At 37.3% G+C, this 576,716-nt stretch overlaps 5 protein-coding genes across 11 annotated transcripts; 3 read left to right on the top strand and 2 right to left on the bottom strand.

Annotated features, from left to right (window-relative positions):
* Nucleotides 1-26,027: 26,027 nt before the first annotated feature.
* ASB4 (ankyrin repeat and SOCS box containing 4) lies at nucleotides 26,028-83,063 on the bottom strand (the record flags this gene model as incomplete). Its single annotated transcript, XM_084229312.1, has 5 exons — nucleotides 26,028-26,216; nucleotides 27,254-27,367; nucleotides 39,568-40,058; nucleotides 72,594-72,893; nucleotides 82,877-83,063. 5 exons carry the CDS (start codon nucleotides 83,061-83,063, stop codon nucleotides 26,028-26,030), a joined length of 1,281 nt encoding a protein of 426 aa, XP_084085438.1.
* A 49,048-nt stretch (nucleotides 83,064-132,111) lies between these two features.
* On the top strand, nucleotides 132,112-157,021 carry PON2 (paraoxonase 2; the record flags this gene model as incomplete). Of its 2 annotated transcripts, none has more annotated exons than XM_084230163.1 (9): nucleotides 132,112-132,185; nucleotides 139,698-139,768; nucleotides 145,177-145,232; nucleotides 149,877-150,042; nucleotides 150,613-150,703; nucleotides 152,306-152,506; nucleotides 155,303-155,384; nucleotides 156,110-156,238; nucleotides 156,863-157,021. In XM_084230163.1, 9 exons carry the CDS (start codon nucleotides 132,112-132,114, stop codon nucleotides 157,019-157,021), a joined length of 1,029 nt encoding a protein of 342 aa, XP_084086289.1. The 2 variants fall into 2 exon arrangements, with proteins under 2 accessions (XP_084086289.1, XP_084086288.1); XM_084230162.1 differs by having other exon boundaries at nucleotides 150,577-150,703.
* A 15,571-nt stretch (nucleotides 157,022-172,592) lies between these two features.
* PON3 (paraoxonase 3) lies at nucleotides 172,593-196,170 on the top strand (the record flags this gene model as incomplete). Its single annotated transcript, XM_084229181.1, has 9 exons — nucleotides 172,593-172,666; nucleotides 174,517-174,587; nucleotides 180,320-180,375; nucleotides 183,920-184,085; nucleotides 188,505-188,631; nucleotides 190,045-190,245; nucleotides 191,845-191,926; nucleotides 192,179-192,307; nucleotides 195,675-196,170. The coding sequence occupies 9 exons, from the start codon at nucleotides 172,593-172,595 to the stop codon at nucleotides 195,831-195,833; spliced, it is 1,065 nt and encodes a 354-aa protein (XP_084085307.1). The 3' UTR covers nucleotides 195,834-196,170.
* Nucleotides 196,171-209,244: 13,074 nt separating this feature from the next.
* PON1 (paraoxonase 1) lies at nucleotides 209,245-242,920 on the top strand (the record flags this gene model as incomplete). 2 transcript variants are annotated; one of them, XM_084229179.1, is made up of 9 exons in its annotated part: nucleotides 209,245-209,318; nucleotides 216,892-216,962; nucleotides 219,234-219,289; nucleotides 221,812-221,980; nucleotides 231,569-231,695; nucleotides 234,701-234,901; nucleotides 236,126-236,207; nucleotides 239,769-239,897; nucleotides 242,762-242,920. In XM_084229179.1, 9 exons carry the CDS (start codon nucleotides 209,245-209,247, stop codon nucleotides 242,918-242,920), a joined length of 1,068 nt encoding a protein of 355 aa, XP_084085305.1. The 2 variants fall into 2 exon arrangements, with proteins under 2 accessions (XP_084085305.1, XP_084085306.1); XM_084229180.1 differs by lacking the exon at nucleotides 234,701-234,901.
* Nucleotides 242,921-251,862: 8,942 nt separating this feature from the next.
* On the bottom strand, nucleotides 251,863-529,757 carry PPP1R9A (protein phosphatase 1 regulatory subunit 9A; the record flags this gene model as incomplete). 5 transcript variants are annotated; one of them, XM_084230157.1, is made up of 20 exons in its annotated part: nucleotides 251,863-252,072; nucleotides 253,369-253,551; nucleotides 254,675-254,698; nucleotides 255,507-255,626; nucleotides 257,438-257,636; nucleotides 265,859-265,936; nucleotides 266,036-266,123; nucleotides 276,554-276,797; nucleotides 277,350-277,507; nucleotides 293,873-294,044; nucleotides 294,154-294,250; nucleotides 296,080-296,309; nucleotides 298,801-298,854; nucleotides 308,712-308,867; nucleotides 326,116-326,181; nucleotides 330,756-330,891; nucleotides 349,916-350,020; nucleotides 361,848-361,968; nucleotides 370,705-370,837; nucleotides 528,378-529,757. In XM_084230157.1, the coding sequence occupies 20 exons, from the start codon at nucleotides 529,755-529,757 to the stop codon at nucleotides 251,863-251,865; spliced, it is 3,954 nt and encodes a 1,317-aa protein (XP_084086283.1). The 5 variants fall into 5 exon arrangements, with proteins under 5 accessions (XP_084086283.1, XP_084086284.1, XP_084086285.1 ...); XM_084230158.1 differs by lacking the exons at nucleotides 254,675-254,698; nucleotides 326,116-326,181; XM_084230159.1 differs by lacking the exons at nucleotides 253,369-253,551; nucleotides 254,675-254,698; nucleotides 326,116-326,181 and having other exon boundaries at nucleotides 276,554-276,851.
* Between the last annotated feature and the right edge of the window lie 46,959 nt (nucleotides 529,758-576,716).

Raw genomic sequence — 576,716 nt, 5'->3', positions numbered from 1 at the left:
AAATCATTTTCTGCAATTATGAGGCTAGTGACATCACCAATGAGATACAGACAGCTATGGAAAGGTAAAATAAGACCTAAACTACTCTGTCACGGGGGGCCAGAGGGAGGAGAGTGAATGGGGTAAAGCAGGGAAGCAGGGAAGACTTCACTAAGTGACATTAGCTTGAGGCATGGAGAAGAAACCAGCGTAAGGCAAAAACCAGATCGAGAGGTGGTAAGGTAAAGGGGGCAGAACATAGAGAGGCCACCCAGTGGGTTAATGATGAAGGCAGATAACTGAATAGCAGTTTCAGTGAAATGAAAGAAGGGTTGTATGGCTGAAATCTGGAGAAGACATGAAAATGGTAGGTAATGAAATGGAGACATAGTAGAAACAAAAATCACAGATCTCAAGCAAATAAAAAGCCAATTATTTCACCAGCAAGAGAGGTTCATTTAGAAACAAGGACACAGTTAGACGTGCAGTCTGAGATACATGCACACTTCCCCAGAACAGAATACGAAAATGTCTTTTATGCCACTGGGAAAAGCATTCTCTCATTGGCTGAGCTGTTGCTGGGCAAGAGGTAGCCAAAATCCCCTCCAGCCCGGGCACCAAAGTGGCATCCCTTCTGGCTGGAGTTTGTACCAACCCTGATTGCGTGTGCATGAGAACTTTCTTCTAACTGCTTAATCTCATTTCAATAGGGTTTCTGTGTATTAATATTATGTTTTACATCATGAAGGACACTACTAAGTCTCACAGTCTTCTTTTAGAATCTGTCTAGAAGAGCCATGAAAAGTTAATTAAAATATATATATATAAATTTTTAAAGATTTATTTAAAAATTGGATGTTCTTGGACCACTGAACAATTTTCTTAGTCTACAGTTAGTTGTTAATAAAAGTTAACAAAAGATAACATATGATCATTGAACTTTGCTCTTAATTCTCAAATAATCACAAAATTTTTCATATATAATAAACAAGATTTTTTTAGTATAACATTTTTTTTTTTTTTGGCTCCTAAATAAAGACAGGAACATCAACTTTTTAGGTAGGGCTGGTGACATGGTTTCTGGTTACTGCATTAAAAAGTCAATTGGAGCTACATTGTATAGAATGAATCAGGTAGAAAACTGAAAAATTGGCGGGGGGAAGGCTATGTATAAAGTCGTGGCAGTAATAATATAGAAGCACAGCCAGACTTGAGACATGTATGGGAGCTGGAAAAAACAGTTTGGTAATGGATTAGATAAGACAGAAAAAAGGGAGGAGCTTGAACTTTAGGGTTGTAAAAATGGATCCCTGTACCTTGGTTTGTGAACATAATCACATCTTCAATACTAGAGATATTGTTTACCCCTAATTTGTTTAAAAAGAAAGTTTATCATTCATCTGCTGTACCTATTCTATGAACTGCCATCTTTCTGCGAGCAGTATATTCCTACCAATGAGCACTTTGCAGTTTGGTGAATTTCTCCCACTTCATGAGAGTTTCTTTCATCTGGGCCACACCTAAGGGGACTAGGGCTGGTGTTCAGGGATTCTTGGGCAGACCAGTTGAGAGTTAGGTACACACTCATGGGGACAAAGATGGCAGCCAGAATAGTCAAATATTTTTAAAATTAAAAACATGAAGAAATAACACTATGCCCACATATTTCATGACTTAGATGAAATTGGCCAATTCTTATTTTTTTAAAGATTTATTTATTTATGCATACAAGAGCTGGGGTACAGGCCAGAGATGTGGGGGGTGGGACGATTCACCAGAGACAGAGCGGGGAACAGAACAGGCAGATTGACTGAAGTACACTGCTGAGGGGAGCAGTGGGCAAGAAAGGAGAGGTCTGCTGTGCCATGTGGGCTGCTCCCTGGTGGGCTGGTGATCAAACTCGTGCTGCAGAGGCTATAGATTTCTTCATAGTGCAGTGCCTAAACCCTTGCACCATCAGGGAGGCCCAAAATTGGCCAGTTCTTTAAAGATACAAATTACCAAAACTCAGAGGGAAAAATAACACAAATTGCTCTTTAAACAGTAAAAAATTGAATTGCTAATTAATAGCTTACTAAAAAAAAAAAAAGGATGTACCAAGTGCAAATGATTTTACTAGTGCACTTTACCAAATATTTAGATAAAAAAAAATAACACCAAACTGTCATAGAACCTTTTCCAGACAATAGAAGCAGAGGGAACACTTTCTAACTCACTTTCTGAGGGTGTTGTGGCCCATAATCAAAACCAGATAAAGACATTGTAAGAAAGGAAAACAGACTAATATCTAGAATGAACATAAATGCAAAAATCACCAACAAAATATTACCAAACTGAATCCAATAATGTATAAAAAGAATGATCATAGTGAAGTCAAGTGGGATTAACTCCAGGTATGCAAAGGTTTCACAACATTTAAAAATTAGTCAATGTATGGGCTTCCATGGTGGCACAAGAGGTTAAGCACTGTACTATGAAGCAATCTGCAACCTCTGCAGCACGAGTTCAATCCCCAGCCAGCCAAGGAGCAACCCACATGGGGAAGCAGACCTCTCCTCTCTCGTCCACTGGTCCCCTCAGCAGTGTATTTCAATCAGTATGCCTGTTCTGTTCCCCACTCTGTCTCTTGTGAATACTCTCACCCCACCCCCGCATCTCTGGCCTGTACCCCAGCTCTTGAATACATAAATAAATAAATCTTGAAAGAAAAATTTAGAATTTAAAAACAATAAATAAAATAAATAAAAATTAGTCAATGTAATCCACCACACGAATAAGCTAAAGAATGAAAATCATGTAATCATATCAATTGATTGAAGAACAAAGTTGAAGGACTCATAACTACTTGACTTCAAGACTCTAAAACCAATAAACTTTAGAGTAAACAACACAGTGTGGTATTGGCAAAAATATAAACACATACCAAAATGAATAAGAACAGAAATTCTCAGAACAGATCCAAACAAATATAAACAAATCAGTTAACTAATTTTTTAAAAATACTCAAAAACAATGTCATGGCTAGAAGATAGTCTTTTCAACAGTTAATGCTGAAACAGACATCCATATGCAAAAAAAAAATTGACTAAGCTAAAAATTTTGCACTTACACAAAAATTAATTCAAAGTAAATCATACTTTTACTCTTGCTTACTTGAATAAAAAATGAAAACATTGATGATTCATTTCATGATTAAATCAGGGGCATTTTCCTTTCTTATATATTTCTTATTTTTATATACTGGGTTGTTGAAAGTCATGATGCATTGTTTTCCTATGATTTTCAAAAAATATGTCATGACTTTCCTGACAAACCAACATTTACATATGATATTAAATTCCATCATTCACAAATTTAAAACATATGTATATATAAAACACAAAATTGTAAACATTCTAAAGCAAGAAAATTTAGGTGGTCTTGGGTCTTGGGTCTGGTGGTGAGTTTTTAAATATAACTAACAAAAGTATTACCCATGAAGAAAAAATTGGTAAGTAGGACATTATTAAAATTAAATTTTCTGTTGTGTACACTCTTAATAAAAATACAAGTCACAGACTAGGAAAATATTTCTGTAAAATAGCAAAATACATAAAAGGGACATGCATAAAAAAACAAGGAATTCAATAATAAACAAACACATTTAAAAATGGGCAAAAGACTAGAACAGACATTCACTTAAAAAAAGATATTCCAATGGAAAATTAGCATAATAATGCTCAACATTATTTTTCATTAGGGAAATGCAAGTTAAAACAATGGGATTCTCTACTCATTCATTGGGATGGTTGAATTCTAAAACAATCACCATATCCTTTATTAGCAGCGACATAGATCAACAGAAATTCTTGTGGCACAGCCACTTTGAAAGAAAATTTGGCAATTTCTTACAAAACAAAGCATTGTCTTACCAAATGGTCCAGCAATCAATCTATTCTCCTAGATATTAAACCAAGTAATTTTAAAACTGTCTACCCAAAGGCCTATTTGTGAACGTTTATAGCAGTTTTATAAATGATCACCCCAAACTGGAAGGAACTAAAATGTCCTTCAATAGGTGAATGGATAAACAAACTGTGGTACATGCATACAATGCAGTACTATTCAGCACTAAAAAGAAATGCGCTCCCAAGACACAAAAAGGCATGAATGGCTCACATGCATATTGCTGGCTGAAGAGTCCATTTGAAAAGTCAGCATACTACATGGGGGTGGTGGTGTTTCCTTTGGGGTACTTTTTTTCCCTTTGTTTTGTTTTTCTATAACCCAAACTCTGGAAACAGAATCCAAGACATGAGATAGTGATTCAATTAGGTTATAAAAATCAGGTTCTTTTTATTCTTCTTCTCTAACATTCTCAGCAAACTGACTTTTGTCCTCATTTTTATCACTTCACATTTTCAAGATGGCTCTCACATCACCAGCCATCCTGTCTGTATTCAGTTTGAAAGAAGGAATCAGAGAGACCAATAAGCTACCTGTTCCTTTTATTAGGGAGCAAAATCTTTCCCATCCAGCTCTAGCTTATTATCCTTTTTGGTCAGATCTCAGTCACATGGTTTCCTTTAATTATAAAGGAGGATGGGAAATTGAGTAAATGGTAAAGGGACATCAGATCATCATGACTGTCTTAGACTAAAGCTGATGTCATCATAACATTGAAACAAATCACAATTCTATAAGCAAAAAAGAATGGGAAAAGAAGGTTGCCAGAACAACCTTGCGGGGTATGTCAGAGGCTTCTGAGAAACCTTAAATGGTAATTCACTATTTTTTTTAAAGATTTATTTTTTATTTATACAATAGCTGGGGTACAGGCCAGAGGCGCAGGAGGGTGAGCGGATTCACCAGAGAAAGAGTGGGGAGGAAAACAGGCAGACGGACCAAAAGTACTGCTCAGGGGAGCAGCGGGCAAGATAGGAGAGGTCTGCCATGCCATGTGGGTTTCTCCCTGGCCGGCCAGCATTGAACCCGCACTGCAGAGGCTGTGGACAGCTTCACAGCATTGTGCTCAACCTGCTGTGCCACCGGGGAAGCCCAAATGGTAATTCACTATTGAAGGTTGAAAAAAATAAACAAACCAAAAAGATGATTAAAACAATTAGCTGCAAAAATAAATAAGGGAAAAAGTGAACTATTTATTAATTGGGGAAGCTCAAAAAATAACATTAAATAAAACAGAGCCCCTCATGATAACAAGAAACTCTAAATCAATAATCCACATAACAGCATTAATAATGACACATACAAAAATTTACTGGTCATTAATGGACATTTGCCATAATACAAGTAATTGCTAAGTAAAATCATTTTGACAAATGATCTTATGAAAAATTTATAGTATCCAGACTTTGAAGACTCGTGGTACAGCCACTTTGAAGACTCGAATGTGCTTATAAATCATGTAGGAATACTGTTAAAATGTAGATTCCAAAATTCAGTAGGTCTGGGTTGGGTTTGGGACTGAAATTCCAGCAATTTCCCAATTGCTGTTAATGCTTTTGGTTCATGAATCATACTTTGACTAGCAAACATCTAAAAAATAATTCATATGTTTTAAATTAATTCAACATGATAAATATGAAGTTACTATTGGTTGAGATTTTTACAAATAGTCATCCTTGAATTGAGTGAGAAATAAAAAACTAGAATATTTATAAACACCATTTTGGGCCTCCCTGGTGGCACAAGGGGTTAAGTCTCAGCACTACGAAGCAATCAGCAGCCATTGCAGCACGAGTTCAATCCCTGGCCGGGGAGCTAACCCACATGGCACAGCAGACCTCTCCTGTCTCACCCACTGCTCCCCTCAGCAGTATATTTCAGTTCATCTTCCTGTTCTGCTCCCCACTCTGTCTCTGATGAATCCTCTTACTCCCACACCCTCCATACCTCTGGCCTACACCCCAGTTCTTGTATGCATAAATAAATAAAAACCCACTATTTTGGATAATTCATTACTACAAACATCACTTTTGCTTCTTTCAAATGGCTTTGGTTGCATTCAATTCAGTCACAAGTGATTTTTTTTTTTCTTAGTGGCCCTGGGAAAAACAATTTCTATTATAACCTCATTTGCCTTTGAAGGATAGAGAATCTTTTAAGTGGATATTGAAACCCCCTTAGAAAATAATAGGTCTGACTTTTAGACAGAAGCCCTATAGATATAGACCAGTTTTTTAATGAATCTGGGTCTATTTATCTTTCATACACCTTCCAGATAAAATATTAGATTAGGGACCAGCTATTTCTTTAGTCATCTGTGCATAGTTACTTAAAAATGACCTTTTAATCACCTTCCAGGCAGGACCAGGGTTGGGAGAGGAGGTCACAATAAGAGTCACTAAGGGATTAAGGTCTACCAGAAGGACATCAGAGTTAAGCAGAACACACAGGCTGAGGCAATGACCTAACATTTACTCCTCCAGAGTGTGCAGGGGAGACAGGAAGCTTTCCTTCCATAACAGAACTCTCAAATCAAACACTGTGGCTTTTATTATTTGGGGGCCATAAAGTCCTTAATATGGTACAAGTTTTGTTGAGGTTGTCTTATTGTCTTATGATGACTGAGAAGTCAGATGCACTAGAGCCCTTTGAGATTCTGTGATCTTTTAAGGGCAGCATCTCTATGAACATGTGCTGAGAGCAACAATAAAATTTAATAACTGTGGGCATTGAATTAGCCTCTCAGAACCAGCACAAATCTCTCTCTTTGTCTCTGTCTGCTATGGACTGAATGTGTGTCTTCATATTCATGTTAAAGTCCTGCCCCCCAATATGACATTATTTGGAGAGAGGGTGTTTGGGAAGTAACCTCTCACTCACTTCTCTGGAGAGCCTTTTAAAAATATTATCTCGGGCTTCCCCGGTGGCTCAGCAGTTGAGCGTTGGGCTGCGAAGCTGCCCACAGCCTCTGCAGCGCAGGTTCAATCCCAGGCCACTGGCGAGGGTCCCACATGGCACACAGATCTCTCCTGCTGTGCCCGCTGCTCCCCTCAGCAGTGTATTTCATCAGTCTGCCTGTTCTGTTCCCCGCTCTGGCTCTGGTGAATTCTCTCATCCTCCCACAATTCTGAGTGTACCCAGTGCTTGTAAAAATAAATAAAATAAATAAATCTTTTAAAAAATAAATAAATAAAAATATTATCTCAATGGTTATTTCCTCAAAATAGGATCCCCTCTAGTTTAAACCCTTGGTAAAAGCAAGGGGAATGTGCTTGTTTGTTTGTTTTTTAAATAAAGTATTGAAAGGCCTACAAAGTAATGGTGAGACAAACAGCCTCTATGTTGAGCATCCAGGACAAATTTCAAAGCCACACTCACAATTAGGCTCTTTGGAAACTGAAGGTGCTGCCACGACAGGAAGTGCCATCATGGCCACTGACTACACAGCCATTTTTCTGACTAAGTTAAACTCTGGTATCAGCCATAATTAGCATTAGAAAACCAGCACAAATTCAAGCCCACTCAAATTAGCTTTATGAAATCCTACATTGGGATTTTCGTGGCATGCCAACCATATGATATACTAAACTCCATATTTGTCTAGGCCTGATTTTCTCTAGATGGATGTTTTCTCCATCCATTTTCATCCCTAAACCAAACTTGTCTCATAAGCCTCTTCTGATCAACTTGGTCTCCTCTCTCCTCCACCCCACAGAGCCATGTGCCCTGATAAGAGCTGTCCAGCAATGTTGACTGGTTCATGATATTCCAATAGTCATAAAACCCAGAAGATGTATCATTTAGCACTCTAGTTACCGCAGCCTCCCCTAAAAGTCCTGGGGAGAAAAGACCAGGCTTTAACATGGCCACTGTCACTTTTATCGTGGCAGTAACCACAGTAGTTCCAGTGACTAAATCTAATCCCAGCAGCTATCTGCAGGGAAGATGGGTCAAATCAGGGATAAGAAAGAAACAGAAAGAAGTCAATAAAAAGACTTTTGGGGGAGGGGAGAAGGGAAACCATGGGTCCTATTCTTGATTCTAGCAGGTAAACAATTTATGTCAAGTCATTGATGACTTAAGAGGAAATACCTTGGGTATATTCATATATTTAAGGATATCCCATAAACAGTTCCCTTAAAACAAAGTGAATTTACTCTGAAAATTGAATTTAGATGCAAGTAGTTTAATGGAGGAAAACTCTCTGAGCGGAGTGATTTTAATTAGTGACTGCAGTGTCAATTTTTAACATATTAGAACTCCAATATATTAGGTTATCGATTGTTAAATACCAAAGCACCAACATTTTCAGTAGTGTGATACCATTATTCAGTATAGGTTCCCCTCGCTATCCAAAGTAGACCTTCCTTAAAACCTTTCATCAGCTAAAATGGCCTAAAGCAAAGAAGCAATTACCACTGATTATATGGAATTTGTTTTCAGCATTCCTAGATCTACTAAATCATTCCAAATAACACATAAAACTTAAAATAACACTAACATAATAAAAGCAGGAACAATAATGAAACACATGCAGCTTTTACAAACTAGTTCACAGGGAAGGAACTTGGCAGTGGCACTCACTGCTCAGCGCATGCATTGCCTCTGTGAGGCCTGAATGCTATATGTGCTTCCACCTTTTGGTGGAAAAACATAAAAACAAGGGGCATAACAGACTTTTGAAAGAGGAGAATACCTGTATTTTAAACATCTGAAATCAGAAGTATTTATGTTCTGAGAAGTCAGAGAATTAAAATAATCACAAAAAGGGAGGCCTTAGGATCTCTCAAAGTATCTGGGCTGACAACTGAGAGAGATGGGGACATTAAATGAAATTTTTCCCAGATAAAATTCACTCTAGTTCTACTTCTTGCAAGAAGATTATCTTTTTTCCCCCCTTTTTTAGCCGTCCCTGAATATTTAAAGTAAAACCTCCTAAAAGAGAATTGTAAGAAACAAAGACTCAGTCTTACCCTCAAGATTTCTGTTCTTTGAACAGGGTCAGGTTTATACCAAGAACAATCAGTGTTTAGTGGAGAAAAAGCCTTATCTGTCTGATTGTTATGTTTTGTTTGTTTGAACAAAGGCTATTTCATCAAAGAAGCTAAGAACCAGGCATCTCGCAAGTTGACTGCTGGGTCTTAACCAAAACTGCAGTTCACTCTCAATGCAACACTGACATCTTGAATAAAAATAAAAATTTCTAAAATGGTGTCTTTACATAATCACGCGGAGATGAAATTATTTGTTATTATGAGAATCAGAGAAAGATATTTGAATTTACTTTATGTCATTAGTATTTCTAGTATAAAATATGAAAAAGTATTTCTAGTGCTGGAAAAAGCTGTTCCCAGACCAGGCTCATTATCAAAGATCACACAAAGATCATTGATACACATTTTTCTTAAGATCATACTTGTAGAAAAATCAAATAATTTATTTTGGTTATTAGGATTGCTTTTCTAATGTTCAGCTTATTTGTATACATATTTTAATGTTTTTTTTTCCCTATTGATCATTCCAATTAGAATGTCACTATATATTTAATATTTATATTTTAAAATTTAAATTTTTAAAATATTATGTAATATGTTTAGGAAACATATTACATCTTAAAATATACCAGCTATTCATTTTCAGTGATTTAATTTTTTTTCTGAATTCTGACCTTTGTCTTTAAATATAGTGAATATGAATAATAGCATGTTCACAGATTATGAAATAACTACAAAATATCAGTGTGTCCTGCTGGTGTGAATACAAACTGGTCCAACCACTGTGGAAAGCTGTGTGGAGGTTCCTTAAACGACTAGAAATGGAGCTACCTACCATATGACCCAGCAATTCCACTCCTAGGAATCTACCCAAAGTGATGCAGTAAAACAGGAAAGGTAACTCTTCTTGCCCCATCAGATAAACATGCCTATCTGCTGCATTTAAACATCAGGTGTTAACAAAGCAAGCTGGTGCCCAACCAAAATCTCCGTCTGCCTGCACCAAGATGACATGCTGACCCTTGCCCACCTCCCTTTTCTTTTACTCCTTTGTGTAAATAACACTGCCTTGTGCCACAGAGCAGGATGGTGGTCTTTCAGACATGAGTCTGCTGCACTTCTCAGTTTGTCAATAAATTAAACTACTTTCCTTCTCCTCAAACTCGATCCTTTTATTGGCTAAGGGAAGGGCACAAAAACATTGATTCAAAAGGATACCTGCACCCTCATGTTTATTGTGGCACTGTTTATAATAGGTAAGCTATGGAAACAACCCAATGACCAAAAATAGGTGACGGGATCAAGAAGATGTGGTATATATGCACTATAGAATAGTACTCAGCAATCAAAAAAGATAAACTCATGCCATTCACAGCAACATGGATGGAGCTAGAAGGGATTACGCTCAGTGAAATAAGCCAGAAGGGGGGAAGAGCACAAGGGACTATGGTGATGGTGCATGGGTGACTTGGTGGTGGGAATTTTATAGGGACTACACATGAGAGGAGAAAGCACACATTGCACAAAAATGAAGAATGATGTAAAATATATATAAAATACAAAAATATCTGTGTATCTTTCTGTCCCAATAGCGTAGTCATGATTTTCTGTGGATCTTCTTAATTATTCCACTTAAATGACCACCAATTCCATCTACAATAGTTGGGAGCAAATGAAGCTCCCTCCTCCAATGGCAACCTTCTGGCCAAGTCCTATCTCTCCTTTCTGGGTGTCTTCTGACTCTGAGACCTTGGAAAGGGTAAACAACTATTTCTTGAGCATCAATTCTGTGCCCAGTGCTGTGCCACATGCTTTTACATGATCTTAATCTTCAGAATTACTCTCGGTGATCTTTATCAAAACCAACATTTTACAGTTGAGGATAACCGGCTAACTGGAGTTGAATATCACATCAATAATCACATTGCTGAGAGTCATCTGCTCCTCTGCACATAGCTCCTCTCCTTTCTACTTCACCACACTGAGGTTCTTGCTCTCTTTGTATACTAAGCCTGCAGAAATTGCTTTGTTCACATACTTACACAAGGTATTTTGTTTTTAAGAATTTACAGTATGTTACCAATAGCTAAATAGTATCTAATTTTCAATTAAATTGGAGGTGAGAATAGATGACCTTTATGATATTTTCAACCACATGCCAATGGGGAGATTCTAAAAAATGACAAAGAAGGAAATGCATTAAACAGTGAAGAAATGTTGTAAAACAGCCCAGGAAAAATTCTGGGGAGTCCTTCATAAGGAAAATGGAAGCTTAAAGCCATAACATGCTCTGCTTTCTTCTAAAACAAAAACACAAATTGAACCTCTTATTTGTTCTTCAATATTGAAACAAATGTAGACATGTTTGGAATATTTATTTGCTTTAGGAGACTAAGAATTATATCTTCAATTTGTGGAGCACTGACTGTTTACTAAGCTCTTATATTTATCAGCAGTTTATTGAACACTGTGAACTCAGCAGGGTTCAAACTCCATAGGACTTTATTTTTCCCCAATCACTGCTTCAAAACATGCTCCATGAACACTCCCCTTTCCAAGGCTTTACGGCATCCCAGCAGACACCAGTTTTCTGACCTTTTCAAATTATAAAAATAAACTCCTGCACCATTCACTTCAGTTTTTCATCCAATTTAAATGTCTCCTTCCCTAGGTCAGGCCTGAAGCATGGATGTGGACAAAGGGGGTTGGGGTGGGGGACTTCTCTTGATTATTCCTGCTAATCCCCTAGATCTTCTGGGTCCTCATGTTGAAGACAGGGAGACAGAATTTGCGAAAGGAACAGAAATACTTTTACTTAACAGTTGCCATTGTGATCTCTTTCTTCTCCATGGCAGTCATCCAAATGCTGCACTTCTTGAGAGAAACCTGATGATTCTTTGGAAGAAACTCTTGGTTGTGTAGTCATCTGTAGAGGAGATCAGATCCTACAGATCTTTTCCAATCTTCCCCGGTTCCTTCCCTACATACTGTACCCTACAGTGACCCTTGCCGCAAGGGTCACTTCTCTTAGTGAGTCACATTTTAGGGTGGGATCCCATTTATTAGGCCACTTGAAGACTACAGAAGACTCAAGCATCTTTTTGTCTGCAAGATAATGGGAATGTGCCCTACTGAGCTACTGATCATTTTCTCTCTTCTGAGTTCTCTCCTCAAATCCCTTTCCCACTGTTCACATAGGCACAAAGCGTAGTTCAGGAAATTCATTGCTTAAGTAAAATTTCCAAGCTCAACTTTTTGCAGGCACTCCTCGCCCCAATATCCACACAAATCATTCTCTTGGAATACCCCGTTGGTTTATATTCAAAGGAACACCCCTCAAGAGTGGAAGGAAAAGGTAAAAAACTCCTTCTGCAGTCAGAGTTATAATTCAGATTAGATTAGTGAGCAGAGAGTAATAACAGAATGAATTTGCCCCTGAATAAATCCTAATCATCAATTTGTTGCCAAATTGCCAATTCTACCACACTAGCTAAAGTCTCACTCAGAATCCTATCACACATATATGTGAACTCCACACAATTCTGAATGATAGGTACTGTTTTTCCTTAGGAAAGGGAAATACAAAGAATAATTAATGCTATCCTATGAAGGCAGGGAATTTCCATCAACTTCTACCATGCTTGGCACATAATACGGCTCAATAAATATTTGTTGAATAAATAGGGCCTCCCGGTAGCACAGCGGGTTGAGCACAGCTCTGTGAAGCTGTCTGCAGCCTCTGCAGCATGGGTTCAATTCCCGGCCAGCCAGGGAGATTCCCACATGGTGGGGCAGACCTCTCCTGTCTCGCCCACTGCTCCTCTCAGCAGTGCTTTCAGTCTGTCTGCCTGTTCTGCTCCCCACTCTGTCTCTGGTGAATCCTCTTACCCTCCCGCGCCTCTGGCCTGTACTCCAGCTATTGTATAAATAAAAAATAAATCTTTAAAAAACTCAAATAAATATTTATTGAATAATATGAATAGACAAAGGACATGACTAGAAAATGGTAAAATGGTATTCAAACTCAGTTCCTTTTGACCATCAATATCTCCCTATAAAATGTCATCCTCACACTAACAGTGATTATAGCCACAGCACAGTGTCAAAACAGTTCCTTCAGTCTGACTCAAACATATCTTTCAGTGAAATATCTCATTTCTCTCTCCATATTGGAATCTAGCCCCGTGAAGTCTCCATCCACATACATGTGAAACCAATTAGCAGGTCCCAAGCCCAAAATGAGCGTATCTTGCCTGGACTTGGCTTTCCATATTTTGCAGTTACATATGGTTGGTAAAATCTCTCCATCGCAGAAACCTTAACATTCACACAGATTATTCTCCCCGAGCTTCTCTATTTTCTATTTTCAGTTGTTTAATAAGCAATAAAGATTTATGTGACATTTATCATCTCTTAATTACTGTAGACACTCGTCACTGCTGTAAAGATGGGTTAGTTGTTTGTAGGAACTTTAACCTCAAAAAATACTGAATGAATAGATGAATGGAGTGGATGCCTAGATTTTAGGTGGTTAATGCCACATGAATGCACTAATCACATGAATGATTAGTGTCAATTTTATAAACCGAAAAAAGCAGTTGAATCTTAGAAACTTAGAGAATAATTTAAACAGTTTTCAAGCAAGAAAACTGTTTTAAAACAGTTTTAAACAGTTTTCAACCCTATACAAATATCAGGAGTATGTGAAAAACTGACTTAAAATAGTTTTAAATTGATGCTTGACTCTTACAAAGACATATTTAAAATTTTGATTTTAGAGCTGGGTCACTATAGAGACACTGAGGATTAAGGAAGAGTCCGAGGAAGACAGTGGAGAGACACCTCTGAGAGAAGATTAAAGTTTTTTTCTCCATTTTGCTGGCCCTGGTTGAATTTCCTTGGTGGGGGCAGAAACAGGTGACTTGGGAGGGCAGAAACTCAGACACTGCCTGTACCTGTCTGAAATGACAAAGGTTGATAGTTATTCTTGGTGCTGCCTCAAAGGTCCATGGCCTGAGGCTATGAGACCCAATACAAATGAAAGCAAAAGGAACATATTTGGATAGCATGATTACTCTTGTCCAAAGATTAAAGTGGCATCCAGTAGTCATTTGAAAACTAATCAAGGGGTTACAAATCGCAGGGACTGTCTGCAGATTTGGTTGGGAGGGTACAGGTCCAAGGAGGGCAGTGGCAACCTAACACCACACAGTGTCCCTTTCTGAGGCTGGAGAGAGAGGCCTTGGCATTGATCTGACTCTCTCATAAGTTTCTGGCAACCTCCCAGAGAGAACAGTGTGTTCCCAGCTGAGTGTAAAAGGGCTTCAAAAACATGTTTGTGTTTGCAGCCCAATAGGCAGGGCCTGGCTGGCCGTGTCACCCACTGCCTCCCTGGAGTGTCAGGAGGAAGTCTTTGGCTCAGACTTGCTGTGCAAATCTCAAACTGGGCTGGTCCAGAGGTCCAGGCTGGGCCCATTGCTGGTGCTTCTCTGATGTCCATTAATTGGTAAAGAGATCAAAGTTTAGGGAAACTGAAAGTTTCTGCAAACCATGGTCCAAAAAAATAATCTGTTGCAAGAAGTAAATATAGACTGAGTTTCAACTAACCTATTCTAACAGTCACAAAGATCTCCTTTGGAAGCCTGCACCTGTCTTCTAGGGTCAGATCTTCCGGAAAAGCATGATTACTCATCCTGTGGGAGCTAAGGTAACACAGATTAACACCAGCGTTGGGTACAGCCAGTTTGAAAGGACTGACTCATTCCCTGTTTCTCACACTCCCTTTTCAGGAGACTGAATCTGAGCAGAGGGAAGGATTAGTCAGCCTGGCATGAGGCCCACTGTGGGTGCTGCTGGGGTTTCCACTAAATACCCAGAAAGGGGATTATCAGGACAATCATGAGCTCCTGGGCCTAATGGAAGGCAAACTAGGTCTATTGTTTTGGACTCTATAGCAAACTGCAACCAAAGTATTGTGGAGTATCTTAGAGACAGACAATTGGAGATGGTAAGATTTCATTATTACACACCTATTCTTGCAGTACATAAAAATGGGGTCCACCATAGACCTTCCTGAAATCAAAACTAGTAACACTGTCCACCTTTGAATATATCCAGCATTTTCTCTAGCCATTCCTATTTTTTTTTAAAGATTTATTTATTTATTCATACAAGCACTGTGTACAGTTCGAAGTGCGGGAGGGTAAGAGAATTCACCTGAGCCAGAGAGGGGAGCAGAACAGGCAGAGTGATGAAGTACACTGCCGAGGGGAGCTGCGGGTGTGGCAGGAGAGGTCTGCATGCCATGTGGGACCCTCGCCAGTGGCCTCCTCGAACAGGCACTGCAGAGGCTGCAGGAAGCTTCGCAGCCCAGCACTCAACCGCTGCGCCACCAGGGAGGCCCTCTAGCCATTCCTATTATAGCTACCCTAGTGTGGTCTATGTTTATAGTTTACAGAGTGTACAGTCTTACTACACTCTCCTGCCCCCAGCAGTTCTTTCCTAAGTCTCATAGCTTTACTGGATTTCTCTATCCTGCTACCCCAGAAGCTCCTAAAATTTGATGTGTTCAAAATTAATCTTGTTGTAACAAACGGTATAGTAAAGTGGTTTCAAAAACACATTGGCTTTAGTATGGGAGTGACTGGACTTGAATCCTGCCTATGCCTTTTATTTAACTCTGTGATCTCAGCAATTATATAACCTCCTTGTACTGTAATTTAAGTGTTTGTGAAGAAAGATAACAGTACTTTCCTCAGGATTACCATGAGAATTAAATGAGGTAAGACAGGCATTATATTTGCCATAAATGTTAACTGAAATAATAAATAAGTGATTTAATGGTAAGTCCAATAGTTAACTGATCAAGTCACTAATAACAAAAAGGAAAATATTAAATACAGAATTTGAGAAGCTCAGAACTGAGCTGCAGCTTTGACAGTAACTAGGTGATCTTAGTCAAGTCACTTTTCTGGTCCTCTTTTCCTCACATATAAATTAGGGATGCTACCAATTGTTGCCTCTAACTATGTGTCAGGAACTCTGCTGAGCACTTTAGAAACATCAAAAGTAACAAGACAAGGATGCATAATCATATCAGAGTAATCACCGATGGTAGTGATATAACATTCACTCAGTGGTATGTACTGAGTGATGACTAATTGCCAGGAGTTGGGATTCAACAGGGAACACATTGCAAAATATTTGAACTGTCGGTTCATCAAAGAAGATATATAAATAGCTGATAAACACATGAAAAGCTATTTAACATCATCAGTTTTTAATGTGAATTAAAACTACAAAGACATATCACTGCACACCCATTAAAATGGCTAAAATTACAAAGACTGACACCACTAAATGTGGACAGGAATGTGCAACAACGAGGCGCTCATATATCACTATGGAAGTGAAAAAAATGTACCTCACTTTGGAAAACTGTTTAATACTTTCTTATAAAGTTCAACAGATACCTATTGAATGACCTTTCCATTCTACAACTAGATATTTACCCAAGGGAAATGTAAACATGTCCACAAAAAGACTTGAGCAAGAATGCTTATAGCAAGTTTGTCTACTGCATTTGTCACGATTCTCTAAAGACACAGAACCAACAGACTGAGGGGGTGGGGGGGAGAGGGCGTGTGTGGGTGTGTGCCTGTGTGCCTGTGTGCATGTAGGGAGGGAGGGAGAGAGAGAGGGCAAGACATTCATTTTAAGGAAATGCTCATGTGATTTGGAGGCTAACAAGGCCTGAAATTTGCAGCTAGCAAGTTGGCGTCCCAGTAAAGGTTTAACATTGTGAGTCTGAAGGCAGGCAGTCTGCATGTAGAATCCCCTTCTTCCTTGGGGGATTTCAGTCTATTTCTCATAAGGTCTTCATTTCATTGAGTGAGGCCCACCCACATTACAGAGCATAATCTGCCTCTATAATATGGAATATTATGAGTTTGAGTAAAGTCAAAGTCTGCTGATTTAATGCTAATTGTTCCCTTAAAAATACATTTATAGCACCATCTAGAATGGTATTTGACTAAAATAATCAAACCAAATTGACAAGTAAAGTTTACCATCACATCTTCATGAACCCAAACCAGAAATAACCCACCATATCTATCAACTCAAAAATGATAAACATATTGTGGTTTGCTCATAAAATGGAAGACCACTAAACAAAAGAGGCACAAACTACTGAGAGTTGCAAAAACATGGATGACTCTTCAAAAATAATATATTATGTTAAAAGAAGAAAGTCATACACAAGAGTATATGCTGTATGATTCCAGTTTTAAGGAAGATCAAGAACAAGTGAAATTAACCACTGGAGACAGAAATAGTATTTTTGCTTTTGGGAGGTGAGAATTTACTAGAGAGAGAGAGAAAGGAGCATCTGGGGTAACAAATGGGTTCTTTATTTTGATTAGTGTTGAATATATGGGTACATATACTTCTAAAAATTCATCCAATTATGTATTTAAAGGTAGTGTATTTACTACATGTAAATTTTACCTTAAATCTTTTTTAAAAACACTGAAGAGATTACAGCTCCCTCCTTCCAAGTGGTGAAAGCCTAGAAAGGGACACACAGATAAGTGATATGATGCTTAATGTGGAGGTGGGGAGTGAGCACTGGTGTTTTGTAAAGTACCCTACATGGCCTAATATTCAGCCCACGTGAGAACCATTGCCTCATCAGTGCCCCACAAGAGTTGGGACTTGTCTACCATTATACCCCTCCAAATTCCCAACAACTGGTATAGGATCCAGCTCAACAAATACAGCTGAATGAATGTCAAAATTCCTCACACAGATGCTTAAAACCAGCCCAGTAGTGATCTCCTGCCTTGTAAATCTTCCAGCCTTTTATTTCCATAATACCTGACCACTAGCCGGTGAGACCTTGAGAGCAGAATGTGGGAATGATAAGATTTCCCCTGCCTATCCAACACTCCCCGGGACTTAGCAGTGGCAGGCTAGACTCTGTGTTGAAGATAAGTTGAAGACTGGGTTGGAGAAAAGAACATCCTGATTGTCCTATTTGTGAAAAGTAACATGCCACTCTCCTGCCATTCCACAAGTGCGCACATTTAAGCTCTGTGTGATATTCAATAAGGAAGGTAAGCTGTGCCTATAAAGCAGCACATGTTAAGTGAATCAGTCCTGTTCCAGAGCAGAAAAAAATGTATTTTTGACTACTGAAAGCCAACTCAAATATCAACTTAGAGACCTGTCTTGATTTGTTTAGATGTGCTTAGTTCTACAAAGGAAATGATTGCCTTTTGTGGGCTGCAATACATACTGATCGAAGATCCTCGAATAGATCATATATTCTACTCACATCTTTTTGCTGGATATGTGTGTATCCAGCCTTCCTGGCACGTGTAGTATCTACAAGTTGCACTGAAATCTAAAATTCAGCTGGGAAAATCAAACAAATATAGTCCCTTGTCACAAGGAAACTCTGAGTAAGTGACATAGAGAAATTTGAACTCTGGCATGTGTGGCACCCTCTGTCAGTCTGTGCGGCCAGCTGTTCTGCCAGATGATCTCAGGAAATAGTTCTTGTTTGCTTTTCCAAAAAGGAACACCTCTGAGACTGGTGGGTTGACTCACTCTATAGCAACGTGCAGGATGGCAGGAACCCATATCGGGAGAGCATGGTCCTTTCTAGCATCACCAGGGCAGACAGAAGCAGGCTGGCCTCATTTTGGAAATTTCTTTCCATGTTGCTCCTTTGGCAGTTTTTGCTTCTCTCTTGGGGCTGACCTTCTACCTGTGATCTATTGTTACTAAGAAAGCAAACTCTTCCATAATTGTGATTCTCAGATTGGAAACAAAACATCAAAGAATAAAACTGGGAAAAAGCAGCACAAAATTTCCCACGTCCTGGATGGTTTAAATGTCACCCTCATGTATTCAAAGCAAACTTATGCAGACAATACTGGACTTCTAAGCTGTTGATGGTCCTCAGGAATACACCAACATGACCTTGGCATTGTTCACATTGAGATCCTAGCCCAGCAAACAGGGCAAACAACACATAAAAGCATAAGACAAGAGACAGAAAATAAGGGGGGAGAAGATAAGAAAGGAGAAAAGGAAGAAAAAAAGGAAGAATGGGAAGAAGGGAAATTAAATGTCTGGAATTCCTAATGAAGTTGTCTATTTCAGTGCTACATAGAATCTTATGGCAATTTTTTCTTCTTCCAGATGATGTAATCACGGAATAGAATAGTGTTTCTAAGATCTCTTCCTGAATCAAGGATCTCTTTGCAATGAAGGGTAGAACAGATTTGTGTGAAACTTTTACCAGGAGATTTGAAAAGTTGTTATAGAGTGTTGAGGTTTAATGTTCTCCAGGGCTGCATTTAGAACTGAGAGCTATCCTTACTTCTATAGGTCTGATTCACGGTAGGGAGAATGTTTTCCTATGCTGCCTCCTTCAGGCTAAACTGACAACAGCAGAGAACCATTAATAATGTTGGTTTGGGACAGTTTGCCTCAAAGTTTGTATCAAAGAAAAACCACTATAGTTAAAATACAAAAGCCAAAAACACCCCAAGTAGCTTCTCTGGCCAGTGTACATGAATATTAGATGTTTTAGAATATTTTAGACATCTTAGACATCTTAGAAACACTCTTAGCACATTACACATAATCACCCCCACATAAGGGAAGTACGTACGATCTGAGCATTTATTGTAATTCAGCTACATCCTAGACAGCACTTCAGATGCTTTACTTGTGTCATTACACTTCTCAAAAGAACCTTGTAAATTCGTTAGTCGCAATTATTCAAATAAAGAAATTGATGCTTGGATTAAGAAATTGGCCCAAGATCACATAGATACTAATGCAAACAAGAAATGAAACACAATCAAGATAAAAATCTGAACTATTGGATTCCAAAATCCATTTCCCTCCTGTGTCACCCAGCACTGTTAATCCAAGGAGCAAACACTTCACAGTTTCTCTGTGTGTAATTTTATGTTAGAAGTTGCCAAAGGTTACTTAGAAACAATTTGCTGCTGCCTAAATTTTCCCTGATGGATCATCCTAAGAAGAAGCCTTTCACTGTCCATCTGACTTTAGCAGGAGTGTGAGTTCTGGGCCCCCTGGAGATTGTAATTATGTCAGTGCTTCTGTAAACAATTTATCACTTGAACACTGCTGTGGCGAGAATTATAAGCAATCTTAGAACTGTAAATTTTGCCTCTGTCTTTCATCTTCATATGCTCTGGAAGAAAGATTTCCTTTTTTATTTCATGCAATTAAAAAAATTTTAGCCTTTGATATAAAAAAATCAAAGTTATAATCCTTTTTTTTTTCTTTTTTGCTTGAGTAATCATTCCACATGACTGTTCTGCACAAGAAGGGGTTAACTAGTAGTGTCATGTGTAGGTATGTTTTTCAGATCTAAATCTTTATAACTGTAATTTTTTGGCATGGAAGAAGAGTCAAGCATCATGATAAAGGCAATACTCTATTAAGCATCATGAAAATGCTCTGAAAATTATATAATACCATATAAAAGTTACATAGTTGTATCATAATTATTACTATAAAAGTTATAAGCTTCGAAAAGTAATTATGATGATAGTACTTTTCCATCAGTTCACCATGGTGCTTCACCATAATTCAAAAAATTTCATAATTCGATTACACCTAGCACTGCCAACCTAATCCTCTACTGTCTACAATAAAAGCTCATCTTCTACTTCTACCTAATTGTCTAATGGGTGATGGTGAATACTCATATATTCCAGCTCTCACCCTTCCCTGCACCCATTCTACCATTCCACTCTTACCTAAATTATTACCCAAGACCCACCTTTCTTCAGGTCACAGCTCAGGTCCGCCTGCCTAACCACATGGTGTCATCAATCTTTCTTCAATGCCAAAGGCACTCACCATCTTCTGGACTACCACTTAGGCCTCACCAACATGTCACAGTTGTGTGTATTGATCTGTCAAGATCTCTAAAGGACATGGATGGCACACTTGTTACAGTGACTGAAAATAATTTCACCAAGAAGTATTTATAGAATCTAGGTAGCAAGGGATGCTGAAGCACACAGAACAAAGGCAGGAAGGCTTGACTACACCTAGGTCTGAAGGAACAAGTGGAGGAAGCAGTTACTATAACCCAGGGAGACTGAAAGTTTAAGAAAAGGACATCAAACATGTGCTACAGCCTTGGGAAAGGGATCCAGAAACCATCAAAATGAGGATTAACAGGGCCTCCCTGGTGGCGCAGGTGGTTGAGCGCAGCACTGTGAAGCTGTGCGCAACCTCTGCTTCGCGGGTTCGATCCTGGCTGGGGAGATACCCACATGGCGCAGCAGACCTCTCCTGTCTCGTCCGCTACTCCCCTTAGCAGTGTTTTCCAGTCAGTCTGCTTGTTCTGTTCCCCGCTCTGTCTCTGGTGAATCTTCTCACCCTCCCGCACCTCTGGCCTGTACCCTGTTTCTTGTATGCATGAATAAATAAATCACCACAAAAACCCCAAGTGGGTAGCCAGTCCTGGTCCCCAACTGATCCCATGTATCATTTCCAGCTATAGTTTCACTCTAAGAATACATACCTCACGACCAGAAACATCATCAATTATTCACAATTACAACAAGGACAACAATAACAAATGCTTATTGAATGGCATGCTCTGTTCTGTGTATTTAATATCTTTAAAAAATTAACCTTCTGGTGGGGTTAAGGACATGTGACCTCAAAATATGGTACTTTAGTATACTGAATCTTTAAGCTGAAGGAATTCGAATAAACAGCAGAAGTGCAAAGGTCACTCTGATCAACTCCCTACCATTCTCTCTCAAAGAAGTAAAAAAAAAATCCTTTTTTAGAGAAGAAAGGAGCATCCTTATCTCTTAAGACAAATGGATTCAGAAGAATCCTAAGAAACAGGTTGTAGGGTAAGGTAAAAGGTATCAGGCTTTTCTGCCCTCCCGCCATTAGGATAGATGAGGGAACCCCGTGGTCCTGAAAGCATGCCTGATGGCGGGCACCTGAAGTGGGTACACCTGGGCTGAGAGACTGGCCTTTTAAGGGCAGCATCACGGAGACGCCAGCAGCAGCAGAAGCCGAGAAGCAGCAGAACGAACAGAAGAAGCCAAGAGAGAAGCTGAGAAAGAGAAGCAGAAGCCGAGAGAAGGCCGGAGAGCCCAGAGTGAAGACCTTCTAGGGGCTGGGAGGCCTGTCAGCCTCCCGGCCCCCAAGCCTGCTGTGTACCTGGTAATCCCAATAAAAGTGCTGCAAAAACCACTGAAGACTCTGACTCCTCTTTTACCCGGTCTGCAGGGGATCAGAAAACCTGCTCACTGGCCATTCCTGCCCTTACACAGGTCTTGCTGTTTCCTCCACTTTACCACACTTACTGATACTCCTTCATACATCACATTTCTACACGACTGTCATCAAACCTGGCATAAAAAACCCAGATCGCAATGCTCTTCAGGTCTTCATTTCCTCGTGAAGACTCCCACGTCACATAAAACTTACATTAAATACATTTATATGCTTTTCTATTAATCTCTGTCAGTTTAATTTTCAGACGCCGTCAGGGACCTACAAGGGTTGGGGAAAACATTTTCCGCCCCTACACCTCAGAAAGAATACGGACGGTCCCCAATTTACCATGGCTCGACTTACAGTTCTCACGAAGGTTTGAAAGACAGACACACGTGCGGGGGATGCCAGGACAGGACGCTCCGTCTCCAGGCCCGAAGAGGCAGCGGGCTGCAGTTCGCCTTTAGCATTTTCGGTTTAGCGGTATTTTCAATTTAGCATGGGTTTATTTGGATGTAACCCCAATGTAAATAAAGGAAACTCTGTGTGTACAAGTCTTCTGAGGTAACTTCCATTATTATTCCCCTTCCACAGCAGAGGAAACTGAAGTCAGGGTAGGTGTGTCACTTTCCCTAACTGATGCGTCAAAGAAGGTGGGAAATCAAGGTACCAACCCAGACAAAGCAGAGCCAAAACTCAACACCTAACTGTATTTAATGCATGAAATGTATGTAATGCATCCATTTAGATTCCTAAAGTAAGAAAGGAGGAATTCCTTCCAGATACTAGCAATGGTAGCTGTGCTTCAAAGAAAATGCGTGAAAATCTGGGTTCTTCTTTGAAAGTTTGGAAAGTGCTCCAGTTTAAAACTTCCTGAGTTTTCCCCAATCCAAAATATAAGGCTCAGCTGTTTTCTCCAATGCTGCTAACGCACTGCAAATGGTTTGCTACTTTTCTTATTCCCATAGTCAGCTTTTGACTGCTGTGATTTTTATTAGAAACCACTGGGTACAGAATGGAAGGCCAAAATGGAGATGAAACACGAGGTGATTAAAAACAGAACACAAATGTGTGACCCTGATCAGGGGTGAAAACTACTTAGGTTGTCTTTCCCGTCATAGTGAAGATCCTTCCTCACATATAACTTTTTTTTTTTTTTTTTTTTTTTGGTCATTAAACGTCTATTTACAGAAAGTAAGGGAGGCACCAGGAAGATATAATTTCCTCTGTTACTGCTCAGGGTTGTGTGAATGGTGAGAATGAAGAGAAATGGAAAACCCAGGAGGACAGAGATGGTAATAGGCAGAAGAAAGTGACACGGTACAATTTCTTTATTATTAAAACACTCTTGTTGCTATAGAAATAGCCTGTGTTTTATTTGTGTTTACTCTTTCTTTCAAAAGGATTTACTTACAGGCGCATTTCCTCATTCTCTTTTTCTCCCTAAATGCTGAAGAAAGCAGTGAAGAGTGTTCTTCAGTCTAATTGCTGAAAAGTCAGTTAGGAAATAAACAACTCACAAAGATAGAGGGAAACAGAAGAGTTTTATTTATGTAAGTCCTCTAAATAAAAGTTCAAAGATAAGGAAAAATAAATCCACAAATAAACAATTCAAAACAAGTAGTCGTGTCTTATATGCTAGATTACACAAAAGGTTTAAGCACACACAGGCAAGCAGGCTGACACACAATATTTCACTGAGCAATCAACATTCTCTTTCTTTGCCATCAGCATCACTTTTACTCACCCCAAGTCAGAGCACCACAAATGTTTCTGCCAGAATATTCCAGAAGGTGGGGGCAGCATGCACCTCAACTCAGCATGCTAGGTAGGATACAAAAACTACCTCTTGCATTTCAACTACTGCAAGAAATGATTTTTGAAGGATCATGTTTTATATGAATAGTTCATACAAATTCAGCATTCTATTCCATAATGTAGATCTTGTTTTAGTACAAAATAGTTCTCCCAAATATGTGAGTAAAACTGATACTTCAGAAAGAGCATCATATCCACCTGTGATTTCTCCTACACAGCTCAGGAAGTATGCAAACACCAGTGGAGAAGCACCATCTAAATAGTAGATTAATGGAATATTTGATATCTCTATTTAAAATTCAGTCATCAAAAATTAAGTAAGAGGGGGAATCACACAAATAAAAGAAACCTGTTCACAATGGGCAGATTTATCGGTGCTTCATTACTTCACTTTAACCACTAACAAGTGATGCTAAGAGGCGAAGTGCTTATCTAAAAATGAGCAAGAACAAAAATGTACCAAAGTTGGCCTCATAATCCATAATGTCCAGAGGTTAGTCATCTACATTTCTCTTTCTGCAAACCACAAAGGCTGGTTAACACAGTTATCACTCCAAGGTTCTCCAACTTCCACCATTTTCAAAAGGTCTATTTGTTTTCTACAGCCATTCATCCTAGCACTGCTCCTTATTTCCTAGTGAAAATGCAGTGACATGGTATTCTGTTACATACAAAAGAACAAAGTAGGGCCTCCCTGGTGGCGCAGGGGTTAAACACAGCACTATCAAGCTCTGCCAGCCACTGCAGCACGAGGAGTTCGATCCCCAGCCGCCCAGGGAGCAATCCACATGGTGCAGGAGACCTCTCCTGCCTTGCCTGCTGCTCCCCTCAGCAGTGTATTTCAGTACATCTGCCTGTTCTGCTCCCTACTCTGTCTGTTGAATCCTTTCACCCCCCCACCCCTGCACCTCTGGCTTACACCCCAGTTCTTGTATGCATAACTAAAAAAAACCAAAGACTTCAACTGAAGTCTTTCCCTGCACACACTTCCTCCCACACATTTTTCTCAACTCCCTAGTCACATAAGTGGGAGCCACGGAGTGTGCAGTCTTCTCGCTGAGTCGGGAGAAGCACCAAACAGCAAATTGTGCTGAAATAAAACGGGTGTTTGGAGAAACTTAAAGTGAATACATTAACACTAACAGCTCTCTTCACACAATCCCTTCACTCTTTATCTTCATGCTTTAAAGAAAAAACACACTTCATGTCAGAAACACAACTTGGAAGGTAATCTCTAGGAAGGGGCCTGCAACTGTAGGCTTGCCCCTGGGATTTGACACTGCAGTTGTTTGCTCTAATGTCTGGATTCTCGGTTAAATGGTGAGATCCTGGAGGGCAGGAGTTCTTCCAATTTGTGAGTGCACCTCCAGGTTCTGGCTCAATGAGAGTGTGTTGAAGTGTCCATTTTGACTATGAGATGGATGAGTCTTTGCTTTTTACTCGACTCAAAGATCTCCATGGTTTCGAGTAAGCTCTTCACCAAAAAAAAAGTTGAAGAGTCTTGGTGGGGATCAGAGTTTGCAAAACTAGCCAAGGTCAATTTCTGCAAAGTGGTAATGGAAGTGAGACAGAAAAGATTAATAGGCCAATTATAAAAGCTTGCTATTTTGCCCACTGAAAGGTAATGTAAACGTATTACTGAGAAAGTGGAAGATGAGGTTGGTTTTTAAGAAAACCTGGGTCCCATGCAAATAAGCTCAGAGATGGAAAGTTTGACAAAAATCTCTCATGCACCTAATGAGAGCATTGTATAAATGTTAGTTATCATTATTTTATCAGTATCTTCAGGATACATCGTGTCTTTGAGAATTCCTTAACTTTACTTCTTGTTTATTTCCCCTCACCCTAGGATTAATGACATAGTGTTTGTAAAGTGTTTTGAAATCCCTGAAGTGTTATAATCAACCCAAGTACCATTTTATTTATGCAAACTGTGTCTACCAGGCGAGTCCATTTAAATATCTAGGACTGGGAACTTCTGTCTCATAAGGCTTAATAAATGATTCCCTCAGGCTCTAAAAGCAAGTACTTTTTCAATGACAATGGGAGGGAAAGCAAAGGAATTACTTTGTGACATCTGTTGTGCAATGTTCTTCGAATGGCACATCTCGATAAATGCATGAGGGTCCTTGGAGAGTTACCGCACACAGTGAAGAGGGAGTGGTAAAAATCCCAGTGTCTCTGCAAAGGAAGGCAAGACAGGATCAAGTCAGAAGAGCCCCACAATTCACGTCAATAGACAGCAACAACAGTGTATTTTGTCCCGCCTCTGTACCTAGGGTCTCTGATAGCCAAACAAAAATTTAAACATGAAATCAAGATGGGGAGGTGAGGGAATGGTCTGTAAAGTGAAGAAAGAGGAGATATAATACTTGGTGCTACAACCCAGAACCCAGCAAATGAAATAAACACACACATGTGAATTGCCTAGACCCGTGTAAACCAAATAATTTTCAATGAATATAAATATTATGCTGTCCTTTAATGTGCTTGGTGATATCCAGATGTTTAGATATTTAATCAATTAATGAGCTAAGGCAGGTCAGGGAACTCTTTAAAGATAAAATAGCTAATAAGTAGTAGAATAAGATGCCTCTGAAGCCATTGGCTTCCAAACACAGTGGACTTTGCATTTCCAGTGGAATTTGCACTCCGTGCCTGATACCTCTCCACATGCTGGAGACAGTCTATGACTGCTAAGACCAAGAACAGTGGTTTATTGTCAACTGGCAGGTTTGCAAAGGCAGCAAAGTCCACAAGTAGAGAGAAAGCTTGGTTTCACCAATGGCTTTTGATATGACTCGCCCCAGGGTTTATAATACTGTTTCCTGCCTAGTAAGGGCTTCAAGACATTTAAAAGTGTTTGAAATCATCACCATGAAATGTTTTAATCTTCTGGCAAAAACGCCCTCTGAGCAATCCCAAATATTATTAGTTGACTCATTTAAATTGATGGGAAGAAAGTAAAACAGCCCCCTTTATGTAACTGTCCAACTTGCCTTCAATGGAGAAATCCCCTAGACAATCCCAAGCACTATATATTGATAAGTCTATTTACTCTCCTACATGAAATTTGCATGTATGCATTTTGTCTCAATGCATTTCAGTAGGGCTTAAAAGCATTCTCCAAACCAATTTTTCAGATTAGAATTTCCTGCACTCCCATGGGAGACTGGAAGTACGTTTTTAGTGAAAACTATAGTTAACTGATTCTCTACCTCCAAGTCGTCATCAGGGATAGCTCTTCTCCACTTTATGTTCCATCTGATGTGTTCATAGGCATTGACGACAACTTCGATTGCTTTGGGATAAGAATGACAAGCTTCTATCACCTGCAGAGAAAGCACAGCGTTTCAGGTGTTCAATGCACATATATGATTCATTCATTCCACTCGCAAGGACATTAGCTTTATCAGGGCCCCAAATGCTTTCGACAAATCTCACACTTTTGAGTTTCCAAAGGCACTGCCAGACCCTTATGATGAATGGGAGGATTAATAAAATCAAACTAATTCTCTTCAACATCTAGGAGCAAGTGAAAAAAAGGTGCTAACAAAGAAGGTGGAAGCCAAGTGAATTGCATGCTCTGACCATGAATGAAGCAATTTTGAGAAAATATATGTCCAGCTACATGGGAAACTCTTCCAGCTCTACAGAAAAGTTTATTTTCAAAAAGTCAAACATTAATAACCTAAGACCTAGATCTACTGGTCACAATGAGATAAAGTAAGCTACAGAGCAACATGAAAGTCACCTGCACTCTTATGTTTATTGCAGCACTACTTATAATAGGCAAGACATGGAAACAACTGAAATGCCTCAAAACACATGACTGGATCAAGAAGTGAGATACACACACACACACACACACACACACACACACAATGGAATACTACTCAGCAATCAAAAAGATAAACTCATGCCTTTTGCAGCAACATGGATGGAGCTGGAAGGGATTATACTCAATGAAAAAAGTGAGAAGGAAAAAGAAAAATTTTGGATAGTTTCACTTATAGGAGGAATATAGGGAAACCGAACAAAAGGTCAGGAAAAAGACAAAACTTGCAAGCTGACCATAGATCTGAGGCATTCAGCAGGGGAGGGAGAGAGACAAAAGTCAAAACAGGAGGGAAGAGCATAAGGGACTCTGGTGACAGTTCATAGGGTGATATGGTGGTGGGAGATTTATGGAGATTACACCTGAGGGAAGGGGAGAAATCAAATATTGTACAAAAATGAACAACGATACCAGAAAATTTTAAAAAAGAAAGGCTTCTTCCCAGTAAAATGCCTGAAGAGGACTGATGCCACATTCCAAATCTCACTCACTGGTATCTTAACTTTCATCAACAAATAAAGGATGGGTTGAACTTTAGTTATTTCATTAGCACACTGTTCAACAGTTCAGTGACCAACCAAAAAAAAAAAAAACTGAGAAGTTGAATCAAGATTTAGTTTTGGACTTTACTAAAAAAGCAAATATCCAGACTGGATATTTATACTCTTTTAAAAAAATATTTATGTATACAAGAACTGGGGTACAGGCCAGAGATGTGGAGGGTGAGAGGATCCACCAGAGACAGAATAGGGAACAGAACAGGCAGACTGACTGAAATACACTGCTGAGGGGAACAGTGGGTGAGTCAGATGGGTGAGTCTGCTGCACAATGTGGGTCACCTCCCTGGTTGGGGATCAAACTCATGCTGCAGTGGCTGCGGATAGCTTCACAGATTGCATCTTAACACCTTGTGCCACCAGGATATTTAGATTCTTAACCAACCTTTAACTTTGACATTGCCATGAGTGCAGGACCTATCTGACCTATCAATCATGGGATATTTAAGCCTAACCTCAAAAGCAAAACACATGAGTCTGGTGAGAGGCTTCCCTTGAGAATTAGAAGCAAAAACCCATACCCAACAAGTGAGGCCAGTGGACGTACAGTTGGCTCTTATACTTATGTTAGATTATAAGGTTTAAAAAGTATGGACTTTGCCCCACTAAAAAGGTGCTTTGGAAAATCTTGCACACAATAAAGTTCTTGGTCTGCTTAAAAGAAAAAAGAAAAGTCACAGAAATTTCAAGAGGGAGAGCTGGGTGAGTTGAGGCTAACCAGGAAAGGTTCCTTGAAGGAGATGAGTTTCACGTTAGATCTTAGATGGCAAAGTGACGTGTGTTGTACGTATGCAGCTCACCTGCATGTGTGCACTTACACACCCATCTATGAGTGCTGCATCAGCAAAGGTAAAAGTTCTGCTGACATGATCAAAAAAGATAAACTTGTTCCATTTGGGCAACATAGATGGAACTAGAAGGGATTATGCTAAGCTAAATAAGTCAGAAGGCAAAAGAAAAATGTATCGATGGTTTGAATTATAGGGGGAATACAGGGAAACCAAAAAAGGGGCAGGAAAAAGACAAAACTTGCAAGTTGACCACAGATCTGAGGCACACAGCAGGGGAGGGGAAGGAAGAGGGGGTCAAAACAGGGGAGGGAAGAGCAAAAAGGACTATGGTCTCACTCATAGCAGGAATCTAGAAAACTTAAATAAGAGACCAGGAAAAAGAATAACTATAAGAAAGTAAAAATCAAAATCAACAAACAACTATGAACTAGAGACACTCTAAGGGGGTGGGGGGCGGGGAAAGGAGGGATTGGGGTCAAAATAAGGGGGTTGCAATTGTATGGGGAATATAAAAATAAAATTTAAATTTAAAAAAAAAAGGACTATGGTGACAGTTCACGAGTGATGTGGTGGTGGGAAAATTATGGGGACTACACCTGAGGGGAGAAATCAAATATAGTACAAAAATGAACAATGGTTTAAGACAATAAAAAAAAAATTTTAAGGGCCTCCCCTGGTGGCGCAGCGGTTGAACACTGGGTTGCAAAGCTGCCCGCAGCCTCTACAGCGCCGGTTCGATCCCCGGCCACCAGGCACGGGTCCCACATGGCACGCAGATCTCTCCTGCTGCCCGCTGCTCCCCTCAGCAGTGTACTTTGTCAGTTTGCCTGTTCTGCTCTCCGCTCTGGCTCTGGTGAATTCTCTCACCCTCCCGCGCTTCTGACTGTACCCAGTGCTTGTATAAATAAATAAATAAATCTTTAAAAAAAATTTAAAAATTATACTACAGAGAGGCCTCAAAGCTTTATTCATTCCCTTTCTCCTGACCACTCAAAATTGCTCCCTGAAATCCTTCTTTTCTACATGTAAGCTGAAACCTCAGGTAGGACTCACACCTGTTTACATTTAATTTTGAATAATAATTTGTCTAGATATTCTAGACATAATAAAAATGTCATTTCAGTCAGTACTTTAAAATACTCATTTTAATTGACTAATTCAAAGTCCAAATTTTATTCAAAAGAAACTTTTTTTTTCTCCTGTTGCTCAGTCACCTTCAAACTACAGTGGGACAGGAGGTATTGTGGATGTGACATCGTGAACATTTGGTCCTGGTCCCCTGTTTCAGCCATAAAACTCCTGAATCCCTTGGAATTTTCTTGAGTAATTGGAACATCTTTTGCTGTTCATAATGAGCTCCTTTCAACCATGTTTAGTTTATGCTAATGAGTGACACTTAGAGGGAGAACCTGAGTATCTTCAAGATTTGTGTCTTCTAGAAAGACTGAGCCTTGATTAGAGGGGGTTTGAACTTTGACATACCCTGCCCCTCCATCCGTGGGGAAGGGGACACGACATGGGGATTGAGTTCAATCACCAATGGTCAGTGACTTCATCAGCCAAGCCTATCTAACGAAGCCTCCATAAACTGCTTGAAACAATGGGGTTTGGGGAGCTTGTGAGTTGGTGAACATATCGAAGCACTGGTAGGTGCACGCCCTCCAAGAGGATGGCCGCTCTGAACCACCCTGCCCCACACCTGCCTCGATCTTTGCATCTCTTCCCAATTGTCTGTTCCTGAGTTGTTTCCTTTGTAATAAAATAGCACTAGTAAGTAAAGTGTTTTCAAGATCTGTGAGTTGTTTAGAAAAATTATCAAACCCAAGGAAAAGGTTGTGGGAATCCCTAAAATTGTAGTCAGTCACGCAAAAACTGTGGGCAGTTTGGGTACCCCATCTGAAGTGGGGTCTGTGGAACCAAGCCCTTAACTTGTGGAGTCTGACAGTAACTCTGGGTAGTCAATGTCAGAATTGAATTGTTGGACATGCAGTTGGTATCAAAGAATGAGAGGATAGGCTGGTGTGAGGGAAACATCACAGTGTGTTTCTGTGTCTCCAGCTGCCTTAGGATACTCTGGGATTGGGAAGGGAGAAGGAAGGAGAGGTCTGGGCCAACTCATACCAACCTAATTTCACATGGTGCCCTCTGTGCTAGTGCCTTCCTCTGTGGGTGTCACAGTGAGCACACCCCACCAGACAAGAACAATGCTTCTCTTCACATAGGTCTCATCCCCTCCACAACAGCTTTTGGGTCCACCAGAACACCTCCAACTTTTTTTTTCTGCACTTCCATTGCAGTCTGGAATGCGGCTGGCCCACCTCTGGACAACCATTGTGTGTGGTCTATTTTCATTCCAAAGCGAGCCCAGCTGGCTCTCCCTTTTGACACACACACTGGTCCCTGGAGAACTGATCCTGTCATCACTCAGGCACTCTGGACTTCTAGTCTCAACTTTTCTTTAATTTGCCAGCAGACAAGCATCTCCAGCCACTGACGTTCTCCTTTAAATTTTCTGATAAGTTTATATGCCAATTCCTTTTTTTCCTTAAAACTTCAAAGCACAGGGCCTCCCCGATGGCACAGCAGTTGAGCACTGGGTTGCAAAGCTGCCCGCAGCCTCTGCAGCGCCAGTTCGATCCCCGGCTGCTCCCCGGCCACAGGAGGAGGGTCCCGCATGGCTCGCAGACCTCTCCTGCCACCTGCTGCTCCCCTCAGCAGTGTGCTTCAGTCCTTCTGCCTGCTCTGCTCCCCGCTCGGGTTCTGGTGAATTCTCTCACTCTCCCGCGCTTCTGACTGCACCCAGTGCTTATATAAATAAATAAATAAATAAATCTTAAAAAAAAACAAAAAACTTCAAAGCACATATATCAAGTTTTCTTCTGATTTCTCATAAAGCCCTTCTTAGTGGACATGAGATGAGGAAGAAGTACCCTTACCATCAAAAGGGAAGGACGCCTTTGTACTTAAACTACTTTCTGCAAAGAAATATCCTTCCTATTTTTCTAGTTCATCTCAATCTCAACCAACTGTTATTGGGCAAAAGTTCCCAAAACTGATTGGCTCCACCTCCCTTACAAATTTTCATATATGGCCTAGCAGTGCAGTTTTCAATGTGGGATGATATGCATGTAATGTCTTGGGGTTTCCAGTAAAACTAAGACAGAAAGATGATCATTTTAATACCCAGTTGTGTGTTGTGTGAGAGAGAGACAGAGAGAGAGAGAGAGACAGAAAGAGAGAAAAAGAGAGAGGTATTATCTTAAAGAAGGGCCCATGTTAGGAAAAGCTCAAGTTCAGAGCAGATAAGACAGAACCAGCTGATAGTGTACCTGGAATGCCAGTCTCAGGAGCCTGGCATTGACTGAAGAAGCAATAGGAAGCTATTACATATTCCTTTTTAAAAAAAGATTTATTTTTATTTATTTATGCATACAAGAACTTGGGTATAGGCCAGAGGTGTGGGAGGGTGAGAGGATTCACCAGACAGAGCGGGTAACAGAACAGGCAGATCCACTGAATAAACTGCTGAGGGGAGCAGCAGGTGAGACAGGAGAGGTCTGCTGAGCCATCTGAGTTAGCTCCCTGGCTGGGGATCAAACTCAGGCCTTAGGGGTGATAGCATTTGAGATTTAACCCCTGGGCCACTAGAGGTGCCCTACCCTTTTTTTCTTAAAGAAAAAATTATTAGAAAACCGGGGTATAGGTCAAAGGTGTGGGGGGTTAGCGGGTGTTAAAATACACTGCTAAGAGGAGCAATGGGTGAGACAGGAGAGGTCTGTGGCACCATGTGGGTTAGCTCCCTGGCTGGGGATAAAACTCATATCACAGTGGCTGGCAATAGCTTGATAGTGCTGAGATTTTAACTCCTGTGCCACCAGGGAGGCCCACTATTACATATTCTTAACAAGAAAGGATCTTGTTCAATCAATTCATTCCATTAGAAGCCTCTATTGAAAACCATGTTTAGCACTATGACAGTAATTCTGAGAAGTTTATGACCTGTTTTTTGACTTCAAGGAGTTTACAACCTACTTGAGGAGAAAAGACATAGATATTTCAAAGTTAGAGAGCAATATAAGTCAGTAAATAATAAGAGACCAACTAAAAGATCATCAAGAGTCCCTAGAGCACCATGAGCAAAAGCAGGAAGGAGAAAATGGGATATCAAGGACAGAGAGCAGCATGGAAGCTGAACAGGCACACCAAATGGCTTCTCAGCTGGCACCACTGCTGGTCCAGGGAATGAAGGGTAACTGAAGCTATGAGAAAGAGTCAGTAGGGCATAATGACTAATGAGATAGGGCGAGAAAAGAACGCAACTTTGAAGCCTGAGATTTAAGGACAAATAGGGACGTCGCTGATGGAAATAGGGAAGTGGGAAGGGCATATTAATTTGGAGATGATCAGATAAAGAGCAGGAGGATACTTCATAGGTAGTGTCCTAACGTGAGTCAAAAATGTGCATGATAGGGCATCCCTGGTGGCGCAAGGGGTTAAACACCGCACTATGAAGCAATCCACAGCCTCTGCAGCATGAGTTCAATCCCCGGTCGGCCAGGGAGCTACCCACATGGCAAGGCAGACCTTTCCTGTCTTGCCCGCTGCTCCCCTCAGCAGTGTATTTCAGTCAGTCTGCCTGTTCTGTACCCAACTCTATCTCTGGTGAATCCCCTCTCACCCCACCCCCCATCTCTGGCCTGTACCCCTGCTCTTTTATGCATAAATAAATAAATCTTTAAAAAAAAGTGCATGATAAATGCTCCATTGATGGAAGTGGAGATGTGTGCACCCTCAAAGAATGTGCTGGCTGGAGCTAAGAGGCATAATAGTACTCCAAATGGGTGTAAATGGAAAAAGTCTGAAGCCTGAAAAATGATAATAAGCAGGAGAGAGTAAGAAGGAAAAAAATACATAGCTACCATTTTTGAGGACTTATTAGTGCCAGGGACTATGTTACATTTTTGCATATTTAGCTTGCTCAGTCTCTGGACAACCCTATGAAGTTGATCCAATAACCATCCCCACTTTACAGATTTAAAATAAAAGACCTTCCATACCAAGATCTCTCATGTGAAAATAAAAGAGTCAAGACTCAAATTCCTATGTTCACACACATCCCACATCTTGAAAACTTTTTTAATTAGTGGTTAGATTTTTTTATTCATTGAGCTATAACATATGCAGAATAAAACACACAGATTTTAACTGTGCAGTTTGATGAGTTCAGTCACGTAAACATCATGCTGGTTAAGACACAGAACATTCACATCATTCCAGAAAGTTCTGTCACGACCCTTTCTCATTAACCCCCTTTTCACTTCAGAGGCACCTCTCTTGTAATTTCTATCACCATAACTTTGTTTTGTCTTTTAAAAGAAGCCATTCCATGGTTCAACAGGAGCTGTTAGCAGATCTTAGGTTGTGCAGCCGGGTGCACAGAGATGACCTTCAGCATGCACTGGACGGCTGCACAGCCACTCATATCCATGAGATTGGTGCCTGCCTTCAGCATCTTATGGGTGAGCACTGTCTGTAAAGAAATGGTACCCATATTCCCAAGACAGGAAATATGGCCCCAGGTATTCCCTTCTTCCCTCTTCTAGCCAAAAGTGAGAACACAGAAAAACAAAGGGAGGAGAGATGTGGCAAGAGTTACTCTCCTCTTTCAACATTGTACCTACACCTCCCAACTAGATTGTTGGGTTTTGCAAATAATAATATGAATACAGATTGCCAGGTTTTATTTGAATTTCAGCTAAACAGACAAAATTTTTAGTGTAAATGTGTCCCCAATATTGCTTGGGACATGTTTCTACTAAAAATTACTTAAATTACTTTTCTGAAATTCAGATTTAACTTAGCAGTGTGTATTCTATTCAGCCACCACATTCCCAGGCCCTACTAAGAAACAAACTTAGTTGTAAATATAAGAACATAATTCAGAGCTTCCTTGCCCCTCCCTGGCCTGGTTCCACTGGCCTAGGAGTCCCACTTTATTTCTGTTTCTTTTCTCCCTAATAAAATTACTCTTTCCCTTAAAAGAAAAGAAAAGAAAAGAAAAAGAACATAATTCATTCATAGATTAGGAGTCTAACTTCACACATTTGGTGCTTGAATTTGTCCCTGGTACACTTTCATATCTCACAAGGGGGTAACTTTTACCTTTCACTAGGGTTAAGTAAATTCAAGTAGATCTTAAACTGCATTGTTAGCTGCACAAAGTCCAAAATGCCCACTGCCATTGGCAGTTGGGTTTATCTGACACTAAGTTTTCTGCCAAAGGATGGTTGTGGCAGGAAATGCCCTATTGAGCCTGGCAGCTTCCCCGTTCTTTTCATTGGTATAGTGAGCTTCTTCCAGAATGAAGATAGCTTGACATACCTTCTTCAGGCATCAGTAATTATTTGACCAGTCAGCAACAAAATAAGACCTTCAAGAAAATGTAAACTTGAAAGCATCCCTCTATGCTCACTTGACCATCAAATGAAGAAGTGATATGGGGCTAGTGAGGAAGGGAAGGGGACCGTACCTAGTATAGGAGCCTTCCCGTACACGTGGCATAGGCTGTACGTATGTATATGATCAATGATCTGTTTTCTTTAAAACACTCATTTTGAACTGAGATTCCTGCCCCAATGATGCCTGAATGAGTGCTGGACATTGACGCTATCAGATGTAGCAGCATCAAGATAACTGAGAACCTGATTAACAAGTTCTGGGGGCTGAACATGACAAATGCCAGAAACATCAAGTGTGATGGGCTGTTTGTGTATGATTAACTTTTTGTGTAGCTCATTATAGAAAGGCCAGCTCAAGATGAGATGGCAGAAGGGTCTCTTCAAGGTGCTACACCCGCCATTCTCTCAGATCAATGGCCAACGATCTGAAAAATATAAGCGCTCACATTCAATTTCTGTCTCTGTTTATTGATTTTTCGGTAGTGACAGGCAGCAGAATCCAGGCCCATTCCCATTAACAGAAGAACTGACATGGACCAGGGAGAGGCTGCTGCTTCCTCTCTGCTGGTGTGGGAAACAGAAGATGCTCAATAAAATTCACCCTCTGTGAATCTCTGGTGCCTCCACTCTCCCTTCACAGAACAATTGGACAAAAAAAGGTTTTTTCCTTACAGTTGTGGCAAGTGGAATGACTTTCAGACACTCCTCATCATCCTACACCTAAAAGCACAGATTTAAAAACAGTCCAGATAAATCTCCCTGTCACCCTTCAAATTCAACGCCACCTGTAAGTCCCTTCAGCAGAGAAACTCTAAAGCCTCCTCATTCCTTAATATTGATCTATTTGTGTACAGAAAACTATTTAATGACCAAAGAGCTTGCTTATACTGTGGGTTTCACATACAGCATTGTTCAAAGGCAGCAATCATCCTTACCTCCCCCAAACCCTCACATACTTTTCCCTCCCCTAGAAAAATGTCTTTCTTGCCCTACAAGAAAACCCAATCTTGGCTCCCTGGGGTGTCACTTCCTTCTGAATTATGCTGAGAGAAAAAAAATCAAATGTCCTTTTGTACCCTGGAAAGCAATTGCAAACCCTATAATTCTTTTTCCCCCTTATGTAATTTATACATTGGCTTTCAGTGAAATACACCCTCTACAAATTTGCTTTGTATTTGGAAGACAGCATCTTCAGCTCTGACCTTGTTCCTTGTAAATAAGGAAACTGAATTCCCCATCCACCAGAGAACGAATCACTTTATCTTCTGGATAAATGAATCAGTCATTTACTTGTCGGAAAGATGACTTTCTCTTTGGAAAGTCGGGCTGTAGAGTAGTTGTTCTAAATCATGATGAAGCATCTGCATAGTAAATTGAATAGTTTTTCTTCGGTTTTCCTTTGGAAGAGGGCCAGTTCTCTTACAGAGTTGTTGGGTAGTAACAAAAATGTTTATGCTGCCAGCCATCTACCAGTAACTAACTCTATCCTAAATCTCCTCAGTATATGGCCAAACTGGAGAAGTCAGAGGGGCAAAAGAGAAGCAAACAGGGAAATACTAACTGTGGACAAAGTGTTCCTTGGAACATCTAATCGTCTGCCTATTTTCTAGGCTTGTGAAGGAAACTAAGCAGAGCTAGTAGGAATATGCCTACAATGGACCAAGAGCACATTTCAGGAGGAGGTGGGACGAAAACAATTTGTTGAGTGCCACACTGGCTCAGTGATTTACATGCCTTCCTCACTCCTCAGACAATCCTGAAAAGTTGATATTTTTACCTTCATTTTCCAGAGAAGGAAAATTAGAGATTTAGGGGACTTGTTCAAAAATCATACAACCAGCAAATTGCCAAGGCAGAGCTCCTCCCCATGGTTACTAAGTCTCTACTCTTAACCCTCATCACTGTTACATCAAATCCAAGTGGCATCCCACTCGCATGACCAGTCGGCCCCTCAAGCACAGCAGAACTCCCAATCTCCCCTTCTAAATCCACCCCTCCAGCATTGCGCCTATCTCTGGAAATAGCATCTCGAATTTTTTCTCTTCCTTGGGTAAAAATCCGTGAAGTTATCCTCAACTCCCTCTTCCTCTAGCAGCCACAAATAATCCATCAGCAAAACTCACTGATTCCCCACTTTAGGATTTTCCGTGAATCTGACCACCTCTCACCATCTTCATCATTTCCACTGTGGGTGTCAGCCACCCTCATCTTTTGTCTAGATTATTATAATACTTTTGCTCCCCCAGTGTTATTCTCCAAAAGGTACTCCAAAAGATCCTTCTGAAATATAAGTCAGACTTGGGTTTCCCAACTCAAAATCCTTCCATGATGTCCTCCCTTACTCAGAGTAAAAGCCAAGGACATCACCAAGGTGTAAAAGCCACTGATAAGTGATTTGCAGACACCCTTGTATATGCTTCTCCTCCCCCTCTTTCATTCCACGCCAGCCACTCTGGGTTCCTTGCTCTTCCTCAAACATGCTTAGCCCTCTCCTACCTCAGGATCCTTGTAACAGCTTTTCCTTAAGCCTGAAACAGTCTCTTCCCTTCACCCCATGTATTCACACCATTTGCTCCTTTACATCTTTATTTTTCTCTAATCAACCTTTGCAGAATCACAGATTCCCAAACACCAACAAAAATGGCATTCTGTTATTTTCTTTACCTTGCTTAATTTTTCTCCATGACACCTAGGTATCAGAGCAGATACATTTGTTGTTTGTTTGTTTTTCCTGTCTCCCAATAGACAGTATCTTCCTTGAGGCTCTTGTTTGGTTCAATGCTCTATCTCCAGTTTCCAAAACAGTGCCTGACACATAGTAGGTGTTCAGTAATTATTTGTTAAATAAAAAATGAACTTGACCACTTTTTGCACCTTTAGGAAAACATCTTAATTTTCCTTAGTATTTCCTTTATTATCTTCTAAATGAGGATAATGCTAGTACTCACCCACCATTATGAAAACAAAAGGAAACAACCAATATGAATCTTACCATTCAACAGAAGACATCACTGCAACATTATTATTTATTATATTTTTGTTGTCATTGTAATCATCTAGAATTCTCTATAAAGTTTTATAAAATTCCATAGCATTCTGAATATTATATATAATTTTAAGAAGGAAATGACAATCTTCCATTAAAACACTGAAAACCAAGAGAAAATCCCTTACTAAGATCACAGAAATTACTGAACTCTTCACACCTACATCAGAAAGTTCTCTATGTTGTCCATCTGGAATTTACCCAGCCTGAGTATACGCCCCTTAAAGTCTTAAATTCTTTCCTTCCAAATGAGTTACCATCACAAACCTAATGCAAATCTGTCATCCATTTGGCAATACCACCTTTTATTCCCCTACTCTGCCATTTATCCTTCTACCAAGGTTTACCATTAACCACAGCACATTAAGCCGTCTCTCTGTGTTTATCTCTCCCACCAGATTCTAAATTTGAGAGTAGATGCCAAGTCTTATCAATATTATTGGCATGTTGTCCCTGCTAGCCCATTAGAGATTATCAAAATATAATGTTCAAAATAAAAGTTGGACAGTGTGATATGGCAAGAACACAAGCACCAAGTGCTCTAAGGTCGAATCCTGGCATCTGTGTGATGGTTCATAGGTGATATGGTGGCAGGAGAACTATGGGGCTTACAGCATTATAAGAAAAAAAAAATTAATTAATAAAAAAAAAAGTGGACTAGGAGAAGACAGGGATGTGTGTATAAATGGAAGGTCAGAGAGAGGACCAGAGCCAGTCCCCCCAAAAACTCAAGCCTCAAACAAGCTTGAGTTACCTGGGGCCTTCAGACCAAGCTCCATCTGCGTCTCCTGCACGCTGCCCACCACCTAGTGCTCACTTGCACCCCTGAGCCCAGCCTCACCTTATGGAACTGCGGAGGGTATATTCGAGCGGCTCCATGGTTCAGCAGCAGCTGGTAGCAGATCTCAGGCTGGGCAGCCGGGCGCACGGAGGTGACCTTCAGCACGTACTGGATGGCCGCACAGCCGTTGATATCCATGAGGTTGGCTTCGGCGCCCGCCTCCAGCATCATGTGCATGAGCACATGGTCGCAGTTCCAGGCGGCCTTGTGGAGCGGAGATTTAAAGTCGTCATCCCGGGCATTGACCTCAGCCTTGTAGTCGAGCAGTATGCGGCAAATGAGGTGGTGCTCCCTGCTGTACTCCTGCTCTTGAAAGCGGAGGGCCCAGTAGCTGGCGATGGCGAGTGGCGTCTCCATGTGGGCGTTCACACTGTCCACGATGGCTCCGTGCTCCACGTAGAAGGCCACCAGCTCCGAGAGGCCGAAGTGCGCAGCCGTGTGCAGGGGCGTCTCCTCATCCTGGTTGTTGGTCTTCAAGTTCACATTTGCCCCTAAAAGGAGAGATTCAGGAAGACAATGATTGAAACAAATCTAGGCCTTATTCCCAAAGTTCATTAAGCCGGGTTTTTCTCACTGATTCCTTTTTAACTTCCGATTGCAATGCTTTGTTTTACACCCCCAAGTTCTTTTACTGGGCCCCAAGGAAGTCACACCTTTGAAGCAACAGTGCCATCTCCTGGACGACTAGGGAGAGAGCAAAGCCTCGGCCGACACTGGAAGAGGGTTGATTTTAATTCTTACTCCAGGTAAGGTGAATTTGGAAATATAAAGTGACTCCTATAACCACATAGCTTTAATCAATAAAATACCAAATATCATTTTTTAAAAAGGTTATATCACAACATTTGAAGCTCATACAGTGTCTTTAAACGTCATTGATTTCTTTTTCTGAGCAGGTAAACCTAAAAGTTTGGTCCAGACAAAAGTTAGTGGTATGAAAATTGCCCAATCCTCTGACTGAAAGCTGATCTGTTTAGGTAATCTCCCTAAGTCTATGAGGCCTCCTTGAAACACGGCTGCAGAACATAACAAAAAAACACAATCACTTTGACCGCCAAATTGGCCTAAAATGGTTTCCACAGAGAGGAGCTGAAGTTGGTATAGTAGAAATACTCATTGAAGCAAAGACAACAATTTAGAAAGTGTAATATGTTTGATATTGCTGACAAAGATTTTTAGAAATACAAATTTTTATTGCTCAGAGAGGTCCTTAGAAATGATTTCGACTGACTCACTTATCTAACAAACCAGTAAACTGAAGTGATTCCCCACCCCCCCCCCCGCAACATTAATTTATAACAACATATAGGTTTCAGGAGAATAGTTTCTCACCCCAGCAACTGTATTTATCACACCATGTCCACCCACCACTGATCAGCCCCTTCCACCTGTCCTTTCCTTCCCCTGTGGTGATCACCATTCTGTTGTCAGAGTCTAAGGGTTTACTTTGTTCGTTTGTTTTGTTTCTTTATATTCCACAAATGAGTGAAGTCATAGAGTAATTGTCTTTCTCCTACCAACTTATTTCGCTTAGAAAATCCCCTCCAGTTCCATTCACGTTGATCAAATTGCAAGATTCCATCCATTTTTATGGCTGAGTAGTACTCCCTTGTGTATTTATACCGCATCTTCTTTATTCTTTGTCAGGTACTTGGGGGTTATTTCTATATATTGACTTGTGAACAGTACTCCAATGAACACAAGAGTGCATACATCTTTTTGAATTTGTGGTTTTCATATTCTTTAGATGAAAATGATCCAGAAATGGGATTTTTGGAACATGGCATTTCTATTTTTAACTTTTTGAGGAATCTTCATACTGTCTTCCACAGTGGCTGCACTAGTTTACATTCCCACCAACAGTGCACAGGGTTGTTGTTGTTGTTGTTGTTTTATCACACCCTCACCAACACTTGTCATTTCTTGGTTTTGATACCAACCTTCTAAGCTGAGATGAAATCTCACTGTAGTTTTATTTTGCATTTCCCTACTGATACATGATGTAGAACATCTTTTCAGGTATCTGTTGGTTATCAGCATCTCTTCATTGGTAAAATGCCTATTTAGATCCTCTGCATGTTTTTTGGTTGTTGAGTTATATGACATATTTTTATATATTGATATTAATCCCCTGTCTGAAACATGGTTTTGCAAATATATTCTTCCATTCACTAGTCTGCCTTTTCATTTTACCGATGGTTTCTTTTACTGTACAGATGCTTTTTAGTTTGATGTGTTCCCACTTGTTGATATTGTCCTTTGTTTCTCTTGCTGTTGGGACAAAGCCATAAAGACATCACTAAGGCAGTTATTAAAGAGCTTATTACCTTTTCTTCCATATATTTTATGGCTTCAAGTCTTATATTCAAGTCTTTATTCCAGATTGAGTTGATTTTAGTGAATTTAATTTTCTAATAGGGAATGTTAATTGCTAGAATGGTCAACTTGAGAAGCTAAAATTTTCCTTTTCTGCCTAATTTAATGGAGTGAACCAAGTGACCCCTATGGGGCCTGCTCTATAATCATTTCTCCTGGAAATTTTTTTTTAAGATTTATTTATTTATGCAGGCAAGAGCTGGCGTATAGGCCAGAGGTGTGGGGTGGTAAGAAGATTCACCAGAAACAGAGCAGGGAGCAGAACAGGCAGATCGACCAAGGTACACTGCTGAGGGGAGCTGTGGACAAGACAGGAGAAGTCTGCTGAGTCATGTGAGTTAGCTCCCTGGCTAGGGAGGCCTTAGGGGGTGATAGCACTTGAGACTTAACCCCTGGGCCACCAGGGAGGCCCTACCCTTTAAAAAAAAATGTTTTTTTGCTTAGAAAACTAGGGTGTAGCCCAGAGGTACCAGAGATGAGATACACTGCTGAGGGGAGTGGCAGACGAGACAGGAAAGGTCTGCTGTGCCATATAGGTTATCTCCCTGGCTGGGAATCGAACTGGCCCTGCAGTGGCTGCCAAGAGCTTCATAGTAGTGAGACTTAACCCCTTGTGCTACCAGGGAGGCCCTCTCCTGGAAATTTTTATAGGCACTTCAAGTATAAATCAGAACAGACTATTAATATTTTCATTATTGTTATTATTTCAGCAACTAATGCTTATTAGTCATTGTGTGCAACATTCTGAGCTAAATACTTTTCATATATTGCCTCTTTGACTCTTTCTAACAACAGTTTACAGTGGGTGTTTTTATCTTAACTTTATAGATGAAGAAATCTGAAGTTAGGCTAATAACTATGCCAAACAACAGGAAACAACTGAATAAGAAGTTTGAAGGCAGACAGACTGGCTTCAAAATCTCTTACCACTGTGCTATCCTAACTCATTATTAGATTTCTAGAAAATACATCTGTACTTAACCTTGTTTTTTTTGTATTTGAAAATGTGAAGAGTAATCATATTGCTCTGTTAATTTTAAAAATCTGCTCTTCAGGTATTGCTCCTCTCTGCCCTTTTTTATGGAGTCCTGTGATCAGATGGAGACCATTTGAGTAAGGCAAGGCAGGAATTTGATATAAAATCAACCCGATCCCCCATGGGGTTTCAGAGAGCACATTGCTCTGTAAACTCTGAGACTGTCTTGTGCTCCTAACTTGCAGAAAGCAGAATTACAACCAGAGAGTGTCTTTCACGGGGCCATCTGTGTTCATCTGTATTCCACCCCAGAAAGGTTCTGGGTCGGGTCTCCTTTGAGGTCAACTCTTCTTTGCTGTGGAGTGAAATGGAATAAATAAGAATGTCTTCCCAGGAGCCATGTGCAGGGTCACTTCAGACGCTGAAGAATTTCCAGTAAGGAAGGGAATCAAAGGGTCAGGATGAAAATTTTACAGGCCAGCTCGGAACAAACCACATCCTTTATTTTTTAATGTACTTGGACATTTACAGTTGATCCTTGACCTGTTGGTACAACTAGATATTCCACGTAGTTTCCTTTTCTCAACAGTGGAGCTTATTGCTATATTTGAATTGTATCTTTGAGTGTACCTGGTTGGTGATGCATTCGAGAAATTTGAGACCATAAACACACATCCTTGGGGACTTAAAAAAATCTTTTTTAATCTGAAAATATAATGGATAGTTTCTTAGAACAATAACAACCTCATGTACTATAAAACAACAGAAATGTGCTCTCTGACACGTCTGGAGATTGGAAGTCCAAGGAGAGAATCTGTCAAGGGAGAATCTGTCTCATGTCTTCTCACAGCTTCTCATGATGCTGCAATCCTTGGTGTTCCTTGGTTTATAGATGCATCACTCCATCCGCACACGGTTCCTTCTTGTATTTCTGTGTCTTCACATGGCTGTGTCCTTATAAGGACACCAGTCACAAGTCACACTGCAATTAGGGGCCCATCTGACTGCAGGATTGCCTCATCTTAGCTAATTACATCTGCAACACTATGTCCAAATACGGTCATATGCTGCAGTACTGGGAATTAGGAATTAATATGGGGACATAATTTAACATAATTTGGAGGGGTGGCATAATGTCACCCATAATATAAAACATGCAAATATATAATATGTAGAAACACATATGTACAGTTTAAAAAACTATTGTGAAGTCACCACCCATGCCATTGGTCATATTCAAGATCAAGAAATCAAATCCTCCTGGGAGCAGAGAAGCCCTCCACTTCCCTGCGTGCCCTTCCCTGTTACAGCAACTCCATCCCGCCAGAGGTATGTTCTTCTGATTATTGTGATAATGGTATCATTGTATTTCTTAGAGGGACTTCCATTTATTTTTGAACTTTACATTCACGGAATAATTAACAGGTATTCTTTTACAATTTGCTACTTTCACACTGCACTGTATTTGTGAAAATGTATGTTGGGATGTTAAGCTCTTGCTCACTCATTTATCATGTTTTGCCTCACAGCACAAGCAATGCAAAATTATTTCCTCCCACTGGTGTCAGAAATTTCCAGGTTCAGGGGATTCCAAACATTGCTCTACTGAGCATTTGTGTAACTTCTTGCTCCCCAGTGCACATGTGCAGGGGTGTCTCTTGGGGCCAATACCAATGAGAGAATTGCTGGGACCTGGAGGATGATCGCTTCAAGTTCATTAGCTGGCATCCATCAGGTGGTCATAAGAAACTACAACGTCATACCCCAAGCGTGAGTGTTCTTGTGCCACCACCTCACCAACTCTTGGTATATTCACTGTTTCATTTTAGCCAGCATGGTGGGTGAGAGCTCATTGTGATTAAACATTTGCTTCCCTAATTATCAATTAGGTTAGACATATTTAAATATTTTTATTGACCAACACTGCCTTTTGCTTACTATTATAAGCATTTATATGCTGTTTTATAATCATTTAAAATAACATTTAAAATCTACATAATGAGTGAAGACTCATTCTATGAATAGGAAAACATTTTCCACAAAGTTTTGATTTCATTACTAACACTACAATCAATACATTTGTAATTTTGTAATGTAAATTTCAAGATTATTTCCTTGGAAGAAATTCCCTCCATAATAGAACCAATAAGCTAAAACACCTGAATTATTTTTAAAGACCTTAATGAATATTGACAAAAATTATATTTATAGATCTCTCATTAATACTTAAGAGTGCTATTTTTCTCACCAGTATTTTATGATACATTTTTTAAAAATTCGTGCTGGCTTCATTTGGAAGTAAAAACGGTCTCTTTTTTTTTTAAATCTGAATTCATTTGATGAGGGTTTAAACGCTTTCTCTGCAATTATTCACTAATGGTATTTCTTTATTAGTCATCCAAATTGTGTTCTTTTTATATATTGAATCCTTTCTGCTTTGTTTGCATTTATATGAAGTCCTCATCAAATTAAGATGTAAATCTGTGCTCTCATAATTGCTAAAAATGTTTAACCAGTTCATTTTAATTTTTCTTACACACAATGGTTAATTTTAGTGAAATTCATCCCTCTTTTTTTGTATTAGAATGCCCCACTTCTCTCAGAGGTTATATAACCCTCTAGATTAATTATAAGCTAGTTTTTAATAGATTTTACAAATATTTAGCATTTCATTCATCTGGAAACTTATTTTAGTTTAGACATCAATTTAGGAAGGTTGACATTCATACACTGCAGTTTTTCCATACAGAAACATTGTCTATTTCTCTAAAAGGTTTTCTTTTCATTTTTATAAACACTACTCCCCCCAAATTTTTTTAAATAAATTTCTTTTTTTTTTTAAGATTTATTTATTTATACAAGAACCGTGGTACAGGCCAGTTGTGCGGGAGGGTGAGAGGATTCACCAGAGACAGAGCGGGGAACAGAACAGGCAGACTGACGAAATACACTGCTGAAGGGAGCAACAGGTAAGACAGAAGAGATCTGCTCGCCACGTGGGTATCTCCATGGCCAGCAGGGATCGAACCGGTACTGAGGAGGCTGCGGACAGCTTCACAGAACTGCGCTCAACCACCTGCGAAACCAGAGAGGTCCAGTCCTCCAAATTTTTCAGGAATTTTTATTTTAGGGGAGCGAGGTAAATAATTTCTGGGGAAAGTAACTTTTAAGTAACAAAGGCCCTCATGAACCTTTTTATTCATGCAAGATAGTCTCCAGAAGCAGTCTGGCATGGCAGCAAATAAGACACATAAAAAATTAACTTGTATTGCATGATAAAGAACAAAAAATTTTTATTTGTGGGCAAAGAACACAGATTTGTCTCTTCATAGGATGAAGAGAAAAGACAGGATGAGAATTTGAGCACAAGGAGTACGAGCCGGCTACCAGAAATGGTTGCTGGTCAGACCAAGCCCAAAGGAAGAGAGCTGTGAGGAAATTTCCTAAAGCCAAAAATTACTGAGGGACTTTAACCTCGTGCCAGTTAATATTACATTTTTTCTGTCCTGCCATACTTTGTGACAGTCTCCTTTCATTACCCTTCAACAACTTGGTCAATTTCATGAATTCTAGTTATAAAGCCTCACTCTTGGGTATTCTTTTCCAAATAAAATTAAACGGCCCCATCTGTTAGGTTGGCTGAACGCTGCCATTCATCCCCATCGTGGCGGCTCCCTCTGCTGGGCTTTGCTGCTCTCTACAGGCGATGAGATGACCTTTAGGGGCATCCTCTCCCAATAGCCACAGCCCCTTCCATTGTGTCATCTCACCAGTTGCGTGAAAGTAAGAACAGAGAGCAGGTCCCTGTTACTGAAAAAGCTGTCAATTTCCTAATTTTCCACTCAGGGAATCCACATCCTTCACTTTACATCCCTCAACAAGCTCCTATCCCTCAAAAGCCTCAGTAAGATTGGGATGATCAGGGATGTGATGAAGGCGAAGGTCAAACCAATGCTTCTCAGCCCTTTCAGACATGCCTCTCCCACTCCACAATAAAATCCATAGAAAATATAATATGCTACCTCCACACATAATCTTTTAAATATATATATATAAAGCCTCCCCGGTGGTACAGCAGGTTGAGCACAGTGCTGTGAGGCTGTCCGTCCGCAGCCTCTGCAGCGTGGGTTCCATTCCTGGCCAGCCAGGGAGAAACCCACAGGGGGTCACAGAACTCTCCTGTGTCGCTCTGCTCCCCTCAGCAGTGTATTTCGGTCAGTCTGCCTGCTCTGCTCCCCGATGTGTCGCTGGTGAATTCTCTCACCCTCCCCTGCCTCTGGCCTGTGCCCCAATTCTTGTATAAATAAAAATAAATCTTTAAAAAAAAAATATATATATATAAAGGCAAGTTAACATGTATAGATAAAAATGAAAGTAATTTCTAATACTCATAATTACAGAATTATGATTGCTTCAATACTATAAATAAATTAACAGTCATGCAGAGTGAAGTACAAAATGTTGATGTTTAGGAATGACTATCCTGGATGACATAATAAAATACTGATTTTTTTGAACTAATGACGCAGAATCCTAACAACTATATGTATGAAGTGACACAGGTGTTTCATATTGAAGTTCAAATATCGTGTCATTAACGAATGGTGCTCTAAAATGAGAAAAAAAAAGTCTTGGCAAGTTTCTGAATAAATGCAAATCCAGTCTTACCTTAATTTACCCCATAGTTGCATTCCTAGAAATGTCCCTATTTATTTCCAATTCAAAAGTATGTTATGTTTACATGCAAAATGGAATTAGGTTAGAAATCTATATGTTATTAACCTAAATACCTACTTTTATTCAGCACTAAGACTAAGAATTTTTTCACAAATTATGAAATAATTCAAACAGAAAATTTTACAACAGACATCGACATACCATCACCCATAGTTGACAGGTATTATCTTTTGCTATATTTGCTTTTAACTTTAAGTATTTGTTTTGGAGGAAGAATAATGCCACCATCTGTGCTGGAAGACTTGTCTAATTTTCTTCTGTACTTAGATATCTTGATATGTCTTCTTGTTTAGCTTCTCAGCTTCAATTTTATGTTAGACATACTATTAATAAATACAAGTGGCTGCGGTTTCTTTTCCCATGATAAAGGTAACCTCTTAATAAGTAGTTCAAATAACCTTTTTTCATTGAGCAACTGTCTTTCAACAATGCTGAGTAGTACCATGGCAGACACTATAAGTATTCAATGTCTATTTTCATAGAGACATCTTATTGAATTACCAAACTTATACCATATATTCCTCTTCAATTAATCTAACTTAGTTTGTCAAAATTATTTTTTATTAAATAACAAGGAATTTGTTAGAAAAAAAATCAAAGATGGGACTTGATTGACAATTTCCCAGACAGCTGCATTAACAAAGATATCTCTTTTAACTATGTTTTTAAATGTCTTGGGAGTTTACTAATTTACTTACTTATCTACTTATTATCAACTTTAAATAGCATTTTTAACCTTTGGATAGGAAAGGCAAATTTTGGTCTATTTATATACCCCACCTCACACACACACACACACACACACACACACACACACCTTTCAGTATTATTTTCATCAATTTTTAATTCTTCTTTTGAAATAGTAAAACTTTCTTACACTTAAAATCTCCAACCATAAATCGATTACAATATCCCATGCTACCCATTTTATGATATATTTTCCTCCTATACTTAGGCATTTTATTTGACAGCAACAATTCACATTGTTAAATTTGTTAAGATTCTCATATTTAGTCTTACAAACTCAGTGTAGTCTTCCAAGCTTTTTCTGTAGTTAATTGTAAACAGTTTTCAACTAATAGACAGTATTTAATTTATGATAACTCAGAAGCTGAGGTCATTTTGGCCTCTAACTAGAACTACATAGTATACGGAGTTGTACTGCAACACAGCCAGAAATCCCCAACCAGGGCAAGTAATCTCCAGTCCCAATCATGAAGGGCCCCTCACTTAAACAGCCTCCATATCTGGTGAAATGCTCAGCTGTCACCATCTTAAAGTTGTTAATAATATTCTTTCACAAGAGCCATTTGTAATGGATGTCAAAAATTATGCAGCCTGTCTTTTCCCCAGCCCACACTGTAAAAATGAAATTGAGTCCTTGCAACCAGTGCATTGTATGCTGTACCCCCCCTTGTACACATAGAAGAATGTTAATTGACTACTTGCTATCTAAGGAGAAAGGGAAGATTAATGTTACCCCTAAAATTCACCTGCTGCCTGAGAGTTTCCACCTGAGTTAGAGCATGTTGGGGTGCTGCCGTGGTGACATGTTCAAGGATGGCAGCATGGCAGCATGGCAACATGGCAGCAGCATGGCAGTAGCATGGCCGAATATGAGGCCAGGGTGTATCCTTGCAGTGTGCCACTTACTAAGTAGTTCAACCCACTGTTTCTCCCACATATCATTTCCTCCCTTTCCACCAAATTTACTAATTTAATCTAGGGCATTAATCTGTTTATTTCCAAACAATAAAAAGCAACTATCTAAAACAAGTTTGACGATGTGTTTGATTTTATAATTACTGAACTATAGTTATTTCATATTATTTCTGTGTGCTTATCTGGCTGCAAAGCTTTAAACATCTAATCAACCCAAAAAGTAGAAGAAAGAACTTTCCGCTCTTTTTTGTCTCCCTCCGCTTCCTTTACCTTGCACTAGCTCTGCAAGGGTTAAAAACCTTCATTAGTAAGTTAGGTAAGAAGGAGAAGGGCCAGGGAGGAGACCATGTATTCTCTTCTCAACTGAATGCTTCTGGTCTGCAGACAACTGAGCAAAGGAAGAGTCGGGGAACCTCACTTTTATATCATTTGAATCACTAGCCCTGGATGTCCAACTTTGGAATCGAGCTGACTTAATGAGACTTGAGTGACTGGAACTTTTTCTTACATACACATTAACAGAGAAGACAAGGACACATCTCAGTTCTTAGCCCATCTAGAAGAGAAACTAGTCTCTTAATAATATAGACAGACACTGGAAGACAAAATTAAAACAGCTTCATGAATATGTCCCCTGTGTTCTGCATGGTCCAGTTCACAGCCAGAAGTCTTCAGGCAGGGGGTATCTTTGGCATATTTTTTAAGAACTCAAATACCTGACAGTAAATTTCTATTGTCACAAATAAAGTAACAATAAAGAGTATAAAGTTCTTGGGTAATTTACTTTCCAAAATTTCATATGGAACCTAATTCCATTAGATTCTTGTTTAATATAGACAGTATAGAGAAATGCAAACCTGCCAAGCTTTTTGTTCCTTTAAAGCAATCTACTGTTTATTTATTCATTAGTTTTTACATATGCTTCTACTATTTTTTACTGCTAAAATTTGATATTTTATTAAATATATGTCTAGGTTTAGAATTTTTTGAATTTATTTTGCCAAGCACCAAACCTACCCAATTAATTCATCTTCAAACAGTTCTTTTTTGTTAATGATTTTTTCATCTGCTATATTCACAAACATTGGTCATATTCAAACAGTAAACATTTCCAGATGCACTGAAAAATAGGAAAGCTTTTTGTGCTTAAATATGCTCCATCTACCATTATCAAGTTACAGTCATTGATAGGAAATTTCCTCTCACACATTTTTTTGGAACTCAGTCCTCCAATGCAGGAGCAAAAATGTAACAAATTACGACCGGCTTCCTAACATTATCTTTAAAAAATTACACTCTTCTTTTTTGTATATTAATTTTTTTAAATGTTTCACATCATTGTTCATTTTTAAACAATATTTGCTTCCCCCCATCCCCTCAGGTGTCATCCCCATAGAGTTTCCTTCCCCAATGCACCCGTGCACCATCACCTCAGTCCCCTGTGCTCCTCTCTCCCTCCCTCAGATCCCAGGATGTCTCTGGTTTATAATTGTCCGTTTTTGCTTTGTTGTGTTTTGTACTGTTATTATGTTTTTACACTGATGTCCTATTTGGCTCCCCTATATTCCTGCTATAAGTGAAACCATCCTATGTTTTTCTTTTTCCTTCTGGCTTATTTCACTGAGCATAATTCCTTCTAGCTCCATCCACGTTGCTGCGAATGACATGAGTTTATCTTTTTTGATTGCTGAATAGAAAATTTACACTCTTCTTAAGAAAAGTAGTAAGGTTGAAAATATTTCCTCTCACTGGTGAGTAGCCTGAAATGTGTGTGAGAATGTAAGAAAATCTGGAAAAAATATCATCATGGGTTATAAAAGCAAGGACTTGAAAAGTAATTTGGTGCAATTTATTAACTTCAGGTAGAATCCTCACTAGCTCCTTGAATTGTCAGAGGCACCTTTCCCTTTATAAGCTTGAACTTCACCGTGCGTCAGCCCAAAACCATGTGAGGACTTTTCTTGGCTTATGTGCAGGTAAAAGACAACATGTGTGTTCAATGCTCCTTTGTGAAAATATTAAAAAATGCTATTTTTCGAGCACTTACTAGCAGTCTTACATCTATTGTCTCACCTGTTATTAACAGTAAGCATTCTTTAGAAATATCTATTATTCAAAGATTAGATTTCTTTTTCCATATTCAGGGCTTTTCATTTTCTGTGTGTTCTGGGATTGTTTCTCAAGTCTGTTTCTTTGTCAAGGATGCAATTTTGTGCAGTGTCAAGTTTGTTATTAACTGTCACCAGAGCATATTTTCAGTTGGCTGCTTTGTTCTAGTTTCAATTTTGCCCTTTCAATCTACAATATATCTATGGCAAATATATTTTCTTGTATCTTTCATACTCCTGTCTTAAATGAAATCTTAAATGAAATACCATTTCCTCTAAGTTTCCATTTCTGTGATATTCACGTTCTCCTGGGTCTAGAGTTGAGAACTACCCTCTTCTAGATCAACAATGGTACTTCTGAGCTATTACTCTTTCACCCGTGGATACAGCCCCTCACCTGTTAGGATTTATGCTATCCAATTACATTATTCTTTATCCCTTCTTATCTACAATATCACAGTCTCCCAGTCACTCATTTGTTTTCTTTCTTTTTTTTAATTTTTTTAATATTTATTCATTTACACAAGAACTGGGGTACAGGCCAGAAGCACGGGAGGGTGAGAGGATTCATCAGAGACAGAGCAAGGAGCAGAACAGGCAGATGGACCAAAAGCACTGCTGAGGGGAACAGTGGGCAAAACAGGAGACGTCTGCCGCGCCATGTGGGTATCTCCCTGGCCGGTGGGAATAGAACCCATGCTGCAGAGGCTGCACTCAACGCGCTGCACCACCAGGGCAGCCCCAACACTCATCTGTTTTCAATGAAGACATAGGTTGCTGGCTCAGTCTTTCTTTTATCTCTGTCCTGACATCACACTCTAATATCTTAGCAGATGATCTATCTAACACACTCACACTCACAATTCCTAAATCCCCCCGGGGCAGACTATATTACCATTATTAATGTCTTATTTGTCCTTCACCTCACTGTTGAAGGTTTAAGTACATCCACCCTGCTAAACTCAGTTTGAATTACTGGTTCCAGTATATTCTACATTGTTCACAGGAAGGACTTAATCAAGATACACTAAATTATGCTTTTGTAACAACTTCCAAATCTTAATGGTTTAATGGATTGAATGTGTTTCTCTCACTCTCACAGTGCATTGTAGTTCCAGGTGGCAATCCAGAACCATTATCTTCCATTTGATCTCCCAGGAATCCAAGCTATCCCCCTCTATGACTTCAACATCTCTACCTGAAGTTTTATCCACCATAGGAGAAAAATAATTTAAAAATCATACTTGGTGGGCCTCCCTAGTGGTGCAGGCGGTCTAGCTCTGCAGTGTGAAGCTGTTTGCAGCCTCTGCAGCACGGTTTCGATCCCAGCTGGCCAGTGAGAATCCCACATGGCATGGCAGACCTCTCCTGTCTTGCCCGCTGCTCCCCTCAGCAGTGTATTTCTTCAGTTTGCCTGTTCTGTTCCCCAATCTGTCTCCAGTGAATCCTTTCACCCTCCCACAGATCTGGCCTGTACCCTGTTCTTGTATAAATAAATAAATCTTTAAAAATAAATAAATCAATAAATAATCATACTTGGGCTTTCTGCTGCCTACACCTGGAAATGACTTATTTCTTCTGCTCTCATGTTATTGGACAGAAGAGTCACATGATCTGCTGAGTGGCAGGTACACAGAATTGCCATACTGTTCTCCAAAGTTGCTGTACTATTTACATTCCCATGTATATAAGAATTCCTATTTCTCACATCCTTACTAACATTTGCCATTATTTTTTTGATCATAGCCATACTAGTGAGTACAAAGTGGTATCCAACTGTGGTTTTGAATTGCATTTCCCTGATGGCTAATGACATTAGCATCTTTTCATGTGGTTGTTGATCACTTATATATCTTATTTGTAGAAATGTCTATTCATATACTTTGCCAATTTTTAAATTGGACTGTTTGTCTTTTTATTATTAAGTTATAATAGTTACATTTTATAGATACAAGTCCCTTGTCAGATATAGGATTGTTCATAATTTTGAGTCATAAAATTATTCTCCTTTTATGAAAACAGTAGTTTTAACTACTTGAGGAAGTTATGTATAGTAAAAACTTCAGGGAGCAAATGATAACAAGAGTGAAATAATACCATTTAGGGGGCGAGAAGGAGAATCATAGAAAAGTCACAAGGGAGTAAGTAGAGAGGGAGAAGGGAACATTGCAGGGAAACAACCAAAAAACAGAATTTCAAGGAGTGAGTCATCAGTACTGTTGGATGCACCAGAGAAATGTATTAAGATAAAGATTGTTTAGGTGGACTGCCCACTGATTGGATGGAGAAAATGTGGTTAGGTCCACACTGTAAAATACTATTTGGATATAAGGAAAGATGAAATGCTGTCATTTACAGCAAAATGGAGGAAGCTGGAGGGACTTACGTGTAGTCTTTTTCTCGTGGATAAAACTTCAGGTAACATGTAACCCAGAAACTCCACTCCTGGATATGTATATTTAGAAATGAAAATACACAAATTCTTACATATGAATGTTCATAAACAATATTATGTAATAGTCAAAAAGAAGACAATTCAAATGTGTATCAACTGATAATGAATGAACACACGTGTTACAGCAATACAATGGAATATTATTCAGCAAGAAAAAAGAATGAAGTACTTTGTTTCATTTTATCATTTCAAAAGACATAGAAAACATTATGCTAAATGAAAGAGGTCAGATACAGAAAATGTGTTTTTCGTATTAATCTATTTATATGGAAAGTCAGATAAGAGGAGTGCATAAAGACAGAATATATATTAGTGGTTGTCTAGGGTACAGGACATGGAGAATGAAGGTTAAAGGAAATGGATAGTGATAGCTAAGGCTACAGGTTACTTGTTCAGTGATGAAGTATTTTAAAATTGATTGTAGTTGTGATTGTATAATGCTATGAAAATACTAAAATGATTGGATTATATACTTTCAATGGGTGATTTGTATGTAAGTAAATTAAATTGTAATAAAGTACTATAAAATATATGACTAGTCTTGACTTGAACCACTGACTTTCAAACCTATATGTACAATTGCATTTTAAACAAATCCATTTGGAGGCTCAATAAGACTAAAATTTAGCATGTCCCAAACAAAATTCTTTTTCTTCTCACTTCTTTTGCTTATATACTCTGTATTTCACAAATAGGACACCAAACTGAACATCAGAAAGTCATATTCTATTCCTCTTTCTTCCTCATTTCCCTGCTCCCTCTCATTAATCACCAAGTCTTAACACTATCACTTCCTATTGTCTGTACATTTGCGTTCCTCTCATAAACTCTTAAACACTCAAATTCATCCTCCATCATCTAAGAGTAAAATATTTTAAATGTATATTTGACCATATTACTCTCTCTCTCTGGAAGTAATGTGACATTCCTAGTGCTTTCTATCTCATTCATTCATTCAACAAACATGTGTTGAGTCCCTACTATGTACCAGCTACTTTTCAAGGTCCTGGGAATACCATATTAAATAAGACAGGCAATGTCCTTAACTTCATGGAATTTACATGCTAGTGAAGAAGACAAAGAATGTTAACTCACACATCTCATACAGTTGCAGGTAATAAAGTATTATGAATATAGTCCTATGAAATGTTATGTTATGAAGTGCTTTGTGGAGATTCCTCAAAAAGTTAAAAATAGAACTACCATATGACCCAGTAATCCCATTTCTGGGTCTTCATTTGAAGAATATGAAAACATAATTCAAAAAGATGTATACACCTCTGTGTTCATTGGTGCACTATTCACAATAGTCAAGATATGGAAACAACCTAAATCCCTGACAAAGAATAAAGAAGATGTGATATATATACACAAGGAAATACTACTCAGCCATAAAAATGGATGGAATCTTGCAATTCATCAACCTGAATGGAGCTGGAGGGATTATGCTAAGTGAAATAAGTTGGAAAGATAAGGACAGTTACCATATGAATTCACTCATTTGAAGAATAAAAAAGAGAATAAACAAATAAAACCAGAAAACAAATTTTTAGACTTTGACAACAGAATTGTGGTACCAGAGGAGAGGGGGGTGTGGAACGGGTAGAGGAGGTAAATTGGTAGCGGTGGGTGGTGACCTGCCTTGTGGTGGTGGGTGTGGGTGACATGTACAGTTGCAGAGATGATAAATTGTACACCTAAAACCTACACAGTGTAGTATATCAATGTTACTTCAATTAGGTGAATGAGAGAGGTAGTGGTAGGAAAGACCAATAGCGAGGCAGGCAACGCTCAAATGAAGTGCTACTCAGAAGGTCATAGAAAATATTTTATTTAGACTATCTTCTAAATGTGAAGGGAAGCCATGGAAGGAAATAATTTGATTTATCTCTTTAAAGGCCACTCAGGTTGGTTGTGTGGAGGGTAGGTTGTAAAAAGGAAAACATGAACACAGTGAAATTATTGAAGCAGAGGAGGAAGAAATAGATGGTTTGTGTTAGTGTGGTCCAACTATAAGTGGTTGCAAACGGTCACACTGGAAATATATTTTGATAGTACCAATAGGTCTGTGGGATGAGCAGCGTGAGGAAATAGAAATGCTTTCCACGCTTGGCTTGAGCCACTGGAAGAAGAGAATTGTCATTTATTGGGATGGAGACCAGGAAGGCAGGGTCAGGAAACAGTTTCAGCCCAGCAGGTAAATTTGACATGCTTCTTCAGCATATAGTGGAGACAAGTTAGATGTGGGTGGAGAGATAAGTCAGAGGAAAGGGTTGAGCTGGGAGCTGCAAATGTGGGAGTGAACACCTTTTGTTGATATTTGAAGACATGGGCCTAGATAAGATCAGCGAGGTGAGTTGAGATGGGAAAAACGTGCTTCCAACTTAGCCCTGGGGTGCACCAAGATGGAAAAATGGAAAAGAGAAACAGACTGAAGAAAGGCCAGGAAAAATGGAGAGAAAGTGCTTGACTCTATAACTACTTCTCAAATCAAATTGCTTCCTCCTGGTCTGTTCTTATAACAAGTTTTCTTTTTTAACAGCTCCCTGTATTTTTTAAACATATTGAAAACAGGAAGCAAATATCACAAACTATTTCCTTCTGTCTCCTGAAGCGAATCTTTTTCATATCAAAGCTTATCTGCCAACTCCCTGGAATATTGCTTCTCATCCCTTGGGATGCAGACTTTTTCTAATAGAGCCTATGTTTATTTATTCTTATGTTTATTTTTAATTTACTCAAGCTTAAAGAAAAGATATCTTTCTGGACATGAACAATCCAGATGCAGGCACTGAGCTCAGTCGCCTTATTTTATTTTTTATCTTTTAAATTCCAGAAACAGTGATTAAAATTTAGCAAAGTCACCATAGATAAGACTGAATAACTCAGTCTTTGGAAAATGTACTATTATCATACTGTGTTGCACTAATCTTGTTGGGTTTATGAAGTCAGACCATATCTTATGATTAGGATGGTATTTTCACTGAAGGAAATGAATGTTGCTATTCTCATTCAGCTGAAAGAGAGGTTAATCCTGGGGAAGGTTGCTGGGGTTTTGTGAGGCCAGGAATTTAGAGAAAGTGAGTAATGACTTCTTCCTCTAGCTGGGGCAAAATTTCATTTGTTCTGAATTCAGAATAAGGGGAGGCCTGGATCAGCCCTAGGGTTGGAGGTTAATGGCCCCACTACTCTGGAAACAGAGCAGGAAGTAGAGAGTGTGGATGAGGTGTGAATGAGAGCACTACCCCGACCCCTCAAGAAAGAGCCATGGAGGGTATAGTAAATGTGGCACTGTATTAGAAACCAATTGCAAGGGAAGGGGTTAGTCAAATAGCAATGGGTCTTTCCCTTTCAGAGGCAACAACTCAGCAAAGCAATGGTGATGACAGTCTCTGCAGCCACAAGCATTCTAGGCCATGAGTGAGGAGTCCTTTGGTCCAGAGGAATGCCTGTGTTCTCTCTACATTCAGTGGTTTACAGAAAGGACAGTAGCTTGACCAGAGGTAAGTCATTGCTGGGGATTCATATCAGGAACCAGGATCTCGGGGAAAGACCTGCTGAGAATATGATATGCAGAGCTATAGAGTTGTTCTACCGAAGGGTACATGCATGTGATGTTGTCTATGTCCCAACTAGAGGTATAGCTACATAAAAGTATAGGACAGTCCCTGATCTCCGTGGAAAAGCAAAATATTGCCCTTACCTCCCTTTGCATTTATATCTTGATCTCAGCCCATAATATGTTTAGGATTCCTAGAGGCCATGTCCCCTTTGTACTTGGGATGAAATTAAGCAAAGGTCTTCAAAACAATGTGCCTGTTACTGGCAGAAAGACTATTTCAGAATTTTTCTCTACATAGTTGTCAGGGTAACATTCTTTCTCCTGGGTCAGCATATTTTTCATAAACTCCCAGAGGACTTTTTTTTTTTTTATACCATCTTCATACTTGAGAGATCTGCAAGACAGGTAGTGACTAATCATCTGAGGATACAGGATCCTAATTCCTGGCATGTTGCATGCTGTGAGTGGCATTCTCGATGGATATAGACTAAAAAAGAATTTAAGGGGAGGGAGAGTTTGTGTTCCTAAAGCCAGACAGGGAATGTGTAGGTCAACCTCTTTCCTTTACTCTTGGGGAGTCATGTCTCCTGTTTTGTTTAAGAAGATGTAGCAAGTGGTATATAATAAAAAAAAAATGCACATCCCAACTCATACCACACATGAAAAGAAAATCCATGAGCCTTTCTTTGAGTTTCCTAGGATCCTCTTGGAAGATTATCAGTATCTCTACTCAGTAAAGACAGCTGGTCTTCTAAGAGATTGAATCTTGCCCTCACTCTTGTAGGTAGTAAAGGGAGAAGTCAGCATTTGAATCCAGAAGGTCTTACTCCAGAACCAGTGCTCTTAAGAACTACACTTAAGGTCGCCTTTTCACCTCAAGCCATATTTGAGCCCCTCCAGTCCAATCCCATCACAGTGTGGCTCCCCTGTTATAGAATACAACCTAAACTTTCTCTTCATCTGGGGGTGCAAATGAGGTAGTTCTAGAGGGAGCTGTGCGAGTGGCAGGTTTACTACCTGACAAGTCCATTCTATATTGGAAGGAGATTCACTGAGCCAGGCAACCCGACAGGCCCGAGACTCAGTTACCTCACCGGCAGGATTCTAAGTAGCAAAGGAGAAGTAGCACCGCCTAGTGGAGAAGCGGGCGGTCAGCACTGCGCTCCCTGGGCATTCCAAGCCGGGTTTTACCGTTAAGCCAATTGTCCAAAGCTCCGTGTTTTCATCTGCAAATGGGATAACAGTATTTACCTCGTAGGATACTTGGAGGATTAAATGAGAGTATGCATCCAGTGCCGGGCATGAATACAAATGTCATATCCGGCTGTTATTATTAAGTCCGAGCCGACCTTCCTTCGGGGCTCTCGTTCAGATCTTTCCGCGTGTCCTCCCACGCACCCCCAGGTTAATTCAATTTTGCTCACAGGAAGCGTTTACTTCCTGCCTTCAGCCCAGGTTCTCTGGTTGGCGCTGCTCTCCCTTAATTGAAGAGTGTTTCTGAGGGCTGCCAACTTGCAAGGTCTCCAGTAAACAAAGGCCAAGGTTGCTGGGGGCGGGGCTACCCTAAGGCTTCAGCCCCCGGGGCTCACGGTGGGGGTTGGCTGATCCCTCCTCCTAGAGCCTGGGAGATGTTTTGTCGTACAAAACGGAGGGCTCCGTTCTTAATTCTATTCCCATTAATTAAAATCTCCCTCAGGAACCTGGCTTTTGCTTCTTGCTTAGCTTCCAGTCCTGGTGTTTTCTCTGCTTCCCCTATTGGTGAGTTTTCTTGGTTTGCTTACTGGAAAAATTGAGACGGGAGCCTCAGGCTTCTGTTTGATTTAACCATCTACCTCCAAATCTGGGCCCTCGAATCTCCTTCTAAAATTGTTTACATCATCTTGTACAAGCTATTACTTCAAAGAAAACATTTGCATTTCCGTTTATAAATATGGTATCTTTTGCTAAATGGTGTTTATGATGTTCAGGGGATAATAAGATCCAGGCTGGTATAAGTAAGAAGCAAATTGGAGAAATGCAGATTAAAAAATAAAATAAAATAGTGCAAGTCCGAGGCAATTTTATCTGACTTCATTTTCTGGTTTCGGATGCTTCTGGTTAAAAAGCAAAGAGAACACCCCCAGACTGAAAACTCAGAACGCAAGTCACAATTCTCCTTTTCCAGAATTTAAAGTAGAGAGAGCCAGCTGAAAAAGGAAACCTATCATCCAAACTAAGGGGGTGAGAGTGAGAGGAGGAAGGGGTGGTGGGGTTTGTAATGAACATTCCCCTCTGAAGCAGCACCAGGGAATCATCTGGGTAGGCGGTAAGCAACCCAAATTTAAGAAGATAGATGTGGCATAGTCTTGCCAATGAAACCCAAACATTTCGTATTTAGATTAAAAAATTGCTAACAGCTAAGTTTAGTGACAGGGATATTTAACTTGCATCTACTTGTTTCTATTATTTTAAACTTTGCTGTATCACAGTGGTAGAGGCAGAAATTAGAAATTGATCAAAGTGTTGCTTTTAATTAAAGAGTTTAATTTTAAGGAAAATGAATGAATGGATTTTTAATATATCTTTTTTAATCACTTCTCCACACCTCTGTTGGAGCAATTTCAGAAAACCCAAATAAAGGCTTTGTGCTTAAAAGGAAAATAGCCCTCTGTGAAAAGTGTTGCTTGCAATGGCAAACCTGCATGGTGGGAAGTGGCGCAGTGGCGACAACGGCCTTGGTGGCACTCCTGTGGGGAAAAACATTGACAATTCTTCACATTTTTTAATTAAACGCACTTCTAATATATCCAGCTGTCTTCTATTTCTTTTATCAAGAAAAATATCTCATGGTAGTGAATTCTTTTAAAAGTTAATGGATTTCTAAGACAGCATTTAAGGTTCGCTTTTAGATAGTCAGTGTTGCCTTAGTGCAAAGTTTTCTCCTAATTTTTGAATTAGACAAATGTTCCCGAAGGGAAAGTGGGGTAAGTAGAGCACAATTTTCAGTACGGCATGAGAGTACCCAAAGCTGATAAAATTGGACTTGCTTGCATCCCACTGAGTGTGTGACCTGGGACCTGATTTAACTCCTCTGAGTTTCTGATTCCTCATCTATAAAAGGAGGAGACTAATTTGCACCTCACCTCAGATGGTTGTTGCAAGGATTAAATGAGACATTTTATTTTAAAGTACCTGACATCCTACATCGTATGCTTAATATATGTTATTTTCCTTTCCATTTTCCCCTTCATATGCATATATACCGAAACATCAATTTCCTTTATATATATAAAGCCAATGCTGTTAACTTTATTAGGCTAGATTTTCCATTAAGCATTTATCCTTATTCATTAGCTAGGAGGACTGACGCACAAAGATATTAAATTATTTACTCAAGTTTAATGAATGAAATTGAAAACCTTTTTCCCCTGCTTAACATGAATGTGCCCTTTTCAGTATGCAGAGCTTTGTGCAGTTATTCAGAAGCTATCGCTAAGTGCTTAGTTTGGAACACAGGATTAATGAGCCCAGAGACGGGCGTTGGTCACCATGGCAACCGAGCTAGCTTTGCCCTGTTCCCAGCTCAAAGAACTGATGCGGGATGCTTAACTCTGGCCTGCAGTATAGAGTTGGGTGTTCTTTTTCATATATCTGACCCCCCATTGCTGCTTCCAATTACTCCCTAATTTCTTAAAAGAAATTAAAATTAAAAGAACACCCCCTGCTTCTTTGGGGCTCTGCTATTTCATCTATATCAACTACCCTCCCTAGTAAATACATTTATCTCTCCATCAGTTTCTGAAGACTTTGGCTTCTGACTCACATGTCTCTCCACACAAATTCTGGGTGACTTGAACAACCACACACACACTCAATGCCCTGTTTTTTTTGGTTTTTTTTTTTGTTTTTTTTTTTTTTGGTTTCTGGTTCCCCTTCTCTCCTGTTACTTTCTCCTCTCTAACTTGGTGACTCCCACCACAGTCATACCTATGCTGAGTTATTGCCTGAATTGATAAGTCTCCTGAAATCACTAATTCTGTTAGCAGGCAAATGGGTTCTGCCATCTGCCGCATCCAAACAAAACACGCTCTTAGTGCTTAAGACCTTCAATAGAAAAGTTTATTACAGTAGGTATGCAACAGAGAGAAGAGAAAGAATGTAATCAAAATATTGATAGTTTCCAATTCGCGACAAAGCTACCCATGCCCTCCTGGATAAATGCCCAATCAAACAGGGTGGGCCCAAAGCAGACTTACCGCAAACCTAAGGCACCTTCTGGTGGGGACCCATAAGAAATTAAAGGAAGGAAAAGAGCAAAATCAAAATACAAGTCATGATAAAAGCGGTTATTGTCAACTCCCCCCAAGGGTCTCTCACTCACATCTCTGACTCAAGTGTCTGCTTCCATGTCCACTAAGTTCAGGTACAAGTTCAAGGCCAAGAAGTAAGGCTTGTTCACCTATCTCTCTGCTTCATGTGAATCTTCCAAGTCTTTTTCTTCCTTTCTCTTCCTAAGTCTTTTTTAGCTCCCCCCTCCTCCTGCTGCTTAGCTCCACCCTTCCTTGGGTGTGGCAGGGAAACTGGAACCTCCCCTTTCTATGGCTATCACACTGTTAGAATTCCTGCATCTGATTTCTTAACCTCAGTTTCACTAGTGCCTCTCTCAATGACCTCTTTGTCCATTACATATTCCTTCTTTTCCTCCCCTCCTTATTCAGTTTATTTCCAAATTCCATCATTTCATAACTCTCTTGCCAAAATCTTAAACTACCTCCAACTTTTATAACACTTACTTGGTGCTATAAGCTAAGCTAGACCTGAGTGAACCCTAGGGACTGAGAGCTGTGTGGCCACAGTCACATGCAGGGGCAGTCCCACCTGCACAAGACTGCGCCTCCATAAAGTCAAACAAAAATGCAAAAGGATCTTCAGGACTGCTCAGTCATCCAATACTCCCCACCTGCTCCATGTTAATGGTTGCAAACATTTTTCACTCCCCAAGCCTTTACCTTTTCTCTCTCTACTCTTAAGATTCCTCACCTTATACTTTACGTAGAAAATACTTGCAGAAGGAAACTTCCTTAGAGCCTTACTACTAACATATAAACTCCCATCCTTTCCTCTCCTTTTTTTAATTTTAATTTTTATTTTTGGCTCCAGCTACAATAGAACTAGTGTTCTAGAGTCAGTCCTACTTGGTTCTAGCTGCCATTTCCTGAGCTTCTCAGAATCCTCATGTTGCTAAGCATCCCTCTCCTCTCCTCTGTCTTTCATTTCTGCCCCACTAGTGGATTTTTGCCATCAGTATTTCAATGCTGAGGTTTGTGACAGCTGAAAATAATTCTTAACCTGGTTTTCCTCTTCATCTACCCTCTTGACTTCTCTGCACAAATACTCTTTAAAGGACTTCTTCACCCTCATGGACAAACTCTTTATCAAGTTCACTCCCTTCGTTTCGATCCATCATATGCTCTAGATCTCTGAATCTTTTCATGTCACTAAATCCAGTGGAAACTTTTTAAATCAATTTACTGAATTTTTCAATAGCATTTGACTTCTGACTTCTCGGTCCTTCCTCAGATGCTCTCTTCATATGGCAAAGAAACAAAGAATAAAATAGACCATAAAATGAGTCATTTTGTCAGTATTGGTGACAGGATTGCTTTGGTTAAGCTACACTCTCCTCTCTACTTATGATAGTTGTTCCTACTTGAAAGTTAATAAATATTCAACAATCAGCAACTAATATGTACAATGCATGAGCCTATGCTAAGTAAAACACTGCTCTCACAAAACTTGTGCTTTAGTGAGGGAGGCAGATTCTAACCAAAGCATTAAACAAATAAAATATGTGTCACAAAGGAAAACTGCAACATGCAATGAGAATACAGAACAGCACAGGAACGCACCTTAGTTTAAGGGAATTTAGAAAGAATCTTTGTCATTGAAGTCTGCAGTAAAGTCTTAAGTAAAAGTTAGCATAGTCGAGAGGAGAGGGCATTCTAGACAGCAAGTCCTCTACATCTGTATTCCCAGTCTAGAACTGGGACTAGAATATGGGCCATCAGTCCTTGACTTTTCAGGAAAAAAAATCTGGTGTTCTCTTTGGAGAATCTCACCAGCCTAATAAAAAGTGATCTAATGTCTCTATATCAGAGATTCCTCAAATAAAAGCTTCAGCCAGGCCCTCTCTTACCCCACAATGAAGCTGAGAGTGAACTCATCCACCAAATCAGTTTTCAGTCACTCAATCTTAGATTGCAGCAGACAGCCAAGGAAAATGAAAGATCTAAGGAAAGACTAGTGTGGTAGGTATAGACAATAAAAAGCAGAGAAAAATAATCTGAAGTGAATTAAAGCATAAAGTAAAAAAAAAAATAAAGCATAAAGATTAAAAAATGCCAAACAGAAGAGACAATATGAAAACGAAGAGACAATATAAAAACCATTAGAAGAATAGTCCAGCACTATCTAATACTAGCAATTAGTATTAATTGCTATCTAAATACTAGATACTAGTGTACTAGTGTATCTAGTACTTTCTAAATACTAGCAATTCAAGGAAGAAAGCATATGGAAAACCAAATAAAAGAATTCATGCAGGAAACAATTAGGGGACATTTCTCGGAACTGACAGGAATATTTGGGGTTAAAAGGATTCAGTACAAGGAAGGGGTGGGGGAGGGATATGCATGAATGCTACCATCATGGAATTTCAGAACACTAAAGAAAAAAGAAAACTAAACTTCCTAGAGAGAAAAAAGTAGGTCACATGTAAAGGATAAAAAAATAACGTGGCTTCTGATCTTTCAGCAACAGCATTAGAAACTAGAAGACAATGGAACAGTGCTTTTATCATTTTAAAGGAAAATGATTATCAATCTAGAATTCTATGACAAATCAAGGTAGAATAAAAATATTTTGGGACATGTGTCATTTCTTGTACCCTTTCTCAGAAATCTACTAGCACCCATACTCACCCAAATGGGCAACAGACCAAGATATAGGAAGATCTGGATCCAGCAAAAGGAATCTTCAGGATAATGGGAAAGGAGATTCCCGGATGAAAGTGGTCCACGAAATGCACATCAAGCTAGGCCTGATGGAATGGTCTGAAGGCTTCAGAAGGGACTTTTTCAAAAAAGTGAAACTGATTTTAAAACAATACTGTTTGAATTTAAATATTTTTGGAGATGAATACTATTGGTAAAAAATTAGTTAAAACAGTGATGGTTCATAGCAAATGAAGCAAAAGAATAAAAAAGACCATTTACTCCCAGGAAAACAAAATGTTCAAAGAAGGAAAAGTCATCCTAATTGACTACGAACCTCTTAGTTATTGTGTAACTATATGGTGAGGATGGAGGACAAAAAAGGCACTTGGGGTGTGGAGTATAGATACCCATCTTCCATGATCATAAATAGCAATTGCTGGAAAACTGTTACATTGCTGGTTTTCAATTATATGCACAAGTAAATGGTATGTGTTCATCAACATGGAAAAAAATATCAAACATATCAGCTAAAAGAAATGAAAGTGGTTGCCCCTAAGAAAGGAGCAACCAAGATACTACATTTTTCTTAATAAACCTTGAATACAGTATCTTCTCAGTGTCCTTTAACAAATGTTTGTATTTTTTTCACCTCTTGTGAATACATTTTCTAGCTCCTTTCGACTTTTTGTGCCATTTTAAACATGTTCTTCCATTATGATTTCCCACCACTTGTTTCCGGTATATAGAAATGCAATTGATTTTTGCATATTGATCTCAAATGCAGTTCCTCTGGTGAACTCAATTATTAATTTTAATGACTAGGTCTTAGATTTTCTTGGTTTTTTTTTATGTAGACAAACATATTGTGTGAAATAATAGCAGCTTTGCCTCCTGCTTTCCAATTTTTATACACCTTACATATTATTCTTTTCTCTCGGTGCTGGCAAGGATCTCCAGGACAGAGCTGAAGAGAACAGCAAACTCAGGGGTGCTTCTAAAATTTCACCACTGAGTAGACCATCAACTTCATAAAGCACTGCTTGAGGAAGTGTCTCCCAAAGCGTGCTGGAATTTTATGTGGGATATTCTTTACCAGGCTGGGCTAGTTGCTGCCTGACTAGGTATGAGGGATGGGCTGCAAGTTAATTTCAAGTTTACTTCTTTTGTTTTTTAAGATTTATTTATTTATGCATACAAGAGCCGGGGTGCAGGACAGAGGTGGGAGTGGGTGAGGGGATTCACCAGAGACAGAATGAGGAGCAGAACAAGCAGATCTACTGAAATATACTGCTGAGGGGAGCATCAGGAGACACAGGGGAGGTCTGCTGTGCCATGTGGGTGGCTCCCAGGCTGGGGATGGAACTTGTGCTGCAGATAACTTCATAGTGCTGAGACTTAACCCCTTGTGCCACAAGGGAGGCCCTCAAGTTCACTTCTTCAGAGAAGAATGATTGGCAATCACACTTCTAGAAAAGCAGTGACCAGAAGAGGAGACTTAGGGTCATTCTCTGCATCTCCAAGAAGAGGGTGTCTGGATAGATGAAGGTCAAGAATTTAATTGCCCATTATTTCCTATTGTTACTATCTTCTGTGTATGGCAAGTATCTTATTACCTTATTTTATAAAATGATGGGTCCATTCTTATAATGATATAAACTTTCCCTTAAAATTAAATACAGTGAGTAATGTCAATTTGAAGAAAATATTAAATTCATATTGCATAGATGGTGCTAACAGTATAGCAAAGGTGGCAAAAATTCCCATTCCCATGGTTTTTTGTCAATGACTGGTCAGATTTGTGCTACTATATGGTGTAATATAAGAGAAGGGATGATGGAAGGTTCTGGTTTAAGAGATGTCTGTGAGGCAAGCACAGCCATTTCTTGATCAAAGTGAAAGCCAATGGTATCTTGCTTTTCTATGTTCTATGAATAGGGAATTTCCTAACACAGAGGTAACATGTCACCAAGTAACAGGGCACAGTGTTTTAAAAGACACGGTCTCCTTTATGTTGCCCTCATGCGACATTCTGCTCGGAAACATTTGGATTTTTATGGCTTTCCTGCAGTAACAAAATTTCCTCCACTGTCAGGATTTACTTCATGCAGAGCAAAGGAAGCAGCTTTCATTTTCTTCTTACGAAAGGGAATAGGTAAGAATCACAGGCTGCTTTTCAGCCAGCTAAACCTGACCTGACTCTCTCTATTCGTAGGGAAATGCAAGATTCAGAGAGAGGACATTTTCACTGAGGTAAATAAGCCTTCTCTCTACTGATGAACAGTATTATACTAATACCACAGGAAACAAAGGCCAGGGATGGGGGGCATTAAGTAGAAAGGCAAACAGAAAAATAGCAGACAAAATCCAGCATGGGGACAAAGCAGGCTCTGAAACATAGAAAAAAAAAAAATAAGGGAAAATCCTTTAAGAGAAAATTGCATGCAATTTTTTGGCCTCAATTAGCCTTTTCCACAAAGAGCACTTTTCCACAAAAAGCCCATTAAATAGCAAATGAAATTACATTGGTTTTTCAGTTGCCATGGCATTGGTTTTTCCTCTAATGGACTTCTCCGGTCCTGAGTTTAATGTTAGCCTGACTTATTTTCCTTGTCTGTGAGCGGTCTCAATTCCTTCTGTCCAGCTACAAACTGATAATGTGACTTCTCCTCAAAATGCCTACAACATAATCCAAGAGTGAGAAAATTCATCCCTCAGTGATGTCCTCAGTGACATGAGAGGGTAAAACTGACCAACGGCAGCATTTTCTTAGCCATGAACCTAACACCTCCCATCCACACACTCAGGGACTCTGGAGCCCTTCCCAGGTCAGCTAGAGACCATTTCTTGAATGGTTCTGTGTGCCAAGCACTGTCTGAGTCTGAGGATATAACAATGCAAAAGAAAGAATGCAAGATGCTTAGTCTTCTAGAGTTTCCAGACTACAAAACCTACCCACCTCCTACCTCTTCCCTTCTCTCTACTTCTCCATCCATAAAATGGGTGAAATTGTCCCCCCTCATATGATTCCCAATTTTGTTTTTGATGTGTTTGCTAGGTACCGCACTAAAAAAAATCTTTATCCTAGGAGTAAGAATTTAAAATAACACATTTGTGTTTTCGAAGTTGCTAGCTACAGTTAAACTTTAGCTATGATGCCAAGTTTGACCTAAATAATTTATACATTATTTTCCGATCTGCATAATCACACAGAATACACAGTCTCCCATAAACTTCTTTTTGAAAATCCAAAATGATCTAATTATTATTATCTTTGACATTTTTATTGATTATTAGGAAGGTGATCATTATGTCAACTTTATCATTTATATGATTTATGTTTCTGAAATACCTATTCCTGTCCTTGGTCCTTTGTTTTTCTCTCTTTTTTTTTTTTTTTTACTTAATTGTTAATCTCCTTGTTTCAATTTTTTAGACATCTTTATGTATTAAGGATGTAAACTCTGACACAGTCTTAAGTATTTTTATCAATTTTATGATTGCCTTTTAATTTTTTGCTACACAGATGTTGAGTATTTTTTTATTTCTCAACTGTTTTTTTCTTTTTTTAAGACTTATTTATTTATTTATTCATTTATTTGTTTATACATGCTCTGGGTACAGTCAGAAACGCAGGAGGGTGAGAGAATTCACCAGAGCCAGAGCAGAGAGCAGAGCAGGCAGAAGGACCGAAGTACACTGCTGAGGGGAGCAGTGGGCAGCAGGGGAGGTCTGCATGCCATGTGGGACCCTCCTCCCATGGCCGGGGAGCAGCCGGGGATCGAGCTGGTGCTGCAGAGGCTGCGGGCAGCTTTGCATCCCAGCGCTCAACCGCTGCGGCCACCGGGGAGGCCCTTCAACTGTTTTTTTTCTTTATAGCTTTGGCCTTTGTTGCCATGAAGCTTAAGAGTAAGACTATCTTGGGCCTCCCCTGGTGGCACAGTGGTTGAGAGCTGGGCTGCGAAGCTGCCCGCAGCCTCTGCAGCCTCTGCAGCCTCTGCAGCCTCTGCAGCCTCCGCAGCGCCAATTCAATCCCAGGCCACCATTGAGGGTCCCACATAGCACCACAGACCTCTCCTGCCGCCCGCTGCTCCCCTCAGCAGTGAAATTTGGTCCTTCTGCCTGCTCTGCTCCCCGCTCTGGCTCTGGTGAATTCTCTCACCCTCCCGTGCTTCTGACTGTACCCAGTGCTTGTATAAATAAATAAATAAATCTTTAATAAAGTAAAATAAAATCACCTTTTACTTTGACCCATCTGGTGAAAATGACCATGTGTTCCGTGATCTCTAGATTTCATCCTGTTTCAACTGCTCTAAGGTTTGAAACTTTCAGTTAGCCTTATACATTTCACCTGCTTTCTTTCTATAAATCTTTTCCTTCAACATACCCACATTTCCTCTTATTTTAAACAGTAGGTGATAATCTCCTGTGACCTCCCCCTTGTTTCTTTCAGCAATCATGCTCTTCCAATGTTCACATTTGCAGGCAAATTTCTTTGAATATTTGCTTATATGCCATCTATGGTTTCCAATCTGCCATTCACATCGTATGCCATTCTAGTCTGGCTTATATCATGTAGAATTGTTCTACATACATCATGTAGAACTGTTCTTGTCAGTGATAACTGTCACTTAATCTAATGAAGGTCTATTAAACCTCTCCAGTAACTAACAATACTATCCACCAGCTGGTCATTCCCCATTTCTTGAAACTTTTTCTTTTTTAGCCCCTATCCTGTGTCAAAAATGTTCCTGGGTTTCAATCAATTTCTCCAATTCTGCATATCAATCGATTTCATTCTCCTTCATTGGCTCCTCTCCATCTTGCTAACATCCAAACATAAACATTTAACAAAATTTGGTGCTAGGTTCTCTTTTCTCTTTCTCTAGGTGATTACTTTGATTTCCTGTCTGCAAATACAATCTATAGGCATAGGCCTATATATTCCTAAATTTATAGCTTTTGTTCACAGGATTTTTCTGAAAGCCATACTTTTATATTAAGTGCATCATTCACCTAGTCACTTTGATATCTCAAAGAGACTTGAAACTTCTCATATTTAAATCTGATCTAGGGGGGACTCCATGAGATTTTTGAGATAATATAAAGCTACAGCAATCAAGTTAGTGGAACATTAGAAAAAAAAAAAACAGATACATAGACCAATAGGCCCATACATAATTGGCAACAGATTTTTGACAAAGATACAAGGTCATTCAATGGTAGAGAATGGTCTTTTCAACAAATAATGTTGAAACAAATAATGATGAATCCATCAATTTTGCTTCTGAAACAGTGCAAGCCCATTTTCTATTCTGCAAACTTGCTATCCAGGTTTGCTTGTTTTACTTGTTTCAAATAATGTTGAAATAATTGGACAACCATATACAAAAAAGATGAACCTCATCCTATACCTCATGTTATATACAAAAATTAATTCAAGATGAATAAAAGACCTAAAAGTAAAACCTAAAATTATATTAAGTGCATCATTCACTTAGTCACTTTGATATCTCAAAGAGATTTGAAACTTCTCATATTTAAAACTGATCTAGGAGGAACTCTGAGACTGAAAACCTAAAATTATAAAACTTTTAGAAGCAAACATAGGAGAAAATCTTTTACACTTAGGTTTCTTAGCTAGAAGACACAAAAAAAAAATTACAAACCATAAGATGTAAAAACCAATAAATTGACAATAAAAATTAAATACTTTTGCTCTTTTTAAGACACTGTTGAGAAAATGAAAAACTAAAGAATGAATTAAAATACTTGCAATCCACATATGTGCTAAAGAGCTAGTGTCCACAATATATACAGAACTCTCATGAATCAGTCATAAGAAAACAATCCATTTTATAAAATGGAGGAAAAACTATCAACAGACATTTCACCAAAGCAAATATATATCTGGCAAATAGGTACTTCACTTGATCTTAGCCAAAAGGCTGAGTAGCGATGGCAAATAATTACTTGAACACATATTCAATGTTCTTGGTTTTTAGGGAAATTAAAATTAAAATCATAATGAGATACTATTATATACCTATTCGATGGCTAAAATGTTTTTTTTTTTTTTAAATCTGACATTATGAAGTTCTGCTAAGAATGGAGAACAACTGGAACTCTTATACACTGTTGTTGGGAATGCAGAATGGTAAACCATTTCAAAAAATAATTTGGCAGTTTCTAACAATTTACCATGTAACCCATCATTGTACTCCTGTACCCGAGAGAAATGAAAATATATCCATGCAAGAATCTGTATACAAATGTTTATACCAGCTTTTATTTCCCCAAATTACCAAAAAGTGAAAACAATCCAAATAGGCCTCAACTGGGGAGTGAATAAATTGTGCTACAAAGACCTCTACTTAGTAATAAAGATCTAATGACTGGTGAGTACAAGCACATGGATGAATGTCAAATGCATTATGCTAAGTGGCAGAAACCAGATTCAAAAGGCTACATGGTGTACAATTTCGTTTATATGACATCCTGAAAAAAGGCCAAATTACAGGGACAGAAAACAGATCCGCGGTTGGGAAAAGGGGGAAAGATGTGTAGAGTGAGAGGATCAGTTACAAAGGACCTCTGGGAATTTTTTGCATTAATTGAAGTGATGGCTTCACAAAAATAGTGAATTTTACTTGCGTAAGTTACACCTCTACAAACTTGACTTTAAAAAAAACTGATATAATGATTTGCCCCACATACATGCTTTTCCCTCATTTCCCCATTTAAAAAAAATGCATTACTATTCACCCCTTTTCTAAAGTCGGAAACCTGACAAAGAAACTTGAGACTACTTTCTCCTTGACTTCTACCCCTACTGAATCCCATCAATTTTGCTTCTGAAACACAGTGCAAGCCCATTTCTATTCTGCAAACTTGCTATCCAGGTTTGCTTAGTGCATATTTGCTCCTTGTCAACTACACTATCAAACAGCTTCCCTGCTTCTCTTCATGGCCTCCCCAAACCAATTTTTGCATGATTCTAGAATGATGATTTTAAGTGGAAATTAATCCATGTCATTGCCTTGCTTAAAACTTATCAGTGACTCCTTTTCCAAACACAATGCCTTGGGGTTATTTAAAACATCCAGTGTCCTCCTGTGGCACCTCTATCCTCTTCTCCCTCTTGCTCCACCCCACTCTCTTGATTTCTGGCCTCACTGGCCTTCCTTCATTGGTTGAACAGTACATAATTTTTTTGTTTTTTCTCTTCCAGTAACTTTGCTCACAATTCCCTGTACCTACAGTCCTCTTCCTCTTGGCACCATATTTTAATGACGAGCTCCTTTCTTCTTAGAGCTTTAGCTTACATATTGTACCTTTTTTTAAAAAAGATTTCATTTATTTATTTTTACTTAAAAGAACTGGGGTGTAGGCCAGAGATACAGGGGTGAGAGGATTCACCAAAGACAGAGTAGGGAGGAGAACAGGAAGACTGACTGAAATACGCTGCTGAGGGGAGCAGCGGGCAAGTCAGGAGAGGTATGCCATGCCATGTGGGTAGCTCCCTGGCCAAGGATTGAACTCAGGCTTTCTCATTGGTAGCTCTGAGCCTTTATCCCTAGGCTACCAGGGAGGCCCACACATGGTACCTTGAAAGAAGTCTTTATACATTTTATAATAGTTCACTTCTGACATTCTCTTTCATAGTACCTGGTTTTGCTCCAATTTGCAATACCATATGTATGAATTAATTTTATTAATGTTCATCCCCCTACTAGCACATACATAGGCTCATCGGGGACAGAAACCATTTTCTTTTTGCCTCACTTACTTAGAATATTACTAAATAATATTTGCTAAATAATTGTGCATATTAACTAGTCTCCTAAAATGAAAAATATTAACAATGTGATCATCATTTGAATGACCTGGACCATGCACAAGTATATATAATTATATGTATAGTTATAGTTAGGTATGGCTATATGTGGTTATATTTGTATAGTTACATATATATGTATTTATATATGAATATGTATTTTAGGGCCCCTTGAGCCAATAGAATTATATATACATATCTATGTATTTTTAGAAACCCCCCCCCCGGACTTAGATTTAATGCATAAAGATCTTACTAAGACCTGAGTAAATTAAGATCACCAAGTTTCACAACCACGGGTGTACAAGTTGATAACAATGTCAGCCACCCAGAAAGACTTACCTCTCCAAACTAACTGCTTGGCGCAGAGAATGGAGCTTGGAGTTGTACAGAAGTGTAAGGCTGTGTGTCCACTTAAGGAGTAGCTATTGAGCTTTGCGCCGTGGTCACAGAGGATCTTAACGCAATCCAAGTTGGCCATTTCACAAGCCACATGAAGAGGGGTTTTCCCATTGGGTCTACAGTTGATTGTAGCATTATGGTCCAACAGCACCAGCAGACATTCCACATGACCAAATAAGACTGAGAGGTGCAGGCCGGTTGCCCAAGAAGACTTTAATTTATAGCTAGGCAACCAATAACCTGAAAAAAAAAAAAAAAGGATACAAAATTTAACTTTCTCCCTGTTTTACAAGGATTTTTGCTATTTTACTTTGGTCACATTTATAGGGAAGGATTTACAAGCTATAAATTAGTAGCTGAGCCTCCCTGGTGGCACAGGGATTAAAGACAGTGCTATCAAGCAATCTCCCTAGAGCACCATTCAATTTCCATGCCCCCCCACCCTGCCCACACCTGCCAGAGAGCAACCCACATTGCATAGCAGACCTCTCCTGCCTCACCCACTGCTCCCCTCAGCAGTGTATTTTAGTAGATCTGCCTGTTCTGCTCCCCAGTCTCTCTGGTAAATCCTCTCACTGCCCTGCACCTTTGGTTTATACCCCAGTTCTTGAATGCAAAAATAAATAAATCTTTAAAAGAAAAACAACTAGTAGCTGATGTGTCTGCATTGCAAATATTTGGTCTAGTAGCACACATGGATGTACTTAAGTGGACTCTTGAGTTCGACTGTCTACTATCCTCTATTATCTGATTTACTTATTTTGCCTTCTTGACTATAACATTTGCATTTGAGACTATCATTTCTGTGATCACACAGTGATTTACATGAGACTCTTATGGGATTTCTTTTTAGCACCCAATCATTGTTTTGAATGACTCCAAAGCTGTTAGTTACAAGCTTATACATTTCATTCCATCACAGTTCTTTTTCCCTAGATTGTTGCTATTGTTGTCGCTGTAAGGTATGAATGTTTCAATGTTTCTTTAAAATTTGTCATGCCAATATTTTATATACCCGATGTTGTTTCATACAATACTTCATCTTTTGTAGGAATTTAAAGCGACTCACAAATTTTACACATACAAATTTTCTAAATGGTGTGGAATGTAAGGGCAAAGATAAAAAGGTGGGAAAATAAAATAGGTCAAGGGTGAGACAGCTATGCAAAATATAAATCATGTCCTGTATACTTGAACCACACTGAAAATTCGTCTTTGAACTTCCTAGCAGTCAAAATAAACAAGAAAACATGCTATGTTCCACAATTAACTATGCCTACAAGCTATACACAAATTAATTGATCAGGAAAAGCGTAGGTATTCTTAGAATTGAGATCTTAGATAATATTTCCATTAGGTATTATCACTCTCCCACCTCCATCTCTCTACTTTCTCCCTCTGACTTTTATACACTGTGCTAGTCCCTTTTATCCAAGTCTGCAATGGTTGGAGTATATGACAAGCTATAACAAAGATAACGTTATAAACCTTCATTCAGTGTCAATACCTAGAGCCATGGCATTAAGCTCACTATGAAATATTGATAGCACAGTGAAGATGTAGAGATAGCTCAACAGCTTAGAAGAGACTCTAGGGCTGAAACAACAAAATAAATTTTAACATGGATAAATCAAAAGTTTGCTTTTAGCTTATAAAAATTCTTCTCCACAAATACAAGGTAAGCAGAATATGGTTTAATGGTAATTTATTTGAGAAAAGACATAGGGATTTGAGTTGACAGCAATCTCAAAATGAGCCAAGAGTGTATTGGAGCTGCCAAAAAGGTAATAAAATCCTAAGCTACATTAATAAAAGTGTAGTGCCCAGATCAAGAAAAATAAAAGTTGTATTCTTTACTGATTAGATGAGGTCAGAATAAATCTAGAATATTGTGACTACTTTTGGGCACCAAAGATGAACATCAGGAGGGCACTCAGAGGATGAGGGCCTCATTAAAAATGGGTGTGATGATCAAATATAAATATCTCTCATTTAAGTGAAAAACTCCGTGTTTGGCACTCCTCTGCATTTATCCTACAAGTATAATCCTTCATGTATAAAATGCCCTCTAAGGGCCACTGTATTGCACACACACCATTTACACTGAACAATTTGTAAAGAATATGACATTTCCCTTGAGTGATGATCTTGGCAATCCCCCCGTGGACAAGAAGTTGCAATGTTCTCCACCATTGCTCTTAATGGTTGCAATCAGAAACACCTCCATCTTCATCAACAGGAGACTGTTTAAATAAATTATGGTACATCCACACAATAGAGTACTATACAGTCATTATAAAGAAGGACTCACTCCTATACACACTGATATAGACTGATTTTAAGATATATTACTGAGTAATAGAAGCAGGGAAATGAGCAGCTTGCATAATATGCACTCTGATGAAAATATATTCAAAACATCAGATAAGAATCTGGTTACAGTGGTGGCTTCCCCGAAGAACCGGGGGTGTGGGACTGGGCCCAAGTACATAGATTTACTTGTCTTTGAATTTCACCTTTGTAGCTTTTAAATTTAGTAAGTTATACATGTATTATTATTTATAAAAATAAATAAGATTAAAATAAACTATTGCTCCCTTGCTCAGAGTAGAAAAATAATTTAGTTTAAAAAGATCATTTATAACATCATGCACAAGGCTAATTAATTCTTTAGGACTCCAAACTTAAATTTGTTTTTCTGGAGCCCAACCTCCAATCTAGACACACACACCCACACACACACCCACACACACACATTTTTTCTCTCTCTCTCACGCACACACTTGCGTGTGTGCATACACACACACTTTATTTCATCCCATTCAGAACTGTGGGGCTGGGCCTCCCCTGGTGGTGCAGCGGTTGAGCACTGAGCTGCGAAGCTGCCCGCAGCCTCTGCAGCACCGGTTCAATCCCCAGCTGCCAGGAGAGGGTCCCATATAGCACACAGACCTCTCCTGCCGCCCGCTGCTCCCCTCAGCGGAGTATTTCGTCAGTCTGCCTGTTCTGTTCCCCACTCTGGCTCTGGTGAATTCTCTCACCCTCCCACGCTTCTGACTGTACCCAGTGCTTGCATAAATAAATAAATAAAATCTTAAAAAAAAAAAAAAGAAAATGTCAGAACTGTAGGGCTGTTTTGCTTTCTCTTCCTCCCACTCCCCACCCCCCGCAAGCCCCCTTATCCAAATCTGATCTTTAAAAGAAAAACAATCCAAAGTTAATTCCACTAAGGACTAATGGACAGATGATTGTTTAAAGTGTAACCCTTTTAGTATTATCTCAATTCTTGTAGGCATCTAAACTCAACTAAAAGAGTTACAAGTTCTCAGAAACTAATTTGAGATTCCCGTCACCAAGAAGCAAAGGTATTTGGCGATATGGACTTTGTGTTGGCAGAGATAAATAGAATCACAGGCAGTTTCGGCTGGGGAGTTTCAACCTTGTAACTTTAACGTATGTATATGTGTTCAGAATGACATACACAATATATGTGTATACAATCATTTATACATTCCTGTTTGACTATGTACATTGAATCTGCGCTTGTAGCAGAATTTTTAAGCTATATATGGCATGCAATCTGTTTTGGCTAATGAATCAATCAGATTAGCTCCAATACTTAATCAATCATTTTAATTCTCGAATTTTCCCAACAAGCAGTTCACAAAGATAGTCTTTTCTAACTGTCTTGAAGAGAAGCTGGTTCCAGATCTGAAAACAGGAGTGTGTTTTGCCTGTCGATTAGCAGCAGAGATTAGGCAGCTCTATGCAGCAACTGATTGGAAACTCATGCCCACTTCTGCAATGAGAAGAAAAATGATCTCGGAAAGGAAGCAGCAGAGAGCTGATTAAGAAAACATCATTTTGATGTAAAATCAAAGAAACACAGAATGTTAGCGCTGGAGGGAAGATTATCCAGTCCAAGCCTTTCATTTTCCAGATGAGAAAACTGCCACTTTTTCAGCCTGCTAGAGCCATAAGTCGCCTGCGTCAGTACAAGCTAATGGACTCAGGATATCTGCAATGCAGGGCCCCCATCTGTCTTTGTCTCTGTGGAAGCAGAATAGGTTTAGTGCCAAGCCTGCTTCACAAATCACGGGGAAGGAGAGAAGATCCCAAATTCATCTATAATATGTCACATCTTTGATATGGAAATGCAGTTGCTTGTTGGTTTTTTTCCTCCTAAATTCCCAATAGTGCCAGAGAATCTATCCTGCCTGTTTATTACACAAATCAGTCATCCTTAGCCTCTCAGTCAGTTTCATCTGTGTCTCCCATAATCATAATCATTAACCAGTAAATGGGGATCACAAACACCAGGTTCTGGAATTCAGTTGACCCTCTGAATGGATTATGTGTACAGCTCACCTCTTCTAGATGGGAATGTGCATAGGTGACTGGCAATAAGACATTGTAATCTGGTGCCCTTCGGGGGCTAAAGAGGAGGAATGAGAACAGGACAGATTGTCTGCTTTGGATCAGGGTTTGCTGAAGTGCATCTTGAAGCTGTTTTGCAGAACTTTGGTGGTGGTGTGAAGGGAGAGGGTTCTGGATAACTCAGCCCCAAACAGAGCAGGAAAGCCTGCTGTAGACAAAGCAGCAGCCTACCAAACAGAGGGCACCCATATATAATCACCACTTTAAAATGAGGCTGCATCCACAGGTTACTGTGTACCTGTGGAAATGATGGTGTCCTTTCCTAACAACTGCCCTCGCTCCGGACTAAACCTAAAATAAAGCCCGCTTTAAAAACTGCTGATGAGGGCTTCCCCGGTGGCGCAGCGGGTTGAACTGATTCCTGGCCCGCCAGGGAGAAATCCACATGGCGCAGCAGACCTCTCCTGCCTCGCCTGCTGCTCCCCTCAGCAGTGTCTTCCATCTGCTGCCTGTTCTGTTCCCCGTTCTGTCTCTGGTGAATTCTCTCACCCTCCCATGCCTCTGACTGTACCCCAGTTCTTGTATAAATAAGTAAAACTTAAAAAAAAAACCTGCTGATGAGGCTATGCCTATTAACATGCACTGCAACCACATGTCAAGAGATCAAAATTAGTCCTCCAAAATATAGCCACCGACAGTCACAGCATGACAGAAACACAGTTAAGTAAACAGGCAGTTTCATATTTTACTCTCCCTTCTTCCTGCAGCTGACTTGTCCCAGGACTCCAAGACCTAGAAAGTGATTTCTTCTTAGCATTTGCCTTTCAAAGGGCCCCCCTCTGCTCACTTCTGCAGATGGCTAGGCTGCCCTTTGAGTGTGTGCTCACACAGCACAAAGGACCAGGGTGGGGAAAACCTGGAAACAAAGCCTTTGGTGGATGAGTAAAGAAGCCATGCCTCCCCCTCATATAAACCACTCCCACTCTCACCCCAGTTTCAGGGTCTGTGTGCAGAGACAGGTCCTTGCAGAAGAGCTCTGCTTCAGGAAGGGTTTATGTGAGATAAAGTGAAGAGAGGAAAATACACAAGTTTTTTCTTCTATGCAAAAATCCCACAGAGAACTCCTAAATACAGACCAGGTGGATCTACGGGGTCTACAGTTACTTTTTACCTTCCCCAGGTCATGACATGGGACACATCAACTATTTATCGAATTTCTCCTTCATAACATGGTAGATTAGCAGCATAGAGGGGATTACGAGAGACTCGTTAAAGCCTTCACTTTATAAATGAGAATAAATATCCTGCAGTGATGAAGTAACACAAAGGACTTGAGTTTGTATAACTAGCACTGATGGAGGACAATTCAAATTCTGGTTCCCCCAAATCTTTAAATCACCACTGATGATCTACTGTAGACTATGTGCAATTCACCCCAGGTCAATATCACTTGAGGCAAATGGTCTAAAGGGATTTTAGAAGTTTTATCATTACAAAAATATGAAGATTAATCCTCTGTGTGCACATGTGTGTGTGTGTTTAAGTTAAATCTGAAACCAAGGACATATGCCTCAATCGCCCAACAAAAAGCTCCTTCAATCAGGAACTATGGTAAGGAGCAAAACATTTGGGCCATGCTTTGGAAGAGGGGATTGATTCTGCTGTAGTGTTTGGGGGATATGCACATCTCTGGTAAACCTTCAGCTAAGCCTGGGCTCGGCAACAGTTATCAGCTATAATGTTATCTGAGTCCAAAGAACCTCACACATGAGAAGCCTCTGTTATCACAGCCAAAGGTTACACACGCTGCTCGTGGCTGGATTAGCAGACATTTGCTCTGCCTGTGTCCACGTATTTACACAGTCCTGGAGGATTATGGACTGAAGCACAATTCTTGGCTATTTTTTAATAGCTAATGTTTTCAGGATAAAGCTCAGGGATCCCTCAGGAGAGAAAAAAAGTAAGCTTGAAATGTAAAATTTAGCAGAAAAAATGTTTGAACATCCAGGAAGGGGAAAGAGCCCTAGGAGGATCACAGGAAAGCAGGAGAGCAAATTTCTGTCAAAGAGGAAAATTAGGTGATAAAGAGATTATTCATTAAGAGAGTGGAAATAAGAGCTTTCAAGATATTTGGACGGCAGTCGCTACTTAGTAAAGTAGATCGAGTACCTGCCAGAAAGTTTTTCAGTGAAATCATTCATTGGTTATTTTAATTAAAAATATGACTACCAACCAAAGAACCTGCAGCTGTGGGCTATAAACGAAGTACTTAAAGTGCATTACACTGATTAATAAAAGGACTCTGATTAACCTTGCTGACTAGGGAATTTCATACCGAAGAGATAAGTATGATATTCTGCCCATATCATTAATGAGCCAAGGCTCATACATCTCAAAGAGAATCAAAATGTATACTTGGAAAAACCTTTGGAAACAGACTTAAGGATGTGCATATTTCCACTACGGAGATGACCAGTGAGAACCACTATGAATAGCTTTTGAGTTTCCTTAGAGACCCTGCTTTCATTCCAAATACTTCATACTTGGCTCATAATGAACTTTCTATCACTGACATCCTTCACTATTCAACTATTTATTGCATTTGGCGCTTACACTTTTCATCACGTCATTTCCTTTTTAAAGTGGTGATCTTGCAGATGCAGTCTCCCTTGCTGGTTTTGCTTTTAAGACCCGTAACCCTGCCCTTCTCTGGATCATATCTCAAATGCTAATCGGCATGTTTTTTATGTTTGATTTCCAAAGTATGAGACAGAGTTTTTTTTTTTTAATTATTAAAACATAATTTTACGTGAAGCTTTGGTTATGAAATTTCAAATGACTTGAAAAAATAAACTGAGATCACTATTTAACATTAAGAATCATTATTAGGTGCTGGGGGTAAGTAGGATCCATAGTTTGAACATGAGCTCTGGAAGTAGTTTCTAAATCAGTGTTCTCTGTCATACGATTAAGAGAAGCTACGTCAGGTGATGGACCCTTTGCCTCTGGGGGAAGCAAAAATGCATTCTCCGACACTGTGTTCTGCCTTCCTCGCAAAAATTCACATTTTTTTTATTTGTGTTGGAGGTTAACTTTTGATTATTCATGTGCTAATTAGATTGTGGATTTGGGGGAATAATGTTTAGATCCTAAGTTGATCTTCTCATCAAAAGAGTTCTGAGTTGCCTTTCCAAAACTGATAAGCTGACTTTCATACTGACTTTACACATTGATTTAGGGGAAAATTAGTTCACTTTTTGAAATACTAAGTGAAATAACACCACACATCCTAAAAGAAATAAAACTGGCTTGGGATTAATGGTAGCACTATTAAGTCTTCCACAGAACAATCCACTGTTGAATATAGCTATTAATTATGCAAGCAAATATCAAACAAGTGTGATGTTATTGATTTTACATGTTGTCTTGCTTGTTAAGCCAAAATAACAATAATCTGAAGATTTCCACACTTAAAAAAAAAGTCAGTCCATTCTCTTTCTACATCTGGATGCTGGTGATGCTGGTTACATAGGTTTGCTTATTTTTTGGCAATGAAGCAAAGTTCACACTTATGATTTATATACTTTTCTGTACAGAAATTTTCAAAAGTGCCTTAAAAAATCTAAAAAGCAGTGTGTAACAGTTCAATAGCATTCAATATCTAAGCAGTCTGCTATGATCGAAATAGTCTTAGAAAGTTTAATTCAGCCACGTATCTTTCAAGGCCACACAGAAATGGGTCTCATTCCTTAGAATTGTTCAGAAAGGAGCTAACACTACCTAACTGCACTAACTAACCCATGCACAGCCTGCTTAGGTTTGCAGTATTTCTTGGGAATTCCTCTGTGTTTTAGGAAATTGATAAAACCTCTTAGATCTACTTCACTTGGCTAGCAAGTAGGATTCTATTTATACTTCCATTCCCACTGAAATATCAAAAGGTTGGATAATTAGCATGGGAGATACCAAAAAAAATTGAAGAAACTTTGAAAACAGATGACACTTTAATCTGGGTTAAGATTTAAAAGATATATTCAAACTAAATGAGGAGTAAACGTAGTTTTTTCTATACACACTCATGTATGTGCACATACATGCTCACACATGCACGTGCACATACCCTCACACAGAATTTCTGTATGAACCCTAAAGATATGACCCTGTGGGCTATTATTTCTGTGAGTACATCCACCTGGCATGCATAAGAATGGAACTGTTCTCCCCAAAGGGTGCAATTTGCTGTCTTCCTAATTGAAAGCCACATCCTAAGTCCTAACACCATGAAAACAGCCATTAGCGTGAATGAAAATTCAGCTCTGTGAGGACCATACCCATCAGCTCAGATTGACAAGAGAGAATTTAAAATGCATTTTCTTCTCATTCAGGGGTGCTGACACTATTGAAAGCAAGAGAAACAACACCCTTCTTCCTAGGAGCCTACCCCTGAGATTTCCTTTCTTATAACCTCAGAAACTCTCTGTGATCTCTATAATTCACTATGCTCAAAAGTCTTCACAACTCAGGGCAAATAAATTACCTGCTAACTTAGATCTAAGTTATTTTACATTAGGTGCAGATATAACTTTGAAAAAGAAAAAAAAAAAACCTTTAAAACGTACTTAGCATTTAAATCAGTCTTTCACTGAACAAATTCTTAAGCTGAAAGTAATCTAATTATAGAGTGTACACTTTCTTTTTAACAGAGCCCATCAACCACTTTTTAAAAAACAGACCTCTTCTTTATCTTGCAGTCAAAATAGCAATGCCAATTTATTACAAAGCCCTTAAGTAAAAAATCACAAACACAGAAGCTGGCCTCAGTATTCAGTCCTTCCTTCAGCACTGACAACCAGAGGATAGTAAATTCGTGTAGAAATGTACACCATTAACACTAGTATCTGCAAATTGACGGTGTCGATGATTTATATATGAATGGAAAGTATTTTAAACATGAAAAAGGATTACTATTTCTCTCATAATGCTACACACAAGACCTTATCATCTATTATGTTTAAACAGAAGATATTGAACATGGTGTTTGTTTGCAGTTCGCTCACCAGATGGCCTCGCTACTCAAGTTCCCCCATTAACTAGCTGATTTTGGAAATCAGAATTAGCGCGCTTCCAATTTATTTCTGATTTATTAAGCATAGGTTCCAGAAAACCCTTTGATAAAAAAATTCCGCCATAGTTTTTATTACCCCTAGCTCTTTATAAGGCAAATATTCGGTGTTAAGCATATCTACAATTTGGATCTATTAATGTAGTTAAGGAAGAAAGTTAACTTTTTGGTTTCTCTGGGTTCAGCTTTTGAACTGACCTGGGCAGAAAACTCATTAAAATGATGAGGACCATAAGGTGCATCAGCACAACTTTGTCCATCCATCAACCCTCCAAAAGAGGCAAAATCCTTCACCCAGGTGAACATTAAGTTGATGTCTTTAAGTGGCTAAGTTATTAACAGAGAATTAGCAACCTGTCCCCAAGTCAGCCACACTGTCAGCATTAGAACAGATCTCAATAGTTTGTTTAATTTTAATCTAGAGATATTTTTCTTTATTCTATGTTGTTATAAGCAGAAGAAAAGTACTTAAATATGATTGTCTGAGAATTCAAATTCCAGGCACAGGGTAGAAAAAGAAAAGGACAGAAAAGAAATACACACACACACACACACACACACACATATAAAAGTTCATAATATGGTCTAGTTTAAAAGAAAGAAAATAAAATAAAAATAACTTTCAAATACATACTTAAAGAAACAGTAAGAACTACTATTTAGAATGTACATTTTTTAAAAACCCATTTTCTATCAATTTTACAATTACATCTATATTTTTTACCTTGTTTATAAGATGCCAAAACCATATTCTCATCTTCAACTTCAAAAACTGTGTCCACATCTATTTGCCTTTGGATTAAAATGGCCTTCAATTTTCCAAAGTCATTTGACTTTAGAGCTTCAAGGAAATTTTTCTTAACTAACTTGGCAGCTGCAGATTTGGTGATAGGGGCTGCGGTGCTTTCCATCCTTGCTCTCCCTCTGGAAGCTTTGTTGTGACTTATCAGGAGAGCGGCACCAAGCAAACAGGCACATGCTGGAGAGCCCACAAACTGTCGGCTAATTTTATCCCAAAGTTATGCTGATCCGTTCTATTTATATAGGGATCATTTCAAACTTCAAAATATCCTTCTTGGCTGTCACTGCATTTTCAGGTCATTTTAAACTGCTTCTATACTAACTGATTCATTGAATAATATATCGTGTCAATATGAAGGAAAATACCATTGCAATATATTTCAGAGAATGAAATGTCACTGTTATTATTTCTTATGTGATCAAAGTAATAATGTAAGATTTAAAAGCTCTTAATGCTTTCTTTTTCCCTCAGTAAAAACATCTGGTGTCCAACTGGCGATTCAGAGTCTTGCTCTGATTAACAAATAGCAAAAATGAAAATTTACTACAGTTGCTAATCCATACGCTCTGAAAACCTATAATTTTGTAACATGAGCCTGCAAAATTAAGCATGATCACACGTATTTGAAAACAAACTTTAAGTGGCCTAGATGTGAAAAATGTCAATGTCATGAAAGAAAAGGGTGTGGGGTGTTGGTGACAGAGGACTCTTTTAGGTAAAAAGAGACAAAAAAGCTAAATGCAGTTAATGGATGGTCTTTATTTAACCCTATTTTAAATGATCGTTTAGAAAAGACTATATGGGGGCAAACTTGGAAATATGAATTTGAATTAGAGATTATTTGATAATATGGAATCAGCATTCATTTTTTAAGGAGTAATAAAGGTATTGTGGTTACACAAAAGAATATTCGTATTCATAAGTGATACATATTAGGGGTACATTGTCAGGACACCTATAACTTCTTTTCAAATAATTCAGGGATAAAAATATAAACATGTACATGTGTACAGTATGTGTCTAGATGCATATGTGTGTGTAAAAAGAAATTGAGAAAGCAAAGGTGGAAAAAAATTGAAACTTGTTAAAGTTAATGAAGAATATATGGGTGTTCATTGTGTTATTCTTACGGTTATTCTGTAAGTTTGAAACTTCTCAAAGTAAAAAATTAGAGAGAAATAAATACTCAATTTTAAAATGTATAATCATTAACAATTAGAAAAGCAGTAGTAGCAAGTGTTAATTCAGAATACAAAGAAATGGGGCCTCCCTGGGGGCGCAAGGGGTTAAGCACAGCACTATTAAGCAATCTGCAGCCTCTGCGGCATGAGTTCCATCCCTGACCAGCCAGGGAGCAACCCTCATGGCACAGCAGACTTCTCCTGATGAATCCTCTCACCCCTCTGCACCTCTGGCCTGTACCCCCCAGCTCTTGTATGCATAAATAAATAAATCTTTAAAAAAATACAAAGAAATGGAAGTTCTAATTGGTGCAAATTTTCTATAATTAGCAACCTGTATTTTTAAAAACTTTAGATGATGACAATATTTGATTTTCAGAATTTATCTAAGGATGTAAACAAAGAAACAAACCATAACATGATTTTAAAACATATTTCACTGATGTGTAACATAAATACAAGAAAATAACAAGCCATAAATATAAATTTGCCAAATTTTCACAAAGTGAATGCAGCTGTACAACCAACACCCAGGTCGAGGTAAAGAAAACTTGAGCACACTGGAACCTCCTTGATGTTCCCTTCCAATCAATACACTCACTTGCCCCCATCACAACCATTATATTGGTATCTAATACTCTAGATTGATTTTGGTGTTTTTTATTTTAATTTTGTATTACTTAATGTTTAAAGTTTATTTTAATATTCTTAACTTTTAAATCTTCAAGAAGATAAAATATCAAGCTTAACATGTATTAAATATTTGTCCTGGAAAAGATGGGAAAATAAATAAAAGAGTACATTTGGATGATTACACTGTTAATAATAGTAAAAAAAAATTGGAAGCAACCTAAATGACCAAAGGTAGAAAATTTAAGAAACAAATTACAACATATCCATATAATAGAACACTCTTCAGTCATTATAACTAGATAGATCAACGTATTTTTTTAAACTCTGTAAGATAAGCAGTTTTTAAGATCATATGTGTTGTATGAATATCTTTTTAAGGTATCTGTACTTACTTGTGTTTATTAATATAAAATTCACATATAATTATAATCATTATAATATATAACATATATTAAATTATATACTTTATAAATGTATAAAGAGATGTATGATTTCCATACTTAGGAAGAAACTCTGCAAGCATCTATCCTCAAATATCTTCTAGTAGTGAGATTACAGCTGTTTTTTTCTTTATCTTTCTTATTTTCTGAATTCATTTATTACAAGCGTATTACATTTGTGATAAAAATGTATTTCTGTACTGAACATTTTAAAAAGATAACTTGCTAACTCGGAGTAACTACCTATAGATTCCATGAAGTAAGGAAATAAATCATTCTCATATTTTCAGCGTCTAGCATGAATGTATGAATGAATAAGAATTATTCACTGATTATTTATAATGTCCTTAACATTGTGCATGGGGGTTCATGAAACACTGTTCCTTTTATATCCACATATGTCACTCAAATATGGCATTAATTTATATCTTCTGTCCCTTTTTGACAAAACTAAAATTTAAAAAAGCATTCTTACTAGGGGAAACAGAAAGGTCCGGGGGTTTTCATCAGAGGATAATTAGTGCTATAAAAGGTCATCAAAATTGACTCCACTAAAAGTGAAGACCAAATTTCACAAAATGGGAGGAAATTTCTTTTTGACTTATCTTGAAAATTAAAACCAAGGAATTATGGGAAACATTTTTTCATCATTTAGGTTGACAGCAATTGTGTATAGTTCATAGAAGTAAAAAAATATTTACTGTTTTCTGAGGAAGATCATTTTGTGATCCAATTTTACAGTGACATGACGCAATAGCCTTTACTTATCAAATGACTTTTGTCAAATTAATATAAAAGGATCATGTTTACAAAAATATTCAAGAACTTCATTAGTTTTGCTAAGGCCCTCTCTTCATTCTTGGATATTCCAGTGATATTCTCACTCAATGACTGGAATTCCCATTGAAACACTTACCAAATCCTCATGTTTTTTCAGGCTTTTCTTATTCAATTATTAACAGAAATAACTCTGCCAAAACCTCATTAGTAAATAGTTTTGTATGTGACTTGGGCAGTTTTCCAACATTTTCATCAACCTCATGAAATCTTACCTCATTTGCAGAATTTGCAATTTCATATTGCAACAGACATCAGAGAATCAGAGTGAGATACAGACTCCATAGTCAAAGGTGTATTGACATATTTGAGTTTTCCACCTTGTGACCTTAGAGACCAAGATAATGAATAATCAGTTAATAGGCCCCATAATTCTTAATGGCAAAAGAGTTTTAAATCTAACCCTCAATTCTAAGTTCTACATTTTCTGCTTTCAGGAAAATACAAATGAATTAAGGACAAGGGTGGAAAATACTGATGAATATTGAGAAGAAAATATAATCTTGGTTCACAAAGCAATTCACTCCATTATTAGAAAATCAGTCAAAAGTTACTTTGTTCCATTGAGTTAAGACTTTTCTATCCATAATTTCTTCCCAATGGGTTTAATCATGAACATGCAATCATACATTTATTCTAGACTCATCCTTGATGAAGGTCTTTTTAACATTTGAAAAGAACATCCTAGCTCTCACCAATCATTTGTTCCTCAATTATTGTCAACTATTCCTTATTTTAGATGATTTATAGAATCCCTTTGCCCTGCTTGTTTTCTTCTGGATCATCTCTAATTTATTGATGAATGCCTCTCTTCAATTTTTGTGCCTAAAATGGAACATAATATTCCCAGGGGGAGGTAACAAGTACTGATTAGGATGGATGACTCTAGGGATACCCTACCCTTGTTGAAATTGTATTGGAAATGTCAGGAGGCTCTTTGCAAGTCTGATCCATGTTATTATTATTGCTGCTATTCCTTCAACAACAAATACCTGTCTAGGACCTTCCATGTGTCAGACATTTATTTTGAGTACTGGAGAGAGAAATCAGTGAACAGATAATAGAGTTCAGCTAATGGATTTAAGTGTTGATGGAAGTCCCTGTATCTTTCCCATCTTCTGTGTACTAGAACTTGTTACAAAGTTTCAAATTCACAGAATTCCATACAGAAATATCTCTTGCTTATATTAATAGATGTGATCTCCCTTATGGGTTTTTCCACTTAGTTAATGGCAAAGGGAAGGGCAACTTAATTTACTCCAATCTGGTATGTTTAGTCTGACCTATTTTTGGAGGGTGGAAGAAACTTTATTATCTGAATCCTTTGGGCATGGTTCCTTGAAACACGAAAGGAGACACGATTTAGAACAATCTCCATTTTTTAATGCCTAATTTTCACAACTATTGTCTTTATAAAAGTTAGCATTGAGATTTAAACACAATCACAGGTCAATTACTCCTAGGATGCTCTCACACTTTTTCCCTCAAGACTCAACCCTGAAGGCTGAAGGCTACAAAAGAACACAACTTAAGAATGAAGTAAAAAAGCATTGCTTTAATGTTTGCAAATAAAAATTTAACCTAAAGAGAGGACTTTTTCTTCTCCTGAAGAAGCTATTTCAGTCCTATTCCATAGCAGTAAAAAGAAATAAATCTAAACTTTGTGAATTAATTTGAGAAAACAGCACATTTCCATGAAGAAATGTTTAAAAATGAAAAAGCTATTTGCATTATTTTGTTAAAAATCAACTCAACCAACTTATCTGAGCAGCAGAGGATAAAACTAAGAGATTATTATTTGCACTTACAAAACAAATAGCAGTTTAATTAAATTGCCTATCAAAGTCATTCTAACATATAGGAAGTTGTGTGACCAATGTTAATAAAACAGATTTGAGACCTGTCTGTATTATCCAGAATACTGCTTCAAGTCACCATCTCTCAAAGCCTCAAGAGGCCAAATTACACAGTGGCCATGTTTCACACTGTCTATTCAGGCCTGTCAGAAAGTCCTGTCTTCTCAGTGCTTAAAAATGAAACTTTCCATCCCCTAAGATGAGTTTTTTATTAGTGTTTCATGACATGCCCAAGACAGTGTCCTCTGCTGTTGGAACAAAATGAAGAGCTTCCTGACAAGGTGATGATATTGTGGCAAGTGGCCTATAAGACCCTCTTGCACTCTCTGGGGGCCTCAAGGGGAAGCGGCAGGCACAGAGCCCTGGCTGCTTGTTTTCTTGATGTCTGTGCACAACACAATGTGCTAGATACTTGGAGAATCTCCTCTGGAGTTCAAGAGCTCTTTGGTCCATTATGGCATTTAAACATGAATCTAATGCTACTAAGCCACAGTCAACTATCAAGTGCACCCATAGAGAAGAAATCAGAAGTCAAGGTTTCTAATATATAACTTTCACTTTCCCAGGTATATGAATTAGAATTTCTTTGCCATCAGCTCTTTGTCAAACAGAAAAAGTTATGCTGTGTCTGGCATCCCTTTCCTCTTAGCTGATATATTTAAATCTTTCATGTAGCATCTTGTTGATTACATGTCATCTTGATTTGTTTGCTGTTGTTTGATATATATTAAATGCTAATGCTTTGTATGAGGATGCTTTTGGTTGTAACTACTGTTTTACACAACCACCAACCATTGGAATTTACTCAAATGGAAAAGAATATTGGGCCTCCCTGGTGGCACAAGGGGTTAAGCCCCGTACTATGAAGCAATTGCAGCCTCTGCAGCATTAGTTCCATCCCCGGCTGGCCAGGTAGCAACCCACATGGCGCAGCAGACCTCTCCTGATTCACATGCTGCTCGCCTCAGCAGTGTATTTCAATCAGTCTGCCTGTTCTGTTCCCCACTCTGTCTCTGATGAATCCTCTCACCCCCACATCTTTGGCCTGTACCCCAGCTCTTGTATGCATAAAAATAAATCTTTTAAAAAATGGAAAAGAATATTTAAGGTTCGCATAATGGTCAGTTCTAGTTGTGGTATGGGTTTCAGGAGAGTTATGATTCAGAGGTTTACAATGTCAACAAGGATCTTTCATGTTGGCAGTATTGGTATTAATATAATGTTATCATTATTTTCACTTTACAGACAAGGGAAACTAACAAACAAAGACTACATGAATTATACAAGGTCAAACAGCAAATAAATAACAGATCCAAGAGTCAAGTCTAGATTTTGATACTCCAAACCAAAGTGTTGTTGATCAATTGGTTTTTCAGACCATTGTGTTGGTACATTACAGACATTGTATTATGATTCATTTAGATTTTTCAAAGCAGAGTTAAATCTTACCAGTGGGACTGACAGATAACTATTTATTTTATTTCTTCCATTCTTCAACTCAAGCCAAATTCTTTCAAAGCTAAGACTAGAGTAGCATCTTATATATGCTGTGTGTTTGGCCTGAAACAAAGTATGATTGATGAAAGATTTTTATGTTCCATAGATAAGCAATAAAGTGCACATTTTATTTGTGGATAATTTATATAGAAGAGGACCAAACAAAAAATTTCCAAAATACATTAAGGTTGCAATTCTCTACTCCTCAGTCACTATATTGCCCTTAATGCTGGGTCCCAGCAATAGGATTATAATAGAGTTGTACAAACTAGTACAATTAGAATTATACTTTTATAACAATACAGATCAATTCTGTATGTTAAGCATACTCTTTAGTAAAAATAATTTTCAGGGCTGCAAGAATCAAAGAAGCAATGTATATAAATGTGCTTTATACATTGTAAAGCACTGCGGTAGCATTACAGGATTACTATTGCTGTTCATGTCAGAGGACTAACAGAACATCACAGATCTCCTGCTGTAGTGTTGATACCTAAAAGAGCACCAGACTGGGAAACCTAGACAGTTCCCAAATAACTGTTTGAAATAGTTATCACCAGTAAGTACTTCTCAATGACTCACTTTACTCTAAGTAAAATAAGGCCAACTGAGCTCTCTCTCCAGACTTTATTTACTATTCTCATTAAATACAGTATCTCTTGTATATGGGGAAATCTTGACAGTGTTTGGCAAGGGCAGAAGTCCTTGTCTTGATTTTCTGACAGCGCCCTCGCTGGCTGCCTGGCTCAGCTTCTGCCATCAACCAGCTGGGGGCGCTGGAAGAACTCTCAAAAGCTTTCTAGTTCTAAAATTCTGTCCATCTATATACTCTTGGCCGGAATTACGAACATAAAACGTATGTGTTTAGCTTAAAACCTGTTTTTTTTTTTTAATTTCACAAATAGCTGATATGATTGCTTTGTAAACGACAGGGTCCAAAGCCCATCGCACCTTTGCTAAGACACCTATATGTCACTGGGCACCACTCTCTTTGGAATACCGAAGGAATTCTCTAGCTACTACAGCACACTTCTTGGAACTGATATCAGCAAAGGAGCCAGCTGTCTTTCTTGTAAGAGTATTTAAACTGAATTTGTAGTGAATCACCCCGAGCATTTCTGGAGTTACATTGTTCCTTTTCATTTGCTCCCTTTATGAGTGGCAGATAACAGAATGGCTAGATTGACACAAGCAATAACCGAGCCGTGGTCCACCTGAATTTCAACAGACTATACATTTAATGTCATCATTCACTGTGAAAGACAAGGTTTCTAGAGATAAAACATCCCTGCCCACACAGGGGGGCATTAGTTCTATGCTCTAGGTCTCCTAGCAACTGGCCTGCATTTCCATGCCCTTCCAGCAAGTTTAAGTATCAACACCAGCTTGTATTTCCATCTCTCACTCTGTTAAACACTTCACAAAATCAACTCTAGGGAATAATTTACCATAATTTCATCTCATCAGAACATAAACCTCACAATTATATTCCAAGCCACATTTGCCTTCTCTTTTTCTTTTTGACTAAGGTGGAAGGTATAGTTAAGGAAGAAAACTCCCTTTTCTTTTCAGGTGTTAAAGTCATCTGACTGTTCTCAATTGTCTTTTCTAACATTCTTTTTTTTTTTTTAGATTTATTTATTTATGCATACAAGAGCTTTTCTAACATTCTTGACCATGCTTTCCAGTTCTCGGAAGTCAGTAAGCTGTTTACCGATTGTAAAAATTCATGAACTTTATTTTATATAATAAACTGTGAAAGCCCACGAAATGCATGGAAAAAAGCATTAGGGCTGGAGCGACAGCGATTACAATACATTTTCTCTGCAGAGAAAATTCTGCATGATGAGTCACCAAACAAAGCTTCAGTGAGGGCTGGGGGAGAGGGATAGAGAGGAAGGGAAAACCATAGGAAAACAATCTGCTTAAAGAAAAGCAACATTCTTGCTTTGTTTACTTGTCAAGTAGAATCACAGAATTATAAAGTGGCAAAGTTTTCACCCAAGTGTACCAAATGTACTCATTTAAGAGAGAAAGTGTAGAGACCCTATAGCTTAGGTGACTTGCTCAAGATGACAAAGTTAATTAGTGGCAAAGCCAAGACTCAACCTAAAGTCAAGCTCACTACTTTACTTTTTTACTTTTTGAACTACTTGATGCTTCTTTCACAGTTCCTCTTTTATATCTCCTTTCCCTAAACAGACTTACAAGGATGAAAAAAAGAGAGGCCGTGAAGCGAGAGAACATGTGAAAGATATTCTATTTTCTTGAGAGCAGAAAAAATTATGAAAATAGTACAAATTTAGAAGCAAGCAGCATCTATTGTTTTATATGCATGATCCTTTTGATGTGGTCACTCTACACTTGGGCGATTAGGAGACTGATAAGGTTCATCTTTTGGCAAATGTTTTAAGGATGTCAGTTTAGAAAGGAATCAGCAAATACCGCTTCAAACTACAAAGTGCATTTTAAAGTCTCAACTGTTTTTCTGGAGAGAGAACCAACATGAAAAGCGGCTGGTCGTTTTTTTTTTTTTACGAGCTGTCCTTAGCAGCCTGGGTCGGGTGATGGCAGTGTTCCTCGATGAATGAGCATAGAGTAACAGCTGCAGTAAACCTGGAAAAAAATCTGAGCCAATGCAGATAAAACGTGATCTAGGTTAAATCACACATACGGATTAAAAATTTTTGCTTTTTATCCACATAAACTGTATCTTTCCGGATCGTATTTCTCAACCCTGAATTTGTTCAGAATTTGCCATGGGGCTATAATGTGATGGAATGAGTTTGTTAAGACTGGTAAGTACAGAAATGCAAATTAAGCAGTGTTGGATTGGCAGGGGGTTGTTGGTTGATTTTTTGTTTTCATTACAATGGTATTAAGAAGAACGCTTAAAATAATAAACTAAGTATGTTTTCTACCGTGTGTCTGTAGAGTCTTTCCAGACCCTTATTGTCTTAAGAGTCTCTGTCTTTGGGTGTGGGAAAGCAAGACAAGCTTGCTTCTCATGCTTACAATTTTCCTCTTAGCTGAAAATATTCCCTATATGATCAGAGCGAGATTTCCTGAATCTCTTCTAAAAAGGCGTGAAGTCACAGATGGAGGTTAAAGCAGCAGCCACTGTCAGTCAAGGCCCCAGGCAAGACTGTGAAATCAAAGATTTGTTCCCAGTTCCCAGCCCTGGTCCTTTCGAGTGCCTCTATGCTGCCCCTTGACAGCTCCAGGGGGTAAAAGAGCTATGCTTGTCCTCTAGATCTTCCTTCCATTTCTTGATCATTCCTAGGTAGATTCTGTATTTGGAGCAAAGAGTGTGTGAACTTTCTACAAATCTTAAAAGAATGAATGTCACTCACCTGCGAGGGAATATTCTAGGACAAGCACGCAAGGTACACCTAACTCATACAGCTAATAGTTTTGACTACAAACTGTGTGATGACTCCCTGGGTCTGACTGGCAGCTGTACCGCAGCATACCACAATCCAGCAATGTTGGTGGAGACGTTATTGTGTGTCTGACACTGTTGTAGGTGTGACAGGTGCAGAAAACAGGGACACAGCTCCCAATCTCAAAAACTTGTAGTCTCATTAGAGAATGCTGACATTCCAACAATGCAGGATTGGATTATGCTGACAGAAATTCAAGATACAGAGGTGAGGGGCTAGGGTGCTTTAGAAGGGAGAGCTCACAGATTTTGACTTGAAGATCAAGAAAGATTTCACAGAGAAAATGGTGTTTGAAATACGATTTTGATAGAAATCAAGAAGCTGAGGTGACTAGATGTGTCTGAATCCACAGTGGTACCATCCAAGAAAGACCTCTGACCTCCATCTCCAGTTATCAAAGACCTTCCCTGTCTTCACATATGTCAATCATCCCTCATGGCAGAGAGTGAGGGCATGACAGAGAGAACAGTATCCAATTTTACTAAAATAGAAAGAATATGAATAGGAGTAAAAGATACCTTTGGAAACATGATCTGGGTGTATAAATGCATTAGGTCTTTCTTGAGTACAAATAGAACAGTTCATGTTAAATTCTACCTGTAATGGCATTCACTGAACCGTCACTAATCTGGGTTATAAATTTACTTTCAAATTCTATGACCAACTGAGCATAAGGCAGGACTATGTAAGTCACTACATTTAATTTAGGATCTACTCTAGGCCACTGGCATGCCTGGATTAGAATAGTGGTTCTCAAACTTTACGTACTTCAGAATCATCTGGAAGGCTTGTTAAATCACAGACTGCTGGTCTGAGACTGGGCAAGACTTGAGAATTTGTTAAATGCCAGTGCTGCTGGTCTGGACACCACAATTACAGAATAAGTACTTTATAGGCTTTTTGAATATTTTCCAGGTTCTAGAAAGGTCAAAGGAATATACTGAAAAAATACTTCCCGAGTCTCTCTTCTTTAACCAAGGTTTCTACATTTCAATGATCAGAAACAGCAGATAATTTTTTATCTCAACCATATGTGTTTGGGATAAAAACCATTTTGCTGTTGTAAATATGTTGTGCATGATGATATAAGTCTAATTTAAACTTAGAGTTTTTATTTTTTAAATCTCTACCATGGTTTGAAAGTATATACTATCAATCACAACCAGTAAAAAGATATCTACAATGCAAACAAAAATTATAAACAATAAAATAACAAAGACACAAGGAAAAAGTTTAAATGATAAGGAGCCACATGACTGATTATCCCATTTGGTAATTCTTTTCTCTTTTAAATATCAAAACATACAAGTTATATTTAAGTATATAGTCTATATACAACATATTTTTCATTTTGATCCCCCAAAAGAGGAAAATACAAATGGTCAAGAAAAAAACATATATATATGAACAGTCAGGATGATCATTAAATTGAATAAGCAAGAAAAACTCAAGGGCTGAAATCCAGGACATGTATGCTCTTGGGAGGTAATGTGAGGTCAGGAAATTGCCTCGACCTGATCATGTACACTTCGATCTTCAATCTGCACATCAGTTATGGGGGTTCCTCAACACTAGTGAATATCACACACGAAAAATCCAGCTTTCCAAAAAGGTCAGGGTTCATTGAATGTGAAAGCTGAAACGATTCTTGAAGATAATTTGTGATTTTATTTTTACAATTGAAGAAAGTGACTAATGATCAAGAAATGGGTCCAAAGCCACCTGCTTTCTTCTTTCTGCCCCCCTTCCTACCTAACCAGGACCACAGTGCAGCATTTACTGACACCAGCCCTTGAGTCCCTCACTGTGATTCCCATCTGTTGGCTCTGTCCCTCCAACAATGATTGCAAATGCCCAAAACAGGAGCTGCTTCTTCATCCCTTTCCTGAATTTCCTACGGATACATTAAGAGGCTCATTATCCCATGTATTAAAAAAAAATCTCCAAATTACAAAAGCATTCACAATAGGATCTGTGGGTTGCTAGAGCAAGCGAGTCCAATCGTACTCCCCTCCTTAACACGGACTTATTGTGAGGACAAACAGGACACAGACTCAGCAGCTGCACAGAGCCCGGTCCCACAGGGAACTCCTTACTCTCTGTTATTGTCCTGGACGAACCCGTAGCTTTAGGGGCCCCACAGCCGCTCTCCTGACTTAGCTGCCTCACCTCTCTGTGCCTTGGGTCCTTCACTTTTAACATGGAGATAATAGCAACATCTACCTCATTGGGCTGTTGTGAGGATTAGTGAAGTTCACGTGGGTCACACCCTTGCAAGGGTGTCTGGGGCATATAAACGTTCGATGTCAGCCACCATCATGAATTCAGCATAGCTGATACATCTTGAATGTGAAGGCTCCACGGCTCTGAACGATAGGGGCATGAAATCCCTTTTTGTCTTCTTTGAGAAGTTGACTTTTCTTCCTCTCAGAGTTACTGCTCACTAGCATCATTACTATCCTAGTGAAGAAAATCAGCTCACTACCCTTCACTTCGGAAAAGACTTAGGAAGCAACCAATTCCATGGAAACTCGCCACTAGTGAGCAATTGTTTATTCTAGTGCCAAACTGCTGGAGCGTTGAGACAGGAAATAGAGGACTTATCAGATTGGCTTCTTTGTGCTGAAGCAGTTTGATTTTCTCTGCAACTTTTGATAAATCTTGGCAATGATAGCAGACCTAAATTATGCAAACACTGTAGAATGGGAAATTCAAATTTCCAGGAGGACCTGCACTAAAATTTTATACAAAGACCTGTGTTACTCTAAGAGAGTGTTCCTCGGGACCAGCTGCAAACCTAACTGAGGTTAACAGTGTTTTATATTTCTGCAAAAAGGCTCCTTGTAGTTAACCCCGCTGTTGAATTTGGAGCCTGCCCTGAGTATTTTTGCTCAAGGCTATCCACGTGGACCTTGGCAGAACATCATTAAAGCCCCTATTAGTGAGAGCTGACTGCCTTCCCCTGTGAGGAAAAGTATCACATTGCAGTAAAATGCAAATCCATGAACAAGCAACTGCAGATTTATAGCACTGCAGTTTCAGAGGTATCATAGGGAAATAGAATCTTCTCTCTCCTGGTAGGGAAAAGCAACAATCTTCCCCAGGCTGTCCAGAATTCCACACAGGACTAATTAGACAATTTCTGAGGTGCCACACAAAATGAAAATTTGAGGCCCCTTATTAAAAAATGAAGACTTTAAAAATGGTGACAATAGAGCACTAATTTGAGTGCCGGTCATTCTGAGCACATGCCCTGGGCAGCTGCCCACGTCGCATGCCCAAGGAAGCCAGATCTGATTTCTGATGTCATTGAAAAATGGTGCTTTCCATTTTGATTTGGAAACATATTATGGTGTATGTGGAGAGAATATGAGCACAGACTTCAACCTTGTTTGCCCAATTCCTTCAGCCCTGGGAAAAACAATGGGATTAGGGGAGAATCAAAAGGACAAGTGATGTTGAGCCCCACACCTAGTTTTATTACTGGTATCAAGTCCCTGACCCACCACCACACCATACATCTAAGCATATCCCTTTGCTGTTTATCTGAGGACACTCATACTACTCTGGGGTCCTTGCTATTTCTGATTTGCATCTGATGAGGAATCAAATGACACAGTGCTTAAAGAGTACAGACCCAGTTTTGCTGCTAGTTGTACAACTTTGGGCAAGTTATTTAATCTTTCAGTGCCTCAGTTTCCTCACATTTAAAAACATGGATAATAATAGTACCTGCGGAAGAAAACAGGTTAGTCCACATAAAATTCCTAAAATCGTCCCTAGTATGCAGTAAATGCCCAAGAGGTATTAACCTGCTTCCTTTGCCCCACCTGCATCAACTCCTCTGTCATCAGCATCCCCTGTCCTCTGGACTCCTAATGTGTTCATGGCAAGGCACTCCTCTGTTGAGACAAAAGGGCATTGGCCACATCCTTAAGTTCATTCAAGGCCAATAACGCTGACATCTGTTTTTATTTCCAAATGAGAGTAGATACATACAGTTACAGAGATAGACTGACAGTTGTCTGTAATTGCTGGGTATAAACATTTTAAGTAGAGAAAAACTCTACTTTGCAGTTTCTTCATTTTTAAATATACTGGAGCTTGGAAAAATGGAGGAGGTCTACTCAGCAGTGTCAAAGGTTCTTGACACAGCCATTCCTGACCTCCCTGCTCTTTTCCATCAGTTAGAAAGGCGGGAACTGGAAACCACATTGTTTTGCAAATGAGGGAGACTGCAGGAAGAAGATGGGAAAATAACACACACCCTGGAGCAGGAGTCCTTAGAGTCCTAAGGACAGCCCTACTTTCTGTGGGCAAGTCACATCCAACTGAAAGGAACTTTCATTAATTTTTCCATAGGATAAAAATTTGAGTCCTCCCTAAGTTACTGGTGGTCAGGCAGGATATATAATTTAGAAAACAGAAATAAATAATAAATAAATAAATAAGCCAAAAGGAAATATGGCATAAAATAGGAGTTGAATTTTAGGCTCTAGGAGAAAACTAAAAGTTGAGCTTACTTTGTAAATAGGTGCCCCACTATGAGTTATTGTGTGAATTTCTTTCACTTGTTTGATGGCAAATGAAAGATGAAAATGTCTTTCCTAATGGGGGAAAAAAAAGGAAACTACCTTTAGTTTCAAAAGAGCAAATGGACACGGTAGGACTTTTGAGAAGTCCTATTATGTAACAGGGAGAATTATCTGCCTTCCTACTTAGATTCAGCCACCACAGCTGCAAGGCCTGTACAAACAGCAGACAGGAAATGAGAAAGTGGCTGACTGCAGCCCCTGCAAGCTTTTCTTAGCCTCTTGGAGATGCAGGGTTGCAGGGAGACAGGGGGTCTTGTGCAAATCTGTGTACTCTCTGCTTTATAGATAAAAAGAGAATTTTATTGGCTAAGGTTTACACAACCTTTGCAACACATTTGTTCATTTTTTAAAGTTCTAATAGAAAAATAGCATTTTATTTGTTTCGATCTGTGCATTTTAAGAGTCATTTAAAAATAAGCATAAAAGAACTCTTATTACTGCATAAAGATCAAAGGGATTTGATTTTCTCCATCGTTATATCTTCGGGTGTTTTTTATTCTGAAATGTTATTTTCTTCGACTTCTTTCCAAAATGGTGCCCACAGTAAAAAAGCAATCAGTATTTAAATGTTTGTGTTATTTTCTTTGTCATTCAAGAAATTGTGTGTGCTCAGACATTTAGTGGTCAGATTACACTTAGAAGAAAACTAGAACAAATACTCAGAAATTGTATACTTGTAATTTGGGGAAATGTGTTCAAAATTAAAAAAAAAAAACAAAAAACTTTTTTCCAAGAAGAGGCTCTGTACACAGAATTAGGATGGGGCTACTCCAATTCAGAATCTGTTGCCATGGTGACCGACCTGGGTGCCTCATGGGCTCTGACAGGGAGGCTAGTGTGGTAATTATATAAGCTGAAGTGCTGTTGAATAACCCTAGGAAGGCAGGACTGCCACAGTGCAATTTCTAGGAAACCACTATTTTAAAATTCATACATCATAATGCCTTCTTTTATGTGAAAATCCACCATTTGAGTATTTTTATTTATAAATTTGATGAGACCAATACAACAAAAAATAATATTCACCAAATTCTGAACCGAAATATACCAAAAGAATCTCATTATATACTCATGAATTTATTTCCAACAATTAGATACTTTTTTGAGACTGGGCAATGACCCAGCAATTAAATGACTTACTGTTTCTCATAATATGCCACTGTGCTTTGTCCTTTTCTTTAATATATAATAAATATAAAAATGTAAGTAGGTAATTTATTAGAATAATCAGTGTCATTTTAACTAATAAATAAATTAAATCAGTTAAGTGTGATGTGCAATTACTACATATTTCTTAATGAAAAATATATTTAAGAAGAGGAATTCACACAAATTTTCTCATTCTTTTTTCACGTTTTACATTTCATGTTGTCACATGTAGTCATAGGCCAAGTTTGTAGGGTCATTATTTGACACATAGAAAATTGCTTTCTGGTGATGATATAATATTATCATTCCTTTATTCAACAATGAATGTAATGAGAAAGCTAGATATTTGACCTTGGACGAGTCTTTTCACCTTTTCAGTTTCTGCAATTTCCTCATTTATATAATAAAATTTATATTAAGGTCCTTTCCAGCTCAAAAATGACATCCTTTTAAAACTCACAAGTAACAGAGTCCACATATCGGTTGTTTTACACTTCTGTTTGGAAGTAAGAAAAACACAATTCATTCAATACTTATCATATCTGGAATCATCGTGCTACACATTTTATTTATATTAACTGGTGGCAGTGTATGGTAAGTACTGCATTCCCATTTAACAAAGAAGCATATAATTTGTCTCTGTCCAACTCTAAATAATATGCACCTTGCATTACACCACATTGCCCACCCACTACTGACAAACCATCATCCATCTGATTGCATGGATTAGTTTTGCGATGATAGAAGATGCAAAGTGTGTATGACATGTCAAAAGCTCTAAGAGCGTTGATTTTTTTTAAATGTAATTGTTAATGAACTCTGGAATCAAATGACAAAAGACTAAATTGAACTGTCATGAACTTCAAAATTCAAATTCATCCAAAGACAATGGGATATAGAAAGTGGACACTACTTAACACAAGAACAATACTAAAAATGGGACTTGGACATTCACTACTGCTCATTAGTGCTCATTTATGTCTAGTCACACTCAAGTGATTAATCATATCTAGATCTATCAATTGAATTTTGTAAAAATTAAATGCAGGTAAAATTAATTATTGTAATGAGCACTTAAAATGACAGATATGACTTAGTGAAGGCTTTCTTCATTAACCTGAGTGTTTTTCTTTCTGTACTCTCTGCCTGTACTTGAAGATGAGGCTGATAATGATGCGACCACTCAGGTGTCCACATTTATTTGCAAAATCATTGTGTATCTTATGAGTTCCCTCCATTACATACATGGTTTTCTGTTCATATATACATTTTACTGAATAAATACTGGCCTTTTCCTGTTATATCCATTGAGGAACCCCCCAGCCCCAAATGCTTTATAACTCAGTGAACGCAATTCTGCCTCTCTGTCTCGGAGACCTTTTTGCCTCAAGTCCTAATGCTATACCCCATCTTGTTTTTTGTTGTGTGAAAGAGTGGTCTGATGACAGATTTCATTTCCCAGAATTTATTACCTATTGTGTCTACTGCAGTTCAGTCACAAAGACCCCATCTGCATTTAGGTTAAATGCAGGCCCCACCCTGACCCAATTTAATAAAAAAAATAATGGGGCCACTCGAAGCTCATAGATGTGTCAGCACTATGAATAAGGTCTATAATCAATGCAAATGTGATGTTTTCCTGCTTTTGGAACACATCTCTTTTGTTGGATCAAATCAGTCTCCCTCTTTGCTTTGAGAATCTAATGAAAAGTATGTGTTCTCTTCTTCCCTCAAAAACAAACAAACAAACAAACAAACAAATAAATAAAGTATGTGGTCAGATACTTTACTGAAATGTTAATTGGTGAGTTGTTTCTTGCTGTATATTTTTCCTCCCTTCTGTTTCAAGAATGTGGTCATGCCTCTTGTGATGTGAATGGTATCCCTGAGGTTAAGCAGTGCATAACCAACCAGCCAATCTACTCATGGGAGGCCTCCCAGAAAGTTCAGGAACTTTTGTAGTGTCCAAGGAGGGGGACTGGGAAAAAATAGAATAAATATATGTTCTTCATGAAGAGTAGTAAGGTTTGAGAGATTAATTTGCTTTCTCAAGGTCACACAGCTGTGTCGATAGAGACAGCATTTGAATCCAGAAATGAGAAAGGGAAGCTCCACTATTGCCAGGAATGTCAATGCTTTAGGATACTATACTCATATCGGACTTCTTTTATCTTCTTTACTTTCCTAGAGACACCATTACCACAATCCTGGATCCATTCATAATGTCCCTAATTTCCATACAGAGATTAGTCTCCATTCTCACTTTGACATGCTGCACAGCTTTACCTGCTAGACCCAGCATCCCTACCTCTTAAACATACCTTGACTGGCTATTTCAACCCTTCAGATGTCACATTCCTTATTAGTAAGATGTCTATGACATGAGAGTTTTGTGTGAATTAAATAAAAATCAAGGAACATTAATTACTTAGCATATGACCTGGTACATAGTAAGAGTTCAGTAAGTGTGACAGCTCATTATTATAATTAAACTTCTCTATTCTAATTGTGAATATTTGGCCTCGGTTGATACTTCATTAAAAGCAGCAAGGTTGTTGATCTTGGAGGACTTCTGCAATTCTTTCAGATTTATAAATTCTCCCTCTGCACTAGCATAGTATTTTAAGCATATTTCATTGTTATTTTCTGGATTCCAGAAACATTATATTTCCACATATCTGTTTTACCTAAGTAGATTGATATCACATTGATCCTTGACATCTCAATAACTAGCATAGGAGTGAGCTCTCAGGCCAGGGACTATAGGGTCACCATTCTTAATTAGTCATTGAAAATGGCATGTGCAAATGTGTGCACAAATACACATACCCCAATTGTGAAGTGTGGTGATCTGGATGTGTCCCAAATAAAATATGGCTAAAATTATAATAATTCTGTATGTGGGCATACTAGGTATGAAATCATATTTGAAATGGAATAGAAAAGAATGAGGTGCTATATTTTCAAATATTTTACCACCTAGTATTAATCTTTCATTAATTATTTTTAATTAATCAGTTTTATTGAGATGTAATTGATGTGTAAGTATTAATGTTTTCTAATTCTTCTAAGGTGTTGTTTGATTTTATACTGTAACAGAAAACATGGAAAATAATAGTATTCCTAAAGGCAACACACAGTCAACCATCAAGTGAAGGAGGCATTCTGTTAGATGTTTGTTATAGGATATATGTTAGAATTTAATATTGAGAAAAATAACTTGTCATTGGCAATAAACATGAAACTTCTTGTCTTCACCTCATTTGTATAAACTGAGATCATTATAAGTCAAGATTGGTAACATAAAATGTCCTCAAAGCTGGAAAATAGAACTCCTGTTATCAGGCATTTAAATGAGTTTGCAAAGAGTTGAAAAGAATCCTGATTTCATTCAATTTACTATTGATGTGCTCATGGAGAGAAAGGTTAACAAGTAAGAAAATAGTCAGACTTGAGGAAAGGTTTCAGAGAAAGAAAATTAAAGGCTTTAGAATTTTAAAATGTAAATCAAGCTTTTAGCTTTAGAACAGAATATAATGCAGACCAAACTAATTTCAAATCTATGATAATTTCATTAGATGCATTGAAACTTTCCTTGATCCAATATGTAAAAGAGTAGTTTGCTAATTATTATAAATTATGAGAGATATTGAAGACCTTGTTTTCAAGCAGTATTTGTATTTGTTGTTTTCAAGCACCATTTGCTTACATGCTGCTAATTATAATTTTATTTCATTTATTAATCTAGGTCTAACAGAATCTCTAGTAATGTTTTACTATTCATTGCTAATGTTATTATAGTTACTTAAAAATTACATAAGTACATTTATATTCAAATAATACAATTCAGAATTTTTAGGGTAATTTAACTTCATTTTGTATTCTAGGCTATGTGTTAGCTATTAATTTACCAAAAAAGACTTGACAAACAACCTCTAAATTCATAGTTTCAGCTGTACGGTGATGAACTGAACTGCTATGAAGAAGTAAATAAGTAAAACATTCTTACAAATATGTTAAAAATCTATCAATGATTTCTTTTCCACTAAGCTACAAAATTTTTATTGATCTGTTTTAAGCTCAGACTCACCTGATACAATAATTTATCTATTGCAATAGGATATCTTTCTACTTTAACTAAAATTCTAACATGTCCAAAGCTGTCCCAATTTATTTTTGTTTTTCAAACCACCCATGTGAATTTCAGAAGTAAGTAGTAAGTAATAACAATATTATAATGGGTAATTAGGTTGAAGACAACTGATCTCAATCAGAAGTTGCCTTTCAAAATGATATTACTTTTTATCTAACTCAATCATTGTATAGAGCTTACTAATCTCCTACTAGTCTTCCTCTTAAACCTCTGAGGAATCTTTCTATATCTCCCTGAAACCTTCTACTTTCTCATTTCTACAGGTTTCCCTTGGCTCACTTAAATTCTTTCTTTCTCCACTACTCATTTACCTTTTGTAAAATCTCAACAGTTACCATGGAATCAACCATAGCAACAATTCCCAATTCAATAGCTGTCTGATTTCTCATAAGCGGCTCAATCCAATTGCTCAGTTTATCTCTGTTGTATTTCTTCATATATATAAAATCAGAATAATCTCAACTTTAAATATGCAAATGCTTTATCAATTGATGCATAATTTTTTGCTAAAATTAATATTTTTCTGCATGTGAGCTTGTTAACTGATTGTTCATATGATAAAGTTTTTTTGCATAAAATAAACTCATGTACATAAATGTTCCTTATAACCTGGTTCTAGATGACAGACTGATCGATCTCACGTAAAACCCTCTCTTTTCCATAGTGAATAACTAAAAATCACAGAAAATATAGGTAGTTTAAAGAATCTATCACTACAGAGGAAATACAAATGGGTAGCTGTATAGGAATTCAATGCGGTATTTTAAAAATATGGAATGAAATACGAGGAAAAAGAACAGCTGAAACATAAATAGGAACAAGCTACTACAAAGGGTGCTGCTCTGGGAACTCCTAATGTCCAGACAAAAATGGAGTAAACACATTCCATTTTATTTCTCCCAATAAAAATAACAACAAAAAAAAATCTTGGACAAAAACAAATGTAATACATTTGCAGGAGACTTTGGAGTGAGGAGAAAACAAGGTGGAATGACTAGGGGCCTGGAATTTGAGGAACAACTTGGCAGTGAGTTGCCTCAGTTTTGTTTTTGTCTCACATATACCTCACCCTGCTAAAGAAGCCCACAACCTAGAAATACCAACAGTCACGGATGGGCAATAGCACCCAAAAAAGCCTGTTTTCCTTAGCTAGGGGATCATAAAAAGGATGGCCCAACTAGACAGAAACTCTTCATTTTTTTTAAATTTCTTCATATATATGTATTTTACATAATTGTTCATTTTTAAACAATGTTTGCTTTTTTTTTTTTTAAGACAGAAACTCTTTAACCACAGTTGCCTGATCATAGAATGGCTATCAGGAAAAAGTGTAACACCTTCCCCCACTACAGTGGATACTATAGTATCAGAGTCAGTGGGAGGAGCTCCATTTTTCACCCCCTCCTCTGCAGTAATGAGGATATTTCCCTCTTCACAGATACTGTGGATGTTATTCTGACAGTCACATATTCCCCAGCAATAGGCAGTACTACTCCCTATAGAGTCTGTTGAACAGTCATTGACTTTCGCTTTTTTCTTGAAAAAAACAGGGAGGTACCTCTCACCCAGAGAATCTGTCTGCAGAATACTGTAACCACCCCACTTTGGAAATGGAAAAGTGACCCTACCATTTGAGTCAGAGGCGAATACTTTGTCTTCCAATCTCTTCTAAGCAATAAAGGTGATACCCTTCTACCTACACAGGCACTGTTGAGAGTTTGTAGGATGTAGAGCTGTCATCTAGGTAACAAAAAAGCAGAACAGTTCAAAAGAGGATGACAGATATTTGATAATCTAAACTGACATTTGGTAACTGCCACACATACATAAAAAGAGTATCAATATAGGAACTCTGAGCCTAAATAGTGTGATAAAGTAGAAAATTTCATAGGGAACAGTTTTATAACACAACATTCTAAATATCCAGGTTAAATTAGAATATTGTCGATACCAAGAACAAGTAAAATTTAAACTTAAATAAGAAAAGACAAGCAATACATGAGAACACTAAGATGCACAGATGTTATAATTGTCTGAACAGAATTTCCAAGAAGTTGCCAAAAATGCTTTAACAGGCAATTATGAAGACTTTTGCAGCAAATTTCAAAGACAATATCAGTAAAGAAAGAGATGATGTAAAAAAAAAACAAAAAACCTAAATGGAAATTATGGAACTGAAAAATACAATAATTAAATAAAAGAGGATGGGTTCACCAGCAGAACACAGGTGACAGAAAAGAATCTGTGAACATTAAGATAGGTCAACAGAAATTATTCAGTAAAAAATAAGCAGAAAGTAAACAATTTAAAGTAAATTGGTGTTTAGGGAGCTAAGGAATAATAGCAAGTGCTCTAACATTAAAAAAAAAAAAAAGTAGGCCTGAAAAAAAAGAAGAAATAATGGCTAAATACATCATAATTTTTTTTAAAGATTTATTTATTTATTCATTTATACAAGCACTGGATACAGTCAGAAGAGCGGGAGGGTGAGAGAATTCACCAGAGCCAGAGCGGGCAACAGAACAGGCAGACTGACAAAGTACACTGCTGAGGGGAGCAGCGGACAGCAGCAGAGGTCTGTGCACCATGTGGGACCCTCGCCGGTGGCCGGGAATCGAACCAGTGCTGCAGAGGCTGCAGGCAGCTTCGCAGCCATTGCAATGCTCAACCACTGCGTCACCAGGGGAGGCCCTATCATAAATTTAATGAAAGCTATTAACCTATAGATTCAAGAAGCTGAACAATTCCCAACAAAATAAATTAAAAAAATATATACCTAGATACATCCTAATCAAAATATGAAAAACAAACAGCAATGATTCAAATGATAGCTGATTACTCACTAGAAATCATGGAGTCACAGTAAGTGAGCCAAAAAATTTTTAAGACTATAAGAAAAGAATTGTCAACTGTGAAGATATACTCCAGGAATAATAAGAATCAGTACATTTGAAAAAATTTTTTAAAGCTAGGCAATTTGCCATAAGCAGAATAAAAATATAGTTAAAGGAAATTTTATAGAAAGAAGCCATAATAGAAGGCAACTTAGAAGGAAATGAAGAAAGAACAACTTAAAGAGTAGAGAGATGGGTAAGTCTACTGATTTTTTTTTCCTCGTGACTAAAAACAATGTGTTTAATACTTAAAAGTAAAACTTATAATAATGTCTGTTATGAGTCTCAATATACATAGAAGTAATGTTTTAAGGTAACTGTTCTAAAGGAGGAGCACAGAGTGACCTAAAATAGTGGTGATATATCAACATTCCATTTGAAGTAAAACACTGATAATAGTAGGACACTATAAGCTATATATATTTATTGTAATTCCTAACAACCACTTAAAAATTGTGTGAAGAGATACACTCAAGAGATAATACTATTTAGAGATAAATTAAAATGGAATACTAAAAGATGCTTAACTAAGAAAAAGGGAAGGGGGAAACAGAAGAATAAAATACAAGAATAATAAAATACAAACCAAATAATGAAATGGCAGTTGTAAATCCCAAAACATCAATTACCTCAAATATAAATGGCCTAAACACATCATTTAAAAGACAAAGATTGGTAGAAAGGACTCTTTAAAGACGGTATGAGACTCACTAACTCTATGGTGTCTCCCAAACTCACATTAAATGTTATACGTAGCTTAAACTAAAAGGTTAGAAAAAGGTATAGCTTGCAAACACTAATCAGAACAAAGTTGGAATGGCTCTGTTAATAATAGATGAAGCAGGGTTTACAAAAAAGAAAACTACCAGGGACAAAACAAGACATTACGTAATGATAAAAGAGACATAGCAATCTTAAATGTGTTTGCATATAACAACATAGATACAAAGTATATGAAGTAAAAACTCCCAGAAAGGGAAGGAGCAATAGAGAAATACAAAATTCTAACTCAATATCTCTGTTAGAAATTCACAGATGCACTAAAATATGTCAGCAAAGTTTTTAAAAAATGAATATCATCAAACAATGAAATCTAATTGTATTCATTGGAACATGCCTCACAACAACAGAAAATACATTCTTTTAAAATGTGGCTGATGGGCCTCTGCTGGTGGCGCAGCAGTTGAGCGCTGGGATGCGAAGCTGCCCGCAGCCTCTGCAGCATGGCCTAAACACATGGGTTCGATCCCTGGCGGCTGGCGAGGGTCCCACATGGCAAAACAAACCTCTCCTGCCGCTCCCACTGCTCCCCTCAGTAGTGTGTTTCATCAGTCTGCCTGTTCTGTTTCCCGCTCTCACTCTGATGAATTCTCTCACCCTCCCTCACTTCTGACTGTACCCAGTGCTTGTATAAACAAACAAACAAACAAACAAACAAATAAATAAATAAAATGTGTCTGGGACATTTATAAGAAACTGTATCTTAGATCATAAAGTAAACCTTAGTAAATTTAAATAAATTTGAGATCATACAAATTATACTCTCTCATTATAAGGAAATCAAACTATAATCCAACAACAAAGATAACAGAAACATTTCCAAACCCTTGGTACTCAAACAACCTACTTCTAAATAATCCACATGTCAATGAAGTAGACTCAAGGGAATTATTTTTAAGGAATTGAATGAAAATGAAATATAACGTCAAAATCTATGGAAAACTGCAATGAGAAATCACTCCATACTTATCAGAATGACAAGAATAAAAATGATGACACCACATTCTGGTGAAGATGTAGAGAAACTAGATCTTTCATATATTATTGGTGGGAATGTAAAATGATAGAGCTACTTGGGAAACAGTTTGGCAGTCATGCAATACCACATGGCCTAGCAGTTGCACTCCTGGGCATTTATCTTAGAGACATGAAAACTAATGTTCAGACAAAAAACTATAGCTGAATATTCATAGAAACTTTACTTGTTACAACCAAACACAGGAATCAGTCCAGATGTCCTTCAAGGGGGAAATGGTTAACAAGCTGTGGGACATATACTGATGATGAAAAACTACTCAGAATTATTTTAAAATAAACTATTATCTGTGCAACAGCTTAGTTGAATTTTCAGGGAATTCTGCTAGATAAAATGAGGCAATGCCTCCTTGTAAGTTACAAAGGGAATGATTCCACTTATGTAACATTTTTGAAATGACATAACAGAAGAAGATTGATTAGTGGATGCCAGGGATTAGGGAAAGGAAGGATGGGAGGGGTGTTATGGATATAAAAGGGCAACTTGGGGGGACTTTTGAGGTGGTGGTATTGGAACTGCTCAGCATCCGGGCTGATAAAACGTTACAGTATTTAACACACACACACACACACTCACTACAAGTAAAACTGAGGAACTCTAAATAGATAGAGTTAGAGAAACTGGATCTTTCATACATTTCTGAAGGGAATGTAAAATGATACAGCTACCTGGGAAACAGTTTGGCAGTCATTCAACTATCACTGAATAAAATCAATGTATGTTGTCAAGGTTAATATTCTACTTGCAATATTTTACTATAACTTTTCAAAGTACTATAATTGAGGGAAATTGGATGAGGGGTACAGGGATCTCTTTGTATTATTTCTTACTATTATTGCTTGTGAAACTACAATTATTTCAATAAATGTTTTAATTAAAAATATCTGTGGTATGCAGCCAAAGCAGTGCTTAGAGGGAAATTTGTATAAATAAGTAAGATGCTTACCCTTTAGCCCAGTTGCCATTAAATTTTGCTCAGAAAGACCTATCTGTACAAAACCATGGAGTATTAGTGGCTTTTGAATTACATTATATATTTACAAACAAAATATAATACTGTATTTTAGAAGAAAACATGGAAGAAAATTTTAGTGATCTACAGTTAGGTGAAGATGGGACTTCGAAGGCATAATGCATAAAAGAAATAATCAAAGAACTGGAGTTCATCGAGATTAAAATGTTTGCTCTATAACATACCCTATTTAGAAGATGAAAAGACAAGCCAAAGACAATGAATAAGCACTTGCAAATCATATATCCAATAAAACACCAGTATCCAGAACAATAAGGAATATTTGAAGCATAACAACAAAACAAGCAATCCAATTAGAAATGGGTAAAAGATATAAGCAGACACTTCAAAGTAAATGCACGGATGGCGAATGAGGACATTAAAAAATGTTCCATACTGTTAGTGAGGCAGGCAGAATAATAACCTGAATGATGTCTACCTCCTAATCCCTATTATTCCATAAAGATATATTTTCTTACTTGACAAAAGGGACTTTGAAAATGTGATTAAGATTAGGGGCTTGGAGTTTACCCTGGGTGACCCAGATGAGGTTGCCCTGAGACTTTGAGGGGCAGTGGGTAGGACGAGGAAGAGAGGAAAGGTGTGTGGGGAGAAATAGGGAGGGTGTGGAATGGAGGAAATTGCATGGAGTGTGGTGGACTGTAGGCACTTTGGTGGTGAGAAAACTATGGTGACTGCACCAGAGGAATAAATCCTGTTTGGTGAAAAAAATAAACAAGGATAATTAAAAAATAAAATTAAAACAAGACACTCAAAAAATAAATGAATAAAATAAATAAAGGGTGAGGACCTGTCCTGGCTGCAGTCAGAGATATGTGGCAACAAAAGAGATGGAGAAATACAATATTGTTGGCTTCACGCTTGCAAGGAGGAGGTCAGGAGTCAAGGTGGTCTCTAGAACTACAAACGTCTAGGGAACAGAGTCTTCTCTCTATTCTACAGCAGGGATGAAGCCACACTTATACCATGGTTCTAGCCCAGTGAGGTCTAGGTTGGCCTCTATCTACAGAATTATAATATTGTAAATCCGTACAGTTTTAAGTTGCTAAAATTGTAGTAATTTGTAATGGTAGCAGTTGAAGACTAATACAATTAGGCATTACAGAATGCAAATTAAATCCATGATAAGGTACAACTACGCACCTATTAGAATAGCTAACATAAAATTACTGACAGTAGCAAAAAGTGGAGAGGATACAGAAAAACTGGATCTCTCACAAATCACTGATAGGGAGGTGAAATGGTACAACTACTCTGGGAAGCAGCTTGATAGTTTCTTAAACAATGAAACATGCAGTTACCATGTGACCTAGTAACTGTACTCCTAGGTACTGACCTTAGAAAAATGAAAACTAATGTTTATACAAAAACCTATGAAGTAATAATCATAGAAACTTTATTTGTAATAACCCCAAGTTAGAAACAATCAAAATGTCCTATGGGTATAAACAAACAAGCTGTGGTACATCCATACTACAGAAAAATTGTCAGCAATAAATAGGAAAAAAATACTGATACAACAACTTAGCTGGATTTCAAAGAACAATATTCCAAGTGAAAACAAGCTCAACTCTAAGGTAAGACTCCACTTGGATAACAATGACAAAGTGACAAAAGACAGTGATAGAGAACATGTAAGTAGCTGCCAGGGGTTAGGTTTGGGGAAAGTGTGCAGCTATTAAGGGGTAATGTGAGGGACTTTATGAGGAAATGGGACAGTTCTGCATCCTGGTTGTAGTGATTAATCACCTGAATCTATCTGATAAAAATTGTACAGAGCTCACCCCTCTCCAAATATTCTACAGAAGTATTATTTATAGTAGCCAAATAGTAGAAATAGCCAAAAAGTCCACCAACTGATAAAAGGATATTCATAAAGTTGTATGCTAATACAATGCACTATTTTTGGCAATAAGAAGGAACAAAGTAGTGATAAGTACTACAAGTGATGGAAACATTAAGCAGATGTATAGAGACAGAAGGCAAACTATCGATTGCCTAGGACTTTGGGGTAGGGAATCAAGAGTGCCCACAAATGGGGTCAAATTTTCTTTTCAGAGTCAATGAAAATGTTATAAAATTAGATTATGTTGATGCCTACACAACACTGTGACTACACTAAAACCCAGTAAATTTATATGCTTTATTTTTTTTTAAAGATTTTATTTATTTTTTGCATAGAAGAACTGAGGTATAGGCCAGAGGTGACGGAGGAGGACTCACCAAAAATAGAATGGGAACCAGAACAGGCAGATCTACCAAAACACACTGCCGAGAGGAGCAGTGGGTGAGACAGGAGAGGTCTGCTGTACCATGTGGGTCACCTGTCTGGCTGGAGATACAACTCAGATGGAACTCAAGCCAAAGCATTGATAGTGCTGAGAAGACTTAAGCCTTAGGCCATCAGGGAGGCCTGAATTGTATGCTTTAAATGGGTAAATGTTGTGTGGTGTATGGCATATGGTATAAGAGTTAAAGATTTTTTTCAGAAAGGAGACCATTAAAAACTGTGGAAACCTGACTAGGATTTACACTTGAGTTTGACAAAGTCTGTGTACATTGTATGAGTGAAATGGACATGGGAATCCTCCACACTATTTTGCAACCTCTTGTGAGTCATAAGGTCTTTCAAAATAAAATGATTTTTAAGGAAAGAATGTATTTCACTAATGAAGTAGGAGGGTGCCATGGGGTGATCAACAGCAAGTAGGTCATCCACTCCATGCTTCTTTCTGTGGAAAGCAACGAGTAAGAGTGGTGTCACTTTCAGGCAGCAGTACATATGGGGGCCTCCACTAGAACGGAAGGACTAAGATCTCAGAATAGAAGTCACAGTCAGGAGAAATGAGAGCACCCATCCCAGAGACTAGCTATAGACATAGCCCATTTCAGTATTCTATTCTGCTGCTCCCCCGAAGTGACAAGAGTCAGACTATCAGTCCATTCTAGCATCCTTCAGGGGTCTCCTTTGTAACGGACAGGAGTGAATTAGTGGACCTTTCCTGATATGACCTAACAGATCTTTACAAATATAAAACTACACACAGAGCCATCCATCAGTTGAGATTAATCAACATCAAGAGAGAGGGCCACTAAACATGGAAGAATGAAGACACAGGGCCTCTCTGGTGGCACAGGGGCTAAGATGCAACCTATGAAGCAGTCTGCCACTGCAGCACAAGTTCAATTCCCCGCCAGCCAGGGAGAAACCCACATGGTGAACAGAACTCTCCTGTCTTGCCTGCTGTTCCCCTCAGCAGTGTACTTCGGTCCATCTGCCTTTTCTGTTCCCCACTCTGTCTCTGGTGAATCCTCTCACTCCCTGCATCTCTGTCCTGTACCTCAATTCTTGTATAAAAATAAATACATCTTTAAAAAAAATGAAGACACAAAGAAATCATTAATAGACTAGGCAGCACTAGACTTTAGAAATACCATCATATCCTCATTTAACATCTATTTCTTGAGCCTTTCTAAAGTGTAACAGGCACTCTTAACTTCTGGAGATGCTATGGTAACTACAGCTGGCAAATCCATACCATCACACACATTCCAATATATTGATGACGAAATAAAATCTATTAAATGGGGGCAGGGAGAATGAGGGATGGAGGGAGAGAGGGGATGTATTAAGTGCTGCTTTATAAGGTAGTCAGGAATCCAGGAATCTCTCTGCTGAGAAAACCTTTGAGCCAGTGATCCGAATAATGTACTGAGTGAGCGTCATAACATACAGTGGGAGGATGGAATGGGGGCAGGAATAAGTTAATACGTATAGAGGGTTTGTAATGTTGACAACAGCAGGGGAATCCAAAATGTTTGTGGCAGAATAGCAAATAGGGGAAAGTTTAGAAATCCACAGGGAGACTGATCAGCTAGGACATTCTAGTCCATTATGGGGATTCGTGATTTTATTCTAAGCTTAATTGTTACAGAATGTTCCAAGAGATGCAAAAGAGTGTTTTAACCAAAAATTCTTTAAAAAGAATCAGCCAGTAATCATGTAAATTAAAGGCTTCATCTTTGAATGAATCATTCAATTCATGAGTAGAAAAGCAGATGGGACACCAAAAAGAGCAAATCAATGAGCAGGAGGAAAAACCCAAATATTTTTTCCCCCAGAATACAGGACACACATACAATAAAAAGATGTACGGGAGGAAAAGAAAGACATTTAAATTTATCTATCCAGAAGATCTAAATGTTATCTACTAGAAGGTTGGAAAAGATTATTAAAGAGAAACACTCACTAATACAGGTTCTTGGCTAAGTAGGTGTCTTCTGGTGATAAAGTAATGAGGGGTATATGAGATATTCAGTTGTTTCCTGGAAGTGCTTAAGAATATATTTTGCTGGGGTGGCTTACTCTACCAACTTTTCTAGGCAGTCCCAATCTAATCCAATTTAAATGATGAGTCATTGTGGTGATTAATTTTACGTGTCAATTTGGCTGGTCCACAGTGCAAGCCATTTGGTCAAACATTATTCTGAATACTTTTGTGAAGATATTTTTTGGGTGAAATTAACATTGAAATCAGTGGACTTTGAGTAAAGCAGGCTATCCCCCATAATGTGCCTTATTAAAGCAAAGACTGTCCTCCCCTGTGCAAGAAGGCTACTTAGTAAACTGCCTAGGAACTCAAACTGCAACTCTTTGCTAGGTCTCCACACTACAAATTTTGGCTTTACTGAGCCTCTACAAGTGCATGAACCAATTTCTTAAATCAATTTCTCTCTCTCTTTCTCTCTCTCTCACTCTGTGTGTGTGTGTGTGTGTGTGCATAGAAAGACACCATCCTATTGGCTCTGTTTCTTTTATTTCTCTGGAGAATCTGGAATAATCCAATAATCACAGGGGATTCAAATCCAGGAACACTAGCTATGTCTGGGGCCATTGAAATTAAGGGATCAGTGACTTTGCAAACTTTTCATACAAGTAAGGGTCACTACATATCATCATTGTCACAGTCATCTTCTGATACAGAAGGGCATTAAAGAAGACATTCCTCCCCAATTATTATAGGGCAGTAACTCCCCAAATCATATGTGATAACATAATATTTCTTTAGTGTCTGAGTATGCATCAAACCTGATGAAATTAAGTATATAAATTAATTGAAATTAAATTAATTGAAATTAAGTATATAAAGTTAAGGTAAACTAATCTGTTTTCAATAAGTCAGTGTTAAACATTTTGCACAGATTTATATTCTCTATACCTGTGATATTGAGAATGTGGTTCAAGAATGACAGCTTATTAGAACAACAATCTTGTGACTCCATGTTGGCGCCTTACCTCGTGGCATCAGGATACTCCCCCTTTCTGTGATTGGCTGTGCTTCTTTTGGCCCAGTGCGCATGACGACCTCCTGCGCACCAAATAAGGGCATGTGCCCTTCCGGGATTAGCCTCTTTTGGCCCAGTGCGCATGACGGCTTTGGCCTGCTTCTTCCGCTTCCGGTCCCCAGCTATAAAGTCCCGCCGATGAGACTCAACAACAACAAAGAAAATAATCCAGTCAAAAAATGGGCAGAAGAGCTAAAAAGAAACTTCTCTGAAGAGGAAATGCAAATGGCCAACAGGCATATGAAAAAATGTTCAACATCACTTGTCATCAGGGAAATGCAAATCAAAACTACCATGAGATACCATCTTACACCAGTGAGAATGGCACATATTAAAAAAAACTAGCAACAACAAATGTTGGCGAGGGTGTGGAGAAAAAGGAACTCTTCTGCACTGTTGGTGGGAGTGCAAACTGGTCCAACCACTGTGGAAAGCTGTGTGGAGATTTCTGGACCTACTAAACATAGAGCTTCCATATGATCCAGCAATTCCACTCCTAGCTTTTTACCCAAAGGACACCGAAACATCGATTCCAAAGAGCACCTGCACCCCTATGTTTATAGCAGCACTGTTTACAATAGCTAAGCTTTGGAAACAACCCAAATGCCCAAAAATAGATGACTGGATCAAGAAGATGTGGTACATATATACCATGGAATATTACTCAGCATTCAAAAAAGATAAACACATGCAATTTGCAGCAACATGGATGGCGCTGGAAGGGATCATGCTCAGCGAAATAAGCCAAAAAGAAAAAGAAAAATACCGGATGGTCTCACTTATAGCAGGAATCTAGAAAACTTAAATAAGGGACCAGGAAAATGAATAACTATAAGAAAGTGAAAATCAAAATCAACAAAAAACTATGAACCAGAGACACTTTTAGGGGGGCGGGGGCGGGAGGGGAGGGATTGAGGTCAGAATGGGGGGGCTGCAATTGTATGGGGAATATAACAATAAAATTTATAAAAAAAAATAGATATGTAGAAGTAAATCAGATAGAAGCATTATTGTTTGTAGGTAAAATGAACTGAATGATTGGTATATCATTGGATATTCAGGGGTAACTTAATTTTAATTTATTTGTTTGAAAAAAAAATAAAATAAAGTCCCGCCGAAACCGAAAGTAAACGAGACCTGAGATAGCTGAACGAAGAGTGCACGTGTCTCCCTCCGTGGTGTACCCCTGTTCTTCAGGTCGCTGCTCTCCCCTCGAGAACCTCGTTGACCAGTCCGCGGGCTCGGACAGGTGGCGCCCAACGTGGCGCTCGAGGTACGAGAGATTTACAGTAGACCCAGACGCGGTGCGCGGCGCGAGTTATTCAGGCCCCGACCAACCCGGCGGGACAGTCATTAGGTAAGTTTTGGCGTCTGAATTGTTTAAAAATGGGACAGGCACTTAGTGAGCACCAGCTTTATGTTTCCCAACTTAAAGAAGCTCTTAGGACACGCGGAGTTAGGGTTAAGTCTAAGGATCTCTTTTCATTTTTTGATTTCGTCCAAGAAACATGCCCGTGGTTCCCTAAAGAGGGAACCATTGATGAAAAACATTGGAAAAGGGTCAGCGACGCTTTAAACGATTTCTACCGCGTCTTTGGACTTGAAAAAGTCCCTGTGACGGCCTTTTCCTATTGGAACCTCATTAATGATCTTATGGTCAAGCGAGGAAATGATCCTGGCTTACAACACACTATTTCCCATACTGAAAATATTCTTAAAAGCGCTCCCTCCAGTTTTGCTGAGGCTTCTCCTCCCGAGGCTTGTTGCGAACACCTAATCTCCTTTCATAGTGATGATGAGACTAATCCCCAAAATAATGCACCCCCAGTGCCAGATGATGCCCCCCAACCTGCCTGCACCCCCGTAAAGGACCCCCTTCCAAATACACTTCCCCCATGCAAAAGCCTCTACCCTTCTCTGCCGCGACCCCACCGTGGGTCTCCTTCGGCTTCTGAGGTAGACTGGGACGAGTTGGCAGAACAAGAGGGTCGCTACTGGCCTCCCCCCGCCTCTATTGCCAAGGACCCCATAAAAAAGCCTGTTTTAATGCAAACACTTGAGACCTTGGGAAACCAAATTAATACTCTTGTTAACCATTTTGATAAATTGTGTGCGGCCTTCCCCGTGTCTGCTGACAGCCCTTCTGCTCCTCCCCCACAAGTTAATCCGCCGCCATTTTGTCCTTCTGTTCCCACCTTGCCGCCATTTTGCCCTCCTTCTTCCTCCCTTGTTGCCTTGCCGCCTTTTTCTTTGACTCCTCCCACTCAGCCGCCCTCTCCGTCCCTCCCTCCTCCTTCGCGCCCTGCTCCATTACATCTCTTTCCAGTGGTTGAAACCACCAACACCCAGGGCATTGTTCAACGTCATCATGAGCCTCATAATTTCCGCCATGTTAAAGAACTAAAAGAGGCGGTGTCCCTTTATGGAGCCACGGCGCCCTTCACCCTCACTGTTTTGGACACCTTAGCCCAATCCTCTCTCACTCCGTCGGATTGGTACTCCCTGGCAAAGGCCACCCTTTCTGGGGGCGATCACCTCCTTTGGAAGGCTGAGTTTATTGATAATTGTAAGGTTTTTGAAAGACCAAACCCCTCATTCCTCGGCCCAGCTTGTAGAGCTTGAGGCGGTGATCACTGTTCTTTCTTCCTTTGCCCATCAACCTCTTAATTTATATACAGATAGTGCTTACATCGCCCAGTCGGTCCCCCTACTTGAAACCGCCCCATTTATCAAAACATCCTCCATGGCTGCGACCCTTTTTCAGCAGTGCCAGGCGGCCATCTGGAACCGCACCGCTCCTTTCTTCCTTGGTCATCTTCGGGCCCATTCGGGTCTTCCGGGACCCTTGACACACGGAAACAACTTGGCTGATGCAGCCACTCAGACAATTCACGTTCTTTCTGTCACCCAGGCCCAACAAGCCCATGACCTCCATCATCTCGATGCCCGGTCCCTGCATGTGTTGTTCCGTCTCACCCGAGACCAAGCCAGGCACATTGTTCGCTCCTGCCCAACGTGTGCTACTTCCCTTCCTGTCCCTCACTTGGGTGTCAACCCTCGTGGTTTGGCCCCTCGAGACCTCTGGCAAATGGATGTCACCCATGTTTCTGAGTTTGGTAATCTCAAGTATGTCCATGTTTCCATTGATACCTTCAGTGGATTTTTAGTGGCTTCTCCCCATGCTGGGGAGGCCACCAAACATGTTATCTCCCATCTCCTTTATGCCTTCTCTGTTTTAGGCGTGCCTAAAGCCCTTAAGACTGATAATGGACCAGGCTACACTTCCAAGGCATTTTCTGAATTCTGTGCCACCCTTTCCATTACTCATACCACTGGTATACCATATAATTCCCAGGGACAGGGCATCGTTGAAAGAGCCCACCAGACACTCAAAACCGTTATTCACAAAATCCGCCAATCTTCCTGGTACCCCTCCCGGTTGGCGCCCCGCAATGTCCTGTGTCATGCCTTGTTTATTTTAAATTTCCTCCGCTTGGATGATGCTGGTAAAAGTGCAGCCAACCGCTTTTGGCACTCCTCCACCTCCACTCAGTTTGCGTTGGTCAAATGGAAGGACCCACTTACCGGCTCTTGGAATGGTCCAGACCCTGTTTTGATTTGGGCTTGTGGAGCGGTTTGTGTCTACCCCCACGATGCTGACTCTCCTCGCTGGCTCCCAGAGCGCTTGGTTCGCGCTGTACCTGCGCCACCCAGCGCCACTGCAAAACCTCCGGACGCCGCCGAGGCGCCCCGTCAACCCCTTCCGCCCAGGGTGGCTGAGTCCCTCTGAGGCGTCTCTTTTGTTTCCCTTTCAGGATGCCTGTGGCCACCTGGATTCTCCTGGTTCTTCAACAGTACCCTGTCGCCCGTGTCTTAGCCGGCCTCGCACCACCCACCTCTCTCGCATCCGCGTCTTCTTCCTTGGATTCGCCCTGCAACTGCAAGGCATTACCTCTGCCCTGGCCACGGGTGCCTCCGGTTTGGCCATCTCCATTTCCAGGAACTTGCAACCAACCCCTTATGGACTTGCCTTAATGGACTTTTGCCGTATTTGCTTCCCCTGTTGGGTCCCCCCGTTACCTCTTTTATTGTTACTTGCTATAGGTCCTTGTGTTTTAAACAAAATTGTTGGGTTTGTAAGGCAACAAATACAGCCCCTTCAGGCGAGACCTATCCAGGTGCACTATCACCGCCTGGAAATGCTGGAAAGCGGGGGCGCATATACGGGTCGCCGTCTGCGCCGGGCCAGTAGGTAGCACAGCCTACATGCTATGGGAGTCCCACCGTCCTGACCTTTGGCAGCCTTTTAACTTCAGTCATTATCCAGCTTCCTGGCTGGGCCCCCTTGAGGATGCTGGAATGGATAGCCAATGACGGGTAAGATGGAATGCGGGACAAGACCAACCTAAGACAGCCCGCGCTCCCTTTCCATCTAGGACCGTCGGGTGATGACGGGTAAGGCTCGTCCCTGCAATTCACAACCTAAGACAGGCACATTCCTCCTCACTAATAAAGAGAAAAGGGGGATCTGTTGGCGCCTTACCTCGTGGCATCAGGATACTCCCCCTTTCTGTGATTGGCTGTGCTTCTTTTGGCCCAGTGCGCATGACGACCTCCTGCGCACCAAATAAGGGCATGTGCCCTTCCGGGATTAGCCTCTTTTGGCCCAGTGCACATGACGGCTTTGGCCTGCTTCTTCCGCTTCCGGTCCCCAGCTATAAAGTCCCACCGAAACCGAAAGTAAACGAGACCTGCGATAGCTGAACGAAGAGTGCACGTGTCTCCCTCCGTGGTGTACCCCTGTTCTTCAGGTCGCTGCTCTCCCCTCGAGAACCTCATTGACCAGTCCGCGGGCTCGGACAACTCCAATTTAAAAATATTATATATATTATATAATCTATTTAAGCTTATAATTTTAATTTACTATCTGTGCTTCATAAACATTAAAGGAACATTAAAAGAACTTCAGAATCACCTATTTATGAATATAATTGTTCGACACATGAAGTATTTAACTATTTGGGAAAATTTTGTTAAACCAGACAATACAAAACTTTTAAAGAAATAGAATATATTTGTTTCAGGAATACAGTTTAAAATAAAAAAGTTCAAATAACTTATTTTATAAATTGGTCTTAATATTAATGAAAGATCTTGTACAAGTGATTGTCAAAATTGCTATAAGCAGACAATATTAAGCTCTATCCTAAACCCAAGAACTATTCTGACTTTATAAAAGATTCATTTTTAAAATCAAAGATAACCTCTGAAGAGTGTTTACTATAAAAAAAAAAAAACAAAGACATCCTCTCAAGGCACAAAAAATTAGTTGGCAATATTGTCTAGTAAAATGTACTCGCAATAATACCATATGTTTCTGTAGGTACATATATACATATAAATAATTGACTAAGAAAAAGATAGACACAAAACTGAGAATAGTATTTTACTTCAGAGAAAGGCCAGGGAGATTTTTTTAAACCAGTAACCTTTGAATAATTTGCAGTGCAAAAGCATTCATGTATTGCTTGTATGAGTAAAAATAAATGAAAGAAAATCCTTTGTTAAGTCATGTGTACCCATTTTGGTTTCAGTAATCAGGGTCAACATCCTTCTAATTCTGTGTTGTCTCAAAAGGAGGGTGTGAAAGATGGAGTTAACTTTGTTCTTTGTATTATTAACACAAAGCAACACTCCAAGCACTACCATTTCTAACCACCTTCCTCCTTGTGGGATTTCATATAATGGGTAAAATTAAAAAATATAAGCAAGGTTCAGAATGTAATTTTGGCACTAATGCAGACAGTCTAGTTGTATTTGTCATTATTACTAAGGCTAACGGTGAAACATTCCGTAATAGTTTAGGGAATGACAATGAAAGATATCAAAGAAAGCATGCTTGAAACGGGCTCTGGGATGGGGAGCTATTGATATACAAGACCGTATTTCCAAGGATAGCCTGGAGAAAACATTTGTTATTTTCAAAGAGCTAAAGGTGGAATTCCTCTTGAGAAGTTAACAATCTTGTTTGTTTGTTAGCAAAAGAGCAGCTGAGTTGGATGTCAAATAAGACTTTAAGACAAGATCTGAAGAGAAGGCAGAATAGAGAGAAGATTAAAATCCCTGGCATAATAATTACATCCTAGGACAGACTGAGAGGATCCTAATATCGAAATCTAGTGTTCTTGGATCAAAATCCTTTTAAGATTATCATCTATGACCCTCTCTTAAAGAACAAATAGGTAAAATAAGGTGGCATTACTGGAGTTTGTATGCAAAGATTTCTGTATACAAATGTCTCAATTATTTAATTAAAATAATTGCTATCTTTTAAAAATTTGCTCTTAGAAGTTGTTATTATATTGCAAAATTGTAGGATTTTGAAATTTATTTATTAGAACCTTTATTAAAAATTAAATCAGGGCATCCCCTGGTGGCGCAGGCAGTTGAGCGTGCGCTGTGAAGCTGCCTGCAGCCTCTGCAGTGCCAGTTCGATCCCAGCAGGCCGGTGAGGGTCCCCATGGCGCGGCAGACCTCTCCTGTCTCTCCCGCTGCTCCCCTCAGCAGTGGATTTCATCAGTCTGCCTGTTCTGTTCCCTGCTCTGTCTCTGGTGAATCCTCTCACCCTCCAGCGCATCTGGCCTGTACCCCAGTTCTTGTATAAATAAATAAATAAATCTTAAAAAAAAAGATCAGTTGTACATATTGTCTTCCCTGGCTAACACTTTAATAATAATGATTTAGTAATATCTGATAAAATTAGAAAGATCCTTACTAAAAACTTGGCAGATACAGGAGACAACCCACCCTGATCTGAAGATAAGAGGGGTGACCGTGAGCTGAAATATCTGACACAACCTTCCTTTGCTCCTACATTTAAGCCTGGGGAAGCAAGAATACCAGGATGCCCAGGTGAGAGACTCAACTCCTATGCAAAATTGAATTCTGTGGGGCCCCCTACCGTGGAGAGCAGTGGGAACACCAGCGAAGTGTCTAGGAATGGTGAAAATAAAGATAATTTCTGATCCCACATAGTCAGGGACCAATTTGAATTACTCACAAACACAGAGAATTTCATGCTTGCCTTTGGAAACTCAAAAAGGAGAACGAGGTGCTGGAGAAATGGATTGATGATTCTACAAAATGGTGGTGCGACTGGATTCAAGTAGGAACTTGGACCAGAGAGAAATGTTCACTGATGAAAATGACTGGGAGATTGAATAAGGATAAGTAGGCTAAGAATACTTACAAATATCTTTTATACTGTTTATTTGATCCCACCCACCAGTGCCATAAGCATTGTCTTAATAGTTCTTTATAAACTAAAGGAAAGGAAAGTGGGCAGCATACCACCAGGTGGTGAGAAGAGAAGAGACAGAAAAAATAAGCCTTAAGGCAGAGATGGAAAATTTAAAATAAGCAAGAATGAAGGGTGATGTAAGTCCTTATTTTTTTTTTTTTAAGATTTATTTATTGGTCCTCCCCGGTGGCACAGCAGGTTGAGTGCAGCGCTGTGAAGCTGTTCGTAGCCTCTGCTGTGCGGGTTCAATTCCCGGCCAGCCAGGGAGATACCCACATGATGCAGCAGACTTCTTCTGTCTTGCCCGCTGCTCCCCTCAGCAGTGTATTTCAGTCCATCTGCCTGTTCTGCTCCCTGCTCTGTCTCTGGTGAATCCTCTCACCCCCCCATACCTCTGGCCTGTACCCCAGTTCTTGTATGTTCTTTTTTTTTTAAAAAAAAGACTTATTTATTTTTATATAAGAGCTGTGGTACAGAGTGGGGAACAGAACAGGCAGATCTACTGAAAAATACTGCTGAGGGGAGCGGCAGGTGAGGTCTGCTGCACCCTGTAGGTTGCTCCCTGGCCGGGGATCGAACTCATGCTGCAGTGGTTGCCAATAGCTTGATAGCGCTGTCTTTAACACCCTGAGCCACCAGGAAAGCCACAAGTCCTGAATTTGAAGCTGAGGAATATTTGGAAAGGTGTAGACCATGTGAGATGCATTTGAGCTATTTAAAAACAAAAAAACAAAAAAACAACATGTATTAAAGAGAAAGATAACACCAAAGTTTGGAGGCCATCCAAGAGGCTATGATGTGGGTGTCACACAACTACTGACACCAGACATGGAAAAGTGAAGAACTCAAGGGAGGGTTCTATGTTCCAGGGGACCAGGAGATTCATTATTTACCTTTATCCATCCAGCTGTCCACTGTTCTATCTCTGACTTTATCTATCAGCTTGCCCACTACCAGTTTTTCTCCGTATCACTCTTTATTTCCTTTAAGCCATTAATGGCTTTTTTGATGTTTCATTAATTCTAGTAAACTTGGTTTCTAATGCTGTGTGTGGCCACACCAGCCTAAAATCAACTAAACACATAAGTTCCTTGTAAGCAGGGAAACTGGGTGGAGTGAAGAAAATGCTTTTTCTTGCTGGTTCCCTGTTTGGTGACAAAACGTTGCTTACTAAATATTATGAGTTTCTCTGTAGCTCCTGGGGTACCAGGGGGACAACCTTCAATTCCAGATCAGTTCCAGAGATGGTCTCGGACTTGGAGTAGATCAGCAGTCAGCAATCACAGACAATCACTAGGCTGCACTGTGATCACAGGCTGCTAACCCACAAGTCTACCAGCCCCATCATCTCTTCCTCTTGTGTGTTCCCCACTGTCCAATTTCCCTCCCCAGGTATTTTCCACTATTCTTCTTAGGCTTCCTGGAGACATACCTGTGATTTTTCAAGGCTATAGGCCTCTATACAGTACATGAGATTGCTAGAATTGGCTTCATTTTCCACTTTTAACAAGTAACTTCAATTTCTTCCATGTATAGGAGTCACAGACCTTTCAGACATTTTTTAAAAAATACTTATTAGTATCGAAGAATGTGAAAGAGGTTTTTGGAAATGAAATGTGAGGTTACAAAGATTAATGGGGACTTAGTTGGGTGTACTCCCTGCATATCCATAATTAATGTATTTTGTGTAAACAGTCATTATGTTTGAAGTCATAGAATATTAAATCAACACATAAGATAGCCACTATCTGTATTTGAAATAAGAAAAAAATATGTTCTTCATACTCCCATGTCAAAAATGAGCTCATCCCCCTCCGAAAGCACCCAGTCAAATTCAAGCTCCACAGTGTCTGTGAAATACAAAATAATGAAAAGAAAATGTACTGGCTTAAAAAGAAATAATGATAATAGTAATAAAACACTGCCTCCAGGAAAAATAAATGAAAGGCGGAAAATGAAATGTCTCCAGAAGTAATTCCTTAAGCCTCTCATGTTGATTCTCCTAAAATAAGATGTATCATATAAAATTTAAGTTCTTCCTGCTTGTCTGTGCTGCCCATACACAGTTCATCAGGAAAGGGTTTCAGGAAATGGTATCACTAACAAATGAGAAATTTCCTGGTTCTTAAACATTGTCCCTACAGAAATCATCCCTGACCTCTCTCATGGACCATCTCTGTTCCTTCTATGACCCTGGCAAAGGCTGCTTGCAGCTTTCACTCTTTGAAATGTTGGCCTGTCCTTCCTGGTTGCAGTCAAGTTCATGATTTCTCTGACAATGTCAAGGACCAGCCCTGGCGTCTGATAGTCATCTAATCTTTACCTCTGTCCTCAGATGTTTTCTTGAATGAGCTTTGAGTCTCTCATCTCAAAATGTAATCCACTGTGATACTCTTTCTTTGTTTCCTGTGGCAGATCTAGTTCTATCACTTTCACTCCTTTGTCAGCCTATATGAGTCAAAGCTGCTCACCAAAACAAAGAACAAAGCAAAATAAGTGGCAGGAAAGGGTAACTAAAAGAGGAACACTTGTCCTCTTGAAGAAATTACCAGAATAGATTTTCACTAGTTCTTACTAGATAAGAGTACATTGTTATCCTCAGAACTTAAAAACAAAAATATATACTTACAATATACTATGCTGTGTTTACATACATATGTGTGTATGTGCATGCATGTGTGTGTGTGTGCACGTGTGTGTTTGTATGCTGTTTCAATGAATAGCCACATTATAAAGACTCAGCACTATGGAAAGTGGAATTAAATGGAGTTATGTATGCTCTTAAATGCAATAGTTTTAAAAAAGAAATCACATGCCAAAACAGAATCAAAGAATGTTCTGAAGTGGAGTACCAGGAATAGACTAAAAGATAAGGGGTGGTTATTGGAAAACTAGATCTTAAAATTGAAGTTTTGGAAGTGTTAATATTACTGATGATGGAGATCTCTCAAAAGGGTAACTATAGAAGTAGCTGACAAAGGGTAGAGGCAAGGTCTCTGGAGGAAAGGAGGTCACAGAACTGAGTTAGGTCCAGAAAAGTTACATATATAGATGTTTGACAGAAGTATGAAAGGGAATCAGTGTGAGCCAGGAACCAGAACCTTCTAAGACAGATAGGAAAGTTCCCTGGAGTTGGAGGTCAGTGGATAACATAAAAAATCGAAGAGAATATTTAGAGAAGACACTGAGGATCTAGGGGCTTTATTAATGACTATGAGTTCTAGAGGATACAGCAAAGGGGAGATGGATAAACACTTAGATCATAAGAACAAAATGGTGTTTACCAGAGGGGAAAGGAGGTGGGCAAATTGGGTAAAGGGATCAATTGTATGGTGATGAATGAACAGCAGACTTCTGTTGTCAATCATAACATAACATATGCAGATGTCAAATTATAATTCTGTTTACCTAAAACCTACATAATATTTTAAATCAATCTTATTTCAATAAAAATTAAAGATAAAAAAGGGGGAATTGGGGCCTCCCTGGTGGCGCAGGCAGTTGAGCACCACACTGTGAAGCTATCCTCAGCCTCTGAACAGGGGTTTGATCCCAGCCAGCTGGCAAGAATCCTACATGGCGCAGCAGACCTCTCCTGTCTCGCCAGCTGCTCCCCTCAGCAGTGTATTTCAGTCAGTCTGCCTGTTCTGTTCCCCATTCTGTCTCTGGCAAATCCTCTCACCCTCCCGCACATCTGGCCTGTACCCTGGTCCTTGTATATATAAATAAATAAATCTTTTTTAAAAAGGGGGGGTATTGGAGGTTGGGAAGAATAGGGAGGTAGAAGGACCCAGCAGAGTGGACAAGAGAGTCTGGAGAATGACCACTGACTAGGGAGCCTAGACTTCTTACGTTAAATACATAACACAAGGATAAAGGCCTGGCAAGATTACACAGGTATTAGAGGTCAATCAGTGAGTGTTGAAGAGAGAGGTCTTACCAGAAGCATGCTCAAGGCTTTCTTAACACTCATGTCAGTGAAAGTGTTGTGCCAAAGGAGTACCCAGGGGCTCCCAACCCAAAATTGCATACTGTAAAGAAGTCTGGCTATCCATGCACACAAAGCCAAAGCAGACTCTTAGTATCAAAGACCTTTCATTGAACTAGCATGCATAGAGAGAGAAGAAGAAATGGTATTCCAAATAAAACACCCAAAATTACCATCCCCTTGTGGGCATATGCCAAACAAAACAGGGTTGGCCTGAAGCGGGGCTGCTGAGGCCCAAAATTTTGCCATAGGTCTAAGGTAACTTCTGTCAAGGAATCATAGGTCCCAGAAGGCTGGCACAAAGGAGATACCACATCAAGAAAATGGCAGCTATTGTGAGCCTTCCACATGCCTCTTATCCATGTGTCTCTTCCAAGTATCTCAACATGTTTCTCCTCCATGTGTCTCCTTCCATGTCTCCTTCCCAGTAATATGCCCATGCATGTCAGGCTGCAAAAGCAAGGGTCTCACCTTTCCCTCCTTTTTTAAGTTCACCTGGCTTCCATGTTACATGGCTTCACCTGACTGTTCAGCTCCACCTGTCCTTAAGTAGGGGTGGGAAACATGGTACCTCTTCTAACAGTAGTTTCGAGGCCAGGAGATGAGATGTCTTATGCCAAGCACAGAGAACTCTGGAGAATTCTTTACAATCCTTCCATAGAGTTCCCATCCTCTGTAGCAAATAGGCTGCATTTTCCATGGACCAGGAGTGACTACCTGGAGCTCTGTGCCTTGAAGAACATCAAGGCCACATCCAGATTAAGGACATCAGGGAAAGGGCCACCTACATGGACATATCTCCTTTCTCTCCTAAAGCTCAACTCAATTCCTTATTCTCTTACATACACAATAAAGATAAAAATTATTAGCCCTTGACACATAACATTGCCTATGTTTGTCCGGGGACATCTTTCTATAACTAGACCATCATCACCACCAAAACAGGAACATAAGCCTCCTTTATTTTTGAATCCCCAGTAACTACTTGGAGATGCAGAATATACTCATTAATGTTAAGTGAAGCAGTGAAAGAGACAGAGGGAAAATATAAAAGGCAATCAAGTTTGAAAGATTCTCATAAGAGTTGACAGATTGGGCCTCCCCGGTGACGCAGCGGTTGAGCGCAGCGCTGTGAAGCTATCAGCAGCCTCTGCAGCGCGGGTTCAATTCCCGGCGGGCCAGGGCAATTCCCACATGGTGCGGCAGATCTCTCCTGTATCACCCGCTGCTCCCCTCAGCAGTGTATTTTGGTCCGTCTGCCTGTTCTGTTCCCCGCTGTCTCTGGTGAATCCTCTCACCCTCCTACGCCTCTGACCTGTAATCCAGCTCTTGCATAAAAATAAATAAAATCTTTAAAAAAAAAAAAAAGAGTTGACAGATTATCTTTCTACAAGTTTTAGTATAAGCTCATTTAGCTCTGCTCTTACCAGGGATTATAAATGAATAAAAACAGCTTTATTTGAAAATTAACAAAAGATATATATATATTTATGTTAATATGTAATATATTTTTATATTGGATTCTGGCTCCACATTTTTCAAGTGTGTAACCTTGGGTAAGAGGCTTAATCTTTTGTGTCCTTTCATCAATTATACATTGGAGATTATAACAGTACCTTACTCTTATTTATGATGCATACTTGGTGTTCATCCACAGTTTTGAGCTCACAGCTCCCCAAGCCTTGGAATTTCCTAAATGTTGAGAGCAATAAGGTGCCTTTTTTTATGTAAATGAGGCAACTTTTGGAAGCACATATGGATGGGTGCTAGTTGCCAAGAGAACAAACTAGGTGATTAAACCACTAGAAATTCCAGGCCTAACCCAAAGCTTTGGAGAGGGAGAGGAGCTCTGTCGACTCAATTGTCAGTGCCTAAGTAATGAAGCCTCCATAAAAAATCCCAAAGGAGGATTTTACAAAGCTACCAGGTTTGGTGAACAAGTGGAAATTTGGGGATACTGGCATGTCTGGAGACAGCATGGACACTCTGAGCCCTTTCCTTGCATCTTACATTATCTATCTCTTTCCATCTGACAGTTCTCAGTTATATCCTTTGTGACAAATTGGTGATCTAGTAAGTGGGTTTCCTGAGTTTTGTGAGCTTCTTTGGCAAATTAATTGAAACTAAAGAGGGGATCCTGGGAGTCTCTGGCTTATGTAGCCTGTTGGTCAGAAGCCTGGGTTATACCCTAGGCTTGTGACTGGTGTGTGAAGTAGAGGGTAGTCTTGGGAGACTAAGTCCTTAATCTGTGAAATCTAATGAGGCTACCTCTAAGTAGATAGTGTGCGAATTGAGCTGAATTGAATTGAATTCTTAGATACCCTGCTGGTATCTGAGAATTGCTGGTTGGTATAGGAAATTGTTCACACACACTCATATACAAATTGGTCTGAAGACAGGGAATAATAATCTCATCATTCTTTTTTTTTTTTAAGATTTATTTATTTATACAAGAACCGGGGTACAGGCCAGATGCTCGGGAGAGTAAGAGGATTCACCAGAGACAGAGCAGGGAACAGAGCAGGCAGACTGATGAAATACACTGCTGAGGGGAGCAGCGGGCGCGACAGGAGAGGTCTGCTGCACCATGTGGGATTCTCGCTGGTCGGCCGGGAATTGAACCCGCGCTGCAGAGGCTATGGACAGCTTCACAGTGTGGTGCTAAACACCTGCACCACCAGGGAGGCCTTCATCATTTATTCACACATCATAGAGATTCACTGACACAACTGAAAAAACTCACTCAGTTAAAACTTGAGTTCTACAACTGGCCTACTCTTCCTCTAATAAACCTGCAGCAGTAATTTTTAAAAATAAATTGCATAGTTATGTTGTGATTAGTGCATTACATTGTGTTAAATATTTGTATGCATTTTTGACCTCTACATATAGCAAGTTCACATTGTTCAACATATTATTTGAAGAATATCTTTCAACTACAAACATTAAAAGTATATGCTACTATTTTTTCTCCTTCTGTTTTTTTTTTTTTTTTAAGTGGGAGACAACGTTTTATTTATTTATTTATTTATTTTAAAGATTATTTATTTATTTATTTATACAAGCACTGGATACAGTCAGAAGGGCGGGAGGGTGAAAGAATTCACCAGAGGCAGAGCAGAGAGTAGAAGAGGCAGACTGACGACATACACTGCTGAGGGGAGCAGCGGGCGGCAGGAGAGGTCTGCGAGACATGTGGGACCCTCACCCGGTAGCCGGGGATCGAACCAGCATTGCAGAAGCTGTGGGCAGCTTCACAACCCAGCGCTCAACTGCTGCGCCACTGGGGAGGCCCTTTTTCTGCTTCTGTTATGGCAATTTTTTTTTACCTTTTAATCTACTGGAATTCTCATAAAATGGCCTTATTAGGAATAGATCTCCGTTAGGTTCTTAGAAGCCCTACAATGAAGCCTCTATACAGCAAATCTTTCTTTCACTGATATAGCAATTTCTGTAACATCTCTTCAATGTATACTTGGTTTAAAAGAGCTGCTCTTTTTAAAAACAGGAGGGGATAGAAATAAAAGGCATATGGAGAGACCAATTCCCCATCACATATAAAATGACAATAATCATGAATCATGTATCTTCCTCCTCTGGAACATTACACATGATAATCACTGTACAGAACCTTTAAAAGTTAAAAGTATAGTCACAAAAAGTGTTTCACTTTCAGTGTACACTTACTTGGAAGTCTTTGTTTTTGGTCCATGGTGAAAAAAGAATGAAAATTTGAGAATGTGCATTTAAAACTTTAATAGAAATTTGACAGAGTAATTTTACATCTGTGAATCAAATAATAAAAGATTTGGACTTGTACTTTGTGTGTCTTATTTTTTACTTCATTTTTTAGTAATTCGTTTTCATTGTATTTCACAAAGGCAAAGAAAAATCTTTCCTTCATCACACTTAGCTTGAGAAGCATTGATAAAAGTTATTTTTATTTCTGAAATTTTGCTTAAGAACCATTATATTTCTAATTAGAAACTAATTATATGTCATTATTTGAGAAACACTCTTTCATACCAAGTGTAAAGAGTTGCCAGCACACAAACAAGTTTCAGAACGAGTTCATTTTGTATTAAGTAACTTGGCTATTTGGGAATCAGAAGCCATTTTCCCTATGAAATAAGATAAACCTGGGGTTATTTCTAGTGTGGTCTATACATCCCAGTTATCTCAAGAGATTGCAAAGCTATGTTATAAAGTTTATTAACCAGTATCAACTGGAACACTTAACCAGCACTCTCCATCCTCTTTATAATGGAGAAGCTAGACTTCTAATTTCCAAATCAGAAAATACTCTTCTTCCCCATCCATCTGAGAGAAGCGGTAATTCCTAGCCATCATACAGCAGTGGAGCAGGGGGAAGAAGGAGCATTACTTCTGCAGAAGTTGTTTCAACAGCAACACTCAGAAAGAGGAAGAGTTTGGAGCTATAGTATCCCTCATGCAGAATAATGGAGGAATTATGAGATCAAGTTTGAGGGCACTCACTGGTCATGTTAATAAAATTCAATGAGGTTTCTCCAAGAGTCTCTGAAACCAAAGTTAGGCAGGTTTTGCTGGACTTGAAAGTCCGATTTTTTTTTTTTTTTTTTTTTTTACCAAATGCCTCCATCCTAAACTCCAGGGCATTATTCCTCTTGTTGACTAGCACCATGACTGCAACTAGGCTACATCCTGAACTGAGATCTGTCAGGGGCTACTGCAGGGGATTTTGTTTTTCTTTTATTGTTACAGTTTGAAAAGGTTGTGGAGACAAATCTAGGCTTGATGAAAAGCACAAATTGGTATACGTGATGTCTACCATGGGCCAGGAAGAAGGGGAGTATACTTAAGAGCTTTTTTTTTTTTTTTTTTGGTCATCCTGAGGGATTCTAAAAGATATAGACTTTCAACCCTTTCATTTCAACTGAAAGCAGGATGAATTATTAGGAACATAATTTTTTTTAAGGTTGGGAATAATCAAAAGGAAATATACATAGAGAATAGCACACAATAGGTAATCCTATTTATAGAGTGGTTTTCTCATTCTGGAACACATGCAGATGTCAGGAGAGCCTGACTCCTAACCTCAAGCCCGCAAGTATTGTTTTATGAACTTGCCACTATTCAAAATCCTTGGAACCAACATCTCAGACATAAGACAGATGCACTGGCAAGAGTCCCAGACCCTGTTTTAGGTTCTTGTTGTAAATTCTGATTTCATATGTGTAGTTCTTCTGAGCGATTGACAACAAAAATGTCCATAAAGAAGAGATTCCCACCTTTACCTACCTACCAGGTCAAGGATAACTATGACAGAATTCTTAACCAAAGTGAATAGAAGATAGAATTCCAGGTGTTTAGAACCTTGGATACGAAAAAAACAAACAAACAAACAAACAAACAAAACCTATTCAGGGCCTCCCTGGTGGCGCAGTGGGTTGAGTGCAGTGCTATGGAGCTATCCCCAGCCTCTGCAGCACGGGTTCGATTCCCAGCCGGCTGGGGAGAAACCAATGGGGCAGACCTCTCCTGTCGCTCCTGCTGTTCCCCTCAGCAGTATATTTCGTCAGTCTGCCTGTTCTGTTCCCCGCTCTGTCTCTGATGCCTGTACCCCAGTTCTTGTATAAATAAATAAATCTTTAAAAAAAAAAAACTTGATTCAAATGGAATGTAGCATTTCCTTCATTATGAAAGTAGAAAACAAACCTCAGAAGCATTCGCAGTATTTGTGACTTTGTTACAATTAGAAAGAACAGTTTCTTTTGTTATTTCATTACAGTGTTGCAGATAACTTGAAATAACATTTAGGCTTATTACAATTTGAAAGAATGGTGCTAGATGTTTTTATGCAATGTGTTAATGCAGCATACATTACATTATTACTATAGCATAAAATTTTAAAAGACTATTTTGATAATTGTCTTTGAATGAACTTGGTCTCCTTTTCAGTCCTGTGCATCTTATAGTATACACTTATAAATACTATTCTGACCTGCTGATTTTACTGACAGAGAGGTCCAAGACACACAAAAAGTTAAGCCTCCTGGACTTCAAAGAACAACTAGTAGCTTTCTACTAGTGATACACACACAGAAGCAGAGGGGCTTCCCCCCCACCTCTGGTCTGGGGGTGCAGATGAGAAACAGCATCTGCTTTTATTTAGAATGTTTATAAAGCGGATGTTTGCTGAAAATCAGCAATTTTGACCATTTCTGTCTAGAACATTTAGGATGGCAATTAAACACTTGAAACTATTAGTTAATTTCAAGCATACTCACAACCGACTCAATCTTAATGAATAAATTTCCCTTTTATATTTCTTTTAAAATCCACCTTGTGATTTTAAAAATAAAACAACAGCAGCAGCGCAAACTACTCATACTCACACAAACTGAGTTTAAATTAAAAAGTAACCTAAACTGAGTTTAGATAAACTGACTTTAGATTAAAAAGTCCAAATCTTTGGTCTTTAGTGAAACATTGCCAGAAATAGAATTACTGTATGAAGCATTACTAGACTCTTTCCTCCTAGCTACATCCTGTTATAAAAACTAGTGGTTCCAACATGGAATTATTTACATGACCCAGTATCTCTTCCTGTAATAAAAAAGAATCTTTAAAACTTCACTCCAGAAGTTTCTTATCCAAGAGACAGTAAGGAATGTCTTTGAAGACTAGGGAAATGAAAGGTATGCAGACCCGCCTGCTTAAGGCTCTTTGTGGAGTTGTTTGGAAAAGGAGGGGAAGAGATTCAAAGTTTCAAGGCCTTAGCCTAAACTGGGGTGTGGGAACTGTTCCGGGCCTGGAGAAGGTGTCTCGGAAGCAGGTTTGTGATGACAAAGGCAGGCCTTGGGCCAAGGGCGGAGCCGCCGCGGCCCAGGGCACGAACCGGCCTAGGCCCCGGACGGGGCGGAGCGCGGCCCCTGAGAGTCCGATCCTGGCAGCGGGCGCCGCCCACAGCCCTTCCCGGCTAGGCCCGAGCGAGGCAGCTCTGGCTGGCGCATCATGGGACGGCTGGTGACACTGAGTTTGCTGGGGATTGCGCTGGCGCTCCTGGGCGAGAGGCTTCTGGCGCTCAGGTAGGTGGGGCCCTCTCGCACTGAGACATTGGCGCGCAACCTGGCCCGGCGCCCGGCTCCAGGGACGCCCATTTCTGCGCGCCTCCCTGGCGTGAGCCCTCGGGCTCCGGGGGCCGCAGGCTGCGGGAGCGCGCACAGGCCACGGAGGGATTCGTAAAGCGCCTGGACTGTGTGCCATCTGGTTGAGGACTTTTATCCCCATCCCCAGCTTCTAGCAAAACGCCAACACAGTTTGAGCTGAATCGCGAGACTTTGTAGAGAGCCTATGAGCCTTGGCAGTTTACAAAGCTCTTTGCTATCTAGGTTGAGGAACAAGCGCTTTGGCAACTTATCAAGGAAGACCCTAGTGGTTTAACTTGAATACAAAACTATTACTCATGCATTGAAACTTTAACTATAAGGATTTATTTCAGATCACTGGTGCTGTTTCTTTTTGTTGCCCAAACCAACCTGTGTCTTTTACAGAATTATTCTCCATCCCTCCCTCCGCTGCATGGTTTGAGAAACTACAGTTCTCTCATTTTTGCGCGGTAGATCAAAGATACTCAACCACTATTCTTACATCACTTCCTTTTTTACTCTGGAACCTGAAAGGCGGAATAGTAAATGGTACAGCCAAGTCCTCTCACATTTTAGTTATAATGAAAAAAAGGCAGTGGGCAGAATAGTTTCTAAATTATGAACTCAAATTTTATAAACCTCATGCAAAAGGATGCCAGAAATGTTGAGCAGCTACTATAGAAGGTGACTTTCCAAGGCTCCTGTCATAGAGTAAGGCATAGTGCTTACCCATAAGAAATTTACCCTACTACAAGGAGAGGAGAGGAATAAAACAAGCACATAAATTAGGATGTTCAGTACAATACAATCCAATCCCTTCAAGGCTTGAGGAGAAAGATTAATCCCCTAAATGTGGAGTTCGAGAAGGAGGGAAAGACATTTGACACAGGCCTTGAAGGATGGAGAAAACACATCTGGGATGAAAGTGATCATCTCAGATGGGGAGTGCAGTGTGATCAAAGGGGATATATATATATATATATATATATATATATATATATATATATGGTGGGGGAAGTTTGGAGATTAGCAGTAGCCAAATTTGAGGGGAGCAGAAAGTTAAGGGATGAAAATACTAAGGGTGGGGGAAGTTTTTGAGATGGTTAAATGTAAATTGAAAAATTAGGGCCTGCTTTGATAGGCGAAGGGGAATTATAGAGGTAGTGTGCGTTTTCAGAAACAGGAACCTAATGTTTAACCATATAAAGCAAAATCAATTGTTATGCTGTAAAGTGTAACCAGTTAAGCTCTGTAGAGGTGAACCTAGAAGAATGGGTTGAGGTAGAGCAGTATCTCTCAACCCTGGCTGCACATTAGGATTTCTTGGAGAACTGATGTGTGGGTTGCCCTCGCCAGAGAATCTAAATCTGCTGGTCTGGGTGGGGCTCAGACATGGGTATTTTTTTCTTTAAAAAAATTTCTCCTGATGATTTTAATATGCAATTAGGATTGAGAAGTACTAGAAGATAGAGTGAGTAGAACTGAGGTTGTCTGGAGAGAATAATATGGCCCACACTCTATGGGCCTCCCCGGTGGCGCAGGGGTTGAGCACTGGGTTGCGAAGCTGCCTGCAGCCTCTGCAGCACCCGTTTGATCCCCGGCTGCCGGGGGAGGGTCCCACATGGCGCGCAAACCTCTCCTGCCGCCTGCTGCTCCCCTCAGCAGTGTACTTTGGTCCTTCTGCCTGTTCTGCTCCCTGTTCTGGCTCTGGTGAATTCTCTCACCCTCCCGCGCTTCTGACTGTACCCAGTACTTGTATAAATAAATAAATCTTAAAAAAAATATATATATGGCCCACACTCTGGAACCCCAGGGATAAAGGGAAATGAAAGGTGATGCTACAGTTTCCTGCTTGATTGTCCTGCAGCTGTAGCCTTGGGTGCTGACAAAGGGACCAAAGGGACGTAAGGGAGAGAAACAGAGGGTTGTGGGGTTGTGGGAGGTTTAGAGGTGGGAGAGGATTGTTTATTGGCAGAAAATGGACATGTCAGATCTAATTCTCATATTATATAAATGCCCATCCAACTTGGCAGGGCATTCTTGAGTTAGATGATTTTTGTATGAGCTGTCCAGCTCTCAGTTTCAAAGGCAAGACCACTAAAATTCACAGGTTCATTAAGTTTCCCCTAATGTTCAAATCATCTGTGTTTCCACAAATTAAATTTTTCTCAATTGACAGACCATTTTTTTCTCTTATAATCTGAAGGTTTTAAATTTACGTCTTTCGAATTGTAAATGTCATAGTTTTAAATCTAGAAAAAAAGTAAATAAAACTTATTGACACAGAATACACCTGATAATACATTTATAATTTGATGCAACTTTTCTTTATAAAGATCTGATGATAATAAACTTTATTGAGCAAAGACTTTATAGGTGGTAACTATAGTTGAAGCCCATCTCAGCTGATGTGATAATGTTGAGAGGGTTGATAGATAGCTGTATTTTGCAAGTAAAATGCAGGACACCTAGTTAAATTTGAATTTTAGATAAACAAGGAATCAATTTTTAGTATAAGCATATTCCATGCAATATTGAAACATTATTCATTATCTAATTAAAATTCAAATTTAACTGGGATCCTGTATATTATCTGGCAACCCTGTGATCACAGAATGTCATTCGCCTGCTGTTTAGAGATTGGTGCAGTCAGGTGATAGTATGTCTCCTTTCAGACTCTTAGGCCCTATTTCAAAAGGCAGCAGGTTCCCACTCCCCCAAAAAGGAAAAAAAATCTTTAAAAAATCAAGGTTTTTTTCTTTTCTTTGCTTTCTCCCCCCCCCTTTTTTTTTTTTTATCTTATCTGGTATCTGCTATTTTATTATTCTATTTTTAGAGATAATACTTTGACACTCAAGTAATTTCTCCTTCAGGATGCACAACTTGAATTTTAGATAAACCATGAAGAACTTTTTACTATAAGTGTGTCCCAGATGCATAAATGGAATCAGAATTGTCTGTCTGTTTACTCTGATCTGTAATTGTCTTCTAGCATACACAACTTTTCCACCCTCCCTTCTTGAGAAATAAAGGAGACAGTCAACTATGCAAATATCTTCAGAGCAGTTGCTCCCTGTCTCAATGTACACACCTATGAATGAATCATGAAACTTGATTGTATCAGAGACCTATATGTGGGCAGGAACCCCAAAACAAGCATCTAAACTTTTTGCTTTGACCCAGCAACTTTATGACAGCTCCACCAAAAAGCTGTCCAGTAAGCTTCTAAAGGGGCAGCTCTTTTAAAAAAAACAAAACTACCAATCCACATTTTCATTTACTGTGTGACTCTGTGTACTGGCCACCAAGTCAAAGTGTCAGAAGTTCTTTATGTTAAGCCAAAATGTAACATTTACTGTAGTTTGAAGAGAAACAACATTTTGCATTTATGCATTCATTCAGTCTTCATATATATCTTCCTTTCTACATGATACATGAAACTAGGGTTAACTAGTTATTTCAGCAAATAATAAGTGCTCAACCTGTACTCAACCCAGATCTTCTGATTCCAAATACAGTTTAGTTTGCCTTAGTTCTTCTGCAATCCTGTACTTTCTCTACCTTTGGAGCAGATTTTCCCAGCTTTACATGCCGAAGCATAAATTCTTAGTTACTTTGCGTGCAAGCATTACAAGGGCCCAAAGGGTTAATTCCAAGGGGGTTTCATGGCCTGTATATATAGGATAAGGCCCTGTTTTGTCTACATTTAAGTCTGTATGTAAACGATAAAGCTCCATCTATGGTTCATAAAGGCAAAGGCATGAGATATGATGCAAAACAATGCCTGGTAGTGGAGGCAGTAACATGCTGAAGGCATGTTGGCACCATAGCCTGGTGAAACCTTTCTGCTGTCACAGATGATGTGAGATTGTAGCTATTGGCCCTGGTCTCATTTCACTCTAGATGGGTAATGCTGTTTCCTGAGCTAAAGAAATAGAGATTGATATCATGGTAATGACTGTTGGCTAAAGCTTCATGCTTTGTGGCCAGATAGCATGAATTAATTTCCTAACTTCACTATTTACCCTAGACCTTGACTTTCTATTTCACTTTTCTGTGCCTCAGTGTCTTAATTTATATGATGGGGATAATAAAATTACTTGCGCTATAGTGGATCTATGAGAAATGAGTGCATTTGTGTAAAGTGCCAAAACAATGCCAGGCACATAGTAAATACTCAGTGAAAGTTATCTCTGATGATGACATTCAAGCAGGGGTTCTTAGATTTTTTGCAGTAGATTCTTTGGCAGTCTGGTGAAGCCTTGAATGTCTGTCTCAGTATTCTGTTTTTAAAGATATAAAATAAAATACATAAAATTACCAAACAAATAGCAGTTAATACTAATTCGAATGATTAAATACTATTATCAAACTTTTACAAATCTGGGGCCTCCCCTGGTGGCGCAGGCAGTTGAGCGCTGCACTGTGAAGCTGTTCACAGCCTTTGCAGTGGTGGTTTGATCCCGGCCTGTAGGCAGGCAAGCGTCCCACATGGCACAGCAGACCTCCCCTGTGTCACCCGAGTGAGACAGTCAGTATCTCACCAACAGTGTATTTCGACAGTCTGCCTGTTCTGTTCCCCGCTCTGTCTCTGGTGAATCCTCTCACCCTCCCGCACCTCTGGCCTGTACCCCGGTTCTTGTATAAATAAATCAATCTTTAAAAAGAAAACTTTTAAAAATCTAATGTATGATAAAGTAACATTAAAGCCTTAAATAGATCTAGAAGTAGTTAAGCAACAGTAGGTATTTTCAAGTAGCACTGAGTGTAACTAGTATTTTGAGACATCCACAACAACTGCAGTGTGATCTAACAGTGTAATTGCTGTAACAGTCTCGAGTAGTAACAGGAAGTCTGTGCTAGTAGCATTTTCCGTGGTTTGTTGCTCACATTCATTATCAGTGGAAATGCTCAACTTCAATTGGAGGTTTTAATCCAAGTTCATGGATTCCTGAATTTTACCCATGGATTCCTTAAGGTCACCGAGCCCCAGGTTAAGAACCCTATAGCATATGTGATTACAGGCTAGTTGAAAGAAGGTGGTGTATTCTCTTTCCTGTGTCATACTTAATATACACTAGTAATTAAAAGGAAAATAACCATATTTTAATGGAAAAGTACAGGTAAGTGAGACAGACAAAAGGAACCTTGAACAAGGAAGGCAAATAGCTTTTCTTTTGAGTATCCATTTTAATTAACAGATAGTGGCTGCCTGGAACAGTATCTGAGGCTGGCTTTCTGTTAAAGGGAAAGTGCTATGTATGATTGTTCAGTGATGTCTGCATGATAGCAGAGTGACTCAGCCATGTCATCTCTGATCTAGAACATTCATAGACATGGCATAGACATTGTGTTTGTACCTTTTATCTTTTCTTTTGGTATGTATTTAAGCATGTTGATCTATTAGTCCAAAGATTTGCATAGCTTTCATATAGTCCCCAAACTTCGTTTTTTTTTTTTTTTTTTAAAGATTTATTTCTATTTATACAACAGCTGGGGTACAGGCCAGAGCCATGGGAGGGTGAGAGACAGAGCCTGGAGCAGAACAGGCAGATGGACGGAAAGCACTGCTGAGGGGAGCAGCAGGCGAGACAGGAGAGGTTTGCTGTGCCATGTGGGTAGCTCCCTGGCTGGCCAGGAATCTAACCGGCACTGCGGAGGCTGTGGACAGCTTCACGGCGCTGCGCTCAACCCCCTGCACTACCTGGGAGGCCCCAGTCCCCAAACTTCTTTAATCTATTCATAGTAAAGAATGCTTTTAGGGCCTCCCCGGTGGCGCAACAGTTGAGTGCTGGGTTGGGGTTGCGACGCTGCCCTCAGCCTCTGCAACGCTGGTTCGATCCCTGGCCACTGGTGAGGGTCCCACATGGCGCAGGAGACCTCTCCTGCCGCCCGCTGCTCCCCTCAGCAGTGTGTTTCCTTGTTCTGCTCCCCGCTCTGGCTCTGGTGAATCCTCTCACCCTTCTGCACTTCTGACTGTACCCAGTGCTTGTATAAATAAATAAATAAATCTTTAAAAAAAATAGCTGCAAGTTATATATGAAATTAATGGTAGCTTATGCAAATAGAGATTCGTTTTTCTCACATGATTAAAAACTGTGTACGTGAGTCATGCATTGAGTCAGTGATCACATCAAGGAACTAGGTTCTTAAATTTTTGTTCTTTGATCCTTCCCTATTGGCTTTATTTCCTCAAGTTTATTGTGTTAATGATACTGAATGGTCACTGTTGTTCTGAGCATGTATGGTCAAATTGCAAAGGAGAGGAGAGGAATGATACCAGTTAGCTCTCTTCCTATGTTGCTCCTTTTTTTAAAAAAAAGATTTATTTATTTGTGTATACAAGAAGTGGGGAACAGGCCAGAGGTGCAGGGGGAAGGGGTGGTGAGAGGACTCACCAGAGACAGAACGGGGAACAGAACAGGCAGACTGATCAAAGTACACTGCTGAGGGGAGCAGCAGGCAAGACAGGAGAGGTTTGCTGTGCCATGTGGGTAGCTCCCTGGCTGGGGATTGAACCCACACTGCAGAGGCTGCGGATAGCTTCACAGTGCTGTGCTTAACGCCTTGCACCACCAGGAAGATCCTATGTTGCCCTTTTTATCAGGAGCAAAAATATCCCAAATCTGGGTCTTAATTATCCCTTACACAAAGGAGGCTTGGAAAGCAAATATTTGACTTGCCCACCTCTGCAATGGAAAGTAGCAAGTAAGACAAGGAGTGAGGTTAGCTAATAGAAATGTGAAAGTCCAATAATGAGTAGGGAACTGATGGTTCTGCCTTTACACTAGAGTGGAAAGGAAAGGGGAAGATAGCTCGTTAGAGTTCAGCATTTTTTCATTATTCCTTCACTTTGATTATACCAAAACAACAGCAAGTAGCTTTGCTAAAAAGTAGTTGGTGCTCTCCAACCCTTTCACCCTAGTCAATTTTGTGATGGGGATGAGACGTTCTCCTGTTTTTTATTTCTTAATAACTGTTTACAGAGTGTCTCCTGTGCACCGGGCCCCAAACAATATCATTTTCTCTTCACCTCCTTTCAATAGCTGTTGGATCTTGTAGAGGCTATGAATGTTTTTCAGCATTTCAGGCCCATGGAAGGAAGACAGAGCTCCTGGCTCCACATCTGGAGCTTTTCCCCTAACACCAGAGCTGGGAGATATGTGACTTGGTGCCATGTTTTTATTTGTATAGGAATGCCAAGATGTTTTATTTGTTGAGTTATTGGCTTTCTTATATGATCCATGTCCAAGGATAGAACTTTGTGATATGCATTTTTGTTTTAACTTCATTTCTGGTGCTATTTTATGTTCCTGCTTTGATTTTTCTATCTTTTCTATTACATGCTTGAGATTTATGCTGTGCTTTATGTATTTCTGTAAGCCTATTTAAACCCTTTCTGCTACAAAGCAGGGAATACATAAACAGATAGATTTTTTTTTTAAAAAACAGAAATCGACTTAAAGCCTCCAGAGAAGTAGAATCCGTAGACCTTCCAAACTGCCACCTGATTAAAGGAATCGGTAAGTATGAGAAAATGCTTGTTGTACTCATTCCATTATTTGGCCACCACCGCTAAAAAGCTCATTAACAGTACTTTGGCATGCAATTACTGCTCTTCAGCAGATAAATCATATTAGGTCAATGAAAGCCTCTTTGGTCATTCTCTTTTTATCTCGTGCATCTCCTGTATTTCTTAATCTCTCTTACTCTCACTGCAATTTATTATTCATATAATCCTGTGTTTACTGTTTGATATTTTGCTTGCTTACTGGCTCTTATGAACTATTTTGGTAAAGTTTGTATTCTTTTTCATTATGACCATTGTAGTCTTTGTTCCTTGGGCCTAGTGGTCAGCTAATGAAGTTGTCAGAAGAAAGGTAAGTTATAAAATGGAAAATAAAAATCTCTCCACAAACTTTCCATTTCCCCTCCTCAAAGAAATAACCCAAAGAAAAAGTTTCTTTTTTATTCTTCCAGATATTGTCAGTGCAAATGCAAACAAATATAAGCATATACATACATACATACCACAAATGGGGTCTTAGTATATCCTGTGCCCTGTTTTATTCTATCACAGGGTGAATAGCTTTCACATCAACACATGTAGATTTACCTTAATCTTTTTAATATTTGCATGTACCATGATTGACTTAACCAGTTTCCTCTCAATTAACATCTGGGTGATTGCATTTTTTTTTGCCAGCTACAAACAAATGAGTGAGCCCCACTGTACATGTAACTCTTGTACTGATCTGTCCGATAAATCCGTAACAATGGGATTGTTGTTCCATTACCATGTGTGTTTAAAGTTTTGATCCTCATTTATAAATTGCCCTTGAGTTGGCAGAACTAATAGAACTCTTACCACATATTTAGAAACATATTCACTCCAAACAATGCTCTTGTAGCAAAAATAGGTGTGTCACTTCTTTGGCTCACACCCAAGAAGGCTTCACTTTCATGGAACTATTTTCAGAATAACCTTTTCTAGTTAAAGTTTCTTTCTGGATCTGTGACTCACCACTCTGTTTCCCCCACTGCTACTTCTGTACTTTTCCCCAGTTCTACCTCCTTAAACTCCTTGATTTCTTTTTCCTGAAGCTTCTCTACTTTGTTTCACTTTTCCAAACACGTAGGAAGATACCAACTGTCTCAAATACTAGATTGACCATATGTATGTCAGATCTTTCTAGAACTAAAGTGATCTGGAGTGCCAAGACTCTCAGGCCCCTGCATCCTGCCTTCTGACTATAATCACGAAGAGTCTCTTCAGCATGGGTCACTAAGCAAAAGCCAGATGGTATCTGTATGGGGTGCTGTTCAAGGTCGGAAGGTTGTGTCAGTGATCTCTAAGGTTACTTTAGCTGCTGGGTTAGTAATTGTCAAGTTGCTAACCATCCCTTGGCCTGTGCAGCCTACCTTTTGTGAATTCAAATCTCAGAATAGACAATAGGGCATAGCCAGACTTATTACAGGACAAACTGCCAAGTGTATTGCTGTTACAGCTCCCTAGGATGGGGGGCTTCTTAGAGAAAAACAAGCTCAACATTTGTATTCTGAACAGGCGTCTATCTGTGTTTGTGACCTTTATGTTGTGATGTGTGTGAGCTGCTGTCTGGCATTGGAAAGAATGAGGAACTATGTCACCTATGGCCCCTCTTGTGAAGTGTTTAATGCCTCTGAGGCACTTCAGAAGGCAACAGAGCGGAGACGATGAATGATTAGAAGCACATTTGGGATACATTTTTAGATCTAATTAGAATTGTGCTTCTTTTTTGCTTTTGCTCTGTGGCTAACACATACTATATGAACATTTGTTAAATGCTATGTGGTGAGGCATAATAATAACTTGTGGTTTTATGTTTTTAACAATAGTTGCTTGTCCTGTGCTCTTTGATTATAAGGACATACGTTCCCATATTGGTGAAAACAATTCCTTAGGAAAGGTGGCAAGGGTAGAGAAGTTCTCTTTTTACAGTTTCCAGTATGGAAACACTAGTAGACATGCACTTGAAGACAGCTAATTCCTCCAAGAGGTAAGACCACTTCTTTCCCTTCCAACCCCAGCCTCCCCTCCCCTTACATGAGCACATGCACATGCATACCTGAGCGCGTGCACACACACACACACACAGCAATACTACATTCCCTTTACAGTCACTGGAAATGAACTTTTCGTAACTCTTGCATGCTTTACAGATATCCTATCTCCTCTCTGTCTGTTTTAATAAATAATTATCTACCACATATCACAAGATATGTGCCTTTAATGGGGCAGAAAATAAGTTCCATGCTTTGTATCCCTTTCTGATTTATCTTATAGACAGAAACTAAGCTTTTACATACTCAAGATTTGGCATAATATCCACATCTACATAATAAAAATTGTAATGACAAGAGTAATTAATTCTATTTGAGGCTTAAAAGTTTAAAACCTGTTCTAAATGTCCTCGAAAATGCTGGCATTCAGAGTCCTGATGAACTGAAACAAACTTTTGAATGGATTGTCTCTCTTAAATTAAATAATGGTTTTATACACTTGGCAAGGCCTTTTACAAAAACTAGTGCTCGGGAGATTTTTAAAAAAGCATTAAGATTTGTAGCCCTTTTCATCAAGCATTTCACAGTCTACCTATGAAAAGGAAAACAGAAAAAGCACTCTCTTGAGACATATAGACATATATGTCTTCTTTCTTTTTATTATAAATAAGGTCCAAAGGCTCAGAGAGATTAAGTAACTTTGACAAGTTCTCTTTCCAGTAAAGTGTCTTCTTGCAGAGTGATTAACATACACAACTGATTAGTGAACAAAAACGTGGAAGTAGTAGGCTACGTTACGTACCCTATTGGCATGACAAGTGCTGATTTGCTGTTGTAAAGTTAGGGTCAGTACCTTAGAGAAGAGAAAAATTTGTTTTCTCTTATGTATTAGTCCAAAGATAAGCAAATATTCTAAGGTGATTAGATGACTACCCTCTCTTGATCATTCAGTGGATGAAGCACCACAACAATCTTCAACATCTTACTTTCATCTTGGGAAAGATAACTACAGCTCCAGGTGTTGCCTTTTCCCAGCAGAAAGGAGTAGAAAAGAAATTACATGGATATTATTTTTATTTTATCTAGTAGTAGCATTCATCTTGTATTCTCACATCCCATTGACCTGTATTTAGACAAATGGCCCCATCTGTCAGCAAGATAGGGTAGGAAATGTCTGTAGCTATGTTGCCATGTACCTATAGTTGAAAAGGAAGGAGAGAAGTATGGGCACCAGGGAGCAGCTGGCTGTCTCTGCCACAGATAATTGCTAAAGGAATAAGAAGGGATTAAAATCAGATGTGCTAAGCTAGAAGACTTTCCAGAGAAAGGGGGTTTTAAAATAGGTTTTAAAGAAGAGAATATGAATTGGTGAAGATCTTGGTGAGAGGGAATATGGAAGCCAAAACTGGAGGGGAGGGAACAAATATTGAATTGACGACTGTAATTGAATTTACAAAGTGAAGTGTCTTTAGAGGGGATGGTTAGAATAGAGAAAATACATTCAATGCTAGGTGTATTTTTCTATGTACTTTTAAATCAGAACAAAAAGATTTGAGTCCCAGCTTCTCCATTTGTAACCTTGAGCAACTAGCTTAACCTGTCCAAGTTTCTGTACTCTCAACTATAAAGTAAGAGATAATGTTTCTACTCAAGGTTATGACAATGATATGAAATAGTGTATGTAAAGAACTTGCAATGAGCCTGATACTTGGTACACACTAAATGGATGTGTGGTGGTATTACTATAACAGTGAAAAAATTACAGTGAAAAATTACAGTGAAAAAATTCCTCCAGTTCTGACTACTCTTGCAACATCCCACTAAAGAAGTTATATGAGATGTTAAAAGCCTGTGGTATTAATGGCTATTGAAGTGACAATGGAGGAGTGGCTCTGGAAAACATTCTAAAGAAAACTAGAGATAAGACAGTTTTTAATTGGAATTTGGCAATAGGATCAAACAGAAAGAAGTTACACTGTGCTTTAAATGAAAATATCTTTTAGAAAGAACACTGTTCTTTTCTTTCAAGAATCTTCCTGATTCTTGGGGGGTATAAAATCTTCCTGATCCTGCTCACTACTAGCTGAGAATACCATGGGACTAGAGCCTAGTGGTTCTTACCATTTGTGGGGGAGGGGGAGTATCACATGACTATTTTAGGGAATCTACTAGGTACCAAGAAGCCTTTGCATAGAAGAATTCTCATCTGTACATGCAGAAGACATTTTACATTGCATAGAATTTTGGAGGGTTTATAGACTTTTTGAAACCATTTGTTGCTCCTTAAGGATCTACAGTCCCCTGGTTAAGAAATCCCCCTCATGCCATGTTTAAAATTATAGACATATATATTGTTTCTGACACACAGTTGGGTTATCTTTATGAAGTGAATTCTTGGCATTTTTATCTTCTTTTGTTTTTTTCCACTATTTGAGAGCCAGCAACATGGCGACAACTGGCTAAATGCAAACTCATGAATCAAAACCAAAATGGCTAGATAGATGCTGTTTGTTTTTGACAACCTAGAAATAATCTTGGCGAAATCCTTTGGAGAGGCCTTCAAGGGGAAGATTGGATTTGTGGACTTAAAGAATGTGTCATGATTTGGCTTAATCTAAGCCATTTTTATTCCTCTCTTCTTGTGTTTCGGTCTATTATCTGTCTGCGGAATTTACACAGTAAGACCACTGGGAAGGTCTTATGTCTAATTATTTGCTGTGCTGTGTGGAGTGTACTGCAGACAATCAATAAACAATCAATAGTAATTGTAGCCTGCTCAGAGACAAGCGTTAGAAGCTTCAACTGGCTTAGATGCATGGTATTTTTCATTAATTTTCTTTTGCTAGTTTTTCCTGTAATTTAAAGTCTAAATTTAAAGATTAAATGGAAAGCTTTCTTTGCTTATGAAAACAAGCAGGCACTGTTTTTAAGGAGGGAATATGGAATCCCAGGTGTTTTATCTATTAATGAGAGAAATGTCTGTTTGCTTCAGATTGAAAGCACAGAAAGGGGACAAGGATATTTGCATGGTTAAATGACTGTGAGTCCTTCATTCTGAAAGTAATAATTCCCCTGATGTCAATTACTTTTGTACAGACATCTGGATGTTTATCATAACGGTGTACAGATGTCAACTTTTCCTGCATTATAGTTAGAAATGTGGTGATTACTTGACTTTGATAGGAGTAAACATAAAATATCTAACATTTAAAGTCAGAAGTGTACTGTAGGAAGAGGATTAGACTGACATTTATTAGAGAGAGTGGTTCCTTGGAAAAGAATTGGAACCATTCCTAAAAATACAGATACTGAGAACACAAAATCCTAGTTATGCTCTAAGAAATAACCCAACTTGAACATGATGTTTATCTATTTCTTGAACTTACAGAAGCTGGATCTGACGATATTGATATACTTCCCAATGGTTTGGCTTTCTTTAGTGTGGTAAGTATTTCCTTCCACTCTGATCTCAGTAGAAGATATACAAGAGTATTTGATGAGGCCTGAGAAGCCTTGTTTTTATATTTTTTCACTATCAAAAAAATGTTCTGGGAAAAAAAAGAGGCAGGTCAAACAGGATCTTGGAGAATTTCCTCAAGCTTATCTAAATGTAGAGATGAGAAGTCCTTGCTAATTGATTTTTTGTTCATCTCCCCACTGCATTGCACTAAAATAATGCTATCTTTGTCTTAAAGACTGGTTATTAAAAAGGAGGTTTTTGGGCATTATTGTGGATATGTGACATTACATTACACATTTTAAATACAGCAACCTCCTTTCTTTCTAATGCTTAATTTCCCAGACCAAGGCCAATGCTTTTTTCTTTTTTTTTCCCCTGACTTGATTATCTTCAGTAGAACATCATCAACTGAGTTTATTGATATTCTTCACTTTTGCCTTCTTATAAACTGAAAAATAATAACCTTTCTGGGCATATAATAGAAAGACCTTTAAAATGCTGGCCGCTCCCAAACTATCTTAGTGGCATATGAAGACTCTGACCACTCTACTTCTATGGCTTGGGTGGAGGTACGGTCCTTAGTAACTACTACACAGGATTAGTTTTTCTTGAGGAAGTGGCCAACTTTGAATTTATTCTGTTGCCTCTCAGCATCTGTTATTTTCAGGCTCTGAGACTTCAGAGGGATGTAAAAAACTTGAAGATGCTTTAGAAGAAAGTTGCAACACTAATAAAATAGTTGTTAAATTTGTAAGAAAAAGTGAGAGAACTTGGCCTAGATGAGAATGAGGGTTCAAACACTCCTCAGGTTCCTGATGATTTTTACATAAAAATTAAACTGAGCAATGGGTTGTTACCCCTGAGAGAAAAAAGAAGTACCATGGTCCTTAGCAGAAACACTGCATTTGTAGTAAATTTTAAGAATACAGTTTTAAAGAAAAGTTTTATTTAATTTCCTACACAGAATAAGTAAAATGATATTTCTAGTGGGACTCTGGATTTGTTTAGAAGAGCCAACTTGCAAGTAAGTCTTGTAGGCTTAGGAAAAAAACACTAGGACTATGAGTCAGTTATTCAGATCTAGCAATGTAAGAATCCTAAGTAAAGTAAAAGGCAGTTGCTTTTTTTCCCCCCCTAAAGGAGGTGTCCTCAGAGATTCATGTGATCCAGAACTCACCTATTTCAAGATGTTTCTTCCTATAGAATAAATCCGAATTAGGAGGAGTGACCTCTCCTACTGCATAAATCTACAGCCTTTGTAGTTGAGGGTCTTAGCACAATCACAGTGATCTGATAGCCACGTCAACAGGTTTTCTTCTGCTTTATTTTTATTATTCTTCCTTGATTATATGCCTTTTGTGGTTTTGATGCAAATTTAGAAACATTCCTAATCTACTGCCACTTTTAATTTACTTGGCATTGTCTCTACTGTTTTCCAGGCTTTATAAATGAGTAACTCATCCATGGAGGCAGTTCTTTGTTCTTTTCCCTAACATATTATCCCAGGTAAACCATCCTGTTCCACAGTTCTGAGTTTGAGGGTTACCTCCAAACTAACATCACACTTAATAAGGAACTGAAGGACAGAGAATTTTAAAAAAGACTTACCTAACAGTGAGAACATACTTTCACTACTGAACTGCACACGTAAAAATAGTGAAGATGATAAAATTTAGGTAGGTGTACTTTCAGATAAAAATGAAATAAGATTTAGAAGAAGAAGGATGAAAAACAGATTGAAATGACAGGGAGTATTGAAATAACTATAAATTGCAGCAGACTTCCCCTGTCTCGTATGTTGTTTCTTAGCAGTATATTTTAATAAATCTGCCTGTTCTGTCCTTCGGTGAGTATTTTCACCCCTGCACCTCCAGCCTTCACCCATTGTTCCCCAGGGCATTTGTTTTTATTTTTTATTTATTTATTTATTTATTTTTTTTTTTGTGGGACCCTTGCCGGCAGCCGGGGAATGAACCGGGAACCGGAACCGGCACTGCAGAGGTTGCAGGCAGCCTCGCAGCCCAGCGCTCAACCGCTGTGCCACCAGGGGAGGCTCCAGGGCATTTGTTTTTATACATTGTTTAATAATTGCCATGAAAAATGTTAAATAATAAAAATCCAACCCAGAAAAAAAAAAGTTATTAAATATTCTATCACTGGTAAAGCTTCATTTACATTGAAATCATGCTATTGTTTATGGGACATTGATAAACAAGAGAGATTATTGATGCTAAAGTGGCATGTAGCATGTAGAAACATCATAATTCCAGTTTATTCTACTTATTAGGCCTGCCAGTCTTGAAGTTATGCAATTTTAAATAGTTTTTTTTTTTTTAACTGGTGAGTCTTTCTACTATGTCCAGGAGTACATAAAGTGAAACTTTTTTTTTTTCCATATTAGTAAATTTGAATAAAATACAATTTTGAGAGATTTAAGAGAAAAGACTATATAATCAGAGTAAGGGCTGAAAAGGACTAATTAAAATTCAACACTCATTCTTGAGTCAAATCTCCAAGAAAAGTAGAAATAGAAGGAAACTTCCCAGAAACCTACAGCAAACATCATCTCAGTGGGGAAACATTAGCTGCCTACCCATTAATGTTTAGAGGAAGAAATTACCCAACAACACTGTAACTGTCAGTAATCTACTAGAGTTCTTAATATCCAAAAAAAAAAAAAAAAAACCAGGAAAGGGAAATATGAGGTATAAAGGAGAGAAAAAACTGCCATTATTTTTGAACAGTGTGACTACTTTTTTTTGTAAACAATGCAACAGATCCAACTAACAGACCATTAGACCTAATAAAAGTGCTCAGTGCAATGACTGGATTCAAAATGAACCTATAAAACTTCATGACTTTCCCGTGCATGAGGACAATGCAAATAGAAAATGTAAAAATAATATTAACAAAAGGCATAGGGTTCTATTCAGAACATCAGCTTAATTTTCAAAACTTATGCAGAAAAATAAGTGAACAGAAATATTTAAGACCATTTTGTAAAGGAAAGGCAATGAAGTGTGGGATATGGGGGCTTACCATATAGATTTCCATACATACAGATTGCATTAATACTATATTAATATAAGTAAATAAAGCCACAGTAATGTAAGTATAACAAGTATCATATTGGCACAAGAACAGGTATGCCTTCCCAAATAAGCCAATATGTAAACAGGCTTCAGGGCAGTGGGACAAGGACAAATGACATGCCAGGCACTAATCCAGGCTCAGGGATCTAACAGTGAGCAAGTGAGAGAAAGTCCTGTTTCAGTGGGGAGAGCATGAATATGTATAAATGGTAACTGCACTTTAATAAAGATTAAATTAAGGAGAGTGGCAACTGTGTGAGGCTGGAATCATACAGCTATTTATATGTGTGTAAAATGTATATATGTGAAATGACAGTAAGTGACATTTGGCATAGGTATAAAGAAAGCGAAGGAAGGAGCCTCTGGGAGAGAGTGTTCCTAAGCAGAGGGAACAATGTACATAGCTAAGCATGTACTTGGTTTGCTTGCAAAACATTAAGGAAGCCAGTATGGCCAAAACAATGAGAGTGGAGAAGAATTTTTTTCCAATATTAGTAAATTTGAATACAATACGATTTCGAGAGATTTAAAAGAGAAAAGACTAGATGATCAGAGTTAAGGGGATGAAGGCAGAGATGGGGAGTTGAGGTTAGGAGGGTAAAGGAGGTGAGAAGGATAGGTCAATAGAGAGCTTTTAGGCTGGAGTAAGAATTTCCATTTTTAATCTGAATTAGATGAGACTTTTTCTCAGAGGTGTGACATAATCTCACATAATTTGGATGCTAATGTGAGGTTAGACTTCTGCCCGGCTTTAAGGACAGGAATAGGAAAGCCACAGTCATAATGGAGGAAGTGTTGAAAAATGTTCACATCTTTATGAAGAGTTGTATTTTTCAAATAAAATCAGGGATTTGCTGGACCTCCCTGGTGGTGCAAGGGGTTAAGACGCAACCTGTGAAGTTGTCCCCAACCACTGAAGCATGAGTTCGAACCCCAGCCAGGAAGCAGCAGGGCCACATGGCACAGCAGGCTCCCCTCAGCAGTGTATTTCAGTACATCTGCCTGTTCTGTTTCCCCACTCTGTCTCTGATGAATCCTCTCACCCCAAACACCTCTGACCTGTACCCCAGTTCTTGTATGCATAAAATAAATCAATCTTTAAAAAAAAGTCAGGGATTTGCTGGTGGATTGGATATAGGGTATGAGAAAGAAGGTGTGTCTTGACTGGATTGCATTCACCGAGACACCTGGCTTTGTAGAAGCAAGTGCAAGTGCAGACTTGGGTGTGAACAGTCAGTATCTAGACTTCCACTTATCCCCACCCTCAACTCTGCTGCTAAATCCTAATCTACCAGCTTTCTGGTTATCCTTGGAACAGACTAAAGCCCTGGTCTTCTGCCTCAACTCAAAAAATCAGTTATTGTTAATCTTTTAGCTTCCCAGCTTCCAATGATTAATTTTTGTATTGATTCCTCTGTTTTTTCAGTGTTTGTAGATTTATGCTACCACCTCTATCATAATTTATTTATAGTTCCCACTTTAGTCCATAATAACAATTAAGCTCATGTATTTAACTTTTTCTTTGTTTTAAAAAAGGGTCTAAAATGTCCAGGACTTCACAGCTTTGCACCAGATAAGCCTGGAGGAATACTAATGATGGATCTAAAAGAAGAAAACCCAAGGGCACTTGAATTAAGAATCAGCCGTGGGTTTAATTTGGCTTCATTTAATCCACATGGCATCAGCACTTTCATAGACAGCGGTAAGAACTAAGAAGCAACCAATATTAAAAAACTTATAATGGTTTGCAAATGGCTGTGGAAAAGAGATTTGGATCATATTTATAGTAAGAAAAGTACAATTAACTCATGAATTATTTCTGTATTTGTCATGCAAATAAATTGAAAATTTGATTCTTCATCTAGCCGTGCATTATGGCACATTTGAAAATCTCTAGCAATTCACACCTGAAAGAATGTTTAGATTTCATAACCTTTTCATATATCTATGATAATTACATTGAAAAAGAGCCATATTTCAGAATTAAACTGTAAACAGATTATTCATGAATTCTGTATATGGAGTGGAAAAACACTCTTTCCTAAAGGTCAGGGGACCAGTGATCAGAAATAACAGCAGACAGTGATGGGAAAGACGAGAAGAAGAATGATCTGTTAGGTCGTCTAACAGGTTATACATTCAACCTTTCCTTGCCCGTGGTATTTAAATGTCAGTGTCTGCCCAGAGGTCCTATGGTTACATCTTGTAAATTAACTCTGTTCTTTCAATTTTTTAGATGACACAGTTTATCTCTTTGTTGTAAACCACCCAGAATTCAAGAATACAGTGGAAATTTTTAAATTTGATGAAGAAGAAAATTCTCTTTTGCATCTGAAAACAATCAAACATGAACTTCTTCCAAGGTACTTACCTATTTGTTGATTCTCTAATTCTCTCTGGCATATTTAAGTATTCCCCATGGTATTCCCCTTATCTCTTAGAAGAACAAAAATACACACACACACACACACACTCATTCACACGTAGAAGAGGAAACATTGTATATACCATTCCTGAGTTAAGCATGTGCTCCATTTGCTTGCAGAACATTAAGGAAGCCAATATGGTGAAAATAACATGAGTGGAGAAGAGAGTAATAGGAGGTGAAGGCAGAGAGAGAGAGAGAGAGAGAGAGAGAGAGGGAGAGAGAGAGAGAAAGAACTTGTAGAGCAGGGAAATAGTGTCACTCATTATAATAATCTGTTTTCTGTGGATATTCTCTTGAGAGATGGTAAAATATGCTGGCCTAAAGGGTAGATAGTCTTCAGGATCATCTTGGGAATAGAAGAGAGCCTCACTATTTTTTCCATTGTCACCCTGCATCTCAGATGACTCATCACCCAAATACTACCTGTCCTGACAAAGAAGAAAATCTAGATGGAGTTTGTATGCTTTGTGTGGGACTTAATACATAGAGCTTTCACAGGTTAGTGGTAGCGGTGGGCTAATATTAGGAGCTACAGAATTGGATAAATTCAGATTGCAAGTGGGGCACTACAACTTTAAGATCATATATAGTCAGTTGACAGGTGGTTGATAATGTGGCTAAAAGAGGATCATGTGTAACCTGCTCGGCTTGTATTAGCTTACTGTTTAAGTTGAATTTGATGAATACTTTTAATTTATACTTCCCTATCTAGGGATTAAGCATGCAACTTCCAACCATTCTTTTAAAAATGCACTTCATAATAGAAGCATAAATACTGTCCAGTCAGCCTCTGCATTATGGGGCTTTTAAAAAAGAGGGGGTCCATCTTCTCTATAGCCTGTTTCTCATTTAACACAGGAAAAAGTGGCTCTTTCAGAAATTTTTGCATAGGATAATTTAAATTTAATAACACCCTTGGCCTAACTGGTTTTAAAAATGTAATTGTTTTTAGCATATAAATCTCTCACCTGAAGCACTATACTACAGCAATTTCATCATCCATCTCTCCGCAAGTGTTTATTGAGTACCTGTTCATTCTTGACAGGTCGACTCTGTGAGTCAGGTAGAAATTGAACAGTCAACATTAGGATGACTAATAACAAGGAAAGGAATTCAGGAAAATCCAGCACTGAATAAATGGAAGCAAAGGAAATGTTACTGATGGCCCAACCAGCTAACCGGCCAATAATGCTCTTTCCAGCTTTACCCTATGGACAGCTTTGTCCTTACATATTGTTAAATCTTACATTCCTTGCTGTCAAAAAGCATACCCTGTTGGCTTCTTTTAAAATAATTCTGGCTTAATTGCTAAATGACCTGTCTTCAAATTACACAGTCCCATAAAAATTTGTACTCTGACAAATGGTATTATAAGTAGATTGCATATGACGATAGCCAAGTGATTTTAGCTGAGCATTTTCCTGGGAAACCTCCAAAAATATTTAAAGTGCATATAGTGTAAACCTTCAGGTTTCAATATCTAGTATGGAGACCAACTGGCTTTTATTTCCTCTCACCTGTTATTTTTCTTTTTCAGTGTGAATGATATCGTAGCTGTTGGACCGACACATTTCTATGCCACCAATGACCACTATTTCTCTGATCCTTTCTTAAAGTATTTGGAAACATACTTGAACTTACATTGGACAAATGTTGTTTACTACAGTCCAAATGAAGTTAAAGTGGTAGCAGAAGGATTTGATTCAGCAAATGGGATCAATATTTCACCTGATAAAAAGTATGACATCTTCTAGAAATATCTTCATTTCTCCTAAGTAGTGGTGCTGAGTCAAATTCCTCACTTTGCTTTTTTTTCCTGAATGTGCAAATAGCTTACTTGATTTTTTTTTATATTTGCAATATTACAAATATCAAAAAATATATCCACATATATATATGACTATATATATGTGGATATATACACAACACATACCTGACATGATATATATTGCATATTACATTTATCAACATACCATTCAATATGTAATATTTACTTATTATAATGTACTATATATCTGTTGATATATGTAAATATATTTACATATAATATCTAAATTTTGTTGTTTATCAGTTTAGAATCTAATTTTATAATTAGAATCTAATTTTATAAAATGGAATTGGATCTACCTCAGACAGGTGTTTCCCTTAAATACATCATTGTTTTATTGGCTGTATATTATTACATCATTCCAGTATCAGGATGACCCTGAACTAATCAATTCTCTGTTGACAAATATGTAGAGTATTTTTCTGTAGAAAAACCGTTTTGTATTTCTTACTGACCACTAAAACTTATCCAAGTATTTCTTTTAAAGAACAGAGGGAGCATTACAACATAATGGTTAAATCTTTAGTTCTGGGAGCTTCACAGACCTGGTTTCAGATGCCAGCCTGGCACTGGCCAGATGTGGTCCCTTCCTCTTTGCACATTCCTTAAGGTGTTTCCATGGAACAAACTCCTCAAAGCCAGCCTACTCAAAGAATGGTCCCTTTACATGTTAACTTTCATAGATATTACCAGATTGCTGTCCAAAACGTGTTTTTATATGTCCAACCATACCCATTACCTCCATACCTTAGCGCACTGATTCAACTTTGGCTTCTCGCATTCCCTCCACCCAGTGAGCAAGTTATGTTGATTCTACCTGCGCCTCCTTCCCCACTCTCATCCTCTTTCCATTGCTCCCTTCCTTGTTGAGGTTCTCATCCTCTCAAAATATTAGACATTCTTATTTATTTATTTGTTTGTTTGTTTGTTTGTTTGTTTATACAAGAACCGGGGTACAGGCTAAATGCGCTGGAGGGTGAAAGGATTCACTAGAGTCAGAGCAGGGAACAGAACAGGCAGATTGATGAAATACACTGCTGAGGGGAGCAGCAGGCGAGACAGGAGAGCTTTGCCCCACCATGTGGGACCCTCGCTGGCCGGCCGGGATCAAACTGGTGCTGCAGAGGCTGCGGACAGCTTCACAGCGTGGCGCTCAACCGCCTGCGCCACCAGGGGAGGCCCAAAATATTAGACTTTCTTACAACTCATTTTCAGTTCACATTCAGGTTTTGCACTGCTATTTTACTTTATTTCACTTTACGTTAAGGGTTGCTATAACAGGGAGTTCTGTTTTCATTTCTGACTCATGCTTAGAACTGCCAGGTGCAAAGCAAGTGCTCAATATTAGTTTAACTAAACTATTTGTTACTTTGCCACTTGGTAAATCTAAAACTTCAGTGGAAGTCAATTGCTCATCAAGGCAGACTAATGACTAGTCTAACCTCCTTTTTGTACTGTTGCCATGTTTTATTTATTTATTTATTTATTTTTAAGGACATTTATTTATTTATTTATTTATACAAGCACTGGGCACAGTCAGAATCGCGGGAGGGTAAGAGAATTCATCAGAATCAGAGCAGGGAGCAGAGCAGGCAGAAGGACCAAAGTACACTGCTGAAGGGAGCAGCGGCTGGCAGGGGAGGTCTGCGCGCCATGTGGGACCCTCCTCCTGTGGCCTGGGAGCAGCCGGGGATCGAACTGGTGCTGCAGAGGCTGCGGGCAGCTTCGCAACCCAGCGCTCAACCGCTGCGCCACCGGGGAGGCCCCTGTTGCCATGTTTTAGATATACATTTTATTGTTTTATATCTTTGCCTCTCTCATTCTTGTTCCTCTGCCTTTGCTCGTATGTTTCCTTCTCCCTGAAAAGTCTTTGTTCTTTCGTCCTCAACTCTAGCCTCTATTTCTCTATCCACTGCAGATACCCCTTTATTGCCCTTCTGTGTTCGCAGGAGTTAGATGTTTCTTCGGTTTCTAGACAGAAAATACTTCTTTTGGTAATAATCATGATGTCTTAGGTGTATACAAATCAAGTACACTATAAGCTTTTCAGAGATAGGCTGTGTCTTCTTCGTGTTTTTAAATGCCTAATACTGAGTTCATGGATTTACATATGGTGGTTGCTCAACAGGGCAGTTGCTATGGAATAGTCAATTCAATGTGTAAAATTACCCTGAGTAGTCCATTAATTTACCCCCTTTAGGCTGTAGACAGATTGTTCTGAATACTTATCTCTTAAAATTCTTGACATGTTAATATTTTATTGTTAATAAATTTTATTGAATATTTTAATATTCAATATTTTTGAATATTCTATATTTATACATGTATATGATGCCTAGAAATATCAAATTATATTATGAAATTTAAATGAAGACACAATTATATTGTGAAATTTTTATGAAGCCACACTTTTGTTTTATTATCTTTTTATTGGTAGATACCACAGACTTTATATTCAAATTTTTGTCCTATGTTATTTTTCCTTACTAACCTTTCAAAAGAATCACAATTCTGTGATTCTTGTAGCAACACTAAATTGATTTTTAAAGCTTACTTTTTAAATAAAAATTGACCTTTCTCAAGCTTTCCTTGTGGGCCCATCATTGATTAACTTCTTGGCAGGTTATTAAGACTTATTCTTCCATACTGTGTTAATGAAGCTTTGTATTGGCATGAATTTCTAACCAGTATGTCCTTTCTGCAAAGGTACATCTATGTTGCTGATATACTTGCTCATGAAATTCACGTTTTGGAAAAACACCCTAGTATGAATTTAACTCAACTGAAGGTAAAATATTTATTTGCATCTATGTAAAATAGATATTAATTTATTATAATTGAAACTATGTAATTCTACAGTATTACAACAATTACTTATTTAGAACAGAACGTGGTGGATGCCAGTGTTGCTGTTTGGGTTTTTAAATATTACCTCTCTATAACTGGCGAAGTCTCCTATTCCCTGCAGTCACGAGTCTATGATGACATGAGATAGTGGATGGGAGTGATATTTGCATCAGATTTAGAGCCCATTCCATGAAGTACTGATGGCACCCGATGAATTCCAATAAGAATTTTCACAATTGAAAAGACTATTAGATGAATTCTGAAATGAAGATTTATGCACGTTGTCAGCTCTTTCAATAATAAATGAAGGTAGAAATTGGGTTCCACACCATTATTATTTTCTTCCTGCTTGACAACACATATTTTAGATTGATTAAGAATTTCCTATTTTGCTTTGAATGAGTTCCTTGAGCTAACTGATCATTGTGCATCTTTTAAGGGAAAAGGAATCCATTTTTTGGAAAGAATGATTATCACCCTAACTTCCTTAATTTTAGGGAAGATTAAAAGTGGCTTTAAACCAGTTTATTAAATTGATTTTAAGCAAAACTGGTGTGAAAGGAGTGGAAGCAGGGAGATGTATGTATAGAGGCGGGAAAGGTTTGCTCTAAATTTTTTAATCAAGTTTCTCATGTCATTTAGTATTGACATTTTTTCATTTGGAAGGTACTCAAGTTGGATACACTGGTGGATAATTTATCTATTGATCTTTCCTCGGGGGACATCTTGGTAGGCTGTCATCCTAATGGCCAGAAGCTCTTCATTTATGACCCGAACAATCCTCCCTCATCAGAGGTTTTTATATTTTTAGTCTTTCAACCTTAATTATTCAAGTCCTTTTGAACTAAAAATATGGAGAACTGTCCTAGGGATGGTTTCCTTAGTCCTTTTAACCAATAACACAACAAACTTATGTAGCGGTTTTGTATAGCTCTAAGTCAATAATTGGCAGAATTTGACATTGTTCAATTACTTATAGAAAGGTAATCCTTTGATGTATTAAATTATGGTGCAAACTAGACAAAAGGCATTTTATAAAGACACGTGCCCTCCTTGTGTGGTATACTGGCAATTTTTTAAAATACCTGGCTTTTTGTCAGCTCACCACATGACATGACTTACTCATGCTAACGTAGTGTGCAAGTAGGCACATTTGTGTGGAACTATTTCTATTAATGTTCAATTACTATAATAATACTAAATCCTGTGTTGGCTTGCAGTAACTAGATGGTTTAAGAAAGTAGTTTCTTTGAAGATTGAAGAAAGCACATTAATTTAAACATTATAAAGATTGGTAACTGGTATTTTCAGCAGCATGTTCTCTTAATCATTGTGGCATTGTGGAAGACAGGGATTATTGGCCATTTAGTGACGTGATGTATGGTGGTTCCATATTAACCTTTTGTATCTTCTGAATAGGTTCTCCGCATCCAGAATATTCTATCTGAGAAGCCTACAGTGACTACAGTTTATGTCAACAACGGATCTGTTCTCCAGGGAAGCTCTGTGGCCTCAGTATTTAATAGGAAACTGCTCATAGGCACTTTATACCACAGAGCCCTGTACTGTGAACTCTGAATTATACTTTTGGTATGCAAATGTGGTGACTACTCTTAACAATTAATTTTCTATGAATTACTAATTCTGAGGGAGTTTAACCAACAAAGTTGACCTAGAAATATATGGCATGTATAGTTAATTTTATTTCAGTAAGGAAAGTCCCCTTCAATTCTTGTAGCACTTTTATCATAAAAGGAAAATTATTTTTATTAATGCTAAGCGAAAGGGAGAGACAAAAGCTGCTTTCCATAGAGTAAATACACTTGGCACAAATAAGTCTCCCCTCTGCCTACCACATGCCAGATGAGCTCCACTGAAACAGAGTAGGTTGTATTTCCTTAAAATGTGAGTGACCTCAGCTCCAACAGTGTGACCACTGTGAATGCTCAGAACTACTGACACATATAACATGTTTTGATATGTTATACTCAGATTCTTGTTTACTATGAAAGACTTGGAGTTATATTAAAGATTTAATTAGAATCCAAATTTTGTCTGTTTATTTCTCAAGGTATGTTTTCAGGGAAAATGGAAAAGTGACCACTTCCTTGTGGGATGTCTTTGGGTTCTGCAAGGCAGGGCAATGTTAATTTCTCTCATTGAAATCTGAATGTAAAAGGGCGCTTTCCTTGAAAAAAATAATAACCAACTAAATATGTCAGCTGGCAATGTGAGTTCTCTATTAGCATGGTGTATCCTGTCAGCTCGCTGTCTTAATGGGAGCCCACCTTGGATACAAAGAGATTATAAAAGGTTAGAGCTGGATGGTCTTGACATCTCCTTATTGAACACAACTGTGAACTGAAACCAGGAGAGATGGAGTCAGCTGTCCAGGGCCACATGTTTATGGAAGCAATGCTAGGATCAAGCCAGGGTGTTTGTCTCATAGGGACAAACCTTGCCACTCCCTACACCTTTATAAAATTTTCTAAGGCCCTGGAGAGAGACTTTCATGTGTTTTATTTCATTGTAACATATCAAAATACTTTAATTTACTTCTCATACTTCCCCCATGTTTATTATCAAAATATTTGTCAGTTATGCACAATGGGCCAGACAATGCACTAAAAATAGTACATTCATGATCTCATTTAATCCTAATTACAGCCTTGAGGGAGTAGGTATTGATATTATATCACTGTTAACATTTCACAGATGTTCACACAACTAATAAAGGGACTCTCACTCTGTGTCTGAGGCCAGAGACTGTACCCCTACCTAGTAAATGGAGCTACTACTGCCTTGGCATGAATCAGAATCTTGTTATTTAGTCTTTTATATTTGTCCTAATGTAGAGTTTCTTTTTGTTGGCTTGTTTTTAAGATATCAGTTTCAATTTTGTTTTTAGATAAATGTTTTAATGGCTTTTAAATGCAAGTTGCAGAAATATTTTTAAACATGGCCTCTGTTGATTTGGCCTATGTTTTTATTTACATTTGTAATAGACTGTTACTGATATATATTGGGTCTATTTCTTGCTAAAATAATTACTGTTATTTTGCTGGTTCCTTTATAAATGAGAAAAATGTTAAGTCCTAGACAAATAAAGCAATATTAAATATTGTTCACTGGGAACTAGAACTAGAAAGCATATATTTCAGATTTTAAATTACAACAGTGAATATGTCAAAAACTACATTCATAAAAAGTACCAGAATATAGTAGATATTAAAATAGACTTGTTTTCTGTTTATTAGAAATTTTATTTGGACAGAAATATAATTAATAAGCATGTATAATATTTATCTTAGAAAGAGTTATAAAATTAGCCCTGCTTGTTGGCCTCCCCAGACCATGAGGGATTTGATTTTAACTAATCCTATGTATACTATACATTTATTTATGGTGATCTTACCATGATCATATACTGAGTTTAGCAGTTTGGATGGTTATTTTAAAAGGTCAGGTATTCACAAAGACTGAAAATACAATTGGGATATGCCACATTAGGTGGATAAGGGCCTCATAGGATATGTGTATATCTGTGTGAATAGACAAAAGTAAACCAAAACAAACTCTAGAAATATGATTGTAAAGTTAAGGTACCAGAAAGGGATTGGGGTCGGGGGATGGATACCAAAGGGGAGAGTGAGGCCAGTGGACTTGGGTGGGGATTATGGGTTCTTGGTGGTGGATGTGATGGGGTAACATAAGTCAGAGGCAGTGTGAGCCTGTGCCTGTAGTGCTGTAAACCAACATTACATCAGTAAGAATAATTTTTTAAAAAGCTGTTTAAGACCATATTCAGTGGCAATAATCATCCTTTTTAAAAAATAAAACCTTAGCTCATTACAACAGTTAAATGTGAACATGACTACCTAATATAGGGAGCAAGGAAAATTAAATATAAGATATAATACAAAATTGTTTTCCTCATTTTTTGTATGGATTAAATATTAATGACAACTAATCTAAGGCTGATCCCTTTTCCGAGACTTGGAGTCACAGCTTACTTTGGCTGGTGAATGTCTATTTGGCAAGCATGAGGAAAGAATAGCACCTACCACTATATCACCCATGTCTACTTTTCTTTGGCTATTGTACTTTGCATTATTCAACAAAAGTATTTCTGGGTGTGAAAGGAGGAATGGCAGAATCTCAGTAACTCTCTCTTAGCTTTCTGCTCTTGATTTTCAATATTCTTATTCCACAAAGCAGAAGACAGAGAGAAAAAAAAAAAGAAGCCAATCTAATTTTTACAATTAAAGAATGACCTTCAGTTTAATTTTTTAAAAAATATATCAACTGCTTTTTTTGTAGCCAGCTCTGCATGAGACAACAGGATACAATAGTGAAGCAGACTCAATGCCTATATTCTAGTGGGAGGTTCAACAAATGAGAAAATGGATGGATGGATGGATGGATGGATGGATGGATGGATGGATGGATGGATGGGCAGAGAGATGGTGGGCAGACAGTGGAAGTAGAGTGATTAGAAAGAACTCAACAAAGAAAAGTGATCAGAGAATAATTTGAAGAAACCTATTTTTTCCTCCCCTACAACTTTTAAAAAGTTTTAACCTAGATAAAAGTTAAAGGAGCAGTTTAATGACTGCATGTATAACATTCACCTATGTTCTCCAATCACTACTTACCATTTTGCCACATTTCATTTATCTTTCCATGTAGAGATATTTTGTTTTTCTGAGTCATTTGAAAGCCAGTTGGAGATATCAAGAAACACTGCCTCTGCATACTTAAGCTTACATCTCCTAAATATAAGGGCATTCTAAACAATCACAATGTTATCAGAAAACCTAAAAGGATTAATGACGTACCATGTCATCTTATATCCAAATTGAAATCTTCTCAGTTGTCTCCAAACAACTTTAATTGTCTCCCTCCCCAGTTCAGAGGATACCATCACATTTGCTCATTATGTCTCTTAATTCCCTTTTAATCTGAAATAGTTGCTATGTAATTTATTGTTCAGTGCAGGGAACATGTCTTCTGGGGTGACCTACATTATGAATTTATTTGATTGTTTCTTCCTGGAGTCCTTAACTTAATTGAGTGCCAATTATATTTCCTGTAAAGTGGAGGTTACTAGAGGCTTGATTAGATTCAAGTCAAACAATTTTGACAATACTTAATAAGTGACATGTACTTCATTACTGCATTGAATCTGAATGTAAGAACCAGTTGTTCCATCAGTTGATGCTAAATTTGAATTACTGAGTTAAGATGGTGATCACCCAATCAACAGGATTAAGTTAATTTTTCAGGGCTAACCTTCATTTTCGTTTTCTTTTTTTAATTTTTTTAAAGATTATTTATGCATATAAGAGCTGAGGTGCAGGCCAGAGTTACAGGGGGTGAGAGGATTCACCAGAGACAGAGTGGGAAGCAGAACAGGCAGATCCACTGAAATACACTGCTGAGGGGAGCAATGGGTGAGACATGAAAGGTCTGCTATGCCATGCGGGTCACCTCCCTGGCTGGGGATCGAACTCATGAGGCAGTGGCTGTGGATAACCTCACAGTGCTGCGACCTAACCTCTTGCGCCACAAAGAGACCCAGTTCATATTCTTTTTATATGGCATATGAATGTTTCCTAAGACCTTCCATCTATATCATTTTAGTATCCATTAATGATTCTTAAATGAATTATTAGTGTATTGGAATGGCAAAACTTTTTTTTCTTCTGACATTTCTACTGTTAATTATGGCAAGCAGTACTTTGCTGAAAAAACCTCTGTCATGACCTTCTCTGCTCACCCTTATATTCTCTATTCTCACCCCCACAGAAATCATTGACTATTAGATTAGGAAAATGTTCCTTATTCTTTTCCACAGATTTCTACTTTAATTTATACATTTAAAATAATACTCATTTTGTAGAGATTTAGTTAAATGACCTAATAAAACTAAAAGCCTCTATCCACTTTCTTTACCAATGTCTTAAAATTCTACTTGGCTAAGTCCCCTCAGCACCCAACTTCTTAATGCTTAGACCAATGCATTCACAATACTCCTTTCCTCCACTCTGCCTCAGACATCTATTCCCATGGTCATAATTCTGTATCAGAAACATCCTTACCTTTGAAACCTTTATTTCAAGCCTCAGACAGCCCACAACCATCTCCTGCATTGCCAAGTCATTTGGTCAGTAGCGTCAGATTTTAAAAATTTCTCTAACTATTCTAGCTTCAAATCCATTGACAGTCCCTGTCCCAGAACTTTCTCACCTTCCAACAGTCCCATCTGCATAACCACTTTCCTTGTCCAATCCTCCCTCCATATTTAATCACTTCCTTGATTGTATACTCACAACTCCTTTGTACTTTTCTTTTATTGTTTTAAATGGCAAATCTCAAACCATTTCTTTTCATCATACCTGCACCTGAGCAGCCATATGTTGCTTTGGAAAATCACAAAACAGCTAAATGGCTTATATTTCTACTAATGTCAAAGTTCAGATTTGGTAGTCAAAATACTTGACAATTCTCAGTTTCTTTGCCTGATTCACTTTTCCACTAGAGTTAATAATTTTACAACTGCTCCTTCCCCTCAAACTTCCTATAGTCCCTATGTACCCACACTTTCATTAGAGGTCTTGCCTAATAATTCATTGAGAAGACAAGCAATCAGACAGGCTCTCTCTCATATTTCCCCACCAAATCATCACCTACTATAGATGCATCCATTGTCTAACCTTGCTGTTAGAAAAAGTGTCCTTTTGCTCTAAAAGTCTAATCCTTCTAATTGTTCCTAGGATTTCACTTTTTTTGTTACCCCTGCTCTCTTCTGAGTTATCAAACTCTTTCTATCCTGCTTGCTTTTCATCAGTACAAAGACAGGCTAATTGCATCTCCCATTTTAAAAACAACACTCCCTTGAGTCCACGTTTCTCAAACCATAGCACCATCTCTCTGAATCCCACTGTGGTGGTTTACAATATGGCCACAAAATTTTGGACTTACTCTAAAGGTGAGCCTAATACACTGCTCCTTTATTTCTGTCTATATATTTTATCGTTTCGGGTCTTACATCTAGTTCTTTAATCCATTTTGAGTTGGTTTTTGTGCATGGTGTGAGGTAGTGGTCAAGCTTCATTCTTTTGTATGTAGCGACCCAGTTTTCCCTGCACCATTTATAGGACAAACTTTCTTTGTTCCATTGCATACTCTTTGCTCCTTTGTCAAAGATTAGTTGACCATAAATCTGGGTTTTCTATGTGGTTTCATTGATCTGTGTGTCTGTTCTTGTTCCAATACCATGAAGTTTTGACACCTTGGTAACATCTTTAAAGACTCATCACCCCCCAAAAAAAAAAGAAAAAGAAAAAGAAACTCATCACCCAAAGCAGTGATAGCGAAGGCAAAGATAAACAGCTGGGACTACATCAAATTAAAGAGCTTCTGTACAGCAAAAGAGACAGTAACCAAAACAAACAGACACCCCACTGACTAGGAGAAAATTTCCACACACAACACTAATGATAAAGGACTGATCACAAACATCTACAAAGAGCTGAGGAGTCTCAACAAAAACAAAGTAAATAATCCAGTCAAAAAATGGGCAGAAGAGCTAAAAAGGAACTTCTCCAAAGAGGAAAAGCAAATGGCCAACAGGTGTATGAAAAAATGTTCAGCATCACTTGTAATCAGGGAAATGCAAATCAACACTACAATGAGATACCATCTCACACCAGTGAGAATGGCACATATTAAAAAAAATAGCAACAACAAATGTTGGCGACAGAAAAAGGAATTCTCCTACACTGCTGGTGGGAGTGCAAACTGGTCCAACCACTATGGAAAGCTGTGTGGAGATTCCTCAACCTGCTAAAAACAGAGCTTCCATATGATCCAGCAATTCCACTCCTAGGTATTTACCCAAAGGACACAGAAACATTAATTCAAAAAGGCACCTGCACCCCTATGTTTATAGCAGCACTATTTATAATAGCTAAGCTATGGAAACAACCCAAATGCCCAAAAATAGATAGCTGGATCAAGAAGATGTGGTGCATATACACAATGGAATATTACCCAGCAATCAAAAAAGATAAAGTCATGCAACTTGCAGCAACATGGATGGAGCTGGAAGGGATCATGCTCAGCCAAATAAGGCTAAAAGAAAAAGAAAAATACCGGATGGTCTCACTCATAGCAGGAATCTAGAAAACCTAAACAAGGGACCAGGAAAAAGACTAATTATAATAAAGTAAAAATCAAAATCAACAAGCAACTTAAGCCAGAGACACACTACGGGGCAGGGAGATGGGTAGGAGGGATAAGGGTCAAAATAAGGGGGGTGGGAATTGTATGGGGACTACAACCAAGATGAAAAAGCATACATTGTGCAAAAATGAAAAATGATGTAAAAAATATAAAACAAAATGTATATGTTAAAAAAATATACTGCTCCTTTAGAGTGGGCTAGGTGGGCTAGGTGGGCTAGGAAGAGACTGACCTCTATCAAATAGAATGAGACAGAAGTTATCGTGACTCGTTTCATAAGACTGTCATAAAAGGCACTGAAGTTTCCTCCGTGCTCTCTTACGTAGATCATTCACTCTGGGGAAAGATAACTACCATATCAAGCAGCTCTCTGGAGAGGTACATCTGGGGAGGAACTGAGGCCTCCTGCCAACAGCTTGGCACAACCCTGAGCCAGAACCACCTCACTAAGTTACTTCCAATTTTGCAACAATACTGAGATAATATATGTTTAAAGCTGCTCTGTTTGGGGATAGTTTAGCATATTATACTATGTAATAACACTTTCATTTTAAGTAAATTCCTATTAACCTTTCAATTCTTAACCAACTGGCTTGACTTATATTCGCTCCACACAGAAACTGCTCCAGTTAAGGTCATCAAAGATCTTCATGTTGCCAAATTCGATTACCTTTCTTTGCTCTCTCAATTTGCTTGACCTCTTACCAGCATTTGACATACTCTATTATTCTTTCCTTCTTGAAACACTTCTGACTTGGCTTTTACAATACTCTTCTCACCCCTCTACACTGGTTACTCTACTTTTCATTCCAACATCACCTGGCACCACTCTGTTTTCATTGTTTAATCCTTCACTCCTGTTGAAAGTCTCCACATACACCAACCTTTTTCCTTCACCTGGAAGCTCTTTTTCCCACTCTTTAAAATGCAGTTTCTATTCTTACTTTAGTGTCACCTCTTGTGAGAGGCTTACCCAATTCTTTTTTTTAAAAAAAATATTTATTTATTTATGCATACAAGAGCTGGAGTACAGGCCAGAGATTGAGGGGGCAGGGTGAGAGGATCCACCAGAGACAGAGTGGGAAACAGAACGGGCAGACGACCAAAATACACTGCTGAGGGGAGCAGCGGGTGAGACAGGAGAGGTCTGCTTTGCCATGTGGTTTTCTGTTTCTCTCTTGCCGGCCAGGTATCAAACTCGTGCTACAGATGCGTGGATTGCTTCATAGTGTGGTGCTTAACTCCTTGTGCCACCAGGATGGCCCATCCAATTCTTAGAGAAAACACAGAGCTTGGCCTAGAGCAGGTCTTTGATAGGCAAACTAACCCATCCTCGTCCAAACACCCCAGGAGACAATATTCCTCTGCCATAATCATTCTGGGCACAGGGTCTGGCAACTAAGTGTAACAGGTTGGTCCCCAGGAAAGGGGGAGGTTCCAGGTTTCCTGCCCCACCCAAAAGGAAGGTGGAGCTGAGCAGAGAGAGAAGCTGCAGAGGAGACTGAAGAAGGAAGGAAGCAAGATGGAGAGCCCGGAGGAGACCTGGAGGAGCCACATGGAATGGAGAGACATGAAGAAACTGCGCTTGCCTTTTGGTCGTGGACTGGGTGACACAGATGTGGGTGAGAGACCCGTGGGGAGGTGACCATGACGGTTTTTGTCTTGATTTTGATTTTGCTCTTTTCCTTCCAGACTTGTCTGGTGGTTTCTGATCCTTTTCTGTGGGTCCCCACTGGAAGGTGCTTTAGACTTGTGGCAGGCTTTGGGGCCTTGCTCTGAGCCAATCTCATTTGGGTGGACTTTTACCCACGAGGGGACGGGTAACTTTGGGTGCTTGATTTAGAAACTATATTCTTTGCCTTTCCTGTATTGTTTCCTAATTGTATTAAAGTTCCTTCCCATTAAAATCTCATAAGTTTTGTGTTGATGCGGCTGATGGCAGAACCCATTTAGAGCAGGCAGATTTTGGGGGGTCTGGGGTGCACCTCTCCCTGCCCTGTAACATAAGGACCACCACTGCAGTCCAAATCCTGCCAAATTCTCACCCCCCCACACCTCTGACCTGTACCCTAGTTCTTGTATGCATATATAATTTTTTTTTTTTTAAAGGCAGGAGCCTAAAACTCCCTCCCTTCTTCTGCCTTCTGACCTGCATGTCATGGCATGGAAAAGAAATGGTTTATTCTGCTGATGCCCCACCCCTTCCTCCTTCTAAAAACAACAATGGGTAACTCAGGGACTAGTGTTAGGGAGACCATATCCCAGGCCCTTGTAAGTAGGGCCAGCTCTACGTCCCACTCCAGCAGGAAGCAGCTAAGAAAAAGACCTCCTCCCTTCAACTCCCCAAAAGATTTTGGGCCAGATGTGGTTGAGGGGGAGTGATGGAGGACAAGAATAGAGAAAAAAAAAAAAAAAACTAAACTAAAAAAAGGAGGGCCTCCCCGGTGGCGCAGCAATTGAGTGCTGGGCTGCGAGGCTGCCTGCAGCCTCTATAGCACCGGTTCGAACCCCAGCCACTGGCTAGGGTCCCACCTGGCACGCAGAACTCTCCTGCTGCCCACTGCTCCCTTCAGCAGTGTACTTCGTCAGTCTGCCTGTTCTGCTCTCCACTCTGGCTCTGGCAAATTCTCTCACCCTCCCGTGCTTCTGACTGTATCCAGTGCTTGTATAAATAAATCTTAAAAAAAAAAAAAAAAACACCATTAACCATGACACAGTTGCGAAACTAGTGTGCCGAGGCTCAGATGCCTGGACTACAAAGCATAACATCCAAGCAGGTATTAACACTGCTGTCCAGAGCACAGGCCCAAGGGTAAAGATAGGGAGATTGAGCCCATTGTGATATCTCCCGTCCCTTTCAAATTCTACATAGTTATCCAAAGTTAGCAACCAACTGAAGACTCACCAAGAGTGACCCCTTCCGAACAGAAGAAGACTTTATCAGTGCAGTCTCTGCACTGGCTGGGGCAGCAGCCTCCTGCCTGCCTGTGACAGGCCAAGACCACCTGCCTGCAACCATGCAGGCCTCTCTTAGCAAACCTGTCCCTTCTGGGGCAGCTCTTCCTGCCTGCTTGTGTCTATGCAAGTGTCTCTGTTTTATCCCTTCCCTAATAAACCTGCCCTTTAAATATTAAAAAAAAAAAAAAAAAACTGGTTTACTTTGTCCTCCAATTTTTTTTTTTTGCTGCCCCTTCTCTTTTTCCCTTTCCTTCTTTTCTTCATCACCCTCCTTTCTTCTCTCTTTCCCTTCCTCCCTCCTTTCTTTCCTAAAAATACATTTCCCCACTAGAATATAAGCTCATTGAAAACAAGATTATCTTGTTTGTGGCATATGCCTTCAGTGTTATGCAAGTATTTGTGGGCGCTCATCAAACATTGCTAAATGTGAATGACAAGAAATGTTTCTTCTCAATCGCCAATGGCCCCACCCCACACATCATTCCAGAGAACAATTTAAATTGAAAGGTCATGAGCACATCTGGTGATACAAGTGGTCATTATACTTTCAAGCAAGTGTGTATGGTGTTAGAGTGTTACCTGAGTAAAGACATGGAAGCAATAGTAGCAGCAGAACCTCCACACTGTGTGTGTGTGTGTTTGTGCATGTGCGTGTGCGTGTTTTTTTCTGAAACACGGTCATTGTGTTCATGGACATTTCACATATTTCACAGATCAAAATGACTTCTGAAAAGGTGCACATTGAGAAATTGCTTTCCCATTCAATTTGCACCATTTATAGGTCACAAATTTATTCAATTCTTGTGTATCTTTTCAGTATTTTAATACAAATATGTATTTGATACACTATACATTTCTGCATTTCCTTTTTTCACATCAAGATAATTTTTGGACATGTATTCATATCACTACAAAGAGAAATTCACTCCTTTTCCGTAGCTACCTATTATATCCTAAGTTATTTAACCAGTCCAATTAGTTACTATTACAAACACCCCTGCAGTAAGTACTGCATGCATACCTAATTTTGATCATGTATAGATCCACCTGTAGAATAAATTCCTGGAAATGAATCCCAAGGGGCAAATCCTGGAACCAAAGGTAAATGCATTTGTAAGTTTGACAGATATTTGCCAATTCATCTTAGTAACTGTAACATTTTGCATTATATTAACTCTGTAAACTCTCTTTTTTTAAATTTAGGATGTTGGTCATTTTCTTACTTTCTAGGAGTTCTTTTTTTATGATTTTTTAAATTTTATTTTATTTTATTTATTTATTTATACAAGTATTGGGTACAGCAGAAGTGTGGGTGGGTGAGAGAATTCACCAGAGTCAGAGCAGAGAGCAGAGCAGGCAGACTGATGAAGTACACTGCTGAGGGGAGCAGCGGGCAGCAGGAGAGGTCTGCACGTCTTGTGGGACCCTCACCCAGTGGCCGGGATTGAACCGGCGCTGCAGAGGCTGCGGACAGCTTCCCAAACCAGCACCCAACTGCTGCATCACTGGGGAGGCCCCTCTAGGAGGTCTTTATGTAGGAAGGGTGAACTCATTTTTCAAGTATATACCTATAAATCACCAGTTATATATTTTTGATAGGGTTCAAAAGTACACAGAAAGGATATTTCTCATTAGAGCAGTTTTCAAAATTGTGGAACACAGCTTGTCTATCACTAATAGTACTGAATTGCAGGAGACATTACTTAGATATTTCTTAAGAAGCTCATTTAACAATGAATGAGTAAAAATTTATTTCATGGACTCAATTCAGAGCCTAAAGCTGATCACCATAAACATGACTTCTATCATTCCACTTTGAAGAAAACTTGGCGATTTCTCCTGTAATATCAAATAGGAATCACAACTTTCAATGGATTTCCTGTTTTTCTGTCTCTATTGGTTTCACACACAACTCTCTATACATTCTCCAAGTCTAGGCACCTTCCCTAATTTGTCCTTCTTCCTTACCATCCCTCTGTCAACATTAAAGCAATTACCAGTAATATCAGTCCCCTCGAATAAATCTCAAATCCATAAATTCAAACTTTTGGGGGGAAAATTAATCCCTATTGCTTCAATAATCACTATCTTTTATCTCACCCAGAATATTATAATAAAGACCTGCCACTATTCTCTCAGCCTCCAGGAGTGGCAAGTGCTCAGCACTCTTTTTAATCTTTTCTTATCATTACAGAGTAATGCTTGGGTCCTGTCACGCCTTTGGTTTCCATATCCCATCTGAGGTATAATTCAAGTTTCTTAACTTGGCCTACAACACCCCACCTACATCTCCAGATTCAATTCTTACAATCTTCCCTCCAGTCTTTCATGCTCTAGACCCATGGTTTGCAAAGTAAGTCCTTGAACCAATAGTGTCAGCATCACTCATGCCTTAGTGGATGGCAATAGCTTGATAGTGCTGAGACTTTAACCCCTACTCCACCAGGGAGGCCCAACAGCATTTTTATTATTAAAGGTATTGGATTCACTAGATTTATATATTGTCTTGCATTACTTATTATTTTGACAATACTCCATTGATCCATATTAGCTATTTGAAAAAAATTCTACTGTACATGTAAGAAAAGAAAAACCTAGAAGCAATAGGTGATTTATGGACCTCAAGATTTTGAATTAATTTGCCCTGATCTATCAATAACAACAAGCACCTTTTATGACACTAAGTTACTCGGTAGTCTCTGGACCAAGTCAATTTTTTCTCTTGTCAGGGTCTTTTACAGAGTGACAATTAGTTGCCTTCAAAGATTAGATTAGTTGTGGATGAGCACAAGCAGTTACTTTATCCACAATCTCACTGTGGGATAATAAGGTCCAATAAGAACAAAGCTCAAACCCAAGTCTGTCATATACAAATGCTTATTACCAGAAAGGCATGAAAATCATGCTATGATTTGTTCAATAAACTCAGAGAAGTTGAATATCTATCTCTATATTTCAACAGCTCTGTAGTTCTACAAGAATGTAACTAAAGGGTTAGTATAAGACAAAGTTCTAGAAGGAGGATTCAGCCACCTCAAATTAAGTAGAATCCTTTTTGGTCAATAGCACAGACACAGTCCATGGTACTGTTCCAGGGCCAATGAAATGACCTGAAGGTTTGTGTTATCTGCAAGTTCATGTTCAAGTTCTAATCCCTAATGTGACTGTATTACTAGGTAGAGGTCTTTGGGTATTGATTAGATGATACTGGTGGGGTCTATGAACAGGATTAGTGGCAGTCTAGGAAGTGGCTCTCACCAAATATTGGGTCTACTTGTTCCTTGAACTTGGACTTTCCACTTTCCAGATCTGTGAGAAATTAAAATTTGCTGTTTATAATCCACCAAGTTTATTTTTTGTTTACTTTGTTACAGGAGCCCCAATAGGCTGAGACAGCCAGGATCCCACTCTTGGTGTGAAGATGCTGGTTTCCTTGTTTTCGCTCTTAATCTAGACAGACTTGGAACCACGTACACAATTATGTGTTGGTAATCCACATGTTTTGAAGAAAACTGTCTCCATCATGAATTATTCTTTTTAATATCTAAAGTTAAAGAATAAGATCTCCAGATGTGGCTTTAGACTATGATACTTGCTATAGTGGTTTTCAAAGTTTAAAATTCTTTAATACTAACCAGGTTGGTTATTTGAATTACTGACTATGGAATGCAAATGACAACTAGCTACTTCTAAGATTTCACGTTAATGTACACATGTACACACACACACACACACACAGAGAGAGATAGAGAGAGAGAGAGAGAGAGAGAGAGAAATAGAGAGAGAGATAGATTGAGAGAGAACACAAGCTCTGCCCCAAATGAAGAAACTTTAAGCAATTTATAGATAACATGGCACCTTAATCAATTGCTCAACTTTTTTTTAAATCTCCTCTTCATGGTATGCTGGGAGGCAGAAAATACAGTGGTAAGGAATATATACTTGACCTTGAGTCCAAGTGGAATCTGACACTTCTTAGTTATGTAACCTGAAGTGAGTTATTACATAACATCTCTTAAGCATTATTTTGCTTATTTTTAAAGTAAACTTAATAAGAAGTAAAATGCAAAAAACATGTAAAGTGCCTAATACAATATCACTATTCATCATCCATTTCTTTTTATTCTTCCAAATTTCATTTTCCCAAGTTCACAACTTGCATTCTTCCATCTAATCTATACTTACAGAGCAACTATTAAGTACAAAGTTCTGTGGCTGGCACTGGGAGACTCGGTGATCAATAGGATAGGAATCTCTCTCCATAATGAAACAAAAACCTCAGATGGAGGTTCAGGTTTAAATGATAGCTAATGGTTATTGACTTCTTACAATGTAGCAAGCACAGTATCGAACACTTCACATTCATCCTAACATTTTACTTTGTCACTTATGAGGCAGATGCTCTTTTAAAGAACAATCTGCAGAGTTAAAAAGGTGAACACAGTAGTCAAGTTGGACTCATACCGGGACAACTTGAGCCCCAAACCCTGCACGCATGCCTATACTATGTCTCCTGACCCCTAAATTTTGGGAGCACATCTCCCTTCATTTCTCTGTTTCTGAGTCCTATATAAAAACAGAGTCGAATTCCTCCACTGCTTGAATTATTTTAAAATAAATGATCTTAAAAACAAATATTTTATTAATACAACTTTAGATGTTCCCATGTTGCTGTATAATAATCCTTTTTTCCACAACTTTAATAGAGACCACACAATGAGGGCACCAGTTCTGGACCCAAACTGCCTGACTCTACCACTCCTCAGCTGTGTGACCTAGGGAAAATTACACAGCCACTCTGTACCAGTTTTCTCACCTATAAAATTGGAATGTTACCTACCTCAGAGGTTATCCTAAGAATTATAAGTTAATTTACACAGGTGAAGTTCTAAGCATAACACCAGGTCCACAGCAGTGTTGCCTAATGGACAGGCTTCATGTTTCATGCCATAATTATGCATTCATACTACAATCATGGGTCCCACATCCCAAGAACCACCTTTAATTTTCTTAATATTTCCAGATCAAGGAGGCACTGTTCTTTCCACAAATGTAAACTCCGTTGAACTCAATATAAATATTATTCCTTTTCTAACTTGTTGGTAAATGAAAACTGATGATGCTTGAAGCTGCTACTTTGCTCTACCCAAACTCCTGAAGTCTGCCCCCACCCCAGTCCCTTTCCCTCCAAGCTGGACAGTGCATTCCTCACCTGGCGGGAGTTCAAGAACCAGAGAAGGATCAAGGAGACTTTCGAAGTTCTGCCTCCCAAAGAAACTTTATCCCTTCCCCTCATTCTGCTCATCCTCCTGTTTCATACTCTTATTTCTTTCCCTTCTCCTGAATGTTCTTCATCCCATCCACGACACCCAGTCTTTGATTATCTGGAGAAACATTTCTCTTTGATTATCTTTGTTTATCACACTTCCTGGGGTCTCCGAAGTAACCTTCCCTCTCATCTCACGTCTTGCTTTGCCAGAAAGCGAAATTGTGGCTCGAAACTCTAACTCCCTGGTCTGTCTCGCCCCTTCAGTCCGTCTGAGAAGCCGAGATAGAATCCAGCGCTGCTTCTAGCGTCAAACTCCCTCCACCACCCACGAAGGCGGCTGCTGAGTTCTTCGCGCAACTGCCAAGAAATCACCAGACCTTAACCCACCGCTCCAGGCTCGCTCTCTATAAGTTGAGCCTTGCAGGTGGACGGGAGAGGGATCCAGCGCTTAAGTTACTCTGAACTAGCGCTAAAAGGGGACCTTGAACCCTGGGCGGCGGGGCGGGGCCAGGACACCCCCCAGGCAGAGTCGCTGCGTCCTGGCAGCGCACCTGCTCCCGAGGTGCCTGCGCGCAGGGCGGGCGCCAATCACAGGGCGCAGCCGGGAGCCGCTCTGCTGTGCCCTCCGCGAGCGCTCGGCGGCGCCGGCTAAGTCGTCGCGGGGAAGCCGAGGCTATGGGGAAACTGGTGGCGCTGGCCCTGCTGGGGGCCAGCCTGGCCCTATTCGGGGAGAGGCTAGTGGCGTTTCGGTGAGTTGGCATCTTGATGGGGGCGTCCTCACTACTCTTCTCTCCTTTTCCAAGTTAGATCAAGAACTGCCCGGTGCCACCCTCTTAGCGGATAGGAATGAGCAGCATTGCAACCTCACTTTCAGTCCCACCCAGCAAACTCCCCTTGAAGAGCACTGAAGTGAAAAGTGAACTGACTGATTGCTTTTCCCGAGAAGGTAGGGCAGAAATGCCCCCATTTATTTTTTGAAAGAAATGCGTCCCCACTCCCAATTTCTAGGTCTTCCTCCACCTTCTGCTCTTGGAAAATCCAACTCTGTTGGGAGCACTGGGCTCAAGGGAGAGGATCAGGATGTTTATGACTCACTCAGCAACTTGCCCAAAACAAGGTAAGGGGAGAGGAGTATTGGATTACAGAAGTCACCCCCAGATTGCAAGACCTAGCCAGAAAGTGGGGAAATGAAGGTAGAAACTGGCAGCTTGCAGGTATCACACCTTTCAAAATATAACATCTAGTGGAGCTGATGCCACCCCAGAAATATTTAAGGAAAGGAGTTATATTTAAATTATATTTATATTATAAATATTTAAGGAAAGGAGTTAGAAAGAAGAAATGTTAGGTGGTGATGTTCGTCTCTCAGTGGATCTTGCATTATCTTTAGGTTGCTTTGTTTTTTAATTTCTCTAAGTAGAGCTGGTCTCCTCAGAGGTTCACGGCTAGAATCTGCTGGGGAGCCTGACCCTTTCGCTAATACTTTCCAGCTTGAGTGTGTTTTTTGTTACATTTGGTCCCAGTGCACCCAAGTGAGAAAATCATTAAAAATGATAATTATAAAGTAGATCTAAGGCATGTTTTTTAAAGCGACAGTGAGAAACGACTAAGTAGCGTCTGAATATAGTTTAACAAAAATTAAAAATTATCCCAGGTAGGGCCTCCCCGGTGGCGCAGCGGTTGAGCGCTGGGTTGCGAAGCTGCCCGCGGCCTCTGCGGTGCCGGTTCGATCCCCGGCTGCTCCCCGGCCACCAGAGGAGGGTCCCACATGGCGCGCAGACCTCTCCTTGCGCCCGCTGCTCCCCTCAGCAGTGTCCTTCGGTCCTTCTGCCTGCTCTGCTCCCCGCTCTGGCTCTGGTGAATTCTCTCACCCTCCCGCGCTTCTGACTGTACCCAGTGCATGTATAAACAAAAAACAAACAAACAAACAAACAAATAAATAAATAAAAACATGCCTCTATTAAAAAAAATTTTTAAAAAAAATTATCCCAGGTATTTAGGATAATGTTTCACTGTGGAAACAAGAACACTATATTGAAAAATAATTTGCCTAGGAGTTGAAATTGTAGTCAGTTTAATGAATTTACATACTTGTAAAGTAAGTCAGCATAAAAATGTAAGCACTAATAAAGTTAAAGCAAAAGCTACATGGTTTAACTGACCCTATTGGATTTGGGGAAAGCAGATTGGGGGTTAGGGTCAAAAGGCAAGACTACATGGGATTAAGGAAGAAAGGGCAGCTTTGTAATGGACAATGCTTTCAGAAATTAAATAATACCGTATTTTGTACATTTAACAATAACACTTAGCTATTCGTGCTGTTAAATAGTGTCACTGATTGGGGCAGCAAAATGTCCATGTATAATTGCATTTTAGTCCTTTTACAATCACTGGCTGATATAGGTGAATTACCCCCATAAATGTCCATGTGTGTAAATATATAAAAGGAGATGCCTACTTATCTGTAATATCAATCATCATCAGTATGCTAAATTCATAAGTGAAGAAGAGTTGACGAATATAAAAGTGATTAAAGGCCATGCTTTGATATTGATTTTAGATATTACTCATTGACCCGCTGTGGTTTTATCTTTTACAGACGAAAAGCTTATGCATATAGAGAAGTGGAGCCAGTAGAACCCCAGAACTGCCAAATTATTGAGGGGCTTGGTATGTATATGACAGTACCTGGAGGGACCAGCACCATTTCAAGGCCGCCATTCACTGGACTGAGCCTGCTGACTGATTTAATTCCCTCCTACTCCCTAAACTCTCCTCCTGGGGTCTCTGCCTTATATCCAATACCTCATTCCAAGGAGTTTTCTAATGTCAAAATTTGGGGCTTTTTTCAGTCTTTTCCCCTACAGATCTTTCTCCATTATTTGAGGATCGTAACTGACCACTCCGTGGCGAGGCCCTCTCTAAACTCTCCTCCTGTCCCCTGTCTGTTTTCTCTTGTCTCATTTTTTTCCTTGCTTCTCCCCTCCCCTTGATAACATTCCTAGCTTTAAAGATTACCACCTCCAAAATTTATCTGCAAGTACCAAGAGGAATAAGAACCCTTATTCTCAAGAACCTCAGAGAGTACTGGAATGTCTTTAAAAAAAGTAATTGAAACCCATAGCCAGATCCCCAATCTCTCAAACCACGGGCCTTCTTTTCCAGTCTGAAATCTACTTTACATTTCTGTCATTTCCTCCCTCACATCCCCACCCACAACCAACACTTACAGACATGTCCAAGGTGTGGTACCCCATTCTCAAAGAGTCAATTCAAAAACCACATTTGTTTTCCCCTCGTCCCTCACTGTTTCACATGAGACATGTTGGCATGTCCCTCATCTTTGCTACCCCACCACCCCTCCAATAGGGCTGATCTCAGCTACTTAGCACTGCTCTGACTACTGATTCAGGCCCCAACGCTCCCATTCTCCCTGCTGTTGCTACCAAAAAAAAATCCAGCTAGATTCTTTCACCATTCTGGAAATGGGTTCTTTCACTTTTCACCTTGGCTTGTGAAATTCTCTCCCCTGAGTCCTTCATTTCTTCTTGCTGAAATCAGCTGAAAATCCCTCTACCACCTATGAGCTCTCACAGCATTATGAAACTGATTCACTTGCAACATCTACCTCGTGCTGTATTTTATTGCTTAATTTTACTGCTAGCAGGGACTGTTCTTTCTTTCACTCTCAGATTGCAAACTCCTAGGGTCAAGGGCTACGACTTTTCAGTACTTTTCAGGGTGACAAGATACATTATTGTGACAGAGTTAGCATGTTATTTTTCTTTACATACACTTAGAATAACAGCCCCTTTTGATTTTGGTTTTCTATCTTTTTCTCCCTCCTACTTTCATAAGTAGCTGGTCCTTATGCTCTCTTGTCTTAGAGAAGACTTCTGTTGCTGACTAGAGAGCAGAAAGAACTGAAGACAAACTCCTGACTGCCTTCCACTTTCAAAAGCCTGATTTCCTTTTAGGTATTCTGATGCAGAAAGGATAAGAATATATGGGTATTATTTTTTTTAAGATTTTTTTTTTTAATAGAGGCATGCTTTATTTATTTATTTATTTGTTTTGTTTGTTTGTTTATACATGCACTGGGTACAGTCAGAAGCGCGGGAGGGTGAGAGAATTCACCAGAGCCAGAGCGGGGAGCAGAGCAGGCAGAAGGACCGAAGTACACTGCTGAGGGAAGCAGCGGGCGGCAGGAGAGGTCTGCGCGCCATGTGGGACCCTCCTCCGGTGGCCGGGGAGCAGCCGGGGATCGAACCGGCGCCGCAGAGACTGCGGGCAGCTTCGCAACCCAGCGCTCAACCGCTGCGCCACCGGGGAGGCCCATTTTTTTTTTAAGATTTATTTTATAATTTTTAAATAACAGGCACATTTGCCCCACTTCTTCACAACATTCTGGGTGAGGAGTCAGACCTCAAAAGGCACAGTCACATGGCTTGTTTAGGGAGGCTGAGTACTTTGTATTGTGTGCCCATCCTGAACACTGAAGTGGCAGAATTGTCTAAATTAAAGAGACTACATGGGCTTGACAGTGAGCAATTCCGTGGTAACTAGTGTAGAATAAATGTCATATGTGCTTGCCTAAATATTCTGCGTGGTTTTGAAACATTCCACCTATTATCTTTGTACAACTTTGGCAGGAAGAGACCCAGTAATGACTCAAATTGAATTTTCTTCCAGTTTGGTAAAATGCAGGCTCAGGGTCAGATTTAATTTGATTTAAAAAATAAGGAAATGTCACATTGACTTACTGTTTTGTGGAGTAATATGCATATTTACTACATATGTCTCTTCAAAGATGTGAAACTTGCCAAGTAATTCAGAAGAGCATTTAGACAAGATGATTGCTAAAGTCTAGTCCCACTCTGAGGTTGTATAATTCAAATAGATTTCAGAAACTAAAATGGTGCTAATATTGCAAGACATTGATCAACAGTTTGATTATATAGATATTTTGAAGAGAAGAACTTAAATGATTGGAAGCTAGCTAAAGGAAATATTGTCATGTTATTTCTTTTATATAGTTACAAGAAGTAAATATTTACATTTTGTGTCTGGAGAACTAAACAAGTTAGAACAATCATGAATTATCTGTTAATAGGATAATACAGACATATATACGTATAGATATAGATATACACACTTTTTTTAATGCTGCCTTATCAAAGACTTGTCTAAGAATATTCTGTTGAGTCCTTTACAAACATTTGTATTATCCTCCTAACCAAACTGTAGGATGGGTACTGCTGTAGGTACTTTGTATTTTTTTTAAAGATTTATTTATTTATGCATACAAGAGCTGGGGTACAGGCCAAGGGTGCAGGGAGTGAAAGGATTCACTAGAGACAGAGTGAGGAACAGAACAGGCAGACTGACCGAAATACACTGCTGAGGGGAGCAGCGGGTGAGTTAGGAGAGGTCTGCTGTGCCATGTGGGTAGCTCCCTGGCCGGGGATTGAACTCATGCTGCAGTGCCTGCAGACAGCTTCGTAGGTTGCATCTTAACCCCTTGCACCACCAGGGAGGCCCTGCTTTATGTACTTTGCAGATTAGGAAACTGACACACAGAGAATGAAGTCACTATCCCAGGAGTCTAGAACTAGAGTGATGGTCCTAGATAATGATCCAGAGCCATGTTCTTCTATGCCTTTGTGCACCCATTGCATTTCTTATCATTAATAACACGTTTATTGCAAATGCTTCAAGAAAAACTACTTTGCAAAAAAAAAAACAAAAACAAAAACAAAATCTGAGGTGCAAAAGGCGAATATCAACACACAGGACTGACCCTAACAAGGCAGGCTGAATATTTAAATAAAGATCATGAATGAGACAACATTCAAGTACTCACCTCATCCAACTATTTGATGACCGAAAGGCTTTATGAAGCAATGGGAAACCACCAAAGGATTTTAGCGGGTATGGTAGGCTGTAACAGAGCTGGGGGAAAATTCTGATTTGTGATTTTTTTTTCAAGATTTAGATTTTTGTGCTTAATTTTACTGGTGGAAGAAACCCTTTTTCCTTGCCTTCCTTAGAATTTTTTTTTTTATAAATTTGAAGGATGAAGCAGTGCTAGACTTTAGAAATTGTACCACATAGATCTTTGTGTATTAAGCCAATCTCTTTTCCCAGGTTTTGTGAGTCAAGGATTATTTTAACCTTGAAGTTACTTGGCTACCTTTGCCATCTATTTAAAGCTGCACTTGAAATATGACTGTCTTGATTAGGTTTTCCCTGGGCAGGATCCTAAGCAGACAACCATCTACTTGGTGTCTCTATGTCTCTCCTCTTTTCTCTGTCCCTTCTTGTAGCTTATAAAACATGTTTCTAATTCATAATAGGTTCCATTTGTTTTCTTATCTGGCTGTCAGAACCTTCTCTCCAAGATGTGAAATGATGATAATATTGGCAGCAATGTTTTGGTGTGACCCTTTCTCAGGGTGCCTGTAGAGAATGATGGGAAGCCAAAGAAATGAAGTTATGTTCAGTAATAGCGTTGACAGGTTAAAAAGCAGTAGATGCCTATTCATTAGACTGATTTTAGACTTAGCTGTAGGGTATTGATGATAGTTGTACACAGGCTAATGTGTGTGTGGGGAGGACTCAGAGGAGCGTGTCCTGGGAATTCTTACTCCCATCGGTGCCACTGTTGCAAAGATGTGCTGCTTTTCTCCTGCAGGTGCAGCCAGTGTAGGCATGGGAGGGGCTCAGGAGACGCAGGAATTGTATACCAGCAGCTGGTAGTTCTTTTCCACATCTGAATGCAAAACAAGCTTCCCTGTGCCATGGGTGAGACAAGACAAGCACAACACCTCTGAATATTGCCCATTCCTGTTGATGGTGCACGTGGAATGAATGCCCGACTGGAGAAAGAGCCAAGGGAAGACAGAGCTGGAGAATATCCACAGTCAGGACACTGGTGGAGTGGAGATTCAGGCAAAAGGAAACCAAGATAGTGTGTTCAAAGAGTCTGGAAGAACATCATGTTATGCCACACACAAAGAATGCTGAATCTTTCAGGTCATCAAGATAACCATTGTGAGACAAATCTTGGTTGACCTGGATGCTTAGAAAATTTTGATTAATTTTCAGGTCATTAGTTGGGGATTTGTTGCAACATTTAATGGAGTGAATATAATTCAATCTCTATTCTCTGATTTTGTGTCTATTTTTCATTAATCTGTGGGTTCAAATTTGCATTTTCTTTGCCTTATCCCACTTTCCTGCATTCTTCCCTGTCCCACCCAATTGTTTTGATACCAAGTAACCTATTACCCCAGGAAAACATTCCCCACATGTTTACATAACTACATTACATAACTAAGTAATAGACTATCCCAAAACTTAGTAACATAAAATGGCAACAGTCTTTTTACTCATGAATTTGTAATTCTGACAGGACTCAGTGGAGATAGCTGCATCTCTGTGCCACCTGCAGCAGCATAAAAGGCTGTGAACTAAAGTCACTGGAGACTCTATCAACATATTCATCTCTCCTCTCCCCTCCCCTCCGCTCCCCTCCTCTCCCCTTCCTTTCCTTTCGCCTCCTCCCCTCACCTCCCAAGGTGACCCACAGGCTCAAGGGAAGAGAATACAGATACTGTTGCTTGATGGAGGAATATGATCTTTTCATTTTAAGAAGACTTTGTGATACATATTAATCCCAAAATATCTGTAAAATACAATTTGCCACACTAGATAACCATTGCCTTTACCCTCAGCCCTATCTGCTTGGGACCACTTCTCTCCTATATGAGGCACTTTTGCATTCTGTCCCCAGTCATAACTTATAATACACCTCTTTCCATAGAAAAGTGCTCAAGACCAACTTCAGAAAAATCTTAACTCTCAAATTCACTTATATCTAATAGTCCATATTCAGACCATATCTTTATAGCAGAGAACAATTACTCAATTTCCCAATATGATTGGGTAATGATAGATTTTTAGGCCTCAACAGAAAGGTAGAAGAGGAGAAATGTTTGATTGAGAGGTCTTTAAGAGACGTTCCCACTGATGTTTTTCCAAGTGTTATCGCTCGATCGAGTGATCAGTCTTCCATGGGGAATAAAGCTGAATCTCTCAGGACATGGCCTGGAAGTTTTTATTTAAAGAATAAATGTAGGACATGAATTTATTTTATTGTTCACTGCCTTTTCCTCCTGAAAAATAGAGTTCTAAAAAGAAACTTAAATATTTAAGGCATCTGACTCAGGTTTTATTGTAGAGTAGCATGCTTGTGGGATTCCTAAAAGTTAATGTAGTTTCCCAGGTAAATAGTTGAAAAAGTGAATGCAGTTTTCAAAGGAAGTTTAGAGTTTCAATGGTGAGATTTATTTTTTAAGCCTTCATACATGCAACTTTCTGATCCTCCACTTCTTTTGCAGAAAATGGCTCTGAAGATATTGATATACTTCCTAGTGGGCTGGCTTTTATCTCTAGTGTGAGTATTTTCTATGCCCCTCAGATGCTCTTGTCAATAACTGTATAGACAGTACATTAATGTTACCGACTACATCTGCCAGATGGACCCCTACACACTTATACCACCTGCAGGTAAACCAGTCAACTCAAAAAAAAGCCAAAAACAAGATTCTGGAAGGCTACTCAGGACACCACAGGCTTGCCTGCCCCATGGTGGGTAGCTCCCTGTGGGCAGTTACATCCTCAGTAGGGTCTCAATAAATGCATATTGATTTCCTTTCGATTCTAAGGCTAATCTCCAGATCTGTCCTGTTGCTGTTCATTCCCATTATTGCTCTGTCTGACTGAGCTTCAGCTTCTGTAGTATCTTCTCACTAACTAGTACTCCTCTCTTCATGTCTGTCTGTTTTTGGAGCTTGGTAAATATTTGTGACCAAGATGTTAACCATATCACTTAATTCAAAACGCTGATCACTTTCCATCTTGGGCTCCCTGCCATTCCTTCTACCTCTTTCCAAGACAGGTAGAAAGGATATCCTGCATTTTATTCCCTAAAACCGCCTTCTCAGGCTTGTGATGATCAGGACGCTATGGGGGTGGAATGCATGGACACTGGATTTCGAGAAATTAAGATGTATATGTTGTACAGGTGTTGAAAATGATCATGTATTTGTTAAATCAGTTGCAATTTGAAATGGGGTCTAGGATTTTGAAAAACTTGATTGACTATTTTCAGTGTGATTCTTCTTGTTGTAATTACATGTCTAATATTCCATTTTGGCCAATAAAATACCATGAAACATGGTTTTTTAAATTTGAATCTTTTTGGCCAAAAAGCAGGCACATGGAATAACCCTCAGTGGCCCTAAAATTCTAAATTATTAAGTATATACATTATAGTCAATGTCTCCTTTGGATTTTAAATGGCTGCTGGAGATGGTTTGTGTGGAGTTGGGTAGGTGAGAGGAATTTTATTTCTTTAATTTTCCTCCAAAACCAAAGATAAAGCAAAGCTATCTAGAACAGCTCTTTCTTTGTTGACTTAAGCTTTCTATTGTCCACTGTAGATTTTCAATGTTATACCAAAAAGACCTATAAAATGATTATGCTACAGCTAGAAGATTTCTTTGCTATTCAGAAATGATATTTGTAGTTGTACTATATTCTTCTTTTCTGTTTTCACTGGAATTAAAAGCACTGAATTATTACTACTCAGATTTTCATCACAAATAATTCCATGAGAAATGTGACAGTGAAGCTTTAAATAACAGAGCTCTTTTTGTAAGCTAACAACTCAGAGGCTAAGGATGATGTTGTTTACTCATTTTTAATCTTCCTGCACAGAAGTAAATTCAGTTCCTGTGCTTGCTTTCTTCTAATGCCCTTTCTTGCCATTCCTAGAATATGTGCGGAAGCTGCTGATTCAGAGGGAAGTTCTGTGCAATAGACAGTTTTAGTTTATTTCAAGGTGCCAAGCTGTAGCTTGCTTCCTTACCTTGCCTGCCAGATTACTCCCTTCTTCCCATGTTACCAGCTAACTCCTAAACTCTCCTTCTGGGTGAGGTGCCTTTCTGCAGGTCCCCCACATTCTCTGAGCTTAGGCTCTTAGGTTTGCTGCCTCATCCTTGGATTTCAGCTCCGTGAAGCCAGGACTGTAGAGTGTTCCTTACATGCTCAGCACTTAGTACACTGCCCAGCATACACAGGTGTCTGACTATTTGTGGAATGCACGTAGTAGTGACTGAGAACAGTAGAGACTTCAACGCCTGTCCACACATTCCTATAATCTGCGGGTGAAAATAAGATGCCTGCACCTCCAAGTGACTTTCACCATGTCCAATGGTGAATGGTATCAAAAGAATTGTTTACAATCATTTGCCACAAATTCCTACCCAAATTCCTTACACAGAAAACTAGGTGAGCAGTGAAGTAATTTATTATAAGTGTTTCATGCATCATGATAATTACTCTAAACCAGGATTGTTTGCCATACCCCACCCTTACCTACTTCCCTATTAGGTCATTTCCATTTCTAGATCAACCAGTCTTTCTACTAGCCAGCAGTGCCCACACATGCCCACAAATTGCCAAGGTATTTGCTGTGAGCTTGTGAGCTGCCTTCCTGAACAATCTTCACTAATGGGAGTGAGAAAGGAAGATTTTTGATAAAATTGAAGAATTACAGTAGCAGACAAGAGGAATCAAGAAATTCACATTGAATGAAATCGTTAGAGTAATTGGAGGTAAAATAATCCATTGACAATAAAGAGGAAAAAGGCATATACTCTGGGAAATAATGAGAGAAATTTAGACTAGATACTTGGAGAGATGCAATAGATGACTGGTAGGAATGATCGAAAATATTACTAAACAATATTGAGCATTTGGTTGAAGGTGAGATGACAATTGTGGTGGAGTTTTTCAACCTGATCTTAGACTACCCCTCTGTAGGAGCCAGACCTCATTTGATGAATGAGGTGAACAACATCTCGTTCAGCAGCGCCAGGTGTCTAGGGGAAGTCAGGTTTCCATAAGATTTAGGAATAGAGAGACTAGTCTAAGAAAAATTTAATGTAGGTGTGGTTGTTCAGAGCTGAAGATTGACTCCCTTGGGATGCAGGAGTGGGGCAGAGGCAGTGGAAAGACCAACAACTGTATTATGAGTGTGTGTGTGTGTTTAAAAGAAGGAGCTGAGAGGAGATAGAGAAGGTAGGAATAAAAGAATTTGACTATAAATGGAAATGAGGGTACATGAAAAGACACAATATTATTGATAAGATATATATCAGAAGGATGGGGTAGGGATACAGGAAGAAAGTGGGTTGAGTCTTGTAACTGGTCTAGATTAAACCACTCCCCGGGTTTGAGACCACAGCCTGGGATGCAGGAAAGACCCAGTACATCAGGATGTTTATTATTGACTGATCAATACCTAGTACTTCCGGTAGAGCCACTGTCCAAGTTATAAATGTGAACTTTTTGAACTACTTGAAGAAATTAAGTCAGGTCCAAATTTTCAGACATACCTATAGGAGCAAAGTAGGTCAAAAATAGTCAACTCTATGTTAATTTTTGGTTGATACTATTTACCAGCACATAACATACTGTAAGAATAGGAGCAATACAATGAAATCATGCACCGTGCACCCTTTCTCTCTGATTCAAGGAAGGTTATTATAGAATGTCAAGACTAAAGAATCTTAGCAATTGTACGTAAGTTGACTCATTCTATGTATAAGGAACCCAAGGCACAGGTAGGCCAGGGGACTTACACAAAGTCACACAGCCTAATTTCCTGCATGACACTTTTTAGCTTAACCCTTCTCTCTACATTCAACTGAATATAGGTTCTTCCCATATTCCCATTCCCAATAGCTTCCATGACATTAGTTGTCCCTCATATTGGATAATGACAACAGCTGACAGAGTGAAAAATCCCAGAAGTCTGAAAGAAATAGAGTACTCTGAACATTTTGTTAGCCTTTGAGATTCTAGCTTCCATATGAAAACGTTTTGATAAGTATATGTATGCATTCTCTCTCAGTCTCTCTCTCTTTTTTCAGGGGTTAAAATATCCAGGCATGCCATGCTTTGCTCCTGATGAACCAGGACAAATCTTCTTGATTGATATGAATGAACAAAATGTAAGGGCCCAGGCACTACCTATCAGTGGTGGTTTTGACAAAGCATCATTTAATCCACACGGGATTAGTACTTTCATCAACAAAGGTAAAGCCTGAATACATAAGAATGAAGGGAAAATGAGGGAAATATAAACCAGTCACCCCAACTACTGAATTGAATGTGAAGTGAGGAAGATGCTATTTTATCAGAATGATGGATGTGTATTTGTAAGATAATAACCATGCATCAATATATTTTTAAAGAGTACAATTAAAGAAGGAAAAATAAAATGTGATCACACTTTTCATCCTAACCCTTTTTCGTCTCACTTGACCATCACAAATAGTTTGGATATTGGACTCAGAAATCTACTGTATAAACTGCAGGCTCTTTGAAAATAATTGTGGGACATTAAAAAACACAATACAAATGAAAATAATAGATAATTAGACTTTGTCAATATTTAAAACTTCCAACGACATCATCAAGAAAGTAAAAATATAATCTAGAGAATGAGAGAAAAGACTCACAAATCATGTATCTGATAAGAAGCTTACATATAAAATATATAAACAATTCATACAACTCAACGACAGAAAGACCAATATCCCAATTTAAAAAATTGTACAAAGGATCTTGAATATCTCCAAAAAGATATACAAATGGCCGGTAAAGACATGAAAAGATACTCAACACTCTTAGTCATTTGAGAAATGCAAATCAAGGCCACAATGAGGTACTACTTCACACTCACTTGGATGAGCATAATAAAGACAGACAATAACAAAGGTTGGCAAGCATGTAGAGAAATTGAAACCTTCCCAGTTTGCTAGCAGGATTGGAAAGCTGTTTGGCAGTTCCTCAAAATGTTAAATATGAGTACTCCATAATCCAGGATCTCTACTCCTTGGTGTATACCTAAGAGAGTTGAGAACATAGGTCCATACCAACACATATACAGAAATGTTCATAGCAACATTATTCCTAATATCTAAGTGAAAATAACTCAAATTTCCATAAACTAATGAATGCATTAACAGAGCTATTTATACAATGGAATGTCATTTGGCTACAACACAGATGAACTTTGTATACATTATCTTAAGGCAAAGAATTCAGACACTAAGGCCACACATTGCAGGATTCCATTTATAGAAAGTGTCCAAAATAGGCAAATTCCTAAGACAAAAAAAAAAAAATAGATTAGTGATTCACAAGGGCTGGAAGGGGGTGGGGAATAGAGACTGGCAGTTAGTGGGTGTGGGGTTTCTTGTTGGGGTGTTGGGGTGAGGAAAATCTTCTGGAACCAGTTAGTATGGTTGCACAACTCTGTGATTAGCTAGAAACCACTAAACTGTACATTTTTTAAGTGTGAATTTATGGCATATGTATTATATCTCAAGAAATCTGTTCTAAAAATAGTTATTAATATAAATGCTTTAAAATGACAATTTCAAATATTATTTTGTGCTTATTCATTGTTCTTAATTTCAGTCTAATTTAATTCTTAAATATTGTAGGTCTAGTGTGGGTACATATAAAGCATGCAGAAAAATAAGAACAGTGAAACCTCACTAATAGTAATTACATGAAGGGAAGCAGGATTGGAAGTGTTGGAACTTAACATTTTTAAACAAAATGTTGTTTTGATTCTTCCAAATGCATACTGGAGTTACAATGTGTTGTTAAGTATAAGTTTTCTGGAGTGTGTTTAATGAATAAAAAAGACAGATTAATAATTGTTTCAAAACGTATCCAAAACATCTTTGGTCCGTACCACTATTGACTTGTTCATTTTAAAACAAATGGGTACCTTTTAAAATGTTGCAATAATATTTTATTAAGTGGGTTAAATATGCCACCGATTTCTTATAATATACTGTGTACTGCATAGCAAGTCCCATTTTAAAAGATAATTGTACCCAACAATTTTGTATTAGGTTAGAGTTTACAAAGCATTTTCATATATAATTCATTTATTTCTATAATAAAACGCTAGGTCCAATTTTGATACTTCCCTTCTCTCCACTCCATTCCATCAACTCATTACTACATCCTGTCCTATTTAGCCCTCAAACAAGTTGTTCACCTCGGTCCAGCCTCACCACCACCATTCCAGTCCAAGTCCCCAACATGTTTTTACCAGATACCGCTGTGCCTCCTGCAAAGCAAATTCCCTATAATACCACCTTAACCCATTTTCATATGTATAAGTCACTTCTCATGCAAATAATATCACGTGACTTCCTTCTTAAAATCCTCCATATTGTTCCCATTACTGTAAAGATAAACTCCAGATCTCAATATGGCCTGAGTTTAGGTACTACCCCTACACATTCTGGCATTTAGGTACTACCCCTACACATTCTGGCCTTACTGAACACCACTATCCCCCTGATTCTCTGAATCAGCCACACTGGATTTTAGTTCTATAAAATGCACATACCTCAGGGCCTTTGCATCTGCATTGCCTCTGCACAGAATGTCTCTGTGACTTCTAGCTTATCATGAAGGCCCAGCTTAATGTCAACTTCTTAAGTTTTCCCATCCTCTTGTTTCAAGGTATGAACCTTACTATATATATTCTCAATGTACTTCTTCTTTTTAGTATGCTCTATAGTAAGTGCTTTCTCATCTGTAGATCTAAGCATAACTGTCAATCCTATGAAGAATGCATCACCCCACTCCAGTATTCTTTCATTTACTTATTATTTCCTCCATTTTCTTCTCTAAAGTTAATTACCATGAAAGCTATGTGACCTGTTCCCTGCTGAATTGTAGGATACTGTCCTAGAATGGTATCTGCTATATAGAAGGGATTCTGTGAACTTGTATTAAATGAACAGATGAATGAGCTCTTCAAAAGAGACAGGAAAAATATGAATTAATTTTACAGATGGATAAATGGACTTTAGAAAAATGCAGTGAAGTGTGACTTTATGTCTGTAATTAATAAATGGCAGTTTCAGAACTAGAACCCAGGTAGTCTTACTTCTAATCCTGTGTCATTTACTTAGGTAAAATTAGGATTCCCAGTTTAATTTTACAATGCATAAGGCACCACATTTTTGTCTGACATGCAAGCAAGAACATAGTGCTTCACTGGAGAAGGTACAATGAGTGATCTGATGAACTTGAAGCTATTTTATTGCATGGGATGTCATTAGAACTATTTTTGCTTTGTTTTCGGGAATGGAGTTTGGTTTTGTTTCTTTTTTGAGATGGGACCAGTTTACATATTAACCCACAGGCATATAATCAGGCTTGCATAAACTGAGTATATTATGAATGACAATTATGTGTTAGCATCTCCCTTCATTATGTATCTAATGTATAAGACCAAAACATTACACATAGAAATAGAGATGGAATGAGTAGAGAATAAAAATAATCTCAAAGGACATATCTTAAACAGAAGCAATGGCTCAGTAGAATATTAAAGAAGGAGAAAGGCCAATCAGAACAAATAAAGGTCATGCTGTGTCCCACAAGTGTGTCTGGCTGAAGGGCTGGGTAGGGGTTAGAATTCATCTTGGAATCAGCTTTTGAAGCCCCAGGCCCTGCACAGAGCTTTGTAAGACTAAAAACAAAAGGTTCATCTTTGAGGAAGTACTTTTCCTTAATTTACAAAGGTGCCAGTGTGCTTCAGGGGCCCTGAGTATCAACAATCTCTGCATCTAATGGCCAGGGATGAAGCATCTCTGCATCTCCACCACAAGCTTGGAAACCATATAAAGGAAAGGCGCAGAGGAGATGAACACAGAGCAGTTCCCAGGGAGGTGCATGGAGTCAGACCCTTTCAAAGTCCAGAACTCATCTGACCTAGAGCTCCTGATAAGTCAGATGACAGTGCTCTGAGAAGCCAGGTTACTACCCCACAAGTTCACATCCCAATATAAAAATAGATCAGTGTACATTCTTGAGATGGGTAATGCTCAGAATTGGCTAGTCTGTTTTCTCTTGCATTCATATTTACATTCCAGGTCCACTGGGCTCACTAAATTGTGCTATTGCAACCTGAGGTAGCTGACTTGTGACAGCAGTTCATTCTCTAGCTGGGAAGTCTTGCTTATTTTAAGATATTTATACAGCCCTTGCATTTCTTGATCTTGTGTGGGCATTTCTCACAGGGAAGCATTCTCAGCAAAACTTTGTTTGCTTGCCCTTCTTCTCTTGTTGAAGGGCCACCCTGGGAAACCACATTGTGTTTATGCTTCATTGTAGTTCTGTATCTTCCTCCTAGGGAAGTATGTAGGCGATGATGAAGAGACCATTGCAGGAACCCATGTGCTTGGGTCTTCCACTTGGTAGTTGGTGAAATTGCTGACACATCATTTATCTTCTGAGCCTCAATTTCCTCAGTAAAGTGTATATACTGGCATTTTTCCTTACTTACCTATCAGATGGATCATATGCAAGATATATGAGAAAAATCCCTGGAAGTGATAAAGTTCTATACCAAGTCTAATAATAGTTGCAATAGAAGTAAACTTCTTGGAACTGTTGTCTTTTTTTCCACTATAGACAATACTGTGTATCTTTATGTTGTGAGTCATCCCCACATGGATTCCACTGTGGAGATATTTAAATTTGAGGAACAGCCACGTTCTCTCATATATCTGAAAACCATAAAACATGAACTGCTCAAGAGGTATGGAATTAAAGTATTTTACACTTCTATTTATTGTGTACCTCTGCGGTGTGCTTTGTTTTCTCTGGTTCAGCAGGCTTTCTTAAACTTGTTTTATAACATTTTTTCTAAAGTTTTCTAAAGGTTCCCATGGCGACATTGCCTAGCACCTCACCAGAAATTGCTGTATTCAGTATTGAATATCCTTATATTATCCAGCTTTTCTGAAAGCATTTTAATCCTATAAAGGTGCTCAATTTGATTCTCAGCTCTAATTCCATCCTCCCTAGCACAGCAACTCAATCCCTAGTATCGGGCTCTCTTTTTATACCCACAGCCTTTTCAAGTTGTCCTGGCAGGTTGTCCCCTGACAGCCACACCCACAGGGTATTATAACAGACTTCCAGATGGGCCATACCTTTGCTTAATCAGAGATTTAAAAAAGAAATTGAAAAGGCCTGTGAGCACATGTTTTAAAAAAATCACATTTATTAAGCATTGACTATGTGGCAGGCACTATGCCAAACTAATTTAATTTTCATAATGGCCTTTAGTTACAGGCATGAGTAAACTGAAACTTAGAGAAGTTTTGGATTAAGTAATTGACTAAGTTACATAACTTGTAAGTGGCAGAACCAGGTGTAAACCTAGATCCATCTGAATTCAAAGCTGGGTTTGGTTTTGCAATGACGGACATAAAGAAAAAAATAGTAAGTTTTTTAATGGATAGGTTACTTGTTTCAGACTATAACTTACAGTGAAGAATTTGTTTCTCATTAAGTTGCTTGTTACTTAAGGAAAACATGGTACATCACATACTTGTTCTTAAAATCTTCCATCCGGCATTTGTTTGTGTTGCTGTTTAGAGTAAATAAACTTTCTATGGAAATAAAAAAAAATCTTCCATCTGAAGCCACACCCATCACTTCATTTCATTGGCCAAAGCAAATCATATGGCTGTGATACAACATCAAGGACATGGAGAAGTCTAATCTAGAAGGAGCAGAAGCAGAACTCTTAGCGACCTCCACTATGGCCACTATAGAAACCATTATTAACATTACAAATCACAGATTTGGAGTGTGAGGTTTATTTGTATATTTATTTGATTTTGTTGATGTCTATGAAAGGGAAGAGTGAGAATATAGCAAATGGCTAAAAGAAAATTCATCAGGGCAATGAAAAATCTTGTACTTTCTGTGAAAGTCTTTAATCCATAGTAGTACATGTCTACTTTTTCAAATTAATGAACACATTGATCTTTGAGATATAATGGTTTTTGGCAACAGTCAGGATATTTGACTATTCCATATTTTAATTCTCTCTCTTACTCTTTCCCTCTCTCTCTTTTACTCTGTTCCTCTTTCTCTCTCTCTCTCTCTCTCTCTCTCTCTCTCTCTCGCTCTCTCTCTCTCTCTCGCTCTCTCTCTCTAGTGTGAATGACATAGTAGTTCTTGGACCAGAACAGTTCTATGCCACCAGAGATCACTATTTTACCAACTTCTTCCTGTTGCTGATAGAGATGATTATGGATCTTCATTGGAGTTATGTTCTTTTCTACAGTCCAAGCGAAGTCAAAGTGGTAGCCAAAGGATTTAGTTCTGCCAATGGGATCACAGTGTCACCAGATAAGAAGTAAGATCTTCTATAATTTTTGCCCTGGATAGTTTAATCCACACATTCCCCTAAGTGGTATTATTTCTTTAGGTGTAAGTAGGAAGGCTCAGGTGTGACCAGATTATGATTTTTAATGTGTGATCACATTATGATTTTTTTTTTTTTGCTCTTATTATTTTTTTCTCTTTTTTTTTTTTGGATTTTTTTATTGAGGTAACTTTGGTTTACATCATTGTTTATATTTTGGAAGTACAGCTCTTCCTTCTGCCCTTTTTTTTTTAAAGATTTATTTATTTATACAAGAACTGGGGTACAGGCCAGATGTGTGAGAGGGTGAGAAGATTCACCACAGACAGAGCAGGGAGCAGAATAGGCAGATGGACCAAAAACACTGAAGGAAACAGTGGGCAAGACAGGAGAGGTCTGCTACACCATGTGGGTATGTCCCAGGCTGGCCAGGAATTGAACCTGCACTGCAGAGGCTGAGGACAGCTTCACAGTACTGTGCTTAACCCACTGTGCCATGGGGGAGGCCCTCCTCTGCCCCTTTCAGGTGCTGTTACCTTAGTGTTCCCACCACCAAATCACCCACGCATAGTCCATTGTGCTCCCTCTCCACTTTGTCCTTGCCCTTCCCTCCTGTGAATGTCTCGGTTCTATAGTCAGCTTTCAAGAGTTAGTTTTTGAGTTTGGTTTTATCTGACTCTTTGCTTGGTTTCTCTATATTCCACATATTAGTGACATCATCCAGTATTTGTCTTAAGGGAAACTTTTGTCCCTTGCACTTCAGGATCCCACCAATAAAATGAAGGATTTGGACCCATTCTTATAAGATTCTTGTTCCAGATTCTTACATGATTACAAAAACTCATTTATCTACCACATTAAAAAGAAATGTGTAAAACCTCTATCCCTAATAAAGCTAGAAAGTCTTTAACCATTTATACTGAGTTCTTTTAAGAGAGAGAGACCCAATTTCAATTGAGCATTGCAGTCATGTAAGTTTCAGACTTCTGATATCCTAAAGAGTAGACTTTTCTATGAGAAAACGCTATTTTAAGTAGCATAAAATTTTATGAGAAATACTCTTTTAAAGTATCTTAAAATGGAAAATTCTCGAAAAAGTAAAGTTCCATGAATATTAATATGTAAATCTGGAGTGATAAGTAGAGATTATCCCTGCAGAAAACAACTCTTAAGTGCCCTTTGTCTTTAAAAAAATGATTGCAATTGAGCTTCATGGTCATCTGATAATTCTTTTCAAGCACTAGTTTTTGAAAGAATAGACTCTTGGCTTTATAAGAGATTTACTTACCTCGATTCAATTTAAGTTGAATAAATAAATAAATCATGACTCCTAAGTAATGAGACAGAGGCTATATGTCATCTGGAAACACCAATTTCATTACTTTATCGTCATATCTCATATGCAAAGCTTATTTGAAGCAATTCAATAATATTAAAAATTCTACTCATATTTTCTCCTGGTACTGTGCTTTTGAAAGACATTGCTGTAGTACTTTCAACTACTATGAAGTTTTATACCTCTTCTTGAAAATAATAGTTAGCATTGTCTCCACACTACTTGTTTAAATGAAAATGTTATTCACTTCAAAGGTATATCTATGTAGCAGATGTAACGGCTCATAACATTCATGTAATGAAGAAACATGATAACTGGGATTTAACTCCACTGAAGGTAAAGTGTTCTGTGCTGCCTGCACAGCATGACCTCTTACATTGGTTTCTACACTTGACCTAGGAATTTGTTCCTGAATGAAGGAAACATGGCTATTTTAAAATAATGTCAATAGATTATGTCTGCACTTCTAAAATTTGTTAGGAAAACCCCTTATAAAGGCCAATTTCAGCAACCAGAAGTAGTTGGTGGGAGGGAAAAAGAGGGAAGAATTTTGAAACAATGTCTTCACTACTATCCCTTTGTTGGCAGGTAATACAGTTAAGCACTTTAGTGGACAACTTAACTGTCGATCGTGTCACGGGAGATATTTTGGCTGGATGCCATCCTAATGGCATGAAACTTCTGAGCTATAACCCTGAGGATCCTCCAGGGTCAGAAGTAAGTTCCTATTATTTTCTCAGCTCACAGGCAACACTGCACGAACAACTGATTGAAGTCACTTAGGAAAATTTAGCAGGTCACATTGGATATTCTAGAAGTGCACAAATTCTACACATGGAAGGAGCAGAGAGTTTGGCAGGATAGGGAAAGATGGACTGTTATCCCTCCCAGGCCACCAGATGCCAACTTCACATCAGCACTAGATGACATAAAAACTTTTCAAAGACTGTACTTATTATTGGGAATAATGGGAAAATCAGCTTGATCATTCATACTGACCCAGATCGATGTAGGCTCTGAGCAGACCCTGTAGTTAGGCAAATGGAGAATCATGCATGAAACCATCTTTTTCCTCATAATGCAAGATGAAACTCATGTAAAAGGGCCTGAATTACTGTAATTTTGAGGCAAAGTTAGTTTCTACCTACAGATTCTAATATATGCGGTAGTGCTACAAATGTCTCATTTTAAAGATGTTATTCAAAAATCTCTTCTAAGAAAATAACAATTCATTGAATTTTATATAATATTAAAAACAATAGTATAAGGTGTTGCATTTTCTATGACATTGGGTTTAAAAATAAAATGATCTCTACTAAATTCAAATGTAGATATAAATTCTTGGTACAATGTACCAGACTTTTTTCTAGTGCTTAAGATATATTGGAAAACAAACCCCACAAAGATCTCTTCTCTTAATGAGGAGGGACAGACGATGGACAAAAGGTATAAGAAATAAGTAAATATATAGTTGGGCCTCCCCTGGTGGCACAGGTGGTTGAACACCACACTATGAGGCTGTCTACAGCCTCTGCAGCACCGGTTCGATTTCAGCCGGCCGGCAAGGGTCCCACATGGCACAGCAGACCTCTCCTGTCGCGCCCGCTGCTCCCCTCAGAGTGTATTTCGTCAGTCTGCCTGTTCTGTTTCCTGCTCTGTCTCTGGTGAATGGTCTCACCCGCCCACGCATCTGGCCTGTACCCTGGTTCTTGTATAAATAAATAAATAAATCTTTAATATATATATATATATTAATTTGAAGGTGTAAGTTCTATTGAGGGGGAAAATACAGCAGTTTAAAGGGGACCAAGAATGTGATGAACAGGGGGATGGACAGGTTCTACTATTAAATACAGAGATCAGCAGACTCATTGAAAAGGTAATATTTGAAAAAAGATAAAATGTTTGAATCTAGATTTGGGCAATTGGGAATTTTGAAATTCAAGCCCTAGCCTGGTAATTAGTCCAGTAAATTAGTACAGTTATTTTTTCTTCCAATATTGGTCATTTTTTTTAAGATTTTTTAAAATTTATTTTATTTATACAAGCACTGGGTACAGTCAGAAGTGCGGGAGGGTGAGAGAATTCACCAGAGCCAGAGGGGAGAGTAGAGCAGGCAGACTGATGGAGGAAGTACACTGCTGAAGGGAGCAGTGGGCGGCAGGAGTGGTCTGCGCGCCATGTGGGACCCTAGCCCAGTGGCCGGGGATCGAATCGGCACTGCAGAGGCTGTGGGCAGCTTCGCAACCCAGCACTCAACCACTGTGCTACCAGGGAGGCCCCCAATATTGGTCTTATATAGTTTAAAAAAATAACACTTTTCTCTTAATAACAAAATTTTAGTCATAGTTTCTTTAAAAAAATTCACCAGGGATTAGTATCTAAGATATATGAAGAACTCATCCAACTTTTAACAACAAAAATCAGCCCAGTTAATAAATGGGCAGAATATCTGAATAGACACTTTTCCAAAGAAGCTGTACAGATGACCAAAACATATCAAAAAATAATCATCATTTCTAATAAGGAAATGCAAATCAAAACCACAATTCTCACATCTGTGGGAATGGCATAATCAAAAATACTCCTAACAAGAAGTGTTAGAGAGGATGTGGAGAAAAATACAGTGTTGATGAGAATGCAAATTGATGCATTCTCCATTTTGGAAAGCTGCCTGGGCCTTTCTTAAAAAAATAAAAATAGAAATTTCACAGGCTCCAACTTCTGGGTACTAAATCAAAGTGAATGATTAAAGCAAAACAAAAATAAGCTAGTGAACATTGATAACCAAACTGAGGTTAGCAGAGATGAAGGGATTAAGGAAAGGTTGAAGCGGGGTATAAAGCATGGTGGTGGGCATTTTGTTGTTGCTTTGTTTATTTTTGTTGTTTTCTTCAGAAATAATAAAATAATTAAAAAAAAAGTCAAGTGTCACCTTAAATATGCACACACATACCATTCATACATACATACTTAAAAACACTAAAAAATGTAAAAGAAACAAAAAGTTCATCATGAACCTTGAAATTAAAGAATTGCTACTTTAAGCTAGCAGGCTGCCCTTGGCAGATAAGTGCTTCCAGAAACGATAGATTTAACATCTGCATATGCCCAACAACCGTGTTTGCTTTCAGAGCATGAAAATATAGTCCACACACTGATTTGAAAATTGCTTAGGATCCTTCTCCTGTCTCCATCTTCAAGTTTAATCATTTGTTTATTTTGGATATGAGTTCTTTCTTCACAATCACCAACACTCTTTACTTTTGGCTGAGTCTAATGTTTTCTATGTGAGATCCAAATGTGAGCATTTTTTTATAACAAACCTGAGAAGAAGTCTAAGGGTCTCCCTTAAGATCAAAAAAAAAGAAACTCAACTAAATTCTATTCTAACAAGAGATGTCAATATGGACCCATGACTCATGAATTTCAAATAGATTTTTCTTTAGTTTCTCTTATGTTCTGTTTGAGTAAACTTCATGCAGGCTATTTGGAAAACAGAGTGCTTATATATTTACTAATTATCAAAGTAAAGTTACGCTAATCCTGGAGATCAATAACAGTATTAGGAATTGAAATGTCAGATTGAATGCCAAAGTATGCATTATTATGCTTCCTAGTCATTTTACTTGTGGTTGTGGGGCGGAGGTCATCCCATTCCAAATTTAACGATTATTATCCTACTGGTTACCAGGTCAGGTTGACTGGCTAAAGGACTGTCCCTTCATCATTTCTTCCTTGGTTTCCCTCCCCAGGCTGTAGGCCCAGACAAGGGTAAGGCCTTTCCCACAGAGGGAGAAACACTGCTCAAGAATATAAGAGCATACACTGGTTCTTATTTCCCTCCATAGGTGATGCCCAAACTAATAAAGGAATTTAGCTAATCTAAGATAACTAGTCCACCTGACTACTTATATATCCTTAAGACATTAGTGCTTTCATCACAAGAAAACCAAGATTAAAGATATATAGATTTTAGCTTATTGATTTCTGAGAAATATATTAGTCTTAAGCATTTTGGAAGGAACACGTGATGTGAACAACTGGTCAGATAGCGTACTAACGAATGATCTTTTCTCACCAGGTACTTCGCATCCAGAAGGTTTTGTCTAAGCATCCCAAGATCAACACCCTGTATGCCAATAATGGCTCTGTGCTTCAGGGCAGCACTGTAGCTTCTCTGTACCAGAACAAACTTCTCATAGGCACCATATTTCATAAAACTCTGTATTGTGAGCTCTAGACCCCAGATAGTCCAAAAAGTCTGCATGCTGGGTAGAGACCAACCCCTGATTGTATGATAAATGGAACTGTAAGTAAATAACAACTACCAACAAAAGTGTGCCTGGCTTTTCCTAAGTAGAAGCCGAGACATTACATAATATCCACCAAATTGCAAGTCAAGTTAGTAACAGTCCAACAAGAAGCCAAACCTCTCAATTTTTTTTTTTTTTTTGTCTTGCAACCCTAATGTTTTTTTCCCTCTTTTGGGGATGGTAAATAAAATTACTTGCCCCCCAATGCATCCAAGTTACAATGACTAAGTATAAGATGAATAGTCACAATAAATACTCAGTAAAAGAAAGGAAGAATGGAATACACTCAGTAGTCAGTCACTGGTCCATGAGTAATGAGATTATTCCTTTGGAGAGGAATCGAGAAGGTTCCCAGCCTTGGCAGGGGTGCACTTTCCCACGTCCTGCAGGATTCCACATTTTGCCCTGTGTTGTCCATTATGCTTTAAGGTCACAGCTGAGGTGACTTTTGGAAAAACTATGTAACTTTAGTAGCCTGCTTCCTACAGGTGTAGATTGGAAAGACTACAGACATTTTCAAGACAGGCTTTTAGTTGCTTTGAAATGTAAATATGTTAGAAATCTGATAGACTTCTGGTTCTGTTTGTTTGCAGTCAATACCATGAGCCAACAACATCCAGGTTTCTCTTCTGGAGCATTTTTTTTTAAACCTGCTTTACTTCCTGGTTTCCACATCTACCCATTTCTCTCTCTGTCATTTAAATGCTATCTCTTTTCAGGACATCTGAATGAATGGGTAAAAGGAGAGGTCATCACTAATCTGACCCATAACACTCGGCACCTTGACTCTCCTGATTGGAGGCATTTGGGAATGGCTATCAGCTGTAACAAGCTAGTCTCCTACTGTTGGAGCACAGAATCCAATGTAGAAATTCTCTTTAGCCTTCTACTTGTTGGCTATTAGGTCCTACTTTGGCACATCATTTTCTTATCAACAAAACATGAAGGAACAACAAACACACACCAACATTCTGGTGGCTCTCCAGTAAATGGTTGACCTTACAAGCAACCGCAGGAAAAAATTTCATTAACTATTTTGTAATGGCTTTACCAGGGTCTCCAGATTTCAACTCCATTTCCTTAACTCTAGTTAACCATATATTTAAGGTTACTTTTAGAATCCCAGTTCCAGATTCAAATTTCTGTATTTTTAATGACACACTAAGTTGTTGCAACAAAGTAATCCCAAATATAGTGACTTAAAGAATATAGACATTGCTAAAAGGTAGTACAACATAATGGGTAACAGCACAGATTGAAAAGTCCAAGTTTCTGTATTTGACTTCCAGTTCAGTCACTCACTAAGCAACTCTGGTCTTCTCTGAGCCTTTCTGGTCTTCTTCCTCATCTTTAAAATTAAAGTAGGTATAAAGGGTCAGTATATGTAAAGCTTAGAATAGTACTGTTACATGTCATTGTTATATAAGGACTTGTTAGTTTCAAAAAATATTTTTTTCACATAAAAGATAAATAACTCTCCCAGATCAGTGTGAAATTCTGATCTTTGTGATACCTCATGTGTCTAGGAACTTTTATACAGTTGTGTGTATTCTGTGGAACATTCATTACTGTCACCATCTATTCAGCCACAATTGACAATAGATGAATATCTGAATGAGAAATCTTTTCAATGTTAAATTGACAGGGTATTAATAAGTAGAATATATTAGGTGCTGTTGAGAATAACAAAGTGGAGATAGAAACCCCAAGGAATAACAGGCAAATGGTGTGAAGAAACAATTTACAATAAAGGGGACACAGTAAAACACATGAAAAACTGTTGAGAATCTTTTGTCATCAGATAAGAGTCCACTGAAACAGCTCTTTTAAATTACATTATAACTGTTAGAATAGCAAAAAATTATAAGCTCAACATTGGAGATATAGGAGACCTTGTGCATTGTTGGTGGGGGGTAGATATTAATAGTTGCAACCAAATAGCTAACGACTGGATCTCAAGGAATCATTAACTATAGGCTCCAGAGCCACACCTGTGCCAATGTCCACAATAGCAAATAAATGCTTGCTGCCTTGCTTCTAGCCTCAGTTTCAAATTTTAGTCTTACTTAAACCCTTCTGATTTACAGACATAAAATTGCACTTTCACTATGGCTTCAAGAGAGTTGGAGATATACAGGTTCTAGTTTCTACCTTGGTAATGGCAGGAAGGTACACTAGAAGTATAGAATACTATCCCTGTTTCTCCCTCATCATCCAGTTGGTGTTCAGGCACTGATACTTTATAAAATCTCCTTATGTGGTGTGAATATGTTGCCAAAACACTACAGCCAAAGGGAGTTGGAAAGAGTTGCAAACTATTGAGCTGGTGTCTTCACTATACCATCACAGAAGCAACACTGTGTTTGCAACTCAGTTTTTACTGATGCACTTGTGTTCATACTGTTTGTCATAATATGGCAAAATTTTGATTATAGAATGAAAACAAATCACTTACTTTCTGCCAAAACTTACTTTTTCATATAATGAGGATGTGCAGAAAAGCAGTTTACTGGAGATATGAAAGACCATGATTAGCAGAGTCTAGAACAAGTCATCCCATTGAGGAAAACCAAGAGGAACATGCTGACACGAAAGCACTGTAATGGAAACTTTTAACACACTCAGTTTAATATGCTCTAGAACAGACATAACAGAAAAAACTCAATCCATCAGGGACCAATTTTGAATTGGTAAAATACCTATCACAAAACTGTGTTCATCCAATTCCTGGCTTTGCCCACCAAAAGAACCCCGTAGCTTCTAACAGGTAACTGGTGAATGACATAAAGTTGTAGAACGTCACTGATTCCATAAAGCAGTAAAACACAAATGAGATGCTCTGGTAGCATTCTGTGTGGTTTTAGCAATGCCAGTAAAGAAAAAATAGCGGCTTCTGCAGTAAATCTGAAGATTGCCTTTGGGTAAAAGTAAACTCAAGATCTATGCAAATAAGTTGTTTATGAATAGATTCTAGAGAAGCCCACTGGTGCTCAAAGCAATCACACAACATCTTAAAAGTCTCTCTCAGGCCTCCCTAGTGGCACAAGGGGTTAAGACAAAACCTATGAAGCTATCAGCAGCCACTGCAGCACAAGTACAATCCCCAAGCAGGGAACTACCCACATGGCTCAGCAGACCTCTCCTGACTTGCCTGCTGCTCCCCTGAACAGTGTATTTCAGTACATCTGCCTGTTCTGTTCCCCACTCTATCTCTGGTGAATCCTCTCACCCCCCACACCTCTTGCCTGTACCCAGTTCATGTATGCATAAATAAAAAAATCTTTAAAAAAAGTCTCTCTCTTTCAAACACACACACAGACACGCACGCACACACACAATATTAATGGAAATAATAAAGCCAGATGTGACTTACTACATACAGGCTTAAACATTTTAGTTCTTTCCCTGTTATCTTGCTGCCATTGTGCCTTTCCAGGACTTTCCCTGACTCTCTGTAAATCATGTACCTTTGAAATTCTCTTTCAGTCTCTATCTCTAGGGAACCAGACACACATTCAACATGATTCCATTTGCCCGTGACTGAAGTTGAATAATGACTTTCTCAACCTCCATGGTACATTAGATAACTGTTGCCTAAATATAGTGAGTCTCTTCTTGGTATGCTGCTCTCATTGGACTTACAATACATCTCTGTGTTACTGAACTCAAGAGTGGTCTTATCACTTAATTTGGCCATTATTGGTAGAAGTAACATGTTACTTCCAGATATAAATTTCAAGAGCCAGTTGTGTGTCTCACTATATCTTTTTCCAATTTTGCCCCCAAATTGGTTATGTTCTAGATGCAGTCTGCTCTAGCCAGATGGTTACTGGATTGCTGATGAGAGTAAGCAGAATGCGAGCCAACCTGCAGTGAACATCTAGAACAAATGTTAAACAAATAAACCATTGTTATAAGCCTACAATAGCATGTTATAATAGTTCACTCTTTTCCATTTGTTGTTTATAGTATTTCATTGAATGAATATATCACAATTTATTTACCCACCACTTATATGTTCAGTATTCATGGGCATTTACATTGTATGCAGGTTTTTTTTTTTTAATATTATGAACTACTGATAGGCTGCAATGAGCTTTCTTATACAACCAATATTACGCATAAATGTAAACATTCATTCTGGGTATACATGCAGAAGTAGAATCACTGGGTAATAAAATACACATATAAGCAGCTTTAGTAGATACTGATAAGCAGTTTTCCAAAGTGGTTGTACCAACATATTCTCCTACCAATAATGCTAGAGAGTTCTAGTTGTTCCACTTCCTAATCAACAGTTACAATGCCAAATTTCCTTTTGAAAAAGTCTTACTGTACTGATGGGTGTGTAGGAATACCTTGTGACTCTTATTTGCAATTGTCAGATGACTAATGGATTTGAACACCTTTTCATGTGCTTATTGCTCATTTGGAGTCTTCTTTTATGCAGTAAATCTACAACTTTTTTACCATTTAAAAAATTGGGTTATTGTTATTTTTCCTATTGGCTTATAGGTATGAGTCCTTTTAGAGACCTGTATTCATTTCCCCCCCACTTTTTGATGAATATTTTTACTTTCTTAATCATATCTATTGGTGAACAGAAAATTCACAATTTTAACAAAGTTCAGTTTATTAAAATTGTCATTTCTGGATGTGGCTTTGTGTATCCTGTTTAAGAAATTTTTGTGTATTACAAGGTCATGAAATATACTTCTTTGTTATCTGACAAAAGATTTATAATTTTATTATTTAGACTTATCATCTACCTGGAATATATTTTGAGGTATCCTGCAAGTAGGTATCAAGATTCATCTGTGGCCATATGTATAACGAATTGATATATTATTTATTGAAAATAAAATCATTTCCCTACAGCTTTATAATGGCACTTTATCATAAATAAAATGACCATATATGTGTGTGCTATATCTGGACTATTCTGTTCAACTAGACTGTTTGTTAGTCTTGCACTAACATGTCAATTCCAATGAATTAATAGTAATTCTTGTTTTGGGGCATTAAAATAATCCAAATTTTCCTTTCCTCAATTTGTTTTATGACTTGTCTTTTCTTTACAATTTGCATTTCCATTTAAAGTTAGAATCAGCTTGCCAATTAGTACAAAACTTTTTGGGGTTTTGATTGGGATTATACTGAATATATAGATAACTTGGGGATAATGAACATCATTAAATTTTTGAGTCTTCCAGTAACTAAAGTTGATATATGGATTCACACGGAATTTCAGTTTCTGTCAGTAAAGTAAATATATATGTGTGTATATGTGTGTATATGTGTGTGTATATATATATATAGTAGGCAATATATATGTATATATAGCAAATATATATGGAAAGTTTTCAATATTTGATCAAGTATGACATTTGTTATAGTTTTCCTCTTTCGTTATCCTTTGAGTAAGAAATTTTCATGCTATTTATGATTTGAAAGTTTTAAAAATTTTTAAATTTTAATTGCTTTCTGCATCTACTGATATTATTTCTCTCCTTTATTTTGATAATTATGTAATTGGTTAATGTTTTAAGTCAAATAAACATGTTGACAAGTGGGTATAAAGACACTTGGTGATAATATATCATCTGTTTATATATTGTGGATTCAATTGCCTAAAACTAAGATATTTATGTCCTTCTTTGTAAAAATATTACCCTGCAATTTTAATATTTCTTTAACTTGTCAAGTTTTTTTTTTAAAGATTTATTTATTTTATTTATACAAGCACTGGGTACAGTCAAAAGCGCAGGAGGGTGAGAGAATTCGCCAAAGCCAGAGTGGGGCGCAGAGCAGGCAGAAGGACCGAAGTACACTGCCAAGGGGAGCAGCAGGCAGCAGGAGAGGTCTGCACACCATGTGGGACCTTCTTCTGGTGGCCTGGGAGCAGCTGGGAATCGAACCAGCGTTGCAGAGGTTGCGGGCAGCTTCGCAACCCAGCGCTCAACCACTGCACCACTGGGGAGGCCCTAACTTGTCAAGTTTTTGTGTCAACTTATGTTGGCTTGGTGAAGTCTTTCTATTGCCTGGAAGAATCTGCGTAAAATTTGCTATTTTTTTTTCTTAAATGTTTGGAAAAATTCACTCATAAATTTATCTGAGGCTGAAGATTTCTCTTAAGGAGAATTTAAATTATGGATTCAATGTCTTTAATAAATATAAACATATTGAGATTTTTGTTTCCTTCTTATATATTTTTAGTAAGTTTACAAAGTCATCCTTTTCATCTAAATTTGCAAATTTAATGGAATATGGTACTTCATAATATGGTTCTATTATTTTTTAATAGCTCTAGGATTTGTAATAGTCTCTTCCCTCCTCGAATTTTGAGTGGGAATAACAACATTGATACTACCTCAGTTTCCAGGATGTGGTGTGTGATGTTGGGGCAAGCACTTTGCAAACTCATTTCCATATGTGGAAGGACTTTTTGTTTCCATTATAATTTCTTTACATCTAATACCCAGTGACTTCATAGCTATTTCTCATTTATTTCACATAGCCAAACCACAGGAATTATCTTCATCATATAGGAATGATTTCTGTTACTATAGAATTTCTGAAAGTGATCATGAATCCAGTATTCAAGAGTCCAGTGGGGTTTTGTTTTTCTATCTTTACTAGAGGGCCTTGTGTAGAAACGTGTTATTGAAGTTCCTAGGACATAGGAATTTCACACTCCTAGACACTTGAGAACATTCTTGCTACTGCCAACAAGTTTCCACATCCTCCCAAGGAACATATCAGGGGCAACAAATCAACTATCCTGCCACTGCACAGAAGCTTACAAATTTACCTCTGGATCTCTGCCAATGTACTGAGTTTTTAGTGAATACTCAATGCATAAGGGTTTTTTTTTTTGGGGGGGTGGGGTGTAGGCAAGGAATGAAGGAATTAGCAGATGTGCTTTTACCAAATATATTTAGGGCGTAACATTTGAACATGTGCAAATAAATATTTAGCACACAAGGACTAAGGGAGCAAAGGAAAAGTATTATGAAACTTAAGGCAATAACTGAGTTGTTTACAGAATGTTTTTCAATGTTGGGTCATAAAATGTTGGTAGATGAAAGAAGTTTTAAGTATAAAAAAATCTCCAAAACGTTCATGAACTCTAATATACTTCTTACACATTTTAGCAACTCTGAAATAGGAAATGATAGAATTATTAGCACACTCTGTTAGGTTACAATTGTGCTGTGGGGTCATTGATTTTTTTCTAATGGCACATAAAATAATAAAGTAATAAAATAATAAAAATAAAACAATTATGTATTTAAAACATATAATATTCAATGCCAATAAAATATGTATGTAAAGTATTCCAGACATTCCTTGAATAGTTTTCAAATACTCATTTATTTTTGCAACTATTTATTGAGCACCTAGTCTGTGTTAGGTACAATACGAGGCATCAGGGCTACACCAATAAAAGAGGTATTATCTAGCATCTCATAAGCAAAACAGAGAAATGATCAGGTATTCATAATACAGGGTGGTAAGAACAATAAAGAAGCATGGTGCAGTGGACTTGTGAGAAGGATATTTAAGATTTAGGGGTCAGGAAAGACCAGCTAAAGTCAATTCCAAACTGATGCCTGAAGGAGCAAGTAGGATTTGATTACGTGAAAAATGGAGAATAGAGGGACTATAACCCACATATGGTACAGCAGACCTCTCCTGTCTCCCTGCTGCTCCCCTCAGCAGCGTTATTTCAGTAGCTCTGCCTGTTCTGCTCCCCACTCTGTCTCTGGTGAATCCTCTCACCCCTGCCCCTCAGCACCCGTGGCCTACACCCCAGTTCTTCTATGCAAAAAAAAAAAAAAAAAAAAAGAGAGAGAGAGAGAGACTAGAGAGCTTATGGAAAAAGTGTTTCAGGCAACAGAGTAAATGCAAAGGCCCAGGACAAGTGCTCGTTGTAAAGGGATAATGTGTGAAATCACTGCAATCAAATGTGAGTGTTTTATGTGGGACCTGAGGAGTTTCTACTGCATTCATCAGTATCAAAGTTGGTTGGGTCCCTTTGGAAGAATTTAGAATCACTGAACAGAAAAAATAACCTGGAAATGACTTTCATGTTTTGTGTAATTTATACAAAGAAAAAATTAATAATTTTAGAAAAATTAATTCATTTTAGGAAAAAATTAGTTAAATTAACAGGATCAGAGAAAAAGGGAGTGGTATTTCTTGTCTTCTTCCCTTCACTCCCTGTTCTACCTGCCTCCTTTACCCCCCTCCCCATGCCTTGCAATTCATTAATTTTTTCATTCTTCCTATAAATGTTTGAGCACCTGTAATGTGCCAGAAACTGTTCAAGGAGTGGAAGAGAAGGTACATGACAAATCAGTCCAGATGCCCCTTTCCAACTTGCATACTAGCGAAATAAGGCAGGCAGCATACAAGTTAACAGATAAACCAGAGAGCTTCTAATTTTGAAAAGTGCTGTGAAAGCCAAGGGATAGTCAGAGTCCTTGAGGACCCACACAGTCCATTCTCAGTCAGTCACAGACGAACAGCACACTATTTTTTGTTTTTCAGATTTTTATTTTTACTTATTTGTGCCTATAAGAACAGGGATGTAGGCCAGAGGTACAGGGGCTGAGAAGATTCACCAGAGACAGAGTGGGGAACGTTAACAGGTGGATCTACTGAAATACACTGCTGAGGGGAGCAGCAGCTGAGACAGGAGAAGTAGGCTGTGCCGTGTGTGTTTGCTCCCTGACTGGGGATCTAACTCATGCTACAGTGGCTGGCAATAGCTTGATAACGCTAAGACTTTAACCCCTGTGCCACCAGGGAGGCCCTGAACAGGACACTATTGGAGGAGAGACCTGGAGACTCTGCCATGCCAGGCCATGACCAACCTTAGTTGCTGGATCATGTCTCCCTGTATAGAAGAGGTGTTCTGGGGGACAAGGAATGTTCCACATTGTAAGGGACCTCTTGGAGGTTTGAGGAAGCAGCTGTTTACCAATCGGTACAGAAACATGTCACTCTTCTAACAGCCAGTAACTATAATTGTGCTAACCATTTGCTGTCAGCCCTGGAGTCTTAGTGACTGGTGGTGGGCGAGGGACACACAAAAAAGCTACTGTAGATAGTAACATCAGAAAAGTCTTCTCATGAGAGGAGACCCTTTAGCTAATACCATGTTGATAAGAAAGAGAAATTCAAGGAGCAGTCAGGGAGCGGATGAAGGGATGGAGAGAGCATTCTAGGCAAAGAATAGCAAAGGCAAAGGTGGTGAGGTGCAATAAACTTAACATATTTACAGAACAGCAAGAAAGCTGATATTGCTGAAAGATTATGCTAAGTGCATGATAAGAAACTAGGTCAGAGGAGAGGCACAGGCCATATCTTATAGGGCCTTTTAGGCCACGATAAGAGAGTAAAATGAGAAGTCATGAGAGGGGGGACTTTAAGCAGGAAAATAATATAATATGATTTACATTTAAAAAAAATTATTCTGGCTTCAGTAAGGAGAACAGTTTGTAGGGAGAGAATATTAAGGAGCTTATTTGAGCCAAGAAACGGTGATAGCCTGGACTGGAGCAATGGCAGTAGAAATGGAGAGAAGTCAGCTGATTTAAGATTTATTTGGAAGTTGTGGTGGTTTTAAAGATATGTCCACACACATTCTTTCATGTGCCTCCTCTTGAGAAGTGGATCTTAATTCCTCTCCCCTTGAATGTGGGCTGGAATTAGTTTTCTGCTTCTAGCAAAGAAAATGTGGCATAAGTTAGAAAATGCCATTTCTGAAGTTAGGCTATTAAAAGATTATAGCCTGTGTTTTGGGGACATGCTCTCTTGTTCTTTTATTTTTTTTATTTTTATTTTTAAAGATTTATTTATTTATTTATACAAGCACTGGGTACAGTCAGAAGCGGGTGAGGGTGAGAGAATTCACCAGAGCCAGAGCAGAGAGCAGAGCAGGCAGAAGGACCGAGGTACACTGCTGAGGGGAGCAGCGGACAGCAGGAGAGGTCTGCACGCCATGTGGGACCCTCCTCTGGTGGCCGGGGAGCAGCCAGGGAATGAACCAGCGCTGCAGAGGCTGCGGGCAGCTTCGCAACCCAGCGCTCAACCGCTGCGCCACCAGTGAGGCCCTCTCTTTTTCTTTTAGATTGCTCACTTTGGGGGAAATTGGTTACTGTGTCATACTGAATCTCTGTGGTGAGACCGAGCAAGCACTGAAGCCCACTAAGTATCATATAAGTGATCTTAGAAACTGATCTTTCCCCCCCATTGTACCCCAGTTGAGTCTTCAGGAAAGACTATAGCTGTATGAGTCAGGGTTCCCCAGAGAAACAGAACTAACAGTGTATATACATAAGCAGGAGATCCATTCTGGTAAATGGTTTGTGTGAGTATGGAGACTGAGCTATGCCCTGATGTTTGTGTGCAGGCTGGACAACCAGAAGAGCCCATGGCATAATACAGTCCAAGTCCAGAAGCATAAGTAACGGAAGTTTTGATGTTCCAGGGCAGAAGATGCATGTCCTGACTGACCGAGATTGAGGGGGTGTGGGGAGAAGAGAGAGAGGAGAGATTTTTTTCCTTTTATCAACCTTATTATTTTATCAGCTTACTCTATTCAGACCCTCAACAGATTGGATAATACCCATCCACACTGGCGAGAGTCAATTTTCCTTACATGATTTACTGATTCATATGTTACTCCCTTATGGGAACCACCCCCACAGGCACATCCAGAAATAATGTTTTATGGTTCTTCTGGTCATCAATTAGCCCACATAAAATTTTCACAACTCTGGCTGACACCTCAGCCACAAACCCATCAGACACCTTGATCCAGAAGGTCAGTTACACCTTAAATACTTGTGTTAAACTGCTAGGTTTTACACAAATTTTGTTCAGCAATAGATAATATTGAAGTAGAGTGGATGGGACTGACCTGATATATTTGGTAGGTGGAGGTGTAGAGGCAATCACATGGAGGAGTAAACAGGTCTAGGTTTGGAACTTGAGCCACTGGGTGGTAGTGGTGCCCTTTGTTGAAGTGAAGAGAGTTGGAGGACAGACATAGCATGTTGAAGGGAGAGGACTGAGAGTTTTGCTTTGGATGCATTTTGTAAAGACTATTAGACATCCACTGGGAGTGCCAACCAGGCAATCAGTCAGTGATCACAAAGTGAGAGCTCACCAGCCAAGCCATCTTTAAATGTTGAATATGGAACCACCCTTTGCCAGGTTCTTTTCTATGCCATATTGAGGAATAAGACAAATCCCTGCTGTGAGAACCTTCCACTCCATTAACAGCAACAGACCACAAGTATAAAAATAAATTAATAAGATGATTTCTCAAACAATGAAAAAATGGAGTAAGTCAAAAGGTTGCCAGAGATGGTGGAGAAATCAAGAATGATTTGTTAGTGCCCCAGTGAGAGGTTTGAGCTAGGGTTATACACTATGGCAACACCAGCGCACTGGTTTTAAATCCACTGAAATCAACGGGTTCACCTTGAGGGGAAATGTATAAAGAAAAGATGTTTCAAAACTAGTCTTATGGTTCCACTGATTACAGGTCAGTGACCAGAAGACCCTGGAAAGTCCAAGAAGGTAGGGAAAAAAAAAACTGGAAGAGAGTGGAGGCACAGAATCCAAGAGAGAAAAATATTTGAAATGTGGAAGTAGTGACCTATGACTGATGCGGTTATACATTGAGTGTGATTACAGCAGAGAATTAGCCACTGCATTTGATAACAAGGATGCTATGGGTGTTTAATAAGAGAAAATTCCACCACAGTCAAGTAGAACACAAAGTATTTTAGAATGGGTTAAGTAGAGAATGGGAGATTGTACTTAGTGTCAACTGGGTGCCTCTCTGGACCAGAGAAGTCTTGAGGGTTCAAGAAAGCTTCATTCCTATGTCTGTCTCCTAGGTGGAAATGACCAGAAAGTTGCCTTGTCTGTCTACTTTCTTCACATGTGTCCAGGTTTTCCCATGTGGTCTCCCAAAGTAGGGTGCTCTAATTTGTCCTGCAGAAATTAGAAGTGTTAGAGCAAGTGTTCCAAAAGAAAGGAAGTAGAAACTGTTAGTCTTTAGGCCTGTGCCTGCAAACTTGATGAGCATCACTGCATTTTATGAATAAGATCATTCAGAGTCAGCACCTACTTGAGAGGAGAGTCCTGGACCCTTGTAAGGGGAGGGAGTATTAAATAATTTGTGGCCATCATTAATCTGCTACAAGAGGTAGTAAAATGGAAGTGTTGACTATTGGCAAATCTTTCAAAGGGAGGTTCCCTCCCGCCCCCCACCATCCTGCCCAGACAAGAAGAGTAGGGAAAGCAGACAGTAGTTAGAATGTAGGGTCAAAGTATTTTCTCCAGAAAACTATGAGTGATGGTAAAGTATGTTGGTACTGATCACAAAATTCCAGAAAAGAGGACAATGTAGATGTTGTAGGAGAGAGGTGTCATGGGACCAAAATCCTTGAGAAGAAAGAGACCCAGAGCAAAGGAGAGGCTGACCTTTAGTGAGGTTAAGAGGAGAGAAGGGAGAGGTGGGTGTACAGAGGCACCTCCTCTCAGGCTTTTTACTCAAATACCCCCGGATTGGTGAGGATTTCCCTGACTCCCCTTTCTTCCATGGTTCCTCCAATACATGGTTTCCTCTCCCTGCTTTACTCTCCAGAGAACATGTGCCCTCCAGCATGCATACATGCATTATCTGTGGCACTGTAGGTTCAGGAGTGATACATTTTACTGATTCCTGTCACGCAGCAGGAACTCAATAAATATCAGTCGAGTGCCTGGACAAACGCAGGAGGGATGTACCTGAGGGAGCTTTAAGGTCAGGAGTGAAACTGAGAGAATGAGAAGCTGGAAATCCAGATGTCTGAAGGTGATACGTGGAGGTGGCCTGGTGAGAATAAAGTTAGATCTTAGGGGTTCTCATCACAGCCCTCCCTTCCTTTCCGGCCTCTTCTGGCTGAGTTACGTTGATCAAGTTACCCAACTCTTCTAAGCCACAAGGATTAGGATCCTGTTGGTGCAAAGTGAGCATTCATCAAATCTTGGTTCTTTCTCACGACTCTCCATTTCCTCCAACCTGCTTCTTCTCTCTTTCTTGTTCCATCCAGGCAGCTGGTCTCCATCTCCTCTGTTTACAGTCCGGTGAATACCCAGCAACCGGCTGCAGGCACTGACTCAAGTCCTTGCGCACTTGGTGGGGAGAGCGCCACCCTAGGGGCGGGGCCAGGCTGGCCACTCCTGGGCTGCTAAGCAGGGCTGGGCTGCAAGCAGGTAAGGTCTCCAGGCAGTCGGTGCATCAGCCCGTCAGTCTGTGGGTTGCCTGAGGCCATGGCGAAGCTGATGGTGCTCACCCTCGTGGGACTGGGGCTGGCAATCTTCAAGGATCACCGGTCTTCTTACCAGTAAGTTGGGTTGCATTGAGGACTGCAGCCCTGTCCTTCCCACCCTACCCCTCCAAACCAATCCCCACCCCCCTTCTCCCCATCCCCAGGAGTGCCCCACCTCCAAAGTGGGGTTTAGGTTTCATAAATGTTTGTCCAACTTCCCTGTACACTGGAAAACATATCCTTATTCATTGCCTGAGATCTGGGCTATGGAGACAGCTTGTTGTTGACAAACATACTAATTTTCCAAGATGGCCTAACCTGTGAGCCTTGTCTGCAGAGTCACTTTTCAACCTCTCTTCAAAACAGGTGGTCTCCCTAATATTGCATGAATTAGAGAAAGGAGCCCCTGACTGGGCTGCCTGTCCTTGGTATAAGGCTTCTTGGCCAGAAGACTCTCCTGGAGGTTGCCCGAAGAGGCACAGAGCCAGCTTGCGAGCACAGCAGGGGTTGCACATGAGCACCGAGCCAGCCACCCAGCGGGTTTGTCCTAGCACTGGCCTTTGAAATCTGAGTTCTTGCTCTGTCCCTTCCATTGCAGCAACTTGGGCAAATGATTTTACAATTCTCACATAAATTATTTCAGTAAAACTGAAGGAGTGATACACATTTATCCAAAGCAATAACACAGTGCCTGGGACATAGTATCTACCGAGTGGATGTCAGTGTCCTGTCTCCCTTAAAATATTTTACTAATCATTCCATACGCTACAAGGTTTTAAGAAATTATCAATATTTTCATGGTAACTTTATATAGGAGTTCAAAGTCTAGAAATCATCCTAATCCCCAAGGCTTAGACCATAATATCTTATTATTCACTTTGAAGTAAAACATTACTGAGCATCAAGTTGAACATTTTGGATTTTTGAAGTAGCTATGTAGCCCCGTGGATTGAGAGAAGCTATGCTCAGAATAGGTTTTTTTTATTATTAAATAAATAATTGGGTTTTGATTTTGTAATTGTTCATTATTTTTGAGATCACAACCTGCTAGAAAAAAAGTAAAAAGCAATCGATCTGGGGTTTTAAATCATGCAAAAATTAGTTTGTGGATTTTCATGAATTATGGTACTGTTTGCTATCAGAGGAGATTATGTATATAATCTTTCTAGCTACAGTGTGCATGTGGGCTGGGGGATGAAAAGAAATGAGATACAAACATCTAATCCCCCGTCTAGGCTTTGTGCTTTCCATTCTCCATTTCCATCTGTATCTGGGCGTGATCTGCCCACACTCCAGTTGCCGCTCACTGAGATGTCGGCCCAAAGACAATAGATCTGCCAGGAAGAGGCGAGGATCTATCTTTCTGGATTACCTTCCTTAATCTGCTCTAAGAATGGCGACTGCAGGCATCTTGCATATGCTTCCTATAAAAGTACAGCTTTACCACCCCCACCCTAAGAAGTTTCTTTCTCAGCATGAGTGTTAGCTTATTTTTTTCAGCATTGTTGTTTTCCCAAGTTTATTCCTTGGAACTTGAATCACAAGACTTGCTTCCAAAGAAATGGGTTCCTTGGATAAATCAAATTGGGAAACATCTAGTAGCGCTTTCTCCTAGAGATTGACAAAGCACATCGAAAGCTTTGAAAAGTCCTTCAGTGAAAATAATTTTTTTTTTGCTTTAAGTCATCATGTCCACGTCCTCTGCTTCCTTTTTTGGTACAACCTATGATATCTTTCGAACCTTCCAGGATATAGTTTGGGACAATTTATTTATTCTATGCCACTGACTTGTACCAAGACTGAGATTTCAACTTGAAGAAGCTGGGTCCTGGCCTAACCCAGAGGTGAAAGCTCACATACAGAAACAAAGCAAGTTGACAAGTGCAAACAGTTTTTATATCCAAGTCTGATCCTGATTTTCTTGAGAAGGCCCTGAGCACACCACAGTCACAGCTGAATACGATGTCAGTCTCTGTGGCTCCTTGCCGTAAGGTTCCCTTGGTGGTGACTTTCGCCCCTTTATGGATTTTGCCTGTGGTCTCCCTTTGTACACCAAGTATCTGCAGGAGACACTTTGTCATAGGGATGCTGCAGTGGGAAGACCTGGGGTCTGGTTTATAAAGAAGAGTTTACTGCTTTACTGTCAGCATCTGACTACAGCAGGGGAGGTGGGAGCCTTGGCCCTCCAAATCTTGACTATAGTCAGATGATTGAGAAGGAAAAGAAGTATGGGAGTGGACTGAATCTCTGGATAAGAATGGAAAAGAGGGTAGAAAAGCCCCAGCAGAGGCCGGAGCAATGCAAGACCGAGAGGATAGTTGGTTGCGGAGATGAAGCCCAGATGCTGAGCCTGCTGGAGCAGCCCACTGTCCAAAAGGCCCTAAAGTATTGCTACTCAAAGGCACCAAGGACCAGATGTATGAGCATCGCCTTGGAGCTCACTGGACTCATAGGCCCCCAGACCACATCCCACACCATTGAGTCAGTCTGCATTGTTTAGCAAGCTCACCATGGGATTTGTGTGAGCCTATAAAGAACACTGAAATCCTGTAACACCCATGCTGGAACCTGATCAAGAGCTCCTAAGGGATCAGTAAATTACCTTTATCTTTATTTTAGAGATAAGGCCCCAGAGTCTCAGAGAAAATCATGAATCTGCCTATGGGAGAGAAGGGCAGATTATCTCCTGAGGCCTGTATAAGGGCAAGTCAAACCCCAAGGGGATGTGTGTTGCTTTTGTCTTGGAGATAGAAAGTGGGGTTGAAGGGAGCAGAGTAGATTCACAGGAAGTTGCATGGCCTGCAGCTGGAGGGGACTTGTAGGATACGGGACTTTGTGGGTATCACACCACAGAGAAAGCATAGCACAGAGGGAAGAATTGAGGGCATGCACCTGGGTCTTCTCGCCTATCTTTCTAGTCAGCTGCTCGTGGCCTCACAGGGGGGGATACTGCACAAGTCCAGGGGCCTTGGACTATGATATAAACAACGCCCCCAGAAGTGTGGAATGTTGTATCCTGAATCCCTGAGAAGCTACTCCCTGCATCCAGTCCTAAATTGCCAGTTGTAATGGATGAGACCACTGTTCTTCCCTTCATTTGAAGGAGACCCTGCAAAGCTAGTATTAGGCCTCAGTGTGCATTTCTGTTACCCCCAAACCCACTCCTATTTCCCCTCCAGGAAACACAGTGTAGTGGGAAAAGGGCAGACATGAATTCCAGCAGACCTAGGTTGGAACCCCTTCCTACAACTTTTAAGCCACACCATTATGGGTCTGACTCTCCATCTAAAAATTAAGGGATGGGGCCTCCCAGGTGGCGCAGCGGGTTGAGCTCAGCGCTGTGAAGCTGTCCACAGCCTCTGCAGTGAGGGTTCGATCCCGGCTGCCCAGCAAGAATCCCACATGGCGCAGCAGACCTCTCCTGTTTCACCCACTGCTCCCCTCAGCAGTGTATTTCCATTGTCTGCCTGTTCTGCTCCCTGCTCTGTCTCTGATGAATCCTTTCACCCTCCCGTGCCTCTGGCTTGTACCCCAGCTCTTGTATAAAAATAAATAAATCTTTAAAAAAATAAAAATTATGGGATGATAATACATATCACAGTAGGATCTATTTATCTGTCTGTCTGTCTGTCCTAGCACAGGAAAGGTACTCTATAAATGTTAGCTTTTATTATTGCCATATACTATTTCAAAAGTCCACCTATGAATGTTTCACCTAATAAGTGATTCCTGAATACATATGATGATGTGTTGAAATCTCACTGAAACCCTAGGTTAAGGATAAATAACCCTTAGACACCCCATCAATGCACCATCTCCTCAATCTGATGCTCTACTGTAGTAATTTTACAAAACAATTTAGGAGACATCGCCAGAGCACCAGCACCTATCCTGGAAGTCACAGGGATGAGCAGGATGTAGTACTTACTTAAAGATTTCAGAGTTTACTGTAAGCAACGAGACCAAAAGCTGATAACTATAAAACAACTGGTAAGAGACTTGATAGATGTACATGTGAAGGAAGAATGAAGGCATCGTGAATCCTGCCACAGAAGATGAGGAAGAGGGCCTCCCCTGGTGGCACAGCGGTTGAGCGCTGGTCTGCGAAGCTGCCCGCAGCCTCTGCAGCACGGGTTCGTTCCCCAGCCACTGGCGAGGGTCCCACTTGGCGGGATAGACCTCTCCTGCCGTGCCCACTGCTCCCCTCAGCAGTGTATTTCGGTTGTCTGCCTGTTCTGTTCCCCACTCTGGCTCTGGTGGATTCTCTCACCCTCCCACGCTTCTGACTGTACCCAGTGCTTGTATAAATAAATAAATAAATAAATCTTTAAAAAAAAAAAAAAGAAGATGAGGAAGAGCTATAGAACATCACGAGTAGGTGGTCTTCCCAGTGGTTAGTAGGTAGTTAGCATTCTAGGCAGAGAGATAGCATGAGCAAATTTACAAACATGCAACAAAAATATAGGGAAAGAATCTTTGACATCCCAACACCTAATTTCAAGTCCCAACTCTGTTCTTTAAATAAGACACCACAGGCAAACTACTTAGCTACTCCATGTCTCAGTTTCCTTACCTATAAAAGAAGTAAAGTATTAATCCTTGTCTCAAAAATGGCTGAGGAGATTAAGTGAGAAAATTTGTGTTTACCCTTGCACACAGTAGACCCCAGTACTGAATACTGAATGAATGAAGAGTGCAGTGGCAGCAATAGATGGACAAAGTTAAAAATTGCACCAAAGAAAGTTTCAGAAGTGATTTCTTAATGCATAGTTAAAGATCATCAATTTCTTTTATAAAGAGTCAGCATGTATTTGCAAAGAACAATTCACAGCAGGGATTGTGCAATTTCTGGCCAGAGGCTCGTGAGCCTGGGACACATCTCAGACATTGAACTTTATCCCTTAATCCTGGAACACTTACATTTAATCAAGCCCACAACAAGATATTTTCTGATGATTGAAAATAAAAAAGTATGAGCAGGAATAAAGAGAAACAGCTAGAATTGTCTTCTGATAAGTCCTCTAACTTTAAAGCAGTGTTATCCATAAATATTTTTTAAAGATTTATTTATTTATCTATCTATCTATCTATCTATCTATTTATTTATTTATTTATACAAGAACCAGGGTACAGGCCAGATGCATAGGAGGGTGAAAGGATTCACCAGAGACAGAGTGGGGAACAGAACAGGCAGACAGACCGAAAACTGTTGAGGGGAGCAGCAGGCAAGACAGGAGAGGTCTGCCACACCATGTGGGATTCTCGCCCTCTGGCTGGGATTGAGCCCGCTCTGCAGAGGCTGCAGACGGACAGCTTCACAGTGCAGCGCTCAACCGTCCTTGGCTATCTTCTAAACCACTCTTTGTATTGTCTGTGCTTATGATCTTTAGCTAGAATATCTTGAACCTGTCCTTTGAGTTCCTTGAGTCATTTGATGAATATTCACATGGCTTTCTCTATTTAAGTGCTTTTCAAAATGGTGGCCAACAAAATGAATTTAGTAAGTAGACTGTGACCAGCATATTTTAATAAATGAAATAAAATTGAATAGAAAAGTTAAGAATGTATCACACATATTAGACTGAGATTTTTGGTGTGTGTGTGTACCTTGTTGCATGTGGTAATTGTGTGTGTGTGTGTTCTGTGTGCTCCTACCCTATAAAATGCTTTTTCTAATGTGGGTCTCAGTTTGAAAAGCTTGGAAGCCACTCACTCACTGCTCAATCACCTTCTCTTGTAATTCTTTCTTGTGAACTTTTGTGATTATAATGTCAGATTACCTTTTTTTAAAATATATTTTGGTTTCTCAGGTCATGGGGAAGATCCCAGTTTTCTTTTGAAGTCTGCTTCCTAAGTTCAAGTTCTTCATTCACGAGGCCACCATCTGGAGGCAGACCCAGCCTTCCTTATCTCTATAACTCCAGCACCCAGAGTTTTCCACTCCAATTGTATGTCAGGATGAACTGTGGACGTTACAAAGGCAATTACTAACCTCTTTCCCAGCATCTTAGGTCAGCCCTCTTAAAAGGTGGAATTGTTACAGGGCAGGGAAAGGGACACCCCAGAACCCCCAAATCTGCCTGCTCTAAATAGGTTCTGCCATCCGCTGCATTGGCATGAAACATATAAAGACTTTAATGGAAAGGAACTTTCATACAATTAGGGAACAATATAGAAAAGACAAGACAAAGAATATAGTTTCTAAATCAAGCACCCAAAGTTACTCATCTCCTCGTGTGTAAAAGTCCACCCAAATAGGATTGGCCCAGAACAAGGCCCGAAAGCCTGCCTCAAGTCTAAAGCATCTTCCAGTGGGGACTCACAGAAAAGGATGAGAAACAACCAGACAAGTCTGGGAGGAAAAGAGTAAAATCAAAATCAAGATAAAAGCTTCCATTGTCACCTCCCCACGGGTGTCTCACCCACATCTGTTTCAACCAGTCCACAACCAAAAAGCCAGCACAGTTTCTTCACATGTCTCTCTGCTCCATGTGCCTCCTCCAGGTCTCCTTCTGGCTCCCCATCCTGTTTCCTTCCTTCCTCAGGCTCTTCTCCAGCTTCTTCTCCTCCCTGCTCACTCCACCTTCCTTAGGGTGGGGCAGGGAACCTGGAACTTTCCCTTTTCCTGGGCACCACCCTGCTAGAGAATTGATAGCCAGTGGCACGGTAATAGGAGCCCACTACATTTTCCCCCTAATAAATGGATGAAAGATCAATCACCCCTAAGTTCCTATCAATTTATACCAAGTTGGTTAGAATTTTATCCAAAATGTGCTTTCACCTCTCACTCATTTTCCTTCTGTGAGACTAAATTATCAGTAAGGTAAAAATTTCTCAACCTCTCTATTTTTAGCCAAATAAGATTCTAGAGATCTTGGATAACTGTGGCTATTCACTATGACAATATTGTATCATTGGTTCTCAAAAAATGTTTATCATCTAAATCTCTTGGCTGTGCTGATGCTGTGGTCCATTTCTTTCAAATGTCTCATCAATAGCTTTGCTCTAAGCAGGCAGCGGCTGGTGCTTCCTTTTCACATCTGTTCTTCATTCAAATGTTCCCCAGGATATTGATGCCCTCAGATTTAATAAGTGTGTGTGTGTGTATGTGTGTGTGTAAAATGCCTCTTTATATTCCTGCCATGGGTATGAGTTTTCAAAGTTATAAGTCCTTTAAGCACACCTGCATTTTTCAAGTACCTCCCCCAGCAGCAGATGCTCAGACCAGGCTTTGGCGTCACACTGGGCAGAAGGGCAGGAGGCCCATCTGTCAATAGCCCTAAAACATCAATGGAATAAATTGGAACCATGTTGCTATTTAACCCAAATTTCCACATAGGACTCCTCACATAGCTGATGAAATAGTTCCCATTCCTGCCAAAGTGCACAGAGTCCTGGAGAGGACACTACATGTCTCCTTTGTATATTTACCCACCTCTGCTAAATAAACACTGCGGTGCCCCAGGGCCCCATGTGCCTTGCTCTGGCCTTGCCTGGTAGAATTGATTGGGTGCCAAGGACCCCTAACCTTGGGTTGAAACTCAGACCAAGGACACTTAAGGAAGATTGTATTGGCAGCTTACTTTCACAACTTAATTATAATTTCTGAATAGTTTTGTGTGTATTTTATTCTTTTTTTCTCCTCCAGAACACGACTTAATGCTTTCCGAGAAGTAAAACCTGTAGATCTTCCTAACTGTAATTTAATTAAAGGAATAGGTAAGTATATGAGAGGAGGGTGTATCTCATTTGAACTTGCAATATCATCTTGCTATTTATTTGATCAATATACCTATTCAATTTTGTTAAAAATAAAACAACTTTGAACCAGGACAGTATTAAGTCAGCAGTTAATTATAAATACCAAGTTACTTGACTTCTGACTTTTACCAAATATACTTTTTTTACATTTTCTTTTTTAATTAATGAATTGTTCATTTTTAAACAATATTTGCTTCCCCCTACCCCCACAGGTATAGTCCCCATAGTTTTCTTCACCAATGCACCCGTGCACCATCACCTCAGTCCCCTGTGCTCCTCCCTCCCTCCCTCTGATCCCTCTCCCTCCTCCTCCCCTGCAGTATGTCTCTGATTTATAATTGTCTATTTTTGCTTTGTTGTGTTTTGTACTGTTGTTATTTTTTTACACTGGTTCCCCTATATTCCTGCTATAAATGAAACCATCCAATATTTTTCTTTTTCCTTCTGGCTTATTTCACTGAGCATAATTCCTTCTAGCTCCATCCACATTGCTGTGAATGGCATGAGTTTATCTTTTTTGATTACTGAGTAAAATTCCATTGTGTATATATGCCACATCTTCCTGATCTAGTCATCTATTTTTGGGCATTTGGGTTGTTTCCAGGTTTTGCCTATTGTAAATAGTGCTGCAATAAACACAGGGGTGCAGGTGTTCTTTTGAATCAATGTTTTTGTGTCCTTTGGGTAGATCCCTAGGAGTGGAATTGCTGGGTCATATGGTAGCTCCATTTTTAGTAGACTGAGGAACCTCCACACAGCTTTCCATAGTGGTTTCCAGTTTGCACTCCCACCAGCAATGCAGGAAAGTTCCTTTTTCACCACATCCTCACCAACATTTGTTGTTGCTTGTTTTTTGATATGTGCCATTCTTACTGGTGTGAGGTGATATCTCAATGTACCAAATATACATTTGATTTTAAAAGAGCCAAGTTTTGGTTGTTTTGTTTTTGTTTTTTGTTTTTAATGGTTGGTTTGTTTTTGTTCGATCAGTTTAACAAAAACAATAGTCAGAACAATGTCTGATTTTATGCTAAAAATAGCCTGAGGAGATGTCAGAAGAGGGACAGAAAAAGTAGAAAAAACAGTGAGTAAAAGGTCAAAGTTTTAGAACACTGCACACACCTTTGCAATTACCCCAAATTCTCCTCATGTATTTCTCTCTTAATATCAGGTTAGAAAAAAATTCCCAAAAGTTCTCAGTAGATTTCCCCTTAGAACTAATTAGTCACCTGTAGACAAGAGGCCGGTGCCCTAGCTGCAAAAGAAGCTGGGAAAGTAATTATTGGTCCTCCATTGTGGGAGGCAGGCCCTGTCAGCAAAGATAGAAGGGCTGGGAGAATAACAGCCTGAAGGCAACCAACAGGGAGCATTGCAGAGCTCACATATCCATCTGTTTTCAACCAACCAGCTTTGTTATTTGAGGACAACTTATTAAAGATCTGTGCTTTTGTTACATTTTGAGGATTTTTTAAAATTATTTATCTCTGATGACTATGATTGGAAAGACTAGAACAGATGACTTATTCAATTAGCATTAAGAAACTTAGCCAGATATCTTCAGTGCAATCTTTTTTTCTAGAAAACAAATGAAACACTGATGTTAAATATCACTAGGTAGCTGAAAAAAAAAATCTCCACTAAGAGTATAATACAAAATCAGCAATTTCATTTGTCTCTAGATTGACTGAAATTTTTTAAGTTTACATGGGCTTAAGGTGTAATTTGGTGATATGTTACTGATGTCTATAATTAATAGTGAAGTAAATGTATATTCTTGATCATATGAAATGTTCCCCCATTTTAATGAGACCATATTTCAATGAGTTCAGCTGATTTGGAACCAACAACTATCAATATATATTAGTAGCTTTCCTCTGTGTCTTTAAAAAAACCAGAAAACTATTTTCAAATTCTCTTATTACCCTTTGTACATTTTGTCAATTTCCTTGAACTTTATGTAAGAGATTTCAGACACTAAGGAAAAAGTTCTAGACAATCAATTTAAAACAAATATATTAAGTGCAAATATTAATTACTCTATTATATTAATGCCTTTTGATTTTCATATCATCACATTAGTTAATTTGAGTAAATGAATAAGAGTGAATTATTCTGAGGCTATCAAAGAACAGCTAAATGTGTAGCCCATTTTTAGGTCAGAGTGATAAGACATGAATCATTAGCTTCCTGCAATAATCTGAAACAATATGTACTGTCCTTTTCTGGTAGAAAATGGCGCTGAAGACTTGGAGATACTTCCTAATGGGCTGGCTTTCATCAGTACTGTAAGTGTTTCTTTCTTCTTCCAAGTGCCAGACTGTTTTCTAGGACCAACATTTGAGCCTTTGGTTTATCCATGCCCACCTTCTAATAAAATGAGAAATCATTTGGCTCAAAAAACAAACTGCATACACCTTGAGACTCATGTTATAATCTCATGTGTGCGATGCCTATTTGTCTTCTCTGTGTACACTGAACTCTCACACTAAGTTACCTCCCAAAATAAATTGTTTCTGAGCCTAGTGAGTTCACAATCGTTTCCTATTTGACTCTCTTTGAAGTATTTAACTGGTCTATTCAAACATTTGCTGAACAGAGTGTATGTTTATATATATCTCCTCACGTGGCGCTTACATTTTCATCTCTTTTCCCACACTTTGCAGAATAAGCCCTCTCATTTAAAAACTATGGACAGATCATCCCACAATTTCCAAACTTCGAAGAGAATCCACTGTGTGTACTGAAACTCTCCTGCATTCAAGTAACTGTGATTAGGTGATAGATAGCGCTCAAGACAAAGGTCAACACTCTAGTCGGGGGCAACAGAGTAGATAAGGCGCAGCATACACATCATTCAACTACTGAAAACATTTGCTGCCTGTGGGAATTTATTTAATTCAGTTTTCTCTTTTGAAGATGGCCAAGTTGGCATCTTCTACAGCAGTGTCTTGTAACTGTTTTTTCTTAAAGCCACAGAACTTGTATTTCAAGGAGAATCTTATATGGAACCGTGCTTCAGGTTTCCTTTGCTATCCGAAAGTAGGCCATTCCTAGGAAACCTTTAGTAAGCCCCAAATGAAAACAATTACCATTAATTTATATGCTAATTAATTTAAATTTTTGGGTGTGCCCTGAATCAAAAAATAATCTACCAAATCATGTCAAATAATACAAAAAACCTAAAATAACACTAACATGTTGTAAATTCAGGGATGACATGAAACATACATGGCGTACACAAAATATGTATGTGGAAGGTAGTTTCACTTACCACAATCTGGAAGCCGGTGAACACACTGCAAGGTCAAGAGCAGAGGACGACAGTGTGTCTGGCTGAGTCATTGGAGGTTGGGGTGCTGAGAGGTCCAGGAGACTGAACTTAGGAGGGAGAGGGAGTGCGACTTGTCATCACTGTCTCAGTCCATCAGGGCAGGAAGGTCACTAATATCTATACCTACTTCATTACCTTCCTCAGTGCCTAAGGTCCAGGTTCCGTAATCTGCTGTGGTCGATGTGGCTGATGGGGATCACTTGAAATACGAGAATGCTTGGCTGTGCCGCTTCGCAGATTTTTGTATCTTTATCATCATTCAAAACATCTTGTAGGGCCTCCCCTGGTGGCGCAGGAGATTGAGCGCTGCGCTGTGAAGCTGCCCGCAGCCTCTGCAGCACCGGTTCGATCCCGGCCGGCCGGCGAGGGTCCCACATGGCGCGCAGACTTCTCCTGCTGCCCGCTGCTCCCCTCAGCAGTGTACTTCGTCGGTCTGCCTGTTCTGTTCCCTTCTCTGGCTCTGGTGAATCCTCTCACCCTCCCGCACATCTGGCCTGAACCCCGGTTCTTGTATAAAATAAATAAATTAAAAAAAAAATACATAGATATATATAAAAATCCTGGAAACCAGCCCCAAGCCTATCTGCCCCTTCAAAATTAAAGTCATACTTTCCTGCAATCATCTGAGCACTGTCAATCCCAGCGGAAAATGTCACGCAAGTGCCTCAGGTCGGGATAACTTCATTTTCGGGTGTTCACCACGGTGTTCAGCTGGAATTCTGTCCCTAACACCCTGAGGAGCGCTCTTGGGACGTCCTGATATCTTAGCACAGTACGGTAACGTCACTCATGGACACGCAGCATAAGTGGAGATACATAAAGCACAGACGCTCACAGGCAAGTCCAAAGCTGTGGCGCGTGGATGCCTAGATGCGGTGGGTGGCTCTGGGGCAAGAAGCCGGCGGGGCCGGCCTCGCTGCGCAGGGGCTGCCGCAGGCCTCTGTGAGGCCCCGGCAAACGGCAGACTGACTCTGTGTGTGCTTTTCGGCTTCTGCGGCAAAAGCAAAGTGTCCTGAAGCAAACTTTTGGAAAGCAAGCCACACCTGTGTCTGAAACAGCTCTGTTCTAGTGGCAGCCTAAGAGAGGAGTTATTCCCTGAGCTAGATTTGCCCTGAACCTCTGTCTCCCCAAGTAACTTCAAGGAAAATGCCAGCGGGCAGTTTAAAAATCATAACCTGTGTTCTCTCTGTAGTCCTTCTATGGAAACCTGTAATCGCCTCCTTGGTGATCTTGCGCATGGGTTTGACACTGGGTCTGGGACACATCTGGCTTTGCTGCTGGGCATGGAAGTGTCCGTGCTTGTGTGTCTGGTGGGGTGGTCTGAAGGAACATGTGTCTTCCAGCCCCAAAGGGCCTATTCCACAATCCAGCTGAGACATCCACATGGCTTGAAGCAGACTGTGAGGCCCCTGTGCTGCTCACACCCCCAGCATGTGGAGTTTTGTAATGTGCTTGTTCTCCTCCATGTTTTACAAGGGATTAAAATACCCTGGAATAAAGAGCTTTGATCCCAGTAAGCCTGGAAAAATACTTCTGATGGACCTGAATGAAGAAGATCCAACAGTGTTGGAGTTGAGTATCACTGGAAGTAAATTTGATTTGTCTTCATTTAACCCTCATGGAATTAGCACTTTCACGGATGAAGGTAGCAATGTTTAATTTTTATTAAGAACCAAGGCAATTTTTTAAAAAGAAAATATTGTTAAATGAATATTTCTTTTTTCATGTTAACAAAGCATAATAATGAATAATGTTTTATTCTGGGTTTTTATCTTACTCCCTATGTTAATTAAATATATATAATATTAAAACTAGCTAAATGCTTGAGAATGCTATAATATTTAAGATTTGTAAAGTACCTAATTTTTAAAAATACCAACATTCACATTATCCCTATAATTACTATAATGATAATATCCAGACCTAATCATTACGGGTTTTCCATTTTATACAGATTCAAGAATTAACAGGAATAGATTTTTCTAACCTAAGGCATTTGCAACCTATAGATCTACTGATAGAAAGTCACCATGGTCAACTTTCTCTTAATCCCATCACCTTCAGTGTCTCCACTAGTGTTTACTGGTCCCTCTGCTTAGTCTTTGAACTGCTTCTCTGCATTTCAATATCCTTTAATATGTTGCCCTCATTTCTTATGCTTTCATCCCATTTCTTCCGTTTTTTTTTTTTTAGATTTATTTATTTTTTATACAAGAGCTGGGGTACAGGCCAGAGGTGCGGGGAGGGGGTGAGAGGATTCACCAGAGACAGAGTAGGGAACAGAACAGGCAGATTGACTGAAATACACTGCTGAGGGGAGCAGCAGGAGAGTCCAGAGAGGTCTGCTGCACCATGTGGGATTCTGTCCTGCTGTCCCGCCAGCCGGGATTGAGTGCGCGCTCATCCCACTGCACCACGAGGTGGGGTGGAGGGGTGTCACACATTTCTTCCTTTCTCTACCTCATGTTCCCTGTTGATCACTTCCACTCCTTAAAGTATATGGCTCCTCCTTGATTTTCTAATATACCAACCCATTTTAAATCTGACCTTGTTGCAGATTTTCTCCCCTGCTCAATATTTTGTCACTCCTTTCAAAGTCTCTGAGCATTTCCCAAATGCTATTTTACTTCCTCTTTTATTTTCTCTATTTCAGGCAATTTAATCATGTCACAATCATGACCATGCCTGCCTTCTAGGATAACAGCCCCAAATATAGGGTATTCATTTTTTATTTTATTTTTTTTAATTTAAATAATAAATTTTATTTTTATATTCCCCCATACAATTGCAAACGCCCCATTCTGACCCCAATCCCTCCCCTCCCGCCCCCCACCCCCCAAAAAGTGTCTCTGGTTCATAGTTTTTTGTTGATTTTGATTTTCACTATCTTATATTCATTTTCCTGGTCCCTTATTTAAGTTTTCTAGATTCCTGCTATGAGTGAGACCATCTGGTATTTTTCTTTTTCTTTTTGGCTTATTTCGCTGAGCATGATCCCTTCCAGCGCCATCCATGTTGCTGCAAATTGCATGCGTTTATCCTTTTTGAATGCTGGGTAATATTCCATGGTGTATATGTACCACATCTTCTTGATCCAGTCATCTATTTTTGGGCATTTGGGCTGTTTCCAAAGCTTAGCTATTGTAAACAGTGCTGCTATAAACATAGGGGTGCAGGTGTTCTTTGGAATGGATGTTTCTGTGTCCTTTGGGTAAATACCTAGGAGTGGAATTGCCGGATAATATGGAAGCTCTATGTTTAGTAGGTCCAGAAATCTCCACACAGCTTTCCATAGTGGTTGGACCAGTTTGCACTCCCACCAACAGTGCAGAAGAGTTCCTTTTTCTCCACACCCTCGCCAACATTTGTTGTTGCTAGTTTTTTTAATATGTGCCATTCTCACTGGTGTGAGATGGTATCTCATGGTAGTTTTGATTTGCATTTCCCTGATTACAAGTGATGTTGAACATTTTTTCATATGTCTGTTGGCCATTTGCATTTCCTCTTCAGAGAAGTTTCTTTTTAGCTCTTCTGCCCATTTTTTGACTGGATTATTTTCTTTGTTGTTGCTGAGTCTCATCAGCTCTTTGCAGATTTTTGTGATCAGTCCTTTATCATTAGTGTTGGGTGCAAAAATGTTCTCCCAGTTGGTGGGGTTTCTCTTTGTTTTTGTTATTGTCTCTTTTGCTGTGCAGAAGCTCTTTAATTTGATGTAGTCCCAGCTGTTGATCTTTGCCTTCACTATCACTGCTTTGGGTGATGTGTCTGTAAAGATGTCTTTGATGTGCAAATCCCGTAGTGTTTCGCCTATATTTCCTTCTATGTATTTTATGGTTTCAGGTCTTATGTCTAGTTCTTTAATCCGTTTTGAGTTGATTTTTGTGTATGGTGTAAGGTAGTGGTCAAGCTTCATTCTTTTGCATGTAGCGACCCAGTTTTCCCAGCACCATTTATTGAACAAACTTTCTTTGCTCCAATGCATAGTCTTTGCTCCTTTGTCAAAGATTAGTTGACCATAAATCTGTGGGTTTATTTCTGGATTTTCTATTTGATTCCATTGGTCTGTATGTCTGTTCTTGTTCCAATACCATGCAGTTTTGATGATTATGGCTTTGTAGTATAGTTTGAAGTCTGGGAGTGTGATGCCTCCATTTCCTTCTTTTTTTTTTCAGTAGAGCTTTGGCTGTTCGGGGTTTTTGGTGATTCCATATGAATTTCATCAATAATTGTTCTATTTCTTTGAAGAATGACATTGAAATTTTGATTGGAATAGCATTGAATCTGTATATTGCTTTTGGTGGGATGGCCATTTTAATAATGTTTATTCTTCCAATCCATGAGCAGGGGATGTCTTTCCATTTCTTTGTGTCTTCTTCTATTTCTTTTAACAGTGTTTTATAGTTTTCTTTGTATAGGTCCTTTACCTCTTTTGTTAGATTTATTCCCAAATATTTGATTTTTTTTTTGTTTCGATAATAAAAGGGATGGTTTTTTTGATTTCTTCTTCTTCAGATTTATTGTTTGTGTATAGGAAGGCTACTGACTTTTGCGTGTTGATTTTGTATCCTGCCACTTTACTGAATTGATTGATGACTTGAATTAGTTTTTCTGTGGAGATTTTGGGGTTCTCTATGTATATTATCATATCATCTGCAAATAGTGATAGTTTGACTTCTTCTTTTCCTATTTGGATTCCTTGTATGTCTTTCTCTTTTCTTATTGCTCTGGCTAGGACTTCCAGTATTATATTGAAAAGCAGTGGTGAGAGTGGACATCCTTGTCTTGTTCCAGATCTTAATGGAATTGCTTTCAGCTTTTCACCATTGAGAATGATACTGGCTGTTGGCTTGTCATAGATGGCCTTTATGATGTTGAGGTATGTTCCTTGTATCCCAAGAATTTCAAGGGCTTTTATCATGAATAGGTGTTGCACTTTGTCGAAAGCTTTCTCAGCATCTATTGATATTATCATATGGTTTTTATATTTCTTTTTGTTGATGTGTTGGATAATGTTGATTGATTTTCGGATGTTAAACCATCCTTGTATCCCTGGAATGAATCCAACTTGGTCGTGGTGAATTATCTTATGGATACATTGTTGGATTCTGATAGCTAAAATTTTATTGAGGATTTTTGCATCAGTGTTCATTAGGGAGATTGGCCTGTAGTTTTCCTTTTTTGTGTTGTCCTTATTCAGATTTGGTATTAGTGTAATATTGGCTTCATAGAACGTGTTTGGTATTGTCCCTTCCTTCTCAATTTTTTGGAAGAGTTTGTGAAGGATAGGCACTAATTCGTCTCTGAATGTTTGGTAGAATTCATTTGTAAATCCATCAGGTCCCGGGCTTTTGTTTTTGGGGAGGTTTTTGATCACCATTTCAATTTCGCTGCTTGTAATTGGTCTGTTTAGGTGTTCTATTTCTTCTTTATCTAGCTTTGGGTGATTGTAGAGTTGTAGGAATTTCTCCATCTCCTCTAGATTGTTGAACTTGTTTCCATATAACAGTTCATAGTAGTTACTGATTATTCTTTTGATTTCTGCTATGTCCGTTGTGATTTCTCCTCTTTCATTTATGATCCTGTTTATTTGTGCTTTCTCCCTTTTTTCCTTTGTGAGCCTGGCTATGGGTTTGTCTATTTTATTTATTTTTTCAAAGAAACTGCTCTTGGTTTCATTGATCTTTTGGATTGTTTTTTTAGTTTCAATTTCATTTATTTCTGCTTTGGTTTTTATTATTTATTTTCTTCTACTGGTTTTGGGGTTTTTTTGTTGTTCTTTTTCTAGATCTTTGAGCTTTGAGATTAGGTTGTTTCTTTGAGTTCTTTCTTGTTTCTTGATGTGAGCTTCTATTGCTATATATTTTCCTCGTATTACTGCTTTTGCTGCATCCCATACATTTAGGATATTGGTGTCCTCCTTGTCATTCAATTCAAAGAATTTTTTAATTTCTTCTTTCATCTCCTTGTTAGTCCAGTGGTCTTCCAGTAGTGTGGTTTTTAATCTCCATGAGGTAGGATAGTTCCTTGCCTTCTTTTTATGGTTTATTTCTAGTTTGATGCCTTCGTGGTCAGAAAAGATGGTTGGTATGATTTCAATCTTGGTGTATCTGTTGATGTTTGTCTTGTGCCCCAGTATGTGATCGATCCTGGAGAATGATCCGTGTGCGCTTGAGAAAAATGTGTACTCCGTTTTTTTTGGGTTTAGTGTTCTATAGATGTCTGTTAAGCCCAAATGCTCTAGGTCCTTATTTAGAGCTTTAGTTTCTTTACTTATTTTTTGTCTTGTTGATCTATCCATTGTTGATAGTGGTGTGTTGAAGTCTCCCACTACGTATGTGTTTTCTCTGATGTCTGTTTCCAGAGAGGACAACAGTTGTCTGATATATTTTAGTGCTCCTTCGTTTGGTGAGTATATGTTAATGAGTGTTATTTCTTCTTGAAGTATTGTCCCCTTGATCATAATGTAATGACCATTGGGGTCTCTTTTTATTTTTTTGAGTTTGAAGTCTGTTTTATCTGATATAAGTATAGCTGTTCCTGCTTTCTTTTTTGGTCCATTTGCTTGAAGGATTGTTTTCCATCCTTTAACTTTGAGCCTATTTTTATCTTTTGTAGCTAAATGTGTTTCCTGGAGACAGCAAAAGGTTGGGTTTTGTTTCTTAATCCAGGCTGCAACTCTGTGTCTTTTTATTGAAGAGTTTAGTCCATTTACATTTAGAGTTAATATTGATATGTTAGCATCTGTATTTGCCATTGTGTTTGTCTTTCCTTTGATTTTATTTATTTATTCTTTTAATAACTTTTTTTTTTGGTCTTCTTTCGTTGTTATTCATCCCTCTGAGGTTCTCGCTTTAGGATTCCTTGTAGTATTTTTTGGAGTGGGGGTTTAGTCGTAATGAAATTCCGGAGTTTCTGTTTGTCTGGGAAGATCCTTATTCTTCCTTCATAGAGGAAGGAGAGCTTTGCGGGATAGAGTATTCTTGGTTGGCATCTGTTTTCTTGGAGTCTGTTGACTATGTCCCTCCACTCTCTCCTTGCCCGTAGTGTTTCTTCAGAGAAGTCTGATGTCAGCCTGATTGGTTTTCCTTTGAATGTTATCTGTTTCTTCCCTCTTGTCAGCTTCATTATTTTTTCCTTGTCCTGGATTCTTGGGAGCTTTACTATTATGTGTCTTGCTGTATTTTTCCTTTCGTTGTGGAAGTTTGGTGTTCTTCTTGCTTCTTGTATATCAATTTTCAGCTCCTTCTTCGCATTTGGGAAGTTCTCTTCAATTATCTCCTGGAATATTTTCTCTGTTCCTACATCTCTCTCCTCTCCTTCTGGAATTCCTATAACTCTTATATTTCCTTTTCTCATGGAGTCAGATAGTTCCCGAAGTCTTTCTTCATTCTTTTTCCTTCGTACTTCTCTTTCCTTTTCTGTTTTGGTTCTTTTTATTTCTGTGTCTTCAAGTGTACTTATTCGTTCTTCCATTTCATCTATTCTGCTTTCATTGCTTTTCCCAGAGTTCTTTAGTTCCTCCATTAATTCTTTGATCTCCTGCATTTCTTTTACTTCCCTCTTTAGGGACTCAATTTCATTCTTCTGACCATTGTTTTCCCTCTTTAGGGACTCAATTTCCTTCTTCTGATCATTGTTTTCCTTTATGACTTCTATCACTTTTTTAATCATGGCAATTTTAAATTCTCTTTCTGGAAGGCTCAGAAGTTCTTCCAAGTTGCTGTCGTTGCAATCTGGGGAGTGGTTTTCTTTTTGTGGTGTGCTTCTTTCCTGAGGAGTTGTTAGGTTGCGTGTGGTTCTTCTACTCCCTACTGTCTGTTTTCTAATTTGTCGTATGCATTGGGACACTGTGTTGCTCGGACTGGCTGGCATCTTGGGTGAACTTCTCCGCTCCTCTCTGGCTCCTCCAGGAGCCATCTCTGGCTTCTGGGGAAGTTTTCTGCTGGTTTTAGGCAGTCTTTACTGAAGAAATGTCCCTGTTCTAAAATGGCGAAGCGGGATGCAGTCCCTGCGCCTCCGGTTTCAGGCACACTCTTCTGCGCACCCGGTCTGCCCCGGACGTGGGTGCCTGCTCCCTCTGTGGGCTCAGACTGCTGGTCAGAAGGGGCCTGGCGTGGGCTAACTTCCCAGCTGGCCACTGGGTCCTCCAGAAGCCTTCTGCCCTTTTCAAGAAGTCTTTTCTTAAGAAGTTTCCCTGTTCTATGGGGTGTTAGTGACTTTTTTTTCTGGTCGCTAGGTGGCACCAGAGATCTCTCCTATTGTCCTTGGGGGGCTGTTTTTCGACCCCTCCCCCCCCGTGGGACAGGGAGCAGAGTGAGAATGGTAGGGTAAACCTCAACGGCTTTGGGGTGCTGTGTCTGCCTTGTGCCCCACCGTCGTGGAGAACCCATGCCCCGAATTTCGTGCCCCGGGTCTCAGTTCCAAAGCCCTCAGTTCCAGGACGCGGGCTGTAGCCCAGTTCAGTGGCGCGGGAATGGCGCCTTTTGCACCCGCTCCCGTGCCTGGGCGCCTGGTTCCTGCTCACTCAGTGAGGGACTTTCACCTCAGTGAGGAGGGCCTCTGCGCGTCTCCCCGCAAGCCTAGGTTGCAGGCGCGGGGACCTGGGCAGCCGCGATCCTGATCTGCGTTTGCTTTTCAAGCGTGCCAAGCACGCCTCTTTTCCGCGCAAGCTTACCGGCAGCCCGGGCTGTGTGCGGGTCTCCCGGGGTCTTTGTTCTTCTCTAATGGCGCCCGGAGCCGTTCGCTCACCACTGCGGCGAATCCTGCAGGGTTCTCCACAGCTCCCGTTCACGGGGTGTGGTGGCTGCAATAGTTCCTTTCCACTCACAGTCCCGCTTGCTGCGTAGTTTGTTCTTGTTGGCCGTTTTGGTTTGTTGTTTTCCTCCTCTCTGCCGGTCGGAGAGTGCCGCCTCTGTGGGCGGGGGAGGGGAGCAGGGTTCTGCGCTTTCCTCCCTTCTAGTCCTCTTTTTTGGCAACTTTCTTCTTCGGGTAGTTTGCTGGAGTCGTCTGTTTATCTTCTGTGTCCCAGTTCTCACTGGGACCTGCCGCTTTTCCTCCCTATTAACTTTTTTTTTTTTAAAAGTATCTATTTTACTTTATTTTTTTTTTTATAGAGGCATGTTTTATTTATTTATTTATTTGTTTGTTTGTTTGTTTGTTTGGTTGGTTTATACATGCACTGGGTACAGTCAGAAGCGTGGGAGGGTGAGAGAATTCACCAGAGCCAGAGCCGGGAGCAGAGCAGGCAGAAGGACCGAAGTACACTGCTGAGGGGAGCAGCGGGCGGCAAGAGAGGTCTGCGCGCCATGTGGGACCCTCCTCTGGTGGCCGGGGAGCAGCCGGGGATCGAACTGGCGCTGCAGAGGCTGCGGGCAGCTTCGCAACCCAGTGCTCAACCGCTGCGCCACCGGGGAGGCCCCCTATTAACTTTTTTTAATGGGAGAAATTACTCGCAGGTCTCCTCGCCGCCATGTTGCTCCGCCCCTCTCCGGTATTCATTTTTTAAATCATCCCTTCAGTACCATTCCTTCTAGCTTATGCATTTTTTCCTCTTGCATTATCTTTTTTGTTTTTAAAATAAAAAGTCAAAGAGTTGATCTCCATTTTTTCATCTTTCCTTCTTCACCTCTATCCCACATGACTTCTTTTCTTTGAAATATATCCCCCTCTCAATGGTCTTTCTACACAAAGAAATACAGCATAGGGTGTAGGTAAATTTTTTAAATAAAAATGAGGTAAATTTACACAAACCCATCGATAAATTGCTTTTGCACTAAACACTGCATCATGCACTCCTTCTAAGAGAGTGCAGGTAGAGCTACAGCTGTTCAGGATTCAGTTTTGTGGGAGTACCATAAAATAGTTGATCTGCGGATGAAAATTTGGTCTATTCCCACCTTTATTCTCATTGCAAACTGTGCCAAAATAAACATTCTTTAAAAACATATCTTCGGTAAATATTTCCTTAGGATAAATTCCTAGAGGTACAATCTGCTGCACAAAACATGAATCCAGGTCTTAATCCTCACTTATTCCAACTTGGCCATCATCTGGGACTTTTGATACTTCCTGTCAAATGCCTCTCTAATCCTTTCCTGTGTGTTCTTGTCAATGCCACCCTCCAGGTTCAGACCCTTCTCTCCACCCTTGGGTAACTCATTTAGCCCCAGGTCATGTTGCACCTTGGCTCAAAGCCTCAATGAGTAAACCTTTTGGATGCTTATCTGAGCCCTGACAAAACTGGCTGTGGCTCCCTTTATTGCTTCAGGCTTCCCGCTTTTTCTTTTGCTCACTGGCTCTAAACACAACCTCACTATTAAGTGAATGTGCCCAGGAAGCTGCTGCCTCAGGCCCTGTGCACAGAGTCTTCCCTTGCTCTAGAATGCATTTCCTCCAGCTACTCACACAGTCTATAGTTTCTTATTTCATTTAGGCCTCTGTTTTAACATCACCTCATCAGAGATAACTTCCTTGACTCCCAAGAAGAAGACATCCCTTTAATCTCTGCTTCCTTATCCAGTTTTATTTCTCTTCATAGCATTTACCACTCATTAAAATAAACTTTTGGACAAATGGGCTAACGAAGAGCTTCCTAGCTTTAACCTGGGAACCTACTAACTAAACTTGCATGTTTCATTTAAACATCAATTTAGTCATGCGAAAGGTTCTTAGAGACTTACTGCTTTGTAAGGCAAAGACTGTCATCTCATTTCACTCCCCAGCTTCCATCACCCCACTCAGATGGGTCTCTTTCATGTCCCAAAGTCGAACTGACTCATGGAAGTTGCTTCCCTTTGATACTTTCTCTTAGCTGTTCTTTTTGTGAAATTTATCATCTTACACTGTGTAAATTGTACTTCAGCACACCTTCTCATATTGGTATTTCCCACATCTTTTATCTCAATTCTGCATCTTGCTGAGACCGTTTGCAATGGAAAGCTTAACAAGCTCTTTGGAGTTTTTGTGTCAAGCGCTGCTCATTCTTAAGTTGAGGAGTTTTTTCCCCTGTGGAGTTTTGATTTTTTTTTTTTTTAGCAACTGTCACTGGTTCTTCCTTTAGCTGTTTTTCTGTGGAGCAATCACAAATGCTTCTCTCTACAAAGAGATGAAAATATTCTATCTGCCTGACACCCTAAGTACTACTTGAAGGTGGGTTGAAATTGCTTTTTGGAGACAGGGCTGACAGCTGAGAACTCAGTTAACATTTCGATTTTTGTTTTTAATCTCTTCTCAGATAATACCGTGTATCTGCTGGTGGTAAACCATCCAGATTATAAATCCACAATTGAGTTGTTTAAATTTCAAGAAGAAGAAAAATCACTTTTGCATCTGAAAACCATCAGCCACAGACTTTTGCCTAAGTACTGAGATACAACATATTTCTATTTCTTTTAACAGCGGTGATGGTTAATCCACATTCAATTTGCTTTCGGGGAGGGGGAGGTGGGATTTTAACTCTCTGTTCTAAAAATCATAAACTCCTCCGGATGTTCTTCTGCAGAAACTTTTGAATACTGAAGACTACTCAGAGAAGACCCATCCTTCCTTTCCCCTTTACGATCTGACTGGATATTGTTTTTTGGCTTCTGGGCTCAGAATCTCCCTTCAAGCTTTTATCAAGAAAAAGTTCTTTTCCCAAAACAGACTTAGTATTTCAGACCCAAACCAGTTTCACAGGCAATCCACACCTTGTACTTACTTATTTCTTTATATTAAAATTTTGAGTCTTAAATATCTCTATGAGATAAATATCTCTATGAGTCTAAATATCTCTATGAATTGAATGAATTTGAGTCTTAAATATCTCTATGAATGAGATCCTAAATCTGGTGCCTATGAGCCTTCCCTGCACTGTCTCTACTGCTGGTTGGTTGAACATGATTGATGAACCAGCAGATCTGTAGTAATTCTCAATTTGGTTCTAGGCTCATTGTCATTACAACATATCCACGAAAGAAAACCCCCAAGGACCATCAACCTGACACAAAGTCAACTTCTTCCCTTATTTTAGGAGGGTTTGGTGTCTAAGACGAGTCATGGATTTAGGACAATACTTTGACATTAACATTTTTTAACCACTAATTATTATGAGTATTATTTGAATAATTTATGGAAAGACTTGAGTATTTGTAAAGCCAGATTTCTTTTAAACCAGTGTTATTTACATGCAGGTACCTAACAAAACACTTGGCAGGTAACGGAGGAAGGAACGATGTAGGCCAGGTCTTGTGCATCCCTAGGAGAGTGAAAGTTCAAAAAACAGCTTCTGGTGGGAAAAATTATTCATACATTTATTCAGTAAATATATGTGGAGAAAGAATGAGGACACTTAATATTTAGAGAATGTGCCAACTACCACATGCATAGTACATAGAATGGAGAAGCTGAATAATATTAACAATATTAATAATATTAATAGAAGTAGAATAACAACTTGATTAGCTGTAATGTTAAATTAGGTGCTGCAATAACCAATTTAAACAGATTATTAACTTTTTACAAATGCCTTCTTAACTAGGTTTTTATTATTTTACCATTTTGGATTAAAAAAAAAAATTGAATGGTATTTTACAGCACCAGTAAGTGGGACAATTGGGATTTTGGTCCTGGTAACATGAGTCTAGAGCTGATGCTCTGAGCCACTATAAAATAGTGAAATTTTATTTTATTTGTTCCTCCATTCTATCTTATAAATCTCACATTTATCTAGGGATAGAGTTTATTTTTCTGGATCCTTTGCAAAAATATTTTTGGCAAATAGAGCCAAACTGTACATAACCATGGTGCCACAATTCCCTAAAATTCTGCTCTCTCAACTCAAGGATTAACCATGTATATTTTCTGCTTTGTGTTCAATCATTATGTGTAGGTTGCTTATAACATTAGTATTCTAATCACTAAATCTAATACAACTTAAGCATGTTTTCATTAAGAATGGCATAATGGCCACTTTTGGTCACTTATTATATGCTAGACATTTTGCCAAGGTCTTTACATTCACTCTTTCATTTTATTCTCACCCTAACCTTTCAAATCCAAGAAGGAAACTGAGGTTCAGAATTTAATGGGCCTCCCCGGTGGCGCAGCGGTTGAGCGCTGGGTTGCGAAGCTGCCCGCAGCCTCTGCAGCGCCGGTTCGATTCCCGGCTGCTCCCTGGCCACCGGAGGAAGGTCCCACATGGCGCGCAGACCTCTCCTGCCGCCCGCTGCTCCCCTCAGCAGTGTACTTCGGTCCTTCTGCCTGCACTGCTCCCTGCTCTGGCTCTGGTGAATTCTCTCACCCTCCCGCGCTTCTGCCTGTACCCAGTGCTTGTATAAATAAATAAATAAATAAATCTTAAAAAAAAAAAAAAAGAATTTAATGACTCGCTGTGGCCCCACAGATGATAGAAAGCAACATCAGTAATCAAAGGGACTCCTTCAGAGTTCAAATCTATCACTCTAAAACAGAGAAATGATTATAAAACATACTCATTTCAGAGATTGACTTTTTAAAAAGAGAGTAAAATCAGTTTTCTGGTTTATGCCTAGAGCCTGAACGGACTAACCCTAAACCCCTAGACCTGCCCTCCCCCTCCAATGTAGTAATAGTGGCTCCAGTTCCCTGAGGTTCCGAGGGCAGGCTTCCTGCAGAGCGCACACCAGGCATTGTCTTGCTGTGATTCCCATGGCAACTCTACAAATTAAGATTCTGACCCTTAGTCATCTACTAATGAGCTGTATGACTATGGGAAAACCATTTAACCTCTCTTTACAGATGAGAAAACTGAGGCTTTTTAGGCTTATCTAGCTCTCCCAGGAGCCCAGAGCAGCGAGCTGATGTGCTAGCCGTTCCACCCTCCGAAATAGATGGAGATAATTCTCTCCCAGATAATGGCCCCAGGGAAATTCTGTCACCTCAATCAGCAAAGAATGACTTACTTATGTATTCGCTGTTGTACCTATTAAAGCAGAAAAATAGACCCATATATCTTAGATTTTCAGTAACAGTGAATTAAATCAGAAAGCACAAAAAAAAAAAAACGCCATAGCATCCTATTACTGAGCATTCTCGGTTGTGGACATTTTACTCAGTTTAGAATCGTGAAACTTAAGGCCCTTTAAAGTCAAAAGATAGCCCAGTTCATCCTCTTCCTTTTACATATAAGGAAACTGAGGCCCTGACATGTGAAGAGATTGGTTTTCCCTAAATCACACTGCTCAGAGCAGCAGGGTTTTAACCAAAATGCAAGTTTCAAGATTGCGATCATGATTCCAGGTCTGATTTAATATTGACTGAGTAGACAGCATTGAATAGCAATGTGTTGTCCTGTTCTGTACAATACATTCACCTGCATATACAGCGTATGTGTGTGCTTGAATTGCAGCGTGAATGACATTGTTGCCGTGGGACCTGAGCAGTTTTATGCCACAAATGATCACTATTTCGTTAACCAGTATTTGAGGACCTGGGAGTTATATTTGGGCTTAGCGTGGTCGTATGCTGTTTACTACAGTCCAAATGAAGTTCGAGTGGTGGCAGAAGGATTAGATTTGGCTAATGGAATCAACATTTCACCTGATGGCAAGTACGTGAACTCTTTAAAATGTCATGCATATCCCCAGATCCTCATTAATGTCTTTAGAACATACCCCTTTTCTAAATAATGTGATCTCTTTTAACTTGATATCCTAGGAAGAGGAAATGAGGAAAAATGTAAAATACCTTAATTTTTCAAAGGGTAAAATTTATCAAATGGACATGTTCATACTTTTTGAAATTACTATTTTGGGGGTGAAGTATATTTCAATGGGGCAACTGTGATAAACAGTAATACTAAATATCTTTGATTGGAGGGTAGATTTTTTTAGTGTATAATGAGATTAAAAGTAGTTTTATACACACACACACACATCAGTAGTGCTGGTTTATGACAAGAGAAAAGAGCTTGCACAAAAATGTAAATTAAGGCACTGCTTTCTTCATCAAGTAAGTGTTACTATGGCGGGGGGAGGGGGGTCAGTTTAACTAAGCAGTGTATTTAGTGATGTAATTGATTTACATTATTACTTAGTGGTGGCCCTGAAACTGACAATACTGAGACCAGTATTGGTTGGGAGTATTGGGGGAGTGTTAGTGTATATATACTTTCTATATATCCATCCATCTGTATATTTTCTCTTGTCATATCACCAACGATTTCAGAAGGTAGTAACACATTTTGAAAGAGCAACATGGACAGCTTTCAGTGTATCCTAGCGTCTCCCAGACTTCAAGATTATAGACAATCGGGCAGTCATTTCTCTTTTCGTCCTGGGGTGCACTGTGCTTAGACTGACCACAGATCTTTGTGGTGGGTGTGGTAGGCATTTTACACAAAATTCTAGATCCGTAGGATCAGATCTCCTTTCACAACCAGACTGAGAATCTTGTTTTCCTACACTTTCTCTGGATTAAAACAACAAACTGGTTGTCAAAGGGCTTTTCTGCAGCCTACCCCGAGAAGTTCCTGTCCTCTGCAATGCAGAACTGGGACCTGCCACTGAATTGGCAGATGAAGAGATGACCGCTGTGTGTTTTGCTCCCAGATATTGAAGAAGTGGTGTGAGGGCTAAATTCATTACTTTCCAGTAATGAAAACTTCTTTGTGCACTGCAAATTCACCGAGTCCTTTTAGAATTTGGTGTGCTTTGACATGGATTCCATTTTCTAGTCTCTAAGTTCTTCCCTAGAAAGAGTTATTACAGCTTCTCTGGAACCTTTTGAATTGCATTACTTCAAGTGCTTTGATGTAGCTCTTTCTTCTTTGAAGGTATGTCTATATAGCTGAATTTCTGGCTCATAAGATTCATGTGTATGAAAAGCACGCTAATTGGACTTTAACTCCATTGAAGGTAAGATGTATTAACACTATAAGTTTGCAGAGTGATAATTAGATTCTAATTGATTTGTGAAATTAAAAGTGAGGAAAAAAGGATTGTCTAATTGGAGTGGGTGAGAACCAATTTTTCACTCCTTTATTAAGAGTCATCAGCGTCCTGTGTTTGTTGTTCACTTTTACACAGCTGCAGAGTGGGACGCACAAACCACACGCTTATCTATGAAACATCGATTGTTTTTCTTCTTTGAATGCTTGGCATTGTGTTCCCAAAACTAACTCCCTTCCTTCCTTCTTTTCTCCCTCCCTCCCTCTCTCTTTCCATCCTCATCCCCCCTCACTAAGGGCAGTGCCAACTCAGTTCCTGCCTTTAGAAATAACTCTCCAGTAGTGAAAACTTTTTTAATCCTTTCTTAATCCCTCTCTTCCTTTCTTCATTTCCACCATGTTGATGGGACAGTCAAGAAAAAGCCTCAACTTGCATTTACTACAGCAGTGCTCCTCACAATACTTACAAATCCCAAGGACTCACAACTGCCAGGCTGGCCTCAAGCCCACCATTTTATGGCCTTATCTCCAAACTTTGCTCCCCTGCTCAGCTTCTGCCAACCTGTTCCTGGAGCTTGGGGGCATGGCCCGGTCTCAGCAGGACACTTATACCTTTGGCTCTTCCTCCAGATCTTCATGATTCTGTCTTTCAGATCCTTCTAGATTTTATTAAATGTCACCTGAGCTAGGCCTTCCTCAGCCACTAATCTAAACTTTCAACTTGGCTCCTTCCTCTCACACACCTATTTCCTCTCTTCTTGAGGGCTTTACTTTCTCTTCAGTTTTCATTACTAACACACTGTGTATTTTTTTATCCTCTCTATCCTCTTCCTGTCCCACTAGGGTATAAGATCCACAAGGACAACATTTTTTTTTCCCTACTTGTTCTTGGAAGTGAACCCAACAGCTGGAAGACATTCAACAAACACTTGTTAAATTAATCTGGTGGGGCTGGGCATGCTTCAGGGGCTCATCTTCTACTCCCACCAATTCTGATCCAGTCTGAAAGTTTGGGTCAAAAGACCTAATAACACAAAGAGAAAGTAAGCAAGTAAAATTGTGAAAGTCACTCCCTGCCCTGAAAAACAAATAAGACCTGTCAGAACCACCCACACCACGAAGTGGTCCCCAGCCCCTTGTGACTGCTCGTTTGTGCATCAAAGGCACTGTCATGGGGACTTCACTCTGAGAAAATTACCTCGAAGCAACATCAAATGTAACATCATGTTTGACATTAAAGATTACTGTCAGGGTTAGTTTGGTGTTAGCAGAGTAAAATGGAATGTTACAGACTCATGGTGGCTGAGGAAATAAAAGCAAACTGTGGTTCTAACAATAAGTCCTTCTGTAAATTGAAAGTTAAAGAATTTTGTAAGTAAGGTATTATTACACTTGCCAAGTCAACATGGAAAGCAAAACTTATCTCAGATTTGGGTCCCACTTTAAGAAACAGAACATACTATTCTAACAGTAGTTCTATTCCCTGGAATCCAGGATATTCTTTCAACTCTATTGCTGTTTTTTCTTTTGAAGGGCCATATTAATGCCAATTAATTAATATCTAGAGTGCCAGGAAATTTGATAAAATAGCTGAGACTGATCTTAGAGTTTGAGATGAGATGTGGATGGGTTTATAACCTCTCAAACTGTGACATACCCATGCGATGGAGTATTATTCAGCCTTTAAAAAGGAATGAAGTACTTATTGTACATTGTGGAAGAATCTTAAGGAAAATAAAACAGACAGAGGAGGATAGATATTTAGATGAGGTACCTAGAATAGAGAAGGTCATGGAGACAAAAAGTAAAATAGAAGTTACCAGGGGCTGGGGAAAGGAATAATGGAAATTATCAGGGAACTGAGTATCTTTAGGGTTGACAAAGGTTCTGGAAATGGATAATGTTTATGGTTGCACAATATTGTGAATGTACTTAATACCACCCAATTGTAGAGTTGAAAATGGTTTAACTGACTAAATTTATGTTGTAATATTTTACCACAATAATATTTTCAAAATAAAAACAATTCCAAGAGGCAGTCCCAACTCAATGTCAATTTTCTGAAAATTGAGATATCAGCTAACAGAAGAAACCCTTTTTTCCCAAAGAGAACACTATTTTACATTTCATTGGCTAAGGAATGTAAATTTGTGGAAACAGGTGGTATGGCATGCACATGTAGTGCGGTGAGTTGGTAAGGGCAGAAATGCTGATTTTGGTTCATTAGTGGCAGGGAACAGTGTCCTTGCTGGACTGTCAGCAACTCCTGGCAGGAATCAGATCTTGGCTGCTTTCAAAGCACTTGATAGGATCTCAGTAATTGCATGTAGAATGAATGAGGCCCCAGGCATTTGTGTCTTCTCCCACTCTCACCTCTGCCAGATTCTGATCTCTGCAGGCTTTCATCTGCTGTGGATTCATCAATAGACTATTACCTCTTCCAAAGATAATAGCACAGCCCAGAGACAAACATTTTCCTCACCTAGTGAAATTCAGGTATCAGAGAGATGGGAGTGTGAGGCTTGGGAGTGTGTCTGACATTGTGAGAGATGGGAGTGTGAGGCGTGGAAGCCTGGTGGTATTTTGAGCAGAGGATGCTTGCTCCACTGCTTCCTTTTGGTCAATCTTGCCTAATTCCAGGGTAAGAACGAGTGGTGGCTTGGCATGAGGTTGCAAAGATGGCCCAGTGACCATGCTTGAGCCTCTAGTCTATTCGTGGATTAGAGTCTCTAGTCTCCCCACAGATCTGTGAAGAGAGCTCTAATTTTGAGTAAGAAGCACAGGGCAGCATTGACCTCTTGTAGCTGCCCTCCGACCCTCTAGCCTCTGCCACAAGTCACTACCAGTTATTACAGGGTCTCTGGGTGCTGAGGTATGCTGGCCTCTGTTTGAGGTACATGGTGGATATTGTTTCTCCAACTGAGTTAGAAGTAAACAAATAGACAAGATTTCTCCTCAGTAGAAGGCAGCCAAAATGATGAATGGTGGAATTAAGAATCGTTGGTATTATTTATGATCCTGGTGCAAAGCCTCGACAGCAATCTGTGCAGTCATCACATGCTTGCAACTTATATTTAGAAAATAAACAGCAGAAGAACAGGGAGCTGAATAACATCAGGAAAGTAGAGCAGAAACTTTCCCTCAACTCCAAGGTGAAAATTAGACCCCAGGTGACTGCTTCTTCTGTGGCTGCACAGCCGTTGATTAGCCATGATAGAAGAGTCGGCACTTCAGCCATGTTGTCATCAGAAATGGACCCACATTCCCTGGTTGTTGTCTGAATGCATGTGAAATTAACATCTGCACACACCATTTTATTTCCCTCTCTCCTGGAAACTGATAAAGTACTAGCTTAGAAGGAAAGCTAGAGGAATCCCCTGAGAGTTACTGGCATGGAGCAGGAAGTCCGAGTCCCTGGTCCCGGCAGTGTGACCATCAAGGACAAATGATAGTTTCCCCTGACATGTTGCTCCATCACCTCTCAAATTATCCACTGTCTTTTGTTTTCTCCTTGTTTTTCAACTGGAAGTCCCTGGACTTTGACACACTAGTGGATAATATATCTGTGGATCCTGTGACAGGGGACCTTTGGGTTGGATGCCATCCCAGTGGCATGAAAATCTTTTTCTACGATGAGAAGAATCCTCCTGCATCTGAGGTTAGTTCGAAAATGAATCAGATCAGCTGTTTTTCAGTCGAAAACATAAATCTCAATTATATGTGCAAATAAAAGGTGGGGGAAGCATGGAGAGATGATCCAAATGATCAGCTATAAAAAGGAATTTGACTTTGGGAGTTATTTTAGGCAGAGTCTAGGCAGGAGACAGATGGGTCATTTACATTGGGTAATTTGAGGGGACCTAGTCAGGGCATTGTATGCAAAGGTCAGAGAGTGGGGAAATCAACAGGTGGTAAGACATTAACCCAGGGCTGGTAGGAGGGCTGGGTTTCAGAAGCCAGGACAGGAGATGTGTGTGTAGAAGGTCTTCTGAGAGGAACCAGGCTGTTTTGGGGGGGGGTGGCCCACCAGTAGGAACCCCACAGAGGGGATGTGCAGAGAATAAATACCCCACATTCCTCTCAGTCCTTATATTGTCCCCCCTCCCTACTGCTGCTCTTGGTGGACCCTAACTGGGGACCTTCATTCACATCTAAGCAGAGTGGCCAGTGAGTCTGGTGAGCTGGGTCCGGACAGCCCACATTGACCTCAGGTTCTTTTTTTTTTTAAGATTTATTTATTTATGCATACAAAAACTGGGGTACAGGCCAGAGTTGCAGGAGGTGAGAGGATTCACCTGAGACAGAGTGGGGAACAGAACAGGGAGATGTAGTGAAATACACTGCTGAGGGGAGCAGCAGGCAAGTCAGGAGAGGTCTGCTGCGCCATGTGGGTAGCCCCCTGGCTGGGGATTGAACCCACACTGCAGAGGCTGTGGCTAGCTTCACAGTGCTGTGCCTAACGCTTTGCGCCACCAGGGAGGCCCCGACCTTAGGTTCTTACCTTTATTTCAATAGTGAGTTTCTGCAATGTGAAAATTCATGATAGTTTAAAAAACTTAGTGAACCACACTTCTGTGGTCTAATCAAATTACCTACCTTCCTAGTCAACTCCCTTACCCAGGGTGTCAGTGTGTGTACAAGTTCACACCATGGCCCGGCCCTGATGGACACCTGGCCATCCTGCCTGGGAGCACCCTGCTGCATGGGAAGATAAATCACTCCCTGGAATGGTCTGGTATTGAAGACCTTTTTTTGCCATCTGAGTGATAGAATCCAAAGACCCTATTCATGTCCACTGTCTTTATTCATGGGATGTTTTGGCAGTGCAAAGAGCAATTTGAAACTCAGTTGCTGGGGCATTTGAATGCTTACCAAGACGTACCCAGGGTTTTCTGTTCAAAGTTTTCAGGATGAACTAATTATACTTGTTATTTAAATCAAAATATGTTATCGATTTTGACCTATTTGTTGACTGCTGTGTATTTTTAAGCTAGTTTTATAAGCCTGTCTCACCCCTATGCCCCCAGCATGAAAAAAAAAAAAAAATTAAAACCTCCTTTTCTTGGGCAAAAAAAATCCTGAATGTATACTTCCAATTACATTATGGTCTTTATAGCTTTAATCTCCAGGTTATGGGACAATTGTGATTTGTTTAATGGCAATCCTTTGTGCCTTTTGCCAGTTCTAAGCTATTAGGAATGCTGTGCAGGATGTTTAACAGAATTGAAGCAATGTATGCTGTGGCATGCTCTCCGTTCAGAACCGAGCAGAATGTTAGATTCTAATTTGTTCTTGCTTGTTAGCTCATTTGGTGAACTTGGGTCATTTGCTATTGCATGAACTTGGTTTGCTATTCTGGAAATAATACTGCCTTTCTAATGATGGCTCTGGTAAGGAATGACAAAAAGTAATAACAATCCATTATATATAATGCACTGTCCCACAGGAGAGTGATTTCGTTTTATTAAAAGGGGGCTTCCTTAAGCCAAGGTGCACCATCAACTATTTCCCAGTAAGTGCTACATGTTAATGCAATGATACAAGCAATGATATGCCAATTTTCTAAAATGCCTGTCCTTGGTGCCAGCTGTTTCAAAAAGGTCCTTTTAAATGAGTACCCATTTAAAATGGTCTTCCTGATCTGCCATATCTGGTATTTCTGTAGCTAGGTATCCTTTCTTCAAGTCATTGTGTTTATCCTAAAGGTTTAAGAATAATAGAAAGCCAGAGTTGAAAGGAAATTTAGAGTTAATATAGTCCTAGTAGGCTCATTTTACCGATAAACAAATGGCAAGGAGAAGATTCAAAACATGACCCAGCCTCCTGCCTTGTAGGGTGGTCTGATGTACAATAGGAAGACTCACACACAATTACCATTTTATTGACCAAAATGGTCAAATACTGGCTGTTACATATAGTCAACTGAACATATTACTACATTGTTTCTAATGATACAATCATTTCTGCTTGGCTAAATGAAGGAAAGGGAACTGATAGACTCTTATAGATTCAGAGCTGAGACCTTAAGTTCAGCGGACTGGATGAGTGTGTGCAGAGATATGCAGACATGATCTTTTTTCTGGTTTTTTTCTTCTAATTGCCAGCAATTAAACATCAGGAATCCAAGAATTAAGGGTAAACATCCAAATTCTTAGCTAATTTGAAAATATACTAAAACTTATCTGGCAGGCAGTAATTTATTGCTATGGAGTAACAGTTTTCTTTCCCTTACTTACTTTGGTCCCCAATGCTCCCCAATGTCTTACACCAATGTTGTGCTACTCATTTATATTTCTTGTCAAGCCTCTGTAGGCCTATGTGTCTCCACCTCTGTTAAAAACCACCTGATCAAAATCTGTCATTTTGCTGAGGAAACTCAGGCATCTTACATGGAAAGTAATTGGGGAACAAAATGTGATTTACATAAAGTTTCTTCTTACGGAAAAAACGACCCCATATTTAAAGTTATGTGTTAAGTGGTTAAAAAAAAATAACATAGTATTTTTTTTTTTTTTTTGCTAGGTGCTCCAAATCCAGAACATTTTAACAGAAGAACCCAAAGTCACAGTGGTATATGCAGAAAATGGCAGAGTGTTACAAGGAAGTACCGTTGCCTCTGTGTACAAAGGAAAACTGTTGATTGGCACCGTGTTCCACAAAGCTCTTCACTGCAAGCTCTGACAGGCTGATTTGCACCTAGGCCGTGAAACAATGAATCCATCATTTCAACCACTTGCCACATCGAAGGGGCTATAGTGACCTCCTCTGAACAATGCAGATTGACCCTAAATTGGACATCATGAGGGATGAAACCACTAACTGGGAAGAGATATGTGTAAGGATTTTTGAGAGGGCAATATCAAACCAATCTTGGCATACTTGAAAACTCCAGTTACCAATAAAAATCCCCTTCAATGAAAGGGCTTAAATCACCGTGTCAGTTGTCAGGTCTTAAATAGTATTTTAACTCTATGTGACCCCAAAATCACTTTTCCTAGGGGCCTCCCTGGTGGTGCAAGGGGTTTCGACATAACCTATGAAGCTACCACAGCCACTGCAGCACGAGTTCGATCCCTGGCCAGGGAGCTCCCCACATGGTGCAGCTGACCTCTCCTGACTCTCCCGCTGCTCCCCTCAACAGTGTATTTCAGTCAGTCTGCCTGTTCTGCTCCCCACTCTGTCTCTGGTGAATCCTCTCACCCTCCACATCTCTGGCCTGTACCCCATATCTTACATGCATAAATAAATCTTAAAAAAAAAATAATCACTTTTCCTAAAGTATGTGTTCCTGAGAGGACATGACCTTATTGTTGCCTTGCTGAGTCTTATTCAGAAAAGAGGAGAGCAGGATGATTTCAAGTCCTCAAAATCCCAGTACTCAGCAACTTCAGTTCACATGCTAGAAAATTAGATGTAGCCTAAAAAGTCACCGCTCGCCTCTGGGGACACCTCTCGGTGAGCCATCAGACAGTGCAGTCACCATTTTTCTCTTCTCTATATGACTTTCTCAGTAAATACAAACTTAAATTACTTTAACTTTCCTTTTACTCTCTCTTATTCAATTCTCCTCTAGTGATGGCATGTTGGAAAATCTTAAAATTGTTGGGAGTGCGGTCATAACTGAAAATTAGGACGTTCTTTTGTCTCCACACAAATTGTACTTTTAACTTCTTTGACCTGGTGGAGGGAGGATGTTGATTGAGTTCATTGAGTAGATACAGAGTAGCCCGCTCTAAGAGTGTTGTTGTTAACGTGATGGTGGCTGCTTTTTCCTTTTCCAACTTGGAGCCAAGGCTAAGAAGAAAACAATAGCCAGGTAAACTAACAAAGAAAAGACCAATGACCTTGGCTATCTTCCGAGGGAAGAGAGAAAAGATCACATTATTATTATTTTTAAGGAAAGCTGGTATGAAAAATTACCCATCTTCATTTGTCTGTCTGTTTCGAAGGTGTGGTCTCCAGGCTGTATTATTTCTATGGGTTGTGAACACAGTCATTTTGGAATTCAGATTCTTCTAAGGCCTTTTCTGTGTGATTGTCTGGCCTATTGTGAAAAACGTTTTGCCCACACATTGAGAACTGCGCACAGTTTAAGACCATTGACTTATTAAAGTAATAATTCAGAACCATTTTGTTTGGTTAGAACACTTTCCTCCCTTGAGGATTAGTGATTTTAGGGATGATTTCAGTGTGCGTATGATGGTGTGTCCTCTGCTCAGTCACCGATTCTCATCTTGCTGTGAAAGTGTCCCTAGCTGTGGTGCTCAGGCTGAAAGAAATCAACTGATTTGCTTTCAAAAGATTTGCTTCATATCAGCAATAAGATGACCAGAATGTGTATTTGACAGAAGCAGCAAATTCTGCCCCAAAAGAAAGTGGTCCAATTTGACAGACTTTACGTCCAGATCATCCAAAAGGGATACGTGCTTTCCCTTTTCAAAGAAAAGACAGTTTAGCTCATTTCTTCCGTGATGCCTGGATCCAAATGTTTATATTGCCAAAGTTTTAATCACAGAAAAATAGTGACTTGTGTGTGAAAAAGAAAGAGAAATTAACGCTTCTCATTTATTAGATTCACATCTCTAGGATACTTAAAGTTTTGTTTTGTTTTGTTTTGAAATATTTTATTTTATATAATTCTTACATCATTTTTCATTTTTGCACAATGTATGCATTTTCATTATGGTTATATTCCCCATACAATTGCACCCCCCTTATTTTGACCCTAATCCTTCCTCTCCCGCCACCCCCCTACCCCGTAGTGTGTCTCTGGTTTATAGTTGCATGTTGATTTTGGTTTTTTCTTTATTATGGTTAGTCTTTTTCCTGGTCCCTTATTTAGGTTTTCTAGATTCCTGCTATGAGTGAGACCATCCAGTATTTTTCTTTTTCTTTCTGGCTTATTTCGCTGAGCATGATCCCTTCCAGCTCCATCCATGTTGCTGCAAATTGTGTGAGTTTATCTTTTTCAATTGCTGAGTAATATTCCATGGTGTATATGTGCCACAACTTCTTGAGCCAGTCATCTATTTTTGGGCATTTGGGTTGTTTCCAAAGCTCAGTTATTATAAATAGTGCTGCTATAAACATAGGGGTGGAGGTGCCCTTTTGAATTAATGTTTGTGCCCTTTGGGTAAATACCTAGGAGTGGAACTGCTGGATCATATGGAAGCTCTATTTTTAGTAGGTTGAGGAATTTCCACATAGCTCTCCATAGTGGTTGGACCAAGGATACTTAGAGTTTTAAGAATAAAATTGGTTAAAGGAGCCCCATACTCCAGGATGTCCTGCCTCTTAGCTTGCCCCACACTGTGAGGTGAATGGATTTGCCCCAGACCTTCTCCTGGCTGACAGGGATCAGGAATTGCGCTGGTGAACCTGTGATGGAACACAAAGATGGGCAAGGGAGTTTCTAGTGGAAGCTTCAATCTTTTCACTTTATGCCCAGTTCCATAATTGTGCTTTCAAATGTAATTCTAGCTGCCAATTTACACTTTATGAGGGCTAAAACTTATCTTTAGTTTCATTTCCATGAAAAATGTGCACTTCGCTCTTGATTGATAGATATATTTTGACAGTTAATACAAGTTTACCCAGTCAAGGCTTGTTTTAGTTGGAGGTGAAAATGAAAGAGAAAAAAAAATTATTTCGACAGATCTTAGTATTTCTCTTTTTATTGCATTCGTTGTCTAACAACAGTAATACTCATTGGCAAGAAATTTATTTACACTAACAAATTAAATTTAATCACAGGTATTTTTAGATTAGTTGGAAACAAAGGACCACTGTGATAATTTGCTTTGAATGTCTCTGAAAACCAAAGAATAAGAAGTGTCGTTTGAAATGGAACAATCTAGGGAAATACATTTTATAACCAAGCACAAGAGAACAATTCAGACGTGGCACTATTGTCTCTTCCATGCAAATGAACAGACACAAAAATGTACAAATTAAAAGTTTCAGGTAACATGCTATCCGTACTTATTGGACTTGAAATTATTTTCAAACAACTTTTTCCCTTTAGTGATAACGAAAGATTAAAATAAATCAACTTCTTACAATGGAATAATTCATTCTCTTTTTTTTTTTTTGTCCAGCTGGCCAGTTATGTTAGTGATATGTAGTAGTTGTACTAGTGGTTTAAATGCAATACCATTAAAATTACAAAAGCAGTAGTGACGACGATAAATAATATTAAGGAGAACATATACATATATATTTAAGGGGTGTCACTAAGCACTATCTAAATCTGATGTTGTTAGGAGGTGTTATCTAGCTGCTTACTTCCCACTTTTTAAAGTGATTTAATTATTTGTGGCCAATTGTTCTTCTAGGAATGAAAGATTGAACCTGCAACAGAAAGTCTGGCCGTGTGAAAAAATAGTTGAAAGAAATAGAAGTGCACACCTTCCAACAACATATTCATGCTCACATCCACTTTTGTTAGATAGGGCAATGACTTAACCATGCCGTCACCGAGCAAAAGAAGTAAAGATGATTATGTGATGGAAACACTGCCATCAGAGAGCCAGTAGTTAATGACTTAAGCATCACAGCCACCAAAGATGTCATTCTAGAGTGTGAATGAACGCACAAGAAAACACAGTGCAATTTTTAGCCAAGGAAACTGCAGTCCACAGTTGAAAATGCCCAAAGCTATGTAAATTTCTGAGCTTCAACTCAGCAATGTGTGATCTTGACATCAAAGCATTAACCGAACGTTTGAGGAAATATTATCTTGCTAAAATACCAAGTATCTAATAAATCAATTTTACCAAAATATATAAACATGTAGAAGGATAAGTGCATTTTAGTAGAAATACTTACATTAAAAAAAATCTCTTAAAATCTTATGAGCCATTCAATGTATACGCAACCCAAAAAAGTGGCAATAAGGCTATGATTACTGCTCAGGGTCCTAGCTGACATTACCGATCCAGAAACAGTATGTGTTTTTTATGCCGTGTGACTGCAGTATGTGTGTGTATGTAGGTGGAAGATATATTCACACGTATATAGTTCTGTACATCTACACAAGTGGCATGCACATTATTGAGAAGTTGCCTCTTGTTCTTTTATTCCTTACCTCATTCACTTTTGAATCCCCTAGCAGTTTTGGGGTCGGGTTTAGGGTAAGGCCAAGGGTTGGAAATCATCCTGTTTTTTCCTTTTTCCACTCTGTAGATTTAGAAACAAGTCACATGCTGTGCTTGACCCACACATTCACTTAGATGAGCTTTCAAGTAACAAACACTCCCTCAACATCTTCACATGGACACCCATGCAGAGGCATATCGAGACCCTCTATCTACCATAAATAGAACTCAATGCATTCATGTTTCAGGGGGGCATTGATGATATAGGCTCTTTCTTAGCCCCTTAATTTCCTGGTTAGATGTATTCTATGCTGATACCTTAAGTTATCCAAATGTTTTTTGTCTAGTAGTATTTGCTCCCCAGTGTTTTAGACTGAGACTAAATTTCCTGAGACTTTAAATATTGACGACAAATACAAACAAAATCTGCCTGAATACTCAGGTTGTTTTTCAAAAGTGCATCACTGAAATGTCTTCATATTTTTACAACACTGCTTTTCTTTGAGAATTTATTCCCCACCCCCACCAAATTGTAACCAAAATACTGAACTTCATCAGTAAATGTTTCATTTTTAAAATAAGGTACAGGTAGGTCCTTGAGTAATGGTAATTTGAAAGTGTATTTTGAAAGGAAAGGGGCTTTTATTTTCCATTTTACCTTTCATTTAGAAAGTATTAAGAACTTAGCATTTAGTAGGTGACATGAACCCTAGTGACTTCTGTCCACCCACATCAAATATCCTGCATCTGCAGTTGTATTGGGACTATAACTTTAGCTTCCCAAATGGAACTTGGTAATTATTAAATGTCTCAATGTAGGGAGGGGGCTAAGACACATCCAAAATACAGGTATTTCTTTTAGAATTGAGATACAAGAATTGCTGCGATTCCATATAGAATCATCTCAAACACTGTTATTCAACACTGGGTTTTCTCTCTTGAAGCTTGATCTACATAACCTTTAACACTTTAAATGGGTTAGAATATCCATATATATGCAAGTTTTCATTTACCTTCTTAAATAGAGTTTTAAAGCACATGTTAATCTTAGTACACAAAGGACCCACATGAGAATTCTTTGTCTTCAAGCAAAACCCACAGAGATTAGTCAAGGCTAGATCCAAAGCCCTGTGACTATTTCCACTGTCCAGGAGACACTAAGATTTCAGGTCAGAGATGGATAATTTTGTTTCCAACACAAGCACAAGGCAGATGTGGCCATATCATGCATGCCCTTTAGAAGCTGAATTTGGCATTAACACCCATCACACTATAATCAGGTAGGGCTGTGGGTTAAAAACACTGAAGAGATGTCAAGGGTGGGAAGTCAATGCCTACCTCGCCTAAAGAAGGCGCACACATAATAGCTTTATTGCCATGAGACTAAAAGTGGACTTCATCAGTGTGTCAAGACGGGCAGAATTAGGGTTCTGTCCTACCTATCACTCAGAAGTAAACTTTTGATTCAGCATGAAAACATCTTTTAAAAAGAGAAAACTCTAAACTGTGAGTTACTTTAAGGGAGATGGTCTTAAATAATCTGTTATAAAACTCAAGCCCCTTACTAGAAACCCTTCCCTAGACACTCAGTTCATATAACACTCTCTGTCTACAGCTTGACCTCACACATATCCCTTGCCCCCCTCCCAAAAAGCATTACCGATACTCCAAAACACTTTTGGCTATTGTTAAAGTCATACTGAGCTGTCTTTTAGGGATTAGAGTTCACAGTAACCAGATATTCCCTTTGTGTTCATTTTCTGATGAATGAAAAAACCAAAGTCCTTAAGGTTCATGAAGCAACAATCCTGTGTTAAGTTGTATGGACACTAAAAATCACAAGCATTAAAGCAGGAACTGGAACCTCAATTAGTCACCATGCACTAGAGTCAGTAAATAAAAGAAACAATAGGAAAACAAAATGTTCCTAAGATCTGAGGTCCTTCACTTTGTTTTCATACTCATATCAATCAGTTTCCATTTTATCCTCTGTTGGATAATCAAATCAAGTGCCTCTTACAACTTGAGCAGTTTTAAATAATAAATGTTAAAATAACTCATTAAGATGTAAAATTACTATAATTTAACTGAATCAAAACAGTTAAAATACAAACTAAATAATTTGAGGAATAAGAGTTTGATTTATAGTATTGTCAGTCAGTCATTGATCTAAATATTGGAAGCACACAAAGATAAAATAAACAATACTTCTAAGACACTTAGGAAAATGCAATATGATAGATCATAAATTATGTGCAGAGAGATGGAGACTTACAGACATTTCCAGTATATACATCCATTTTCAAACATTACCAAAGTGTAAACATAACTTAAGGTAATCATCCTTCTATATCTATTTCCACTCTTAAAATGAATATGGTGAAATTTCCAGTGTGATCCAGATCCTTTTCCCCCAAAGATAAGCAAAAATGGCAAAAATTTACAATAGCAAGCAAGCATTAATATTATCAGATTTTGAATAATTTAGTCTTTTATCATTAGAAAAGATTTGCTGAATTTTATAGTTCATTAGTAGTGGTTCCTTGTTTCTCGTGATAGTAATAAATAGCAAAGCACCACACATCTCAAAATATTGAGTATCCAGTATGGCAGTTTCATTATTATAACCCAAATGAAGATACACAGGAAAACACACATAGTGACTTTGACAATTGTAAAGCACAATGTTACTTTATGCCAGTGTTTCTGAGACTAGATAAATGATTTGTAGCAGGTAACCAAAGGACTGAAGCTTAACTGACAATATGCTGGCATTGAAAAGGAAACAGGCATTGGGGCAAGAATAGGAGTATAAATCTTCTAGTTGAGATAATTCCAGATTTCATATATTCAAACAAGCAAAAAACAATTCATAATGTTGAAAATGTGAGCTGTAGCTATATGGGCAGGAGCCCCTTTATAGCATGACCTTCTAAAGCCTTCCCCCCATAAGCTCTGTGTATATAAGATTTCCAGTGGAAGATGTGAACAGGGCTGGGAACAAATAGAGACTCTCATGGAGTAAAGTAAAGGAAGAAACACTTGTCCAAGACTTCAACTGGCTTTAACTCTTACTTTGAAACTCGTGCTGTGGAAAATGGATGACCTCATTTTTAGAGCCAATGCAGTAAAGAGAACCAGATAATGAGCATAAAAAACAAGACAGTAACAGCAAAAAACCCCCATCATTTGAAGTTTCTCAAGATGAGTTTATTTTCTCCTCCTTCTGCCCTAGTCACTAGCACTTGAATTAGTTTGATGAAAATACTGAAATCCTTAATACTGGCTTTAAATACATATTAACTGCCTCTACTGTTAGGCTGTATTTTTTGCCCTATCTTAAACAAAATTGAACTGTAAAGTGGAAATCTTCAAAGAATGGAAGAGAATGACTCAGAAAAACCACTCAAAACATCTCCAAAATGTAACTGACAGCTCTCCTTCACAGGAACATTCTGTGTGCTCAATAAAATTGCTCAAATCTAAATTTTCTTTAACTGGTATTTCTATTTTTCTTAAAAGTACATTTGTTAAAACACTAACTGAGCCCACTTGGGAAATCTTGAGTAGAAAATATGGGACAAGTTCCTGATTGTGTCATAACCAGGCTGAAGACCAGCCAGAATGTTCCCCAGGAGAAAAAACCTGAAAATGTTGGTTTCCTTAAAAATCAATTTCCTGTTCAATTTGTTGGGGGTGGGGGGTGGGGGAAGGTGGGGTGTCAGTGCGGCTGAAATACTGAACATACAGTGGTGACAAAGGAAACAAGAGATCCCAATATCCCACGGCTGTTTGATGTGTGATTTTTTTTCTTTGTTTGGCTGAATCTGGAGGGTAAATGTTACCCTTAGAACTCCAAGCTATTACCCACATGCACAATCTTAAGGCTTTTGCTTCCTTCTGGGGTTAGCGAATAACTCTAATTTCTTTCCTCTCTTACTGATGCCCAGCAAGCAGGACACTTTGCTTTTGCCACAGCAGGTACTTACGTGGCAGAGCACCCACATTTCCACATGGGAATGACTCACAGTCGAGACATGGAAATGAGAGGGACCTTTCCACACACTGGAGTCGATTCTGTAGCCCAGATCCTACGGTGGGGTGGTGCCCCAGGTCATGCAGAAATGTGCACTCACCCAGTTCAGGACCCCATACTGCAAACTTACGGTGCTCCCCTAACAATACCAGGGGGCGTCATGCTCTTGTTGGGCAGGGTCACACTGGTTCTCCAAGTGACACGACCCAACACAACACAAGATGTTGGTAAGTAAGAGAAGAGAGAAACACAGCTACTTTGCATTTCTCATAAATGAGAGCCTTGGTTTGTTAATAAACCAAAGGTGGTCTGGGGTTACTTTAGTAGATGAATATTAAGAGTGTATTCTATTATTGCAGAAAATGCGGTTATTCGACACACAGGTCCCCAATCTGCCCGATCCCTGTCAGCAGTTTCTTCTTCATGCTCCAGAGGAGAGCAGGGCAGGAGGAGGTAGAGACGGGGGCATCCCCACCCTGTCAGGGCGCGTGCTACTGCTCACCAGCACCCTCCGCTGCAGTTGACATCTTCTCTGTCTTTTTGGACTTCCTCTGCATTTGCTCTTGTTCCTTCCTCCTCAGCTTTTCTCTTTGCTTTTCCATTTTCTCTTGAGCCTTCCTAGCCTTCTCCAGAGACACCTTCATTTCCTTGAGTTTCTTTTTGACCACTGCTCGGTCTTGGGAGGATGTCATTCCAAGAGCCTGAGAAGGAACACATGTAAACCCATGAACTCTCTGCTTCGACAAGGTTGATCTCACAGCACTTTCAAAATCATAGACTAATTTGCGCACAAAGCAAGAGGCCAAAACTGAGGAGGAGCTGATTGTATCTGCCAAAAATCTAAATCTATAGACTTGGGGGGAGGGGATGAGGACTTTGAAGTCCTCAGCATCGTAAGCCTCATTAAGTAAACGCTTCCCAAATTGGCAATTAATGAGTGAATGTCAAAAGGACATGATCCTGCTTCTCTAACCTTTGGGCTATAGACATTTACAAATGAAAGTATTGCTAAGCTCATCAATATTTTCAAAAGATAGGAGTGGGCACCTGCTACCACAGAGGCCTCCAAGAAGGGCAGGAGGAATTGAAATAGCTTCCTTCCTACTAATATATTCATTTACAATGAGAACCAAAGAAGTCTTTGGGACCAGAATGTTCATGTCAGCAAGACTAGCCATTCTCTCCCTGTATAAAGGAAGACTGATTATAATGAGGTGGTTGCTCTATGAGCTTAGAATTCAGAATAAGGAGTGTTGGTTATGTACTTTAAAATGTTCCATGACCTTCAGAATCAACAGCAGGAAGCATCCATCTCCCCAACAGGGACAGGCTTGTCAATGGGGCCTTCATATTCATAGCTATTGATTGATCTCTAACCTTTTCAAGACTGTCAAGAGATACTCATCTGTCCATCAGCCCAGCAGGAGGCTTGAGGGGGCGGGATGTAAGTATCTTTTGCCCTTTTCCACAGGGGTGGTGCCACCTCAGTCTCTGAGAGAGATGGACTAGAGAGATGGGTGGTGATGAGAGAGCAATGGAGGGGGAGGGAGACATGGCCTGCACATATTTGGGGAACAAGTTCTGGGGAAAACCTCATCCCACTTTTGGAGGGGTGGGATGGAGGAGAAATGAATAAAGAAGGGCAGACTCATGGATCTGGTTTTTAACTCTAATGTAGGCAACCGCATTGGCCATTATTAAAACTCATGCTACGTAGGGAGTAGGCAGAGTTAATCCACGGACAACATGTTGCTCGGGGGAGGCAATAGAGTGAGTCCCCGGCTTTCCTACTCATCAGCCAACTCTGATTTAGAACCCCTGACTTACTTTCCAAAACTTCATTTACTACGTTGAAATAATTCAACGTCCTTTCTGCTGACCTTTGATGAGAAATACCACTCAGAGACAGAGAATGCTCTTATCTAATGAAAACATTTTAAGTCGATGAGTAACAGAAATTACACCTGGCAACCTAACATAGACATATAATTCTTTACCTTAAGTTTATTTCCATCCAACTGCAGGAGTTGCTCTCCAGTGATGTTTTGGGCACTGAATTCAGATACATACTGCTCCAGGTTTAGGCTCATGAGCCAGTGAGAAACCTGCTGCACATTCCACTCCTGAACGGCCCGATTCTGACACTGACTGTGTTTGGGAGACTGTCCGTCATCAAGGATCTGAGGTAGGAATGTTACGTAGTGCTGTTAAAGGACTGAATGCTATGGCTTGGCATGGCACATTATGCTAACAAAAGGAATCTCTTGCCTACGAGAGGCACTTTTAATTTTCAACCATAAGATAGGTTAATGGCTCTAGCTGTGTGTGTGTGTGTATGGGTAAGTATGTACACACACTAGCATGGTTAATGACAAACACGCTTACCACCTACATGCTTTTCGATACTTGCAAATTAAAAAATTCCCCCAAACAAAGCAGCGTTATTAATGTAGGTAGTTTCCTATTGAAAAATGCACTCTAGTGTTGTAAACTTTTACATTAAACACTTAGGAGAGGTTATCAGATGCAGAGAACAAATATTTCATTAATCTCTATATGCAACGCACCACACTGCATTTACGCTCTGATAAGACAATAGAGATATTTAAACATGTTGAGGTATCTTTCATTTAGAAGAGGAGAACATTTAGCCCTCAATCATCCTTAGGGCAAATTTTACAGGCAGTATTTCATGTGAGCAGCAAGCAAACCTGTGAGGAAGGTTGGGTTGGCAGTGTCCATAACTACTTTCAATGAATAAGGAAACTGAGGCTCAGAAAGTTGGATCTGTCCAAGATCACGTAGCTAGTAAGTAGTAGAGCCCAACAGTTGTGGTTTATTCCAAATCTCAGACTCTGCCCAGTGCAGAATATTATTTTTAGTAGCGCAATGGGCAGCATGGTTCCTAGAACCACTAAGCTGAGAGGAGATGAAGGTGATGAAAGGTCCAGAAGACAGAAGTCCCCTCAGGGATGTGCACAAGCAACACAGAAGAGGGGATGAGGTTAGTCAGGATGGAGACGAAGGGTGAAGCAGAATGGACTGTCAAAGTAATGGTGAGGGGAGATAAATCTGGAACTCTGAAGGTGGAATTTGGAGATCCTCTTGACTCAGGAATAGATCTTAAACTAGCATATACACAAGGGCAGAGAGTGAAACTATTTAGCAAAATGAAATCCTCCACGACAGAGGAAAGTGGTCATGCATTGTTTGATTTTTCAAAAATCATCTGCAAAGAGAGGAAAATTTCAAACAATACCGCATCAGCCACCACACACAGCCCACAGCCCACCGACAGCTCACCTCGTCATCTATCATATCCAAGCTCTGAGCAGGGGAGCAACAAAGGAACCAAATAGAAAAGTGTTATGGAAATAGGAGACATAACATATGCAACTTAAACTTTTAATACAATTAGCATCACACCAAGCCTGAAGAATACGAGCAGAAAAGTTTGAGGGGGAAAAAAGTTTATAAAACTAAAATATGTCAGAAGGAAATAAGAACAAATATTTAGAGTGAAAACATCTTTACTTGTGGTGAAGATTATTTTCTCTCTACTTATATCTTGCAGCAGTAAGTCAACCACCAATGAAATTCCCTGAGGCACAAATTTACCTCCTGATAATTCTTAGCAATGTTAATTTGGCCCTGGCTCTTCTCAGCCAGTTTTTCTTCCTTAGGGGAACAGGCCGACTCTCCTCTCTACTATAGTGATTCCCAACTAGGGGTCACTTCCTACTAAGAGGGAATATCAAAATCTTGGGGGAACGGGTAGTGGGAAGTTAGATGAGGGAGAATGGAAATGGATAATCTATCCACTCCCATGTGATTTCTGAGTCATTGCCTGTGTTTTCTCTCCAGAGCCCAGCCTCCCATGTCTACACCTCTGTTTAGAGTTATCCCATTAAATCAGAGAGTTTGAGAAGCTGCAGGAGCTCAAAGGGGCTCATTGCTTTCATGTTGAGACAGAGAGTGGGAGAGGGAAAAATCCTGAAGATTTCGTATCAAATATTAAACCATGGTCTCGATGACTTATATGCAAAAATCTCCTCTAAAAAGTTTCCCAGCATTAGTGCACAGATGTAATGTATGTTCTCAGGAAGCAGTGCTGTCATAAGTGTCAAGAGTATACCTCATCTGATGACAGCGCTAAAGACTGAGAGAGCCCTTGAGTTTTGGGTTCCGCTCCTAGGCCACTCAGGTCTGCTGAGCTGGTACTGCTGGGACTGAAGTCGTCGTTGAAGGTAAAATTCTGTAAAAATAAACAAAGCTCAGTGTTACATGAACAGAGTCAGGGAGTCATAGGAAGGAGTGTCAGCAAGTTCTAATTCTTTTAAAATAATCTTAGAAGTAATTCATGTTGGGCTTGGCGATGAACTTCAATGGGGCAGTGGTGGAGAACATCACACCTTCGGTGGACAGGGATTTCTGGGGGCGTTCTCCATCAGATGTTTTTGGAGAAATGATTCTTCATTCTCTCTTCAAGGGTACAGCATTCATTATCCTCTGAAACTGCTCAGAGGAGTAATATTAATAAGCCTATTTTCTTTGACCCCAATTGTGATGAGAAACAGTGTTTAAGTAAAAATACAAGATGGTATTGGAGAGCCTGAGTTATTAGGAACAGATGGCAATTCATATTAGGAAGGTAGCTGGAGCGCCCCTGGGAAGGCTCACTTGCTGTTGGCCGTGATAAATACTGTGAGAAATGGCAGATCCTCTCCTGGATGTAACCTTCAAGATGATGAGTTCAGGAGGAGGTCAGGGCCTGACAATGCACTAGGAGTTACATGCTAAAATACAACTCTCACACAGCCCCAGCAGATTACCTAGGAGACTGCAGCACAGTCAGTAACACTTTTCCAAATTACCACTTGGGTACATGGGAGTGTGTAAATAAAATTCAAGTTTTCCAGGTCAGCGTGGCCCACTTATGTCAAAACCTATTTTGTAATCATTCTAGAATGACTGGCTTCCCAAAGACTCTAAGTACTCGACTGGTGCCATCTTGGTTCATATTCCATGTCATTAGGAGTTGGACTGTTAGATTTCTGTTAGGTTTCTTTGTATTGAGTTTAGTTGGTTGTTAAGAATAAATAACATGTCAGAGGCTGGAAAAACAAGTACTAAACAAACTGCAAAGTTTGCTAAAAGTTCAGAAGAGGAGACTCTGAATCTGAGCACCTGGAGTTAGGGTAGTAGTAGAACATTTTAGCAGGAGTGCATTTGACATAGTGATTACCATTTGACACCGTCAACAGAGACACAAGCCCAAACCTAGTTAAAACCCCATGAGCTATTGACCTCAAGAAAAGAATTCAAGTTAATCACACATTTCCGTTTGAGAAAGAAAAGTGAACACAGATAAAAGGAGACCAAACAACGTGAGAAAGTTAGCTAGTGACTTTACGTGTTTCAACAAAATGTTAGATAAGTTTGCAGCGTCATGCTGGAAATAACCATCATGCATTGAAAAATAAATACCATCCATGCATATAATTCCCAATTCTGCTAAAATTAAAGAACTTTGGTGATAAAATTACAAAGATTTTTCAACATGAAAGTTCAATTTAAAAAAAGAAATAAATAGGGTGCTATGTCATCATTGGTTTGTTTTAAAGGGTTTCACTTATATGTATTGAACAAATATTCACTACTAAATTTACTTGTTTTCTGGTAAGTCTTGACAAGCACAGCACAATAGTTTTGGAATTTGATTTAAAATGGAATGCTTGATAAACAGATCTAACTTACTGTTCCAGGATTCAAATGCATCTTTCCCAGCATGGCTTAACTGTCAAACTGAGATTAAATAGCAATATGTGAAGAGACAGGCAAATCAGAGTAATGCACAATCTAGAATGGACCACTATTAAAGAAGGTGATGGTTAAATAAGGCTTTCTTCACTCCACGCAAGAAATACCATGCACTGTTTATTGCAGTGTTATCACATTGGTTTCTCGGATCCAGAGTAAACACAGTTGAGAATGCTTTCCAAAGACTGAAGAAAAGGAAGGATTTGGGATTTTCTAGTTTGCTTTTTTAATCCATGTGTTTTCTACCTTGGACCCCTTTTTATGTGAAATTAGAGTCTCAGAAGAAGGCTGCAGGGAACTTGGAGGTGAAGGCAGGTTCCTGAAAGAATAGGATCCTTTCCGACTTTCATTAAACCACGAGAAAGGCATGCAAGGCGAGCGAAGGGAGGCCTGAGTTGGGGAGGTTGGCTTCGGTTTCCAGTGGTCCAGCCTGCCTCTGAAGACCCTGTTTTATGAAAAGATTGGGTGTGTTAGACAAGAAAGAAGGGCACATGTGAGATTTATGGAACAAAATTCTTCAGGGAGTCTAGCTGTTCTACACAACAGATAAAATAAGATTTACTTTTGCCTAGAATATTAATCTTAATAGCTATATGTTCTGCATCTAATTGAATTCAGTAACAATGATCAATATTTTTGCACTGTTAATGCCATGGTGAATTTTTATGAAATGAGCTAAGAAATGTATGTGGATGAATTAAAAATCAGGGACAGGCAGGGCATTTTAGGAATAGTTATTAGGTTAATCATCACAGTTTTCCCTTTACTTCTGCCACATACGTGCGCCTCACCGCTGGGACACTGGCCCATAACAAGCATTCTTTCCTGTCTTCCTCTAATTTCATATTCCCAAGCATGTGGGGCCTTAGGAAATAAAATTTAAATAAATAATTTGGAAATTCAGGATTCATGGGACTTTAAGCAGAACACACCCCTTACTGGTTTTCATCATAACCTCACCACATTTTCTTAGGGGGAACATGAGATCTGAAGTCCTAACACCCTAGTCCTGGGTCTTGCAGTTCCTGAGTACATAGCATTGCATCTTCTCTCAGCCTCTATTTCCTCATCTCTAAAAAGTAATTTATGTACCTCATATATGGTTAAAAATCAAACAAGATGGTATGTGTGAAAGCGTTTTAAAGCATTACTCTCTGCATTTTTAAGCATGTGCAGCAAAAAATTCAGCACTAGTTTTGGGCCACCAATCCTGTGTCCAGCCCTGCTGTCTGGCGTGGGCGCACCCAACAGCTCCACCACTGTCAGGACAGAATGGCAAACACTGCTTCTGTAGAGTGGCATTCTTCAGACACTTGGTGGCTTTTCATATATGCACACTGTTGGTGGCCTGGGAAGTTTCAAGAGTATCCTAAGATAAACACACAGACTTGACACTCTTGATTTGTATGGTTTTGTCGGTTCTCTGGGTCCAGAGTTTGGTGAAACATTTTCCGAGATCACTTGAGGCCATATGGGCCTCTAAGTCCCCATCAAAAGATGGGGCTAGGATGATTTATAATAAATGAACTTAAGATAGCAGGGTAGCAGAGGCAGATTTGCCTTCTGTGAGCAGCATTTTTATTCCCGGTCCTGTTTCGCAAACACGTCATGTTTCCCAAACATATCTGGTAAGAATCTTCTGGGGCAGTTGTTCAAATACAGATCCCTGGGCACCTAGTCGGATTGAATTAGAATCTAGGGTAAGGGAGGAAAGGAGCTGAACTGGAAGCTATACTTCAACCCATGGTTGAAGTGGCTCTTACTGTTTTTAATATCTATATTTATTAATATCCTGAATGTAAATATGAGGCTTCTGGAGCAAAGGCGGTCATTACTTACTTACAAAATTACTGCGCTGGTTCCCCATGCCCTCATTTCCTCTTTCCAGAGTTACACAATGAGAACCAGATGTTATTCTATACTTGGTTTACAGTGTAGGTGAAGAATTCAAAAAATATGAATCTGGATTGCTATATAGGAGAGGGACAGTTATCCTCTCCTCCCCTTTGAGAATGGGAGAGAAATCTAATCTTTTTAATGTAAACATATGTGACTTGGGAAGGATCTTGTGTTCTTACCCTTTGGAAAGCAAATATATGTCTCCCAGGGAAGCCAAGACTAGTATCTCCAGCTTAATAACCCTGGGAATGTCTCCATGGAGCTGGGTCTCATCTTCCTTTCCCCACCCCCAGTCCCTGAAAATATAACCACATAACTCTGGGGAAGTAAACCTCACTGCAGTTCTTACTATCTCTCCAGGCATAATTTAACTCTAAGGCTTGTCTTTTAGCTCAGTCCCACATTCCAATAAAAAAATGTCGAAAGCTCTAAGATACAATACTTTCTCTGTAGTCTCGCTCTCTTATAACTGGGCGTGTTTAAGATAAACTGGACCTGATCATTATTTTCCCTTTTGGCTGTAAATTTCTGAATCAATTTGTCAAAGTAATGTGGGAATTTTTTTTATGAGTTTCAGCTATAATTTCAGTAACACATGATAATGCTTAAACATATGGAAAGTGTTTTGAAATTTATAAACAGGCCTTAATTAATTATAGCACAATTACCTCACTCTATTCCCAAGGGAACTGCCTTTGTAACAATGGTTTTAGAAAATCCACCACTAAGTTCTTATTTTGGGGTAGGCAGGAAATAAGAATATTAGAAATAAAAATATTTCTAATTTTTGTCATTCTAATGCCTTATTTGAAAGGGACTTTTCGTAGTTCAACTCCTGTTCAGGCAGCATTTCAAACGAAAAGTAAAGACCATATATCTAATTAAACTCTTTCATAAAGTTCTCACTGCCAGGAAAACAGTCAAGACTATTAATTCTATGTCAACTTGTATAGCCAGCACTTCATGAAGACAGATCCGGAGCCCTTGGTGTGAGTGTGATGAATGAGATCATGGAAACTCAGTCTTGGGTACTATCCAGAGGCTTTCTTTCCTCACATCACACACCAGGACAACAGAAAGAATGGAGGAACAGTCACGTAGAGAATGATGAAAGCCCACTTCTAAGGAGAAACCACTGTCCTCATAGCTGCAAACTGCCAGGTCCTGGGGCATACTGAACAGTATTTCCCTGTTCTCCAGAAGGCTTATCAGTCTTCCCGCTGATGCTGTATTCTGTCTCCCCCATTGATTTGTATATACTTGACTCTAAAAGCACAAGAGCTGATATAACTCCTGTTTCCCAGTATCCTTAAACAACTGGACAGTGGTACTTTGGCGTAGAATACAGTATACTCATTTTTTAAAATTGCAAACCCATCAGCTTACTGGACATGCAGAGGGGCCTCAACAGCAGTTATTCTATCACTGACTGTTGGGAGCTGGGGCATGTGCTCTTGGAACAACAGTCCTGATCCATGATGGATGACCTGATCTGCTGGATGACCTGAGACAGCAACCAGTTGCTCGGTTACAAGGCATAGAAAGAGGGTGTCTTCCCACTGTGACCTTTAAGCTAGAACACTGAGCTCAGCACAGGCATGCAGCTTTCTGATATTGCTGCAAACATTGGCACCTCCTGATACCTCCAAGATGCTAACTGTCACAAACACATCGACCTTGCCTTGTCCCCCACCTTGCTTGAGATTGTATAAATAAATGTGCTGTGCCAGGACTGGGTGGGTCTGCTCTGCGACAGCCCATCTGGTCCCAGCTTTCACTAACAATGGCCCAAATGGTCTATTCCCGTCTTTCCTTAATCTCCTACCGTCCTCCCTCAGATTTTGCTTGACTCGGCTGGTCAGTCTGCAACTAACTACTCTTACAGTCTGATTCATTTTGTAGAGAAATCTGTTGGGAATAACATAAAATTCTTCCTTTCCACCTTCCTGCCACATTTCTTTTACTCTCCCACCTACTCTTCTCATCTTAACTTTTATTTTTGACACTAACCACATTTTATGGACTAGGGTGCATAAGCTCCATATAGATTCTTAGTGACTTCCTTGAAAAATCAAGATTGGTAGAAAGGAATTCTTAAAGGATCTGAAAATAATTTCTAGGGGATCAAAATGGGTATGTGTTCCGCACTTCCTTCACCTTCTTTTTTAGCTTTATAATAAAGGCCATCATTTTTGGGAAAAATCGAATCACAAGTCAGTGTTATATTTCTGATTGTTCTATTGTTAGGAATTGGGGAGAAAGAATAGCTTCAAATTAAGTACTTAAAAAGAAAACTGAGTAGGTTAAATTTATGAATGATGCTAAAAATAGAGTAGCCAATTTTGGGGGAACATGTCTGTTCCACTGAGGTTAAGCTAACATTATTCAAAGGTCTCCATGAGAGTTGCTGCTTTTAATTTGCATACAAATTTACTACCTGTTTAAACAAAATGACAAGATTTGTAACTTAAACTGAAGTTTTAAAAAAGCTAAGTTTTAAAATTTCAGACTTTAAAAAAAATCTCCTTTTTGAGGACAAAGTTGCCTTTGGGCATTAAGAATATCCAGTGCCAGGGAGAACCCACAGTTCTTCTGCTCAAGTGAAGAACCGGCAGCGCTACGCTGAGTTCTGTCATCCCTGTTCTGGGTACAAAGGGGCTTGTTGATGCTGCTTTAAAACTGTCCAGGTTCAAATTATGGTGCCATTCTCCACTAGCCATTTACAGCTGCATTTTTGTTTCTTGTTTTTTAAAAGTCTTTGGTTTTTTTAAAGGAAAATTTTGGCTCCTCCCTGGGGTGCCTTTTTGGCCCAGGTTTAGGAGGAGGTGAGATGTTTTGCTCTGTACCACTCAACTCTTCTGAAAAAGAGGATGTTTCCACCCCAGCTCAGCTGACTGTTAAGCAGAGTCTCTGCTCCTACTCAGAAACACTGCAGGGCGACCCTCCTGGTGCGAGGCACGAGGTATGATCTCAAACTCACCATCACGCCATGATTTACTCAAGTTGGTTTGAGAGAAACAACACCAATGAAGGGGTATCCGAGTCCCCTTTGGTGAACGAGGCTATGAGCACATTATGTCCAGGGAATACCCCTGTGATCTGAACAGCTTTAAATGTCCATAATGATAAAGATAGCTTATATTAACCATAGCTTATATTTATTAAGGACTTAAAATGTGATACTCTCAATTTTCCCAATTGCGTAAGAGGTATGTATATGTGTGTGTGTATACATATATGTTTCACTTTTATAGATGAAGAAACAAAGGCACAGAGAGTTGAAGTGGCTTGTCCAAGATAAATAGAAGAGTTGGAATTTGAACTCAGGCTCTTAACCAGTTTGACACTACACTTTTGACTTTCACCGAATGCCACTGTTATAAACAAAGGTATTGCTCAAGATGGAGCATTATAAGTATCCTTCTTATTTTGTGCTTTATCTTATTTTTCCCTATCCAATTTACTTTGAAAATAATTCATATTGCTGTATCATATGTACTTTTATATAAAAAAATGACACTTTGAGCAAATAGGAGTACATATAGGTAAATAAAAAATAAACCAATAAATCATGCTAATTTACAGATTACCTGAATGGTGATTCAGAAATGAAAAGAGGATTTGTTTTTTATAAAATCATACAGATCAACACTATCCAATAGAAATATAATATGAACACATAGAGAAATTAAAATTTTCTAGTAGCCGCATAAGATAAATAAGAGGTCAAACTAATTTTTATATTATATTTAATCCAGAATATTGCAAATACAATTTCAACATGTAATCAATATTATGAAATTATTAATAAGATATGTCACATTCTTTTTTTCTCCACATAGGTCTCTGAAATTCAGCATGGATTTTCTCCACTGACACATCTCAATATAGAGTAGCCACATTTTTAGTGCTCCATGGCCACATTTGAGAAGAAGCTACCAGATGGGTAGTGCAGAGATGAATGGGGAAGCAGAGACCAGGTGGTTTTAGAGTACCTCACTGATTATTTGGTAGGAAACAAAGGTTTAAGGAATTCAGAGACTTACCCACGGCAAAGTCAGGATGAACACTTGGATTCCAGCTGTTTTTTCCACTGTTCATACTTCCAAGGTGAACGCAAATTCACTTCCACAAAGGACTGCCATCTGCCTTCCTGTCATTTTCCCACATCCACCATTAAACCTTACTCTGAGTTACGTATATGCTCTCAGGCCCTTCCATTCAGTGACTAACCTGTTCCTACAGAGCTCTAAATCAGACGTTCCACTGAAACCAGTGCCTACTTATTCTTTTTATTTTTATTTTACTTTTTGGTGTGTATTTTAAGGGATGAACAAGTTCTGGCAAATAACTGTTTCCTGCTTTTGTTATCTGCTATGCTGCATATTTTAATCAGAATGTGCACTGAGCACATATTTGGAAAGGACAGATCCCAACCTTTTTCTTTGCAGGGTTTATTATTATTTTACCTCTTCTGTTTGTCTTATGTTGGTCAAGCATTTGAGATTTTATGTCTCCATAAAGAATACAATAAAGGAAACTTAACTCTTCGGGAATTGAAAAACTAAAACCAAGATCAAACTCAGTCAATGTCTTACCTCTTCAAAGTCTAGTAGCCTCAGGTTATAACTGATTAAAAGATCATATCAGATTTTTACAACCTAGTAAGATTACTAACTCAATCCATGAATCATTCTTTCCTTTCACTGAGGAAGCCTGACAGGTGATGAGTTTATTCCCAATTCTTTGCCACAAATATAAAGGGAACCTGCAGCTGAGAATGCTTACAACCACCTACCTTCAGGGGCCCTTCAGTGAAACCACCTCAAATGCATTAAGTGTCTACTGGGCAATAACTGTTCTTCCTAGAATATGTGTTCTATGATTCTGGGCCCAGTATCAATCAATGTGGAAGAACAGGGGCTGTCATTAGATTCGATTAGTTAACTCCTTACTGTGATAGCTGCTAGAATTAGTTTCTTGAAACAAAAAATGTCCTCTTCTTGTCCCCCTTCACGTAATTATGTCAGTTGCATGAATCCCTTTCAGCTCTGTCAAAATTCTACTGTAATTACATATAATTAAAATTATGATTCTAATTGTAAATGAGTGTATGACATTGGTACATGTGGAACTATTTGTGGCCGCAGAAGCAGAGACTCCAGAGCTAATGCATTCAAAAATATAGAGCTGACTAGGCAGCTACACCAGAAGCTCGCTGGTTGCTGGTTCAGTTGCTGGCATTAGCAAGGGCTAAGTTGTGTGTCAGTGACAGCCACCCTTGACTATGGTTTTGGCTATAGTAAGGTGGGCACTCACCAACAGAATCAAGATTTGATTGCTTATCACCTGGTATTTTTATAAGGAGTTGATCATCTCTGGCCACTATGATGAAGTGAACTCAACCACCTCTGCATACCTTCTTCCCCTCATGCCTGACTTACATCCCATTTAGGGTGAAGCCTATTTCATTAACTGCCTGTTGTATAACCTTGGGCAAATCAACTGAACTCTATGATGATGAAGCATAGTATCAATAAAACAGCGTCTGCCCTCCCACTCTTATTGTAAAAGTCAAATGAAGTAATAAATGCAAAAGTGCTTTGCAGCTTACCAATAATAATAGCAAACTATTGTCTTTATTATTAATTTTGAATACTAATTAATTTTGAATACTAATTAATTTTGAATACCTGGGCCAGGTAGCATTTAAAATGCTTTACATGAAAATTCACTTAATCCTTACACTAATGCTATGAGGTAGGTACTACTATCAGCATCATTTTCCAGATGACAAAGCAGAAGCATAGAGGTTAGATAACATGTCTAAGATTTTGGGGTTTTTTTAAAGATTTTTTTAAATTTATTTATGCATAGAAGAACTGAGGTGTAGGCCAGAGGTGGCGGGGAGGTGGGGTTGGAGGTGAGAGGATTCACCAGATTCAGAGTGGGGTATAGGACAGGTGGATCTACTGAAATACACTGCTGAGGGGAGCAGCAGGTGAGACAGGAGAGGTCTGCTGCGCCATATGTGGGTTAGCTCCCTGGCTGGGGATTGAACTCAGACCACAGCAGTGAGACTTAACCCATAGGCAATCAGGGAGGTTCTTGCCTAAGATTATAAAGGCAGTAAATGGAAGGGCTAATTCAAACCTAGGTAGTCAGACTACAGAGCTCTAAGTTTTTACTTTCTCCCTACACAAATCTCAGGTTATAACATGTAATCTCAAAATAAAACTAGGAAAACTGGACATTATGTTGTATACAGCTCACTTCTCTCTAGGAAATAATTTATTGAGAAGTCAGCATAGTTGATAGGGCCTGCAAAAATCGACTAAATAGCTAGATCTCACAAGAGATGGTGGTCTAGCTTATATGCACGTGGACTGAACAGTCTTGAAAACCAACAACTCAAATGCAAAACTACCCCTTCAGACTTAACAAAAACAGAAGATACCAGTATTGTAGGTAGACAGGCAAAAGAGCTGTGGTATGTTTAATTTGCCACATCACCTAGATACATTTATGCTGTGTTTCGATTAACATAAATTGTGGTTCACTTGACCATAATTCAGTAACTAATCAGTGGATATGACCAAGGCCAGATATAGGCTATAATTGAAATAAACTGTAAAAATTTCCTTTCATCTCAACTCTAGTTGTATTACTTCTGCTCAAAGATATAGAACACTGATTTTGGTTAATATTGGAAGGAGGAGAAAGTTTAGGCAGAGAAATAAATCTGTGTTCTTAATCACCTACCCATACCTGTTACCTGAAGAAAATCTATTGACTTCTTTTTCTTTCCATTTCTTTACTTTGTTGGAATTCCTTCGCAAAGGTGCCCTATAATGACAATACACAGTCAGAGAAGGGAAGTGACACTTTCTCCTTAAATCCTTCTTTTACCAGAGGGCTTGCTTTATAACATCATGAAGTGCTTACCCCAGATCCACAAACTTCCGCTTAATTTTTCCTCCTTGCATCACCAATGAACTGGATGCCCTTGGTGATTTGGGACCTTTGGCACCATCTAGGACATATATATATGTAAAAATTATTATTTCCTTTAAAGCCATGAGTCAAAAGTCAGTGCATCTCTGAGTCTAAGGCATTTGCCTCAATTCCTAACTGTAAAAGAAAATAGTGGATGCCTTACTTTTAAAGGCAGAGGAAATATGGGCATGGTAAGGAATAGTCAGTTAAGCCAGAAGAGATCCTGCTAAACAGAGGCCTAACACTCATCCTGAAGTTTTAGCTTCAAATATAATAACAAGCAAAATAAACTAGAATAAACACTACTAAATCACTCTTTACATTCAAACATTACTTTCCTTTTATTCTTTCTCTGGCTGTAACTCTGCTTCAAACACCTGGGCTCTCTTCTTTACCTTTTTCTTGCCTTTGGGTTCTAGAGCATCTGACGGTAAATCAGCTTACTGCCACCCACATCCAAAGTCCAGCATAGAATATCGCTCCTGAGAGTCTAATAGATTTAGGGAGAAAGTGAGAGCCCATGTTTTCCCAGAGACCAGAAGGTCTCTGCCTTGCTAAGGGCCTGTGGCAATTCTGGAGTAGGGTGGGGCTGGACATGGGAGACACTACTTAAGCAGGAACTCAGGTGTCAAGTATTTCTATCTTTGAAAGATCTCTCTCAGAAGTAACCTGGATAGCCTCTTGTTATGTGGAGGACCCCAGATCTCCCCAGTGTTTTGAGCTGAAACATGTTTGCCTCTACAAGTGACGCGAGCACTCTGCAGTTCAGCAGCTGCCAGTGATGGGGCACTCGAAACACAGTCAAAGAGGCTTTACAAATGGAGTTTAATGTTAAATGTAGGATACTAGATTCCACTACTGGCCCTTATCCATCTCAGATCAGGTAGATAACTACTAAGGCACTACCTGGAACTATTTAGCAAAGGATGCTATTATCTTTTAGCGTATCCAGTTATTTGAGATAATTAACAAAGGGTGTTTTAAATTTCATGCTTTTTGTGTTTGTTGGTGTCTGTCTCTATCTTTTAAATTTTTTTTAAAAATTCTAGCAACTTTTCGACATGGAGTATAGAGAAAACAGCAGTCCTAAGAAATGTTTGATTAACCTTGCAAGCTAATATTTTTTATAGTTTTTGTTTATTTCAGGGATACTTTTTAAACACACATACCTTACAAAACATGAAGAACACACACAGTTCACATTTAACAGTCTATTACAAAGCACTAAAGAAGCACAGGATGATGACAAACACTCCAAGGATTTTTTTGTCATGAGCTTTTCATATTGGTAGTTAATGACAGACAGATTACAATAATCAAGTCCTTGAAATGTACATAATGAAACACAAGAGCCAGATATATGTCCGTGTTAAAAAATTCCATCTCTAGTCTCAAATATTTATTATGGACATTTGCATCATTATTCTTTGAGTAACTGAATTAAAAGGCTACAGATGTGACACATACACCTAAAAAAAATCCATAGACATAGCAAATGCGCCTTCTAAGGTGATTTTGCTAATGGACATTTAAGAAAAGCAAGATTACATTTTCTTAACAGAAGCAGAAGAAAAGAAAAAGTGCTGGGTTCTTCCAGATCAATCCTGAAGCATAAGGACTAGGATTGTGCAAAGTTAAAAATGATATTGCCTAGGGCCTCCCTGGTGGCGCAGCAGTTGAGCGCTGGGTTGCGGAGCTGCCCGCAGCCTCTGGGGCACGGGTTCGATCCCCGGCCACCAGGTGAGGGTCCCGCATGGCACACAGACCTCTCCTGCCGCCCGCTGTTCCCCTCAGCAGTGCACTTTGTCTGTCTGCCTGTTCTGCTCCATACTCTGGCTCTGGTGAAGTTCTCTCACCTTCCCATGCTTCTGACTGTACCCAATGCTTGTATAAATAAATAAATAAATCTTTAAAAAAAATGATATTGCCTAATTATTTTCTGAATTAAGGATAGCTGGGAGATGTTTTAATGAGTAGTGAGAAGAAAAGAGGAGACAATGTACATGGAAATACTCTGTAACCTATTAGTGCTGCAGTTATTTGGACATCTTGGGACTGAAACCTTGATTCTGCCCATCACAGAGCCTGCTGCTAGGCAACTTCACATCATTATCTCACACATTTGCCAAAGTGTGTTCCAAGGAACACTTGAATGCTTTCAAAAGACTGAAGAGGCAAGATTGAGTAATAATGCACTTTGCCATTTTAAATCAATCAAATGCATCTCTAATGCACATCAGAACTTCTAGTCTGTATAAAAACCAACAATGGATTGGTATGATTTCAGGAAATGAAAAAGAAATGTGACATTTTGCTTGTTTATTTAGTTACTTAGCTGCATGCAATATTTCCATTAGGCTTTTTGAAATCTCTCCAATACTACCTTCACAAGCAATTAGAAGTCTGAGTCCTCAGGTTGAGTGCCTCAGTTTTAAGCTTTGGCAACCTGGTCTACGTTTTCAACAGAAATAAGTGATCTCCTGATAGCTAAATACTAATGCTTTTTCCTGGATTATACTCTCCTTAATCTTGCTGTAAAAAGATGCTTTCTTTAATGTGGGATCTATGAAATCTACTACCTAGCCCTGGCTTCTCTCCTGAGCTCTGCGCCACATCTATTTTTTCTTTAAGTTAACCATCTTTTCCCCAGAATGTTTCTGATTTTCTATTTTCTGTCAATGACAAGACCATATTTTCTAAGGCTAGAAACCCTGTGATCAGTTTTGACTTCCTGACTTTCTCCCCCAGTAGCTATTCAACTTAACGTTTTATGGCTCTTGAGTCATCCTTTCTTGTCATTACCTCTTATTCACTTCACAGGTCTCCCATCTCATCTTTTCCACATCTAGTATCTTTTACTCTTTATTCCTTTGTTCAAACATCTTGTGGTTTCTAACAAGATGGTGAGGTATCTAAAGTATTTAATTCTAGAGCTACAGACTTAATTGACTTGTTGGATTTTTACATGCAACTACTCTAACCTGCAATACAGACTACCCCAGGATCAGCCCCATTCCTTTATGCTCAACGTTTGTGTACTTGTCTCTGCTGATTCCTTCTCCCTACCTCACATGCCTTCCTTCCCTACTTTTTTTTCAGTCCTTCAATGGCTACTCTAATTGTATGTTCCCTGTAAACAATCTTGTTATCAATCTCAGCTAGATATAATTTTGTCTTTCACTGAGCAATGATAAAATTGACTATTTTTTAATGGACAGAAGGCTAATGCAACATATTAATAATAAATGAATCCTGTAAAGATTTTGAAAAGCCAGGTCCTATTTACCCAGACGTTAATTCAACAAGTATTTTTGATGGCATCTTCTGCGTCAATCAATGTGCTCATATAATAACTTTATATAAACCTAGGATAAAAACCTCTAGAAATCAAGATCAGGAACTGATAGTGCTTAATTTATTCTATATAACCTTGCCTTAGCAAAAAGCCTATTGCTGTGTAATTCTAGATGCCAAAACTTTAGTATTAGGTTACTCAAAGATTAGGAATGAGGAAAATATTTCCACGCCTTCTACTACCATGTAACTTGTTTTATAAGCCCCTAGAAATAATATTGACTTCCTCTTATTTTAACTGAAAAGGAGTTTGATGTTTATCAGTTAGCCAGTTACAATTCTTTGTATCCTTATTTCTGTGATCCCACAAATATCAGACAAGATGATGACTCGTAAAGGTAGTATTGTTATGGTTTAGAAAACATACAACTTCAATTAGGTGTTCAACTAATACCAGAGTAGCTTCCATAGAACTGCAATGAAATATAGCCATAACTTAATGATGACCTTTACAGTAACTTGATAGACCAAAAGTAACGGCATACTATTTTCAAAAAAACCTATATAAATGGCACCAGTGACTGAGACATTTTCAATTTATCTAGCAGTATTGAGTGAAAGGAATATGTGTAGAACAAGGGCCAGCAAGCTTTTTCTGTAAAAGTGCCAGACAGTAAACATTTTAGGTATGTGGGCTAAACATTCTCTGTCACGACTACTCAACTTTGTCTTAGAGCATGAAAGGAGACAGTACGTAATTGAAGAGTGTGGCTGAGTTCCAAAAAGACTTTATTTATAAAAACAGGTGGGGACTCAATTTGGTTTTGATGGCTTCTATTCTAAAAGATCTGCACTGGGTATCTGGAGAGACATATTTATTCAAGAACCTTATTAGGTATTAATTATATGGCATATTTTTTGCTGGGAATGAAAAATACGAAGATGAGTAAGATAAATGAGGAAAACTTTGGTTCATGTTTGACAAAAAGATCACTTATTATCGCATGCAAATTGATAGAAAAGGAAAATTTACAGTGTGACAATTTCTATCAGAGAGAAGACTAATTCCCTTTACCTGGGAATAGGGTCCATTAGAAGAAGAAAGATTTAAGCGGGGATTTGAAAAAGTATCAGAATTTTCCTGGAGTAGAGTGTTAGGCAAGAATGTAAATGTGGAATCTAGTTTGGACTTGCGAGTATTGTTAAACCATATTCTAGTTCCATTACTGTTGCACCACTAACTTACAAAAACCACACATATAAACACACATACACCGAGGGAAATCAGGTTAACCCTACCTAACCTCTGTTGAGTCAAGGTCTGAATAGTGGATTTAGTCTCTTATAAGAACTTGACAGTTTTACAAAATGGTACTCTGCAAATTGGATTTTGAAGACAACAAAACTAGATGTGTTCATTTATATTTTATTAGCCCTTACAATGTTATAACAATGGAAGCCTGGGATTTCCCTAACGTTTTAATGACACTGAGGTCCATTTCTTGGGAAGTGAGTAGGTAGAATTCCTTTTATTTTTAATACATTAGCAATTTTTATGGGCTATTTTAAAACTTAGTTTATTTATTTTATGAGATCCCATTCTTTTTTTTTTCCTTACATCATTGTTCTCCCTTCATATATAGGTAGAATTCTTGAGGGTCATGAATAATAAGGCCGTTGCAGTGAAACAGGCAATTCACCAATCAGTTCAGTCTAATGAGTATATTCCATATATACATCCAATCAATCCTGAGCAACTTTCTGATTTATGAACCTAACAATCAGGAAGGAGAGAACAAATGAGTGATGTTGATTGTTATATCAGCTTATCCTCCCAAAGGATAAATTTAAAAATTACTAAATTTAAAAATTAGTATTCTGCTTTAGAAACCAGTGTTTTCTAAGTTTGAAGAGCATGAATCAGTTACTCTGAACTTGATTAAATCTGGGTATACTACTGAATTTCTGAACTTAGGAAGCTGAAGACTAGACTTTGACTTTCAAGGCATTTACTGGAGTCCATTGGCTGATATGTCTCCTTCTCTGACATGTTTCAACAGAGACTGAGAGTGGCAGGCAAGGAAATATAAGGCCTTACTAGCTGATAGTATGAATGTGGGGTGTCAGAAAGACCACTGTACTGGAGCTTAATCCCAAAGAAGAGGTGGTAACAAACCAGGGGAACACTGGAGAGAAGAATGGAATCCTCACATTTTACTATGCATTACTGTTAATGGACTGCAAAGCACAATTCACACCCATGTAATATGCCTTCAATCTGAGAATAAACATCTCCTGACTACAAAGATTCATAAATAAGTTAGAAGTAAGAGGCAGAGAGAAATAATGTAGACAAGATTTAGCCACTTTTGAAAATCTTTTGGCTAGATTTCATGTGTGAATGTTCTACTCATTGATTACAATACAATTCCTTTCAGATAGCTAGTTTGATAATTTCAAACACTGGAACACAAGCTCTCAAACTATAGCTCCAAAATATATGCTTCCATTGTTTCCCCTTCTTATGGACCGATTAAAGCTTATTATACATATTTTTCTGGAGTGATGATATAGAGGGTTTGCCATGAATACATGAAAGTGCTACTATAATTCAAAATTTAGGTTAATTAATGAGAGTTTTTCGAAGCCTTTAATTCTTTTGAAAGTAGGCCAAAATTACAGTGCAAGTCGTTCACCAACTTGACAACCATTTTTATGAATTAGCAGGCTTGACATATTTTCCCCTGCCTCCAATGGCATTTTGTACTCCTTAAGTCCTTGATTTTTGCCTCAGAACTTCTAGAAGATCTGTAGCTAAGAGCAGTCGGTGGAGGATAATTCCAGCCATCAGCAGGCTCAGGAAAGAAAACCAAGGAGAAAAGAGTAGGAATAAAATGATGATGCTTACCAAGATTGACAAAACAGAGTGGGCCCCCCAAATCAATTGTACTTCGATGTTCACAGTGTATTTGTAGAAAGATTACAAGTTTTGATCTGGCACAGATAAATGAGTATGGACTTTTCAAAAATACCGTGATATACAATCACATCTGCCATGTATATGGAAAACCACTGTTGAAGTGTGTTGGTAGATTCTTTCAAAGTTTTGGCAATCTGATGTGTATCTAATTTAAATGATCATGTCTGCTCATTAGTGAGATTTTTCATATTGTAGAAAAACATGAGTTTTCTTTTCAATGAATTTATGGTTTATATCCTTGGCCTATTTTTGACATTTAAAAAATTCATTGAAGCTACTTGTATATTAGTGATAAGATCTACCAATTAACTTTGGTTTTGGGGTCCTTTTTTAAGCTTATTGACTTACTGAAATCAAGTATGAGGTGAAGACTTGCTGGGCTATAGGGTATGTTTTACCAGGTAAAACCAAATGGTATCCAAAGAGTATTCAGATCTACCTGTAGATACTCAATGGGTCATTTCACATATTCACTAGCATTTGATTATATCAGACTAATTTTTTTTGCCTGCTAGTAGATATAAAGAGGTATCTTGTCTGACTTATTTCACACTTTTCTGATTATTAATGCAGTTGACCACCTTTTCATAAATAGTATGGTAATTTGCTTTTTAGTTTTCTGCTAAGTGCTGTTCAGGATATTACATCTTTTCCTTCTCATTAGCTATCTTCTTATTGTGATTTATAGGAGTTATAATATAATATAGATACTAATTCTTAGTTATATGAGCAGTAAATATCTTCTCCAAGTTTGTGGGATTCTTTATTGTATCTTTTGAAAAAGAGATTTTAAAAAAAATTTTAGTATCAATTGATTTTATCATTCTCTTTCTTAAGTTTTATGCTTTTTGTGTTTTAAGATAGCTTCCTAACCCTAAGGGCGCAAAATATACCCCCATATAGTCTTTTAAAAGTTTTAAAGTTTTTGTATTATCCAGTTAAGTCTTAAATCTACTTGGAATGGATTTTTCAGATCATATGAAATGAAGGGAAATTTATTATAATTTTTAAACTATGTATAACCAATTTTCCCAAGACAATCCATTAAAAACTTTATTATTGCTCTGCTGATCTACCCATGAATTTGTCATATATATACATATGCAATATATATGTGCAATATACATATATAATATATATAATCTGCTTCTAAATTTTTATTCTGTGCCTTAGACTATTTGTACTTCTCTATAGAAATAATATACAAAATTGTTTCTATCACTTTTTAAATAATTCCAGGAATCAAATAAGCCAAGATCATCCACCTTATTCTGAAGAGATTTTTTAAAATTTTGGCCTTTTGTACTTTCTTATAAATTTTAGAATCATCTTGTCAAGTTCCATTAATGTCCACTGAACTGACTTTTTAGATCAGTATGGACAGAAATGACATTCTTTTTTACCACTCAATTTTTCAAAAAGACAAAAGAATTTTACAATGAACAAACATTTATCTGCCACCTGGATTTTACAATTCCAATTTTTATAAATGTGCTTTATTATGTAGCTATCCCTCTATTCATCCAGTACTTCATTAATTTCTAATTATATTTCAAAATATGTTATTAGACAGTTCACCTTACCAAGATGAAGATATTCAATTTTATATATTTATTTTACATCTAAGCACTTAATCTTTTAAATAAACACCCACACTTTGCTCAAATAAACACTTGTTGCTTCTGTTCAAAATTTATAGATTAATTTTATGCAATTAGAATATTCTCAAAATGGTAAAAACAGTGATGACAGTTGGTTTATGCCTAATTTTTGAGCCAATGATTTAAGATTCAATATTTAACAGGGACTTTCTGTGGTTGCTCTCTGGTAACTAACCAATCATATTTACATAATTTCCTTCTAATCTAATTTTTACTTATGTTTTTCCTGGAAATATCTGATGAAATACATTCAATGCTCCTCAACTTCTATAAATATTATAATATTTTATGTCATTTCCTTTGCTGATATGATGATCTACATTGTTAGATGTTCTTATTTTTAATTTGGGTTTTATTAAGGTAACATTGGTTTGAACACCTTATATTATTCAGAAATAATGCCAACTCTTCAGGAGTATGTTATTTCTAATGTTCAACTATCCTCACATTTTAAGAATTAATTCTACCTAATTATGAAATAAAACTTAATTTGTACTCTTAGATTGAATTTACTTGGGAACATATTTTAAATGAATCTACATGCAGAAGATTTTCTTCCTATGTTCAAACTTTACTAGTTTTTAACACTTTAGCTTCATAAAGTGAATGAGAAATATCCTACCTGGAATAACTAACATAAAGTAGAGTCTAATTTTTAATAGGTTTGGCAGAATAGAATTATAAAACCACTTTAGCCAAGTGCCTTTCTAAATAGAAGCTACAGCAGTAGATTTCATATCTGTGATTACTGGTTTCTTCTTAGACCAATTTGAGTTATATCCTGGTAGGAAATTCTCTAATTTATTTAGATTTTCAAATCTACTACCATAAAGTTTTCATAATATTTTTTTAAAAAAAATAGTTGTTTTGACCCCTGTATCTTCTTTTTTAATTCTAATGTTGTGTTGTTCTTATTCTTTATTTTTTAATGCATCCTTCCAATGGGCTATTCACTTTTACCTGGAATTATTTGTACACTTTACTGTAATTTTTTTGTAGGGGAAAGTTCGGAATAGGCTTTCACGTCAATAAAAATTCATTAAATTGAGTTTCCTGTTCTCTCTGCTTTCTGTTCTTTGGTTGTTCTTTTCCTATTACTTAGAATATTTATTTTATTTGCCTTCAGCATTTATTTTTAACAATAAAAGCATTTTAATTTATACATGTTCCTCTGAGTACGGTATGCTCTGGCTACCAATTCAACTTCTGGAAATTTGTTCTACAGAAATAAAAGCTTCATAATATAAAACTGAAGCACAAGGAAGCTCATATTTTTTCACAGTGTTAAGCAAACAAGCAAATAAACAACAACAAAAACTTCCAGGACACAGACAAAATGTCCATCAATTATTTAATGGTTGCTTCAGCTATATTATAGACTCACTGCAGAAAATTATCTTCTCATTTAAATTTGTATATATTGCCCCAGAGATGTCCATAAAATATTATGTGTAAAATAGAATTGCAGAGGGCCTCCCCAGTGGTGCAGCGGTTGAGTGCTGGGTTGCGAAGCTGCCCATAGCCTTTGCAGTGTCGGTTCGATCCCCGGCTGCTCCCCAGCCACCGGCGGAGGGTCCCGCATGGCGCGCAGACCTCTCCTGCCGCCCGCTGCTCCCCTCAGCAGTGTGTTTCGTCAGTCTGGCTGTTCTGCTCCCCGCTCTGGCTCTGGTGAATTCTCTCACCCTCCAGCGCTTCTGACTGTACCCAGTGCTTGTATAAATAAATAAATAAATCTTTAAAAAAAAAAAAACCCAGAATTGCAGAATAATGTGATTGATATCATTCATTTTTGTGGGGCAAAAATGTTACATAAAAAACACACACACACCAAAAAGCATTTGTGTTTATATGTATGCCTTTAAGATGTGAAAGATAATATAACCAAATGTATTTGTTTACTTTAAATGAACATGTCAGATGGGGTATGGGAATGAACTTATACTTAACATATCACTGAACTAGCTTAAACACAGACTGACAATGTCTATAAACTAAAACATACAATCAGATAAACAGAAACCTATGAACACTTCTATGAAATTCTGATATTAATTCTAAGAGTCTACTTTCATATTTAATTTACTAATCTCCCTGCATTACCATAGCTTCTCTACACATCCTTTTGTAATATAAATCATTATTGTTAAAGTTTCTTCTCAATAAAAGACAAGAAAATGGTTAAGACCGATATAGTGTTCATTTTCACACTATGTTTCTACGTAACTACATTAGTGTTAACTGAAATTCTGGGTTTTTAGACTATGAAATCTCTAGACGTCCTCCTGAAGAATTTCCTTCGATACCAAACTTGAGGAGAGTTGAAGTAGTAAAATAATAACCAAATAGGAAAAGAGAAAAATAATAAAATTAATTAGCAGGGGGTGTCTCTTAGCCCATAACAGAAAAGGAAAGCAATATTGATTATTAGCAACCAACTATGATTATTACAAAAAAGCCATTATTATTTTGCACAAATAGAAGTGTTAATGAAGTCAGACAAAACAAAAAAGGAGCCTACAAATTAAACAATACCTTTTTCTTGTAATATTTTCTTGGTGGTAGCTTGATGGTGGCAAGGAGATTCTTCCATTTCTTGATCAGATTTTGAAGAAGAGAGTGAAGTATCTCCCAACGTAGAGGAGGAAGGCTCCCTTTCCGGGTGCAGGGGTCCTCCTTGAAATTCAGTGGCGAGGTCATGTGAGAAGGGCACACTGCTAGCCACTGGGGTGAGGGATGGAGCACCAGAATCTGATTCTGGAGAAGATGTTCTCAAACCCTTGGGCAGAAGTGATTTGGTAACATGCATGTGGTTATAAAAACTGTCTGAAGGCTGTTGGTATAAGAGATCATAAAGGAGGTTATGCACTCAGCTTCAGTTCCATCTAATACTCATTTTGAAATCAGACCGACCTGTTTTAAGAGAATCCCCAAGAAAACCAATTTTTGTTTGTTGATTTACAGATGAGACCGCATAGTTACAACAATTTACCATATTACCACTGTAGTTAACACAGATACCTAAGACATACAGAAACAATTACTTGTATATTCATACTTCTCTACTAGGTAGAGCCCACAGCTGAATATTAAAAGCACCATCATGAAATCAGACATTATGGCTAATGAGCTTAAGACTAAGTAGAGAAAGAACCCGGATTATAATAACAACTCAAGTGAAGGAAAAATTGAGGACACAGGACGTGAACTGTTCCAGCTGTTTCCAACTATGAATAGAATTTGGCTGCAGGAAAATCATTATCTTCAATAAGCTGTTGGAACGATTATCTAGACCAACACTGCAAACCAGAAAATAGTCAATGGTGCTCACCTTTCGTTCTAGACTGTCCTCTCCATCTGTTGAGCTGACACTATCATACAGTCTTGTCCTAGAGGGCTTCTGACGTCTGTTTTTCACGGAGAGTTGAGCTCGGGTTTTCAGTGCTTTTGAATCTAGGCGCTCTGTCTCTGGAACCGCTTCATTCAAATCTAAGAAAGAACAGGACAAAATAATCAGAGAGAAAAGCCTTTGGAGAGCACTGACAAAGAGACCACAGACACTGGGAACAAAATCTCAAGGTCATCAGTAACACCACGCAAGAAAACAGCTGGCAACCAAGAAAGGTCCTCTGATGGATAACCTACAAGTAACAGAGAAATCCCTGAGGTTTAGGAGAAAAGTACAAAGTCTAAGAGGAAACCAACAGTGAAGGGGAACAAGGCAACAACAAAAATCTAACTTTGAAAGACCATAAGACCTAGCTATAACATATCTATTAAAAGCACTGATTTCTATTTGTTTATTTATGCATAGGCATATGCAGTATTTGATGAACATAAAGAAGAAGATATGTCAGAGTTGGTGATCTTATTAATTTTTTTAAAAAGATTTATTTTATTTATTTATGCATACAAGAACTGGGATCTAGGCCAGAGGTGAGGGGGTGAGAGGATTCACCAGAGATAGAATGGAGAGCGAACAGGCGGATCTACGAAACACACTGCTGAAGGAGCAACAGCAAGACAGGAGACGTCTGCTATGCCATATGCGGGCTAGCTCTCTGGCTGGGGTTTGAACTCAGGTTGTAGCGGCAATAATGTGATAGCAGTGAGACAAAACCTACATCCCAGAGTTGGTGATCTTAACAGCAAAGTACACAAACTTATGGAAAAGTTGCCAGGCCAAGCCTAGGTAACAAAAAGTGGCCATCAGCATTCATTTTCTACAGCAAAATTTAATAAGCTGTAAAGTCTCTATCATTTTGGTCTTAATATATATTTTTTTTCTAGCCAAAACAGGTTATGACAATCTAGCTCATTCTTCTTTGAACTCTCTAGAATGACCAGTGAAGAATTTAAGCTAACTCAGGAAATAAAAGAAGATCAGGTTACCCAAACAGTTTAACAAACAGAAACAATACAGTATTATGGGTGGGTAGCATATATATCCCCCTTTCTTTCATTAACATATAAGTTTATATTCCAAGTTATGACTATGTGCCTCTGTCTGTCTCACTTCTTTTTTCTGGAGAACATCTCTTCCCCCCTGGGAACACCACCAATTTTCCAAAGTAAAATGTTTAAGTCTTTTAATAAAAAAAAAGAGTCAATGAGAAAAGGAGAAGAAAATGAGTAAATTGGAACACAAAGAGAATGAACTGGTAAGGCTTAAGGGAGGGTCAACATGGTGCTCTTTAATCTGCCTCTTGCCACCTTTCATCTTGTTCCCGGATTCCAAGATACCATTCTACAGGGGAAGGAGAAAGGTTACTATTAACACACATAGGTGTTGGCTGAGGAAAAGTGCTCTCTGGATGCTTGTAGTTTTCACTCTTGTGAATGTTGTTACTCCTTATAAACAATGTAGTTCGATCACTAATCCTATTTTATCTTTTCAGAATGGCTGTCATTAAATGAAGTCACAATGCTCAAGGAATTGATAATTAACTGCTTCTGGATTAAAATTATCAAAGCAAATAACTATTGCAGTCATTTACGAGCACTGATATTAATAGAATAAAATAATTTCTTACAGTAGTATTACCCACAGGAGATTGTTGTTCACAGTACTATTATGAAGATGTGCTCTAAATATAATAGAAAACCAAAACAAGGAAGCATCTCAGTTTGTACTTCTCTTATTTACAGAATTTAACATTTGGCATATGGGTCTAACAAATTAAATGTATTTTACTCTAGGAAATATACCCACTCAATGACTTTAACTTTTCATTTCCTATATTGGAAAGAAAAGTAAATATTCAGAGAGTCAGCCATTCAGATATATAAAAGACAATACTTTCTAATTACTTATACCTTTATTTTTTACGTCAGTGGAGATACCATAATCTCCTTGATCACTTTAACTTCCTTCTTCTAGGAAAATCTAAACTTGCGAACTTGCGGCTGCTGATTAAAAGTTCATTACTGGTGATAATTTGTAGAGAATTAACCTTACAAGTTCTTGTTTACATACAAAATGTGGAAATACCACACAGATGAAAGTAAGTCAACTGTCATACCTGCAGGTCTCACAGCTTATCTACCTTCTATTTAGATTGAAAATTCTATAACACAAAGCAACTTCATACGCACTATCTCATGTATTCCTCATGATAGACCAAGAGAAGAATGTGTTGCACAAGTTACTAGAATAAGATTTTAATGTCATTAGAGTTCAGTGTTTACAGTGCTGAAAATCACACATGATGCAACTTTTCAAGGAAACTGACTTTCCAACAGGCTATCCATGAAATACTATCATTAATCTTCCACATGTGTTAAGAGAGCATTACGAAAGGAAGACATGTTGAAAACTATGAAAACATTATTTCTCAAATGATTTCTGGTTAGTTGGTTTAATAATAGTTTTGGCTACATGATGACAAAAAGTCCCAAGGAGGGAAGCTCATTTTACTTTTGTAATCATGACACGTTTTGCAATAGAATCCTGGCCCTGAAGGACCCTGCAAATCACCCAACAAACAGGATTGCAGGAGCTATTCCCTCACTATGTACTGAACAAATAAATTGAGGGATCATAAGAACTACTTATTACCAAGGTTCAGCGTGTAGGGAATTTAGATTCCTGGCTCCATTACTATTCAGTAATTTACTAGGAACCGGAATCAGACAACCACAAAATGACAATCTGGTATATTTGTTTTAATATCAGCTAGTGCTGATTACATGCAAAGGCTGGAGCGCTCACATGGGCCACATCGATTAATGATGCATTTAGCCTGAGTCTGAAAAGCAGTGCCTTACATGCATTCCATTACTAACAAAATATTGAAAACAAATATCTCTGGTCTTTTTATAGTAGTAACTCATGATTACAAATCAGGAATTCATATTATATCCTGAGGGGGGGGGAAATCTTTCTTAAGAACAAAAAAAATGGAATGGAGCTGAGAACTTTCGCTCCAACAGCCAAAAGAAAGTTGGAAGACATGCTGTTCAGAAGAAGCAACTAGTACAGACCCAAGTCACATCTCCTGTGGCAGGATTAGAGGAGACGCTTGAAGATACCAGGCGAGTGGGTAAAAGACTATGTGCTCACTGCATGGGAGATTCCCCTGACCACCCTAAGCTACCTTTTCCTATTACATCATTATAGGAATCAGAACAAAACATTCAGAAGACGGTTAGGGATTTATTCGCAGACAAGAAAACCAAGCCTCAAGGAAGGTCACTAACTCGGTATTAACTGTACCACAATCAATCTGTGGAGGAGACTGGACAGGTCTCAGTCTTCAGAAACCGATTCCCCCTCCATAAGGTCGCTCTCAAATCTGAAGGCAAACGTCAAAAGTACTCTTCTGCCTTCTTTGAATCCTTTAAGTCTTACTTTATCTTCCATACAAAAATACATGCCATGCACTAACTTTGTAAATTCCCAGAAGTATATACAGCATCAGAATAATAAATAAACCAACAAACCAAACCAGGGGCTTTCACTTGGCTTATCCAAGGAACAAAATTCTTACATAAAAAAATTTAGCTGCCTGTTTTGTGGACAGCAATGTGGCAGGAGAAACACAACCGGCTCAACATTTCTAAGTTAGATGTTACACTAAGTGCCATCACTGTCATTCACTCTCTACAGAGGTTTTAACCAGTAAAGTAACACTGCTTGTATAAACTCCAAACCCATGCTCTCCCGCTACCCCTTCTCTCCAGTGTGTCTTGTTCTGCTGTTTATACAAGTCAGAGGAAAATTGCTTTTCTCTCCTCCATTTTTTCTTTCAGACCTTCTAGCCTCTGACATAGCCTATTTCTGCCTCAAATGCAGCTAGAAATACAAAAGAGCAGACTTGAGAGGATCAATAAGGATAGATAGAAAATACAGAAAAGATATGAAGTAGTAAATGACAGAACAGTTTTGAGTGGGTGGGGACTCTGCCTTACTATACCTGCATTTTAACACTAGCTTCAGGACTGCTTCAGACTGGATCCTTTAAAAGAATTTAATGGATTCGATTACGATTTCAGCAGCTGTTAGGAAAAATGCTCTGTGAAATTAGGATGTTATATATCATATTACACAGAGACTGGTTCCCTAAAGTAATGCTGTGAGTCATTCCATTTTTTCACTAGGTTGACGTTATTTTTGACGTAAATGGAATGCTGCCCACAGATCAGATATAGACAGCAAGGCACTAGGGGCATGGAGCAGCATAACAATGGGGTCTGCTCTGCATTCTTACGTGTATTATTCCCCTCAAAAACAGACATACCTCATGCCATCACAGTGCCTGACTTGTGCTATTAGCAACTGAAATGCTGAGTATAATGAGGCACTTGGTGGCATTTTTAAACTTGAACACTATCTGCATATCATTCACAGTCACTGCAAGTTCATAAAAGATGGGCCCGTGGGGCTTTGGTTTGATACATATTACATTCAGAGATAGGTTTATGTAGCTCAGAGAAGCGTGTCAAATTGTTACCAGGGGAGTAGACCTGGAGTTAGTCTTTCTTGAATAAAATCCAGAACAGTGATTCTGCCACTAAATTGGGCAATTAACTAAGCTCAGAATCCTCATCTGCAAAACGGGCAAACTGATCACATAATAATAATAATTACATTGTTTGGGGATTAAATGCATTAATAGTAAGGTATAAAAGAGCTTAGAAGAGTGGTACATAATAAGCACTCAATAAATATCTTTTATTTCTGACATGAAAACGTAGCAAGACGTTAAGTAACTAAAGTAAGTTATAGAACACTGTGTATTCATTTGAACAATTTAAAAAACAGTAACTTGAAATACATACTCTGTTGGTAAATATATGCAGATGCTGGCATAGAAAAAGAACTAAAAAGATAATACTTTGTACTGATAATGTGGTTACCTCTGAAGAAGGTACTAGATTTGGAAACCTGGATCAAAGGGAATTTTAATCTTATTTGTAGTGTCAAAATTTTTTGGTATTTTTTTATAATATAATAAAAAGATATAGTAAGAAGGAATATAAATATTCAGTATATTTTCCTTCAGGGACACTAAAGTCCATTCTAATCTGATAGTCCCAGTATTTTAAGACCTGTTGTTCCTATAAACTGATGTCAGCCTGTCCCACATGAGAAGAATGGTCTTTTTTGACATCTGCATTGGTTGCTTTCTTGCTACTTACTGCCAGATGATTTTGCCTAAATAAGGTCCTGTCCTACTTTTTTTTAGTTGTATAGGAAAACTGTCATGAATAAGACAGTCATTTGAGACCAAGTTCACCAACTTCAGCTCATCTTATGATAGCATAAGGTGAGGAATTCTCACTCTGAACTCTATTAATGGTTGTTTGGGGTTTTTCTGTTACCTGAGCATTGATACATTTTGTACTCTAAATAGTATTTATGAAAATTTCTAGGAACATTTCACAAGTAGATGATTACTTCTTTCTAATCTTTTCATGAGGACCAAGTTTATTATTATGTAGACTATACATGTCTTCTGCTTATCTTTAAAAAATATTAAGGAATTCCTGTTTTAACTTCCTTATTAATGAATGCAATCGCAAAACATCTGTATAGCCTTTCAACATAATTTGGTTATTTGTTTCAGGGTAGGACTCCATCAGGGCAGTCTGATATCTAACTTTGTTTCTTCAGCTGATGGTCAGCCTAAACTCCAATTCTCAGAGGGCAGAGAGATTCAAATTCTGTTTTCTCAGGAATGAATGCTTAGTAATGTCACTAGGATGTGCCAGGAATTTGAGACTGCAAGTCAGAAAAAAAACTATCTGATATAGTCTATATTCCACCAAATATCACTTGAAATACTTATAATAGTTGTTTGATTCCAAGAATGAGAAAGGTTACAGTATTTAGATTTAGACAACAGAGAAAGGCATTTAAATATGTTGGGATTCCTTCAGTGTTGGAGGCCTTTAAAATCTGATTGAAAAGACTTCTCTGCACAACCTATTACTCAAAAAATATAAAATGTGATCTAATGGGCAAAATGACTAGGAACCACATACTTCCGTAAGAACTATAAGATCATGTATACAAACAGAATCTAGATGAGGAGGGCAGGGGTATGTAGATATCCTTTTCTCTACATTATCATGTCTCTGACATGACAACAATAAATAAGCTTTTGTGTTATCTCAAGGTTGCCTACAAGAATCTAACTAGTTTCTCAGTTAAAAACTCTGGATATTAGTAATTACATTCACGCTAATTGGCTTCCTTGATCAGTACAGGAAGGATTCAGGTCTTCTGTCTTTAGTAGGAAATAACTTCAGTTACTTGAGAGGACAGTTGTTGGCTTCCTTAATGGGAGAGTCTATCAACTAGGGGAAGACTTAGTTATGCATATCATTAGAAGATTTAAGAAAACTTAAAGTTGGGCTTCCTTCATGGTGCAGGGATTAAAGTCTCAGTACTATCAAGCTATCACCAGCCACTGCAGCAAGAGTTTGATCCCCTGCCAAGGAGCTACCCCCATGGCACAGCAGACCTCTCCTGTCTTACCCGCTGCTCCCCTCAGCAGTGTATTTCAGTAGATCTGCCTGTTCTGCTCCCCACTCTGTTGAATCCTCTCACCCCCTGCACCTCTGGCCTACATCCCAGTTCTTGTATGCATAACTAAATAAAAATAAATCTTTAATTAAAAAGAGAAAACTGGGGCCTCCCCTGGTGGCGCACGCAGTTAAGCACCGTGCTGTGAAGCAGCCCACAGCCTCTGCAGAACGGGATCGATCCCAGCCGGCAGGCGAGGGTCCCACATGGTGAGCAGACCTCTCCTGCTTTGCCCGCTGCTCCTCTCAGCAGTGTATTTCATCAGTCTGCCTGTTCTATTCCCCGCTCTGTCTCTGGTGGATCCTCTTAGCCTCCTGAACATCTGGCCCGTACCCTGGTTCTTGTATAAATAAATAAATAAATAAATCCTAAAAAAAAGTTCACAGTACTGGTAAGTATAATGTAATATATGCATAAGAATTTAAGTACTTGCAAAGACTGGCAGTCCTTAAAAATGTTACTTGAATAAATCAAACATTGATTTTAAAAACAAAATAACTATCTGGAAGACTTTGTATAGTACTCAAAAGCCCTCGGAGTAATTTATTCTAACTTTTTTAAAGTTTCTTCCAGGACAGACATAATTATTGTACAGTGCTGAGGTAGAACATAACTTTATATGCACTGAGATACGATCATAACTTGATGTAAGTGCCCTGCGTTAACAGAAAAAAATCCCTAAATCTTGATGCTGTAATTACTAAACAATATGGCTGGCACACTGTTCAAATACCCTCCCTGCCCCCCCCACACATACAAAAGAATTTCCTGATGCTAATTCCAAAAATAGTTGTTAATTACTCATTTTAAATTTTATAGATGCTGTGATCCCATGATTGAGTGTGTTTCCCTCTTGGTGGGTAGATAAACCTGTGGTCACCTTGAAAAAAAACCACAGAACTCACAGCATGCACTTCATATACAAACCAATCTTTTCAGCATCTTCTTCCTACTTTTATACCCCTCTGTTCTGTCTTCTGAGCCTATTCTTTTAATCAGTTTCACATTACATTAACTAGGCAGTATCTTGCATTAGAATTCTTGGTGAATCACAGCATATTTACGCAAGCTTTACGCGAAGGGAATTATAACCCATAATGGATTAAAAACTGTCTTTGCTTTCAGAAGATCACCATTAATCTTACAATTCTATAGCAAGCAAATAAAATTCAAAAGCCAAAGTAAAATATATAGTAGTCCTGTTTACTTAAAATGGATAGGAAATGGCTAAATTTAAGCTCCTTCTAACAAAATAACTTCTTATGAAGACTTCAGATATCTCCTAGTACTAATATACAGACTGGAAGGTATGGTGACTTCCATGAATATATGAAGGTACATGAGAAATATGAACAAATAATTGTCATTTTGCAGCTGACTACTCTTCTGATTACCTTGTTGATTTGGCAATACAAGTCTCAATGGCTTACACTGTAGACAAATGCAAAACTTGCACAAAACTAGACAGCAATTTAGGTGCTTTGCTTTTTGAGTTAAGAGGACAGATTTTTGGCTTTAATGATATGCCTGAAATCAATAAGTATTGATTTCTCATTCATTTGGCTTGTTCATTAAAATTTCCCATAGTGATTTACTGGGAATGTTCACCCTTTAATTAGTGGAGCTAAATAATATTTCATGGTCAAAATTATTTATTGGGGATTAAAAGTTATTGAAAATAACTTCTTCAGGAAAAATAAAAATTGTGGAAGTTTACCAAGAAATTATATTTGTATGCATGATTTAAAAAAAAAGCTTCACTCTATTGCAGAATTCTCTCTTACTCCATTTTAGAATTAAACAATGTGACAGCATGGAATAATGACCTCATTGCTCTGTATCTAATGCTCTTGTATAAGACACTCCTGATAATGTAGTGCAAGCATTCACTTTCCTTTTAATGACTTTCATTTTAATGAATTCTAGCTTTAATCATGCCTTTAACCTTATTTTAAAATTCTGGGTTCTTATACTAAAAGTGAATGCTTAATATACTCTCAGACTACTAGGAAATAAATCAGAAGTGATGGTAGGGGTCTGGCCTGCCCTCCTACATACAGGTATGAAAAAAGTCACAACCACTGAGGCTCAGAGAAGGCAAAAGGACATGGATAGAGCCCCAGCAAAACAAAATTTCTAGAAGGAGTCCAGTGACTCAGGAACATCCTTCTCAATGTAAACATCTGGCTAGGGCTGGATTATTTTTCTCTTACCTAGTTTTGAAAATATGATTTTAAGCCTAAAAATTCTTTTGTGGTTCTTCTCACTCTTATTTTTCAATGATGCTACTTACAATTTTCTATTTTATTTTTTTTTAATAGAGGCATGTTATTTATTTATTTATTTATTTATTTATTTATTATATTTGTTTGTTTGTTTTTGTTTATACATGCACTGGGTACAGTCAGAAGCGCCGGAGGGTGAGAGAATTCACCAGAGCCAGAGCGGGGAGCAGAGCAGGCAGAAGAACTGAAGTACACTGCTGAGGGGAGCAGCGGGCGGCAGGAGAGGTCTGCGCACCATGTGGGATCCTCCTCCGGTGGCCGGGGAGCAGCTTCGCAACCCAGCGCTCAACCGCTGCGCCACCGGGGAGGCCCCAATTTTCTATTTTAAAATATTTCATTTGGGCCTCCCCGGTGGCGCAGCGGTTGAGCGCTGGGTTGCGAAGCTGCCCGCAGCCTCTGCAGCGCCGGTTCGATTCCCGGCTTCTCCCCGGCCACCAGAGGAAGGTCCCACATGTCGTGCAGACTTCTCCTGCCACCCACTGCTCCCCTCAGCAGTGTACTTCGGTCCTTCTGCCTGTTCTGCTACCCGCTCTGGCTCTGGTGAATTCTCTCACCCTCCCACGCTTCTGACTGTACCCAGAGCATGTATAAACAAAAACAAACGAACAAACAAATAAATAAATAAATAAAACATGCCTCTATTTAAAAAAAAAATAATAAAAAAAATAAAATAAAATATTTCATTTGTAAAAAAATGTATACCATATGTGTAAGTCATACAGAAAAAGAAATATATGTGGGGGGAAGCCATCCATGAACCTACCATCAAGCTTAAAAGCAAAATCCTTACTTTTGAAGCCCTTTCTCTGCCCCATTTCTAGTTGTAGCCCTTGCATTTTTCTCCTAGTTACTTCACAAATGTATGCCTAGTAGAAAGATTTGGCTTGCTTTTTAACTTTATACACTTGTCAGTTGCTGAAACCATACTATACTGCTTCAATCACCATAACTTAAAAAGGAATCTCAGCATGTGAAGGAACAAGTTCTTTCATTAGGTTCTTCCTTAGGAGTATCTTGACTATTCTGGGCTAAGTTTTTTTTTTTTTTTTAAAGATTTATTTATTTATACATACAAGAGCTGGGGTACAGGCCAGAGGTGAGGGGAGCAGCGGGCAAGGCAGGAGAGGTCTCCTGTACCATGTGGGTTGCTCCCTGGCCACTGGGGATCGAACTCATGCTGCAGAGGTTGTGGATAGCTTCATAGGTTGTGTCTTAAGCCCTTGCGCCACCAGGGAGGCCCTAAGTTGTTTTCTCATATACATAACACGGTAGCAAGCTATTTTAAAATAATCAAAGCCTTGTTTAAATTCTGTTGGAAATTCTATGGAATATACAGATTAATTTGGTATAACAGCACCAATTTATATAGGTCATCCTTGAATGTCTTCTGTTAAATTTTTACTGGCTACCTTATATTTTTGCTTCTGTTGTAAATGGCATCTTATAAAAACTAACATTTCTGTTAGAATTCACTGGTAAATAATGATTCTGAGTCACTTGCTCTGCAAAACTCATATTAACTCTAATGGTCTACAGACTTTTTTTTTTCATGTATTCAACTCATTGTCAGTACATAATGATAGTTTTGGTTACTTTTCTCACTCTATATCTTTTATTTCTTTGTCTTGTCTAGTACTTGCTAGGACCTCCAGTAGAAAATCCATGTGATCTCTATCAGTGAAGCTGCTTTGGTGCTACATTGTGGAAGTGCCCGGATCAACAGATTGTGTTTCTCCTATCTTTCTCCAAGGTTTTATATCATTGAAATATTTGTCAGTCTCCTCCAAGGCAAGATTAAGATGAGTGAAACTGTTCATTCTAGTACTTTCCATATTTTCTCCTCACATTCCACCTGATGTCTATCTTTTCCTCTGTCCATTTTTATGTTAAGAGAATCAAGATAATCACTACTTTTTTCCACTTTGCCATGTTTTTCTAAAGTTTTCAACAGCAGATTCCTAAACGATATCCTTGTCAGAGTCTTTTGATATTTTACTTAATTCTGTTGTATTTTTTCATTAAGCTTCTTAATTTTAAAGGGAATTTTTAATTTTAATATTTTACCACTTAATACAATGTTTGAAAAAGATTTTGTTAGATTCCCAAAATCAAGTTTAAAAAGCATGTCTAATTAATCTTCACCATGAGTAAGTATTCAGCTTTGTTAAATGTTTATTTTCTCTTCCTCGCTGAGATAATTATATACTCTTATTTTTGCTAGCTAATGTGTGAATTACGTGAATTATGTGAGCTTTTAAACCAGCTCTGTGTTCCTTACGTAGACACAAGTTAGCCATGATTTTTTTTACACAGGTAAGTTTCTGGTTTCTGTTATTTTGGCTTAGGATATTTAATAGCTTTCAGTATATATATTTACTCATAATTCATCCTGAATCTTGAGATCATTCTTGGATGATTTCCACCCCTGTCCTTTTATTTTTTTTTAAAGATTTATTTATTTATGCATAAAAGAGCTGGGGTGCAGGCCAGAGATGGGGGGGGGTTGAGAGGATTCACCAGAGACAGAGTGGGGAGCAGGACAGGCAGATGTACTGAAATACATTGCTGAGGGGAGCAGTGGGAGAGACAGGAAAGGTCTGCTGCACTATGTGGGTCACCTGTGGATAGTTCTGTGTCTTAACACTTCATAGTTCTGTGTCTTAACACTTTGCACCATCAGGGATGCCCTCCCCCTTTGCCCTTTTGAAATATATCCTTTATAAGTTTATTTTCTGAAAACCTATTGGGGAAATTGTTTAATTTAATTTATTTTTTTAAAGATTTATTTATGCATATAAGAACTGGGGTATAGGCCAGAGGCGTGGGGGTGGTAAGAGGATTCACCAGAGACAGAGTGGGGAACAGAACAGGCAGATTGACTGAAATACACTGTTGAGGGGAGCATTGGCTGAGTCGGGAGAGGTCTGCTGCGCATTGTGGGTAGCTTCCTGGCCAGGGATAGAACTTATGTGCAGTGGCTGCTGATAGCTTCATAGGTGGCGTCTTCACCCCTTACGCCAGCAGGGCGGCCCGAAATTGTTTAATTTTAAATACATTTCTTGCCTATTTTTAGAAGATACTCTTGTTAAACAGACATATGGATAAGACTGATTAACAGAGAACTGGCTAGCTTGAACATCTTAGCAGGTTGGTCAGGTTCTACTGACAAGCTCACATGACCTGCGTTTGAGATCAAATGCACTGGCTTCAGGATTCAGGTGCAAATTGCTACCTTAGAAATTTACTTTTGGGGAATCTGGCCTTAATGCAACAGTCAAATCATTTTGTGGAAAAAGAGTGGGGGAAAGGAGAGAAAACAAGAAGGTTTTATTTTCATATTCTTATGCTTCTCCTTCCAGGATATTCTTAAATTACCTTGAAAGTAGCCAAGAAATAGTCTAATTTTTAAGTACAACCAGGATTGAGTAATTAAATCTGGTCTCAATTTACTCTGAAATTCTAGATATTTCTAAAATCTGCCATTTTGTAATTTAAATCTTTTTCTTCTTCTCAGCTCTCAATAAAGAAAAATTAAGTAATTAAAAGAAATAAGAATGTTTTATGTAATCCTTCATGTTCTCACTTTGGGCACTAATGACCTATTGGATGAGTAGATAAGTGTTAGAAAGCAGCAGCATTGGTAATAATACCTATACCGAAACTTCACATGGGTCTTTGAACTCTATTTACAAACCGTTTAAGTTCCCCAGAGGCTCCTGGTATGCCTCAAAGCTCTTAATGGATCACAGTGCTCACAGAATTAAGTATAAACTCTTTTTTCTAGCATTCGAAATCTACTTTCAATCCAAGAATACCATATGGTGCTTCACATCACCCTACCTTTAACGCAAGGCTTATGAATCAGGAAAACACTATTCTAATATTATTAACTTTTTTTCAAAGTTGTTCTCTTCTCTTAAAAAGCTTATATTATATATTAAATTATCTCATACCAAACCCTCACTTCCTCACCCTCGATCTCAGTCACCCCATACATCATATACTTTGTCATATATTTGACAGGGCCAACCTAGTCCACCTTCCCATTCACGAGTTAGTGTGCCTTTAGGCTGTCTGCGTTCAATAAGTTTTAAAAAGGTATTACGCTTACTTCTAACTTCTAAAGGTACAATACTCACTCACAACCTGCCTTCATATGTATCTTGTGCCTATTGGTCTTATTCTTTCTTTCAGGATCTCTATGGAATGTGCGTTATCATTTTTTAACAAAAGTCCTTAGAATATTTGAAGCTGAGAACTATCATCCATACATTCTAGAATACCTGAAAGCTCAGGAACAGCATGTTGTTTTAGAGACTTTGCTAGGGAAACTAGGCAAAATGATACAACGACACTTTTTCCTACTCATAGCTCTCTCACAAGTCCATTCTCTGCTTTTATTGTAATGCTGACTTAAGTACCTAGGCAATCACAGATGTTTCTAGTCACTTCAGGGCTGTCAATATAAGGAAGCTAGTAAATATAAGGAAGCTAGTAATGGACCAGCATTACTAAAAATGCTAACACCAATGGGCATTTGAAACATGACTGCATGGCAAAATACCATTTTCACATCTTGGATGGAACACATGTAAAACACAGAGTAATATTTGACCAGCACACTGAAGCAAGCTAGAAGCCATCTCCAGATGTTAAAGTTTTTGGTGGAAAAAAAAATGCTACAGTTGTTTTATATAAGAAAGCCATATTAGAATACATAGTAAAGAATGAACCTATATAGATAATCTATTGAAAGTCTAATGAGGTCCTTCAATGAGCTTAGATTAGAGAACGATGTAAAGAGTGTTCAGATATATTCCTAACCGTGGAAAATTTTAAATTCAGCAAATGGTGTTATAATAATTTATATTGAGAGTCACATAATAATAATTCAATGTTGAGAGTCACATAATTAATCCATCTTCAGTTGCGGAGCTCGGTCTCAGAACATGAGTCTACATGCACAAATGGCCACGTCTGTGTTCTTCCTTTCCTCCTCCTTTCTTTTTGCCTCCTTCACTCTTCCCTTTCTTTTTTTTTTTTTTGACTATTTCATACCATGATAGTTTTTCATTGATCTATCCATATCCTTTTTGCTTCACTGAACTTTCTCAAGACCTAAAAATTTTCTTAACCACTCATTCTGCATATAAAACACTCCAGTACTTGGAAAGTAATTGAGAACTGCACCGTATACAGGAGGTGGAAGGCAGAGCACTGCCCCATTTAGGGGCAGAACATACCCTTCCTGCAGCAAAAGGTGTGGGGTGGGGGGAAGTGAGGAGGAGTCTTCAAATGCCAAATGGCCGGTGCTTGGTCCAAAGCTTTACTTTCTTTTCTAAACCTCTAGGACTTCAGCGTTCCCTAGCAACAGAAGCAAAGGATCAATTTAGAAAAGTGCTTTCCAGAGCATTCCTATCTAGCTACTGACCAAGCCATTTTAGTTTACATGATCAAGCAATTGAAATTCAAGGAGATTTATCACTGACTGTCCTCAGCAACAAAACTGGAAGAGGACTGCTTGATATGTATGCTACTAATGTCTGAGATGACTGATTCTACCTATACTGCACAAGCATGAATTGGTTTCAGTAAGAATTAGTAGTCTCTGCATCTCACTGTGAATCGACAGTGTTGCTAGGGAAACTGATAATTATGTGGCAAAATGGAGGGTGTAGAATAGAAAAAGGGTTCAGAAGAAATGTAAGGTTTTGATCCAAATCAGCATGCTAATTGCATAGTTTGTTGATATTCTGTAGTCATATAATTTAATAAATACTATTAATTGTATGTTTGACAAGATACAGATTTCTGAACTGAAAGAAATGATCAAAAATTAATCAAACTTTGGAAAACATCTGGTTACTGACCACACTTTGTACATTCCACAGCAGGAACATGTATCTATTATGAGCTCCATTTAATTTTAAAAATTAAAATATTCAGAAAGGAAAAAAAATTACACTGATTGGATTTCTGACATTTTCTTTAGAAGTCAATCTTACAGTTCCAGATATAAAAACTGCAGATTTATAAAAGCTCTAGTCAAATAGACTATAGTTAATATAGCCTCAAAACACCCTTTAGGGTGTGGAACAAAGTATTACTATTTTTATGTTATTTATAGTAAGACCAACCCAGAAAAGCAAATGACCCTCCTGTAGTTACACAATTCTTTAGTTAGTGGTAATGGTGCTAGACACTCCTCTTAAAGCTGCCTCTTAAGAGTGTTACAGATTTTATTTTCAGGGAAAATCTAGGAAAATGATATAAACTTAGTGAATGAACTCAAATCTCTAGATATTGCTTTGATTTAAAATTTAAAATAAATTTAATACTCTCCATTTTTAATAGCTAAGAGTTTAGCTCTAAAAGTTAATGATCTGGTATAAACACTTGTTTATCAGAAAAATCTCATTGGAGACATTTTAATATGTGAAAAAGATCATCAAAGAATTAAATAGCTCATTAGTGAACATAGTTTATGGCATGTCCAATCTCTGCCTGTGCGTTGTCAGTCCTATTATGACAATCCTGCTGAGAAATGTTCTTTTATTTTCACTGTCTTCAAGAACTACCTGGTAGATATCTTAACAGATTACATCAAATGTTTTATACCCTCCTGCGCATTTATCTTTAATAAATTCTTACACGTTTTCTAATTTCTAAATACATGCAAGTATCTTCTCTATGTTAGATTTATAAATGGAGGTTAATTATATTTAGAAAAAGTTTACATAGTGTAGTTATGTGTCATGGAAAGCAATTATAAGGATTCCAACATTAATCCCCTTGGAGTACTGCCAGAAAATATTTGACCTAAAGGATTATTTGTAAGATTCATTTCCTTTGTTCTCATGTATAAGTAAATAAAATTAATTTTTCCCTTTTAGAAAAAGTTATAAAAAAATAAGTATGTATACTATAGGTATTAAGCCATTCTAGCCATATTCATACATTGTGTGTTTGTGTGTATGTGTACATGCACATAAAAATAAGCGATTTGTGGTTGGTAATGAAAGAAGACAACCATTTACAATAGAAAATGTTTCCAGTATCTTGGTCTTATCTGGTCTTGGACAGGAAGAATATATGGGACACTAAGGTGAAAGCGCAGAACTCCATAGCGATTCTTTACTTATTTCATTCTAAGTAGTAGGAGCAGATAACCAACCTTTTGATGTTATAAAAAAGGTCTTTAGTCTAGTGATTTAAAATCTGTAAGCTTTACTCATTAATACCTAAATAGTTCAGTCGATTCCAGATAGGATTAACTGCTACCATTTTAAGGTGGTTAATTACATAAATTTTATGGTGGTTTAAAAGAGTATTTGGTTTGTCTTAAGTTGGAATCTTATTATTTCTTTGTATCAAGTCACTTATTTTTTTATAAGACCTAAATGCCAAGTTCTTATTTTAATAAGCCATTTTTTAATTCCCATGGCAGGGAGAATTTTTCAACTTTCAAATCCCTTTAAAAGTATGTAAGTGAAATGATATAGTTATTAAAAATAACATCTGTGGTTAAGTTAGACAAACCTTGACTTAGGCCATCCTGACAAGATGTTTGCTTGACATCCAAGTTTTCCATGGTATCTCCTTTAGAGACTTCACCAAGAGATGTTCTTCTCTCAAAGATGTTATTGTTATTGTTAACTTGAGTCCCATTCTGCTTCAGAAGCCTGAACACCTCAGTTTCCAAATCTCTAATCTGGAAAAAAAAAAAAAAGAAACATTCATGAGACTCCAAACCAGTTCTCTGTTCCAAGCATGAGGTAAAACGTTACCCACTTTTTAGTGACTTCGAGTGTACAACTCACCCGCACTTGCAGGCCTTGAACTTCTACAAGATGAGCTTTTTCCAAATCTTCTATTTTCTTTCTTTCTGCTTCCTGTCTTTTGATGAAATCAAGTTCTCTTAAGAAGAAAATAATATATGTGATTGTATTAAACACATGATAACTGAGGACACAGGAAAACTCTTATCTGAAACACTAAACTGCACAACAAGACACATAACTGGATAGCAATTTAAATAAACAAGACTCAATCATAAAGAGAGAAAAGGTATACAGTAATGAAAGCAAATAAACTATTTCAGTGGGTCACAAAGTAAAGAACAAAGCTTTTATTCTGCTTATTATGACTTTCATGCGTAGCTGCTTATTTTAGATACCAGTACTTATTTAGATAGAAGCTACCGCACTAATGACCTACCCTTGGGTAATTTTGTGGAGATAATTATAGGTCAGGTAAGTATAATTCCACATTTGCAAAGTCATATACCTAGTAAGCTGGTGGAACCCAGATAATTATAGTAAGATTGTTTTCTATGAATGACAGTGGAGAGTGGTGATGTGGGTCAGTTACACTAGAGGTAGCTGTCCCTTATACATCTAAGGAGAAGAAATATCTACTTTGAGAGCCTGGAATACAACATGAGATTGTAACAAAATTTATTATAAAATTATTGCAATAAATAGAATTAGATATGATATTTTTGGCAAGAGGAGTTAAAAGTTAAAATAGTGATGTACTGAATTTACAGTCACAAAGAAAATCTTCCCCCTTTTAACAGCAAGCTTTCTCTAGTAATCTCTTTTAACTTAAAAAATTATTTTCCAAGATAGGAAGTAACACAGATATGGTGAGTTTTACATATATATGAGTTTCACATATATGCCTTCCATGTCAAGCTCCTACAGCTTGGTATGGAAGGCCAAAAGAGGAACTGACCCGTTTTTGTTTTGTTTTGTTTTTTTAATTGACCTAGCTAATCAGAAGTAACTGATGAAAAACATGCAGTAAAAAGCTCCCTGGTTGGTTCCCTGAAATTACACGAAAATCCAACAGATGGAAGCAAAGCGGCATTAGTTCAGAAAAAGCTACTGAAATTCAAAAGCAAAGTGTGGTGATGGTCCCTCTCAGGGCAATGAACTGAGACCCTTGTGATTCTCTCAACATCCAAGAAAGGCAAAGCAGCAGAGCAGGAGTTGTTGTACATCAATATTTACTGTATCTGTAGTAGAAAAACTACAATTACTGATTCTAAGAACAGAGATAGAAGTAGCCTGATCAAGAATCCAATCGCGGGAGCCTCCCTGGTGACCCAAGGGGTTAAGATTCAACCTATGAAGCTGTCCACAGCCACTGTAGCATGAGTTCGATCCCCAGCCAGGGAGCTACCCACATGGCGCAGCAGACCTCTCCTGACTCGCCCGTTACTCCCCTCATCAGTGTATTTCCGTCAATCTGCCTGTTCTGTTCCCCACTCTGTCTCTCGTGAATCGGCTCACCTCCCACACCTCTGTCCTGTACCCCAGTTCTTATATGCATAAATAAATAAATCTTTAAAAAAATACACAAAAATGTTAATACCAAAAAAAAAAAAATCCAATCGCTGATTTGTGTGTGCTACAGTGGCCAATAGTCACTCTACGACTTTAGCACTTCTGTATGACTTGCTTCCAAATTAGAGATTCATCAAAAAGGTTAGAGGTTCAAATGTTTTAATAATTACTATTAATGATTAAAAAAAACACAATCAAGAGGTAACTGATTGCCAAAAAATTTGTAAAACAAGCAAAATATAATCTCGTGAAACAATTATAGAGTGACTTCAAAACTTAATGTCTATTTATGCTTTAAATATGCTTCCTAGAGGGATAAATCTGATAACAAAATTACTGGACATAAGCATTTAGAAACCCAGACTATTATTCTTTAGTCACTTAGAAGTTGCTTACTTTTGTTGAAAATCTTTGATCAGTTTCTTTGCCTTGTTGTACTTCTTCTCCAAGGCCTGATATTGGCTTTGCGTCTCTTTGAGGTGTTCATTCACCGTGTGGCATAACGTTTGAGCCTCAATCCAGTAGCTCTCCAACTTCAACATTCTTTCTTTATTCTCTTCTATATTCTGTTGGAGTTGGGTTTTTTCTAGTTCCCACCTCACCTTCTCATTTTCAGCTGCTTGCAGCTGGACAAAGCAAATATCAAGGCAAAGATAATCTGGGTACTTCTGTAGCAAAAGCCCCCCAATTTTTATGCAGGTTTTAGCTTAAATGCCATCGATACATATACTCAGTCATCAAACAACTTGAGGTGAATAGAACTTATGTTACTTTCATAATATGAAAGCCTCAAAAAGTGAAATGATTTGTTCAAGGTCACACAGCTTATAAATAAAACAGGATTTGATTCCAAACCCATGAATTTTCCATCACATCACATGGTCCGAAATTCTATTAAGAAATGTTTTAGAGTTTAACTGAGTCTACCTAAGATTTAACATGTTTTAGTTTTGTTTTTTTTTTTAAATATATATATAATTATATGTAAAAAATAAACCAAAACCGGAGGGAGGAGTGGCAAGGAGGGAAAGAGAGAGAGGCGGAAGCACAGCATGGCCTAATGATTAAGAGGAACATTTGAGTCATTCAATTTCAATTGGATTCCCAGCTTCTGCTATCATTGCCTTCAAACCTCGGACAAGTAACTGAAGTTCTCTAAGACTCAATTATATCATCTATGAAACAGAACTGTGATAGAACACTTTTGTGTGCTTGGAATAGCTTCTTAGATGTAATATTGCGGAAAATGTTAGTTATTTTTAACTTGCTTCTAACCCTTTTGATATTATTACCTATTTCATTCCAATTGATGTGAACAGTCTGCTCATATTTTGCTTGCAGTGTCATTAATTTGCAAGGCTTTAAAAATCCAAATTAGCATAAAATTATAAAGTCTAGTATAAGCAGAAATATAAATTATTGCTAGATTCATTTAAGTCATTCCAATGAAACGAAAAAGCAGCAGTGTCTGCTACCAGGGACTCTAAGGAATAGATAAACTCATTTCTAAAGAAATTCAAGACTGATCATTTCGGTGAGTGATCAGAGATAATTTATTTACAATAACTGTTTGACTTTCATATAGTGTGTCATCTATTTCAGATACCTTCTTTAAAGTTCAAAATGATGCAGTCATAAGCTATTAATTTTCAAAATCTAGCATATTTCAAAATCCTACAGAACTCAACAAAGCATATGTTTTTATTTATATCTGAAACCAAATCCATTGGTTAAAACATTACAAAGTAAAAAAGTAGTTAAAAACATTCCAAGTTAGGAATACCTTTATCAACATGGATAATAAAGAGTCTTACTTTACCATGTAAGCAGATCTGTGGACACTATATGCCAATACAATAATGAGAAAAATATAAAATACTAATTTAGAGGGTTTTCCAAATTAAATGCTGATAGTCTAAGTCATTTTTGTTATAATAGTTTAAATCACATGGGAATCTTTTTCCCCTATTGTAATCAACATTTATTTTTACCTCTTCTATTCTTGCATTCTATGCCAAGAAACAATAGCAATTTAAAATGGGACTAGGTTTTTACTGCATCTTTTATTAAGCAATGTTTTGTATTCAAGTTGTTTATTTACCAGCCCCTACTAATTCAAAAATTATTATACAGAGAGCTGGGCTGACACCATGAATGATGTATAGACATGTTTTGACTAAAGAGTTTCAGAGTTATTAGCTGAGAATACCATTTAACCAAAATAGCCTTGCTAATTCATCTCCATTTAAAACACATGGAAAAACCAAAACAAGTGTTCAATGTGAATAGGGAAACAGATCATTAGTGGTGGGAAAGGAATTATGTCTTAATTTTAAAAAGACCATAAAAACAAGAGAGTACTGTTTTAAAAGTAATTCAGAAGACATTTTAAAATCTTTGAAATTACACATTTGATAAAACTAGACACAAATTTAGGAATTTATAAGTCCCTTATAATTTATCAATTAAAATGCCCTTTTGAATCTTGTATTATTTCATAAGTAAACTAAAAATACATACCCCTTTTCATTAAGAACTACGTACGTATGTCCACAAATTTGAATAATGTGAACTAAACTTGTTTAAAAGTTTCTAGTAGCATCCGGCACTTAAAATCAAATATGGGTATATTATACTAAATTTGAAAATAACAGAATTTTTTTCTAAATCAAAAATAATTAATGAACCATATTAAAATAATACATTGCTTCTGGTGAAAAAGTTAAACATAAATAAATGACAAAACCTGTTCTAAAAAAGGTGAATCCAGGTAAACAGATATAATAGCTTGTGCTTAAGTAATCATAATTCAGATGCTTGAACCACAAAAAATATTTACTTTTGGAGAAAAGCTCAGAGGGAACTGGTCACATATGTGCAAATATGTAAATGTGTTTCTGTAAAATGCTGTGCTGTTTTCATTGCGGTGTATGGTGATATTTACCACCTACAGGAATGTGATTTCACTGGCAGACTTGTCTATGCCTCTAACAATGGATATGAAGGTCTCGCAATTGTATTCTTTCAAATGCACAGGAACAAATCCTGTAGTCCAAGGGTTGAATTTATTCATAGCACCTGAAGTTTAAAATGTACAATTCAAATATTGGTGCTTACCTTGGTCTTCAATTTTTGAATCTCTGCTTCTGTAACTGCGTGTTTGATTTGCAACTGAAAATTGAAAACAAAGAAAAAAATCTGAACTGAGAGTGTCTATATTTTTAAAGCCTCAGCAGCTAGAAGAATACCTTATTACATCGCAGAAGGCCTAGAAAGGTGCTGCAATGCAGCAGGTTGTAAATTAAAATGTCTAGTGTGTAAAATGACTCATTAGGTGCAAACTAATTAAACACAGGTTTAGAGCTCACAGTCCCTAACATCGGGTTAGGTTGCAAATTTAATTGCTCAGGGACTGAAGAGAAGAAAACGTATTTTCTTGCCCTCTTTGCAGTTCTTTCTTTATGATTTGCGTGTCAAGGAATTGTTTCCTTGCTGTGTCTTGTGGATCGAACAGCTTAAGCAATCCAGACCCGTTTGTGAGGCCCGAATGTGAAGACTGGATTCCCAATCTGGAAGAAAGGTGGCGCTATGGGTCTGCGGGTCACAGCACATCGGGCTGAGCAAACCGTTTGCAGCTCTGGATGCAGCAAAGCGAAAGAGGAGGATGCAGTTTTATAGCGAAATCTGCGACTTTTTTTTTTTTTTTTAATTGCGGCAGAGGTATAGCTCTAGGTTTCTGTGCTTCAAAAGACTGATTCCTGTTGTGTATCCATTCAGACCCCAAAAGAGCTTCAGCTACTGTTTATCAGCCCGAGAGCCGCCATTTACATTGTTTTGCTTCACCCCTGCCCCCACTTTGTTTTCTCTGTAAGGGAAGGAGGAGGAAGCAAACGTTCATTTCCTAAAGGGATAAATAAATAAATCTAAACGTAAGGAAAACAATTTATGGGTTGACAGTCTGTTTTTTGAAGCCCTTTGTGGTTTATGTTTTCGGAATTCAGAATTCATTCAAATTTAGAAAAGATAGTAAGAAGCATTTCCTATAAACTGCCTGTTACCCACAGCAGAGTCTGTGGAGGCACTCTGCACGGAATCAGACACAGGGATACTTCTGCCACAAAACCTAAGACTATTCCCACTAAGCGTGGCATACAGAGACTGCAGATACCACCTTGTCAATTTTCCTCAGGTTTACCACCAAATGAGTTTGCCACGAAATTACTTTTTAAAAATTGATTTCAGAGCATTTTAAGATTTTGTGATTTCAGGACTGTAAACTTCTAGTATTACTGTAATCAAATAAGTATAATGTTTTCTTCGAAAAAGTAAATTCACTGATAGATTAGAATCATGGAATTTTTGAATTAGCAATGAGAACATTTGGAAATCACAATACCTCATACATTTCAGTGTTTTCTTTGGTTTGTAATCGGTATTTCCTTAATTTTTTTACCCAGCTAATAGAGGTATTAGCCCTCTTGAAGGAAGAAGAGGGAAAGTATTTAGAATCAAAGACAGGTTGGATACCAATGAATGAAAGCCCAGAGCCCGACAACCCTCAAGCTCCTTGTAAAATGCTCCTTCCTGGATGCTCTCAGTTCTCCAGCTTTTAAATGTGATTCTGCTCCACTCATATCACTTGTCTTACTTTCCCACTTCAGATCTGTATTCTTGCCCCTGTGGCTCTTGTTCACTTCACCCTCACTGGTTCCCAGCTTCTATGCTCTAACAGTTTCTAGAGAGTCAGCACCTGTGTGTGGCTGTTACTCTTTTATGAGGCTGGCAAACAGGCAAGCCTGGCTCTCTCGGTTTCTCACCATAGCCCAAGTGGTATGTGCTTAACTTACCTGCCTTCAGCAGATTCTCAGAGCACCAATGCAACTGGCAAGAGCTGCTCCCAATTCATAGTAACTTTCTTCTACTTCACTGATGATGTTTGTGCTTACCCAGGCCCCTCACCTGGATGTATCTGCCAGAACCAACAATGTCAGGTACCCAGCCTGCCATGCTCAAGCTCAAGTGGGTTCTCAAAGTGTGGACCGCACAGTGAGCATACTATCACAGAATCACAGAGCCTCACACTCTGGACTTAATTTAGATATGAAAAACCAGACTCAAAAGATAACCGACCAGGTCTAGTTCTCACAGTGAATCACTATTAAAACCAAGACTGAACCTGGATCTTTAGTTCCTGATCCAGTTGAATCTTCCTTAGAAAGCAAGGATAAATAAAATAGGCATTTATTAAAGAGCTGCTATGTGCAAGATGCTGTGAAGATAACTCTTTTCCTTCTAAGAAATATTAGTGCTAATTTCCCTCACCACTATGAAGTAACAAACTAAAAAGAGCAAATTACTGAGACTTTAGATGTTGATAAATACACAAATATAAAGATATATGTATACACATTCCTTATAGACACATGGGCTATGAGGAATTATTTTCCACAGAGATCTTATACTTCAGTGTGAACATGCTAGAGCATTCAGCAAATCCATGTGCCTAGGTAATATTGGAGTATCTACAATTGTTATTGACAAGAAGATCAATTTCTTGTTCTTTCTACCATGTGTGAAATGTGAAGAGTAGTTAAGTTAGATGTTTTTAATTCAGTTTAGCTATGTGACCTCAGAAAATAAGTTAATCTCTCTTACCTTCACTTTCTTCACCTTTAAAATGCTGTTCCTCAAGGGTTATAACTTTTCTTATTACATTAAATGAAACAACCCATGTAATTTTTTTTTTTTTGCATAATGAATGGCATTGAATAATTCCTTTATAAAGTTAGGGCTAAGAAAGCATGATGTGAAGAACTCAAATATTACCCCAACTCTATTCCTCAGTTGTAAGTGTTAAATGCTACAAAATGTTACACCTGAAATAAAATGAACACTTCTGGTTCTATCTGAAGAATAGCAAGAAATCAAAAGGGCATTTTACAGTGAACAGTACGGGCAAGTGTCAAATTTTGTTTTCTCAGTGGTTCATTCCCAGTAAGGCAAGCAAGTACGTGCCACAAAACTTATTGGAACCTTAGATTTTCTTTGCTCAGATCACTCACCGTGACCTCTGGCAAGCTGCTGTTCTAGGTTTTAGTTTTATGAAAAGTGAAAGGGCTGGAGGGGAAGAATTCAAAGGTTCTTCCAATATTACAGGTGTGACACTTATGAATGAAGAGCCTAGACATGGTGGTCATGGTTGCAGAGTCTAGAAATTTTTGTCCAAGCCAACACTGTTGTTCTTATGAATGCACGTACTATTAATAGATTAAATAATCATCAAAGAAATGTGAGTCAAAGCTTCAATGACATACCACCTCACATTGAGAATGGTCCATATCCAAAAGACCAGAAACAACAAGTGCTGGCAAAGGTGTGGAAAAAAAGATAACCCTGTATACTGTTGGAATGTAGACTGGTCCAGACCCCATGAAAAAGTAGTATGAAGGTTTCTCAAAATATTAAAAATAGATCTACTGTATAATCAAGCAATTTCACTCCAAGGTATCTAACCTACAAATACAAAAACATTAATTTGAAGGAATATATGTACTTCTGTGCTTACTAGGGCACAATTTACAATAACCAAGCTATGCAGACAAGTGTCAAATAATAGATAAATGAATAAAAAAGATAAAATACATCCACCACTATTCCGTCAAAAAAGAAAAGAAAATCATAAGCTAATACAAAGATAAGTGATTCTAGAAAAACAGAAAAAAGGTAAAGAAAAAATTCATAGATTAAAATGAAAACAAAACACTAATAAACATAAAACAAGGAAAATTAATTGGAAGAAGAAAAATCAATGAAAGGGCACTTACTTCCAAGAAATTGTGAGAAAAATTTTAAAGTAGAAGGCTAACACAATACAGTCATCTAAATGCCAGGTTAGCATTAGATTTTCCTTTATATTATGCAACACTAGTGTAATACAATGAGAAAACACGATGATCTTAATAAATTAGGAATTTTACTATAAAAATAGTAGCTGGAATTCAGTAAGCTGAGAGTGTAACTATTTGCTGTACATGTATTATAAAGCTAACCAAAAGCATGTCTTTAAAAATGAAACAAATTTTAATAACAACTTTGTTTTAGAAACCGAGATCATATAAAAAAACTTTTATAAGGTCCATCCAAATGGCATTGTTTCCTCTAAATTTTGAAAATTTAGAAAAATGAGATATGTTCTAAAAACATGAAGATAATCCCTAGTAACCAATAAACATAAAAGAAGTATAAAACATAAAATGAGATTAAATGTATTAGACCTTGAATAATTATAACAATAAACTTAAATGCTAAATTTTCCTGTTGAAAGATAGAGATTTCAAAATGTTTTTTTAATTTACAGTACAATTTTTAAAAAAGTAGATACAGATAGAGCAGCTACAAACAAAAGTAGCAGTCAGACTATTAACATCAGACACTAAAGATAAAAAAATCTCTGGGTCACATTTTATGTTTTCAAAATAACATCAAAATAGATAATAAAGTTTTTAGACACAAAATATAATGATGGATAATTTTATTATATGGCTCTCAGTTTATGAAAAGAGAGAAGGACACTGAAGGCTTTAAAAGTATTTCTAGCACTTTTACTACAAATACACACATTAGTCTAAAATAAAGGCACTTAAAAATCTGATTACGATTTCAGAAGCATTAAATTAATAATAAAAAGTTATAAATTAAAAACTATTTCCTTTATTTTCTAGTCAAGGAAATGGAAACAATAAAAATGAAAAATACAGACTATTGCAAAATGATGGCAAGAATAATGCACATTGAAACTAAATGATGTGGCCAAAAGACTAATGAGAGAGAGGTGCATAGTTTTAAGTGCTTTCGTGTTTAAACAATAAATTAAACATTTATTGCAAAAAGTTTGAATAAGAGAAATCAAACATTCCTTAGGAAAACAGCATGGGATTTTTAAAATAAAGGTAGAAATGACTGAATTAGGTAGGGAAAACTTCCAATTTAGTACAATACAGCAAACTAACAAAAGCTAATTCCTACCTCTCCTGAATTCACTTTGGTGATGCCAAAAGGGGAAAAATGGAACAGAGGTGGCTGTCAGGGTCTCATTCATCAATGAGGAAAAAAAAAAGCTTGTGAGAAATTCTTAAAAGACATGGGTGTTTCCAGATGTGTTTGGAAAAAATGAGGATCTGAAGCAAGGATATGTCAGCAACCAGGAATAGTTAATTAATCCTTAATCTTCTACACATGACCTGGGCAAGCCTGCATCTGGAGGTCAGTCAGGGCCTATCTTCCATTGCCTGAAATTGGGACATTCTGACCATGAATTTAACATTTGGTACCATGCAGTACAGCACAGCCCCAGAACGGTGAATCAAGGCAGCACTGAAATCCCACGGAAATGAGAAAGAAGCATGGGTGAGTTGGAACTAATTATTTCATATAGGCATACCTATAAATATACTTAATTAGAATTCCTGAAATTAAAAAACACACACACACAAAAAAAAAAAACAAACAAAGAAAACAACAACAAGGAGGGAGATGAGAGGATGCTGTGGCTATTATTTTGTTAAATGGTAAAGACACAGCTATTGATCTGCTCTTTCTATTGTTAATATCCAATAACCTAAGAAAGTCACTCAGTTGGTAATCTTGAGAAGGATAGAGTAAAAATGTGTAACTTTTGAGAAACAGATGAAAATCTGATATATCTAATGGCAGGTAGATAAAAAGATTAAAAAATAAGCAAGAAGAATGAAAATTGTAAACTATGAAATAAGGTAACAGATGAAAGTTCTAATAGTAGTGTGATTAAAGAAAATGTAAATGGATTGAACTCACCTATTTACTGACTTTTTATTCTCAGAGTGGTATGAAAGTAATATTTGGAAGTATGTTGACTAAAGGAAAGACATTTGAACAAAATAATAGGGAATCAGTAACAACAGAGATGGAAAAACAAATATTTGAGGCAAAAATAAAGCAAAAACAGGCCAATGTTAAATTTTTTCTATTCGACAAAAGAGAATCTGAGGTAAAATGTATCATAAGAAACAGAAATGTTTCAACAAATCAAGAAACTCCAACAACCCTGACTATATCTGCAGCTAACAACAAAGATTTAAAATAAATAAAACTACAGATGATAGAATTATAGGAAGGAAAATACCTAAGGTTTGTGATTTTAACATAGGCTTTTCAGAATTGTCAAGCGGATCCTATCTCATCATGCTATAGTGAAGAAATGTATGTGTTCTGCATTATTAACCTTATGTATATAAATGAAAAAATATATACATTGTATATGCAAATACAGAAAGCAATGCTTTTTGCATACATGAGGAATATTTAAACAAAGTGTTTATGAATTAAGCTAAAAAAAGTCTCAAAAATTCTATGGCGCTATCTATATGGAATATGTTTTCTGACCAGGCCATGATAAAATTAGAACCCAGTAAAAATAGCACAGCAAAATTAAGTTCCACATGTCTGGATAATAAAATATACCACTAAGTAATTCTTGTGTTAAAGAGAAAGTCCCAAGAGAAATTACATCTGAATGACAATTGCATTTTAAATGTAAAAAATCGCAACATGTAGCTAACGTAATATTTGGGGGAAAATAGCTTTTTTCATATAATTATAAATTTTTATTTATTTTTGAATATTTTTATTAGTTTACAACACTGTATTGTTTCAGAAATAAAATATCACACCCCTTCTGATACTTATTAGAATGCAAGAATTATAAAAATATGTGTACTGAGTATAAGTGAACTAATTGAAAAAATTGAAATGGGTGCCTATTTTTTATTGTACAAGTTCGAGTATTTTTTGGACACTATTTATTCACCAAATATTTAACTGCTAACTATATACCAAAACCTGTACAAAGACTGAGGATACAATGGTGAGAAAAATGGAGGCGTTTAAATTCTGATAGGAGGATACACGGATACACAATAGGTCATAAGTAGAACTGATTAAGATAAATATCAGTCAAATGCGCTTTGCCCAAATTTGTACAGTTCATACTTTTGCTTGAAATAATGTCATTAAGAGAACCCGCTGTAATATGAGATTTTGTACAGATTCCAGTACAACGTGATCCTCCACCTCCCCCCTGGGTTTCCTGCAAGATCTTAGGAAAAAAGCATAGTGCTACAGAGTTTTTAGGCATGTATATTAATTACATAAAGAAATTAAAAACTGTGATAGTGACAGTGCACAAGATACAAATGTTGTGCTATCTAGAGAACACAAAGTGGCAACCTCTGGAAATGAACATTTATAAGTTAAATATAAAATACGAGAGGATAGAAGAATAAGTGTTCCTGAGGCATGGGCAAATCTCTAATTCCTAAAAAACAAAATGAAAAGAAAACTTCGGATTTGGTTGTTACTCAGGTTAAAAATAATCATCCATGTTATATAGAATGGATTCAAATCATATAGTTGTCTGCACTAGAGTCAACAAACTTTTCCTTTAAGGGTCAGAGAGCAAATAGTAACAGGGGTTGTAGGTCCCTACATTTACTCAATTTTGCTATTGTAGCATGAAATCAGGCCCAAACCATAAATAAACTGATGGTCATGACTGTGTCTGAATATAACTTTAGAAAAAAAAATTTAACGTTATAAAAAAAGGGGGTTGGGCAGGCCAGATTTAGTCAAAGGGTCATAGCTTGCTGACCTCTGGTTTAGATCACAGGATTGTCAATAAAATAGTGTTCACTTTGAACAATATTTATGGAGCACTGTGTCCCTGGCTTAATTCAGAAAGTGGAAGATATAGCTTTTCATATACTATTTCTGCTTTTTAGGATCTTAAGCTTCCAGCTCAATTATCTACCAAAAAAGTAGTGGTCTTACTCACCTAGCAACATGTAAGAACTAAGTCATAGGATATGTACTACTTCAGCCTCACCACATCAAAGTTGAAATGGGAGCTACAATATATAAGGAAGATTTCTTAAAGAGCAAGCAGCTCATCTACTCTTAAATCATCTTCTTGGGCCAATTTAGAACTGCAGAGACACACACACATAGATTCTATCTCTTCTTTCCACTCAGCCACTTCCTACAGAAGAACTTTTTCTCATTGTTCTTTGTTTTGAAGGTATCAGTTAATGTCCCTAAGAGAGGAACTGCTACTCCTACCATAAAGGAATTACGAATTTTGTAATAATTATGTAATAGTGTACTTCATTGTCAAGATATTTGTATGTGATTAACTAGGAAAAGTCATCAATCATCTGATGAAAAACATGTATTTTGCCTCAAGGACTTAATGAATTATATAAATGGAAATGATTCAACCTGATTGATAATAAGAGGTGGATGAGAAATGGGCACTCTCAATACAGTGAATGACATAAATTTATTTCTGTATCACCAGGAGAAGCCATTGCAACCCTTGCAGTAAGTTCTACAAGTCTCCAAAATACTCATATTCTTTCAACTAACAGTTCCACGGTGAGAAGTTATCCTAAGGATAAATATACAAATATTTATTGCAGTATTTCTTTAAAAAATTTTACAAAGACCTGGAAAAAAATGACCCAAAACAAAGAATTAAATAGCTCAATTATAAAAGATCCATAAGATGAAACAGTGAATAAACATCATTTATGGAGGGACATTTGATGATGTGGGAAAATCCTACTCGAACAACTTTAAATATCAAGAGTACAAAATTAACACTGTGTATTTTGTATAATCCCAAATACCACATCACTGTGTTTATGAATGATTTTGTTGCATTTATACCAATCTGTATTTTCCAGGATTTTGAATAAGCATACTTAAAAAAAATAAAAACTTGTATTTGAAAAGTATATTCCCTTTGTTACTGGTCTCACAAAACTGTCATAGGAGTTAAAAAGGAAAGTCAATATATTAGACATAATATCAGCACTTATGAAGCAGACCTATGCATGACACTTGCAAATTAAAAATTACAAATGAAAAAAATTAGAAATTATATATCTGCAATTATCAAACTTGTTTTCCATGTAAGGAGAACACTTTTTATTTCCCCAAATGGTCAAGCTCCTAAGAGACTTGAAACCATAAAACAGTGGCCTCGGTGATTCAGGGTTATTTTGGGGAGGTTGTAAATAATGACAAACTTGTCTTCAATGACATAGCATGTTCCCCAAAACAATGAAGAATAAACTGCTTGGGGATCATTCATCACTGTTTCCGTTGTACATGTTAGTTTCTGAGCAGTTAACTTGGAAGAAGAATTTATGTGATTATCTGCATTTGCTCTCTCAGGATCTATTCTTGGTCCCTTTCTGACATCTCCTACCTCAAGAGGCTGCAGCTCCCATACTCCCTTGCTTGGGTTTGCCAAAAGGAGGCGTCAAAAGGAGAGAAGGGTGTGGGTTTTTTTTATCACCCTTGCCCTCAAGATGTAACTCTTAGCAGTGGCTGCAACTTAACAAAGCTGAAGATTTGAATGATGCCTTTAAAAATAAATCATAATCTCTTTCCCTCTTTATTCATTAAGCCAAAAGATGGCAACAATTCCTGCTGATGTCAGCCCCTGTGTGCTTAACCCTCCCTTGGTAGTTCTATTAACTCTGCTTAAAGTTCATTCATTATATTTTCTTCAGTTAAACCACTTGAGTATGTCATCATTCCTGTTGGGGCCTTGCCTGTTTTAGAAAAGAAAAAAGAAAAACCCTTTCTAGAAATCACTGCCTTAGAGGAAAGCCCATCACCAGTTTCAAAAACTTCTGCAAAACTGAAAAAAAATGTGGAAGTTCCACATTTAAGCTATAGCTTGAAATTATGGAACAGACAAGTTGTAAACTGTCACTATGAGAATTAACAAGCATTTTAAATGAATGACTGTGAAGTGAGATCTAGTTAAATTTTACCTTGAATTTCAATGAGATTCAAGACAATCTGTTAATAAAAGTCTGTCTTTTGAAAAAATTGATTATTCTGAACACAGTTTCCAAACAAAGATACAAATTTAATGTGGAATGGACAGGTATAGAAAAATATTTTGCAGATTGACAACTTACCTCTTTGAATTTGTGACTGAGCTTGCTTGTGTCCAGGTCTGAGGGGGAAAACATGTCTTCGTTCTCAGGCAGCTCGAAGACTTCAATGGCAATGTCACTGCCAGGAAGAACAGGTCCTACCTCATCCTCCTCTTCATCTGTGGCATATTCTCCTGTCTGAAAGGAATGGTATTTCAGAAATCCAACTGTCCTCCACCTCCACCTCACCAGGTAGAGATGGGTTATTTGAAAATACTTCATAAGAGATAAATAAAACATGTTATCAAATGGTAAACATGTAAGTTGGCTTTTAAGTCAAGCATGCCTCATGCAGCCAGTGTTATAAACAAATGTTAGTTCAAAGATCTAAGTGACATGTCTATGTCATTATGTGTATCTTTTTAAATCGAATAGTGTCAGTGGCATCTTCAGTGAAAGCTGTTTTCAGTGTTATTTATTTGATGGGTTTTACTAAATAAAATTATTTAGTAAGGGAAATAACTCCTTTCAATTCCCAGCCCCTGTGTGAATAAGGCACCCAATATTGGGAATAGGCAAGTAGGAAGGGGAGATCAAAGGATTTAGAGTTGGAAGCTATTGCAATCAACCTCGAAAAGGCTTAGTATTAATTTCCCTATGCTTTTAAAGTTCAACCAACTATTCCATTTGTTTATTTGTTACTTATTATGGTGGTTAACCAAGGATCTAAAGACTAAGCCAAAGGTTTCTAACTCAGCCTGTGTTAAGTGTATTGCTTCGCCTGCACAGTGGTTTGATGTATCTGAGTATTTTGTCAATGTTAAAACAAAAGATTTCATATGAAATTCTAGAGTTTCAGGTTGTTTAAGAAAGTCGAAGATCTGGCATAACAGGCACAGTGACTTGGCCAGAGTCAGCAGTGGTTGCCCACTTTAGATGGATCACACACTTTCCAATACCCAACTTCCATAACTCTGTATTGCTTCACACTATTAGTTTCACTTCTTCCTGATATCCATAGACCCCTGTAGGTACTTGAGTGCATGACCCCTGGAACAAATGTGCCTCCTCGCCACTAACTTCCTTAACATTATTAAAAAGTAGCTCCTCTTCTGGCAGCATAAAACAATAAGACTCTAATTCAAAACAATTGTTTGAAATCTATACCTTATGATATTTAAAGATAAATCACTGATTCATGGGGCTGAGAGACAAAGCTCATTTAATTCATCCCTGTTCTTTCAGGTAGTATTATAGCTAACACATAAAAAAAATAGAAATTCATATTCTAAGCCTTTAAAAACTTTCATAAACAGTGTACTGAGTGATCTATTCCTTTGATTAAATAGGCTTCACATCTGGTTGCTGTTTTTTTCTTTTGGTTCTGTACTATATTCTCTTTGCTAAAGGTGAAACTCTATTTCTTTTACTATGTTTGTACATGAAGGAAATCTGGTTATTAACTTCAGTGTTATAATTCCTAATGTCTGGAAGACCATTTATAAAGTTGCCATTCTGACTACTCTTTTTCAAGTAAAATTATTCTAGTTACCTCATAGGTTTCATTCTCTGTAATGGTCTTTGTTCTTGTCCTCTGCCTTCTTTCCAAGTCTTCCATATTTCTTTTAAATTGTGGAGTCCAGAAGTGACACAATTTCTAGCAAAGAATCTGAGGGCCACTGACCATGAGAACAAACTGTCTCAGTGTACTTCAGACTCGATTTCCTCACACAGGGGCACTTATCAGGAAGACCTTCATTCTAGTGACATTTGCGGGTAGAAGTAAACTCAGGATATTTCTTGCAAAACAATAATTTTCTTAACTGGTTACCTGTTAGAAACTCCTCCCCTATTTCCCAAATAAAATCAAAGATTCCTCGACTGACAGGTAAAGAAATTGATGGTCCCCATCTTGATCCGTATATGGCTTCTCAGTACCTGGACCCTAGGCTCTTTAGAAACCATACTACTGGGCCTCCCTGGTGGCGCGGGCGTTTGAGCACCACACTGTGAAGCTGTCCGCAGCCTCTGCAGTGAGGGTTCAATCCCAGCCGGCCAGCGAGAATCCCACATGGCGCGGCAGACCTCCCCTGTCTTGCCCACTGCTCCCCTCCGCAGTGGATTTCGTCAGTCTGCCTGTTCTGTTCTCTGCACTGTCTCTGGTGAATCCTTTCACCCTCCCACATCTCTGGCCTGTACCCCGGTTCTTGTATTAAAAAATAAAAAAGAAACCATACTACCATACTAACCATACTACCCATTCGCCAATGGGTAGTTTGTAAATCTCAGTGACATTAATTAATAGTAACAGCGCAAGGCTGGTTAAGCACACAACCTGAGATGCATTGCTGAAAGTTTTGATTTAGAGATATAAAACTGTATGCTTCTTTTTAATTCTACAATTACAAGTAGCAGCAAGGCCATGCTTTTTAAATGAAGATCTAAATAGGTGTGTAAAATTCACTTCTATATCATAAATTTGATGAATATCATGAATGACGCAATAAAATATTTAACTAAATTTAAAGTCAGACAATGTGGCACATTTTAAACATAAGAGGCAAAAAGAACAAATTGGCTTTTCTTTGCTAGCTTGAAATAGATACTTCTTCATTATGTGTAAGGGAATAAATAAAAATATATTGCCAGCATGGGATCTGAAATAAAACAGGATCTCAACAAATATTTTTAAAAGAATAAACTCAAGGATGTCAATTACATTTACTTGATAATATCTATAATCTCCTAATAATAATAATAATAAATAATAATAATAAATTGCAAAGTCTTTAAGAAGGCAGCATTTGTTTTTTAACACTCTTATAGAATTAGGGCATGTACAAAACATGCAATTCTTACCTCTAAGTATAGTTTTGCCAACTTTTTTAATTATCAAAATTATCTTCATAAGAAATGTTAAGAATTCTTCCTCTTGATTATGCTCATTTTTGACTTTACCAACCTCCTCTCCTCTACATCCAACTTACCTACAACCAATTTACCCACAACCACACTAAAAATATTTTTATCTTTTCTCTTTTCATCTACTAATGTTTTCTCTTTCCAATTAGCCTTACAAGCATCCTGAAGACAAGCTATGTCGTTTAATGTCTTTATTCTACTTATTACTTATTAGAAGCTCTGGAAGCAATGTTGAAAACCTTAACATTGTAATTATCTCTCATTGATCATTTATCATTCCCAGACTGGATAGGATACAGAATCTCACAAAAATCTGAAAATTTGAAAGTTATAGTTAATGTACTAGGAATTTAAGATTCTTCTGATTCTTTTATCTTTACTGAAAATGTAAATTATTTTTTATGGTTAACACACAAGTAAAACAAATGACAGGAAATGATGTTAGAATTTCATAAATCTCAAAATTAGACTGGATTGAATCTGACATTTACAGAGGAGATGGACAATGTTGTATAAAAAAGAAATTGCTACGCAAAGTGATTCCATCAGTATTCAGCCCCTTTTCTTTACTTGTGTCATATTCAACATATTTCAAATAACTAGAAATTCTGGAATATCTTTTACCCCAATCTGAAAATCCACTTAAAATGAGGCAAGACTAGTTCTTAGTATAGTAAATGTTCCTTTTTATCTCTTTATCTGCCTTCTTGTTCAATATCTTATAATTCTAAATAGCCCCTTTAAAAGGAAGCAAAAATGAAGAAAATTCTTTTGTGACTTATTGTGTGCCCCACAATGTACATTCCTTAAAAACTGTATGATACAGGTATTTCTGTACTTTCGTAATCTCATGAAATTTAGATCAGAAATTTTACCCAAGGTCAAAGAATTTGCAATGTTGTTAAAACTGTATGTAATATATTCTAGAGCCCGTGCTCATTCTTCTATACTATACTATTTCCAATTTACAGAAACTAAAGCTTTGCAGAAAAATAAAAATTGGAAATACAATCCTTTCATATTTTCCCAACTGAAAACCCTAGTGCATGATCCTGCTGTTTTGAGTTTCACCTTTGAACATTCATCTCTGAACATTATCATTTAATTCACTTTGAAGACTTGCACCTGTATCCAGCAAGCACTTAAGTTCTTGTCCATTTCTTTTCTCTTATAATATGCACTCCTTAGACAAATGCATAGAAATTTTCTTCAAAAGGTTTGGCGTATGGGGCTGCTGATGTTTCATGCACTCTTTCTTATATAAACCAGAACCATTGCATATAATCTATACAATTACTGCAGTGTCTTAAAATAGATGAAAAAAGTACTTCAAGAGAAAATGAGTAAAATTCCTGTGGAGTTTTATGATTTGTTTCTTTTACATTTCCTTCTTACATCTAATTTTCTTGAGTTATCAGACTTGCTGAAACTCCCATTTTTGTAAACATAACTTCTTTTATACTCATACCAGATCATTTAATATTTTATTAAAATACATTATTATAGGCACAGCTGATAGGTTCTGCCTCTTACTAGCCATACAATTATTAACTGGTGGGAGAAAAGCCGTAGACATACTAGAGCCTGGAACACTCAGGAGAGCAGTCACAACAGACAGTATTTGTCATACTGGTGAGCTGGGTAAGTTAGGACTGATTAAAGAATCTTGGTTTTGAAATCACTTAGAACTGAGTTTAATTCTAACTGTTATATTGGGAAAGTTAGTTTCTAGACCTATGTTTCAATCTTCTCATCTATAAGGTAAGGATAAAAATAGTTCCTTAGTACTGTAGTTTCCACTTATCCATGGGGAATACATTCTAAGACTGCCTGAAATTGCAGATAATACTGAACCCTACATACAGTATGTTGTTGTTGTTTATTTGGTGCACAAAAACACCTAAGAACAAGTTAACAATATACTGTAATAAAGTTCTATTAGTGTGTTTTCAGTCTATCCATTTGTCTGTCTATCCATCTATCTATCTACCTACCTACCTACCTACCTACCTATCTACCTACTTACCTACCACTCTCTTAAAATACTGAATGTAATATTTTCACATCACATTTGATCATGGCTAAGTGAAACTGCAGAATGTGAAAGCACAGCTAAGGATAACAACAGTATAAGGAAGATTGCATGAGATTAAAAAAAAAAATGGTGCCTCTAAAGTATTTAACACAGGTAGGTGCTGAAAACAAGTGACTATTGCTGATGCTACTGATATTACAATAGCAACACATTAAAGCTTCTCCAAATCAGTATCTAGGAACCACACACTTGCTAAGTTTTGGGCTCATAAATACAACTTCATATATACTGTGCTAGAATATAAAATATAACATTTTCTAGAAGACCTTGCCCCATGAATCTTTACAAACAAATTGGTGCTCCTGAGTTAAAATTTTCCTTTCCCTAAACTTGCTCCTTTTCATAAATTCCCAATTTTGGAGTAAGTACCAGCTTCTACTCAATCAAGATCAAGAAACTTCCAGTTTTTGTGTTCCTACTCACTAGCTCCCCTTCTTGCCATAGTGATCCTAGATGAATAAACATCAACTTAGCACTTCTATGAAGGTGCTGCCCTTAAGACTCTTCTAATTCATTTCTTTACACTTTCACAATAAGCCTTTTATTACCCATAAAGCTTTGCTGGTTTTCATATCTGCCTCTCCTATTTCAACTGTAAATTCCTTGAAAGTGCCAGGATTGATATATCTGTAATCCCAGTGTGGCGAGCACACTGCTTGGCATCTATAGTAGGCACTGAACAAATGTTTGCTGGATAAATTAATGCAGTTTTAGCCACATCTGCACAACACAGCAGAGCCCGCTCTTCCTGTTAATTCACAGCTTTCAAGTAAGAAATATAGTGAAGCACAGCTGCAGCTGGGGCTTAAATGACCCTTTGGGGATTTTAGGTTCAACCATTAGCAGTAATTTTTGCTATAGCAATGTTTGCTCTGGTAAATTCAGGGAAACTAAATGGTGCTAATCATAAAAATAGTCTTAATTATGCAGCTTTTGTTGGAATTTGTTTACTGGATTTGAAATTGGTTATATATATTTTCAGACTCAGTTTTGTCAGAGAATAGAAGAGAGTTGTTTTTTCTCTGGAGGAGAAAGACCTCAAACTAACATTTCAATGTTTAAAATTCCTAAATCTGCGCCAAACACCCAGATGGCTTTTAGCAAAAGCATCCCCTTCTCTGAAAAGGCATCTTTTCCCATTTTTTGTCAACTGACTTCTACTTTTGTGCTGTTAGACCACTTAGTCTCATTTAATGTCATTTGTTCATCTATAAAATGGGAATAACAGCACCTTCTTGATAAGCTTGTTGGAGCATTTCTGGTAGTGATCTACTCAAAGTATTAGTCACAATGCCTAGAATATGCTAAATGACTAGATGACTTTATGACTGTGATTATTTTCATCACCACCAGTAAAATAATGCATAATGCCACAGAGCAGTGCAACAAAAAGGAACATGGGTTTGGGGTTGGAGAGACCAAAGCTCCAAAATCAGAAAAAATGTCATAGCTTGCATCTTTTGTGTCCTTCTCTTCCATAAATGTGATACAAAAGGACCAATCTCATACAGTATTGAGAGGATTCAAAGAAATGAAACGTGAAACATCCAATGTGATGCCTGACACAGGACACATATTCACTTCTCCCATTTACCAAAATATTTAAAATTTTCTTATCAATCTTTCATTCTTGGGATGTTTTCTGATTTTCATTCCATTCTTAATGTCCAGTCACTAAATCAAGAATGCACCTAAATCTAAACCTTTTGCGCTCCCTGCCTTCAGGTCAATGATAACAATGCTAACAATTATTCTGCCTAAAAATCTGACCAGGTAAAGTTAAGGTCTGAACTATGCTGGAGGACTGTGGATGCCTTCCATGGTGGTGAGTGTGGTGTGGTAATATACATTTGGAGACACTCCTGTTATCATATACAGTGTTGTAAACCAATGTTTCCTTAATAAAAATAAAATTTTGCTTATAAATTATTTTCTAACAACTCAAGTTCATCTTTCCCTTAAGATTTTCTAGCAATTGTGATATCTCATAAATTAGCACTTGATTTTACATTATTTTGTAGACTTCTTTATATATCCCCCCTTCCATTTGGAAACTATAATCCTCAAAAGGGGACTCTATTTCCCACTATGGTAGGTAGATTCTAAAATGCCCACCAAGATCCCTGGTGCCCGAGTATTCATACTTGGTATAATCTTCCCCCTTGAGTGTGAGCTGGACATAGCAATTCACTTCTAACAAGCAAACAACAAAAGTGATAGAAGGTCACTTCTGAGATATGTTTACAAAAAAAGACTATGACTTGCCTGTCTTTTGTCATCTTGCTATTGAGAAACAACACGTTATGCATGGCCTGATGGAGAGGCCGATACCATAAGGAACTGATTTTCTGGCTAACTGTCAGGAAGGACCTGAGGCCTGCCAACAGTGACATGAAGGTGCTTGGAAGTGGACCTTCAGTGTTCTGCCAGCAGCTGTGAGTGAGCTCAGAAGATCTTCTCCCAGGTCAGCATTTAGATGACTGCAGTTCTGGCTGACACCTTACTTGTAGCCTTGGGAGAGATCCAACTGACCCACAGTTACTATAATATATAAATACCTCTGATTTTAAGTTGCTAAATTTTGGTAGTGATTTGTCCTGTGGCAATAGAAGAAGAGGTGCTACCATCACAAATACAGAAAAATGGGGAAATGACTTTGGAAACAGGCAGTGGATGAAGGTTGCAAAGATGTGAAGAGTATGTTAGAGCAACTCTAAATTGCCTAGAACAGATTGTCTGGTATACAGCTTAGAAACATTATCACCTTCTGTAGCAAGAAGGTAGGAAATGTCTCTGGTGAAATCTAGCTAAGTAGATTTCCAAACAAAGTGTTGAAGGTGCTGCCTGATTTCGTCTTGATGCTTATAGCAAAATGTGAATGAGAGGTAAATGGAGAGGACTATTAAACAAAATGGAACCAAGCATGATGGTTCTGAGACTCCTGATTGTAAAATAAAGAAATAACTTGCAAACAAAATTCAAATCCAGAGTACTGTTGGGAGAACATGGTCTAAAAATGAAGTAAATGGTGTGGACATAAAATCTTTTGTTTAGAATTCTAAGCTTAGGAATCTCCAATTTTTATAATAATGGTTGGCAAGTAATTCTGCCACCTGCCCTAAAGAGAGACACTATCTCTGTTTTCTCAGGCTATTAACCATATCAACATAATTGCAAAGATCATGCGAAATTAAGGCCTTCTGTGCGCAGAGAAGTGAGAGGCCCACAGGGGAGTTGTCTCCCAGCACTACCTACCCTTGTTTCTAAGTCTTGGCTTCTGGTAAAATTTCCCAGGAGTGTGACATTCCCTCAGCCACACCAATCACTGTCACCAAGGGTGGTTAGGACCAAATTCATTTAGTCTGCCTCATAGTGTACAATTAGGACTTCTATCAAAAGAACTTCAAGCAGTAGAATAAGAATAATGTATTAATTTACATTGTTAATATCAACCATATTCTCTAGGCTTCCAGCCCTTACCATTTAAATAAATCCCATAAACCATCAAGGTCTATGTTAGAAACCCACATGGCTTTCTCCTTAAGCTTCTTTGTTGATCTTTCCTGCTGGAAATTTAGTAATTCAAGTATAGAAGGATGTATCAGTAATTACAGAGACTAAACATTGGCACATAAGGAGGAAGTCTAGGCTTCAGAGCAACTGTATCATCCCTAACAACCCTGGCCAGTGAGTTGAGGCTGACATGTAGGACTTCTAGAACTTAAGCGGTGTGATTGCTTACTCCACCTAAAGTAAGAAACAAATTTAGTGCCACTTTACCTAATTAAATTACTCTTATCCTTAGGATAAAGTCTGAAGGGTATAATTAGTCAAAAAAGTTCCCCCAAGTAACCAAGAGAAGCCTCATTTTGAACAGCTCTCTAGAGTCACCTGAGACCAACATGGGCTAATGATGGTGCTTATTTAAATATATGAGTGTCTCTTATGACTGCTCCTAAGGTGCAACTACGTAAGTCCAAAGAGTTAATCAATTGCCACAATCTGTTCCATAGCTTTTGATCCCAACTTTAATCTGTCAGTTCATAATTTTCCAGGTAACAGAACCAAGAGATTGTTGACAACACCCCAAGAGTCAATAAAGATATAATTAGGTTCATCAAAGGGAACACTGACAGAGCTATGAGGATGCCCCTGAGTCTGCCCATATGAGCAAAGTAACCACGTCCACTGTAGGTCTGCATGGCTGGCGCTGAGGATGAAATGCCTAAGACAGCTGAAACATCAGTGAACCAGGCATTTAAGGAAACCTCTATTAATTCAAGGACCCTGTAAGCCTGAGGCCTTGATTCAGGAGGCAGAATGGTCATAAAGTCTCTCCAATAGGAAAGCTGGCACTTGCTCATGTAAATTTAAGATGCTGCTAGGCCAGGCCGGCAGCTTTCCTGAATCTGTTGTTTCCAGTTGACTGGCAGTTTGTTGGGCCTTTTTAACGTAGCTGGTCAATGAGAGCTGGTCAATGAGTTCAAGTTAACTATCTTAAGCTGAGACTTTCAGGATGGAGTCACAAGGCCTACTCAGGTCTGGCATTCCATTTCAGTTTCCATAAGAGCTTAGTAGATGGTTAATAGCTACCTTTCTAAAAAAAAAAAAAAAAAAAAAAAAAAAAATTTTTTTTTTAAAGAGCTGTTTGCTAGCTGCATTAACTGGTAGTGTTATTGTGTTGGGAAATGGTCTGAGTGTTCTGGAAGCTATTAAAAGTGTTTAAATAATCTGCAATTTTTCTCTTTACTTGAGATTCTATATTGTTTTTATTGAACCAAGTGGGAGAAAACACAGAGTGATCTATTCAAGGAATTCATATGGCACCTAGTCTCTCTGGAGGCCAGAGAGATCTCATTTCTACCCCTTAGTCACCCGTCTCCAAGCAAGTGAGCTCAGGGAAGACAGTGGAAGCGTTAGGGCACAGATGTGGACAGCAGCTCTATGAGAGTACTAAGATGCATTCAGTTTTAGTTTTTAACAGTGCGGTGGTTACTTTTATTTTAACCAAACTGCCCATGTCTATAGTCTTCCCAAAGTAGTATATAAAGTGGATCATTACTAATAACAATCTATTAAGCTTTGGGGAATCTTAGAATCAGCAGCTATAATCTTGATTCCAATAGCAGAGTCTACTACGGAGTATAGCTTAACCTGGAATCTTATCATAAACCTAGTTTTAATATGAAGAAGGAATTTTTTTTTTTTAGGTAGTGAGGCTAACGAAGGAATTTTCCAGATTGTGTAGAAACAATTTCTCATTTTCAGTGAGTTACTTTCATCACCACTTCAGACCAGTTAGGACTCAAATAGTTATAGTTTCTCACAGAAGTCTACTTTGAATAAATCTCTCTTAGAGGGTTAATATTTCCTTACAGTCACAAAAGTCCACTGCAAAAACTTTGAAACCTTTTTACTGTCTACGTAAATCTAAAGCTGTCATGATAAATTAATGGAGGGGTTGAGTCAAAAGCAGTTCAACTCTATTTCTCTTTAACTAGCATCATATACTTCATTATCTTCATTAGCTCCCTAGTCAATCAGCCAAAGTCTTAAGGACTTACTAGGCTTTTGACCATGGCCAATGCAAATTCCTTTTTTCATCCTCAGATGGGTAGTGTAGGTTTATGTCTCTATAATCGTTATCTGAGCACAGAACCTTCCCCTAATCCAGGATGGGTAACTGCACTAGTTGATACAAATCCTGATAATTTTGTGCTAGTTGTCCCAGCCACAGTTTCCAAAGAGTGATGAGAAGAGGGCCAGGGGTGCCTATGTAAATAGGCATGTTATATGGAGAGGAAGGCATGTTATATGGAGAGGAAGCCATATTGTAGGTATCCTACATCTTTTGTTACAGGCAGTACCACTGCCTCTATCTTCCCAAGGCTGTTCACTATGCCAACACTTGAAAAGACAGCCATGCTTTTCAAAGGGCAGTCAATGCCTCACAGAAAATTGTTTCCAATGTTCATTTAATGGGGAAAAAATGTCTAGAAGCTCAGCATATTTAAAGTCTCCACTGTATTGTTCAATTTACCTTTTCAAAGATTTTTGACCATTTTTCTCTGTATAAATTTGCTCTGTAGATAAATTGGAGTTTTTATTTCTTGCACACACCCACTATTGACACTGTTTCTTGTGCAGAAAACAAACAACACAAAAGTCTTGCAAAAAAACAAAAATGAAAGCACAAACCTCAAGTTCATACTTCTATAATAGTATGTCCTTACTTGTGATGGACATACTATGGTTAACTGGGCTTTTAAAAGACTGCCTTGCAAATGACCTAAATTCTTTAGCATATATTTATTGTTTCTATAGCAAAAGAATATAAACTTTATACCCTTCTTGGGAGTATAAACTCTTTTTCCATGACTCCATATTTCTAATTTAATTCATCTTAATAAATGCTACCTACTTACTAAGACATAAACACCATTGTCTTTAAGTTCTTGATAAATGTATTCTATATGAGGAGGGAACTGGTCATCCCTATTTTTCCCACTGAGACCCAGAACTAAATAGCCAACAGACCAAAGTAGACCTCTGTAATTCAAATGTCACACTGCAATTTCAAATTGGCTGCCTTCCTTGAGTTTCATTTTACTTGCTAAAGAAACAATGAAGCACTTATTCTAATGCCAACAGAACTGTGGGAAGAGACTGAGAGATTTGTATTTCCCTAAATTTTTAATCTGCAGAAAGGAACAAGTATAGTGACCAAAGGGGCATGTATTACTATTATTTTAATAATTTTATAATTATACAACTGATTCTTGAAAATATGTTGTGTTCACATATAAACTGATTTATATGATTACAAAAAAATGTTAATGGATCATTAAATGGGGCCAGAAATTATAGTTACAGTATTTATAGTAAACGAAGGAGTAAAACCAACAAAAAGGCCACTGATGGTATTTCTATGGATTATTTATGGATTAATGACAATTACAATCTCAATCATATACTTTTCTTTGAGAGAGAATAATTCTATTCCCTTCCTCATTATGGTTATCTTGAGATTCATGGAGCAAGTCCTTCTTGCAAAGTGTCTGCAATTTCAGGACTAAAGTTCTTTCCATCAGTTTTCCTGGCAATTTTAAGCTGGATAACTCCACCCTGATTACATCTAACCCCTTCCCACAAACTCCTACAACCCTTGGCCTCTTACAATGTACATTCTGTTTCAGTAAATCTGAGACTGAGTGGGAAAATCTGTAATTTTAAAGAAGTACCATGAATTTTCCAGGTTGAGGCAACTTTGAGATACTGAGTCTTATGGTCATTTTATAGGTCCTTGGAGAGCAGGAGCGATGTCATATTCATTTTACATCCACATAATTATGAAATATAAGCAACTACAGATGGCCAATTTTAATTTTTTCATTAAATACTGAGCTAACAGAGTATTTATGAAATGTATGGAAGATGTAATGAAAAATGAATGATATAACCAGCACAAATGACTAACATTCTAGATCAAATAAAGGTTCAGAATCACTACACTTTAATTCTAGTCCTCTGTCTGCCTCCTTGATTCTACTTCAGTCACTTACTCTTTTTTTTTTTTCTTTTTAAGATTTATTTATTTATACAAGCAATGGGTACAGTCAGAAGTGCAGGAGGGTGAGAGAATCCACCAGAACCAGAGAGGGGAGCAGAACAAGCAGAATGACGAAATACACTGCTGAGGGGAGCAGCGGGCAGCAGGAGAAGTCTGTGCGCCATGTGGGACCCTCGGCAGAGGCCGGGGATCAAAACCGGCGCTGCAGAGGCTGCAGGCAGCTTCCCAGTCCAGCGCTCAACCGCTGTGCCACTGGGGAGGCCCTCAGTTACTTACTCTTAAGTAATCCTGTTGAAAGCCATCATTCTTAGTCTTTCTTTAATTTTACTACATTTTCATATAGCTAGTGTATCATTTATTTTTACACTACTTTATATTCCATATAAATGGAATGATATTGCTTACATTCTTCAGTGTGTTTTTATTTTTTATGGTATGCTCCTGAGATTGCCTTTTGTGGACTGCTGAAACAGCTTTGTAAATTATTCCACTGTATGAATAGTCAATGAAATATTTATCCATTCTCTTGTTGAAAGAGATGTCAGTTGTATCCAATATTTGCTATTATAAAAACTGTGTTACACATGTTTTACAGCTCCTGTAGATAAGAGTTTTACTAAGCTGTTTATTAGAAGGAAATAAAATTAAAGTCAACTTTACTAGATAATTTCAAATTGTTTTTCAGAGTGTCTAGCTAAATTCGTATGTCTACGTAGAGAGAATAAGAGTGCTTCTTATACCATAAATTCACCAAAATGTAAAATATCTGACTTAAGTCAATTAATTAGGTACTAATTAGTATTTCATTTTGGTCAATGATTAGATCCTGAATGCTAATATAGTTGGGCATCTTTTCACATGCTTATTGGCCACTGAGATTTCCACTTCTATGACAGGAGTTTGAGTTGATGGGCCACATGCAGTCTTTTCTTACTGGTTCGTGGAAACATATTAAATAATTCTCTAGTTTTTCAAATATTTTCTTCCAAATTTTGGGTTGTCTTGTCTTTTTGTTTTCTTAAAGGCATTTTTTTGATGAACAAAAGTTCTTAATTTTAACATTAATTTTCTCAATCCTTTCCTCTAAGGTTTTGTTTTAAGTGTATCATGTAAAAAATAATTCTTATGTCATAAAGATATTCTTCTACACTGTTTTTTAAATTTTACAGTTTTGCCTTTTGCATTTGAGTAACTGATCACGTAGTTGAAATTTCAGGTGTGAGAATTGAGACGGGGGTTGAATTTCACCATTTTTCCTTAATTGAAAAGTCCAACATTTGTTATCTAGAGTGTTATCTGTGTCACAAATCAAAACTTCACATTTGTGAGGATTTTTAGGTTCCTTGGCCAGTTTGTCCATTCTTTTGCCCTAGTGTCTAAATTACTATAGTTTATCTTTTTCCTTTTTTAAAAAAAGATTTATTTATTTATTCATCCAAGAGCTAGGGTGCAGGCCAGAGATGTGGGGAGTGAGAGGATTCATCAGAGTGGGGAACAGAACAGGCAGACTGAAATACACTGCTGAGGGGAGCAGCGAGCGAGGCAGGAGCATTCTGCCATGCCATGTGGGTTGCTCCCTGGCCAGGTGGGGATCGAACTTGTGCTGCAGAGGTTGTGGATTGCTTCACAGTGCAGTGCTTAACCCCTTGCACCACCATGAAGGCCCTAGTTTATCTCTTTCTTAAGGCGTGTGAAATGTCATGGTTATTTCTTTCCTATATATTCTAGCAATAGCTTTCCAAATGCCATTTTAAAATTCTTCAGAATTATTTTTACCAGAACTACATTGAATTTACAAAATCAACTTGGAGAAAATTGACTCTGTTAAGCTACTGAGTCTTCTAATCCATGAACAGGGCTTCTTTGTCCATTTATATAAGCTTTAATACATTTCAATAAAATTGTGTTCTTCTCTATGCTATCTATTGTTAAGCAAGATCTTGCCTTGTACCAAGGTAAATGATAACTTTTAAATTATGTTTCTCTGTTTGCAGACATATTACTATAGATGTTATGTTTTATGTTAATTATGTATTCAGAAAACTTGTTAAACTTGTATTGTCTGTAATAATTTACCTCTAAGTGTGTTTGAGATTTTGTGAACATAATCACATCATCTGTGAAAACCAGCTAGCTTATTTCTTCAGATCTAATGTATTGCTTTTGTCTTCTTTTGCCTTCTAATACAATGTCAAATGCAAGTAGTAATTGATTTTGAAATATTAAAACATACTTGCATTATTGGTAAACTCAATCTGGTCATGTAATATTATTTCCTGTATGCTGAGGGATATGGTTTAAAATATTTTGTTTAGATATTTTGCATTATTTTTAGAATGGAAAGGATTTACAGGTTTTCTTTCTCATCATTATTTGGTTTGGATACCAAGGTTATAACTCACTGCTTTATGCATTTCACATGTGAAGGATTTGGGGGCAGTGCAACAGGAATAGACTCAGTATCAGATAAATGCATGGTCTCTCAAAACAATTAACATGTGGTAACAAAAACTCACTGAAAGTGCCCAAAGTGCCAAAGGGGAAGTACAGATCATTGCTCCAGTCCTTTCCCTATCTCCAATCTATTCTCACTAGGTTTATTGTTGCTTTCATCCTTATATTCTGCCTCATTCTTCCACTTGTATGGTCCCTGAGATTACATTCCTAACTAAATTTCCTTCTCTTCATTTAACTCCATTCTCCCAATTTCATCTAAACCTCCTTTGAGTGATTAAATGTAGTTCAATTTCTTGGCTTCCACTAGTTTGCCTAGTGCTGTGCTCATCCCTGGTATATTAAAAATCAACCGGCTATTGAAGCCTGTGCTTGAAGAGGTTATAAGCTAGCAGGGGAACTTTACTGATAAATAATGACAGAGAGAGTCACACATGGTGCTTTTGGCTCATTAAAAAAGGGCCTCTAGCCCAGCTGAGAGCATCTAGGAAAGCTCTGTAGAGGACGAAAAATCAAAACAGAGTTTTGAAAGGTGAACAGGACTAAGTGAATATATAGGGGCAACCAAGAGTTGGTGTAGGCAAGAGCCTTAAAGGTAGAGAAAAACCAGAAAAAAAACGAAGGCACAGAATAATCATACCCTCCCAATGGCTCACTGGAAAGTAAATTTGTTTCCTAAACTAGTAAGCCCCATCTCTCACTGTACCTTTTAGCATTTTAGAATTTTTTTTTTAAGATTTATTTGTTTATTTATTTATACAAGCACTGGGTACAGTCAGAAGCGCGGGAGAGTGAGAGAATCCACCAGAGCCAGAGCGGGGAGCAGAGCAGGCAGAAGGACCGAAGTACACTGCTGAGGGGAGCAGCGGGCGGCAGGAGAGGTCTGCGCGCCATGTGGGACCCTCCTCCGGTGGCCGGGGAGCAGCTGGGGATCGAACCGGCGCTGCAGAGGCTTCAGGCAGCTTCGCAACACAGCGCTCAACTGCTGCACCACCGGGGAAGCCCAGCATTTTAGAACTTTTTTGACAAACAAAAAATTTTATTAAGTTCCAAGTATTTTTAAATAGGAAAAATACCTTCATTTGTGCTGTTTCTTGACATCTAACACTGCGCATTCAATGGTTCATTATTGTAATATATAATTGTTCTAGCATGTTTTATAGGAAAAACAAAATCTATAATTGCAGAGGAACTTAAAGGTATAGAAAAATTTGATAAAGTTTATTTGTTACTGTGTACCTGACTCATGAATAAATATCACCAAAAAGTGGTAGCTTGAAAGACAATAACAAGAAAACATACAATTCACTTGCATTATGAAAATAAGATAAAATAAAAAAATGGGTAACAAAACTATTACGTTATTTAGGCAAAGGTTCATAGTCTAAACTCTAACTCTCTTGACAATGACCATTTTCCTGTCTGTGCTCATTATAAATACTAATATTTCTGTCTACAAAGAATATTTCTAGAGAAAACTTACCAAGTAGAGGAGGTTGTCCACTTCCTGGGGGAATGTGTGTGTGTGTGTGTTTGTGAGTGAGTGTGTGTGTGTGTGTGTGTGTGTCTGTACATCACTTAGGTCAGATCAAGTATGGATCCAGTCTTCAACAGAATGCTTGCCAAGAGCCTTATGAGTCTTGCTTTCAATGATAATACTACACTATCTATGACTATTGTAGATTTGGGGGGAGGGGTTGCAAACTAAAGGATGTAATTAAGCATAGCAATTTTAAAGATCCAGTCAAGTTAGAGTCTGTAAACAAGTTGTTAAAAAGGTTTGGCATGTCTCCTATTCTTTAGTTCCCTCTAATTACCATATAACAGCATCCCTTTAAAAACAGAGTTGGCTTCCATTTTTAAGCTCCTCTCTCTCCATTTAATGGCAGCTAAAAACTGAGAATTATTTTATTACTTAAAGTATAATATTATTTTAGACATCTTGGTATGTCTACCATATAAATTGTGCAAACATATACTACTATAGTTTAAAGACATGTATTTAGTTGCTTTTAAATCATATCAACAGCTTTTTCTCAATGAAAAAAATCACTGAATTTAAAGATAATATCAGTCATGGTGTATACTGTTTCATATAAACATCACATGCCCACTTTTTCCCCTCTTAATATCAATCACAAATTATTTAGGGTTATGGGTTAAAAAACATCCATGGTTAAGTGTTAGGAAGTGAGTACAAACTATACTACTTATGTCTAAATATGTGCTATGCTTCAGAATTAAATATTATTTTTCAAATATGCTTTATATTTTTCAACATATAAAATGCACAGCTCTAGAGAAGCTCTTCAGGATATAAAGCTAGTTAATAAGACACATAGAATATTTAATGTCACACATGAAGCAGGAAGGTACGGATAAGCATTTTCCATCAAAAAACAAACCTTAATGAAATAGTTGTTATTATTATTGCAGTTGCCAGACACTCCTTGCAATTCAGCCACAGTGTTCTAAAATGGTTGATAACAAAAATTAGAGGTGGCTAATTTTCCACTAACGAGAGAGCCTAGTGATAACGGATAGAAAAAACACTAACATGGCAGTGCTTGCTGTAACACACACCTTTGAAAATGATCGAATACCCCATTCTTAGTTTCCCAACATTATAAACACAATATAAAGCCAATTAACATTATTAACTTCACATTATTAAAAGGTCATCCATAATAATCGCAATCATTTGTTCATACAACACATGCTGTCTCCAACCAGGAACAGCAAATAGCATGAATCAAATTTCATGTTATCCTTTTAAAGCTTTTCACACAAAAATTGTATTTTTTGTAAACCTTTTTAACATTTATGCAAACCATAGCTTCCATCATAATTCTGCTTCTAATTATTGCAATGTTAATACAAGCAACAAAAATGCGTATCTAAAAGTAACCAGTACTTAAAAAGATTTAAAAAAATAAACTGATGTTGTCTTAATTTGGTTATAAAGATACTAATGTCCAGTGATGAAACAAATTATGAAAGATGAAACCATAAAATATAATAATTTATAAAATATAAGAGAAGGATCTCAGTTTTCAGAATGATGATTAACCTCATCATGACCTATTGCCTAAGGAGACTTTGAAATGCTGTCTATAAACTAAGACATTAAAATATAAGATAAAAAAATAAGAAATATTAAGATTGAAAGGATATTTTAAGAGGAAAATAATCATTTTTTAAAGTGAATGTAAAATAGTTCATTTTAAGTGAATAAGTATTTTCTAAGTACCAGTTGGTATTTTATTTCCAGTTTGAGTCCAAAGCATTTCAAACTGCATAAAAAAGCTCTTTAATAAAAACAGACACCCGTAACATACATCATAACTTACGGAACACAGAATTACATCATCCCACCACCAAAAGGCTAAATACTTATAGCTGTGGAGTATGACAGAAGATTAATTTGTTATTGAAAATTAAAATCTAGTTGAAAAAAATTACCATACCCCTAGAATTTCGTGGGACAGTGCTGACTGTCTGAGGGGCTTACTGAAATCCTCCATGGTTACCTTTCAGATTGTTTAAAAAAAAGAAAGAAAAAGAAATGAACAGCAATTTTATTAAATCCAGAAATGTAATTACCAACCACAACCACAGATATATTCAGATCTATATTTAAATTTTTTCAATAATGCACATTTTAACTACCTCGTCTTTCTAGGATCCTCCCTTTTATTTTTCTGCATTTAGGTAGAGTCATTTTAACTTTTTTAAAAAATCAGAATGTTTAATGGAGAGTGAAGAATAAGAATGCAATTAAAACTGAAATGGCTGTTAGCTTATTTTAAATTCTTCTAGATAAATATTTGGAAGAAAAAACAGAAAATGCAGGGATTTAAATAGAATTTAGGGATTATCTATATATTTCAAATTCTATTTGCATATACCTTAAAATTTCCTAGAGTATTAAAACAGGTGTATCTAAGCATACACGGTTTGACAAAGTGTTCGTAATACTAAGTATGGTTCTGACAAGGACCACCGTATTTTTATAATTTCAGGATATATTTTTCACATTTCATTGTTTTCCATATAGGCAATTCAAGCAGAAATTTCCTTATATGAAGGTAATGAGTTCCAAACTAGAATCAACCTTGGATGATCTGAACACAAAAAGTAATGTCTGTCTTTCAAGTTAGACAATAATTTAAGTGTTGGTGCTGGAAATTAGTTGGATGGACATGATTGCTCTGCAGCTAATAAAAGGTTTTCCTGGCTGGTCCAGGAGATGGACCAGTTTGTGCAGTTTTCATCTGTCCTGTGAATTTGTTCACATTCATCCCCCCAAATTTTCAACTCAAGCCCCTGAAGATTTTTTTTTGATACAAGATTTCCTCTAATCATTTAAATAAATGCAAAAGAATATAATAATTATACTTGGGAGCATTAGATTCAATCTTCATTATTTGTGTAGTTATTATCTCTTCTGTGCACAAAAAATTAGGGGTAGATTTTACTGAGCCAGGTTTTGGTGAGGCAGTGTGGAACACAAAAAAAAGGAGAAACAAAGTCAGAGAAGAGACAAAAGAAAAATCCTCAACTTTTTCAATAAAGTGAAGGTAACAGAGGGGCAAGCAACTGATTTCTATGACGTCTACAACTTGTAGACCAAAAAAAAAAAATTAACCTAAAGCAAAACTATAATTTTTGGTAAAATAATTCTATATGCAATGATTATTCCTTTTTATCTCTATAAAGAGGATATATCTACAGTAAAATAATTCTCTAATTATTTGATTCCCCCATTATTAGAAATATATAACAATCACAGAGCATATAAGTACTTCAAGAAACTCCATAACCAAAAACAGGAATCCCTTTCACAATATCTTGTTACCGTTACTTTGTGTGTGCTTGAATACAGACAGACCCATCAGTTTACTCTACCACAAAACAACAGTGTACTGCAAAAAAAATCAGGCTTAGGAGCAGGGAAGACACCCCAATTTGCCAATTACTAGCTACACAACTAGAAAAATCTCAGTTGCTACAATTAGAAAGAAAAAAAAAAAATGAATCTTTTCTGGCCTCTGCAAAGCTTACATGGACTCATGTAAGAATGTCCTTGCAAATTTCCTAGCACTGAATGCTTATTTATCTCCCTTACACCTAAATATATTTGCTCAGTAGAAAATCAACTCTGTTTTTCTTATAAAAACTAGTAAAACAAAAAAAAATCCAAATGATATATGTGTCAGTATAAATGTTGAGTAAGAAATATACCTTTTGCATTTATTTAAATTACTAAATTAGGGGAAATCTTATATCAAAAAAAAATGCTTAGAGGCTTGAATTGAAAACTTTTGGGGAAACATATGATCAATTCCTCAATATAACAGAAGTCACTGCTATGAAATCTCAAAATGTCACTTGGGTAGCCTTAAACAACTATCACATTTTCCTCTTTTCTTTTTAGTCTTGATGTTTTATTTCATAGACTCATGGAAAGTTAGAAGCTGGGAAGGATTACGTAATTTAGCTCAAATGCTGACCTCTAAATGCAAAGACACTGAGGATGACAAGAAACTAGAAAGCTTGGCTTCACCTTCTGTCACTTGATGTCACCAATAGACCCCTTTTTAAGCAGAGTGAGCAGGCAAAGACCAAACTTGCAGAGACAGATTCTACAATTCTGAAACAGGCTTGTAGCCAAAGAAAATTAGGGTCTTTGATAAAAAATACTGGTACAAAGAATTGAAAACTAGGCAAGATGAAAGTTGAAATGCTTGAGGAATTCACTTTTTTAAAAGCCAAGACAACATAGTTTCATATATAACATCTCAGTACAATGAGAAAACATTAAGCATTTCAAATGGACTCTGCAAGTGAAAAGCTAAATCAAGTAAAATAAAATTCTAAGAGACTAATTCATTTACATAAAGATTCTAAATGTATTACTTTTTGATCAAAAGTTAACTGATATATCATTTAAATTTTCTACTATAAGAAATGGAGACTATATCCTCAGTATAATATAAATAGAAGAAAATTAATATACATTTGGGCTTAAACATTCCAGAATAAAGATACATGAGAAAAATATGAATGTCTGTTTACTCATCTTCACTATGTCCTGGCTAGAAACCAATAAAAAAAGTTCTGTTAAAAGAATATATTAAGGTGAGTAAAGGTTGAGCATTTGAAGGTACGCTGTCCTTCCATCAGTTGGTAGAAAAAATATGTTTTACCTGAATATTTATTATGTTTATGGAGTATGAAATACTGTAACTACTTTGTTGATGGATCTTTGGACATGCCAATATGAAACATATGCATGTTCAAACATGCTTATAATAAAGTATGTTGTCCCATTATATCAATGTACATTTGGCATTTACATTAGAAATAGAACCACATCTGTATTCTATTAAAACACACAAGGGTTCCGGAGAGCTGTTTTCACTTGGGGGTTAGCCTCTATTCATTTACTTGATCTTCTACAGAGAGCAGGATGTGAAATTATTCCAATATGTATCTACTCTGTGGAATATGCGCTAGTGGAAAAGCTTTGTTCTGCATTATGTTAGCACAAATCATACTGAACAGATCCAAAGAACTTTCTCTTCCTGGGGGAAAAAAAAAGACTTGAAAACACTCAGAAAATTTTAGTACTTTTCTGTGTAGGTTTGTGTATGTATGTTTTTTCATTTAAATATCTACTGATTTTCTGAAATAGCATTACATACTTATTGTAGGAAAGTTGGGACAAAATTCTGTAAATATAAAGCACAGAAAGAAAAAAATCACCTCCCAAAATAAAAACAAATACTGTTCACTTTGTGTTTTTATCCATTTTTCTTTCAAATAATTTCTTTATATTTTTGGTGGTAAAAGATGATGCATTTTACTCCAAAGTTTTCACACTTCGTAACTTAATATCACATGGAAGTATGTATCTTTTAGGTGAGATTATATGCAGACGTATTGCCCTTGAGAAAGTACAAAGACTCTGTCACGCTGCTGTCCAGAAAGGAGTTTTATAAAGTAGTAATTTAGGGGAAAAACACTTGCAAATTTGCCTCACCTCGTCATCATCTGCGTCGTACTGGGCATAGTGTTGCTCCAGCAACTCTCTCTGGCGTCTTTCTTGTTCCAGTGTCTGGCTTATCAACTGGGCAACTTCACTGACTTGTCCTGGTTTTTCTCGTCCAATGACAAATCTGTAGAAAGGTTAAAGAGGACTAATATAATTAGACTTTCCAGCAAAAAGGAGTGATAAGAAAAGTAACAAAGTTTGGTATCTCCTGAAGGTCCATCGAGCCTCAAAAAATATCACCTATAGAGTTCAAAGGGCATGCTGGGAGGAAACTAAGGTGAGCAGAGCAATTTCTTCAGATAAAGCCTAGAGGAAAAGAAAGGGAAAAAGTAAAGGACTATAAAATGTTATTTTGAGAAGAAAAAAAGAGATATAGTCTATTCTACAGTACTTTACACAGTTTCAATGCCTTACAAATTGGTTGCAAACTCATTTCTTAAACCATTGAACTTAATAATCATTTGCATAATACTTTTTATAATACAAAGCTACTTCAAAAACATTTTGAGGTATAACATATATAGAGAGGGTAAATTAATAGGCAGGCATTTGCTAAGTTACTATAACTTAGAAAATAAGAAAAAGAAGGGGAAACAAATGTGGACCTTGTATCTTAAATGAAAAACAAAAAAGAAGACAAGGAGGTTAATTAATTGACTTTTGGAAAGAGATGGTATGAGGAAGGGTATAGCTTCAAAAAATAAAGGGACAAAGGGAAAAATCTTTGACATTAATTTAGGTAAGGAAAAAACAGTAATGTCATTTACTTACTGCAAACTACAGACACCTGTGATATAGCCTCATCAATAGGATGTTTTGCAATCAAAATATTCAACATTTAACATTTTACACATTAACATATGGTCCTATTTTTTCTAAAAATAAAAATATCTCTATCATTATTGTCTATACATATATCAATTAACTTTATTATTTTGAATGTGAATGTTTAATTTTGCTTTTATAATTGAGATTTTCCTGATTATAAAATGTTGCTACATTCAATCATACTTTTAAATGACATACTCCCCCATTTGTTGCACAAACACATTAAAAGCCAAAATATTTATATTTAGATAACTGTAGTTAAATGTATTTTTAGAAATATATTTATGCAGTTTCAAATAGGACATAACTTGGATATTATGTTGGGCATTTCTTTATTAATTTCCTTTGGGAATTAAATAAATATAAAAGTTATAAATACCATTATTTTCATCTTCATTCAGGTATAATTTACACACAATTTATAATTTAAAACAGGCCACATCTGTTTTAAAAGTATAGTTAGGTACACTTTACAAATGTATAAACTTGAAATCACCACATCAAGTAAACTCTAGAGCATTTTCATTAATCCAAATTATATAATTTCCTTTTCTAGTAGATCATTCTCACTCTGGGCCCATATTAGAGGTTTCTATACATGAAAATCACGGTGTCCAGCTCCTTGGCTTACCATAATATTTTGGAGACTCATTTATGTTGTTGCAAGCACCAGTAATCAGTTCCTTTTTATCAATGGAATATCTCATTGCACTTTGTCAACTCATCACTTGACATCCTCACCAATACTTAGTAATGTTTTTTAAAATTTTAGTTATTTAATTAGGTATCTAATGATATCTTACAATGTTTTTTATTTTCAGTTCTCTGCTGACAAATGATATTAAGTAACTTTTCACACATTTGTTGACCATTCATATATTTCTTTAGTGGAATATCTTTTCAAATCTTTTGCCCATTTAAAATAATTGGATTTTGCCTCCCCCGTGGCGCAGTGGTTGAGCACTGGGTTGCAAAGCTGCCCGCAGCCTCTGCAGAGCCGGTTCAATCCCCGGCTGCTCCCCGGCCACCAGAAGAGGGTCCCACATGGTGCGCAGACCTCTCCTGCTGCCCGCTGCTCCCCTCAGCAGTGTACTTCATCAGTCTGCCTGATCTGCAACCTGCTCTGGCTCTGGTGAATTCTCTCACCCTCCCCCGCACTTCTGACTGTACCCAGTGCTTGTATGTATGTATGTATAAATCAATCAATCAATAAATCTTTAAAAAAATAAAATAAAATAAAATAACTGGATTGTGGGGCCTCCCCAGTGGCCTACAGGTTAAGTCTCAGTGCTATCACAGCTATGGCCTGAGTTTGATGCCTGGCCAGGGAGTTAACTCACACATTGTGTAACAGGCCTCTCCTTTCTCCTGCTGCTCTCCTCAGCAGTATATTTTAGTAAATCTGCCAGTTCTGCTCTCCACTCTTTGGTGAGTCCTTTCAGCCCCCAAACCTCTGGCCTACACCCCAGTTCTTCTATGCAAAAATTAAAAAACTAAAAAAACTGGTTGTTTTATTTTTTTGTTATTTACTTGAACTGGTTCTTTATATATTCCCAATGTATACCCATATGTGTGTGTGTGTGTTTGATGCATTTATATATATTTATACATGCACACAGATTAAGTGTGTATTTTTTATCATCTCTCAATCTGTGGCTTACCTGTCACTTTCTTAATTGTGTATTTCAAGCAAGTACACTTTTTCAAAAATTGTATTATTTTGTATTAAGATAATACTGATTACTATGACTTAGAAGGATAGGCTCATATCCCTTCAGATGTATGATACCACACCACCCCCACCACCAAAGCAACCATATTCCCCTACCAGAGTCCTTTGAGCAAAGTGAGGAGAAGGCCCAACGAACTTTATCACTATTTAAAAGATCTGTGCCTACCCCAACACTAATGATAAAGGACTGATCACAAAAATCTGCAAAGAGCTGATGAGACTCAACAACAACAAAGAAAATAATCCAGTCAAAAAATGGGCAGAAGAGCTAAAAAGAAACTTCTCTGAAGAAGAAATGCAAATGGCCAACAGGCATATGAAAAAATGTTCAACATCACTTGTCATCAGGGAAATGCAAATCAAAACTACCATGAGATACCATCTTACACCAGTGAGAATGGCACATATTAAAAAAACTAGCAACAACAAATGTTGGCGAGGGTGTGGAGAAAAAGGAACTCTCCTGCACTGTTGGTGGGAGTGCAAACTGGTCCAACCACTGTGGAAAGCTGTGTGGAGATTTCTGGACCTACTAAACATAGAGCTTCCATATGATCCAGCAATTCCACTCCTAGGTATTTACCCAAAGGACACAGAAACATCAATTCCAAACAACACCTGCACCCCTATGTTTATAGCAGTACTGTTTACAATAGCTAAGCTTTGGAAACAGCCCAAATGCCCAAAAATAGATGACTGGATCAAGAAGATGTGGTACATATATACCATGGAATATTACTCAGCATTCAAAAAAGATAAACACATGCAATTTGCAGCAACATGGATGGCGCTGGAAGGGATCATGCTCAGCGAAATAAGCCAAAAAGAAAAAGAAAAATACCGGATGGTCTCACTCATAGCAGGAATCTAGAAAACTTAAATAAGGGACCAGGAAAATGAATAACTATAAGAAAGTGAAAATCAAAATCAACAAAAAACTATGAACCAGAGACACTTTTAGGGGGGCGGGGGCGGGAGGGGAGGGATTGGGGTCAGAATGGGGGGGCTGCAATTGTATGGGGAATATAACAATAAAATTTATAAAAAAAAATAAAAATAAAGTATACAGGCCAAATCAAAAAAAAAAATAAATAAAAGATCTGTGCCTATTAAAGAAATATTTGCCTTATTCAGGGTTATGATGGTTTTTGTCCCCATTTTTTTTCTTAAGGTATTAATATTTTTTATTTTTGTTAGAGCTATTTCATATACAAAGTTTGGTAAGAGTGGAGTTTCATTATTTTTCAAATGGATGATCAGTTGTTTCAACACTGTTGTTGAAGGACTATTCATTACTGCCATTGAATTGCTTTGGCACATTTGTTGAAAATCAATTGACCATATATTTCTGATTTCTGGACTTTCCAATTTATTCCATTAATGTACTAATCCTTGTGCCTAAACCACACTGCCCTATGAATCTTGAAATATAATAAATCTTCAAACTAGGCAAAGGGAGTGCTCCAACTCTGCATAAATTTTTCAAAATTATTTTGACTACTCTGATTTACTTATATTTCTATATAAATTTTAAAATCAATTTATCAATTCCCTTAAAAATTTGATTATGGATTAATTTGATTCTATAGATCTGTTTATGGATAACTCTCATCTTAATATTAAGTCATCCATGAACACGGTGCATCTCTGCATTTACTTTGAAAGTGTTACATTAAAGTAAACATATTTCTTCACTCAGACAGCTAATTTGGATAATGTTATAACACCCATCTACACACATCTTAAGACCTTGTAATCCAGATCTGCAATAACAGAATGCCAACCTCATAAGTATAGTCCAGAGAGAGAAAGTACATAGAAATGGAATTGAACTATGCTCTGTCTAATTTTCCTCATGTGAAAATTAGTATCTGCCCCCATGTATCTAAAAAAAGGAGTGATAAAAGAATAAAATATGCTTTAGATAAAAAAGGACCTTAAGGCACTATTACTATAATTACTATGACAAAACAGATAAAAATCTCCCTTTTAAAAACTATATAATATTCAAATTACCTTTTATATGTTCTAAATAACTAGCTGAATTTTAAGCTGCACCTTATAGCCTATAATAGTTTGTGTACAATTTATCATACGTAGAATTGATTAGAAAATGAAAATTTCTAAGTAAGGTTATTATGTCAATTATGGATTCAGAGTACATATATGATAATATAAAAGATATATTCTATGATAAAAAAGTTTGCAAAAGGGAAAAATGGTTTTGGAAGGATGACTCCACTGAACCATAAATATCACTTACTGGTGCTGTGACCTTGAATGTACTAATATTTCTAATCCTTAGTTTCTATATTTGTAAAATGAATATAATGACTACAACAAATAATTACTATATAATCCATATAAAAGTGTAACTAAGTACCTGGTGCTTACAGAGTGTTTTATAATGTTCACTGTTGTTTTTACCCAGATGGTATATTCACATCTACGTAGGATCGAGTGCATTAAAAGTACTATCTGTATATACTGTCCCAATTACCTCTTATTTGATCACACTAGCCTTGCAAACAAAGTAGACTTTTTGAGTCAGCCACAGGGAAAGTATAAAACACACCAAAGTGTGCTCTGAAAACCTTAATTTTAGTTGCTATTGAAATATAAAGTATGAATGACATGATACTTTAAGTTGAATTTTTTAAATTGTCAAAAATAAACTGATTAATAGCAACAATCAGTCCCTCTAAATATAACAATAAAATTTATAAAAAAAAATAATTATAATTTAAAAAATATATATATATATAATCAATTAAAAATATATAATCAAAAAAAAATAAAAAATAAATATATGTGACCAAATCAACAGATACTTTGGCACAATTATGAGTTATATTTAGAAATTATCATTAAGATAATAAATGTAGTTAAATCAACTGGCTTCTAAATTTAAAGTTCTTGTAAGAAAAACATTTTTCTTATCACAAAAAAAAAAAATTTCCTGTTTCAAAAAACAATGGTGTGGTCTGTTATTTTCAGCTATAAGGAAACCAAGCTATATAAGCTATAAGCTATAACAGAAACCAAACGGTAATGATATTTAAATTAAGAATTATTATTTCCTGGTCTTATGATTGATAAACAATGACAATACTAAAACTAAAATCTATAATTAGTATGTTTTTAGCAAGGCTTATTTCTAGTGTTTCAAACAATTATCTTGTTTCAATGTGACTTGAAGAACTATCCATTCTCAGATAGTTCAGAAGAACTATCCATTTTCCCCTTCAAGCTAAGTGAGATACGATAGGCAAACTCAGATATATTAATTTTTCCTTTTCTTTTCATCTATTATCAGACCAACCCACATCCATGTACTGTCCTTTGGAACTTACATGATTAAATTATATGGGATTCATCTGATTAATTTATTGAATTCTTTGGAGAGCTATTAAAGAAAAACTAAACAACTATAAAATTGCATTCACAATTTACTGAATTGAAGTTAAAGATCCTACATGTTCTGTGTGAATGATGTGAGAAGTTTATGTCAAAAAACGATTCATGAGTGCCTTGTTTTTCAGACATGTTATTGTAATACAAGTGATATTCTAGTCAAAAGTAGCACTTAAATGATGCCAATACTTTAAAATTCTTAATGTGGAATTAGCTAATGGAAAAAGGAAAAGTTATATAGCTACTAGTTCTTAAGTAGTCAATTTTTTCATTCACATCTTCCTTAAATAAATATTTACTGTATAATACATGTGAATGATAAATTTTAAAAAAGAAAGATAGATGCATAAGAGCTACTCTTACTAGAGTCTTTAATTACAAAGTCACGTGGTGCTTTTTAAACACTTTCATAAAAAGTTTGTCATTTATGTTTCATTACATTTTATAGTTTCACTCTGAATGCCAAAGCTTTTTAACTGTGGGTACACTGGTGATGAGTGTGATGTGGTGACAATCCATCTGAAGAGTTTTGACCCTGTGCCTCTGAATCACACACAGGGCTGTACACCAATGTGAACGCACTTTCCTAGGACACTCAGTACTAAGATGGCTGTCTGGAGTTTAAAAGAAAATTTTTCCCACGGTTCACTCTTTCAAGTGCTTTATGATCATTACCATGTATTTAAAAAACTTTTCTATTTTTGGGCCTCCCCGGTGGCGCAGCGGTTGAGCGCTGGGTTGCCAAGCTGCCTGCGGCCTCTGCAGCGCCGGTTCGATCCCTGGCTGCTCCCCAGCCACCAGAGGAGGGTCCCACATGGCGCGCAGACCTCTCCTGCCGCCCGCTGCTCCCCTCAGCAGTATACTTCGGTCCTTCTACCTGCTCTGCTCCCTGCTCTGGCTCTGGTGAATTCTCTCACCCTCCTGCGCTTCTGACTGTACCCAGTGCTTGTATAAATAAATTAATAAATCTTAAAAAAAAAAAAAAAAAAGGAATCTGTTGAGGTCTTAAAAAAAAAAAAACCTTAAAAAAAAAACTTTTCTATTTTTTAGGAAAGAATTTGTAGAATCTTTCACTTTTCTATATAGAAGGGAGAAGAGACCAATTACCATGCTGACTAGTCTTTTTTATCTCAGGATTTTCAGTGTTCTTCTTAAGATAGGGCATAAGCATTAAGCAAATAAATCCTACTGTATAACATTAATCTGTCTGCCTGTCTGCCTGTCCATTTGTCCAGTCTTTCAACTGATCACTACTATTATGATCACCACAGAACAGGCAGCCTTCTGTGATAGGCCCAAGTGTTCTCTGGTTCCTGATACATGTGTCTTGTGAAATTTTCTCCCCTTGAGTGTGTGATAGACTTGTTGACTCACTTTTAGCAAATCACTCAGAATGCCATTCAGAAATGAGGTTATATAAAGATGGCAGATTCCATCTTGGGTATTCTCTTGGGTTACTCCCCCTGGGGAAGCCAGGTTCCAGCTGTGAGGCATCCCTGAAAGTGACTCACAGAATCTGACAGAACGAAATTTTGGTGTTTCAAGTCACCAAATTTATTTTGAATAATAAATTATGCAGCATTAGGTAAACTATCCATGTCAGGTACATGGTGACAAGACAAACAAGGACCCACTTATAGCTGCAGGAGGGGTTGGGCCAGGGAAGAAACATGAGCTCTTTTAAATTATGTTGCAAATCCATGTTTGAATAAGGAAAAGGGTGCAGACATAAGAACTTTCATACAATGTAATTTTTTTAGGTTAAAATCAAGTATTTTAAAATTAACTCTATATGGCACAATAAAATCTTAGGGAAATTCTGCTTGACTACAAGTGCCTTTTTCAAAGAGTCATAGTGCTTCTTTCCAAATCACCACCTCCATCAATATAATTAGTTAGCATGGAGCTAAGTCAATTGTAACTATTATCATACATTTAAAAAAATAAGCTTTACTGAGGCCAGATTCATATGCAATACAATTCACCAAATTCAAGTTGTGTAATATGTGAGCTTTGACAAATACATACACAGTTATATATACAGAACACTATATAGAACATTTTTGTCATCTCAAAAATGTTCCCTTTTTCACCTTGGTCGTTTTAAGTGGAGTTTAGCAGGGTAAAGGCTTTTGTGTATGGTTTCTTTTACTTAATATAATAGTTCTGAAAGTCATACATTATGTTGAATATTAGAAGTCCATTCCTTTGTATTGAGAAATGCTTCATTGTATGAAATATAATTGTATATCCATTTCTCAGTTTAAAAGGTCATTTGGGTTGATTCTAGTTTTTATTGGGAATAAAGCTCTTATGAACATGAAAATATGAGTCTTTGGGGAGACAGATGTTTTCACCGCTTTTTAGTAAATAGCTAAGAGTAGAATTGCTAACTGGTGTGGCAAGTGTATGTTTAACTTTATATAAAACTACCAAATTATTCTGCAAAGTTGCTGTGCTATTTTGTATTCCTAAAGATGCCCTATATCTTCATCTTTTAAATTCCAGTCATCCTATACCCCACTAGGATTTAATTTACACATTCCTAGTGATTAATGATGTTGAGCAGCATTTCATGTACTTAACTATATATCTTCTTCTCTGAAGTGTCTCTTTAATTGATTTGCACATTTTAATAGGGGTTTATATCTTACGAATTACAAGAGTTTTTCATATCTTCTAAATAACAGCCCTTTATCAGATAATTGTTTTGCAAATACTCAATCTGTAGCTTGTTTTTCACTTTCTTAAGGGTATTTTAGAACAAATGTCTTAAATTTTGATGCAGTTTATCATTTCTTTCTCTTACATTTCCTGCTTATATGACCTAAAAGATCTTTAATTAACCCAAAATCATAAAGATTTGTACCTGTTTTCTAAAAAATGTTATGGTTTTAGTTATTTCACTTAGGTTTATGATCAATCTTAATTTTTATATACACTACGAGGCGTTTTTGCCTTTTAAAAATTGTTACTCAATTGTTACAGCACCCTTTGTTTAGAGGATGATAATTCCCCCCACTGAAAAACCTTAGTGTGTTTGTAAAAAAGCGATTTATGTCAGTTTGATTAATCTATTTTAAAAAAAGAGCTATGATTAATCTATACTATTATCCTTTTGCCTAAACTAGACCGCTTTCATTTCCAGGCAGTGAAAGTTCCTCAACTTTGTTCATTTCTTAAAAATGTTAATTTTAACAACAAAACAACCCTGGTGAGATTTTCACTTAGACTGCTTACTCTGCAGATTTGTGAATCTTAACAATATTGGGTGATCTTATCATTGAACAAGTGTACTACTTTACTGATTTAAGCTATCTTTATTTTCTTTCAGATATATTTTGCTTAAGTCTTCAGCATGTGATGTCATATTTATCCCCAATTAAGTATTTCAAGGCTTTGATGCTATCATAAATGTTTTTTTTAATTTATTTTTATTTATTTATTTATCTATCTATCTATCTATTTATTTATTTATACAAGCACTGGGTACAGTCAGAAGCGCGGGAGGGTGAGAGAATCCACCAGAGCCAGAGCGGGGAGCAGAGCAGGCAGAAGGACCGAAGTACACTGCTGAGGGGAGCAGTGGGCGGCAGGAGAGGTCTGCGTGTCATGCGGGACCCTCCTCTAGTGGCCAGGAAGCAGCCGGGGATCAAACCGGCACTGCAGAGGCTGCGGGCAGCTTCACAACACAGCGCTCAACTGCTGCGTCACCGGGGAGGCCCTATCATAAATGTTTCTAATCTGAATTTTCAATTCTTTATTGTTACTAGTATAAGAAATGGAAGTATTTGTCTACATTAACCTACCTCCTGTCCTGTAACCTTGTTTGACTCACTTGTTAGTTCTAGCAGCACCTTTTCTAGGTTTCCTAGGATTTCCTATGTAGAAAAACATGCCATTTGTAAACAGTTTTACTTCCTTTTCAATTTCTGTGTTTTCCATTTCCTACTCTTGCCTCACTGAATTAGCAATGACCTCCAGGACAATGCTCAGTAGAAGTGGTGAAACTGGACACACTGCATTGTTCTGATACTAAAAGGAAAGCATTTAACCTTTAACCATTAAGCATGAGATTAACTGCAGGTTTTACCTAGATACTATTTATTACACTGGGAAAATTCACTTATATTTCAAGTTTCTTTAGAGTTATTTTAACCTACAGCTACTGAGAGAACTGTATGACTTTTCTGCATTATTCTTTTAGTATTGAAAATTTCATAGGTTGATTTTTCAATGTTAATTCAGTTATACATTCCAAAGATAAATGTCACTTGGCCATAATCTATTATCCATTTATAGATTCCTGAATTCAATCTGATAAAATTTTGTTACTTACTTTTCTATCTATACTCACGGGGAATTTTGGTATATAGCAATTTTGATTTTAATAGTTTTTTATGACTTTGGTATGATGGTAATACTGGCCTGATAAAAGTAAGTTGAGACATGTCCTCTCTCTTGTGTTCTAAAGAATTTTGTATAGAATTGGTAATACTTCCCCTAATACTTAGTAAGATTCACCAGTAAAACAAACTAGACCTGGAATTTAATTTACTAGAAAGCTTTAACTCTAAATTCACCTTCATATATATCCATACACACAGTATTATCTTGAGTGAGCTTTGGTACTTTTTTCATAGTATTGTCTTATAAGACATTTAACAATTTATTTTAAATTGTATTAGCATAAAATTCTTTATAATATTAGGTAATAATTAAAACATCTGTTGAATTTGTGATGGCACCCTTCTTTATTCTAATTTATATCTTCTCTGACAGGAATTACCCTAAACTTTAGAGACATTTTATTTTACATAGTTTATCTGAGTCAAGAACTTCGGAAAAGCTTAATCGAGCAGTTTTGAATTGGTGCTTCACATGAAGCTCAACCAAATATTGGCCGGATCTGTGGTCATCTGAAGGCTTTATTGAGTCTGGAGGTTGTTCTTCCAAGATGTCTCCCTTACATGGCTGCAGTGGATGCTGGCTGTTGGCTGGCCTAAGTTCTTCCTTTTGTGGGCCTCTCCAGAAGGTTGTTGGAAAGTCTTTTCAATATGGCAGCTGGATTTTTTCCAGACCCAGTGATCCAAAAGACCTACGCCTTGGAAGTTACACATCATTATTTCTTTCATTCTATAATCATCATACCATTTACACAGGGGTCAAAGATACAGAGGGCTAACCAAGAGAGTTAACAAAAGGAGTGGAGTACCATAACAGGACCATTAGATGAATGCTATGTAAAAAATATGGCACTTTAAAAAACACTGAGTTGGGGTCTGAACAACAGAAAAAAATACAAGAAGAGCTCATTCACTGAAAAAGTAATTTTTGAATTGAGACTTAAAAAGAAGAATCTGCCTGGTGGCGCAAGGGGTTAAGACACAACCTATAAAACTATTGGTAGCCTCTGCAGTATGAGTTCGATCCCCCAGCCGGCCAGGGAGCAACCCACATGGCGCAGCAGACTTCTCCTGACTCGCCTGCTGCTCCCCTCAGCAGTGTACTTTGGTCAATCTGCCTGTTCTGTTCCCCACTCTGTCTCTGGTGAATCCACTCACCCCCACCCCCACACACCTCTGGCCTGTACCCCAGCTCTTGTATGCATAAATAAATCTTTAGGGCCTCCCTGGTGGTGTTGCGGGTTGGGCCCCATGCTGTGGAGCTGTCCATAGCCTCAGCAGCACGGGTTCGATTCTGGCTGGCCAGGGAGATTCCCACATGGCACAGCGGACGTCTCCTGTCTCGCCCGCTGCTCCCCTCAGCAGTATCTTTGGTCTGTCTGCCTGTTCTGCTCCCCACTCTGTCTCTGGTGAATTCTCTCACCCTCCCATGAATCTGTGATGGCACCCTTCTTTATTCTAATTTATATCTTCTCTGACAGGAATTACCCTAAACTTTAGAGACATTTTATTTTACATAGTTTATCTGAGTTGACTGTACCCCAGTTCTTGTATAAATAAATCTTTAAAAAAAATAAAATAAATCTTAAAAATATATATATAAAGGGGACTCCCTGGCGGCACAGGCAGTTGAGCGCAGCACTGTGGAGCTGTCCGCAGCCTCTGCAGTGCTGGTTCGATCCCCGCCTCCCCGCCATCCGGGGAGCAACCCACATGGTGTGACAGACCCCTCCTGTCTCGCCCGCTGCTCCCCTCGGCAGCGTATTTTGGTCCTTCTGCCTGTTCTGTTCCCTGCTGTCTCTGGTGAATCCTCTCACCCCCACATCTCTGGCCTGCACCCAGGTTCTTGTACAAATAAAATAAAATCTTAAAAAAAAAAAACAAAAATAAAATAAAATGAAGGAATCAGACAAGTAAACATCATGTATATTTTCAGAGGAGCAGGAGTTAGGGAATGGTACAAATAAAGGTTAATACTTTGAACATATTTAAGTTGTGTCTTCTAGATAGCCACATAAAGATGGAAAATAGGAAGTTGGATATACTAATCTTAAGCTTGGACAAGAGAGGGGAGAACTAGAAATCAAAAAAGGAAAATGAGTTTAAGGCCAGAACAGCTAAAAATATAAAAGACCATAGCTTACAAATAAGTTGGTGATCCGGGTGATAAAATTAAGAAAAGTCTTTGAACATATTAGCAAAAATGTACACAGACAGCAACACTAAGAGAAAAGATGCTAAAGGATATGTTCAGGATATCTAAACCCTACTTAATACTGGTTTGAAAAAAGAAACAAGGCAGTGAAGAAGAAATAGAGGAGAAAAAATGTTAAGAGAAAATTTTCTAAACCCAAGCCTTCAGATTGAGTCCCAAGCAGAATTACACACACACACACACACACACACCCCAATCTAGTTACAGCCTCATAAACTTTCAAAAACCCAATGATAAGGGGGAAAGTATTCACAAGAGAAAAGGGGAAAAAAACATAAATGACTATGAATCAGGTTAACATTAAACTTCTCATTATTAATTGCAGATATTAAAAGACAATGAACAATGTCTTCATAATTCTGAGAGAAAAGGATTTTGAATGTCAAATACTGTACTTAATCCAAATAGTAAAACAAAATAATTAACTTATAGACATACTAACAGGTATGTATGAAACTGAGGAAATAAAGAAGGCTAAAAAAGCCAGGTTCTGTTAGAACCTGATGCCTTGAACTGTCTTTCTCATAGCGAGGCAAAGATTGAATGACATAATAATACATTTCATTTTTTATCAATTCAATAATAACAATACCAGAGTCCACAGTAAATAATATTTCCATAGCCATAACACTGTAAATGTTTGTTACTGGTTCTGTTTTAATTAATCTATGTAAAATGTTCTGAACACAAGTATAGTTTTATAAGAGAAAGTAAATGCTACAAACTATTGCAAATTTTTTTTGATTGATTGATTTATACAAGCATTGAGTACAATCAGAAGCGTGGGAAGGTGAGAGAATTCACCAGAGCCAGAGCAGGAAACAGAACAGGCAGACTGATGAAATACACTGCTGAGGGGAGCAGCGGGCGGCAGGAGAGGTCTGTGCGCCATGTGGGACCCTCGCCAGTGGCCGGGGATTGAACTGGCTATGCAGAGGCTGCGGGCAGCTTCGCAGCCCAGCACTCAACTGCTGCGCCACCAGGGAGGCCCAAACTATTGCAAAATTGTTTCAATTTTTAAAAAAAGATAGACGAAGGTTTATAAACAAGCAAACAAATCATAAGATTTTTTTTAATCTAAAACTGAAAAATCAAGAAATGAAAATATTTATATTGCTACCTCCCAAAGAACAAAAAAGAGGCTGTTAACACTACTTTCCTCTGCATACTCAGACAGATGGTAAAAGGAAAAGAACACTCAGCTTTTAATTTTATATTAAGAAATTTAACTTTTTGTTATTGAGAATTCATTACCTTTAGTTCTGAAAGGTGAAGAATTTTTTAATGTGATAAAGACAAGTTGAAAAACCTTGATAGCTGAATACAGAACTGAAGCCCCAAGGGGGTGGTGGAGGGGAGGAACAATGTGGGAAGGAAGCACAATTGTCTATGGTGTGGTGGACTGTGGATGAGTTGGTGGTGGGTGCACTGTGGAAGTAATAACTGATGGGGATATACCAATATTACCTCAGTTAAAAATAAATTAACTGATATAAAAATGTATTTTATGATATATATTAGTTTATATAAAAATAACTTTAATGACTTATTTAAAAAACACAAACATTACAGTCAACAAAAAAGTTATTTTAAAATGCATAGCATAAGATCCTGCACTTTTGTTAGAAATGGCTACAACTATTATATGTTTCTTGTTTTTTTTTAACAACTAACAATCTACATGAATACCTAATAAGTAATCAGAAAATAATAATAGCTAATATTTGATTGTGTTTCAACTTTTCCAGGCATTCACTGAAATGTATTACATGTACTGACTCATTGACATTCAAGACAAATCTTTGGGGTTAGTATTAACTTGATGCCAATTTTATAGATAAAGAAATTGAGTCAAAGAGAAATTAAAACACTTCCATAAACTCATATATCTGTTATAGTTATGCCAAATCTGAATTCATAACATCTGGCTTCATTTGATAATTACTAGAGAGAGACCATTCCTGGCATTAAGACCAGAGAAATATCAGTGAATACAATGCATATTATTCATGGATTGTAACAGAAATAACTCTGAGATTTTACCTCTGCTACCTATACTTTAATTCAAAATACATTTTTCTCTTGTGGCAACATGGATGGAGCTGGAGAGGATTATGCTAAGCAAATCAAGTCAAAAAGTGAGAGACAATTACAGGATGGTATCACTTGTATGTGGAAGACAGAGAAACAAAACAAAGGATTAGACAATAACAAGCCCTAGATAACTGACAGTAGCAAGTAGGCTACCAGAGAGCAGAGGGAGAACAGAATGAGAAGGGGGCACACTGGGAAGGGCCTACGGTGGTGGACTCTGGGTGCTTTGGGGGTGATGCGGTATAGTAACAGCACCTAAAAGGAAGAATCTACACCTCTGAAAGAGAAATCATGTTGTAAACCAATGTCACCTCAATAAAGCATATATATATATATATATATATATATATATAGGAACAGTGATGGTGTTTAAAACAATTTGAATGATTTACTTCCAGTTTTTTCTTATATTAAAAAGCACATGTTAATACCCACATCCTATATATATCATAGAAAGAAATTAAGGTGGCACTCAGGGCTTTTCCTCTTCTTATATCTCTTTCAGTGTGGAGAGACCTGTGACTAGCTCCCCACCAACAGAATATGGCAAAAGTGATGGGAAGTCGCGCTCATGACTTTAGTATCTCATGTAGATCTTCATCCTACTAGCAGGGTCTTGCCATATTGGTCTTTCCATATTGTCTTGATGAAGAAAGCTGTCCTATTATGGGGGGACCACATGAAAAAGAACAGTGACTTTGGAAGCTGAAAGCCTCAGTCTTACAACTGCAAGGACCATGATTCAGTCAGCAACCATAGGATCTTGGAAGAGAATCTGCACAGTCTCAAATTAAACAACAGTATTTGCTGACACTTGATTACAGACTTATGACAACCTGAGGCAAAAGACTCAGTTAATCTGAGCTCAGGCTCTAAACACACAGAAACAGTGAGGCAATAAATGTATTTTGCTTTAAGCTGTTAAAATAGTGGTAGTAGTAGTAGCAGCAGCAGTTGCTGCAGCTGTAGGAACAGTAATAAAGGGATTTCTTAATTCTACTTGAATTTATTGGAGTCTGGGAGTATTCAATGGTTGAGCTGTTCAAGTGTAAAAATATATCCATTTAATACTGGTTTGAGAAGAGAGGAATAAGATGATGAGGCAGAAAAAGAGACCCCAACTATTAGACCCCCAACCACACACAAAATAATGTGGGCTTCTGAGTATGGTACCAAGGTGATAGCCTGTGATGGGAAGATGAAGACTGTATCTGAGTCCTCCAAAACCATTCCTTCCGTTGTTATCTTTCTCCTGTTTTACCATGCTACATAATTTCTAAATGATTCCTTTCCCTAATCAACTACTAACATCATCAACATAACAGCATCACAGGTATTAATTGTCAATATTATCATTAAAATAGCCAGGCCTGAGATTTTGCTCACTCATTTACCTAACCTAGTTTGAGGCTAATTTGTTTAAAATTCTGCAAATGATGTAGTGTTGAAAAACATAAAGACCCTTAGAAGCCATCATCCTAAAATACTTGTATTATGATTTCTCTACTGTGCTAAAAGTGCAACCTAATGGGATCTTCATTGGTACTGTAAGTTCGTAAAATCAGGTACAGTAATTAAAAATAAAGCAGGCTAAAATGTCAGATATAAAAATGATTCTCTGTAATTGTGGGTGAAGTCGTAGAACTGCATTGTGTGATACTGATCAATAGTCAAATGCTGGCACCAATTTCACATATATTTCCAGGTAATAAATAAAAATTTTGATCTCTAATATTTTTCCCTCCTATATTTAATTAATTAAGGTTCTGGATTTACATAATTTCACTCAATTCACACAGGCTTAAATAATTTGGGGGGGCCTCCCTGGTGGCACAAAGGGTTGAGCACCGCACTGCGAGGTAATTCGCAGCCTCTGCAGCACGGGTTCAATCCCTGGCCGGCCAGGAAACAACCCACACGGCACAGCAGACCTCTCCTGCCTCGCCCTTTGCTCCCCTCAGCAGTGTGCTTTGGTCAATCTGCCTGTTCTGTTCCCCACTCTGTCTCTAGAGAATCCTCTCACTCCCCGCATCTCTGGCCTGTATCCCACTCTCGTGTGCATAAATGAATAAATCTTAGAAAAATAATTTTGGGGAACAAAGGAGGTAAAAAGTACCATTTTGATATCAAGATTTTTGCCAAGTGAATGGGGAAATAAGATGGATGTCTTTAAAAGATGAAAGTAGAATGTTCTATAACCTCAAGATCAAAAAAGTGGTATAAACGATGAGTGTTTTCAGGAAGAAGATCACCACGGATAGAGAGGTCAAGGAGGACTTCCAGGAGGGCAAAGGAGCTGAAACATGTTCTTCAAGAAAAGTAGGTTCTATGGGCCTCCCCGGTGGCGCAGCGGTTGAGCGCTGGGTTGCAAAGCTGCCGGCGACCTCTGCGGCGCCGGTTCGATCCCCGGCTGCTCCCCGGCCACCGGAGGAGGGTCCCACATGGCGCGCAGACCTCTCCTGCCGCCCGCTGCTCCCCTCAGCAGTGTACTTCGGTCCTTCTGCCTGCTCTGCTCCCCGCTCTGGCTCTGGTGAATTCTCTCACCCTCCCGTGCTTCTGACTGTACCCAGTGCATGTATAAACAAAACGAACGAACAAATAAATAAATAAAAACATGCCTCTAAAAAAAAAAAGAAATAAAAAAAAAAAAAGAAAAGAAAAGTAGGTTCTAAACAGAAGAGGTTTTTTTTAATGTTTTATTGAAGTGGCACTGGTTTAAAACACCATATAAGTTTCAGGTGTATAGCATTACAATTCAACACCCATATGTACTTCATAATTACACCTAAGGTCTAGTCTCCATCCTCCACCAGAGAATCGACCCCTTTTCACTCAGTCTTTATTGCCCATTTCACTCAGTCTTCATCTCCCTCAAATAGCCACCACTATGTTCAGAAGAGAATGTTTTAGACAGAGAGAAAGAAAAGTACAAAAACAATAATTCACAAGCCCAAGCCAAAAGGTGATGACTATCCTATCATAGCAGTACCCTGCCATGAATGTAAGGAGAAGTAGGTAGTAAGACTGGGTGGGGAAAGATGTTTAATACCAGAATAAAGAGATTAGATTCTGCACGAGATGGCGAGTTCCCAAAGGTTTCTGAAGAAGAGAGGGAGATGATGTATTCAGAATTATGTCTATCCACAGGTTGAGTTCTACTAGTAGAGTTACACAGGATGGTTAAATACTTCTTCCATGAGAGCCTTCCATCTGTTTGAAAACTATGATGTTCCTCCATTAGGGGTAAAGATGAGAAGTACAGATTAAAGAAGGAAAAGACTGAAGTGAGGGAAACTAGTTTAGTCAGTTGCAACTTGTACAAGGCTTAAAATGGTAACCGAATAAAAAAATGAAGAGAAAGAAAGGGACAGCTATGATTACAAGTAACTATGAACACTTTCCAACCAAAAAAGTTACAACTGACACAGGCAAATGCTGCTTTAAGAACAGACAGAAAACTACAAAAAGACAATCACTTTTACTGAGGGGTCACCCCTGAAGTTCTGAGAGAGCATCCATCAAGTTTTTCCTATACTCCTATTTATTTTACATACTTTCTCAGCACTATAGGTGTTACTGAAGCATCAACACAGTCTCAGAAAAGTCTTGGAGACTGTTCCTTTAAAATTCTCTTCAGCATTAAAGAATACTTTCCAACTGAAGAAGTCTAAATTCTAAAACTTAAAATCATGCTTGTGCAATATAAAACATGCTGCAATAAAGTCCTAATGTTACCCTGTTTCTACAATGTTAACTCATCAATATTTTCAAAATATCTGGCAGTTTCCTTTTGATAAGGATAACACTATAACATTTTTATAATTACACATACTAAAGAACATCCTCTTATATGTTCCTTCATAGGATTTATGGAAAAGTATAAGAGATAAGCAAACTAGACCATATTAAAAAATAAGTAGCCTATGGCCAAATAAAACTTTGAACTTAGATGGCTCAGGATTGCTGTCTTGTTTGTTTTCTAAGATACTTTCAGAACCTCATGACTGAATATAAATTTCAAGGCTCAAAAGGTACCCTCTGTCTTATTAAATTGCAAGTTAAGAGTTCACCAAAGATCAGTCCTGACTGATTCTTTAAAATAATAAAAAGATTTAAAAATTGCATTTATTAAACCTCAATTCTATCTATCTAGAAATTCTTACTATATTAACAATAAGGCATATATTAACACAGCCCAGTAAAGAATCACATTGACTCATGTAGTAATCCCATTTATCTTATTATAGTTCTAGAGTATCATATTTTGTAGTTTTAAACACTTATATAAGCTAATTACAGTAAGGGAAAAATTAAAAGCAAAAGGCAAGGTTTTAGCATTTAGATAAATCCTTTTTGTTATCACATATACTTATAGGAACAATTATAGAAAACTAAAATGCTACAATATATCAAGGAACCATCTGAAATGACATATTTATATCTGAAGTCACATATTTACCTGACTTTGCCCTTGGTGTTTCGGAGAACTGTTGCAGCAAAATTCTGTGTGACACCCACCAAGCTGATTCCATCCACTTCCACAATCTGATCATTGACTTGTATTCTTTAGGAAGGGAGAATAAATTAAAAAATATTTATTAATAAACAAAAAATGGTTTTATGATCACAAAGTACCATTCCAATAAATGAGTTGAGAAAATACCTTCATTTTAAAAATACTCTTAATGATCAAAAATTTGGCTTTTATATACAAGTTCCAGATATTATCTAATGCTTAAATTTTTAAACGATTGTTCTGAAGAACAGAAATAAATAATACTAAATGGAGAAACTGTTTATGCAACATCCATATACCTGGTACAAAGAAGTGATAACTGAAAATATGTAACATATTTACATCACTTTTTGTCCTTAATAAATTACATAAAACAAAAAATTTTCACCTCTCTCCTTCAAGGAAACCCATCACCAGAAATGCTGGGAATGCTCCCTATTCAAGTTGTGAACCTCAAAAACATATTGTTTAAAAAAAAGAGGTGCACATGTGTGTGCGTGGGTGCATATGCATATGTATCCTTAGGAGCAATATACAGCATTAGTGTGGTTTAGTATATAATACTTTAAATATATATATATGTGTGTGTGTATACATTTTATAAATACCATTTTTTATTCCTTAAAATGAAGTATTTCAATCATGGATAAATACAGAAGGAAGTAGATAATAAAAGTTCATGTACCCAACACTGTCAGTACTACCCAATATTTGAGTTAAACTTTTCCCAAGGAAATGCATTACAGGAAAGCTGAAGTCCCTTTGTTATCTGTCTCTAACTGTTCTCTCTTCACTGCTTCCACAGAGGGAACATCATATTAATTAAAAAGCTTAGACTTTTTTGAAATATAATACACATGTATGAATAGGCAGATATGGATACATTTGCAGTTATCAAAATTATAAAGAATTATAAATCAAAATTATACTTCCTTCTCTACCATTTAGTTTGTTTCACTCAATATCATATGTTAGATTTAGCCAAGGTTACAAATACAATTTTAGATAGTTCATTTGAAAAAGTATAGTGTTATCTTTTATGAATATACTGAAATACATTCATCCATTATGGATGAATGTGTTGTTTATAATTTTAGCTCTTATGAATATGGTATAACAAATAATTTCATACATGTTTTTCTATGCATATGTGTGTTTCTCCAAGACACATACTAATAAATAGGAGTCATGAGTCAAAGAACATAGGCATTACACCAATGTATATTATCAACATAATGCAAAAAAGTTTTACTTTCCAGATCCTCCCCAATATTTGGCGATTTAAATACTGCCTATCTAATAAGTATAAAAAGATAATCACATTATGATTTAATTGCATTTACTTGATTAGAGTGGTTGAATATTTTTTTATGTTTATGAGCATATGTCCACTTCTATAAGCTCTCAGATCTTACCTATTTATTGTCAATATTGTTGGACTGAGCATCTTTTGTTTCCTGATATCTATGTATCTCTATATAGATACATATGTCTTTATATCTGCAAAATAACACTTTCCCAATCAAATTTATTGCAAATACCTTTGCCCAATTTATAGTATGTTTACATTCCTTTGGAAATTGATGGTTTTGAGGAAAATGATTTTTTATAATATGATCACATTTGTAAAATGTTAGCTTTTAGTTAACTTTTGTATTGTGTTTAGGAATCCCTTTATTATCAGGGTTATAAAAACATTACATGTTTTCTTCTAAAAATTCTGACACATTGCTTTTCTGCATTTAGGTAGTTTTTCAGTTGGATTTTATTTTTTATTATAATATGTACTATATAATATGTATTAGTAATCTAATTTTATTTTTCCAAGTGTATAATCAATTAGCTAACATTTAAGAGAGATTATTTATTTGTCACTGATTTTCAGAGTTTCCTCTGTTCACTTTTCCAATGTGAATCACCATGTTTCTGGGTTCTCCATTAGGTTCTACTTGCCTGTCTATCTCTCAAATTGCACTGATTTACTTAGTTTCATAACTGATTTTGACATTTCATAGGGTAGTTTCCTTCCCCTACTTCTTGGTCATGAAAATATTTTGAGCTATTTAAGCATTTGCTCTTCATAATTATTAAGAGTTTTTTTAATTTACTTGCCAGCTTCCATAAGAACATTTGTTGGGGTTTTAATGAGATTATACTGATTTTAAAGGTTAGTTTTGGGAAAACTGACATCTTTACACAAATTGACTCTCCCATTGATACAAAACTGAATGTACCATAGTTATCAGAGGCAGGAGTTATATATTGCACACGTTGTTTCCATATGTTAAGAAAAGTTACTTAAAGCTTAGAAATAGGAAGAAAAGGGGGACAATATGTTCTTTCAATGCCAATGGGCACATTATTGAACAGGCCCAACCTAGTATGATATGGGGAACATACTTTAATTGACCCACTGTTTAAAACTGATTAAATGTCCTAGACATACTAAACTACATGTCAATTTATATAATTTTGTCTTGGATAGATTTAGATACTTTATATTTATGAAAGTTATCTTTCTCTTTTAATACCAACTCAATTGTGTCAGCAAGAAATGCATTTCATGGACTTCTTATATCCAGGAATATCCCTGCTGAATTCCAGAAAGATTCTGTAGCTGCAATAGGACTTTATCTTTGCTACCTTAGGTTATTTTTTTCCTGGTTCTTAGTCATTTTTAGTTCTGGATCTAGCTTGCACTTAAACAAGAGTTAAAAAAAAATCCCCTCTATTAATAGCAATGCTTGGCAGTGTAATTTTATAATCTGATCATTCCAAAATCTCCATGAGCATTATGGGTATTTATTATTTCTCACGTGAAAGATAACAAAGAATCTGAGTAACTATCCTGTTGCTGATGATGCAAAACTGAAGCTACAAATTCCCTGTATTGAAACTGAGTAAAGGATTTATTACATTATGTAACTAGAAACTATTTTGCTAAGGGCAGTAACAAATTAAAAGATTAAATTATAAATTAACAAATGAATATTAAGTCTCTGAAATCAAAGGGGTGATATCTAATTGGTCAGAGAGAATAGTAACTAATTTAATAAATCACATTGCAGTATTGAATGAAAACTTTAAATAGGAAGACATTTAAGAAAAAAATCCTGCTAGAAATTCAGAAGCATTATTATAGTGTAAAAAAAAGAGGGCCTCCCTGGTGGCGCAAGGAGTTCAGCACCACACTATGAAGCAATCTGCAGCCTCTGCAGCACGAGTTTGATCCCCGGCCGGCCAGGGAGCAACCCACATGGTGCAGCAGACCTCTGCTGTCTCACTTGCTGCTCCCCTCAGCAGCATATTTCAGCCAGTCTGCCTGTTCTGTTCCCCACTCTGTCTCTGGTGAATCCTCTCACTCCCCGCATCTCTGGCCTGCACCCCCATTCTTGAATGCATAAATAAATAAATCTTTTAAAAAAAGAGAGAAACAAGACTAACGAGTCTAACTTAAAATATACAACTATGTTTTCTTTATAATTTGGTAAGGCTGTGGGTTTATATTTTCAGGAAGAGATTAGTTAATCCATATTTGCCATAATTCTGATATAGACACTGATCAGATAAACTAATAGTCCTACTATATAAAGTTAGAAATGTATAAAAAACATACAATTGTGTTTAACAAAGCTGAGTCATGTTCTGACAAACTTTTTATCTATAATAATTATGTTTTAGTGTTCACTTATAATATGCTTTCTAAGATTCTTAGTTATCTCCAAAATCTTAATCATAAATCATAGTTTTTACTATGTATAATTCTGCTTATGTTAAAATGTTAGACTTACTATAATTTTGCATCATTTTAATGAATGTATTCAACCCTGTACTTCAAGAAGATATAAAAATAATGTGTGTGGTTACAAAAAGTGGTATTTGCTATTCTACTGGTTGCTTGTGATGACAGGCAGCTACTGTCAAGTCGCTGCCTACCAGGACAGCGTGTTAAATAGAAGTTAGTTAGGTAGAATACAATTTAAATTTAATATGGATAATTGAGGCTGTGCTAGATGCAATAATAATAAAATATATATGTAAATAAAAGTGAAATTTTACTTTTCAAAAGATAGTAGTTGAGTCCTAAAGTAAAGTATGAGCCTGTTCATTATCTTCTATGAGATATGAAAACGTGAGTGTTTATAGCAAATTGAGGATGGCTTGAAAAAGTGAGGTTTTAATTTGCCTTGATTTATGCCATTTTGGGCCTATAATTAGCTATATTTTTTACACAACTTACTCCTTTTTGATGGACTGACTCATAAAATAATTTAGAGGAAAAGACTGTATTTCTTCTACTACTGGAGTCATGCAGAATATCATGACAGATCTTCATATATTTGAAAACTACTTATTATGTTCCTTCTTTAGGGCAAGGATGGGAAGGACAGGTTAAAGCAGGAGATACTGAAATCAGGGAGAAGTTAAAAAGTAATTTGCAATTTGTACAAGTCTTAAAATGGTTTTAAGCAAAAATTATGAATGAGTGTTCCTTTCATTTCACATTTTCCCCAGTATTGGTGTTGTCAGTGTTCTGGATTTTGGCCATTCTAATAGCTGTGTTGCAGTGTCTCATTTTTTTCATCTTCGATGACTCACTGATTTGATATGAGGCTTGTATATAGAATGTTATAAAGAATAGTTATGAAGAATAGTTACACAGAAATCAAGAATAGTTCGTTTGAAGTGGACAAAGGAACCTAACAAGCATTCCTTCAAACAAGACATATGAATGGCCAATTAACACACGAACACGACGTACAACCTCATTAACCATCAGGGAAACACCTACAAATCAAAACAGAGATGGTTAGGATCAAAAGACAGATAGCAGCAGTTGCTATAGAGGATGTGGAGAAACTGCAACCCTGGTGGCAATGAAATATGGTGTTGTTACTTTGGAAAACTGTCCAACAGTTTCATTAAAGAGTAAGTGTAGAGTACGTCTACACTATGTCTCAGAAATTGCACTCTTAGGCACACGACAACATGAACATTCATAGCAGCATTAGTCATAACAGCAAAAAAAGTAGAAACAATTCAAATATCCTGATGTCAGAGTCAACAAAATGTGCCATATTTGTTCAATGGAATGTTATTTGGAAATAAAAAAGAAATGAAATATGATATATGGTATTCATGTAGAGCTATGCTTGAGTTATTTTTGTGTATTTGGTGAAGTTTGTGGTTTAGTTTTTTTTTTTTAAAGCTAAAATGTATATGGCTAGGATTTATTGGGGAGGAGATAAAAGTGAAAACAAAATACAGTTTCTTACTTTGTCAACTTAATGATCAGAGATAAAAGAAAAACTGGTGATGTTTGCCTTAATGGACAAAAATAAAGAAAAAAACAGAGGTCAAAGGAATTTCTGAAAATGCATATCTTTGTAGAGAATAACTTAGATAAAATACCCTGAGATAAACACTATTAAAGAGACACTTTCTGGCACTCTAATTAGACAAAAGATAGCAAAAGCGTTTGAAAAACATATGTAGAAAAAATAAGCTTGCTTCATTGATTTGATTGATTTATTCAGTCAGCAATTTTGCAAGAGTGATTTCATTTTACAGGATGTAGCAACACAGATGTAACAATAAACATGTAGCAACAGAGAATGAACTGGAACCAATCTGAGGGCCATGCCAAAGAATGAAACACACAATATAATAACAATTATAGGTAAAATAGATGAAACACTAAAAGATGACCAGAGAGTGCTACATCTGAGGTAATGAAAAACAGGGTGAAGACAGAAAAAACTGGTTGCTCAGATGAAGGGAAAGGAAAAAAAATACAAAAGAGAAACTTGATGTCTGGGTTGAAAATATGCTATCTGATTTAAGTAAACAAACTTTATGTGCAAAGAGACGGGGGTATGGATTTGATAGTAATATCTATATATCTATATGGTCATTAAAAAATTCAGCTCATTGAAAATTAAAATCAATTCAAGAAGTTGGCTGTGGGATTGAAGCATTCTTATAAGGCAGAATGAAAAACAAGAGAGAAAGGATCTAGAGAGAAGGAGAACACACACACACACACACACACACACACACACACAAGCATGTTCAGCCACAAAACTGTACAACAAAACAAAACCAAGCAAGGGGGCATAGGTCTCATTAGAAAAATATTGTTCATAATATTACACTGAAAATTTTAAGACGCTTGCTCCAAGAAAAGGTTACTGGAAGTCAAAAAGGTAGATAAACAGTTTTCAAAGCAGTAAATTTGAAATAAAATTCAGGATAAAAATTAATCATAGAAATATACTGTGTCTAAGTTTAGAGTTGAACTGACATTCTTTTAAAACCAGGGGAAATATCTGGAGAAATGCTAAATGGAAAAAAATCTGTCAGCCCAGAATTCTATACACAGAAAATATATATTTAAAGAAACTATGGGTACCTTGGTGGTGGGTGTGCTGTGATAAAATACATATGAAGAAGTGAAACCTATATATCTGCATCATATATAGTGTTGCGAACCAATGTTACCTTAATGAAAAATAATTTTAAAAAAACAAAGGTAAAACAAAGACTTTTCCAGATAGACATAAAAGTTGAAAGAATTCATCATTAGTAGAATTGGTGTTAAAATGTTAAAGAAGACCCTCAGGGAGAAGGAAAATGATGCTAGTGGGAATATGGATCATCATGAAGGAAAAAATCCCTGAAATAGTCACTGAAAAGACAGAAGAGACCACCTACAAAGCATTCCATGCAACAGTAATGGTGGCCACAGACAATTGATTGGATTTGCTCTCTGCTTTCAGAGATCAGGGCAGGAAGATGCATCCCATGATTAAAATGCAGGTTCCTGACACTACAATAATTCTTCCTGCCTGCCTCAATACAGACAGCATTAGGGGAGGAAACCGTTTGACAGCTTTTGATTACTATTTTCATTGAAAGGGTATTTACTTTAAAGACTTTTCTCTTTTCAAAAGTGATATATTTATTAAAGAAAAATTTGATTGTTTTTTAAAAGTGAAGAAACCAACTTTATTAATAAAGAAACAAGAAGGAAAAGGAGGGAGGGAATCTGCTGTTTTATTGGAGGAGACATTTCTCATTTTTTTTTTATAAAGTTAGACTATATGGGGATTAAGGTGGACACAAACACAAGAAACTGTAAAACTGAGCAGCAGAAGTAAAGTGGGTGAGACAGATGTGAGGAATACTGTTCGTTAAAAAGGGGGCAGCAGTTCAGGTTTATTGTAGCCATAAAGTGACCCTACAACCTACTAGGATCATGAATCAGGTTATTTAAAATACAAATGGTTACTAAAGTTGGCGAAAAAAACTTTCTGGTATCTGCCACTTATTTTACTGAAACTTCTCTGAGAGAGGCTTTTAGATACAACTTCACAGAATAGTAACATTGACAGTCTCTCTCAAATCCTAATCAGAAGCACTAAAAAGACAAAAGATGAGTTCTGGTGGCAAACTTTAAACAAACAGCTCTCTGCAGCAAACCAGTCCAGAACATAAGGGCTGATCAGTTCTACAGATAATCTCAACTTTCCAGAAGTTTTCCAGAATAGCAGAGGAAATAGCCTGTTTTTCCCTGGAAACATTGTCTACTGGGTGGAATTTATGGAAATGCACCTGGTTAGTTAGTAACAGGCATCTAGTCCGGGCCATTTCCTCAATCGTTTCCATGTGCTAATAAAAGCGTGCAACAGTACTTCTCTTCAGTCTCAGTCTGATATTTCTGATATTCCTCAATTCTGGATCTAAAAACCAGAGTCAACAGGGTGAGGCTAATAAAAATATATAAGCTGAACTATTCTAGGGTTTGTTTAATGTTACTGGATTGTTATTTATTGACATGATGTTTCTGGAAGGGATAGCAAAACAAAAACTCTACTTCACAGGGCTTATATAAACAAAGCAACCATGAATGAAAGGCAGACCAGCTGGAGCAACATTAATGAAGTTTGGTCAACAGAGAATCTTCCCGCCCCCCCCCCCCACCAAAGGCTAGATTGTAAAGTTTTAAATGTATATGAAAATACATATCAAAACCATAATATCGCAACTCCCTAAGGGGTGAACAACCAAAATATTTGATTAGAAGAGTGACACATGAATGTGTGAACAGAGAGGAAACTATCGAGGGAGGACTTATGGCAGATGGACACAATTAAAACAGCAGTTTCCCATTCAGAGTTGTCCCAGGCATGAGGGCACCTCAGGGGCACACACAGGTCCTGCGGGAAGAGAGTGTGCTGCAGGATAAGCATGAGAATAGAACTATCATCTGCTTTATCTGTTGCTGTTATCCAAAAAATGGTCAAAAACAATTCAAATTGCTCACTTTTCCAATAAAAGTGAAAAGGATAGTGCCTCAAATGGGGACATGCAAAGCTTGAGAAACAGAGGGGCCAGAAACAAAACAAATTCCAAAACAAATTTTAATTTGCTGCTTTAGCATTATTACTACCTTGGGTCAGTTATCATCTATGGGATTTATTTTATCAGTATTTTCCATGGTGTTACTATAAAATGTATTTTGCTTTATAGATTCAATGAAAGAGAACTGGCGAAGACACAAGTGTGTCAAAGGGTACTGTGCACAACCATAAAGTTTTTGTTAGCAAAAATTGTTAAAATATTTAATATTACTTTGCTAAAAACTTAGAACTAAAACAGAAGGTGGAAATGGTTATGTCATTTTATATTACAAGTTATCCTGTAAGAAACAAGGAGAAAGAAGGAAGGGGAAGGGAGCAGGAGAGGGAGGGAGGGACGGAGGAAGTTAAACCCAAGTAAATATTTTGTAAGTGATTAAAACAAATTCATTATTCATCAAATATTTACCGTGCATACCTGATGCTTTAAACATATGAAAAGATACAGACATGAAAAGATTGACAACAAAATTTTAGAATGTAAGACATAATATCAAAAAATAAGAAAGATTCCAAACATTTTAACTACAATGGAAATAAATACCCAAGCAAATGTTTAAAAGTGCTCAGAGGGTTTTTGAGAGGAGGTGAGGGTCTATGAGAGGTTTAGATCATAACAAAAAGGCTTCCTAGCTTGGGGAAGAATTTGAGGAGGGAGAGAAAATAGTTTCGTATATTGTATGTTTTTATTTAACATACCTTGAAGAAAGTGCAAACAAATCTGAGACTAAACTAAAATGGTTTTCTTAAATAAAAAGAGTTATTGAGAAACTAAAGAAAGCTAACAAGATGTAACACAGATTCTTATCTTTTACAGCTAGAAGAAATTAAGAAGAACATCTAATCCAAAAATTTAATTTTGTTCATAACTGATATCTGAAAAGTAACTTTCTCAAGGTCGCATAATTTTATTATTATTTTATTATATTTTAACTGTAGCTTATATACCCATGTATGAATATTTTCTATCAAAATATTCCATAATAACTGATTTTTTTTAAAATAGCGCATATTAGAGTCATTCAATAGTTTGGCGGATATCAATTTCAGGCTTTTTGAGAGGGTAATGTTGGGGAATGGATAAACAGAAAACATATACACACAAGAAGATCACAACAGTCACAGTTCTGTAAATCAGTACAATAATTTTCTATATCATTAAGTATACATAACTAAATTATTAATGACTAGAGACAGCAACCAACTGTGCCCTTTGTACTTTTTTTACGTTGATACCTTTCAAATAGTAAACATTCAAATACCAAGTAAATGAATACACTAGTAATGGTGGCAATAATCATTTTAAAATGCTACCACTGCCACAGGTCTAATAATGAGACCACTTATTTTCCTATCTTCAATTTCTGCACACATATGAAAAAAGGAAAGTTGTCTAAAGTCCCTCTGATCTCCAAAAATCTGTTTCTGTGCATATTTTATATATTTTTCTGTAGTTTTTATAAGACTTCCCATAATGACTTTTTTTTTTTTTTTTACTAAATTTCAAGCTTATTCCTACTTCATTCATAAGTAGTTCCATACCCAAACAGCACTGGGGTCAGTTTCTTGTTTACACAAACTTATTTAATGCTGACCACACCTCTCCAATGTAGACAACATGAAAATTGAATAATATATTCAATATCCCACAGCTGATAAGTAGATGTGATGGAATTAAGACTCTTGGTCACATGATTCCCCCAAAGTTTGCTCATTTCATTACACTAAATTACCTTTCTTAATATATTCACTGAGGTCATTTTTAATCATCTATTATAATAACAATAGGATTAATATACTGGGTAAATATTTTTTTGCAAAGGCTGAGGAAATGCACACTGGGACTGATAAGCAAAGTACTCATATTGGTGTAAATACTGAAACTATGTAAGAAGACAAACATAATTTTTTTAATGAGTGATGAAAAAACAAATAGCTCTGAGTTTAAAACATCAGAAACTGGCTATATGCTGAATGCAAATTTTTCACTTCTTGGCTTTTTAATCAATTTGTATTTTGGTTTGACTTTGCAGTCCATTTACTTGAGGGGATGGTTCATAATAGTTCAGCGTTACCTGAATACTAACAATAAGATTTATTTTTTATCACTTTAGAGTGACTTTTAATTGTTTCATGAAACTTAAAGAGACTTGATGCAAATTTCACAAACAAATCTTAGCTCACTTGGAAGAAAGGTTCTAAATTAATAATGGGGAATATTTACTACATTCATTATGTTATTTATTGAATGTGATTTAACCAGGTGACTTCCTTACCTAATCTAAAAAGGAAGAAGACTGTCAATAAATTACTTTTAAACACAAAATATTCACCTCCCACTTTCAGTATATTACACACTCAGTCAGCTGAACATTCACTGAAAAGATCCATTTCAAACCTTCACTGTTCAAGTGCTATGAAAACACAAATGAGGACACTAAGTAGTGGTTCCTAACCTTATGAAAAGAGAGGGTCCTGTCTATTTACATAAATCAATTCAGTTCTCAGGAAATATCTGTATATATCAATATGTGATTTTTTTAGGATCACAAAAGGAATAATGCTACTGTGAGTCTCAACAGAGATTCACAAATGATTTTCACCATGCTTTACTATTCATATTTCTTGATAAGACAGTTAAGTGATTATATATATATAAATATATCTATTCTCTGAAAATTTTCAAAGTCAGTTATCCTATGTTCTAAAGAATGGGGGATATTCCTTTGAATTTAACACTCATATTTTGGGGTCTACTTTTATTTTTATCACCAACCTTCTGCTTCAGCCCTAACCTGATGCACATTACAAGCCTAGTGTAAGCTTTAATCAAACTCTTCAAAGATACTGATTACTTGAGATGATATAAGTTAACACATAAAATTATGATTATCTTATGCTCTAGTATATAGTTGAATCATCCAATATGAATGTTCAAGTGCAAACAGTCCAAGCCCTCCTAGAGATTTTAATTCCATGGGTTTAGGTGACATAAAGAACTGGCATTTTTAGACAGAACACATTTTGAGATACATTGATCTCCAGAATAACCATCAATGTAAAGTTACAGTTCCTATTTTCTCTTCCACCTCTGTCATTTCTAAAAGTGCCAGTACCATTAATATTTGGTTTTGATATTCTTTAAGAAAAACTATATGCTGATCTCCATGGTACATATTCTTAAACCACACACACCCATATTTCTGTCTACTTACCACTGGATAGGTACAAAGGTAGACACATAAGTAAAATATCCATCCACCCATTTATACATACAAACATATATTAAAGAAAGCAGGTATTCTGCCTAATTCAAGTAATTCAAGGGTTTTCACATTTTTCACACCTGAGACTTTCTGAAATACTGTCCAAAAAACTCAAATGAAGAAAGGTATCATTGAAGGAATTCCCAAGGGAGCTTCCTGGAAGATCTCAGCTATAGTTAGTTAGCTTACCTGCCATCCCGCTGAGCAGCACCACCTTCTGTAACTGTCTTGACAAAAATTCCCAGCTTTTCAAGTCCAGCATCTGCTCCAACACCCATTCCAATAATACTTATACCAAGTCCATCCTCATCTATGAAAAAGGGGAAAAATGAAAAAAATCTAAATTTTACAATAGCCCAAAATTAGCTGGTGAAGCCTATTTGCAGACTTTTAATTTTATTCTTCCTTATGGATCAGGCACATTGATGTATAGGTGTCGGCAAAATTGCTTTCTATGCTGGGGAGCAAGAGTGCCAAATAAGACCCCTCCAAAAAGGCTTGTCACTTTTTACTATTGCAGTCGGCTATACATTGTGATCCCAAGAAAACATAACAATCTGATTACTGAGTAATTAATCTGACTTATGACACATTGTCTCTGAAAAATATAGTATTTTAAGCATAAAAGCACACATACTTGAACACACACATATATGTGTATAGTATATATAATATGCATGTGTATTATATATTTTCAATTGTATATAATTTTCAATTGTATATAATATTTTCAATTGTATATAAATATTATATATTTTCAATTGTATATATATGATTATATATATAATTTTAAATAAATATGACTGTAGCATATCTGGAATATCCCCTTTATTTATGTAGTTGCATGGCATGCATCTTTCAATACTTTCAATACTGCAACTACATACATGCATACACATAGATACAACTTGCAATCCTCCCTATTTGGCTGACACCAAATAGCACATTGCTTTTCTAATTTAATGATACCTTCTGGATATCAACTTGCAAAGTCCCCTAATGACTGCACTATATTTCATGGTGTGATGATATTATAACTTATCCAACAATTTCTCTACCAACAGCCACTCACTTTTGTTTAATTTTATTGCCCCTGTGAATGATACTGACAAACACGTTCTTCAATTCAGTTATAAAGCACCTGTTTATTCACATTTCTACTTGTCCTTTCCATGAACATATATGAGTATGTATGTATGTGTATCTATGTATGTATGTGTGTATGCATATATATATATATATATCTCAACATCAATCAAGTAAAATACACTATTTTGCATTCCACATTTTATTTTATTTTATTATTTTTTTATTTTTTTAAGATTTTTTTATTTTTATTTATTTTTAATAGAGGCATGTTTTATTTATTTATTTGTTTGTTTGTTTGTTTTGTTTATACATGCACTGGGTACAGTCAGAAGCGCGGGAGGGTGAGAGAATTCACCAGAGCCAGAGCAGGGGAGCAGAGCAGGCAGAAGGACCGAAGTACACTGCTGAGGGGAGCGCCATGTGGGACCCTCCTCCAGTGGCAGGGGAGCAGCCGGGGATCGAACCGGCGCCGCAGAGGCCGCGGGCAGCTTCGCAACCCAGCGCTCAACCGCTGCACCACCGGGGAGGCCCTTTTTTTTTTTTTTTTTTTTTTTTTTTAATTTATACAAGCACTGGGTATAGTCAGAAGCGCCAGAGGGTGAGAATTCACCAGAGCCAGAGCAGGGAGCAGAGCAGGCAGAAGGACTGAAGTACACTGCTGAGGGGAGCAGCGTCGGCAGGAGAGGTCTGCGCGCCATGCGGGACCCTCCTCCGGTGGCCGGGGAGCAGTCAGGGATCGAACCGGCTCTGCAGAGGCTGCGGGCAGCTTTGCAACCCAGCACTCAACCGCTGCGCCACCGGGGAGGCCCACATTCCACATTTTAGATTAACATTCAAAATCGTTATACAATAGCACCAGTCTTTGTAATCATGGTGCATTACCTGCATAAAAAATAGATAATAGTTGATCAACAGTGATGGATTATTAAAGGAAAACTGGTTCACGTACTCAACAGTATATGTTTGACATTTTTTAAAAGCGATTTTAGCAATAACCTTTAATTTAACTTAGTAACCTTTTGAATAAGGGTTCATCTCATTATTGTCACAAACTTCTGTCTTAAGTATTTCTAAGTACAGTTCATAATACTACATCTTTACATGTTTAAAAATATGTCATTTGGCAAAAGTGACCAATTTTCTCAGTTGTGTTCTAAAAGAAGCTTTATAGAGTGTTTCCCTGGATGAACTGTCTGATTTGATCCCCAGCTGCAGGCACTTCCACTCTCCAGGGTGGGAACTTTAATATTAACTAATGTGTAAGTGAACATTGGAGACTTTCCTTTATTCTTTACACTCAGGATGTTTAATGCATGTGACATTCCATATTTATTTCATTTTGATTGTTTCTCTGGTGTAAATGCTCATGTTCATCAAAAGAATTTTTCTTAGTAAGTATCTTCTAACATTCATTACAGTTCATTTCATTCTCCGAGAAAGGAATTTTCACATGCTCATGAAAGTTACATCTGTGTTGAAGGTTCTCCTTCATTGGGCACATGGATAAGGTTTCTTCTCTTCCACATGAATTCTCTCGTGTTTATAAAGTTTAGCTGTATAGCTGAATTCTTGCCCATGTTCATATATCCACAGGGTTTCGCTAGAGCATAAATTTGTTCATGTTTATGAAGGGATGAATAATGACCAAAAATCTTCCCATAGTGTTTACATCCATAAAATTTTCCCCCTCAGTGTGTTTGTTCTTGTGTTAAGAGATGATTATTGCAGACTCTTCCACATTGAATCATTGGGTTTGCTTCTTGTATGCAACCTCTGGTGTATATTACACATTAGTTGAATTCTAGTTCACAATCATTGCATACAGAGGAGTTCCTCTTTGTTATGAATTTTCACTTTGAGCTAATGTAGAACTATAAGTGAAACTTTCCCACACTCACTACAGCACATTCAAAAGGTTCCTCTCAAATGTGGAATCTCTTGAACTGTCATGCCATTAAATAGTTTCTTCCTGCAAATATCCTGCATGAAAATTATGTCTTAGCTTTTAAATCCATTTTCCCTGCCTGAACTCAGACCTCAGTAAAAATAATTTTTTTCCTTCCATAGCTTCTCTTATTGCTCCAACTGGAAAATTACTCAGATTTGCAGAACTTAAAACCTAACTGTGGGAAGTTATTAACTTAAGTTATCCTGAGTTTCAGAGTAGACTTCCTGAAAGACATGGGGATAAGTGAAAGGCAATTAAAGCAAGGGTATAATCAACCCACAGGGACCACATACCAATTCATTTTTGTATAGTTTTCTCTGAGATGTGTCAAGTGTGGAGGAAGTCCAGGACCACATAAGTGAAGGTCTCTGAGTCCCAGGGCTGTGTTGCCACATACCCACAAGTTGCCTCTCTTCCTCTCTAGGAACCTTCCTCAAGACTGGCAGAGCATTAATTAGGCAAAGCAGTCAGAAAAAGACAGAAAAGATGGAAAACACTGAGGCTGTGTTATACTGTGTTATTATGGAAGCTGCTATTGCCTTACTCAGGAACACAGAACTTACTTTTTCTCATGAGGAGAGAAGCTCATGTTGGTTTAGGAACTAGCACTCCTAGGTGCCAGTGAGATTTGTGCATGTTATCACATGAGGTGGGGCATTAAACTTCCTTTTCAGTAAACTGCCAGTTTTCCTACTGAGTTTTAACTGTCTTTTATTCTTGGTAATCTGCAAAGATTCTTAGCATGATAATAGATATTAACTCCATGTTGTCTACAATGAAGATTCCCAGTTCCTTAGATTTTTCACTTATCTATGGCTTTGTTGGACAATATTGTTTTTAAAAGCTTAAAAATTTTGTATGATTGAATTGCACCATCTTCTATTTTGCAACTTCTGCTTTTCCATTTTGGTTAAGACCCTCTGTTACAAAAGCCTGGATGACAAATGTCATAAATTTTCCACAAAACATGTTTATTTTCAATATTTAATTGTCTAATTCATGTATAATATTTCTGTATCATACTACAGAAGGTGTGCAACTTTCAATTCTTTCAGATATATGCTAAGTCATGTGAGAACAACTGGTAAAGCACCTGGTTACTTCTTTTTTTTTTTTTTTGTGGGACCCTCACCCGTGGCTGGGGATCAAACTGGCGCTGCAGAGGCTGCGGGCAGCCTCGCAACCCAGCGCTCAACTGCTGTGCCACCAGGGGAGGCCCAGCACCTGGTTACTTCTAAAAGAGCATCATATGTGTCATATATTAAATACTCATACTTACTAACGTGTTTGCCTGGATTTCCTATTTTGTTCCACTGATCAATTGCTATGTGAATACAATTTATTCTGATTACAGAGGTTTACATTGTACTCAGATATATGGGAAGTCAAAATCTTTCACATTCTTATTCATATTTCCCTTAGGTCTATATTTTTCCAAATAAAATGTACTACTATATTATGTAATCCCCTCTTCCAACCTAATTCTTATAGTAGTTCTATTTGAACTGCATTATACTTATATATTAATTTATAGGCATCAGACATATAGCATAGGAGAAATTTTTCTATGCCATGTCCTTTCGTCCAAGAATATATCTACTTGTGGGCCTCCCTGGTGGCGCAAGAGGTTGAGCACTGCACTATGAAGCAATCCGAAGCCTCTGCAGCACGAGTTCAATACCCAGCTGGCCAGGGAGTAACCCACATGGCTCAGCAGACCTCTCTTGTCTACCCGCTGCTCCCCTCAGCAGTTTATTTCACTCAGTCTGCCTGTTCGGTTACCCCCTCTGTCTCTGGTGAATCTTCTCACCCCCCGCATCTCTGGCCTGTACCCCAGCTCTTGTATGCATAAATAAATAAATCATTTTTAAAAAAGAATATATCTCTTGTTTAGATATTACATCTTTCAAAAAGATGTACTTTTTACAGATAAATTCTATATTTTTCTTACTAATTAAAGAATTATTTTGTGTTTTGGTACTACTATAAATTAAGTACTGCTCCTATTTTCATTCTTACGTTCTTAATTTGATTACAGAGGAGAAAAAAAAATTGTAAATTTTCTTACGTATGTTGAATGTGACTTCATCTTTTACAATAATCTTTTAAATTCTACAATATTAAAATTAGAATCATTTTGATTTTTCACATGCATATTTTGGTTTTTGTATTTAATGGATATATTTACAATATACAGCATGTTACACTATATGTATATATTAGCAAATGGTTACCTTTCATCTTTAATATTTTATTGTTTATATGGATTATTACATTTAAAGAACATTCCAAATATGATTTTTGATTTTAACTGAAATATTTATTATATTCCTCAATGTAAAAGCAGAATTCTCTGGTATTATCATCTATAGTTTCTATCATATTTAGGTTTCTATAAACAAATAACAAGCTTGGGCCTCCCTGGTGGTACAAGGGGTTAAGCACCACACTATGAAGCAATCCACAGCCTCTGCAGCACGAGTTCAATCCCTGGCCAAGGGAGCAACCCACATGGCACAGCAGACCTCTCCTGACTCGCTCCTCTCTTCTCTGCTGCTCGACTCAGCAGTGTACTTCAGTCAGTCTGCCTGTTCTGTTCCCCACTCTGTCTCTGGTGAATCCTCTCACTCCCCACAACTGTGGCCTGTACCCCAGCTCTTGTACGCATAAATAAGTAAATTAAAAAAAAATAAAAACAAAACAAATTACAAGCTTTTAGAACAATATTTTTCACAGAAATAGAACAAATAATCCTAAAATTTGTGTGGGATCACAAAAAATTCTGAGTAGCCAAGGCAATCTAAAGAAAGAATTAGGCTGAAAGTGTTATGCTTCCTAATTTCAAACTATATTACAAAATACTAATGGCTCTACATAAATAGAGACACATAGATCAAAGAAAAAGAAGAAAGTCCAGAAATAAAATTATGTATATTTGATCACTTAATTTACAACAAGGGAGTCAAGAATATACATGAGGAAAGAATAGCTTCTCCAATAAAGGGTGCAAGGAAACCTGTAAAATGACATGCAAAGGAATAAAACTAGACACATATTCTATAAAATCAACTTGAGATGGAGTAAAGACTTAAATTTAAGACCTGAAATTAATAAAAGTCCTAGAAGAAAATTTAAGGGCTAAAGCTTCGTGACATCAGTCTTGGCATTGACTTTTTACATTTTGCATCAAAAACAAAAGCAACTAAAGCAAAATAAGAAGAGGAACTATACAAACTACGGAAATCATCAATAGAATGAAATGGCAGCTATGGAATGGGAGAAAATTTTTGCAAATCATATAGCTAAAAAGGAATTATTATGCAACATATATAAAGAATTTATGCAACCCAATAGCAAAAATTCAAATCTGATTAAAAAGTAGGGGAAAAAACTGAATATTTTTCCAAAGAAGATACACAGATACATAAAAATATGCTCAATGTGGATAATCATGACGGAAAATCAAATCAAAACAATGGGATAATCACACTTGTTAAAATGGCTGTTATTTAAAAAGTAAGAGATAATAAATTTTGGTGAGAATGCAGGAAAAAAAGAACCCTTGTTCATTGTTGGTGAGAATGTTAACTGGTGCAGCCAGTATGAAGAGTATGCAATAGGTTCCTCAAAACTCTTAAAAGTAATGTAATCGTTACTTTGCTAGTTTAATTTTTCTATCTTAATTTTTATTATGAAATATAGGATGCCAAAGTTTATGAAAACATGTAGCTACAAAAGACTGTTTCTTTAAAAAAAAAACCCATATCCTAACAAAGATAAAAACATTACCAATAACCCAAAAAGTCTACAATACCCCTCCCTGATATCATGTCTTCCCACATAATTATTATTCTTCATATTGTATGAATCACTCCCTCCTTTTCTTAATACTACTTTATTAAACTACTTATTTTCTCTAGACAATATGTTGATTCATTTTTCCTGGGTTTTTTTTTTTTGGGGGGGGACAGAAAACGTGGATTTATTGAAATATATTGTTAAGAAAAGCAGTGGGTAAGACTTGAGAGATCTGCTGCCCATTTTTCCTGGTTTTGAAATGTAAATAAATTGAATTATATTAAATGGCTTCCTCTGTGATTTGCTATAATTTTTATCCTCACAATTTCAGGTATGTAAGGATAATAAGTCCTGCTATGTGAAACTAAGGTTGTCTCACTTTTATTATTAAGTAATATTTTATTGAATACAGATGCTACACTTTATATAGACTTTTCTATCATCGTCAAATATTTGAACTGTTCTCATGTTTTCTACTATATGCAATACAATGGACTACAGCTAAATCCAGCTGTTTTTATGAGTCATGAGCTAAAAATGGTTTTCACATTTTTAGACAAATGAAAAATTTAAGCATTACTCACATGAAGGTGTCTTTTAATGAGAATAATTGGCTACACAACTTTGGTATAAGGCCTGGTACTCTTTATATGTTTTTATCCAAACAATTTTATGCTTAGTCCATGTACTTTTACTTAAGTTTTCAGTGCCTTTTCTTTATTCTTCTGTTTTAAACAAGTTGCCCTCCATTTATTTTCTTCCCTGATAATTGGGAAGTAAATTACTCACATGAAGCATGTGAGTGATATTCTCTTTAAATCCTTATTTTCCAGCAAATTTCTTTTTTTCAACTGGATAGGTAAATATATCTGAGATAGAAAAGGATCCCTGGAACTTCATTCTTTTTCTTCTTAGAATTATGTGAACTTACATGTCTCCCCACTTTCAACGATAAAATGAGAAATCTAGTAGTCTAATGGTTTTGTCTTTGCAAGTACCTTTGCATCTGTTTTCACTTTAGCCTGGTGGTATGTCAGAAGACCTTTTTAACTTCGAATGTTAGAACTTTTTTCTTTGGCCATGCCTAAGTGGTTTTTTTCCATAAAGTCCCCTCACTTGCAGCCAATTAAATGAACCCCTTTACATATGAGGCGCAGGTTTTATCAACTCAGAAAAATTTTCTGCTATTTCTTGCCTAATAGTCTGTCTTCCATTGTCTTTCCTCTTCTATTGCCTACAATTTAGCTGTTGGGTTTCCTTCATGATTTTTCTTGAATTTTTGCTCCATCATTTGAGAATTAATTGGGCACATTTCTTAGATTTGATCTTTTGGTTACCAATTTGAGTTTCAAAAATAACCATTATTTCCTCTTCAATTCTTGTACTGGAATGCTTAATTTTAAAACCAATATTTCAGTTATTATTGTGAATTTGCTTAAGAGTGTTTTTTAAGTAATACTTAAATATCCTTTAGTGGTTCTGCTTGTTTCCTTTTTGTTATTCAAACTGCTGTGTGATTGTTCCACTTTTTCAAAGTTCTCTGAGATGTGAAATTCTTCAGCTCATTGGGCTACAGTCCAGTTCCCAGGTGAAGATAAACACGGCTGTTTCTGGTCTTGTGGGTCCCCAGTTACGGTAGCCATCATTCCAGGAAGAGAAATCAGCAGAAGCCCTTCTTCCGCTCTCTCTACTCTTTTAGCCTTCTCCCATCATAGATGGAGAAGATTCCACTGCCTTTCATTCTTAAAGTTCAGTGTTTTCTGAAGACTAAGCATTCCCCATATCTACCACATTTGGAGTCTAGCCATCTATTAATATGACCACTCTCAATCCAAAAAAAAAAAAAAAAACACAACCACCTGCACTAAGTTCTCACTTACAACAACTGCCTCTGGGCTCTACCATCACCAACCCTTGCCAAGTGTACCAACAAAACATTAGCCCATACTCCTTATGACGTCTTACTCTAAACCCCCTTCCCTACCAACTAAGTAGATGGGTTTCAGTTGGGGAGGGAAGGGAGCAAAGCTCTCAATGTACCATCTATACAGAATCCATATCAACCAATATTTTGAAATTTAATGAATAAGATTTTCCATGAGAACGAAAACTTTATCTAATCCTTAGAAAAGGCTTTACTGAGGGAAAATAATTTCTGTATTATTGATATAACAATATAATGACAGTATAAACCTTGTAGAGTTCACATACCCTTCTCCAGCTCTACTGGGAAAAGTTCCAACTTTTCCACACGCTTTTCAAGTTCATACTCAGCTGAAGCAGCCACGGGGTCAACTTCATCATTTCTCCTGTCATAGTCTTCATTGGAATATGTGTTGAAAACCTGTAATGAGAAGTCAACAAAATGATGATAATCCACAAAAGTTGACTTTACAAAGAAAAAGCAAAAATCCATTCAGTATAAATTGACAAATTAACATAATTAATTTCTTCTAAACAACTTTTATTTTTAAAATCAATTGAAATATTAAGAAAGGAAAACTGAATCAGAAAAAAAATTTAGTCTTCTAAAATCGTATGGCATTCTATCATTTTTAATAATTTAGGAGAAAACAGTAGCCACAGAATATAATATTTGGATACCAATATTTATCTCCTTTCATAGAGCAGAAGAATATTTGAAATAAATATAATTTATCAAGCCCAATTAAAATAATAAAAAACTGACACGTGCAGTTAAATTCGACAATTATTATGTATCTAAATAATGCTTGGAACAGCTCTGTAATGTCTCCCAAAATACTAAAATCTGTAAGCTGTTTTTTTAAAGTGTACATAATAATAAAAACAGCAGGAAGAACAAAACTGAAAGAAATCAAATTTACAACTACGAAGTTGGCCAACCTATTTGCAGTGTGGTTTAATATTGGAAAACTGGCAACTTTGGTATGATATTTTTATCTATTAACGGGGAATACATATTGCAAATACAGAAATGGATGTAGTTAGGTTCCTAAAGATTTAGGCTTCTCATATAGAATTTGTACCAGAATGTATACTGGTTTTCTTCCTGACTTTTAACCTGTTTTCGTAGCATCACGCAATATTCTTCCAACAGGATAAATATTTCTGTATCAAAATGCAGATTTCTAAACTGTAGAGTTTGAGCCATTTTTATTTATCTTTTCATAAAATATGCTTTCTGTTTTCCTTCTATAAAATACACTAATGTTTTTCTTAAATTTCCAGGTTTGTGACTTTCTCTCAGGCAGCCCCTTTGCCCTTATACTTCCCTTATGTACTTTGGGAAATCACTTTTCACACTTATTCATTCATCACAAATTGACAGAGTACCAGCTCTATGCCAGACGTTGTACTAGACATTAGAGAAAGCACAGTCTCAGGTAGCTCACAGCTTTGTAGGGACACAGAAGTCAAAATAAACAACTGCAATAAATACGACAAACTGATGTAACAGAGGAATATACCAAGTGACTTTCATCTTCCTGAGAAAGGGCAGAATTTCATGTGACAGAGTACTTGAGTTGTGTCTTAAAAAATAAATAAGGAGGGCCTCCCCAGTGGTGCAGCAGGTTGAGCGCAATGCTGTGGAGCTGTCCGCAGCCTCTTCAGTATGGGTTCGATTCCTGGCTGGCCGGCCGGGGAGATACCCACATGGCACAGCAGACCTCTCCTCTCTTGCCCTCTGCTCCCCTCAGCCATGTTATTCAGTCATCTGCCTGCCCTGCTCCCTGCTCTGTCTCTGGTGAATTCTCGCACCCTCCCGCACTTCCGGCCTGTACCCCTGTTATTGTATAAATAAATAAATCTTTAAATAAATAAATAAATAAATAAATAAATAAATAAATAAATAAGGATTCATACATTTGAATATAGAAATGAAGGAGCACATATTTCATATCTAAGACCCTAAACAGAATGCATCCACCCACCCACCCATCCATCCATTCATCTACTATCCTCATCTTCTGGAAAACATAGACAGTTGAGTAGACTACAGCAAGCCTAGAAGAGCAAACTTTCACAAGTTAGCTGGATCTGCAAACTTTCAAATGTTAGCTTGGAAGAGCAAACTTTCAAACGTTAGCTGGATCTGCAATTTAATTTCCCAGAAGTTATCAGCAGATATGACTGGAAGTTATTTCATTAATGCTTGCCACTCCTCTACTTCTGCTAATAGACCCATGAATATGACTTTAGAATAAGGATTTCAATAGCATTCATTCTGGACCACAACTTAATTTTGTTACCACATAATATGCATGTGTATATATATTTAGTAAGCAGTGGAAAACTGTTTCAAATACATTACAATCCCCTGTCTTTTTTACAGGATCCTAAAACAATCCCTATTAAATTTTTTTTGATACATTTGATATAACAGACTGGGTTATAAAGCTCATTTGAGGGTATCCTGAAATTAAATAAAGCAAAAAATTATATGCTACATATTGGGAAATGGTACTGTACTCTGAATAACTTCTGAGGCTTCTAGGAATGATTATTATATATGCAGAAAAATAATTTCTTTCTGCAGGAAAGAAATAATATGTTACTATATTTTTCATCTTCAGCTTGCTCACAGCGTGATAAATTATGGGAGTACAAAGGAAAGAAAACTAAATAATTGAAAAAGAAAAGTGAGATTCATTATTTGCAGATTATACTGTTGTTCACTTGGAAAATTCAAGAGATTTAACTGAAAAGCTGTTAAAACTAATACGAGTTCAGTAAAGTAACAGAATTTTAAAAATTCAATATACAAAACAATGCTTTAGAAAGTATAACAAAAAGTCAGAAATTATAAAATATCTACAAATTACTGACTACAAACGTACCAGGATATCTATCTCTATAAAATATAACTGAAGAATACAAAAAACTTTGAGTAAGTATGATATTATACAAAGTTCCTAGATTAAAATCCTTAGTACTGTAAAGACATTAATGTTCCTAAATTACTGTAAATATCAGTGTGCCCTAATGTAATGTGCATTCAGTGCAATAAAAATTAAATTTCACCCACATTTTTCATGAAAACAAACCATTTGAAAAATAAAATAAGGGTGAAAACAGCACCCTACTAGACAGTAAAACATATAATAAAACTTTATTTAAGGCAACATAGTTTTGGCCCAAGAGCAGAAATATCTGTTTTTATATTTTTTTCTGTTTCACTCCTCTACTTTATATTCAAATTAGATATGGTAGGTTATTCAAATATAGTATGGAAAAAATGAAATAAATAAACATCTGAAAAATATTCCTATTTCATAAAACTAACAAAAATAAACTTCTGATTGAATTATAAACCATATAAGTGCCAAAAGGAAATATGAACCGATATGTAATTCATTATCTAGAGAGAACCTTCCAACAAAGCCACAAATCTAAGAAATACTAAAGGAATTATTACAGATCAATGCTAAAAAGTTTTGGACAACAAAATAAAATGCAATAAAGTTATAACAAAAGTCAAATACCAGGAGACAATAATGCCAAATATTAAAATGAAATATGAATATTCATAGCATGTAAAGGGTTTGTCAACTCAAGCAACTACATGTCTAAATAAAGGAAAAATGAGAATTCAGTGAAGAAATAGTAATGTTCAATTATGTAAAGACATTTAGTTCATTAGAAATCAATCAAATGCAGGCCTCCCTGAGGGCGCAAGGGGTTAAGACGCAACCTATGAAGCTATCCACAGATACTGCAGCATGGGTTCGATTCCCGGCCGGCCAGGGAGAAACCCACATGGTGCAGCAGACCTCTCCTGACTCGTCCACTTCTCCCCTCAGCAGTGTATTTCAGTCACTCTGCCTGTTCTGCTTCCCCACTCTGTTTCTGGTGAATCCTCTCAGCCCCCCACCTCTGGCCTGTACCCCAGTTCTTGCATGTATAAATATTTTTAAAAAATTAATCAAATGCAAACTAAAAGAAGAAGATATGATGTATTTATCCATAAGATTTTTTTTTTAAATAGATTGCAGCATCTAGTATCTATGACGATACAGGGGAAAGAATATGCTTGGGAAAATATGGGGAAAAAGCATAATTTGAAACCAATTATCAATACTTTAAAAGTAACTTTGACCTAAAAATGCCACATCTAAATATTTACAGAAATACAAGTGTGCACTAAGATGAATGTGTAAGGACCTCATTAGAGCACTATATGTAATCCCCAAGAAGGGAAATAACCTAAACGTCTGCAGACAGAGAAATGCCTTACGAAATTATGATATATAGGAATATGTAATTTTATGGAATGATTAAAAAGATCTATCTATGTGACCTGAGAAGGCTCTGAAATAGAATTTATTAAACCAAGAAAAGCACACTGCAGATTTACATAGATTGCAAATATATCTATAAGCATGATACCAATTTTAATCTAAATTAATGCCGCCTAAATTCTCTAGCTATGTAGCTCTTGCCAAATTGTAAAACCACTCTAAACCTCAGTTTCTTTATTTACAAAATGACTGCTCTAAAAATAATATCCACCCCATAAAGTAGTTGTGAAAAGAGAAAATCCATGTAATCATGCTGGGTTCAACAGAGGGGAAGGGAAAGCTTTCCCAGATAAAATGAGAGATAACCAAATGACTTATCTCATACGCTCTTTTATAAATAAGTTTTGAATATTTTATCACTGATACTTAATGCTCCTGAAACAAAAATCTATATAACTAATTTGATATTATACAGTGAAGTGGCTTCCCCAAATCCCTACCTGTACAGAGCAATGCACTATTACTACATGGCTCATTACCTGACATGCTTTGCTTTGCCTAAACCAGAAAGAAACAGGGTAGAACAGAAAGTTGATCTAGGTGAAAAATTCCCTTTTCATTTATATAGTTTTTTTTTTTAATTTTTATTTATAGAGGCATGTTTTATTTTATTTTATTTTATTTATTTATTTGTTTGTTTTGTTTATACATGCACTGGGTACAGTCAGAAGCGCGGGAGGGTGAGAGAATTCACCAGAGCCAGAGCTGGGAGCAGAACAGGCAGAAGGACCGAAGTACACTGCTGAGGGGAGCAGCGGGCGGCAGGAGAGGTCTGTGCGCCATGTGGGACCCTCCTCCGGTGGCCGGGAGCAGCCGGGGATTGAACCGGCGCCGCAGAGGCCGCAGGCAGCTTCGCAACCCAGTGCTCAACCGCTGCGCCACCAGGGAGGCCCTCATTTATACAGTTTTGATTCTTTCAATATTCTTACAGGAGGTCTACCATTTTTATTTATCATATCGAAATGCTTTGTAAAAATGTAGATAAATAATAATCAGAGTCCCATTGTGACATTGTCATAACACAAAAACATCTACAGGCCAGTAGCATCCTGTGCTCTTATATTCAACAGCATCAAGACTTATTTTTTTCTATCTGTATATAGTTATAGTTCATTCACCTCACATTGTTCTTGTGTTATTTGCTGAGGAAAGCAAACAAAAGGATGTCTAAATTTAAGACTTCTTGTTTCGGAGCTAACAGGCTATATTTCATTCCTTGATCAAAGGAAACAAAACAAGACCTTATCCTTTGCTTTTCAGCAGAGGTATCTTTACACATGAAATATGTTTACAAGTAGTTAGCAATAACATTTTTGACCCAGCAATGCAAGGCTGAAAAGCAAAGTGAAAATTAGCTTGTTATAAGATTTCAACTAGAATAATTTGTTTTTATATTTTGGGTAATTTGAGCTGCAGCACTTTTTCAAAATAACAGCAACAATATTTCAACAATAAGAAAAAAAACACATTTCCTTCACTGCTTTATGACACATTTTCTTTAATCAATGCAGGTCAAAATAAATTCGGGATTTTCTATAAATACTGACTGGAAGAAATCTCCCACAATGCTTCTACAGGCCTCATTTCTGCCTGTCCTCTGGGTTCTGCTCCATCTTCCTGATACATCCAAGATGGAAAGTATTCCAGGGGGTTGCACACTGTGTTTCAGATGGTAGTTGGGCTCAGCATGCTCCTGGAGGTGAGCCTAGCATTCACTGCTTCCACCAACAGGCCCCACTTATTGCCACCTTTCTTGGCAGAACCCTACTTCACCTTCATATGATGTGAGTGGCTTTAGTAGAGAGACTGTAAGCTGTAACTAAAAGCAAGCTTGGGAAGGCTATGATAAACCATCCTCATAAAAGGAGGACCCTGCAGTCTTAGAATAATGTTTAACTGCACTTTCCTTTTTTTTCCCCAGAACCAAAGTCAATTCATTGATTTATTTATGCTAAAAAGAAGTGTAGTTTTTGATTGCCCAGTACATGCCAGTAAGTATGTCAGGTTCTTTTAGCAAACTTAAAATGAAAACTAAAGTTCACAATTATCTGCCTTTTGGATGTAAACATAAGCAGAATCCAAAGATTCTAAACAGGTAAGTGCTTTCTGCTCTGTGCAAAAATATGAACAAGCAGGAAAGTGAATAAACAGACCCACAGTTCTATCTACCTAAATATTTGTGACAATATTCTACAGTAGGATGTGTCTAACCTTCTATCTGAATCCCATTCAACAGAATACATGTGAAAAAACAGGACCAAATAAGCAAGAGGTGTCAGGTGTTACTCTAAAAGCTTGCTGGCCTTGCCTAGCTCACAGTCCATTGACAAAATATTTCTAAGGACAATAGATAGTTTTAATATCATTTATTTAATCAAGTATTTGTTACATCCATGATATTAACAAATCATCTTGTGCAAATTTGAAGTCTCCATCTCCGGAGTGAAAACTTCTAATTAGGTTCTTTAAAAATTAGCTGATCCTAGGGTGAGGACTGGTGATTTGGAATGGTGATTGGACCTGACATGACAACTAAACATCCCACTAACAAAGTTATGCCTGTAAATATGATGATGTATATGCGGAAGTAAATTTACAGACAATATGAAACTGCACACAAATTATCATTAACACTGTGTCAAATGATGCAGTAATTATGGCAAAAAAAAAGGGTAAATAAAGACAGTGCCCATTTTTCATTCCTACATGAGAATCTGAAGTTCAGAAGACAATATACAAGATGTATATAATAACTACTGAAGGCAAAGTTTGTAAGGATAAAAGGTGGATCTCGCTCGCGGTAACACTATCCTATTGTTCTCATGGATAGCGGGAAAGCGCAAAAAAGATAAACTTATGCAATTTGCAGCAACATGGATGGAGCTGAAAGGGATCATGGTCAGCAAAATAAGCCAGAAAGAAAAAGAAAAATACCAATGGTCTCACTCATTGCAGGAATTTAGAAAACCTAAATAATGGACAAGGAAAAAGACTAATAAATCAAAATCAACAAGCATCTATAAACCAGAGAAACACTACGGGGGGTTGGGAGGGGGAGAAAGGAGTAGGATCAAAACAAGGGTGGTGGGAATTGTATGGGGACTATAACCAAGATGAAAACACATACATTGTGCAAAAATGAAAAATGATGTAAAAATATATATAAAATTAATTTTTTTTTAAAAAAGGCAACACAAAGAAGGCTATTCATCACATTCTTCAGAGAAACCCAACCAACAAGGTGTGTATGAATTTGTTTTACATATACATATTCATATGTCACATATAATATATATATACATATCTATGTTAAAATAGATATATTTTAAGGAATTGGCTCATGTGGTTATGGAGGCTGACAAATCAAAAATCTGCAGGGCAAAGCAGCAGATTGAAAACCCAAGGAAAAGTTGATGCTGCAGTTCAAGTGCAAATAAAGTTTCTGGCAGAATTCCCTCTTCTTCAGAGAGGTCAATCTTTCTCTATTAAGGCCTTCAACTTGTTGGATGATGCCCACTCACTTCATAGAGGGCAACTTGCTTTATTCAAAATCCACCAATTTAAATGTTAATCTTATTCAAAAACACCCTCACAGAAAAATCTAAAATAGCATTTGACCAAATACCCAGCATTGTGCCCTAGTCAAGTTGACACACAAAATTAACCATCACAAAGCCCTTAAAATAGGGCATTACTGGCTGCATTACTGTTTTTTGACATCTGATGAAGGGTAATCGTATCTTCATAGTCTTCCCTTTATATCATTTGGAATGTTACAAAATTTTCCTCAAATATATTTTCCTCAGATATATCCTTCGAATGTGTACAAAATTCATGATAAAAATCAAACATACACTTTTATTATTATCAACAGCAACAACCACTTCATACTTGTAGATAATATCAACAACCAAATACGAAGGATGTAAAATCTTCACATTTAAAATAGCTATGGATGATGCTGTGGAAAGACATTTTATGTATAATATACACATATATGAAGACTTTTTATGAAAGAGTATTTCAAAATATGTGGAATTTTACTAAAGTAAAATTTACATACACAGAATTGATGAATGAAATGAAAAGATTAGAAGGTTCTATATATCTTCCTTTAACAAAGTAGAATTCAATTCTAATTAGTATCATTCAGCTGCAGATAGTGCTATTAAAGTACTTGAAGTCTTAAAAACAAGCTTCACGTCTCATTGCAAAACAATTTATACCATTAAAGGAATCAGGATGAAATTCCTTCATAAATATAAAACTAGCTCATTCTCAATTTGAACAAATTCTAAGAGAGTGAAGCCCAAACTAGTTTTTTCCAGTAGAGTTTAGCCGAAAACTGGGTGATTCCGCTGATGTGCATGTTTTTCACAGTATTTTTCAAATTATTATAAACAATTAAAAATATCCATGAGAAATTAGCAATGTTCTCTTTCAGCTCAGCCAGATTTTTAGCTTAAATCATAGACATATGCTTTATAATGGACAACTGTTAGATGGAATGAAATAAATCGTGATCTTGGTCCAGTTTCCACTGGACAGGTGTCTTCACCACAGAAATACTGAACTAATTGGTACCAACTGGCACCTTTTTGGGGGCAAGTGGGGTGATGTCCCAGAACAAATAACTGACTTCTCATTCATAGAAGTTAATTCTCTGTACAGATGCAGAATGAGTTAGTAAGCCAGTATCTGTTCTAGCATTTGCCTTAGCAGTTGGTATTCACTTCTGCCACTACCAATGCCAGCACTGTTTCTGAAGGTCCAAGAAGGGAGAAACTTATGAAGTGTCTAAACAGGAGAACAGATGCAAGGGTGCTACAGCATGTGTGCAAATTGAGATTCCAGTGAAGAAAGGGGATTGTTTGCCACACCAAAGAGGTTTTCAGGTTTTATGTTGAGAATAGATAGGGAAACTGTGGCTTGCAAGGGAAGTTTACACTGCCCATGCACAGCCCCCACCAATCACACCTCTAATGGGAGGGCTGAGTGGTGTCATGAGAGCTAACTGTTAAACTCTAAGGTCTTGGGAATCTTGAGAAGAGAACACCAAGTTCCAGATTTTTCCTGAGAACAATGTACACAAGGTAACTTGACTGTTAAAAGGAGACCAAACACTATTGTAGGTGTCACTGCGAGAGTCTTGTAGATATGAGTAAAGTCCCAAATCTGTTGACTTTACATGGTGGAGATTACCCTAGATAATTTGGGTTGGCCTGATTCAATCAACAGAAAAGACTTTAAGCTCAGAGCTGAGGCTTCCCAAAGGAAGGAGAAATTCTTCCTGCATAGAGCAGCTTCAGTATATTTCAGAGTCCCAGCCTCCTTCCCATTTTGATAGTCTTCCTTACAGATTTCAGACTTGCATTACTAGACTCCACCATTGCAAAAGCCAATTTTTTTTTTTCAATAAGTCTCTAACTGGTTCAGTTTTTCTGGCTGACACCAGCTGATACATCAACACTTCAAGTCTTCATCACAGGGTGAAATATGGAAATTAAGAGCAACTGTTTCCCAAGTGCTGACAGTTACCTATAAGTGTTGTAAAATCAATGAAGTGGGTCATGAAAAGCACTGAGTGAAGTTATATAGAAATTAATAGAATTAATAAACTCACTGTTAATTATGAGTAGTAAGATATGCACTAAACTTTAAAACTTGGGAAGAGAAGATGGTAGACAGACAGGATCCTTGAGTCATTGTTTCACTCAAGAATACCAATGATAAGCATCCAGACAGGAGGTGACCACATCTGGAATGAGTCTGGGGAAGTGGGAACCAGTGTCTTAGCAAGGAAGAGAGCCAGAAACAATCCTAAAGGGAAGGAAAAGCTGAGAAACAGTAAAACTGAGAAACAGTCAGGTGTAGTACCAGTGCATTGGAAGTGATACCAGCCTCTCCCCAACAGCCCATGAAAGGAGAGAACATTAATTCACTGTGAGAACACAGCCTGCTTGATAGTTCAACAAGAGACCCAGGTGCCAGGAAAGACCATATTCATCAGGATAAACCACATGCTGAGTCACAAAATAAATATCACTAAGTTCATGAAAATTGAAATTCTATCCAGTATCTTCTGCAATCACGATACTATCAAGCTAGAAATCAACCACAAAAAGAAAGTAGGAAAAACCTCTAATATGTGCTTCCTCTCTTCCTTGAGCTACTGATTCTCAGTTCAGATTCTCATGCAATTGTTCAGAGGCTAGTGCGATCAGTATTGGGAATAGCAAACTATCTCAAACCTGTGACTGTAACCAGCATCTGAGATACAACAGAGACACACAGACAACACTACAGAAGCTCACGGTGGAGACATTGCAGAGAGGGCAGGAGAGGCAAACAAGAAAACAATTTGCAGAGAGCTCCTAAAATTACAGATTTCAGCTAGCCGTGGTTAGTGTCAGCAAATAATAATGGAGGAAAGAAAGGTATGTAGAGGGCATTCTGTGAGAAAGAGGGGCATGAGTAACATAGAAAAAAAAGGCCATTTTAGAATGGCAACTAAGTCTATATGGCTAAGACTGGTGAATGAACAATAAGAGATGGGAAAAAAAATATGTGGGAAGAACTTTGTGACTCACGGTCAGTGGTGGGAATAAAATTCATATGCTCCAAACCTGACAGCATTTTCCTCCCAGAGAAAGAGTTTAAGAAGAGGATTGAAGGAAGGGAAATCGACTCAGGAGAAGAGAGATGAGCTAAAAGTTCTAGGAGCTGGGCCTCCCCTGGTGGCGCAGCGGTTGAGCGCTGGGCTGCGAAGCTGCCCACAGCCTCTGCAGCGCCGGTTCGATCCCCGGCCACCCGTGAGGGACCCACATGGCGCGCAGACCTCTCCTGCCGCCCACTGCTCCCCTCAGCAGTGTATTTCGTCAGTCTGCCTGTTCTGTTCCCTGCTCTGGCTCTGGTGAATTCTCTCACCCTCCCGTGCTTCTGACTGTACCCAGTGCTTGTATAAATAAATAAATAAATCTTAAAAGAAAAAAAAGTTCTAGGAACCTTCTGTCTTCTTACTTTTGGGGAACTTTATGGAATACTCGGTCCTCAAGGTAGCAGAGATTCAAAGTGCCCCTGGTAATATGGGCAGTCACTCATCCAAGAGCAGAAGGAAGACGGGGCTGTGGACACAGTGCACTATCAGTCTCAGAAGGAACATGAATAAACCAAGGTACTGAGAACCAGATTTCTCCCAAGGTCAGTCCAGCACAAGGCATGGGAACAAAGCAGCAATGGAAGACCTACCTTTGTTGAATACATCTCTAAGTTTGTTTTTTTTAAGATTTATTTATTTATGCATACAAGAACTGGGGTACTGGCCAGTGGTGTGGGGGGGCGATGAGAGGATTCACCAGAGGCAGAGTGGGGAGCAGAACAGGCAGACTGACTGAAACACACAGCTGAGGGGAGCAGCAGGAGAGGCAGGAGCATTCCGCTGTGCCATGTGGGTAGCTCCCTGGCAGGCTGGGATCTGAACTGGTGCTGCAGAGGCTGTGGATAGCTACATAGTGCTGTGCTTAACCCTGTGTGCCACCAGGGAGGCCCTACATCTCTAAGTTTTTAAGGGTGAAATTGTGTCAAACACATGCTAGGTGAAGACCTATCTACTTAAGTGGTGTGCTGGTCTCTGGAAGGGAACGTCCATACTTGAAGTTCATCATCTACCAGGGTTAAATAATATAAACAAAGGTTGCATCATTCTCTTAAAAAATCAAATAAATGTAGATACTGATAGAGCTGCAAAACTAAAAGCAAAGCAAACAACAACAAAAATTCTCCTTGAGGGAGGGCCAAGTAAGAACTACATAGCATAAATGAAACTTAATTTCTGTGAAGGTCATGAGTAAAATATGCTTAATATTGAAACTCTGCAAGCTGAGGCCAGCTATCACATGGTGGAAAACTGAGAAACAAGACTAAAGACTAAAGCACAAATAACCAATTGTTAGGAAATGCATACACACATGAGAACATTGATGCTATAGTACAAAGCTGAGCCAGTCAACCTAGGACTAGATGCAAAAGAAATTTTACTACATTCTGAGCAGCACTGATCCAATTTAATAGTAATCAGGTTACCCCCACAAAGCAGGAAAGATTCTGCTTTCTCATAAGCAAACTGTCCCTTCCATTTAGAGTTCTTAAGAACTATAGTCAATGTAATTGACTAATTTTGGATCACTGTTGAAAATGTCAACAAGACAGTAAATCCACAAATGATATCTGTCTACTGCTTCCCTTATTTACAGGCAAAGCCTAAAGGGCAGGAATGCTTTGCAGGAAACGAGATAATCAGCAATCTTTGTCAAAACATGTGGAGGACAGTGGTGTCACATTATTCTTGTGTTTGAGGTGAAAGCTGCCATTACTTCCATTACCATAGGATTAATGGTCGAATCTAGGGCTCACTGACCCTTGAAACGCACTAACCTTGCCCTCATATATCTTGTAATAGAAATGATGGCTTTGCAAATATTACGTTAGTTACTAACCTTAAATCAATTGTGTCCACACTTCAGAAACTGTCCATACACAAGGAAATGCCAGCAAAGGTAACTGGTAATTTCTTTGTTAAAAATAGGTGAACTCTCTGTAAACAAAGAAAAGGATGCAGCAAGCACTGCTTCCTGGGAGTTCCTGGCTCTGTGTGGATAGTCCACATTTCTGGACCGGTTTTAGTACCTTCACAGCATCTCAAACTCAAAGTACTCAAAGGACAATTATTAATGTCTCCTGTCCTCTGTGTCCAGGGTATCTCACATTTGATGGCAACAGGATCCTTTTGGCCCTGTGGGTCTGAATGACAGTCAGTCCTGTAACAAATCTTCTTTCTCCCCACCCCATCCCTTAAAAGTAATCAAACTCTACTGGTGTGTCTATCTTTCAAAGGATTCTTGCTCACTCTCATTCCTTCCTATTCCCTGACTGTTCAAAGCCCTCCCTAATAATTAAATTCTCCCACAACAGATTTATTGCATTCTGTTCCCCTCCAACTTACTACACATCACCTAAATGCCATTTGGAAGTGTGGTTCTAATTATGCCGCTGTGGGTCAGGAAATAGAATTGTGAGATAAGACAGTGGTGAACAGAAAGTGACAGTAAATTTATGAATGATTTTGCATTTATTTTGTATACCTTTTTTGTACTTTCCGAATTCTATATGATGACCAAGTTTTACTTTCAAACGGGTGTGGAGTGGGGAGGTGATTATAAATGTCTCGTAAGATTCTCCATTACCAGGTAAGTAAGAATATTTGAGAAGGCCATCCAAATTCTCCAAACTCTGGCTCCAACCTACATCCCCAGCCTTTACCTAATACATTGCCTTTAACTCATTCTATCATATAGAATTTCTTAGCATTTTGATACAAGTTTGAAAAGTTTTCATCTACCTCTCTGTCAGGAGGAGGGTGTCTCTCCTTTAAATTGATCACATTCTGTATTTATCTATGATCACACATACTTTTTGTGTGTGTTACTTTTCTGGTGAAGTAATACTGGTTTATAACACTGTATGTGATTTAGGGGAATAGATTCATACTTCTTCAGACACATGTTCACACCCCAAGGCACCCCTAGTCCTCACCTTGCGATCACATTTTCTATTCAAGTAAACTGTCAGTACCTTGAGGTGGCATAGAGTCATATTTCTCCTTCTATCACCTACTGTTTTTTTCTTTTTCTCGGATTTATGGTAGGATAATTGAAAATTTAAAATTGTATTTATTTCACAATATGATGCATCTATTTAAAAACATGATGTTTTGATACACATTATGAAACGTTTTCCACAATTATTACAAGTTTACAGTCTTAAAGCAACAGGTCTTTTATAACCGTCAGTGACTTATCTACTGTTGGGACCTTCAACCAGAACCATTACTGACAGAAGAAAAATGACTTTCAAAAGGCAAAAGCAGGCCCTGATCATAAAAAGCTTTAAAATAAAATTTGTATTTTTAAAACAAAGAAGTCTTCCTATATACATAGTTTGGGATGAACTTTGCTAGTCATCCGTTAGCTAAATAAACTCACTGCAATGCCCAGTTAGCATAATCATTTGCAAGGCCATAATCTAGAAGAGATGACTCAATAATTTGATCTTAATGATTATTTAAGTCAAAGGTAAAGTGTTGTGAATGAATATTCACTATTAAGATTAATTTTATATCTTATTGTTGACAATATAAAAAAAGGACCACTTCCTTCCTTTTAAAGGTCAGTTAACTCTTGGTAAGAAATTTTATAATGTTCAATGTTCCCCTTGGTAGAACAGAGGATTTTTAAATGAATTTTGAAATGCTAATATAAGAAGTATAGTGGTAAGAACAGGACAGTCAATGGTAATTAGCTTTATTGGTTATGAAAGTATATAATTTGAGATATAATAATATCTAATATTGGGTTTGAAATGAGGAGCTAGCAAGAGGAATTTTAAAGTATTTCAATTGTAGTTAGTGGATAGAAATATGTAAATATATGTTCGCTCCCTTTGCAGCCTGGAGTATAGCATCTGTCCCTGGGTGATAAGGGGTCAGTTAAGGCCCTAAAGTCCCACAACTGTGACAGATTTGCCGATTAAAATCCAGCAGTGACTTTTACAGTTTTGCATTCTGGTCATGGTGGTCCATCTGTGAGAAACTCTATCTGTGGGTGCCTGTCCTCTCCCAAGCCAAAAAAACACAAACAATCCAGTGTAGTTTTGGCTCAAGTCTGCCAAAACCTGTTCCCATGTCATCTCCACCTGCCATACTGACATCAGGAGGGTAAATATGTGTGTCATATGCCCCAAATTTGATATACTTGAATGCCCATTTGCTCTGATGAATCAACCTGACATTGCCAAAGCAATTAGAAGCAAAGCATAATACAGAGAATCGCACCTCAGTCTTTCCCTTTGGAAGAAACTAAAACCAAAAATAGTTTCAAAATACAGTACTCAATTTCTTGAATATTTTGAGCCTCATTATGATACTATTCTTCAATATTTGATCGCGTCCCTCTTCTCCACAACTCCTAACGCCCTTTATTAATCACTTTGTACTTTCATCCTGACTTTTATTTTTGATGATATTTTATATGTTAAAGTATTATCACTATCTGGCATCTTCAACAGAGAGCTCATGTGTTATTCCCTATGATACCCTCAAAACTTGGCACTGGGCTTGACAAAAGGTGCCTACTCAACATATGGAACTTGTTGGAACTTGATGGAACTGTATTACAGTAGAGACCATGTGATGAATGTAGTCCTTTTGGAAATTCTTTAACTAAATTCCCTTGAATAGGCACTCTATTCATTCATTCAAACAGTTGTTCATGTTTTCCAGATAAGCTGGCAACATGAGCAAAGGAATCTCCCTGCTGCCTAGCTTATCCTGCTGACTTTACTTATAAGCTCGGGCATTTAGGGCACAGAGATTGTGGCAGCAGCTGTGGGCATCATAAAAATCAACAAAAAAGAGATAGTTCTTAACTTAAAAGTAGTATCAGAAATGGAACTGAAAAAACTGGTCCTCTGGCCTGTTTCATGACTGGCTCTTTCCACTCTTTTCTCACTGTATATAATGTAAATGTAAATCAATCAGCTCCTATCACAATAATTGAAAGTAGTTTCCAACAGTGACCATTAGGTGGACCATGAGAATGTACTAAGTTTATAGGCAAACAATAGATTTGGATGGTCCCTTCCTTCAATTTTGTTCAAAAATGCCTAAACAGAGAAATGACAGGTATATGAAGAGGTGAGGAAGAGAAAGATAACTAGCTATCACAGAGTGAATTTTCTGAGATAGTTGACTCATATAAGTCTCATAATGGTGTTATTTGCAGATGATTGAAACTCAGACTCATAGACGATAGTTTGCCCAAAGACAAATTATCTGACTTAAAAATTAATGCTGTTGTGTGTATGTATGTATATATATATATATATATATACATATATATATGCACATACATGTTTCTAGGTACTAGGGTTATATGTGATTTTATTTTCTTTATATTATTCTGAGTTTTAAAAATATAAAGTTTTGGTAAGTAAATCAAATTACATTATTTTTAAAATATTACCAAATCTTGAAAGATCAATGAGTAATATTTTCCACATACAGTAAAAGCAAGTTTGTATGGCTTTATATGAATTTAAGATATATTTTAATATAACACTTTCAGGGTTAATCTATGCAATGATAACTGCTGTTTACAGTGATGAACCTAAGAAACAAAAAGACCTTGTGTTTCATATTTCTAAAATACAAAATAAAATTAAGTTGTTTTGTTTTAATAAAATAAACTTTAGAAACCATGCTTTATTTTTCTTTCACTTTTTTTAGTATCTTCAATTCAGTATTAATTAAAACTTGACTGAACAAAGAGCATAAATTTTGGTATTAGGAATCTGGAGCGGTTATAATACTGCAGAGAATGTAAAGCCCTGGATTACCCACTAGCCTTTGCTTAACTAGATAAAAAGATCAGTGATTATTTACATGCCAGTCACTATGAATAAATTGTAACTTTTTATCATAAAATTTAGTTTCTGTCTAAACCTGTACAAACCATGCTTTTACAGTTAAGGTATCAATGACCAAGAATAGTGATGAGTATAGACTTAAATACTAAAACACCACCAAATGCTTGATCTTCCATAACAAAGGGATTCAAAGCCCACATCCTATTCCAGAGAGCTTAGTCACTGCAAGATTCAGTATACTGAAAACATGCTATCGGAAAGTTCAGTGTACAATCTCTTCTTTGGAACATCTGGCTGGGGTCTGCTCAGGGGAAAATCACTGCTTATGCTGAGCAAAATATGGATGCCATGCTTCAGCTGAAGTTTCCTGCGCTTACTTCACAGTGGCTTTTTTGGGCATGTGTTCATATGGAATGATTTTTTTCATCATATGAAAATAAAGGAACTAGTTCCCTGAATTATATCTACAGATAACTATAGTACAGTGACTGATCAGTCTGAAGAATGTAACTTTATTTAAAATTATTTATAAATTAATTTTATTCGGAGAAAAAAATAGCGTGTAAAATGTACAAAGCCACAGAATTTTACAACCAGATGGGATCTGGGTAACTGCCTAAATAGTGACGCCAATAAATACCATGCATTCCTCTCCTCTTCCTTCTTGTGGTGGAATTACCAAGTGAAGAATGCTAGGTAAACCGAGCCACCTTCCCAGCATTGTCAAAGCAGTCACTGTTAATCCATCAATTTAGAGGAAGAACAAAAGAAATATATTTGCCACATCTGGTCTAATCTCTCACTTTAGTTTCAAGGGAGGCCATCCAAGATCACAGTTAACCACAGCTGATGTCAGGACAGTAATTTCTAGATGTTTTAGAGTGTATTCTTGATACTGCGTTGTATTCTTTAGAATGGCTCTCTATCAAAAAGACAAGTAGCAAAATAATAAGTCCTTTCACATGAAGCAAATTGTGCCCTCCTCAGCAAAGGATTCCAAGTTGGATGTCACAATTATACTTTATATATTAAGTTCTAAGTGTTAAAAAAACATTTAAAAAGAAAATATGTAAAAACTATAGCAGTTGTTTTAAGATAGCTGGATTATAGATTTGCTTTACTGTCTTCAATATTACCATACTTTCTCTGCACAAAAATGGTAATGAAGAAATTCACTTAATTTTCCATTGCAAAAGCAATACATTAACTATTCCTACTTAAAAATAGATGTTGGCATGGTGACTCAGAAGATCTACTCTTCCACTGTGTTATCTTAAGTAAATTGACCTTTTAGGCCCACATTTTCCTCATCTGCAAAAATGTAAGGAATGAGGTAGATGGCCCCCACTATCACTTTCAGCTCTGAAATTCCAAAACTGTATCTATAATAAATCTGCTACTTGAAAACATCAAATCATTCCATTAGTGGGTTCTAGTTTTAGCAATACCACTGACTGGGAGAAAAGGAATCACTTTTCCTCTAGTTTTATTTTTCATGGGAAGGAACATAACTAATATATTCCCCTAACCACCCCCCACACACTCACGTTCAAACAAGTAAGAATGATTTAATACTTATCTGGCGGGTGCTTTAGGGATAAGAAACTAGGGCTGTAAAAAGTCTTCACTTTTCTCTTTTAGAAATGGGCTGTTGGCAGAGAACCCATATTCTGGCTGGTTTCTCACTTTTGTAATTTTTAGGGCTTTCTCTTGTGTGGTGAGATCTACAATTTTCCAGTGTCAGCAGGGACTAAATAGGTTAACATAATTCGGGGGTTCAGAATTTAGAAAGTCTATTGTTCTTACAAACCTAAGCTAAACCCTCATACTCAAGGCTTTAACAGTAGATACTTTGATCTCTCCTGCTCTAAATTTTACCAAGTTATCTCTCAAGTGGCTCAGAATTTATCAGAGAAGAATATTCTCTGTAAGTACTATTCATTAGGCTCCTTAAATTCTAAGCCTCCAAAAAAAAATTAGTTTGTTTTTTAATTTTTTTTAAAGATTTATTTATTTATACATACAAGAACCGGGATACAGGCCAGATGCGCGGGAGGGTGAGAGGAACCACCAGAGACAGAGTGGGGAATAGAACAGGCAGACTGATGAAATACACTGCTGAGGGGAGCAGCGAGCGAGACAGGAGAGGTCTGCCACGCCATGTGGGATTCTCACCGGCTGACCAGGATCAAACCCATGCCACAGAGGCTGCGGACAGCTTCACAGTGCAGCGCTCAACTGCTGCGCCACCAGGGGAGGCCCTTGGCTGTTTTTGTATATCTACAAATATTCTTCAGCTTTGTTTCCCCGGGGGTATGAGTGAGACACTTGGGAACTGTCTCGTTCATTCGGGTCTTGATTTAAAGCTTTCTTAGGAAGGAATCTAGAGCTGCATTTTGACAAGGTTTAACTTTTTTCCCCAAGTACAGAGATGAGACCCTTCTCCAATTCTCTAGCCATACTAGTTGCCAGAAATAAACACCAAACAAGACATTTGGGCACTGATACCACTAATCTTTTTTTTTGGAGTGTCATTCCCTAAATTGGGGAGTTTCCTTACATCCATGAACTGATCAGAATTCAACTCAGTCTTTGAGGAGGTCTCTGGAGAATTCTTGAGTTCTCTCTCTGTGCAGTCCTCCCCTAAGCTGTTCTCTGCCCTGTGTACTCCAGTTGTCTTGACTTACCCCACCAGATTCCAGAGCTGTCACTTAGTCTCAGTGTTAGTGCTAATTTCTGCATCAGGTCCATTTAACTGCACCATGGTCTGGTAAGTTCCTTCAAGTGAAGCTAAGCAATTGTAGGGCTCACCTGTCTTCATGGGATCACTGCCTCGGGTATTGAGTACCCAATGGCCTTCACTGCCACTGTTTCATAGTTTGTCAGTGTAGTTATTGTTCAAGGAGAAAAATAAATTGAATCCTTGATAATATATATGAATGGAAGCAGGAGTTAGATTTACTCATGAAAAAACAGACAATTCTTAATCAACTTTGTTATTATTTTAAGTATTTCTGCAGACAAAGCACCTTTGCACAGCCTGAACGAGGGCATGTATTTCCCACTGCCCTGCCCTACTGATCCACATAAAAGCACTGAGAAACATGCAAAGACTAATGGGAAATAACCTCATTGTACTAATGAGCTTTTTCAGGAAAAATGTGTTTGTTTGTACATTTCTTAATAATGAGTACCAGTCAGTCAAGAGATCTATCAAACAAAAATAGCAAGAATTAGAAATCGATGATATGAAAAATTGGTGATAAATTTCAAATCATTTGTACAGAGCACAGTTGGGCAAAATCTGCCCAACAGCTTGTTTTTATACAGCCCACAAGATAATGATAGCGTTTACATTTGTAAAGGGTTGTAGAAAGAAAATAAAACAAAACAAAGAATATATGATAAAAACTAGATGTGTGTCACAAAACCTTAAATATTTGCTATCTGGTTCTTTAAAACCTAAAGGCTAACCAATTCTGCAAATTACACAGTAATTTATGAAATAAATGTCATAAACATTTCCTACGTAAAAGTAGAGTCAAAGAAAAAAAATGTGTGTTTGTCTTCATGGAAACTATGTATCTTACATTGCATAACCTTCTGGGTTAATGAATTCCTGTCCTGTTATTATCCTTGATCTATTTCATAACTTTTTGTAAATGATAGTTAATGGATAGATATGTAAATTATGGCCTGTCTGTGCTTTAATTAACTTCAATTTGTCTCACCATTTCTTTATCTTATATAAATTGTGCTGTTGGATTTTCACTGAACAATTTAGTTTCTTTATATCATGAGTTAAATTAAATTCATTAGCCTGTGTTCATCCTTAAAACTGCATAAAAGACATGAACTGTATGAAAGATCTTATTTTTTACTGAAAATTATCTTTTAAGACAAAAAATAAATATCAAAACTATGTCCTGGAATTAAAGGAAAAGGAAAAAGAAAGTTATAGGGAAAAAAATGTTTTTTCTCTACTCTTTTAGGTTCTTTAACTTGGGACTATGAATTAAACTAACAGAAAGCATATTAACAAGTGAAAAGGCACTTGTTTTATTGATGTCTTTAAATGCAGGGGAGGTAGTGGTGTGGAGGGGAGCTACTTCACAGAAAAGAAACGGAAATCCAAAGTGGTAAATAGACCAGAGGTCTTATAAACCATTTTAACAAAGGCAATAAATTTTGGAGATGTGACTAAACAAAGAAACAGGGTCTGGAGGATGGTGACTAGGAAATGTATGGTAGGAAGGTGTTATTTACGTCAGTTTTTTTTATGCAGACTTAAGTCTTCTCTGGTGGAAACAACTGTTCTCCATTTCTAGGTATGGGAAAAGGACTGAAACCTTTAAAAATGGAAACTTCTTATACCTTTACAAAGGAAAATTATGCCCGCCTAGATCTGCTCAATCTCAGTTGTCTTCAGGACAAAATAATTCTTACGCTTTGTGACATAGTTGGGGCCCCCTACAAATATTCTGATTATTACTTGATTTTTAAAAATCACAGATTACATAATGTAACTTTTTAAAGATCAAGTAAATAAACTTTACTGTGTAAACAACAAAAATATAGACCATAAAGCAAAAGGCCAGGAAACAATGAGGTATTGGAAATGAAATGAGAACTGTACCAGAATAAGCTGGCAAAAAGTAAGGTCATCATTATTCTAATGATAATACCTTACTGAAAATATAGCTATTTAAAATAAATAAGAATTTCAGACCTGATTAAAAACTAAAAGCCGACTATACATTTACACTAAAGGTTCATTTATAAAAAATGTCACTCAAAAAAATTAAAAGCAAAATGGCATTTTTTGGAGACAGCCAGTGAAATGAGACAAGAAAGAGAAATGAAAGGTATAAACATTGGAATAATGGCATAAATATTGGAGGGAAAGAGATATAACTATAATTTGCAATGACAGAACTAAAACAAAAAAATCAACTGGAAAATACTAGCAATATTATAATTATGTAAGGAATCAGATTATAAAACTAATATACATAAACTGAAAGCTTCCTCATATATAAATAATAGTGACAGAAAATATAAGGAAAGAAACTATCTAATTTCAAATTATCTGAGGTAAATATTAAGATATTAAATGCCAGTGAACTTATAAATACAACGGATTTTTTACTTCAAATAATGTACAGTTTTTAAGTCATTTTAATTTTGAAATATGACTAACATATTTATGTCCTCCAGAAAAAAGAATACACATTAAAGAATGAACTAAAAATTTCTGCATTAAAACAGTGTTGGGAGAGGGTAACTGGACATAACAGGAATTTTTAATTTACACTGCCTAACTAATGTAACAGTAGAATGACACTGAAGAAACAAGAGTCCAGAAAGATCCAACTCAAATATATATATATGTACACATATTAGTATATGTGTATGTTAGTATATACATGTTAGTATATTACATGCATTAGATGCAAATATAATTTTAGTATATGAGAAGTATATTTCAAATTAGTAAAGGAAAGACTCGTTTCTCAATAAACTGTATTAGAAAACCATGATAACTGTGTTTGTGAGGGGAGAAGGGAGGAAGCTAGATTGGTATCTCATTTCTTATGCCAAGCTAAGTTTGCAATGGATAAGATTTAAGACAAAAATAAATTACAAAAATGCTAAAGGAAAGGATGAGTGAATCTTTTAAAAAGGGATCCCATGGTGAGTAGTCTAATGTTCAGATATATAATTATAATGACATACTGTTCAAAAGCGGTAACTAAATAAAAATATATAAACCTGACTACATCAAAAGTAGACTAGTCATTGTTAAAAAAAAGGAGTCATAAATGTTATTCAGAAGTTAATAATAAACTAAAAAAAATTATACGACTGTTGGGCTGACAAATGACTATTTTCAAGATGGTCAGTGTTCTTAAAACAGGAATATGGAAAACATTAATAAACAAATACAGATGAGCAAATTAGACAGACATGTAGTTTATGGGAAAAAAATGCAATGGCCCAAATATATAAATACCCAATTCTACTATAATTAAATATAAATTAAAACAAAAATTAGCATTGAGAAAAAATTTAAGAGTCAATAATATCTAGTATGAAGAAGACAGTAAGAAAAAGTTTAAAGGACAATTTAGCAATATGTATGGCAATTTAAAATATAAAGTCTTTGATATAGTAATTATGCTTCTATGCCTTTATTCTACATGTTAATTTATAAGTATACAAAAAATCATAAAAATAAGGACAGTATTTGTAGCATTGTTTCAGTTACATAAATGGGGAAACAATAACCCATCATGGGGGAGAGATCAGTAAGTTATAGCATTATTAAAACAGGATACTCTGAAAGCAAAGATAGTCAAGGAAAAGATAAACACCTGGAATTACATCAAACTGAAAAGCTTCTGTACAGCAAAAGAGACATTAACCAAAACAGAGAGACACCCACTGATTGGGAAAAAATCTTTGTACTCCAACTGATTAGGGACTGATCAACAAGATATACAAAGAACTCACAGGACTCAACAAAAACAAAATAGATAATCCAGCCAAGAAATGAGCAAAAGAACTTAAAAGACATTTCTCCAAAGAGGAAATACAAATGGCTAACAGGCACATCAAAAAATGTTCAACATCCCTTATAATCGGGGAAATGCAAATCAAAACCACTTTGAGATACCACCTTACACCAGTAAGAATGGCACGTATCAAAAAAATTAGCAACAACGAATGTTGTTTAGGATGTGGTGAATAAGGAACTCTCCTACATTGCTGGTGGGAGTGTAAACTGGCCCAACCACTATGGAAAGCTATCTGGAGGCTCCTCAGTCTACTAAAAATGGAACTACCACATTACCCAGCAATTCCGCTCCTGGGGATCTACCCAAAGGACACAAAAACACTGATTCAGAAGAACACCTGTACCCCTATGTTTATTGCAGCACTATTTACAATAGGTAAAACCTGGAACCAAACCAAATGCCCAAAAAATAGATGACTGGATTAAGAAGATGTGGTATATATACACAATGGAATATTATTCAGCAATCAAAAAAAGATAAACTCATGCCATTCATAGCAATGTGGATGGAGCTAGAAGGTATTATGCTCAGTGAAAGAAGCCAGAAGGAAAAAGAAAAATATCAGAGATGGTTTTACCTGTAGGAATACAGGGGAACCAAAGAAGACATCAGTGTAAAAAAAAAAATAACAGTATAAAACACAACAAGCAAAAACAGACAATTATAAATCAGAGACATACTGCAGGGGAGGAGGCGGGAGAGGGATCAGAGGGAGGGAGGGAGGAGCACAGGGGACTGAGGTGATGGTGCACGGGTGCACTGGTGAAGGAAACTCTATGGGGATGACACTGAAGGGGGTGAGGGGAAGTAAATATTGTTTAAAAATGAACAATGATGTAAAAAAATAAAAAATAATAAATAAAATAAAACAGGATACTCTGAAAATATTAGAAGGAATAAATCTAGATACCCTAACATGGAAAGGTAATAGCTAATATGACTGCATTGCCAAGAACTGTTCTTAGCACTTTTTCATGTACTAATTTATTAAATATTCACATCAACTATGTAAGATAAATATTAATATTATCTGCCATTTAAACATGAGGAAACTGAGATACTAAGATGTTAAATAATTCACCTAAATTATCAAATATAGTAACTGCTGGTATTGGGGTTCAATTTCAGGCAATATAGATAGAGATACTGTGCTTTTTGCCTGCAATGATTATTCATCTAACACATTTGAAGGTTAAAGCTCAAAATGCCAAAAGTTGCATGTGGATGTGCATATGTCTATGTCTATGTAATAATATATAAATGCATATATATGTATGTATTTCATACACAGTTATTTTTTGCAAGGTAGAAAGTAAATTTATACATAGGTCTTGAAAGTTAAGACTTGACTAAGAAAACATTTATTTCTGGCTTTATAATTTTCTGTATGCTTGCTATCTAACAAATATTTATTGGACCGCTCAACCAGAAAATTTTAATATTTGTATTTTGCAAGTAGAAGAAAAGTAAATTTCTAAAAGAGATTAACAAGATATAATTGTTTTTATCAGTAAAGAAGAAAGAACAGTAAATGAAACAGTACTATATCCCAGGTACAAAGATATATACTTAATATCTTACAGATATTACATTTACATCACTTAAATTTATTTAATCTGAAATATATTCAGATCCTTAAAACATATTGTTACTGAATTTGAGATTTAATTACACAATCATAACTTAATTAGTTTGAATCCAGTTTCAAAAACAAATTCCAAAAATCTTGCTAACCACCTTCAATTAAGATTTCACTGCATTTAATTAAAAGATTTCTATATATAAGCAAATGGCAATCAAAAAAGGTCAGGAATAGCTATATATATGTTAGATAAAATAGATTTCTAATTCAAAAAAGTAATAACAGAGAGACATTATATTATGATTGAGGACTTAATACAAGAAGACAAAATAACACTAACAAAAATACATGCATCAAATGATGGCGCACCAAGATGAGGAAGACTGTTAATAATATAACTAAAGAGAGATATTGACAACAATATAATAACATATAAATTTAATAAATTTAATAATACATAAATTTCGTTACTTCACTTGCAATTTTGAACAAATCCAAGACAGAGAATAGGTAAGGAAACAATGGCCTTAAATGAGGAGCTAGATCAAATAAGCTTAACAGACATCTGTAGAACCTCCACCCCAAAACTATAGCATATACATTATTTTCAAGAATAGACAATATGTTGGGACATGTGTTAATTGTCAATAAAATGACTGAAATCATACCAACTTCTTTTCCTGATCACAACTCCAAAAATCTAGAAATCAACTATTAAAAACCAGGAAAGACCATAAACACATGGAAACTGAACAATATGCTGCTTAACAGCTAATGAATTAAAGAGGAAATTAAAGCAGAAATTAAAAAAATACCTTGATATTAGTTTAAATGAGGATACAAGCTATCAGAATCTATGGGATGCAGCAAAAGCAATCCTGAAATAAGATAATGAAAACATAGGTACACATGAAGAATAAAAATTCCAAATAGACAACTTAGTATTACACGTACAGCAACCTGAAAAGGAGCTTAAAGTTAGTAGAAGGGAGAAAATATAAAAACAGTAGAAATAAATAATAGAAATCAAAAAAAAGAACATGCCAAAAAAAATGAAACTAAGAGTTGATTATTCGAAAAGATTTACAAAATTGGTGTCTCCAATTAGGCTAACAAAAAAAAAAAGAAAAAAATGGTTAATAAACATAATTATAAATAAAAGAGAAGAAACTGGTGCTTTTTAAAAAATGAAACCTGTACCATGTACTAGAAAACAGTAAGTTGCAAGGGATCAGGATATACCACATTAAATATGCCATTCTGGAACAAGGGTTATTTTGATTGTGTATTTTGTGACACTCAATTAAGATGACGTACTCAATTAAGTTACCTACATGTGTTTTACAAAAGTAGTTTCATGTGATGACATTTCTATGTAGCCTTTGGAAATGACCTCATTTCCTCCCAAAAATAAAATTTTACAGATAAAAAAATTACTTATGTGAATCTTGAGAAAATGCATCAGAAGAAGTAAATTGCATTTTCAATAAGTTTCTGACTATCATGTAGTTTTTCAGAATTGTGGTGAAACTTGTAATTCCGGTGATGTTTATGAATTCCTAAGTTGATGAAAGTCCTGATAACTAACTTTGAATTTATACCGTCATTTTTTTTTAAACTTGAGCAGATATATCAAAATCCCCTGGATATGTATTTTTATGTTTCTTTGCCTGGTCTAGGTATAAAATAACTCACTATACATTGCTTATCATTATAAGATTGTGGAGGTGGTGGGAAGAAACAAACAAAAAAGAGTAGAGGTCCAAACACGTATCCTCAAAAATGGTTAAAGCAGAGTAAGACTGAACTGACTGCTGCTATATATTTCCATGTAAAGACCCTCCAAAAATGAAGTGCATTAAATTTTAGAAAAATATTTAGAAAACTTTGACATTCATAAAACATGTAGTGATCGTTTCTGTGATGACCGAAAAGTGGAGTCTAAAGAAGGAAGAAATTATTTGGGAAAATGCTTTTGCAATTTTTAGCAGAAGAGCATTTCAGCAGTTTTCATAAAGATGGCAATGATATTCTGTTGATCCATAATTTCAATGGTTTTTACCAAAGTCAGGATAGGATTTAAGAATATTTTTAGTCTCTTTGCCTTTACCCTCCAAGTTACCTTTTTAATTCATCCTACTGAATAGGGTATTGTTCATATTCTGACACTCAAATAGAGAAAAAAATTTAAGAGAATGTATAACATTATACTTCATAGACCTTTTCACCTTGTAAAAATTTCATTTTTAAGTAAAATTGCAAATGTTTCTTATGCATAAGAGTCTGTTCAAATTCAAACATAGAAAATGACTTTTAGTATTTTTGAAGAAATTTGTCACCCTCTTATGGAACAGGACAATTCAGGTTTTGAAGTAAACCTGCCACTGAAAAACATATACTGAAAATATCTAAAAATGTGAAATCCAAATTAATATTGATGTTATATTTAAAAATTGCCTGTATGTTGATATGCAACTATGATTAAAACACTATTATTTCATAATATGAATGCTGAAACACAAATTATTAACTGTGTATTTTGTTTTTAATAAAGCAAAAGCTGTTAGTAAGGTATTATTACTAGTAATAATAATAATAATAATAATAATACCCTAGTAAGGTATTATTACTATTATTACTATATTATTAGTAAGGTAGAGAGAATACAACAATAAGGTAAGTAAAATATGATCCTTTAAAAAATAAAAGTAGTGGCAGGGAGCAGTGTTGGTGGTAGGGGCTGTGAGGAGAAGTAGGTGCAGTGCAGTGCTCAGCCTGCAGCAGAGCCAGGAGATTGGCACCAAGATGACCCATGAGATCCAGAGTGCCACTAAAGGAAAATTAAAGAATTAGGCACTTACATTGACAAAGAACCTTCTGATTCCACTATGGTTATGGTGGCCAACAAGAAAAGTCAGGACCAAATAAATGACAGAGAATTAGTGACCATTTCCAGGGAATAACAGTATCGATTCACCAAAATGGTTTCACTTTATATGAGATAAAAATGCTCCATTACAACTGACCCCTGTAGTCTAAAATCTTCTGATGGCAACATCTTTGAGTCATGTGCCTTCAAAGAAGACTATTTTGGTCAAGAAGATGCAAGGCACAAAGTAGCAATGCCACCCTTCGGGGTTGCTAGCACTAGACTTGCAAGAACAGGAGTACTAATGCCAGAGTTCAGATGAAGAAGCGCCCACCTAAATAATGTCAACAACGAGAGCTCAAAGGGAACCAGCATCCTCTGAAGATGTGATGGATATTAAGCCAGAATACCAAATAAGCTCATTGACGAAGACCTCAAATTTGTACAGGAAATTCCCTATCTCCAAAAAAACCTACAATTCTTCTCACCCTACTATTGAATTTTATCAACCACCTGCAAGTATAAAAGCAGGCAGGCTGCAATTTCAACAACAGCAAGTGTTCCTGCTGCCAAGCCACTCCAGTCCCTTCTTCAGAAACAAATGCAAATGAGTATTTAGGAAGAAAACTTTCGATAGAGAAAGTTGCCCGTGATTAAGTTCAGTTGTTGAAGTAAGAAAAAATGAACCATGATGGAGAATAGTAAGAGGACAATAATGACCTGTGGGTCCCAGACAGGAAGCATTGCTATCAGTGAGTCTGCCAGCAAAGTCAGAAAAGAGAGCTTCACTTCCACCTTCTAAACAAGCTAATAAGAATATAATTTTGGAGACTATATCTGAAGCTCAAGTGTTTGTAACAAAAACTACTATTATATAGTCTCACAGAAATGAATACTTCCAGTTGCTCCCAGAACTGGAATTTCTCAAGAAGAAGGGTGAGCAGAAATGGTCCAGGGGCAATGCGGGAACCAGAATAAGTACCTCCATTCAAGAACAGGAGATGGCATCAGAAAAAGTTCAAGTACTCAACTGAGGCAAGTGTTACCCAGACTGTAAAGTGACCCAGCAATGGCAAAAACTCTGAAGATCAGTCAAGATATCTATGATTACCATGACATGCTATGATGATATACAGACATAAGATCATTTATTCTGAAGAAGCTGAAGCTGTCTGGGAAAACAGGGGTAACAAACCAGGAGTCAGGAATGAAGACTGCTGATACCCTTTGTGTTCTTTCAGGACACGTTATACAGACACAAGGTCTTGAACAACCTGCTGGTGTACCAAGTCCCAAGTTTACAGTGACAATGAATGGTGGTCCCAGTCCTTCAAGATAAATTTCAGATCGAGAGGGTGTGTGCTTTGAAGAAATGAAACCCGTAAACCAAAATGCAGCCTTTAGCAAGGGACTCAAAGGTGTCCTATACACACAGCAGCTGCAGTCAATAGCAGGCAACTTAATGACCCCAAAATGGTTACAGAAATGTCATTATGGAGACAGCTTTGATGGAAACTGAGTGAACTGAGTGTGACACAGAAACCAGAAAATGTGTTGGAGCACTGGCCTGCCTACAAAGATGGCAATGAAAATCCTCACAAGGTTTTCTTCAAGTGTAATTTTGTTGGAAAATGTTTGCTTGTCTGAATTGTAAATATGATGCAAAATGTACAAAACCAGATTGCCCCTTCACTCATGTCAGCAGAATTCCAATAGCGCTTTCAAAACCAGTCTTTATAACACCAGTACCACCTTCCAGTTGTCAGTTCTGCCGTTACTCCTCTGCTTGTAAGAAAATGGAATGTCCCTTCTGTCATACAAAATGTAGATTTAACACTGAGAGTATCAGACCTGACTGCATTGCACATTTTATCATCCCATCATGGACTCGACCTCGAACAGGTAAATGACCCTCGGTCCTCTCTGTCACAAATTTATGGAATTTGAAAGTTTCCATCTATTATGAAAGATAACCTACAGAATCTGGCAAATCTTTGAAACTTGGAGTCTAGTGCTTTCATAATATGCTTACTGTCTCTCTGAAGGTCCAATTTTTCAAGTTTGTTTAACTTTATCAAGTGGTTTTAACAAGTTTATTTACTGGCTTTGTTTTGTTTATGAAAAGACAGCTTAAAGAAAAATTAAATTCTATTAAAACATTTGAAGTTTGTTTGTTCCACTGCTGTTTCAAGTAGCAGTGCGCACAATGTGTTGCTGTCACTGTCAGTACTGATGATCCAGCTTGGGGCTCTGGCATTGCTGCACGTAGGGAGAGAGGCAGTGAGGGAAGCATCTTACTCCAAAATGTGGATTGTTTCTTTCACTATTCCCAGAGTATAAAATGTTCATACCACCATGAAAAGAAAAGTGGCCCAAATACTTAGACTTAAGATGGCATTCAATAATCTTAATTTTATTTGAAAAGCATGATAACACAGTCTTCTCCGTTGGCATTTTAGTAAACAGTTCCCAAATAATTAGTCCCTTATCTTCTGATTAAGTGCAGATGAGTGAGGGTGGTGGGTTTTTAATGCAAAAAACAGTCGGAATGGCAAGTGCAAACAGAAATAACCTTAAAATGTTTTCATTTACTATCAACATATGCCTTTTAAATAAATATTTTTTGGGAAATACATTAAAAAATTAAAATATATGTATTCATAGTGACGTAGCCTTTAAATCTACTTTCAAATTGTAATTAATGGTAACTAACACAGAGTAGTTACTAGACCTACAAAATAAATTTATTTCCTTCTCACATTATCTCTGTATTCTCTACCGTAAACATCTTGTTTATATAATAAATTAAATTTTCATTTAATTTTAAAAGTGCTGAATCCTGAGCTATTTGAAAATTTTAGCCACTCAAAATAACTGCTAAATAACATTTTATGTACTTTAGTATATGCTGGGGTAAGATGAACGAAAGCAAAAGGTGAGTTAAGCAAAACTATTTACAATTTTCATTTTACCATAATCTTGGTACTCCTAGAACCGTCGCATAAAAGATATTTAACTAGATGTTTTACCTGGGAAAAATTAAATTTAAAAACTGAAAAATTACCAAACAAGGATCAAGGTGCTCTGGAAATAAATCTATTTGCATTATATGTATCCAATCTCACCTTCTTTCTAGTATTCTAGTTTCTCTTACTATATTGTGACTACTTCCATTGCCATTGCTAATTCAAAATGAATTTCATAGTTTTATCATTTTTTAAGTTACTAATTTACTTGAAATTTGCTATAATGTGGTTCTGCCTGCTAATTCTACCAGATGTACTATGGTACAAATCATCTCTAAGTATGATTACTTAGTTGTATGAGCACTACATGTAAATGAATCAATTGAAAAATCTCAATTTATACTTACAACTGAAAACTGGCTTTAACTTTGACATGAATCACAAATATTCCCAGTACTTTAATGAAAAGCTACCTCCTCTTTTCCCCTTATGAAAACCATCATCTGAGGAACACCTTCTTTGCTGGTGAGGTTTGGAAGTGGAAATCATTGTTTACTAATATTCTCTCTTTTTGTATAGGTAGAATTCAAACAATGATGTTATAATACTTTAACATGTATCCTTTTTCATATCCACTTATTTCATAGCCATTTCAAATTGGGCCACCTGATAGAGACCTGCCCTGATTTTTATTTTCCTCTTTCTCCCCAAACTACAAAGATTCTAAAAACCTATACAAAGAAAAAGGTAATGACTGTAAGAAGCTGGAGGTGAGGAGTTGGAGAGGAGAGAAAGCATGAACTGACAAAATGTTCCAAAGAATCATAGAAAGTGGTATTATCATGATGCTGAGGTTACAATTTCATCTGACCAAAGTCTAATTTCATAAGCAAAAACAACATCTTACACATTTCTGAGTGGTGCCTTTATTCAACAATATTATTTTCAAATAAAATTAAACCAAGTATCATTTCTAATTGACATGAAAGGTCTGGCAACTGCAGTCCTATGACATATAATGAAAGAAAACCATGTTGCAAGAATATCAATTTGACATCTGTGGCTTTTACACACTGTGGAATGATTGTTTAAAAAAATATCAGCTGTCACTGGAATGTTACATCAAGGTTAAGAAAAAGAATCAACTAAGCCAACAATCTGGCAAACACCAGTGCTGAGTTGGGCTGGAAAAAACTCTCGTTTGCAATAACATAATATTTGCACCCACAAGATAAGTCTTTATGTACTGAAAACGGACAGTAAGAAGTGTGAACGAATAGTATGGTAGTAGCCTCAGCAGGTAAGAGGTTATTTTATTGTGTGTTAATAACAACATATTAATAATATTTCCAACACTGCCTGTATGGAAGCCGAAGGACCCCACTGCCAAAGGTAAGAAGTAATGGTTAATTTTACTCTTTTACCTTGACTGTTTTGTCTCTGACAAGAGGATTCCGGCAGGGTGGGGGAGGGAAGTGCTTAAAATCCAAAGACTTTTCAAGGTATGACAACTGCGTAACAAGGGAGTAGGATCAAAACAAGGGGGGGATGGCAATTGCATGGCGACTATAACCAAGATGAAAATGCATACATTGTGCAAAAATGAAAAATGATCTAAAAAATATATAAAATTTTTAAAAAATGGAAAAAAATGTCTTATAAGTGGAGGGTGCTGGCTTCTACTAATCTAACTGCATATGTCAACATTGAAAAGAATGAAGGGTGATGTTGAGCATATGATTATGAAACAAAAAAAAAGACTGACATATTACTTTTTACATAGATAAGCTAAATAAAATTGGGCCACCTGATGGAGAGTTCCCCAAGTGCCCTGATTTTTCCTTTGCTCTTTCTCCCCAAACTACTTAAAAACCCCATCCTGCACTCAAAAGGTACCCACCTTCACTTTCTTCCACTTTAGCTGATCACCCTCTGAAAGTGTTCTCACCATGTAAACAACAGCTCCACTTACTTTACTGATATTGTCTTTGTGAAATGAATAGAAGTATAAAAGTTTTAAAGTCAAATAGCACTGTTAATTAGGTTTGGTTTAGAAAAAAGAATAAATTCACTCCACTTCTTGATGTCTGGCCCCTCCACACCACTCTTCTCATATGTAAGCACAATCAGTATTTAGTATTATTATTATTAGTTATAATTAAATGAAAAATATACACCTGAGTCATTTCTTGTTTCAAGAATCTACTTTTTTATGGCAGCAATTTTTGTTAACTCAATTCAATTGCCTTCATTTTTTGCATAAATTTCATGCATTTTCACTAATTCAGTTCTAGACATCCCAAAAGGAATACTAACTTCCCTTTCTCCAGTGTAACACCTCAAATGATACATCATTTTCATGTGTGTTCATTTTCCTTAGACACTCTCCCTAAGTCTTCTATTCTCCACTGTATACTCTCTAGAGAGAAGAGTTAGGTATTTTCCTGCCCTTCACTATCATTCTGGAAATCCCCTTATCTCTGTTTGCTGAGTCCTACCTCCTGGGTCCACATATTCTTTCCTCTGTATTAATCCCTTTGGTTTTTTGGTTCAAAACTCCAGTAGCTTCTTTAGAAAGGATAGAGGAAAAATATTTTTAAGCACTTCATGTATGAAAATACCCTTATTCTATTCACAGATATGACTGACAGTTTTGGTGTAGAATTCTAAGACACTTCTCTATTATGTTTTGAGCTCTCTGCTTTAACTGAGAATTTGATGCCATCCAGAATTTCAATGTGGTCTGTTTTTTACCCTTGTGAATTTTCAAGTTTTTCCTTTTATCGCTGGTGCTTTGGAATTTCATAATGATGTACTTCAGTAAAACTTCTTTCTTCACTGCATAGTTAAGCCACTTACCTCTGTGTTCACATATTCTAATTTTAGGAAATCTCCTTATTTTATTCAATTAATTATTTCTCTTTCCTTTTCTTCTGTACTCTGACTTTCTGGACTCCTTTTAGTTGGATGTTGGACCTCTGGGTTGATTATCATCTACACTATTCTATTCTTTTTTTTTTTTCTCCTGTCTTCCTAATCTACTTTGACTTTTTTTTTTTAAGATTTATTTATTCATGCATACAAGAACCGGGGTACAGGCCAAATGTGTGGGAGGGTGAGAGGATTCACCAGAGACAGAGTGGGGAACAGAACAGGCAGACTGATGAAATACGCTGCTGTGGGGAGCAGGCGAGACAGGAGAGGTCTGGTGCACCATGTGGGTAGCTCCCTGGCCACCAGGAACCTGTGCTGCAGAGGCCGCGGACAGCTACAAAGTGCTGCGCTCAACCGCCTGCGCCACCAGGGAAGGCCCTTCTTTGACTTCTTTAGGGGCATTCTTAACCCTATTTTCAAAACTTATTGAAATTTAAAATATCTACTATTATTTTTACTATGCAAATGTTCCTATTTGTCCTCTGAATATCACTTTTTATTTGAAAACCTTATTATTTTATAGATACTAACATCTCTCATATTACTTTTAGTATTTCAAATTATTTCCTTTTCTTTTCCTGCATTGTCCCCCATTCTCTTCTCCCATTTTTTGTTTGCTTATCTACCTTTGATATTTGGCTCTGCATACTTAATTTAAGAATACATATATTCATTTTCTAAGTCTGTAATAACAAAGAATCACAGACTGGGTGGCTTAAACAACATAAATTTATTTTCTCAAATTTCTGGGGACTAGAAATTTAAGATCGGTGTGTAGGCAGGTTCGGTTTCTTCTACCATCTCTCTCCCTGGCTTGCAGATAGTCATTTTATGACTGTGTCCTCACATTATTTTGTGTTGTTAGCATGTGTGTTTGTGTGTGTGTATGTATGTGCACATGTACCCTGAGTATCGCTATGTAACCCAATTTCCTTATAAGAATACCAGTCAGGGCCTCCCCTGGTGGCACAGTAGTTGGGCTGCGAAGCTGCCCGCGGCCTCTGCAGCACCGGTTCGATCCCCAGCCGCCAGCGAGGGTCCCACATGGCGCGCAGACCTCTCTTGCAGTGCCCGCTGCTCCCCTCAGTAGTGTGTTTTGTTGGTCTGCCTGTTCTGGCTCTGGTGAATTCTCTCACTCTCCGCACTTCTGACTGTACCCAGTGCTTATATAAATAAATAAATAAATCTTTTTTAAAAAATAATGTAAAAGGCACTAAAACTTTGGTCACTGCAGTGAGGTCTATACACTTGTCACCTGAACCTTGTTCAGCACTGTAAACCAATGGAAAATCAATAAAATTAGATTTTTAAAATTAGTTTTTTAAAAAATACCAGTCAGACTGGATTTTGGTGTCATCTTAATAGCCTTATTTTAACTTAGCGCTTAAAAGGTCCTGTATCCAAATATAGTGACATTGTTAGGTACTGGCTCTTAGAACTGCAATATATGCATTTGGGGGAGGGGACTCTATTCAGCCCATAAATGTGTATTTCTTTAAAGCTGATGATATGTAGTGCCCTTGCACAAAGCTTATTAACTGGTAATTCTCAATGTAGTATCGTTGATAGAGTGGCAATCTTGCTGTCTGATTGGATGATTTCAAATATCTGCTGATGCTTCTATTTGGGCTAAACCGTTTCTCAGAGAGGATCCTCCTTCTGCTGGAACAGCATGGAGGACACAGGCTGGCAATCTTATTATTCAATATGCAGATAACTGGTTTTGCTCAAATATTATTTTTAACAACATATATATGTATATATATTAACCTTGTTCTCATTAACCTTCTGAACCTTCCAGAAAGGATTGGGCACGCCCTGCCTCATCCTCCCCCTGAGGAAGCTGGGGGTGGCAGGGCGGGACATTAAGGGAGCTGCTTCCCTGACTACAGGCAGGGGTGAGGGAGCTGGGCACGATGCTTCTCCATGAAGGACACTCCAACCCGCCCTCCGAAGTCCATATACACCATATATATATATATGTAAACACACAACACTGTATACAATATAGGGATATAAGTTCTCCCTTCTTAAGGGCATGTTACCATTCCACACCCAACATCAGAGTACCCATAATCCTCCACCACAGACTGCTGGATACCCTCCATCCCCCCTTTACTCTCAACCCCTAACCTTCTCCTCTGATAGCCTCAACTATACAATCACACTTGTAGAGTCTGTTTTGGTCAAATTCTTTGGGCAGGAAGACTCTTACCTTCTCTTAGTGATGAAAGGGGGGATTAGAATTTGAGTGCCTGGTTACACTGTTCAGGAGATCTACTCCTCAGGTCATACCTTCAAACAAATGTAATCTTTTTCTTATACACTCTAATCCTTAGAGGATCATGGAGTCTCTCTTTTTTTATACATATATTCTCAATGGTCCTTCATTTCTTTGTGTGTGTCCAACTTTCTGTCTGATATCACCTTCCTTGTGTCTCAGGAACTTCCTTTGACATTTCCTGCAGCACAGGTCTGTGGGTAATGAATTCTCTCAGTTTTTACTCTTGTGAAAAGATTTTTTTCCACCTTTATTTTTGAAAGGTATTTTTGCTTGAGTAGAGATTTTGAGGTTGACAAACTGTATTTCTGCCCATACTTTAAAAAAGAGTAACTCAACTGTCATGTTTTGCATAGTTTCTGAAAGTTCTGCTGAAATTTTTATCTTTGTTACTATGTCTGTCTTACCATACTTCCCCTGTCTTTAAGATACTCATTTACTCCTATTCTAAACAATTTAAATATGATGTTCCTAGGTGGCTTTTCTTTTTTTTTTAAGATTTATTTATTTTATGCATACAAGAGCTGGGATATAGGCCAGAGATGTTGGGGGGGGGGGTTTGAAAGGATTCACCAGAGACAGAGTGGGGAACAGAACAGGCAGACTGACTGAAATACACTGCTGAGGAGAGCAGTGGGCAAGATAGGAGAGGTCTGCCTCGCCATGTAGGTTGCTCCCTGGCCAGCCAGGGACTGAACTCGTGCTGCAGAGGCTGCATATTGCTTCATAGTGCGGTGCTTAACCCCTTGCACCACCAGGGAGGCCCCTGTACTGCACTTTTAAAAAAATGCCTAGCATTGGCTGTGAGTTCATTGTTGATGAATAATCAATATTAAATAAGGCATCTTTAAAGATGAAACAAGTTATATATTGATTGATTGGTAAAAATGTTCTGACTATGGTTCAGAGGCACCTACAGCTTCATTTCCATTAGGAGCAGTGATTCAGTATTCACTAATAGTGTATGGCAACTCTACAGAACCTAACTACTGCAAGTCATAATAACAGGTTGTACTTTAAAAGATAAAAGGAAATATTCTCCTGAACATAATAAATTAAACACCAAGAAGTCCAAGCTATTACCCAGTAGTGGATCTCAAAAGTCCTCTTTTTCGTAATAAATTTTGTAATGCCCTCTTTACTATCTTGAAATGAACTCACATTATACATAAAATTTCAAGAACAGTTAAGTAGTATGCTTTACCTAACACAAGAAGAAATAATTTATAACATAAATGAAAAATTACATAATTTATGATAAAATAAATTTCATTTTATAGATACCCCAGACTCAACTACTCTAGAAGACAAGTATCCATAAATTTCCACATCCATTTTATTAATTTTGATCCTCTGCAGTTTAAAGGAAACTGTGATTGTAGTGTACACTCTAGACCAAAGTAACATCTAATATGCAATTTACCACATCCAAATTTAATTTTATGTAGACACACAAGAATCTATGGGAAATGAGCAAGCAGGTATGGGTACATTTAATTAACAAAGGCACACATTGCAGGGTTATATAAGACCAGTTTGTGAAATGAATCATTTAAAAAATAAATGGAACTTCTTCTTTCATCAAAATACTCTGTTAGAGAAACTTTTTCCCATTCATTCCCTAAAGGTCTCTTAGGGTCTTAGCCCACCATTTTTCTACCAGAAAACCTCATCAACACTGCTCAACATAAAAGTTTCCATAGCTCCGATCAAAGCTTTTGCTCTTTTTCACACTACACTTTCAACTCTGTTTCATCACAATGACACTCTTTTTGACCAGCCAATTTGCAATGGAAGTTTATTTTAACAATATTTGCAAGACTGCAGCTGCAGCCCTGCAGTCCCCCATCTGCCATCAAACACCCACAGCCGCTACTGCTACCAAGCAACACTCCCCCTTTCATAAAAGGAGAAATGCAAATACAAGTGTTCTGTGACAGCAAAGACTATGATAGATATTTTTTCCTGTAAAACATTTAGTGGTGCTGCTACAGGGGGACAAAAAGATGAAGAAAAAGAAGAGTAAATAGAAAAATATAGCTTTATAGTCATTACAATTATAGCTGAAAGGGGGTGGGAATCACTCATGTACACGAACTGAGCTGCTTCTATTTGTAGGAAAAAGAAAGAACAGCGAAGGACAATTTTGGTTCTCTTTCACACCAACACATGGGGACCAGTGAGACTGGGTTACAATTCCCTGGTAGTACCCTCACAAATGTTAACTGTCACCAAAAAACAGGGTGAGAATATGGTGGTGACAACAATTTTTTGTGAATCTCTATAATAACACACAAAGTCCTGGTCATATTCTTCCATTCACCCTGAAAGGTCACCTAATTCATTCCCTTGACTCCAAGCACCCAGATAGTTGTGCAAAGGAGTACCTCTTCTATCTTCAAGACATGCACAATTGCCCTTGTCAAAGGAAAATGAGAATCAAAACAATTACCAGAGGGTACGAGCTAATGAGATTCTCTTCAATTAGATTTTGCCTCGGTGGTTTAATTTAAAAGAATCTGGGGAAAAAAAATAAATAAATAAAAGAATCTGGGGCCCTAGTATAACATCTTTTCATGGTAACCTAAGGTTTTTTTCAAATCATGTAAGTTTTTAAGACAAATTCTATGTTTGCTCGCCAATATGTCATTGTTTTCATTTTGAAAAACCGTAAATTTGCAAGCCATTTTCAGGTACGCTGCCCTGAATAAAGTTTTATTTTATCTTAGAGTACACTGACATTATTCTAAATCATATTGTTAATATAGTCAAAGTCATAGTTTATTAGACACCATTCAAAGAATGATGGCAATTCATATTTTTGAAGACCTGTTGTAGTTAAAAGCTATTTTATCACAGAACTGACATTCCAAATCTCAGTTATTAGCATATCACAAAATGTTTGCCTAGTCACATTTCTATAGATGTTAGTTCATACATTTATTTTGGAACCTCCTTCCAAATTTTAAGGCTGCTATCGGGAACTTCCCAGTGGTAGCATTGTGTTGAGCCCAGTACAAGTTCAGAAAGGTAACAGGCCTCTAATGGATTATTTTTATTTACTAGTTTTATTTTTATTATTTTTATTTACATCTGGAGAATACAGAGTCTGGTGATGTGTATGTGAGCTTGCTGCCACATGGTACAAGTCTGTTATGTTGAAGTTATGGCCACACTGGAATATGAGCCCCCAACATCAATTGCTTCTGTCCTTCTTTAAGGGCACCTGACCCAATAATGCTTGGGTAAGGTAAGGGATCATGTTCACCGAAATAAGCCAGAAAGAAAAAGAAAAATACTGGATGGTCTCACTCATAGCAGAAATCTAGAAAACTTAAATAAGAGACCAGGAAAAAGAATAACTATAAGAAAGTAAAAATCAAAATCAACGAACAACTATGAACCAGAGACACTCTATAGGGGTGGGGGGCGGGGAAAGGAGGGATTGGGGTCAAAATAAGGGGGTTGCAATTGTATGGGGAATATAAAAGTAAAATTAAAATTTAAAAAAAATTAATAAAATAAAATAGGATATGGAGCTTTAAAATGAATGTATTAATAAACTGATAGGAAGAAATAACATAAATTATAGAAAACCCTGGAAAAAATTGGAAAAAGATAAAAGTACAATAAAACATCTACAGCAAGGTTAAAAATAAAAAGTGTCGATTTCCTGAGGGTTGTAAAACCACAGTTAGATATACCATAATCTAAATTTAATTATAACTTGTGGGGAAAGTTTGGGGAATTCTGACGTTATTTCTTTAACTGTGGTATATAACAAACCAAGATGGAGCGATTCCATTATTTCATTTATGAAAATATGTGATCTCAGTTCAGTACTACTTGTAAAAGACCCTCTCACTGAGCACTGGTAAAGGGGGATGGTCTCAGTGATGATGAAGCATGGCCACTTCACAAGTTTTTAAATATCTGCTTCACAAAATCAATTTTTGTAAATCCCCAGCTCTACCCCACCTCCTTGTCAAAGTGCATGGCTACCCTTGTACTTTCACTGTTGGAGGTGACCAGCTATCAGCCTCACAGAATTGTGTAGCAGGAACTCAGATACTTAGATTTGTTTGTTACGTAAGTCTGGACGTACCAAGGCAGAACTTGAGCCAAATTAGACCTGAAGGCATTACTGGATTCAGAGTTGGTATTTTAGAGTCAGACTCTACCTCTGCTGTGTGGTAGAACTGGGCAAGGTAGACTTTGGAGAAACATCCCAGATTTTTTCCATTTCGTTTGCCTGCTAGATCTCTCCCATATTGGTTTCTCCTGCACTGTAATCCCTCCCAACATCAGAGGTAAAACATCTGAGACCATTTTCTCAGAAACTACTTTGTGTTCCTTTATTCCATCCACCCCACCCCCATTCTTGCAGGACAAGAGAAAAGGGTTAAAAGAGGGTCTAGGTCAGGATCCAAGCTCTCTATAATTGCAAAAGGATCCAGTGTGCACTGGGGATGAGGGGAAGGAAATAAAATTTAAATTCAAGAAAGGATGGTAAGAATACCAAACTATAAAATTCCTTTGGGGATTAATGCATCACAGAATTTTTTCCCCCTCAAACCTACACTTAATGCATACAAATTCTGCCATGTTCAACCTCACACAAAATGCCAACTTCTTAAGTTCTACGGTTGATGGATATGGAGAGATGGAGTGTTAGGCACTCAGGACCACCTCTCACGTGGCTCATGCCAGAGTCCAGAAAGGCCATAAGCTTGTATAGCTTTGTCCTCCAGTTACAGAGCTCAAGTCTCTGAGTTTTGGGCTGAGAACCTAAAGCCATTTACTACCTTATCATTCTTTCATACTCTAGAGAAAGCAGAATTCTCATAAACATTAAAAAGTCATTTGTGATAGATTTATCTGGGACTTTATAAAAACAACCATGAAAGGATAAACTAATAAGAATGGTTGTTAATAAGGAGTGAGGCGAATGGGGGAGAAGGTGCTTGGGATAATTATGAAGCGAATCTTAGTTTACACACTATGTATAAAATTTTGATTATTTCTAAACTACAGTGTTGTTCTTAAATTGTCTTATAGGATACTCTAAGGATTGGTTATCTTTACCTCCTAATATTGGGGGGAAAATCACTTATAAACAAAAAGAAAAATTAGATGGTAATTGATCTAAAAAAAAAAATACAGAGGTGGTCATGAGTATATAAAATCTGAAAACTACCTCTCTGACATAAGAACCCTGCCCAATCCTTTTGTTTTTCCTTTGGTGAAGTACACTTTGTAGTCCACATTTTACTTGACCTGAAATGGTCTTTTGCTCTAGCATGACCCATCTGTCCTCTCTTCTTCCCACCTCTCTAGTCAATGCTTCACAAACTCCCTTTCAGATTCTTTCTCCTCTAGCCAGCAGCCAACCACCTTATTTTTGAGGACTACATGGTATGGTCACTTCTCTTCTTGGTTTGCATTCTACCCTAAGAACCTCATGTACTGTATTGGTTCCCTGTCCAGTCCACAAAAAGCATTGTTGCATTGTCCACTTTGCCCAGTATAACATCTAACACCTAATAATGGAGTCCATTTATAAAAGCCCAGTTAATTATTTTGTTAGCCAAAGCCAGCTAAAGAGTACAGCTATAAAATAGGACTTTGGGGAAGTAAATCTACAGAGAACCAAAAAAAAAAAAAAAAAAAAAGCCCTTACTTTTTTTTTCTCTTTAAACCAATCCCTTCAGAACATTATTTAAAGTGACTTGAAAACTATACTGTTGTTAATCACTTCTCACAATTATTCACAGAGCCATTTTAGTTTACTAAATCAGGATCTCTGGTATAACATCAGATAATAGATGTTTCAAATCTCCTTCATGAATTTCTAGTATTCAAACAGGCCTTTAACCATTATTCTATACATCTCTCTAACTGGTAAATATGGACATTCCAGTTACTCAGAACAAGAGTCTTTCTAATTCCTGTTGTACTCTCCAAAAGCTAGAGTTTAAATAGAGGAGAAAAAAGATGAATGATTATGGGGGAGGTAAGTGAAATAAATGTAAGAGCAATTGTTCAATATAATTAATTTCTCTTCAATAATATACTGAAAGAGTACAGGAAAAAGAAATCAAACAGATTCTGTTACATGGAAAATTATTCCAAGTAGAAAACTAGGAAGAGATAAAAATGACTAAGTGAAAAAGAGGGTTATTAACAAATAAGTTCAAAGATGATTTTAAAAAAATAAAAAGAACTTCAAGTTTTAGAAGCTGGGAAAGCTGTCTGTATTTATTTCTTTAATGTACCTGAAATTCATCTGCTAGTTCCTTGTTAGGAAAAATGCCTCAAGTTCATGGAGCAAACCCAAATTACACCTCTCTAGCATGACTATATTTTTTTATAAACCACCCTAGAGATGTAGAATATTCCACATCTGCACCAAATGAGAAACAACTACATATATTTGATATAGCCTTAAATACAAGATAGTAACTAATAAAGTATAGCACTCTGACTGGAAGAAGTATTCAATTTTTATGGTGATAGCTGAAATTTTCCCATTTTGTTTTCTGTATTCTTCACTTTTTTCCAAATTCAGAAAAACAATTTTATGCAACTACAATTTACGATATATCTAAAACAGCTGTGGATGAATAAAAAGTATTTGAAATCCCTCAAATTATATGAGTGCAAAAACTGAATTTCTTGGGAGCAAACAACAGCAGGGAAAAAAGAGAAGAAACTCAGCATAAAATCCAAACATATACCCTAAATGAAGTTTAGATAAAGTCATAAATTCCTTTTTCTTTTTCAGTCTCCAAACAATACATAAGTCACAAAGAGAAAGATCAAAATTCAGTGATATTTTTAAAAAGCAGTAAATCACATCGGGTTGTATTTTTTTTTATCAGTGACTAATATGTAAACTGAAGTTGTTTCACAAATTTTAGTGATGGTATATCTGACTCATTTTAGAAGTGCCTTGGCTAAACTACATAGTAATTGTTCAAATATAAAATATTTCATTTAGATTGTGAACTTTTTTCAGGATTTATTGGTATATAAATTCAATTTTTCTTAAGAGCTGCTGTTAAAGTATATATCTACAAAAACATACAAGTTAAAATATCTCGTTGAAATAGATCAATGATAAGTTTCATGAGGTGAGCTGATATTATATACAGCTGCAAATACCATTAGTATTACTTCAGGCAAACTTGGCAATCACTGAGTAACTTCTGGGAATATGGTAATTTAATGCATGCAGTTATTCACAAACTGAAACATGCAGCAAATCATATGGCAGGAGAAAAAAAAATCATATGGCAAGAAATACTTGGTATTTTGTAGCACCATAAACTCACCATGGTTAATAAGAATGCAACACTTCATTAACCTCAGACCACTCACTGTAAGCTCCAGGGGAAGTAACCAGTATTACAAAGAAAGACAAAAATATGTGAGGTGGCTCAAAGAATTCCATGGTTATACTGAAATTATCTTTGCATGACTATAAACCAGTATGTTGATTTGTTGAAGAGAAGGGTGAATACCACATAAATCCCATGGTTATAAGCTTGTTCCTAGATAATGAATGATTATACAGCAATTAGAAAATTCACTGAGCTTTTGTCATTCCAATTTAATTGTTTAGAAAAGAAATTCTTGGACCATTAAAATTCTTTAACACACAAATTCCTATGTATTAAGTGTGCCCAATGACAAGGAAAGTAAGTTTTAGCAAATATAAAATACATATGCAATTTTAACAAGTTTAAGTAAGAATCTAATGTTTTTAATTCTATGTAGAAGTGAACAAGATATGGGTCTTGTCTTCTGAAAAGTTTTGATTTTTTTTTTATGATTTATACGCAACACTTAACAACATAAATCAATGTAAATACATTAAAACTATCGGGTCGCTTTATATCAGTTTTTATAACTATTAAATAAAACGTTTAGTATATTATTCTTGGTATAGGATAGATACTCAATAAATCTAAACTACAATAGATACACAGTGTTTATGCAACATAAAATAAGTACAAGAAGAATTTTAAGTATGTTGAGGTTAAATTTGGGGTGTGTTTTCAGGAATAGATGCCTGGAGGATAAGGTAAAACTTGAGCAGAAGGGCATTTGAGGTTAGAATGAGAATCAAGTGAGGGTGGCAAACACAGAAATGATTGTATTAATAAGAAAACAAGTGAATGGACATGAGGTGAACAGAATATGACTTTAGAAGACCTGAAAGGCTGGGCTTAGAAATGTGGATATTTTCAAAAAGGTCATGGGAGAATCACTTAAGGTTACTGACAAACATCTCTTTTAGGGAATATTAACATGTCTTTAGTGAGCCAGATGGGGGAGAAAAAACAAACACATTAAATGTTATCACAGTAATCTAGGAAAAAGTGATGAGACACTAGAGCTGGGTGTTAAGCAGTAGTAATAAAATCTGAAACTGGAGATGTTTTAAGGGAAGAATTAACTGCCTGTAGACTTAACTCCATGTCAAGAACAAAAGAGTGAGTAGAGCTGGGAATATTTCTCAGGTTTCTAGCCTGGAGGTCCTAATGAAATGGGGAAGTTGGAAAACAGCAATATCTTAATGTAAGAAGAGAAGTGGAAAATGCATGATAACATCTTCTAATTACAAAAGTTCCCTATTTGTACATTCTTTCCCCAAACTTATTTTACACTAATAATGGTGACCTGGGCAGTGTAGGTGTTATTTCACTTAACAGATTTGGAAATTAGGTTCAGGGAAGGAAGGAGAGTCAGCGAAAGTTTAAAGCAATCCAAGGAAATAGTTCTTTCTTGTCTATACCGAAGTCATCTGCCAAAAAATAACCAGTCTTAATACCAGGATATATTCATTTATCAGGGGCAAATCATTTAAGTTATAATAATTAACCTGTTTTGTTCATTTAACAAATATTTTTGAAGCTTACATAGCAGCACTGGAAGGTAATAAACAAAGTAAACACAGACCTTGCTCTTATTTTTTAAGAAAAGACCGATACGTAAAGAAACAAATGGAAACTATAACTTCAGATTATTTCAGGGCTAATAGAAACAAAGGTTGGTGTCTGAGAAGGAGAGGACGCTCTTTGACAAAGAAATCCTCATTAATGAAAGGATATTTGTGCAAAGACCTGAATGACAAAAGTTAGCCAAGGAATATCTGGAGGTAAAGTGTTTCCTGCAGAAAGAAAAGAAAGCATAAATCCTCCCTGAGAAGAATAAATGTAAACCAGTTGAGAGAGAGAGAGAAAAAAAAAGACCAATGTGAAATATGGTAAAAAGTGGTAAACAAGGCAGCAGAGGCAAGCAGAGACTAGGGAGTCAGGACCCAGAGAGCCTTTGTGTTCAGGTAGCCACAGTTCTTTAAGGGCCAGGGACAGGACCAGCTACTCTTGTTCTTCAGATGCAATTAGTAGTAATGTTAGGGGGAAAAGGATGTCCTAAAGCTAACTCCATACAGGCTTTGTGGACTTCACCTCCACCCCATGCCAAAGCCAAAGACACTGGGAACTCCAAATCCCATCACCACCAAAAGGGAAGGTGGCTGGGACCTGAGGGTGGGGTTAAGCAGCCAGGTTGATATAAAGGCAGACACGTGGGCTTTGGGGGCCCCCCATTTTGGCTCTCCACCAGCTCGCAGCGTCCGCCCAGCTCTGAGAGTGACTTTGGGTTTCCAGGTCGTCGGATTGGGTTGGACGCATTAAAGACTTTATTTCCCTATTTTCTCCCTGAGTTGTACATTTTCCTTATTTCCTTTTCCCTTGTAAATAAACCTTTTATTAACCTTTTGTGTGTTCCTGTAGTGGAGTATTCATAAGTCCCTTTTAAGCGCGCGGGTGAGGACCCACAGCCAGGAACCCGTACAATATCGGGGCTGCTCTATAACAGTAACACTTCTCTTCACTCTCAAAATTTATTATTTATTACCTAATTCTAGATAATACAAAGTAAAGACTTAGAATTAAGTCCAAAATACAACAGGAAAACATTGGAGGAAGTCACAGGGGACTAATCTAAAATGACTGGGGAATACGCTTCTGTATTTACATAATATAAGCTCTCTATACATACTTATGTTAGTGGCTTTAATATTCTTCATCAGATTTATCTTTTTAGGGTAAACATAGTTTTGTAATTGCTCTTCAGATCTTTCCTATCTTCAAGATACCTAAATGAGTTGAACTGTCTATACTTCTATGACAAAATTTGTTAGGGGACTTTGCAAAGCAGTATGTTTCCATTTCTCCACTCACTTCCTGATGCCCAAAATGAGAGGCTGACATTTCCATAGTTTGGTGAGGGCAGCAGAAACCTAAATGACAAAAACGTCCTGTGTCCTATACTATCAATCACCACATAGAACTGTGTGGCAAGTGTCTCACAAAGAGATTCTAGATTAAGTGCCGTCTTCTCCTCAGATTTACAGATCCAAGAAGTTAAGAGCTCTCTCCAAAACTTGAGTGCTAAATATGAGTCAATTCTTTCTTTCCCACCAAAGTTTAAAAGAAAAGTTACATTGAAGATTCACCTTTCCACACAGTTTTCAATGTTGTTGTCACTGTTACCTAGTTTTGTTGCTAGCTTTGAGAAACTTAAAAATTTGAGTTCCCCTGGAGGGAATTATGATGAAATGTAGATATACTTCCTTAATGTGAGGCTAACGTTCCACCTTCTACTCCCTCTGCTTTGTAAAACACTGACAAGCACACATTCCAGAGCCAAGCTAATAAGAGCCATAACCCATTTCTATTATCTTCCCTCAGATTTGATTTTGAGAAAACTTGACACATTTTGTTGGCTTTGCTTTAAACATGTAAGATCCTTTACAACCATCTCCACAAAAAGACCCAAACTAAAACACTGTAATAGGAACATGAGGACAAAGGGAAATAGTCCTACCAAGTCTACTAAAAGGCAATAGAATAGTTCTGTAAAAGCAACATATTGTATCATTAATGAGGCTTGATCTAAATGTTTTGTAAATAATAAGTTAGCAGGGGCCTCCCCAGTGGCACAACAGTTGAGCATTGGGCTGCGGAGCTGCCCGTGGCCTCTGCAGTGCCGGTCCAACCCCCGGCCACCAGCGAGGGTCCCACATGGTGCACAGACCTCTCCTGCCATACCCACTGCTTCCCTCAGCAGAGTACTTCGTCAGTCTGCCTGTTCTGTTTCCTGCTCTGGCTCTGGTGAATTCTCTTACCCTCCCGCGCTTCTGACTGTACCCAGTGCTTGTATAAATAAATAAATAAATATTTTTTAAAAACCTACAAAATTCATTAAAAAAAAAAAAAAGAGTTAGCAGAAGGCAGGACTAAAGGCAAGCAGACTTTTGCACTTTTCCAGAGTAGAAATGATGAGAACATGATGTAGAGCAGAAGCAGTCACAAGAGAAAGGAATGGAGGTAAAGGAGATATTGCAGATTTAGAATTGATGGTACTTGGCAACTGACTGGACACAGAAGTGAGGGAATAGGAGAATTGAAAATGACTCCAAGATGCTGTTCCGAGTTCCTGACTGTTGGTTGATGCCAATAACTAAAATTGAGAACATGGAAGAAAAATGAGGCTTTGGAGAGAAGATTAGACACTGACAGGACACCCATGTAGAGACATCCAGCAGTAAGAGGGAAATCTAATGACTTTATATTATATAATTTTATGAAATGAATGCTAAAATATGTCCACATCATCACCCACTTCTAACACCCTTTCTTTGAGACTCAAAGGACAAAAGGCCACAGTGGCAAAAAATAAACATAATACTTACAAAATATAGGTGAAAAAGAAACAACAGGATTAAATCTTTTGAGTAGTTAGCAACTACATTAATATTCATCAATTTCCTGCTTATGTCCAAAAATGACTACTTTCAAATTGATTTGGGTATTTTACAGAACCAAGTACATTACATAAAAAAAAGAAAATGAAAAAAAAAAAAGTTGAAACATCAATTCCTTGGTATACTCTTCTGTGACTTCCCTTACTTTCTTGGCAAGATAGCTGAGTTCCCAAATTTTCAGGAAAAAAATTTACTTTTATATCTAATTTTGCTTTTTAATAAATAATCAAAACCCATCAAACCATCTCCTATTGTGCCAAAGAAAGAAATGTAAGTTCACTGAATTTTACATAAGATTTTTTTTAAAGGAGGATATTCCAATTACCTATCATCACCAAATTTTCTGACAAAAGTTACCAACAGAAGTGTCTTACAAGTACTGCTAATTCTCCAAATGCCAACATAAGCATGTAAAACAGTTAAGAAAATTAAAGCCTGTTGAAAAATTGTATAAATGCTGATATCTATAGAAAATAACTCAGTTTCAGAATTTTCAGGAACATTATATAGCATCTTTTTTTTTTAAGTTATCTGTTAAAATTACTTAGGTAAGTTCTGTGAAAAAAAGTTATTTTATGAACTGATACTTCTTTGACTCATTCACAAATGCCTAATTTTTATAATTCAGAAGGATCTGGCTAAAAAAAAAAAGAGAGAATCAATAAGATGACACAGACCAATAACATACTTAAAGTACTCTGAGATAGCTAAATGAAAATCCTTTTATGAACATGAAAAGGCAGAAAGATCCCATGTTGCAAGCAACTGGTCACCACAGTAATGCTGGAAAACTTTTGTTCTGAAAGAGAAGTCAAAACTCAAGGCTTTTAGGAAAGATCACATTCAGATCATGAGATGAGAGCAGGCAGAATAAATGCTCTTAGGAGTTTCTTAGGAAGAACTACATAGAAATGCAGAAGGTAAATCCAGATCAAAGTACTATGCAGAGTTGATGATTAACACTCAGTTCAAGATGTGATCATCAAAAAGGAGGTGAAACCAACAGAGTCACTTTCAGCAAAACTCAAAGGTTTCTTGCAAACCAGCATAGAATGGCTAGATGACCTCTGAAAACTGTAACAAGAGTCTGGGCATTTCATTTGCAAAATTAACCACCTTCACAGACCAATACATGACAGTGAATGCACAGAGATCATCAGCTGACTACAAGTACATGTAATCCTTGTACTACAATTGATTTTATGTTCGACTCATACTACTATTTAAGGTACATTTTGTTTTATGTGAAATTAGATGTTGAGTTAAAATATAATGAATCTTTCTTATTCTACTAGCAGCTTTACAAAATAAATCTCCTTTACAAAATAAATCTCCCATCTGGAAAACTGTAACTGAAGTCTTATTAATTTGGTTACACAGATAAAGCTGTATTTTGGTCTAAGGACAAAAAGGAAGTATTTACTAGCCAGCCTTTATATATGTTACAGTTTGGTATGTCTGTTTGGCCTATGGCATGCTTTTTTTTTTTTTTAAACTTTTCAAACACCTTCTACATAAATTACTTCCAAATGCTGAAGCACAAAAAATATGATTGCCCCAACAAGACATCCACTTAAATCTATGCCTCAAGCCACAATGCAAAAGACAAAGTGGTCCCCAATGAATCCATCTCCATAAATGGCAAAAGTTATCGCAAATCCAAATGGAAAATTGAAGGCAGGTAAAATAACCTAGGGAGGTCAGGGCAATTCTTTAAATAGCTCCTTCAGTTTCAGCAAAGGTAGAGCAGAGTGAAAATATAATCAGGATGGACTTTTGGGGGTGAACAAGAATGTCAGCTAGAGCACTCAACTATATTTACAACAAAGCAGTATCAAATACTGTGAATTAACAATGAGCTCATTCAAAACAAGCACAAAAAGATCTTGGAGAACTAAAGTCACTACACTCAGAGTGAATTTTTTGAAAAAAGAAAGCTTTACAGTGAGTTGTTAAAACATAGTTACAGCTATGTCACTGCAGACTAAAATTATATGAATGGCTGGATAACTGATGTGGTAAACAACTAAAAATGCACTTTAAGACACTTGTTCTGAAAAACTTGGTTAAAGTTTCTACTTATATAATTCATTCATTTATACTTCAGAAATAAAAAGTCATTAACAATAACGCAAAGGGATGACATGTTAACTTTAATCTTGGGGCTTCAATCATTGTAACTCCAGTGGAGACAACTGTGAAACAACTCTCAGCTACTGCTGCCAACAATGGTGTGTGTTACCCAGCACCTGGAGGGCTCTAACTGGTCCCTCCTTGCTCTCCTGAATTACTCCATTGTGGAAATCAAATCCAGGAGAGCAGCCAGCACCAAACCCAAGGCATACAAAAAGCTTTCAATAACAAATATCAAAATACATTTGGCTCAGTGGTCACAGATGGCTGCAGGTCTCTGTTCCTCTGAGGAGGAACAAGGAAAGAAGGCTTGATCAACCGAGTTGGTTATAAACATTTGGGTCTAATTTTAGAATGGTAGGGTCAAGAAGACCTGAATGTTTGCTTTTATTGGAGGCTTTTATTCGTGCTCTGATTAATCAAAGATGACATATTATTTAGAAACAAACAGTTTCAAAATGGAATTTAAAAGGAGGTGAGAAGTCAGTAACAAACAAACAGGAGCAGATGTGCCCATAATCTGGAATCCATGGCAGAGATTCCTCAGGACTCAATCCAGCGATTTCCCATGCAGGCCTCTGGATTTCCTAAAAAAGTTATCTTCTTAGAACAGATGAGAAAAAGACTTGCTTCACAGGATGCTCTATAACCCATCTGTTATAAAATAGCAGAGTCCAAAAGGTTATAGATAAGCAATGCAAGAAGCCCTCAGGTTGTCTGTTTTAGAAAAAAAATCTGAAACATTCAATAAAAATAAACACCTTATCTTAATGATCCTCAATGCTAAGAATTCCTTCCATACGTGCTTACAGTGTTTCATAACTCTTGATCCAGAAATTATGATTAACTGTTTTCTGTTGCTATGATTTAAGACCACTTACTCCATTTGATTTTTGAAGAGACAGGGTATCCATCGATACAAGATTTCATATGGTTGAAGGAGTTAAAAGGAATTAGTCACTTTACTTAACTTTATAAGATCAAAATGAAATCCTAAATCTTTTCAATTTTACGCTTAGGGGCCAATTTTCTATTCTTTGCACCCACTCAAATTTTGCTACCATCTTTTAAGCCAAATCTACTCCACTAACAAAAACTGAGTCAAATTATTATAAGGTCAAACAATGGAAAAGATTGTTAGTAACACTTTACTTTCTTTTACTTTTCAAGTCATTTTCATATTTATTTTCATATTATTTTTCACTTTAAGGTGCATTAGACCTTTTCAAGTTAAAAACAGATAATGTAGTTTTCTGATCTTTCAAATGATACTTGTTAACAAAACGCTCACATTTTTTTCCTTTAAAACTCACTCACATATACAAAGGAGACAGAAAGAAAAAGAAAGTATAAGTGATGATGAAGAGCAACCATTAACGTGGAAGAGAAAGGAAGTAAAGGGAATTCACTTCAGGTGGCCTCAAACTTTTCAGTAAATAGGAGGTGAGAATGATGGATAAAGTGTGGCTTTCAGGACTTGAGAGAGGAAGCAGTTTGGAATAGCCACTGGGGGATGGTGACCGGAAATTAACTGCAAACAACTAAGAAAGCATTCACAGCCTCATTTAGCCTAAGACTTCTTTTGGTTTTTCTTTTCAGTCAAAGTTTGAAACACAGAGCCTCCAATGTGTTCTTTTTCTTCTGACTTAAGTGGAATTTAATACTTGGCCAAGCTAAAAAATGATCCACAAAACCTCACCTCTGAATTAACTTTAAAACCTAAGAAAATTAGTCAACCGAGGCTTAGGTATTTATGGACAAAACTCGAGATAATTATTAAGATGGAAAGTAGAATTTAGAGTAGAAAACACACAGCTTAGAGCAGTCTGGAGGGGTTGGAAAGTTAAGACCTTGTTTAACAATGGTGTTTTAACAACTTTTTTTTTTTAGAGGAGTATATCACAAGTTTTTTCTTATTTGTGCTGTATGTTATGTATTACTGTCCAAACATTTTAATTTTATAGAAAGCATAAGCAAGGGTATTTATTGAGTGGCATGTGCCTGTTTTTCCTCAGCACAGTGATTCAAGGCAGAAGTCTTACCACTTTGCCCGTGTTATCCTAATAAGGCACCACTAATTACCTCATAGCATACACATACCTCTAGGGAAAGAGAACCCAAGGGGAATTTAAGTCTCTTTAGAATTTAATTGGAAATCTCATTCCCTTAAGTGATGGAACTATCACAAAGGAATACAATGATATGATTTTAAAGAAAGTAAAGAAGAAACACTTAAATTAGCAGTCTCAGTTTTGATATATGTTACTGTGGCTGCACAGCAGCAAAATCTCTAACTATGAAGGGAAAAACAGTTTTAAAATACGTTTCTAAATTAGTGAAATTATATAGCAAATGAAATATTTTAAATCTATCTCAAGGGTACTTTTTTTCAAAAATACACCTTTCTCTCTCTATCAGGAATATAAATTCCAAAATAAGAGTTAATCGGTTAAAGGTCTAGTACTGTTTGGAGTTTATTTTAATATGTGGATGATACTAAAATCATTGTATTTTGGCAGTTTGAGTTTACTCCTTGTACTGACCACAAAAATAACATTAGATAACTACTGACTAGATTCAACATCAATGAGAAGTTTTACTTTATATCAAGGCATCAATGTTTCCATTATATTTGTGAAGAACAGGTATGTTGTGCAGGAAGAGATATTTCAAGATTACATAATAAAGAAAACTAACACACTGCCAATAGATCTGAACTTAAATGAACCACAAGGTGTGGTTTATTTTGCAAAACATCATACATGAAGCTTTGCTTTACCAAAACTTGATATTTGCACTAGGCAAGGACCAAAATGGTAGCTCTATCTTAACACAAAATAGGGTAAGATTGCATTCTAAACTTCACCTCCCAAAGCACATTCTACCTCCTTTTCCACATCTCCTGAAAAAGTAAAGACATATAACACCAAAGTTAAAGGCTTAGGCATAGATATATTTCGTGCACAACAGCCTCAGAACTCCATGGGGGCAAGCGGTGTGACTGGCCACCTGCCTTTCCTCACAGTCCAGGTGATATCTGTCATTCATATGCTCTGCCAGGCCGAGGCCTGGAACTACACAGAGTCAGGCTCACTGAGTGTCAGGACCCTCTCCCCACCTATGAGGGAAGGCTAGATGTAATTATTGTTCCCACAGAGGTATTACATGATTTGCCATGCATTTTCTCTCTAGTTGCTAAGTAGAAAGTCATAATTTCTATTTGCCACACCTAAGATATGTAGTCAGTCTCTCAAACTGGCCCTTTAGCTAAGGTCTTAGAAGTCTCTCTGAAAACAGTTTAAAGAAATAATAAGTTTTGTAATTATAATATAAATCTAAAATATATGATATGATAAGAGAGTGTAACTAAAACTTTTCAACATGTCCTAAGTCACTTCAGAGTGATTTAGTACTCCTAAATGACATGGCAGTAAATATTCTATTATTCCTATTCTAGTAAAGCAAGAAATTTTCAGTCACAAGAAATTGAAAATAAAAGAATACTCAATAAACCAAGCCTTGGAGATTAATATTATCAAGTATACATTACGATTTTAGTATGACAAATGGATAAATGTAAATATTTTAGGGAGGCTATAAAAGAGCAACACAAAAATTTGTAAGAAATGAAAATGCATTATTCTTTTCAAAGTTGCCAGATAATCCTACATTTACATTATTGAATGAAATATAACTACAAATGAAATAAAACTGGAGTCTCTGGAAGATTTTAAATTCTGCCAATGCATGTTTCCAGGAACATGGTTAAAATCTTCATTCTCCTGGGATTAAGAGCGGAAAAGTTTTTCTTCCTATTTTTTCTGCATGACAGAATCTTTATAGATTATAAACAGACACAGAGGATCATTCCTAAAAATCTTGAAGACGAAATCAGCATTTTGAGAATCAAGTACTCATGTATGTCATGACCTCATCTGCAGCTGGACTGTTCTCTACGCTCGTTACGACCAAGATGACTTTAGTCATGCTTTCCCTCCTGTTCTCACTCCCCAAAGTTCACATTCTTCCTTCCATCCCAGCATTTCCCAAACTGTACTCTGTAAAACATTAGAGACCCAGGAGATATGAAATGGATATTTCTGTCAAATCAGACTAGAAAATATTTTGTGGGATATCCCCTTTCAAAAATCACAAATACAGTTTGGGACAGGATATGAAGGACCTTAAAAGACAGGATAAAGAGGCAGATCTTATTTCGCAGGTAACATGAAGATATAGAGGAGTGTTAAGCATGGGAGAGATATGATTAATCTTATTCATAGAAAATGAATAGGATGTTAGAAAGGTGGTATTGCAAGGGAGAAAAGCAAGAGTATCATCAAATAGTCACACAAGATAGGCCAGGGTTGGGGCTGTAACTATAGAATAGAAAGGAGAGTGCATGTTAAAAAAACCTGCAGAGGGCTTCCCTGGTGGCACAAGGGGTTAAGACGCAACCTATGGAGTTTCCGCAGCCTCTGCAGCATGAGTTCAATGCCCAGGCCAGCCAGAGAGCAACCCACATGACACAGCAGACCTCTCCTGGCTCGCTCGCTGCTCCCCTCAGCAGTGTACTTTGGTGAATCTGCCTGTTCTGTTCCCCGCTCTCTCTCTGGTGAATCCTTTCATCCCCCACACCTCTGGCCTGTACCCCAGCTCTTGTATGCATAAATAAATAAATCTTTTTTTTTTAATTCCTGCAGGTGAAAACTGGAAGTGGAATAAAGGGCAGAACTGAAAATGGTCTACATTTCTCTATCGTAACTATTTTCTCAGTAATGTGGATAGAAGGCAAAACAGTCTCAGTGAGGAACAGGGGAAAACTTAAGGAGATGTGAGGAAAATTAAGGTAAAAATATAGGTCAAGTCCAGTGAGCAACAGGAAAGGAAGTTGACTCTTAAAAGCAAAGTAAGTGCTTATCATCATTTATGGAGCTGTTTCTGATCAACCCAGGTAGCACTGTCTTCCTTTCCTAAGTCTGCTATAACACTTTTTAGCATCTCCCTGGTGATAACTTTTAAATCTATGTTGAATCATAATCTTTATATTTTCCTTACTCTCATCTACTCAATTTTTAACTACTTGATCGGGAGAAAGAGAGATTATTTTCCCTTTATCATGCATACATGACATCTAGCAACCATTTAAAACATTTTTGTTCAAATATATAAACATGTCATTAAATACATCTTAGCTCACTTCAACATCCATCTTTCTTATCCTTATTTCTCCACATGTAAAGCATTTTACCCTCTGGCTTATTTCAAAATTTCCTCTTTGCCTTTGGTTTTCCACAGTTTAAATATGGTGTGCTTGGGTGAATACTTTGGAGAAGTCTTGACCAATTATCAATTCAAATATTTTTTCTGCTCCTTTCTCTATCCTTCCTCTAGTATTTCAGTAATGGGTCTGTAACACATTTAAAAATTGTCCATATTTTCCAAATGCTCTCCTTTTCTTTTTCTTTTCATTTTAATTTGGGAAGGTTTCCTTGACCTACCTTAAAACTTACTCTTCTCAGTCAAGTCTACTGATGAGTCCTTTGAAGGCACTGATCATCTCTGTCAGAGTTTTGATATCTAGCATTTCCTATTGACTCTTTCTTCGCATCTCCATATCTAACTTACTAGTCGCCTACAGCTTTGATTAGGTCCCTTTACATGTTAATCATACTTTTTAAAATTACCTGTGTGGTAGTTCTGACATCTGTGTCATAGTTGAGTCTGGTTCTGATGTTTGCTTTCTCTCTAGATTGTCTTTATTGTCTTTGGCATGCCTTGCAATTTTTTGTTGAAACCAGGCATGCTGAATAGGGAAATAGGAACTGGGGATAATGGGCCATTAGTGTGAAGATCTATGTTCATCTGACTATAACAAGGGGTTGTATTTGATGTTTATAGGCGCCAAAGGTAGCAGATTCCTCTAGTGTCCTTGTTTTAGTCTCCCCTCCTGACTGTGGGATTCCCTAAGTACGCCTCAGCAGGAACCTATGTCTTCCTATTCGTTCAGCTGTAAGAAGTTTCTCTCATACCAGTGTTTACTCAGCCTCCAGTAATTTATCAAAATTACCCATTTAAGTGTTACTACCTCAGCAGCTCCTGCTCAAGTAAGGGGATCTTGGGTGATACCCTGTGTATACAGCACCAGTCTCTCCAGATTTCAGGATAGCTATCTGCTATGTAACCACAGTTCTATGATGAAGCACACTGTTTTTTATTTGTCCAGTTTTTTTTTTCCTATTGCAAGGATGGAATGACAACTTCCAAGATCTTTAAATTTCAGAGCTGAAGCTGGAAGTCTCAACATCCAATTTTCATATTAATCCAGTGTCAAAATACACACCATTCTTTTAGATCTCTGCTCTCCATATTAGGTAAGGGAAGAAAATACATGGCATAGAGCACATTCAAATATGCTAATGATTGATAATAAGTACATTACTGGGGTGCAAACCTGGTATTTTAGAGACAGGATATCTGAACTTGAGATTTTTCAGATGTAATATGTCATGTCTACCTCCGCTATCTGCCCTAAATTTATTTCAGTCAAGTAACGATGAGACTACCTTTTGGTCATAGCAATAACTCCAGACAGAATTTTCATTTATAACAATATGAGAGTGACAATGCATTATATTTATGAATGTAATTACTAATAAAAAATTTCAGAAAGTCAAGAAAATCAAAACTCTCTTTTGGATGGGTCTTTGTCTCTGTGGTTCAATCTCTTTGTGTTACTGCTTCTGTGAGTTACTCTTCCCAAAATTAATGGAATTATTTTAATTAAAGAAGTTTGAACAAAGATGTATATTTATATATATTTTTTAAATTCAAGTCATTGAAATTTTCAGACATATACAAAAATAGAGAAAAACAATGGACCACAATGTACCCACAATCTAATCACAATAAATTTTTGTCAATTTTGTCTCATCTCTGCTTGCCACTATTTTTCCAGAATAGCTTAATCCAAGCCCAGATAACACAGGAATACTTCATTATGCATTGCTACTAGATAATAAAGTCATTTCTTGGGCCTCCCTGGTGGCACAGGTGGTTGAGCGCCACACTGAAGCTGTCCGCAGCCTCTGCAGCACAGGTTCAATCCTGGCCAGCCAGCGAGAATCCCACATGGTGCAGCAAACCTCTCCTGTCTCGCCCACTGCTCCCCTCAGCAGTCTATTTCCTCAGTCTGCCTGTTCTGTCCCCCACTCTGTCTTTGGTGAATCCTCTCACCCTCCTGCGCATCTGGCCTGTATCACAGTTCTTATGTAAATAAATAAATAAATCTTTTTTAAAAAAGTCATTTCTTAAAATACAGTGATGAGAACTGAGCTGTTCCTGCACAAGAGTGACAGCTGTGTGTTTTTGCCACTAGTATTTAACTGTTTGCATGAGCAGAAGAGTAAGTACGAATGTTGAGAAATCAAAGAGGAAAACTAAGCTGGATGTGTTGCACTGAATTTCTCATCTGCCCTTCTACCTTCTATCTAGAAAGTTGGACAAGATTAAACTAAAAACATGTCTCTGGTACTTGGAATTCTAGCTGAGAGTTGGGTTCTGCAAATAGAAACAACCCATCTAAGATGATGAAAGCAACAGTGAAGCAGAGGTCATTTTCTTGCATTCTTTTAAATTTCAACTGCAGGCAGTGACATGGAAATGTGAGGTTTTCCACAACGATGCTTATAGTGGCACTTCACAGTTTTCTGAGGCTCAATAAGAACTTGTGGCCACAGGAGTGGTAGCTTAAGTCTGCTTTCTGGCTACTGGATTGCAGCTGTGGGAATATGTTCTGAAATTCACAGCTCCTGCAACAACATTAGGTGTAAGCTGTTCTTAGGTGGATCAGTTCTATACTCTTTGGAAGGCATTCCTGTAGGAACAGCCTAGAAACCCATTCCACACAATCTTTAGACAATTTTTATAAGTATCTAATCTCCTTGCATTATATATCTTACTACTTAAAACATATGTTGTTTCTGTTTCCTGGACTAAATTCAGATATATTTGCTATATCTGCATGTCTGTACTTAACTTTATTATGCATGGTACACTAGTTTTCTATTTTATTTATTCATTTCAAATTCTCTTATATTTATATTCATTTCAAAATTTAAATTTCCATACTAGTCCATTGAATTCATCAAATAAAATGCTGACCACAATTCTTTAAATCTATCTTATAATCCACAAGTGGATTGCCTGTTATAAGACACTGCTTATGCCAGAGTCTTTTCAAAAGAGCTGTGAGAATGTAGTGAAAAAAAAAAAAAAACCCATCATTCATTTATTTTTCTTTTATTCCATCCTAGCCTTCTTACTAGACAATCTGGAGTTTTTCTAGCTATCATTTTACTGACCTCTACCTAAGTAGAAGATATCTCTCACTCACAGATGGTCTCCAAGAAGACAAAGACAAAAATGAAACCAGAGAGGAAAAGAGTAGCATGACTGACATGCATATTTGGGGGAAAACTGTTCTTGACTGAAAAGTTTTAAAAAACTGAAAATGAAAATACCACACGGCCTAGCAATCCCACTCTTTAGATAGGTATCTATCTAAATAATGTGAAATTATCAACTCTACAATGGCTATTACAGCACTTTATAATAGTTAAGACATGGAAGCACCCTAAATGCCTGTGGATAGTAGACTGGATCCAGAAGATGTGGTATATCCATACTATAGAGTACTATTCAGCCGTGTGTGGTGGTAATGGGGAAAAACTAAAAATAAATTTAAAAAAAGATGATGCTTTTCCATCTGACACTGCCAATACAATCAAGAAAATCTTACCCTTTTTAAGATGTGGATCTATTAAAGCTTTTAGGCTCCAAGCACAGAGGGGAATGAATGGTAGCACATAACCAAAATCTTTCTGAAGCTATCTGTACCATGACAAGCATTGCCATTCTGAGGAAATAAAAAATGGAGACCAGAATATAGGAAAAAGTGGTATGAGTGACATTTAGGGCTGAGGAAAAACTGTTCTTGATTGAAAAGAATTCAAGTTTTTCATAAAATCAATTTCTGAAAGATTTCATTGACCAGACTTGATTTTGTTTTTAAAACATACCTCCAAAAACTATATGCAATGTTTGATTTTTCCTCCATCTACTCATTAGTCAAACAGAAATAAATCAAATGGGGACCAAAGGAACATTTAAAAACTAAACATCCTTAAATCCTGCTATATGAATAGTGAACTATATTCAGTTTTTAGTTCTTGATTCCAAAACCAATAAAACCACAGTGAAATGTTAAATGAATCCACAGATCTCAGAGGATAACAGATCATAAAACTCCCACAGATTTGGCAAGGTGGTAGTCACCGACAGAAGGAGAAAAGATATATAAATATAAGCTAAAGTTTTCACATTTTTCTACCGCAAAAAATTGAGCTTAATGTAAAAAGTGGAACTCTTAAATACAAAATATTTTTCTATTTTAACAAATAGATAGCATTAATGAGTACTATATTTATGCATTACACATCCTCCTATAGGAAAAGATGATTTGAATTAATTTGAATAATAAATCTCAGTAGGCTGAAGCTTTAATTTTAATGTTTTAAATGAAAATCTTTCCAAAATGTACTGTCTTCTTTCTTAATAAAATGAAAAAAAATGTATATTACTTTTTTGATGCTTCAGGTTTCTCTTTATCATAATTACCATTCCAGGAGTTACTGATACCACTTATCAGTTACTGAGTTACTGATAAAATGTAAAAAGTGACACCCCACACTAATGATAAAGGACTGATCACAAAAATCTACAAAGAGCTGATGAGACTCAACAAAAACAAAGAAAATAATCCAATCAAAAAATGGGCAGAAGAGCTAAAAAGAAACTTCTCCAAAGAGGAAATACAAATAGCCACCAGGTATATGAAAAAATGTTCAACACTTGCAATCAGGGAAATGCAAATCAAAACTACAATGAGATACCATCTCACACCAGTGAGAATGGCACATATTAAAAAAACTAGCAACAGCAAATGTTGGCGAGGATGTGGAGAGAAAGGAACTCTTCTGCACTGCTGGTGGGAGTGCAAACTGGTCCAACCACTATGGAAAGCTGTGTGGAGATTCCTCAACCTACTAAACATAGAGCTTCCATATGATCCAGCAATTCCACTCCTAGGTATTTACCCAAAGGACACAGAAACATTAATTACAAAGAGCACCGGCATCCCTATGTTTATAGCAGCTCTATTTACAATAGCTAAACTTTGGAAACAATGCAAATGCCAAAAATAGATGACTGGATCAAGAAGATGTGGTACATATACACAATGGAATATTACTCAGCATTCAAAAAAGATAAACACATGCAATTTGCAGCAACATGGATGGAGCTGGAAGGGATCATGCTTAGTGAAATAAGCCAGAAAGAAAAAGACAAATACCAGATGGTCTCACTCATAACAGGAATCTAGAAAACCTAAATATGGACCAGGAAAAAGAATAACTATTAAAAAGAAAAAAATCAAAATCAACAAACAACTATGAACCAGAGACACTCTTTGGGGGGGCGGGGGCGGGTAGGAGGGATTGGGGTCAAAATCGGGGTTGCAATTATATGGGGAATATAAAAATAAAAAAAATGTAAAAAGTGACATTTTGACAATGGTGTTAAACATAATGTGATTTGGACAAGGCACTCAGATTTCATAATTCTGAATAACTGATACCACACAACTGGTGGGCAAGAGGGAGCACCACTGTATTTTAGAATCAAGTACTATTAATCTTTAGAATGCAGTACACAAAAATGTAGTAAGTTTAAATCAGAAGTTGAATTATATTTAGAATAAATGATTTTGCAAACCATTGTTTGTTGCTGCTATATTGATATAATATACAAATTTTTTCTTAATTTTTCATACTGGAAACCTTGCCAAATAGGAACACAACGAAATAAAAGACTTATGTAAACATCTAAAGATAACTTTTACAAAATCCTATTGAAATCTAAAACAGTCTAGATAAATGAATATACATAGCATTTATCTGTATTAAAAAGTCAATTTCCCCCATTTGCTCTATGGAGTCAATAAAATCACAATTAGCAATCTAAAATTGCTAAAGCATTTGTGTGGAAATTTATCTGATGACTCTAAAATTTATATGGAAATGCAAAGGGTCAAAAATAAACAACATAATTTTTAGTTTTGGGAGGAGGTTAGTAATGTTTATCTAGGTGAAGCTGCTTTGCAATACTATGTCTCATGGGTATAAGTTCACATCTCTGCAAATGCATGCTCTCCTCATACTGTGCCTACCAGCAAGGCACCAAAAATCTTCTACCAAAGTCCAGTAACCACCCTTCCCTCTTTGATCCCAACTTCATTCTCATCTTCTGGTAGCCTCAGTTCTGCAGTCAGATTTCAAGATAAATAAAGTAATTTTAAAGAACAAAGTATGAGAATTCTACCAGGTATGAAAAAATTATTATAAACAACTAGCAATTAAGGCAACACAATATTGGCACAGCAACAAAAAACAAAACAATTGTGATAACTATAAAAGATTCATAATATATGTGAATAGTTGATTGGAGACAATAATAGGGAAAAGATAATCTTTCCAATAAACGATGATGGAACACTATTTGGCATACTTATGGGGTTGGGGACTGAACTGGGTCCTTCCCTCACACCCACAAGAAAAAAAAAAATCAGGTAAATTTTCAGGCCTTAATGTGAAAGACAGCACTATTAACTTTCAGAATCTAAGAGGATATCTTCATGATCTTGGAAGAGGTAAATTTTCTTAGATAGCATATTGAAAGCAGTAACCAGTAATGAAATAATTGATGTGTAACTAAATTTAAAATAATAAAGTTTTCTTTTGAAAACAAAAAAGTGAAAATCTGGCATAAAGTATCTGGCATAAAGTAACATAACACACTGCCACCCATGTGAAAAAGGATGTTTAGTCAAACTCTACGAAGAAAACCTACAAGTTGATAAGAAGAGACAGACAGCCCAACAGCATGAAAAAATGAGCAAAAACCCTATATGGGTATTTAAAAGCTAAGATAAAAAGCAAAGTGTAATATTTAGGGATCCCTATAAGAATTAATAAAAAGTTGTTTAAAGAAGGAACAAAGTGATTACCAATAAAGGGATATTGGTTACTCCAAAAACTAGAATGACTTCTGAAGTGATGACAATATTCTACCTCTTCACGTGGGTATTTATTTTATAATCACTCATAATTACACATTTTACACAACTGTTTTATACATTTCTCTGTGTGCTATATCTTATAATAAAAGTAGATTTTCTTTATTGGAAGAACTCAGACCAGATGGTGATTACACAGGCTATATACATAAAACTAAGAGTCTACTGTGAAATGTAATGTCTAGATTTAGATTCTCCCCGTTTTCTTGTTCTAGAGAACCACTGTAGTTCATATATTACCTTCTCCAGAGAAGGCTACATAGACTAACAATCATTTGGTCAGTGTCTTTTTAAAAAAAAATTATTTATTTATACAAGAACCTGGGTACAGGTCAGATGCGCGGGAGGGTGAGAGGATTCGCCAGAGACAGAGTGGGGAACAGAACAGGCAGACTGAATGAAATACACTGCTGAGGGCAGCAGCTGGCGAGACAGGAGTGGTCTGCTCGCCATGTGGGTATCTCCACGGCCGGCGGGGATCAAACCGGCACTGCAGAGGCTGCCGACAGTTTCACAGAGCTGTGCTTAACTGCCTGCGCCACCAGGGAGGCCCCTGGTCAATGTCTTACATAATAAGTAAAAATCAAAATCAACAGGGAAATATAAACCAGAGACATACTTCAGGGGGGGGAGAAGGGAATAGGATCAAAACAAGAGTGGGAAGAGCACAAGGGCCCATGGTGATAGTTCATGGGTGAATGAGTGGTGGAAATTTCATGGGGACTATAACCAAGATGAAAATGCATACATGCACAAAAATGAAAAATGATGTAAAAAATACATAAAAAAAAAAAGATTTAGCTATGGGTAGATTGAGGAAGGGATTCAATTAGTTCTACTAATTCTGTCGATTTGAGGAGTAAATCTTCCTGAGTTGGCCTGTTTCCCTGCATCTCAACTTTCTCATTCAGGTTTTTTTTTTTTTTTTTTTTTTTTTGGAAAGGATTACGCTTTGGTAAAAATGCAAATATCAAATTTTCCCTCCTTGGTAATATGGTTGCACAACACACATATTTGAGAAGGCTCAAAGATTTGCCCCAGCTATTGACTCATACTTGATCTTAAGTAACAAAGAGAATACAGATTATACCTCTAGTTGGCTATGTAAGGTACATGCCAAGTTGAATCTCTGACTTCAACTACTGTGAATAATGAAATTAGGTAAATTGGGACAGCAGAAGCTCTAGGGATGTCTCATTTACCCCAAATTTCAAACAGAAATAATAAATTAATTTGACTTATCTTTAAGACCATATATCATAATTGTTGCCAAAGTGTGTTGAGAAAGACAACTATAAACAGGGTCACTGCTTTTTTTTTTTTTTTTTTTTTTTTTTTTTTTTTTTTTTAAAATAAATTTTATTGTTATATTCCCCATACAATTGCAGCCCCCCCATTCTGACCCCAATCCCTCCCCTCCCGCCCCCCCTAAAAGTGTCTCTGGTTCATAGTTTTTTGTTGATTTTGATTTTCACTATCTTATAGTTATTCATTTTCCTGGTCCCTTATTTAAGTTTTCTAGATTCCTGCTATGAGTGAGACCATCCGGTATTTTTCTTTTTCTTTTTGGCTTATTTCGCTGAGCATGATCCCTTCCAGCGCCATCCATGTTGCTGCAAATTGCATGTGTTTATCTTTTTTGAATGCTGAGTAATATTCCATGGTATATATGTACCACATCTTCTTGATCCAGTCATCTATTTTTGGGCATTTGGGTTGTTTCCAAAGCTTAGCTATTGTAAACAGTGCTGCTATAAACATAGGGGTGCAGGTGTTCTTTGGAATTGATGTTTCTGTGTCCTTTGGGTAAATACCTAGGAGTGGAATTGCTGGATCATATGGAAGCTCTATGTCTAGTAGGTCCAGAAATCTCCACACAGCTTTCCACAGTGGTTGGACCAGTTTGCACTCCCACCAACAGTGCAGAAGAGTTCCTTTTGCTCCACACCCTCGCCAACATTTGTTGTTGCTAGTTTTTTTAATATGTGCCATTCTCACTGGTGTAAGATGGTATCTCATGGTAGTTTTGATTTGCATTTCCCTGATGACAAGTGATGTTGAACATTTTTTCATATGCCTGTTGGCCATTTGCATTTCCTCTTCAGAGAAGTTTCTTTTAAGCTCTTCTGCCCATTTTTTGACTGGATTATTTTCTTTGTTGTTGTTGAGTCTCATCAGCTCTTTGCAGATTTTTGTGATCAGTCCTTTATCATTAGTGTTGGGTGCAAAAATGTTCTCCCAGTTGGTGGGGTTTCTCTTTGTTTTTGTTATTGTCTCTTTTGCTGTGCAAAAGCTCTTTAATTTGATGTAGTCCCAGCTGTTTATCTTTGCCTTCACTATCACTGCTTTGGGTGATGTGTCTGTAAAGATGTCTTTGATGTGCAAATCACGTAGTGTTTCGCCTATATTTCCTTCTATATATTTTATGGTTTCAGGTCTTATGTCTAGTTCTTTAATCCATTTTGAGTTGATTTTTGTGTATGGTGTGAGGTGGTGGTCAAGCTTCATTCTTTTGCATGTAGCGACCCAGTTTTCCCAGCACCATTTATTGAACAAACTTTCTTTGCTCCAATGCATATTCTTTGCTCCTTTGTCAAAGATTAGTTGACCATAAATCTGTGGGTTTATTTCTGGATTTTCTATTCGATTCCATTGGTCTGTATGTCTGTTCTTGTTCCAATACCATGCAGTTTTGATGATTATGGCTTTGTAGTATAGTTTGAAGTCTGGGAGTCTGATGCCTCCATTCCCTTCTTTTTTTTTCAGGAGAGCTTTGGCTATTCGGGGTTTTTTGTGATTCCATATGAATTTCATCAATAATTGTTCTATTTCTTTGAAGAATGACATTGAAATTTTGATTGGAATAGCATTGAATCTGTATATTGCTTTTGGAAGGATGGCCATTTTAATAATGTTTATTCTTCCAATCCATGAGCAGGGGATGTCTCTCCATTTCTTTGTGTCTTCTTCTATTTCTTTTAACAGTGTTTTATAGTTTTCTTTGTATAGGTCCTTTACCTCTTTTGTTAGATTTATTCCCAAATATTTGATTTTTTTTGTTTCAATAACAAAAGGGATGGTCTTTTTGATTTCTTCTTCTTCAGATTTATTGTTTGTGTATAGGAAGGCTACTGACTTTTGCGTGTTGATTTTGTATCCTGCCACTTTACTGAACTGATTGATGAGTTGAATTAGCTTTTCTGTGGAGTTTTTGGGGTTCTCTATATATAATATCATATCGTCTGCAAATAGTGATAGTTTGACTTCTTCTTTTCCTATTTGGATTCCTTGGATGTCTTTCTCTTGTCTTATTGCCCTGGCTAGGACTTCCAGTATTATATTGAAAAGCAATGGTGAGAGTGGACATCCTTGTCTTGTTCCAGATCTTAATGGAATTGCTTTCAGCTTTTCACCATTGAGAATGATACTGGCTGTTGGCTTGTCATAGATGGCCTTTATGATGTTGAAGTATGTTCCTTGTATCCCAAGAATTTCAAGGGCTTTTATCATGAATGGGTGTTGCACTTTGTCGAAAGCTTTCTCAGCATCTATTGATATTATCATATGGTTTTTATATTTCTTTTTGTTGATGTGTTGGATAACGTTGATTGATTTTCGGATGGTTTAACAGGGTCACTGCTTTTTAACCTAAGAATAGGGTACAGTGGAATAAAAGGACCCAGAAGTCAGCCCTTCTGTTTGGGAATTCACTAGGCAGATGACTGACTAACAATCCAGCCTAATTCACTTAAGGTTTTTTTCTTACCTCTATGATTATATGGCAGTTAGCCCTTCCAAAAGTACAAACTATCTGAGGTTCTGTGTTCTCCTAATACTGCTTTTATTACAAACCTAGCAAATAAATATTTAATATTATAACTAAGATAAATTAATCATTTTATAAAATAGTTCAAAACAAGTTTTCTTTAAATAGGTTAAATGGGTTTCTTTAAATAGGTTTCCCAGAGCTTATATTTCAATCTATTAAAGTTAACATTATATATATATATATATCTTCATAAAACACAATTAATATATTTAAGTTACACAATTATATTCCATAGCTGATTAAAGGGGGGAAAATGATGAACAAGTTTCTGCAAAACAAAACTGAAAACCAGTTTTGGACACACACATTCAGGCACACTCAAGGCTGATCACTGATAGTTCTGGACAGCTTTCTGCACTACTTGCTCAGTAGCAGTGTTTTACAAGAGGGAGTTAAGTGCCACTTTGCCACACAAGCTGCACATTCCCCTCAACTAGAACCTCTGTATAGACCACCTGCCCTAAATTCTCCAAATTCAAAAACCTAACCTCTAAATCATAAGAACATTAATAGGGTAGAGCAGGGTGGCCCCACCTAGCAATTCTAGCCCTAACTGCTCTGAGCCTGTGCAAGACTGGTTGTTACAAATTTGGAAAAGCACTCTTGGGTAACCAGAAGTAAGCAATACATATATATATATATATATATATATATATATATATATATATATATATATTTGCCATATATATCATTTCAAAAGAAAAACAAAAGGTTAAGTGGACAGGACTTACCAATTTCACTATTTTACTGGTTGAATTAGTCAGATTACCACCAGTTTTATGTAGAGAGACAGCCAGAGTCATAGGCCTTTTCTGGGTTGCCACCTCTCTCCTTTGTTGTCATTACACTGGCAAGAATTTCAGCACACTTGGACAAGAAAATTGTGCTAGACTGAAAACAAAGTATTTGCCTTTAGGAAATCAGACATCTGGAAGTGTGTGTCAGTCTCATTCTCTGATCTTAATCTAGGCAACCAATGCAAAAAAAAATGGTTACAAAAATGGCTAATACAGTTTTTTTCTAACTATAGTCTCAGAGGAACAAAATGGAACAGTTCCCAGTGGCTATCTAGACTATCACTAAATGCTGAAAAAGTTATCAGTTCAATTTAATTTACTGTCTAAACTGAATTAAGATAAGATTTGAATAATGATCTTTAGCTTTTCCTCAATATTACCTCTTGTACCTAATCATTTATCTATTTATTTATCTATTTCATAGATGAGGTAATAAGAGAGCTGGGTTTGAGCATTCAAACACTGACATTTGAAAAAAGAGCACTAGCATAGAACTAGGCACTGCAGAGCACAGAAAAAGTCAAGTGTTCCCTGAAGAAACAAAATTCTAATTAAAGGACAAATTCAGAGGGATCATGGAACCTCTTCTCCACTGTCATTATTTTATTTACCTTTCCACTAAGTTTCTAGCAAGCAATGGGGGAAACCCAGTGCTTATCCCAGCCACAATGCTCACAATAGACAGTGCACAGCGGGTTGAGCGCAGCACTGTGAAGCTGTCCAGAACCTCTGCAGTGCAGGTTCAATCCCGGCTGGCCGGCCAGGGAGAATCCCACATGGCGCAGTAGACCTCTCCTGCCGCACCCGCTGCTCTCCTCAGCAGTGTATTTTGGTCATCTGCTTATTCTGTTCCCAGCTTTGTCTCTGGTGAATCCTCTCACCCTCCCGTGCCTCTGGCCTGTACCCTAGCACTTGTATAAAAATAAATAAATCTTTAAAAAAAAAAAAAAAGATTGTGACATGAAAACTACAGGATATACAGCAAAAGCTTAATACATTAAATATCAACCAAAAGGTAATTATCAGTTCTGATTCAGTAAAATATGTATCAGAAATAAAATATTAAGCATATGTCTAAATAATTTTCTGAAAAGGAAATAATTAATGAGAAAGATAGAGAAGACATGCCTCAGAGCAGGATTTTCTTCCCTGGGACTTATTATATAAACCTCTTATTTGCAATTTAATTGTAGTAATTTTAGCAGTAGAGTGTTATAAACCTGATATCAATACCTAAAAGTTCTTTTATTGAACTTATTAAGAGAAAAATCATTGCACTTTGCATACACACATGGTTTCTTCTGTAATTTCTTAAGACTGAACAGTCTTTTTGGACTCCATTCACTGATGATTCAGAATTAATTATCATTTCAATACATTATATCAAATTGCTTAGAAGTTTAACATCAAAAAGTACTGTCTGATATCTATGATCTCAATTATAATTTCCTAATATTTTTTTTGATATATTTCCTAAATCAAAATCTGGGCTTACCCAATAGGCTCAAAACCTACTTCTATTTCCAGAAGACCAAAAGTTTCATTAGTGTAAGACTTACTAATAAAATGCATAATAATAATAACAACAATAATAATGAATTTTAACAGATGTTTTCATACTATCTTTTAAAAACTGGATTGGCTATCCATGAAACACTTCCTGACCCTATGAAAAAGATTTGTGGCAGAGCAATATGAGAAAGGGAAGTATTTGGTGGAAAGAATACACAGAGCCTCTGTATGTTAACATTTATCAATGCTACACAGTGTCTAGGATAGAGTCTAGAGCTTACCCTCCAAAAGGCAAAAAAAATATTAAATGAAGCTCTTCAAACAGAGAGACTCAGCTGTGACATATGCACCAAAAACAGGAGCTCTATTTTCCTTGGCTTTTTAAAAATAACTTCTGAGAATTTCTTCTGAGACCAACCTGCAAATAGACTGTTCACACTGACCTCCTTGTTTGTCCAAGCGTGGCCTAAAGAGTGAAACCACAACGTTTGGTCAATAAAGCTATCTTCCTGCTTCAGTTCCCACTCAAAGAGGTCCATTATATCAATGGAGCCCTGATACAAACAACTTCTGTAGGTGTTTCATTTCTATCACCAGGGAATGTCTACGGAATTTGTATGTATTAACAGGATGTTCTTTATGTAACAAGTATATAAGAGTAAAAACTTGTAAGTATATTCTAAGAGCATTAATCTTCATAAAAAAACATTTCATTTTTTTTAACATTGAAAAAAGGTGCTTTTTCTTGATTGTCCACACCCAAGCACCAAATTCTATTTAGTCAAGTGAATGCAATTCTTTCCCCTATTTCTGAAAAGGTTATCTAATACTTATCTACTAACATGATTTCTAATAAGCTTACCTAGATTTCAACATGTTGGCATCAGCAATCACATGAACAACATAATAATACAATTCATTGAGTTAATTGTAAAATTTCCTTGAGGAAAACTGAGGATTGCTCTTCTAAATCATCCCAAATATACAGTAAGCAACAGTAGTTCTGTTTTATATAACAAAATTCCATCTTTATTACATTTCATTTATACTCCTGATTATAAATACTAACTGAACCAGGTTTTTATCTTTAGAGAGCTTTCTGATTATCTACACTTTGTATTATCAGGTTGGCCAAGTTATTCAAAATATTCTCCGAAAGAATTAAACATGATCTCTATTTTCTTATGAGATGATTCTGAATCCCAAAAGACCAACCTATCCACAGTTACAATGACAAAATTTCAGAGATAAAAGAATCTTTGCTTTTATACAACCCTAAATTAATAATTGAAGAAAATGAGGTGAACCAAAATTAAATGATTTTTTCCCCAAGCCCAAATGCATAACCTAAAACTAAATATATAAGCAAATGATTCATGATGCCACAATCAAAACTACTTAAAGCAAATAAAAATGTAATCTTTTGTAAGATAAAGCTGAATTTAGAAAATTTATAAAAATATATTTAAAATAAAAATGCCATAAAAGATAAAAAAAACATTCATTTAAAATGTGTCTTCTGGGTGCCTCCCTGGTGGTCTAGGGGTTATGTCTCAGTGCTATTATAATACACTGAAGCCTGAGTTCAATCCCTGGCCAGGGAGCTAACCCACATATGGCTCAGTAGACCACTCCTGTCTTGCCTGCTGCTCCTCTTGGCAGTGTACTTCAGCAGATCCACCTGCTCTGCTCCCCACTGTTTCTAGTGAATCCTCTCACCCCCTGTATCTTTGGCCTAAACCCCAGTTCTTCTATGCATAAATAAATAAAAATAAATCTTTAAAAACAAATAAAATTTCCTTTCAAATCTATTGTCTTCCCTTTCAACTCTATTGAGATTTAATTGATAAACAATGACCTGCATATATTTAAAATAAACAAGCTGATGAGTGCTACCTATATTTACCCATGAAACCATACTACAACTGATATAATCATTTTGAACAGCCCCACAAACTTCTGTAACCCTTTAATATGCTTTATAAATGAAGTCAAAATAAAGAATTTTAGACATCATTATTCTGCAGAGTAAGTCGTGGCAACGCTATACATGACAGATTTTTAAATACAGATAGATCAACATGAAAGGATATATATATATATATATATATATATATATATATATATTTATGTGTCTGTGTTTTTCCACTAAGAACACCCTGAAGAAATTAAGGCTTTGATATAAATGTTCACATTCAAGTGTCTAGATTTTGGTTTCTAAATATCATACTTGACTAACGGAAACCACTGACTCCTGGAAATGATGATCCCTGGGCAGGAACAGCCAGTACACAGTGAGTCTGAGTATCTTTTTATGGCACCGAACAAGGACCAACATAAAGAATGATAGGGATTTTTCAACAGGACACAGTAGCCAACCAGAGGGGTTTTGATTGGCCAAATCTGGGATGATTTGAGCAGGCAACTAAATTAACGTCTATGGATTATAACCCATATATTAGAATAAGAATCTATCAGTCTGTGCTCATATAAATAAGTAAATAAGTGGGAGAGAAAGTAAAGTTCTTCTGTATAGTTAAATGACAATGAGTAAGCATAAAGTAAGCAACAATTATAAAAATCACCATTCAACAATTATAATCAAGTTTGACTTGGACAAGAAACAATGGATGCTAAAATGAGCGTGCCAAAGTTTAATGAAAAATGGACATTTACTAAGTCCCAACGTATCTACCCACAAAATATTTAATAAATAAAGGGTAAAATAGTAACTTCATGGTGGAGAAAGCTGGCAGAAACCACTTTAACCAAATAATCAAAGTCATTATCATCAATAATGGGACAGACTATTATCACACACCTATATACAAGATTCTTTGAAATGGAAAAGCATTTCTGAGATATTCCAGCCAAGACCACATGACAGAAAATAGTCATGACGAAACATCAGACAAGCCCAAACTGATGGATGTTTTATAAATTAACTGGTCCATAACATTCAAAATGTATCAATATCATGAAAAAGAAAGACAAAGAAAATATTCCAAATTAAAGAGGGCTATGTGTGACAACTAAGTGCAATGCCTGAGATTGGATCAGAGTTTAAATACATTTTTTTCTTTTTTCTTTTCCTATAAAGGGTCAGTTGGTCAGATGCATGAATAAGGACTATAGGTTAGATAAGAATGCTGTATCAATACTAAATTCTTGATTTTGATAATTATATGATTGTATGATTTTAGGAAATACATACTTGAGGATTTAGGGATAGAAGAACAATCATGACAATGTCTTCTCAAATAGTTCACAAAAGAAAAGGGAGATGGCATTAAGGGGATAATGATGTGAAGGTTAGAACTGGACCTTTAGTGGTGAACTTAAGGTAATAAATATGTATACACACATACACACATATATACGCATATTGATTTTCAATGATGCACACCCAAACCTTATATAATGGTATAATGCAATGCTACTTCAATGGCAAAGCACAGCAAAATCAATTTTTAGACTCCTGGAAAAATATACTGGTTACCTGAGAGAGGGCAGGGTTGAGGGAGGAGGAGCTGGGAAAAGAAGCAGACAGCACATTGGCATAGAAGGTTTGGTGGAGGGTGAGTAAGGCATGAGCACATACGAAATGTAAAAATGTAACCCCAAATTTAATAAAATTAATTGTAAAAAGAGAGAGAGGCAGGAGAAAGATGTGCAAAATGTTTCAATTTTTCCATTTAGGGACTTTTTTTTTTTAAAGATTTATTTATTTATTTATACAAGCACTGGGTAGAGTCAGAAGCGCGGGAGGGTGAGAGAATTCACCAGAGCCAGAGCGGGGAACAGAACAGGCAGACTTGATGAAATACACTGCTGAGGGGAGCAGCAGACACAGCAGGAGAGGTCTGTCACACCATGTGGGACACTCGCCGGCAGCCGGGGATCGAACTGGAGCTGTGGAGGCTGCGGGCAGCTTCGCAGCCCAGCGCTCAACCACTGTGCCACCAGGGTAGGCCCCATTTAGGGACTCTTGATTGATGTTTTTATGCATTTTTTTTTAAACTGTTCTTTAAAAGTGAACTATTTCAAAGTAAAAAGTAAAGAGAGACTTGTAAAATGTTGATTAGAGGAGCCTCCCTGGTGGTGCAGGGGTTTAAGTCTCAGGGCTATCAAGCTATCGCCAGCCACTGCAACATGAGTTCGATCCCAAGTCAGGGAGCTAACCCTCATGGCACAGGAGACCTCTCTTGTCTTGCCGGCTGTTCCACTCAGCAGTGTATTTCAGTAGATCTGCCTGTTCTGCTCCCCACTCTGTGTCTGGCGAATCCTCTCATCCCCCGTACCTCTGGCCTATACTGCAGTTTTTGCATGCATAAATAAATAAAATATTTTTTAAATGTTATTAGAGGAAAAATTTGAAAAGGATTACAAGGAAAAATTTGAAAAGGACTACAATTATATACTTTCTTCCAACTTTCAAACAGAAAACATTTTCTTTTGCACTGATGGAAGCCAGACTAAATTATTTCTTGACTAATGTGCATAAGAACAAATTATTTCTCAGTGAAAGACAACAGTACAGAAGTTACTCAACTGGGAATTGAGATGTCTCCTGCTATTTTACAACAGTAAAAGAAAAGTCCTAGGAGTCTCTTCAATGATCACAGATAAAAAGTTTAGTGAAATGTGGATAAAAATAACTGTTTCTACTTCCACATCACCTTATTCTGGTAAGGTGGCCTATTTCTTAATTTTTGGATCATTCTCTGACTAGTGCTACTCTAATGCAAACAAAGAGAGAGAAATTATACAAAAAAAAATTATACAGTCCATGGAAAGAAAGCTATCTCAAAAATTAGTCATCTAAGAAGTGAAACTCTGAGTCAGTTCCTTGAACAGAGCCCATCCCTCAAGTATTCTCCTCCAGACTTTTCCTGCCATGCCTCCATTAAACTATCTCTCCCTCAATGGATGATATCATATGGACATCCCCTTACTCCTTAATAGACGAATTCCAGAATGGAACAAACATTCCTGAAGAGCAGAAAAACGTTCAGAAGGGCTTTAGGAAAACCTGCTTCAGAAACTGTATTTACTGCAGCCCATTACTACTACGGCACTGTTAGCAACTTTAACATACTGCTGGTTCTTATAAAACATTAAGTCAACTATAACTATAGTTGACTTTAACAATTTACAGAATTGTTTTGAACCTAAGTGACTCTTTTGTATATTCTGAAATAAAGGCGCATAACATTTATTCATATTAAATTTCATTCTCTTGGCTATCGAGCATTATTTTTCATTCTAATTTCTCTTCTTAACATATTAGCTATTCCTTTCAATTTTGCATGAAGTTGCAAAACTAAATCCATATAAAGAGTGGACTTTGACTTAGATTCCATGACTTGAAAATCATCTAAGCTATAGAAAAAATTGTGGAACAGAGCTTTTAAAACCAGAGAACTCTCTTTCCAAGCTGACACTGATTCATTTAGTCCACTCGCTCTCAGAATGTTTAGCTACCCAGCTATGAATCATTTTAACTGAATAGTGGTTCACTCTAGTCAACAGATTTTACATATCGATCCTCATAATTCTTGACAAGTAGTAAATGTATGATTAATAACCACTAACTGAATAAATAAAAATATTGAAGAATTACAAGAAAAGACTTAAAGAAGAAATGAAGATTAAAAACAAATATGGTAATTACTTTTGAACACTGAGTTTTAACTTGATTGCTCAGTTTGAAGAGAATCAAAAAAATAAATAGCATCTTTATTTCCTCCTCCAAGTAGTAGTCTACAAAACAGACTACAATATGCTAGGACTCTCCTATTTAAAAAAAAAAAAAAAGCCACACTCACTCTGAAAAAGACCAAGGTTGCCAAAATTTTTCAGATGCTTTCATTGGTAAGATAATCTAAAAATCAACCTTGTAAAAGAATGCTCTATTATAATTTCCACATTTGAAAGTATAAAATTAAATGTGATGTGTTTAAGTCAGATATCAATGTCTAAATGATTCTCATTTTAAATTTAATATAACAATTAGTGTGAGATATTTTGGATATAATATGTTGATATGAAAAACGTCTTTAGAGAAAGGCTAACTTCTGAAAGGCAGTATTGTTAACTTAAAGAAACTAAGGCCAAGTGTAAAGAGAGTTCTATTCAAAGAGGAAAATTCTCTTTTCAGATGGCATTTCTGTAGGGGAGATCATCCAATTCATCCTTTTTATCTACTTGCTAGTGCAATATTGACATGAGTGGAACCTGCGTATTTTTATGGGCAATAAAATGTACAACTAAATTCAGAATATCAATATAACACTACTGTTTTGTTAATAAATTCTCCAGTTAACCTAAAACTTTAAACATGTTATTTATTAAAATGACAGAAAGTAGCAGCTCAGTATGAGCTGCTTCTTTAAATTTTCACCAGTCTCTGAAATACTTATTTTTTTACTTCTACTAATGAAAGGCATTTCAAGATTGAAATTACCCAGAAATTTGATGAATTTCTTCCTGATTAAAATGTCTGTAATTTTTTTAAAGAGTAGCACATAGAATTTTTAAACTACATGTTCTGATTATTATATTCCAGTAAAGGAGAAGACAAGAAAAAACTGTTCCAAGATCACTAACTACAGAAGGTAGTCATTGTGTTACTCACAGTTCACTGTCAATGCTGAGTAGCTACACTAAAAGACAGAAACTTCAACTTAAACATTATATAACAGGACATCCCCCACCCCACCCCCACTGCTACAAATTCATTATGAGTGGGATTCAGTGACAGAAACGAAAAAGACAGAGTAAAACTAAAAGAATAAATTCCCTTTCATTTAAAAACAGAGATAATTATCAAACTTGCAAAGAAAATATGGGAGTTCAAAAATTAGATTGTATTTAGAGGACGGTATAAAATTTATTATCTGCAAATAGTTTTTGATATTAAGATTCTTGGAACTGTTAACATTTTGCACCTTCTAAATAGTACACATAGTACGAAAACTTAAATACATTTTTATAACCTCTCTAGCATGGAAAGATTCTTATTAGGATGTATATCATTCACTACATGAATGATTTATTACAAAGGTCCTCTATTCTCATAATCAAACCATTTGCTGCTCATCTGCCCTTGATTATAAAACCTGAAGGACCATGAACTCTATCTGGCAAGGAGGACCACCTCTCCTGCTAAATCATTCTGCTTTCTATCCTCCTGTCAACCTAACTGAATTACATGGCCAACTGAGTAAGGAAGTCATATGCTGTGTAAACTGTTCTAGTCTCTTTATCCAAACCACTAGAATTTTCTAAACTTTAACAGTGTTTGAGTATTTATTTCCCTCACTTCAATTGGTTCTCAATGATTCTAAGAGCCTAGTTGCTTGGCCAACAAGTTTAAATCCTATCTAATTAATTGTCAGGGTTGCACAATTCCCCAGTATTCTCAGAAACCAAAAGGAGCACCTGCAGGAGCCCATGGATTATGCCTGATCTCTACTTCCCACCACAGGTTATTAAAGTCCAGCCTTGATGGGTCCAGAGAGTGCTAGTTAAATGGGCACCATAAATTCCCTAATATCTAGATGCTGATGACATTGGAAAGCCACTATATCTTGGTGTCAAGAGGTAAGAAGCCCAACACACCTGAATGCTCAAGAATAATGCTACAGTTCTTGTCCCAAAAGTAGGCACCATCTTTCTTTGGGAGAAAAATGCTATGGAAGCCAAATCCAATTTCTGTCAGTCTCCAATGGGATATGTGTGGCAATGAACACAAATTTTGATCAAAGAAAGAAGATGAGTAGAATGTGTATGTCCCGCTTTCAGATCACTGCTTTTGAGAGATCCAGAGTAATGGAGGACCTCCCTGGTGGCACAAGGGGTTAAGCACAGCACTCTGAAGCAATTCGCAGCCTCTGCAACACGAGTTCGATCCCCAGCCAGCCAGGAAGCATCCCATATGGCACAGAAGACCTCTCCTGTCTTACCCGCTGCTCCCCTCAGCAGTGTATTTCAGTCAGTCTGCCTGTTCTGTTCCCCACTCTGTCTCTGGTGAATCCTCTCACACACAACCACAACCCCAACCCCCGTATCTGGGGCCTGTGTCCCAGCTCTTGTATGCACAAATAAATAAATCTTAAAAAAAAAAAAAAAAGAGTAATGGAGCACCTACAATTTAGGATGCCCAGTCAAAGGAAAAACATTGCTCCAAAAAAGATGAAAGGATAGACATGTTATGTTTTTCATAGATATATACAGAGACACAAAATAGACATTGAAATTGATGTTTGTCAAAGAATGAGAGAAGGGAACTATGGTCAGATAACTGAATTGCTTGAGATGCAAATAAACCCTGTCTGATCTCAGGCAGACCACATCAGATTGAGAAGGGAGAGAGATCTGGCAAACTATTCTTTAAATTAGAATGTAGCATTTTTTTTTTCTGAAAAAGTTACCAAAATGGCATTATCCCACCATATGAAAAGTGAGTTTACCGGCTTGTCAAAATATTTTTAAACATCGTTTTTCACAGGCTATAACCCCCTTTTAGGGCTTTCTTTTAAAAAAATCAAAGGTCCAGTCAAAGATCTCAATTTATTTTCACCCTTACATAATTCACAAATTGGAGCAAGCTGCTCAGATAGCTCAATGGGAATCTTGGCAAAAATTAACAAATAGGCCATAGCAAGAATATTGAGCACAAAAAAAGTTGTATAAAAATATCCTGCAGGGCCTCTCCGGTGGCGCAGCGGTTGAGCGCTGGGCTGCAAAGCTGCCCACAGCCTCTGCAGCGCTGGTTCAATCCCCGGCTGCTCCCCGGCCACCAGAGGAGGGTCCTGCATGGTGCACAGACCTCTCCTGCCGCCCGCTGCTCCCCTCAGCAGTGAAATTTGGTCCTTCTGCCTGCTCTGCTCCCCGCTCTGGCTCTGGTGAATTCTCTCACCCTCCCGTGCTTCTGACTGTACCCAGTGCTTGTATAAATAAATAAATCTTAAAAAAAAATTATTAAAAATAAATAAATAAAAATATCCTGCAATATACCAAAATTTTTAATATAAAATTATAATATATCAAGATGCAAAAATTAAATCTAGATTACTTCCAAGACTATTTCATCTCCAGAACTCTACGATTTGGAATATCAAATTTTTTACTTCAGGTAAAGGCCTCCCCTGGTGGCGCAGTGGTTGAGCACTGGGCTGCAAAGCTCCCTGCAGCCTATGCAGCACCAGTTCGATCCCCAGCCACCAGCGAGGGTCCCACATGGTGTGCAGACCTCTCCTGTCTCACCCGCTGCTCCCCTCAGCAGTGTCTTTTGTCGGTCTGCCTGTTCTGTTTCCCGCTCTGACTCTGGTGAATTCTCTCACCCTCTCGTGCTTCTGACTGTACCCAGTGCTTGTATAAACAAACAAACAAACAAACAAAGGAATGAATAAATAAATAAATCTTTTAAAAAAAGAATAATTCATGCCAGATAATGGGAAAACAAGCTAATTGAGTTTTCTATTAGCATCTGTTCATCGAGGGTAAAGAATTCATAAATTTTGTGAGCTGGTAAGTTAATAATATTTATTTATACACATTGCTATAAATAGAGCCAGGACATTTTCTGAACTAGAAATCTCAAAGAAATGCTATACTAACTTTTCTGATACATGATGCCCATAACCAGATGTTAGTACACATCACATTTTATATTATGCACAGTTCTGAAACAATCTGAAATTTGAGTTTTTGAAAATAAAATTAGTTTTAAAAATCACTATGTAGGTATGTTATTTGAAACCATCCTATAAAAATCTTTACATGGATAAGTATTTTGAAATGTGACTAAATCAGTAAGACTGAGTGAAATTCTTTAATATGTTTCATATCTGTGGTTACATGCCTTGGAATATTTTTAAATCTTATTTAAGCTCATAAATGCTTAGAAAAGCTCAACACTAACGTTCAAGTCATTTTTTAACTGTCATTTTCTATAAAATTAATTTATAAGCTATTTACAAGTCATTGTTTTTGCTGTGACCTTTGGAAATAGTAAAATTTTACTATATTTAGTTGTGTGAAGAAAATTATATAAATTGATTATGTCATATATACTACAAAGTGAAATAAGAATGAAAAAGTTAAAATTAAATAAATGTTTCCATCAAGCCATCAAAATTTAAAACATTTAGCTTTCACTGGGGTTGCAAAAAAGACAAAATCCCTGTCCAGATGGGACTTTAAGTTTACTGGCCTGGCAGCCAACCAACAGAATGTAAACTCTAGCTAATAAAAGAGTGTAAACCCCCATACAATTTACTTTCTTCTGGGATAATCAACACTCTACCCAATTGATTGACTAAAAAATATATATATATATATATATATATATATATATATATTCCTTTTTTTCCCATGAGACCCTTGATAAGACATGTCCCATCTTAGTGGGAAAGAAGTGTCACTTTCATAGCAGTGTGCAGCAGCAGTGTCTCATTTGGTGGGTGTTTAACCAACCACTACATGGTAGCAATATCTAATAGGACACCAGTTAAACCATGTACCACTCTGTGTTGGAAAAAGAAAAATGGGGCCTCCCCTGGTGGTGCAGCGGTTGAGTGCTGGGTTGCAAAGCTGCCCGCAGCCTCTGCAGCGCCGGTTCTATCCCTGGCCCCTGGCAAGGGTCCCACACAGCACGCAGACTTCTCCTGCCACCCACTGCTCCCTTCAGCAGTGTACTTCATCAGTCTGCCTGCTCTGCTCTCCCCTGGTAAATTCTCTCACCCTCCCGCACTTCTGACTGTACCCAATGCTTGTATAAATAAATAAAATAAATCTTTAAAAAAAAAACAAAAAGAAAAAGAAAAATGAAATTGTCACACAGTGTCTAGAATGTCTACTAGCAAACACATCCCTTTTCAGTCTTTAAATAGTTCCATATACACAGAACTCATCCAATAAATATGTATTCATAAATTAGTTGATTTAGAGATGTACACTTAAGTTTTTGTAAAAAACATAGCAGATGTGGGATAATGACAAAGTGAGCTTTCTTTAAAGATTTTAAATATTCCTCACAGATTTTAAGAGACACAATGTAACCCAGGTGTGTCCTCTCTCCCACTCCATCTCCCTCTAATAGGCTTTTTTTGGCTCCCAGGCTGTTTTAAAATATATTTCTTTACAAAATTACCAGTGATTGGCTGTCATAGCTTAGCCAGAAAGCAAAAAGGAATGCTTTTAAACTTCTTTGGTTTGAAGTGATACATACAGATCTGTTCCATTCATATATTTTTCTGACAGTTTACTTGATACTCTTGGCACAGTGATTTTTTTCCTAAAATGCTAAAAAAGCAGGAGATAGTCAACTTTTATTCAAAGGCAAGCAGAACCAGAGAAGCAAAAAACAATCTATCGCTTGCTTCACTCCTGGCAAGAAATGCCCCACACTGCAACTTTGAAGAAAATGACCTCCAGTACTGTACACCGGCCCAAGTGGGCTGGTTTATAGGATGCAAAATTCAGGCTTTCGTGTGTTCCCTTATTCTGATCATTTAGAGTAAGCACAGACAGTTAGCTAATGCTATGGGTCACTCCTTTTCTTCCTGTTTGCCCTTTTGTATGAAGATAAAGGAAAGTTCAACTTTGTATGAAGATAAGGGAAAGTTCAACGTAACTCTGACTACACATTAGAATTACCCATAGAACTCAAATACTGTTCCTGAGCTCTACTGCAGGCCAATATCAAATCAGAACCTCTGGAGATGACACCAAATCCATAGCTTTAAGAAGCTCCCAAGTGAGTCTGAAGAGTAGCCAGAGCTTTACGAACCAACATTAAGGGTTAAACAAACCAGGAGGTATTTAGCATGGGCTTGGGGGACTGAAATTGCCAGTCTTCACCTTAAACTATTCTGTAAAAATTTACATGAATATTAAAATCAGGGTTGCATCAAAAGATAGGATTCTTCTTTGAGTATCAAAAGGCCAAATAAATGTTATATTTTTGTTTTATTATCAGTTTTCAGACTGAAGGAACATACCCTTTTTAAAATACCACACACAATGGACTACTACTCAGTGATCAAAAAAGATAAAACTCAAGCCATTTGAAGCAACATGGATGGAACTCGAAGGGATTATTCTAAGCAAAGTGAGCCAGAAGGAGGAAGATAAATACCGGATGGTTTCACTTATATGTGGAATCTAGAGAAACCAAAAGGTCAGACAAAGACAAACTGTAAGACTGACCTTTGAAAGCAGACCACAGATCTTAGACACGCAGGAGAGGAAGGGAAGGGGGGGATGGGGCGAGTAGAGACTGGGATAAGGGGTAGAGAGAAGGGGGCTGGGGGCTGTTGGTTGCGAGGAGAGAAGGGTGGGGTGTGGTAAAGGATTATGGGCACTCTGGTAGTGGGAAAACTATGGTGACCACATCTGAGGGGAGAAATCCTATCTTGTGAAAAAATAAACAAAGATGTTTCAAAAATAAAAATAAATAAACATAAAATAACATATGTTTTTATACTCACATGGTAGACTTTACTTTCTAAATGAAATGGCTTGGATTCATTAAGGAAGCATTTCTTTTCCTCAAGATATAGAATAATAGCCAAGTAACTATGTCTTACACCAACTAACAGAACCAGGTAATTATATTTCCTTATTCATTTTAGGAACAAGCATGGATCTACATTTTATATATGATTCTTCATGTTAATTGAGACATAAAAATAATGACTTGTAAGTTTTCAAAACAGGCTTGAATCTGACTACTAAAAAGAGAAGGAAACAATTGTTTTCTTCAGTGACTTAGAATAAAACTTTACTAAAATAATAATGAATTCTAAGGAGAAGAAAGAATAACCATTCAACCTTTATAAAAGGCAATTTTCTGCTGATTTATTCTTACATGTTTGTTTTTTTAAACACAATCCTTGACGTGTTTCTGACCAGACTTTTTCATAAGCTAGAATTACACTGGCAAGATTCCAACCAGAGGGCCTCAGGATCAGGTTCCCTTAGACACACCAATGTACAGTATTGCAGTGTGTGTGTATAAAGGGAGTTAGGAGGCTGGCCCTCCCTCTACTAGACACATCTATTACAGCTATTGCTGATAGAATGTAAATACACAGGAAAATCAGATAAACCTTTTCATTACCGTAAAGGACATCAGAAGAGTGCAAACTATAGACAAGTTGGACTTCCTTGAAGCCATGGGTTAGCTAATCTTAGGTTGAAAACATATAGTTTCTCTTTGGCCCCCACTGTTCTGTTTTAACTAGGAGGTAATTCCTTTCTCCTTTTTTTAAATTTTATTTTATATAATTCTTACATCTTTTTTCATCTTTGCACAATGTATGCATTTTCGTTTTCGTTATATTCCCCATAAAATTGCACCTCCCCCTTATTTTGACTCTAGTCCTTCCTTTCCTGCATATTTTCTATTAACTCTGGATTCCAAGCCCAAATCCATACTCAGGTCTAAACTGTTCTCTGTCTTCACCCAAGTGTCCATTGCACTGAAGATCTCTGGTTTCCCCTAACAAAAATCCGAATGAAGATTTTCTTTGATTTTAGGCACGTAGCATCTTTCTCATATACCCCGAGACTGAGTTTACTCCCAACTTCGTGCATCCTACCTGGATACCCACCCAGCTAATTCTCAAAGCTTCCTTCCTTTCTTTTCTTCCTGGAACTAACAGGATGATGATGATTTCCAGCTAATTCTCATAATGCTGATTCCTGCTTACAAAACCTCCATACATGGAATAGTGTCCACATCAACATATTAGATCTTCAATGTGTAAAGAAATCCTATTGTGTAACGGTACAATTTTTGTAGTAATATTCATATATTTAAAATACCACATTCATATATTTTTTAACATCATTTTGTTTTTCAAGTTTGGAACCTTGCCTTAATCATTGAGGGCTAGCAAGTTTTGGTATGAAAGGCAATTTTCACTCCCACAAAATTTTGAAGGGTTAGCCAGTCCCCCCTTAACAGAACAATTATCACTAGTGACTAGAGATGAGGCCAATTTGCAATCACTGCAGAGATGGGCACTTATAACAAAGTTCTGTTTTCTAAAAAGTATTGTCATGAGTACTAAAACATTTCAAATAATTGTGTCAACGACTTATTTAGAGTAGACATACCTAAATAATTGCCACAGAGAGAAATAACACTAACATTTTGTGTGTGTGTGTGTTTGTTTCCGGAAAATAAGAGCTTACTATCAGATAGTAACGAACTTACCTTCAAGACATTCCAAAACTTCTGATATACTTAGGCTTCATCTTTCAGAAGGCAGTAAAAACTGACCCCTTTGGAACTGATGAACAAAAGCACTAATCAAAAATATGGGGAATATGAAACATGGAAAATAATTATGAATAAAGCTAACAAACTGAGATAAAATTTATTTTTCAACTGACTTTAAATGTTGCAAGTTTCTCAAGGCATCATTTTATTCTCTTCTTTCAAGAGTTCATCAAGAAAGTCATCTGGCAAGATTTGTTAAGAACTATGTACATTATTTCTTTTCAGAGTATTATATGACACAGAAGTTCTTATTCACTGCAAAGATTTAATATCGCTGACTTTAAAATGTATTACCTTTAAATACAAATGCATGGCTATCACTCTGATTCACTGTTACTCAGCATGAGGAAAAGACCATTTTGCGAAGCTTCAAATTTTCTCTCAAAAATGAGTGTTTTTTCCTTTTAATGCTAAAATGTAACAGCTACATAAAGATTCAGATTTTAATTGTAATTCAGGCCAACTCCCTATTTACAACAGTTTTCCTGAATTCATGTGCAAGTACACTTTAAATCTAAACAATATAGGTCCCCTGAGACACGTGAATTCCAGAATAGCCTCTCACTAGTCAAAATCCTTATCTGTCAAACATCAAATAACCACAGCAATAACAACATATCAGGGAATCATTTTTTCTCACCATCTGCTTATATTAGAAACAAATTATTGTATGGAGTATGTTAGGGCAAGGGCCCTAGACAAAAGAATTAACATTGTAAGACTAAATATATATATGTCATAAAATACATATATTAAAATATATATCAGACTCAACCTCTGAAATTGTATCACTCCACTAACTACAGTACCAATCTTTACCATTTTCTTGATGACAATTGGCTGTTGATTATAAGTCCATGCCAACAAAAATTGAGACAAATAGATTTTGTCACTTATGTAAATATAATGTCCAGAAAGACTGTGGAATCCACAAAAATAATTTTTGCCTAGAAGACCTATCCCTGCAAGTTAACTAGTGATATGACTTTGAGACAAGCAATTAATTACCTGTCAATTTACCTTAAAAAGAAGTTGAGCCCTTGAAAGCTCACCATACATCTAAGGTATCCAGAAGGAGAGGGGGAGAGCAAGAGGAGAAAGGGAATGGGAAGAGCACATTGTACTATGGTGGAGGCCGATGGGTGCTTTGGTGGTGGTGTTACAGGACAGGGAGAGGGACAGCCCAAACCCCGCAAACCTGCCTGTTCTAAATGGGTTCTGCCATCCGCCGCATCAACACAAAATATAGGAGACTTTAGTGGGAAGGAACTTTAATAAAACTAGGAAACAATACAGGTAGGGCAAAGAATCTAGTTTCTAAATGAAGCACTCAAAGTTACCCATCCCCTCGTGGGTAAAAGTCCATCCATATGGGATCAGCCCAGAGCAAGGCCCCAAAGCCTGCCACAAGTCTACAGCATCTTCCAGTGGGGACCCACAGCAAAGGGTCAGAAATAACCAGACAAGCCCGGAAGGAAAAGAGCAAAATCAACATCAAGATAAAAGCTGCCATTGTCACCTCCCCATGGGTCTCACCACATCTGTGTCACCCAGTACACGACCACAAGACAAGCGCAGTTTCTTCACGTGTCTCTAGGCTCCATGAGCCTCCTCCAGGTCTCCTGGCTCCATCTTCCTTCCTTCCTCAGTCTCTTCTGCAGCTTCTCCTCTTCCTACTCAGCTCCACCCTCCCTTGGGTGGGGCAGGGAACCTCCCCCTTTCCTGGGGACCACCCTGTTACAGTGGGAGAGATATAGAGGGCACACCTGAGGGGAGAAATCTTACACTGTCAAAATATTAACAAAGATATAAATAAAACAAGTGTATGTCATTAAAAACAATAAAAAGATTTTTTTAAGTTGAGGGAGAAAACAAGATAATACATATGAAAACCTCTCCTAAATTTCTCTGTCCTTTAGAAAATATCAATATAAGGCATAATCAGTCAAGAAGCTATCAATTTTATTTCCACTAAGTCAGAAGTTTTCACCTTGGAAAATGAAAAAAAAAAATCTAAGTTCAAGTTATTTAACTCATTAGGATAAGAATAGTGCACAGAAAAAGCAACAAACACATTGAAAAACAAGATCTTTTTGAAAAATCAAAATTTCTAGTCAGTATTAGGAAGGAAATGTCTACTAATACATGTTACAGTTAAAGAGTAAATGCATGTATATATGAGATTACTGTAACCATGAAAAAATACTTTCTTAAGAACTACTAGGCCTATTCTGTACAATAAAAGACAATAATCAAAACAAAGAGACATCCTACTGAATGGGCAAAAATATTTGCAAAACATACAGTAGAAAATAGAAAGATATCAAAGATCTACAAAGACCTTACATAATTCAGCAAAAACAAAGCAAACAACCCAGTCAAAAAATGGGCAAAAGGGGGCCTCCCCGGTGGTGCAGCAGTTGAGCGCTGGGCTGCAAAGCTTCCTGCAGCCTTTGCAGTGCCAGTTTGATCCCTGGCCGCCGGTGAGGGTCCCACATGGTGCGCAGACCTCTCCTGCTGCACCCGCTGCTCCCCTCAGCAATGTATTTAGTCAGTCTGCCTGTTCTGTTCCCTGCTCTGGCTCTGGTGAATTCTCTCACTCTCCTGTGCTTCTGATTGTACCCAGTGCTTGCATAAATAAATAAATAAATAAATCTTTAAAAAAATGGGCAAAAGAACTAAAAAGGCATAAGAAATGCAAACGGCCAACATATATATGAAAAATGTTACCACTAGTAATTACCCCTAGTAATCATGGAAATGCAAATCAAAACCACAATAAGCTACCACCTCACTCCAGTAAGAATAACCCACATTAAAAAAAAAAAAAGAAACATACCAGTGCTAGCGAGGATGTGGAGATAAAGGAACCCTCTCTTACTGCTGGTGGCAATGCAAATTGTCCAGCCATGATAGAAAGCTGCAGGGAGGTTCCTCAGGACACTAAAAATGGATCTATGGTATGATCCAGTGATTCTACTCCTAGGAATCTAACCAAAGGACACAATTTGAAAGGAAACTTGCACTTCTATATTTATTGTAGCATTACTTACAATAGCTAAGATATGGAAGCAACCCAAATGCCCCCAAATAGACAAATGGGTCAAAAAGTTGTGGTAAATTTATACAATGGAATATTACTTAGCAATCAAAAAAGATAAGCATGCCATTTGAGGCAACCAGGATGGAGCTGGGAGGGATTATGCTAGCTAAAATTAGTCAGAAAGAAAAAGATAATTATCAGATGGTCTCACTTATATATGAAATATAGAGAAAAAACAAAAGTTCAAGGAAAAAAACAAAAGTAGAAAGCTGACCTTAGAACTGAGATATACAGCAAAGGAGGGGGCAGGAAGTGGAGCGAAACAGGGGAGGAAAAAACACAAGGGAATAGGATGATGGTTCACTGGTGACACGGTGGACAGAGATCGATAAGGAATACAATGATGTAAGACATGAAAATTAATTAATAATTTTTTAAAAAGATACATTAGGCGTGTCCATAAGCACATTGAAATGCAATACAAAAGACTTATTGTCTCATTCCACAAACACTTCCTGAACACTTATTGTGCAAAAAAGCATTATGCTGGGTGCTGAGGACACAAAGATACACAGGAGAGAAATTTCTCTGCACTACTCATAGAAAAGTTATATCAAGATTGAATTATTAGCCTTTATATTAAAAAAAAGTAAGCTGACTGGTTTTGCCAAAGAGTGATCATATTCTTCTTACTCTATAAAGTAATATAACTCAATAGTCACATCATCAACCATTTCTTTTGGACTGCTTGTTGGGTTTATTGTGTTTGGTTCATTCCTTCACTGGATATATTCTTTGAGCCCCTAAGAATCATTACAGATTTGTCTCAAAGGAAAACTATCTAAGACTATGCAAGGACATAATTCACAACTAAATTATTTGTTTTTTTAAATTTCCTTATTCAGTAAGAAGAAAAAAATAGGACAATAGCAACATAATTCTCAATATTAAAGTCTAGCTACAACCAGTGGACTAAGGAGTGGACTAATGCTACATCTATCTCACCTATCAACCTGCCATGTATCTATATAGTGGTTGTTTCTTTTCCATACTATATACCACACTAATAAAGGAGTGAATGAACACAGGGTGGCTTTCAGGATGAGATAATTAAACTATAAGCATTAGACTCTGATTGCAGACAGCCCCAGGTGCACACAAAGTAGATTTTTGCCAAGAAATACAGTGCAAGCTGCTGACACTCTGCTTCCTTCAAAATGAAAATGTTTCCAAAAATTCAAGGTTACAACCAATGATAAAGTACTTAGAGTTCAAGTACAACATTCTTTAGAATATAGTCCAAGTAGTTTCCAGGAGATCTCAAAACATAAGCACAATAATCAAAGACGAGGGAGAAATAAAACAACTATATGCAGTCATCTTCACAGGGAGTATTTATAAAATCCATAGCAGAAATCTAACATACAGAAGTATTGAGAAAGCAGAATAAACCAAAATTCTGGACTACTTTTGAAATAAACTTTCTAAGACTCTTTAAAAAGCTAGAAGTTACAAGAGTCCATGTGGGCCCAACACATTACGCTAATGTTAATAGGAAATGGAGTTCTCTAAGAATCTTGTGCTGAAACAGCCCAAAATCAAAAGTACTTTTTTTTTTTAATCAATCTGACCTAAGGAGAATAAGCCACTAAGTTAGAATATAAGAGGTCTTATTTCGAATGCTAGAAAAAAACATATGCGCAAGATAGTTTAGGATTCATTACTTTCAGACAAAACATTTGACCCTTCCAGAAGTTTGTTTGCTCATAAGTAAAATGAGAGGGGTAAGTAGTTCATTGGTCTTTAAATTTTATTTTTAGGAGTACCAGATTGCTTCAGGGTTACGTGAAACCAAGCCAGCTCCAAACCTCACTTAAATAAGAGCAGATGAAGTTTTATCTATTTTCTATACTGGAGTCTTGTGTAGAATTACATTTGGGTCGGGGGGTTTAGTGGAGGAAGGACTCTGTTACAACAACAAAAATAAACAATTTCAGATCACTTTTATTCAAAATCATGATTCAATACATATTTCTATTAAAAACAGAAACAGCTCTACTTCAGCAATAATGGAATAAGTAGAACTGATTATGCCCTCACCAAAAACAATTAGAAAGCTGGAAAAAAAAAAGTTTTTTTCAGAGATTGAGACAATAAACAGCCCAGATCTGTAATTGGTGAGTGGAGAAAAACTCTTGCTTCCTGGAGGTACGTTCCATAACAAGGGGGTGGGTAGGATAAGGCTTTTGAAAATAGATCATGGCAATCTCCCTGAACTAAGAAGGCAGAAATAGGATTTGGGGGACACTAAAAAGGCTAGTGTGCGGCAAAATACTAGAGAGTTGGGAGCTTAACAGAGAAAAAGTTCCAGAAATCTGCACAATCCCTTGAGTCTATGGCTAACTGACTATATGTAGAGAGAAAACTACAGGAGACTGGGCAAACTACTGGGGAGGTGTAGGTTAAACAATTCCCAGTGTTCTCATTGAGCTGAGAGATGTTCCAGTTCCAACAGACATGAGTGAAGAGATTCATTTACACCAAGATAATGAGCAGATATCATACAAGGGCCATTCCTTATTTGGATTTCATGAATCTACATAAAGGCATGGCTAGATCCACTTAACAAATCTTTTCAAATAGCTCAAATAATCAAGCAAAATCACAGTAACTTAGCCACTACCTGAAACAAATTTCAAAAAATTTAAAAGAACACAAGCAAATCTGGATACTTAATAGCACAATTATAATAAAATTCAACTTCCAATCAAAAAATTCTAGGCATATGCAAAAACATAAAAATTAAGGGCCATAAAAGAGTGGGAATAAGAGAAAAGAACAGACCCAATGTATAAAATACAATAAACTTAGCAGATGAATAAAATTCAGTACAAATTATATGTCTAGACTCAAATACTTAAGAAAAAATATGATAAAAAGGAAAATGGAAATGCAAAGCATTCAAAAAGTGAATGGAATATAGTATCTGAAATAAAAAGATCAGTAAATTAAAAAAAAATAGGAATAGAAATTAACAAAAATGGGAAGAAAGAAAAAAATTTGGCTTGCAAAAAATAGACTAAGTAACCTGTGGAAAAATAATAAACAATACATATAATTAGAATCAAAAAAGAATGAAAAGTCAGGAAAATATTTGATGAAATGATCAAAAATTCTCCAGATTATAAAAATAATAACTGACAGAAGAAACGCAAGAAGAAAATTAACAATGAAAACCAAAGTACGTCAACCTCACATTATTGAAAATCAGTAATAAACAGAAAATCTAAAAGTAGCTACAGGAGTTCATTAGATAGTCTATATGGGAACCTTTTATCAGATAGATGTAGGGCAAATGTTTTCTCCTTGTTTCTAGTATTCCTACTCAGTTTTTTGAAAGATTTATTTATTTAGGCATATAAGAACTGGGGTACAGGCCAGAGATGTGGGAGTGAGAGGATTCACCAGAGACAGAGTGGGGAACAGAACAGTCAGAGTGACTGAAACACACTGCTGAGGGGAGCAGTGGGCATGATAGGAGAGGTCTGCTGCACCATGTGGGTAGCTCTCTGGCCAGCCAGGGATTGAACTGCTGCAGAGGCTGCAGATAGCTTCACAGTGCTGTGCTTAACCCCTTGTGCCACCAGGGTGGCCCCTTACTCAATTTTTTAAAGTGGCTTTTGAGAAAGAGATTTTAATTTATATCATGTTCAATTTATCACTTTTTCTTTTATGAAGTTTAGTGCTTTCTGTGTCCTGTATAATAAATCATTTCCTATCTTTGGGCTATGAAAATATTCTCCTATGATCTCCTTTGATCATCACAAATTAATTTTTGTATTTATCATGAGTTGGAGGTCAAGGTACTTTTCCCCCCCAAAGATATATCCAATTGTCCCAGTCAGACTGGAAAACATCATAATATATGGGAAATTGAGGAGAGTGCTCAGAAGGGCCTTATCTCGGTATGAAGAATAATGAGCTATGGACTAAATGCTGCTCTTGCCCTGCCCAACAAACACATAAAGAAGTTCTAAAAGGAACAAATAATTCAGTGCATTCCAGGAAAACAGTTCAAGAATATTTATGGGAATACAATAATGTCTGGCATCCAATCAAAGATAACTGAAAACACAAAGGAAAAATTGAACTGTGATACTGAGAAAAATCAATCAGTTGAAACCAACTAAGAACTGATACAAATTTTAGTAATGGTAGATAAAGAGATGAAACAGTCATTACAACTGCACCAAACTGTGAAAAAGCTAAGTAAAAGGATGGAAGATATTAAGGAAGACTCATGCCAAACTTCTAAATGTGAAAGTTACTATACCTGATATGAAAATTACATGGGAGTTTGTAGAGTTTAGTGAACTTAAGGCATAATAATTGGATCCATCCCACACAAAATACAAAGAAGTGCTTAAAAAACAATGAAAAGAGCATCACCGAAATATGAAGCAACTTCAAGCAGCCTAACACATGTGTAATTTGAGTCCCCAAAAGACAAGACTGAGAAGAGAAAGAAATAATATTTGAAGAAAATAATGGCAAAATTTTTCCAAACTTCATGATTACATACCACAATTATTGACCTACAGAAAAAAGATCAATAACAAAAAAAGCATAAGAAATGCAAAGAAAACACCAAGACATATCATAATCCAATTACTCAAAAATCAGTAAGCAGCAAACTTTAATAGCAAAGGATGAGAATGACAAATTTCTCATCAACACAATGCAAGCAAGATGGTAATATAGCAACATCTTTAAAGGAATGAAAGGAAAGAAAAAAAACACAGAATTCTATAATCAGTGAAAAAATCTTTCAGAAACAAAAGAATTTTCCAAGCATACAAAAACTGAAAGAATTTAACACAATTAGCAAACTAATGCAACATCACATCAAAAAGATAATACATTATGACCATGTGGGTATATCCCAGAAACAAGGGTGGTTTACCTGAAAAATTAATTCGTTTACAAAACTTGTGTGTCTGTGTGTATAAATATATTAAAAAAAAATCACTACTACTAAAAAAATCCCATGTGATTGTCTCAACAGATACAGAATAAGCATTGAAAAAACTCCAACATTGATTCCTGGAAAAAAATCCATTAACTAAGAATAGAAGAGCACTTCCTTAAAGTTGATAAAGCATATATATTTTTTAAACCCTATAATTAATATTATCCTTTTTTAAAAAAAAAGATTGATTGATTAATTGATTGATTGATGCACACAAGAGCTGGGGTGCAGGCCAGAGATGCGTTGGGTGAGAGGATTCACCAGAGACAGGGTGGAGAGCAGAACAAGCAGATACACTGAAATACACTGCTGAAGGGAGCAGCGGGCGAGACAGAAGAGGTTTGCTGTGCCATGTGGGTGACCTCCCTCGCGGGGGATCAAACTCATGCTGCAGTGGCTGTGGATAGCTTCATAATGCTAAATCTTAACCCCTTGCACCAACAGGGAGGCCCACTAATATTCCTAATAAAGAAGGATTCAATTAGGAGGCCCACTAATATTCCTAATGAAGAAGGATTCAATGCTTTCCCCTAAGATTTGGAACAAGACAAGAATGCGTGCTTTCATCACAATTCCATTTAACATTTGATTGGACGCTTAGCCAGTGCAGTAACATTAGGTCCCCCTGACCTCAACAACAATAAAGGATGCAGATTGAAAAAGAAGTAGTAACACTATCTTTATTCAGAGATGACATACTAGTCCATGTGTAAAATGTGATGAAATCTCCAAAATGAACTACAGGTGCTCGATTACAACTGAGTTTAACAAGATACAAAATAAAGGTACAAAAATCAACTGTTATTTCTAGGCCCTAGCAGCCAGAATATCTTTAATTACCATTTATATTAGCAGTATAATTATGAAATAGGCATAAAACTGACAAATGATCTGCAAGAATATACACTGAAAAGTATAAAATATTGCTGAAATTAAAGATCTATACAAATGAAGAGCTACATCTTTATGAAAACTCAGTATTGTTGAGATGTCAAATTTTCCACAGACACAAATAATTCAAATAAAAATACCAACAGGTTCAATTCTGCAGTATTTCTAGAATTCGTTTAGTTTGGTTTTATCAGTTCGTTTCTAGAGTTCATTTAGTTTGGTTTTATCAGTTCCTTTGCTTTTTAAATTATATTCCATAATTTGGTGGTAGGTGTGGTATGGTAACATACATCAAAGAGGAGTGAGCCTATACTCATAAATCATATACAGTGTTTAAGCCAACATTACCTCAAAAAAATAGTATAATTTTAAAAATAATCATAATGAAATAAACAGTAGACTCTATTAAGCCTCCCAGATTTATTCTGACGCAGGTAAAATTTGAAAACTACTAGGCCAAAAAGATTCTGTAAAATTGAGAAAAATCAGGGATTAATTATATTTATTTTGACTGTTTACCCTTGTAAAGTCAGAGATCACATATTTGTTTCACAAAGAAATAAATACCCTGAAAGATGCAGTGCAAATTCAAAAGTACTGAACAGCTAAGCACTGAAAATATCTGGCTAAAATCAAAAGTTATGCAATATTATAAATAGGTATTAATACTCCACCCAAGGGGGTGGAGGTAGAGAGACAGGGTGTCAATCACCACAGGATATTAGGATCAAAGTACATGGATTTGAATTATATCTATTCACTTTGCACTAAAAGAATGGTTTTCTCCCAATGCATATTTTTGATTCATAATTTCTTGATTTTGTTTTTCAAATACTTTTTCCAAAGAGCCATTTTTGGTTTATAGCAAAATTGAGATGATGGTTTAGAGATTATCCATATATGTTCTATCCCAAAGTCCATAGTTTACCTTGGGATTTACTCTTGGTGTACATTCTATGGGTTTGGAGATATATATCATATCACTTTGTGTTCTGCCTGTTTATATTTCCTCCCTCCCCCTCATTTTTTGTAATGTAATAAAAGTTTCTCATTTCATTCTTCCACAGTCTTCAACAAATGTTAAGGATAAGTCACTGAAATAATTACCTACATAATTCAAATACTCAAATCCTGTTTTTATATTCAATAGGAATTATTTGGCCTGGCTTTCCAATCTAATCAGATCTCCTAGAAAATGGCTCATCTTTCCAGCTCACTAATTACTTAAATACATACAGTTTTACCATTTGGAAAGATTAAGGGAAAAAAAAATACAAAACTGCTAAGCTGGCCTCTTCTCAAGCATTTTTTTTTAATTGGGTATGTTTCTTCTTAAATAAATTATGAATATCTAAAGTAAATACTACAATATGAGAAGATGTGAAAGTTCTGTCACAAAATTATAAAGGAGCTTTAATGTCCTTGATTTTTAAATTTTTCACTGAGCTATTTGCTCCAAAGTGACAACATACACATTTGAGTCGTGTCTACATAGTCTCAACATCTGCTTCTAACAAGATTTTCTGGTATTTTAGTTGTAACGAAGAGTAAATATCAGAAGGGAAGAGTTTCCCATCTGGAAACACAGATGACAAATTCCTAGGCCTCTTGCCCACAAGTGTTCAGGGTAATGAACCTCTGGCTTAAGTGCAAATGTTTATTGTATTAGCTATATTTTAATCCAACAAACAAAAATTTACACACAGAGGGTATGTTTTCTTACCTTTTAGATAGGATATTGAATTTTATAGACTCTAAGAGAACTGTGCTTCAAAGAACAATTAACATTTCATAAGAATAATATTAAAATCTGAATAACAACTTGAATGTATATAACAGGATAAGAAGCAATTGGTAAAAATTAAGTTTGCAAATAAGTCAAAGGGGTAAAAATATCCTAAGTCTATTTCTTGAAGGTAGGAATGGTTCATACACAAGTGGTGTAAATTGTGTAAAACATTTTTATGTGACCTATGTCACTATAATAGTTCCATATATGTCCCTTTCAATGTTACCGTAAAACAACATTCAGGGAAGATAATCTATAATGTTACACTTCAGAATAAGGTGATATATACAACATGTGTGATAAGGGTATATAAATTCACCAGTATAAATAATGCTACAAAGAATATTGCCATCTTTTGGATTATTTGCAAGAATTAAGTTTACTGGCTCAGAGAATATGAACATATTTTAATTTTTACTGGAGAAAATACTTCTGCTGCTGCTATCATACTTCATGCAAAAGGAGTATTACATTTTCTATAGCTAAGATAATGCTTTCTTAATAGGATCTAATTCTAAAACTTCCAAGTTTTTTCACAGCTCTACTGAATTTATAATTTTTTTATTAGATCATTTTTTAAAGATTTATTCATGCATACAAGAACTGGGGTTCAGGCCAGAGGTGAGGGGGGTGAGAGGATTCACCAGAGACAGAGTGGGGAGCAAAACAGGGGGATTGACTGAAATACACTGCTGAGAGGAGCAGCCGGTGAGTCAGGAGAGGTCTGCTGGGCCATGCGGGTCACCTCCCTGGCCGGGGATTGAATTCACGTTGCAATAATTGCAGATTGCTTCATAGTGCTGATACTTAACCCCTTGCACCACTAGGGAGGCCCCTATAATTCTTTTTCTTTTAAACAAAGTTTGGGATGCTGCTTCTCTAGAGAATAGAATGAATTGGTGTAGCTACCATAAACAGTAGAAACACAGTTAATGCTAAAAGAAAAAGAGGTTATAATAAACTAAATATTTCTAACTTTATCAACCATAGAATATTGTCTTCTGGTTGAGCAACTTTTGTTCATTTGAAAATATTTTACTGTTACTGTGCACTAACCATTTTTGTACAGTTTTTATTTCTCCCCTCAGATGTAGTCCCTGTAAATCTTCCCACCACCACATCACCTGTTGTATGACAGTAATTTTAATTACTTTATTGTAAGAAGACATGAAATCAGGTGGGCAAAGATACTGGGAGAGGTAGAGAACTGAAAAATGGACTACACATAAAAGAAGTAATAGCTGTGGTGAAGCAGGATGAGACCTTAAAAGAACCTATCCTAACGTTAGTATTACTGAACTTTATAAACAAGGTTATAAAGTTTTCTCCACACCTATCAAAATTTGCCCCAGAACTTTTAGAAAATTGTACAGTTCCTTTTCCACTGAAAATCTGAAAAGGGCTATCACTTCCCCTCTATTTAAAACAAAACCATTTAAAACAAAGAGTAGTGAGCTTCTTCCACTCAAGTCACCACATAATTTGATACTTCCTCTGTGGAAACTTTCCACATGTCAAATCTTCTTCAATAATTACTTTTTCAAAAGTTTCTCACATATGTGTTACTACCACAGCCAATACCACAGCTATTAGAATTACTCTGAAAAATATGAAACTTATGACATTCCATTTTACATACAGAAGTAGAGGTTTGGGGAAATACCCTCCATCGAGAGATACTGTCCTCTACAATAACCACAGTAATTCATAACTACTCAATTCTTCCTCATGACTGCTATAGAAATATGGACATTAGTGTGAAAAGTTACAGAAAACTTTGCATTAAAATATATATGTACATATATGAACAGGTATAAATATAAGCAAACCATCGCAAACTGCCTTAAAATGAGAATTTTACCTAAAAATAATAAACAGAAATCAGAAACTGGGAATTGCTATAATACAAAGAAAAAAAAAATCACCCAAAGGAAGATTATCTGTAAATTTTTTTCTATATGTCTCTTAAATCTCCTGTCTCTGATACTTCTAGTCCCCTATAAACCAGGTTTCTCTCAACTACATTCAAATGAGGGATAAGAAATTGTGAGCAAGCAACCATCTCTTATTGTCTACCAAAGCTCCATTGCAAAAAAAAAAAAAAAGCTCCATCGCAATTTATAATGATTTATTTACTTACTTACTATTTTCCACTACATTGGAAGTTTCTCAGAGCTAGACACAGCCTGTTTGTTTACATTAGGATACTCAGTGGTTAGTTCATAGCCTGACACGCAGCTGCCATTCAATAAAGGTTAACTGTATGGACAAATAACTCTCAGATTCATTTCTTAAATTATCTGATAGTGAAGAGCACTTCTTATGAGTGAATATTCAATAATTTACCACCATTCTCATAAGAACAGCAAACAACCCCCCCCCCAAAAAAAAGTTATTTTAAAGTACACTGTCATAGTAAAACATTACATAGTTGCAGGGTACGCTGGAAATCAGCTAGACCATGATTAATCAAATAACAAGTCATGGAGTCAAATTAGTTATAAAATCAAATGAATAATGGATAATGGAATCAATTCAGCTCCAATATTTTTAATTAATTAGAACAGAAAAAAAATTAGAAAGTACTACATGATGTAAAAGTACATATTTCCTGAAATAAGTATATCATGTTACATATAACTATTAAGGCACACACATACACACACACGAACACACATAAATGTGCCAGACTGTACACTGCCTTATGGAGGAACATGAACTCTTACTATGAGTTGTGGTCAAAGTTTTTTGAAAAAATATCAATCTAGACAATGGCACCAATGGTTCTTTCATAAGTATTAATATTTTAATTTTAATTTTCACAGGTTACATGTATGAAAGGTACTGCGAAGGCAAAAGATAATGATTTTTATATTGTCTACCAGTATAAATTATACAGAACTATTCTTTTTCTTATTAAATATTAGATACATATAATCATAACTATGTTATATTGAAGTAAAATTGGTCTTTCATTTCATTATGTAACTGGCCAGAGGACACAGAAGATAGCTGCACAGTTACTACTCAAAACAAGAACTGAGTAATAAGTCCTTCTCTTTTACCTAAGTCACCACAGAATTTGATAATTCCTCAGTGGAAAATTAAGAGGGAAAAACTAGATGTGGTTCAGTGAGTATTCAGAGATCTGCCGTGGGGTGACCTTGATAATAACACATTCAAGTAACTGCAAGTCAACTGAAAAACAGCTTTCCAAGAAAAAAAAAAATTAAGTCCACATTATCTAGAAAGTAATCTAAAATTACTGTCAACCCTTTGCATCCATTTGCTAAATAGCATTTAACATTAGTGCTTATTATCGTCTGTGAAAATTTAAGGGTAATACACTCAAATCACACATCCCATTGAGAGATTCCCAACAAATTTCACACGAGAAGGCACTGATTCATGGCTACATCCTACAATGATTCACTGATGGAGATCTATGAAACATGCCTGGCAACTGTTAAACTGAAATTAATGCAGTATATGGATTAAAAACCAAATATGTGATCTGAATTTACAAAAGTATGACAAATTTGACCTACAAAATTTTAGGAGTTTGTTCAAACAAGCAAATTCTAATAGCAGAAGAACAATTTCTTTCTTTAGAACTTGCCCAGAAAGGTCCATAAACTCAAACCAAATTCTGTCATTAAAAAATTATGACATTTAAGAAAAGAAAAAAGCACTACTGTCAACACTTAAATCAAATGCATACTGAAAATAAATTAATCTAGAAGTTACAGAAACACTGAAAAGCTGCAACAGCAATGAGTGTACTAACACTGGGTCATGATTTCATTCTTAAATAGAACTGGTGTTTATTTCAGAAAAAATCACTCAGCAAAAATTCACTGAATGAAAAGGAGGGCGGCTCCATTAAAAAAAGACAAAACAGAAAAAAATGCTAAGGAATGGGTAGAATTTTTAGCAACGTTTGAGAAAACCAGTATATAGGAAAAACACTGTTGGCCACTAAAATTACCAAGCCTTCAGAAATTTACTGAAAGAACCTGCAACATTTAATCATTCTGAAGCATTATTCTTTCAATAACCATTATATGTAAACAGTTAAATAATAATAATTACTTATTAAAAACATATAAGCTCTACATTTACTAGATGGCTATGTTTTACTTGTTGATACAATTCAATTAGGGAAACAGGAGCAATTTACTATCCTAGATAATTTCTGAGCAAGATAAGCTGTAAGAAACTACTTCATTGACCATGATCAAGGCTGCAACTGGGGGCTTTAGGTGATCTTGACCAGTCAACCTTTCCATCCAATCCCTCCTTTCCAGTCCCACTGCATTCACCAGCTTTATGATGCTCTTTGAAGACTACACTATTAGGGCTAAATATATCATGTCCTTCATTCCACTTCACATCAGCCACTATGAGAAGCCCCAGGAAGCCACATCATCCCACATGACCAATCTCGAGTCCCCATTATGCTCTCTGTGGTCCCCACTTTGGCCCTATCGCCTATCCTCTCTTACCTTCCTCAGCTCCTGAAACAGTATGCCTGAACTTGCTGCTGGTTAGCTACGTGTAAACCTGGTTTTGACTTTTCTCCTTTACATTCTCTCCTGCACCCACTCCATTCAGGCTTTAATCGCTATCTTCCCATTAAAAAGATTCTGTTAGAAGTCACCAATATCCTCAGTAATCTTAGTTGAACCATCAGCAACATTTGTCTTGAAACACTTTTGTTAATTTGGCACCAATTATCTTGGCCCTTCTTGAAGGTCATATGATACCTCTCTTCGGCTGCCTGCTGATTCCTTATCTCCCCAATCTCCCATACTGAAAGACTTCAGGCTTCATACTCAAACTCTTCTTTTTTTATATCACTAATGGCAATTGCCAAATTAATGTCTTCTACCCAGACTTCTCTGAACTGCCTATTAAACAGTTCAATCTGAATGCCTAATGGGCACCTAAATTTATTTTTTTAAGATTTATTTATTTATGCATACAAGAACTGGGGTACAAGCCAGAGGTGCGGGGGTTAAGAGGATTCACCAGAGACAGAGCGGGGAGCAGAACAGGCAGACTGACTGAAATACACTGCTGAGGGGAGCAGCGGGCGAGTCAGGTGATATCTGCTGCACCATGTGGGTTGCTCCCTGGCCGGCCGGGGATAGAACTAGTGCTGCAGTGGCTGCGTCTTAACCTCCTGCACCACCAGCGAGGCCTAGGCACCCAATTTTAATACATAAAGTATTCGTATTCTTGAGCCACCACTCTCCCCAAACACCTATTCTCCTACAGTTTTCCTTATTATAAAGGAAGGCAATTACATCCTTCCAGTTCCTTAGGACAAAACCATTGCTGCTATCCCTGACTCTCATACACCACGGTCAACCTGTTTGCCATGTCTCATAACATAGCCAACAAACTACTTGTTTATTCAGTTCCCATATAAACTACATATGGAAAAGGACTATGTCTCTTTTTGTCGTGCAGTGTCCCCAGTAACTAGTATAGGGCCTGATACATAGTACACTCAATAAATATATCTAGAGCAAGTAATTAAATGAATACTTTATGAATGAGAGATTGCAGATCCTCACTTCTGCTGAAAACAATAGCAATCCCATTAAGGTAAAACATTCCTTAAGATTCAAGCTAATAGTCTTAATCATTCTTTCACAGAGCTCCTTTCACTTAATTACTATGTATTCACCAACTATGACCAATCAAAACAAAATATGGATTAAGAATAAAACACAATAATTGTAATAGGTCATTATCATACATGGCTCATCAAAGTTCAAATCATTAGGATAGACCAGACAACACTATAATAATATTTTATATAATTCTATGTCATTACTAATTTAGTAGGTATTTTCACTTTTTGCCCTGGACACCAATCATCACCATCCTTGTCAGATAAGTTTCCCACACAAGTTTTATATTAGAAGCCCTTACAATCTCCTCAAGAGAAAAACTAATTAATCCTATTAATTAATATTTGTTGTGAAGTAGAGAAACATTAGTAGTTTTGTGGCTAAATTTCTTACAGACAAACACTGATTCATGAACACACATTTAAAAGTGTCCCATAGTTGAAAGGAAAAAATGGGAAGGGAAAGAAAAGTGAGAAACTGAGGTCAACTTTCTGAAATTTTATCACTGAGGGGAATGAGGAGCCTAGAAATGTGTTTTTATAATGGGGAGAGGGTAGTTTCACAAATGGATCCTGCTTGTCCAGTGACTTTTCTGAAAAGACCCTAACCAGGTGAAGTACAGGTAACCTTTTTCTCTCAAACTAACTTGATATGTATTTTCCCACAGAAATAAAAATATCAGTCTAATAAAGTGACTGTACAGTTAAAATTTAAGGTACATTTTGGGTTAAAAAGATTTATGAGCTGGCCTGGGAGCCTAGCCAATATTTTTTGTGCTGTTTCAGTAAAAGAGGAAAAAAAATGTGTTCTGAGTTCCAAACAGCTGCCTTACACATAAACTTTTGAAACACAACCAGCTCATATGGTGGAAACTGTCTGTATATAGGTTAGGTTTCAAGGGATTCAATTTGGCCCAAGGCATTTCTGAGTATGTTTAAGAATAAGTCACTTTATATTAGGCCTCTTCCACTTAGATGGTGCAGTTTCAAAGACCTTCAGCTTGTCCAGAGGTGAATAAGCTAGCTTAACATTTTATAAAATGTACAGCAAAGCCAAAAGAAGGACTTCAAACTACCATCCTGCTTTTCTCCTTCAATGAATGAACTAGACTAAACTTCCTTTATCAGAGTGATTCAGATCAATTTAGGGGTTGAAATACAATGTCACTACTTATTTGGTTTAGAGAGCAGAGCAATTTATATACCCAGTGCAATACAGTATTTGCTTTCCAAATTAAGAGAAATTAGAATTAAGTTTGTTTTTTTTATAGAGGCATGTTTTTTTTATTTTATTTATTTATTTGTTTGGTTGGTTTATACATGCACTGGGTACAGTCAGAAGCGCGGGAGGGTGAGAGAATTCACCAGAGCCAGAGCGGGGAGCAGAGCAGGCAGAAGGACCGAAGTACACTGCTGAGGGGAGCAGCGGGCGGCAGGAGAGGTCTGCGCGCCATGTGGGACCCTCCTCTGGTGGCCGGGGAGCAGCCGGGGATCGAACCGGCGCTGCAGAGGCTGCGGGCAGCTTCGCAACCCAGCGCTCAACCGCTGCGCCACCGGGGAGGCCCTAGAATTAAGTTTTGAGAAGTTCAAATTCTAGATAAAATTATGTGAAAAGCTTTCTGGGCATCCTGAGAAATAAGTATTAACAATCATTTATATATATATATAATATATATATAAAATGTCTCAGATACTATTAACATGATGATGTCAATGCCTCACTGAAATAAGAAATAGAGGGCATAAAACCACGTAAGTCACTGACATATTGTCACAGATTAGTGCTATAATTATTAACAGTGCTTTATTTATTTATGGATTATTTTAATGTGTATCAACTGAACAGTTCAAACAGCTGTCTACAGTGGCTGGAAATACTGTTAGCTATGTCAAGAACAGTTTGACTTCGACAAAGACATTTATGTGTATTTCCCAGGAGTTGAAGAAACAAAACAAGAAATGCCAATGCTCTATTAAAAGGGAAACAAGAATGAAGCTGTGTTGAGTTGACTTAACTAAAGATTTCCATCAGTGCCCTGGTGTTCTACAGGTAAATGAATGAGAAGAAAAGGTCATGTCCTTGCTGTTCCTCTTGATTCATCATTTGCTCTCACAGATGCACTTCATCCAATGTAAAACTTAGTTCTATAGGACTGCTGTCTCCATATATATGTCCTATCATCAAACTCACTGTAGTGTGTAAAGATCACAATCAGCTTGTCTAAAACTCCACCTGCTTCACAGACTTACTCCCATAATTCCCATTTCTTCACCTCTGATTATCCCACTATCTCTGGCTGAAAACTTTTATTTACAACTTACAGCAGAACTAACCACATTGCCTTTAAAAAATGCAGAATTCTGCCCTCTACTCATCTCTCTAAAATCATAATCTGAAAATGTGCTATCTGGGTATGACTGTAATTCACACCCAAGTTTGAGAACCTCTACCTTGGATTCATTCTTAACTCATTCAGTTCATCTAATAGCACACAAATTGGGGCCTCCCTGGTGGCGCAAGGGGTTAAGACAACCTATGAATCAGTCCGCAGCCTCTGCAGTGCGGGTTCGATCACCAGCCAGGGAGCAACCCACATGGCGCAGCAGAACTCTCCTGTCACCCGCTGCTCCCCTCAGCAGTGTACTTCGGCCAATCTGCCTGTTCTGTTTCCCATTCTGTCTCTGGTGAATCCTCCCACGCCCCACTCCTCTGGCCTGTACCCAAGCTTGTGTATGCATAAATAAATAAATCTGAAAAAAAAAATAGCATACAAATTGCTATCAGAGTCTAAAATCCTAAAACCACAATTAATTTTCTCAACGTCGACAATTCTTCAAATTGAAATGTCTAAAATACCATTTTTGTTTCCTCTGCCCAATCCTTTGTCTTCATTTGCATATCACAATTAAAACTTATATTTATAATTGTGAGACACTCTATCATCTGATCCCAAATTATCTCTCTCTTCTCCTCCATGAACCTTCTACTCCAGTCACAAACCCCATTTAAAATACTAATTCCTATTTCAAAGATCGTATTCATCTTAGTCTGACTCCTCTGGCAACTCAACTCCCCCAAATCTCTAAGTTACACTCCTCTCTTATCCATGCACCCTTCAAGAGGAAGTCTAACTCCCACTCCCTTCCTGGCTCTAATACCTCTCACTATTATAATTGTTTTCAGATATTGTTTGAGTCTTCTATTCACTACGCATCCCCCAAACAACAGTCTCACTGAAGCACTTTTCTAAAATCTCCCCCTTACCAAGTAATAGCCAACATAGGTCTTTATTACCATTTTGCTTGTGTTCAAATCCCAGGGCCAGCACACAAGGCATCAACCACACTAAACCAAGTAACTCTAGTTGTCCCCAAAACATGATTCCATTGAAACTTCTCCTCTACTTTACAACCCAAAATTCTGCATTTCTTTCAATACAGAGCACAAGACTCAGAATCGCTGCATTAAATAAAGTTTGGTCCTCTTAATGCTCACAATTTAAAATATAAGATGAAAAAAAATCTTAGTAAACAATAACAATCAAAATATTCAAATATATTCTTTTTATGAAACAGTGCCTATACTTTTGTGTTTTGTGAAAGTCCCTTTTCTTGCGCAATTAAGGGACAAAACAACTCACGAGGTAAAAAGTGAAGGAAGTGAAATCTCAGCACTGTTTTTAAATAATTGAAATACCGAAGAAAGTCATTTCTACTTTTGTTTTGTGGGGTTTTGTAAAAGTTATTTCTGTCTAGGAAATAGATATTTTCTCTCCATTAAAAATTAATTCATTTTGCTGGTCTTCACATATTACATTGAATGAAACAAACAGAGTCAGAGAGTGTTATTAAATTCAGCAGAGAACAATATTTTGGTAAGTCTATTACTCTAAGATTCAGTCCCCCATCAGTTACATGGTAGCTACCTGCTCTTATGACTTGAAAATGCTCAACATTCAGGTCATTTAAAGCCCAAAGTATTCCAGGGGCCCTCAACCTATCTTCAACTTAATCTTCCTCAGAGACAGGCCAGTGCACATTTACTGCAGATCTGTTAAAGTAGCTATTCATTTCCTTCTTGCTCAGAAAGGTTAGTTCCTGAGAAGAAAAACCAAATCCAGGAAACACAGCTGGAACAAGTTAGTATCTAAGCTGCTCTGCTAATGCTAGAAAAATCATAAATCTATTATTCATGGGATAACACTCAGCTACTTGTGACAAATTGAAGGTTGAGAAAATATTTGCACAAAGAACCATCATACCAGCTGAATCAGGGCCAAGGTAGAGGTCACAGTTAGAGAATGAGCAGCCCGTCACATTTGCAGCAATAGAAAAAAAGTCTTGACAACACAAGTTAAGAATGCATTGCTTCACCTAAGAAAGGTTGTTTCCCTTTTCTCTCTTACATGTTTGATTTGCATTTATGTAATAAGGCATAAAAGCTGGGATCAACATGAATCTTATTTATATAGCTGAAAATAAAATTTAGAAGAGATTAACTAAACTAGCAAGACCCTAAAATAATATGTACAGTAAAAAACCCAAAATGTATGAAAAAGAGGTCACTGTTTTTATGAATTAAAATTAGGTTTTGTCATTCATGTCCCACTGTCACCATCTGTGTGTGCCTTAATTGTGACAGCAAATATCTCAGTATTTTTATTTAAAGTCAAATCATTATGAGAATAAAAACCAGGTAATAAGTTACATATTAGTATACAAGAAAATAGCATGAGTTTTTAATGATGGAAGATTTCCTTTAAAGCAGAGCTTTAAATATATAGCTATAAAAGACAGGAAAGAACTTGGAGGGGAAGAAAGAATTTATATGTCCTTACCAATGTAAAAGTCCTAGAAATTTCAATTTATAACAAAGTTCATTATATTTGTCTTTCTTTTTTTTTTTTTTTGGTGGGCCCCTCGCCTGCAGCCGGGAACGAACCGGTGCTACTGAGGCTGCAGGCAGCCTCGCAGCCCAGCGTTCAATCGCTGCGCCACCAGGGGAGGCCCTCATTATATTTTTCTTTCTAATAGCACTAAAGAGATTTTTTAAATACTTGAACTATATTATTACTTGTACAAGTTACAACAACTCTCAGTATACCATTTTGGTTTTTGTTTTGTTTCTCCAGTGATTCACATTGGAATTACAAACATTCTTATCAGAATACCACTATGATTATTAGAGATAACCACATACAGAGAATTCCAAAGTTACAGACACTCCTGCTAGCTACAAAAAGAAGAGAAAGCGGAATTCTTGAAACAAGGGCAAAAATCAACAAGTCATCAAACTAAAAAGCTTCCACACAACAAAAGAATCAACAAAATGGAAACACAAGCTGTAGAATGAGAAAATATTTGCAAACTATGTATCTCATATATCCAAAATATATAAAGAACTAATGGAACTCAATAACAAAAAACACACAATCTGATTTAAAACAGGCAAAGGAACTTAATACTCCACAGAAGACAAACAAATGCTCATAAGCATTTGGGCATGGATGGATCTGGAGGGGATTATGCTAAACAAATAAAGTCAGAAGGCAAAGACAAATACTGGATGCTTTTACTCATATGTGAACCATAAAAAACAAAGAACAGATAAAATAATCCTTAACAGGGACTCCCTGGTAGCACAGGAATTAGACACAGAGCTATCAAGCTATAGGCAGCCATTGCAGCATGAGTTCAATCCCTGGCTAGGGAGCTGCCCACATGGTGCAGCAGACCTCTCCTTTCTCACCCACTGCTCCCCTCAGCAGTGTATTTCAGTGGATCTCCCTGTTCTGCTACCCACTCTGTCTCTGGTGAATCCTCCCACCCCCACACCTCCTGCCAAAACCCCTGTTCTTGCATAAATAAATAGATCATTTAAAAAACAACAAAACTGGGCCTTCCTGGTGGCACAAGGAGTTAAGCACTGCACTATGAAGCAATATGCAGCCTCTGCAGCACAAGTTCGATCCCCGGCCGGCCAGGGAGAAACCCAAATGACGCAGCAGACCTCTCCTGTCTTGCCCACTGCTCCCCTCAGCAGTCAGTCTGTGTTTCAGTCAGTGTGCCTGTTCTGTTCCCCACTCTCTGTCTCTGGTGAGTCCTCTCATCCACCCCCTGCATCACTGGCCTGTACCCCGGCTCTTGTATGCCTAAATAAATAAATCTTTAAAAAATAAATAAAAACAACAAAACTAATCCTTAACAAAACTGAGAAATCTGACTGCAGAGTTGAGGCAACCAGAGGGGGAAAATGAGGGTGACAGCAAAGAGGGGAGAGGGCCCAATGCACTATAGTAGAGGATTGTGAATGTTTTTTGGATGGGTGCAGTACCATACTTTGAAGGGATATGAACCTACATGACTAAATCATATACAGTATTAAAAACCATAATCCTAATTTTTAAAATAATACAATTAAAAAAAATAAAAGGGCAAGATAAAACACATTTTTAAAAAAAGACATCGGTACATGAACATGGGTTCAACATCATTAATAGGAAAGACGAAACAAAACCACAATGAGCTTTCACTTCATACCTATTAGAATGACTATTATTGAAAAAACAAGAGATAACAAGTATTGGTGAGGATGTGGAGGAAACAGAACACTTGAATACTGGTGGTGGAAATGTAAATTGATATAACCACTGTGCAAAACAGTATAGAGTTCCCTCATAGAACCACCGTATTATCCAGAAATCCTAATTCCAGCTATATCTCCAAAGGAAATGAATATAGGACTTCAAAGAGATATCTGTCCTTCCATGTTCACTGCAGCATTATCCACATTAGCCAAGATAGGGAAACAGCCTAAGTATTGTCAACAAATAACTGGCTAAAGAAGATACTACACAAACATTTGGAATATACAGATAATATATATTATATATTACTATATTATATCATGTATTTTTATATATTATATATAACAATATATTATATATATATATAAAATAGAGCTACACTGTTATATTCCTCAAAGTTGCTAACAGACAAGATCTAAAATATTCCCACGACAAAAAAGAAATTCTAATTATGGGACTTGATGGAGGTGTTAGCTAACTCCATGGTAATCATATTGCAATACAGGAATGTATCAAATTAACAAGTTGTACACCTTAAACTTATATAAAGTTTTATATTAATTATATCTCAATAAGAAAGAGAGAGGAAAGCTAGGGCCACCATCCCATTCATGCCCATGTTGAACCTGACCAGGCTTACTCCACAGATGTGCTGTCCTAGTAACCAACTATATTCTGTTGCTTTCTCAGCCAAGGCCTTCCCAAGGCATTTTCCCGTGAGGAGATATTTACTAAAATATTAAATGATTACTAACCAAGTTTAATTTCTCCTTGGAAAAGAGAAAACTGAATTCTCTCATGCTAATTCCAAACAATTTTTGAAGAACAGCATGAGAGTTAAGTAATATTTGAATAGTACAAGTAAGAATTCAAGTAAGAGGTGAAAGTTATTTTAAACTTGATCAGCTTGCTTTACATTCTTTTGCAATGAGGAAATAACCAGAAAGCCTGGCAATTGTAGTAAAGAAAAAAAGTGTTGCAGCCTTTTCTTGGTTGATGAACTTAACAATTCACTTTACACAAATTTTAAGAACAAAATGATTATCAAGTAGTGTTTGTTGCAAAATGATATTACTCATTAATTCTTGTGGCAAACTTCCTGAAGGTTGCTTCAGTTTCATTTCCACCTAGAAATTTTCCCAGATAATTTCCTCCCCGCCAGGCTCGCCCCACAGGTGAATTACCACCCATAGTTTTAGACTCGCATTCAGTGATCACTGCATTCAGTGATCACTGCATTCAGTGATCACTGCCCGCTGACAACATACAACACTACCTTTTAAGTGCAGACTTAAGGTTAAGAGTTTTTTAAAATTAGTGCTTTTTTTTTTCCTGCCTTCTCTGTCTCCCTTCCTGACAGCCTATGAGGTCCTCTGAAGATTCATTGTCCCAAGACCTTGTACAAATTTGCCTGAGCAGAAACTTAACAAATGTTTGCTGAATAAGAAAACAGAGAGCTTAGTGTAAATGGACCACAGAGATCTGCCAGGCCAAATCTCACCTGTCATGTAAGAAATTAGAAAGAAATTAGAGGCATAGGAAGACTTAATGCTCGGGGGGGGGGGGGGGGGCCAGGAATAGGTTCACTATTGAAAGATGGGTTTTTTTTTAATCTTTATATGGTGGCTGATTATACACCGAATGCTACTTACTTTTAACAATGTAAAACTAATGTTTTTAAACACTCTAGACACTTTTAGGTATATATCCAAATGGTATGAAAACCTTTGTCCCTACAAAAATGTATATATAAATGTTCATAGTGGCATTATCCATATTAGTCAAAAAGAGAAAGAACTCTACATGACATAAAAAGGAACAAAGTATTAATGCATAATACAACATGGATGAAACGTGAAAACAGTTTGCTCAGTGAAAGAAGCCAGACACAAAGACCACACACATATTGTATCATTCTGTTTATATAAAATGTGCAGAATAGGAAGATCAAGAAACAGAAAGTAGACTAGCAGCTACCTAGGGTTGGGATGAGAGATGTATGGGATGATGAAATTTTCTAAAATTGATTGTGGTCATGATTGAGCAATTTTGTGAACCCATTAAGTTTATGGTGTGAAAATTTATATCTCAAAGTTGTTGTAGAAAATAGTGATTACAGTGTAAAATTAATTTATCTGGCATATTAGATAGAATTTGGAGGTTCTCCAAATTTACAACCTACGCTTGACCAAGACAAGTGTTATTTAATTGTAAACCTAAAATTCATTTTAAATGCCTAAAATGCCATGTCTACATCATTCAAAAAAAAAATTACAATGTACTACAGTGGAAGATTAGTAATGCTGTGGTGATAGGTGATGTGGTAACACACATTTGAAAGGTGTAAATTATTCCCCTAAGTCATAAATAGTGTTGTAAACTAACATTGCTTCAATTAAAAAAATAGAATTTTTAAAAACATGCTACTTATATTTAAAGAAATTTGTTAGTAAACATATCGTATTTTAGTATTTTGAGAACGTGTTGCCCAGGTAAAGACTATGTGGCTCTATTAATCTGAAAACTTGATTCCCCAAGTGTCTTGAATAGAGATTTTTGCTGTATTTGAATGATTGCTACTATTAAGAATTTTAAGTACTCTAATTTCATATATTAAAAATAAATTATTTTACTTATGAAGCATATATAAAGAAGAAGCAAATCCAGAAAAAAATTTTTTTTTTCTCTTAGAGCTACTGTGTATTATACTGTTACACTGCGGCAACTCTTCTGCCTCCACTGAAACCCACAGAAGCAGAGAGTCAAAGGAAGCAGTGTTAATATGCTAGCTTGACTCCAGTGGGACTATACTTAGTCCTTTTATTCAAGTTGATAACATTGTAGTCATTCAGTCTCCCAAGATGAAGCCTAAAATTAAGGTGGAATTTATTGCTTTTAGGGTATATTTATACTTTTGATTCCACAGTATCGTGTCAATGTATTTTTTTTTACTGCAAGGTGATTTCTAATAACTGCTTATCTGAATATTAAACATGGATCTTTTTTATTTGGATACTATATGCTTATAAATGGACATTCTCCCTATAGAGATAAACTTTCACATTTCTTTAAACAGAGAAGTAGTTAAAGAAATCCAACTTCAGAAAATATGTTATAAACCCCAATATAGGGGGAAAAGCTCTTGAATATTTGTAAAAATATTGAGAGGACTAGTAACTTACCAGTTTCAACTGCTAACCCAATCCTGTTTTATCAGGAAGTTCCTTAAAAACCTAAGAACAGTTAAGCCTCTAGAGTTAGAAATATATACTTATTATTAGAGATAACCACATACAGAGAATTCCAAAGTTACAGACACTTCTGCTAGCTACAAGAAAAATCGGAAACTGAATTCTTGAAATAAAGGCAAAAATAAGCGAGTCATTAAACTAAAAGCTTATGCATAACAAAAGAATCAACAAAAGAGAAACACAGGCTATAGAATGAGAAAATATTTGCAAACCATGTAGCTCATTATCCAAAATATATAAAGTCCTCACTGAACTCAACAAAAAAAAAACATACAATCTGATTTAAAACAGGCAAAGGAACTTAATGGGTATTTCTCCACAAAAGACAAACAGCTTCAGGCATTTGGACATGATGGAACTGGAGATTAAGTAAGTCAGAAGGAAAAAGACAAATACTGGGTGGAGGCTTTCACTCATATGTATTTGCGTAAAACAAGTATTTGAACAACAGCATATTTTTGTGATTTATAAATTTTAGAAACCGTAAACTGCAAAGAAATATATGAGTTAATTTGAGGATGAACTGAAAATAAATCAATGATTTTTTAAAAACCTCATTCTTTATAAAATGGATAGATTCCCAGGTGAAAGGAAAATAAACATAAAAAAACCCTAATTCTAGTAGAATGAGTTCTGTCACTTCTGATAAATGATAAGATTTATATTAAGGCTAGGGGTTTAGTTGATTTATAATGAGTCCCAGGGAATTTATATAAAACTAAAGTCAGTTTTCATCCTAAAGCCCAAAGAAGACTGAAAAACAGATATACCACATCTCTCACAAGAAACATATTAGGCATATAATGAACATTACATATTACTGTAATAATAATATTAATAAAATAAGGTCAAATGAGCATCCTCTGACTCCTGACCCTCAAAGTTCAACTAGATACATTGGTAGTACCAAATAAAAACTGTTTTAGAACTTGTGATCAAATCACAAGCAAAACAATGGTGTGCTAAAGAACGAGGGAAAATATTTTCCAAATACTTCAACCTACATTTTAAATAGTAATTTGCTGCCAAAGGGAACATTCACATCTAAATTTGGCACTATTTTGCTATCAAAATGGACGCAGATATTTCAAAATAGTTTTTGTAAAGGAGCACTAGTCATTTCTAAAATTAACCTTAACTCCTTAGATATCTCAACCTTATATAAAGATCACCAGCTGCAACTCCTAACTGACTTCCTATTTATAAGGAATCTCATATTTCTTTCATTTAAAAAAATATAGAGAGGCCTTCCTGGTGGCGCAAGAAGACGCAACCTACGAAGTTGTCCGCAGCCACTGCAGCATGAGTTCGATCCCCGGCCAGAGAGCTACCCACATGGCACAGCAGACCTCTCCTGCCTCGCCTGCTGCTCCCCTCAGCAGTGTATTTCAGTCAATCTGCCTGTTCTGTTCCCTGCTGTCTCTGGTGAATCCTCTCACCCACCCACCACCCCCACATCTCTGTCCTGTACTCCAATTCTTGTGTGCATAAATAAATAAATCTTTGAAAAAATAAAAAATAAAAAATTATAGATATTTGATTTTAAGATGATGTGATATAACAGAAATTATTCTTCTACATTGTTTACTTATTAATGCATTAGGCATAATACCTGTTCTACCAACCCACTGGTTAATTAGAATAGTATACTAATATTGTTAAGTATCATGCTATTTGAAAAGCACAAATATTTAATATAGCCAAAGAACAAATATTTAATACAGCCAAAAGACATCCCAGTTATCTGAAAAAATGAACTGTTCCTCATCAGATTTTAGTTTCCCCTTTTTGAATTGAGGAAAAAAATTTTCCTCTGTTCTCTTAAATTTAATGAAGGTAGGCCTACAAATTAAAGTAAAAAAGATAAATAAAGAAGAGAAAAGGTATACAATTTTTATTAATACTTTAGATGCATGGAAGATACAGAAAGATGTAAAACTCAAGGAATACAGAAGGATGTAAAACTCCACAGCTTATATACCATTTTAACAAAGGAATTTAGACTTCAGGGATAAAAAGCATGTGTACCTGGCTAAAGAGTGTATAGGGAAACTGAAGGAAGATTAGGACTTAAAGAAGATTCATGTCAGCGCAAACTCTCTACATCCAGTGAAAAGAGTTGCTCTCCTCTTCATAGAAATGAGGGGGGAATACCTTCACAAAGGAAATGCATACCTGGCTTTTATGCAGATAAAGGGAGAGCAGAAAATTTTTCCTGCATCTATTGACTCAGTGTCCCTTACTCAAATCTAAAGGACATATTTTAGGGTAGTATATCCTAATTCCATTCAAGGGCAAATCTGTCATTTTATTGGGCAATTTTGTTTCCTTCTTATGAAGCAGAGAGAGGAAGGGGAACAGAGAATACTGGAACTCAAAAGGGAGTGAACCTGGAAGTTTCCCTTCCTGAAGTGATGCATGTATCTTTATGCAACTCTTCCCTTTACCTACGCAAATTAATTTACATGGAGAAAAAGTCAGGGAAACTAAGAGTGGCCATTCTACAGAACACATACCTTTCCCTGCCAACAAATGGGTCTACAAAACCACTAAGGGCAACATAGGAAATTCACTGAACTTTAATACAAATAATAGGGAAAACAAGCAAAAGTGAAGAAGCATCAGATCACAAGAAACATATCTTTTAAACAATATATTCTCCATTTTATTTTCTTTTATTTTCTGGTAAGTAAAAAAAAAAAAAAAGATCTGGACACTAGCAGATCTAGATTCAAATTCTGGCTCTACCACTTAATAGTTGTATGACCTCTGGCAAATTGCTAATCTTACTAGCCCACTATCTTTTTATCTATAAATATAAAGATACTTTATGAGAAACTAATGCTACATATCCAGCAGGTAGATAAGAATGAAATTAACTTAAATTGGAAAATATGTGTCAGGTACCTGCCAAAGTGTAAGCATTTAGTGTTACTGCCTTTATCTTCCCCTCCCCGCTGAAAGGATTTCAGAGTTTTCTCTCCATCTTATTTGATATAAACAAAAAGGAACAGAGGTTATCATTTATAATATAAATGCATCACAGATTAACATCAGTTATCTTATAAGAGCATTTTCTTTCCTCCTCTCTCTTCAGCACAAGGACATACATATATCCTTGAAGGAGGGTGAGGGCACTAACAGATTTTACTGATTATTTTTACTTAATATCAGTAGAACAACCTTGGCAGCTATAACTGAACAGTTTTAAGAGAATGCCAGAATTCAGTGAAACCTTTTTAATATTTAGTAAGCTTTTTGTGCTACAGCCAAATATAAAGAACATATTTTTAAAAAGGTTAGAGGATCCCATCAATTTCAAGGTTTTTACAATGCAGTGGGAAAAAAATCTATCTTATGAACAAAAGAAATACAAATTCCAACCAAGTATTATAGAAGACATTCTATAAATAAGTAGAAGAGAGATGTGAGCTATATGGTTAAGAAGGAACTTCATATGTCCTGTTGTCTACAATTGAGGTTTAATCATCTATGAAATCAACTGGGAAGAACCTGATAATCATCTAGCTCAGAGTCCTCATACAGTCTCAAATGACTGAGGAAAAAAAAAGGTATGTGGAATGGTATAATTCTGCACAGATTTAGAAATAAATGTCAATATTTAGAAGAATTAAACATATCATAAGTATTTTATGATACTAGGTTCAATTATATTTTAAGTATTTATAACTTTTGTGAGAATCTGACCTACCGGATAGGTCAGCCTTGTAATCCCAATTAAAATAATAAATTATCCAATTAAAATATATACATCATGGTATCTAACATAGAAACTTTAGAATCAACATATTTATAAGTTTAATTTTTGAGATGTATGATAATTAAGTTGGTTCTCAGAAAAGTACTTCAATAAAATATAATAAATTTTATATAAATTGATTTTAAATGGTTTAAATGTTGAGTTTATAAGTGTACTAAATATCATTCAAATCCCTACATTATTAAAATCTAATTGAATTTTAAGAAGAATAAGTTAAATAAAGTGAACATGGGAGCCAAAGGTAAAACAAGGAATTTGAATGTGTAACTTCAAAAATTAATTTTTAAAAACAATATAATCCCAGGATAATTGTTTTCTGCACACAATCACTATGCTCAGGAGCATAGTATACAAAATATACAAAAAAAAATACAAAAAGAAACAAAATATAATAAAATAAATTTAAGGTAGGTTTTTAAAGTGTCTACTTATATATGATCTGAGTTTACAGAATCAACTATAGGTGATTATTAAACACTGCAGTCATAAATAAATGACTCTTTCCAAAAGTAAAGTGACACACTATCTGACACATTGTCTGCTTTTTAATTTCTATGCAAGTTAAATCTAGGGAATCTTTCCATCATCACACTCTAGATTTAATTCAGATATAAGTGAAAATTTTTATTCTACTTTACAAGGACTGTTCATTAACTATTTTCTCTACTTTATAATCTATAAAATGTGTAACTATATTCATCCTTGCTATTTTAAGCCATACTGTGTGAAAGCCCTAAAGTGAATTTGGGCAGAGATACAGAAAATGTCTCTTTTATTTTAAAATAACCCAGTCAATTAGAAAAAGAAATTGTTTATATAATCTGGGATTATAGCCAGGTTTCAATTTTTATGAATGGAAATAAATATATAACCAATGTGACAAGAAAGCAAATATATTTGCAAAGCCTAATTTAATACTATAGACTAAATGAAATTATACTGACCTCAGAGCCCTAACAGGATTTGGCCATTCATAATACAAGGCTCAACCATAATTTATTCTCATAAAAAATTCCCAAAGCATGAGTATAAAACAACGAAAAAAGGTTTGATGACAAAAACTCAAATTAGGTAAGTGGACTTTTTTGGGTACTTTCCTTTGCCAAGAACTGACCTACATCCTGAGGATAAAGAAGTGAATGCTATTCTGAAACATAAATTCTAATAGAGAAATAAATAAAGAAGAAAACACCGGGAATTGATAAGTTCTACTATGGAAACAAAAGGTTTAATATGAGCCAAAGGGACTAAATTAAAGTAGAGAAACAGGAAAGGCCTCTAAAGAGATGGCATTTAGGCACAGGGACCTAGATATCAGGAACCAGTTATGCAAATACTGGAAGAAGGCAAGTTCAGATCAGAAAGAAGCCAAGTTCAAGGACAGAACACAGGAGAGCAAGCATGAAGACCACAGTCTCAGAGGTCAAATTACAGACTCCTTATGGCACATCACTCACAAAACGTACCTAGTTTCTACTGTGTTCTTGGCATTGAACTACTAAGACTAGCAACCCCATCTTAGGGTTTTTGCACACAAAATACACATTTTGTCTTCCATTCAGTGAATACATCATTTACACTTGTGGCTGATTAATGATTAATGAAGATTAAGAATCTAATAATAATGCCTCACCCAGTGAGTTACTTTCCAATAATTAAAAAAAGAATATTACCTATTCATAAATTTTCTACCAAAAATCATAATAACAGGCCTATCATCATGCTATCCCTACAAAAAGTGGTATGATGAGAGGGATTTCTGCAAGGAGGCTAAGTACCAATCTTTAACTTTACCAAAGCTAATCATAATAGGCCTCCTTGAAAGCAACATAAATAATAAACATTTCTTCACATTTGTTAAAGGATGAAAACACACTTTGCTCCCAAAGTCTACACAGATAGTTTCAACCATATAGAAAAGGAATTAAAGACATGTAGCTTTATTAATAAACCAAATTTATGTCAGGAAAGGGTTAAAAGGGAAGGCGAGGCATACTAACTCCAATAATACAATAAACCCAAAGCCTAAGCAGACATGCAAATTAGAAAATATGTAACAATCCCCCTTTACTTCTACCTAACCCTTGGAACCCTGCTCCACATACACAGCACAATAACCAGCTAGTCATACTTGCATCTGCCTCCTGGTCACTCTCAGAATTCCTAAGGTTTTGACTTTCATGCTCCTATCAGTACTTTCCAAGAACACAAAACCTTTTCTATCTAGCAGAATCACTTCATTTCAGAATTTTCCCTTTCTGAAGACAGTTTTCAAAGACAATAATGTCAGTCATGTTAACAAGGTCATTATTGGAACACAAGTGTTTTTAAGAGGTAAAGAACATTGAGTATGATAGTTGAGTAGCTAGCCTGCAACCTGGGCCATCCTACCCTTTATGCTATGAGTACCTGAGCCAGAAACTATCTTCACCTCCTACTACTGTGATGTGTACCAAGAATAAGACTACTGCTAACGAATAAACTTGCTGCAGTATAGTTCTAAAACAAAAAGGATATATGGGGTCTCCCCTGGTGGCGCAGAGTGCTGGGCTGCGAAGCTGCCCGCAGCCTCTGCAGCGCCGGTGGTTCGATCCCCAGCTGCGGGTGAGGGTCCCAAATGGTGTGCAGACCTCTTCTGTCTTGCCCACTGCTCCCCTCAGCAGTGTATTCCGTCAGTCTGCCTGTTCTGTTCCTCACTCTGGCTCTGGTGAATTCTCTTACCCTCCAGCGCTTCTGACTGTACCCAGTGCTTGTATAAATAAATAAATAAATCTTTAAAAAAAAAAAAAAAAAGGATATATGGAAGTAAATTTTCTATCTGTCCCAAAATAAATAAAACCTAAGAATTCTGAGATTTGCTTTGTCTCATGCATGCTAAAAGAAATAAAATATACAGTAATAATTTCAAAAGATACATGATACAATCCACTTCCATATTTAACACTTGATTTGTGAAAAGGAAAACTGATCCTCTATATTGATATCTGGATATAGTCATAAAAGTAGTTAAAATTACCTATAATTTTGTGAATATTGAAAAATGAAAACTCTGATTCTAAACTTTAATCCTTGTTCATCTGATTGATTTATATTCGAACACTGATTGAAGACCTACTAAGCACTGTGGACAAGCATTGAGCCAGGGACGACGGAATAAACTAAGGTAAGATTTGCTTTCAGAGGGCTGGCAATCTACACATAGACAACTTGAAGTAAAAAGTGGATATTCATAAAAGAGAGTTAATGAAAGTCAGAAGGCATGGAAATTCAGAAAACTGAAAAATTACTTCAAAATACCAATTTTTGGGGCCTCCCTGGTGGCGCAGCGGTTGAGCGCTGGGTTGCGAAGCTGCCCGCGGCCTCTGCGATGCAGGTTCGATCCCCGGCTGCTCCCCGGCCACCGGAGGAGGGTCCCACATGGCGCGCAGACCTCTCCTGCCGCCCGCTGCTCCCCTCAGCAGTGTACTTCGGTCCTTCTGCCTGCTCTGCTCCCCGTTCTGCCTCTGGTGAATTCTCTCACCCTCCCGTGCTTCTGACTGTACCCAGTGCATGTATAAACAAACAAACAAACAAACAAACAAACAAATAAATAAATAAAGCATGCCTCTATTTAAAAAAAAAAATCTTTAAAAAAAAAAACAAACAAAATACCAATTTTTTGACAGAAATATTTGGCAAAAGAAATCTAAATTTCCTGCTTTCTGCCTTTATACTTCAAAGTATAGCTCACAGGGACCAAAAAAAAAAAGCATATTCTGGAACATACATTTTATAAAATGTATCATTTTATAAAATTTCCTGCTAAATTTTAACCAGTCATACTACCATGCAACTTCTGCTGACTTATAAATATTAATCACTGGATAGTAACTAAAAAATGAACGAAATGAAATATCCAGTATTTCCATATGGTACAAAAATAATCCATTTGTTTAATCAAATTAAACTAACATAAAATACAAAATGAAGAATAAAATTAAGAAATAAACCTTTAGCTATAAAATAAAAGATTTAAAATTCTACTCTATGGCACCCAAACGGCAGTTATATTTTTATTTGGGGATAAATTACAACTAAACAATATTAATACTCAATATGTTTTTACTAAGAAGGTTTCTTACTTACAGCTAATTTTCTCTGGGAAGGTTGTCTAATAAACCAACTTTGTCTCCTGTAATTCCCACAGGTACTTTAGAACAAGGGATCACAAGGAAATTAGAGGTGCTCACTGAAATGACTGGTTAGTAAGTTTATGCAGCAGCATTCAGTGATGAGGACCAGAGTAACTGGAGACCCTGCTTCAGAAAAAAGGAGACAGTGAGCAACACTGTGACAGGCACAGGCTGGCAAATAAGAAGGCAGGTCTAGTAGCACATAGTAAGAATCTAGCTAATGTTGCCCAGGTACCATGAAGGCAGATCACCAAACACAGGAAGCAAAGCAGGGACACCATCCTGATGACCAAAATCCCAAAGAAGCCAAAGGCATGTTAACACCAAAATGTGCCAATGCTAGCTCCATGGCCTAAATCAGCACTGACTCAGAAAGCAGGGCATGCTTTTAGGAGACTGGTAGAATTGGAGACACTTATCACTTATCACAATGTCAAAATTAAATGTACATATGTAGAAATTCAAAGACCCTTGCTCCATCAAATAAGCAAAGACTAAAAAAAAAAAAAAAAAGAAACAACAAATTTGTAGCAAATGAGAATGTACCGATAATAACTATTCCTCTTTCATAGAATTCAGTACCCAGACAGTTAAGGAAGCTTCAGATAATTAATACAAGCCAAGTTCAGATATTTTTATAGGACAACAATTGGAGCAAAAGAGAAAGTACTACCCTGTGGGAATCAAAAGAAATAGGAGAACTGATGTAGGTCAATTTTGTGAGAGAAAAAGATACTGAATCTCCTACAGGTGATTGTCCATGCCACTAGGAAGAATACAGGGATGGAGAGAAAATTTTGAAAATAATACAAAAATTATACTTAGATACACACTTTCAGAAGGAAAATGTTTTATATGAAATTTGTTTCACTACAATAGGAATCATATTGTGTGCTATTTATGGTTGCTTAAAAATAGCAAGACTTGAGGGGGAAAAAAAATAAGGAAACTATCCCCAGAGGAAAATCTGGAAAACATGAATAGGGAAACAAAAAAATGAAAAACACATATGTAAATCAAAATAAACAATGATTGTGCTAACAATAATTGCCTAATTTGGTAAGTTTTAAAAGACCTAAAATATGGATAATTTTGAAAACATTGAAAAGTAATAAAAATTACTTTCATGGTTCAGGAGAGGGCTACAAAAATTGAATAACTTTAGACTTTGCTAAGACAGCCAGACATACATATGTATACACACAAATATGTATCAAAAGTAACTCATTAAAAAATAGATTACATAATTTCTAAGTTAGTAGAAAATTCAAAACAAATCAGAAGAAAAACTCAAAAATTCACACAAAAAAGAAACACAGTAAAAGTGAGAATAAACCCCAAAAATGCTAAAATAAACATGTCTATAACCATAATAAAACTAAGCACACAGAAGTTGCTATTTAAAAGTAAAAAAAAAAAAAATCCAGTCATATGCTTTTTATGAGATATAAAAAATATGAAACATAGGACAGAGAAAGTTTACAAGATTTAAAAAAAGATATATTAAGTCTACAAAGGAAAATGGAGATAGCTTTATTTGCACCAGACAGAATAGCCACTAAGTAGAAATAATGAAATGTCACATAATGACATATAATGAAATAATGATTTTAAAAGTGTAAAGAAATAAATAACGCTAAACTTGTATATAATAGCTTCAAATTAAGTAATTAAAAAATTGATAGTGAGAGTAACACAATTTTCTCACCACCTATATATATATAAAATACTTAGCAAAGATAAATGTGAACAACATAAGCATCAAATGAGTTAATGTGCATATATAAAGATGACTATTGTCACAAAATAGAGACCACAAACAACTTTCAAGCATACAAGGAAAAGTTCCAAACACTAGTCATGAACTAAGTTCTTAATTTATAAAAATCAGTATCATATAGACCATATTCTCTGATCAAAATGTAGGTTAGGGCCTCCGTGGTGGCGCAAGGGGTCAAGACGCAACCTATGAAACTATCTACAACCACTGCAGCACGAGTTCGATCCCCAGCCGGGCAGCAACCCACATGGCACAGCAGACCTCTCCTGCCTTGCCTGCTGGTCCCCTCAGCAGTTTGTTCCAGTTAGTCTGCCTGTTCTGTTCCCCGCTCTGTCTCCGGTGAATCCTCTCACCCTCCACACCTCTGGCCTGTACTCCAGTTCTTGTATGCATAAATAAATAAATCTTCAAAATGTAGGTTAAGTTCAAGCAAAATAAAGAGAAAAAATGGGAAAAAACACATTAGGAAATTTTATAACATATTTCAAAAAAATTAATGAATAACAGAGTAATAACAGAAATCAGAACATGTGTATTATGAAATATTTTAACATAAAAATTTGTTAAATGCAGTTAAAGATATAAATAAGAGTAGAATTTAGTCTTAAAATCTTTTATTAGAAAGGAAGACTGAAAATTAATGTGCTAAGCAAACAAAAAACAGGGAAAACAGAAAAAATAGAAAAAGCAAAAAACATAAGATCAAGAGATGAAAGTTGACACTTTTGCAGACTAAAATGGCATCTTTAATAAATTAATTGGACAAGTTAACAATTATTAGAAACTACAGATGCAGCAGAAACATAAAAAGAGACTAATATAAAAATTTATACTAATAATTTTGAAAATTCAGATATAAGGAACAATGCTAGAAATATAACCCAATAAAATTACTCAAAGGGCCTCCCTGGTGGTGCTAGGGGCTAAGACGCAACCTATGAAGTTGTCCACAGTCACTGCAGCACAAGTTCGGTCCTCAGCCAGGAGGTTACCCACATGGCGCAGCACACCTTTCCTGTCTTGTCCGCTGCTCCCCTCAGCAGTGTATTCCAGTCAATCTTCCTGTTCTGTTCCCCACTCTGTCTCTGGCCTGTACCCCAGTTCTTATATGCATAAGTAAATCTTTTTAAAAAATTGACTCAAAAATGGTTTTAAACTTGGGTGCTACTATTTACAATAGCTAAGCTTTGGAAACAACCCAAATGCCCAAAAATAGATGACTGGATCAAGAAGATGTGGTACATACACACAACAGAATATTACTCAGCAATCAAAAAAGATAAACAAACACATGCAGTTTGCAGCAACATGGATGGAGATAGAAGGGATCATGCTCAGCGAAATAAGTCAGAAAGAAAAAGAAAAATACCAGATGGTCTCACTCATAGCAGGAATTTAGAAAACCTAAATAAGAGACCAGGAAAAAGACTAATCAATGCAAAGTAATAATCAAAATCAACAAGCAACTATAAACCGGGAGTATTAGGGAGGGGCAGGGAAAGGAAGAAATAGAGCCAAAATAAGGGGGGGGGGGTGCAATTGTATGGGGAATATAACCAAAATGAAAATGCATACATTGTACAAAGATGAAAAATGATGTAAGAATTATATAAAATAAAATATTAAATAAAAAAATAAACTTGGGTGCTATATTCTTGTTTCATTTCTGTTATTTAACTAATTAAAGATTCAAGAAATAAAGACCACAGATTTTAAAATTGAGCAGTTTTCTGTGACCTAGCAACTGAAAGTACAACCTTCCCTGGTTTGTCACTAAATGAAAAATATCTGCTAATTAAGATTAGGGAAATCATAGGATTGTGAAACTGAAGTGATCTCAATTTTCTGATTAAACAGCCTTAGAATTTTAAAATAATAAAGCACTCCTAAATAAGTACAAATGTCAGAAATATAGACTTATCAGGAGAAAATATAGAGAAAAATAGGTCAGCTGGACCTGTATTTTTTGTAGTTTTTTAATAACTAGTTTTATTAAAATAACATTAGTTTACAACACTATGTATGATTCGGAAATATCAGAGCCCTCCTGTTCAGATGCATGTCACTGGAAATATTGAAACCCAAATTATACAATTGAATCAATAAGAAGCTATATCCCTTAAAAACACTGAATAAAATTTTAAATCTCACCAACAAAAAAATGCATATATGATCTTATAAGAAACTGAATCAAACCCTCAAGGAAGATGTCAAGCCAGAGGTCAAAACCTTTCAGAAAATACAAGAATCACTCCGTCAAGGTCATTATATGAGACCATTACAACCCACCTATCAAAAGCAAGCAAAGATACTAGAAGAAATGATTATTTTTTTAGTAGTCTTCTAACATTTTATTTATTTCAAATTTTTATTTTTATTTATATATTTTTTACATCATTGTTCATTTTTAAATAATGTTTGCTTTCCCCCCCACCACGAGGTATAGTCCCCATAGAGTTTCCTTCACCAACACACCAGGTGCACCATCACCTCAGTCCCCTGTGCTCCTCCCTTCCTCCCTCTGATCCCTCTCCCTCCTCCTCCCCTGCAGGATGTCTCTGGTTTATAATTGTCTATTTGTTTTTGTTTTGCTTTGTTGTGTTTTATATTGTTGTTATTTTTCCCCCTGATATCTTATTTGCTTCCCCTATATTCCTCCTATAAGTGAAACCCTCTCATATTTTTCTTTTTCCTTCTGACTTATTTCACAGAGCATAATTCCACTAGAAGAAATGAAATTAATGGGGCCTATCTCATTCACAAATATTGATGCAAATGCAAATTTTATTAGCAAATAAAATCAATGAGTGACCAAAATATAACAAAATTAGAATTTATCCCAGGAATTCAAAAGTGGTTTAACATCCAAAACACCTACTAATATAGTTAAAGGAGAAAGCTAAATAGATACAGAAAAAAGGTTCAGTGGAATCCAATATCCATTCAAAATTTAAAAACAAGCAGCAAATAATGGCAACTGAACAACTTTCTGAATCTGATAAAGGATATCTACCAAAACATAGTGGGAGAACTTACACTACCTGATACCAAAATTTATAAACCCATAGAATCACAAAAAGGTATTTGTGACATAGACAAATCATCAGAAAAGAAATCCTATAAATGAACACTTTATGTGGAAATAAACACATTATCCCTGAGTAGGCAATCCTGTTCTCTGATCTATACCAAATTATATAAAATAAAAAACGTAAAACTTTCAACATTGTTAAATGACCAGTAGAAATCTCGCTCATACTATCTTCTTAAATGAAGTTTTTGAAAAAAACAAAAAGTAAAAATTATTGAAGAGCACGAAAATTTCATGTTCATTATAGAATAAATACAATCCACCTAACCAAGAATATTTTGGGGTTTTAATAATTTTGATGTGAAGGAGTCAATACCCAAAACTTTGAAAATAGCTGCATTTTATAAAAGGAAAGTAAGGAACCCCTTAGAAGAATGGGAATTTTGATTGAGGAGAGGCAACATGTTCAAACACGAGCCGTTTTGAAATGCCCCTTTTCCAGGCAGAAGACACATAGAAAAGTGTGTCGGTGAAAAGAGGGTCAAGTGACCTCACTATCATACCCTGTGATTTACTTTCTGTCAAGTTGCTCTTTTTCTCTCACTACCACCCTACCAGTTTCCAGGTGTGGTTCCGGCTCTGTTTGGAAGTTTCCAGAGTTGTGCGTTCCTGTTAACTGCTGTTAATTACAGACTTTACCGCATTTTGAAGAATCCTGTTTCTGTCTAAAGCACCAATTGACCTAATAGAGGCCTTGAAGTCCCTAAAATAGATCAAAGTAGCCTTTTATTTTGGGTAAATCCTATACTAATTCTATTTGGGAACCACAGCACTCACCCCCAACTCTAAGGACCATCCTTGAGTTAACCTGCTAGTTGTGCCATTTCCTGCTTCACACCTCTAACATGGGCCCAGACCAGCAAGAAATCTGGGTATTACCCTTCTGACTATACCCACTCAATCTATGGTCCTCATGACATTCGCCTTTCCCTTCTCCTCCTCCTTCTTGTGTCAGTAGGAGAGTGGTGGAAGTTTGTGGGGATAGAAAGGGCAGTTGAAGTTTGTAGGAGATTTGGATACAAACTCCCAAATTTAAGTACTAGCCTCATGTAAAGCCAGCAAGGTACTCACACTAGCAAAATCCCTTTATACTGATTCTGCTGTTTCTCTCTCTCTCTCTCTTTCACACACACACACACACACACACACACACACACACGCGTGCGCGCGCGCGCGGTTTTCTTAACATTCTCCCTTAGTATTTAAATATTTCTTTTTGAAAATGCTAATCAATCTCAGCTATATTTAAGGAAACCCAGGCAACAACCTTTAGGCCATACTTGGTCCAGACCCTTAAATCCTTAAAGCTAGAGCTTTCTAAGGAGCAACAGGTTGTATATTTCCCACAATATTCCCAAAGAGTTTGAAAGTACTAGTTTTTGAGGGGAAAAGAAGCCGTCCGTCGGAACTTTGCTATACTACAGGTGTCAGTAGTTCGAGAACAGTCTCAATATGTTTTTTTTAAATACGTAGTTTTGAGTTTTATAAAAATCTCTGTACATCGCATTAGCTTTCAGATGACTAAAAGTTCCCAGAATTAATGCTATGTGAGTCACTGATCTAGGAAAAGAAATTAAAATTAATACTCACACTAGTGAAACAAAATTTTAAAAATGCCCTGAATTTATGCAAACCTCTTTGTTAGCAAGTTCTTTTATTTCTACTTGGTGTTTGGTGCATACATGTCAAGTCATGAGATTACTAAGAAAATATTTCAAAGATTCAAACTGTTTTAACAAAATAAATTTACATCTTTATTGATTCTTTTTCTCCAACATGTTTCCAAATTTCAAAACATATGTTCTTAAATATTTTCACCTATTTCAACTGATATATTTTAATAGAATGTGATTGTCTCTTCAATGTGACTAAATAGCAAGAGGATGTTTGTTAACTGGGCATGAATATGAAGTGACTAAAGTGGCAGTTTTATGCCAATTTAATGCAAAACAAAATAAAAGATTGGCAATTTTTCAGTGAACTGAGACAAGTACAAAGAATTCATTTAAATTATTTAGACAGTCTCCCTAAAATATGTCCCTCAAGCCCCACAAAATGTCTTTCTCAAGGTTTCAGATTTAATTATCCAGATACCCCTCACTATGTTCACTTGACCTTAAGAATCCCTGTCCTTTGTATATGTTATGGAGTCCCACAATTTCCCCTTAAGAAGGTATAATCATCCTTGTTTTGTAAGAGGAAAAAAAGCACCAGAGTTAAGTATTTTATATGAGATCACTCAATCTTGCAAAGAGCTGGGGGACCTAACCTAAATGTTTTTATCATCCTGCTTAGATTTACTGAATGAAAACTAAGTATATATTACTTCATATATAACTAAATGAAAACTAAGTAAAGATGTATATACTATGCATGGAGAGGCAATCAAGGCAACCAACAAATATTTAGGAGTAAAAATCTGCCTCTCGGCTAACATGTGCTTCTGTACAGCAAAAGAAATTATCATTAAAATGAAAACACTCCCTGCTGACTGGGAGAAAACATTGGCGTACCACACATTCTGCAAGGGACTAATACCCAATATCTGTGAGGAACTCAAAGAACTCAACAAAAAGGAACAAAAAACAAATTAAAAAATGGGTAGAGGATCTAAATAGCCACTCTCCAAAAAAGGCATAGCAATGGCCAACAGGCATGTAAAGAATGCTCATCATCAGTTATCATCAGGGATATACAAATCAAACCACAATTAGATACCATCTCATACCCCTGAGGAAGGGATGAGAAGAGGAGAAGAAACAATTATTGTGAAAATGTGGAGTAAAATGAACCCTCATATACTGTTGATGGGAATGTAGACTGGTCCACCCCTATGGAAAACAATGGGAAGACATCTCAAAATATTCAAATATCTGGCATATGCTCCAGCAACTGCAATTCTAAATATTTACCGAAAGAATGTAAAAACACTGATTCAAAGGAATATACGCACTGCTATGTTCACTGCAGTACTACTTACCATATCCAAGCTATGGAAATAACCTAAGTGCCCAACAATAAGTGCCCAACACACACATATGTGTGTTGATGAAATCTTGCCATTTTGAACAACATGGTTGGAATTTGAGGGTGTTACACAAAGCAAAATAAGTGAGAGGAAAAAGAAAGATACTACATGATTTCACTCATATGTGCAATACTGAGAAACAAAACAAATGGTCAGACAAAACTAAATCAAACCAACCCTAAAATCTGACAGTATAAATAAAAGTACTAGAAGGAAGAGGGCACAAGGTGAGGGGTATAGAGCAGAGGCAGCCCAATGGAATAATGGTGGAGGATTATGGGTGCTCTGGTAGTGGACATGATGTGGTGACATATATTCATACAACTCTGAATCATATACAGTGCTGTAAACCAGCATTGTCTCAATAAGAAAATAAAAGTTTTTAAAATTCTTATTGAGGGCCTCCCTGGTGGCACAGGAGTTAAAGACAGTGCTATCAAACTATCACCAGACACTGAAGCATGAATTCACTCCCCTGCCAGGGAGCTGACCCACATGGCACAGCAGACTTCTGTGTCTCACCTGCTGCTCCCCTCAGCAGTGTATTTCAGTAGATCCTCCTGTTCTGTTCCCCACTCTCTCTGGTGAACCCTCTCACCCCCTGCACCTCTGGCTTACACCCCTGTTCTTGTATGCATAAATAAATTTTAAAAAAATATATAAGTAAAATTCTTGTTGAAAAAGAATCTCAATAAACTAAGTCAACAAATAAAAATTCTTTTTAATAATCTGGACCAAGGGCCTCCCTGGTGGCGCAGACAGTTGAACGCAGCACTGTAAAGTTGTCCACAGCCTCTGCAGTGTCGGTTCGATACCCACCAGCCGTGGAGATACCCACCGGCCGTGGAGATACCCACATGGCAAGCAGACATCTCCTGTCTCACCTGCTGCTCCCCTCAGCAGTGTATTTTAGTAGTCTTCCTGTTCTGCTCCCCGCTCTGTCTTTGGTGAATCTTCTCACCCCCCCACCTGTACCCCGGTTCTTGTATAAATAAATAAAGATCTTTTTTAAATAAATAAATAAACAAACAAACAAACTCTGGACCAAGAGAAAAAGTATTCTCTTAAACTATCTTCCTAACGCTGACATCATAGATCATCCCCTCAAACCCATAGGAACTGGGTGAAGAATCTGGACTTAGAATCCAAAATCTTTCAAAAATTTCTACTTTTTTGTATCCTTAGAATACAACTATCCATATACATCTGAAAACCATTACCCCCAGTGCCCTGAAATAATGGAATTCAATTAATATTCTACAATAGCTCTCAAAATCCTCTTTTGAAGCAACTAGAATACCAAATCCAGGCATCCTGCTATTTTGGAAAAAAGAATCAGAAAGCTCAACAAAGTATACTAAAAAAATGGTGATAAAAACTGCTCTGAAAAAAGACTGGGATTTCTGCAAGTGAATAAATGTTAATCTGTGATCACTACATTATCACTCTGATTTTAGTGAAAGTTTAACTGCAGCTTTAGGAAATAAACCATCTTCCCCCTTAAGTTAAAATTAGTTGACCTAAAGAACCAAGAATCAACCCCAAGCAACAGTAGTAGCAATGACCTTTTTATTTAATGGAGCATATTGTTACTATAGAGACAAACAACTTTGCTAATTACATGTTAAATGTTTAGTAAGTGTGTATTAGATGCTGCCCAGCACTACTGGTAATAGCAGCCAGCATTATCTCACTTATGTATCATTAGAGAGGTTTAAAGGGCAGGTGGTCAAAGGACGGATATGCACTGGGAGGGAAGAGGCAGCACAATCTCTGTCAGCAGAGATTACTGAAAACAGAGTTGGAGGACAGACAGGACATACAGAGTGGTAGGAGTTAAGCATTTTACAAATAAGGAACAAACACAGAAATGAGAAAACTGACCACACTTAGGAAACGAATATTACAGTTTTTGGGCCTCCCTGGTGGCACAAGGGGTTAAGATGCAGCACTGGGAAGCTATAGGCAGCCACTGCAACATGAGTTCATTCCCCAGCCAGGGAAGTAACCCACTTGACACAGCACAGCTCTCCTGACTCGCCCGATGCTCCCCTCAGCAGTGTATTTCAGTTCTGTTTCCCACTCTGTCTCTGGTGAATCCTTTAATCCCTTATACCTCTGGCCTGTATCCCCAGGCTTTGTATGCATAAATAAATAAATCTTTAAAAAAAATTATTGTTTCACTAAAATGTAGGTCACAATTTGGCCTTTACCGGTTCCCTCATAATCATACCCCACTGCAAGAGATCTGAATTCTCAACATATATTCCTAACCTCTTTTATCAAAAGATAGCTATCACTATCTACACTATGCATGGATATGAAAATTCATAGACATATATTTTAAAAAGTCAAAATGAACATGATGACTGTGTCCTAAACTCACTATTCTTGTGATATTACTAATATCACTGCCATTCCCATAATTTATTACACTACCCTGCACCATAATTTTTCAAACTATATTAGTATATGAAGTATATTAGACAAAAGCTTTACTTTCAAAAACATGCCAAGATAATACGAATAAAAATGCTTATGAAGTTTTTGATTCAGCAATTTGCTGTTTTAGTAACAAACAGGTTTCCCAAAATTTTGGGAAAACACATTAAATATTAATAAATACTACATGTTCTTCCCAAAACACGTAAATAGTCAAATAGCCAAATGAGTCTATGAATTCCACATCAAGTTTTAGCTCACCTACAATCACTTAAGCAAACTCGCTGAAAATGTAATATGAATTTTTTAATGAGAAAATTAACACTGCTGTTCAAGCATGAATATTTAAACCAAAGTTTGTCAGGAAATATGCACCTAAAGAAATAATCACAATCTTCTAAATCAGTAGCTGGCAAACTTATTCTGCAGTGGGCTGACAATAAATATTTTACACAATTTTACAGTCTGCTGCCACTAACTCTGCTTTCACAGTGTGAAATCAGACAAAAACCTAAAGCAATGGGTGTAGTGATGTTCTATAAAACTTTATTTACAAAAACAGAGGCCTAGATTTGGCTCAGGGGCCAGAGTTTGCAATGACTGTATTAAATTATGGTCAAGTTGAGGAAGTAGCTGCTTCTTGTTGCAGAATACAGGAGAGATAACTTGAAGTTCAAATTAAACTCAGGGAGTTACTGGGGAAAGAGACTTTTGTGCAATTATAGCTTGAGTGATTGGCCCAGGAATTAAAAATAAGATAGAAATATTCTAAGTTGCCAACAAGACAAAGGGGTAAAATTTGTTGAGTTCATATACATACATACATACATACATACACACACACACACACACACATATATATATATATATATATCTCAGATTCTTATCAGACCCCCAAATACGAATGGCTTTTCACTTTGGAAATGGGTCAGCCAAAAGCAAAAAAGAAAAACATTACCAATTGAGGCTTAATCATTTAGGAATCATACTCCCACCTGAAATATACAAACATGCTTTCTCATCTTCTTAAAAAGATATGAAATATCAATGCATTATACTATCATACATGCAGGTGTACAGACATCACACATCAGTCACAAGGGTTAGGATACCTGTAAGGACATGTTCCAATGTCCTTATCCTCATTGAGATTTAGGTGACTATCTTGCCACCTATCTTGCTATATTTGTGACTATTTAACAGCTGTTCATGGCAAAACCCATCTGTGCCCCTTTGTTACCAACTCTATTTTTTCCCATATGATATCTACAATAGTTTGTGAATGCCACTGCTTTTTTTTAACCTCTTTTCCTCGCTACTTCCATTTTTTTCCTTTATCTCTTGTATATGATTGTCTACCCTGCTATTTCCCAATTTTTAAAAATGTTGCTTGCACAGGTACCATGAAATGAAGAAGATGATTATCTTACTGAAAAAATGAAGATCACAGTGGCAGTGTGCATGATGTAGTCCACATTTTCAGCTCTTCTCTGATTTCTCTGTTTGAAGAAATTCTGTTTCTTCATTATGAAACATTTTATGGCTTACAGTAAGATAGGAGTTGAACAAAGTGCTCTTGGCAGAGTTCAACACTCTAAGTGTTCCAGTTTCCAAAGTTAATTTTTATTTATTTTTTAAGATTTATTTATTTATGCATACAAGATCTGGGGTACAGACCAGAGATGCGGGGGGTAAGAGGATTCACCAGAGACAGAGCGGGGAACAGAACAGGCAGACTGACTGAAATACACTGCTGAGGGGAGCAGCAGGTGAGACAGGAGAGGTCTGCCTCACCATGTGGGTTTCTCCCTGGCCAGCTGGGGATCGAACTCATGCTGCAGAGGCTGTGGATTGCTTCATAGTGTTGTGTTTAACCCCTTGTGCCTCGAGGGAGGTCCCGAACTTAATTTTTAAGTTTTCCCATTTGTCAAAGATTTTTCCTGATTTAAAACAAAATAAGAATATTTGTAATTATCTACAAAAAGCCTTGTATACAATAGTTGTTAATTTTCTGATCTTGCATTCTGGTCTTTGAAAAGAAGCAGGTTTAAGTAGAGAGAGATAATAAAGTATGTGAAGATTTTGGGGGGATCCTCCGGGAACTTTTAATTATTTCCAAGGGCTCTGTAGGTTAACAGAACTGCTTCATTTTACTTAAAGCCTTGAAACTTTCCTTTACCTTTATGACAAATACAACAATACCAATCTCATGTTTGTGGAGTATGATTTAGCACACCTGTGGCTCACAGATCAAAATGGAGAAACCCTTCCGTGTGACTAGAAATGCATGAGAAAGAAAGGGAAAAAGTATTATGGAGGATGTAGCACATCTGGATGAAGTGGACTAAACTCAAGTTAACTCAGTTATTGCAAAAGCAAAGGATAAGGCCAGGATCCTCCAAAGTGGAGAAAAGGAAAAAATGAGAAATGCCTACAAGACATTAAGAAAATTATCTCACCTCTCTGAAATGTAAACTCTTCATATGTAAAGTGTGAATAATATCAGTATCATAGTCAAAGTATTATGAAAGAATTAAATGAATTATTGCCTGTAAATCACTTGGCTATGGAATGACACATTTTAAGTGTTTAATTAATGTTAGTCACTATGATTGTTACAGCTCATGTTTTTTTCTACAAACACTATTTCATTTACTCATGATTAAGCAAATATCTGTTGAGCGGTTGTTCTATCCTAGCTACTGTATCAAGTAAGGGGATGGATGAGACACAAGCCTATACTTGTGGAGCTTGCAATCAGCAGTCAGCAATGAGAACAGGTCAAGAAGAAAGGAGGCTGTAAGACTGGGACAACTAACCTTGTTTCTTTCACAACACTATACAATTTCCTGAGTTTGTTTACCTAACTGATTAAATATAAAGAAGACAGTAGACTAGTGTATACTTTTAAAAAAATTATGTAAACTGGTCAACAATGTAAATTAAAAAAATCTATAGAGCAAAAAATTAAAATGTCTTAACTTGGAACACACAATTGGAAGAAAATAAAAAGGAAGAACTTGAATTTTTGTGTTAAGAAGCAAATTATTCCAATTTAAATCCCCCTCATCAATTATTCAGCAGTATTTACTTATATCCACTATCTACCAGCACTGTACTAGTAACAGTTCAATCTAGCAATATAGATAATATTTTTAAGTTTAGAAATTTCTTTCACATACTTTGATCCACTATCTAAAAGTAGAATGTTCCTATTTGGCATGATATGGTAGGCTATTTGGGGTTTGGGAATGTTAATTTTTTTCCATATAAACTTATTAGAATAGTGCTCAGTTATCTTCACTTATTTAGTTCCCAAAAAGTCATTTTCTAAAATATAAGTATTATTAGCCCTTTTCTTAGATGAAAAAATTGAGACTGAGAAGAGATGTACACAAAGTTATAGCACTAGTGAGCTCAGAGTTGTGTCCCAAATATAGATCTTCTCCCTCAACATCCACCATCATTGGTGCTACCCCTCAAGACCTTTGCAGTGACTCACCTACATCACACATCAGTGATTTCCTGGCTGAACATCCCCAATTACACATTTGCTCATAAAATTCATAGATACATTTTTCACAGAGGGGGAGAGCTTCACCATTTCTCTCTTCTTTGAAAAGCGTAGTAAATAGTGAATCCAGATCACAATATTTGCTTAAAATTATACATGAAAATGCTGCCAAACTCTTCCAGTCACCAGAGCTATAAACATGACATATTTCCATTTTTGTACCCCCAGAAGAAGAAATGATTTAAAGAAGAACAAACTGATTCTATTTCTGCTAGTGTCTGCTCCCTGAAAATGAGTTTACTGTTTGTTCACAAACTGGTGTAATGAAATTTACAGATTAGCTTAAAAATGGATTTGATCAAGAAAGATAAGAACCAGAAAAATTTCTGAATTTTTGACAAATGTGATCTATCTTGCTTTGAAAAATCAAGGAATTTTTTCAATAAACTACATTAAGGAGAACAACAGGGAAAAAAAGTTGTAATAAAGACATAAGATCATTTAACGGTGGTAAATTAGGAGCTCTTTTCTTCTAGTGACAATAAAAAGGAACAATGCCGCCATTAACACATTCATTCCAAGAAAAAAAAAATGTTGGAAGTACCAGATATATCTGAATGATAAAAAACTTGACAATAGTCATCTAAAATCTATGAAATTCCTGTCAATTATAACAAACTTCTACTCTATCAGAGTATTCCAGTGGTATAAAAAACCATGGTGGATGTGTGTTGTCAGATCTGTTCCCCTCAAGGCTAGAAAACAACTATTTTTCCAGTGTTTACAATGTATCAAATCCCATGTGAAGGATTTCACATTAAGACCTCCTTCAGTCCTTCCAACACCCTATCTGAATATAGAATACTATCTTCATTTTACGGATGAGGACACTGGCTCTCACACAGATCAATAAATTCACCCTAAATAAATGATTATGGCATGCCACAGAGACAATGCTCTGAGATACCTCACTCCCCAACCTGTATTCTTCTCACTCATCCACAATGCTGATTACACTGAGTTCTCATCCCCTCATTTCTAATGAGAATTATCTCAAGAGACTTGTAAAACATTTCATTCTGTAAGAAACCACTCTTGTGTAATTGGTCATACCAAGCTTCTGAAATTTAAGCCACAAAGAAAAGAGAAGCTACTCTATATGCTGATGGCTATCAATATCAGAACTCTTTTGTCATGATTCAAATGCAATGGAAAAAAATTAGTGGAGTGTTAAAGATGTCTATAAGAGACAGATCAGACTCTAAAGTGGAGACAGTAGGTACTGATTTTCAAAATTTAAGTTAATTTCAAATTTATTTTTAAGTTTTATGTGCTCATAAAACTTATGGGGAGACAACAATCACAGTATGTGTCCCCTAAGAACATCCAGTGAGGGATATGGCCTCACACTTATATTTTATTGTAAGTATGTTCAGTACTGTGTGAGAAGGGCACACAGAAGTTTGGTGATCTTAGGAGAGAGAGATTTAACCCAGCTTGGAGGGCAGAAAGCACCTGGAGGAGCACTCTATCTAGAAATCACAAAAGCACTCACATTTGTGCACAAAATGCACCAAGATGTTAACTGCAGTTTTATTCAAGCAAGCAATTAAAAAAAATCGTAACTAATCTGGGGAAAGGTAAACAATACATTATAAAATATTTATACAAACAAGTATAATGATCACATAGATATGGAATGACTTTAGAATGGCTTTTACTGTGATAGTTGGGGAAAAAAGCCATGAAGACAAAAATGTGTTCCTATTTTTACTTTTATATGCATAGATAAACTAAGTTCATAGATAAACATATAAGAATTAGAGAATGACTTTCCCAAAGTCACAGAAGCAATTAATGACTGTGGCCTGGTCATTCATTAATCTGAACGTACTACAGATTAATGTTTTACCATTTGGTAGTATTTCCCCCCAGTAATTTTAGAATTCTGAATTATTTTGAGTTGTTAGTTTATTTTTTTAAATAAGCAATTATATATATTTTTATTCTCCTTATTTTAGTGGACATTTTTATTAATATATTGATCTAAACAACTATTTCAGGATAAAGTCCTTTCAAAGATTTTTTTCATATAATCTTCACTCACGTCTCCCTCTTGATAATCCTACGTAAATATATCCCTCACAAACAAGATAGTTCTAATCAAATCTACAGAAAACAGAAGACATATCATGAAATAAGACAGAAAACAGTAATATTAAAACAAAGAAACCTTAGTTTCTGGATCTCTAGAATTATTAAAGAATAAAGACTGTCAATGGTCTAAGCCTGATTTGTTGTTGAAAAGCTTTTTTCCAGGCAAATAAGGAGTAAGAACTGACATTTCTATTTAGATACAGGATTAAAGAAAACTGGTTTTAGGAGCCGAAAGAAATTTTTTTTAACTGTAATGTTGTCTTACAACACTATACATGATTTAGGGGTATTAAGTTCACACCTCTTCAGACTTATCACACGTCTTCCACCACAAAAGCACCATATCTTCTGCCACAATCCACTGGGTCCCTCACCACTGTGTCCCCCATCTCTGACCCTCCCCTTTCTGGTAGCCTCAATTCTCCAGCCAGACCTCTAGCATTTGTTTTTATATCATTTATCCCTTTGTTTCATTTCTTTATATTTCACACGAATTAAATTATCAGGCATTTGTCTTTCTCCTCCTGGCTGACTTTGTTTAGCATGATGCTGTCCATTCCATCCACATTGTCAGAAATGGAAAGATCTGTTCTGTTTTTATAGCTGAGTTGTATTCCTCTGTGTGTGTGTGTATGTGTGTGTGTGTATACACCCTATCTTCTTAATCCACTCATCTGCTGTTGGGCACTTAGGCTGTTTTCACAACTTGGCTATTGTAAATACCGCTATAATGAATATAGGAGTAGATTCAGCCCTTCTAGTTAGTGTTTTTACATTCTTCAGGTAGGTACCTAGGTGTGTAGTGCCTGGATCACAGAGAAGATCTATTTGCAATATTTTGAGAAACTCCCATACTGTTTGGAAGAAATCTTAAAAAGCACATCTTTCATTTTATAGAAGAGGAAACTGAAGGCCTTTAAAAAAAAAAAAAAAAGAATCATAGCTAACGGTCACCACAAAAGGAAAAAACTGCCCAGAAAGTTTCAAAGTATCATCACTCCAGACCATTGCTTTCTCTGATGCCCTGACAGCAACACCTGAGCCTGGATATTAAAGAAAATTACTTTATATAAGCTTAATTATCAAAATGGGCCATTTTTTAGAGGTGAAATTACTACTCAAGTATCTTTTTCCAATTGCAAATATAGCCTAAAACATTTACTTCATTCATCAATTTTTTAAACAATAAGAACATAAAATCTTTTTTTTTTAATTTTTTGGTAATATGGTTATCATGAGACAGAAAACTCAGCCTGCTTAACCAGACTGATTCAGCATAATATAAGAAATTTAAAATTTGGAATCTCCAGTTTCTAGAATGAAATGGCAAAAACAGGTTATTTACTTCAATGAATAAGCTTCACTCAAAGTTCTAACTATTGTATATATAACAGCACTTTCTTAATGGAAACTAATCTACCTTAACCCAGCATTCATTACTATTAATTTTCAGATTTCTACAATAATCAAGGTGGGGGGGAGAGAGTAAGAACAAGTGAACCTTTGAAATGCAATTTAAAAGAAAAACTCTACTTTAGGAACCATATAACAATTTTTCCCAAAGAGTGTTCCACAAGTAATGGATTGTTAAATAGTATCACAGAATGTGAAATAAAAATGAGTAATTTGGAAAGAGAATTTTTTTTAAACTGTAATAGTATGACCTCCTTAGAGCCTTGAACAAATAGTCCTGTGATTCTCTCAGAAGCTATGGTATAATGATTCCCAAACATATTTAACCACAGCAACATTTTTTTCACAGTATTCCCTAACATACTAACATTAAGTAAAACACATCTTTGGGTTATGTCACCACATCTTGTGATTTAACTCTAGACGGTACAAAGTCCTTGTTCATTGGTGCTCTATGAAGGGCTATGGAAAGGACTAATGTTTAGGTAGTAGCTCAGCCTTACTTACCATCCTTTCAGTTCAGCAGAGAGAAGAGAAAGAACTGAGGGTAACCAACTTCAGGTTATAAAAATGACCTCTTCATAAATGATGCATGAAAACAGAGTGCAGTATTTATGAGCATACAATCTGTATGTCATAAAGTTCAAATCATTGCATCTATTACTCTCATACTTCATTATATAATATTGTTAGAACTGCTGCTGACCAAAAAAATTACTCCAGAAATATATATGCATTTTCAAAAAATAACTTAGAAAGCAAGATAAAAGGCAAATAAGCTGACAAAGGCTCAGATAATAGACTAAACAGAATACAAACTTTGAATTATTGATTATGCTGGGTTCAATGTATTTTCTTAACTCTGTACTGGATCTGTTCTGAATTCAAACTTCAGATCTTTTTCTCACACACACAAAGAAACAATGTATAATCATGAGGAGTAATACTTGGAAGATAAAACTCAGCATAAATCTTGGTAGTTAAAGTTGAGAAGTTCTCAAATTTATACCACATGTTAGGGATCTTAAAAAGGTCACATGAGAAGAGATTAAACAAAGGAAGATATGTTCAAAGCAAGTGTTTGATGTCTAAATTGTTGAGGGTGTGCTGCTGTGACTCAGTTATAGTTACTGAGTTGTCAGTGAGTCTAATACAGGAAAGACACATTAACTGACCTACTGGCTGATGCTCTTTAACTCAGGACATAAATTGTACCTCTAGTAAAAGACCATAATGTTGCCCAAACAGAACTCTACATTCAAATTATTCCTGAGTCATCTCTTAATTTACCCTGATCTTGTGGATTTAACATTCTGCCTCTGCTTTTCCATCTGTTAAATACAAAGTATTTTACAGAAATTTTACAAAGACTAGTCAATGAAATGACAATAAAAAAGAAAAACTAAAATGTTGAGTTTTATTTGTCTCAAATTGAAAATTTGCATTTCCGTTGATCATTCTGTGCAGTGGCAGTCAGATCTAAACTCAGCCAAAAAAAACTTATTGTGAAGACTGCTTTCCAAATGGGATAAAAATATAGAAAGAAAACATTTTATCACGAAGGGCCAAGTCTAATAACCAAGTGTTATCACTGTAAAGAGCAGGGATTCTGGGGCCAGACCACTTTGGCCAATGCTGGGTCCATCCAGAAGCTATGGGCAAGGCTCTTAAGCACTCTGTGTAGGGTTTCTGCAGCTGTTAAGTGACTAGCCACCCTAATAAAATCATTAGGTAGTGCCTGACAGGGTAAATGTTAGCTATTTTCATTACACTATCATCATAATGTCCCTTGTAAAAACTTTTTCCATAGGAACAAAATAAAAGCTTTGTTATTTCTGGGGTTAAAAAAAACTGTTGCTTAGCATCAGAAACATAAAACTGAGTGTACCTCCTTTTCATTATGATTTTTAGGATATTTAAGATCATATGCAAAGTATAAACAGAGCAATCAATTCTTTTGGTTTACAATCTCCACGTTTGGGCTCCTCTTTGCTTTATTCATGATTCTTTATTTTCATTTGTTCCTATTGTGTTTTCTTGTTCTAAACCATTTGGAACCCTTCGTAAAATACTATGTGCAAAATGACAAAAACTTCTTTTAAAATTGAAGTTTTTTGAGTAAGAAATGTAAACCAAAAAAATGAAATGGAAAGCAGCAAGAAATGTTAGTGGAAAGGGAACTAATGAAAAGGTACAGAAAAAAGAACTCTAGAAGTGAGGATAAGAAATTTAGTTAAGGAGACAGCAATGGAAATTCTATGAAGAGATTTTTAGGTGAAAGTGACAGTGTTAAAAGGCCAATTTAATGAAATTATACATATCAATTTAAACAGAAAGCCTGACCTTATGGAAATTATGACCAACTTACATCTGAAATAAAATCAGATTAAAATTTGTCCTGAAACAGAATCACAATTTAGTTTTGTTAACTAAAAAAGAAAATCATTTGATCATCTGTACTCCAACCACAGGAGGATTACACGTAATAAGCTCCAAAGACAAAGACAGAAGATTCAGGGGCTCTGGTTACTTTCTCACTGGGCAAAATTCAGCCACAGGAAAGAAAAGCATGGGAAATAGAAATGCAGTAGGGAGAAAGAAGTAAAAGTTCCACATAAAATTGTTATAATTCTATGAGCAACATATTTCATAATAAATGATTTAAACATAAAGCAAAATTCCAAATAATCAAGAAAGGTAAATACGATTCCTGTGCACCACAAAACCTCTGCAAGTAGACAGCAAAATGTTTGAAATTCACAAAGCAACTCCTCCACTGACAAAAGGAGTTAAAGCATATCATTTAAATAAATAACACCTCAAATATCTGCTCCCCACCCATAAATACTGTCATAAATTTGCTGGGATAATAGCAACAGAAGAACAAATGTCTCCATGAGCATATGGAGATGTCTAAAATATCACCATGCCCAAAGCGAACATACAACAAATAAGTAGATGCAATATTGCAAACCTATAAACGAAAACTAGTTCTCAAAGTTAGTCCAAATTAAACTAAGAAATGAGATGGTGTGCCAACCTTTCCAAAATGCTATACCAATTTGCAATTATATCACTCCCCAGAGGAAAGCTGAATATCCATTTTCTGGCCACCTGAATCTAATGGCCTGGCTGAGAAACCAGACTATTAGATAGATATAATGAATAACTTCACCTCTCCTCAAAGGTCAAATAGAAAAAAGGAAAAAAAAAAATCCCTCCCTTTTTTAAAGTTGTGTTATTTTTGCTAAAATAACACTGTGTAAGATTTAGGGTATAGGAGCACACCTCTTCATATGAATGGGCCCACACCCCACCTATCACCAAGGCACCCATAGTCCCGCACCATAGTCCATTGGGTCCCCTCCGCTTTGTTCCCCACTTCCCACTCCCCTCCTTCCCCCACCCCCCCCCGCCTTGATTATCCAGTCAGATTTCTACTACTGTTTTGATTAATTGTATCTATTTTGTTTCTTTATATTTCACATATGAATGAAATCATCTAGTATTTCTTTTTCCTTCTGACTCACTTCACATAGCATAATCCCATCCAGTTCCATTCACATTGTCACAAATGGCTAGATTTCGTCTATTTTTTTTTTAAAGATTTGTTTTTATTTATACAAAAGCTGGGGTACAGGCCAGAGTCGCAGGATGGTGAGAGGATTCACCAGTGACAGAGCAGGGAGCAGAACAGGCAGATGGACCAAAAGCACTCGCCCGGGAGCAGCGGGCAAGACAGGATAGGTCTGCCTCACCATGTGGGATTCTCCCAGGCCAACCAGGAATCAAACCAGTGCTGCGGAGTCTGTGGACAGCTTCACAGCACTGCGCTCAACACGCTGCACCAACATGGAGGCCCTCATCTATTTTTATAGCTGCGTAGTATTCCACTGTGTACATAAACCACATCTTCTTGTATCTACTCATCTGTCTTTGGGTGCTTATTGTTTCTATACCTTGGCTATTATAAATAGTACTGCTGTTTATTTCTCCAATAAGTAGTTTATCTTGCATATATTTCTGTATTAAGCCAAACCACTTATTGCCATATACTTATAGTTCATAGGTTTCATTACTCTAATTAATACCTAGGAACCCTGGAAATCAGGGCATATGTTCATGTAACTAAATTATGGGTAGATGGTTGCAAAGTTTCATTCAGTCATGGTTAATTATTGAGTACCTAATTTGTGCTGTAGGCAGTGGGGACATAAAAATTACAAAGACAGAGCTCCCTGCTCTTAAGCAGCTCACTGTCACTTAGATTACTTGGTTGAAGCAGAGTAAGCAAAAAAACATCATTATAAGAGAAGTCTCTAAGACTGTCTAAATGAATTTTCTAGTGATCCTAGGGACTGAGATGACCAGGAACTCAAACATTTGTTTGCTAGTCCATCCACTGGTAATGATAGTATACCTGTACTCGAGAACCCACAGATCATATTTTCTTAACTCTGAAGTCAAGAATGTTTCCTATTATTTTATTACTATGAAGTGTTCAAGTGGTTAGGAAAAGTCCTTCATTTATGAAGAACTCTCTAGGTGGTTACAGAACAAAGTAATTAAACTAAAATTTACTCAGATGACTGTGCCTGGAGGTTATGAGCATCCTATTCTCACTGTACCACATTATTTTGCCCTCCAATGCCACTCATCAGTCAGCTCACCCTCATTCTGCAGGTTAGAGCACCTGACCAACACTGATTTTCAAATATAAGCTCACAGCATTAACCACCTTGAAACCATCTCCAATACAGTTGAGAGACAGGAGGAGAATAACTCCCACTTCACATTCTATTCTGATCTCTCTGCCTGTCTACCTAAATTCAGTGATGACTTAAGAAGCACTTTGATACTTTACATGCTACCGTGGCATTTCTGCAAATAGTTCAGAATATTTTAACTTCACCTTGTTGTATTTCTGACTTTTCAAAGAGAGAACAGCCTGCAGTTTAAAACTGAGCCATAATAAATTTCTCTCTGTTGATCTTGTGAATTTGCACATTTCCAGTGGGTTCATGGCCAACTATATGTTCCCAGAGAATTTCTTTCAGCTTTGTAGTTTGATAGCCTAACTGCTCTTCATCAGTAATGAAACTTTCCTGTATCATGGCAGGACACTAAATAAGCTATCTACATATATGTGGGGAGGCATATATAGACAAGAGCAATCTATATGTGTGTATGTTTTTATAGTCAAGCTAATTTTTTTCCTGACTTTAATCATATAGTCACATAGTACTGGTTCACTCTGTTCTAAAGATATATCATGTACTCCTGACCATCTGTTTCACAATTATGTGATACCAGTTACATGGGAGATCGCATGATAGAACATGGATAAATCAAACCCTATTACTTTTCCTGAGAAACAGAGCACATGCCCCAGGTGGAATGGAGCTGCCACCTCCATCTCTGTACATGAAAAGCAGCATGCAAAGAAGATGTATCATAATTATTATTGGTAGAGTAGGTGGTTAATTCATGAACTGTCATGATGAGTCCCCACCACCCTCCTTTCCCCTTCCTCTCAACCACTCCTAACTATAATTTCAAGGTCAAATGCTGTGAATACATATTCTCCCAATTTTAACATAGGCCCAGAATGAATTTGTCCAGCTCTAAAGAGCTCAGCAAACACTGAATTCACACCTCAAAACAACATTCCCAAAAGTAATAGGTCTGAGTTCATGTGGCAAATTAAGAGTCACATAATAAAGACCTGACATTTTCTATTTTAAAAGGACTTTCAGACAGAAAGATCATATAATCCAGGGTCTTCTGTTTTAGATACTTCAAACATGGAACAGGAAAAGATGTAATCTTTTATTTTATTTTATTTTATTTTATTTTATTTTATTTTCATAAACATATGTAACAACCAAAATCCTAAGCACCTTCTAACAGGTAAATATGAATTTGTTTAAAGATGATAATAATGAGAATTCATTCTTAGGGCAATAGTAAGTAGATCTATTTCTGGCCACCCCTGAGGTAGAAAAGCTCAAGCACAAGCATTTGCCAGCTCGCTTATATAACAGCAAAGAAAACTAAGCTTGTCTTTAAAAACTGGCTAATGATAAGCCCAGCACCTACCTCAAGTAAAGTAAATGCCAAGAGCCAGGTCAGGGTAGATTTAGCAACAAAAATGCACTGAAGGGGAAATAGCCATGGAAACAGACACTCCCATCCCAATACTTTCAGAGGCACACAGTCATACACATTTCTCCAAGCCACAGTCAAATACATGCAAAATAATCCCCCAACACATTATCATTGTGTTGGCTAGTATACCTACTAGTATTTGCATAAACTTGCATTGTGTATTTCCTTTATTCATTTTCATGACCAATTTTAATATTTTTGTAAGGTGACATCTGTCTCTAGGAACAAGATCTAATGTATGATATTTGCCCAATAGGAAAAAGATTTTAGTTTACAATGACCCATGAAAAGACTATTGCTTGGAATCAACTGGATCATAAGTTAGGAATTAAGGGCATACCATCAGAAGCTCACTGTGCCTTCAGAAAAGAAAACATATACACAAAATATCTAATTGACAAGCACTTTTTTCCTATGTAAATTAATATCAAGAAATATTTCTTGATTTTATATACATAAAATTTTCATGTATATTATCCTGGAGCCTTTTTTTAGGATCACTGGAGACCCATGATATCAGAGGGCAAAAAATAGCTAGAAAAATTTGCAAAGAAAAACTTCCAGCTAACTATATAAAGTAATTCTGCAAAATATAATAGCACTCTATAAACTGGACTACTGTGGAAGGATCTATAAACAGCCTAGGTTTTACCTCCAAGATTCTGCTAAGTACAGCACAGATTCTTTAGGTCCTGAATTCTGATTCCAAATCTGCCACCAACACATGTATACAGCCTGAATTACTATTACATGTTTCAAATGGCCCAATGGTACTAACAGTACTAACTGGTAATACCAACTTCTTTATTGAAGTATTAGTCAATATCTTTAAATCGTTTTACCTTCCCTGATTAGAAACATTTTCCTCCATTTCCAATCCATAAATGCCACCAACTTTCCTGAGAATTACTAAGTGTTCCTTACCAACCAACCCATCACCAAGGCCATTAAACTTTATACTTCTTAAAATTTTTCTTATCTTTTTGTCTTTGGGGCTTTCTCCAAAAGCCTATTTCTCAAATTCTGTTCTTCGGAAACGTGGGCTTGCCCCATGATGCTACATCCCAATGTTCTCATCAGGTCCTTAACCCCTTATTCTAGTCATTCCTCTACTTACAGTACCCAGTGATAGACAACTAGATGCAACCTGCTCAGATTCACAGCCTTCACTCTAAGGCGCCCATTAGTTCACACCCACTCTTATTTTGCAGTTCTTAGACAATCATCTCTATCTTTATGTCCAGCTAATTCCTTCACTATCTCTCATTTGCTGAGTACCTGTTATTAGCCAGGCACTGGGTAAGGTCCTATGTGGAGTGGAAAGAAGGAATAAATAAATGAGTAACAAATTGTCACATACAATTTTTGTATTTAAATTAATGTTACGAAAAACCACACTACTTCTCATCATTTTCTGCCTAATCTGGCTTGCCCCTGCTTGCTCTTGGCCTGTACTGAACCTCATTCTTACAAACATTCATCAGAATCATATCCCTGTTCACTTGAACTCATGCACAGCCACCCAAGCCCATTTTCATATTTGTGCCTTCAATTTACCTCTCGCTCTCCATCAGAGTGGTCTTTCTACAGTACAAACCCAACTATGCTGTTCTATTCTCTATACTCTAAACCCCTTCCTATATCTGATAAGTTTTCCAAAAAGCATGCAGACTAAGTCTAGCACAAAGGAACCTTCTGGATAGTCCTTGCCTTACTATGTACCACCAACATTAAACTACTTTTAGATTTGCCAGAGATGGCATGTTTTTTTCTCCTCTGAACTACCTTGCACATCTGCACCCTTTCTCGGTAAACACTTACTAAACTTTCAAAATTCTGCTAGAGTTTTTATATCCTCCCAGAAGCTTTGCTCAATTTGCCTCCACAGCTCAGAGACCATTTCCCTATACTCGCAGCGCCCCTTGCACATTCCCATCAGTGTTTATCTCAGATGCCCACCTCTCCTCCCACTGGAATGCAGGTTATGTTCTAATACGTAACTGAGGTGGTTAATGTAATGCCTAGCTCAGAGCAGACAATCTGAACAAGAAGCTGCCCATTTAGAAGCAATTGCAACTAAGAATTTGTCAATCAATTTTAAAAAGGCACCAATAGTAGCAAATCATAAAATACTGATAAATATCTTACCAGACTTTCATTAATTTAAGACTTCTAAGAGTACATTCATTCACCATTTGCCAATCTTTGGCTATTTTCTTTTAATTTAGGTTTGCTAATTAACAATTGACCTTGTCTTTCCTGCATTGGCTCTGACGGTCAGGTTGGTCTTCTTAAAAAGGAGCAAAACTTGTAAGACACTTGCAAAGTAAATGGAGTAGTCAATCTTTTTAGGTATTTGTTCAAATGGTTTTATTCATCCATATCCTTATTTCATTCAAAAGCAAAACTTTTAAGTGACCGCTTCATCAGATCTTTTCAAATAATTCAATTTACATTTTTTAGGGAAAAAAAACATTTTTCTTCTCATAGCTATTTTATCAACTTATATAATAGTCAATTAAAGACACACTTAGAAAGGAAGTGAGCAAAATCAAGTTTAGAAATGTACATATCCAACTCCGTTAACCGACAACTCACTCTAGCAAAATGAGTAGTGCGGGCCTACTACTGATGCCTGTGAGTCAGACTTATGCAGATGGGATCAGCCAGTAAGTTATATATATATATATATTTTTTTTTTAAGATTTATTTTATTCATACATACAAGAACCGGGGTACAGGCCAGATGTGTGGGAGGGTGAGAGGACTCACTAGAGACAGAGCAGGGAACAGAACAGGCAGAGTAACTGAACTACAATGCTGAGGGGAGCAGCGGACACAACAGGAGAGGTCTGCCGCGCCATGTGGATATCTCCCCTGCCGGCCGGGATCGAACCTGCACTGCAGAGTCCACCAACAGCTTCACAGCACTGCTCTCAATGCCTGCACCACCAGGGAGGCCCCAGTCAGTAAGTTTTAGCCAGAAAATGCAAAATATCAGTTAAGCCAGCAAGTTAATTTAAACAGAAGTCAGTTGAAAGTTTCTAAAATAAATGTTTAGTGAAAGAAGAAAGAGCATGAGAGAGAAAGAATGGAGAACTATAACTTTCAATAACCACCAACACAGGAGGAAGATGCTACAGGTAAAGGAATGAAGTTATCTATCACTTAAAGTTTTTCAGTGACCCCCATAATTTGCATTAATTTTCAACCCACTAGTAAACAAGTCACTCCTTGAAATACTACCTATCTATATTCTTTACATTCTTACACACTTTCCTACTGTTCTTTTAGCTGATATGATTTGTGTACAGTTAATTCAAACATGCTTTTCCTTCAACTTAGGGCATTCCACTTCTCTGTCAAATTGATTCTTATTTTTTGAGGCTTCAAGTAACACTTCCTCTAAGAAGCCCTCTAAGATGATTCCCTTCCTCCCAATGAAGAAAGATACACCAGCTCAAGGGTCCCCTCTGTGCCCTGATATATATGTGACCATGTTTACTGGCTGCCCTGGGTCAATCCTAAGCTACATTCCCACCTCAGTATCAATAACACTCCCTTCACTATTAAAAAGTATTCCAAACTGACAGTGAATTATATAGTTACCCTAGACATTATGTGATACAAAGACTAAGCAATAGACTATGTTCTATTTTAAAAAAAAGCACAAACACACAATTTCTCAAATATATATAATTACTCACCCCTTTTTTTCTTCTGGAGTCACAGTATGGACAATAAATTATATATGGTCACCCTACGCTGATGGTTACATCACAACACTTATGATATCCTGTAAATTTTTTTATTATTATCTCCTTCACAAGATTATAAATTTCTTGAGGAGCAAAGAATTGTCTCATTTATCTTAATATCCACACAGCAGAGCCTAAAGCTCAACACATATCAAGTATATTCAATAATGTTTGTTGACTGTTATCAATCAACTCAGAAGACAATGCCTCTCTCAAAACATTTGCAGCATAACCAGTTCTTTATAAACATCAGAATAAGTGATTTATCAGCCTTGACTAATGCCTATACAGTAGTTATAGAATGTTATAATCATTAATCCTGAAAAAATGCCATCAGTAATAATAACATCACATTTGACATACTGGCTCAATTCATTCAAATAGCATGATGAAATTTCATATTATCAGATATTCTTACCAACATCACTAGCACTAAAAGGTAATTTTTTTATCAAAACTTTTGTGTCTCTCTGCATACACACATATAAACTCTCAAAAAGTACTGTATTTTTATTTAAAAAGAAAAATTAAGAAAACAGCTTAGAAATTCTCTTCCTTAGACTGCCATTAAAAGCTATTTCTGCCTGAAGAAAATTATATACATTTTGTACATAAACTAATTTTTTTTTTTTATAGAGGCATGCTTTATTTATTTATTTATTTGTTTGTTTGTTTTGTTTATACATGCACTGGGTACAGTCAGAAGCGCGGGAGGGTGAGAGAATTCACCAGAGCCAGAGCGGGGAGCAGAGCAGGCAGAAGGACCGAAGCACACTGCTGAGGGGAGCAGCGGGCGGCAGGAGAGGTCTGCGCGCCATGCGGGACCCTCCTCCAGTGGCCGGGGAGCAGCCGGGGATCGAACCGGCGCTGCAGAGGCCGCGGGCAGCTCCGCAACCCAGCACTCAACCGCTGCGCCACCGGGGAGGCCCTGTACATAAACTAATTTACATGAGCAAGCAACAATTTCATATTTTAGCCTAATGACAATTGTCAGACATCTTCTAGATAATAAAATTCATGGAGAAAACAGACAAAAAATATTATTTAAGACCTTGGATTACATGTTGCCATGTAGGTAATTACTAATTAATTACAAGTCACTTAGAAAAATGGAAAGCTATTTTCTTGACAAACAAAAGTCATATTCACCAAGAGTTTGATTAGAGAATAAGACAACTAACTACCAAAATAATTACACAATTATACCTTCACTCTGGGATTAAAATGTTTTGTTTTGTCTTATCTAAATAAGACAAATGTCTTATCTAAATCAGTATCAGAAATGATGCAAAAAAGTAAGTCCACTCTAATGACTGAAAAGAACAAAAGAAACGACATTTTAATAAACAAGTCAGGAAGTAAAAGGAAGGGAAGAGATTTAATAGTAAGAAGTAGTCCAATTGCCTTCTTTAATTAACTTCTGTAAGGATATACATACATACTCAAGTTACTAAAGTTAGGCAAATTGCTGCAATTTTTAAATAAGTAGCTTTACAACTTTCCTATGGAGCTTCAATTTTTATATACTCTCACAACTAATTACAAGCTTGGGCAATCACTTGAAGAATAAATAAAGTTCAAGAAAATGTATACCCTCCCCCTTCAACCTTCACAGCCATATCTCAAGCAACCATACTTTAATGACTGTTTCTGGTTACTTATAAACTGTCATTACCTTACAGGGCAATGGATTGGGACTTCTCAAAATGAAAGAGAGCACAACAGCCTGAGCAAGCCAGAAAAAAAAAAAAATGACAATCTGTAATAGAATCACTCAGCTTTCATTTATAACTGCTAACTTGAAGGATTTTACCTATAAATAAATTATACAATCATTATGCAAGTACAAATATTATCATCGTCATCCTAATTTGGACTTCAGATGGGAAAAGGGAGTAGGAAAGGGGAAAGAGCAAAGATGATGAGCATCGAAGGTTGCTAACACTGATTATACACCTACTGTGTGCTAGGCAGCGTGACAGTCTTGGAGATAGAATCATAAAACAGCTAAGTCCCTGCCTTCCAAGTTTAAACCTGCTGATTTTGTCAGCAGGTTCAGACTCCAGGTCTGATTTCAAACCACGTGATCCTCCTCATCCTCCTCCAAGATGCTGGCCCGAGAAGAAGAGTCCATTTAGCAGGTTTTCTAAGAATGACAGAAAGAAGGAAGAACCAATTTCTCCTCTAAAACTAGTGGAAAAATTTAGTTTTCTCCCTGAAACCATTTCAGAAGGTGCAACCAAATGTAAAAGCCTGTGACAGTTAATTTTATGTGTCAACTTAACTGGGCACAGTGTCCAAATACTTGGTCAAACATTATTCTTTATGTTTTCTTTAAGGGTGTTTTTGAATGAGATTAACATTTACATCAGCAGACTTTGAGTAAAGCAGATTGCCCTGTGTAATGTGGGTAGGCCTCATCCAATCATTTGAAGGTCTAAAAGGAAACAAAAGACTGGCTTCCCCAAGCAAAAGTAAGACGGAATTCTCCAGCTGGTTTAAGACTTACACACTTGGTCTCCAGTCTGGGGTCTTCCCTAAGTACAACTTGACAGCCTTTGGACTTATTCTACAATGAGCCACACTGCAGACCTTGGATTTGCCAACTGGAGAACCTGACTAACACACTGCTTAAACATTCTATCAACAGTCTCAGTTTATTTCTGCTATCTCCTCTGAGAGGGATCAACTCTATTTAGTGAGTGAGCCCTTTCTAGATTCAAGGTAAAAATTTCACAAGACAGTAAGAGCCAAAACAAGTAACTAAAATGTGTGACTTGCTACATGCGCAAAAGGGGCAATATCCTTAGGACTCTAGTTGGTTAAAAGTATCACTCTCAAAACTCATTCAAAAACCGAATCAGCAACATAAAAATTCCACAGCAAGATAGTTTTCAATGGAAAAACACAAGTCTCAACTCAAACATGGTTGGGTGCATAATAATGCTGCCTGTTTTCCCTTTAAATAATTCTTTAAATAATTCTTACAATTATATACAATCATCTAAGTAGTACTACTATAAACTCAGATTTCAAGAAAAAAGAGAAATCATTAACCATATTTTAGTAAAGTTTTAGACACCTAATGAGAAATTATAATGCAGCTCCAGATTACATAGTAAGCCAATTTAATTGGGACTTCACCGGCATTTATAATATGCCAGAATTAGTTAAAACTCTAAGATTTGAGTTACAAGTTGATCTAATTAGGCCAGAAACAGTACTTTAAACTTCTAATTTCAGAAAACTCGGCCACCCAACAATTACATTTTTTCTTCATGTATCTCCTCCAGCATTATCTACCAAAGCTTTTCAAAAGGAAAACACTCTTCAATGCATGAGAGGAACAGACTCTTTGGCTCAAACTAAAAATATTGTAGACTACCATGTAGTCTAATCATGCATCAAATGAAATCTCTTTTCAGCTAAAACTTTGTTAAGAACAACAGGAAACTCATATTAGCTGGTGTTTTACAACAGGAAACATATTCGAAAGGACTCTGTGGAGGCCTAAAACTCAAAATCCTGTTTTGAAGTGAGTGCATTCAAGTTTTTTTTATAGGGTTACATATAGGCAAAATACTAAGCATAACACCTCTATTCTCTCAACTTCAGAGAGAAAATCTGTTGAGGTTCAATAATTCAACAAGTCAAAACACTAAATCTTTATAATTTTTAGAAAACATGAGTTGGAGTAGCTTTACCCTAGCACACTATATGCATATATCAAAATTAATTTAACCAGGTATTAGATATATGAATTTTTCTAACTTTCTACCAGGACAAATAACACTATACACTCCTTATTAGCACACACTGGCCAAAAAAAGATAAATAGAACTCGTATCTAAAAAAGGTCTTCAATCACATAAAAACATTCAACCTGATCAATAAATTAACATAATACATACAAAATATTTTAGGGACATTTTTCACCTACCAAACTGACAACTATAAAGCATACAAAAAATATCAAGTGCTGGTAGTGCAGACTGTGAGACAACCATTCCAATGCAACACTAATTATAAAATAATACAACCCTTCCAAATAATTCAGTAGTGTATATCAAGACTTTAAATTATTTTAGCCAACAAATATACCGAACAGAAAATTGCATATATGGTTGATCCTAATTTCCTTTTTTTAGTGTTACACACAAGGATCAAAAATCAATGAAGACCTGATCCACATTATTATTTTTTTTCTTGAGTTCTGTTTTCCTTTAAAACATCATAGGTTTTACATCATAGGTTTTCATAGATAGTCCAGCTTCTGTTTTTCATTAATGTTGTTTGTTTAGTGTTCAGTACTCAATCTTAAAATTTCTAAGAGGAAATACACAGATGGTTTGGGCATAGCCTATTATAATAAGCGATACATATCTTAACTTACTGCCCTTTAGTCTACCTACAGAGTAAACTTCTAAAAGTAGTGTTTTTTTAAATTTTTTTAAATTTATTATTTACTTATTTATACAAGCACTGGGTACAGTCAGAAGCGCGGAAGGGCGAGAGAGTTCACCAGAGCCAGAGCGGGGAGCAGAGCAGGCAGACTGATGAAGTACACTGCTGAGAGGAGCAGCAGGCAGCAGGAGAGGTCTGCGCACCAAGTGGGACCCTCCTCTGGTGACCGGGGAGCAGCCAAGTGGGACCCTCCTCTGGTGACTGGGGAGCAGCCGGGGATCAAACTGGCACTGCAGAGGCTGCTGGCAGCTTTGCAACCCAGCGCTCAACCTCTGCGCCACCAGGGAGGCCCTAAAAGTAGTTTTATGTATTTGGTGCACATGATCAAATTCAAATGTCCTACAATAAGCTTTGCTTTTTCTCCTGAGGTTCTTTAAAAGAACTACTTATATCAATCAGTTGATTCACAATGAAAGTGTGAATTTGTCTATTCCTTCCAGTAGGAAACAAGTCTGCCTATTCATTTTATTTGAAACAAGTCCTTAGTGTACAAGAACCAATCAATACAATATCCATTCATAGGTGGGTCTGAAGAACCAACCAATAAACTTCTTTCCTCTCTCCACAGTACTTCACAATGGAAGGAAAACTCTTCAAAAGTATGAACAGGCACCTCTCTGACTTAGAGTACTATTTTAAATCCCTGTATTCAAGATTAGACCAATTTTCCAGTATGAATGTACTCTCCAGGAAGCTCTACCTTTACGTATTTTTGAAAGAAGAGTAGAAATAAAATGCAATTTGGGGAGAAGAGGTCTGAAATACAAGAGACAGAAGGTGCACATTTGTCTGCACAGACAAAAGTCTGCACAGAGGCAGACTCATGGCAAGAGCCACTTCCTTTCTCAGGGCCAAGCCAGTGCAAAACTATCAAGAGAGAAACAAGCAAATACCTACTCTGAAAACCTCACCTGGTCACTCCTGAAAAGAAGCCTCCATGGTCATAATTCCATTATCTTTTTGACCCTTGTCAATCACTATGTGTACCAATCTACCCACTTCAGCTTTTTCCTGAACAAAATTCATCATGTGACTTGAAAAAGAGAGGAGACTAATACCTCGATATGCCCTGTCATTTAAAATTATTTTTCTTCATATATATGAGGAACAGTTTTAACTACACCAAAAAAAAAAAAGTTTAAATCCCTCTGAAACAGATTAAGTCAAGAACAAGACTTTTCTCCTCCAAAACAAAAATTCTAAATATCTTTATATTCTGTCTATTTCATTGTCCTCTTTGTAATGATAGGTGTGTGAGACAGAGAGAGCAACTTTGGCTAAAAATTAGTAATTGTGCAAAAAATTATCAATATCTCAATCATGTTGAACTGTGCTGGGGAGCTATTTCCAGAACAAAAGTGAGTGAAGCAATTAATATGTCAGCAACTATATTATAAAACATTTCTTTCTTTATTCTTAGGTTTCTCAGCAGAGTATTTTAATATATATTTCAATCCATACTTTCAAAAGTCTAATTGCTCTCAAAGCTTTTCCATAAAAATGTGCTGCCTTGGACTTTATATTTTAATCATTTTGAACTCGTTATTATTACCCATAGCATAAATTATATTCTTTACAACAACTTATAAATTCTTTGTTTTGATATTTCAAAAAATGTCCTAAAATTTTCCTTTGAAATAACACGACAAACATTTATAATAATATACCAGGTAAATATGTTTAAAAGATAATCAGAGAATTGTAAGATAAAGTTTGGAGGGAGCCTGGGTCATCAATTATGAGACAGCCTCATTTCCTAATAAGAAAATCAAGGTCTCAAGAGGCAGATCTGTCCAAGTTTACACAACATCAAGTAATTCTGGGTGTTATTTTTATTACTAGTCAATAATATTTAGTAGTAACATACATACACGTGTGTGTATGTGTGTGTGTGTGTGTGTATAGCATGCTGGAGTAGACAATATATAATAAACTAAATACCTGTCCCAAATCAGAGATAGTTATAACATATAAAATCCATATTGAATTATTGAATGATGAGGAGCACTTTGTTTTTTTGTTTTTTTTAAAGATTTATTTTTTATTTATTTACACAAGCACTGGGTACAGTCAGAAGCGCGGGAGGGTGAGAGAATTCACCAGAGCCAGAGCGGGGAGCAGAGCAGGCAGAAGGACCGAAGCACACTGCTGAGGGGAGCAGCGGGCGGCAGGAGAGGTCTGCGCGCCATGTGGGACCCTCCTCCAGTGGCCGGGGAGCAGCTGGGGATCGAACCGGTGCTGCAGAGGCTGCGGGCAGCTTCGCAACCCAGCGCTCAACCGCTGCGCCACCGGGGAGGCCCGATGAGGAGCACTTTGAAACAGTAAAGTGTGTTCATGAACAAACCAATCAACATAAAAGAATAATCCTTCCTAGATCCTGCTGTCTCCTTAGTTTTGGGTCTTCTTTCTCTCCATGAAACTGCACAAAAAGGGCCGAGAGCATTTGCAGCTCCCACATCTTGACATATAATCTTTAAACCATGTCACCATCTGAAAATTCTTTTGTCCTTGCTCTCCAGACTCTCCAAGAGTGTACTGTTATCACAGTGGTTCAAATTTTAACATATCCCAAGACATCCTCATTGTGTCTCCTGCATTCCTTTTAAAAAGCATTGCCTCTGGTGCCACTTATATGAACTGTCCAGAAGAGGCAAATCTGTTGAGACAGCAAGTAGATTAGTGTTTGCTACAGGATGAGGCAAGAAGGGCAATTGGGAATGACTGCTAGGAGGCACAGGGCTTCTTCCCAGGGTAATGGAAATGTTCTAGAAGTAGACAATAGTGAGGGTTTCATAGCATTGTGATGATACTGAAGAGTACTGATAGTGTACACTTTAAAATTGTGAATTTTGTATTATTTGAATTCTACCTCAATAAACATCATCTATTTACAATGTGTGCACATTTTCATACACACACACACACACACACACACAAACACACAGAGCAAGTCCTTCCTCCTAACTTTCCTTTTACCTTACAAAATAAGAAACTCCCAATAAGTAGCATTATTCAAGCAGAAGCGGAATGATCATCTGTCAGCAATATATCATTGAGGGGCTACCTGAAGTGAGTGGGAAATTGCATTAGATTACCCTGAAGTATTTTTCATCTTTAAGTTTCTATGTCACAAATCAAAATGAAGAGATGAGAATCCAAGGGAATTTTTCAAAGTGATCGGGGGGGAAAAAAATGTTTTTTGAATTTATACTGATAGATTCTATATCTAATTGTATTCCTAATTCTATATCTAATTGTATCTAATTCTACAAAAATTCTAAGACCTTTTTTTCCTTTTTGAGCGGTGAAGATGTAAGAAAAACTTTAATGCAGATGAGATTTAAATCAAATTAGTACTGTTGGGCATGTTACTTCAACCTCTTATCTTTACAGTCCATCAACCCAACAACTAGTGTCCTTTGTAAGGAAGTTTGTAAAGGAAGATAAATTACAAATAATACCAAAGGCAAGAAACTTCACATCTCTACTACAAATTAATGCCACCAAATGTCTGCAGTAGTTCACTATAGGAAACTTTTTAGACACCAATGACCAATGTTAATGGAAAAAAAATTTGTATATATTCTGGATTTTACAAAAGGGGTTCATTCAATAAATATTCACAGAATATTTACAGAATACATTAAAATATTTCATATATTTAATTTACTTGGTCATTTACAAAACACTAAAATGTAAAGGGAAGTTCAATTTAAATGTTATGGCATCAGAAAGAAAAAGAAAAATACCGGATGGTCTCACTCATAGCAGGAATCTAGAGAACTTAAATAAGGGACCAGGAAAATGAATAACTATAAGAAAGTGAAAATCAAAATCAACAAAAAACTATGAACCAGAGACAGTTTTGGGGGAGTGGGGGGCAGAAGGGGAGGGATTGGGGTCAGAATGGGGGGGTTGCAAATGTATGGGGAATATAAAAATAAAATTTATTATTTAAAAATAAATAAATAAATAAATAAATGTTATGGCATCAAAGTTATCCAATATAAAGACAAACCAAATAAAATAATAATCTTATACTCTCTAAAATGTATTAATCTAGTCTTCCAGGAAAATGAGAGAAATGAAATATCTGAATCTACTAAGAGCAACTTCCTCCTCTGTCTGTATTTACAAATTCAAGACCACTCAAAGAGTCTAGGATGTGACTTTTGAAATAATCAAATTTCTTATGAATTTAGGGATTATAATCCACTTTGGTGTCCAGAAACAAAGTGCCTCACTCACTTTACAAGTTTTCACCTGTTTTATCATCAAAGAATATCCTGTACAGCTGGCTGTAGCAGATCCAGGAAAGCAAATTTGTTAAAGGGGCTTCCTCTGCTTTGCACAGCCATTTTCAGGAGCCCAAAGATTATACTTCAAAATCATGTGCCAAATAATGGTCTGCTGATCAGCAGTAACAGCACCACCTGAGAGCTTGTTAGAAAAATATCACCCCAGGGCCTCCCCGGTGGCACAGAGGTTGAGCACTGGGTTGCGAAGCTGCCCGTAGCCTCTGTAGCACCGGTTCGATCCCTGGCTGCTGGCAAGGGTCCCACATGGCGCGCAGACCTCTCCTGTCGCCCACTGCTCCCTTCAGCAGTGTACTTCGTCAGTCTGCCTGTTCTGCTCTCCGCTTTGGCTCTGTGAATTCTCTCACCCTCCCATGCTTCTGACTGTACCCAGTGCTTGTATAAATAAATAAATAAATCTTAAAAGAAAAAAAAAAAATCACCCCAGACTTAACGTTTTCTGATGTCACTTTATTATTAAAGAATATTAAATTCTATTCTGTAAGTCAAGAAAATAAATGGAATTGAAGAAATGCATAAGAAGGGATAAGCACTGGTGGTAAATAATGAATCTAAGCTGGATTAAGTACAGTGATAGTTTGTAAAACAAAGGCAAAGTCCACAGGGTGTGCTAAAAATAGGTAAGTTCATAACCTATAAGACTTTTCAAAATAGAAAATCTGTTAAACAGAGGTTTACTGGTAAGTAGAAATGGTGGAATGACCAAGCCATCACCATGCCATCTCTGGGCTGACAGCTGCGTCATCTCCGTATCAGCCACTCACTTAGGACACCCGACATGGTTCTACTCTGGACCCACAGGTGTTCTACCCAAAAAACACAAATAAGACCCATGGCTTCTCAGCAGGCAAACTGGTAAGGCTACAGCTGTATCTAAATGCACTTGCCCTCACTCTCTTCCCTACTACAAGTATCATCGGCCCTGGGCACCTTTATCTTGGAGAGTCTTTGCTCAATTATCAGCTCCAGTCCCCATAACCACACCACCAATGGGGATAAGCTGATATGAAGAGACAGGGACGGGGCACATGAACAATGAGTACCCAGGACTCAGCATGGCGGTCCTTCCAACCTTATTTGTACCTTATCTTAACTGTGTTAACTTACCCACGGCTTGCTCTTGCCTATGGCTGTCTACTGTAAATTGATTTCAAAAATTATGTGATTCAAGCATTCAAAATTGCTCAGTCTATGGATTCCATAATCTCTGGGATAGTTTACCTGGTAGTGTACTTGAAGGCTAACTATAAGGAAAAGGGAATTTCCCATAAAACCTAATGAATCAGAAATCTGCATTTTAAAAGATCCCTCATGATTCATATTCATATTAACCTTTAAGCAGTGCTGAGCAGGAAGGCTAGGAAGAAAGAGAAAGCGCCACAAAGACAGAAACTTGGAACTCAGAAGAACCATGCTCTAAATAACATCCTGTAGAAAAAGGCCTCCGGTACCTCCTGACAAGAACTCAGTCCCAAGAAAGGGAGAGAATGTTAAGGGATCCTTTTTCAACAACTATCATGTAAGGTTTGGAGAAGCACTGCTACCCTTGGGGCTTTTCCTTTGCACCCCAGCTTTACAAAGTTCATATAGTTTGATGAAAGCTCAGAAAAGTATAGCACAATTCACCTCAGCTTTAACCCTGTAATATCCTTCCTTGTGGGAGTTGGGAAAATCTCCTTTTTCAGATATGCCATGTTTCAAGAACAACAATCCAAAGGACAAAAGGGTATCACTTCCTTAACGGGGTTGCTGTGACTTTAGAAATATCATCCCAGATCAGAATTAAGCAGAATAGCCTAAGATGGTTCCTTAATGGACTGTATATGATCCCACTCCCCAGTAATTGCTGGCTTAATCGGCTTGTCATTTTACATATTTATTACATTTGCATTGCTCCTGAGTAAGGACTAAGTAAATGTTCTTAGTTAAAAAAAAAAAAAAAAAACAACGAAAATGTCATCCTTTCCTTAATGTATCTGAAACATATTTAATTAATTCAATCCCTCAGGTTTTGAGAAATTCCTGAGAATGAAGACATAATTCCACATGAGTATGGCTCATAACACTACCTCACTCCCTATCTCAACATTGGAATTTATATTTGCAATTATTAATTCCTTTCTAATGTTTTACATTCAAGCCTATGACCTACATCAACCTGTGCATCAAGAAACAACTGCGTCCTGAAAAGATAAGGAAGTCATACTAAATGCCAGTCAGCAATACAATCCAACCACTTCCAAAAGTCACCAACAATTATGTGTAAGGAACATGCTACACAAAAGAGATCAGCTATTATTTTGAAGTTTTCTAGGTCCAGGTTTAAGGCATCTTCAGAAAATCTCTATTTAAAACATCTACAGAACAATTAAAATATAAACTGAGAACAACATTACACAGAGAAATCAAAACCAAGATCTTAAATAAAAGACTAGATGCTGAGAATATCCTAGTGAAGAATGAGACTATCAGGAAAAGAATGTAAAAGTTTCAAAGATCATTCCTGTAAGAAATACATTCCCTGTTGCTTCTGAAAGACGGAGTATATTTAAATTTCAAAGGAAAAGATTTAGGGTAGAAAGCAGAACTTCCCATTCCATAAATAAAGCTTTATGAAGAGAATAAGGAAACACATATATGATCCATGATATTCCATTCACTCTACACAGTACAGACAACTACAGTTAAAGTACTCATAGGACATTAGACATTTTGGCACAGGCTTTTAAATTGCATTACAAGGGTTTTAAATACCAAGTGTTTATGGACTGATTCTACAAGTTCATAGAAAAAAGCAGGATTCTTACAGATTTTTCTATTTTTCTGCAGCTAACACCAAAAGACAAGACCTGGGATAAGCCTTCAATAAATACTTCTGAATTTAGTTAAGGATTCCCACGCTCTGAGCAAAATCTTAAGTGGAGAATAATCCAAACACCACCACCAGTAGAAAAGTAGCTCTCAAATTTCCAAGTGAATCCACTTACATGTTAAACAATGAGAACAACAAGAAAGAGTAATTGTCTTACTCATTACCAAGGGCTAAGAATGAATCTTCTGTTTGCAAACTTAATCCACTCCAACAAGTTCTGTTAACTGCCCAAGAAAACGCAATGCATTATCTTTTGGTTTCACAAATCTTATGTTTGATCTACTCTTGGTGTGATTTAAATGTATGTACTCTATATCTTTCTTTGCTATATGAAATAGTCTCTAGCAAATAGTGGGGGGGGGAACACACGAATCCCAAAGATGGTACCCAGAAAGTCTGTTTGTTTACATATGAACAGCCATAGTTCAATGATAAATCCTTTAAATCCATTAAACCTATTACTGTGTGGTTACATTTTGTGCAGCGTAGGATCCAAATACAAGGCTGGGGCCCCATTTGGTGTTCTACTTGACAAATTTTCCTGAGCTGCTATTCTCCTATTAGGGAGTCAGTCACTGAGTTTAACAAACTCCTCAGAGAGTTCGTCTCTGTTATTCCTGCCTTGCTCAGTGTGAAACAATTTAATCTTACTGCTTTCTTCCTAAAGGAGCATAAAGAGGATGCTCAAAAAGGAAGCATTTCCAAACAGAACAAGGAAGATTAAAGTTAGGAGCTCAATGAGTAAGCCGGAGCTCAATGAGCACCTCTAAAGAGGGTGCTGGAATTGGGGATAGCAGAGAGAATAAACAAGGAAAGTAGTGAAACACAGGAAAGAAACTTGGCTTATTTAGAAACTAGATTCGCCATTCTATTTTAAACAGAGTTTAACTGACATGGTCCATTCTGATCCAGAACTTTTTGCCTTACTCCAATGAAGGAAAGTTTGCCGGCTAACACCTATAAATAATTTCACAGGTTATTATTTCATTTCAAAATAGTATATCATAAAGTAAGATCAGAGTTCTCTTTGCTATGGAGTGTATCAAAATTTCTCTTTGCCATATTTATAAGAATTATAAATCTTACAATCTTATATGGAAGTTACAAAAGCTGGAAATAATAGTGATTTTAGATTTTGGAGGGGATAATTTTAAAAGATATCATCTCAAATTCCAAATCCATCATACTTACACTGTGTAAGCTAGAAGCCCCCAGCCCAGAAAGGGGTTTTCAACACATTCTGCCACCACAACCCTCCAGATTCCCTCAGAAGAGCATTCCGGAATCTAAGGACTGAGCTGGGTAGGCAAGTAAACTTTGAAAAAACACTCCAGGAAATTCTGATGCTCAACCAGCCCCCTCCTGTCCCTATTACCATTATCAGCTAATAATGTTTCACCACCCGCTGCTAATGTACTTTCTGTTATTCTTTTATGCCTAATGTTAAAAGTCAAGTCATTAGAATAGTGTATCTAAATTCAATTGGCTTTTATCCAGTTTTGATGAGGTAAAAATAAATCCAGGAATGGCAAATCAATTTTCCTTCGTTGCGCAAGATTTCATTTTAAAACTACATAACAAATTCTGAACTCAAAGCTATTTACAGTGATAGCTTTCCAATTATAGTATTTAAGTCCGCTAATACATTTCCATGAATCAAACTTTCACTACCAAGTAACAATACAAAAGGAAAAGTTCCAAGAATCCTCTCAACCCACTTACATTTAAGTAAGAGATAACTCAGATTTCTATAAGCAAATGAATAAAAAATATTATTTCCAGGTTACCATAACTCTCCCATTGTACATTATAAGTCATATCCTATGTCTACAATCAGAAAGTTTTATTATGTATGGGAATTTTAGATAAAACTAATGAAAGAAGATATTCAGTATCTCCTTTTCAGTGTTCAGATTATTCCTACTCCAGTCCATTCGAATGTATCTCACAATCACTAAACTTTTTCAATAGTGGTTGATGCAACTTTAAAGCACATTAAGGAACAGGACGGTTATCTCTCAAACTCCAACCTTTTTAAATCAACTATAAGTTGTCAAATGTATTTTGCACACAGTTAGGCCCAAATACTAAAAACAAATTTAGAAAAAACTTCAAAAGCATACTTACCTTAATTGGAGCACTACTAAACTTAATTTTCCTATTTGCTGGGATGTCTTCTTCCTCTGGCAATCCAACAATTTCTGAGTATTCCATATCCGGTTGATAGTAATTGTTTTCATCACTATCTTCCTGCTCATCCTGTTCAGTGCCTGTCTCTCCCCAGTCTGAATTATACCTGGATCTGACCCTATATACATTATAGTCACTCTGCATGTAAACATGGGAACTTTCAAAATTACTTGAATCTTCGGGTACTTCCTTTCCACAACTGGCTCCAGAAGCAGCAGTAGAGATAAAATCACCACCTGCAAGCTCTTCCTTCTGTTGCATTGCTGCCTCACGCCCAACCAAATTAGCTTCAGCATCTTCTAAAGGATCATTTTGTGGTGACGGAATATCAGACTCTGGCATTGTCTTATTTTCAGGGATGTCTTTGTCAATTCTGTCAGGAGTCTCTTGGTTACATGTGAAGCCCTCGGCTTCCTTGCTCAGCTGTGTTTCTTCACTAGGCACAGAAACTACAGATACACTTTTCGAAGCCACTTCTGGTACTGGAGTTGTATTACTCCTCTGAGCATCCTCAGTATCATCATTGTGTTTGATTGGAGGAGACCAAGCGTTAGAATCCTTAAGGTGACCAAAGGTGTCAAGATTCGTAACAGTAACCGATGGTAAATTCAGGGGATAATGCCCAGTCACTGAGTATTCCTTGTTCTCAGTCTTCTCTGAAACGATGGCACCGGGGGAGTCGGTGTTCTCAAATACTGCACTCAGCTGACTCACAGTCGGGGAGACAGCCTCGGTCCGGGAGCTAAGGCTGTCTAAGGAATCGGTACTGCCTCTGTTGGACTTGGTACCACCCCACTCATCCTGAAGCTCACTCCCTCCGGCTTTCTCTTTCTTTGGGGAATAGCGGGTGTTTTGTCCTGACTCATGCACACTTCTCTCAAACATCTTCCGCGTCTCTGTGAACTTCGAATAGGAAGGACCATCGTACATTGTGTCAAATCTACTAATTCGTTCTGAAACAGAGGACTCCAATTTAACAACCGAGCCATCTGTTTTCTCCAGAAATTCTTTGGGCCTCATTCTTCTCTGAGGGGATGAAGGTCGACCTTTCCCCCTTGTTTTGGCAATGACTGCAGCATTCTCATTGGGTTCCATACCCATCTGCATAAATAGATTTTTAATTCTGTTGACATTGGAGCCATATTTCCTCCCCCTGCTCTGCTGGGAGCCCTCACCTTCTTTTGATTTTTGTTCCCCATCTGACTTGGGTTTGTCAAAGGTACTTTTCAGTGCCTGGAATTCAGTTCTATATGCATTCCTGTGAGGAGAGGCACTTCTGAGAGTGGTTCGTTCACCTGAAGACTCGGTTTTCAACATTTTTACTTCAGGGGTGTAAAGCCAGTGTTCATAATGATCAGGGAAAAAAAACCAGAAAGACAATACACCTCTCTTCTCTAATCACCAGTAGGTGGTCAAGAAAAAGTACCTCTCAAATGGCATACTCTGTTAGTGATCCTCCCAACAGGTGTATTGGGAAATCATTCAGTCAAGAGTTACACAAAATGGCTTTTTCAAAGCAAGACTAGAGGTTGATCTGTAATGAAAAAAAAAGAATGAATTTCTGAATTTATTTGCTTATATGAATTTGTTTAGTCATTTACACACTTCCTTTTCAAAGTGGTAGAGCACACGTCAAACAGAAGAAATTGCTTTCTGAAATGGGAAGTTAAAAGTTAGATTTCTGATTGAGCTTTGATAACAAAAATGTTTCAAATACTATTTGGAGCTCCCTCCCCAAATCGCATACATACAAGCTGCGCATAAATACACTTGAAAGCAACACTTTCAGCCTCCTTTGACTGCTTTTGCCAATGACCTTAAAAGAAACTAGCAGTTCATCTTTAAGAAATCATCACACTGTTCAGAAAATGAACTTCATTCAGTTTTCTCCATGTCAGATAGACCTTATTTTTTCTGTATAAGAACGGTGAAAAGTTTGGAACTTATGTTTACAAATTCCAAAACAGGCCTATAAAGGCTTACTTCCCTCTTTTTGGTCCAAAACTCTCATTGACAGCATCTCCAATGTAAGGCTAATGCAGTTTCAGACCAAAACAAGCAGAAGAAAGTTCTTAAATGGTTTTAAGTTTCACTCTAAGTTCGGTCATCTCAAAGATTTGGAAGTTTCCTAACAGTGAATAGTCTTCGTTATAGAGTGAGATGTAGACTCCCAGGGGAATAAATACATTAGGATGTGACCATAAGAGAGTAAACAGCCCAGGAAACCTCTCTTTGTAGCCCTGACTTGTTTATTCCTCCTTGCCTCGAACTTACTACAGCCCCCAGATGCAACGCAATGCATGCTTGCTGTCTCCTGTAGCCCACAGCTGGATTTTATACCAACATGCCAGCAATCAAAGACTTTGAGATCTGCTGAGCAGCAGACCTTGGGGTTCTAAGGATTTTCCCTTTTGTTTTTGTTTTGTTTTTTAATACTAGGCCGAGCCTCAGCACCCTCACGCACCATCAGCTGAGGAAGCACACACTTCCACGGAAATCAGCTCCAAACTCGGCTCCTGGCCCAGCACGCATGCATGGCCCATGCAGACAAACAAGAAAGGCTTTAGAGTGTGGTGCCTGTTTTTCTGTAAGGCACCGCCAATTTCCTTCTACCCTGACATTCTTTAAGCCTTACACACCCTCCCCTCCCCCCTACACACCCCCCCCACTCCCTCCCCCGCCAGTTCGAACCCGAGGGGGGCGGAGGCGGGGGCGAGGGGGCCGCCGGGGGATTCAAAACCTGCCCTCACAAAAGACAAACATAAATAACACCAACTTGAGAGGCAGCCGATTCCCTGGTTCGGGACGCAGTCCCTCGGCCCCGGGGCAGGGCCGGGAGAGCAGGTGACGCCAAGCGCTACGGTAGGAGGTCGCAGTCTAGCTTTGTGCCAAGAAGCACCTGAAGTCCTAACACATTGGCTGCGGCTCCCGGTGGCTGCCAGGCGGATCCCAGTGTGGCACGGGGAGAGCCGAGCTCCCCGGCCACATTAAAAAAAGAAAAGGAAAAAAAAAATGACAGGGTAGTGATAATAAATCCCTTTGTTTTTCCTCCCAATGTGCCAGGAAACAATAGATCCCACTGATAATGCCTCCGATCCCCAACCTATCGCTCCTCCACCACAACCCACCCCCACCCCCAGCCTGCAACTCAGCCTTTGTACATCCCGATTTTTTTTCCTCTCCACCCTCCCCAACTGCTCGCCCCGTGCACAGCCCCCCCTTACCCGAGCGGGAGCCGCCGCCGGCGGGGAGGGTCGGGCGGCCGCGGCTCCCACCCCCTCCTCGGAGGCGCCCCCCGCCCCGCGGTGGCCGCGGCTCGGCTCCGCGCCGGCCCGCTCGGTGCCCCGCCGCCCGCTCCTCACGGCGCAGCGCGGAGGGTGGCTGAGGCGGCGGCTTCCACGCGCGCCGCGGCCCCCACGCGCGCCCTGCCCGCGGCGGGCGGCCCCGGGAGGCGCGCTGCGCTCCCCAACGCCATTGCGGGCGGGCGGCGACCCGGGCCGGGCCGCCCTCGGGGCGGCGGGGGGGTCCCGCCGGGGTGAGGGGCTTCGCCCACGTGCGCTCCCCCGCGCCGGGCCAAACCGCCCGGGAGCCGGGGTGTTATGGGAGGGAGGCCGCGGGCGTGAGGAAGGCCCAGGGTAACAGGTGCCTCACCTCGGCTGATGGGATTAACTCAAGGGCCGCAGAGAGAGGGAGCCCGGCAGCAAAATCCCAGGAGAGGGAGAGAGAGGGAGCCTCTGGCGGCCAACGGAGGGCGAAAAGCACCGGCCCCGGGCGAGGCCGCCCCACCCCCTTGGCCGTGGGCGAGGGGCCTCTCAGGCCTGGGGCGAGAACTGCCCTTCTGGGACCGGTCGGCCTCGCCACCAGGGTGTTGGTTTGGCGGGAACTAGCTCATTGGGCTACCTGCTTCCGGGACCCCGTAAAGCCTGCAATTAACTCCATGACCTCAGGGCATCCAAAATCCAGGGACATTCTCCAGAAGGGCCAAGACCTTGTGGGCCCCCCATCTGGGTCACTTCGTTCCACCTGACACCCACCTTGACCTTAAGGCTCCATTGCTCAAAGGAAATGAGGTCTTCTGAGTTTGTTGTCAGGAAAGCGTTTCTCAGCATCCCCCAACCCTTTTATAAATGCTCAGTACCCCTTCTTTATACCACCCCTCCCTAAGTACCGGAAGTGTAGCAGCCTTAACACAAAGTATAAAATTAAGCATGACCATCAAGATAGATCATTAAGCCGATCCTCCAAAACTCAGTAGAAATTCTCAAAGAATAATTTGTCAAGAACGTGAAAACATGATTTTCACAGAAAATATAAATAAAGATTTGTCAAAATATTGTTTAACTCATTAATTAGGGAGCGAATCTGCAAGATATTGCAAACTATTCAAATCAGAGTATGAAGAACAGACTTTTAGGGACAAACAAGAAAGAGGCGAAATTGCTTAATATTCTATTTTGAATTATCTGACTACTAGGGTAGTAATCAAATGTATCTCTAAGGTACCAAAAAAAAAATCCATCTCTGTAGATAAGAACAATTATATTACTATAAGTTTCTATAGTTTATAGAGTAGTAAAATAGTCAAAGGAGCAGCCTGCTAGTAAAATAGCCTACTCAAAAGAGCAGGCTACTCTAGAACCACAAAACCCCAGAACCCCGTAGATAACATTGAGCATTTCAGTGGAAGAATACCCAATAATTTTGCCCATTTCAAAGTCATGCACAAGGCTTAACCAACAGAACTATTATTATCTTCACTTTACAGATGGGAAAACGGAGGCTCAGGTTTTGTGACTTACCCACAGCTTTATCAACTAGTAAATGATTTTGGCTAGATAGGGACTCCAGAAAGTTTGCTTTGTGAGCAAAATCTTTCTCCCTTAATTTCAAAAGGACTTCCTAGCTACTCAGTTGTAAGTATCTTTTATTTGGAACAGTGAAATTTTTTCTTTTCCTATATCTCCACCAAATTCTGGGTGCTTCCCCAAGAAATTGGCATTCTCTGTCTATGAAGTGGATGTCACTTCTATACACATAAACAGATGTAATAGGCAATGTGAGGGGGCCGTGGAGCCAGTCTGCACTTTGGGAAAGAACATTTGTGCTGTCTGGGATAATTTAGTAGAAAAGTTCCTGTCATTTATTTGCAGCATGGAAACCATGTTTTTAGAAGAATAACCTAAATAAATGCAGGAACCTAATCGCCAAGTTCTGTCTGTAGAAGAGGGGGCAGAACTGGCAATAAAAGCTGTCTTACACCTCTTTGCAAAAAGATGATTCATACAGAAAAGCAACCTAAAGAATTTGGCTAGTTTGAGTTTTATTATTTTCAAATGTGAAACTTCTGGTAAGATTCACACTGAAGGAATATATGACAGGGTTTTTAAAATACAGTGCTGATAATTTGAGATTCTTGAATTGCTCATAACAACAATTTTCTGAATGCTTCAAGGGTCTACTGCACCATACTAATCCAATTCATGTGGTCATTTAATTTCAAGTAAATTAAATTCAAATAGAAATATTTCAAAAGAAAATTCAGTTCCATAGTCTCACTAGCCATATTTGAAGGGCTCAGTAGCTACTGTGGCTAGTAGGTTCTCTATTGCATAGTGGAGGTAAAGATCATTTCCATCACAGACATTTCCGCTGCTCAGTGCTGTTCTAGACAACATGTGCATGTCTATAGAAAGGGAGAGGTATATGTACTTTAATAAGGGTTAATAAAATTCAGTTCAATAGACCATGAATGCATTGAGGGCTAGAGGTCAGAAATTTCTGCGTGTTCCAATTGGAAAGAGATAGTGGCAGTTTTATGGCACAAAAGGTGAGATTTAGTACTAACATGTAAAACATTCAAAATGCAATGTATTTAGGGGGAGAGTTTCAGTTTCAGATTTCTCAGTCTTCCAAAAATAACCTAGAATATTGTGGGCTGTTATTCTTATTTCCTTTGTAACCAATGAATATCATGGTTAGTAAGAAAGGATCATGAGACTGGTAGATTAAGAGCACACAATGTATTCTATATTTTTTAGGAGTTTTCTCAATGTATTTTTAAATTTTTCTTAATGAATATCCTGAGTAAATATTCAAATAATTAAATTACTTGTGTGTAACCTGAATCAAAACTTACAAAGAGGGGAAATTAAGCTGAATTTGAAGATTTCCTTGATATATATGTATCAGGAAGGTCACCTGACTATGTGTTAACATCAATCAAGTTCATGGAGAGACAAGTATAGAACAAACTTAAATGTCTCCATAATAACATTTTTAAAAAAGATTTATTTATTTATGCATATAAGAACTGGGATGAGAGGATTCACCAGAGACAAGTGGGGAACAGAACAGGCAGACTGACTGAAATCAACTGCTGAGGGGAGCAGCGGGTGAGACAGGAGAGTTCTGCTGCGCCATGTGGGTAGCTCTTTGGCCCCCCCAGGGATCGAACATGTGCTGCAGTGGCTGTGGACAGCTTCACAGTGCTGTGCTTAAACCCTTGCACCACAAGAGAGACCCTCAGAATAACTTCTTTAAAAAAAAAAAAAGATTTATTTATTTATACAAGCCCTGGGTACAGTCAGAAGCGCGGGAAGGTGAGAGAATTCACCAGAGTTAGAGTGGAGAGCAGAGCAGGCAAAGTGACAAAATACACTGCTGAGGGAAGTAGCGGGTGCTACAGGAGAGGTCTGTTGAGCCATGTGGGACCCTCGCCGGTGGCCGGGGATTGAACCGGCACTGCAGAGGCTGCGGGCAGCTTCGCAACCCAGTGCTCAACCGCTGCGCCACCAGGGAGGCCCCAGAATAACTTCTTTATGGAATAGACAAAAGTGATGGAAAAGTAGTTCCTGTAGATAATTTTACACATAACTTTAACATAAAAGATATTTTATTCTTACTACTGTTTCTTTAACAATATTAATAAAAATGCATTGATAGTGATGAGACAGCTTGTTTACCAAAATTTTAATTACAACTGTTTCTTTGACATTTGTAAATACCACAGTGCTTTGTCACCTTCAAACTTGAATGATGATATTCAGGTATCTTAAAGATCTATCTTTCAAAAGAACCATCCTTATTTGAGGGTAAAAGTTTAAATCTGGATTTTTTTCAGTCTGATGGTATTTCACACACACTATTATAGAGGTCAAATATAGTTCTCTAAAATAGTGAATCCTACAACTCAACTTGCTTTCAGAATACAATATTGGAGAGATCTATGATCAGTATGGTTTTATGATTTTACCTACAAAATAAAGCTCACATCAATGGATTTTATGCTCTTGAAGTTGTCATTTTTGCCCAAATGAAAAGATAATAATTCAGCTTGACTTCTTAACTACATTTATGGCTGTGGGCGTGCCATTGAAAAGTTATCTGGGCCTCCCTGGTGGCGCAAGGGGTTAAGCACAGCACTGTGAGTTCAATCCTGGGTGGGCCAGGGAGCTGCCCACATGGTGCAGCAGACCTCTCCTGTCTCGCCTGCTGCTCCCCTCTGCAGTGTATTTCAGTCAGTCTGCCTGTTCTGTTCCCCACTGTGTCTCTGCTGAATCCTCTCACCCCCTCACCTCTGCCCTGTACCCCAGTTCTCGTATGCACAAATAAATAAATCTTTGGAAAAAAAAAGAAAGAAAAGTTATTCTATCATTTTGGTGCATTTCTCATTTTATTATACATCCAGTATTTGACTTTTCAGCCTAAAAGTAGACTCATGATAGGTTTGAGTATTTAATTTTATTTGCTACAAGTAATAAACCGTGGAAGTTCTTGGGATTTCTTAAAAGTCATTTTAAATTATTTTTAATACTTCAACTCTATAAATAAACTAAAGTAGATATATATCATAATGAAAATATATCATAATGCCTTACATATATGCACTATTACATTTTTTAATTAGATGAATAATTAACAAGTACTTGGTACTTAATTTATACTATGCATTTAGGTTAAAGTGTTACATCATCTCTTTTTACCCAACTTTATTTGGGAAAAAGGAAACCAAGAATTTTATTGGGCTAGACATTGATGTTTTCCTTTCTATCACTTTCAAGCAATGGCTATTATAACCATTCTTTTCCATATTCAGTATTACAGCAGTACCAAGAGCATGGTAAAAAAAAAAAAATGAGTGTGAGATGTTTACCTATCTATGCTGAAGCTCATTTTACTTTCAGCAGATCAGACCCTCTGGCAGAAGGATTCTAGTAGTGGTCCTCTATCTGTCAGTCCTCCACCTCCAGGCTGCATCTGAACTCTGGGATCCTTGCAATTGGCATGTCTACTACTATGCTTCAGAATAATTTATTATTTCAAGACTGAAACAAATGGGAGAGACAATAGTGATCCTTCAGTGAGAACAGTTAGCAAACTGTCAAATTGATATTCAAATTGAAAACATTTCACTTGAACTCATATTCAATACTCATCCTAGAGATACCAAGCCTAGTTCTGGAATCATATGATAGCATAGCTCTTCTTTGTACAAAACTGTTGGGGCAAATAGTTATTTAAAACTCTTAGTGGGTGAAAATTGGCAGAAAATATCAAAGAATAGCAAAGACATTTCAGTAGCCTCTCTATTCCATGGCATTAACTTGGTAAATTTATTATTAAAGTAAATAATTAAGTACCCCATTTGTCTACATCTAAACAAGCGATCTTTGTTGTTTTATTTCCAGTCTAGTTTAGATAATAAAATCTTCTCCAGAATGTCCACAATAGTTCCACTTTGTGAAAAAAAAAAAAAATCACATTATGGGGGCCTCCCTGGTGGCGCAGGGTTAAAGACAGTGCTATCAAGCTATCACCAGCCACTCCCTGGTGGTGGCAAGAGAGGCACAGCACTGTGAGTTCAAACCCAGGCCAGCCAGGGAGCTACCCACATGGCGCAGCAGAGCGCTCCTGTCTTGCCCACTGCTCACCTCAGCAGTGTATTTCAGTCAGTCTACCTGTTCTGCTCCCCACTCTGTCTCTGGTGAATCCTCGCACCCTCCCACACCTCTGGCCTGTACCCCAGTTCTTATATGCGCAAATAAATAAATCTTTATTTATTTATTTATTATAGAGGCATGTTTTATTTATTTATTTATTTGTTTGTTTGTTTTGTTTATACATGCACTGGGTACAGTCAGAAGCCCGGGAGGGTGAGAATCCACCAGAGCCAGAGCGGGGAGCAGAGCAGGCAGAAGGACTGAGGTACACTGCTGAGGGGAGCAGCGGGCGGCAGGAGAGGTCTGTGCGCCATGTGGGACCCTCCTCTGGTGGCCGGGGAGCAGCCGGGGATCAAACCGGCACCGCTGAGGCAGCGGGCAGCTTTGCAACCCAGCGCTCAACCGCTGCGCCACCAGGGAGGCCCAAATAAATCCTTAAAAAAAAACAAAAAAAAAACCACTTTGTTACTTTTTTTAAAAAAAAATCACATTATAATAAAAAGCATTTTAAGAAAATTCCATTATGTGGTATGTAGATACGCTTTTTTTTTTTTTTTGGGGGGGGGAGTTGCCCTGAGGTTGTTAGTACATTTTCCTTGAGTTCTAAGTCACAATCCTGATATCGAGAACTATCAATTACCATTATTTTAACATTGTTTCAAATAAAATTTGAAAATATATCATATTGCCTTACATGTATACACTATTAGAGTTTTGAATTAGATAAATAATGAACAATTACTCATCTTCATTCAGTGGGCAGATCTTGATCAACCAGCCCTCTTCTTGTCCTAAAATACTAGCAAACACTAATTGTATCTAGAAATGTTGCTGGCCTTAGAATTAGTTTCTTGACTATGCCATTCCAAAATTCTTCACTCAAGTAATATCTTAATTAGACTCTAGATGTATAGATTAATTCATACGCTTTGGGCTTATTTGTTTCCCTTAAAAGAAAAACTTTCACTAAAATTGCAAGATTTTAGTTTTCTAAAGATGTGTTGATGTAGAAAAGTTAAAAGTCATTTTATCCATAAAGAACCTAGTTAGTCCAGGAAATCAGTGTCTTAATTCTGCTTTTGATTTTTTTTAAATACTTTTTTTTTAAGATTTATTTGTTTATTTATTTATACAAGCACTGGGTACAGTCAGACGCATGGGAGGGTGAGAGAATTCACCAGAGCCAGAGCGGGGAGCAGAACAGGCAAAAGGACCGAAGTACACTGCTGAGGGGAGCAGCGGGCGGCAGGAGAGGTCTGCGCGCATGTGGGACCCTCCTCCGGTGGCCGCGGAGCAGCCAGGGATCGAACTGCAGCTGCAGAGGCTGCAGGCAGCTTCGCAACCCAGCGCTCAACCGCTGCGCCACTGGGGAGGCCCTGATTTTTTTTTTTTTTTTTTTTTTTACTTGAGTAGAACACTAGTAAATTCTACATTAATAATTATCTATCCTACAAGCCACTTGTTTATTCCCTTACACCTAGGGGTTTTGTTTGTTTGATTTAATTGAGATAACATTAGTTTACAACACTGTATATGATTTAAAGGTATAAGATCACATCCTTTCAGATGTACGTTACACACTCAGCACCTACGTACCCATTGTCCTCCGCCATAGTTCATTGGGACCCCTCCATACTTTGCTCTCCATCCTTTCGCCTCCTCTCCCGCTATGGTAGCCTCAGTTCTACAGCCATGGCACCCAGATGGTTTATACAAAAAAGACAATATGCTATTTATTTTCCAAACTGTAATATGATAAAAACTCAAACAATAATCTGAACATCTTATTTATGTTGTGACTACAGAAACAGCATGATGAAATTTGAGAACTGGCTGACTCCTCAGAGAAAATGCAATTACTAAAATAGAAACAAATTCGTGTGAGATGAAATTGAATTTATATGAATTAAAATTTTAGAAAGTGATTAAATAATGTGGTTTTGAAAACAAAAATAAGATATCTGCCAGGAATGTAAATTTAACATATTTTAAATTTAAAAGGAGGAAACTGAATTTTTTGGCTTTTAATATTTTTTAAAAAGATTTATTTATGCATACAAAAATGGTGCTGTAGGCCACAGGTTTGAGGGGAGGTGAGAGGATTCACCAAAGACAGAGTGGGGACTAGAACAGGTGGATCTACTGAAATACACTGCTGAGAGGAGCAACAGGCGAGACATAAGACCGCTGTGCCATTTGGGTTAACACCCTGGCTGGGGTTCGAACTTATGCTGCAGTGACTGGCGATAGCTTGATAGCTGAGACTTTAAACCCTGTGCCCTGGATTTTAATATTTTACTTTGTTCTGTCATATACCAATCTAGTCTGATATTTTATAAACCATGACTAATTTTCTTATAATAAATTACATGTATCTGAGTATGGTGTGCTCTTATAAAATTTTTTTACATATTTTGCAAATTCATAAGCTGAACTCATCTCAAAAGCTTCAGAAATTAAGTAAATCTGTACCAGGGTGGTCCCCAGGAAAGGGGGAGTTTCCAGGTTTCCTGCCCCACCCAAAAGGAGGGTGAAGCTGAGCAGGGAGAGAAGAAGCTTCAGAGGAGACTGAAAAAGGGAGGAAGCAGGATGCAGAGCCAGAAGGAGACCTGACGGAGGCACATGGAGCAGAGAGACACGTGAAGAAAATGTGCTTGCCTTTTGGTCTTGGACTGGTTGACACAGATGTGAGTGAGAGACCCATGGGGAGGTGACAATGGCAGTTTTTGTCGTGATTTTGATTTTGCTCTTTTCCCTCCAGATTTGTCCGGTTATTTCTTTTCTTTCTTTCTTTCTTTCTTTTTTTTTTTTTTTAAAGATTTATTTATTTACTTACTTACTTATACAAGCACTGGGTACAGTCAGAAGTGCGGGAGGGTGAGAGAATTCACCAGAGCCAGAGCTGGGAACAGGATGGGCAGACGGATGAAATACACTGGTGAAGAGAGCAGCGGGCATGGCAGGAGAGGTCAGCGCGCCATGTGGGACCCTCGCTGGAGACCGGGAATTGAACCGGCACTGCAGAGGCTGCGGGCAGCTTCACAGCCCAGCGCTCAACCGCTGCGCCACCAGGCGAGGCCCTTGTCCGGTTATTTCTGATCCTTTTCTGTGGGTCCCCACTGGAAGATGCTTTAGACTTGTGGCAGGCTTTGGGGCCTTGTCTAAGCCAATCTCATTTGGATGGACTTTTACCCACGAGGGGATGGGTAACTTTGGGTACTTGATCTAGAAATTATATTCTTTGCCTTTCCTGTATTGTTTCCTAATTGTATTAAAGTTCCTTCCCATTAAAGTCTCATGTGTTTTGTGTTGATGCGGCAGATGACAGAACCTATTTAGAGCAGGCAGGTTTGCAGGGTCTGGGATGCCCCTCTCCCTGTCCTGTAACAAATCCAGCAACATAACAATTGATTGATAGATTATCACATGCTTGCAAAAAGGAGATCTGTACCAAGGCCGAATGAGGCATTTAGATGCATGAATAAATAGTCACAGCTTTATTTTCTGAAAGGTGAATATACCTATAAAATCTAATATTCAGCTTAAAATTCACCCTGGGCTACTCTAGATGAATACTGACCCAGAAATGTAGATATTTACATATAGGCATGTGTTTCCAAAATATGTGTATATCATCATCACCTCATTTAAAGCATTCTGATTGTTCCTGTGGGATTTCAAATCTCAAGGTCATTGTGTACTACCATGACTTTTATTTTGCTTTAAATGAAATTGTTTCCAGCTATGGACAATATGACTTCTAGGGGAGATTGTAACCATATGTTTGGGTATGTAAAACTTGAAAAATATAAGGAACAAACAATTCATAACAGACTAAGGAAAAGGAATCAATAAAAATAATACAAAATGCTTCTAATAAATACTGTCTTGGAGGTTTACCACGCAGAAATCAAATATGCAATTGATTCTGAACAGTAGGATTTAGATAGTTTTTAAAAAAGGAAACTGCTTTGTATATTATTAAGGTTCAAAAGAAGCCAATCATGTAAACTGCCTAAAACTTTCCTCTAACTTTAAGACTATCAACAAAAATTGTAGTCCCTTAGAGGTATATTTAAATTTCAGAGTACTATTGAGATTTCAGAAATTTCTAGACCAACTGGTGCTACTTTTCAGAGCCATACAAGTTCTAATTCTACTAGAAAATGGATAACTTTTGGAGGCCTACAAATACTGAGCTTGTTATTAAAACATCGGATTCAAGAAAGATAAAATCATGACTTCCATATAGATTTTTAAATTAAAACATGTTAATGATGTAATTCATTAATGAGAAAATCGCAAAATGTGATGGAGGACAAGAATAGAGAAAAAAAAAAAAAAAAACTGAGAAGAAGCTGTGCCACAAGACCAGAAACCTGGCTCACAAGGATATGGGAGTATAAGAGATTAACATCGCCATTGACACAGCTATGGAAACCAAGATCCTTAGGCAGAAACTAGTATCCTTAGGCACAGACTATAATACTTAGGGGCGGAAGCCTAGATTACAAAGCATAACATCCAAGCAGGTATCTGAGGGCGGGAGAGGGCTCATCCAAAGGTAAAGATAGAGAGATTGAGCCCATTTTAGAATCTCCAGTCCCTTTCAAATTCTACCTAGTTATCCAAAAGTAGCAAGAACTGAAGACTCACAAGGAGTGACCCCTCCTAAAAAGAAGACAATCAGTGCAGTCTCTGCACAGGCTGGGATTGGGGGGGTGGGGGCAGCACTCCCACTGCCCACCTGTGACTATGCAGGAGTCTCTTCACCAACTCTCTCCCTCTGCAGGGCAGCAGCCTCCTGCCTGCCCCTGACTTGTCAAGGCCTCCTGCCTACAACCACTCAGGCCTCTCTTAGCAAACCTGTCCCTTCTGGGCAGCTCTTCCTCCCACTTGTGTCTATGCAAGTGTCTCTGTTTTATCCCTTCCCTAATAAACCTGTTCTTTAAATATAACTAACGTCTCTGTCTGGTGGATAAACTAGCCTAGGGAACTCACTGTGTGTCGCTGAAACGGGAGCTCTGGTGAAGCGTTTCCCAGAGTGAACCCAAGGACCCCGCACTCCAAACCCACACTCCAAATCCGCAGACTCCAAAAACAACAACAGATGCACATTTAAGGATCAGAAATACCAAAACTAATGTGTAAATGAAAACAAAATTGTTCTAATCTGCAATAGAGATGAGAAGGCAAGTGAACCTTCACCTGACAGAGTTAATAGGCCATTAGACAGGAATTGTTTTGCATTGCTCTTAGCTATCTACTCCTCAGAGAAAATACCTCAAAGACAGTGAAAGACAAGATAAAATCAGATAGCTGGAAGAATGTAATAATCTAAGCAATGCATACTTTTGTCCTGAAGCAAAATGTTCTTATAATGTATGACAAAGGGCACCATAATATTTCCCATCTTTACTTCCAAACATTTACATTAACAATCTTTGAGCTATACACAGTAATGTTTAAAGCACCATTATTCATAACCATCAAAAAGGGAAAGAAACACAAATGTCCATCAAATAATGAATGAATGAATAAAATGTAATATATTTATACAATGGAATATTTTAACAAAAGAACAAATGAAATAATGATATGTGCTAAAAAATAAAGCTTGAAATATGTTAATAAATGAAAGAAGTCAATCACAAAAGATCACATACTATATAATTCCATTTATACGAAATAGGCAAATCTATAGAGACAGAAAGATTTGTTGTTGTTTAAAGGATGCAACTGGGGGAGGGAGTTTGATGCTGGGGAGTAACAGTTAAAGGGTTGGAATTTATTTTATGGAATTTATTTTAAGAGGAAAAAAATGTTCTAAAATTAGATCGTTGTAATTACACAGCCCTGAAAATATACTAAAACTATTGAATTGTATACCTTTAATGGGTCAATTGTATGGTATATGAATTGTAGGTCCCAAATGTGTGATAAAAATCACTGAAAGAATATATAATGAAGACCAGTGCTCCATAGACAATTTTCTAGATCTAGATGATTGCATGGACAGGTAACATCTGTGAACATCTAGTTTTGTTCACTATAATTTTGTTTATTTTCTAAGTTTCCTCATAGTCAAAACTTTTCTACATATAAGTAAGTGTATATCAGGCAATGAAAGTGGTTTTTAAAACAAATATGTTAAAAATTTGCAACTAAACAGTCTTACCTAGAAGCAATCACCCAATCCTACTCAGTAATGAATGCCTTTATTCTTTGAAGTAGAATTTGACATTTGTAAACAACCTAGTCATTTGTAGTCAAACATAATACAAGATATGAAAGTAGTGATCCAGTTTTATTAAATTATTCACTCACTGGATCACAGACCAGTTCATAAAGAAGAGCAGTTCCATAAGATATTTCTTAACATTATTTGAAAAAGCCTATTCTTGAAAGTGGAAAATATTCTGAATCATAATTTATGTGTATGTAAAAATTTATTACAGTTTAGTCACACCTCATTATTGTCATGGCTATAGGTTAGCAGTGTTCTTGTACTTATTGTTCAACAAATATTACACAAATTGTTGCTCATCATGTAGTAGGTAATACTCAATGAGTAGGTAATACTCAATGGCACACCTAATAAAAATGTATAAGAAACTGACACAAAATATTGTCCTCAAAGCCACTTTCCATTGGTTTTTTTTGTTTGTTTTGTTTTTTAAAGATTTATTTATTATGCATACAAGAGCTGGGGTACTGGCCAGAGGTTTGAGGAGTGAGAAGATTCACCAGAGACAGAGCAAGGAACAGAACAGGCAGACTGACTGAAATCCACTGCTGAGGGGAGCAGCGGACGAGACAGGAGAGATCTGCTTCGCCATGTGGTTTGCTCCCTGGTCGCCTGGGGATCGAACTCATGCTGCAGTGGCTGCTGATAGCTGTATAATGCTGTACTTAAGCCCTTGCGCCACCAGGGAGGCCCCACTTCCCACTGTTAAAAGTGTAATTGTCTCCGGCCTCCCCGGTGGTGCAGTGGGTTGAGTGCAGCACTGCGAAGTTGTCCGTGGCTTCTGCAGCACAGGTTCGATTCCTGGCTGGTGGCGAGAATCCCACATGGTGCAGCAGACCTCTCCTGTCGCGCCCGCTGGTCCCCTCAGCAGCGTATTTCAGTCAGTCTGCCTGTTCTGCTCCCCACTCTGTCTCTGGTGAATCCTCTCACCTTCCCGCCTCTGGCCTATACCCCAGTTCTTGTATAAAAATAAATAAATCTTTTAAAAAATAAAGTGTAATTGTCTCATAGTCAATTTTCATTGTTTCAATTTAACTGTTAAAAACATGATTCTGAAGGGCTCACACTTCCTGATTTCAAATAATGTTACAAAACTAGAGTAATAAAAATAATGTTGTACTAGCAAAAAAAAAAAAAAAAAAAAAAAGACATGTATAAAGCAATGGAACAGAACAGAGAATCCAGAAAGAAACTCTTTGTATAAGACCAAAATATCTTCAACAAAGATGCCAAGGATATACAATGGAGAAAGGATGGTCTCTTCAATACATGGTATTAAGAAAACTGAATCTTCAGCTACAAAGGAATGAAGAAATGGTGTATATTACACCATATACGAAAGTTAACTCAAAGTGGATTAGAAACATAAGCTTTGAATCTAGAGGAAAATTTTCATGACATTGGACTTGGCAATGATCTCTTGGTTATGACACTAAAAGCATAGGAAACAAAAGCAAAAATGAGTAAGACTATATTAACTTAAAAATTTCTGGAAATCATGTCATATGCTACATTATGGATGAACATTGACAACAGAATGCAAAGTGAAATAAGCCAATGACAAAAAGACAAAAACTGCATGATTTCACTTATATGAGATATCTGAAGTAGCCAGACCCTTCAAACAATGCAGGAAGTGATTGTTAGCAGCAGAAGCAGGTCAAGGATAAAAAGGAATTGTTCAATGCATATGGAATTTCAGTTTTGCAAGACAGAAAAGTTCTAGAACTCTGTTGTACAAAATATGGATGTAATTAACACTACTAGACCATATACTTTTAAAAAATGTTGATGTTAAATTATAAGTTACGTGTTTTTGACCAAGCATAATAAATTTAAAGTGTCTTTTACTTTGCTGCATGGTGAACTTTTAACAAAGAAAACCAATTTTACATGTATTTCCTAGAGAATCATCACAATCAAGGTTAATTAGCAGGAGAAGCTAATTTATAAACAACTGTACTTTGCGAGGTTTCATATTTCTAGTTTCACAAATGCCTCAGAAGGGATAGAAATTGCTTCCTTATTTTACTGGCACCTTATAGATTAACTGTATTATAAAATATAAGTGCCATGCACTTTGAAAGTATGTAAACATTATAGCTCTTTTAACCTTGAATTCTGTATTTATAATCACAGGTCTGACATCTTTAGTAATTCAAAATAGAAAGGCAAACAAATATTTCATTATGAATCCAGATGCCATTTTGATTTTGCCTCTTTTTCAAGATAGAGGATTAGGTGTAGACACTGTTTCCAGTCTGACAAAGAATGATTTTAGCTGATCTAGCCTAACTCAGCCTCATTTTTGTTCTGAAGACTGGATACTATCAATACTCTCCTCCTGCTGCCATGAAGCTAAACCCTTAAACTTGAGCCACAGAAGACTGAAATTCCTGTTTGAATTCTGGAGTTCCAGTGTTATTAGGCTTCATCTTACCCTTCTTTGAAATTTTGAAATTCTCTCTCTTCATCATTCTTATCATCAACATCATCATTATTATCTGTTTGACCACAAAGGTGTGTTCCTATTTGAACATCTATAAACAGCAAAGGCATGGCCATTTTATTTGTTTCACTTTTACCTAAGGAATCAAGTTGAGCTTTTTTATTCATTTAAGAAGTAAATTATCGGGCCTCCCCAGTGGCGCAGCGGTTGAGCGCTGGGTTGCGAAGCTGCCCACAGCCTCTGCAGCGCCAGTTCGATCCCCGGCTGCTCCCCGGCCACCAGAGGAGGGTCCCACATGGCGCTCAGACCTCCCCTGCTGCCCGCTGCTCCCCTTAGCAGTGCACTTAGGTCCTTCTGCCTGCTCTGCTCCGCGCTCTGGGTCTGGTGAATTCTCTCACCCTCCTGCGCTTCTGACTGTACCCAGTGCTTAAATAAATAAATACATAGATAGATAAATAAACAAACAAACAAATAAATCTTTTTTTAAAAAAATAAGTAAATTAACAATACATTTTATTGGTCTAGTAAAAATTAAGTGGCTTGGTTATTGATATGCAAACTATATTTAGTTTTCTTAATGTTTGACATTTTTAAAAATATTTGTTGTAAACTAGGTTGAAATTCCAAAAATGCTGGTATCATTTCTATATATGTAAAAGTAAACTAGTTTATAAAACAAATGTAAAAACAATAACAGTGGTGTGCTGATAAATGTTTAACTACTGGCTCTCCACAGGGATTAGGGGAGTGTTAGCTTATAGAGTTTGCCAATTGCTATGGTGTAACTACTCCAATTATGGACTTTCAAACTACCAACATACAATTTCCTGAGATTTAGCTTTTAACTTTCACAAGCCAGTAGACCCAACTCCAACTCACCACTGAATAAAACTCATATAATATTTAAAGTAATAAGGCCTCCCTGGTGGCACAAGGGGTTAAGTCTCTGCACTATGAAGCTTTTGGCAGCCACTGCAGCATGAGTTCGATCCCTAGCCAGGGAGCTAACCCACACAGTGCAGCAGTTCAAAGTAGGTTGAGATTATATTTCTTTTCCATGAATTCATAAAAGGTACATTTTATGCAAGAATGTGTTATGTTATTAGTAACAACTTTACTTTTATCTAATAACATAGTTTGTACGCTTGTTTCTGTTTAAATCCTGAAACATAAGTGGATGTCACATGTGCAAAAGATTATTCAATAGAAGCAAGACAATTATATTTCAGACTAAATCTAATGTTAAAATCTGAACATCCAGACTGTTTCAAAATTTGTTTTTAAATGTAGGTTTTATTATTATTCAGTTTTGGTGAAACCAATAGATGAGGTGATGATTGTGATTGAAAAGATAGTTTGTTATTCACAATTCCACTTACTTCATGCACAACCATACAAGGAAGCACCAGAGTCTGTCAGGAGGCAGAGGAGACAGGAGAGAAATGAAAGTAAAGGCTCTGTAGTGTTTTGGGTTTTCTTTGGTTTTTGTTTGTTTGTTTGTGTTTGTTTTTTTGTTTTTTTGTTTTGTTTTGTTTTCATGGAAAGAAATAGGTGAAACAGGGTAAGCAGGTTTCGGATAGGCTAGTCTGAATAATCTTAGCAGGCTCTGGATGTAAGGCCTGCTCTGATAGTTGCTACCAGGTCCTTGGGTGCTTAGGTCAGGGGAATAGGGGCCCTGACTATGAAAGTCTATAAGAGCCCAACAAAAGAGATCTGTTGGAGGGTGTGGGTTCTGGATGGTTGATTTGCACTTGCAAAGATGCTTTTACAAGTACAGCATTTACTATTGCTAGGAATTGACTAGTCTTGGAAGGAACAGTTCCTCCAGGGTTAGCAAGACCCCAGATGTCAATGGATTGAAAATATAGAAAATAAAAGCTTGTTTAATACAGAGAAATGTACTTGAAATATTTTTATCATCATTCCAATAATTTTCCGCTGCAAGCACTATAAGAATTGGACAATAAGCAATCTAGGACATACTCTGGTAGAAATTTGGAATGAGCATATTCTGTTTTGCCAAACAAATACAGATTGATATGCTCTGTTAATCTCTTAATTGTCAAAGTAGGAAGACTCCTTGTTATAAAAATTAAGGCCACCAAAGGAGGCACATGTTTGAATAGAAAACTTGACTCTTTCTAATAGAGATAAGCAAAGGTTCTATTTTTGGATACAGCCAATATTTTCTCCCAAAAGTAGTTCTGGGTCTTCTTAGTACCTAAATGGTTTAAGGAGACTTCACTTTCCTAGTGTAGAGAGCAATAGAGTATTGCCATAATTATTTTGCCTGGGAAATATTTAGAAGAGATTATATAAAAATTACTCAATGCACACAAAAATATCTGATTTTTAAAATTATAAATTTCTAATGAGTCTTCCAAGATGAACTACTTGCAAAATATATCTCTTGAAATATTGATCTCCTAAAGAGGGCCACAAGATACGTTTTTCAAAAATTGGCAAATATCTGCCCCAAACGGTAACTTTCACTTTGCACTGGTTGTTCATAAGCTATTCTTTTGGGTAATAATTTAATAATAATAAATAGATTGTTGAATTAATAATTAGTTCAGTGAAAATGAAAACATTTCATTAGGACATTTATGTCCCTCTGTCAACAGTTTTTTACTGAACTTTTTACCATATGTGAGACATTGTGCTAAACATTAGGAACTTCGATTTATAAATTGTACCAAGTCATTAATTATTACAACTTCTGATCTTGTAATACACCATCCCTATTTTTATAGATATACATATCCAGTAGATACTCATCTCATCAAAACCAAAATTTGATTAAGCTCTCTATTGTCTGGGAATTGAGGTTTATTGCATTAAGCCATATAAATCACAAATGAATCTATAGCAAACCTATGCAGTTTATCAAATATACAGATTTAAATACAGATGTGTATACACAATTTTAAGTTTCATTTTCTTGATCTATAAATGCATTAGCTTTTGAAATTCAAGTGGGTGAGAAGAAAGGCTGAGAAACAGTACCAGAGTAGCCCAAATGGCAAACTTTGCCTTGGGTTCACCTAAGTAAAATTCTTGCAGGTTCTTTTAAGAGCTCTTCAAATCCCAAAGTGCCAGACACCTTGTTTTCTCTGTCACAAACATTTCCTTTTCCTAATAGAATCTCTCAATGCAGCAGTCACGTTCTTGACTTTTCCTTCTCCATTATCAAAACTTTACAGGGTAGTGTTCCAATGACGGAAACATTTGACTGTCGTTACAAACTAAGTTAAATTGGCCATTCAATAATTGAATTATTTAAAAAATACATTAGTGATCGCCATCAATTAAAAGTAGTTGGACCTAGGAACCAGGTGGTATGTTACAATGAAAAAAAGTTTTGGATAAAATTCTTATTCCATTATTTCATTGGGGTTCATGCTTTTTCCTTATAATTTGAAGAAATTCCCCATATATTACATGTTAGTCTTGTTTTGGTTTTAGTCATTTGGTTTTAGTCCAAATCTATCATATATCTAACTTTGCTCACACTGTTCCTTTATTTTGATGTACTCACCTTCATGTTTTTTCTTTTGCCCTGCAATTTGTGCCTTTTAGTTTTTCTTTAAGACATTTTGAAAAGGTGCGATCCTATACTTCTAAATCACATACAGTGCCCTAAACAATGTTAGCTCAATAATTAGAAGAAGAGGAAGAAATAGTTGAGAAGGCAAAAATAGTAAAGTTAAATAAGGACTATAAACAGTCAAGTATGTCTCCAAGATTTCAATCTGGGTTATATAGTTTGAATAAATACACGACAACTCTCCAGTTGTACTTAAAAAATAAAAAAAGAGAATCTTATCTCCATACCATATTATCCCACATTATCTTTTAATAACATGCTATTTTTGCTTTTCAAATTTAGGTCTTCATCCTTTTCAATCTGCCTTTTTGTAGCATAAGGTAGTGATCATGCTTTATTACTCTGAATTTTTATTTATTTATTTTTTTAAAGATTTATTTATTTATAGAAGCACTGGGTACAGTCAGAAGCATGGGAGGGTGAGAGAATTCACCAGAGCCAGAGCGGGGAGCAGAGCAGGCAGAAGGACCGAAGTACACTGCTGAGGGGAGCAGGGGGTGGCAGGAGAGGTCTGCGCGCCATGTGGGACCCTTCTCCGGTGGCCCGGGAGCAGCCGGGGATCGAACTGGCGCTGCAGAGGCTGCAGGCAGCTTCGCAACCCAGCGCTCAACCACTGCGCCACCGGGGAGGCCCTACTCTGAATTATTTTAAAGAGAATTTACTACACACTCATTGTAGCAGCTGTAGAAAAGGAATGATGAGTTATTTAATCAGTTGTAGAAAAAAAAACTGTACTTCAACAAAAAACTATACACTGTCTACAATACATCCTTATGGGTTGGTTATATAGACCCATAAAGGTATGGACTTGCTCATTGCCTTTGAACTATTTTGCACCGCTTTTTCTATTGTAGATAGCTCATGGATATAAAAATTCTGTCTAACAGAGTTTTGTTTGACTTCTTGATATCCTGCAGAAAAACCAAGTTGTGCCTGCTTTTCTACTCTAATTCTTTTATTCCACATAAATTTGTACTTGTGGTCTTTTCCTTGAAACAGTTTTAACATATCTGATTCCCTCATTGACTAACTTGTAAAACTAAATCTTTAATGCATGTCCATATTTATATCTATGTTAGAGTCATTAATGTACTTTCTTCTGAGAATTAAAATTTAGCACAGTTAAAACAATTATTCATGGTATGTTAGCAAACATATTTTGCCTCTAGATTTTTCAAAGTGCTGTACAGAAATGGAGATCATAAATGATTCTTGAGCTTTAACATTTATAAACCATGCTTTGGGAAGGAAGTCCTTTATTTCTCTTACAGCATATCTTGTAGGTGGCCTCTGGTCTGTCTGTATACTACGTATGGTTCACAAGTGACATTGACATTTCTTTTCTTTTTTAATTTTATGAGCTTAAAGCTCAATCCTTCACCTTTATTCCATTCCTCTGCTTGTAGGCAAAAAAAAAAAAAAAAGGATCTGCTGGTTTTCTAAAGGAATAGGCTATCGAAAGTTAAAAAACACTACAGTTGGAAATCAGAGGTTTTGAGATATTCATACTAGTATTAATTAATCAGTGAAACCCTGCATAAGCCGCTACTCCTTCTAGACCCCATTTTTCTAGTCTATCAAATGTAGATATTAGGCCAGCCTTATGACCAGTTTAATTTATAATTAATTAGGTTCTTTTTGATAGCTATATGTAGCCACTGCTATTTAAAGAGAATGTCTATCACAACCTTACTATTAAGTGATTACAATGAAGGAAATCTTAGACCCACTTCTACCACACATGCAGTTACTTAATAGCAAGCCGCCACGCGTTACTCTGTAAGCTCAAAGAAATCCCAGTATGTTATTCTATTCCTTTGGGCACTACAACAAGCTCCTTGTATGAAAGTTGCATTTAAGGATATTATTGAACAATATTATAGCAGCAGGATAGCCTTAATTTAAGTTACATAATTGAATACAAGTTTGAAATATTTTAAAAAATATTTATTTACGCATACAAGAACTGGGGTGTCAGTCAGAGGTGTGGAGGGTGAGAGGATTCACCAGCGAGAGTGGGGAATAGAAAAGGCAGATCTACTGAAATACACTGTTAAGGGGAGCAGCAGGTGAGACAGGAGAGGTCTACTGTGCCATGTGGGTAGCTCCCTGGACGGCCAGGGATCAAACTTATGCTGCAGTGGTTGGCAAAAGCTTGACAGCGCTGTCTAACCCCTGTGCCACCAGGGAGGCCCACAAGTTTGAAATATTAAGCCCAGGGTGCAGTTCAGAACTTTTCAAATGTTAATGTACATTTAAATCTTATTCAAATCTTGTTAAAAATCCAAATTTGATCAGTGTGTGTTTAGGTAGGTCTGGAGTAAGGCCTGAGATACTGCACTGCTGACAAAAGTCGTCCTGTTGCTGGTACTACTAGTCTAGATACACTTTGAGTATTAACGTAAAGACCAAATTCTACTATTCTGTTCATGAGGGACAGGAGTATCCTGTGCACACTTCCTAGCCAGTCACATACCTTAAACCCCAATGAAAAATTTCCAACGTGTCTTATACTTTACAACACACCTGGTGTTGATAGTAGCTAGAATAACTGCCTTTTTAAGGACTAGAGTATAGAATTGCTTAGTCTTTCAAATAGAAGCGTCCAACCCGTGGGCTGTGCATTCAGGATTAGGGTGCTTGAAATGTTAGCTCACTTCTATATTACAGAGCTTGTGCTGGATCATTTGATGTAAACTAGCCTCTTTCCAGCTCTGAAACCCTAAACGTGATCCGCCCTCCCCTTCCCTCTTCCCTTTTCATCTCTTTTTCAAATCTGAAAATAAGTTTTCCTCCTTACTATCCTTCCTCCTTTTCACTTTGTAATGTGGCTCCATTGCCTTTGATCTCCAACCTGGGTGTCCAGAGCAATTAAACAAGAATCTCTGGCAATACATAACCAGGTATCTATATTTTGTATCCCTAGGCAATTCGAACTTGCATCCAGGATGCTGATTCTTAAAACTGTCTACATGCTGGAATCTACTGAAGAGCTTTTTTAAATTTTTTTAAAGATTTATTTATTTATGCATACAAGAACTGGGGTACAGGCCAGAGGTGTGGGGGGTGAGAGGATTCACCAGAGAAAATTCACTACTGAAATACACAGCTGAGGGGAGCAGTGGGTGAAGCAGGAGAGGTCTGCTGCGCATGTGAGTTTCTCCCTGGCCAGGGATCAAACTAATGACTTGATGATGCTGTCTTTAATCTGTGCCACCAGAGAGGCCCTCTGTAGAGGCAGGAATGACAGCCCTCAGTGGCTTTTGCAGTTCTTTTATTTAGATTTACCAGGCATAGGGCAGGCAGGGGTGCTGGGTGGCCGGGAGGCTGGTAGTCCTCCCAGCCCCCAGCAAATCCTCACTCTGAGCTATCTGGCGTTCTCTCTGCTTCTCTTCTTCTTCTCTTGGCTTCTGTTCATTCTTGGCTTCTCTAGGCTTCTGCTGGTGTCCCCGCGACACCGCCCTAAAAGCCCAGTCTGAGCCCAGGTGAATCCCATCTACCAATGCCCACACCCTACTCCAGGTGCCCGCCATCAGGCATACATTCAGGACCGCAGGGTTCCCTCATCAATCCTAATGGTGGGAGGGCAGAAAAGCCTGATATTTTTTACCTTACCCTACACCCTCTACTGAGGAGCTTTAAATAAATACGATGTTTGGGTTTCACCCCAAAAGGTCCCTGCTTCATGGTTCTGGAGTATGGTCTGAGCCAAAGGATTTTTAAGAGCTCTTTAGAAATTGCTAAATAAGTCTCAAAATAGAATTTAAATTGTTTCTGTCAACTGGAAGTTCAACTTCCAGAAAATTCCTTTTACTTTCAAGATATAATTTACAACTCAGGGGCCTTCCTGGTGGTGTTTTCTCTCTCTTTGCATCGAAGCTCAGTCTCTCAGCCCCGGTGTATCCACCTACGCATGCCCACACCCTACTCCAGGTGCCCACCATCAGGTATGCATTCACGAATGCAGGGATCCATCATCAATCCTAATGGCGGGAGGGCAGAAAAGCCTGATACTTTTTTACCTTACCCTACATTGGGCATTTTACACGTGAGAGGATGGGTAATCTTGGGTGTTTTATTGGGAAAATATTATCTTTTTCTCTCTAGCCATGCACACTAATTCTAGTAAAGTTGTTTTCTATTAAAGGTCTTACACAGTAAAAAACAAGCTTTTTCTATAAGTGGCAGATGACAGAACCCATTTAGAGAGTGCAGGTTTGGGGTGCCCATTGAGCCCCTCAGTCTGCCCTCTAACAGAAATGAGCAGATAGGGAAGTATCTATTGTAATTTGTAGGGAAATAATAAAAAGAATTCGGACAGAATGGGGAAAGAAAGGCATGCATATTTGCCTATATCAGTATTTGGCCCTTAGCTAAATAATAATCATTTTAAGGGAAAAATATATGCAAGAGTCTGCCCTTAGCATATTTCATTGCCTCTTATAGTAATTCCTCCAATATCTCTATGAAGTATGTTGTATTTTCCTACTTTGTTGGGGGTAAAAATTCAAAATCTGGGCCTCCCTGGTGGCACAAGGGGTTGGGCACCACCCTATGAAGCAATCTGCAGCCTCTGCAGCACGAGTTCGATCCCCAGCTGGCCAGAGAGAAACCCACATGGCAAGGCGGACCTCTCCTGTCTTGCCTGCTGCTCCCTCAGCAGTGTATTTCCTCAGTCTGCCTGTTCTGTTCCCCACTCTGTCTCTAGTTGATCTTTCTCCACCCCACGCATCTCTGGCCTGTGCCCCAGCTCTTGTATGCATAAATAAATAAATCTTTAAAAAAAAATTCAAAATCTCCCTAAAGCTATTAATAAGGAGTAGGGTTGGTATATGAATCAGTATAATGAAACTCCAAAGTCTTCTTTCCTCCTTAAGATCTTCCATTAAAAAAAAAAAAAGCAAATTAAAGTTTCGTGGACGAAGAGGAAAAACTAGCAGATCTAAGCTCCATTTGTTTTAACCATGGTGATTGAATTAACTAATCAACATTTGCTGAGAATTCATGAATTGTTAATGGGATTGTAGAAGTACTATCACCTTCGCTGATGTCTTTGAATAGAGCTCCTTAATTTAACTCCAGGGTATTTAAAATGTTTGGCTTCTCAGAAGCTTCATTTAATAGGCCTTGACCTAGAAATTGGCTAGAGCCCCTTACAATAGAGATAGCCATTATGCCAAGAAAACTATTTCTTCTAATATTAAGTAGCACAAAAGGAAGAATATCATTGAGTATATATTAGTTTATTGGCCTAGCTTTTGTGTTCTGTAAATTATTAATGATGCACACATTACCAAAACAGTAGAAAACAATACAAATAATCCATTTTTTGAGAAAAAGATTAGTTTTACAAACTGCACAAGACTATAGAAGTCAGATGCTCTGACTTTGTCCTCTCTGTTGGCCCCCATTTTTTAATGCTAATGGAAGTGAATAGCTCAAGGGCATTATAAAAAGCAAATGAGGCTGACATTCATTTGAAACAATTTGAACTAAACAACTTACACTGTGGCCTAGACTATGTCATAAAATTGAATTTAAAAATGATAGGGAAAATAATGAATGTATTATATAGGGAAATATACAGTACATGAATAATTACCAATAATATTGGTTATGTAGAAATTACTCAAAGTTATATTTTTAGTGTCATTGAGAAAGTATAAATAAAAAAATAGGAGAGAATATGAAAAGGAAAACCTATTAACAGTGAATATCTATTCTCAGGGCAAAGTATATTTGTTGCATCAAACAAAGGAGAAAAAGAGATCTTAGCCAGAGATAGCATTATTTTTCTTTGATAATAAATACTAACAAATATTAAAACTAAATGGAATTCAAGTGAATCCCTGTTTTTAAATCAAATTTTAGATATTTAATTTCACACATCATCTAATCTAGAGTTTTTCTAAGTATAGTCCAGAAACTACCTGAATCACAGTCAACCAGAATGATTAATCAAAATACACATTCTGAGGAGTCACAAAAATTGTACTAACTCAGATTTCTTGTAGAAGTGAGTCATAGAAATGGCTGGCTTTGAGTACATACAATGTTTACTTATTCACAGACATCATGGAAGAATCATAGAGGGATGCCCTTTATTCTTCCTTAGCCCATCTTTTCCTCAAGGATTTGGTTTAAATACCCACTGTTATGGACTAATGTTTGTCTCTTCCCCATATTCTCCCCCAAAACCCCAATGAGACAGAATAAGAAAGTGAGACCACATGGTGATGGGGTATGGAGGCCTCTTCCTCTTTGAGGTTCACTTTCCTCTAACAGAAGAAAAAGGATCTGCTCTGACTGCAACAGAATTGAAAATCTAAATGTGTAAGTGATGGCTTCTAGAAATATATACATTATTCTTCAGTCAGCCCCATCATGTAAGGTATTTTTCAGGACAAATGAAAAGATGAGTAATCTGATGTTAATCATGAAAACTGTTGGCATCATAGTTTCTAGAAAAGGCTAGTGAAAAAGACAGGTGAGGGGGTTATTATTTACTTTTGGCTAATAAAATATATCTAAAGGATATTAATTAACAAAGGACAATACCCTCACTCTACAATCAAAGATTTGATGTGACATCTAATTTGAAAATATTTCTCAAGATTAATTTAATGTTTTTAGCAAGAAATCTCGATCTGTTGGAATAAAGAACACAGACACTTAAGAAGGAAAACCCTTGCATAATGTCCATTATATATTTTGAAAAATCATTAGTAGATAGATTTCAACATAACACAGTCCTTATTAAAAAAGGGCAATGTTCACTAAGGCCAAGTATTCATTCAACAAGCATTTATTTGATGTCTACTATGAGTCATAAGAATACTTGAACTTTGAATAGAAAAGAGGTTCCTAATGTCTAAAAATATCCCAGAGAAAAGATTAAATATAAACTTATGTAAATATATAAATGTTTCTTGAAGACTTTCAGAAACAAGACTAATAATTACTAACAGTGAAATCAATGAACCATCTTTACACATTAGATTATTAACCCATTGTAAGAAAAATTAATCTTGAATTCTTTTTAACAGTCAGGAAGAAAAATGAGGCCAAGAAGTTATATGATTTACTTATAGCAGTTGAGGGTAAATTGGTATTAAAAATTTTACATCCAAAACTTGGAAATGGGGCAGGAGGGTAGAAAAAATGTATGATCGTTCAATATAATACAGATTATTGTCTAACATTTCAAAAAAGAACTATCAATTTTTTAAGAAAATGGACATATGCTTGACTTTACTATTTTACTCTTCGATTATAATCAAAATACTATGAATGAAGTGTTAACTTAGAAATTTCTATGTGATAGAAATGGAAACCACAAAGGTTATGGTTAAATGTCCTGGAGAGTATTAAGTAGTTTATAGATAGCATTCTCCTACCATTACCCTAAAATTCCTATACATAACCATTTTCTCACAATGATCATTGAACAAGTTGTACCATTTAATTGGCTCCTTCAGGCATGACTTAATATATCAATGTCACGTACTTACTCTATATTTGTATGAGTCACTTAAAATTTTTGAAAATTATACTTTGACACTATATTAATAATTTATGAATTTACTCAGACAATTATGACAATTAAAAATAACACTTTACATTGTTTACATTGTTACATATGTTCTGAGAGTTTAAAGAATAATTTTAGATGTCAAGAATAACAGCAAGAACTCACAAGTACTTATAGTGAAGTTGCATGTTAATTAAAAGTTAAGCAAAAGTGTAAAGAGAAGAAAGTGGAAGCCTAAATAAAATTCAAAAGATTGACTGAGGATGATTGATACTGATAGTGTCAAATTAAAAACTGACTACAGGGCCTCCCAGGCGGCGCAGCGGTTGAGCGCTGGGTTGCGAAGCTGCCTGCGGCCTCTGCGGTGCCGGTTCGATCCCCGGCTGCTCCCTGGCCACCGGAGGAGGGTCCCACATGGTGCGCAGACCTTTCCTGCCGCCCGCTGCTCCCCTCAGCAGTGTACTTCGGTCCTTCTGCCTGCTCTGCTCCCCGCTCTGGCTCTGGTGAATTCTCTCACCCTCCCGCGCTTCTGACTGTACCCAGTGCTTGTATAAACAAACAAAGAAACAAATAAATAAATAAATAAATAAATGTTTTTAAAAAATAAATAAATAAAAAATAAAAACTGACTACAGGGCCCCCCGGTGGCGCGGCCGGTTGAGCACAGCCTCTGCAGCATGGGTTTGATTCCCAGTCGGCCAGGGAGAAACCCACATGGCGCAGCAGACCTCTCCTGCCTCGCTTGCTGCTCCCCTCAGCAGTGTCTTTGGTCCGTCTGCCTGTTCTGATCCCCGCTCTGTCTCTGGTGAATTCTCTCACCATCCCGCGCCTCTGAATGGTATCCCAGTTCTTGTATAAATAAATAAATCTGTTTGTTGTGTTTATGTTCAGTAATGTTAAGGAAAAACTAAAATAGCTAGCAGAATTATTTCTTGACATTCCATTTCATGATATCGGCATTACAACATATAAATTCCATTTAACTATTTTTTGGCCATCCTTCTAAGCTCCTTATCAGTATAAACAGTATTACACATTCAATATATATCACCAGATTACCTAGTTTTTGTGATTTTCAGTCCAAAAACCCTGGGTAATTTAGTTTTTTTTTCTTGAAAATGGTTTTGAAGGACATGGCTAGAAAGAAGAAAATTGGTAAAAGGTCAAATAGTACTGGCAATAAAATGAATCATTCAAAAACAGTAAACTGGGCCTCCCTGGTGGCAGAGGGGGTTAAGATGCAAACTATGAAGCTGTCCTCAACCTCCCACAACCTCTGCGGCACAAGTTCGATCCCTGGCCGGTCAGGGAGCAACCCACATGGTGCAGCAGACCTCTCCTGCCTCGCCCACTGTTCCTCTTGGCAGTGTACTTCAGTCCATCCACCTGTTCTGCTCCCCACTCTGTCTCTGGTGAATTCTCTAACCTCCCACACCTCTGGCCTATACCCCAGCTCTTGTAGGCATAAATGAATAAATTTTTAAAAACAACAACAAAAAAACAGTCAAAACTATCTTCAGGGCCTCCCCAGTGGCGCAGCGGTTGAGCGCTGGGTTGTGAAGCTGCCCGTGGCCTCTGCGTCGCCGGTTCAATCCCCGGCTGCTCCCCGGCCACCAGAGGAGGGTCCCTCATGGCGCGCAGACCTCTCCTGCCGCCCGCTGCTCCCCTCAGCAGTGTACTTCAGCCCTTCTGCCTGCTCTACTCCCCGTTCTGGCTCTGGTGAATTCTCTCACCCTCCCGTGCTTCTGACTGTACCCAGTGCATGTATAAACAAACAAACAAATAAAACATGCCTCTATTAAAAAAAAAAAACTATCTTCAAACTTTATTTTCAGAATGCTTCCTGCATACAGCTCTCAAGTGAGAAACATTTGTGGCAATGAGAAATAGATGGCATGTAACCCAAGATATCAAGCATATTTAATTAAACGACCTTCATGAAAAATTCAAGTAAACAATTATTTTAGAGCTAGCAAACAATCTTGTATAGTGCTACTCATTTTGCGTTTGCTTATTTCACAAAGACATGGTTTTTCTTGTGATTTGTTATAACGCCAAACGGCATGCTGGGAACATTCATAACAGTTTTGCAATGTAGCTAAATATTTGTACAGTTTTATCACAATGTTGATTTTTGTGAATTTATTGATTAAATATCTTCCCTGCAACATTTGCTTAGTTCCTTTTATTTCACCAATGTACTTAACTCACATTATCTATACTAGTGCTAAAGAAAAATGAAAGCGGACACAGGAGTGACTAAGAACATCATTTACTGTCACATGGTTAGATCAACTCAAAATACACACATACCATCCATCTTTACCCAACCTTAATGTTCTTCTAGTTTTGCCTTATAGGATCATATGGGAAAATCTCTGGAAAAAATTGTGGAAGGAAAGAGGTAATTTATGAATTTGGCTGAAAGTTAGGATGATAATGTGTGTATTCATATTTATTTATATTACACTTACCCAGATAATGATGAACCAGAGTTACATCAAGGAGGATACAAAGAAGGCTAATGTTTTGGATTCTAGTTAGGGAGGTTAGAATACAAACACAAAAAGTTATTAACGTCTTATTCAATTATTTGATTTGAGTAAGATTTAACTATTATTTAATTATTATTTAATTCCACCAGGATCGATGAAAAAAATCTCTGCTGATTTAAGTATCTATATTGATGCCATTGTTCTCAGTGATCTCCCTTGTAAACACAACACTCACACAGATTGTCATTTTATAAAAAGTTTAGAAAGATTCAGTAGAAATAATAATAATAGTCTATTACAAATTTCAGCCACATAATAAGGAATCTTGAGCATGTCCAGAGTAGGTCTCACTTTGCTGGGGTCCCTTTTGATTGGATGGCAAATCAGATCCACTGCCTCACTCTGGTGACAATTGTCATAGGGTTCCTGTTGGCTATACTGTCCTCTGCTGGTGCAGTCCAACATTTTCCTGGCCATGCTTTCACGTAGCTATTCAAGTCATCCACAGTCCATAGGGGATTTATTTAACAAATAATTTTATGAATAATAGTATTTACCATGCACTGGAACTAACCACTAGCCACCTGAAATATTTGCAAGAGAAACTCTGCAGAGTTCCTTAAATCTGACTGATGTTCCCTGCAATTCCAGTTTACCCTGAAGTTCTAGCATTGGGACATCAGATCTATTGGGAGCTGCCTTTTATCTAACTGCTAATTTCATAATTCAACCATATCCACAAACCCTGGACTCATTAGTGGGCTCACTACTATTGCAAACACAGCCTATTTTTCATTCATTCTAAATCTTAGAAAGATCGACAAATAACAGGGAAAGTAAAATCAAAAGTTCATTTTGAAAAAAAGCAATACAATTTTATAAAATTCAATTCATAGTGATCTGGGGGGAAAAAAGATAAAAATTACCAACAGAGGTGTATGTCACTTTTCAAAAGTTTATGCCATGCCATTTTGTTTTTATGGCGACTTACATTTTTACATCTTTTTGCTAATTGAAAGAAATCCAAAGAGGATTTCTGCATTTAAGATAAAGGGCAAACAGTGAAAATAGCATTCAATGTTTGTTTTGCAGTAGCCTTTATAGAGGCAGCGCATACCCCAATGATAGTAACATTGCCAAGCTTTTTCTCCAGGAATTATTTTATATAAGCAGTGTATTTACCATATCATTGCTGGTTTTATTATATGTTAATATTATTTTAGGTTTTATATATTATTTGGTAGGTTATTTGCTTTTTTTTTTTTTTTTGGTCTGGGAATGCTCAAAAATAATCCATATAAATTAGTAGTAATTATTTCCTGGCTTGGTACCGTTTCAACTTTAAGAGGTTTCATAGGAACTCTTATATAACAGGGTAACCTGTATCAACAACAAAAGAGGAAAACTCTTCTATGCATCCTGCAAATACAGAATTTAATGAGGGAAAATTATGAATAGCTTTATGCCAATGAATCTAACAATTTACACTGAATGGAGAAATTCCTTGAATGACATAAAATGCCAAATGTGACTTAAGAAAAAACTAGAAAATCTGATTACTCTCATTCCTTTTCAGTGTAAAGAAAACTACAGGCTCAGAGTCTTCAATTTTAATAATATTTAAGTCTTCAAATTTAATAATATTTAAGAGCTGGAAATTAGAATTTCACTATAAACAACAAAAAAAAATGGAATACAAACACAATGCAGTATGTTCCAAAATAAATTTGCAGAGTATGCACAAAAAAATATTTAAGAGCAAAATAACACCAATTCTTAGATCTATTTCACAAAATATAGGAGCAAATACTTATTAACTCATTTTGTGAGGCTAACATTACCTTCTTACCAAAAACTAGAAGAAAATATTACAAGAAAAAGAAAACACAGATCACTATCTTTCAGAAACAAAGTCACAAATATCCATAACAAAACATTAAGCTTCATTTGGTTGGATAAGGTTATTTAACTAATAGGTTTGGTCAGTGATTGAATATAGAATTGATGTATGTCACTTCTCTGTTGAAGCATTTATTGCTAATGTTAAATTCTTCAGAACTATATTTTTCCCTCTGCTATACTCCAGAAGCAACTTTTGAGATAGTGACTGTTCTCTGGAATGAGGTTGTTGCTAAAGCAGAAACTCCAGTTGACTCGCAAAGGACACATTGTGTAGGTAAAGGAAGAAAAAAAAAAAAAAAAAAACCACTCAGCCTATTTTTATTGTGTGAAGCCACTGGGATTTTGAACTTGTTTTTTTAATGCAGCATAATTTTGATTATTCTACTTGATAAATATGGGGTGTACATATATGCCCATTACTAACATTGAAATGTGCAATTGTGGGGCCTCCCCAGTGACCAGTGGCGCAGCAGGTTGAGCCTGGAGCTATGAAGCTGTCCACAGCCTCCGTGGCGCCGGTTTGATTCCTGCCCAGCCGGGAAGATTCCCACATGGCGCGACAGACCTCTGCTGTCTCTCCCTCTGCTGTCTCTCCCGCTGCTCCCCTCAACAGTGTATTTCCATCCCTCTGCCTGTTTTGCTCCTTCCTCTGTCTCTGGTGGATTCTCTCACCCTCCCACGCCTCTGGCCTGTACCCCAGTGCATGTATAAATAAATAAATCTTAAAAAATAAAAGAAAGAAAGAAAGAAAGAAATGTGCTATTGTGGATATATTTTAATCTACAAAATTAGTAAAACTTGAGGACATTCTGGAAATGAACCCCCCCAAAGACATATTAAAAAAGAACTTAGTGGAACACAAAAGAATGAAATTGAGTTTTCAGTTGAATCTAGGAAGCTATATTATCCATCTTACCTCCTGACTATTTCTTTCAGGGACAATTAGTCTTGTTCATTTTGATTGTGTGTGTAAACATTGCCCAAAGTTCTAGCTTTGCTATATTTTTCTCATTCTTATTTGAACCTTGATATGTTTTTGATTTCTACATACTTCCTTCTATATCAGTCTACATGTCTTCCAAGTCAATAAGAACATAATTCTGGAACTTGAGAATTGATAAAAGTTTTATGTGACTTACAGCTTGCTAGATACACTCAATCCTCATTCTTCATCAATCCCATATTTGCAAATTTACTTACTCATTAAAATGTACTTGTGACCCCCCCCAATCAATACTTGAATCATTTTTGTGCTTATTTCTGGCTGTGCACAGAATGGTGAAAAATTGAGTTATCTGACAAACATATATCCTGCTGAGGTTGAACAAGTTGATGCTGTGGCCTCTTCTTTCAGCTCCCATACTGTCTTTGGTATAATTTATTTAGTACCATGGTTTTTGTTCTTTTGTGCTTTTGTTGACGATTTTCCTGTACCAAATGGCTGATTAGTTTAATGCTCAATTGTCTAGTACAAGAAGGTTGTGAAATGCTTTATGGAGAAAATCTGTGTGTTGGCTGAGCTTCATTCAGGCATGGGTTAGATGCTATTGACTATGAGTTCAATGTTAATAAATCAAAACATTATTTTAATTAGATGTCTTTAAACAGAAATATTCATAAAACAAGGTTATATATTTGTCGATTGACAAAAAGTGTTGTGAACAGATGCTTAGCAGGAACCTAACCTTTTATTTCCCCTAGGAGCAAATGTTTCAATATTTGCTAATGCAGAATTCACAGTGACATTATAAAAATGTAACTCCAGTGAATAATGATAATTGTCTGTATTTCCTTCTTAGAATCCTCTCATGTCTTACATATAACTTGCTGGGAAAAAAATATCACATACTTCAAAAGGTAAAAACACTCCTAATATTTTATATTTGATTTAAAATATAAATAAGGTACATGGACTCTTATTTTATTTTAAATTTTTAAGATTTATTTATTTACTCTAATTTTAAATGAAGAGAAAAATGATTGTCCTTTATGTCCTTTCCCAGACAATATCCCCTACCCTGAAGTTTGCATTCTTTTGATATCATCTACCATTTATCAATATCATCTATTTTTGAAACAACATGTAGCTGAAATCACACTGTGTATAGCATTTTTGCCCAACATAATGTCTATGTAATGGTTTTATTTATTATTAGTGCATTCATCATATATTACTATATACTATTTCATTGTATAAATTAATCAAAATATATTAATCTATTTCATGGTTGACAGACATTTGGGTTATTTCCAGTTTTAATATATGATATATACAATTGCTTTGAACATTCTTGTGTGTATATTTTGAGGGACATAGGGTTTTATTTTTCATGAATATATACCTAGGCCTGGAAGATCAGGGAATAGATATAGGCTTAACATTACTAAACATTGTTAAACAGTTTTCTTAAGTGGTTTTAACAGTTTGCTACATCAGTATTGTATGAATTCCAGTTGTTTCTTATCTTACCAACATTTGCTATGCAGTCTTTTTCTATTTTAGCCATTCCAATTAGTATGAAATGCTGTCTCATTGTGGTTTTAATTTGCGTTTCCCTGATGACTAATAGTATTGGTCATTTAAAGATGTTCATTAATTAACTAATTAATGTGTTTTTTTATGTTTTGTTTTTGAAAGATATTTGCTTATTTCAATGTCATGAAAGTTTTGTTCTATGTTCTATTCCAGAACTTTTAGTGTTTTATGGATATGGATATACAAATTATTTAGCACTATATATTGAAAAGACAATCCATTAGCTTTTGAAATGTAAATCAAATGAATCTGTCTTATATCAGTTGATCGTGTAAGTATAGTCTACAGTCATACATTTTTCTATGTCATGCATAGAATAGTCATACATACAATTTTCTATTCCATTGGATTCTTTGTCTATTCCTTGTACTAACACAACACAGTCTTAATTTATAGTTTTATAATAAAAACTCAGTGTTATTATCTAGGATTGTATGCCATACATCTTTATGTTTTTCAAAAAAAATTGAGTATTCTATATCTTTATAATTTCCAATAAATTTTAAAATCAGCCATTCAATTTCCTCTGAGATTTAGATTGGAATTGTATTGACTATGTAGATAATTTTTCCAATAACTAAGACCCTAAAAAATATTAAGTCTATCGCTATTTATTGAAATATTTTAAAAGTTTATTTGGGGAATACTGATGGAGCTTTGGCAAAAATGGCTTATATTTTTGTGTGGGTAGAGTTTTCTGGAGCAAACTATTCTCCTCCACTGCTCCCTGAAACCTGGGGTAAAAACACAAGCCTTAGAAGTTAAATGATAACCAAATAGATAGTGAGAATTGAAGAGATTTACTTTTACAGAGGTATGAGTTTTCATTTCAAGGAGAAGAATTCTGGAGCCATGGAGATAAAACCTTGGTTGTAAACTCAGAGATACCTTCCTTATCTTCCCAGCCTGCCATTTACTTATGTCCAAAAGCTGAGTCCAGGATCATTCTCTTTTTTTCTCTCAAGGAATTACATTTAGAGAACAAAGCCTTGGGTCCTACAGAAGGGAAAACCAGGCAGCTAGCCCTCTTTATATGAACGTCCAGAATAATACTTTTATGATTCCTAACCTGCATCTAATTGGACACTTCACATCTTCCCAGAAAAGAAAAAAAATTCAGGCAAATGGAAATTTGCTGTAAGTCTTCTGTCCCTGACCAGAATATTTATGCCTACTTTCAGGAAATACAAATAAGAATAGTTACTAAAAACTTATTGTTATTTTATACATTTTAGAGAAGATTTTCATATCTTCAATCGATTATATCTGAGTGTCAAATGTTTTTAAAATTCTATTACAGGGCCTCCCTGGTGGCGCAGCGGTTGAGCGCTGGGTTGCGAGGCTGCCCGCAGCCTCTGGAGCGCCGGTTTGATTCCCGGGTTGCTTCTTGGCCACCAGAAGAGGGTCCCGCATGGCGCACAGACCTCTCCCGCCGCCCGCTGCTCCCCTCAGCAGTGTACTTCGGTCCTTCTGTCTGCTCTGCTCCCCGCTCTGGCTCTGGCGGGTTCCCTCACCCTCCCACGCTTCTGATTGTACCCAGTGCTTGTATAAATAAATAAATAAATAAATAAATAAATAAATAAATAAATAAATAAATAAATAAATAGAAATTCTATTACAAATGGTAATTGTAAACTTCTTTTTCTAAGAATTTGTTGGTAGTATATAGAAATAAAGTTGATTTCTGTGTCCTTGTATTCATCATTCTTGCTAAAACAACTATTAATTGAATAGTTTCTTTGTAAATTACTTGGGGGCATTCAATGTGTGATATTATGTGACTCAATTTCTCTTTTCTTTCCCATTTGCTCTTTGGTATTGCTATATTGACTAAGACCTCCAACACAGTATTGGATGGCATTATGCTTATATTAAGTTTTTCTTGTTCTGGATTTTTAGGAGAAAGAATTTAATATATCCCCAGTAAGTGTAATGATAGAAATAGGCTTTTCTTTCGTGTCCTTTTTCAGATTAAGGAAGTTCTAGTTATCTTCTGCCTAGATTCCTGGAGAGGAATAATTTTTTATGACATGAGTAGGGTTTTAATTTCCAAAAATGCAGTTTTTTTTCATGTATTGAAATGATTATCACGCAATTTTTTCATTTGTTAATGTCGTAAATGGCATTGATTGCTTTTCAAATAAATAATCTTCTATTCCTGTAATAAGAACGATTTATCACTAATGTAAAGTGACACTCATACATGTGTATATTTATATAAATTATAGATAACATATAAGATATATGTTATTTATTACTATGTTCATATTTTATTATATTGTGTTTATATATAATCATATGTATATTGACCCCTAGACTTACTTGGTAATATTTTGTTCAGGATCTTAAAATCATTATTTGTGAGATATATTGCCTGTGCTATTATTTTCTTGCAATGTCTTAATAAGGATTTGGTAATTGGTATCAAGGTCATGCTGGATTCATTTAACAGATTGAGAAATCTTTTGTTTTTCTCCACTGTGTCAGAGTTTGAATAATTTTATATTATTTCTTCATTAAATATTTGAAAAACTAATATTAGTTCTAAATTATATTTTTAAGGATTTTTTTTCATTTTACCCAATCATTTAAATTTACAATATCCTTTGATTTTTAAAAATTCCCCTCCATTTTAATAGTGATGCCACCATCTTTGTTCTTGATAGTGTAATTAGATTTTCTCATTTTTTATCATGTCTGGATCAGTCTTTTAAGAGGTGATCAATTTTTTAGATATTTTCAAAAATCTAACCAATGGTTCTGTTGATGATCTTTATTATATATGTGCTTTTTACTTAATTTACACTTACATCTGTGCTTTTATCATTTCCTTCTTTTTATGGCTTTTGAAGTCTTAGTTTATTTTTCCTTTTCTTCCTTTATGAAGTTGAAAACATGTTCTTTTCTAATACATGAATTTAAAGCAAACAATTTCTCTCTTTGCACTGAACTGAGTTCTTCACATTTTGATGTGTCATATTTATATTATGTTCAGTTCAAAATATTCCTTAATCTTATTGTGATTTTTTTCCTTGCCTATTGAGATGTTTAGAAAAGTATTATTACTTATTTGCGGGGATATACTGCTACTATTTCTGCTATAGGTTTTTACTTCATTACTCTATTATTTCAATCCTTTGTAACTTGGGAAACATGCTTTGTGGTCCAGTATGTGGTCTATTTTTGGCAATGCTTCTTGTGAACTTGAAAAAAATGTATTTTGCAATTGTAGTCTGTGGTAATTCAAAAATGCCATTTATTCACATTGGCTAACAGTTTTGCTCATTTTTAAAATATCTTTACTGATTTTTTTGTTTGATTTTTCCAATAATTATTGATTTCTACCACAATTATAAATTTGCTTAATTTTCCCTTTTGGCTTTGTCAATTTTTATTTTATATAACTTGTTTGTATAATTAAGTGGAAATAAAATTAGTATTTTTGTATTTCCTGGTGAATTGACTCTTTTATCATCAGATGTCCATCTTTGATTTTTGTAATATTAGTTGCATCAATATTTACTTTGATATATATATATATATCCACATCAGCTTTCTCTTCATTAATATTTATATGGAATATATATTCATTTTCTTTCAGCTTATCAATTTTCTAATTTTACATGTCTATTGTGAGGAGAAAATATTGAGTCACTGAAAAATAATGTCTTACTATCTTTGCTTGATTTTCATAGTTCATCACTTATACATTCATCACTTGGACAACTATACCAGTAATAACTGGTCTACCATCATGATGTTTGTTTTTAATTTTTGCTCTAATTTTCTTTTTCTCTACTTTTTGCTGCACTTAAATATTATTCCATTTTGCCTAATCTAACTTTTAAGACATATATTTTATATTAACCTTTAAGTGGTTATGCTGCCCATTATAAGTCATCCTTGAATTTTATTTAAACTAGCTTGTATTAGTAATTTCTATTTTATGAGTAATTCAGAAACCTTTCAACAGCTTAACTACATTTACAAATCACCTACCTTTCATGTTATTACCAACATAGATTTGTTGGTATTTCTATATTTGTTATAAATTTTAGAAAACATTGATGTTATTCCTCAATGGAACAGATCACAAAAAAACCTTAGTGTCTGTCAATGGATGAATGGATAAAGAAATTGTGGTATGTATATAAAATGGAATTTTATTCAACCATGGGAAAGAAGGAAATCCTTCCATTTGTGACAATTTAAATGGACTTCGAGGGCAACATGCTAAGGAAAAAAATTAGACAGAAAAAGACAAACTGTTTATCACTTTTATGTGGGTCTAAAAAAACCAAACTTGTAGAAAAGGTAGTAGAAAGAAGGTTACCAATAACTGGGATGGATGAATTAAAGATATATTGGTAAAAGAATATAAACTTTTAGTTAGAAGATAAATAATTCAAGGGATCAAAAGCACAACCTTGTAATTATAGTTGACAGTACTATATTATATAATTTTAAATTGCTAAGAGTCAAGTTAAATTTTCTAGTCACACACATACAAAATGGTAATGTGATGTGAAGGTGTTAGTTAATGCTACAATGGTAATCATATAGCAATATGTCTGTTATCAAATATACAAACATATTGTATACCTTAAATTTACACAATGTCATGTCAATTGTACCTCAATAAATGTTGAAAAAATGGATGCTCACCTCTAGGAATTTGCAGTATAGTCAAAATATTAGAACTTACTCAGGCACATTTACAAAGCAACATCACAATGGGTGAGCTGAAACATGTGAGTCACAGATAAAATTGATAAGAATGCAATCAAGGCAATCTGGACCAGATATTGAAATATAGGAAAGTCCTGAAGTGGTTACAGGAATAAGGAAGTTATTTCAAATTGGAAGAAGAACTTGAAAGGGGGAGAGAAAGTAAGAGGTAGTTATATTCTTACATTTTGTTTTAGAAGAACAACCAGAGGTAGAACGTTTATGTTATTCTAGTGGGAAGCTAATGTTTCTGTACTCAAAACATGGTGTATTATTGATCTTTATTTTATGGACAGCATGTCTTAATCCTATTTAAAAAAATACACTTAATCTGACTCCTGTAAATCTAATTGCTGTCACAACTTCTATTCATCCACCCCGCTTTCTGTTGCTAAGCCTTGTTAGTTCAAGGTTTATCTATGTGTTCTATCAATTTGTTTTTTGGATGCTTTGCTTGCAGTGACCTTAATTCTGTATAACAAACATCCTTTAGCAACATTCCCCTCATCTGTTCTCACTGCTGACTTTGGTGCTCTGAAATCAGCTTTACAGGGTGAGTGGACAGGATGCATTTCAGGACCTCGATGTGTTCTTTCTACAGGATGTTAAGCTGACAGACTTTGAGAGGGTTTAGTCTAAGATGAAGCAGCTTCAGTTCCATGGTATTGCATTGATTTCCCTTTCAGCGCTGTGTGGTATAGTGAACTTATCTCTGTGTGCCTTACTCTTTTGTCATGGACTTTGCCTATGAACTTCACTTGCCCTAGCTTTTCTATGCCAACAGCATAGCCAGTAACTAGCCCATCACACTTTTTGTAGAATAATCAGGAAAAAATTGTTTATATAATTCTTTTTCTTTACTCTTAATTATTGTGATTCAAATGACTTGAAAGCAGAGTGTTATGAGTAAAACTAAGTTTATTGTCTATTTTTAAATCTGTTTATGGAGTTTATATAAAACAATATTTAAAATGTAAATGTAATAACAATTATAGGTGTTAATTATTGAACACATTTTAGTCACTCTCACCAAAACATGTGTACTAACATATTATACAAATTAACACATTTATTTAGCACAAAAATAATAATTCTGAAGTACTGAGACATTTTCTAAATGCACAGTCTTTGCTGCGAAAGTCTCAGACGTGATGTTACATCCTTCCTAACATTTTCTATTCATCCACAAAGTTCTCTAAGTTCAATTGAAGAGAATGTAGATTCCTCTTCATGGGAAGTCAAAGAACTCAGACACGCCCGTAGGCCTTCACCCTGCACTTAGCTTCTACCGCAGCCCAGTTCAGCCAGGAACCTGCAGGGTCTGAGGTCACATCTTCAGAAATAGGGCTCATCTAGAATCTGAGCTTTAATAGGGTGGGAATGAAGGGAAATGGAAACCTGTTCTAGAGTCAACAATTATGCTTGTCCTTGAAACCCCCATTTACAGTAAAAAAATGAAGTTGGAAAATGTAAAACATAAGACGAGGGTTTGATTAATCAAGATCTATAAGAAAGCCAACAAGGTGGCCACAGAGAAGGTTCTATATGTCACTCTCAAGAAGAACATCTAATTAACCAGAGGGGCACTATATTCAGAGGAGCCTATACCTGGGGTAAAGCTGGAACAACCCTGGGACATCATATGCCAACAGAGGCTGGAGGAGAGTTAGTCACTCTTCATTTAGCAGGATGGAGGTGGACAGAAATGCCTGGAGGCTGCAGTATAGGGCAGCAGACACAGAGAATGGGACATTGGTGTTAACCAGGGGTCATGGGAAGGGAAGAATAAAATGATGTAGAAGCACACACCCTTAACAGAGGGGGGGAACGTGCAGAGCATCTGGGATACTCCTCCAAGGCAGTTTCTCAGTAAGAAAACAGAGACAGTGCTCTGGACTGTGCTCCACCACTCCACCCCTCAAGATAGCTAGTGGACCTTGAAGCATGCTGATAGCACACAAATTGCAGAATCTTAGACATGGGAGCATATTGTTCTGCACATTTGCACCAGTGGCTGAACCCCTCTAGGCTCCTCTCCGAACCTCTGACTCAGCAACCACAAAAATAGGTCTTAGAACATATAGAAAGCACAAAAATCAAATAAAACCACACTTTTACCCACAAAAAAGTAAAAGTATTTCAACTCTCTGGTTACGACTGCAGATTTTTTTAATTAGGAAATTAAAAACTATAATAGGAACAGACAAAAAAATATAACAAGCAGTAACTTGAGACCTAAAGGGAATATGATATCACAAGCAGAGAATGCTTCAGAATTCAATCACAAAGACATGAGAGGTTATATTTTATATGTATTATAGCTTTCAGAGAGTTCAGAATTGTTATAATACAGAAAATCAAAGACATAGACTAAAATGGAGAAAAGGAAGTCAAAGGGAAACAAGAGAACTCAGAACAAGAGACTCATGTAATCAGTCAACAAAATTTGGAAAATGAATGAACTCAGAAATATAATTTATGAACAAAGGAAATAGAAGCTCTAAATAAGAAAAATAATAGAGGTTTGGTATATAAAGAGTTCAATCAGTGAGATAAAACAAATTCTGAGAAAGCAATGGAAGTAAAGTAGACCAAATGGAGGTTCAAATCAGTGATCTTAAATATGGCTATATACCAAAGGATCCAGGGCTCAGAAGAGAAAGAAATAAGATTAAAAAAAAAAAAAAAAAGCAGAGTGCACTTCAAAAACTACTCAGTTCCATTAGAAAAAGCAACATAAAGTATAATCCAGAAAAGGGACTAGACAGTCACATGCTAAACAATGAACTCATACCACTATCTCAAACCATGTACAAAATTTGATTCAAAATGGATTAAAGACTAGTATATAAAACCTGAAACCATAAAATCCAATGAAGAAAACATAGGCAAAACACTTTAAAACATTGGCTTCAGAGATATCTTTGGCAATTCAACACAAATGACAAGGGAAAAATAAACAAAAGGGAATTATATCCAAATAAAATATTTATTGCACTGTGAAAAAAATTATTAGGATGTAAGACACCTTACTAAATAGGAGAAAATATCTGCATAGCATACATCTGACAGGGCTCTAATATCCAAGATCTTCAAAGAATTCATACAACTCCATAAGAAAACAAATAACCCAATCAAAAAATGGGTGAAAGAGTTAGACTTCTCTAAAGAAGACATACAGATGGCCAATAGGCACAAGAAAAAATGCTTATTATCAATTATTAGTAGTATGCAAATACCACAGTGAGATACTGCCTCCTACCCATAAGAATGGCCCATATCCATAAGAGCAGAAACAACAAGTGTTAGCGAGGATGTGGAGAAAAAGCAACCCTTAGACATTGTTGGTGTTAATGTAGACCGACCCAGCTTCTGTGGAAAACAGTAAGGATGTTTCTAAAAATATTAAAAATAGATCTACAGTGTGATCCAGCAATCCCATTCCTAAGTATCCATCTACCTGAAGAATAAGAAAACACTAATTTGAAAAGATAAATGCATTCCTGTGCTTTTTGCAGCACTATTTACAATAGGCAAGTTATGGAAATAACTTAGTGTCCAACAACAGATAAGCTGATAGAGAAGATGTGGGGTGTGTGTGTGGGGGCAATGAAACAGTATTCAGATATAAAAAAGGAAATATTGCTATTTCAACATCATGGATGAAATTTGAGGGGATTGTGTTAGGTGAATTAAGGCAGAGTTGAAGGACAAATACTGAACATTTTCATTCATGTGGAATATAACGTAACTAAACAAAGGTACAGACAAAACTAAACCAAAACAAATGCTAGAAATCTGACTGCAGAATTGAGGCTACCAGAGAGAAAGGGTAGGGGATGAGGAGCAAAGGGAGGAGGGTTCCAGTGGACTATGGTGGAAGATTTTGCATGCTTTGATGGATGTGTTGCTGTTAACACACATCTGAAAACATATCAGCCAATAGCCCTAAATCATATGCAGTGTTGCAACCAAACATTATCATAATAAAAATAATAAAGTTAAAAAAATAAGTTAAAAAATTAGTAAAGACTGGAATCCGGGGGGAGTAGACACCAATTCTATAGCTCATCTGTATTGAATACAAATGGAATAATGGAACAAAAGCAACAGCAGAAACGATGACTAAATCATTTTTATGGTGAGCAGCAAAGGAAAAGCCTGAAAGACCTGACAGAACAGCAAACGTTTCTAGAGAAATGTTTCTAAAAGGCAAGAAGAGGGGTGAAAGGCAGCCCTGGCTAACTGGCAGGAGTGGAGGCTCCAAACACACAATCCATGAAGCTCCCCTTGGGCAAGGTTGTTGGCTACACTCTAGGGTCTCATTTCAGATGTACATTAAGCCCTTGCATGACGCATGCACGATAGGGTCAACAATATCAGCCCTTCCGGGTCCAGGTCCTTTACAAAGCTGTTGTTCTAACAGAGGGGGCCGCACTTACTTCAGAGGCACAGGGAGCTTCTTCACAGACTTGTCATAGCTATCCACGGAGAAAAGCTATGCCCTTCCCTCCTCCAAGATTCTTCAACATATGATATTATGGCCTCAACAGATGAATTTGGGGTGGCACAGACATGCAGTCCATAATACACCTTTTATGTGACTCTAGAGTTCCTTTTTTTCTCCTCTTTAGAGGAAAACTATTCTCCCTGCGCAAGTTGACCTCAACAAGTGAACATGCTTTCATCAAAAATAGAATTAGCAGAAGTAAAAGAAGCAGAATTAGAAATGCTCTTGAGTCATGGGCCTGGCTCTTTGAGACTCTGCTATGCCCAGTAAGAGAACTTTAGCTATCTTTACTTAGGTACCAGAAGGAGGATGAAAATGAGCAGATCCAGCCCAGATGCGAAAATCTGAAGAAGCAACACTCAGCAATTCTTAAGAAATTTAGAGAGATGCACAGCTGCTCAGCCAGCCTCCTCCCAGGCCAACTAAACTCCAGCAAATATACAAATAAATGTTTTAAACCTTTTAGTTTGGGTGGTTAGGCAGTAACATACAGCCAAAAATAGTTTTATTTTGTGCAAATACATCCTAATCTCCAATAGGATTACAATTTTTTTTCCTATGTATATATCCTTTACATTTCCTTTCAAATGTTTTTCCAAATGTTTTTGCTTTTGTGTTGTTATGTTGAATATTCACCATTACCTTTTTTTTAAAAGACTTATTTATTTATTTATACAAGCACTGGGTACAGTCAGAAGCACGGAGGGTGAGAGAATTCACCAGAGCCAGAGCAGGGAGCAGAGCAGGCAGAAGGACCGAAGTACACTGCTGAGGGGAGCAGCGGGCAGCAGGAGAGGTCTGCACGCCATGTGGGACCCTCCTCCGGTGGCCAGGGAGCAGCCGGGGATCGAACTGGCACTGCAGAGGCTGCGGGCAGCTTCACAACCCAGCGCTCAACCGCTGCGCCACGGGGGAGGCCCCTCACCATTACATTTTAAAACTGTAAATAGATGACTGGATCAAGAAGATGTGTTATGTAGGCACAGTGGAATATTATTCAGCAATCAAGAAAGATAAACTCATGCCATTTGCAGCAACGTGGATGGAGCTACAAGGAATTATGCTCAGTGAAATCAGTCAGAAGGAAAAAGAAAAATATCAGATGGTTTCACTTATAGCAGGAATATAGGGGAACCAAATAAGACATCAGTGTAAAAAAAATAATAACAGTACAATACACAGCAAAGCAAAAATGGACAATTATAAATCAGAGACATCCTGCAGGGGAGGAGGAGGGAGAGGGATCAGAGGGAGGGAGAAAGGAGCACAGGGGACTGAGGTGATGGTGCACGGGTGCATTGGTGAAGGAAACTCTATGGCAACTGCACTTGAGGGGGTGGGGGGGGCAGCAAATATTGTTTAATAATGAACAGTGATGTAAAAAATAAAAATTTAATATTAAAAATAAATAAAACTATAAATAGCAAATCTTCAAGATTTAAATATTAAGTTTGTGTCTAACTACCGAGTTGTCTTATAATTACTAATAACTTTTCACTATTGATTACAGAAACTGCTTTCTATTTTGTGTAGATATAGGTGAGAATATTCAAATCTGTTTCATTATCTTCCAAGTCCAACATCACCTTTTTATTCCCAACACCTTTAATTTTGAGTTTGTCATTTCAAAGCATCTTTGATGTAAGTGGATTATATCCTTGATACACTCTACATAGGCATAATTTACATGCAATAAACTGGACAAATTTTAAGTGCATTTTAATGCATTTTGACAAATGCACATACAACTGTGTAACATTTACTATAGTCAAGAGCAATTTCTTTACTTCTAAATTATGCTGACACCCCTCAGCAGTGTATTTCGCTTGTCTGCCTGTTCTGCTCCCCGCTCTGTCTCTGGTGGGTCCTCTCACCCTCCTGTGCCTCTGGCCTGTCCCCAGTTCTAGAAAAGAAAAGAAAAGAAAAGAAAAGAAAAGAAAAGAAAAGAAAAGAAAAGAAAAGAAAAGAAAAGAAAAGAAAAGAAAAGAAAAGAAAAGAAAAGAAAAGAAAAGAAAAGAAAAGAAAAGAAAAGAAAAGAAAAGAAAAGAAAAGAAAAGAAAAGAAAAGAGTTAACTCTTTTGGTTATTTTGCTAAATCTAATCCTAATCCTATTGCATACTTTTGTAAATGTTACTGGTTCATATATTTATTTTATTTTTCATTTATTTATTGCTAGTGTAGAGAGATATAGTTGTTGTATCTTAACTTGAATCTCACAATACTGCTAATTTCATTTATTATTTCTACTAGCTTTTTTGAGTTTTATACTAAATTCATAGCAGAATATACTATGATCATTTACTTAGATGTTCAAATAGATCTAATAAACCTATTATCTCATGAAAATTTGATTTAGATTTCTCTATATTCTTCACAAATATTTGTGTCTAATGTATATATAGAAATTATGCTAGGCGGGGAGAACGCATTCTTGAAATTAAAAGAGATTAGGGACATATGTGTATATTTTGTTTATTTATACTGTTTGAGGGTTTATGATCTGGAACCCAGCTGAGGTTAAATTTCAGTGAAGAAATCATCATTGACTCATTTAGCTCAGGTAGCTCTATATAGATTTCTTAGAATTTTCTACATAAATAATAATGTCACCCGTGAATGAAAAAAGATTTGCTTCTTCTTTGCCAGACTATATGCACTTCTATTTCTTTTGCTTGCCTTTTTCCCACCATGTAGTTGTTTTTTTTTTTTTTTTGTAGGAGTTTATAGTTAGAAATTTAATTTCATTAGCATAGGGCATGATTGCTATATGTCCAAAATTCTGTTTTCTAAGAGTGATTTGCTCAGTATACTCCTCAACTTGGCTTTTCCATTTCTTATCAAATCTGCTTTGCAATTTGCATTTTTCAAGGGACTATTCATTTTATCTAGGTTTTTGAAATTATTTGCATGTTTTTAAAATTTTTAATGATTATAAAATCATTTTTTATTTTATTCCTCCTATTGGTAATTTATCTTTCATTTTCCTTCTTACGCAATTCAGCTAGAGTTTTAGCAATTGTTTTACTTTTCAGAGAACATTTTTGGGTTCACTAATTTTTTGTTTGTTATTTTGCTGATTTCTTCCCTTATCATTTCCTTAATTTTTTTTAATTGCTTTGCTTTTCATAGCTATAATAGAGAATCCTGGATGATAGATTTCAGGTCTTTTTTCTTCTTTCTCAAATCTAAGAATTTAAAGCTATCAATTTTCCTCAAAATAATAGCTATAATTGCATTTCACAATTTTTTTATATCCTATTTTCATTTTCTTTTGGCTCACATTTTCTATTTTACTTTGTGATTTTTGAATCCAGGTTTATTTAGATGTTATT

This window comes from Talpa europaea (assembly GCF_964194135.1).
Source record: "Talpa europaea genome assembly, chromosome: 3".
NCBI lineage: Eukaryota > Metazoa > Chordata > Mammalia > Eulipotyphla > Talpidae > Talpa > Talpa europaea.
The sequence above is the reverse complement of the archived record's forward strand: the minus strand, read 5'-3'. Positions and strand labels throughout refer to the sequence as shown.